This window comes from Triturus cristatus, chromosome 7 (assembly GCF_964204655.1).
Source record: "Triturus cristatus chromosome 7, aTriCri1.1, whole genome shotgun sequence".
Taxonomy (NCBI): Eukaryota; Metazoa; Chordata; class Amphibia; order Caudata; family Salamandridae; genus Triturus; species Triturus cristatus.
In genome coordinates this window covers 329,847,282-330,417,100 of record NC_140590.1, presented here as the reverse complement: position 1 = coordinate 330,417,100, position 569,819 = coordinate 329,847,282, and the positions used below count along the sequence as shown (strand labels likewise).

General features: G+C 45.9%; 1 protein-coding gene and 1 pseudogene across 2 annotated transcripts; one reads left to right on the top strand and one right to left on the bottom strand.

Moving 5' to 3' along the window:
* Window positions 1-147,685: 147,685 nt before the first annotated feature.
* Window positions 147,686-231,806, bottom strand: LOC146809600 (uncharacterized; annotated as a pseudogene).
* Window positions 231,807-240,266: 8,460 nt separating this feature from the next.
* On the top strand, window positions 240,267-493,691 carry LOC146809599 (uncharacterized). Of its 2 annotated transcripts, none has more exons than XM_085616439.1 (24): window positions 240,267-241,168; window positions 373,710-373,806; window positions 381,740-381,844; window positions 395,324-395,396; window positions 397,537-397,637; window positions 408,081-408,196; window positions 409,336-409,803; window positions 413,547-414,519; window positions 419,324-419,404; window positions 420,211-420,327; window positions 422,016-422,084; window positions 426,664-426,744; window positions 427,444-427,593; window positions 428,751-428,849; window positions 429,196-429,304; window positions 437,691-437,773; window positions 448,848-448,949; window positions 451,104-451,221; window positions 459,464-459,561; window positions 460,994-461,173; window positions 462,066-462,491; window positions 463,311-463,435; window positions 464,084-464,223; window positions 491,806-493,691. In XM_085616439.1, the coding sequence occupies exons 2-24, from the start codon at window positions 373,723-373,725 to the stop codon at window positions 492,369-492,371; spliced, it is 4,464 nt and encodes a 1,487-aa protein (XP_085472565.1). In that variant the 5' UTR covers window positions 240,267-241,168; window positions 373,710-373,722; the 3' UTR covers window positions 492,372-493,691. The 2 variants fall into 2 exon arrangements, with proteins under 2 accessions (XP_085472565.1, XP_085472564.1); XM_085616438.1 differs by lacking the exon at window positions 240,267-241,168 and adding an exon at window positions 241,998-242,213.
* Window positions 493,692-569,819: the final 76,128 nt, after the last annotated feature.

Genomic DNA, 569,819 nt, shown 5'->3' with positions numbered 1-569,819 from the left:
GATCCGAGAAGGAGATTGGGTGTTAGCGCGACAAGAGCAACACCGAAAGACTGACTGCAGATATCACGAAACTCCACTGAAAGTGGTGCAACAGAAAGGAACTATGATCACTGCGGAAACTGACGGAAGACGAGTTACCAGGAATGTGACATACTTCAAGAAGTGCAGCCCGAATGTCAAGGAACTACTGACTGAACTGCGAGTTGAGAAAAGAGAACCAGAGACACCGCCCCGCTGTAGTCAGGCAATGATGGAAATCACTGGCGAACATGAGCGAGGCAGTACTGATCATCAATCACGCCCCAAGCGGACCATTAAGAAACCATCTCGCCTGATTGAAGAACTGTAAAGTTGAAACTGTCTTTTCTTTTGTTGTTTCTATTTTGTTTGTTTACAGGGGGGGGAGATGTAATGATGCACCCCACATGAGAGGCACTAGGACCTGCCCGAGGGAGGACGAGGGCGGGCGGAAAGGGAGGAGCCGGGGGCCAGGAACAGCAGTTAGCCGATACCCGAGATATAGCGAGGTTGCAAATAAAGAACCTCCACAAGAACCACAAGTGTCCGTGTTCCTTTTGTCCACGCAGGACACTACAGTGCCCACCCACACTCGCAACATTCACCTGCCCAGACCTTCACATGTCGTGGCAGAGGGGCACATTTGTCCAGCCCCCGCTCGTTCATGAACTTCATCTGCTCATTTGATAAAATCTCGCGGTAGGGGGACCGGGCATATTTTTCTAGTCACGCCGAGAGGTTACTCTGGGGTCCCTGGAACTCTTGCTTTCCAGCATCTAAAAAACTTTTTGAAAGTAATCCAGTAATTTTTTATTTGGTTCAGACCGAGATCAACAAATACAGATAAGAAATTATTGTTATTGAGTTTAAAATATTTGAAATGGTAAAACTTTTAAAACGCACTATAAAATGGAAAAGTAATAATATATATTTTTTAAAGAAATAGAGTGCATTCGACCATCATTCATTAATTCATTTAGATATTCCTATTCTGTCCCGCCTGATCATGTTGAACCCAGAGAGTTTGAATTAGCAGTTACATATTAAACCCCATTGGAGGCCTCCTGGAAAAATAGAGTTACATTCTGTGCTTCAGCAGATGTCAATTTTATACAAAAGCAAATTGCCAATAAGTATTCATGGAGCATTGTTTAATTCTTTTTTGTGTGTTTGTTTTCAATGAAAGGGTGCATGTAAACATTTGTGTCTGAGGCACTATTTCTCATTTGAAATGAAATGAAATGAAATGAAAAATTATATTTATATAGCGCGTAACTACCCGGAGGCCTCGTCGCGCTTCAGCAATTACTATGACGAGCTCCAAGGTACATTAGCACGCTTTCGCAAACAAATGGGTTTTTAGGACTTTCCTGAATGCCATCCTATTGTTGATCTGTCTAATACTCACAGGAAGGGAATTCCATAGTTTGGCGGCAGAGTGTGAGAAAGAGCGACCGCCCCAACGGGCTTTGATAACCTTTGTTGGAGTTGCTAAGTGCAGTGAGCCGGAACGAAGGGCTCTGGAAGGGACGTAAGGCACTACAAAGGGGAACAAGATGGCAGGGCCTGTTCGATGAAAAGATTTGTGCACTATGCACATCGCCTTAAACTGAGCTCTGGCAGTCATTGGGAGCCAATGAAGCTCCTTAAGGGCTTTCTTAGCTGATTGCCAACGAGGAATATTAAACAATAGCCGGGCGGCACAGTTTTGGGTGACTTGGAGCCTTTTGGTCACCGCTACAGGGGCGCCCAAATATAAGGCGTTCCCGTAATCCAGGCGAGAGAGAATCAGGGCCTGAACCATGACTCTCCTCGCCTGGAAAGGGAGCAGAGGAAGGACCTTGCGGAGCATTTTCATTAACCCAGCACAAGTTGAGGCAGTCTTGGTGGCTTGGACCGAGAAATCAAGCGCCCTGTCAAGCCAGATTCCAAGGCTCTTTATCTGGGGCTTAGGGAGGGGAGGAGTGCCAAGGCATGTAGGCCAAATAGAGGCCAAAGTGTTCGGTAAGGAATTACCTAATAACATGATCTCCGTCTTCTCCCCGTTAAGTTTAAGACAAGACGCATGCATCCACTCAGCAACAGCCTCTAGACACAGACCCAGGGTGTTAGATGACCCCTCCGAGTGGTCCAAAGAGACCACCAGTTGGGTGTCGTCTGCGTAGGTGACGATACGCACACCAAAGGGCTGAACTATATTTGCTAGAGGTTGCATATAAACATTAAAAAGAGTGGGGCTCAGGGACGAACCCTGCGGAACCCCACAACTGAGTGGTTGCTTGGCCGAGATCGTCTCACCCTCGAACACCTGAAAAAAACGCTCATCCAGGAAGGAAGTCAGCCATTCCAGGGGCGCGCCCGACACACCCATGCCTTTCAAACGATGTAATAGGATGGCATGGTTGACAGTGTCGAACGCGGCACTGAGGTCGAGTAGTATGATGGCTGCTTTTCCTCCCTGGTCCAGCACCGCTCTAGTCTCTTCTGTTACTGCTATAAGGGCAGTTTCAGTTCCATGCTGAGGGCGGAAACCCGTCTGAGAGACACATAGTAGGCTATTAGATTCTAAATAGTCCACTAAGATGTTATTAATGTGTCTCTCAAGAAGTTTGCTCATCCAAGGAAGTAGGGAGATAGGGCGAAAGTTGGCCAAATTGTTCTGATCTAAGGTGGGTTTTTTCAGAAGTGCCCTAACCATCGCACACTTCCATTGGACTGGGACAGAATTCGAAGCTAGTTTGAATTGAGACTGTGAGGGATCTGCATCATCCTGTTTAGGTCAGAGTTTATTGATAAATTAGGCAGCAATAACTGCATTTTGTTGCTCTTTACAATTGTGATGACTTTTCATTTACATTATCTGAGGAGTGCTTGGTATAATTTTCACGTAGTAAGCATTGTGAATAAGCACAGTATGATTCACTGCAGAGGGTCATCACGTATGTCTTTTTTTATTTTTTGGCTCAGCTTGCAGTCATATGTTTGTAGATTAACTCTGTCATATGTTTAAAAGGATTGGTTCTACCTGTGTTGTTTACGACCAGTTTGCTGACTATCAGTTTGCTTGGATGATAACTTTGCTTGTTTTAGGGGTGGGGTAATGGGTGGCTAAGCCACTGATATTGGGGTGAATTTGATGGTTTCTACACTGGATCTTATCTCTACACATATCGTAAATCCAGCGTTTGCTTATGTTTGGTTTATTTTTAGTCTTCATGGTTGCTTTTACTTGGGCCACTACTCAGCATGGGCCGAATTGATTAGCAGAGTAGCTCGCTGGCGCTGTTCGCACGTCATGTTAGCGCACCTTAATTCAATGACTTCTTAGAGTTTCTTGTTGGTCAAATAGGTGCAATTTCTGATATTTATGTTTCATTTCTTGGTTTTTGCTTGCAAGAAAGTGTCACTCATAGTCGTTGAAATGTCACTCATAATTACACTGAAATTAAGAAAATGTCACGCATAGCAATCTGAAACCTTGGCAGCAATGTGCTCTGTCACCGACAGAGTGATATGGTAATCACGTGAGCTTGCGCATCTGAGTAAAAATGCTGTGTATGCTCAAATGATCACCATTTCGTTCCAAATCCCGATATGCTGCAGGTAGTATCAGTGCTCTCCTTGGGCATGGACAAGTTCTGGTACTGAACGGGGAAAAAAAAAGAAGTGCCCGTACTCTGTACCAGTGAGTATCGGCCCATTTAAAGCACTGTTCATGGGTGGTGATGATGTGCGGAAAGTATTTGCTATCCCGAAAGTAGGTGCGAAAAGTATTGTTACTATACATGAACGATCATAGCAACATGTCAAGTTCAATTTAAAAGGAATAAACCTCCCATCTTATCTTGGGCACACTGTGCCAGAAACTGCGTGGGTCCTGCCTCAGTGTAAGGTCCATCAATCGAGTAGCGCCATCAATGACAGTGTGAAGACTTGGAAATTGATTATAAGCCCCCCTTGCGCCCCCACCTCTCCCGGCCACGTCAAATCGTCGCTTGCACTGAGATCAGCGTATCATCCGCGGGCATGGCTTGTCAGAGATTTTAAAAGAATGTATTATATCAAAAAAGTGCTACCATGGAAGCCCAGAGCTACAGTGCATGTGTGCGGGCGGGCGCACGCCACGCTTGATCGCGATCACTTTCACTTTCGCGGCCGCAAGGCCGCTTTGATGTTCTCCGTGAGCCAATGCTTGTTTATTTCTGTTTATTACTTCTGTGTAGTAATGGTGGCACCCGTGCTTTAGCTTAAACATCTTAGGCTAAAGTAGGGTGCTGAGATTGCTTCAAAAGTAAAGAAATAGACAATTCTTAACTTTTGAAGCAATCTCGGCACCCGACTATAGCTTAAGATGTTTAAGCTAAAGCACGGGTGCCGCCATTACTACAGAGCAGTATTAAACAGAAACAAGCATTGGCATAGCCAATAGGTCTCGCTTTTGGGACCTTATAAGTATTTAGTTATGCAACTGTTGCATGGCTAAACACTTATAAGGTCCCAAAAGCGAGACCTATTGGCTATGCCAATGCTCGTTGTCTTTGTTTACAAGTCGATCACTGTTACTTCCCAATAAAGTTAAGAACACGAATACAGCATAGGCAGAGTTCTTCAATCTGTGGGGCGCGCCCCCCTGTGGGGCCCCGGCGCCATCTCAGGTAGGGGAGGGGTGGGGGGGAGGAGGGCCGCGCACTCCACCCTAAGTTCTCACATTTCATTGTTTCCTAATTAATGGGCACGACATGCCCATCCATAGTTTTGTGATTTTGAAAGAAAGCTAATCCTTCGGGTCCCCTGTCATTTGTATTAAATGCCTATGAAGCAAAACTGCTTAGTCATGTTCAGACAAGAAAGTCGAACACAAAAAAAGTAACTATGATAATCCCCTCACGTGTTTTGTGTCAGAAAAACTACATAGACCAAGTGGCCGGATCGTGTTTTTAAATACTACCGTAACACTTAGGCAAAACTCACCGGTAATGGGGAAAAGAAGACAGACTGGAAGAATCCAGCACACAGCTGACGCCTTTTCCATCTTGCATAATACTTCTCAGTCAGAACAGAAGGGAAGGCGCGGCCAGTGAAGATCAGATCCGTTCTTTCGACCTTTAAACTATTCAACCAAAACACTTCCTGCGGCTTCTACTTCCGTATCATCAAACAAGAATACAGATCCATTCAGTAAGTCAAGCGCTCCAAACACGGTGCTAGTCCAATCTCGCTGAAGTCCACAAAAAAAAAAAAAAATTACTAGTCGCTCATGCCTGCAAAGTTTTTAGTATGCATAAAGCTAGGTTCCATGTTTGTGGTGTTTCTACACGTGACAATTACATGCGTGACTGTAACACTTTAAATGATTGATACATGGCCAGTATTTTAGAACTGGTAAAAAACACAATTGGGAAAATCACCAAAATCTGGCATTAGAAATATGAACTGAAAACAGCAAATACATGAAACATTCGTTGTTCGAGGCATGTGGGCTGCTGAATTCATATCTGTGCATAGATCGCCGCCTAGTGTTGGGTCCGGATGTTTGCACGTTGTTGTCCTGGAAGAGTCTTCGAAGTATCCTTGGATAGGTGACTCCTCCCATGGACTACAGTGCGCATGGGCATCCTCTCCATCCTCAGATTGTTTTTTTCCGCCATTGGGTTCGGATGTGCTATCTTAGCTCAAGTTAGGAAAAACTTTTGTCGAGGCCACAAGGCCTTTAGTTCGCGTCGGTACTGTTTATCGATCGGGTTTCGATACTTTTTGTTAGTTTACTAACTTTCAGCACCGACTTTGTTCGCATTTGCCTGTCCATCGACTCTACTCCGACGATGGAATCCAGGACGCCATTCAAAAGGTGTCCGGTATGCAATGCGAAGTACCCACACATCGACGTCCATCCGGTGTGCAACAAATGCCTTTCGCCGGACCACGACGAATCGACATGTATGGCCTGTGCCCGGTTCCGTTCAAAGAAGACTCTGCGGAATCGTCGAGCGGCGAGGCTCGAAGCGCAGCACGCGGCACCGGCCCCAGCTGACATCTTCGACGAGGCTGACGACGTCGAAGAAGTAGAAGTCTTACCCTCCAGTCCCGTTTCCGAACACGAACACGAACCCGGATCGGACGAGGCCGACGAGTCACTCTTCCACAGAGGTGAAGACGACACCGAGGTAGGAGACGACGAGGAGGCCTTAGGAGCCGAAGAGAGTAGCTCCGATGATGAACAAGGCCTACCTGTTCAGACCGAAATTTCACCAGCGCCACAGACTATGGCTCCGGTCGAGGGATCGCCTTCGGGCCTTACCCGAGACCTATCACGCAGTCCTTCGGCCCCGCCCTCGGGCCCGGCCTCGGACGTTCAGCGGCAGCCATTACCGCTTAAGCCAGCTGGTTTCCCTTCCACGAAACCGAAACCGAAAGCTGCTCAGGTTCCTACGAAACCGAAACTGAAAGTGGCGCTAGTCGGATCGAGGCCTTCAACACCTTCGACGCCAGCGCACCGGGTCGGCACCGACCGCACCAAGAGAGACTTCGGTGCCGAACTCGAGACGGGCGACATGGGAGTCGACAAACGGAAGAAGGTCATCGGCGCCGACAAACCTGCCCGGTTACCGGCGTCGACGCCACCGACACCGAGGGCCGTCCCGCCTGCTACGCCTCGCAGCACTCCCTCGACGACACCAAAACCTCACGTGTCGAAGACGTCGACGGTGATCTCCGCACCTCGACTCGATGCGCCACGGGCGCAGAAGATATCTGCAGCCGCCTCGACGACCCTGGCGGGGGCCACGACCTCTAAGGCGCCCCGAGTACGGCCTGGCGCGATGCCAGGCTGCAGATCCAAGGACGCCCTCCAGGACCCGTCGGGTTCCGGTTCGGCTCCGGCGGTTTCGTCGGTGCCGACCAGCATTACCTTCGGCTTGCCTCCACCCACAATCCCGAAGGCGTTTCAACTCAGGACACAGGTCACCAAAACTGCGGTTACACCTGTCGAGCCGTCTCCGTCACACGTCATCGACGCCGACACTGGCAGGATGATTCTCCACGGCCGAAGGATAACTTCGGAACCGCCATTGGAGCCTTTCAGGATCCCGCTAAAGAGGAAGCTGCCTGTGGACTCAGAACCTCTCCTGTATGAACCCTTCTATTCACCCTACCAGGACCCACACCGGGCCTCCCCCACACGCTCCGACACGGATGCATTGGGGGACTACTTGGATGAACAAGTCCCCTACCATGTGGACACGGACCCTGATGACCAGCAGGACCCTGACCAAACTTGGGGCGACCCTGCAGACCCCAGTGCACCTCTTGATGCACAGGACACACAACTATATGGGCCAAAAACATCACCCACAGAGGATACTGCGGCGTTCAACGCTCTGATTGAACGTGCGGCAAACAACCATGATGTACAGCTTCACTCTGATATCATCGAAGATGACTTTCTAATGGACACCTTTGCATCCTCAGAAAGACATGTAAAGACTCTGCCAATGTTGAAGGGGGTCCTCAAGCCAGCCACTGACATTTTCAAGGAACCCACCAGGGCACGAGTGATAAACCCCAGGATCGATAAAAAATACAGATCAGCACCTGGGGATCCTACTTACATCAGAGGCCAATTACCACTCGACTCCATCGTTGTGGCGAATGCCCGCAAGAGGGCACACTCGCAGACAACGGGTGACGCTCCTCCCCCGGACAAAGAGTCCAAGGTGCTAGAGACCTCCGGCAAGCGAGTTGCCGCACAAGCTGCAAACATATGGCGCATAGCTAACACTCAAGCGCTCCTCGCTCGCTACGATAGAGCGCACTATGACACACTGGAGCAACTTCTTCAGCACCTCCCTGACCCCTACAAAGAAGGTGCAGAAATCCTTATCAGAGAGGGACAGCTACTCACAAATGCTGCCATTAAATGTGCACTAGACGCTGCAGACACGGCTGCCAGGGCCATCAACACTAGCGTCATCCTACGACGTCACGCCTGGCTACGTATCTCAGGATTCAAGCCTGAGGTACAAAACAATATACTTAATCAGCCCGTCAACCCCGACTTTTTGTTCGGACCTGAGGTTGACACCACCCTCGAGAAGATAAAAAAGGACACGGACACTGCAAAGTCCATGGGCGCCCTACAAACTCAGTCCTTTCGGAGCGGCTCTTTTCGTCGCCCCGGAAACAAGGGGGCAGGTAGAGGACAGGGGTCACAACAAACATATAACAAGGGTAATACGCAGACCACCTACGATAAGAACACCCGAGGTGGCTATCGTGGCTCCAGTACCAAGGGCAGAGGACGTGGCTACGGCAACACCAGGTCCTCCCCCAAGAACAAGCAGTGACGCCCTCTCCCTTCCTCCCGACCACATAACACCTGTCGGGGGAAGGCTACAACGGTTCCTGTCCACGTGGAACTCCATCACCACGGACAGGTGGGTCAAAGATATTATAAAACACGGTTACTGTCTGGAGTTAACTTCCACTCCACCCACAATACCACCAAGAAACCGTCCTATGTCCTCAGAGCACTTAACGCTCTTACAGCAAGAGGTAGAAAGTATGCTTCTAAAAGGCGCTATCGAGCTCGTACCCATCCACGAGCAGGGCACGGGGGTTTACTCCCTCTACTTCTTAATCCCAAAAAAGGACGGGTCGCTCAGGCCTATATTAGACCTGAGACCCCTGAACCAGTACATTCTTTCAGAGCACTTTCACATGCTCACTCTACAGCAAGTCCTTCCGCTTCTCAAGCAGGGAGACTTCCTAGCATCACTGGACCTCAAGGATGCGTACTTCCACATACCCATCCACCCCTCACACAAAAAATACCTCAGGTTTACTGTTCAGGGGCAGCACTATCAGTTCAAAGTACTTCCCTTCGGCGTGACAACAGCGCCCAGGGTTTTCACGAAGTGCCTAGCTACGGTGGCAGCACACTTACGGAGGCAGCATATACACGTCTACCCCTACCTAGACGACTGGCTCGTTCAAGCGAAGTCGGCCCAGCAATGTGCAAGCCATATGTCCCGCACCATTCACCTTCTTCACAGTCTGGGATTCTCACTAAATTACCCAAAGTCCCATCTCCAGCCCGCACACGTACAACAGTACCTGGGCGCGACTATAGACACTCTGGCGGCCTCAGCTCAGCCAAGTTTAGTGAGGATCAACAGCATACAACTGCTGATCTCCAAGTTCAAACACAATCACTCGCTTCCAGCGCGAGTGTTTATGCAGTTGATAGGCATGATGGCCTCCTGCATCTTCATAGTCCCGCACGCGAGATTACATATGCGCCCACTTCAGGAGTGCCTAGCACGTCAGTGGAATCAGGCTCAAGGACAGTTGAAAGACCTAGTGTTGGTGAGCGGTCGGGCATACAACTCTCTGCATTGGTGGAATCCACAAAACCTTTGCAAGGGGCGACCGTTCCAAGAGCCTGTTCCACAAATAGTACTGACAGCGGACGCGTCTCTCCAGGGATGGGGAGCTCATGTACTACACTACACAGTGCAGGGACTATGGACGACACAACAGAAGAAGATGCACATCAACCTTCTGGAACTGATGGCAATCTTCCTGGCCATGAAGGCTTTCAAAGTACATCTGTGCAACAAGGTCGTGTTGATCCGGACGGACAACATGACCGCAATGTACTACATACAGAAACAGGGAGGGACACACTCTCCACAGTTGTCTCATCTGGCTCAGAGCATGTGGAAGTGGGCCATTCAGAGGAACATGTTCCTCATGGCAGAACACCTCCCCGGCAAGGACAACCAGATGGCGGATCTGCTCAGCAGACACAGCCACCAGATGCACGAGTGGGAGTTACACCCATCAGTACTCCAACCGTACTTCCAGCAGTGGGGTCACCCAGAGATAGACCTATTCGCGACAAGCGAAAACGCAAAATGCCAAAGCTTCGCCGCCAGATTCCCACATCCGCAGTCGCAGGGCAATGCGATATGGATGAACTGGTCCGGCAGATTTGCGTACGCTTTTCCCCCAGCACCGTTGATACCGCTGGTGGCTCGCAAACTCCGACAACACTCCCTGACACTCGTCCTAGTTGCTCCCACGTGGGCACGCCAGCCGTGGTACACCACCTTCCTCGAACTTTCCGTGGTACCGCATCAAAGGCTGCGGATCAAACCCGCGCATTTGACGCAGAACCATGGAGAGGTTCAGCACCCAGATCCGCAACAGCTGAACCTGGCGATCTGGCTCCTGAAGTCCTAGAGTTTGGCTATCTCAATCTGCCACCTGACTGCATGGACATCATCAAGGAGGCCAGGAGACCCACTACAAGAGCTTGCCATGCAGCCAAATGGAAAAGGTTCGTCATTTATTGCGGTAATAATGACATTAACCCGCTGGACGCATCCATCCACGACATCATATGTTACCTCTTACACCTATACCGATGCAATCTGGCGTACACCTCTATACGTGTCCATTTGACCGCAATATCAGCCTATCTGCAAACCAGGCAGCACCTCTCTCTATTCAGAGTGCCTGCCATCAAAGCATTCTTGGAAGGACTCAAACGAGTCATTCCACCTAGTCACCCACCGGCTCCAATGTGGAACCTCAACTTGGTCCTCACACGCCTGATGGGTCCACCCTTTGAACCTCTACACTCATGCGAGATTCAATTCCTTACCTGGAAAGTAGCCTTCCTGGTAGCGATCACTTCCCTAAGAAGAGTTAGTGAACTCCAGGCACTAACCGTTCAAGAGCCATTTATTCAGGTTCACGCCAACAGGGTCGTACTACGTACCAACCCCAAATTCATGCCCAAAGTAATATCGCAGTTCCACATGAACCAGACTATTGAACTGCCCGTTTTCTTCCAAAACCCACAAACTGTTGCAGAGCGGGCATTACATACACTAGATGTACGGAGGGCCCTCATGTACTACATCGACAGGACTAAACCCTTCAGGAAGACAAAACAACTATTCGTTGCCTTTGCCCCACACCACAAAGGTAACGCCATCTCCAAAGCAGGGATAGCCAGATGGATAGTTAAGTGTATTCAAATCTGTTATCAAAAGGCAAAACGCACATTAACTATTCCACCACGAGCCCACTCAACACGCAAGTTGGGGGCTTCCATGGCCTTCCTAGGAAATATTCCCCTGCATGATATATGCAGAGCAGCCACATGGTCCACTACACACACATTTACAAAACACTATTGCGTAGATGTGCAGTCAAAACAGCAGGCAGCTGTAGGACAGGCTGTTCTCAAAACACTTTTTCAGACCGCTGCAGCTGGCACGGGTAGCCGCCGCCAATAGAGGGCACTGCTATGTATTCTATGCACAGATATGAATTCAGCAGCCCACATGCCTCGAACTGAATATGCTACTTACCAGTATGCATCTGTTCTTGGCATGTAGGGCTGCTGACATTCATATCGCCCTCCCTCCTCCCCGGCGCCTGTCGCAGCTGCAGCTCTCAGAATTATTGCAAGCATGGTCATCACTTTCTGTATCTACTCCATCACTGCCACAATGGCGAAAAACAATCTGAGGATGGAGAGGATGCCCATGCGCACTGTAGTCCATGGGAGGAGTCACCTATCCAAGGATACTTCGAAGACTCTTCCAGGACAACAACGTGCAAACATCCGGACCCAACACTAGGCGGCGATCTATGCACAGATATGAATGTCAGCAGCCCTACATGCCAAGAACAGATGCATACTGGTAAGTAGCATATTCAATCTGAAGGCTTACTAAACGAATATTCATACAAACGGGTATCAATGCAATTGTAAAATGAATAAAGAGGATTTTACACAAATTGTGATCCGGACTATAAGTGGTTTCCATATCCTCCTGCCTGCTAATATGTAGAATCAGTTAGTTCACCCTTGGAATGATGATGTGTTTCGCACAGTATTTACATTGTAAATGAAAGAGTGCCGGTGCCCAAAGACCTCCTCTGGAACGCGCTGCCTGTGCAATTGAAAGTGCACCCACTCAACACCAGCGCTGGCACTGCATAGTCCTAAATCCACCTCAGGCCTCTTTAATCCACTAAACACCCGCCGCCTGCCCCTCAGACGTATCTTTCAGGTTCCTGCTTCTCGTTTTGTGTTTTCCCCTCTCTTGCTCTCTGCAGACAAATAAGTGCACGTCCCAAAAATAAGTGCTCTGCCTCCCACCAGCAACCACCTGCTCAAATTAAGCTCTGGTTCTGCCTCAAAATAGTGGGGACGGGCCAAATACTCAAGCTCTCGAGGGATAGTTCAGAATGGGGTAGCAATGCTCAAACTGAGGCAAAGTTATATGACAAGCCAGTACCCACCACTTTTAGTTCTTTCATAGCCAAAAAATGTCACATTTTGCACAGTCAGTTTTTAGGTCTCGCGCATGCGCTGCTCTCTTCAGAGAGACCTTTTGCAATCGATTCTGCCAAAGCCTTACATGCACGCGCAAGGATGGCTGCTCTCGCCATATGTCCAAACCTAACAGCATGCGCCTGCATGTAAGGACAGCCCGCCGCCATCTTGATAAACACGCGTGCTTTCACGGCGTGCTTTCACTTTAAACACAGTTTAAAGTGAAAGCACGCCGCCATGCGCGCGAGCACGTGCACTGCGCGCCAGCCCGACCGACTTCCCTTGTCAGTGAATAGATGTCTCTCCCTAGTAAACTGCGGAGGGGCCGCTGATTGGTCCCCGTGCTGCTGCCCGAGCGCTGCGCCTGCGGGGCTTTCGCAACGCAGCGGCGCCGTCAGCTTTCACCTTCGCCGACTACTGACAAGAGAATGAATTTGATCATCATTTATTTTGCCTCTGGTGTGTTTTGCAGCGACGGTGTTATTACTTCGGCACATTTGCTTACAGTTGCTTTGGAACGAGCGATGCCGTATCATTCAAAATAATTACCCTGCCCATTCAGGCGTTGCATCTTGTTGACAAAATTATCTTTATTTTGTATGTTTTTTGGTTGTTGTTGGTTCACATGAAAACGCACTGCAGAGGAATTACTGCGTGATTAGCAGCTGAAACAAGGCGCCTGATTAGCCACGGCTCATCAGCTCCCGTTACCGCCATGAATGGCAGTAGGTACCTCGTCGGGCCAGCCACGGGCTGCCTGCACAGCTGGGGGCTCACTAGCCAAGGGCTCCCTGCACAGCTGGGGGTTCACTAGCCATGGGCTCCCAGCACACCTGGGGGCTCACTAGCCAAGGGTGGTGGCTGCAGGACCGCCATGAATGGCGCCGATGAGGGAACCTGTAAAACGGCGCGTTTATCACCAGGCTTTGTGCGCCCCAGGCAGCGGCCAGAGGAGGCAGGTACCGTGGCTGACTAGCCAAGGGGTCCGACACAGCTGTGCTCACTAGCCAAGGGCTCTCGCCGGACCACAGTGCTTTGACTTTGTTTTTTCGGCTCTTAGTTTCTCAGTGAGTGCACTTCCGGCGGCAGACTCTGCATCACGAGAAGTTGCAAATACACCCATTTCTGCAGGTTCGCTATAACCCTGTGAAAGCAGTTTTATTATCCCAGGCTAATGATTGTCTCATTGAATCTCTCCTCCCTTCTCTATCCCAGGCCATACCATCCGTTTTATTCCAGGCACAGCTGATCTCTGCTTCAAACAAAATCGGTAGTTTGAGCCCCGCCCTTGTGAAAGTGACACTCCTTTTCCACAAGAGTTGCATACCGCAGCCTAGACGTTTAGTAGCATTTTTAAGGCGGTACACTGGATTCAGGCACCTGCTGCAGAGATCTGTGTATGTCACACAATAAAGGGAAGGGGGAGAAGGTACAAACCCTACCTCAACCTCCTCAATAATTATGTATACCACACCAAACAGGAGGTAGGGTGAAAAAACGGCTTTGATCCACTAGCAATTGCTGAATGTTTTTAAGAAAGCACACATGTTTTTTGAAAACTGCCCTCACCCACAACAAGTTGTGGCATGCTTCATCATCGGGCTGCTACTGACGCCTCTGCGCAAACCAACGCTAGAGGCGGAGCAATAGGGAGGGGTAGACAGTACAACAATGATACAAACAAAAACAAAAGAAGGCTGGATCCTAAAGTGCAGAAAAGATGAATCTTAAAACTGACCCAGGGATATCACTCTAATAATTTTATTCCTGGATTCCTGAAAGAAAAAATACGGAAGTAACTTCCACATACAACAGAAATAAAATAAAATCTTAATCACGTGTGCTCTCAGACAAACAACAGAAATTGCCAATCACCCAATTGGTGTAGCCAGAATTCTAGTCTATGTGGTATTAAATCAACCATCATAGTGTAACAGGCAAACAATAGCCCTCACAGTGGTATCTTAGATGCACACTCATTTTTGTGCTCAATACCCATTCAAATAAAATTCCTTATATATATAATTTTTGTGCATCACACACAAGGAGAAACATGCCGAAACACATGTGATAAAACATCTCTCATCACCCCCACATGTATTCCAAGGGTATTAAGGTATTACTGCCCTCATTTTAGAAAGAAGATCTTAAATATATTCATCTGGGATCATGCGATATATACGTGTGTGTGTGTGAGGGGGACAGAGATATATGTTTACACGGACACATAAAAGTCATCGGGGCCCCAACGGAATTTGGAAAAAGGGTAATGTTGCATATTCCAAAAATATAACAAGATATGAGGTCTGGCAGATACACGACATTGAGGGAATTTTAAAACACGAGTGAAATATCGTGTGTAGGTGTATGCTAACCGGTATGAATCTCAAGTCGAGGAATTGAATACATTTTGTGTCTTCCTCCCGCAGTGTTTGACTACAGAGGGTCGCTCTCTTCTCCAGTGCCTTTTTAAGCAAATTGCCTAATAAACTCTGGTAAGCTATGGGAATATCTGGATATCACATGATCCCAGATGAATATATTTAAGATCTTCTTTCTAAAATGAGGGCAGTAATACCTTAATACCCTTGGAATACATGTGGGGGTTTTTTCACCCTACCTCCTGTTTGGTGTTGTATATGTCCAGGAACTCCCAGGGTGTAGTGCTGACAGGCTAGCTTACATGTTTAGGGCACCTAATGCAGAGATCAGCGTGTAATGTGCTAGTAAAGGGCCAACTCATCACAAAACATCTTAGGGAGTTAATGTGCCTGCTGCAGAGCACTGTGTGTAACATGCAGGTCACATTTTCACTTATTAGCAAAACAGCACAGTGGGTATCAGCTCACGCTGCAAAACTACTTGGGTACCTTACAGGTTAAGTAGAGTCTACAGGTCTAAATCAATCTATCAAAAGAAAAGAAGCGACATGACAGCACGTTCAAACATGAAAAAAGTCCTCATAAAGAGGGCCAAGTCCCATCACCCACCGAAGTGGCATGCTTCATCATCTGGGACCTCCTATAACTACACCTGGTGTAGTTATAGAGCTACAACTCCTTCGATTACTGTAACAAGGAGGAGCTCAGGGATGTTTTGATTCCTATAGTTGGGAGGACGAATTATCTCAGGATGAGAAAGACTGCCATAAGTGTGGTGAATCTAGATGCAGTGTGTGGAATGGGGAAGTGATTTAAAATTGATTATCATTGGAAAAATAATTTTATTCTGTATCCAATGGCATCAAACTAAAAACAGCAGAAATTATGAGGGAAACGCGTCCACAAATGATATAGGGCCACGCCCTCGTGGGTCAACATGTTTCAGCCAACCTGTGTCTACCAAATGACAGTGGCTTTCGTCAGGACCATAAGGTAACACTACTGCAAAAATGTGAATGAGTGATGAGTGAGATAAAAGGGAACAATACAACCTACCAAAGTACCTACTTATCTGTAGATATGTGGCACCGTAGGGATGTAACTTAATCACCTAGAGGCAAAAAAAATAATAATACGAGAAAATGAATGAAATGTGCTGAACATGTCTACTACGTTTTTTTGACATAGTACAAATGTATCATACATAAACATTTGTCATGCGTGCAAACTGCATTGTCTTCTTACCCGCAATAAGTCAGGGATGCACCTACACTCCTGGTTACAACTCAGGGCGTGAGGCAACGCTCTAGAAGACAAAAAGAGGGGGGAAGAACTAACTAATGCCATAAAAAACAGAGGATGGTATATTCAACTGTTTGAGCAAAAAGCTGTGTGACTATAAAACCAATAAACAAACATAGGTATGTTAACTAACTCCAAGATGGACAAGAACATGCTGCCATTCTGCTGGAAAACGAATTGACCAGGACCTTATGTGAGCATGTCCATTACATCAATGCCAATGAAGTCACCGACAACAAGCGAATGCCGAAGCACGCATATTAATTCGGCCAGCAATGACTCAAAGCCCAATCTCTAGAATAGAGTTCGGTAAAAAGACCATTCGGTTGTGTGTTAATAAACAGAGAACAGGCTTACCTGTCCGTCGTTACCCCGGACCGTCTTCCTGGTTGTACCGAGTTGTAACCGGAACAGAGTAAGCCCGCCCCTCATAAGGATTGACTGTATGACGCAACGGACATTGGACCAATCATCACGCGATAGCGCGATGACGCAACCCGTGAGCCAAACGTGCGTCTAAAACGCAAGGAATGCTGGGGAGTGTGGTCCTAGCGATCAAGTGCCAAACGCTTGACCGGAGTTACGTGTTAGATTGGGCAAAAATGTATCCTAAAAAATAGAGCCTTGGTCCGATATGTCCCTGTTGTGAAAAACAGCAAACTGATGTCAGATCGTGTATCAAAAGCGGAACAAGTAAAGTTTAGTGACATTTTTTTTAAAAACAAGACATTACCGGGATGAAGATGTGCATATGCGTTCGAAATGGACGCGTCTTGGAATGCAAAAATTTGGTAACGAGCCGATCCCTAAAGCGAGCCACTTAGTTAGTCAAAAGAGCAGAAAGTTCTAAACACGCTCTTGATAGGCTGCCAGTGGACTGAACGCACATCCTCCAAAGTACGTCTAGACGGGGATTCGTATAACGGACACGTCTCTCTGGGGATGTCCAGGTGAATCTCAGGCTACCATGGAAAAGTAGAGTGTTGGACTGGCTGTAGAGATATTGCGTACTTAGAATTTTAACGCAATCGAAAAGATTAGAAAAAGTTTTTTTAGAAAAAATTTGAAAAAATGCCCCAGAATTCTCTTCCTTGATTAAACTGGAAAAGAGAATACCAATAGATACAACTGGGGGTTTTGTGTTTATTCCAGTAATATGCTAAAACGGGGGACAGGACTAAAGCCATGAGGCAAGGGGAAGAGCCCCCTTCGTCAGCTGAAAGGGCATAGACCCAGCAGTATCACAACGAAGTCCAAGGAATTGACTCGTTGAGCCCTATCGTGTCGCTTCTGAGTTTAAAAACCCAGCGTTGCTCCTTTCTGAACAGAAAAGTGGAAATGTCAGTTATATGGGACGGGATAAAGGGTTGTTCTATAATCGTCCACTTGATATTGTCAGGTCTGTGTTTGAATTCCACAAAGTGTCTAGTCATGCGGGTTGCCTGCCTTTGACATCTGATGGTACTTTTGTGTTCCATTATCCTAAGTTTGACCTTTCTATTGGTCATACCCACGTATCTCAAGTCACAGGGGCAAGTGATCAAATAGATTACCCTCTCACTATTGCAGTTAGTATGTTTAATCTGCCTCCAGGGTTTGTTTGTCCCGATGTCCACTTCTGTAGTATGTCTAGTGTTGGGGCATACTGCACAGTTGCCACATGCATGATGCCCTTGAACAGGTGGCAAATTCCACCAGGTGTTAGTTTTAGAGATAGCTGTAATTTTTGGGCGCGTGTGTACTAATGTGTCTCGCAGATTCGCACTTCTCTTAAACGAAAAAAGAGGAGGACTAAGGTGTACCTGTCCCACATTTAGAATACGCCAGTTTTTTCGTATTATTTTCTGTAGTTGGTTAGAGTGAGTGCTGAACGTCTGGACACAGGTCAGTCTGTCCAGCGGAGCCTTGGGTACAGGTGGTTCTAGTAGGGCATCCCGGTTATTATTGCTGGCCCGCTTGTATGATTGTCTAATCAATTTCGAGGGGTACTGCCTGGCCTTTAAATTCCTGGAGAGAACGTCAGCATGCTCTTTGAATTTGTCTGTATCAGAGCAGTTGCGTCTTAATCGGAGAAATTGCCCAAATGGTAGACCTGATCTGAGTGACTTAGGATGGAAACTTTCGTATGACATCCCTGAGCTCCTCCTTGTTACAGTAATCGAAGGAGTTGTAGCTCTATAACTACACCAGGTGTAGTTATGGGAGGTCCCAGATGATGAAGCATGCCACTTCGGTGGGTGATGGGACTTGGCCCTCTTTATGAGGACTTTTTTCATGTTTGAACGTGCTGTCATGTCGCTTCTTTTCTTTTGATAGATTGATTTAGACCCGTAGACTCTACTTGTTGTGTTAGTTCAAGTGATTTGGGGATTTGTCTGCGCAGGTCTTTAAAATTCCCTGAGACCCTATAACCAGTTGTTTTGTATTGATACCTTACAGGTTGCAAAGTTCGAGCCTAAAGGAAAGTTTAGTGGAGTATTTGCTGGATTCAAACATCTTTAAGTAGCCAGAAAGGGTCAAGACTGAATCCACCATAAATGGTCAGCACCAGCGCAGAACTAGTGCAGCACCACCTCACCATCAGCACATCCCTATCTCAGCATCAGCACAGTACTACATCTGCATTAGTGCACCATCACCAACACAGACCCACCTCAGCAGCACCAGCTCAGAACCACAGAGCACCAGCTCACTACCACAGAGGACCACCTCAGCTTGACTCAGCACCACAGCATAAATCAGCACCACCTCAGTATCACTCAGCATCATCTCCGCATCAGCACACCACCACCTCAGCATCACTCAGCACCACCTCGGTCTGCCTTCAGAATCTGGCTTTTGTTGATTCTCCCCTAGTCTCCGTCCGCTGCAAGTGTTGCAATTCAGGTACCTTTTCACAACCTCCACCCTCTCGTTGTTTATGCCTCACCCACCTAAAAAATAAAGCATTAAAAATGCAATAGGTCTCACCTTTCATTAAGTTAAAGCCATTTGCACTGCTTTACAATACCATTAGCAAAGCAAATGGCTTTAACTTAATCAAAGGCGAGACCTATTGCATTCTTAATTCTTGTTCTTTGTTGGTACTCTGTCTTTTACCAAGTAAGAGCCTATTACCCAGGGGCGGCTCTTCCAGTAGGGCGGAGGAGTTTCGGCCCACTGCTTTCTCGCAGTGCGAGAAGCAGAAACATAAAATGGTATTTTAATACTATTTTATGTTTCTGCTTCTCGTGCTATGAGAAAGCAGAACGGTATGACTGGTTGGGGGCAGGCAGGTGGGCTGGTCGGGGAGGAGTTACTTGCCCAATGTTGTGGGCCCTGACTGTTTGGTTGGCCCTCTGGGGCCCCTCTGGGCCTGACCAAACCAGTCATGCGCACTCTGCATTTTCTCTATGTAGGCTGCCTGTGTAGCCTACATAGAGAAAATGGCCTCCCTACAGGCGCCCGTCTGGGCGCTGTCCGCACCAATCACAACGTTTCCATTGCAGCGTTGTGATTGGCTTAGGGGAGGGAGGATGCCTGCTTCCTGTTAAAGGAAAGGAGCAGGAAATCGCGGAACCCGGCCAGGAGCGAAGGCGGCGCGGTGTCATGAATAACAAACTCGCATACACATCATGCTCTGGTATGCTTAGTGCAAGCAACTGTTTTGTTTTAAGAAATACCCACCCCTTTCCCGTGCACCAGCACTCCATGTATAAATGGATGGTTTACTTTATATTTGGTGACTTGTTTTACTTAGCATAATTGTACTATGTATGAAAACTCTCTTTTGTATTGCACAAGCGCTGTATTGAATTTTGTGATATTCAACTGTATTATGTAGTAAGACTCTCTTAGGTATTGTACAAGCGCTGAATTGCATTCTAAAACAGCAGCGTTCAAAGTGATACGAACATTTAACATTCACGGAGAATCATGGAGAATCCTACCGCTACCGATTTCAGCGGTAATTTGCTTTGACCGAGGAAGCGCCTCTTCACGTACCGTCACGCTGGAACGTGACGATACGTGATAGGCGTTCAGATTATGCCTATAACTAAAAGGTGTGGCAGGCCTATAAAAGCCACACCCGACCTTCCAGAAGGCGCTTTGCCTTCCGCTCGCTTTCCAGACAGGAACCGCCTCGTGAAGCTCTTCAACTTCCCTGATTTACCGCGCATCACGATTCTGGAATCCTGGCTATGGGTTTTTTCTTTCTTCACAGCAACGGCAGGATCTGCAAGGAAAGGAAAGGAAGAAGATAATTTAGATTCTTTGGCGCCCTACGCAAGAAAGGCTAATTTTTGGAACTTCTTTTTTTTTTGGTAAAGAAAATGAAACTCAGACTTATTTGTTGTTGAAAGACCTACTGAGAATTTCTCATTCTGCTTAAAGACATGAAAGACAATATTGTTACAAGGAAACAAAGACATTAGAACGTGTAATGTTTAGTTCAGGACTCATAACCAAATAAAAGAACATGTTTAGGATCTTATCTTTTGTTTAATTATTTCCTTCATATAATAGGAACAGCGCTCAAGAATTTCTCGGTGCCTTTTTAAGTAAGTTAAGTATTTGATATTTTTAGGGAAAAAGAAGTGCTCAAGATAAGGAAAGGTTTTGTGGTATTTACATTGTTGTTTTCTTTCCAGCTAAAAAATACTACTTAGCTCAAGACTGCCTGTTCCTCAAGTCCCAATCATCAAAACCACAAAACAAGAAATACTGAGACGTAGGCCAGATAATCACTGCTCGCGGGTAGGCTTATTTCTTACATAAACATTCTCTAAAAGAAGTCTCTAAAAGAAGTCAAAGAACAGATGTAACAAGTTCTAAAGCACTACCTTAAAACTGTAGGTTAATCATCCACTTGTTGCTTCGCAGGTCGACAACAAGAACTCCACCACGTCCAGTATCCGGCCCTCCTCCCGATATTTCTAATTAATAACTTGGTTGTGAGTTAAATCACAAGTTATTACTAGTAATTTGGGAAGTTGGTCCCTTGTGTCTCTGCGAAACCTTACTACACCAGCACATGCAAGATAAGGTAGGAGACGGCATAGTAGTCTGAAACGCGGGACCCAGTAAGGTAAGTTTTATTTTTTTAATTTCCCCCCCTGCACGAACACCTGCGCGACCCCTCACTTGCCCCCTCACCCGCGAGGCATGCGAGCCATGACTGCCATTACCTCCTCGCCAGACTTCCCCATCACAGCCCTTACACACATGAGCGTTAGCTCCTCTCAGCAGACATTCCAAGCTGAAACTCCCCTGCACCAATCTCTACCCTCCAGGGAACACCCCCATCCTGTGGCCCATAACCCCTGACATTACCTTCCAACATCCTGTTTGTTTTTTTACTGCAGATCTGTAGATGCTAAAACTCTTGTGGAATACTCTGTAAGTGTGAATGGTCTACTTCAGTGTCCGTTTTATGTTGAGTTAAGTCCTGGTTGTAGCGGGACGACTGAAGGCTATGCTAGGTGCAGGAAGCACGGTGTTGAGTGAAATTATTGTCACGCCCGGTGTGCCCTGGGGTGTGGTGGTGCAGTGTTCAGTAGTTTCATTGCCTTTTCCAACGACATTTGTTCCCCAATTTTTTCTGAAGGTGGGCTATCTCTGGAGGAAGTTCATCTGTTGGGTGGAATGGTCATGGATCGGAGGCTTGGCGTATGTCCCTTCTGTAGCGGGACTGCCAAGGTCTCCAATCCGGTTTTGTAGCTGCGTTTCAACCCAGCACGCCTGGGGTGTGGTGGGTTGTCGCCTCCTCTGTGGTAGAAGGGCACTCAGCGGGTTGCTTGTGATGACTCAGAGGTATGGCGGGTGTCTTTGCTTCTGCGGGACTGCCGGAGCATATGTCTGTTTTTTTTCTGAGGGTGTCAGAGGCGCTGGTTACATTAGCCTGTGCGGCAGTGCACGGAAGTGTGTTTCGCAATCACGGAGGCATAGCTAAAGTCCCAGTTAAAGGGACAGCCGCGGGCTCCATTCAGTGGTTTCTTGGTGATGAGGAGGGCGCGGAACTCAGAGGCCTACGCCCATACCACCCTGAATACGCCTGATCTCGTCTGTTCTTAGAATTCTGCAGGGTCGAGCCTGGTTAATGCCTAGTGGAGAGTCTACCTGGGAATACCAGCAGCTGTAGGCTAATCTTTAGGTCTCTGGGAAGTCCTGGACTATGTTTTCACCCGCACAATTTGCGGGAGGAGGTTGTTTAAGGTTTTTATAGCATGGAAGTATGGGTCGTTCTATTTGACTGGCAGGCAGGTTTGTGTGATTCTCCTGCCTTGCAGTGATTGGTATATGGGCGATGTGGATAGTTTTGATTTGACTGCTTTACTGGTCAATGGGCTGGTATGTGTATAAATGGGTTGTGCTTCATCTAGCTTCTGACTCACCATGGATGGAGTTAAGAGATCAGAGAAGTGTAAGCACTTGGAGGAGGAAGTGGTTGCTGGGCCTTCCACTGCACCTTCTTTGGCAGATGTTCAAAGGATGATTGAGGCCGCTGTTTCTGCTGCCTTTCAGGTTAGAGAATCCCTGGGGGCAAAGAAGCAGAAATTCGATACCTCTGTTCCTCTTGATCCTGACTGTGATTCAGAGGAGGAGGTGAAGGGTCGGTTTATTCATGGGGATTCACAGTATTTTACAGCATGTACGGGACAATTTGAGGTTCCCTGATCCCTTGGTGGTGGAGGAGTCTGAAAATGTCTTTGCCAACTATCAAAAATAGGAGCCTGAAAGTCTGCCTGTCCATACATCTGTCTGGAATGTACTAGAGGGGGAACGGAAGAATGTAGATAAACATGCATTTCCCCGGTTTCTGGCTAAGCGTTATTTGTTGCAAGGGTTTTGAGAGGAATTCCCTTCCGTAGTGAAGGTGGATTCCCTGTTGGCTGGACTTTCATCTCAGAGCCTGGTTGTTTCTGAGGATGCAGTTCCTTCTGATCCTGAGGATGAGCGGATTGAAGGGGCTTTAAAAAGGTCCTTTGCAGCTTCCAACCTGGCTGTTAGATCGGCATCATATACCAGTTATCTGGTACAGTCACTGCTGAAAGACTGTCAATGCATTTTGGAGCAGCTGCTTCAGGAGGAGGATCCCTCTGAGTCCTTGACTATGTTGGAGCAACAGTTGCATTTCTTGTCCGACTTGTCATGTGATGCCCTTAGTGCTTCGGCTGCAGAGACTGGGGCATCGGTGGCGGACAGACAGAAGTTGTGGCTTGAGTCTTGGAAAGAGGAGGAGTCTCAAAAGAATGCTCTCATGAAAATTCCTTTCATGGGCTCCAAACTGTTTGGGGATCCAGTGGACGCTCTGATTAAGAAAACGGCAGAGGAAAAGAAGTTGTCGGCTGCGGTCCGTCCTACAAAGAAGGGGAAGTTTGCCGGACATAAGAGGGCATTTGGGCAGGCGTTTCAGTCGAAAATGGCAGCTCAACCCTTTCATGGTAGGCGATTAGGCCTGGGTGTGTCCCTTCCTTCCAAAAATTTGGGGTCAGCATGGAAATTCAGGTACATTCAGTCAGTCTAGATCGTAACTATCTGGCGTTTCGAGAGGAGGGCCCAGTTGGGGGTCGCATCAGGAACTTTTTGTCGGTCTGGGAGGAGTTTGCCAGGGACCAGTGGGTCCTGCAGATTGTCAGACTGGGGTATTGTATAGAATTTAATGAGCCTCCCTTGGAGGTGTTCAGTGCTCCAGTAAAAAATCTGGCTCGGTTGGATGGGGTTCAGGACCTGTTGAACAAGGAGCCCATTGTGCAGGTTCCTGTGGAGCAACGGGGGAAAGAGGCTTACTCTATCCTGTTTCTGTGTTGGATTTAAAAGCAGTGAATCTGTGCATTCCTCGCCGGTCCTTCAAGATGGTGACTCCAGTTTATTCTGCCCTTCCTTACTGTGGTTGACTTTCTCGCAACACTGGATCTGAGGGACGCTTATTTTCATGTGCCAGTTCACAGGGACTAGCAGCGGTTTCTTAGGTTTTGTGTGGGCGGTGACCATTTCCAGTTTCAGGTACGCCCTTTGGTTTCTCTGCTTCACCTAGGGTGTTTACTAAGGTGTTGTCTCCCTAGGTTGAGTTGTTGCATGCTCGGGGAATCCAGGTGTTTCCTTACTTGGATGACTGGTTGATTTCATCCTCTTCTTTCCCTAAGGATCAGTCTCATACCGAGGATGTCAGCCGTCTCCTACAAAAGTTCAGGTGGATTCTGAAGTCCCATTTGGTCCCCACTCAGGAACTGCTGTTCATTGGAAGGGTCTTCAATACAAGGGTGGGGAAGGTGTTCCTTTTCGAACCTCGCAGGTTGACTCTGGTGAAAGAAATGGAGAGAGTATTGACCTCTCCTGCTTCCACTGCTCAACAGTGGTTAAGAGCACAGAGGTTTATGGCTCCGCAAGTCATGATTGTTCCTTGGCGCCGTTTACACTTACACCCTGGTGAATCATATCCTGAGCTTTTGATGTTCAATGTCTCAGGATTCCGAACTGTTGAGGGAGTTGGCTTGGTGGTTGGATGAGGGGAATCTCTTGAAAGACCCTTCATTTGTCCCCCAGGAACAGTTGGTTGAGCTGGGTTGGGGGGCTGTGATTGTTCAAAGTTCAGTTCAGGTGATCTGGTTCGCCCAGGAGGCTCAGATGTCTTCCACCTGGAGGGAGCTGTGTGCCGTAAGTTGGTGCTGGTTCATTTTCTTCCTTGGGTCCTGCAACAGGATGTTCTGTTGGGGACGGACAACACGGTAGTGGTGTGTTATGTCAACCACCGGGGGAGTGCAAAAGTGGCTTCCCTGAACTTGTTAGCTCAGCAGATTTGACAGTGGGCCGAAATGAATTTGTTGTCACTGAGGGCATTGCATCTGCCTGGGGTGTTGAACTTCGAAGCGGATCGTTTGAGCAGGTTGTTTCCGTCCCTGTCAGAAATTTATTTGGATCGCAAGGTGATTGGGGTTGCTCATGCGGACGTTTGGGGTGCCCAAGGTGGACCTGTTTGCAACCCCGGAGTATGCCTTGAGGGAGAAATTTTGCTCTCTGTGCTATTCGGAGACTGTTTGGACAGTGGATGCTTTTTCCTTCCAGTGGGAGACGGGCTTGATGTATGCCTTTCCTCCGATTGCTTTGATTCAGAGGGTTTCTCTGAAGGTCAAGTTGGACAGGGCCTCTGTGATCCTGGTGGCTCCGGTCTGGAGCAGGCAGCCTTGGTTTCCTCTGTTACAGTTGGCGGTAGGGCTTTGCTGGAGGCTTCCTGTGGACCCCTGTCCTCCATCGTTTCCAGCTCAGTCTCAGGAGTGTCTGATCCGGTTGCAACTGGCGGGCTGGCTGTTGAGAGGATGAACCTGGTGGCTCTGGGGTGTTCTCCTGAGGTGGCTCTCTTTATTCTGCAGTCACGTAGGCCTCCTACCCTTAAATCTTATGCCAGGCATTGGGTGTCCTTTCGGGGTTGGTGTGCTGATAAGGGATGGTCTGCCTTGACAGTGGATCCTGTGCATGTCTTGGATTTTCTGAAGGATGTGTTTTATTTGGGCTTGGCTGTTTCCTCTTCAAGGGCTCAGTGGGCAGCTGTGAGGGCTTTTTGGGGCCTGCCTGTGATGCGGTTGTGCCTTTGGTGTCCCGGCTGTTGAGTTGTTTTCTCAAGAAGCCTGTGGTTGAGTCCTTGACTCCGGGTTGAGATCTCCCGTTGGAGTTGAGGTGTTACAGTCTGCTCCTTTTGAACCACTGGAGGAGGTTTCACTGAGGTTTTTGACTATCAAGGTGGTTTTCCTGGTGCTTATTACCTCGGCCAGAAGGGTTAGGGAATTGGGCTCGCTGCTGTGTTCTGAGCCTTTTTAGGTCTCGCCTGACCCAGCGCATGCACTGGTCTGGCGAGACTTATTGAGAGGGCTCCAAAAAGTGCTACCAGGCCAGCCTAGAGCTACACTGCATGTGCGCGGGCGCGCGTGCCGCGCTTTACCGCGATTACTTTCACTTTCGCTGCCGCTTTGATGTTTGATCGTGATCGCGATCACTTTCACTTTTGCGGACGCCTTGGCATAGCCAATAGGTCTCGCTTTTGGGACCTTATAAGTATTTAGTTATGCAACTGTTGCATGGCTAAATACTTATAAGGTCCCAAAGGCGAGACCTCTTGGCTATGCCAGTGCTTGTTTGAAGTGCTATCCGGATCGGGTGGTTCTCCAGCCTGACCCTTCGTTTGTTCCTAAAGTTCCCTCCTCTTTTCACCGCTCTGAGGAGCTGGCGCTGCCTGTTTTGTGTCCTGATCCTTAGTCTGAGGAGGACGTGTGGCTGCACGGTTTGGATGCTAAGCATGCTCTTGGGGTGTACTTGGGTCATGCCCTGCCGTTTCATAAGGTGGATTCCCTTTTTGTTACTTTTGGCCTGGCGGGTCAAGGTCTGAATCCTTCTGTTGCTACTCTCAGTAGGTGGCAGAGTTGGGCTATCTTGGTGGCTTATGAGTCCAGTGGAGTGCGGGTGCCTGGGTCTGTGCAGGGGCGGTCGACTCGGGGGATGGCTGCTTCCCGGGCTAATTTCCATGGGGCTTCAATGGCGGAGATCTGCCAGGCCGCCACGTGGAGTGCTCCCCACACCTTTATGTCCCATTATCGACTGGTGGTGGGTGGTGTTGGATCTGCCAGCTTTGGGGACGCAGTGTTGTGTTCTGTGCATGGGGTGTAACTTTGCTGTTTGTTGTTCTAATAAAGGGTCTGCAGCTCTGTTGTTGACTCCGATTTTTGCTTGGGTATCTGCTCATGTGTGTAGGGACTGTGACGGGGAGGTCTGATGAGGAGGTAATGACCGGTTACTTATCTGTAATATTCATTACTCCGAGTCTTAGACCTCCCTGTCACAGTCCTGGTTACCATCCCTCCCTCCCTGTTTTGGCTTCTTGTGTTTTGTGGTGCAGGATGTTGGAAGGTAAGGTCAGGGGTTATGGGCCACAGGATGTGGGCGTGGCCTGAAGGGTAGGGATGGGAGGAGGGAAGTTTCAGTTTGTGATGTCTGCAGGCAGGAGCTATCACTCATGTGTGTAAGGACTGTGAAGGGGAGGTCTAAGACTCGGAGTAATGAAAATTACCGGTAAGTAACCGGTCATTACTGGTCTTGCTGTCAACAGCGCCTGCACTCATTCTCCTCATGTTCACTCACCCTGTCTGAGATCCAGCTAATTTTCACTGCTGTGAAAGGTATGCTCTTCTCCTCAAGCTCTTCCTGCTTGATGATAATTCTCTGTTTCGAAAACAACTGAAAGATTCTGGCACTAGAATACCTTTGGGGATTCTGTGCTTTTAAATACGTAAATCACTAAATAAATACATGTATGCAAACAAACCAGGGTGTAATACAGAGCAGGAGCTTGGAAGCCAGTTCTGTACCAACTATGTTTCTAGCTGTCCCTAATGTTCTGATTAAAATGTCCCTCCATTGGTCTTACTGGTTTCCTGGAGGCAGGAGATCTTTGCATTTTCAATAAAAAAGCAGAAGTAAAGCTGCTGGGTCTTGCCTTTGTGATGAGTGCGCCAAGTTGCTAGTTTGGAATGTTTTTGCTTGTAGAGCATTGTTAAAAAAGTAAATACTGGAGGCAAATCAAACACACATCTTGAGGTACCTCGAAAGTGAACAATGAATTACATATCGGGTAGCGAGCGTAGCGACTGAGCCTGTACGACCTAACGAGGGTTCGGGGGATTCTCCTCCAAGAAATTTTTGAAAAATGAGTGGGTAAATGGTGCATTTAAAGCAAATTTGAGAACACATGCACTTTACTCTTCACAGTCAAAAACTACGTGAGGGTTGGCCTAAACTAACTATTAATTAGTCTAGGCCAACGCTCACCTCCTTTTTGACTATGAAGAGTAAACTGCATGTGGTTATGTAGATGGTAAAATACATACATCCCATCTTAGTCAGCCTAGCCTGATTCACACAAAAAACATATATAATTGAGCCTTTACTTATCTCTCTTGCAGACAGAATATCAGTTGTTTTTCTGTTTTAGATGTTCTAATAGTTAGAGATTATGCACATAGACACAGACAAAACCAAAATATATGCAAAACTATCCCTCTGGATGGAAGACTGAGACCAGGAGTAAAACCAGAGTCTAGCAAGCTGCTCATCGCAGACAAAGTATTTCAGATTTGTATTCTATGCTGTGAATCTCGCTTCCTTATGTGCACCTCTACTGATCTCACCACCTCTTCGTTGAATACATATGGTCTGGTTGAGTTTGATGGCAGTTTCGGTAACAAACGGAGTCACAAGCAGTGTTAGTGGTGCTGTGCTCTGGCATTAGGCATGGATTATTTTGTCCAGACCTCCCTCACCTCCTGCAATTTGCTGCTGTGAACACAAAGCAGGCAAAATAAAGGGACTGCTAAATGTTTCTGGAAAACTGCACTAGGACATGGTCAGCACAGGCTATATGGGTGAGGGTAAATGAAGGAAGGAAATCAGCAGCAATTCGTGGTGAAAGCAACAATGAAGGAATCTCGGAGATTGTTTACATAAAGTCAGTAGCGGCTGGTGACATTTGAAAGTGGTGAGGCGTAAAACAATAGCCGTACTGCAATGTTGCGAGCGAGCATAGTGAGCGAGCCCGAATCACCTATGGAGGAATTTTTTTTTTAAAAAAGAGTGGGCAAAGAAAATTTGAGATAGCAGGAAAGTTAATAAAGCAATTCTGAATCTGCAAACATGTGTCACTTAAAAGGGCCTGGATTACTTCTAAAGCCAGCCGCAATATACATTCTTAAATGAGCAACTTAAAGTCAACCAACAGGGTTTTACCAGGTGAATAGAGGCATTAAAAAGTGCCAGATTCACAGTGTATGCTTCGTCTTCCTCCACTTCACATGCACAAGCAAACACCAGCACTGTTCCTTCCATGAAAACAGGAAACAAATGGACGGCTTTCGAGAGATCTCAGTGCATGCCTGATGCCTGTGCAGGAGGCAACATGAGGCCAAAAACAACCGGGGAAGAAAAACAGACTAATGTAAAAGCAGCCAGTGACGAGCAAGCTAGGCAAGTGTGTACACCGTGCAAGTACCTCTACATAAGGATCTGTGGAAGGCTACCTAATAATGAGTTCATTAGGAGAGCATTACTGCCAGCACGCACCTATCAGGAACAAAATCGTATCAGATTTAGAAATTGATTTTATGAGCAAGCCGAAAGAAAATTACGCTGTTGGATTTCATCTAAACACCTGTCACCATATACAAAAGCAACTCTGTCCTCGCCATTTTAGTTTTCAGGTCGCTTGAAAACTCAGCAATCTGCTATGCTGGCATCAAGCCAGAGAACGAGATTAAAGCGATTTTTGCTAAACAAGGTTTGGAATTACGAGCACATTCACATTTCTGGAAAATAAATGCTATACTGAAAAAATGTCACATACCAATAACTTAATCTCCTCTTTGATGATATAATGCAATCAGACCAAAGGCATTTAGGAGAGTTGTGGGAGTAAAAGTGACTTCTGTCTAAAGTGGGACACCTACTAGAAGTCTGAAAGTGCCAAGAGGTTTGTGGAAAATCTGGAAAAATCCAGCTGAGCTCGCATCAGGATTGAAGAGATGTTACCACGTCTCTCAAGACTGGCAAAATTACATGATTCCCGGAAAGACAGCGATAAGACAATATAACTCTTAAATAAAAACCTCAAAGGCTTAACAATTACCTGTGGGGGTGGGCGCGTGTGCCTGTGATCTGACACTGTACAGATCGCAAAACAGCCCTCTCGAGACAGGCGAAGTACAGCAGCACAGTCATGTAGTCAGCCGACACGTGCTTCAGTGACTATATGCAGAGACTGATCTACTGTCCGACTGAAGTTACCGCACGCTGAATGCAATGTGGAATTCCCCCATCTCAGAAGAATACTGGCGGCCTCATAGGTGGGCACTTATTGTCTGTAAACACCTGCACGTTTGTTTATTCTTGGGTCGGGGAGGTTCCATACAAGCAGAACTATGCAAAACAATACATGCATCGTTACAGGTCCAGTGTAACCGTTGACTATAGTAGACCCAGTAGTTTGTCTCATCTCTTAAGTGTCAGTTAAAAAAAAAAAACGGGAGATGCAGGAACAGGTTATTCGGCTCAAGCGGAAGGACCACTCAGGGTCCCGTCTACAAAGCTTCAGGAGGCTACCAGTCACTGTCAACTACTGTCAAACACCTAAAAAGCCGCCTCTATAGATTTCCAATGCGATCACATGCAGTTGCGGCTCATGCGCGGGGGGGACTGCGCCGCCTCGGGTCCGTTCGTTGGTGCCTTCAACAGCCGGATCACTGATGCAGCGCTGGCAAGTGAGTGGCAACCCCTCTCAGCCAATCCTGGCGCTGCTAGCAGCGCCAGGATTGACTGAGGGCACAATTACTCTCCGCCCGCCTGCCCATTAGGAGACCGAGGTTTGAGCCTTTGCTCAACCCTCGCTCTCCTAATGGGTATGCGCAAGCCAGTGCAAACACAAGTGCGCATGACTGGGCACGGCGCAAAATTTTACCAACCTTCCCCACTCATGCACACTTGTGCTGCTGCCTGCCCCTGACAATGCCTGTCAGTCAACATGACTCTGGACCGCCCACCCCCTTCAGACTCTGAAGGAGGTGGGCGGTCGACGTCATGCTGACTGACATGCATTGTCAGTTCTCCCTCGGCGTCTCTGAACTTAAGCAAACTGAGAGTTTGCACAGCGATACACCATACTATATTTTATTAACTGGGCAGGCATAAAACAGGGAGTAAAATGAGACGAAAAATTAAACCCTGAATATGATCTTTTAAGCAGAACGATGCTATGTGAGACAATGTACTCCCCAGTGCGGCCTGTGTAAAACAATTTAAACAGAGCTGGGGCTGAGCTCACTGACTGGAGAAAGTGCGAGAACATACATTCAGAGCCGAGGGAAATAACCGGTCGTCGGCCATGATACAGTAACTGCAGTGAAAAGAACATAATCTCTGGGGAGAATTACTCTAGCCACGTTATACTAACCCCAAACTTTTTGCAAAGGGTTGACGTGTTCTCAGCTGGCTTTTTGCTGAGGTAAAACACAAAGTGCACTTGCGTTTCTCGGTGTCTTTCCTGCTGTGTTTTTATGTCAAACATGGAGAAAGTTGGCCTACTAATGGAATTGTAAAGGAATGGAATGTTCCGATTTGGTATTTGTTTTATGTAAGTATGAAATATAATGAGCAAAGTGTCAGTGAACATCAGTGAGCCTTACAGAGAACTTTTATCGCAGCAACAGAAGGTCTCGACAGGCGGTGACGCAGGCAGAGTATGCAGGGCCGCTGAAATCAGAGTGCAAAAGCAGGGTGTGATTGGGAAGTGAATTTATGGCAGAATACTAGACATTTCAGATTCTGAGGAAAGAGATGAAGCAACACATTTCTGTACAAAATAACACTAACACGATTTGCCCAGAATCACACTGACTGACTGGGTGCCAGATTAGAGTACAAGTAACTAGCAAGTCGCGGCCCGGCCGACATGACACGGGGGAGGGTGGGTCGCGCATAGAGGGGGGTTATTTTAATTATATTTAACAAAATAAATTATTTACCTTAGCCGCCCGATCCTGTCCAGTGCAGTCTCTGTTCCTGGGCCGGGTCCCGCGCCGCCTCTGCTGCTCCTGATCAGGAACAGGAAGAGGAACAGGCAGGCATGCTCCCTCTCCTCCTGTAGCCAATCACAATGCTGCAATAGCAGCGTTGTGATTGGTGCAGAGTCGTGGGCAGCGCCCAGCCAGGCACCTGTAGGGAGGCCATTTTGCAGCCTACATAGAGAAAATGTAGAGTGCGCATGACTGCTTTCTGGCCGACCAAGCAGTCAGGGCACTCAGAGTGGTGCAAGCCACTCCTCACCGACCCGCCCACCTGCCTGCCCCCAACCAGGCATACCACTGCATTCTGTTCTCTCGCAGCACAAGTAGGAGAAAATAAAATGGTATTTAAAATACCATTTTATTTTCTGCTTCTCGCACTGCGAGAAAGCAGTGGAGGGGTGCTCCTACGCCCTCATGGAGCGTCCGCCACTGAAAAATCACTGTATTAATTGTCATGAATGCCCTGTTTATATGCTGCTCATTTCACTACTGCTCTTCCCCCTCCCATCTCATTCCCCTGCGTGTCTTCTTCCCCCCCCTCAGCAGGCTTTGCAGATGAAAGACAAGCTGATGTAATAGACATTTTCCTAATGTGCATGTATTGTGAATTAACTTTTTAGTGTTCCTAACTGTTGCAACTATTCCAGGTTCGTCCGCTCTTTCATTGCTGGGCTTAGCACTCTTCCATTGGTGTATAGTCCATTGTTTAGAAATGCTGCATATTAGTTGAACTTCCTCTGATAACGCGACACTGAAGATGCTCGACTCTATCTTATACAATGGGATAGTGCTAATGTACAATGTCATTGATGTGGATTTCTCTGAATTGTCAAAAGAAATGCTACATGGTATCATATCATACTGAATCTGTGGTTTTGCTAATTTTCTAAGCAAGAATTGTGTAGAAGAACTTCTTGATTCTGGGGGTGAGCCAGAAGTTTTCAGATGACTTTTCGTTCCACTAGAAAGTTTGTCCAATTTCTTTATAATTTTGCTTTATTTGGGGCTTAGACTAATTCTGATTCCTGACTAAGTACTCTGTATTGGAGCTTCATGTTAATTTAATTTAGTTCTGTACCACTTGATTCTGACATTTTGTAATAAAACCCTTTACATTTTCCCTGATCTAGAACTCAGTTATTGAGTGGCATAAATTAATCATTTGCAACTCTTCTAATTTAATGTTGAGCCTGATGTTCAGGAGGGTGCCTTTTAGCGCAAGATCAACCCTGGAGCAGAACAGTGACAGGTACATTTTGGATGATCTAAATTTTGGGGTTCCACTCCCACCCTAGTAATGGGAGTTATAGTGGATGACATAGTATGCCTAGCAGTGTTCCATCAAACAAATCGAGGACATGCTCAAGCAAATGTCATAACAAGTGCTGCTCCCTGTGAGCCTTCCTCTGAGTGTATTCAGGCAGGACTAGATGAGATAAAGTTTTGAAGCGTTCAGAGTCCATAAAAGATAGAAAAAGCATGTACGTCAGGAGGCACAGGATAATATGAGCTCCATCCAGGAAGAGCTGTTCCACCAACTCAAGTGAGCCAAAGATACCTGTGGCAGAAATGATGATACACAACCACAGATGGGACCTTCATCAGAAGGCATCTGTTGAGGGATACATTTGGGAGTTAAAGAATTAATGACCAATGTATATTAGTTCTATGTTCTTCTTGGTCTTTATTCTAATGTTCTCTGATTTAAGTTCTCAGAGGAATTCAAAAAGAACAAAATTCTCTTTCTTATGGTCTGTTATTTATTCTCTTCTTTGGTTCAATTGGTGCTTTCCCAATGGCATTTTATACACACCATAATTTTACTCTCACCAAGAAAATGCAGGTAAGAACAAATATCCACAAATAAATAATAATATAATAAAATACAAACCCAGTCTCAGTTGATTCCTTTGGTTTGATGTTCTATTCTTCTTTCTAGCAAACAGCTTTTATTCTTTTCATATATGTTGGATATGTTTCTCTCTGCTTTCTTTTCTCCAGTGCTGTCTTATGGTTTCAGCTTTCTCTGTATATATGTCTTCTCCTATCTGAGTCTTATTAATTAGGCCAAGCATGTTTCTTATGTTTCTAAATGTCCTGAGCAAACAACAAGTCCTTTTATTGAGTCAAATGGTTGGGTTCTAGGGGTGGGCGGAATTTGCGTAGTCGCGCTACGCAAAGCTCCGCGTAACGGCAAAAAATCTCTGCGAACACGCGGAATAGCTTGTTTCGCCCGTTCGCGATGCTTTTTTCCTGTTCGCGAATGCTGTTTGAGTGCTCGGGGGGAAATATCTTGCGAACACGCATTTTGAAAGCGCGAACAAGCAAAAAATTCCGCAAAGCCGCAGATCGCGGAATTTTTGGCAATTCCACGTTCTCCACGGAACGTGAAATTACCCAAATTTAGCGAGCGGAACGGAATTTACCGCCCAGGCCCAATGGGTTCATACGTGCTTACTCGGATACCCTTGATCAGTTCTTACCTTCTCCCTTTGTTTGAATCCCAAAACAGTTGCCTGTGCCATGGCTTGTTCTCAAGCCATGGAAGGTGTGTCTTGCTTTTCCTGGTGGGAGAATGCAACTGCCTCCTATCTTCCTCTCTCCTCCTCCTGGCTTGGCCCATCTGTATCTTCGGGCTCAAAGTTTTTTTAACACTGTTTTTACTGAGTTTATCCATACAACATATTACATGTCACATGATACAATAACCTTATGCATGCTTATGGGGAAATATTATCTGGAAGAGGGTGATGGAAGACAACGTACAATCAAGCTCAAGTACTGAGAGTATTCAACTATACAGTGCACAGGGCTTCACATAATAGAAGTACAGGGAGGACAAAAAGGCATGACTGTTAAGAATTTCCCCCATACAAGCGAAGTTCTAACAGCCTACCACATACATACATAATACCATCAAAGGGTTGTGCAGCATTCGAGGTGGACGTTCGTCCGGGGAGGGGGGGATTGCAATCTTTTAGTTAGCAGCTGGAGAACAGGGGGCACAGTACAGATCACTGACACTGTCTTTGTGTGAAAAAGAGCGCTTTATTGAAATATGTGCACATCACAATATAATCCATGGGCCTTTCACCTTACAAAATGAAAACTTCTCTATACAAAAATGTTTACCAATGTTAAACTATCTCCCTCCCCCTCCGCAAAACTTAAACCTGCAAATCTTTACCTTCTCTTGGGCTGAACTTCAGCAATTGAGACCTTTAACCTTCCCTACAGCTTTACTGAATCTATTAACCTCTAGCTAACTTAACTTCCTAATGAACCTTAAACTTCCTGCCTCGTCCAGGCGTGAGCTTGTCCACCTGTTCTCTTTCAGCACGGATTGCTGCTGTCAACAATAAAATTTGCTAAAACTCATGGCAACTTCTCAGCCAACCACCACCCAAAAAAAAGAACTTACCTGGGCTTGTTCTGCCCTCCCTCCCCCGCTCAATGATGCACCTTCAATGTGGTGGCCAAAACCTCTTTAAGGTGCATCAGGTATAACTTCATCCTGTAGTATAAGAGTGGACCCTGTCCACTCTAAAAAAACTCACTGTTGTATCGCAGATCAGCATGTTCTATTCTGCCAACTCCAAACTCCCTACAAAAATCCCTCATCTCCTTGTTAATTTTTCTCCTTGCCTTATTGATTACTGCTGGCTTAATGGCCCCAGCGGATCCCTGTTACTTTCATTATACGCAGACGATATACTACTCTTCGTCAGACAACCGCAGGGTAATCTCTCCCCCCCGCCCCATTGATGCGAGAAATAGTACGATACGGACACCTATCAGGACCACTGTTCCCAATAACCTGCGAGCGCGTGCACACCAAAGTCACTCTAAGCGTGCAGTGTGCTCTATTTAGTGCGCACATCCCGCAAGACCGTTCGCGCCGCTGCTTTTAAAATGCGAGCGGCGCGAAAAATGGTCATTCCTGTGGCTCTGGGTTTTGAGAGGGCACAGCTGCAGGGCTGATTTTGGGCCTTTGAGTTAGTATTCGTGTTAATTGCAGCGCCCGTGTGCGCTGCAATTAACATGAATACTAACTCAAAGGCCCACAATCAGCCCCGCAGCTGTGCACTGTTAGGAAAAGAAAAACAGTGTCTCAAACACGACATGTGCTTTAGCACACGCTGTGTTTGAGACTCTGCTTTTCTTTATTGTGCACAGCTGCGGGGCTGATTGTGACCCTTTGAGATAGTATTCTTGTGAACTGCAGCGCACACAGGCACTGTAATTAACAAGAATACTAGTTTAAAGGGTCACAATCAGCCCTGCCCATGGCTTCTTACATTCCTGGATCAGGAGTTTTGGACGTCATCATCCAGGTGGGAGCTCCAGCAGTCTCTACCCCAGCTCCACAAATACTCAGGAGAGCATTTCGACTGAAAGTTTAAACTGTGCTGTACACGGCTAGAAAAAAATGTATTCTGTGAAAAAACGGGTTTGGTTCTAGGTGCACAGCTGCTCCACATCCCAAAGTTACCATCAGCTGCACGAGTCTCCAAACACCACCCACTCACACTCCCACTGTGTAATCTGCTCAATTAGAAAGCACTTCACTCTGGCGGGGGGCGTGGCTAGCGCCCGTGGACGATGGCGGCTCATCTGTAGCTCTCCCGTGCGGCGCGGAGAATGAGGTGCTCAACGAGACTCCCTGCAGCGTTTTAACCCTCAAGAATCATGGGTTTCGACTTCGGAACTGGTGCAGGACTGCTGGGGTGATTTTGGATGCCCGAGTCTGCCTGTGGGTAATCCTTTCTTTGGCAAACGTATGAAGCATCGATACTCGGAATTACGGCCGCCATTTTGGGTCAACGCTGACGGAGCTCCGCTCCTAGTGTTCCTCGGCTAATTATGGTAACGGCGGATTACTCTACATACTTTCTCTATTGTCAGCCTGCTAGTTACCACGCTGTGCCCACTTATCCTTTACAAAGTGTTTTGGCTTTCACTAGCGCGTTTTCCGAGCGCTTTGGATTTCCTGTCACCTATGATTGTAAATATTCATTCACAGTGTTGCTGTAGTCTGACTGAAAATTAATTTGAAGCTACTTTCTTCTGCAGTTCAACAATTGTGGGCCACTCGCTATTTTTACTCCTCTGTAACACGCACTATTTTCTTCATAATTGCCTGAGGTGTTGACTTCTGAAACTGCGGCCGCCATCTTGTGAAGCTGCTGACGGAGACTTACTCCTAGCAGTTTCGCAGTGTAAGAAGGATTTCTTATGCACTCTATGCCGCTTATTGTTCCATTTGCTTGATAACTTGCCCTGGTTTCTTCAACTGTATCGCCACAATGTCGATTTCTTCTTACTTTTGGATGCCATTGACACTTTTTACTGCAGTTCATTTTTCTTCAAACTGATGCAACTACCTGTTTGATTTTGAATCTGTTTATGTACCAATTTGCTCGTTTCACATTCTCTCACTTAGCGTTCTTATTATTGTGTTATTCATTTCTTCTCTCCAGAACTGCTGTTGTTTTTGCACCTAGAAGTGACCCTTTTCTCTTTTCTTGTCATGTTTACCAGATTGCTGTTACACCACGCCGCATACTTAGCTTCAGATTTAATCGCACATATGTCTTTGCTCTCCAGATTTTTCTAACCTCTCAAGTTAACAAGCTATACTGCATGTCCTTCTGCTGCGATGTTTTGCCTTTTTGCTATAAATTGTTGTCTCTTTACTTGACCTCTCTATGTGGCTCACTTAGTAGTAACTCTTGTTTATAGCGCTCAACTTTACTGCACTTACCTGTACACAATTTAGTTCACAAGCTCTATTCTGACGGCACCTTTGCCTTAATGTCTCTACATTATTTTTGTGTATGGTCATATCTCATTCATATAGCCTTGCATCCATATTAGGAATCTTATACTGCTTTTTTACCTGTTTTGATATCTTCTAGTTGCATTTGTCATTTACTTTATGGGTAGATTATATAAGGAACTGCGCAAGCCTTCTCCAACTTCTCGCAAATTTCCCCTTCATACGGGTTCTAGATATCAGTGTCTAGAGATGGATGACTCTTCTGATCCCTCTGTTAAAAGTTCTTCCTCTGCTTCAGCTTCACAAACGAGTGGCGCCACCAAAGGTTCAATCAAAAGACTAAAAAAAGACCCACCTTCTCCTCCCAAACAAACTTCAGCAGTAACAATGGATATCCTTTTGGAAGAAATTAGGGCCTTGCGCCCTTCTATTGAAGAAACTAAAACTACGCTTGAAGAAACCAAAACTACTCTTCAGCTGCTATCCGACAAGTGGTCGAATATCGATGGTCGTGTAATCCTTCTAGAACAAACTGTTGATACTCTATACTTCCTCTGTTGCCAAAGTCGATCCACTATGTGCCCAAGTTTCTACACTCCACAAACAACTTGAGAACTTAGAAAACAGAAATAGGAGGAACAATCTTCGCATTTATGGCCTGGCGGAAAATTCAGAGGGGTCTGATCCTCTTACTTTTTTCAAATCCTTCTTGCCAAAAATTCTCCAGCTGCCAGATACCACTAATCACAACATACAAAGAGCTCATCGTTTAGGTCCTCCTACTCACGTTAAAAGGCCGAGAGGTGTTATCCTCTACTTTCTAGAATATACAGATTTACTCACAGTTCTATCCGCAGCCAAAGCTCTTTCTCAACTTACCTGGTCGGGTAATCAGCTTTTCTTTTCACAGGATTATGCTAAATCCACTGCTGATCAGCGCAAAGAATTTCTTTCACTTAGACCACAGCTGCGTTCTATGGGAGCGAGATATGGACTTTTTCATCCCTGCCTTTTCAAGGTGACTTTCAACAACAAGACTACTACTTATGATGACCCGCTGAAACTAAAGAGCTTTCTGTACTCTCATAATGCCAATGGAATGGACTTTGCTGCTTCATCAAGTTCTTAATAATTGGTTTTCACTCACTTTTCTCGTGTTATTGCTTTTATGCTATGTTCCTTGTTGGTTTTCATGATTGTTATGCTTATACAGTTCTTCTAGCTGCTTGTTCTACGTTAATCTTCTATGTTCTTAATATTTAACATTTCTCCTTTCTCCCCCTTTGCACAGATTTCTTCCTTCACGTTGCCACCCACCTTCATGTCCTTGGAGTTCGTTGCAGTTGTCTTCCTTCCCTGCCTTCCCTTTGGAGCTTATGACCCGTCATTGTTTTATGTGGCCTCCATCCTCCTCTCCTTTTGTTTGTTCTCGACAATATGTAAGTTTTTTGTTCTTCTTCTTCTGTTATTATGTTCTTACGTTTTTTTCTCTTTCTTCTTTATGCTCCTCAGCTACTTTCTTCCCTCTCGGCTGTGTCTCTCTTCAGCATATTTTCTGTCCTTTCTTCTTGATCCAGTCCTTTCATTTTCCAGATTTTTTGCTTATGTTTTCACTATATCTCCTCTTTTTTACTCTCCCCTTTTTTCTTCATCATGTAACTGGCTTTTACTTTGCTGTTTTTTATGAAATTTTCTTCTTCTATTTCTGCTGTCTCTTATTAATATGCCTATATGCTTTACATGTCTTTCTTTTTCATGATTATTCCTCAACTGGTTTTTTGATATGCTTATCTAATATTGTTTTATGCCTTTGAAAATATTTTCCTGGAATGTTAGAGGTTTACATTCGCCAATTAAAAGACAGAGAGTATTATCCCATTTGACCAAACTCAACGCAGATATAGCCTGTTTACAGGAATCACATCTATCGGCAGGTGAATCTGCTAAACTGAAAAGGGGTTGGGTGGGTGAAGTGTATTTTTCCCCAGGTGATGGTAAACGTAACGGCGTTTTGATTCTATTTAGAAAATCTCTTCCAGTCAATTCAGTGACGCATTTTGCTGATACTTCAGGCAGATGGGTGTTAGTTAATTTTAATCTAGACAATGTCCCTATGTCCATTTTAAATGTATACGCTCCAACGAGTGGTGACGCCTCTTTCTGGACCTCTTTAGCTCCACTAATCACTCAACACTATGTTGATAACTTCATTCTAGTGGGTGATTGCAACGAAGTTTTCGACCCTTTTTTAGATAGACATTCAGCTAGCGCTTACACTCCACATAAATCACAAAAATCTTTCACTCACCTCATTGCACAATACAAACTTACTGATGCTTGGAGACTCTGCAATCCCACTACGCGAGAATATTCTTTCTTCTCACCCTCTCACCAAACTCAATCTCGACTAGATTATTTTTTTATTTCACATCACCTTACCCAGTCCCTTATTTCTTCTGACATCGGCTACATCTTAATTTCGGATCATGCCCCAGTGTCCATTGCTTTGGATGTGTTGCGAAAGCCTACTTCCATTAAAAAATGGCGTTTTAACAACGCTCTCCTTCTTGATGTACAATTTGTTTCTTCTTTTACGTCCTTTTTTCACGAATATTTTTTGCTTAATCATACGGGTGAAGTTCCATTCCCTGTAGTTTGGGATGCTTTCAAAGCATCAGCCAGAGACTTCATCATTAATTACGTCTCTCGTAAGCGAAAGAAAGCCCAACAAGACACCAATGTTCTACTTTCCAAAATTAAACAATTAGAACATTTATATTATACTTCTAAATCAAAAGATTGCTTAAACGACCTAATTTCTGCCAAATTTCAATTTAATAAAGATTCCACATTTAATGCCTCTAATTTTCTCTTAAAGTCTAGCGCCAAGTTCTATGGTGGGCAGAATAAGGCTGGAAAGTTGTTGGCCAATTATTTAAAGGAGAGACAAAACAAAGTCAACATTGAATCTATCTACGGTCATGACGGGTTACTGAAACACAAAAGCGAAGACATCTTACAAGAATTCCTGCATTTCTATGAAACATTGTACTCCTCCGAAGCATCTTCGTCTGAACAGTCCATCTCCCAATTTTTGTCAACCATCTCTTCTCCTTTTGATACTCCTCCGGACCTTTCCTCTTTAGAATCCGATCTTACTCACAGGGATCTCCTCCAAGCTCTTCATACTCTCAAACATGGAAAAGCACCGGGGCCGGACGGCTTTACTGTTGAATTCTTTTCCTGTTTTTCAAATTTGCTCATCCCCAAATTACATTTGCTTCTCTCTACCTTTCTTCAAACTGATTCCGCTTCTGTATCCTTCTCTGATGCCCTCATATGTATTATCCCGAAACCGGGCAAAGATCCACAGCATTGTAAAAATTATCGCCCTATTTCTCTAGTAAATATTAATTATAAAATGTTTTCCAAAGCATTAGCTTTGCGTTTAGAGTCTTTACTACCCGAGCCTTTAGGGAAAGAGTAATCCGGCTTTGTTAAAGGCAGACTGTTGTCGGATAACACTAGATTATTTTTTGACATCCTCTCCAAGACTTCACATCATCCCCATTCCCTCGCAGCCATTGCTTTGGATGCGGAAAAAGCTTTTGATCGGGTTGAATGGCCTTATCTGTTTAAAACTCTGAAATGGTTTGGTTTTGGTTCAAAACTTTCCTCCCTGATTTCCTTCCTTTATTCTCGTCCTAGAGCAGCAATTTCGGCAAATGGGGGCTTATCTTCTTATTTTTCACAAGGAAGAGGGGTTAGACAGGGTTGCCCACTTTCACCTTTTCTGTTTAATCTTGCTTTAGAACCTTTCCTTTTGCGACTCCATCAGAATGATAATATTCATGGTTTTAACTCTCATAATTCTGACATTAAAATGGCAGCTTATGCTGATGATGTCCTACTTTTTATCTCCCAACCAGATACCTCCCTCCCAGCATTTTTAGACGAAGTTCATTCTTTTGCTCAAGTATCGGGCTATAAACTAAATAAAGACAAGTGCGAAATCTTACCACTCACTAAAGTGGCTTTCAAAGATGATGCTTTCTCCCATTGTTTTGTTTACAATATCCAATATACCACTTGCTATCCCCTTGAAATATTTCAAGAAAATAAACTCTATTCTATCTTCCTTTTTGTGGGGGCATAAAAAATCTCGTATGTCCTTGTTTAAGCTAATGCACTCTAAAAGAGAAGGTGGGGTGAACTTTCCAAACTTTTCCTTATATCATAAATCCTTTCTGTTACATCAAGTCTCTCATTGGATTGAGGATTCCTCATTATCCTCTCCTCTCTAGTTGACCTTAGAAAAGTCTTTCATTTCTCCCTTTTCCTTCAAAGAATATCTTATGTTTTCTCGCAGACCTCAGTCTTTATCAACTCCCATTCTTAAATATACCTCCAAAATTTTTCCTTGTTTACCTGTTTCATCCTTTTTTGATCAACCTATTTGGCATAACACGTCTATCTTAATTAACAATAAGCCAATTTTTGGGAAATCCTGGAGAACGCGTGGCCTTATCTGGGTGCGTCAATTGTTCCTTCATACTCAGATCATTTCCTTTGATTTAATTGCCACTTCTTTCAATCTACCTCTCGCTTTTTGAGCCAAATATTTGCTATTGACACACGCATTACAACAGGCCTACGATGCTCATCTTGCTATACATCCTTCATCAATTCACACACCCTCTGATACTCCCTTGCTGAATTCTTTACTTCTTAAACACTCTAAAGCTTCAAAGATATACGCTTTTCTTCACACTCTGTCCTCCCCCTGCATTAAAACCGCGATAGAGGAAGATTGGGAAAAAGAGCTTGCAACCTCTTGGCCTATTGAGTTATGGGATAAGTTGTGGTTGAAGATTCGTAGATCCTCCAGGGCTGCCAATACTACTCAAACACTATTCTTCATTTATAATCGTTTATTGTTTTCACCACTCACTCTCAGCAAACATTTCCCAGATGCCTCTGACAAGTGTTGGTCCTGCTCCTCACCATGTGCAGATCTTTTTCACATGCTTTTCAGCTGTCACCTTGTTTTTAGTTTTTTCAGGAAGCAGGTTTGGTCACAAATTAATAAGATTTTTACTTCAACTCACTCCTTTTCTTTTTCTCACATTTTTTTAGGGAGTCTTTCTCCCATCTGGGATCATTGCACTTGTAGCATTAGAATAATAGACTTGCTATTAGCAGTAGCATTTCAGCAAATAACTAAAAATTGGAAGGATTATACCAAATTGTCTTATAAGGCTTGGTGGTATGCTGTTTGCTACAATCACAGATTAGACACGACTTTTGTTTACCCCTTAACCTTAGCTACTAAGCGAAGAGAATTGTGGAGTCCAGTTACAGTTTTTTTTTACTTGAGTGCTCGTACCTCTTTGTCCTTATCCCCGTTACAACAAGAAGTCCCTAAACCTCCATGACTTCCTGTTCTTTGTTGAACAAGATACTCCTTTTTCTTTCTTTTTTGATCTTTCTTATGCCTGTAATGCATATCTCATACCCCTTTTTAATGCCTTATTTCATACCAATTGCCAGTTTTTGCTTATAATTATTCTCAATTTTTGATGTTTCATATTACAGCCTATGTTATTGCCATTACTTAACCTGATATATGCTTTTGTTTGTTAGCTTTTTTTTTATTTTTCTCTTATTTTGTAACATTTGAGTATTTTCTTTCAATAAAAAATTTTCTGAACTAAAAGAAAGCACTTCACTCTGCCTGCATCGGTGCTCAGTTAAGGAGCGGCTGCTGCACAGCATAAGTATATGGGTAGTTCACCTTTATTCCGAGCTAAGAACAAAACAAGTATTAGACCTATAAAAATGGGCCAAGGCACTCCAAAGCATGGCAGCTGGGAAAGGCCCAGTAATGTCTTCCACAAACACCCTCCTTTACAGGACAAACACCCCTCAAGCTGCCTGCATAAAACAATAATTCAATTGTAGAGAACAGTTGTTCATGCTATTGCTTACAACTTATGGAAAGTGATATTCATTTTGCGAACAGTTCAGATCGGAGGGCAGTCAACACAGAGCCATTAGGTTTTCAATTAACTAAACTCCTCTAACAAGCCAAAGGCTATCATTTTGTGGAAGACAGCTTCCTTACTGCAGCTTAGTAAGGGAGGAGGTGAGGTTGCTAGGGTCCCCTTTTTCTTTTATTTAAACACATTTACTGCGTTTTGTCCACATTCATTTAACACATCAGAAAAGTTGTAGTTGTGATAACTCACGGCTTGGCGAATGCAGGGACCTTTCTGACACTCCCTTTGCAGATTCAAGTAGGCAGGCATAGATACACTGAACCTTTGTGAATAAAACAAGGCGCCAGATTGTTCAGTTTGTATAGAATACTCTGCCAGCAGATTTCAACACAGCATCTTACATCGCTTCACATGAATAGAGCACAAATTCACAACGCTGTCCCTGCCATCACCGTTTCTAAAGGTGGGCAAAAAATTCTGCTTCACAGAGCCTGGAGGACACCACAGATAGATACACAAACTTAAAGGTGGATGAAGTCATGGAATTGTGAAACATAAGGGCAGGATATTGGTTGGAAGGCTTAGATTGGTGATACAGGGCATTTTAAAAAACGTCAACTTGTCTCCCATCTTGGACACTTCACAGCCAGAACTAAGTTCTAAATGGGCTTTGCAGACAGAAGTGGCTAATATTGTGAAAACCTGAAATAAAAATTGAAAAAAAATTAAAAAATAAAGAATTGTGCGGTAATTGGGGAAGCATCAGGCCTATAATATGTTCTGCTTCAGCAGTGACTGGCTTCATGGCCAGTTTGCTATTGCGGTCTTATTGCAACAACTGGGCAACAAAGGCGGGGATGGATGTTATCACAGAAAGTGAGTAATGCCCCCATCTACATGCCACACTTACTAAAGCCAAAAAGGATCCATAAATAAGTGAACAAGAAACACACACTCCATCCATGCAAGGTAAATGCCTAACCCCAAAGCATACAAAGAAGGGAAGGGACAGACTGCTTGGCCACAGCGCCGGCTCTGAAGCAGAATTTTCAGCACAGTACCCCACCCAGCAGTTATTAAATATAATAGATTGATCAATCCAAATAACTGACTAACATAGCCACCACTCAAATTACTTTCATATTTCACTATACTAATTCAACACTAATCCTTATGGGTTCCAGAGTAGCATGCTACTCGCCAACAAAAGCGTTTCAAAACCCCATCAGGGGTAGCAAGCGCTATATAAATACAAACCTCTTTCCCTCTTCTATCCCGCCACCTACGCTTCTCTGTCCAAATAACTGAATAACATATCCACCACTCGAATTACTTCATATTTCACTATACTCATTTTCAACACCAATACTTTATGGGTTCCGGAGTAGCGTGCTACTCGCCAGAAAAGCGCTTCAACACCCATCAGGGGTAACAGGTGCTATATGAATGCAAACCTTTCTTCCCCTTCTATGCCTCCGCTATCCTTCTCACTCCAAATAACTGACTAATATGTGTGGAAATGCACCGTATTTTCAGTTTTTTAAGCAAAAGTTTGGAGGGATATTTGGCGCTGGACACACGCGCAGTCTGGTTCCTGGCGCACATAGCCATGGCCGCACACAGAGGACACAAATTAGAGGGAACATTGATCAGGACTACATATCATTGGAACAAGTCAGAAATCTTCCCACTGATGGACACTGCCCACACTCCACCTGTAGACCTCCTCTTCTGTTGGGCTGCAGACGGCACTAAATATTTTGGTGTGCCCATACACAGGGACAGGGACCAGATCCTGCAACATAGATACGACCCGGCCATGGCCTATCTCACGGTGCAATTGGATCGATGCATCATACTATGCCTCTCTATGGCAGGATGCATAACCAGAATCAAAATGGTGGTACTCCCAAGTTCCTATACTTATTTATGACCATTCCCAACCCAATGCTGCAAACATTCTTCCACACCATACGCAGCACTCTACAACATTTGGTATGGCCTGGGGGGGGGGCACTCAAGAATTTGTTGGGACACCCTCACACTGCCCTATGACCTAGGGGGATTCGGTATACCGGATTTTAAATTCTATTACCTCGCTGCACAGTGCCATGAAACTTATTGGTGGTACCACCCTGATGCACGCATTTCGTATACTCGCACCGAACGCGCGCAACTAGAAGGACTACTGCACTTCCAGATACTACCCAAGAGCATACTACTGAAAACCCGAGATATACAGACCGTCTCTACGACATGTTGGGCATGGCGCAGAATGCAGCGACTACTGGGTAGGGGCCTTTTATACTCTCGAAGTCTTCCCTACCCAACAACCTTTGCCTTCTTCTAACTAAGGAAACACTGGTCAAACGCACTCTTGACCGTTATTTATTGCATATAATAGGTGACCTCTTTCTGAATGGACATGTCCTACTCTTGACTGACAACACACCAGCACAAGATATTCCTTATATGGATCGGTTTGTCTTTAGGAGGTTAGGAGGTTACACAACACCTCACGCTCCCTTATGCTTACCTATCCACTGCTACCAGATGACTTTCCACCCTTGCACATGTTGATAAAGGCTATAGACAGAAGTCATGTGACCTCTAGATCCTTCCTGCATTGCACTGAAGCAGGACACCACTGCAGGAGTGAGGGGCAAATGGAAAGAATTAGGGACACAGCTCATGGATCAAATATGGAGTTACTGCTGCAAACAAACTAAGAATATCTCCATCACCTAGAGGCACAAGCAACTACACTTCAAATACCTGCACAGGTACTACCTCTCCCCTGCTGACATTGTTAAATTTGATCTCTCCAGATCCGATCAATGTAAAAAGTACGACCCCCCTGGTGCAGATTTCGCACACCTAACCTGGACATGCCCAGTAGTGTTACCCTACTGGACGGCTATATCCTCCAACATCTCGGCCATGTCCACCCATGACATGCCACCAGATCCTCTGATGGCCCTCCTGGGGTATACCCAAAATGTCCTGCATACAACACGATGTCTAGTTTCCATGGCGCTACTACTGGGCAAAAGAGATAGCCCTGCGTTGGGGTAGCGCTAGGCCACCCACTGTAACGGACTGGCTGGAGTGCATGAGCCATTGCGAAGGCATGGGGAGGACTATGCTAATCTACAACCCCCTACATCCTGCCCTTGGGATATCTGGACACTCTTCCACACATCTCCAAACCTTAACACAAGATATCTCTACTCAGTCCATTCCCCTGAAATGCCCTGCGAAGGGAATTTCTCACATATCTCTTAACAGATTCCCTGTGAGATACCACAGCCTTGTAATACCTGTCTAATCATACGCTATATAGAGCTGGCTAATACAGTATATGTCAACAATTTGTTTTTATGGGAATTAATGTTGTGAATGACTGAGATTATGCAATTGTCACCTGCTTTACTGTCTGTAAAACTCAATAAAGACAATTAAAACAAAATTGTATATTATTCTCATTTAAAATTACTATAGCTAATGTAGGCCTGCTCTTTAAAATGGCTAACTTCTAACTGCCATCTTGTTTCATATCACATAAATATTTTTTTATTTATAAGAGAAGCTGACTCTTCATTTATGAATCTAATGTGTCCTTGTTTTTGTTTTCATGTGAAATGTTTTCCTTTATGTGATAACTGTAGAATGTTTTGATTAATTTTAACAAGTGCACCTGTGAAGTAAAGGCCATCCAATATACCTTGTAATGTTGCAGAAGTTTGAAGGATGTTTAGAGAAGCCTCATTGTGAGTGGGGAAAAAAAAGAAATACATTGAAGCAATCCACAGTTTTAAGAAACCTGAAAAAAAACAAAAATTTATTAAAAGAAAAAACACACTGGGAAAACCCAAAAACCAAAGGAAATCAAAATATTGCTTTGCTAAAAACCAAGATTATTTTCTTTAAAAAAATTAATTGCTAAATCCAAATGTACATACGACACTTTCAAACCTGTAAACCTGTTAAAAAAAGAGACAATTTCCACCCACAGAAACATCTTACTAACAAATGCAACCGATGCCTAACAGAAATGTCTTGTAAACAAAAAGGCAAAAACTACTATAATACTTTCCAAAAACCACAAAACAACACTCTTAACTATCATTTACTACTCCTCCCCACACCCCCTTACTCCCAAAACCATATAAAAATCTAAAAAAAGGTCATACCTGCTTTGACGAACTGCGGCACCTTTCTGCGACCACCTTCCTAGAAAATGAATTAAAAACAGGAAAAACAGCTTACAAAAAATAGGTTAGTGGGAAACATTGCAGCTAAATGAAGATTTAAAAAGACTAGTTTCCTATAGAAAACAATGGGGATTAAATATAAAAATGTTTATAAAATTTATAAAAATCAATGTTTCAAAAGAAATGTTAAAATGTGTGAAATATGTTAAACATTTCAAGTTATGAAAATATTAACCACTTACATAAAGTGTATAAGAAACAATACTATCAAAACAAAAGTATTATTTAAAATGTACTTTAAAAACTTGTAATTCTTTAAAGTAAAATGTATGTGAAACAACAGTCTTAATATACAAAAAACAAAGTAACACAAATGACAAAAAATGTTTTTTAAACTTACAACTGCACAACATAGTATATATATCATTTACATGTTTTATTTATTATAGAAAGTTACTAATATATTGTTTAAAAAATGCCAATTTCTTTTGTTTTTTCTATAGGTAAAAATAGGTATGCATAAGACATATATCCATATACATTTAATAAAGAAAAATAAGAAACAAATATAAAGTGTTATTATCATAAAATGTACAAAAACAAATGTATTTGAAAAATGATATACTAACTCCAATGTTCACTATTTTGAATAGTGTGTTAGATTCTAAGGGGGTTACATTTACTATTCCCACTCCAATCTATACCATTTTGGGGAAGGTATGGGATAATGAATTGCAATCTATGCCACTTTGGGGAAGATGTTGGACACTAAACGGGTTGCATTTACTAGTCCCACTCCAATCTAAAACATTTCAAGGAAAGTGGTGGACACCAAAGGGGCTACATTTACTGTTCCCATTCAAATCTAAACCATTTTGGGGAAGGTGTTGCATAATAAAGGGGTTACATTTACTATTCCCACTCAAATCTATTCCACTTTGGGGACAGTGTTGGACACTAAAGGGATTACATTTATTATTCCCACTCCAGTGTATGCATTTTGGGAAAGGTTTTGGACACTAAAGGGGGTTAAACTTACTATTCCCACTCCATTCTAAACGATTTTGGTGAAGATGTTGGATATTAAAGGGGACATACTTACTATTCTAACTCCAATATAAACCATTTTGCAGAAGGTGTTGGTCAGCAAAAGGATGAAGTTTATTATACACATTCCCCCCCCAAAAATATTTGTGAAACGTATATGCAAAATAAACAAAACCGTACAAAAAATAATTTGGACCTAGTAAATATTTAACGTCCCATAACATTTACAACTTAAAATATAAAATAATGTATACATTAAATAAAATATTACAAGTTATATTAATTAATCTATGTACCAAAAAATTAAAAAAAACATAATTTATATTATTTATCAAAATATGAACACAAAAATATTATTGATTATTATATATGAAATACAGTATGTGTACATTCTAATATATGTATATAAACATTAATTTTTTAAAACATAAATACATTAAATAATAAAATAACTTCACAATTACCTTCTTTTTGCAAAGAAAATACCCTTTTTACATAATTAAAAAAACAATTATATAATTTAAATAAATTAAATAATCATATTCATTATTAGAATTGTTTAAGTATACAATTATTTTAATATAAACCGTCTTTAAAAGAAGAAGCCAAGGATTTTATTTCCTTTCACCCATCAGCACAGGAAGTGACATCACTGGCTGTCCCATCATCCACCTACACAGGAAGTGACATCACAGAATTTCCTAGCCATCTGGACAAGAAGTAACCTTACTGCCCTTCCCACCAAAACTGTCTTTAAAAGAAGAAGCCAAGCAAGAGGACTTCATTTCCCATCACCCACTAGCACAGGAAGTTACATCAGTGGCGGCGGCTTCATGAGGGCGTAGGAGCGCCGCCCCACTGCTTTCTTGCGCTGCGAGAGAGCAGAATGCAGTGGTATGCCTGGTTGGGGGCGGGCAGGTGGGCGGGTTGGGGAGGAGTGGCTTGCACCGCTGTGAGTGCCCTGCCTGCTCAGTCGGCCCTGGGGCCGACCAAAGCAGTCATGCGCACTCTACATTTTCTCTATGTAGGCTGCATGCAGCCTACATAGAGAAAATGGCTTCTCTACAGGTGCCCAGCTGAGCGCTGCCCGCGACTCTGCACCAATCACAACGCTGCAGCATTGTGATTGGCTACAGGAGGAGAGAGAGCATGCCTGCTTGTTCCTGACCAGGAGCAGCTGAGGCGGCACGGGACCCGGCCCAGGAACAGAGACTGCGCTGGACAGGATCGGGCGGCTAAGGTAAGTTATTTATTTTGTTAAATATAAATAAAATACCCCCCCCCCCTCTATGCGCGACCCACCCTCCCCCGTGTCATGTCGGCCGGGCCGCGACCTGTTAGTTACTTGTGCTTCGGGGCTTGGCTTCTAATCTGGCACTCAGTCAGTCAGTGTGATTCTGGGCAAATCGTGTTAGTGTTATTTTGTACAGAAATGTGTTGCTTTATCTCTTTCCTCAGAATCTGAAATGTCTAGTATTCTGCCATAAATTCACTTCCCCATCACACCCTGCTTTTGCACTCTGATTTCAGCGGCCCTGCATACTCTGCCTGCGTCACCGCCTGTCGAGACCTTCTGTTGCTGTGATAAAAGTTCTCTGTAAGGCGCACTGATGTTCACTGACACTTTGCTCATTATATTTCATACTTACATAAAACAAATACCAAATCGGAACATTCCATTCCTTTACAATTCCATTAGTAGGCCAACTTTCTCCATGTTGGACATAAAAACACGGCAGGAAAGACACCGAGAAACGCAAGTTCCCTTTGTGTTTTACTTCAGCAAAAAGCCAGCTGAGAACACGTCAACCCTTTGCAAAAAGTTTGGGGTTAGTATAACGTGGCTAGAGTAATTCTCCCCAGAGATTATGTTCTTTTCACTGCAGTTACTGTATCATGGCCGACGACCGGTTATTTCCCTCGGCTCTGAATGTATGTTCTCGCACTTTCTCCAGTCAGTGAGCTCAGCCCCAGCTCTGTTTAAATTGTTTTACACAGGCCGCACTGGGGAGTACATTGTCTCACGTAGCATCGTTCTGCTTAAAAGATCATATTCAGGGTTTAATTTCTCGTCTCATTTTCCTCCCTGTTTTATGCCTGCCCAGTTAATAAAATATAGTATGGTGTATCGCTGTGCATTGATCATTTCCCTATACTGTTATCATTACCCAATCGGACAGGGAACTCTTTTCCTAAAAGCATGAAAGGCCCAGTCGTCTTTGTTCAGAAATAAAACGAAAAACTAGAAGAAAACACGCACAGTAGAAAACGTAACTGGCTGAGTTATCACGCCTTATCTCAAACATACCCAATGACATCATTGTCCAGCGTTTGTATATTGCGTTTACTTTATCTTTTCAGGCTCTTTCAAGACACTTCCCTAACCCCAATTTTTAGCAGCTACGGAACGGGGGGAGGGGTGGGGGTAGGTCAGGGGGATACATGTATTAACACTTGTACTTTTTTTTTTGTTTTACACTTCATGTGAACAATCTCCAAGATTCCTTCATTGTTGCTTTCACCACGAATTGCTGCTGATTTCCTTCCTTCATTTACCCTCACCCATATAGCCTGTGCTGACCATGTCCCAGTGCAGTTTTCCAGAAACATTTAGCAGTCCCTTTATTTTGCCTGTTTTGTGTTCACAGCAGCAAATTGCAGGAGGCGAGGGAGGTCTGGACAAAATAATCCATGCTTAATGCCAGAGCACAGCACCAATAACACTGCTTGTGACTCCGTTTGTTACCGAAACTGCCATCAAACTCAACCAGACCATATTTGCTGAACGAAGAGGTGGTGAGATCAGTAGAGGTGCACATAAGGAAGCGAGATTCACAGCATAGAATACAAATATGAAATACTTTGTCTGCGATGAGCAGCTTGCTAGACTCTGGTTTTACTCCTGGTCTCGGTCTTCCATCCAGAGGAATAGTTTTGTGTATTTTTTGGTTGTCTGTGTCTATGTGCATAATCTCTAACTAGTAGAACATCTAAAACAGAAACACAACTGATATTCTGTCTGCAAGAGAGATAAGTAGAGGCTCAATTATAGATGTATTCCTGTGTCAGGCTAGGCTGACTAGGATGGGATGTATGTATTTTACCATCTACATAACCACATGCACTTTACTCTTCATAGTCAAAAAGGAGGTGAGCGTTGGCCTAGACTAATTAATAATTCGTTTAGGCCAACCCTCATCCTTGATTTTGACTGTGAAGAGTAAAGTGCATGCGTTCTCAAATTTGCTTTAAAATGCACCTTTTCCCCACTCATTTTCAAAACCCTCCTTAGTTCGTACAGGCTCGGTCGCTACGCTCGCTCACCGCGGTGTGCTCCACCACAAACTTTTACGCCTTTTACGCCTCATCACTTTCAAATGTCACCAGCTGCCACTGAGTTACATCCTGGCACTCAGTACTCTTCCTCCCTCCCAGGACCTACTTTTTGGCAGCAGCAACATGAACACATCGCTGGCGTGCCGAAGGTGCACCAAATGTGAGGCCAGCTGCTCCAGTCCGCACCTGGACCACACCCTACGCCAGGAACCCTGGTTTGATCACCGCCCACGGATACTTTGCAGCATTCCCTAGAATGCCATTACCCCAGCTGCTGTCGTGCTATGCCTATTTCCAACACGGGGTACAGAGTTCCTCAAGTACAATAAGGAAGAGATAGGAACGAGGTGGAGTTAAGATTCAACCATCAAGTATTATCAGTGGAAGGCCAGGGAGAATCCCTTGGTGGAACTAGAGCTCTCACACACCCAGCAAGCTAGGTGTCATGCTTCATCATATGAGCACTGCCCCTCGTCAAGTCGGCGCTGCAATCCTTGACGGGCTCCCGAAACCGGGGCTCTTTACCGGGGATCTTTTGTTCCTGCCGATATGTGCTTGGGGGTGAGGGGCCTAGTGTAAAGAATGTAGCAGAAAGTGGAAATCTAAAAAGGGTCCGTCAGTCCTAATAATGTTTTATTCATAAGGTAGACTACCCTGTTAAAAATGATGTAGAGTGGCTAAGTCCTAGAAGTAAGGTGTCTGGACGTGAAGCTCTACTCTAAATGATCAACATGTTTCATGCCATATACGTCTGGAGGATCAGGGCACTTCATCAGGATCAAAAGCTGTCTACATAAGGTGGTAATGTGAATTCTACATACCACATCCTAGGTGTTCTGACCTAAAAAAATCAATAAAATAACAACATGATAACTAAAACCAATCTCATCTCTTCGTTATGTATAGACTATGTCAAGGGAGGTGTTTATAAAAATCACCGTGTAGAACGTGAATCAACCGAGTGGTAATTTGTACACTACTTCAAGGGATCAGTGGACGTGAGGTGGGTGTGTGATTTAAAATCTAAAGCTAGAGATTAGTTGTACGTGCTGTAAAAAGAACAACAAGGGAGGGAATCACTCACCTAGTATGTTAACTAGTCAAGCTAGCAACGGGGCTGGCGGCTTTAAGGACACCGATTGGGTCCTAAAATAAAAAGGGGTACAGTGACTGTAAAGCATTACAACGACCCACAAAAGTTTGTAGTGATGCTGACAGAAATAATTACACCACAGTAGGAGCTTTCACTTGCACCCACGCACGGTTCTCCAGCAGCCACCCAAACACCCACACCCCATGCAAATACCAACAACACACCCTTCCAATACACAAGCACCAAAAACGCCTACACCCCCCTCCCTACAACACATGCCACAGCAAACCCACATGACATCACCCACTCGCATGCAATCTTCTCAACACAAGATCACTAAGCAAACACAGAACCGAAATATGGGACCTGCTGAGTAGCGACGCACCCAGCATCCTCTTCAACACAGGGACCTGGCTCAGCCCCTTATTGTCTCCTGACATCACCACGGCAATCCCAGCAGGCTCCAAGATCACTTGAAACAGGAGGATGACTAGCTATCATCTACAAGGAATCCATCAAATGCACAACATCCACCGAGAACGCCATTCCATTCATGGAAAACCTGCACTTCAAGCTCAAATCTCTAAAAACTTCACCCTGAATGGAACCCTTGCATACAGACCACCCAGACTACGAGTCAGCTTTACCAAACTTATCACCAACTTTGTCGCTCCGCTCATCATCTATTCCAGAGCCTACATTCTCCTTGGTGACCTTAACTTTCACCTAGGAGACCGAAACGACCCATGCTCCACAGCACTCCTCGAAAGCTTGAGCAACATCGGACTCCCCCAGCTCATTCTAGAACCAACACACACAGCAGAACAAACACTGGACCCCCTCTTCACCACAAGCTAAAGCATCAATTACAACTCCACCATGCCACTCACATGGACCAACGACTCCATCATCCACTTCAAAATCACAACACCTCAAGTCAACCCCCAACAGGGTTCAGCATTCCAAGCTGCAGCTGGGACAAAATCAAAGAAGCAGACCTAGCCCTTACAGACACCCTCGACAAGGACATCAACAACTTCAACTGGATCAAGAATTTGATCCTGGTTTCACTTTTTAATCATAACTTTCAGTACTGGAACCTCTAATGCATTCAAATGAGCTCACTTGTACTCATGTGCCCATTGTATTAATTCAAGTATTGACTGTACTTTCTGCTGAGCTGCCAAAGATGACAAGTGTATTTCCTGCACAGTCTTAAGCCCCCTTCTCCTTCTTATGTTCTTTGTCCTGATCCAATTGTGCTTAATAAGTTCTGTGACACAATTGTAATATGGATTGTACTGAAGAGCACATTCTGTCTCTTATTTATTTGCTTTTCCATACTGCCCTTATGTTTGTTTATCCCTTTTTGCAAAATCAAAAAAGAATATTTGAACAAAAAAAGAGAACTGTGCAAGCTCCTTCACACCAATCAAACCCAACAAGTATAGCAAATCAAACAAGCAGGCCAGCTGGTACACAGACCTCCGAGACACCAAACGACACTGTAAACAGCTAAAAAGGAAATGGAGAGAGCCAGGACACCACAGACAGAACTACCCACAAGGCTACACTCATGCACTATCACAAGCAAATAAGAGACACCAAGAAAAAAGCACTAGTGGACCGCATTGAAGGAAGCTCCAACAGCTGCAAGGAGATTTTCTCGATCATAAAGGATTTCACCTCACCCGTAGCTACTGTCATCAACATTGCTGCCTCCCAACAACTGTGACAACGTCTCCAACTTCTTCCTCAACAAAATTGCACATATCTACAGCAACTGTGCACACCAACCTAACCCCAGGGAACTCGTTGCTAACCTACCCACCACCAAACAAGATGGCCACCTGACTGAATTGGACAACCTTCCCCAGAAATGACATAGCGGCAATCATGCGGACCGTCTACTCAGGGACACAATGGACCCATGCCCCCACTACATCTACCACCTGGGAACATCACCAATCAGCACCACCCTGACCCACATCATCAACACCTCCATCCTATCCACCCCTTTTCTGCAAGAATGGCAACTGGCAGAAATCAACGATATACTCAATGTGCCCATAGCCAACCTGAATCAACTGAGCAAATTCCAATCCGTCTCCTTGCTACCCTGTCCAGTCAAAGTGCCATCAACAAGCAACTCAAAACCCACCTCTAACTTCACCATCTTCTAGACAACACACTATCAGGATTTAGAAAGAACCACAGCACCAAAACAGCACTCATCACAGCCACTGACGACATTCAAATCATCTTGGACCTAGGAGAAACAGTGGCCCTCATCCTGCTTGACCTCTCCACAGCCTTCGACACTGTCTTCCCATTACACCCTCATCAGAAGAATCCACGAGATTGCCATACAAGGATCTGCTCTCAAATGGATCTGTTCCTTCCTCATGAGAAGAACTGAAAGGGTGAGGCTGCCACCCTTTATATCAGAGACCAAGAGATTGGTATGCAGAGTCCCACAGGGATCATCCCTCAACCCCACCCTTTTCAACATATACATGACAACACTCACCAACATCATCCGATCAGAAGACATCACCATCATCTCCATGCCGATGACACCCAACTCATCCTCTCCCTGATGACAAGACAAACACCACCAGGACCAACATCACCAACTGCATGATCTTGGTAGCAGGCTGGATGCGAACCTACTGCCTGCAGCACAAAAGCGACAAGATGGAAGTACTGGTCTTTGGCAACAAGACCTCCCCATGGGACTTACCCTAGTGGCTGTGGGAGCTAGACGCAACACCTTCTCCCACAGACCAAGCAAGAAATCTAGGGCTCATCCTAGATGGCAAGCTCAATATGACAGCTCTAGTTAACGCAGTGTGCACCTCCTGCTGCAATATTCTATGCATGCTACAAACAAAAGATCTTCAAATGCTTGCCTCAGAACACCAAACAGACTGTCACACAAGCACTCATCATGAGCAGACTGGACTACAGCAACACTATCTATGCTGGAATCTCCAAACAACTCCTAAACAGACTCCAAACCATTCAGAACACAGCTGCAAGACTCATACTTGACCTCCCATGCCTACCCACATCACACCGCACCTTAAGGAGGTTCACTGGCTACCCATTTACAAGTGCAGCCAATTCAAACTTCTCACCCACGCATCCAAAGGCCTACACAACACAGTACCAGAATACCTGAACAGCTGCATACACATTCATCAACCCACTAGATACCTACTCTCAGCCTCCCATTCCCTCGCACACATTTCCGGCATCCGCCAAAGCAAAACTGGAGGTCGCTCATTCTCCTACAATTTTCATAAAAGACATTGAACGACCTCTCTCAACACAGAGCCACCTCCTCGTTTCCTGAGTTCCACAAGAAGCTGAAGACCTGGTTTTTCATATAACCACCTTGGGGAGTGTCAGGGACTGTCCGGGACTATGTGGGGAACACAGTCAGGGACTTGGGCAAGGACTGGGAACTGGGTAGAAAACATATACAGAAAGAGGAGTATAGCGCTGCCAAGGATCATACAGGGAGTCAGAGGAGAAAAAGGGATCCAAAGGGGAAGCCTGTCCAAGTGAACAAGATGGGTAAGACTCAGAAAGGAAGGACACTCACTAGGCACTAGGCAACTTAGCATTCAGAATAACCCAGGACGAATGTGCAAGACGTATATATGAAACAACATTAACAATAAGTGGGAGTGTCGGATAAAGCACTCAGGAGCTCCACACGGTAAGATTGAAGCTTAGTATGTTTCTCACCCACAATTGCGGTTACAGATACTGACTGCAAATACCCACTTGTAGGATAAGCATGCAAAGGCAGGGTCTGTGGAGCTTATACCTATGGTGATGTTATAAATGTAACTCACAGACAATACTCACAGTGAACAAGAATCACCACCTAGGTAGTCAGCTGTGCCCACGGATCCTGGTGATCAAACAGGAACATGCAAGGCAGTAACAGCAAGGGGGTAGAACTAAACACAAGCACAATAGACAAGGAGCTAGCAATTAGGAGTGCTTAACAGGAAAGGAAGGAAATCACAGGGCACACTTGGCAGAAAGCAGGTAACAAACATACAAGGCAACAGAAGCAAGACAGCAGAATAGAAAGACAGCAAACTAGAACTGGAGCCAAGGAAATAGGAAGAAATGCAGGGACTAGAAAGGGATATACAGAAGGGGAGGCTACAAGGGTATACTAGAATAGTGCAGGTTAAGGAATCAAGAAAACAAAGTAGCATAGAAGGCAGTGCTGGGGCAGGAACAAGAATTGAGCTAAGGCTCAGGAGTCAAGGTAGCAGTGCAGACAGTGCTGGTTCAGGAACAGGGAATTACTAAAGCTTTAGGAGTCAAGGTAGCACTGCAGATAGCCCGGGTTCAGAAACAGGGAATCACTGAAGCTTCAGGAGTCAAGGTAGCACTGCAGGCAGTGCTAGTTCAGAAACAGAGAATTACTAAAGCTTCAGGAGTCAAGGTAGCACTGCAGGCAGTACTGGTTCAAGGAAAGAGGAAATAGCTATAGCTCAGGAAACAAGGAGTCAAGAGAGCACTGCAAGCAGTGCAAATCAGGAACAAGAAATAGCTGGAGCCCAGGAACAAAGAATAACTATAGCTAGGCTTTCCTGTTTTCAGTTTCTATTTTTGGTAAATTCTGGTGGGGTTTTTTCAGTGTATTCCAGTGATTTCAATACCTAAAAAAAACTGTGGTTATCAGTGGTTACACATTTTCGTGCCGTTAAAAACAACAGAAACAGTGTTTTTCCGGTGTTTATGGAACGTTTTGCTTTTATTATTGCTTGCTTTCTGCAATGATAGGGAATGGTATATAGGCAGTGTACTACAGTGTTTATGTATGGGGTCCAAACACATTTTACAAATCAATCTTATTGTAGTACAACATACAATACTTCTTCAGTGAGTCATCTGTGTAAAGGCCCTCTCCACATTGCCAATGGAGACAGGCAACGTCAAAACAGCCAGTACACAATTTGCTAACTCTGGCCACTGACATAGCTTTCCATGCCAATACTGGTGCACCTGACGATTGTAATTCCCTGGGACAGGTGCTGCAACAAATGCATTGAACTAGGTGTATATGCCCTCAGATTTCTTGAAGCAGTCAAAAATGTAGCAGCACTTAATCAAAGTCGAGAGAAAATTCACCCTTACGGAAGGGGATCTAGAACTTGTACAGATTTGTTGAATGAGCTATGAGATGAGTCAGAGAGTAGTGGTAGAGAATATAATGAGATTGGTATAGGTTAGTGTATTGGAGATGCTGAATTAGGAGTAAAAAAAGAAATATAAAGATACATAGGTGCATGGAAGGTATATATATGTAAGGAAGGTAATATATCTTCTCTATAGTTTGTTCACTGGGTTCTGTAGGACAAAGAGAGGCTGGGGCTACCCGATTAAGCGTACTATCTAGTTTAGAAATTAGTGTGGGTGTAGAACTGTCTGTGCAGAAAATCAATCATTGCTGGGGTCAAAATGTCTCTTACTGCGAGCAGCAATGCCAACCCAGTACCAAGTATGGAAGCAAAGACTCAGTAATGCTGCAGATGTGGCAATGATTGACAGTCTGTGTCTGCTAAAACAGGAGTGTCCACCACAGGCTGGGAAGGCCCAAATCACAGTCAGATCTTCAAGACCTCCTGCCAAGCTGATCCGATGACTTTGCATTGACACTGCCCCAAAAATTAGGTTGCTCCCGCTCTAAGCTTTTCTGCAGCAGCAAATCCAATTCAGCTGGACCTGGTGTAGAAGGTATCTCGCCTTGTGGAGCGCTCTTCGACTACAGCCTGCAGCCTTGCTCCACTGGAAGAATACGAGGTCCAAAGAAGTGACTATGTCCGGAGGTAGAAATCCTCACCAGCGAAAGTGTAAAAAGTATCCAACTGGCAAGGGACCTTCTTTGGGTGTGAAATTCAAATATATCTCAGTTAGAGATTTTCCACCAAATGTCAATGACTTCACCCTGACCTCGCCCAGAAGCTATCCAACAACTAAGGCCCTCTTTGGCCACAGTCGGTTGTCTTGCCCATTTGAGGACTTTTGACGTCCATTTCAACTCCATTGCGGTCTGCCATTACTTGTGCCTAGGTACCAGTCAAATGCAACCAGATGATCATGGTTGGCACTTAAAGCTTTTTAGTGCTATTTTCACATTTAACATAACTCCAGTTTCCCTTATTGGATTTTTGTTGTTGTGGTGTCAGTTGTCATTTTAATTATTAAAATGTACTCTGTTTTTCAAAATTGGGTTAGGCTTTTTTGTGTGTAGTGTTTTGACTTTATTACTGTTTTAGCACTGCACAAATACTCTACACATTGTGTGTAAATTAAGCCCATCTGCTGTGTAGTATAGCTACCAGAGGTTTCAGCTCAGGTTAATTTAGTGACTTTAAGGGTTCACTCTGAAAAGGGTTACGGGTATTACTGAGATGAGTGCTCACCCCCATTCCTATAATGTTATGGTTATAGATTTATGGGAAATCAGGATTACAAATGTATATACTAATTTAGGCGTTATCTGTATTGTTTCCATCACATTTCTGTTAAATAGATAAAGATGGATTTGATTTCCTCCATAGTGCCTCTGATTCTAATGTTACTTAGAAACACAGTAAATCTTTGTTATTTGTGCTACTTGTGCTAAGTGAACTCTAATACTCCGAAGTAGCGTGCTTTTCGCTGCTGCAGAGTGCTTCAATGCCTTGCTAGGGATAGTCAGAGCTATATAAATACAATTTACAGTTGAACCAAATGGCTTGAACAAAAAATTTCATTTATTTTAACTGAACTTTTAAGGAAGACATTGGTCTTCTGTGTATATGTAGCATCTCAAACTTGAGCACATCTGCCTAAAAGCACGCATGTTCCCCGCTTTCATTTATTTGGTATTGAAGAGTGCCTCCTACTGATTGAGTCACTCAAGTTGGGCAGCATTTCTGGTGGTGGCTGTTCAGACTGCTAAACAACTGCTCAGCTGCCAGGGGTACCTAGAATCCTAGTCAGTGCAAGCATTGGAACTTTGCTATGAAATTCTGCCTCTGAGATAGTTTCAGTGCATCCAGTAATTCTTCTTTCATTTCTGTTGCACCTTCACACTTTTCAGCAGACACATTCTCTGAGAAACTTAATAAATGCAATACTGAAATATGCATCTTCCTCTTAAAAATCTGAGCCACAGATTTCAACACGGAGTACTGCAAAGTAAATCATAAAATCTGGTGGAGAGAAATAACCGAAGATACTAAAAACAAAGGAAGAAGTGTCTTATATGAATCCAATATATGCCTCATGACTGTCAGGTTAAACACCACATGAAAACTGACAAAAAGAGATGCACGGATGTGATTAACCGGACACAAAAAAGTGGCTAAAAAGAGAACACGTTATCTGACATGGTGGAGATTAGCCATGAGGGGGAGTGGGCCAGGATTTGTAAATCAGATGAGGCACAGTCTCCATACTAATTACTAACCTTTAAAGGAGACCGCCGCGTTCTAGATTATTTTTGCATCAGGTGAAATAACGTGCTGGTTGAATTTCACGTTTCCAGCCGCCTAGAACACAACATGCCAGGTGACCTTGCTGTGGTGAATGATTTTCATTATCCCCTCGATCCAGTTGGAACTAGAAAACAGTTACTGAGCTGTGGTGTGGCAAGTCTTTCCCACCTGTTTTAAGAAATATTCCTCTCCCTCCGCAGTGGCGAATCCCCTTCACTCCTCCATGGGCTTCCAGGAAATGTGGCCTTGCTCAGATTAAATTTCTAATGAGGTTTTTTGCAGCGTAGGCCCCCGGGCTGTCACCAGCATGACTCTGGTGCTGCACGCACTGCACAGTTTAAAGTTAAAACTATGTACGTTTTTAGTCCGCGTGAGAGCTGGTTCCTATCTGCACACATATACACATAAAAAACGAATTATATTGGCATTAAGAATATTAATGGAAAATGCACACCTACGCAGCTGCAGGGATAACAATTGTAGAGGAATTCTCAGAGGTGCAACTATAGCCAAATTTGGGGGGGAGGGGGTGTAATTCTTCCGGCAATAGACACTTTGCCTGAGACAGGGGCTGAGTCAGCTTCCCGGTCGCACACACAGCCTTCATCTCCAGAATTGAAGGGGTGAAAAAGCAACAAAGCCTCGTTCACACATAAATGGTCTTTTAAAGACCTGTGAAGTACTCGGGTGCGGCTGTGTGTGTGACCGGGAAGCTGACTCAGCCCGGGTTGACACACATGACAAGGGCGGGGGGAGGGGGCAAGGACGCTGAAGCCCTTTGAGCCCTATGGGCATTGCGCGCCTGAGAACTCTCCAAAAGGGGGTGGAGACCCCTGCGGGCGAAAATTAAGTAGCTCTTCTCCCCAGATAAAAAAGGGCCCCTCCAGAAGTCAGCATGTTAACATCCCTATAAACACCACCCCGAGCACTTGCACACAAACAGACCACCTGTGCACCCTAGCCCAATCAGCAATATTTATCGTGCAACTGCAGGAAACAAACAATGGAAAACCCTCAAAAAGGGCCAGTGCAGGCAGCTGTGAGGTTTCCGTTGTTCTAAATTTCCCCGAGCAACCTTTTCAGTACAGTTCAGCTTTGTACTGCTTTGGCTCCCTCAAGTGGCCAAGCAGTATACGTAAGTAAAAAAATCAGTGACACTCTGTTTCAACCGGGTCAGCTGATTTTTAGGCGGTAAGGTACTGTCGGGCACAATCGGTTTAAACCGAATTCCGGACACCCTAACTATAGCTCAGGAACACAGGAAACAAGGTAGCACTGCAGGCAGTGCTAATTCAGGCACAAGGAATAGCTATAGCTCAGGAATTAAGGAACAAGGATTAACTATAGTTTAGGAATCAAGGGATATCAAAAGCTCAGGGACCACTGGAAACAAGGATCAGTCTCACCGGTACACAGCTACAATGACCAACCTTGGCCTGAAGGGAGCTGGGGCCTAAACGTGCTCACAGTAATCACATGCATCAGGTGCGATCAGGCTAGCAGCAACCAGCCACAGGTGAGCTGAATTCCTCCACCCATCCTTGGCCTGCAGGGGTGGAGACAAAGCAGTGAGCAGGGAATTCTAGGTAATGGAGTTTCGGGCATGAGCAGGATGGCTTCCACAAAAGCTGGTATGGATTTAGAATGGATGTCAATTCCCAAATAGTGTCCAAATGGCTGGAAGTCAGTATGTACATGAAGGGGAGGGCCTGGAAGTGTATTAGAACACTGGAGAGTCCCACAGTTCAGCCCCCTGGTGGTGGACGCGAGAACGCAGGGAGCAAGTCGTGACAGTACACCCCCTCCAAGGACCGTCTCCCGGAATCTGGAACTTGGTTCAAAGCCTTTGCTCCTAAGAAGTAAGTTAATTTCCATCAGAGATGTAGTGCAAGATACCAGAGGACTGCAGGAAAACTGATGTTCTGGAGGGTAGGACAATAGGCTGAAAATTAACAGCAGCATCCAAGCAGAACAGGGGCTTAGAAGCCTGAATTAAAGGTGATTGAAGCCCTGATGATAGCAGGCTAGAGTAGCACTCTGAAAACAAAGGAAGATTGACTGTAGGGTCAAAAGAAGATAACGGATTGGCAGGAGGCACAGAGGTCAAAGGCAAACTGGCTGAAGCCAAATGAGGTGACAGGAAGCAGACCTGAAGTTCTGGCCCTGGAGGAAAACATACAAAAGACTTGCATGCAAGAGTCTTTGGAAGCAGGTATGCAGGAGACCCAGGCCCTTGAGGCTTACATGTTGAGAGTTTTGTCTCTGATGCTGGAGATTCAGTCTCTGAATGTGTACGTACTGAGACCTCTGAAGGCTGGCAAACTGGAAGCACAGGGTCAAAAAGTAGGCAAGATCGAGGCTCAAGGCCAGAAGGCAGGTAGCCTGGAAGCTCTGGTGCTGAAGGCAGGCAGCCTGGAAGCTCCGGCTCGGAAGTCAGACAGGCTGGAAGCTCCGGCTCGGTAGACAGACAGGCTGGAATCTCTGGCTCGGTAGTCAGACAGGCTGGAAGCTCTGGCTCGGTAGTCAGACAGGCTGGAAGCTCTGGCTCGGTAGTCAGACAGGCTGGAAGCTCTGGCTCGGTAGTCAGACAGGCTGGAAGCTCTGGCTCGGTAGGCAGGTGGGCTGTGGGCTCTGAATGCAGGCAGTCTGGAGGCTTGTAATTGTAATTGTAGGCGGTCTTGTATAGTGCGTAGTTACCCTCGGGCATCCCAGCGCTTGATCATCCACACCCTGGCCACGAACAGAATAAGCACATCAAAGAGGGAACAGGTAAGATTTCAACAGTTTTCGGAAGCGAAGAGTGCCAGTTTCTGAACGCAACTCCAACGGGAGCGCGTTCCAAAGGGTGGCTATTGTGACTGCAAATCTTCTGCCACCCGTACGGGCCTTGAACACCCTAGGGACCTTAAGGAGGGATTTCTGGTCAGAGCGTAAGGCTCTGGAGGCTTTATAGGGCACCACCAGCTTTGTTAATATGGGGGGCCTTTACCCTGCAGGCTCCGGTACTAATGGCAGGCAGGCTGCACGCTCAGGCTCAGATAGCAGGCAGGCTGCAGGCTTGGGCTCAGATGGCAGGCAGGCTGCAGACTGAAGTTCAGATGGCAGGCAGGCCGGCTGAGGACTCTGGAGACTCTGCAAGAAGACTGGCTGTTGGCAGAGAGGCACAAGGATGACAGACTGTAAATTGTAGAAGGGCAATTGCCCTTGAACATCCCTGTTGTCAATAGTGAAATCTTCACAGTTCCTGGGCTCATTAAAACACACTGAAGTTCTTTCTTCGGCATGGCTCAGTGTCAAGAATTCCTGTCATACAAGGGAAACACGCCCTTATGTAAACAGGAGAGCTGTTACATAACTCAAGGGAAACACGCCCTTATGTAAACAGGAGAGCTGTTACATAACTCAAGGGAAACACGCCCTTATGTAAACAGGAGAACTGTTACATAACTCAAGGGAGACACGCCCTTATGTAAACAGGAGAGCTGTTACATAACTCAAGGAAAACACGCCCTATAAAGGGAGGAACCGGGAGGTACAAGGCTGTCGGATATTGTGTTTACACCGACGTACCTGCTTCGTGAAGAGCAGTGTTCCGGAGTGGTGCTCCAGTAAGGCAAGAACGGAGGTAGGTCGAGTCGTTACTCCCTGGGCCGTGTCTTGCCCCATCGTCACCTGTGAAGGACCCGGAAGCTCTACCGGTCAACCATTGAGCTTCGCTTTTTGACTCGGCTGAGTCCAAGCGCAGTGGCGCTTTTGCTGGTTGGAGTCGTAACTCCCAGCCCGACCAGAGACACAGGGACTGCCAGCTGTAACGCACACCAGGAGGTGTTTGCCGCGTTACAGACTCGGAAGTCCACAGGATCGATCGAGCGGCTGCTCTCGGTTCAGTCTTCTTGCTTGTGATTGGGGTATCGGTGACGCATCACCAGGAGGTGACTCCGCGTCCCGGTGCAGTCTGAGGAAGAGGTTGAGCGGCTGCTCCCTTCAGGTAGAGACCCCGGCTGGGTGTTTCCCTGACTCCTCGATTCTCCCCAACACTCTTCGTGCCCCTCACAGCCTACCGATTGGCATTGTCGGCCATTTCATTTCTGCCCTCTGTTGGCATACGCCGGGATCGGCGTATATGCAGAGGACGGTTAGGACCATCCGTGCTGTGCGCTGGTAACGTACTTAGCCTGGAGGATTCCAGTGACTATAACTTTTGTTTGTTCTTTGTATTTTATTTGCCTTCATTAAAAGAACTAACCCTTCACAAGTGGTTGCGTCCTCATTGTCGTGTCTGTTAAACGATCCTGAGACGTTCAGGGCATTACAAAATATCCGACCTTAATAACACTAACTGTCTCCCGGTCGATAACAGACATGGCAACACTTGATGATGTGCTGGCTGCTTTAGCGGCCATGCAAGTTGAAGTGGCTGCCTCTAGGCAAGAAACAGCCGATGTAAAAGCCAGACTGGATGCTATCCAATTGGACCCGCTCACGCCCAGCACCTCCCTCACGAACCAGACCCCTGCGGTAGTAGTGGAAATGCCGGTAGCCATCCCCTTGGCAACACCAGAGAGGTACAGTGGGGATCCTAACACAGTGCAGGTATTCCTCACACAAGTGGCGCTACATTTATCGTGCAAACCAAAGGCGTTCCCCACGAGTCAGGCTCGTGTGGCTTTCCTTATATCCTATTTGGCTGGAAACGCGGCACAATGGGCCGTACCTCTGGTGAGCAGGGACGACCCCCTCTTATGTGATTGGGGTGCTTTTCGCGAGGAATTCCTGAAGGTATTCGACAGAAGGGCTGACTCGTACACGGCGGACCGTGAAATGCTTGAGTTGAGACAGGGATCCAACGACCTGGTGCAGTATCTCAACGCGTTCCGAAGGCTGGTTGCGGAAACCAAGTGGCCTGTTGCTAAACAGACGGCGCTCTTCCATCAAGGGCTGTGCGATGAGCTCAAGGACGCCGTGGCTCATATTGACCCTCAACCCAAGACATGTGAGGGCCTTATCAACCTGGTATTACGGCTGGAACATAGGCTAAGTGAAAGAAAGGGGGATCATGGGAGAAAAGGAAAATCCCTTCCATACTATGTGACGGTGGGAAGTCCTGAAACTTCCACCGCATCCAAGGGAGAACCCATGGACATCAGCGCAATACGAGCGAGCCTCACAGCCACGGAGAAAGAGTCACGCCGTAAACAAGGATTGTGCCTATATTGTGGCAAAAAAGGCCACTACGTACGTGAATGCCCTGCCAAACCGAAGACGTCACGTTATCGGGCCAACCGGTCGGTAACAGCCGTGGTGGACATACCGGCGGAAAACTAGAGGACTCCCAGACCAAAGAAGGGGCATCTCGGAGTCACTCATCCATCCCTTCACTTTCCAACTCGGTCACTAAGGGACAACGACACCTGTTTATCACGGTGCACGTGGGAGTGCATGACCAGTGGATACCCGTTGTGGCCATGGTGGATTCAGGGGCCACTGGCATGTTTATGGACCACAACGAGGCATGCAGGCTAGGGCTAGTGCTTCTTCCCAAAGCAGTACCCGAAGACGTCTATGCGGTAGACGGAAGGCGATTGGTGACGGGGCCCATCGGACAGCACACGGGGGTCCTTCCGATGAGATATGGGAGGAACCATTTGGAACAAATCGATTTTAACATCATCCGAGCGCCCCAATATGGCGTCATATTGGGATTGCCGTGGCTACAGAAACACAACCCCTTTGTGGATTGGCCAACACATCGCATCGAAATGACGTCACCGTATTGCATCCTGCATTGTGGAATAAGAACGGAATCCCTTGACGCAGATGAGAGCGGGAGTCAGACGGTGGCTACAGCGGCAGAAAAAGATGTGGCTCTCCCCCAGGCTTATCACAGTTTTGAGGATGTATTTGATGAGGTGAAGGCGGAAGTGCTACCACCACATAGACAGTTTGACTGCCAGATCGACCTGGTGCCAGGGGCCAGCGTTCCCAGCGGCAGGCTGTATGCCCTGACGGAGCCTCAAAACGTGCATCTCCGGGGGTACCTGGATAAACTCCTCAGGCTAGGATTCATCCGCCCGTCCAAGTCTCCGGCCGCCTCGCCACTCTTCTTCATCCCGAAGGCTAATGGGGAGCTGAGAGCATGTGTGGACTTTAGGGCATTGAATGCGATAACCATAAAAAATCGGTACCCCTTGCCTCTCATCAGTGTACTTCTGGAACAGGTCAAGAAAGCTCGTATCTACACCAAGTTGGATTTGAAAGGGGCATACCATCTGGTGCGCATGAGGGACGGAGACGAGTGGAAGACCGCCTTTAAGACCAGGTTCGGCCTTTTTGAGTACCTCGTCACGCCGTTCGGTCTATGCAACGCCCCGGCAGCCTTTCAGTACTTTTTGAATGAGGTATTCAGAGAGGAGTTGGATATCTACGTGGTCGTATATATCGACGACATCCTCATCTATTCGTCCAGTGTGGAGGAGCACGTACACCACGTCAAAGCTGTGCTCCAAAAGCTGAGGGAAAACATGCTGTTTTGTAAACTCAGCAAGTGTGACTTCCACGTCACATCCGTGGAATTCCTCGGAGTGATGCTGAGTCCAGAGGGACAGGAGATGGCAGAACGAAAGATCAAGGCGGTGAAAGAATGGCCGGTGCCCCAAAGCGTGAAGGACGTCCAAAGTTTCATTGGCTTCGCCAACTTTTACAGGCGGTTTATAGATGGATTTTCAGGAGTGGTGGCCCCAATCACACAGCTACTGAGGAAGTCCAAGGAGTTTGTCTGGTCCCCTGAAGCGAACAAAGCCTTTGAGGCCCTGAAAAGCGCCTTTGGTAAGGCGCCGGTGTTGGCTCACCCCGATCCGGATCTCCCCTACGTGGTGGAAGCGGACGCGTCGGATGTGGCGCTGGGGGCTATCTTGTCCCAACGCAACCACGACACAGGGGTGCTTCATCCCGTTGCGTACATGTCCCGCAAACTCAACGACGCCGAACGCAACTACCATATTGCGGAGAAGGAGCTTCTCGCAATCAAGGACGCCTTCACCGAATGGAGGCATTGGTTGATGGGGGCAAGACATGTGGTATCGGTGTACACGGACCATCGGAACCTACAGTTCATGACGGCCACTAGACACCTTTCTCCCAGGCAGCTGCGGTGGATGATCTTCTTTGCGGGGTTCAACTTCCGCATCACATATCGGCCGGGGACTGAAAACCGGAAGGCGGACGCCCTGTCCCGTCAATCTGCAGTTAAGGAACCATTGCCTGCAACCGAGCGTTCCATCATTTCCCCGAGGATGGTATTGGGGGTTATCCAACCGGATACTTTCCTGAGGGGAATAAAGAGAGGGATCAGGTCATTCGCATGGCGGAGGTGGCTCCTCAGTCACAGAGAATGGCAGCTGAAGGACGGGATACCCCTGAAGGGCAGGTGCCTATTGATACCCACGCCTAGGCTAAGGAAACAAGCATTCATCTGGTGCCATGACTCTCCATGCGCAGGTCATTTGGGCTTTGAAAAAACGGTGGCTAGCATGGGACGGCATTTCTGGTGGCCAACCATGAGAGTGGATGTCAGGAGGTGGGGACAGGAGTGTCCTACGTGTGCTACCATGAAGGCCGACCATGGCCGAACCCAAGGGCTCTTACATCCACTTCCGACCCCGGATAGACCATGGGATAGCATATCACTGGACTTCGTGGTGGGCCTACCGGTAGACCAGGGGATGACGGCAATACTGGTGGTGGTGGATTACTTGACGAAAATGGGGCACTTCATCCCCTGCAAGAGAGTCCCTACGGCCGGGGAATTGGCGTCACTACTCCTAAAGAATGTGGTACGACTGCATGGATTACCTGGGGTGATCGTGTCGGACCGGGGGTCGCAGTTTACTGCGCAATTCTGGAAGACTTGGTGCACTGCGCTGCATGTTAAGACCGCCCTGTCCACCAGCTACCACCCTCAAACGGACGGCCAAACCGAGCGCCTGAACCAAACGCTCAAACAGTATCTGCGATGTTTTGTGGACCAGGGCAGGGAAGAATGGGTCGACTTGCTATGGGTTGCAGAGATAGCCTATAACAACGCCACTCACAGCTCCACACAGTCATCTCCGTTCTATAGCAACTATGGCCAACATCCCAGGTTCTTGCCATTTCTACATCCGTTCAGAGAGGACAGGATTCCCGCCACAGCGGACAGGGTGGCACACATAAAAGACACGTTGATGCGCTCAAGGGCTGTCCTAATAGAGGCCAAGAGAAGATACAAGGCTGCGGCAGATAGGAAGAGAAGGCCCGGGCCACTGTACCGCACTGGAGACTACGTCTGGATATCCACAAGAAACATGAGGTTTCGAAAGAACAGTGTGTTCCATCCCAAGTACATGGGCCCCTATCGAATTACCAAGTGTATGGGTCCCGTGAACGTGAAGGTGTGCTTGCCCCAGTCATTGCGGATACACCCTGTCTTTCATGTATCATTGCTCAAACCAGCACCCTCCAAGCCGTCTGGGACACCTAGGCCGGTATGCGTGGAGTCGGAGGTGGAGTATGAAGTGTCGGGCATACGGGCGTCCAAATGGCGCAGGGGGAAGCTGTGGTACCTGGTTGCGTGGAAAGGCTATGGCCCGGAGGAGCATTCATGGGAACCGGCTGAAGGGGTTCATGCTCCGCGCTTGGTCTCCTTGTTCCATCGGCGTTTTCCTGCCAGCGCTGGACCCGTGGGGAGCCGCTGAGAGGGAGGATGTACTGTCAAGAATTCCTGTCATACAAGGGAAACACGCCCTTATGTAAACAGGAGAGCTGTTACATAACTCAAGGGAAACACGCCCTTATGTAAACAGGAGAGCTGTTACATAACTCAAGGGAAACACGCCCTTATGTAAACAGGAGAACTGTTACATAACTCAAGGGAGACACGCCCTTATGTAAACAGGAGAGCTGTTACATAACTCAAGGAAAACACGCCCTATAAAGGGAGGAACCGGGAGGTACAAGGCTGTCGGATATTGTGTTTACACCGACGTACCTGCTTCGTGAAGAGCAGTGTTCAGGAGTGGTGCTCCAGTAAGGCAAGAACGGAGGTAGGTCGAGTCGTTACTCCCTGGGCCGTGTCTTGCCCCATCGTCACCTGTGAAGGACCCGGAAGCTCTACCGGTCAACCATTGAGCTTCGCTTTTTGACTCGGCTGAGTCCAAGCGCAGTGGCGCTTTTGCTGGTTGGAGTCGTAACTCCCAGCCCGACCAGAGACACAGGGACTGCCAGCTGTAACGCACACCAGGAGGTGTTTGCCGCGTTACAGACTCGGAAGTCCACAGGATCGATCGAGCGGCTGCTCTCGGTTCAGTCTTCTTGCTTGTGATTGGGGTATCGGTGACGCATCACCAGGAGGTGACTCCGCGTCCCGGTGCAGTCTGAGGAAGAGGTTGAGCGGCTGCTCCCTTCAGGTAGAGACCCCGGCTGGGTGTTTCCCTGACTCCTCGATTCTCCCCAACACTCTTCGTGCCCCTCAGAGCCTACCGATTGGCATTGTCGGCCATTTCATTTCTGCCCTCTGTTGGCATACGCCGGGATCGGCGTATATGCAAAGGACGGTTAGGACCATCCGTGCTGTGGGCTGGTAACGTACTTAGCCTGGAGGATTCCAGTGACTATAACTTTTGTTTGTTCTTTGTATTTTATTTGCCTTCATTAAAAGAACTAACCCTTCACAAGTGGTTGCGTCCTCATTGTCGTGTCTGTTAAACGATCCTGAGACGTTCAGGGCGTTACACTCAGAATAGTGCTTTTCTTGGAATCTCTGATGACCCGACTTCCTTTACCATTTGGCAGTTCACAACTCTTAGTCAGAGGAAATAGACCAGAGATTACTTGGTCATGGGAGATATTTTCACTTTCTGCAGCATTACAAGGTGGTACAAGTGCATCGGAGCATAGAGCATTATCATTTCCTGACTTTTCAATTTGTGTTGTGCTTGAAAGCAAGGGAGCAAACAAGGGGTCAGAATTTTGTTTCATCTCAGCAAGGAGGTTGACTTCAGTCACAGCCGTTAAATCAAAAGCATGGTCGGAGTCACAGGATATTGTCACATCAGGGATTATGTGGGTCACTGGTTCAGGTTTTGTCTGTATGTCGATAGCCTGTCTATGGGTTATCTCTGAGATGGAACTGACCTCACTAGCAGGAAAATAAAGCAAAGAGATGTTTTTTATTTTGCCTGGCAATAGGGGTTCCTGAAAAGTGGAAGGACACATCTCAGATGTAGCGCCTCGATGTAGTTTTGCACTAGAAGAGAAAACACCAGAGGAGTTAGAAAATTCAGACTTCAAACACATACTTTCATTAACTGCACTGTGAGAAAAGGTACTATGGCTTTTCTGATTGGAATCCGAGTGATCAGCCACAGTATTATTCACACAAATGCTGGGCCAGCTGTGAGGGGAACGCAAAAGAGAGCGCCAGATTTCATTTTCTATTTCTAACGAGGCCAACATAGAGGTGGACAAGCTGTCTTGTACAGGGGTTTTAAATTCCCACTTGAACTCTGGGTTATAGTTTTTTTAGCAGAGTCTGAAACATTTCATTCTCCCGTTGTAATTCAAGAATATTAGATGTAATTATATCCTGTGAAGACTGAAGATCTTTATCTACAAGGACAGTGGTAGACTTTGAAACTTCACAATAAGCAACAGAACTAAATCTTGGATTTTGTTTAAACTGGCTATTAGCTGCCTGTGTTCTAGTAGGTTTTTTCTCTCTTTTGTTAAACTGATTGTTTACCATGAATATGGAATTTAACAAGGTCCCTTTAATATCCGGGACTGTGATCTTTACTGGACTACAGGACTGGGTAACATTTGAATTGAAAACAGAGGATATGAAATGCATCTGCTCTTTCTCTGGTTGTGTGGTTGAACAGGCTTTAACTGATATCATTGAACTACTAGTTTGGTAAGGTGTCGATAAAAACTGTTTCTGGAAATTGTCTTCAAAGAAAACATTGACTTGACAGGGGGTCTCTGAGTTACAAGCTTCAGAAAAATTTCCCCTAGTAGTACCACTCTCTAAATTACTATTTTGGTTTTCTGCTGCTAACAGGGTTTGCAGAAATTCGTTTTCATCCTGTTGGTCACAGGCTGACATTAGGTGTGGCTCAGGGTTACAGATGGAATGAAAATCGAACATTGAAGGATCAGCCGACCACAGAGAATAATATTCAGCACGTAAGAGTCTGTTTTGTTCCATGAATCGATCTCTAGAGTCTAAGGACTTTCTAATATGTTGTATGGAACTGTGCTGCTTTGGTAATGGATGTCTGCCAACATGCGCATACTTTCTGGATCTGACACTAAAAATCTTGGCAAGAACTGACTGGGAGAGATCTGAGAAAAAGTGATAGCTAACTGAATGCAAAAAAAAACCTCACAAGTGACCCTGGAATTGTTGGTTGGTCATTATGTCAGGGACTGTCCGGGACTATGTGGGGAACACAGTCAGGGACTTGGGCAAGGACTGGGAACTGGGTAGAAAACGTACACAGAAAGAGGAGTACAGCGCTGCCCAGATCATACAGGGAGTCAGGGGAGAAAAAGGGATCCAAAGGGGAAGCCTGTACAAGTGAACACGATGGGTAAGACTCAGAAAGGAAGGACACACACCAGGCAATTTAGCATTCACAATAACTACACCCAGGACAAATGTGCAAGACATATATATGAAATAGCATTAACAATAAAGGGGAGTGTGGGGTAAAGCACTCAGGAGCTCCACACGGTAAGACTGAAGCTCAGTAAGTTTCTCACCCACAATTGCTGTTACAGATACTGACTGCAAATACCCACTTGTAGGATAAGCATGCAAAGGTAGGGTCTGTGGAGCTTATACCTATGGTAATGTTATAAATGGAACTCAAAGACAATACTCACAGTGAGCAAGAAACACCACCTAGGTAGTCAGCTGTGCCCACGGATCCTGGCGATCAAACAGGAACATGCAAGGCGGTGACAGCAAGGGGGTAGAACTAAACACAAGCATAATAGACAAGGAGCTAGCAAAAGGAGGAGTGCTTAACAGGAAAGGAAGGAAATCACAGGGCACACTTGGCAGAAAGCAGGTAACAAACATACAAGGCAACAGAAGCAAGACAGCAGAATAGAAAGACAGCAAACTAGAACTGGAGCCAAGGAAATGGGAAGAAAGGCAGGGACTGGAAAGGGATAAACAGAAGGGACGGCTACAAGGGTATACTAGAATAGTGCAGGTTAAGGAATCAAGAAAACAAGGTAGCATAGAAGGCAGTGCTGGGGCAGGAACAAGAATTGAGCTAAGGCTCAGGAGTCAAGGTAGCACTGTAGACAATGCTGGTTCAGGAACAGGGAATAACTAAAGCTTCAAGAGTCAAGGTAGCACTGCAGGCAGTGCTAGTTCAGGAACAGGGAATTACTAAAGCTTCAGGAGTCAAGGTAGCACTGCAGACAGTGCTGGTTCAGGAACAGGGATTTGCTGAAGCTTCAGGAGTCAAAGTAGCACTGCAGGCAGTGCTAGATCAGGAATAGGGAATAACTAAAGCTTCAGGAGTCAAAGTAGCACTGCAGGCAGTGCTAGTTCAGGAATAGGGAAATACTAAAGCTTCAGGAGTCAGGGTAGCACTGCAGGCAGTACTGGTTCAAGGAAACAGGAAATAGCTACAGCTCAGGAAACAAGGAGTCAAGTGAGCACTGCAAGCAGTGCAAATCAGGAAGAAGAAATAGCTGAAGCCCATGAACAAAGAATAACTATAGCTCAGGAACTCAGGAAACAAGGTAGCACTGCATGCAGCGCTAATTCAGGTACAAGGAATAGCTGTAGCTCAAGAACTCAGGAAACAAGGTAGCACTGCAGGCAGTGCTAATTCAGGCACAAGGAATAGCTATAGCTCAGGAATTAAGGAACAAGGATTAACTATAGTTTAGGAATCAAGGAATATCAAAAGCTCGGGGAGCACTGACATCAAGGATAGGTCTCACCGGTACACAGCTACAATGACCAACCTTGGCCTGAAGGGAGCTGGGGCTTAAGAGCTCACAGTAATCACATGAATCAGGTGTGAGCAGGCTAGCAGCAGCCAGCCACAGGTGAGCTGAATTCCTCCACCCACCCTTGGCCTGCAGGGGTGGAGACAAAGCAGTGAGTAGGGAATTCTAGGTAATGGAGTTTCGGGCATGAGCAGGATGGCTTCCACAATAGCTGGCATGGATTGGGAATGGATGTGAATTCCCAAATAGTGTCCAAATGGCTGGAAGTCAGTATGTACATGAAGGGGAGGGCCTGGAAGCTTATTAGATCACTTGAGAGTCCCACAGTTCAGCCCCCTGGTGGTGGACATGAGAACGCAGGGAGCAAGTCGTGACAGGGAGTACACACCTACACACTTGCCCAAGCGCCTGGATACCCTCTTGGGTGATAGGTGCGCTATACAAATCAATATAACCAAAATTCACAATAGGGAAATAAAAAACTTGCCCACCGCTGAATCTCAATTCCTTTTTCTCTCACAGGGACTTTATACATTAGTTGATGGATTTGAGAAGAGCACATATCAAGCTCCAAAGTCCATGTGGAGTCTTTTATTTCAAAGTGTTTTCTTCTTTTCCATACACCTTCATCAATTCAAAATGAAGCAATTGTTGTTCTAGAATTGGACTGTTTTTAGAGTGCTGAGCTTGGAGGACGCCTACAATAACACTACACTTACTCACCTCGTAACGTTGTCACTACAAATTGGCGACGAGTAGCGGACGTACTTGCGACCATTAATAACAAAAACGCACCATCAACGGCTGACCACAGGTTCAGCATATCAAATCCCAACTTTTTATAAGCATTAAGAATCCTGTGCAACCACTTCCAGTGCTTGCCGCAGTTGAGTTGTACTGGAACCAGAAACGTAATCCTTGTAAGAGAGGGAAGGTGCACCAAAAACCGAGTTAATGTCCTCCAAATGTGGCCAAACAGTATCCTCGCGGATGCAGGAACCACATTTGTACACAAAGCTCGAGCAAGCACACCACACCCCACCAAATGGGAGATGACAAAGAGAAACCATGCCTGTAACATCTTCTGCAGCTTTGGATTCTTGAAGCTTCGCGCCATCGCACTTATTTGTGAAGCTCTTCTGAGCTCGCATGGTGTCCTTGTGGGGCCTTGTGAATTGCTTTGCATCCAGCGCTACTTATAGCATTTTGGCAACATTTTGGGGAGAACAAGCAATGGCTCAGCACTGCATGAGAGTATTACGAGCCAGGAGCGAGACGCTAAGAGATAGGTCTGCGAACTTGCGATACCCGGGTGGATACATTAGCGAATTGACGGCAGCGTCCTAGCAACCACAGCCGGTTGCTAGCTTTTCTGCACAATATGACGCTGTGACACTACAGCTTGCAGAACCTTTATGCCACGCAGAAACAGCGGTGTCACACCCACCAGTTTTGCACTGTGTTAAACATGCAGTACTTCCAGCTTGTTAACCATTTTTATTTTCACTATAACAGTGATGCACATACCTACCAGATGGTTAATCATTTGCACTGCAAGGTAAACAATGTAAATGTTGCATAATAACGGTGACGCGCACACCCACTCCACAGCATAGCACTGCAGGTTACGGTGTGTCCAGCCACCTGTTTGACTGCATTCAATTGTTGATCACAGTCTACCTTATACCAGTAACGGTGGCATACACCAAATTAATTAAGACAGGTAACGGTGACACACCCACTAATTTAATTAAGACAACATTCATGTACTACATTTGACTGTGTAAGATCAGTACAAGCTTGTGTTCAGATTTTTATTTTGGGCGTAAAGTATATTTAAACATTATTATTAGGGTACTGTGTAGTATGGAGGTTATCATTCTATTAAGAACATGTGCGCTCAAAACATTTTCCCTCACTCTGCCCCTACTGTTCCTTCCCATTCTAAGTGAACCCCAAATGAAATGGCTAGAATGGAAGGAATACTTCCTTAATAACATTTCAGCCATTGAAGACGAGGGTTCCAAAGAATGTTCTGCTTCTAGGAAAATAACGATTATTTTGCATTGTCTGGGCCCGGAAGGATTTTGTGTGTATAATCAATTGGAAAAGAAAGTCAGTGCAGGAAAGGAACACGATGTGTTCCTACATGTGCTAGTGAACCTTGACATAATTATCAGCCAGCTAAATGTGCAGCCATAGATTAGTGCAATTTCTTCCAAAGGAAACAGGGGAGATCAGAACCTATTGAAGCCTATTTAGCCATACTTAAAAGAAGCAATTTCTTGGAAGTTTGAAACATTACATGATGAGTTTATCCATGATCAAATTATTACGTACTTACAAGGAAACCTATGGGTAAGCGGTGCTTCATCTTTTAAGGACATAGTGGCAATTGTGTAGAAAGTGAACTCTCTGGGAGGTGTGCCAAACCTGCTACAACGGTAACTATGGCATTTGACCTAAAGGACAAGGAGGGTGCATCTGTGTGCAAGAGTTCAAACGTACGCCTGAGTCAATAGAAGGAAGGTGATGCTGTGAAGCGCAAAGCCAAAGGGTCATCAAAGGATAAAAGTTTGCGCTGTTTTAAGTACGGTAATCATGGTCACCTTGCCAAGGACAAGAATTGTCCTGCCCTTAAGAGCAAATGCTCATAATGTAGAGTGATGGGGCATTATGCTAAAGTATGGAGGAAAAGGAATAAAAAGTCTGTTCACGTGGTAAAGCTAATATCTAAGAAGTCCGATTCTGAACACTCTGATGATAAAAATACAAATGAAACGGAAGGAGTGTTGTGTATCAATTGTCTAGTGTTGAATTTGGACATCTTAACTAAAAACATGCCTATGTGTCCATGTCCATTGGCCGGGTTGAGATCGTAATTGTAGCTGACTCAGGCTCATCTTACACTGTCATAAAGAGGAAGGTGTGGGAAGAGAGAATTGTGGAAGTTTTGGGCAAGGATTTAGAAGAAACTGCCACACGTCCTGTGATGTTCACGGGTAAAAACAATTCACATGTTAGGTTACAGGACTTTACACCTTTCGAGTTTAGGGGCAGAAATATTCTAAGCAAGTTATATGTGGCAGATGTGGGAGCCTCTGTATTAGGTTGGGTTGATCAAAGAGCCTTAGGCATCTTATTAAACCGAAATACTAAGGATCAAGTGCTATTGGTAGAGGAGCCTGAATTGGTTCTAGTAGAAAAACAAAAGAACAAACTTCCTGAAGTATTTTCAGGTATTGTTGGCAAATTGAAGGTCTTTTTACACAAATGTGTACTCAAGGAAGGAGCTAATCCTGTTAGGCATAAGGTTAAGAATATACCATTTAGTGTCAAGGGTGAAGTTACCAAGGAGCTGGAGAAGTTAAAAAAGAAAGGTATAATTGAACCCATTGAGAACGGGCAGTGGCTCTTGCCCTTGGTTGTAGCGAGGAAGGCTAGTGGCATTTTAAGGTTGTGTGTTGACCTTCAAGATTTAAACAAGAATATTGTTATTGATATATTTCCTTTGCCTAGAATTAATGAGTTACTGGCTAAGACAAAGGGAATTGATTGGTTTTCGACGATTGACCTTGATTCGACATACTATTAAGTAACTCTTCACCCAGAAAGCAGAAACCTTACCACCTTCATAACTCACTTTGGGTGCTTTAGATTCATCCAGATGCCCTTTGGGTTGGCGTCAGCTGCTGCCGTATTTCAGAGACTGATGCACAAACTGTTGGGGGATCTTATTGAAGTAGCTTACTTCCAGGATGACATTTTGATAATGGGAAAGGAGCAGCAAAAAAAACATGATGGTAATTTACTTAAGGTTCTGGGAAAGTTGAAAGCTTGTGGGTTGACTGCTGAACTGAAGAAATGCAAGTTGTACAGGCAGTCTGTAACTTATTTAGGTCATGAAGTCAGTGGAAGGGGAATTGTTCCCAAAAACAAGACTATTGAGTCAATTAAGAATGCACCTGCTCCCACATGCTAAGATGAAGTAAGATCCTTCCTAGGTCTGGCGGAAGTTTGTTTGAAATTAGTGAAGAATTTCATGAAAAAAACCTACAATTTAAGGCAATTGTTGAAAACACGCCAGAATGTTGGGTGGCAAGACGAGTTTAAAGATATCAGGATGATATTTGTACAGCTATTCCCTTGCAAGGTTTTGATTCAAGTGTCTGTACTGTGCAGACCACAGATGCCAACACGAAAGGTTTAGGTGCTGTTTTATTACAAGTTTCCAGTAATGGTTTGGAAAGAACAGTTTCCTTCGCTTCACGTTCTCTGACCGTGCCTGAAGAAAAATACTGTCATATAGAGGGAAATTCTAGCATGTGTATTGGGAGCTGAGAAGTCTAGGCAGTTTCTCTGGGGTTCGAAATTCACCTACACACTAATCAGCCACTAGTCAAAGTGCTAACAAACAACAGAAGGCCAACCCTTGTATAGCCAGGATGTCAATGCAACTTCTGGGCAATTTGTATGAAGTTGAGTATTTGCCTGGTAGTAAAAACAAAGTAGCAGACTATTTAAGTAGATCTCCATTACATGGAAAGGAAGGGGCAACTAGTTAATGGGATGATTATTTATTTAATTTACGTTTTATATACAGCGAACAAGACCCATTAGGGTATCAGAGCGCTTTACAAGTGAGCGAAAAAGAGAAAATGAACCTATGTAGCAAACAACATTGTGGTCGGAAATGCCAGGGGAGAGAAACAAAATGACGGCATGGCATATATAATCATAAACAGTAACAGTCTAAGCAAAAATAAGGCAGAGCAGGCATGAAGAAAGAGGGAGCAAGAGTACATGAAGCATGTTACAAAGTTATAACGGGGGGGCCTCCAACAAATACAATAAAAATACAAGTAAAAAACAGAGATGGGATGAGTCATTGAGTGCGTCTGAGGCAAGGGAATACAAGGGCAAGAATTTGTTTATCAGAAGCACTTTAACTTCGTTTTTTAAATTAACAGTTAAGGGGATCGTCCTACTTTCCGTTGGAAGAGAGTCCTAGATTCTCAGGCCAATACCTGAGAAAGCTCGGTCATATGTTTTAGATTTCCGGATTTTCTGAGGTTTCAGCAGAAGGGTGCTGGCGCTTCTGGAGGATCTGGAGCCACCAGATAGTGTAAGTTTTTGTGCAAGGTATAGTGGGGTGTTGAAATGTAAGGCTTTGTGAGTCATGCACGCAGTTTTTAGTTGTATCCTTGCTTTGTAAGGGAGCCAATTTAGAGATTTCAGCTCCAGTGTAATATGGTGGTATCTTTTTGAGCCAGTGATGAGTCTAGCAGCCGAATTCAGAGAGGCCCTGAGTGGAGTCATTTTCGATCTCGGGAGTTCACAGAGCGTTGCACTTCCATAGTTCAACTTGGAGATCACAAGAGATTGCACCACGCATTAGAAGTCATTGGGGGAGAGAAAAGGTTTTATTTTCCTTAGGATGCTCATTTGGAAGTTAGCTTGCATGTTCTGGCTCTTGTCGAGCATTATGCCCAAAGAACTTGTGGAGTCAATGATGTGTGGTATGCAGTTAAGAGCCGTAAGCTGATTCATCCATTTGCCGAGGACAGATGAATGATTAGGAGGGGCGATTAAAATGAATTCCATTTTCACAGCATTGATTTTGAGATGATGTATAGTCAGACAGTTTTGAGCTTTCAGTAGGGTAGTGTTGAGGGAACTGATATCGTCGGGGAGGAGACTTTTAGGTACTAGCTATTATAGTATAGCTAGTGTTGATTGCTAAACCAATGCCATTTCGGAGAATGAATGGTTGTCTGTTTATGAAGAAGACAAGAAATTGGAAATTGTGATGGAACATGTTTTGAGTGGGTGGCCCAACAAGTGTAAATTAAGTGAAGAATGTAAAAAAGTTTGTGATCTTAAGAGGAATTATGGATGTCCAGTTTGGGATTCTTATTCAGATCGGACCGTGTGGTGTCTCGGATTCAGATAAAGAATATTAGAACTAATGCATGAAGGGCACTCATGAATTGTAAAATCCAAACAGAGAGTACAAGCTTATTATAGGTGGCCAGGTGTAGACTCAGAAATGGAAAAATTTGTGAGGAAATGTGAACACTGTAATAATGCTGATAAATCCCGAATAGTGTTCAGACCGCCTATGGGCCTCAATGAAATTCCTACTATCCCATGGGAGGTTTTGGCCTTAAATATTCTTGGCCCTGTTTTAGATTGTAAAGGGGTGTCCAAGAATATCATTGAACTTTTAAATACTTACTCCAACTGGCCTGAAATACATGTATGCAAAAAGACTGATGCAACCTGCATAGTTTCCTTCCTTGAGAAGATTTTCTTGAAGGAAGGAATTCCCAAGATACTGTTGAGTGACAATGGACTGCAGTTCATAGTGGAGTAATTAACACATTTCTCTTAAAGAAGGGTACTACGGAAACAAAAGACACCAGTATATCATCCTGCTGGAAATGGTGCCATTGAAAGATTCAACTTAGTGGTCATGCGCAGTATCCAGACTGCTATTAATGCTGGCAAGAATTGGGAAAAGGAGTTTTGTAGGCTAGTCTGGGCATACAGAATAACACTCACTGTAACTGGTTACATTCCTTTTAGAAATCTTAAAGAGATTGGAACTGTTCACTAAAGACAACTCCTGAATACCAGAGGAAGTGGTCGCCTGAAATAGTTGGAGCCAATCTAGAGGAGGCGCACAAAATGTATAAAGAGTACTATGATAAAAAAACATGGAGTAAATTAATTTGGTCTGAAGGAAGGTGACTGTGTGTGTGTGTGAAATTGGACAAGAAGAAGAAAAAAGGGGATAGTCGTTTTTCTGTGCCATTCCAAGTGAGGAATGTTTGCTCTTGTTCAGCTAAATTAAGCAATGATAAAGTTTGGCATTTCAGAAGACTATCAAGATGCAACAAAATCATGACTAGTAATACTGATAAAGAAGGAGTGGGTTAATTCAGGAAGTACAAGTCGTGGTTGTGGGAGGAAGAGAATGAGGAATATTCTAGAATGAAAGCTTAATCCATGGATTTGGAAATTTAAGGGAAAATGGAGGGTCGGAGCAAACACCCTGTCCCAACATGGCTAATGTGAAGTCTTCAAAAGTATCAAAGGTAAATACTTCTGTTGCTTTGAAGTCCACCGTGTCCTTATCGGGAGGAGCTGTTGCACTTCTTGCAAAGCTGAAAGATTGTGTTGTGGGGTAATGTTTAAACTTTGATTTTTTTGACACACATAGATCAAGAAAAGCTTTTGTTCGGGCAATGTGTATATAGTGATGCCTTGATATATATAGCTGATTAGATTTTTGCTTTATACTGAATACTATCTAAGTTAAATTCTTTATGTGAGAACGAATAGTTGTGCCTATGTTTTTTTATTAGTTAGATTTTAATATTTGTAAAGGAGGAAAGTTTGTGGTGTTAGACATATTGTTGACATGGTTATGGTTGGTTTCTAGGTGATGTTGTTCTAGAATCGGACCGTTGGTTGAACGTTGAGCTTGGAGGACGCCTACGCTTTCTCTCTCAATAAAACTACACTTAAACCTTACTCACCTCGTGATGTCGTCACTACACGATGTATCTACAAATGGGCATAAATGGGAGTTAATGGGCATTACTTGGGAAGAATGAATGTCACTTAATCGCCGCTGGGAGTCACATATATTTTAAAGTAGTAAGGAATTCCTTGAGTTCATGGAAGATATGTGTTTTACTCATATTTGACTCTAGCCTTCGGTGGACATACAAAACAACCCCAAACTACGTTGAAGACTGCAGTCTGGTCATTTAGTAAATACATGGTTCTTTCAACTCATGTCTTGAACCAGTCTGTGTGGGCATTGCCATGGATTTCCATAATCTTGAAATGCACACTTTACAAGTGCCTTAGCGTCTCATGAGTGTTTTATTTCCTGGAATTTAAGACGTCATATAAAACAGCTAGGGGGCATATGGGCGTGATACCCTGGCCGAGGGCCTCTCTCAAGTGTCCCTATGTGCGACAAATAATGTGCGATATTAGATCAAGCCCAAGAATGAGTTCATCTGTCTGCATCGCCAGCACTTAAGTGTAGGCTCACGCACACCCAAAGACAGTTGTGTATAATTTGAAAATAACTCAAAGTAAGCCTCACCTCTCGCAATCCCCTGTTATGAAGTGCTAGGGTATCAGACCATTTATCATCTTTAAACTAAAGTGCAGCGTGTCCAAGATGGCGGGTGGGTAGTTGGCACTCTCCTGACCCTCCGTCCACTCCGTCAAGTAGCCTCACCATCCCCTGGCACTGCCGCCAGCCCTAAGCCTGAAAACAGCTGTTACACACCCCAGGACCCCCGAGCTGCCGTGGGTGGCATTGGAGAAGAATGGGCATTCCCTGGAGCCCACATGACTCCACATCGTACCGTGGCCGACCTCAGCAGCTAAAATGGCGGCAGGCCTGCCAGGGCATCTAACCCAGGGAGCACCCAGAGGCACCAGCACCCGGCGAATGCGAGGGAGAGTGGAGACTGAGTTGAGACTTCCCTTTGCCTGGCATAGGCCTTTAAGGGCCTGCGACCTGCTGACCCCCCCCCCCACCTCAAGCGCAGCGGAGTTAATTGTGGATTATGGAGTCGTAACGCAGCACCCAGACCCATGGGGCACACTTCAAAAATGGTACCCAGCGACTGCAAAGGGAGCAGAGAATGAGGTGAGGTTCCCCTTGGCCCCGCAGTGGCCCCCACCTGCTTAAACTGCTCCTGCCTGTGCCCTCGAGGATGATAGCTATCCTGGGGCCCCCCAGCAGCAACACATCGTGCCACAGCCGACGCAACAGCCAAGATGATGGTGGGCGTGCGGTGGAGGTAGTGAAGGGGGTCGTGGATCTAGTGGAGCACCTGCCCTTACGGCACAAAGGAGAGCAGTAGAACCAGGAGGCATTGGGGGGCAGTTGAGACAAAGGTGAAACTCCCCCAGTGCTGCAGCGTCTGAAAGCTGCATGAGCAGTGAGTGACCCACCTGTGCCTTCCAAGATGGCAGCTGCAGAGGCTGTAGTCTGACGGCGGTGAGAAGAAGGAGAGGCCCCTGGAGGTGGACTGCGACCGTGTCGGATGGTGGCCTTCGACGGACGACAGCACCAGGGTGGCGCCTACAGCTGGAGCCACATATTCAAATAAGGCGCTACAGGGGACACAGATTGCTCACAGAGAGCCCTGAGCAGCCTCACGCAGACCCCGGATCACCAAGGTACTCAATCTTACCCTGCGGGTCCCATACGCACTGTGCAACAGAAGTCGCTTGTGCATAGAAGAAACCAGCCTGGGCGAGGGGCATTGGAGGAGGCTCACAGCTGGGAGATAAGGTGAGACTGCAGGGCCTTGCACACCACAGGGAGGCACCGGCTGGTGATTTAGGACCCCCCTCCGGTACGAACGTTGGATATTCCAGAGTCCTGTCCAAGCACCCCTTGCATAGTGCACCTACAGATGATGGCCCCCCTTGACCCTACTGCTAAGTCTGAGGGGTCCATCTGGGGGTGAGCCGTCAGAGCATAGTATCGCCATTGGCACCCCTCAGTCCCCCCTCCAACAAAATACATTACCCAATAATAACACACACTCAGACTGTTTGATTGGGTACAAAATGCTGCAGGTTTATTACATACACTGTTATGTAATAGGTGGGTTATCTTACGCGCGATCCAAGGGCAGGCAACCAACTGGGCCGCCTGCCTGCCTGATGAGCCGGGCAGCACTGGGGCGAACCCTGCATTTGCTGCCGTCCAAGTGATTCTCTTCCAGGATCACGTGACCGTTGGTAACTTCTAATCACGCCCCTTTCCGGGGCGGAGCGTAGCATAGCAAACCCCCGGTTGTTCAGGTCCACAACCGCCCGAAGGACTATCGGGGCGCCGACACGGCTTCCGGGACCCTCCCATGAGGCTCCTCGGATTTGGCTCTGGCACCCCTATGGTGCCGCGCAGAGGTACCCTTGGTACCGGCCTGCTTCCAGATCGCCCTGTAACTCTGCCACAGCTCAGGAGGCGGCCACCGTCGCCGCCAGAGCCCCCCACCCAAACAGCTATAGTCTTACCTGCCACCTCTCCAGTCAGGAGCTTCCTGCAATCCAGATAAAAGAGAACCGTCCCTGCTGGTTATAGGTGGCCCCATCTACATCCCAAGGCCTTGACGCTATCCTGGGTCAGATAGTGTCTGCTGAAACAAGAGGCCTGTCGGGCCTGGGTAGTTGTGCCAAGGCCAATTACCCCCATGCGTGAAAGTTCCACTGAGAATAATCCACATTTGTAAAGCCGAACCATCACCCGTAAGGGTCTCTAGGCGCTGGGGCCCGCCGGAAAGATTAAGCAAGCTGTAGCCCAGGGTCACATGGTGCTGGGCGAATCTGCCGCAGGCGCAGGGACGCGAACCGTGATCCCCAGGTTCTGGAGCCAGTTGCCCTGGCCTCGGCGCCACACTTCTCCCTTCACTTGCCTCAGCCCCGAGCCAGCTCTGGGCGGGGTGGCTGCCGACCCCTCGGCTCGCAAGGCCCCGTCTGTGTGCTGATCTCACCTAGCTGCCATTCTCCTAGCACCGGGTGCGCCTGAAACCTGCGTGCCCATCTATGGGACAGCAGCCCGCTAGCTAGGTGACCACTCCCCCACCCGCCTGTCTGCTCTGGCTATTCTGGTGAGAGGGATTCTATTTAACCTGTGTCACACTTTGTTTGAAACATCCTGCCGCGCAGGAGTGTTCATGACTGAAAGAGGTGGCCCTGGGAAAGGGACCGTCCTGCCCTACCATGTGTCCCTTATTCCTTATGGGAATTATGCCCGTTCAGCTCCTTCCGTGGTGACAACAACCCCCCCAAGCATACTGGCTTATCTAATCTGTCTGATTTCAGCAGGCGCATTGCCTGCGGCATGGCCCAAGCATTCCGGATTGGCTAAGTCCTACTTTACCCGTCCTAGAATGCCCCCAGATAAGAGGGTGTCCATGGGGGGTACCTGCTCCGTTGAAGTTTCGTTTTAGTTCTGCATTGGGCGTGCCAAATGTTCTATTGCCATAGTGTCCCAATGTGTTTGACACGTTGTTGATCCCCCCTTATTGGGACGGCAGCACACTATGTTGGCTGACCGCAGCCCCACCCAGCGAGGTACAAGTGTCAGTATCCTAGGTTCCCAGTTCCCTGCTAGCTCCAGTACCCTACCAGTGGTTCCGCTGGAAGATTCCACAAACCGCAGTGGTCCTCCAAACCTTAGAAGCGCCCCACTCTCAACTGGGCGCACCTCTACGGTAGTGTTCTCACCAGCTGTAACGCTAGAGACACACCTCTTAAACCTATTTACTGGTTTTGCTACTCGGCACCCTTATGGTTGGAGCTCTGTGTTTATGCAGCGCGCATGCCCCCCTGGCACGAAGTTGCTGAAGAGCCGGGGTCTGTTCCCTTTAAATGTCTGAGGTGAGGGGTTGAGGAACACAATACAGGTAATAACCGGAGGAAGTATGTACTTCTGCCAATGCCAGGCAGGGGCCCAGCTGTGCCCCAAGACCTCGCAGAACTCACACCTTTGGGCTGTTAGCCGGTGGCATGGCAGGCTGTAGGTTAGCCGCTCATGCGTTGCCTCTGTGTACCAACCCACACACCGTGCCTCACTACACGCCAGTACCTATCGCTTAACAATGCTTGTCAGTTGTATAAGAAAGATGAAGCAAAATCCTAGCTTCCCTGCGTAGCCTACTGCGGATGCTTCAATTCTGACATGGTGGGACTGCCCCTTAACGTGTTGAACCTTCCTTAACTGTCTCCCTTCGATGAACAGCGATCTCAACCGCAAATGAACCCCCACACTAATCAACTTCACAACAGCCCGGCCGGTCACCCACGCGTGATCATGGTGCGTGAAGCGGGAGCCCATTGGAAACGGAATGGCGGCGCACAATCCCCGCCTTGGAGACAAAATGTTTTACCTCCTCTGCGAGATCGGTGCATGCAGGAATAACATAACTACCCTTTGCCCACCCTTAGCCATACCGTAACTTTAGTCTAAATTGGGACAAAGGGACTTATTATATGACAACTACACCACCCACAAGCCGCCCTGTCTAAAGCGCGGGTGGGTAGGTCTTAACTGAAGCAACCCGAAATCTGCCCTTGGTTGCAGGGGAATACCCCCCCAGTGTACATCTGTTTCTATATGGTGCCAGCAGATGTTCCTCATAAAGGCTTGTTAGTTGTAGAAGCTGACCGAAGCCACAATTCTGGCATCGCTGCGTAGCATTTCGAAAACGATTCCGTTTTGAAATGGTGGGACTGTCACCTTTCTGTGTTGTATAAGCCTTAGGTGTCTCCCTTCAATGAATATTAAGCTCGCCCATTGCTTGTGCAGTGGGCACTGCGTCGCCATGCAACCGACGTTATACTAAATAACGTGGCATGTAGGTAGTACCATGTTACTGTTCTCTGCCTGACGCCCCACAGAGCGCTGTGCGAGCAGCCTACACTGTGCAATGTTGTGCCTTCTAAAATTCCAGTCCGCATCCTAGAGAGAAGTTAGTCACGCAGTGCCCACTGCTCCTTACCGCGAGACCCCTCTTCGCCTGCAGTGATACCTGGATTCCCGGTTAATCTGGTGTTTGGTCGATTCCGCGTACACTACCAAGTGTGGGAATGGGGGCCCTCTTATGATGACGAGGCTGTAGCCAAATCTTTTGCCCACGCATGAACCGTCTGCACTGCAAACCCCCGGAAACATGTTCCCCAGTGACGGAGCGTTGCAGAGTAATCGTAAGGTCACCGTGTCATCAAAGCACGGGAACTGCAGTGACAACTGCCCCGGCGGCGCGGCCAATTCCACGGAAGAAAACGTTGTAGGAGGGGGGGTGGGGCGGCGCGGCCCTCCCCGTCCCGCAGCATCAGGCCTGCGCGGGGCCAAGCACAGGCCCCGCCCTGCTTCACGCTGCATTGCTTGGACGACCACCCAGCCAAATACATTTGTGGGTTGCCGCCAGGCCGTGGTTGATTCCCCTCCCACGCACATCATGTGTGTGACGGCCACCATCAATGCGAGCGAGCCCCTTGCGTTTAAGTGCACACCTCGATCCATTGCAAACAACGGACAGCCGGACACAGCCGTGCGACATCCAAGGAGAACCCGCTATAGTTTAAGGCCCCCTGATGGCAGATGTACAGTCCTTGCCTTCTTTGGAACCCCCAAAACTAAAGAGGAGGTGTACCTCTCTGGAGGCCCCTCTTGACCTGCTCGGATGCAGGGGCGGGGGTTCTGGGAAACAATGACCGACTGAGTGATCACTTGCGACCCGATCGGGTTGATTGCCCAGACAGAACTGGTATTGAAAATTGAGACCTACGTGGTCCATGATTTAACTCGGGCGCCATGAGGCGGTCTTGAACAAGGACCGGTGGACAGCAAGTCATCGGATTAACAATGAACTATTGGTGGGTTGGAGACAGAGGTACCCTCCAAAACACTGAATTAACATCGGTGAGAATAGTTCTATGAAGAAAAGCATTGAATGAATCGCTCATCAAAGTCAAAGGACAAATACTCTGTTCTGTTGCCACCCAGGCAGACGTGCCGCAATGCCAACTGTAGGCAGAGTACACGCACTCTCCGACCTAGAGCTATTTACGGAAAATGTACCTAGAGAACTCAATTGCGCAAAACTAGGAATTGGCATTCGCGCGCGCCTCCTACCGCAAGGCAGTTCTACGGAACACCTGACAATTGTGCGACTACATGCCAGGACTCATGGCAGGCGGCATGGGTCATCATGTTGGGTCATCGCTACAATAACAGACAGCACTGTCCCCAGCGCCAGTTTGCAATTCGCTCACGTGCGGCGCACCAGCAACCACTTGGTCAAATTCCATCGGTAAACTTTCTGCTGTGATTTTAGCATTAGTGGGCGCTATGCAGTGGCCACTTAGTCTTTTGCCGCTATATCAATGCATCCCTGTATTCAATACGATTGGGGCACTAAGCTACACCCATCTTTCGGCATAATCAATGCTTCTATTTGCATTAGATAATAAACCACCATTCTAGCTCGGTTGCATTGCCCTCCAAGAGCTAGCCACCCCCTGGGTGGCTAGGTTTCAGTTTGCTATGTGTGCTTTTCACCATATCTGTGCCACTGTGAGTGACAGTTAAAGGCCTATGACTGGCACTTTCTTGCGAGCAAAACCAAACCATGCAGATGCAGAAGACCTATCGATATCAGTAATTACACAAACATACCCGTGTACGGTAGTCTATGGGCCATACAATTCGTAGCTCTGACTAGTTGGACAATGGTGACCGTTACTGATAGGCCTGGCTAGCAGTAGCCCCACAGACTGCGCCACTTGCCATACCCCGGGTTCATGGACACCCCCCATGAGCCACACATGCACCTAAAAGGACAAAACAGCTGTAAATTGCTCCTTCACGTGTCAATCTCATCTTAACACCGTGCTCAGATAAAGGCCAACATACGCACATTGGAGGGGCAGAGTTGCGGACTTATAGCAAACCTCTTTTGGACTGTGGGCAGCGTTCCATGTTTAACCGTTTCCTAACATGGCCCAATGACCGTTCTACGTTAGAACTATCCCCACTATGGTCCGCACTGCCCAAGGACTAATGCAATTGGGAGCGTGAGGCCTTAAGCAATGGGTGTTTGGATGTCAAGAAAACAATAACAATAACAGCCTACCCATGCACATTTCAGAAAAAAGGTTAGGGCAGCGGGACCTGTGATGCAATCTGCCGTTATAGTTCAAACTCTTTCGATGGCTCCAACAGTCAACCACATAATTGGAAAGAACTCCCCCTCGGTCTGTACCCCTAACTGTATTTGCACTGAGTGGTCCTATAACGAATTTAACCAAATTGTGTGCATGTGTGAAGGCGTCTGCTCAAACACGTGCAGTAAACTGTGCTGACATCGATACTGTGGGACTGTTGTTAAATAGACATGCTCATCTATGGCCTAATATTAGTCAAACAGTGCAGCACATGACAACGGAAATTAATTCCATCCAATCTCCTCCATATTTCCACTTCTTTCAGGCTTGGTGATGGTACAACATAGCCACAGTGCCAACCGGTGGCGTACCATTGCAACATGGGCAAGCCTAGAACTAGTGACTGTCTTATGTACTAGCAGCAACACCTTCTAGATTAGACATTCAGTCAGCAAGGCATCCTTAAATGTGCATCACAAGCTCCCTCTTATAAAGTATTGAATCAAGCCGCAGGTGGCGCTCACGATCATGCACCGTTGCAAATCACGTGGCAAAATGCCTCTCTTCTCCGGTCACTTGCCCAACTGCTGCCGGGAATGTTGCATCGTTTATATAGCGTGGACTCGCATTTACATTCCATATTCGGCACGGGGGGAAATTAAGTGATTTGCCCAGAATCACAGGACGCGACTTCGAGGCTCGAACCCTGGTTTCCTGCACCAAAGTGAGCAGCTGCACATTGAGCACCGTATTTACATTACCTATTCAGGCACGGGGGGAGATTAAGTGATTTGCCCATGATCACAGGACGCGACCTCGAGGCTCGAAAACTGGTTTCCTACACCAGAGTCGACGGCTGCACATGAGTACTGTATTTATATTGCATATGCAGGCACGGGGAGATAAGTGGTTTGCCCGGGATCACAGGACGCGACCTCGAGGCTCCAACCCAGGTTTCCTGCACTAAAGTCGGCGGCTGTACATGAGGAAAGTATTTCCATTACATATTCAGGCACGGGGAGATTAAGTGATTTTCCCAAAACGCAAGACGCGACCTCGAGGCTATAACCCTGGTTTCCTACACCAAAGTCGCGCTTGCTAGGCAAAGATGTGGCTTCGGCGCTAGATCTCCCCAATGCCAGCCGAGGATGACCCGACCTAAAACCAATTGCCCCACTGGTTCATGCCATCCTCTCTCCCTCGCTCTGACCCGTGCCCCCGGTCTATACGGTTCCTGGCCGGGGGCAGGATGAATGAGGGGGGGTGGGGCTCGCACTACCCCGCTGGTCTCGTGAACCCCTTGCAATAAGCAGCAGCGCTGTAGGACCAAATGGTGTGTAAAATTTCCCCTCAGAGGCACACTATCAATGCGGGTAGCTGTGGGGGGATGGCAAACCCGACTCGCTGCCAGGACGACCCGGCTAGATTAGCACCACTGACACCCTGCTTGCCCGCGTAGCGCAATAAATCATTGAGCTGCGCAGGCCATGCCTAGCTCAATGAAAACCGGGTCCAGGAGGGGGGGGGGCAGGGGGCTTGCAGGATGTGCGCGGCATGGCAGCCCGGCGTTCACCGTTTGCAATTTGGAACGCTTGGTTCTGTGCGGGCATGGCACGGCCTTGTTCTATGGAACACACCAATGCCGGACCCGCCAAGAAGATCGCCAGGGATAGACTGCCTCGCCTGGACCCCACTGCCAATCTTTGCTGCCCTGCAACCTGGAAACCTTGGGTGGGAGTGAGCCTTACCCTCCACGACAGTTATGGCGCAGAGCTGTGAATCCCCCATGCGGGCAAACCGAGGCTAAGTGCACCCACCCGAGGCTGAGTGTACCCACCACTCCCCGGGGACGTCATGCCGTGCCGACCGGCACGGGGGGCATAGGTGGAAGGCACGCCCAGTCCGGCACAAGCCAGACTTGGGAAGGAAGTGAGGCTGGGGCGAGTTTGCCTCGCACTGGAGGTGCCTGACGGAGCCGACCCCTGGATCTGGCCTGGACACCGTGGCATCACCCAACTGAGCCAGCAGCTCGGCAAGGGGAGGCCAGCCGCGGCTGGCCCACCTCACTCATAGCCCTGAGCGATCCCACGCTGCACCCCGCCACCGAAAGCACAGGCACCACTAAGACAAATCACCACTGCGTGGCCTGTCAGTGAGATCGGAGGGGTGAGGAGGTGGGCGACACACCTCACATAGCAGATCTCTTGCTTGACGATGAGTCCCGACGAACGATGACGAGACGGCGTGTCCAGCGCATGAGGCGTGCGAGGCGACAAGAGGTCGCCGGCATGGTGGGGGAGGGTAATATAGCCTCCCCCCCACGCCCAGAGGAGCCCCGGAAGTGACGCCTGACGCGTCACTTCCGGGCAGGAAAGAGAGGAGGGGGACACCGGCCGGCGTCCCCGCCCCCCAGGCGGGGGCGGGGAGGGGTGACCGGTGACACTAGGGCACCGACCGCTCTAGTGGCCCCCTGCGGTCAGCGGCATTCTTGGGGGCAGTCCTCACATGGAGGGATCAGTGCCTGGTTGTGTCGGGCCCAAGAATTTAGCCAGGAGACTTCGAGGCCCGGAAGGCAGTGACCTTGCATTCCTGCCCAAGGCCGACCTGACAAGGCCTAGGGACGAAGATAAAGGCACGAAGCTCTGCGAATGAGCTAGCCCGTCCCTGGGAAAGAGAAACAGGGTTCTAAGGCACTGAGAGGCATGTGGGACGCCTCCAAGAGGATCTACGGTGAGGCACCAGGCACGGCTGACCTCTGAAGTGCAGCGTGCACACCCATAGATACTGGATAAGAAGGAATCGTCCCTCATACGCCCCCAGTGACTGGACCGGAGACGCGAAACCTGGCTCGGACATGGCTATGGCCCAGGTTAAGAAAGACCGCTCCCTAAAAGAGATACTGACCAAACCGACAGGAAGCCAGCCAGGAGACAAACCTTCTCCTGTCTGCATGGAGCAACATACCGAGAGTGACAACCATGAGGGCCCGATCAACTACACCCTCCTAGAGCCCTTGTTTGCTTCTCTATGAGATGACCTTCAAAGGGTTAAAAAGAACATATCTCAAGACCAAAAGAGACCAGTTGGGAGCTGGCTGAGGTAGGGGAATGGGTCTCCACGCTCGAAGAACACTAATCCAGCTAAGACGAGGAGCTCGAAAAGCTACAGCAAGAGGTCATCCGACTCAAGGAGCAGCACATTGACCTACAAGCACATGCGGAAGACCTCAAAAACGGATTGAGGTGCAACAATATACAGATTTGGGGGAGTGGGGGGCCCAACCCAATGCTTAGGAAGCTGACATAGGAATGTACGTACAGGCTCTCTTCACTAAGATACTGGAAACCTCACTCAAAAATGTTGGATACAGCTAGACAGAGTACTTAGAGTGATTCCCCCACATCAGGAGGGTAATTGCCCAGCTCACATACTGGTTTGTGTTCACGATTTTCAGCTTAAGAAACAGATCCTCCGTAAAACCAGAGACCTACATCCCCTGCTGTTTCAAGGACACACACTGGTGCTCTAGCAAGACTTGTCCAATCTCACCCTACAGAAGAGGCGCGCCTTCCAGCCTGTCACTGCTTACTGCCGTACGAAGGGAGTGACTTACTCCTGGGGACACCCCTTCTGCATTGTTTTCCATTGGGAGGGGAGACTCTACCAGATCCATTCCCTGACAGAGGCATGCAAGCTCCTACAGATTGATGAGCCCTCCGACAGTGGGCAAAAAACTACTCCTTGAGCACAGAAGGCCCAGAAACACCTCTGAAGGCAGGGACGGTGTTGCCTCCGCCAGGGGTCACTGACCAAATCCAGAGATGATTGCCATGGAATGAAGAGCAGAGTTGGAAACGTTATCCAGAGATCCCGACAGACAAGATTATACCTGAAGATGGCTGGGAACTTTATATTGTGAACAGTGCCGGTGAGATGGTGGCGGTGGGACACGATACGGGAGAGGAAGGAGTATGAGATGCCATTGACTCTTACACCCAGACACTCAATGGGACAATGGTGGACATGCCGAACACCTCCACTCAGATGTACTCTTGTTTTGGTTATTGTTTGTTACTATGTTTTGTGGGGAGGAATACTCATGCCTTAGGAACATGCACTACACTACAGATACTTACCAACTCAGGGTTCGCCACATACAGTGCAGTATTTGGGATGGCATAGCTAGACTCTTGACTGGGGTGAATGCTTGGATGATGTTTTTCACTTTCCTTACCACACAATAATCTAAAAGTCCTTACCCTCATTTTGAAGGGGCTTAACAAACTGGTCAAGCGCCGCAACGTTATATCATTCCTCGAACAGTCAGGAGCAGATCTAGGTTTTTTGATGCAGCCCATTTGGTTACTGGGGATTGCCACGGACTGAGATCCTGAGTCTTTCCACAACAGTTTTTTTCCTCCGTGACAAACAAAATAGCGGGAGTAGCCCTCCTGGTTGCTTGCTACTTTTTAAGGAATGTGGGCGACAAACTGGCTGAAATTAAGGGACGGTTATTGATGTACAGGGTTAGTTTGGGAGACCATACATTCATTGTACGATCCCTCTGTGCCCCTAATGAAGGCCAAGAACACTTCCTCAGGCGGACAGTGGCAGTTGTTATGTCCTCTCAAGACAAGAAAATGCTGATGGGGGGGGCTCTTGAACTTGGTGTTTCACAGTGACACTCCAATATGGAGGCTCGGCGCTTTCCCATGAGGGAATACAATAGCTAAGGGAGATGGGAGTGAGGGACCTCTGGATGGAACATCACCCACAGACTAGGGACTATACCTTCTATTCCCATGTTCACAAGACCCATTCCCACCTTGACCACTTACTGGGGACCAAGAAACTGCAGAACCTCCTCACTGCGGTTGAGCTAGAACCCCGCTTCCTTTCTGACCACGCAGCAGTTTCCCTCACATTATCACTCCTGCCCTTGCCTTGGACACCTCGACCATGGAGACTAAGGGAAACCCTACTGAAGAAACTGGAAGTAGTGGAGCAGATCACCCAGTCGCTCACTAACTAATTTGATATCAATGACACAGCAGACACTCCAATCTCTCTCCTCTGGGAGACTCTAAAAGCAGTCATCTGGGGGAAGTTCATAACCACATCTGTGGCAAATAATAAAATATGATGTGAAAAGAGGAAGCACCGGGCCCAGCAGGTGCAAGAGCTCAAGCGTATACATAAGCACGCTGGTGCTCCATGGGTATGGCGGCAGCTGAAGGTAGCTAAAGCTCAACTGGCGGGACTCGAACAGGACAAGGCCAAGTACGCAATGCTTCGGCACCGGTACTCGTTTTACATGGAGGGGGAACAAATGTGGGCATTTACTTGCCAATCTCCTGAGGGCGCAATGTCAAGCTACTGAAATAGAGTCCCTTTGGTTGCAGAATGGCACAGAGATTGGCCTGAGCGGGCTAACTTGATGCCATTTCTCGACCTGGCTGTGCAACACAGCTGGGTTGAAGAAATGTAGGTGTGCATGTCGGTTTGTCCCGTCCTAAAACAGCCAGCCAAACCAACATGCGCACTTACAATGCACCTACCACTTCTCCTCCCTGCAGCTGAGTGACGCTCCATCGGATGGCCCGCCCCCGCCCTAAGACTGGCAGTTGGTTTAGTAAGAAAAAGAAAATGATAATAAACTTGTTTTATAATCATTTTATTTTTCACTCCCCCCCCTGCTCTTTGCCCTATACATAGAGCCTTTGCTCAAAGAGTGCGTGACAATCCCCACATCACTGGGTTTGCTTTTGGTGAGAAATAGCACACAATTATAGTCATAGTGGCATTAAATAACCCCAAGGAGGCCCTCTGGGCCTACGCTGCAGAAAAGGAGGCCTTCAGCGGGGCAGCAGGATTTTGGGTTAACATCCAGAAACCACAGGCTCTAACCCCCCTCTGGAAATGGACACTATCCAATTCAATGGCAATCAACCTCTATCCCCTACTTAGGAATCCGATCAGCCCAGACTGTTCAGGAGATGGTGAACCTGAACTACCAACTCGTCGACAAATTAGAAGAGATCTGGCGCAATTGAAACTATACCAGCTCAGCCGGGTAGCAGTGCTGAAGATGACGGCTCTTCTGACAATCCTCTTCCTCTTCCAGGCACTTCTGGTCGAACTCCCCGCAGGCATGATATAGTCCCTGCAGGGAGAGATGCATTGCTTTGTTTGGGCATAGGGATGGGCTTGCATGAGCAGAGATCTGAGTTACCGCCCTCCAGTAGAGGGGGGCCTGGGAATCCCCAACCTCATGCAGTATTACCAAGCAGAGCAGCTGCAGTATATGATTGAATGGTCCAGGGAGAAATCAGAGAAAACTTGGCTGTTCATGGATAGGGCCATAGTGGAAACTTTTTTATGGATGGTTCCCTTCTTTACCAGCCTAAAGAGAGCGTGGGGAGCTGTATTTCTCCCCAGTACTAAATCCATCCTGAATATATGGGACTGTGTTGCCACCTGCAAGGATCTGATATCATTTACCTCCCCGCTCACACCAGTGATAAGCAATATGGACTTCACGCCTGACCTTGGCCATGATGCTTTCCAAGTCTGGCAGAGCACTGGCTGTCAATCCGTTGGTTACTTCTTCAATACAGAGGATCCTCTCCCCTTTGTGCAACTCCAGGCAGACTACGACCTTCTGGAGACAGAGCGGTTGAGATACCTGGAGGTTAGACACTGGATAATGCATCCAACGGTGTGCCAGGAATCGCAATGGACTCGTACCACATTTGAGATTTGGTTAATCACCAAAGCCACAGACAAACCCCTTATTACTGAACTCTACAGCCATATACAGCATGCTACACCTGCGACTAAGACAAATGGCCAGAAATGCTGAGATCAAGAATTGGCAGAGCAGTTAACGACAAAGGAATGGGAGGAGGTATATTACAGGGCACGCCACACAGCACATAACATGGCCAGCACTGAGACAGCTACAAAAATAGTTATGTATTGGTATCTCACACCAGTGTGACTGCATACGGGCAACCCTTCACAAACCTCTGACTGCTGGAGACACTGTGGGTCCATGAGAACAATGATACACCTGCTGTAGGAATGCCCCAAACTCCAACAATACTGGGACGGGGTCCTGAACGATATTAATACCAACCTCGATACACAACTGCCTCAATTCCCTGCATACATTGTCTTAGGCCTCTCTAATGCATTTACATTTCCACTCAAATAATGCAAGGGACGACAGATAGGCTTAGCGCTGGGAGCAACCCTCCAGAATATACTCAGCCATTACGGCACAGATAACCTTCCTACACACCTTGGGTGGCTCCATTGCTTAAGGAATCTGTTGGGGATGGAGAAGCTTACTCTGGTCCTCACTGCCCACCTTTGGCGTCCGGACATGGCACTCCTTTTGGCAGAGTTCCGTGAATTGACTGGTCCCAAATATCTGCACCTCCTGCGTTTGATAGACTGTTAGAATCATCCAGACTAATCCATGACGATTGAGTATTGCCTTTTAACACAGATACCTATGATGTGAACCCTCCTGGGCTTGAGGGGTGGCGAGGACAGTATAGGGTTTCCGTTGTAACTGTTTTCTTGACTATTTCTGGAGCGCTGCAACACCCTTGTTTGCTGTTTTGTCTCTATGATCTCTTGCAAAATCCCAATATAGAACTTTGAGCCATAAACTGAAGTGGAAGTTTCTCCTGCCATTTAGGTCTGAGAGCCACCGATCTTGGGGCCTGATATTGATCTTGGAGGATGAGATACTCCATCACAAATGTAACGGATACCCGCCTGCCGTATTACAATTCCATTATATCCTAAGGAACTTAAAATATGGCAGACGGGATATCCGGCACATTTGTGACAGTGTATCCCATCCACCAAGATTGTAATCAGGCCCTTGGTCCAGAGAAACTGTAATTAATTAATGCACCATACAAACCTCAGACCACTTGTTTGTGTTGGCCCCAAACTTTAAAGTACTTCTGTACGGGGGCACCCCAGCTTATTGTTGATGCAATGATGTAATTGGCTGTATTTTCAGGCCTGAGAAGCCTGCAACCTCAAATCGGAAATAGGAGTCATGAAAGATTTCAAATGTCTGTCAAATATTAAACCTTAAAATGTACAAATGCCTGCCTACTGTTAAGACTGCCAGTGTAGTACCTTCCCAGTAATCTTTATTAATACATTGCCCCGTAGAGGTGCATTCAGGTGGATGTAAGGGTTAATTTTCACAAGTTTATGGGCTTTGTGCATATGTAAGCCATGGCATGCATAATTACATTATGTTCTCCCATTGGCTCACCATATTCCAAGTCTAAGGGCCCAATTTAGATCTTGGTGGGACTCCCGTCGTCCCTCCGCAGCTGAGTATCCAAGTAATCCACCAAGCTGATGGTATCCCACCTGCCGTATTTAGATGTGTGCTGGCTGAACCGCCGTCTGCATCCATAGACTGTTTCCTGTTGTGTAAGTGGCGCACTGTCGTCGAGGGGGCGGATTCCTCTGCTGGCTAACAGTACTCCATCACCGTCCGGTTGGCAGGTTTGTGCCAAGCCTATTTAGATGTCCCCGTTTTGCAGGCGTTGTCCAAGTGGCGGTTTGCTGATGGAGTGAGTCCCTGCTGGAGTGGAGACTGGTAGGTAATACTGATTTATGTGTCAATACACATATATGTTGTGTTTGTTTCTGTAATATATGTAGATAATGTGTTCTGCCCCTTTTCTTACATATTGCATAGCATAAAAACAACACACACACACACACACTATAGAATGCACACCCACAGGCACCACAACACCGACAAACACCACAATAACATACATTTGTTTTCTTTTTTTAAGTGTTAAAACAGGTCTGTTTATTTTCCATTGATAAGTTATAAAAATGTACACTAATACACTACACATAAAAAATTTATTTAAGAGCAATGTAAAAATGCATTAGACTAAAGCAATTGTCAACAAACTATTCATAGCAAGACAAGTGTAAAAGAAGTTTACCTTAGATCCCGGTAACAACGGAGTTGATTAGTGTCTTGGTCATGTAGTAGCAGCAAAGTGAGGACCTGGACAATGGGGTTCAAGATGGAAACAGAAGTGGGAAAGAGAAAAAAAGGTATGTTTCTACCTTATTTCCTTCGATTCTGCCAACTCTAAGTAGGAGGTATCCCTGCCACAGATTCCTAGATGGAAAGGCACATCGCGATTGGTGCGGAGGTAATCTTGGCTGTACTCCAGCCGACTGCCGATTCTGCCTACGACACTATCGACGCAAGTGAAAATGAATGGCAGAGTCGGCGGCACTCGGGCGGTCTTTCGTCCATGGAACCACTAACATATAAATAGAGGGGGTGGACCGCCAAGTAGGCGGGTGCTGAAACCGTCGAAAAAGTGATGGCAGGACCAGATCCACCAAGATCTAATCCAGGCCTTAAGTCCCCTCTAGTGGATAGCAGACTCCTCTCAATTGGAGCGCACTTTGGCTCCTTATCACGGGTGGTCAGCAGACGAGACGTGTGCTAGATAAAGTGACAAGCAGTACACTGTCATGTGTGCTGGGTGAACTCTCCTTCGTTTTGTATCCACATGTAGTTTGGAGGTTTTAACTCTAAGCCTTGCTTATCCTAGATAAATTTCCTAATGGCCGCATTAATTTCTGATCAGGTGGCATGTGAGAGGGGTATCACGACTACTTGGACGCAGCCCAGAGAGACAGTTGGAAGTTCTACCATTTCAAACAAGCATTGGCCAAGACAATATGTCTTGCCTTTGTGACCTATTGGCTTTACCAATGGTTTTAGCCATGTAGCACAGCATCCCGGGTGCATTCCACGTCATAAGTAAAGTTTAAAATACAGAAATAGCCTTTGTTGTGTCAGCTTATGGCATTTCGTTGGTGTGCGTACCATGCATGCGTACAAAATGACAAGTACGCATGCATGAGTCAGCCAATAGTAAGCAATGGATGGGCTCCAAGCCCTTGTATTCTTGGAAAGCCACAATATGTCTTACAATAGACAGCGCGCACACTGTCCAGAAGGCTTGGCCAAAACAATCAGTCAATGTTTTTGTTAGCAGTGGCTAAACATTGTCACATACCATGTACTTAAGACCTCGATTGTTTGGAGTGCACATGTATTTTAAGTTGAAAGGCATCCACCAGAGCTGTGGGTACCCAGACTTGAGCATGTCATAGTTTTTGCCATTAATAAGTGTCAGGAAATACCTCTTTTTGAATGTTCACCCCCACATTTTGGACTGATGCTGCAGGTTTATCAACTCTGAGAGTGCACTGAGGACAGCTAATCAGACCTCAGTGCCAGTGTTCTAACCCCTTGCAAAGTTTATGTTGAATTGGCTCTCCTCAATTGGCATGTACTGACTTACTTATAAGTCCCTAGTATATGGTACCCAGAGTACCAAGGGCATGTAAGGCAGAGTGACCACACAAGGCTGCAGCACTGATTGTGCCACCCTGTGTGTGACAAGGTACAAAAAGGCTCCCAGCCTACTACTGCAAACTGGTACGGCAGTGTTTACACTGCCAGTTCGACTTTGCCATTCAAATTAATGGCAAAGCCACCACTTCTCTTAACACTACATATAAGTCTTCCCAGGGGTAGGATTAAAAGCAACCCGTTTTAGTGTGAGGTGTAACCTCACCTTCGCAGAAAGCCATTCGGGGTGTTAGCCCAAAAGGTGAGTTTCAAAGGAGAAACCGCCTTTGATGGGTAAATGGTGTTAGCCACCTTTTCTTCCTGTAGACTAGCTGGACACAGGGCCAGAGAGCAAAGACCAGTGCCTAAACCAGTTTTCTCGTGAGTGTGTAACCCACTGGTAGCCACAAATCTAGGGTGGGCTACCAAGCTCCTAACAGCTAAGGAAGGGTGCCAACATCTTGGGAGTGGACAGAATAGTGCACTCTGGGATTGTTAGGTACCACACATTGCCGGAACGTCGTCACCAGAAGGGAGGGGACCTAGTAGCCCATCGGCTAGTGACTGCATGACCCCCCCAGGGCACTTTCCTGGGATAAATATGGAACCCTGAACCTCAGATCATGCTGGACTTGAAAAGAGGACTGAAGAAGGACTGCCCTGCTGCCCATGGACCGGTGCAAAGAGAGGCTACACAATCTGCTGGACTGCACCTGCTGCACTATGGGCAGGTGAAGTTTGGATTTTACCTATGGCTCCTAGCTCGGTGAAAAGTTGATCTCCAGCACCAGATCAAAGCAGTGACTTAAAGCATCAGACTGGTGATCTCCTGGAGCCAGCTCCAGGGACAAAAGAGCTGAAGAAGCCCAAATCGGCAAGTTGCTAGCCACCGGAGAAGATTTGCCGCTAGCTGCTGCAGGGCACCCATGACACCAATCATCGATAGCCAAATGTTGCACCTGAGTCAGCCGGACCCAAGAGTGCCGCCTGAGTCATCAAAGCTAAAAGATATGGTTTACCAATGGGTGGCCAGATAGTTTATATTTCTACATCACTGCACCACTGGGTGGAAGAAATCGCTCAGAAAGTATCTTGGGCCCAAGCAATCCAACCTAGCATATCCCATGCCATCGGAAATCATTCGCTTCTGATTATCAATGTCTACATCAACCCTACCAAGTCCTAGAAGAAGGGGAAACTCAGAAACTTATGGGCATATTTACAAGGATTTAATGCTGCCGTAGTGTCAGTTTTTGATGCTACAGCAGCTTGTTTTTTATCTGCATATTTACCAGTTTCCGGAAAGCCCAGTTAGTGGCATTTTTTAAGCTTTAACATCAGTTTTTACAGGGTCATTTCGCTTAACGTGACTTACCAAAAATGAGATGCATGGTAGGCATTCCCATGAAAAAACTCCATTAAAATGCGTTGCGGGGCTGATTGATTTTGTCTAGGAATCAATCAATCAATCAGAGGTTTATATAGCGCAGCTACTTACCTGTGAGGGTCTCAAGGCGCTGAGGGGGTGTGGAGGGGTGGCTGATCCATCTGGGTGTGGAGTTTTCATTCAAAGAGCCAGAGTTTGAGGTCTGTCCTGAATTGGGTCAACGGCGCCGTTTGCCTGAGGTAGATGGGCAGGGTGTTCCAGGTCTTGGCGGCGAGGTAGGAGAAGGATCTGGTCTTGCGGGTCTGTGGGACAGAGGCCAGGGCGAGTTGGATGGAGTGGAGTTGTCAAGCGGGTGTGTGGAAAGCGAGGCTGTGGTTCAGATATTCTGGTCCTGTGTCATAGAGAGCTGTGTAGGTGGGTGTGAGGAGCTTGAAGGGGACTCTCTTGTTGATTGGGAGCCAGTGGAGTTGTTGGAGGTGTTGTGTCATGTGGCTGTGGTGTGGGATGTCGAGGACCAGTCTGGCTGCGGCGTTTTGGACATTCTATAGTTTCCTGAGCTGTTTTTGGGTGACACCGGAGTAGAGTGCATTGCCGTAGTCGAATCTGCTGGTGATGAGTGCTGGGGTGACTGTTTTTCTGGATTCTGTGGGGATCCATCTGAATGTCTTTCGAAGCAGGTGGAGCGTGTGGAAGCACAATGAGGATATTGCGTTGTTTTGGCGGTTCATTGTGAGCGTGGAGTCCAGTATGGTGCTGAGGTTGCATGCGTGGTCCATATGGGTGGGAGGGGTTCCAAGTGCGGCAGGCCACCAGGAGTCGTCCCAGGCTTTAGGGGAAGGGATCCCAGGATGAGTACTGTCTTTCATCCAGGTAGTGACGGCCTTCATCCCATTCTGAAAGCGGAGTCTGGCGGCTGTGGGTTCATTGGTGAGGGAGATGATGAGCTGGGTGTTGTCTCCATAGGAGACAATGTTGAATCCGTGGCTTCTGACAATGGCTACGAGGGGTGCTATGGAGACGCTGAAGAGGGTTGGGCTCAGGGAGGAGCCTGGGGGCATTCCGCAGCTTATATCTGTAGGTTATGAGAACAACAGGGGTAGTCTGACTCCCTGTGTTCGGCCGGTGAGGAAGGAGTGGATCCAGTCCAGTGCCTTGTCGCAGATGCTGGCATAGTGAAGTATCATGATTAGGGTGCGGTGGGAGACGGTGTAGAAGGTGGACAAGATGTCCAGTAGGATGAGGGCTGTGGTTTTGCCTCAGTTGAGGAGGGAGCGGATGTCATCTGTGGCAGTGAGGAGTGTGGTTTCGGTGCTGTGGTTACTTCAGAAGCTGGATTGGGAGGTGTCCAGGACGTGGTTCTCTTTGATGAACTCGGAGAGTTGGGCACTCATGGCCTTCTCTATGACCTTGGCTGGGAAGGTAAGGAGAGAGAAGGTTCTGAAGTTCTTGAGGTCTGTTGGGTCGGGGGACGGTTTCTTCAGCAGGGGGTTGATCTTGGCATGTTTCTAGTAGTCGCGGAAGGTGGTGGTTTCGATAGATTAGTTGACGGTGTGGCAAAGCTGGGTGGCGATGGAGGTGGCAGCTCTATGGAAGATGTGGTACGGGCAGGGATCCGACGGGGCTCCTGAGTGGATGCTCTTCATAGCCTTGAGAGTGTTGTCTGTGGTGAGCAGAGTTCAGTTGAGCACGATCTGTTGGGGTGTTACGTGGTTGCATGCGGTGGTGGCGGGTATAGTAGCAGGGTCTTGGGTGTCGAAGCTGTTGTAGATCTGCCTAATCTTGTGCTGGAAGAAGGTGCTGAGTTTGTTGCATAGGTCTTGGAGATCCATCGGTAAAGGTTGTGCGCTGTGGTGTTGGCGGAGTGGTCATGCTGTGGATGTCAAAGAGCCATTCTTCGGAGGCCTTGTTCCAGCTCTGATGGGGGGGTTTGATGAGGGCAGGGGGTTTAGGTGGGCGTGCTGAAAGCGAGATGTACGCACTGGTAGTCGGTCCAGAGAAGTTCGGTGGTGTAGCTGTGGGTGAGGTTACTGCTAACGGAGAAAACGGGGTTGAGTGTGTGTCTGGCTTTGTGGGTTGGTGCGTTAAATAGATGCTTGAGTCCGATGTTGTCGAGGTTCTCCAGTAGGGATGCAAGGTTTTGGTCACTGGGGTTGTACAGGTGGCAATTGAGGTCTCCGAGTAGGATGTAATTGGTGTACGCAAGAGCCTGGGGTGTGATGAGGTCTACGATAGTGTCGGTGAAGAGTGGCCGGTGGCCGGCAGGCCTGTGGACGAGGAAGGCACACCTTCCTGCACATAAACAATCATTACCCACAAGCAGACACCCTTGCACTGTGATGCCAGGGTACCTGCATTGGAGCTGGGCAGCTGAAATTAGCGCCAGTGCAGTGGGAAACACCAGGCTGCACTGTATTGTAAATACACCGCATCCATGGTGTCGCAAGGATTGCGCAATGATAAGTGACGCATCACTGTTTTTCCCCAGCGATGTGCCACTTTTCATAAATGAGGCCCTGAATCTGCATTTCCTCTTCCCCTGGGACTCTGGATGGTCCTCCTGGCTGTTGGGGGAGAGGAGGTGGGTGGGGGGGTTGTTGACCTGTGCTGAACTTGATCCTGGCTGCTCCAATCTGCATTCCGGTGTTTTTATTTTCTTTTTTTTCCTTAGAGGTGTATTTGTAAGCTCTTTTTGCAGCTAGACGGTGAAAAGTGACGTTAGGCTGATTGAGTGAATTTTTTTGCTGCTAATTGTCTGGCTGTCACTTTTTTCATGCTAACGTGTATTTTTCTATTGCCTTGATGCTAGTATTAGAGACCTTTTTCCCGGCCGCTAGGTGATCCTAACACCATGTAGCAACGGACCGATTTAGTAATCGGCAGCGGTAAAACAATTGCCGCTAAGCAGCGTGAACACTGCTTAGCGGCAATCCTTGTAAATATGCCACTCAGTATCTATTCTAATTGACTTTAAACTAAAATTTCCATTAGCAAATATTCTGCTATCCGGCGTCTTTAATACTAATCTATTTGGAGGAGCAAAAGGTCATGAGGTTAACAGTCTGGACATCGAGTACAATCTCTCGGCTCAAACTTTATCAACAGCTAATCGTCTGACTAAATGAGCAGTTTTTTCCTAACAGAGTGCGATTCCCTAGGTCTTATGCTCCTCAACGGGCCCCTCGGTGGCGATTTACCTCCCGGCTGGACAAGCGCGGCGGGAAAGTCTAGCTCTTATACTGACTTCACCCTCTGCACTGTCGGGCCCTTCAAATACATTAAAGACTTCTCCTTAGGATCTTGTTTCAATAGTCACCATAGACTTCAGCACATCAATCTCTCTATCTGTCCATTAAAAATGGAAGCTGATCCATCCACCAGCTTTGGGGTGCTGACCAAAAAGCTAAAACAGCTAAATTGGGACATTGAAATTAGCCAGGAAGCTCTGCCATGGATCAGAGCCCAATGTAATGCATCCACAGCCCAATAGTGGACGCTCTTCATTGGTCCAATCTTTCAGAAACTTCAAGTCAATCTTCTGCCATGCACCAAGCCACTCAACCTTCCTACTTCTAAATTCTAACTGACGGAATCTCTGAAGGCCTTGAAAAGCAAAGATAACCACAAAATGTGAATCCTTGTCAAGCAGCCCACTTCATTAACAGCAACACTCAATTTAAGTAAATCAAGGTCCTTCTTCAAGAAACAAATCTGGCATGCTAAAAAGGAAAGAAACTAGGACTTTTGGACCTGTCTGTTGGTCACAAGTAAGGAAAAGAACACAAAGAGATTCTTTTCTCTGATCAATCAAGTTACAATAGGAAGGAAGAGGGGCACTAATGTTAACATCACTGAAACCACCTAGGTCTCTTTTCTGACGGTTCATTTCTCATCGCATGCCAAATGTCTACACACCATATACTCTCGCAGTTCATCAAGTGATTTTTCTGCCACTTTGAAGGCTACAAAAACACCTGTAATGGACCCGGCCAAAGCTGGCTCTCCAACTATCCTCGATATCCCTGTGCCCCCACAGCCGGTCGCTCCCACTCCACTGCTCTGCCGCCTACCTGCCTGCCGCTGCCTAGCGCCTAGCGCTGCCTCCCGCTGCCTAGCGCCTAGCGCTGCCTGCCGCTGCCTAGCGCCTTGCGCTGGTTGGAGACCACCACTCACCTCCTCCACGCTGCCGCCTTCAGCCTGCTGCCTGCGACCTCGCAGGTACCGCCTGCCGCTCTCTGCCTGCCGCAGCTTCCCCTTCACGCCCGCTGACCGCCGCCGCTGACCGGGTCACGCCCCCTCCGCTTTTCCCGCCGTTGCTGCCCCGGTCTCCTCCTTCCTGCTCCCGCGTGCAGTCCCGCCTCCCCTCCCTGCCCATTGGCCACCCCGCTCCCGCCTCCTGGCTGACCCTCCCTCCCGGCTCCTTATTTAAGGGGACCGTGGCGGGCTGGTCAGTGTGACCCCCTGTGCCCCCACAGCCGGTCGCTCCCACTCCACTGCTCTGCCGCCTACCTGCCTGCCGCTGCCTAGCGCCTAGCGCTGCCTCCCGCTGCCTAGCGCCTAGCGCTGCCTGCCGCTGCCTAGCGCCTTGCGCTGGTTGGAGACCACCACTCACCTCCTCCACGCTGCCGCCTTCAGCCTGCTGCCTGCGACCTCGCAGGTACCGCCTGCCGCTCTCTGCCTGCCGCAGCTTCCCCTTCACGCCCGCTGACCGCCGCCGCTGACCGGGTCACGCCCCCTCCGCTTTTCCCGCCGTTGCTGCCCCGGTCTCCTCCTTCCTGCTCCCGCGTGCAGTCCCGCCTCCCCTCCCTGCCCATTGGCCACCCCGCTCCCGCCTCCTGGCTGACCCTCCCTCCCGGCTCCTTATTTATGACGCCCCCTCAGCGACCGCGCAGCGGACGCGCGCAGCGGGAGCGCCGATTGAGCGCCGAAGGTGCGGCAAAGGTAAGCCCGTCTGCGCCCATCCGCGCCTGGACCGCGCCCAGCGCCAGACCCCCTGTCCCCCGCGCCCGCCAGCCCCCCCGCAGGACCTACGACTTCGCTACGCTCATCGCACTCAAAACCGCCCGAGCCCCCGGGTGCTACCGAGCGTCCCCGCGACACACCCATGGACCCTTCGTCTGCCGATCCTGCAACTTCTCCTGCCTCCAAACAAGCACCACGCCCATCAAGACGGACAACAGCAACCACCTCAAGTGCATCCTGATCAACACCCGCTCCGTCCACAGACACGCCGTGGAACTCTGGAACCTCCTCGACACCGCATCTCCAGACGTCGCCTTCCTCACGGAAACCTGGATGAACGCCTCCTCAGCCCCCGACATCGCCATAGCCATCCCGGACGGCTACAAGATCATCAGGAGGGATCGCGTCAACCAGACCGGAGGAGGGATCGCCATCGTACACAAAGACACCATTCGCATCTCGACTGACTCCACCGACGCATTCAACACCGCCGAATACCTGCACTTCCAGATCCACACCGACCCCAAGACTACCCTCAGAGGCACCCTCATCTACAGACCCCCGGGACCACGCGCACAGTTCTGCGAAGACATCATGGACTTCATCAGCCCTCACGCCCTCCCCTCCGCCGACTACATCCTCCTCGGGGACCTCAACTTCCACCTGGAGAACAACAACGACCGCTACACGACCACCCTGCTGGACAACCTCGCCAACCTTGGACTCCAGCAACTGGTCAACACCCCCACCCACTACGCCGGCCACACGCTCGACCCCCTCTTCTCATCCAGCAAGCACGTCACCTTCAGCCACTGCACCGGACTCCACTGGACTGACCACAGCTGCGTCCACTTCAGCTTCAAGAAGAACACGGTCCACCACCACCCGAAGCAGGTTCCCCACAGAAACTGGAGCAAGATCACCGTCGACCAGCTCACCACCTCCCTCAGCCAGAACCCACCGGTCAGGACAACGGACCCTAACACAGCAGCCCTCGACCTCACGCAATGGCTGACCTCCTGTGCCAACGACCTCGCCCCACTGAAGAACCCACTCACCAGGCCCAGAAGCAAGAAGGCCCCCTGGTTCACCGACGAACTCAAGGACTCCAAGAAGGCCTGCCGCACCCTCGAGAAGGCCTGGCGCCTCGACAAGACCACCGACAACATGACCGCCCTCAAACTCGCCACCCGCAGACATCATCAGCTCATCCGCACCACCAAGAAGAAATCTTTGAAGGAACGACTGGACAAGAACGCCCATGACAGCAAGGAGCTCTTCAACATCGTTAAGGAGTTCTCCAACCCCAGCACCGGCAACAACGACATCACTCCCTCGCAGGACCTCTGCGACTCCCTCGCCTCGTACTTCCACCGCAAGATCGCCGACATCCACAACAGTTTTGGCGCTCCACCCCCGCACCCATCGACCGAACCTACACACCCCGCCGCTATCCTCCAGACGTGGACCAAAGTGACCCCCGAAGACACGACACGCATGATGAACACCATCCACTCCGGATCTCCGACCGACCCATGCCCCCACCATGTCTTCAACAAGGCCGCCTCTACCATCGCACCTCACCTCCGAGACATCATCAACGCCTCCTTCGACACAGCCACCTTCCCGGAGAGCTGGAAGCATGCCGAGCTCAGCGCACTACTGAAAAAACCAACAGCAGACCCGACCGACCTCAAGAACTTCCGCCCAATCTCGCTCCTTCCATTCCCTGCCAAAGTCATCGAGAAGGTCGTCAACAAGCAGCTGGCCGCCTTCCTCGAGACGAACGGATCCCTCGACCCATCGCAATCCGGATTCAGAGCCAACCACAGCACCGAGACCGCCCTCATCGCAGCCACCGACGACATCCGAGCCCTGCTCGACAAAGGTGAAACAGCGGCACTCATCCTCCTTGACCTCTCCGCAGCATTTGACACTGTCTGCCACCGCACCCTAGTCCAACGCCTCAACGACACCGGCATCCAGGGGATTGCTCTGGAATGGATCATCTCATTCCTCTCCGGCAGAACACAGAGAGTACGCCTCCCTCCGTTCCGCTCTGAGGCCACCGAAGTCATCTGCGGCGTCCCGCAAGGATCGTCGCTCAGCCCCACTCTCTTCAACATCTACATGAAACCCCTCGCTGCCATCGCACGCCAACACAACCTCAACATCATTTCCTACGCCGATGACACCCAGGTGATTCTCTCCCTCACCAGAGACCCCGACACCGCCAAAGCCGACCTACACGAAGGGATGAAAGATGTCGCCGAATGGATGAACATCAGCCGCCTGAAGTTGAACACGGACAAGACAGAAGTTCTCATCCTGGGACCGTCGCCCTCCGCATGGGACGACTCCTGGTGGCCCCCGGCCCTGGGCACCGCACCCAAGCCAACGGACCACGCACGCAACCTGGGCGTCATCCTGGACTCCTCCCTATCGATGACCAGACAAGTCAACGCTGTCTCCTCATCTTGCTTCCACAACCTCCGCATGCTCCGCAAGATTTTCAGATGGATCCCGACCGAGACCAGGAAGACTGTCACCCAGGCCCTCGTCACCAGCAGACTAGACTACGGAAACACCCTCTACGCCGGTACAACAGCCAAGCTTCTGAAAAGACTTCAGCGTATCCAGAACGCCTCCGCCCGTCTCATCCTGGACGCCCCCCGACGCAGCCACATCTCGAGCCACCTGCGAGACCTGCACTGGCTCCCTGTCAACAAGAGGATCACGTTCAGACTCCTCACCCACGCACACAAATCCCTCCACGACCTGGGCCCAAGGTACCTCAACGACCGCCTGACCTTCTACACGCCCACCCGACAGCTACGATCCGCAAACCTCGCCCTCGCCGCCGTCCCTCGCATCCAGAGAGCCACCACCGGAGGAAGATCCTTCTCCTACCTAGCGGCCAAGACATGGAACTCCCTGCCCGTCCACCTGCGGCTGACCCAGGACCACTTCGCCTTCAGGAAACAGCTCAAGACCTGGCTGTTCGAGCAGTAGCAGACCCCCTCCCCCAAGCGCCTTGAGACCCTTCCGGGTGAGTAGTGCGCGATATAAATTCCATGATTGATTGATACATCCAGTCTAAATAGAGGAATGTTGCGCATTAAAGCTGACAAGGCTGAGGAAATGTTAAACTTGGCATCTTTGGTGTGGTTTCCCCTGACTTTTTGCCTCTACCTCATGTATTTTTTATGCTGTGTTGGATTTCGCTTTTGCTGGCTTAGATGCATTCAGCACTTTGCCAATGTTGATCAGTGTCAAAGTGCAAGTGCTCCCTGTGTAAATTGTGATTGCAATTGCTTCTCCCTAATTGGCATCTTTGATTAACTGTTAAGTCCCTAGTAAAGTGGCCTGTAAATCAAATGCTACTAGTGGGCCTGCAGCACTGGTTATGCCAACCACGTGAGTAGCCCTGAAAAGTATCTCAAACCTGCCACTGCAGTGTCTGTGTGCAGTTTTAAACTGCCAGGTCGACCTGGCAAGTGCACCCACTTGCTAGGTCCTATGCTTCCATTTTCTTACATGTAAGGCACCCCTATGGTAGGCCCAAGGTAACCCATTGGGCAGAGTGCAGTGTATGTAAAAGGTAGGACAAGTACTGGTGTGTGTGACATGTCCTGATAGTGAGATATGCTGCATTTCGTTTTTCACTATTGAAAGGCTATCTGCCCCATAGGATCACATGGGAGACACTTTGTAACTTCTTACAAGTATAACTTCCCATTGGGACAAGATAGAGAAATTAAGTTTAGGCTCTCTGATCTTAGAATTTAATAACACATCTTGTAGTAAAGATGGTTTTTAAATTGTGTGTTTGAAAATGCCACTTTTAAAAAGTAAGTGTAAAGATAACGAGTGCACTCCTTCCCTTAATGAATAGTTCGTTTTTGCTTTGACTGCCAAATAAATGCATGCATAACAGCGCTGTGACTGTCCCTACACAGCATATCAATGATACTGTAAAAAAGGTGCGACAATTGCGCCACCACCTGCTGCACTGCTGTGATAAGTAAAACTGTCCTCCATGAGTAAACCATTTTTACCAACATTGACCAAAGTAATCCATAGTGTTCCGATTTTATAAGTATTCAGTAATCCATATTTTCCATACTTATAGAATCACTGCAGAGACAGTTGAGTTGAACTGGAATGCTTTATTCCACATTTTTAAATGTCGTATGCTGCCCATCGAAGCTTAAACATAGACACGTGCTGCCAACCATCCTTCAAGCTTTATAAGTTCTTCGTCAGGTGTACTGTAATAGATCAGAAAGAACTACATAAACAGCTGTTCCAGAGCAAAGTACACTCAATAATTGTAAATTGTGATGGGTAAAATTCCCAATTTGCAATTATTGAGCGTCCTTTGCCAAAGTCAGCATCCTGTTATTGCGGTGCCGATAACCGCCGAGGGTGACTCCACGAACTCGCCAACTTCACATCGCCTCACCGGAACCGACGCCTCACCATAGATGCAACTGACTTCGCCTGTCCTGGGTTCGACATGTTGCCTCCTTGCGGACATGACCCCTCACCTCCCCTGTGGGAGCCAGGGAGACACCTACGCCTCACCTCCACGATGCTGTGCATCATCATAGACTTTGTTTCCAACTGTATTGTTTGTTTGAGGACCCGTGTGACTCTGTGCCCGACGCCACATACCTCGCGGTTGGCACCGTACTTTGGACTTGTTGTCACAATGTCGTAATAGCCTCCGGTGGAGCTATTTGTTTTCTACCAGCTTTAGTCTTGAAATTACTATTTTGAAGTGCTATTTTACAACCTGTATGTTGGATGTTTGTCATTTTGGTCTTGTTGAGTTTAGATAATGATACTTTATTTTTCTAAACTGGTGTGGTGACCATTTGTGGTGTTATCACTGTGTTACTGTGTTACAGTGTGTTTTGAGTATAAATACTTTAAACATTGCCTTTGGGATAAGCCTGTCTGCTCATGCCAAACTACCAAGGGGGTGAGCAGTGGTTATCTAAAGTGTGTATCCCCCTTATCCTGACTAGAAGCAAGGGTCCCTATTTGGACAAAGGTACCTACCTCTGCCAACAGGAGACCCCCCTTTCTAACTGGAAAGATGGAGTCCCAGGACCCAATGGGCTTCCTACTGCTTTTTTTCATCCAACCCTGTATTTTGGACCAAGGTGTTAATGCCCCTGTTTAAACACTATGTAGTAATGAGGCCCACGCAGGAAGGATGTTATACTACACACTTTCTGGCAACTAACCGCATTCCAGACTCCTGGAGAGGATCCTTCATCCCCGCCACTACCAACTCATTGTCCTAATCGACAGTGATCCCAAACTTTACGCCAGTTTGTTTCTCGATGATCTTAGAGCCTGGGCAGAGGAGCACCTGATCATTCCAAGAAATCAATGCAGATTTAGATAAATGCAGCACCACTTTAAATCTGATGGCATTGGCCCTCATTTGTGACAAAGCAATCAGAAATAAAAGGGTGCATTATTCCTGCTTTGCGGACTTCAAAGCCGCTTTTGACAGCTTACTAAGAGGCCCCCTTTGGCGCAAGCTGCGGGACTGGGGTCTGCCAGGGGCCTTGTCGAGAGCAATTGAACAGCTGTATACTAACATCTGGGTGTCGGTCAAATTAGGATATGGCTCTTGTATCTCTAGGAAGATCCCTACAAATTCTGGTCTGTGCTTGCACCCTTGCTTTTTAATTTATACATAGATGACATGTCGAAGCTCCCTGATGAAGCGAATTGCCATCCGCCCAAACTAATAGGCCAACGCATGACCCACATGCTATATGCAGCTGATCTCATGCTCCTCAGCCAGACAAAGATTGTCCTTCAGCGGCAACTTAACACCCTACACTGTCAGGAACGGGCTGGAAATCAATCAAACAAAAACCATGACGGTCAAATCCAGCCCACAGTTAATCCATCATAGCAAGTGGCAGCTTAATGGCGTATGGCTTGACCATAGCATGGATTAGAAATATCTGGGCATCCTCCTAGACAGTAAAGGATCATTCACATCTCACCTGCACTCTGTAAACAACAAAGAGTAGGAGGCTGGCTTAGCATATTGTGCACACTTATTTAAGTGGTGCACCTTGCAATAATCCAGGCAACCTTTATGGTCATTTTAGTGGTCTTTGATAAGCATAGAAAGCTCTCAATGTGATAGCTGTAGAGAGCAGCCTTCAGGCTTATCTTGAAGGAGTGTTAAGCAGCTTGTTTCACCAGTTCAACCTTAGGATGTAAGTTAAATTAAAGAGAACCACACAGTTTGTTTATATAAAAATACTTTGTTTATATAAAAAAAAATGTTTATTAGACAACACTCACTAACACATTGGTATATCTCCTACCATATCAACACAACACAAATACACAATACTACTTCAGATGTAATAAGGTAAGTAGCACAAAATATAGTGGTCACCAGGGGTAGGCCAAACCATATACTAAGAAAGTAGAATGTGAACTGCAGAAGAGGATAGGACTTGGATCAGAAGACCCAGAGGAGCAGGGGATACACAGAACCACCGGAGGTAAGTACCCAGGAACCCCACGGAGTTGCAGAGTGGGAACACATCCGCATGACCAATGGAAGTCAATGGAGAAGTCGCGGTCGCAATTTTGAAGAAGAAGGGCTCTTCCTAGAGGACCACAAAGAATTGCCTTGGCGGACGGAAGGTTGGAGAGCCACCCCACCCATGGATACCCCCGAGACCAGGTTACCTACACCAGGGAAGCCAGGTGCATTGTGGGGGAGAGAATCCTCCGTAGATGACAATGGAAGATTTGGAGATCTCTAGAGAAGAAGGTGAAGAAGCCTGGTGGAATATAAGGGTGTATTCAGGAATTGAAGAACCTGAAAGCAGAGGGGACAGAGTCTATGCCACTCAGGAGCGACCAGGAGGCATGGAAGAGCAATTCCCACCGATCTCAGACGGTTCACAGGAGTTGACGGCGTCTTTGTCGCTACAGCTGTGAAGACCAGGAAACACTGAAGAAGACCAGAAGCCTTGCAAGAGCTGTCCTAAGTCGGATGTCGGTGTCTAGGTGGTCGGTGTCCGGCAGGAGCACCAACAAGCCTTGGTAGCCGCAACTGACACGGAGAATGAAGAAGGAGCAAAGTTGGTACCAACAAGGTCCAGGTGACTCACCAACAGCAGGAGAGTCAGAGCAGGCCAGAGCAAGCAGGGGAGCCCACTGAAGCAGGAGAAGACCCTCAGGAGGCAAGAGGACCCTCAGAAGGCAACAGGACCTCGAGCAACTCACCAAGAACAAAGGCCCACGGTGCAGAGGATGTAATGAGGACACTGAGCTTGGAGGAAAGGGAGGCTGGAGCTTCATATAGCCTGAAGATTTCAGGAGTGCAGAGCCACAAGCCTTGGCAAGAGCAAGTTGACTTAGTGCACAGAGGTTTGGTTCCAGCAGCTCCGATGAGGGATCTTAAAATTGCAGACCATGGGACGTCCTTGGGACCACAGGAGCAGCAGAACGGTCAGCTCTGTTGCAGTGCCTGCAGATGCAGAAGAGTGACTTTGGGTGTCCTTGATGCCCACAGGTCTGTTGAAGAGCCTGGATGAAGCACAGACGATGAAGATGACATACAGAACAGTGAGATGCAGTCTCAGTTCCAGGCGAAGTCCAAGTGTCCAGACGGTCAAAGAATGATGTGGTTTCCGTCTTGAGACTTGTCCCACGATGAATCTGAGGACCCACCCACAGGTACGTCCTTAAGTACCCTAAGGGAAGGGTTGGAACAACTCAAGGATCCCTCCGAGAGGAGGGTCTGGACAGAGGGGAGGATACTCCCTTGTCCTTTGTCCAGTTTCATGTCAGAGCGGGAACCAAGGGCTCTGTGAACAGGCTCAAACTAGAATATGCAAGGAGTGCACCAAATGTGCCCTTGAAAGCAGTCTGGTGGGGCTGGCAAGCTTCTTCATCCCAGCCCAATACACCAAGGCCTGTTTGGGAGGTGTGAGAGGGAGGGTCGAAAGGAAAAGCGAGGAGGCCGAATTTGATGAGCAATGGTGTTTGAGGTTTATTTTAAAGGAAATTAACAGTTCCACAAAACAGGTTAGGATGATATGATGGCCTTCTCTATCCGGGAATCGTCCCCACGGTCTTCCGGCGGGTGATGGGTTCCTGACGTGGTCGGATGTTCTCCGCCCAGGTTGCCTCGGAAAAAGAAGGAGAGAAGGCGGTAAGACTCGTGGTTCAGGCTTTTCTGTTACGAACCCTTCACCAGTGACAAAAACTAACTAAGAAACACCCGTTGTGAGGCACGATATAAAGATGCAGGTGTGGCAGTTCTTATAGGCGTGGAACAGGGGATAATCGCTGTGAAGCTCAGCTAATATACCACAGTGGTTAGTATAACGGGCCGGGTTGTGAAGGGATACCAGAATGCCAGGGCGTGCTAGGGCAATCGCTTTCCCTCGAGGATTCCTGGCAATGGCAACACCCGATAGTCCACTAGCTGGACCCCGCTTATCCCTCGAGGATTCCTGGCAATGACAACACCCGATAGTCCACTAGCTGGACCCCGCTTATCCCTCCCCCTTCCCGTATCACATACCGCATTGGCCGCAACTCTCTGGAGCTGCGGCGGCTTATCAGCGTCCTCCTGGGGGCGTCCACCACTCTTCGGACCAGGTCTCGGCTTCTTCGGCTTCGGGTGAGACCTCCGAGTCGACGGCTGGCCTCGGTTCCTCTTCTCCTGCGTCGATGGACGAGGGTTCCTCTACGCTCCTCTCTTCCTCTCGGCATGGCTGTTCTCTCTGCTCCTCCGATTCCACACACCCTCGCTGTTCTTCCGGGCTCTTTTCGTACTCGTCAGTTCCCGCCTCTCGCGGATGCCATTGGTTCCTGCACAGCCCGGGCGGGGCTCCTCCCTGCACATAAGAGGTAGGGGAAAGGATTAACTCATTCCCTCCCAGCCTTCGCGTGTCGTTGTATTTCTGTACAAGGGATGATGGGAAGGGTATCCCGGCTATGGAGGCCGCCTCCTCACAGGAGGTAATTACACCTTGCTGCGACAGGAAACCTATTATTCTACCTTCCCTTGCTCAAGCTTGGCTCAGTAGTAGGAGGGCAGAATCCTGTCTGTAGTCAGCAGCAACACTAGCTTGCTGTCAGGCCCTGAAAGGATGTTACAGGGACTAGAGGGGGGCACCCCAAGGGAGACCCCTGTACATGGATCATAATTCCAACACTGGAATCGGCATTGGGATATGAGTCCAACATGTATGACACAAACATGACCGGGTTCGGTGCAGTCACAATATAGTTAGACATCTTGTAATGACTGATATCCACTATATGTATAAAAATGGCTGACTGCACTTATAAGGACTGGAGAATCCACTCCGGTGTGTAGGGTTGTCCTGCTCATGCAGAGGCACCCTCACACTCATAACCAAGCACCCTGCCCTCTGAACTGAAGAGCCTGCCATAGGGATGACTTATAGGTTCTAAGTGTAGTGACCTCAGATATAAGGAAACTTATATCTGTTGTGAGAGGTGCTGGCACCAACTCACACAGGCTGCAATGGCAGCCTCTAGTCACAGTTTGAGTGACCTCCCATGGGTGGCACAATACATGCTGCAGCCCATGGGGGTCTACTGGTGTACCTAAGCCCTGGGTTCCTTAGTACCATATATTAGGGACTTGAAAGGGTACACCAGTAGCCAATTGTGGATGTTCAAAAGTACTTACCATGGTCAAAGTCAGGGGAGAAAGCACAGTGACTGGGCTTCTGATTAGCAGGATCTCAGTTAGACTAGGTCAAAAACATGCTGACATCAAGTGAAAAGTGGGGGTAACCATGAAAGCAGATCCTGCTTTCCTACACAAAGGCTTAATGTTTGCTCTTTCCGTTGTCGCCCTGAAGCTACAAGGACTAAGTCTTGACCCCAGGTGATGAAAGCATGGGTCATCCCCGCACTAACCTACAAGAGCGAAATTACCCTGGGTAGGGAGGCTAGAACAGAAGACTTGGGGCCATATGTAGGTAGCTAAATACCGGTCGGTAACGGCCGAAAATCGGTAAATATCCCGTTACCGACCGGTATTTAGGCATTTGAGATCAAACTTATGTGTATGGCGCGTACGTCATACGTAATTATGTCAGAACCACTTTGTACACTGGAAAGCATAGTAGCCATCGTGATAGCTGAGTTAAAGAATAGACTGCACAAAAGGACATCTTGACAATTGGACCACCAGCACCATCCCATTCATAACACAGTAACACCTACGTCATCCGCAATTATGTCAGTGGCACTTTTTTTATGCTGGGCAAACAGTTTCCTTAGCTCCTGAATGAGATCCACCTATATACGATATAAGCATGATCAAGACTGCATGAGCCGCGTGGTAAACACAACTGTGTGAAAATAAAGACCGACCACTTTGGGAAATACAGTGTGTCTTTGATATCTAGAAAAGTGGCTATTCGCTTAGGTTTCAAGGTGGGACAAAAACGGAATTATAAGCCACAATAATTATATTCTTGTGTGTCATACATATATTTTTTGTTGGTTTATATTTCTGTGTTTTGTTTTTACTTTATGTGTTTCATTATGTTTGTTTTTGTTCTTTGCAGAGCAATGATCTCTGGAGAAAAATGGTGAATATGGTTAGCCTTTAGAAGAAGGTGTTACTTTAGAGCCGGAGATTCTGCGCCCTGACTAAGGCTGCTGACCCTTTTGGCACTTTTAAGGATTGCCGAAACACGTTGACAGAAATATAGGCTGGCAGGGAATTTATTAGCCCTTAGATATCATTCCCTTATGTTTTTAATCATATCAGGACATCCTCTAATAAAATAGATTCGGGATAGCCCTAAATAGTTTTAACAGTTTACTTTTCTTATCCCTGGCCAGTCTCTGTGGAAGATACATTCCACATTGCAAGCCCTTTAAAAAAAAAAAACTCAGTCCCAGCCACAGCGGTAGAGCCCACCTTGGACTCAACAGGGTTCAAGCTGTGGGAAGCCCAATGATGAAGTATAGTACATTTTATTATGTGGGTGAGGGCCTTACATTTCCCAAATATCACTCTATTTTACTGCTCAGAAAGGAGACCAATAAGAAGCCTGACCTTTTTTGGTGTGTGTATTAATATGGTTGGAGGACAAAGGTCCAGGTTTATTACCTCTCCTCCCTATGTTGTGTAAGTCATCTAACATGTGTGGCATAGTTCGATTCATTACAATTAACTGTTTATTTACACTTTTAATTGTTTTATTTTGCAGGTGCTGCACAGGAAGCATTGAGACCTCTAAGCCACCACACACGCGTGAAGGTCCTGCAACATCTTCAGTTTAAGAATCCCTGTATTGCTTGTTGTTAAAGCAGAGCGTCAACACTGCATAAGTCCCTGCCGCATCTGTCAGCCCTCCCAAAATGTGCTTGTGGTGTGTCCCTGGCTTGGCAGTTTGGGCTGAACTGTGCCCATGAGGCACAGGGTCAAGACTGATTTGCATATAGCTGGGTCTGAACTGGGGTGGCGAAGTGAGCTAAAGAACGATGATGGATTCAACCCAGATCTGTGACGGGGGGTGAGTGTCTGAAACATCAGCGCTCCGTCCATCTCTTTGTGTTTGCTTACCTCGCCCTAAATTGGCAAGATATGCCTAGACGTGAGTCTCTTACTCACTTTGCCGTTGGATTCAAGCTAGCCTGGCTGATGAGGGGTGTTACCCTGAAACTGGTCCTGGGATGCTTGTTTCCAGTCCAGGGAAAACCAGGCTTGACAGTTTGGGCACAGGGTCAAGACTGATTTGCATATATCTGGGTCTGAACTGGGGTGGCGAAGTGAGTTAAAGAACGATGATTGATTCAACCCAGATCTGTGACTGGGGTGAGTGTTGACAAGTTGTAGCGCTCTGTCCATCATCTCTTTGTGGGATGAACTGTTCCCATGAGGCACAGGGTCAAGACTGATTTGCATAGGAGTCGGCAGCGTGCGTGAAGCAAGATGGCCCCCGTGCTTTGAGCTCTGTTCTCACCTGCATTATCGATGATCTCTTCGCGACGACAGGGGATTCGTATTGGCATCATTTTTGTCCCAGATGTTCCTTAATGTTTGCAGAGACGTCAGGCCAAATTTTAAGGGTCTGGTGCCTTTGTGTGCAGCGCGGTAGGCATTTTATGTTTCTCCTCAAAGAAGGCTCTTGTTCTCTGCAGCATTCTCTGTGAACTGTGAACAGGGAGGAGGCGGGTATATCTTCCTTGGCACCTCCTCTCTTCAGAAGCCTTCCTCCTCTTCAAGGGATTTTTTCCTGCCTCTTGATTGCTAGAACTTCTTTTATCACAAGGTTAAAGGGATTTTGTCCTTTTTTATTATTCATTGAAGCTTTATTGAAACATCGTTTAAGACTTTCTGGAGCTGTTTTTCGCTTCGTTAATTATAATATTCTGACAGACAGACATAGTACACTTCAAAGTCTCTGCTATTTGTTGCGTAATTTATCTTCTGTTACTTGCCTACTCTCTGTTTAACACCCAATATGGTGTCAAATAAGCGTAAACAAGCTGTTTCACTTCCTTCTACCAAATCCAAAGCTATTGATTCACAAGATAATTTCTTTTCAAAAAATTTGGGAGAAATTCAAGCTATTCATATTAATACTGACACCATTTCTTCAGTTATTAAAAATATTCAGAGAGATATGGCTTCACTATCTATGAGAGTCACAGATAATGAGATTAACATTTGTGACAATACTAAAGCTATTACAAATATGGCTCCACTTATTCCTCAGGTTGCTTCTCTCCAAAGCTCAATACTTGACTTGGAAAATAGAAACAGACAATACAGCTTACGCATATTTAATGTCCCAGAGGGAGTTGAGGGACAAAGTTGTTGTCTTTTCTTGGAAACCTTCTACCTAAACTTTTAAATATCAAATTTCCAGAACGTTTTGAGATTGAGAAAGCTTACAGAATACCCTCTATTCGTAAACCTCATCAAGTCAAACCAAGACAAATCATATTTAAAGTTCTGTCGCACCATCACCTTCTACTCCTGCGAAAGGCTGCCTGAGAGATCCCTTCTCTCCTAATTGAAGGAAATAAAGTCTTTATTCACCAGGATTTTGCAAAGGAGACAGTTCAAATACAACACCAATTTTCAGATTTGAGGCCTCGTTTGCGAGAAGCTGGATACAAATATGGCCTCTTTGACCCTTCGGTTATGCACATCTGGAAAAATTATGTCTCCAAGTCATTTTCAGCTCCTGCAGATTTAATCAGATTCTTAGATCAGCATGATCCTATTCTCATGGATTCTCAACCATCTGGTTCTGCAGACTAATATTTTATACCCCTTACTGAAGGATGTTATTCTTTCTCTATGCAGGTGCATATAATGGTGGTTTTCTTGCTTTGTACCTCCGTCTCCAATGTTCTATTGGTATGAGGTCTTGGAGACTGACCTCTTTATATGTTGTGTGTCTTGTTCTGTCTTTTTTATATGGGCTACTGTCCTTCTTTTATTGTCTTCTACTACTTATAGGGTAATATGTCCAGGCCACAAAAGTTAGCAGTTGCTTCATTAAATGTGAAGGGTTTGAGACACCCAGTTAAACAACATAAAATTTTAGAATACCTTAAAAAATCTAATATAGATATCTGTTTTTTACAAGAAACCCATGTGGATGATAAAATGATACATACTATGTCCAAAGGTTGGTTAGGGCTTTCAGTTTCATCTCCTGCTGCAAAACGTAAAAATGGTGTTGCTATAATTTTCTCACACAGAGCTCATGTACAAATATTGTCTCATCATCATAACGCAGGTGATAGATTTGTTTATGCTGAAGTTAAATTTGACAAACTCATTTTAAATTTAGTCAATGTATAAGGTCCTGCATCTGATGATCCTGCCTTCTGGTCTTACATCTCTGCTGAAATACTCAAAATTGGTAATATGTCCCTTATAGTGGGTGGTGATTTTAATTTCCTCAGAGATACTTTGTTGAACCGTTCTTCTGTTTTTAAATTTCGGCATAACAAAGCATTCTTTGCTTTGAAATATTTTCTTTCTGTTACTAAATTGGTTGATTTTTGGAGATTGGAACGTCCTACGGACAAAGAATTTTCTTTATATTCTAATGCTCACTCTTCTTTTTCTAGAATTGATTACTTACTGAATTCACATAATCTATGCCACATGATTAGTAAGTCAGTTATACACCCTATTACAGTTTCAGACCATGCTCTAATTTCCTTTTCTTTATGTATTTCTGACCCTCGCACTCCTAATAAAAGATGGAGAATGAACTCTAAAATAGTTCTTAATCCAACTAATTCTAAAAAAATGGCCTTAGCTATTAGTGATTATTTTTTTAATAACAATCCATGCGACACCTCCAAAATTATACATTGGGATGCTTTTAAAGCTTATATTCGTGGAGTTTCAATTTCTATTATGGCACATGAGAATAAATCAATTTACTCCCACCTCTCCAAATTAGAGAAACATATAGCATCTGTGGAAAGACTTTTCATCACATCTAGAGATCCGCAATATAAATCCCAACTTCAGAAATACAGATACAAATATAATTGTATGCTTAGTCAAAGGGCAGGTTTACTTATTTCAAAAGAAAATCTAATTTTCATTTTTAACTCTAACAAATCTGGTCGACTATTAGCTAATTATATACACCTCAAGTGAGATAGAATTCAAATCCCAGCCATCAAAACAAATAATGGTACATTGGTGACAGATGTTGAAGATCTACTGAAAGAGTTCCTTTCCTTCTACTCCTCTTCATATCACAAACCTCTCGCCCCTCATAACAAAGTCATCATTGATTTCCTTAATTCTTGTCAATTGCCTCAGATTTCTGACACTGATAGATTAACCTTAGATAATCCCATTGACGTTCAAGAAATAATTGCAGCAATTAATGCATTAAACTCCAAAAAAACACCTGCCCCAGATAGTATTCCGGCTGAATTCTATAAATGTTATCAGGACCAATTATCTCCTATCCTCCTTTCCCTTTTTACAGAGTTTCAGCGTACTTCCATGATGGCAGGATCTTTTAATGAAGCCACTACAATTGTACTCCCCAAGCCTAATAAAGACCCTACTTTAGTATCAAATTTTCGTCACATATCTCTAATTAATCAGGACTGTAAAATCTATGTAAAAATATTAGAGAATAGATTATCACCCTTGCTTCCCAATATTTTTCAACCTGATCAAACGCTTTATGAAAGGTAGACTGTCCGCTCATAACACCCATTTTCTCTGTCATGCCTTATCTCTTGTTAAAGAATCCAGTTGCCCAATTGGTGTAATAGCCTTGGATGCGTAAAAGGCATTTAATAAGGTTAATTGGCAATTTTTATTTAAAACTCTAGAAGTATTTCGGTATGGTCCTATTTTTATTAATATGATTAAAGCTTTGTATTAAGCCCCCTCAGCCTCCATTTCTGTCAATGGTGTGTGCTCTTCCTCATTTCGTTTCGCCAAGGATGTCCTCTTTCTCCTTTACTTTTTCTTATTGCAATAGAGCCCCTCTTATGCTCTTTCCGTATTAGTGATGAATAAACACGTGTTGTTTTGAAAAATACTAACGTTAAAATTATTGCATACGCTGATGATGTGTTACTATATGTTAATGATCCCCTTACCTCAATACCTATTATCAGTAGCAGCCCATGGAGGAAGTTCCGTGGGGCGGTGAGGCAGGGCGGGGGAGGGGCAGGGTGGGGGGTAGTAAACACCGGAATAGGGATGAACGGAGGTAAGTACACATTTATATAAATAAAATGAATTTCGTTGCACGCGCTGCAGCGAATGCATCGCTGCGATGCAGCGTGCACAACAAAATTTGTTTTCTTTATTTAAATGTATACTTACCTCCGTTCATCCATATTACGGTGTTTACTACCCCCCACCCTGCTCCTCCCACGCCCCGCCTCACTGCCCCACGGAACTCCTTCCATGGGCCGCTACCGCCTATTATTCTCAATATCATTCATAAGTATGCTGATGTTTCTGGTTATTCCCTGACTAATAATAAGACAGAGTTTTTTTCCCTTAAATGTTTTTGTAATTCTACAATGCTAGCAAATACTTATATAGTATGATCTCCAAAAAAACTCAAATATTTGGAAGTAACATTTACTGATTTGGTTAAAGATACAGTTGAAACCAATTGTTCCACAATTTTAGCTAATACCAAAGAGAAACTGGATAGATGGTCTAATCTTCATTTAAATTGGTGGGGACGTTTTGAGGCAATTAAAATGTCTACAACTCCACAAATACTTTACTTATTGTCCATGATACCCTTTTCTTTCCCATGCACTTTTTATGTTAAATTATATAAACTATTTACTAAGTTCATCTGGAATAATAAACCTGCACGAATCAGTCTTAAAAATTTGCAATTGCCCAAATGTGATTGTGGGGTTGGTCTTCCAGATTTAAAGAAATATCATTTTGCTTTCGTTGTGGCACAATGTTCGTTATGGTTTCATGTTACTTCTCCTTCCAATGCACTTAAATGGCTTCTCCTGGAGAAAACTATTTTGGCTCCATATCCATTACCTACATTCTTTACCATGGCAAATGGCTTCTTTGGTAAACGTTCCCCCACAATTGCAAACTTTAAACTTGCCCTTTTTTCATTTGATAGTAGTTTTTCTATTACCATAGCTTCCACTAAAAATGTTTCTCTTTGGTTCAATCCCAAACTCCAATATCATAAACATATTTCTTTCTGGAATTTATGGATTACTGCTGGTATTTTTTTGTTTGTTGCTAATCTATGTCAATATGATATGTTTTATACATTTTATGTTATTCAAGCTAAATACAACTTACCTCTATCTGAGTTTCCCAAATATACATTACTATGTAATACTGTTCTTAATGCCTACCCGCAACTACTTTCTATGTCTCAGTCCTCTGGTATGGAGTTTTGTATTACTGTGTTTTGTCGCTCAGGACATATAGCCTCTAAAGTATCTAAAAAAACTTGCTACTCCTAATTCCCCCTTCACACATCTTAATCACAAATGATCACCACACATAAATCTTTAATCCCCTACTGTGTCCTGGAAGGATATTCGGAAGTCCAACACAGCTAGTTATCTCCCAACTACTCGCATACAAACTAATATTTATCTGCTTTACCAATGCTTTTGGTCTCCAGACAAATTATTTAAAGCTAAACTTCTAGATACTCCGAACTGTTGGCATTGTCATTCTGCAACTGGTGATTTACAACATTTATTTTACAATTGTTCTATTATTGATCAATTCTTATCAGACATATGGAATATTATATCCCGGATCCTTAAGATCCAAACAGCTCTATCTTTTCATATTCTAATCCTTAAATCCTCTTTAAGTCTACATTATCCCCTATGGATTGTAAACTGTTTGATTTCCTTATTTCTACAGCAATCAAATCTATTACTTCTAATTGGAAAATGCTGCATTACTTTCAGTTAATGCATGGTGGGAATGGATTATTTTTCTTAGACTTGGGCAATGTTCATTTCCACATTCTCATAATTATTCATCTCCTTCCAGGTGTAACATGTGGTCCAGTCTTGATTCCGATATCATTGTATGTTCTTCAATATAAAGCACATATTTGAATCTTTATCAGTCAATATATTTTCAATGTAGGCCTTTTTTGTTTATATTATCATTTATATCTCTTAAGTATATATTAGTTTTGTTATAGGTATTCTATTTAGATGCTATTGGATGTTTATAATCCTTGTATTTGCGATATGTTCCTATACCTTAATGTTCGGTATTGTTCTTTGAATTGTGTTTAATATCTATGAGAAATTCATTTAATAAAACATTTTGAACACAAAAAATTGAGAAAAAAAGACTGATTTGCATATAGCTGGGTCTGAACTGGGGTGGCGAAGTGAGCTAAAGAATGATGATGGATTCAACCCAGATCTGTGACTGGGAGTGAGTGTCTGAAAAGTTTCCGCGCTCCGTCCATCACCTCTTTGTGTTTGTGTGGTGTGTCTGCTACTCTTCGCCTGGATCAGACTGTTTCATTGTGTGCAGTTGGTAAATCTATGGCTTCCTCCATGTCAGAAGGACTTTCTGGAGTGGCCTCTTGCTTAGTTTTGTGCTTTTTCTGGGATGGTACATCTGTAAGGGATTTATATGTATATTACATTGTGGAATGTGAAATATATTTTTTGAGTTTTACTTTTACATTTTGAATACAATTACTGGCTATTATTGTTGGTAATTGTTTTGTAAGAATTGTAAATATGAGGAAGACAGTTGGGTCAATTCTACACAGAAATGTATATACTACTACTCCCATAATGTTTCTGATATTTAACAATAAGCATTTTCATGTTTTTTTTCAATATAATATTTTAAATAATGTATACTTTTTTGTAAATCATCATGATACTACTTTGTATATTACAAAACATTCTTACCTTGAGAAGTAGTTGGTGAGTCGGATGTATCAATGTTGCTCAAACCAAAAATACCCTCTGGCTGCCATGTGGATTCGTTTAGAGTTTCTAGAGGAGTTGGTGGTGGTTGTTTTGCAGTTCCCCCGCCAGTCTCACGTACCTCTGCAAGACGATTGGCGATCTCCTCTTTTGATCTTGACTGAAAATTGTGCCACCTTTTCCAGACTCCAGGGACGCTAGGTCACTCAGATGCAATTTATTTTGTCCAATATGTCCTTTCATATTTTATTATTTTTTTCACTCAGGACCATCGAAAGAGCTCTTTCCAAAAAAACTCATCATTTTGAGCCACACATTCTTCCATGAGCAATGGCAGCTCATTTTTTACTAATTTTAAGTTTTCTTTTCCTGCCGCCCATATCCTTTTCTGATTCTTCTTTGGGCATCCTTAATAATTCCAAAGAAACATTCCAAAAATACCCTCAAAGTTCGTCCAGGAATCAATCCTCACTTTCTCTTCTTACAGAGGCCAGAAATGGGCATGCACTAAAGGACTTCCTCGGTGTCAAGTCATCTAGCTGTTCCCAAATGCAATTTTTGCAATTTGAGATTCTAAATACTGATTTGCTATTTAATAATTCAGAATTAGGAAATCGCTACATTGCGAATCATACTGTTCTGCAAACTGAGGAAGTGTCTCTTTGATACATTAAGACTACCATTTCTCACAGAACGATTCAGTAACATCGCAATTTGCGATTTAGTGGTATCCATGTTCATACATCTGACCCTAAGATACAAACAATAACAAGTGTGCTTCAGGTTGTTTATAGTGTATAAGGGACACACCGCTTGTTAATAAATACTTCTCACTGATGAGGGAACCAACAGAACCTGTTGAACTCACCATTCCACACACTTGTATTATTGCAAAATAAGAAATTAATAAATAGATCAATGCAGAGGGTGAGGTGGATGACTCAGACTTGGATTACAAGCATCCCTTAAGCTCAGTTCTTGTAGCAGGGGAAACATCTAGCGAGAATCATTAGAACTCTATGGCAGGATCAATAAGCAATACTAGTTTTGAAGATTTTATTATTAGATTCAATCCTAAAGTCATCTGATTTATACATCACCGCGGTCTATAGAATTCCTCTGAAGAAACCTCAGACACCAGGCCTAAATAAAACAGAGATAGTACTTCCAGCACTTTACGATCAAAGATGATAAACTGGCTGAAGCATATATTGATAAAAACTTCAGCACACATTCAAGATTTGTATTTTGAGTGTTTCCAGATCATTCTTTCGAATCTGCACAGAGACAAAGGAAAATGAACAACTTCATTCCAGAATGTAATGAAAAGGTTGGGACTCCACCCAAAATCATACAACAATGTAATTTAAAAATTATTTGGAGTGGTGAATTTCTGATGTTGCTGCTTCCTAGTTTGAAGAATTGCAAAAATAAATCTGACATATCTAAGTAAGGGAAAAACAGAGGGGCTTGGACTTGAGTGGGACTATGTGGAGTGATACACAGACTGTAGCATCAGTTATGAATATAATTGATATAATGGTTAAAGACAACACAGTTAACAAGGGTTTCATACGTGGTGGCCACAGGTGTGAGAAATTAAGTGTTTCTTGTGACTTTGCTTGGGATGGGCTATGTGTGTAGGGGGGTGGTAGTCTACCTATCTATAAACTATCATTTTCTTAAGGAGTGCATGTTCCAATATCTTCTAGGCATGAGAGTGTTGGACATTGGTTCTGATAACCCAGAAACCGGGGTCAGTGTACTGTGTAAAGAGGAAAGGGTATTGCAGTGGGTTATGGAGGTTGTCCGGGAGAGGGGTAGAGGTGGCGTTGTGTTGGGGGAAGGCAGCCAAGTGGGGAAAACAGGTTACATTGGAACTGGGGGTGTCTTTATGACTTAATGTAGTTACGTTGAGATGAGAAACATGGCAAATATGATAAATACAAAAATAATATAGATTAATGCTAACACCATGAATGGTATGAAGAGAAATATGATGATGCAACTGTTGGAACAAACGTAAGATGAGTTCTGTTTTTACAATAGACTTGTTTAGCCAAAGGGCAGCCAAATGTTTTAGCAAAATACTTCTGGGTACAGGAGGCACAATACTCAGATGCAGGAACATCCATAAAGGGGTGGTAATTATCATAAGAAATTACAAAAAATGAGAATTTAGGAACCAAATATATATATATATATATATATATATATATATATATATATATATATATATATATATATATATATATATATATATATATATATATATATATATATATTCACTGAAAAAACCATAGGTTTCACACATGTTATAGTTAGCGGAAATTTTACTGATAAAAAACCAATGAAATTCCCCCGTTATAGTTAGTGCAGGCAACTATAACTCACGCGACCGCAATCCTCTGCTGATGCTAATACTGTATTTAGACACTTATTTGCCCATGTCTTCTTCCATAAATTTTTAGCTATACATATATTACAAATATTTTTTTTTCATAAAGACACATATGTCATCAGCAGAAGATTGCGGTCGCGTGAGTTATAGTTGCCTGCACTAACTATAACGGGGGAATTTCATTGGTTTTTTATCAGTAAAATTTCCGCTAACTATAACATGTGTGAAACCTATGGTTTTTTCAGTGAATTTGCAAGGTTTTTTAAATGCTAATTCCTAACTATAACGTGTGTGAAACCTATGGTTTTTTCAGTGAATTTGTACGGTTTTTTAAATGCTAAGTTACTTTACGCCATTCGTGGCGTGCGCGCCCACTTAACGCAGTTCGTTCGGTGCACGCGGTGCGCTTCGCGCACCGCGCGCCCACTTTGCGCAGTTAGTGCCGTGCACGCACGGTGGGCACGCGGTGCGCTATGCGCACTGCGTGCCCACGTTACGCTAGATGGGCCATGTACGCACGATGCGCTTCGCGCACCGTGCGCACATGGAGGACATATGATGCACTTCGTTTTGAAATGTAATATTTTAATTTTTCACACCTGTTATAAGCCAGGCACAAATGTTGCCCTTCGGGCACCATTTGCACACGGGGTGGGGAGAGTGTGGATAATTTTTTTTTTTTTATATTTTTTTACCGTACGCGTACGGTAAGCGTAATCGGCGAAATTAGCGAAAAAATAAAAATTCCGTTTTTGGCCTTGGGGGATCTTTGGGGACTCCGTCAACATGGCTAGGTGTTTTGGAGCTGTCCAAACAGCCCCTTTACATGTTTTTGTGCTTTGTATTTTAATCCACACTCTCAGTGCGAGAGAGAAAATGGCGCCCGCCGCTTCCTGGTTTCGGCGGATTCGAATGTTTACTAAGATCTAAGAGCCAATCAGAATCGGGCTCGCGCACGCCACCGTACGCGTACGGTAAGCGTACCGTAAGCGCACCGTAAGCTGGCTCAGATATATATATTGATTTAAAGGCTATTTTCTCAGAATCTACTGAACAGATTTACACCAAACCTACAAAAGGCACTTCCTTGACCTGAGGACTACCTCTCTGCCAAATTTCTAGTAATTCTGTTCAGCCATTCGGGCTGTAGCTGTGTCTAAAGGTCCTATGGAAAAATGCATGGGAAAAACGCGTTTTGGGACCCCCCTTTTATCTCAGCCCCCGCTTGACGAATCCCCCCGAGACTTTCAGGGTAGGAGCGGAGCGTAGCGCCCCACCTATTTTGAAAAATTTGCGAGGATTCGTCGACCGGCGCCAAAGTTATTCAAAATAGAATGTTGCGGATTTCCTATGGAAACGTGGTCCTAACTATAACTACCTACTGGCGACCGCCAGTAGGTAATATATATATGGAAGGCAAATGGCTAGTTGTTGGTGTCTCCAAATGGTAAGAGAAGAACACCTCTGGCCAGTTAATATGGGCCATAATGAATAATCAATTGACTTTAGAAGAATATGTACTGGAGTTGGCTAATTGCTCCACTCCAATTATTACAGGAGGTGAAAGCAACATGGTCTTACACTAAGTAGACATGAAATTAGGGACACAAATCAGGCATATGACTAGAAATGGAAAAATCAGTAAAGCAATATCTCTCAGTGACTATTTTCTCATTTCCTCTTCAATATATTGTAGTGAGGTAGGTATAGTTCCCCCAATTTTATGAGACCACGTGCCAATTTTCACTAAATGTCAATTTAGGAAATGACCAGTACACCATGGGTGTGATTATAGGACTTTATTACAAGAAGAAGTATATAAAATGTGTGGAATAATAATACATGAGTTCTTTGACATGGGCTCCACATCTCAGATTATAGTTGTTAATGCCATTAAACTGTGGTAGGAATGATCTCTAAAGGTACCGAGGCTAGTAAATCAGAGATAGAAGAGCCAATAAAAATAGAAAACTAATGGGTACTAGAAATTGCATTCAACTCCACAGTAGAAAATATTTCTAGTATTGGATAAAATGAGATGAGATGAGGGAGACGAGACTCAGAAGAGAGATGGTTAACTTTCAGGTTACCAGACTTCTTTTGAAGAAAATGACAAGATTGGCAAATACTTGGCCTGGAAAATGAAAACTAGAGCTAATGCTAAAGACATACAGAAATGGGTACAATCGAAGAATAACACATTTGTAAGATATTCCTGCAAATGTACCAGAGCATATATACAGAAGAACAGATAATGCACTTCTTGAGGGATTCAGAATCGAATTAGCTTGACAGAAGCTATAATGCACCGGGGTATTAGTGTATTACCAGCTGTAAGAACACCAAGGGAGGATGGTATACCTTGGAAAATATACAAAGGCCTGCAATATGGTCGCCATCCATATTATGATGTTGGCGGTTTAATGCCTTTTAATGGCGGAGACTCTGCCATGGAAAGGCATACGGTGTTTACTTTGGGGGCCCGTTGTGGGACCCCGGGAGAGTGGGGGGATGCACATGGGCGGTATCCATGGTACCCCCCTACATTGGCATACACAAGGTGGCAGGCACCGTGCGGTGCCTGTCACGTTGTGCATGCCACGACATGCATTTGCTACATTGTGGCGGGTGCAGCCACAATAACAATGTTGTATATGCGGGATGCGACCGCCACAGTGGCAGTTGCATCCTAATTGGCGGTGCGGGACTGCCACACCACTGGCAGCCAGTCCCAGCACCGCTAGGGTGGCGGGCGGACTACCTAATGGACCCCTAAGTGATCTTGAAAAAGTATTGGAGCACATAATTTTTATGACCTAGTTAACCATGCTACCCGCCAATCTGTATCAAGGTGCCATTTCAGATTTAATATTGAGCAATTCTACAGTGGGTTCCTTCCATCATGGTACTAGACCGAGCTGATCCTTATCCCCCACGACCCCACCCACCGCATTCCAATTTTATTGATTTGCATTGATTTGATCAAAGTTAGCCAAGATTTTCACATTCAAAAAATGTTGCTCTATGCAGATGATATAGCACTTTTCATATCCCCCAACATTTGTAACTGGGCTAGGCCATTCAATCTAATTGTAAAATGATCTAATATATTGTATTGTAGATGAATTGTATTGAACAAGATTCTAAGAAATGGTGACATATGTCAGTATTGTTGGTGGGTAGACTTAATGTAGTTATATAGGTGATGAAGCAGATAAACGGCTGAATCATTTTACCTGACACATAAATTTGATTTCGAGACATTTGAGAGGAAAATGACAAATGTGCATAAATTGTGATAAATATATGTTGGAGAATCATGAGAAGCAGATCATGTAAAGACTTAGTTACTGCATTGTAAAAGCATGCAGAAGAGTATAGATTGTATGAAATTATTCATTAGAATAACATAGGTTTGTGATTTACTACATTTCATTGGTATATTTTTAATGCATAGTAAAAATATGAAAGTGATGACTCACTGGTTATTTAGGGTTCATTACCCATCTTCTTTAAAATAACAATTTGTATGAAGAAATTAAGAAACTAATTTAATTTAGATGACACTATGTGTGTATTTTAGGAGCCCCATTCGAAAACTCCATGTTTTGCATACATGAAAAGGTGCACCAATTGTTATGAAACTTTTATGGAAGGATCTTCATATATGTACTACTGAGAATTACTATAAACGATATTAATATTTTGTGTTATGAAATGATTTTACACATTGGTACTTTGAAATTGCAGTAATATGCCAGTTACATGTGCTAATTACAGTGAAACTAAGATGCTTTATGAGTGCAAATGAGTTTAAAGAAATACATAAGGGTCCCAAGATTCTAGAATGTAATGTATATTTCTCTAATTTCATAGTCTATATTTCATGAACCACATTCAATTTAGGCCTGTATTTTCCTTACTTGCTTGCATTCCATTCACATGCAAAGGCTTCGTAAATGTACAATGTGGAATGAAACTGTGTTTCATAGAGAGAGTTCCCATGCGCATACTAAGACTACTTGCAACCTTTTTGTTACTTTGGGAGCATCAGCCGTGAGAAACTGTCCTCTTGAACTCACTCATGTGTCTCTGCAAAAGGGACATTATTGAAAATCATATACATTGGTTGCTTCGATGGCTACGTGATAATCACCACCTTTTTGCTATAATATGTGTCTTCTTTATGTGACATGACAATCACCCTATACGAACTGACCAATGGACTGAGTGGTCTGACTAGATGAGATGACCCAGGAGGTGTCACTCCATAACTTGAGGATTAATATACACAGTGTGATGGAGCAAAGAGAGAGATCTTTTCTATTCCTTTTGGAGATCTTGCTTTTTTACGGACTGAGAGACATCATTAATTCCTTGCGGACTCTATTGGCTGACTCATACGCTCTGTGCGCTATTTCTGGACTTCTTTCTCTCATGGGAGAATCTTTGAGCTGAGATGGTTCATGGCCTATCTTGAACTCTTCTAGGGATTTGGCAATTGATGGGCCATGAAAGAATGAATTTGATTATTCTGCACTCCTAAATGTAAATGCCTGATACTGATGTATTTACTCTTCTCAAAATTACTTATAAAACTAGAGCATCCTCAAATCCTGTTTCTGTCTCTCTATGTCTTGTCTTCAGTTATTGATTGTGCATTCCAATTGAGTGTTAATGGGGTGTGGGGATCTAAATAGAGAGATCTCTGGGCAGCAGATTCTAATGTTAATATTCTACATAGCTCTAACTGAATTATTGGTTTGTAGGATTTTAGTCTGACTGAATTTCTTTCGGAGATTTGGTCTAGCTGTGATAATTCTGTATTTGTAAAGCATGGTTTTGAGAGTTCTATATATGAATCTAATTAATGGTTTATATGTCAGTTACCCAATTCCTGGTCCTCATTTGATAATTGAGGTGTAGTGTCAGGAATTCATGTGAGACAAAGTAAATGGGCCCAGTGGTGCTACAACATAGGTTACACTGCCTCAGCTATTTATTGTTTTTGTTTCAATCTCTCCTATAATATTTAAGGAACACATTTTGTTCAGTGATTATACAACATAATTTCACGTTTTATTTGGGCATATTGATCAGTAGAGTCTTGAGAAAGAAACTTTGTGCACGATTGGAGCTTGGTGGCTTGGCACTCCCTGAGAGTGGTTGATATTACTGCAACACCACCCATTACAAGCCTGGTTATCCAGTAGAAAGATGCACTCCTTTTTGGAACTCTTGAACACAATGATAGAAGAACAGCCTTCCTGACTTTGCCCAAGGGACAAAAAGGGTTTAAAGAGAAAACTTGTTTAAATTGGACACTGTCTCTGGCCTCACATGAACCGTTCCGTAGCAAAGTGAGCAAGGGACTCAGGTCTGAGCATACCCTGCCAACTTATCGTGAACAAAGCGGTACAAAAGGGGGTGGTGATGGACGGAGCATCAGAACCAATCAAACACTCACACCCAGTCAACAGATCTGGGTTTAATCCATCACCGTTCTTTAGCCCACTCTGCCACCCCAGTTCAGACATGGCCATATGCAAATCAGTCTGACCCTGTGCCTCATGGGAACAGTCCAGCCCGAACTGCCAAGCCATGCCTTCCCTGGACCGGAAACAAGCTTCCTAGGACCGGTTTCTGGCATTTCAGCCGTCTTCAGCCAGGCTTGCTTAATGGCAAAGTGAGCAAGGGACTCACGTCTGAGCAAAACCTGCCAACTTATGGCGAACAAAAGGGGTTGGTGATGGACTGCGAACGGAGCATCAGAGCCAATCAAACACTCACACCCAGTCAACAGATCTGGGTTTGATCCATCACCGTTCTTTAGCCCACTCTGCCACCCCAGTTCAGACATGGCCATATGCAAATCAGTCTGACCCTGTGCCTCATGGGAACAGTCCAGCCCAAACTGCCAAGCCATGCCTTCCCTGGACCGGAAACAAGCTTCCTAGGACCTGTTTCTAGCATTTCAGCCGTCTTCAGCCAGGCTTGCTTGAATCCAGTGGCAAAGTGAGCAAGGGACTCAGGTCTGAGCATACCCTGCCAACTTATGGCGAACAAAGCGGTACAAAAGGGGGTGGTGATGGACGGAGCATCAGAGCCAATCAAACACTCACACCCAGTCAACAGATCTGGGTTTGATCCATCACCGTTCTTTAGCCCACTCTGCCACCCCAGTTCAGACATGGCCATATGCAAATCAGTCTGACCCTGTGCCTCATGGGAACAGTCCAGCCCGAACTGCCAAGCCACGCAGTGTAAAGCCCCTCCATCTTGTATTTGTCACAAAATTCGCTGTGTAAAAACCCTTACTATTGGCAGAGAGTTAACAATGCAAAAACGCTTCCTACTGTCTCTCTAACGGGTTAGACACCCGGGCCGGACTGGGAACCACAACCGGCCCCGGCAAAGTGCTCGGCCGGCCCCCTTCCCCGGGGGCGGGGGTGCCGCCTAGCTCTTTGCCAGGGCCGGTTTTCAGCCGATTTTGTCACAGGGCCGATTTTGCAGCTATGCTGCAAAAACGGCCCTGTAACAAAAACGGCCCCCAGGGGCCCAAAACCGGCCCTCACCCGTGCGGCCCTGTGGGGGACTGCCCGGTGCCCGCTACGGCCAGTCCGGCCCTGTTAGACACCGCTCAGCCCCTTTCTAGTGTGAGGGCTGAGATAACAGCAGCTATATCAGCTATTGATCTTCTTCATAGGCACCAAAGAAGGAGCAGAGCAAAAGCCTCTCTCGGTATACACAGGGCCGGCTTTAAGGCGGTGTGACCGGTGCCACTGCACCGGGTGCTGGCGGGCAGCGTTTCTTTTCCCCGACAATTACCAGGCCTCACATAAATGTCAAGATAACTCGTGTGATTAATTATCTTCCTGGAGAGAGATCAGCATTTTGTGTAGTTGAGGTTTTGACTTTTAGGTGAAGTTAGTGCAGAGGGTTAATATGCCTGCTGCAAAGAACGTGTACCAAGTAGATTACAGAGTGCGTATAATGTAAACAGATCAGCAGATTACTGCTTTCAAAAGAGGCATCCTTTTGTTACTTGCAATTTATAACTTAAAGTCCTAATATAGAAATGTGAGTTATTCACTTTCATCCTAGAATTGTTATTTTTGTAATGATTCTGCCACTAGTTAAAGCGGCCTAACGCAGGGAATGTTTTTGTTCCTTGTCAAGCCTGACATTTAGAATTATCCACTAGGTGGCGAAGTTTGATCAATAATTTTACAGGGCACCATCAGTGCAAGCCAAGGTTAAGCTTTAGCAAGACCATCCCATGTTTAGCTTTGGCCCTTACCTCCAATAGCAGGACAGAACGTCCTTTAGCGAGGCCGCCAAGACATCCCTGTGGTGGTAATGAGAAACAGTTCTTTAGAATTACATCGACGGGCAATCAAGCAACGGGACAACATGCCTTTTATGAATGTCCTCCATCACAGGCCCTCTCTTTGGAAAAATCAAAATGTAACTTTAAAAAATATGCAACATCGAAGGGCAGGGAAGATTTATTAACCACTGGAGGGCTCTCATGCACGCCTATTGATCGATAGGGCATCTTAATTTGCTCGGAATGTGCCTCTTCTGGCAAGCAGCAGTATACAGAAATTAAATAAATAAAAAATATGAAATGTAGTAGAAATGCCATGGTCTCCCACGACAGTTGCGTGTTGTTTACATATATCCATTAGTAAGAAAATAAGTTCAATCAACAGAATGTAGACAACACAAGCATTGACAAAACCAATTGTTCAGATCTTTTTTTAATGCGGAAAGGTTTTTCTCGTACTGAATCCCATCCACAAAGCATTTGTTAGGGAAGGAGACCCTTTCCAGCTCTGAAAGCTGCCCCTGGCCTGCAGCCCACTGGGAAAAAGCCAGAGTTGCAAAAGGTCCAATCCACTCCTGGAGATATAGAAAACAAGAGTTGGGCCTCAATTACGAGTTACGTGAAAAAAGGACTGTTATATATATGCCCCAGAATTACTGTTAGCAATGTGCCGAGATAATGAGAATCATACGTTTTTGGTGACTAACTTCTGCTAATTCATGTTTCTGTACTAATTTGCACATGTTTCCTTTTGACTACTTTCAGCAACAGAAATCCTCCGTGTAATAAACAAAAACCTGTAATTCTGAGGAGCCTGGTAACTACTGCTCCTGTGTGTCTCAGAAATTACAGGTCTCTCGTAATGAGGGCCCTGGTCTCCACTTTCCGCACTTAAGGACTGGGAGCGGTAGATGCCTAAACAGACCCCATATTTCCATGCATTAGACACACAGCAAGACACTCCATTTTGTTATGTTTATTTTAGAAAATAGTCTCCTTACGAAATTTGGGCTCAAGAAACTCCCCCCACAGGTCAAGGATTCCCATCCTGTGGAGTGCAATGATCCATATTTGTGTGTCAAGATGAGATGGTGAGCAATAGCTGAATCACAAAAAAACATACATGCTTTGATGTGCTTTAAAACTACTGAAACATCATCATCATGAATACTTTATTTCGGCGTATTTGCCATCTTACATATACAAGCAGTGATAACCACCTAATCATTCATGTACAGTCATTCGTATCATAATTAAACTTTCGCGATTAAAATAGATAGTAATAGTTAAAAAAAAATCATTTTGATGCATAAGCTAAAAATGAGTAAAAAGGAGAGCCAACTAAGGGGCACATGCATCAATCATTTTACCGGTCGGCCCGTTTGCGACTAGTAAAATGCACTTTGCGATGCATCAAACAAAATGGATTCACAAATCAGGTAATCGCAATTTTTTGCGATTACCTAAATTGAGAATGCATTTAGGAAAACGCAAATTGCGAATCCCTAAATGCGATGCATTATGCATTCACAAAATGCGTTTTCACAATTTGGAATTGCAAATTACCATCAACTTCAAGTTGATGGTAATTTGCAATTCCTTAGAAAAATGCATAAAATAGAATTTTTCTAAGTGCCATGTGGAGCACACACATGCCATAAGGCATGTGTGGTGTGTGCCCTTAGGGCATGTGTGTGTGCCACATGTGCACACATGTATGTTTTGGGTGTGTATCAGGGAGGTGGCCTTTAGGACCCCTAGCATCCTTGAAATTGCATTTGCAATTTGCGAGTACCTATTTGGTACTAGCTAATTGCGACTGCTGTCCCATTAATTTCTATCGGCCTCTAGGCCCAGTGGAATGAATGGGAAGGCATTCCTTAATTGCGAATCGCAATTTGCGATTTGCAATTAAGGAATGTGTAGAAATCGCTAATATTTTAGCAAAACCTACATGCATAGGCAATTGCGATTCCTTAATAGCGATTCCCTAATAATTGCTATTAAGCAATCGCAATTGCCTAGCATGATGCATGTGCCCCTAAGTTAGGCTAGACATTTAAAGTTGTGATTAAAAAGATAAAATACAGTTAACTACTCCCTCCCGTTGGTCTCGTTTCCTAATGCCGCAGATGTGGCCAAGGAATCTGGCAACCGAACAGGCAAACAACTGCTTTGCAACAGATTTTAAGATTCTCCTGGCTTCTGAATAAATACGGGTTCCCAGTTGTTTGCAAATGGGACTTACCCAATTAGCCCTGGGGAGTGCATATGCCGGACCGGCAAACATGACATGCGCCTCAGATTCCAAAGGAGCTTTACAACCTGTGCACCGCCGAGGAGTCGATGTGTCACTATGCCATCTTCCCACTAATTTATTGAGGGGAAGGTACCAAACCTGAATTGAATGTATAATTTCCTGTCCTTTGGTTTCTGTATTATTTCAAAATAATATTCCAAGGAGCTAGCCTGTAGCTGTGCCATAAATTCAAATGTTAGCCTTGCCCAGGATGTACTACATAGCTCAGCTTGGGCTACCCAATTCCAATATACTGAAACATGAATTAGTATGGAATCCATTACGCATGAATAATACACCTAAAGTTGAAGTAATAAACATTATTTTGGGAAGAAAATTTACTGGTATGTAGTGCATTGAAAGCATAATATCATGACCACAATCAGATCGGATCTAAAGACCAATTTAAGAAAGAACTGGTTTCTTCTAAAGAAATAGTTGAACACTAATCTGGCCAATACTGAAAGGATTTAATGACTACTCTTCAAGGTAGCGGACTGCTCTCCTTTTGTAGATTTGTTTCGATATTAGCGACAACTGGTGCATTTTGCTGTACATTAGGCCAGCTATAGTGGTACAAATTTTGAGATTCAAAAAAAGGAGGCTTAGGACGCTTTACCACTACAAACTTTTTAGACCTTATGGACTTCATTACAAGTGGACCAGATGATTCTGACCCTTGTGAAAGCCTCTGTTTGACCACAAATCAGAATTACAAGTTATATGAATGTGTCACACCCAGTAGTTTCTGGGTGCAATAAAGTTTGTAATAACCAGAACATGCACATTTTTGTAGATAAAGCATCAAAATCCACATTTTATTCCCTAAAAACTTTTAATCAATGCCATTTATGGCCCACAATGAATTCTGACTCTTGTGTGGTGGATTTCATCAGGTGCAGTAAATATTCCAGCTTCCTCCAGGCCACTCATGATGAGGTCTGTGTCATAAATGATACATTTAAAGCATGTTGTGCTCGCAATATTAGTCAAAACTTGGAGGAGGTGGAGGGTTCTCACCATGAGCCTTCAAAAAAATCCATATAAAAAACGTTTAGTAACATTGGTCAAAGTTTGGTAGGTTACAAGACCACTTTCTGGAGGATGGTGGAGAGAACTGTGTTCTACTCAAGGATGCTTTGGAAAGTATTCACTTATACCAACTACCCCTCCTGGGGTGTGGGCCATCAACCAGGACTCTCCAGTCACCTCTGTCCTGGGCTTTTCTTTCAATCTGATGTCAGATGTAACCCATCTCCTTGAAGTCAGCCTTAAGGCTTCGGCACCAGGTGTTTCTTGCCCTTCCCCTTTTCCTTTTCCCTTGAGGGTTCTAGGTCAGGCCTTGCCTGGTGGTGTTTGATGCAGGATTGCGCAGGGTGTGACCTATCCAGCCTCACCGTCTTCTTATGATTTCTTCATGAGTAGGGAGTTGGAATGTCTGCTGACATAGGTCATTGTTGCTGATGCTGTTTGACCAGCGAATTTGGAGGATCTTTCTAAGGCAGATGTTGACGAATGTCTGGACTTTGTTGGTGGCTGTCACTTTTTTCCTCCAAGTTTCTACTCCATACAGAAGGACTGATGTTACGTTGGTGTTAAAAAGCCTGATCTTGGTTTGCAGGTTTTGGTCCTTGGATCTCCAGATCTTCTTTATCTGAATGAAGGCAGCCTTTGCCTTGTCAATTCTTGCCTTGACGTTGGTGTCTGTGCTGCCCTGCTTGTCTATGATACTGCCCAGGTAGGTGAAGGCCTCAACCTCTTCCAGTGAATCGCCTGCAAGAGTGACTGCAGTTGTGCTGGCCGTGCTAGCCTTCAGGATCTTGGTTTTCCCCAGTGAATGTTGAGGCCAAGTAGTGCTGATTTGGCTACCAACTTGTCGATCTTCTCTTGCAGATGGGTATGGGAGAATAGGGCCAGGTTGCTTGCAAAGTCCAGGTCATCTAGCTGCATCCAAGGTGTCCACTGGATCCCATTTCCTTTCCGTGCTGTGGATGTCTTCATGATCCAGTCTATGGCCAGCAGAAAGAGAAAAGGCAAGAGCGAACAACCCCGGTGGACTCTGGTCATCAATTAGAAGGCTTCTGTGAGTAGTCCTCCATGGACTGTCTTGCAGGTCATTCCCTCGTAAGAGTTCCTGATGATTCTTCCTAGTTTATCTGGCACACCGTAGTGGCGTAGGAGTTTCCAAAGGGTCTTTCAGTCCACGCTGTTGAATGCCTTCTCATAGTCGATGAAGTTAACATAGAGGGGGGGTTCCATGTCATTAACTGCTCCATGATGATGCATATTGTTGCAATCTGGTCTGTGCTGGATCTATCTTTAAAGAAGCCGGCTTGCTGATCTTGCAACTGAGTGTCAACATGTTCCTTCATTCTGTTCAGGATGACTCTGTTAAACACTTTGCCTGCGGCTGATAGAAGAGTTATCCCTCTACATTTGCGGATTACTTAGGTTACCTTTCTTGGGCATCTTGATGAAATATCACTCCTTCTAGTCTGACAGCACATTTTCCTCTTCCCAGACCCTTGAATAAATGGGGTAGAGCATGTCTAATGATGTTTCTTTTTTTATTTTTTTTTCCTTTTTAGTTTTTACATTTCCAACACATCACAAATCAATTAATTCATCTTTTAACAGCAACGCCCCCTCCCCCCACCCCGGGTCCAGAAAGAGAAAAAGAGAAAAACATTAAATAAAGAGGGCACATAATGTTTACACACTTGAAACATAATCATACAGTGTGAATACGAGATTAGTTATCTTATCTAAAAGAGAACTGCGGAGAGTTAAAAGGGGAAAACAAGGGGGAAAACAGGGGGCAGAGGGGAGAGAAAAAAAGGAGTGAAAAAGTCAAAGGAGAAGAACAATCCTTATACAAATTAAATATTCTGGGTGTTGAACCATCTGGTCAAAGGGCCCAATACCATCAGACCCTTTTTTCTTGCCCTTCTTCCCTTCTTAGCATAGATTTCTCTCTAAAGCCGATAAGTAGCAAACAATCTAGCTTGCCATTGGCCGAAAGATGGAGGTTTCAGATCTTTCCAGTACGTAGCAATACAAATTCGTAAGATGGTCATTGCGACAAACAGTAGTGCACCCCCTTCTTTGAGATCAAGTTTATTATACAGCCCTAACATAATAGTAGCTGGCACAAGCTGAATATCTAACAAGAAAACTCTACTTAGAAACAATTGTATGTCTTTCAGTAGCATTGCCAATTTTGGCCATATAGCGAACATGTGAACAGAATCTACACTATATTCTGAGCAACGAGGGCAGGTAGTTCCGGGGCCGGTTGTCCATTTGGCAACTCTACTAGGGGTTATATACATAAAATATCCTGTTTTATAGAATTGCGCTTGCAATTTAGGAGATAACAAATATGTTTGTGCTAGGCCCAAGGCGGTACAAAAGGCATTAGGTGGAGTATTTAATTTCATCTGCCATTTAGTATCTATTTTACTTAAATCGTTGGGTCGTAGTTCGTTCATTATACAGTAAACATCTCCTATCCTTGGTAGATTAGAGCCGAGCAATTTATTTATAAGGCCAATTGCTACAAGCCCCGAAGATCCTCCAGTTTGATTGACTAAATAATTCATGATGGCATTATACTGAAATATCTGGTTGTTATTCAGATTATAACAAATTTTCAAGTCTTCAAATGACCGAATACGACCAGAGCCATAGAAGTCTCCTAATTTACAAATGCCAGCCAGATGCCATTGTCGTAAATATATATTTTTAAATATAAGTGGCAGATTATCATTGTTTCTAATAGGAGTATAGAAATTAAGCTTGGCTAAAAGCCCTTCTTGGCTGTGTATATGCCCAAATAAACCGAGTAAAAATTTGTTGAAAGACTAAGAGCATATGACTATTAAAATCCAACAGAATTGTACGAAAAAAATTAGAGCAGTTTGGGAAAGTACGTCATTTTAAAGATATTACATCTTCCCACGATAGTTAGATGTAAGTTATCAATTTTCCTAAGTGATTTCCTCATGTCGGTAGCCAGTGGTGTCAAATTTTCTGTGACCAGAGTATCTAAATCTGAGACAATGTTGTTAACTCCTAAGTATTTTGCTTTATCAGTAATTCTGTTATCTACCCAGGTTACTTTTTTATTAACGACAATCTGCGTTTTTGTTCTATTTAAAGCATAGCCAGAGATCAGTCCAAATTCCAGAGTTTCTTGCTCTAAAGCCCTGATGGCCAGCTCAGGTTCAGGGGTTACTATGGCTATATCATCGGCGCAAGCCATGATCTTTGTGTCAACGCCAAACCTAATCACGGGCGGGATCGAGGGATTAGCTTCGATTCTTCTTAAGAGAGGGTCTATATAGAGGGCGAAGAGTAGGGGCGAGCAGGGGCACCCCTGCCTCGTTCCTCTTGTTATCTTAATTTGTTCTGTCAGCTGACCATTAATTAATATTTTAGCTGTTGGGTTCTGGTACAGTGCTTGCAGGGCTTGAATCATTCTTACTCCAAAACCGGCCCGCAACATGATAACCCAGAGAAATTGCCAGGAGACCCGATCAAACGCTTTTTCTGCATCTAAGAGAATTAGCGAGATCGGGTCCCCTGTCACCTCTGCGGCATCAAATAAGGTGATAGTCCGTCGGACATGCTCGGTGGTGCCCTTTTTTGGAATAAATCCATGCTGCCACCTGGATACTAATGATTCCATGTTTAAAGATATTCTAGTGGCAATAACTTTAGAAATTTTTTTAGACCCGACAGGAGATGGCGCTAGTGTGAGTGCTTTCCCTCTTCCGCGCGCAGCCCCAACGCCTGCCACCCGATGGTGCTCTGATCGGATCGCCTCTGCTATCGGCTAGCTGACCTAATCCGTTGCTCAGGTACTCTCACCTGGCAATGCTCGCGACCGCCTCAGCTTCGAGCCGACCGATCCGCGGATAAAGCGGGCGGGGGTGTTGCTTTGATCGCTCGGAAAGAACTCCTCTTTCAGCCTCTCACCTTCCCCCTATTGGTACTTCTGATTTCCTAGTAGTCCGTTCTCTTTCCCTCAAAGTCCCTCTCACCTGCCTACTCATGTACCGTCCCCCCCAACCTTCCCAAGCCTTTCTTCCTGGGTTTCAAGAGCTGGTGGCCACCCTAGCGGTTAACAACTCCTCCATCATGGTGCTAGGCGATTTTAACTTTTGGCCCTCTGACCCAGCAGAATGCTCCAATTCCAAAGAATTTTCAGACACCCTTCGTTCTCTCAATTTTAATTCCTATGTTCACTCCCCTACTCACAATCAGGGTCACACCCTAGACCAGATCTGGTCTCTCAACTGCCCTATTGTGTCTCTCTCTATCTCTCCCTGTCCCTGGTCTGATCACCTTTTGATTTCTTTTTCTTCACCTCTTGACTTAACCACCAAGCCCTCACTTCCTAAAAATATCTGGGCACGCTCTTGGGGCCGGATTGATGCATCTTTAGTGGCCTCCACACTCCTTCCCTTCTGCCCAGATCTACTTGGATTACCGCTTACAGTCCAAGCTGATTCTATAAATTCATGGCTCCAGTCAGGCTGCGACTCGATCGCACCTCTCCGACGAGTTTCCTCTAAACGGCCTAACGACTCCAATCGCTGGTTCAGTGAGGAACTTAAGGCGCTGAAACTCTCAGTTCGCCATGCCGAACGAGCCTGGAGACGTCACTACTGCCCCAACCTTAAAGCCCAGTACACCTCCCTCCTGTCGCAATACAAAAAAACTATTTTAACTACCAAAACGGAATATTTTTCTTCCAAAATCTTAGCCGCTGAGAACCAGCCTAAAGAAATCTTTTCTATAGTCCACTATCTCGCCTATGCTGACAGGACCACTCTCAAACCCCCTCCGTCACAGTCTCTTTGTGACTCCTTGAATACTTACTTCTTGGATAAAATTGAAAAAATCAAAGCCAATATTCCTCCCCCTTCTCTTTCCTTCTACAATCCCCCTAGCCCTCCTGCAAAGGCTCGCTTTGACTCATTCCCCCCCTTAACGGAAGAATCTCTCCTTTCCCTTCTATCCTTGGTCAAATCAGGTTCCCCTCTAGACCCTTGCCCTGCTCACATCCTCAGGCTCATTTTCACAACTTGTATGTTACCTCCTCTCTCCTTTCTTAACTGCTCCCTATCTCAGGGCGTTGTCCCTCCAACTCTAAAAACAGCCATTATCCTTCCCATCCTTAAAAAACCTGGTGCTGACCCCTCTGCTCCAGTCAACTTCCGACCCATCTCCTTACTCCCCTTTTTAGGGAAAGTACTGGAACGACACGTGACCAGAGCCCTTACCACCTTTGTGGAAGAAAACCAGGTTTTAGCCCCCCGTCAGGCCGGATTCCGCCCCGCTCATTCCACCGAGTCTGTGGTGCTATCCGTCCTTGACAACTTTAGAGAAGGTATGGACACCAACCTTCCCCAGGCCCTGGTCCTCCTCGACCTGTCTGCCGCCTTCGACACGGTGGACCATTCCATCTTACTCTCCCGTGTCGGGGCGGCCGGGGTCGGCGGGGTAGCCCTGGTCTGGCTGTCCTCCTTCCTTAGGGACCGCACCCAAGCAGTGCGGCTGGGCGACTTCTTGGCCGAGCCCTGTAAGGTGCCATGTGGGGTTCCCCAGGGTTCCTCCCTTTCCCCACTACTGTTCAATCTCTACATTGCCCCTCTCATCTTTGCCCTTCAACAAATGGAGGTCTCCGTATTTAATTATGCGGATGACCTCCAGCTCATTTTCACTCTGTCTCCATCCCCCGATTCTATATCTAATTTTCAAACCACTATGATCTTCATCCGGGACTGGATGAGCCACAACCACCTGAAACTAAACCCGGATAAAACCGAATTGGTTTTGACAGGTGGTTGTGCCAGTCCCTGGTCGTATCTCTTTTGGCCCCCTTCCTTGGGTTCCCCCTCTTCCCCCTCTCCTTCCGTCAAAGCGCTAGGTTTCAAGATTAATGATCAACTCACTTTGCACTCCCAGGTGAGTTCTGTGGTGTCCTCTTCCTTCCTTTCCCTCCGCACTATTCGCAAGGTATCCTGCTTCTTCTCCTTCCCTGCCCTTAAACTTATTGTATTGGCTATGGTCGTCTCTAGACTAGATTACGGCAACGCTTTATACTGTGGTATGCCCGCTTACAATGTTCGACGGCTTCAGCTGGTGCAGAACCAGGCCGCTCGGCTAGTCTATAAGTTGACCAAGTCACATCACGTCACCCCGCTTCTAAAATCCCTCCACTGGCTCCCTATTCTTGAACGCTCATTGTTCAAAATGGGTTGTATTACCTTTCAGGCTCAGTCAGGATCCGCCCCCGCCTTTATCTCTTCTGAGATAAAAATCTATACCCCTGCAAGGGAATTGAGATCATCCTCCCAACATCTGTTGACTGTCCCCCGGTTTCGCCGAAAAAAATGGGGAGGTTCCAAATTCTCCACCATTGCCCCAGCTTCTGGAATTCACTCCCGCTTCACCTCAGGTCCCTCACCCAATATCCTCTGTTTCGAAAAGCATTAAAAACCTTTCTTTTTTCACAGGCCTTCCCCCAATGATTTTCTTTCTGTCCCCTGGTCCCTCCTGCTAATTGAGGTTCAGTGAACCACAGCGCCATGAAACCGTCAGGTGTACGTGCGCTTTAGAAATGATTTAAACACAACTCAAACAGCTTTACCCGCTTTCGAACGCCGGACGCCTGCAGCCTCGGTCCGTGTCTGGAGCGGAGCAAGAAAAGCAAAATCCTGCTTTTGGATCTCCGTGGTGCTGCGCTTTTGTGGTAACGCGGGACTCGTTACAGGCAAAGACAAGACCCAAATTGTTATCCTGCCAGAGGGGGCCCGAGTGCGGTTGGACCTGCTCGGTGGCGGATACAGTGGAGGGAAAAACACGGGGTAGAGGAGCAGTAACGAGATGACCACTCGCGGCCAGAAGAACCTCAAGTTAAAGACCATTGCAGCCCATGAGGAGCCTTGGGACAAAGCAGAGAAGACGGATAGACCGGATTCTAAAGGTAAAAGAGACCCCGGGGTGAGCAAGAAAAACATGGGGAGGCTTGGAGGGACAATCTGCTCAAAAGAGACTACTCTGGGAAATACTGGTGCCCCCCCATCTATTGCTAGACTTTTCACTAATCTCAAAAATGCATCTATCCCGACCCCAGCCGCTCTTAATGGCTTAACTGAGGGCTCTTTAGAACAAGGAACCTTATCGACTACCCCGCAATTAACCCAAAGCGCTATAAATGAACTTGCTGGAGTGGCCTCTACTAAAGAAATCGCCCAGGCATCAGAGCCTAACCCTGGCTTTCGAGATATCGCTACCGCTATTACTGCTGTTGCTGCTACGAATATCACCATCCCCTATGCAGCCACCATCACTACCACCGCTATTACTATTCCCACTGCTACTGTTGGAGACCCTTCTGACTGCGAGGCCGGAGAAACCATCCGTGGGCTGAATAAAGTGACCGATGAAAGTGGCCTAGTAAATGAAAACTTCTTTTCTGTCTCAGACGGATCTTTAACCGGGTCTGATAATGAGCTAGTGAGCTCTATAGAAACCACTCAATCTGAAGGGGAGGTAAATGACTCTGCTACCAGAACTGTTAAACAAAAAAAAGCTCGAGGTAAAAAACGTAGCCTGTTAAAACGACTCATACAGACCCGCTCGGGTCTCTGCCTGATGGAAGCCCCAATGGCCTACAGCTACCTATCGAAAACTCCGAACCTACTCTATCTTCAATTCTAGCATCTATCAAGCAATTCCAGGAAGAAGTTAGAACGGACAACCTCGCAGCGAAGGGCGCTTCAAAAAAACTTCACGGGGGGATTAGGAAATTAAACAAAATTTGCACTGATATCGGAGACCGGGTCTCGATGGTAGAAGGACGAACAGAGACCCTCGAAGCTGAAGTCTTTCAAATAAAAGAGCAAGGCGCCTCCCACGAGGCCTGTCTCACTGACATGATGACCAAACTTGAAGAGCAGGAAAATAGGTTACGGAGAAATAAACTAAGATTATTGGGTATTCCGGAAGGCATTGAGGGAGATGACCCCAGAGGATACATCGTCAAACTGCTTCGGTCTGCCTTTCCATCTCAGGCTAGCTGGAATTGGGAACAGGAGATTCAAAGGGCACACCGTTTCCCGTTTAATTTGAAGCAAAGACGGGATGGTAGTAACGCTGGAAATGAGAAACCCAGAGCTTTTTTGGTTTTTTTTGGAAACTTTCTCCTAAGACAATTAATATATGACCAGGCCAGGCCTAACTCTCAGAAAGAGGTAGATGGGATTAAATTCTTCTCTAAACCAGATTTTAGCCATGCAACTGTAGAGCGAAGATGGCGATTGCGCCAAATGATTACTCCCCTACAACAGCAAGGGGCACAAGTCTTTTTGATGAACCCGGCAAGGCTGAAAGTTATATACGAGGGCTCGACTCGGGTCTTCTTATCCGAGATCAAAGCTGGCGAATACTTAAAGGAAATAGCGGGGAGAAAACAAAAATGAAGCTTGAAACCCAGAACTTGGTGATGAACCTCTTAAAATCTAAGCTTTAATGTAATTGGGGGGTGTCTCATTGGCCCTTCTTTCTCTTTCTAAACTGAAGGCTGGAGGGAAGGGAAGTGGTGAAAAAAGGGGTTGGGGTGGGGGAGGGGGGGGGAAGAAAAGAGGGAGAACACAATCTGCATGCTTATTTTTCTCTGTTTATTTTTCCGCTTTATTATTATTTTTTTCTCTTTTCTTTCTCTTCCATAAAAAACGAGACTATCTGTACTCCTCTCTCTTTCCCCACTTGGCATAGCTAAGCTAGCCAATCCCTGAAATTAAAGGTCTAACTTCGGCGTGGGGCGGCGGCCGGGGGGCTTCACATTAGCTCTCCATCATTCAGGGTTTCCCTGACTGTCTTTTTTTGGGGGGGGGGGGGGGACGGTGTTCGGGTCCTTATTGAATGCTGTGAGGGCAAAATTAATAGAATGTCACTGTCTTTATTTAAAACATTCAACATTATGCTATAGGAAATGTTTTTATATTTGCAGTATAAGGGGAGCAGGATGTGGGGTCTTCTGGGGGGGTACCTGGGGGGCATTGGGGGCCAGGGGGGCTGGGAGAGCATGGGGTGTAAGACTGGAGAACTCGGTAGGGCCAGGTTCAGGAGGACCTGAATGTCTAGGATTTCACTTCTGTTATCTTATTGGGAATTAGGTTTAAAAAAATGTTTTTTTAAAATATATATAAATGAATATACAATGTAAACTTAGAATCATTTCATTAAATATTTGCGGCTTGAATGATTTATTAAAGAGACAGACAACTGCGCAGACACTACGACTGATGGGGGCAGATATAGTATGTCTCCAAGAGACTCACATTGAGGCTGGCCAGAAATGTTTGTTGAATTCTTTTGGCTTTAAATTAACTGGGGCAACTACGCAAGGAGCCCGAGTAAAGGGAATTGGGATTTTGGCACGTAAAACACTACCATTAGTTGTGAATCAGGTCAAATCTGACCCATTAGGAAGATGGGTTCTGGCGAGGTGCTCTTTATCTTCTAGTCTCGTATTTACAATTTGTACTGTCTATGCGAGTAACCTAGAGGACCCTGGCGTGATAAATCATGTTAATCAAGAGCTAGCACTCTGGCCATCCCCGATAATTGTGTGCGGTGATTTTAATACAAATCTACCCAGTATTTGGGACTTAGATCATTCTTGGCGCTATGAAGGAAGAAAGCCCAAAGTCTCTTGAGCTCTGCGCAATTTATTAAGCACTCATGGCTTGAAGGACGTCTGGGCTCATTCTAAGTCAGATCAGAATGGTTTTACTTTTTTCTCCGCTCCACACCGGTCGTTAGCCAGACTGGATTATTTTTTTGTCTCCTCTGCTCTTACATGCGCTTGCTCTATCAATATCGCCCCTCGACTACTGTCGGATCATAACCCACTTATTTTAAATTTAGAGGGATGGGGGAACCAGGGATTAAGCTCGAATTGGACATTTGAAAAAGCCTTGTTATACGATATAATTATCGGGAATATATGGCGGAATGGATACGGGAATTTTCTGAGTATTAATATCGGGACTGCATATGCAATGGTGGTTTGGGACACCCTCAAAGCAGGTATAAGGGGGGAGACACTCCGCTTTTCAATCAGGAAGAATAAAAAGGAAAAAATACAAATTGATTTATTACAAAGACAGATGATAGAAGCGGAAAAAAAACTAATACAGGCGGTCCAGGCTGGATCAGGAATAGATGAAGCACAGACAAGGGTCGCAGTTATGAAATCAGAAATGGGGATGGCATTAGCAGAAAGAATTGCTACTAAATGGGCAGCATCTAGAGAGAAATGCTATGAGCTGAGCGAACGTATTGGTCATCAGCTCGCTATTTCTACCAGGCAACAGACAACTGAAAACACCATTACTTCAATTAATACTGATACAGATACTGAAGGGTTAACCTCCGATCCGAAAAAAATCAAGGAGAGTTTTAAGAAGTTTTATGAAAAGTTATATTCAGAAGAGATCAGTGGAACAAACGAAGACTTAGATAATAAGATTAAAAAATATCTAGAAAGAATACCGATAACTAAACTGAACGCTGATACACACGACACACTGGAAACCCCTCCAGGCTGGGAGGAGATCGCAGCTGCACTGGACAGCCTCCCCGATGGCAAAGCTTCAGGGACAGACAATCTACCATTCGAATTCTATAAAATCTTCTCAAAACAAATAAAAGATCTTTTTACGGAAGTAGTTAGTTCCATTTTCGAGGGGATTCCTCCGCCGAATTCCTGGTCATCAGCTAAAATTGTGATATTCCCTAAGAAGGATAAATCACCCCTGGAGATGACGTCATATCGACCCATAACATTAATTAATTCTAATGATGTTTCAATGTCTGCCTTCAGTGCCTATGCAGGAATGTTGTTGGGTCCTACTGCCACCCCATTTCTTGTGAGCTGGCTATATATCTTGTGGAGACTGCAGCATAGCTGATTCAGCAGTTCTTTTAAAGTGCTCTAACCATCTTCATTGTTGGTCTTCGTTACTCATGATTGTCTTCCCAGCTTTGTCTTTACCAGGTATTTCTGGCTTGCTTTATCTGCCAGAGTCCTTGTTATGTTGCAGAGTTCTTTGAAGTTTCCATGGCTTGCTGCTTACTGGGCTTCTGCAGCAAGATCATCAATGAAGCTTTGCTTGTCTGCTCTTAAGCTTCTCTTTGCTTCTTTGCTGGTTTTGGTGTATTTGCTTTGATCTTTTGCTTTTTCTGCTCTTGTTCAACTAGTGTTTCCTGCAGCTTTCTTTTCCTTTCTCTTATGAATTTTGCAGAGAGTCTCAGTGGAGATCCATTCTTTTTTCCAGTGTTTCTTGGGGCCCAGTACCACCAGGCAGGTTGATGTCACTGTTTCTTTGATCCTCTCCCACAGAATTTCGACTGGGTCTCTCTCGTCTTCTGGTTCTTGCAAGACTTGAAACTTGTGACTGAGTAGTCACTCCATTTCTGCGCATCTTTGAGGAGGGTGGTGTTATATCACTGGCGTTGGTTTGTTGGTTCCATCCATTCTTTTTCAAGTTTAGCTTTAGCCTGGCCACGACAAGGTGATGGGTCAATGATATGTCTGCTCCTCTCATCACTCTCACATCCTACAGGGACCTTTGGAACTTCTTGGTTACTCAGACATAGTCGATCTGATTCTCTGTTGAATGGTCTGGTGACACCCACAATGCATTGTGCATTCTTTTGTGTGGGAACACAGTACTGCCTATCACCAGACTGTTCAGGGCACAGAAAGCTGAGAGTCTTTCACCATTCTTGTTCATGTTGCTAAGGCCATGGTTGCCCATGACTTCTTCATACCCAGTGTTGTCACTTTCAATCTTGGCATCGAGGTACGCCATGGTGATGTCTCTCTCAAGGCATTTCTCTAGGATGGACTAGAGTCTATTGTCAAATTGTTTTTTCCCTCTTGTTTGCTGTAGGTTTATAGCACTGGATAACATTCGTATTGATCCTCTTTTTCTTTGTGCGGAAGGTCGCTGTGATGATTCTGGGAACGTTAACTTCCCATCTAATCAGAGGTCTGTTGGTTGCTGGCGTTAGCATCAGTGCTACTCCCTGAGTATGTGAAGCATTCTCTTCCTCTTGTCCAGAATACAGCAGCATTCCTCCAGGAGCCAATCTTTTCTGTCTGGACTGTGTCCATCTGGTCTGGCTGATGCCAAGCAGGGCAAGGTTGTATTCTTTATCTCCACTGCCAATTGGGCCCATCTTGCCTGTCTCGTACATGATCCTCACGTTCCGTGTACCAATGGTGATGGTCTTGGTCGAAAGCACGTGGATCGGCTTTGTGGCTTCCAGGGATCTCTGGCTTCCGCCTCAAGGCATCATAGCTCTCCGTGAAGGAGATTCCTCTCTCCTCAAAGCCAGGATGTCTTTTGGTTAAAATTTTTGTAGCAAGGATTTTTTACATGTTGGGGTAGCTAGCCCCATGCATAACCCTCCTCCTTTTGCAGCTGGGCTTGGGACCGGCCATGGCAGAGCTATGGAAGGTACACCATGGCATAATATAGTCTAGTAGTCTGGTACCTTTATGTAAGATTGGTGGGATGCAAGACCAATTTACACTGTGATCTTAGCACATTTTGCAGTTTTCTATGATTTCCCATTTACCACACTTAGCAAGATTCCATAAAGCATCACTTGGCACACTCTACTCAGCAATCTTTCACAATGACCTTGCTACACACACTTTGCTAATTCCATAATGGCCCAGTAGGAAAATTTGTGAAAGTCCAAGGAACCCCAGAGCCTGCAGAGGTAAAGTTCATCTGCTTCTTTTTAAGGCACCTCATCCACAGCCTCCCCAGGTGAACGGAAAGATTTCAAAAGTCTGCTTAGAACACGGAACAAGAATAGCCAGTTATGGAATCTTAAAACACACAAGATGATGGACGGAATGTTGTACATTGGCAAAACATTCACCCCTAGTCACAGATCTGGGTTTAATCCATCGTTATTTTGCTCACCACGCCACCCCAGTTCACACATGGCCATATGCAAATCAGTCTTGACCCTGTGCCAGGATAGCTTGACTCCAGTGGCGCAGTGAGCACGGGACCCACGTCTGGGCATACCCTTCCCACATAGGGTGAACAGCAAAACACACAAGATGATGGACGGAATGTTGCACATTGGCAAAACATTCACCCCCAGTCACAGATCTGGGTTTAATCCATCGTTATTTTTGCTCACCATGCCACCCCAGTTCAGACATGGCCATATGCAAATCAGTCTTGACCCTGTGCCTCATGGGAACAGTACTGCCCGAACTGCCAAGCCATGTCTTCCCTGGACCGGAAACAGGCATCCTAGGACCGGTTTCAGGGTTTCACCCCTCTTCAGCCAGGATAGCTTGACTCCAGTGGCATAGTGAGCACGGGACCCACGTCTGGGCATACCCTTCCCACATAGGGTGAACAGCAAAACACACAAGATGATGGACGGAATGTTGCACATTGGCAAAACATTCACCCCAGTCATAGATCTAGGTTTAATCCATCGTTATTTTGCTCACCACGCCACCCCAGTTCAGACATGGCCATATGCAAATCAGTCTTGACCCTGTGCCTCATGGGAACAGTACAGCCCGAACTGCCAAGCCATGTCTTCCCTGGACTGGAATCAAGCATCCTAGGACCGGTTTCGGGGTTTCACTCCTCTTCAGCCAGGATAGCTTGACTCCAGTGGCGTAGTGAGCATGGGACCCACGTCTGGGCATACCCTTCCCACATAGGGTGAACAAAAAAACACACAAGATGATGGACGGAATGTTGCACATTGGCAAAACATTCACCCCCAGTCACAGATCTGGGTTTAATCCATTGTTATTTTGCTCACCACCCCACCCTAGTTCAGACACGGCCATATGCAAATCAGTCTTGACCCTGTGCCTCATGGGAACAGTACAGCCCGAACTGCCAAGCCATGTCTTCCCTGGACTGGAATCAAGCATCCCAGGACCAGTTTCGGGGTTTCACCCCTCTTCAGCCAGGATAGCTTGATTCCAGTGGCATGGAGAGCACGGGACTCACGTCTGAGCATACCCATCCCACTTGGGGTAACAAATGCAAAAACAACAGTTGATGGAGAGAATGCAGAACAATGTCATACATTCACCCCAGTACAGAGATCTGGGCCTAAATCCATCGTTTTTTTGCTCACCATGCCATTCTAGTTTGAACCCAGCCATATCCGGTCCTAGGATGCTTGATTCCGGTCAGCAAGCAACACTTTATGTGCCATGAACAACATGTTGCTCACGAGCTACCCATTGGGTACCACTGACACAGGTAAATAAATGTAACAGAACTGCTGCTTTCATGACTCATTCTAGACAAATAGGTGAAGGTGGTGGCATCAATGTATGTGTAGGGGTTGAGGGTATGCTGTAGGAATTTATTTATTAACTTATTCAGCGCATAAGCACCAAAAGGAAATCTTGCTCCTCGGAACCTCTAAGGAACAATAGAAGAGATAAAGATGGACAAAAGCTGGCACGAGTTAGTTTTCAATGGCCATTTAAATTGCCCAACATTAGAGCAGTGGCAGATCTGAAGAGGGGCACGCCACTGATTGTTTCCCAACATATATGTAGTGTTGTATGTGTAATAAAGTATTGTAGGAGCATTTCTATAGCACTTCATACCCTTGAGGAGCCCTTGAAGTGCTTCATGCTGGACAGGGTGGAGGCTTCTCCATTCGCCATGCTTATTTATTTTAATGCGGGTTCATAATGTCGCCTACACAGATGACGTTTTGGTGATGCGTGTCAGGCATGGGGATTGTTCCTAAAGTGTTGTGGAGCTCTATTCAAGTGTAGCATGAGGCGAATAGGAGACACAGCCACGTATTTTGTTAACCTAGCCTATCATTGTGTGGGTGACCAACTGTTCTGTTGTGAGGATGTTCATGTCTAGAATGAATCTGAGGGTCTCAGGGTGTTTGGGAACAGCCATGTCTTGAATGCTTTCCTTAATGCTAGGCATGGTGGATGTCTCTTTGCATGTGTATCTGTGGTATGGGGTGTAGGCGATAGTGAAGGGTGCCCGTGCGTTTAAAGAATGCTGGTGGTGGTAGCGTTGTTGTGTGATGGATGTCCTTAGGGTGTATGTGATGAACATGGTGTAGGCTATAGATGTGTGTATGTTGTATGGTCGATATGGTGCAGAGTGGAAGCAGTATGTGATACAGGTGGAGCGTGGCTTAGGGTAGATGAGCGGGGTGTAGGTGGATTAGGGTGCCGGTGAAACGATGAGTGAACAATGTTAGAGGTAGGTGATATCGCCCTTAGATAGTGCAGTACAAGTTAAATGTAAATGGTGATGTGGGTGTAGGGTGGGACTGTTACATATAGGAGATCATAAAAGGTGCAGTGTAGCGGTTGTGTAGGATTTAAGCCCGCATGTGGGGTGCATATGGTGAAGCAGGATATAAGGTGTAGATGGCCTTATAGTGACAGGGGTGTGGTGTAGGGTAGGTTGTGGTATATGTAGAATATTTATCTTGTGGGTGTAGGATGTAGGGTGTGGTAGTCATGCTGATAGTATAGTATGTGCAGTCAACTCCCAGTTCTAAACATACATTCAGACTTCAGAAAATGTACGGCGACAATGTCAATGGTTCTAAGCACAGATGACTGTGAAGTGAGTACACCAGTGTGCACTGATGATTCTAAACACAGATTGTGTAGTGCACTGAACGCCAGTGTGCATTGATGATTCTAAGCATAGATTGTGTAGTGCACTGATGATTCTAAACACGGATTGCTGTGAAGTGAGTACACCAGTGTGCACTGATGATTCTAGCGACAGACCACTGCGAAGTGAGTACGCCAGTGTACACTGATAATTCTAAACACAGATCACTGTGAAGGGAGTACGCCAGTGTGCACTGATGATTCTAAACAAAGATCACTGTGAAGTGATTACGCCAGTGTGCACTGATAATTCTAAACACAGATCACTGTGAAGTGATTACGCCAGTGTGCACTGATGATTCTAAACACAGATCAGTGTGAAGTGAGTACACCAGTGTGCACTGATGATTATAGCCACAGACCACTGTGAAGTGAGTACGCCAATGTGCACTGATGATTCTAAGCACAGATCACTGTGAAGTGAGCACGCCAGTGTACACTGATGATTCTAAACACAGATCACTGTGAAGTGAGTGTGCCAGTGTGCACTGATGATTCTAGCCCCAGACCACTGCAAAGTGAGTACGCCAGTGTGCATTGATGATTCCAAACACAGATCACTTTGAAGTGATTACGCCAGTGTGCACTGATGATTCTAAACAAAGATCACTGTGAAGTGAGTACGCTAGTGTGCACTGATGATTCAAAGCACAGATCACTACAAAGTGAGTACGCCAGTGTGCACTGATGATTCTAGCCCCAGACCACTGCAAAGTGAGTACGCCAGTGTGCACTGATGCTTCTAAAAACAGATCACTGTGAAGTGAGAACTCAAGTGTGTATGATGATTCTAAACACAGATTGTGCAGTGCACTGATGATTCTTAACACAGATCACTGTGAAGTGAGTACGCCAGTGTGCATTGATGATTCTAACCACAGACCACTGCGAAGTGAGCACGCCAGTGTGCATTGATGATTCTATCCAAAGACCACTGCGAAGTGAGCACGCCAGTGTGCATTGATGATTCTAACCACAGACTACTTCGAAGTGAGCATGCCAGTGTGCATTGATGATTCTAACCACAGACCACTGCGAAGTGAGTACGCCAGTGTGCACTAATGATTCTAAACAGAGACCACTGCGAAGTGAGCACGCCAGTGTGCACCGATGATTCTAAACACAGAGCACTGCGAAGTGAGCACGCCAGTGTTCATTGATGATTCTAAACACAGATCACTGCGAAGTGAGCACGCCAGTGTGCATTGATGATTCTAACCAAAGACCACTGCGAAGTGAGCACGCCAGTGTGCATTGATGATTCTAACCACAGACTACTGCGAAGTGAGCATGCCAGTGTGCATTGATGATTCTAACCACAGACCACTGCGAAGTGAGTACGCCAGTGTGCACTAATGATTCTAAACAGAGACCACTGCGAAGTGAGCACGCCAGTGTGCACCGATGATTCTAAACACAGATCACTGCGAAGTGAGCACGCCAGTGTTCATTGATGATTCTAAACACAGATCACTGCGAAGTGAGCACGCCAGTGTGAACTGATGATTCTAAACACAGATCACTGTGAAGTGATTACGCCAGTGTGCACTGATGATTCTAAACACAGATCACTGCGAAATGAGAACGCCAGTGTGCACTGATGATTCTAAACACAGATCGTGTAGTGCACTGATGATTCTAAACAGAGACCACTGCGAAGTGAGCACGCCAGTGTGCACTGATGATTCTAATCACAGATCACTGTGATGTGAGTACTCAAGTGTGCACTGATGATTCTAAACACAGATAGTGTAGTGCACTGATGATTCTAAACACGGATCACTGCGAAGTGAGCACGCCAGTGTGCACTGATGATTCTAAACAGATCACTCTGACGTGAGTACTCAATGGTGCACTGATGATTCTAAACACAGATTTACTTATTTTTGAAATATTTTTATTGCCATTTTTATTTTACAAAGACAGATTGTGTGAAGATACTATTGATTTGACTTCATTTCGTGCAGTTTACATCGTTGGACATTGCTATCCTCGCAGTCAATGGAAACGTATCCTGTCTTTATTCAGGTCTTACTCTAAACAATTCCTATATAGAACTGGGATGCGAAATTGGGATAATGTTCATGGGGTCCAGGGTACATATAACGGACGGAGTGCCAGGGTGGTATGCATCTCGCTGGTTGGTATGTCTGTGTGCTGCTGTGGGGGGGCAGGGGGAGGAGGCTGGTCCAGCTCTGATGTCTAATCTTCGAGTCCCGTGTGGCTCTTGGTGATAATATCGAGCAGCGTTATGTGTTTGCTGCAAGAGGAGAGTTGGCGTGCGTGCTTACGGTCGGGGTTTGTGACTGTGGGTCCACTGGGCTGTGTGGGGAACCAGCTAGGTCATCATGGGTTGGTGGTTGTTTGAATTGGTGAAGTAATAGGGTCCACTCCATAGAGATGAAGTGTATACGTATCCCCTTCACCTCCTCTTCCCTTAGTGTGTCCTCCTCCGCTGTCGCCCATTTGTGGACTGCTCCCACCCATTCCGCGATCGGGGGACCCGTGGGGGATCGCCAATATATGGCTATACTCCTTTTAGCCAACAAGATTGCCAGTGATACAAAGTGGATTGACACTTTGTGTTGCTTCCGTTTCCGGAAAATACCTAATGCACAGGCTTCCCAGGTGTTCAGATGTGAAAGCCCTGTGAGATCCCTTAGTGACTTGTGAACATTGTTCCAATATGGCTGTAGTGTGGGGTAGTTCCAGAACATGTGGTAAAAGTCTGCTTCCCGTGATCGGCACCCTGGGCAGAGGGACTGGGTGTCTGGGTAAAATCTTTGGAGGCGGCTGGCGATTGATACGCCCTGTGTAGGATATAGAATTATATATTTTTTAAATGTGCGTTTCTAGACGATGATTCTAAACACAGATAACTATGAAGTGAGTACACCAGTGTGCACTGATGATTCTAACCACAGACCACTGCGAAGTGAGTATGCCAGTGTGCATTGATGATTCTATCCACAGACCACTGCGAAGTGAGTATGCCAGTGTGCCCTGATGATTCTAACCACTGCGAAGTGAGTACACCAGTGTGCACTGATGATTCTAACCACAGACCACTGTGAAGTGAGTACGCCAGTGTGCACTGATGATTCGAACCACAGACCACTGCGAAGTGAGTACGCCAGTATGCACTGATGATTCTAACCACAGACCACTGCGAAGTGAGTATGCCAGTGTGCATTGATGATTCTATCCACAGACCACTGCGAAGTGAGTACACCAGTGTGCCCTGATGATTCTAACCACTGCGAAGTGAGTACGCCAGTGTGCACTGATGATTCTAACCACAGACCACTGTGAAGTGAGCCCGCCAGTGTGCACTGATGATTCGAACCACAGACCACTGCGAAGTGAGTACACCAGTGTGCACTGATGGTTCTAAACACAGATCACTGTGAAGTGAGCCCGCCAGTGTGCACTGATGATTCTAACCACTGCGAAGTGAGTACGCCAGTGTGCATTGATGATTCTAACCACAGACCACGGCGAAGTGAGCACCCCAGTGTGCACTGATGATTCTAAACACAGATCACTGTGAAGTGAGCACCCCAGTGTGCACTGATGATTCTAAACACAGATCACGGCAAAGTGAGTACGCCAGTGTGCACTGATGATTCTAAACACAGATCACTGTGAAGTGAGTACGCCAGTGTGCACTGATGATTCTAAACACAGATCACTGCGAAGTGAGCACGCCAGTGTGCGTTGCAGCATGATGCACCGCAAGGGGCGTACTCTTTTGCTGCAGCAAAAAATATTAAATATACACACACTGCATCTTTCTACCCCTGTAAAACCGATCCACAGTTTGCCCTTAGTGGTGCAAAAACTCATCTTTACCGAAACAACAAAAAAACTGAATTGTTCACACCTTAGCTTGGGCAAACTTAAAACTCTGCTGTGCAGTACACAGAAGTGGCAGGCAGTATCGAACCAGTATCTTAAAAGAATCAGACCCCCAAAACGCTTCAAAAGTACTTGCTTGTATTTTCAAGTCCTGATGAATTTTTTTTTTTAAAGAGATTTGTGTAGTTAACAACAAATCAAATTACAATTACTTTCTTATACAAAGAGATAACGTAATGTGCAGTGATTCAGTGTACTTTTGAGAAGTAAAATAGTGCTCCATGAATTGCAATGCAAGCATTCCACCGGAAGTAGAATAAAATATTACCAATTTCATGAGGTAAAAGAAAAACACTCTTCTTGGTGGAGTCAAAGCTCACTCTGTGTTTATATATAAAAAAAACAACAATAGGTCTGCCGACTGCTTCACTCCAAGGCCAATACGAGCTGCAATATACCCAGAAATGACCACAGCGGTGAGGTTAGCAGGCGACTGACTCCAAGATACCATTTAAAGGCCTGTGCTTTTCGTGATTGATGGAGGATTGAGGATTGTACTCCATTTATATTTCAACAGAACCAATGAGATTAACATACCTGAAAGAAATGATTTGTGACAGGAAGTCCCTGGAATGGAGCCCGGTGTACCTGACGCGACATCGCGTCGTCTGGTAACTTCACAGGATGCCTGGCGGGCTTTTTTGAGGCCACTTCCTATTGACATATACTGAGTGGGAAGGAATACATCCGTGTACATAATGACATATACACTTTTGGTGAAATTATAAACTCTGTTTGTCGAGCTTCTTTGTATTATCTTCTTCCCTCTATAGTCTTTACCAGTTCTGTGTTTGCACAGGGTCTAATGGCGCTCAGAAGCCGCAGAAAGGCATCTTGGCGCTATACAGAAGACCGCAACTAAATGTTAGGCTTTCCTGAATATGGGATCAAGTGTTGATTTTGTGTCCACGGCTCATCATATTCGCTTTTGATTCTTTTGTTACTGCTCCGTGTTTGCCGCCCTGACAGGTTTCCCAGGCGCATAAGTAACTAGCTGTGCTAGTCCAGGTTTTTGCTTTGAACTCTGGAGCTTGTTGTCCTATTTATTCAATTATAAAACCCAGACTACAAGTCCCAAAATTCAAAGAATAAGGAGCAGCTCAGCCTGCATGGCTCTGGAAACCTGGCAGCGATGTGTTGGCACTGTACACACACAGAGGCCTCTAGTGTCCCAGGCCGATGCGTGAGTAGCGTCTCTAGTGCGCGAGTTCCACTTTGCTTCCTGGGGTTTGCAGTCTTATTACATTGTAAATTCCGGACTACAATTTCCAGAATGCAGGAAATACCGCTGGGCCGGAAGAGCGACTGGGCGTGGACCTCGAAATCTTGGGGCTCGGCAGACACCAGAGTAGGATGCCTTTGATGTCCGCCTCTCTGTTGCCGAGGATCACAGCCTCTTCTCCCCTCTGTGCCCTGCAGGCTGCAATCCTTTGTGATTCCAAGTTTCGTCAACAACAATTTGCAATTCGTAAAGTTGCAACTTCCTTCGCCCCGCCTCGTCCCGTCCCGTTTGCCGAGTGTTAATATGTATGAAAAAGAAACAACCGTTTTGAAATAAAATACAACACTTGGTATGTTTAATATTTTCCTTCCTACTACAACTGATAGTACATATGAAGAAAGAGCGGGAACATTCGCGAAACTTCGTATAGACGATCTGTCGTTTATTCTGTGCTTAATACCGCTTTTTACCCGTTTCAGGGCGCTATCAATTCTGGAAGATAGTTCAGGGGGATAGGGATAATGAAGGGATTACCCCAGAAACACACACGTTTGTCAAACGGGTAAACTTGGAAATCTACCAGGGTTTCTGAGTGGAGCGGGTTCTGCCGGTGCCATATCGGGCCCTCTATGTTTGTCCTCACCATCAGAGGGAAAACACATCTTGACTCTGCAGCAGGGCCCCCCTTCACTGCCTTTGATCGAACTTCAAAGAGACTCTTTATAGTTCTTTCACAGTCTCATCCTTTCAGAATAGAAGTATTTTCAGTATTATATACAACGAAGCCATAGTTGTTGCTTATTTGTCTTATGAAACTAACAGCCATTGACAAATTCAATAGTCCTGGCTTGTTGTAGGTGTAATGTTACTTGTCGCATTATAGATCTGGATGCAATGACAGAAGCAGCAAAATACCAGTCGGGCGGAACACTCCGTGTGTCTTGTTTTCGCCTGTCAGATTCCATCTGACCGTGGTGAGTTTTTGGATACCGAGGCGATAGCCTCATTTCTCCACATTCATTTTGAGTTTTTTAGTCGCTGTTTAGGTTGTCTTATTGATGTGTGACGCTTTGTCACAGTTGAGGTTGATCACTAAGGTACACTAAGGTAAGCACAGATTTTTATTTTACATGTGTTAAGCCACACCCTTAATTAGATCAACCACGCCCCTTTGAGAGACCCCCCTCCCGCCCCCTTTTTTCATCCCACTTCAGGCCATGATTGCTACTCATGACAAGGTGTGGAAGTGCTTTCAGTGGGTACTAGGCAGTGTACTAGTTGGGAACCCAAGGTCAGTGGTTCACCTATTGGTGATTGTTTGTTATTGAGATTAGTCTTGTGCGCTCAAGGAACCAACCCATGCACTTCTTCCAGTTCATTTGGGGTCGATTAAATTAATAGGATTTACATGTGATTGTTAGTAGAGGGTATGTGGGTTCATGCAATGGTTGGTGCGATGAATGCATCGGCGAGAAGAGATTAGGTATTGTTAGGTTGCCGGCATATCATTTCAAAGAACGAGGTTGTGGTCTGTGAGGTGAGTTGTGGGCATTTTGCAGGAATATAATACTAGAGAGTGTGCAGTCAGTATGTGGCTTAGTGTAGGCTACATTCAGAGAGTAAGGCATGCAGAGAATGGAGGGTAGGGATGAGGGCCATTCGATAGAAAGGAAGGAGAGAAAAGACTCACTATAATCAAGTCAAATTAATTTTTTGGTGCATAGTTTTAGGAATATAGGCTTTTTGGGATGGCATGCAATCTGAAGATGTAAAACCGTAGAAAGAAGCAGCATTATTTGCATGTGGGCTATCATACTGCACTGTAGAATTTGTAAGGAGCCTACTACCCACATGTGAGGTATCCCAGTGCCTATTCAGAGAAATGGCACGCTGCACAGACTTCTGTAAAATTATGTAGACAAACGCCTTCTGTAAAATTATGTAGACAAACGGCTACCCTGCAATGCAAACTTAAATAGAAACTTGCACAAAGCAATTACTGGTCTGGTTCTCCCAGGATCTTAGTAAAGGAATGTTTCCATGAAGAGTGCGCTGAACTGGTCCTCCATGATCATTATAGGGCAGTGCTGAGCCATCGGTTTGTAGACAGTGAATTTGTGCTCATCTCGGTGAACAAGATTGTACAGATTCACTCATGGATCACATTGGGAATAACCAACTCTTATACATTCTTCGGAACTCTAAGTGATTCTCGGTGGCTCTAAGATTTTCAGGTATGGAACTCCATAATTTAGCGGCTTGAATGTAAAAAGAAGCGCAACCAGTGGTATTTGTGTAAACTGGAATTATTTAACGCATGCCAGTCTAGAACGTTAATTTCCTATGTAGGAAATATTTGATGAGTTTTGATTGAAAGAATTTTGGTCCTTTGCTGTTTGCTGCTCTGAGACTTAAGCATAATAGCTTCAAAGTAGACCATCTCATGATTGAGAACCAGTGGATAGCCTTCAGGACAGGAGACATGTACGTTCAAGTTCATTCAATATTAAGGTAAATTTACAATAAGTAATCTTGCTTCAAAGTTAAGAATTGTCTTCAGCTTATTCATGGTTGAGAGTGGAATGCCTTGGTATAGTCTGTTAGCATGATCCATTTTCGAGAGGATGAGTGTTGTGGCTGCTTGTTCCTTTTGTAGAAATCCAAGATGTGGAGAATGTGTCGAAGTAGTTTCATTGAGGAGAAGGTTGATTTGGACAGCTTGTACACTTTCACATTCATGGAAAATGCAAGGTCAATGGCAATTCCAAGATTTCAGACTTTGTTAGCTATCTTTAGGGGAGATAACACTACATCTGGTCAACAAGATAGAAGGCCATAACTTTTCCATTCACTGCAGGTCAGTATTTCGGTTTTTGAAACATTTAACTTCAGGTGATTCAATGTCATCCATTGATCTACAGCTATGAGGCAGCTGTTAACATTTGATTTTCCAATGTGTCTAGGGTTTTCCAATTTAAGAGTTTTCTGTGTGTCCTCAGGGACCTCCGTTGATAAGGTCTGGTAAGGGTTCCATGTAGATGATGAAAATTATAGGCGAGATGACAGATTTGTGTGTGTTCTGTAAGGATTTGATGAGAAAAAATAGGTATATGAATGAGGTGGGACTTACAGCGTAGGTAAGAATAACTCCTAGTAAGAATGATGCTGTCTGTGCCAAAGTCTGTGAGTCCTAAAATTAAGTTGATGTTTTTTACTGGGATATCTACCAATGTTGATAGGAGAATCGTTTTAAAGATTAGTGGCAGGCAGGGTTCTGGTGGGTAGCGTAGTGGGCTACTGGCTTTTACCGGTATTTCAAATTGAGAGGTTGTAATTTATTGAAAGGATTAAATAGATGGAGATTCCTTTATTGCCATGATGGTTTCAGTCATATAATTGGGGTGTGGTTGCTTTTCTTGATTGCTAGATATGAATCCTGTGTGTCCAAATATGAATCCAGTGTGTCTAGATATGAATCCAGTGTGCCCAGTTTATTGCAGAAGTCTTGTGGGTGAGTGGTGGAGACATGACTATTTTCTGGATTGTGAAATTCTGACACTTTTGTGAAGTTCCTTTGTTGGGCATTAGGAAATTTCTTTTTTTATGTATTTCCTGTCACAATATGTCTCAAAACCCAAGGAGACACCATCAAATAATGCAACAATACTTACTGTTTGTGATTGTTAGAGATACAGGACTGGGTTAAGGGAGCAGTCTTTTCACTACACTGAGTAGTCCCATTTAAAGGTGTCTTTGAACCCTAGTTGTATGTGACACAGAAAGGCATACAAGGACCAGAATTATGAGCTCTAAATCAAGTACTGATATTCTTAACCATTTCAGGTGAAAATCTCTGAAGCATTACATAGGGATTATTTCAACAGGAGGCACACCCTAGCTGTGGGGCATTCGGATCACAAGGTAGACCAGCAACATTCACAACACTTATTTCTGTGGGCGTTGTGCCCACCCCCTTGACTACCTGCCTGCCACACTGAGGCCCTGTTCTCAACCTCAGGGGTCATGGGTACTGATGAAGCAGCACACTGGTGTGATGAGACCTCCACTGTGTGGGTCCTTAGGGTGTAACCCTTTGTTTGTAAGTACTGTCTTGTGTAGGGTTTCATGCTTTTGTTGTGTCCTTGACGTGTTCTCATCAGAGGTTGGGAAAGAGACAGCCTTGTTTTGTGGTTGGAAGAGTGTGATAATACTGTTTAACCTTTTTGGTAAGCACCGGGAGTGCTGTATTTAAGACTCTTTGGTACATATTCACTAGCTCCTATCGCCAGAGGAACGTCATGTTTAGCGACGTTCTTGTGGCAGGAGGGGCTTTGCCTTATTTTCTTAATGTGGCTTAACGCCGCCTTGACAATAAGGCACCCTTTCACATTATACTTAGTGTGAAAGGAGAGGGCAATGGGTGTTGCTGTTGGCATTCCATCGCAACACCCATTGATTTTGATGCTGCCCCCATTTACAAGGGTTGCGTAAATAGGAGGTAGCACCAACATTAACACCAGGGAAAACCTGGTGTTGACATGGAGAAACGAGGAGAAATGCTTTATTTCTCCTCGTTTTTGCTGTTTCTATGTGTGCTGCATTGCGCAACCCACATGGAAACAGCAATACGTCATGAATGATTGTTTATGTGCAGGAAGGGGCACATTACAAAAATGATGATTTGCAACTTCTATGTGTGCTGCACAGTGCAGCACACATATAAGGTTCAAATCACCATTTGTGATTATTTATGTGCAGGAAGGGACACATTCATGCACATAAACAATCAGTCCCTCAATGCAGGCACCCTTGCACTATGGTGCAAGGGTGCCTACGTTGGCACTAGGCAGCTTAATTTAGCACCAGAACTAGGGAAAATGCAAGGATGTGCCTTATCTTTGTAAATACGGCTCATTCCTGCATTTTTGGAATGGCGGAGCATGGCGTTAGCATTTTGTGCTTAACGCTGCACTCTGCCATCCCCTTCTAAATATGCTCCATTGTTTTACATTTTTACTGATTCTCACGGATAAAGGCAGAAAGATATCCATTTCCCTGTTTATATTTATTCTTAAACATGGCAAAATAAGGAAAACAATTGTAGCTGGATAGACTGGTATACAGGGGAGTTAGACAAAGGGTGGGGCATGTTTTCCAAATGAAGCTTTAAACAGTTGCAGATGTGCATGTGTACTATAATGCTCATGTATTTTTTTAACAATCTTTTTTATTGAATTTTGAAATTTAGAAACATAAACAGTCCGTAACCACAGTTCGCCAGTTTTCAGAAATGCCGTTTTCACAGACAGAATGGTAAAGAGAAGAATCGTAGAATGCCGTATTGTCATTGCTGCATCAGTCACCCCTTAGGGCGGATTATATTCCTTGGTATATCATACAACATAATTACATTATATTTCATATATAATATTATAAGCCCTCTCTGAACCTCATCCAACCATCCGATACTCTAGAATGCTTCTGAAGACAACACCGGCAGGGCCGGACTGGCCGTAGCGGGCATCGGGCCTTTGCCCAGGAGGCTGGAAGGGTGGGGCCAGTTTTGGAGTGGTGGGGGGCAGTTTTGTTACAGGGGGCCGGTTTTGTAACGTTGCTGAAATACCGCCCCCCAGCAACAAAAGCAGCAGAGCTGGGGCCGGTTTTGTTAAGCAGCAATGCCTCACATTTGCTCCTCCTGTCCCTGTTGGAGGTTGGGGGCCGGTCTGACAAAATTGCCAGGGCTGTTTTGGGTTCCCATTCCGGCCCTGAACATCGGGCCTCATAAACCAGCTTCTCATGAATCCAGCACAGGTCCATACATGCTCTCCACTCCGAACGTGTTGGAGGATCAGTCCGTCTCCAATGTTGAGCAATGTCTCGCTTGGCAATTACAAGACCCAATCTAAGCAGCATCCTTTCTGCTTGTGCATATCCTTTATCTTCCACTATGCTCAGCAAGACCATCTTGAGAGTCAACTAGAGAGGCCTGCTTATTGTGGAGTCAGCGACTCCCGGACATAGTTCCAAAAGTGGCTAAGCCCACCTCAGCTCCAGGTCATGTGAAGGAATTTTCTTGATGTTATACAGAGAATGAAGTTCGGAGTAAGGATTTAATTTGTATGCTACAGGCGGCATGGAGTCAGGTAGATGCGGGGGAGGAATCAAATTGAATGAGTCTAAATCTTGCCAAAACTGCAGCCTCTCGGGGAGCCATCCGTGCCATTGTCCACTCAAAGTTGTCAAGAGAACCAGGATCCTCTTCCCATTTACTATTCAGGTCAGGGAAGGAGTCTGGAGTGTTTAGAATTAGCATTTTGTATTTAGTGGAGACTAGACCGTGGTCGGGCAAATGGGACATAGTCAGTTTAGCCTCTATAGGGGTGAATTCAGCCCGAAGTTCTTCCAAGGATTACACCCCTGTGGCACTGGCCACTTGTCCTCAGGGAGGTCATTCCCAGAGTCCCAACTATCAAATCCCTCCAGGGTAGCTACTTGGGGCAGTTGGTTACCATGTCATAGGGGAGTATCACCCGTGAGCCACCATTACCACCCGAGATGTTCAAGTGAGGACTGCCACAATCTCAGCACGGTTACTTTGGAAGGGCTTATACTATGTGTTATTTTCGCACCGTAGATGGAGTGCAGGGTGGAACGTTGAGGAACCAATGGTTAAAGCTAGATTGGCAACGCGTGCCATCACGTGCAGGTGAGCAACGTCATTCACTGTCGCATGCCATGGCCATGACACGCGGCAGTGATACCGTTACAACAATGACAAGTGTATCTGTAAAGTTCACATTGACCCAGAATAGCATCTTGCTCCTAAATAACAGATGTTTATTGTTAGACAACCAAATGATATTTGTTTTATTCACCTCAGAAGGATGAAAGGATGAGTGGACCCACAGGTATTTGTAACTGTGGCCGTGAGATCAAACATAGACCAGAGTCATCAGACCTTATCAGAATAAGGTGAGGGACTGAGTGCTACTGTGAGCTGGGATTGGATTCTGGGAAGGTTTATATCAGGCTCCTGATTGAACAGAGCAGACTCCTGAGCTCTGGAGTATAGTACTGAGGGATTATGGTGGACTTCTTTGAAGTTGAAGACACCAACAAAGGTTAAATCTAAGGATTAGATTTATTGAACAATAAATCAACTACAGGGTAAAGACCCCAGCCAACCATCCAGGGTAACTCTCTCTCTCCTCTCCACAAGATTCTCTCATGTCCTAACATTCTAATCTGACATCATAAGGATGTCATCCACATTCCGCCCCAACATCATAGGGATGCAATCTCTAGATACCACACACCTTCTTCCTAACAACAAACAAACATGAAACTATTTGCAAGATAAAGCAAAATATATCATTTGATATATGGGAAAGATATACGAAACATCAAAGGTTTTACACATTATGTGACAATCTTTCAGAAAAGATGGCTTCTTTGCTATACGATGACCCTTCTCATAGAAAGACTGAGACATAAGATTTTTGTTTTCCTGATGTATCATAGAGAAATCAGCCTTTTAATGACCCCACATGTATGTGAGCATTCACCAACCCAATTTAGGTTCCATATCTTGTTGTCTTCTGTCCTGATCACATTTTTGAATAACGTGACCACCCTCATTAACCTACTGAACTTGGACTGACATGATCTTGAACCAACCTCCTACATTCTCCATGGTTTCCTTGCCTCTGTTACAATAATAAAACTCACACTTTCTTTTCAACATCTTGCCTCTTTCATTGTCAGCAACCTCTCCCCCAACATCTGTTGACCAAACCAACATCTCATTTTGTTGCCCCAACGTCGGCAGACAGAACAGTTTGGTTCCAGAGGAGCTCTGCCACTAGTGCAGTGAGGAGCCTGTCTATATACTTTCACCTTTTCTTTCACCTCTTTCAACCAACATGTGCGACACACAACAGCTATATGAATGGCTTCTTTTAAAACTTTGTTAAAGCTCTCTATCATTCTATTTGCTTCATAATGATAGAGAGACAATTTTCTATGGGTTAAGCCCTTCTGAACAAAAAATTCCTGCATTTGGCTTGAGGTCAACTGAATTAATTCTATTGTCGGTAAGTAGCGAGGATGGATAACCCTCTCTCTCAAATATTTCTTCAAAAAACAAGGTAATATCTCTAGTTGTTACAGAATTGACTATTTTAACTTCTGGCAAACTGGAATACATATCGATGCAACTCAGGATATAATGACCCACACTCGGAATGTTGATAGGCCTCACTATATCCAATGCAATCTCTGAGCACGGTCCCCCAGGCAATTTACGTAAGAGCATGGGTTGCGTGGGATGCTTTAAAATGCTATCACTGTTCACACACTCACTGCATTCTCTCATACTTCATTCCACCATAAGGTCAATTTCTGGCCACCAATAATCTCCTCTCACTCTTTCCTTAGCCTTCAAGATATCTGAGTAACTCTTGTGTGCTTTTTTAACTATTCATTCCCCTAAGACTTTTGGGAGACACAAATCTGCTACCTCACCGAAAAAAATAATTCATACTCAGCTCATTTTTCACATCCCAAAATGCTTCGACTCCTTCCTCACAATCGCCTTTCTTGCACCAATGTCCTTCTACCATGCGCATTACTTTCTGTAAGATGGAATATGCTTGTGTCCCTTTCAACCAGATCTTTTCCTGGATAACTCAATTAGTGATCTCACACACCTTCAAATCATCTACAGTATTACTGTCACAAGATAATTCCTCACCTTTACCACAACACAATCTGGAAAAACAATCAGCAATTGAGTTCTTGACACTCAGAACATACACACAATCAAATTCCAGGAGTGCAACCATCTATTTGCAAATCTTTGTAGAAATACTGTCAAACCTTTTGCTGGTAGAGCTCTCCCTCAAACACTTGTGGTCTTTTTTTATTTCAAAATGGCTTCCCCATAAAAATTGTCTCCATTATCCCACAGCCATATATATAGCTAGGGCCTCTTTTTCAATTACTGAGTATCTCAACTCTGAGCCGTTTAGTGCTCTTGAAATAAATAATGTGGCTCTCTCCTGACCATTGATCTCTTGCAACAGCACCCCCACCAAACCCCTTTCAATTAGCGTCTGTCATCAAAATGGTCCTTTGACCAGGTTCAAAACGTCTTAGACATGGGGCTTTTTGCAAACAAATTCACCATCCACATTCTCCTGTTCACACTTTTTGCTTCATACAAACTCTTTTCCTTTCCTCAATAAATCCCTCATGTTTTCACTTTTCTTAGCAAAGTTCAAAATAAACTTGCTAAACTACTCTGCCATGCCCAGAAATGTTATCAGTTCCTCTTTATTAGATGGACTGGCCATATCATTAATTGCTTCCACCAAATCACGTTTCGGTTGTATGCCTTTTCCTGAGACTAAATGTCCCCAATATTCAATTTTGTGTACATTGAATTTACACTTTTCCATTGCAGGGTCACCTTGATATATCTTGACACCTTGCAATCCTTTCAAGACACTTTCCATTGCCCTTTGAAATACCGAAAGACACACAATTGATGGACGGAATGCAGAACAAATCAAAACATTCACCCCCAGTCAAGAGATCTGGGTTAAATCCATCATTCTTTTGCTCATTATGCCACCCCAGTCTTGACCCTGTGCCTCATGGGAACAGTCCAGCCCGAACTGCCAAGCCAGGTCCTCCCTGGACCGGAAACAAGCATCCTAGGACCAGTTTCAGGGCTTCACCACTCTTCAGCCAGTATAGCTTGATTCCAGTGGCACAGTGAGCCCAACCCACGTCTTGGCGTACCTGGCGCACTTAGGGCAAGAAAGCAAAAGACACACAATTGATGGACGGAATGCAGAACAAATCAAAACATTCACCCCCCCAGTCAAGAGATCTGGGTTAAATGCATCATTCTTTTGCTCACCATGCCACCCTAGTTTAGACCTGGCCATATTCAAATCAGTCTTGACCCTGCGCCTCATGAGAACAGTCCAGCCTGAACTGCCAAGCAAGGTCCTCCCTGGACCGGAAACAAGCATCCTTGGACCGGTTTCGGGGTTTCACCCCTCTTCAGTCCATCAGTTGTTGTTTTTGCATTTGTCACCCCGAGTGGGACGGGTATGCCCAGACGTGGGTCCCGTGCTCTCCATGCCACTGGAGTCAAGCTATCCTGGCTGGCTGATGAGGGCTGAAAGCCCGAAACTGGGCCTAGGATGCTTGTTTCCAGTCCAGGGAGGACCTGGCCTGGCAGTTCGGGCTGGACTGTTCCTATTGGGTGCAGGGTCAAGACGGATTTGCATATGGCTGGGTCCAAACTGGAATGACATGGTGAGCAAAAACACAATGGATTTAGGCCCAGATCTTTGTACTGGGTTGAATGTATGACATTGTTCTGCATTCTGTCAATCAATTGTTGTTTTTGTCTTTGAAATACCGAGGCGACTGATATTAAGCCAAAAGCCATCCTTACAAATTTGAAAGTGAAAAAGGGCATCACAAACGAAGTCAAGTCCTTCGATAAAGGGTGTAACTTTACCTGATGGTATGCTGAAGTAAGATTCAACAAGGAGAAATACTTGACACCCCCCAGCAAACACATCTCATTAATGTTGGGAAGAGGGCAGTGGTCTACTATCCCACTTTTATTTAGCTCTCTGAAGTTCACACTTAACCTTGCTTCACCATTTTCTTTGTGTGCCATCACCACTGGAACCAACCATTCAGATGCTTCAATTTCATCTATGATACCATTAACTCTTAGTTTGTTTCTTTAGTCCCTTAGCCATATCCTCCTTCACCCTTAACGGCACATTCCTGACTTTGCATACTTTAGACACAGAATTTGGTTTGAGTTTTATAAGATGCACATAATTTTTTTAAACAACCTAGAGTTTTTCTAAACACCTTGGGAAAATCCTTCACATACCTCTCAACATTACTACCATTTATGTTTCTGCCTTCTCGCACTGCAAGAAAGCAGAAGTGCCTGGTTTGGGGTGGGCGGTCCTGCTCGAGGGCAGGGGGGAAGTGGCTTGCCCACTGTTGTGCATACTGACTGTTTGGTCGGCCCCAGGGCCGACCAAACACTGGGGCCGACCAAAGAGTCAGTATGCACAACAGTGGGCAAGCCACTCTCCCCCGCCCTCGAGCAGGACCGCCCACTCTCCCTTTTCTCTATGTAGGCAGAGTAGGCTGCTGCATGCAGCTGCCTACATAGAGAAAATGGCCCGGCCGGGCGCTCTCAGATTCGCCTCACCAGTTCTGATTGGTGGAGGGCAGGGAGGGAGGCTGCCTTTCCTGATGGCGCGGGGAGAGCTGCAGCCGGCCGGCACGGAACTGGAAAACGCAGGAGTCAGGACCGAACGGCGGGAGTCGTGACCCATCCAGAAGATGGCGCGGGACGGTAAGTTTTAAAAAAATATTTTTTTCCCATTAAACTCCTTCCGCCTTACCCCCTATCCCCCCGCGGCGCGATGACCCCATTTCCAAACCCCCCACCCGCCCGTAATGCCGGCCACGACTGTTTCCAAGGGGGTAACCACAATGTGTTTTAGTCTGCATGTCATGGTGCCCTCAGGCTGCCCCACCGCACTCACTGGCACTCCGTGCCAATGCAGTAGCTCCTTGGGCGAACAGCAACACTGGAGTCGGGTTATCTCATGCACCGAGGTCCGTTTGGAGCAGCTCTCCACATGCCTCCAGCTCAGGCGTATCTCAGCATCGGACGGCTCCATTCCCCAAGCCGGCCTCTCCGGGAGTCTCTGTCCGCAACCTGGGGTGACGATATACTCTCGGCGTCCCGATCCGTGCCGCTGGTAATGTGGATGCACCTCTGATTTCCGGCAGATGTTGTCGGGCCACTGCTGGGCCACTGCGCCATTGGTTTGTTTATTTCGCGATGCCAGGCCTCATGTCATCAAGCCGTCATTTGTGCGCTATGCTCCTTTCCAGCAGTCCAATTTTGCCCTCGTTCAGGACCCCGATTGCACCTCAGTTTATGCTGTCGACCTGAGACGCGGATGACTTCTCGCACTGCAGGATTTTGCAAGGATAATTGCACGGCAGGCAGAGCTCTCTTACAGAGCGGCAATATTGCAGCTCGGCTCTGCCACGCCCCGTTAGAGGAAACAGGTTTCACTGGCCATGATGTGTAAAAACAAGAGAAGGGTACGCAGTTCCTTAAGTGGTATGATAACTACTTTAATGTGCTCTAGGTAGTGAGGAGGAAGGGGGATTCCTCCTGTCGGAACTAAGGCCCTCACACACCCAGCAAGCTAGGTGTCATGCTTCATCATATGGGTCTGCTCCTCGTCGGGCCGGCGCTGCAATGCCCGACGGGCTCCCATAGAGGGGCTCTTTGTCGGAGATCTTCTGTTCCTTGCCGTATGGGAGCCGTGAGTGTGAGGGGCCTAGGTGAGTGTAGATGTGAGAAGTGAATGTTAAAACAGGTAAGGGAGTCCTCTATATTAACTTTTAATCTCAGAGGGACACAACCTGATTAAAAGAAAGAGGGGGCGACTATTTTGTTATAATGTGACAAAATTTGCGCTCTTCCCCCAGATGGTCAACATGTTTCTCGCCTCAGTAGTGTCAAAATTTGATCAGGGGTGATTCTTCAGGACCGAGTGAAATACAAACACTATCTTCAAAAACTGGTGGTGAGGTGCAAAGCTACCTACCAAAGGCTGACCCCTAGGGTCAAATTTACCCACCGGAGTGGGGGGGCAGCCAAGAGAATGCAATCGCGCTCTCCGACAATTAACACTAAGGGGCCCATTAGGATGGGGTGCGGAGGCCCCACCACAGTCCTGGCGGTGACGGAAAATGCCATTTTCCGCACGCCAGCAGCGGTCCTCACGCCCGCCATATTAGTATGGCCAAACATCCAAACATAGACCATTTCCCGTGCGGTGCGACGCTAACCACCATCAAAAAGCGCCTGCCACCGCGGCGTTGGGAGCCAATGGAGACCCACTGCCATGCGGAATGACGTCCCGTCCGCTGTACAAATCAGGATGCCCCAAACAGCCAGTCACATCGCAGCGAAGAAACCGCCCAACCAGAGACGACGGAAGCACGACTGCGGAGCGCAAAACCAGAGTCCCGGTCCTTTCTGTCTGGTCCCGAAAGCAATGGATCCAGCTCTACACGTCTTCCCGGTGCTGTACCTGATACACTACCAGCAACTCATGCACCGTCGCGGCCGCCTCCGCAGGTAAGCAATAACACAACTCCGATCACAAAAACAACACACAATACATGGGCAGATATAGGGTTCCTGTCCACACCACACACCCTGGTGGGGACAAGAACATATCCACAAGTGTACCCACACATGTCCTACCTGTCACTAACCATTATAGATAATGGGGTAAACAAAGAGTCGTCACCGGGCCTGGGCACAATGCGGGAATGAAAAGAACGGTCCGTGACTCTTTCAAAGAGCAGCGAATTCAGAACTATATAATCTGTGTTGTGCAAAGACTGCAACACTGGTATTTAATCCCACATTATAATGTGAGTTTAACTCACATTATTCACGGGCGAACATTGTGGCCCACATCTTGGATATCATTGGAATGGACCGCATCTAAGGGGTTGTGAAGCTTTGGCTCCTGTGCAGGTGGCGATTTTTGGCACTGCCCCCACTATCAGTTCTATTCCATCGCCGTGTGACTGTGAACACCGGCCCATCTGGAATTCGACATACCTGTGATGCCTGGATGGCACCAGGATTAGTTTGCCCACCCCATCCCGTCCTGAAGAAGACTCGCAGCGGAGGTCCAAAATTATCCCCTCTTTGCATTAGTCGAGTCGAAACGTCGACGCCCTATGTCCACTCGAGGCCTGTACCTGTCTCCCCGTCCTACACTCTGACAATGCATTGATGCATGATTGAATTATATGATTTATTGTAACTATTATGTTCATGTATGGACAGGTCTCTCAATACGGGTCTTCATTACCAGTTGTGTGTTAAAACATTTGGATTGTTTTGCCTAAAAAATTGTGATCCTCACCTTCTCCAACCCCACACGAGCACATCCCAACCCCTTCCCTTTTTGCAACCTATTAACTTAATGTATGAAATCAAGAATTGAGTCTAACTTTAGAAATAAATTCATGCAAGATGAATAAAGTTTCTCTGGCGCTCTAGTGTTGTTATTTGTTTTTCCTTTATTCAGATTGCATAAACGTAATGTTATCCACGTGGGATTAAATACCAGTGTTGGAGTCTATGCACAACACAGATTATATAGTTCTGAATTTGCTGCTCTTTGAAAGAGTCACGGACCGTTCTTTTCATTCCTACCTGTCACTAAAGCACCCCTCCGCATCCAGGTCACCAACCGCGATATTGATGCAATGTCCCGGTCACATCACCGCAGCGGAGAAGACGCGGGAAAACATGCACACAAGGCAGAAGGCAGGGCCAGCGCCAGGCATGGGCAGTGCACAAAGAACAAAGGGCCACAACTCCACATCCTAGACCCCCTAAACATAAAGGGACATGCTATGTGCCCCCCTGTGCTCCCCCATGCACAAGAACCAGCCAGGTGAACCCACACCCTGCACCACACACTAAACAACCAGGGAGACCGTCTCAGCAGTGGGGCTGCAGAGGAACACACAACGCAGAAGCTCAGGGCCAGGGCAACCCACACACCCCATCCACACTACACTCATGGCAAGCAAACAGAGTCCAAGCACAAAATGAACATTCACACAATCATCCAACTGGACACATAGCATGTCAAGTCACACAGACATACCCCACACTGACACACAGCCACATACTCAGACCAGATGTCAGCAGCAATGTAGGACAACAAATAGGAAAGCTAAAGTGAGGTGCACACAAATGGAAAGCCATGGAGCCAACCAATAAGCATGTGTACATCACATGCAAGAGAAGGAACATATAACAACACCCTCAGCACATCAAATCACACATGGCTGGCACAGTGAGTGACATTAAACCACAGTTACCTCTGTGCAACAACTCAGGGAGACAGCAAGGCAAACCATGTATAGGCACAGGGATGAAAGGAAGTCTCTGAAGTCAAACCGTGAACAGCCACACATCTACATCCAACTACTTGACAGGTGTATGTCAGCATCACAACACACAGGGCCCATGGACACATCCCATGACTGTCAAACATAAGTAGGATCCTTCACACATACCCCCCAACCTCACACCTGCAGCGCACAACACCAGTGTCAAACACACAGAAGAGTGCCAATAATGTCCAGTCAATACACTGACAAACAATCACACTCCCTGGGGGCATCCACAAACATCACACACACACTCAGGGATGCCTGAACCAATGCTGGCACAAAAACAACAGCCAAACACAAAACTCAATAACAACATACACAGAAGGACAACAAGACCAGACCTGTGCAGTAAAACAGTGGAAAGGCAATGGGAGCCCAGACAGAACAGGAGTACACAACATCATCACTCAGGAACAATGCACAGACAACATACCCCAACACAGACAAGAAGTGCATCATCTCAAAACAATCATGGACACGAACTGGGACCAACGTGCCTACAATGAAACACAGACAGAGATACCACACCACCCATCAAGTCAACATGGTGTCATAGTGTACCACATGCATGCACATGCACCGTCCTGACAAATGACAGGTCACATATGGGAGGAGAAAACCCCAAGGATACACCCAAAACAAGCCCAGGAACAAGAATAGCCCTAAGTGCATGTGACAGTCACACAAGTAATGCACATTACACTGGCAACACACATCTGAATGAATCACAACACACTAACAAAGCACACACACTAACATGCAAATAGAACATCACACAGAGCATCTGTCATTTGCAAGAGACAACGCAGCCAAACACTGCACACATCCACATCAAACACACAACAGATGCACATTCCAATACATCACATTGCAAACACAGCAGGACATCAGGGTTGCACACCAGGCAAGGACAAGGCAACATACACTCACAGCACTGCATGCATGACAAGCAGTGTGTGCACACCAAACATACCAGTTCCACACCGATACGAGTGACACACCATGAACCCCCACAACACTAATCAGCACAGCACACAGACAACATCACACTTAGGAAGGGAAGCAGTACCTCAGCAAACACACATACAGCTAACCCAACACCCACAGATGCACAAGTCCGGGACCCCCAGGTGACAACAACATGACCAGAGGACTGTGCAGCACAAACAGTTGAACTGCATATGAGCAACCATGCCTGTAAAACAAGACAAGAAAATAACATATAACCAATTGGGAAACTGTCCTGAGTGGCACATTGGTCCTGTGCACAGATCAGCACCACAAAACATAGGGTAACATATGAAGTGATGGGGAGGCACACACACTGGCAACCCAAGGGGACAGCTGACATGAGAGTGAAGTGGTGTGTGTGTCAGTAGCGGACAGGTGAGGAGTGCACCATACAAAAATAGATGGAGTGCAGACTCACAATGGGTAGGCATCAGTAGCACAGATAGGGGATGGTATGACTCCACACCCCACATGCCATAATGGAGTCAAAAAAGCTTCAAGTGACAGCAATGCATGAGAATACACACCCACAATGTCAGTGTGGCTGAGCAGGGCTGCACAGTGAGTACAAACAGTATCAAGACACATGACTGATCAAGAAACCACAACACTGACTTGCCTGTCACACACTCTGCATACTCACAATTGCCACCAACAACAAGTAGGTGTTCCCCAGAAGTGCAAGGACACACCATCACACACCACAGTGCACAACCTACAACTCCCACATGTGCACACAATCACAAGCACTGGGCTGACCTATCCAAATAACGGGCACTCAACTCCTGGGCGACATGTCTGCAGTTGACATTGCAGGGGCACACACACATCAACACCACTGACAAAGTCACCCCTTCACACTGCACACTTCTTGACCACCCAAGTGCACACATTGAAATTCACCCATGTGACTAGGATGACTGGCCATCACAAGATGAGCATATACCAACACTGCTGGTCACACATCAAGAAAGATCACACAGACATGATGACCCTGGCCAGCCAGCCTGCAATACTGTGGATAGAATCCCACTTCGTGCTGGCAGTGCATACACACATGGTATGTGTTCAATATAGCTAACCTGACCAAACAGTGAATATGATAACAGTAGTTAATAACAAACCAACATCATTGCACCCCCAAGCCTCAGAGTCAAGAAGAACTGAAGTGCCTTTCTCCACTGTAAAACCCTGAAAAAATGAAACAAGCCATGTTGAAGTGGCATAAAGATCATGTGTCACAGTAAACTATAACCACACAGAAAACCCTTTATTTAGCAAGGACACTGACAAGGCAGACAACAGGAGTAACTGTCTTTATTCACATATAACACAGATAGGTACCAAAAGTAGACAGGAGCAAGACCAGTGGCCAGTACAAAGTGCAGAGTAGTTACACGAGATCCTGCACAGAGAAGGGGCAAACAGCAGTGAACATCAAGGCCAGTCCAAGGTGCAGAGTAAGTACACGAGAAGCTGCACAGGGAAGGGGCAAACAGCAAGGCCAGTGGCCAGTCCAAGGTGCAGAGTAGTCACATGAGATCCTGCACAGAGAAGGGGCAAACAGCAGTGAACATCAAGGCCAGTGGCCAGTCCAAGGGGCAGAGTAGTTACATGAGATCCTGCACAGGGAAGGGGCAAGGGAAGGGAAGGGGCGCAGCGGGCGTGCCTAAGGCAAGCCCGTCTGCGCCCATCCGCGTCCGGCCGGGGCCAGGGGCCACAACCCCTGCTCCTGGCTCCAGAAGGATATACTCTGCTTCTGAGTTACAAGCCCTGGCCACAGCTAACCATGGACTCGATAACCATGTCATAGCCAAACTGAGAAGTGAAAACATCCTGAGGCTACATGGGACAGACCGACACACTGGACCAAAGCTAGCACCTCACAATAACATCGGCTCAGGATAGTCTCCAGATCTAAAAATAGACGTTTTGAATACGAGATCATTACAGAAACATCATCTGGAGATTTTCACGCTTCTCCAGGAGGGGGATATTGACATACTGGCATTAACGGAAACCTGGCTGGGAGATACCTCTGCCCCGGACATCATCGCTGCCCTTCCTGGTGACTTTGATACCCTGTGGCACAACAGGCAAGACAACAGGAGAGGGGGGGCGGGGGTGGCGATTCTTTATAACACCAAGATTATGGCCACCCAGATCCTAGCAGAGAGCATAGACAACACTGATATGCTAGGTATCAAAATCTCCTTCGAATCCTCCTGCCTCTTTCTAATGGTGGTCTATCGCCCACCAGGGCGATAGACCACCAGTGACCATTTCACCGAGATCATGTCTGATCTCAGTACACGGTACCAACGACTCGTAGTGGTTGGAGATTTCAACCACCACTGGGAAAATACCCCTCGAGAACCACAGGCCAAACAGCTTGAAGTGGCCATGTTATGCATTGGACTTCATCAACTGGTGGATCGCCCAACCCACATCAAAGGGCATACCATGGACCTGGTTTGGTCCTCTGACCCGCGGGACAGGCTTACGGATATTCGGCCCTGCGTCTGGTCGGACCATTCATTGATCTCGTGTTAGATACCTATTGACAGCCCATTATCACAGTTTCCTCTTAAATGGAGGAAGGTGCAGAGCTGGAAAAAAATTCAAGTAGAGAACTTGGTGGATACTCTTCATAGGGTACCCTCACCCAATTTGGTGGAAGGTAATATTGATCTAGAAAGCGAATCTCTTATTAACACCTTACAAGTTGCTATGGATCAGATAGCTCCCGAACGCAATGAAAGAATTAGACATCAAGCTAAGAGGGCTCCCTGGTATAATGAACAACTGAGGGAAAAGAAGCAAAGCCTTCGGCAAGCAGAAAGAAGGTGGCGGAAAGCTTATGATTCCACCGAGTTAGCAACTTTAAATCTCTACTCATACTTTACAAAAAGGCCATCACATCTAGGAAAGCTGAGTACTACGCAGCGCAAATTAGGGAAGAGTCAAATATTCAAAAGGAGACTTTCATGATCCTAAAAGAACTTTGCAAAAAGTCGGATGCCAACCTTGCAGTAGCTCCCACCAACTGCAATGCCCTGCTGGCTTTCTTCCTTCAGAAAGTAGCAGACATTCTTATAGAGATCAAAAACACACATATGACCTTAAGTGCCTCGGAACTGTCCACTCCCCTACCCCCTATGGGGAATCTTCTCACCATTTTCCCTCAGCTAGACTCAGGGGCTCTTACACTACTGGCCAACGGCACTAAGTCAGGCTCCCCTGGCAATCCATGCCCGCCACAGATCTTTAGAATGGCTCTGCCTACTCTGGAAAGCCAGATTCTCACTCTTCTGAATAATTCCTTGGCGACCGGCCGGGTCCCCGCTAATCTGAAGGAGGCCAGAGTTACTCCTCTTCTGAAAAAACCAGGGGCAGACAGGACCGTATTAAAAAACTACAGACCGATCTCCCAGCTTCCCTTCTTGGCGAAGATCATGGAGAAACACGTTTTGAGGACCATCTCAGCATTTCTGGAAAAACACGAGCTTCTCCATGCCCGCCAGGCAAGCTTCAGTGCCAATCATAGTACGGAGCTGGTCATGCTTTCAGTCCTGTCGACCTTAGGCTGAAGGCTGACAAGAAGGAATCGAGCGCCCTGATACTGTTAGACCTGTCAGCGGCGTTCGATACGGTCTGTCACCAAAAATTACTCACTCGGCTAGCGGACTTGGGCATTCAAGGGCAGGTCCATAAATGGTTACAGTCCTTCCTTTCAGGAAGAACACAGAGGAGCAGGTAGGGGAAAAGGGTAGCATTCTATGCAGGGTCCCTCAAGGCTCCGCACTATCCCCCCTTCTCTTTAATATATACCTACAGCCTTTGGTGACTATGCTAGCCAAAATGGACTGCCGGGTATTCAATTATGCGGATGATACCCAACTCATCTTAAGGATCGATAATTTGGCTCACGCCCAACAGTCAGCTCGGAGCATACTCAGATTCACAGTCAACTGGATGACTGCAAACTCTTTAAAAATCAATCCAGATAAGACGGAAGTCCTAGCCATTTCTGCCAAAAACAACCCCTGGAGCGATCAGTTCTGGCCCCAGGAGCTAGGAGCCACCCCCATACCAGCACCTGTGGTGAAAAGTCTGGGCATCAAGATCGACTCGGAGCCTTCGATGAGTAATCAAGTCAACTCGGTGGTTGGAACTTGTATAGGGCTTTTGAAACAGCTGAGGAAACTGGTCCCTCTACTCTCGATCTCAACTATGAAAACGATAGTGGCAGCAACCATTGTCTCAAGACTTGATTATGGCAACGTGCTTTATGTGGGGCTTCCCCAGAAAATTACTAACAAACTGCAGGTAGTAGTGAATGATGCAGCCAGGCTCATTCTCAGACTGCCCAGAAGAACTCATGCTACTCCCCTGCTGAGCGAATTGCACTGGCTGCCCATTAAGCAGAGAGCGAAGTTTAAGGGGTTGTGTATCACCCATAAAGCTCTTTACGGACACGCCCCACGGTACATAAAAGAACGCCTTCTCAAATACGTGCCAGGGCGCGTGCTGCGCTCAGCAGAAGCAAGTCAGCTGACCTGCCCATGTTTCAACACCACAGCCAAAGGTGGGAGAGCTTTTTCGGTCCTTCTGCCACAACTTTGGAATCAGTTACCCAGAGATCTTCGGAAAGAATCCAGACTCTTACCATTCCGAAAAAAACTAAAAACCCTTCTCTTCATAGAAGCTTTTGATACAGCCCTGAGGCCCTCTACTACCTAAAGATCTGGTCCATCTCTCTGTTTATGTTTCTCTCTCTTCCAGAGCACTAAGAGACCTTGCGTTGTATATGCGCTATATTAAGAGTAAATTAACATAACATTTCATAACAAACAGCAAGGCCAGTGGCCAGTCCAAGGTGCAGAGTAAGTACATGAGAAGCTGCACATGGAAGGGGCAAACAGCAAGGCCAGTGGCCAGTCCAAGGTGCAGAGTAGTTACATGAGATCCCGCACAGGGAAGGGGCAAACAACAGTGAACATCAAGGCCAGTGGCCAGTACAAAGTGCAGATGAGGTACATGAGATCCTGCACAGGGAAGAGGCAAACAGCAGTGAACATCAAGGCCAGTGGCCAGTACAAAATGCAGATGGGTACATGAGATCCTGCACAAGGAAGGGGCAAACAGGAAGGCCTGTGGCCAGTCCAAGGTGCAGAGTAAGTACATGAGAAGTTGCACAGGGAAGGGGCAAACAGCACGACCAGTGGCCAGTCAAGGTGCAGAGTAGTCACATGAGATCACACACAGGGAAGGGGCAAACAGCAGTGAACATCAAGGCAAGTGGCCAGTACAAAGTGCATATGAGGTACATGAGATCCTGCACAGGGAAGGAGCAAACAGCAGTTAACATCAATACCAGTGGCCAGTCCAAGGTGCAGATGAGGTACATGAGATCCTGCACAGGGAATGGGTGAGACTGTACCCTGCTATGATCAGCAACACAGTCAGGGGGGTAACAATGGGCAGTCCAGGCACCGCTGTGGGACAGACAGGTGTGTGAGGGGGGCTTCCACTCAGACTTGGCTGTCAGTCAGACTGGGAGGTGGCCGAGTGTTGGGGACAATTGGAGGACTGGACCGGGGAGAGAGAGGCCCAGCTGAATTAGAACTCTCAGTGGCTTTGGAAGCCGGAGGGCTGCTTGGACAGGGTGGTGTGCTGGCACGTGGAGGTGGTGTCATGCTGCCGTGAGATACAGTATGGGTGGGAGAATGTGGAGGGGTGCCTTTCCACTTCTTGGGGACTCGATAGCCAAGATCTGTCTTGGTAGGAGTGGTAAGTGGGGCGGGCACAACAGGCACACTCTCCACCAAAGCTGCATCAGGTGCAGCCGGTGGCCCTCCCTCTGTGAACTTGCTGGATCCAGTGGTACGCTTGGCCTGTGTCGTGCCACCATCTCCTCAGGATCGGTACGATGCTCAAAAATGGTCCACCTCTCGATAGCTTCAAGTCTGTATGCCGTAATAGCACAGATCAGTGACGTGATCGAGCGAGGGAAGGAAAGGGTGGGAACAGCGGGGAAGGAGACCTAAAACGACAGTAATTATAACCTTATTAATAACAGATAGGAATATTGTTTACTATATTTAAAACAATACTGTAATATCCTCAAGTACCTGTAAAAAAAAAAAGAACATGAGCTTGTCAGATGAGCCCTTTGTAGTTATTACTGTTACTATTATCCAGCATAGGACCAGAACCATGAACCTTTTGATAAGGACGCCCTGTTTGGAATATATGGGAATATAAAGAAGATTGAGCAATGAGTACAACAGTTTTTCCTATTGTTAAATATTTTCTAACAATCAAGTTTTAAACAGACTCCAACCTACTCATATATTGCCAAGCCTGGCATCACAGGGTAGTAAGATGCATGAACAAATGACTCTTCCACTATCCCCTGCTATTGAGTGCGGCCTGAAGGCAGAGAGACACATATAAATTAGATAGGCATAACGTAGTTCGTGCCATACTGGACAAACCATGAAATATACATATATGAATATCTTGTAATGGTTAAACACTGTTAACTCACAATGTTAATCACGTACTATAATACACTGCTGTTTGTTAGCTAGGATACACACAATAAATGAACAAACACATAACATTTAGCGCGAGACCGTGCTATTCTAGTCCGAGCACTTTAAAGGTCAAATATTTAAATGTTTCCAAAACAAGCAGGTATTCAAACGTGTGTCTCTCCAACAGGGAGGAACATCGCACTGTTTAAATGATGCAGGAAAACATGCAATGATGCGGAAAAGGGCCAGTATCCCTGCTACCTGCATGAGACCACAAACGTGTGTCTCTCCAACAGGGAGGGACACCGCAAATGTAAATGAGGCCGAAAAATACCTCCAAGTCATATAGTACTCAGGAGCGTTGAAACGCTAAACTTTAGTCAAACCAAGGAAACAGAAGAAGTGGTGTATCTACACCCTTACCAGACCCCCAATGAGATATGAAACAGACTTCCTCACTACTGGAATCCGGCACTGCACACGAGGCTTTGGAATTATCGGCAGCGTTGCGGGGAAGTGGATGTGCTTATGAATCCTTCCGCTTCCCTAACGGCAACGTGCCCTTTTGCACAGGATCATGGGAACTGTAGTTCCTATCCGAAACATCCTCGAGAATGCACGGGGAAGAGTCGAGGACGTTCGGTGAAACTCAAACTTCCACACAGCAAGTGTCTCGAGGTGAGACAGGGTTCCTTAAAGGCTTGGAGGGGGGGAATATGACAGCCTGGCCTTGACTTTGCCCCTCCATCCCCTGTTTACCAGGTGTACCCCCTACAGTGGCCTCCTTTCCCTTCTTCACATGGCTCTGGATAGAAGTTGAGGTTGTGGGTGAATCACCCTTGGAGCTCTTTTTATGTGTACTCTTAGCAGGCACCAGCTTCTTAGCGGCCACGGCAAGTGTCTGCTTGTCTTTGCGAGACACTTTTGGGACAGGAGAGAGTCCTTGGCTGGGGATGCCTCTGAGGCATGTGAGCCTGAGGCCTGCTTCTTGGCTTTGTGGCCCTGGGTGTCGCCTGAAGGGCTTTTGCCTCTGCACTCTGGAGTGGCTTCAGTTTTCTGTGGGGATGGTGTCTGCGGCCTGGACTGCTTGGGCTGCTGCTGTTGTGTGCTGTATCTTGTCCTTGAGGTCTGTGGTGTGTGGTCACTATCGCCAGATGTAGCCACTGACAGGGGGGTGGCCAAAGGGACTGGAGCTGGAATCTGAGATTGTGTCAGTTGAACAGTGAATGGCTGCCATCACTGTGGAGGACAAAGACTGGACAGCGCGGTGTAACCCACCCACTTCGGAATGAATGCCCTCCTTGAAAGCATCAACCTGTGCCAACTTTTTGTCGTGGTCTAGGAAGGCATTGAGAGTTGTCTGGCCCACACACAGCTGGCGGAAAAGGTCCACAGACTCAGCACTGATGGCAGCAGGGGGGGACAGGGGCAGGGGCAGCGGTGCCTGGGGTGAAGGACACTCTTCCCTTCTTACTGGTGTGAACAGGGGCAGCAACAGTGGAAGTAGCTGAGAGGGTGGGCACTGGACACTGTGTGGTGGAAGAGGAGGCAGAGTCTCCGTTCCCTGTGCCCGCCAACATAGATTAGTCACCGCTGGCGTCATATGACGTTGAGGGTGGTGTCTCTGGCTGTGATTCCTCAAGCAGACTCCTGTACCCCTCCGAGGCACTGGTCACATCAGTGTCACTGTGCTCGTGTGTAGCAGTTGTGCTTGATGCCTCACCACTGGTGTCCATCCCCTTCCTTCCGTGCCCCAGGAGAAGCTGCAAGAGATAGAGACGTAGGGTCAGTTCAGTGGCATCAGCACAACCATCATATTCAAGCAAAGCACTAAACAAGATGATGATATCCCCATGTTGCACACCACCCTGTGCAGTAACATTGTGCAACCTCAATTCAAAACTCGAATTTTGCGTGTCATCATTCAAACATGGCATAAGTGACCCATGTGATGACCACACAGCCAAATAGCCTGCCTGTGGCTCCGTTTAACCAGACACACAACTCCATCTGAGCACACCTAGGGCCCTGAGGGGGGCAAAGATTTACCTCCAAATATGTTGCTACTGTCACATCTGGAGGGAGCAGATGGGGACAACACAGATACAGACTCCAACATAACAGTCCACAATGGCCATGAGTTCATGCCATCCACCATCTTGTTCTTTGGGGCACAACTACAGTTGCACATTGGTGTCAGATGTCTAGTCCTCACAATTCTGACCTCAGGCAATGCACACATTGAGGAAAGCACACTCAGATGATGCACACTTCCGTTCCCTTCCATGGGATGTCCCTGACTACCCCAATGCAGACGATGCCAGAAGACCACGACTCAGAATGCAATGTCAAGGGCCATTACTCCAATGACATGAGAAAGTATGGGTAGGGCAAATGCATGACAGCTGCACACAACACAGAGGCCACTTACAAGCCACTGCAGCACACTACCAACATCACAAAGACCAGCGCTGGCCCAGGCTGTGAACACATGCAGCCACTCACAACCAAAGTCACTCTTCCCAGAATACTCACCCCCGGCTTGCTGCTGATGCTCCTTCAAACGTGCATCCAGCTCAGGCTGTGTCACAGCTAAGATGCAGGCCATTAGTGGTGTCATGCTCCTGCGCGCCAACCTGAGCAGCCCCAGTGTCATCTTTGCAACGTTCTTGATCAGCTGGCAGATTTCATCCCAAATCTTGTGACAGTGTGTGTGCCGTCGGTTGGAGACACCCAAAGCCCGCACCTTGCGTGCAATGGCCCTACACACGGCCTTACGCTGGTGGACTTTGAGCTGCAGGCATGGGAGACAAGAGGGGGAAAAATCAGTGACAGTGTTATGTACCACTATCTCTCAGTACAGGTGCATGATACTAACTCAGTCCAACTTCACAGACATGTCAAGCAGAGACAATACTGCATCTCATTTGGCACATTTGCAATGGAAAATCATACAAAAATGTATGCAGGCATGAGGGTGGACACAGTACCTGCCTATCTCAGACACATGCAGGATGCCAGCACAGTAAGTTATGTGCAGGCTGCCCACATCTACTATCTAGTTTGAGGGTGAGCAAGACATACATCACATTTCAATATATGTTTAGGGGCAGACTCACTGTGTCCAACACGGCGCAGCCAACAATATCCTTGCCCTGTGAATGGCTCACTGTGTCATGGAGGTCACATCGAGGGACATGATCTTACAATTGCACACCCTTCTCACAAGGCCTGTTGTGTACAATCTACAGAGCTGAGATGTCTCTTTGATGGAAAATCCAGCAAACCACACACATGTTACACTCTGTACATTCAGTGATGTGTCCTAGTCAGATTGGGCAGTGACTGTGCAGGCCAGATGGGATCCCACTGAGTTCAACGTGGGGCATCAGAAATGTCACGTGAAGGGACAATTTGAGAGCGGAAACAGTGCCTACACATGCCAGTCAGTACACATGCTGGTGGAAATGGAAGGGGCTGTGCACAAAAGTACAACAATCTGCTGTGTCATAGGGGAATGACCACCAAGAGTGTCACCCTCTGGTATTAAAGTCCTGAGCATAGTGCTGAGCCATGGATGATGCACATTTAAAATCAGACACAATTCCATCACTACCCTCTGGACATAAACCATTGCTAAGGCCACAGATGAACCTGTGAAGGACATCAGGGACCCCCACATCCATTCACACAAGCAATTACTGTCCTGACTCCAGCATTACCAACTTGCTGCGTCACTGTATGGCTGACAAGACAATATATGTCCCTCCAATCTTGATGTGCAGGCAGGGAAACATGTGAAATAGACTACACACCCCTTTCCCCTGGAGACAGCATGCTAGGCAGTTCATGACACAACCCCATACTCTCAGGCACATACTGCAGCAGATCAACTTAATGTGCTCCCCCCCGCACTCTCACTTCCACTCTGAAACACTTATCAAGACATTTGGAGCACCATAAAGCCTTGCATACTGTGTGAGCACCTCGTACACCAGGACCTCCAGCTCCTCATGGTGAAGGGACTGGCCCGGATATTCTCAGTCCTCGCCATCACTGTGTCCAGGAGATAGGAGCAGTTGGTGGTGAGGGGTGGTAGACAGCAGGCCCTGGAGACAGGAGCAGCAACAGTTGGTATTGAGGGGTGGCAGGCAGCAGGCCCTGGAGACAGGAGCAGCAGCAGTTGGTGGTGAGGACTGGCAGGCAGCAGGCTCTGGAGACAGGAGCAGCAGCAGTTGGTGGTAAGGGGTGGCAGGCAGCAGGCTCTGGAAGCTGTGGAAATGTGAGGCTCTCTCCCACACATATATAGCCCACTGGGCTAGTTTCAGTGGTTCTAAGCTGCTGCAATTGGTGTTCCAGGTCAGCCTTTTTCAAATGCATCCAATGACGTGCTCCGCGGTGGCGGAGCATGTCTACCGCGATTTTCAAAATTGCATTAGTCTACCGCAATTGCGGTTCCCATTGGCTGTAAGGGCATGGGCCATGGCTGTGACACACCGCAGGGGCCAGGCGGGCGCTACCGCATTCGTGCATCTTTCAATTGCATCCAATGACCGGCTGTGCGGTGGCGGAGCACGCCTACCGTGATTTTCAAAATTGCATTAGTCTACCGCGATTGCGGTTCCCATTGGCTGTAGGGCATGGGCCATGGCGGTGACACACCGCAAGGGCCAGGCGGTCGCTACCGCAGTCGTGCATCTTTCAATTGCATCCAATGACCGGCTGCATGGTGGCGGAGCACGCCCACCGCAATTTTCTAAATTGCATTAGTCTACCGCGATTGCGGTTCCCATTGGCTGTAAAGGCATGGCAGTGACACACCGCAGGGGCCAGGCGGTCACTACCGGGATATGTGTGCCATACAATGCTATGAATGACTGTGATTTGGGTGGTGGAGCATGCCAACCGCCATTTGTCAATACTCATATCACTATCACCACCGCAAGTGTGGCTTTGGCATTGGCAGTGACACACACCGCAGGGGCCAGGCGGTCGCTACCGCGATATGTGTGCCATGCATTGCTATGAATGACCGTGATTTGGGTGGCGGAGCATGCCAACCGCCATTTGACCATGTTTATATGCCTATCGCTACCGCGATTGTGTTTTGGGCATTGGCGGTGACACACTGCAGGGGCCAGGCGGTCGCTACCGCGATATGTGTGCCATACATTGCTATGAATGACCGTGATTTGGGTGGCAGAGCATGCTAACCGCCATTTGACAATGTGTATATGCCTATCACTACCGCGGTTGTGTTTTGGGCATTGGCAGTGACACACCGCAGGGGCCAGGCGGTCGCTACCGCGATTTGTGTGCCATACATTGCTATGAATGACTGTGATTTGGGTGGCGGAGCATGCCAAGCGCCATTTGGCAATACTCATATCACTATCACTACCGCGAGTGTGGCTTTGGCATTGGCAGTGACACACCGCAGGTGCCAGGCGGTCGCTACCGCGATATGTGTGCCATACATTGCTATGAATGACTGTGATTTCGGTGGTGGAGCATGCCAACCGCCATTTGACCATGTGTATATGTTTATCACTACCGCGAATGTGTTTTGGGCATTGGCGGTGACACACCACAGGGGCCAGGCGGTCGGTACCATGGAATGGCTGCCATGTATTTGAGCCAGTGACCGTTATTTGGGTGTCAGATCACCTTGACAGCACCTATGGACATGTCATGCAGTGTGAATGGCCAATGGCCAGGTCTAAACAGTGCACATTGAACACATGATTCATGGCACAAGATTTTGCACTCAATGCCAATGTAACCTTTACCCCACTGCTGACTACACATGCCATGTTGTTGAATATGATTAGAAACATTGGCATGTACTCTCTCACATGTCACCTGTGATTTTGCTGGGCATGTACACAGAACAGTGTTGTGATGGGCTCTCCAATGGGTACACATATCAATGTGTGAAAGTACTGAGCAACTCACAGTGATGAATGTCTGACTTCACAATGTGCAGATTTGACTGTCTACTTTTCTTGGCTCATGCACATACTTGTCAATCAACGCACAGTCTTGGGTCATTGTGTGGGTGATGTATGCCCTGTGTGACTTACGCAAGAAGGTGTTGCAGGTACAGCAGCTAGGTAGGAGACAGTAGTGTGGCAGTTTTCCACCTATACTGTTGGTACTACTCTCAGGGCTGCCAATGCAAGATGTGGCCATATCCCTTTGTGCATTCACATATTTGGATATTGTTTGTGAGGTGCTAGCTGTGTAAAAAGTGGACAGGTGTATGGATGGTGTAGCTAAAGGTGTCCCTACATGTAAGTTGTGCCGTAAGCTGGCCTGTGATGCTAGTCATTGTTTGCGTTGTGTCTGTCAAAACGTAAGATATTGGACACATCTCCTGGTGGATTGCTTTGACATGTGTCTGCTTTTATCTCACCTACGAGGAGACCAAATGTGCATCGTCCCTTCACAGTGCTGGCAGACATGGAGGATGAGGAGGTCATACGTAAATTCCGTCAGGATCGAGACACCCTCCAAGACCTATGAGCTATGTTGGAGCCCCACCTGCAGCCTCGCAGGACATATCCGGGTGTTTTCACACCAACGTCTAAGGTGATGGCAGCCCTGCATTTTTTTGCTTCAGGATCTTTCCAGTACACGGTGTCCAGTGCAGGTGGGATGTCGCAACTCATGTTCAGCATGATGCAACGTGATGTCCTGTCCGCTATGATGATCTACAAGGACAGATATATCCATTTCCCCGGGAGGCATGAGTTGGTGGCTGTGTAGGGAGATGTTTATGCACTTGGGCACATCCCCAAAGTTGTTGGTGCCATTGACTGCACACATGTTGGCCTGGTTCCACCACAGGCACGTGAGCACATCTACAGGAATAGGAAGCATTTCCATTCCATCAATGTGCAAGTGATGTGCTAGGCGGATATGATCATCTCACACGTCTGTGCCAAATTCTCAGGCTCGGCCCATGATTCGTACATTATGCGTTGTGCCACGACTGATGGATAATCTGCTTCCGGAGCACGCATGGATTGTGGGTGAGTACAAAGAGTCCACTAGCGCGCTGTGTGTGTGACATGCTGTCCTCTTCCACAGTTACATTACAAAGTTGCTTTGTGTATCTCACACCGATGAGATTCAGCATATCCCAACCGTCCTTGGTTGCTGAGCCCACTGCAGAATCCCAGGACACCAGCTGAAGTCCACTACAATGAGGCCCATGGGAGGACACGTTGTGTGGTGGAGCGTACTTTCGGTCTCCTGAAGTCACGTTTCCGTTGCTTGGACAAGACCGGAGGTGCACTGATGTACTCGCCCAAGAAGGTGTGTCAGATTGTAGTTGCATGCTGATGCTCCACAACCTGGCCTTGCGCAAGGAGATCCCCCTGCTCCTGGATGCTGATGAGCAGCCAAGGCCCCCGCCTGCAAACCAACCCATGTCCAGTGATGAGGATAGTGGAGAGGAGGAAGGTGTCGACCTGCGTCAACAGCTCATCAACCGCTACTTCACCTGAAGGTGAGTGACAATGTACAACTGAGCCATTGTCTGCTGATGTTGTTGTTGGCAAGGTGTATGTGAGCTTTGTGACTGCAGCCTGTTGTTCACTCAGTGCTGGCTGCCAATGTTTCTGGGATAGGGTAGTTTGGCAAATATCCAGGATGTTTATGTCGGTACTGTTGCTCATTTTGATGTGTGAATATTGGAGTACCTTGATGTCAAGTGTTGTGTGATGGCTGTTATGCAAACACCTGACTAGTGAATATTGTTCTGTTGTGTTTTCCCAGGTCCCTTCAGCCTCTCCTTGCCTACATACATTTCATACTCCAGGTACATTGTAATCATGGTGAAGACTGCACATCCTGTAATAAACACGGAGCAGACACAACGACATGTGTGTGTACGGAGTGTTTATTTACAATGGGGACATGTGACAGGGGGGTGAATATTTAAAATAAATGATTGGTGAGGCAGTGAGTTGTCAGTGCTAATACATGAGGCAATCGAGTAGTCACCACATTGATGTGGTGACCCAGTCCAACAGACGGATGCCATTCACAAGGCAGTGTGGGGAAAGACAGTCCAAAAAGTCAATGCAGTAGTGAAGAGGGTTGTCATCATGGCTGGCTCCGTGACTGGAGTTTGGCAGGTGCTTTGCCACGGGATCCTCCCTGGTTTTTCTTGGGACAGCCCCTTGATCGTTTGGCAGGGGGGCCTCTGCTGCTGGGCCAGTGGGTTCTGAGGAGTCCGCCCTCTCCATAGCTGCAGGGGAGGATGGTGAACTGTCATCCTGCGGGCCACCAGAGGGAGGTGGAGGTGTTGTTTGTGGTGCAGGCCTGTCCGTTAGTACCACCACTAGCTGGCCCAAGAGGTCCACAATTTGGCCCATGTGGGTGTCCATGGACCTCAACAGCAGAAGGTTCTCGCGTGAAACTTCCTCAGCCTGGCCCGTTCATCCCTGGGCCCGTTCACAGGCCCCAAGGACTTATGTTGTCCAGGGCTTCGGTCCCAGTGTCCGGTTGTCTGTAACTGACCCTTGCTCTACCACCTGCCCTGCTGCCATGGGCCTGTTGCCTCACCACTGTTGGCGCCCGCATCCTCTCCCTGCCATCCTCAGTTGTTGGTTTGTGGTGGTCATCCTCTGTGGCAGGGAGAGTGTTGTAGGCAACACTGGTGGTGGTGGAGGCAGCACAGGCCATTACAGCAGGGGTCTGCGTAGATGTTGGTGTTGCTGCAGATGTGGTGGGGGGACAATGGGGTCCTGGGACCTGTTGCACCCTGGCACACCAGATGGGCCGGCTGCGAGCTCAGCGTCTGAGAGATCCAGGGAGTTCTCATCTGAGAGTCCATGTTCCGGGAGAGGGGGGGACAGGCTCTGCAGGTTGCTGTTGTTGTCCTCTGCAGTCAGTTCCTGGTCAACTGTGGGACAGAGGGGAAATGGTTATTGAAATGCACCCTTCAAGCTTGGTGTTAGATGTGTCTTATTCACAGGTTATACACCACATAGTTTACTAGTTATCACATTGTTTGTCTGCACACTTCTGTGCATCCTGACATGATGTGGAGGTACATGCATTACTTGTCCATGGTGTGACATGTCAATACATACAATGCGACACGCGCATATTTTGTGATTACAATGACATGTTGTCATCTGAGGATTAGCGCCACAACAACTTTATAAGAAGCATCTTTGTTGCTTACTCTGCCTGGCAGACATTTCATCTGAGCATGAACTAGCCATTGTTATCTCATGCATACCTTTGTAATGTCATGTGCAAATCTTAATTTGTACTACAGACCATGCTTGTTTTGTTTTTCATATGGTCCTTGATGCTCTGCCTATGATTGTGCACAGACTTTCTTCAACATGTGAATTAGTGAGTCACACTTTGGATGCTGTGACAGTTACATATGCTTAGCTGTCTGCACACTGTAAGTGGCAATTGGATCTGTGTGAATTTTTGTGGGATGAGAGGGCTGGTGTTGTCATATGGACAATGTTTTTTTAGAGGAATGGCTGTCTACTTACCTGTTCTGTGGCTGACACATGCATCTCGGTGGACGGGAGTGCTCCATGTTGATGAGCTGGGGAACAAGGGGGCATTGTGGGAGTAGTAGTGCAGGCCTCCCACCCACAAACAGTACAACCTTGGAAAATGGCTACCTACCTGTTAGTTTGAAGTGTACAATGCAATGGCTGCCACATGCATCTGGGTGGGAGGGAGTGCTCCAGCTTGATGAGCTGGGGAACAAGGGGGCATGGTGGGAGTAGTAGTGCAGGCATCCCACCCACAAACAGCCCTCCCTGTGAAGATGGCTACCTACCTGTTAGGTGAGGGTGAACCATACAATGGCTGCCAACTGCTTATGGGTGGGTGTGGAGTGCTCCATCCTGCTCAGGAGTGGGACAGGGGGCCTGGTGTGAGTTGTTGTGCAGGCCTCCTACCCCCAAACAGCCCTCCCTTTGAAGATGGCTACCTAACCGTTAGGTGAGGGTGAACCATACAATGGCTGCCACATGGCTGTCACATGCTTCTGGGTGGGAGGTAGTGCTACATCCTGCTCAAGGGTGGGGCAGGGGGGCTGGTGGGAGTTGTTGTGCAGGCCTCCCACCCCCAAACAGCCTTCCCTGGCAAGATGGCCACCTACCTGTAAGTTTGTTTGTTGGAATCCAATGGCTGACACGTGCTTCGGGGGGGGGGGGTGCTCCATCTTGCAGAGCTGTGGAACAAGGGGGCCTGGTGGGAGTTATGGGGCAGGCCTCCCACCCCCAAACAGCCCTCCATGGCAACATGGCTCCCTACCTGTTAGATGAAGGTGAACAATGCAATGGCTGCCACATGCTTCGGGGGGGTGCTACATCCTGCTGAGCGGTGGGACTGGGGTATCTGGTGGGAGTTGTAGCGCAGGCCTCCTACCCCCAAACAGCCTTCCATGGCAAGATGGCTACCCACCTGTTAGATGAAAGTGAACAACGCACTGGCTGCCACATGCTTCTGGGGGGGGGAGTGCTACATCCTGCTCAGGGGTGGGACTGGGATGCCTGGTGGGAGTTGTGGTGCAGGCCTCCCACCCCCAAACAGCCCTCCATGGCAAAATGTCTACCTACCTGTTAGATGAAGGTGAACAATGCAATGGCTGTCACATGCTTCTGGGGGGTGCTACATCCTGCTCAGGGGTGGGACTGGGGTGCCTGGTGGGAGTTGTAGTGCAGGCCTCCCACCCCCAAACTGCCTTCCCTGGGAAGATGGCTGCTTACCTGTTAGATGAAGGTGAACAATGCAATGGCTGACAAATGCTTCTGGGTGGGAGGGAGTGCTCCATACTGCTCAGGGGTGGGACAGGGCTGCCTGGTGGGAGTTGTAGAGCTGGTCGCCTGTACACATGCAACCCTGGGAATGTTGCAGGCTACCTTTGGGGTGATTTAGATGGAGTGGATGTTAAATCTGTGAGACCTGTGTTGGGTATTGTGGTGCATATGAATGTACTTGGGCCTAGGAGGTGTAGCTTTGTAGTTGTGCAAGACCGTACATGGCAGTGTAATGATTTACATTTGTTTGTCCTTACCAGCCTGCACTCCCCCGGCTAATCCTGTGAGACTCTCTGGATTCAGTATGGCAAGCACCTTCTCCTACCATGCAGTGAATGTTTTTGGTGGGATGGGAGGGCCACCGCCAGTCCTCTGAGCCAGCTCACGGTTCTTGTTCCTCTTTTCTTTCACAACCCTCTTCAGGTAATGCTACTGCTTCATGATTTCATTTCTGGAGTGTTGGGTGGTCCCTACTGCATTGACCTTGTTGACTATCCTGTTCCACATTTGTGCTATTGTGGCTAATGGTGTCTGTTGGACCAGGCTACTAAACACTTGTGGTTCTACTCTGATTATCTCATCTACCATGACTGACAACTCACTCTCTGTAAATTTGGGCATTTTCTGTGGTGCCATGGTGTGTGATGTGCTAAAGTTTTGGGGTGCAGTTGTGAGGGTGGTGGGGGTGGTGTGTGTGTGTGTGTGTGTTGTTGTGCTGGTGTGATGTGTGCAGGTTTGCCTCTCCTTTGTCCTCTGGTGTTGAGCCCTTCAGTTGTGGAGTATTGCAAAGGATTCTGGTCAGGGAAGGGGCTGGTTTTATGCTCAGCTATGTGGGTGTGTCAAGATGGAGTATTGCTGTCAGGTGTGTTGTGTGGGTTGTCCTGGGAATGGTACTTTTTGAATTTGCCATGGGGGTGTGTCTTTGGGATGTGTTAGGTGTTTTGGGGGGCAGGGCTAATTTGGTGTGTGCACTTGGTGGCCTTGTGATTTTTTGTTGTTGACCAACATTTTTTTCACGGAGCGTCCGCAGCGATGGCTATGCTACAGGCCTTCCGCTGGCTCTCCCATTCATCACTGTTTGCGACCGCGGCGGTCGGATACAGCGGAACGTACCACGGTCACATCGGGGATATCTTAATTTTCCGTGCGGTCTCTCCGCAGTCCTGGCTGCGGTTTTGTGTGTTTTTGCCACGGATCTGACCGGCGCGGATGGATTTTCGCCTTCTCCGCCCGCTACAGGCGGTCTTTGGTAGCCTCGTTCTGACGCGGTCGGATTTTTGGGGTGGTTGATCCTAATTGGACCGCCGGTTTTGCCGCGGTACCGGCAGACGGTTGATTTCCGCTACCATGGCGGTCGGGATGGTTTTCTGACCGCCATCCTAATAGACACTGATGTTGTTGCTAGGTGACAGAAGCTGCTCTCATGTGCTTGTGACGCTGCCCACAAAGGTCTTGATCTAACACTGAATTGTCGCACAGTGACAGATGCACTCCTCACACGTTTGTGATGCTGCCCATGAATGCCCTAATCTCGTGCTGAAGTTTTGCTTATGGTTTGAACTCCCGTTAGGGCTTTGAGTGTGCAAATTGAGCATAACAGGGGTCTAAAGCTCTGGAACGATAGCACAGGGCAAGAAACAGTTAAACACAGTACCTTTACTCAATCTGGCACCATAGAAAAGAGTTGATCCATTAGAAGGAGTACAGTAATAAACATGATCCATAAGTTGATTTCTGGTTGAGCTATGGTTGTTGAGGTCCATGTCAGGGTACCCACTCGTCACCAATTTCATGTTGAAGACACTGACAAAGGTTAAAACCAAGGATTAGATTTACTGAATAATAAATCAAGTACAGGGTAACAACCCCAGCCAACCAACCAGGTAAACTGTCTGTCTCCTCTCCACAAGATTCTCGAAAGTCCTAACATCAGAATGACATGAGGTCAGAACCTGACATCATGAGGATGTTATCCACATTCCACCCTGTTACAACACACCCCTGCCATCATAGGATGTCCTCATCAATGCCATCTCGAGATACCCCAGCTCCCTGTCGATAACAGAGGGCTACTACTGGCTAGGACAGGCCTCTGGAGATTTGAGGTGGGCTTACATTGGGATGGAATGGACCTCTGTGGTTTTCCGTCGACCTTTAAAGTGTTGTGGCGGGCCACAGGTGGAATGCTATTGTCCTCCGCCGACTAGAGCGGACCATTGAAGGATTATCATGGGCTCCTGGTGTGAAGGGAGGGGCCTATGCCGGCTGAGGAAGACTATTTTTATTGAAGTATTGTGTGAACATACTGGTGGGATGCTGTTGGCCTACGTGAGGGTGGTGGAGACCATTTGAGGTTTGTGAAAGAATACTGGTGAGATGGAATGGGGCTATGAGGGCATGGCCAGACTACTGAAGTGGTATGTTGGACTACTGGTGGGATAGTGTGTGAGCCTTTGTGGTGGCTGCAGATCATTGAAGAATTGTGGTGGGCTTCTGTTGTTATTCTTTTGGTCTTCCTGCCAGATGTGATGGTATGTGGCGTTGTGGGCTTGGACAGAATACAGGGACTTTAGGGTGGGCTTAGGTTGGGATACAGTGGACCTCTGTAGGATATGGCAGACCATTGAAGGATTGTAATGGGCTCTTTATGGGATGATGTGGGCCTCTTTGTGCATGCTAGACCACTGAAGAGTTGCCATGGGCTCCTGGTGGGATAATTCCAGCCTTTGCATGGTTAGAAAAGCCATTGGAGGGTTGTTGTGAGTTGAATGGTGTGGGCCTCAGGAGGCTGTGTGAAGTGTTGGGGGGTTGTGGTGTGTTCTTGGTAGGGACTGTGGAATCTGAGGGCTAGTGGGACATTGGAGGGTTGCGGCGTGTTTGCTGTGGGATATTTGACCCTCTTGAGACAGGGGAACATCGGGTGATTGGGGTGGGTTTGAGGTAGGATGGTGTAAACTTCTTGAGTTTGAGGGGACATCGGAGGACTGTTTTGTACCACTAATGAGATGATGGGACTACTATAATTTGGGATTGCCTCCTGGTTGGTCTTCACCTGTGGAGTTTTGTAACAGGATGGGAAGAGTTCTGATGAATTGCAGCAGGTTCCTGGAAGATGGGGCATTGTCCTGAGGGGATGGTTTTTGTTATATCCTGCTAATGCTAATGCATTGCCAGTCTACCACCAGTGGAATGTTAATGTGATGATGCTGTCAGAATGTTGGGAATCTGCAGTGAGTAATGACAGTTGACTGGGCTGAGCTGCCTGCTGGCTGCTCCTGGTGGGGTCTTTATCTGGTCTACTTCTAATCTTCCTGTGATCCTGTACCATCACCAATAAAACCTCTTTAAACCATCTCAACTGAGTGGACTTGATCACTACAGAATTTTGGCGACGATTTTAAACTTAAAGAACCTACTTCTGTCACCTCAAGCAACTTCATTTTCAAGCAACTTCAACTTCAAGCAACTTCAAGAATACATCAACCTCCAGCAACTCAACTCAAGTTATCTCAACTGGCATCCTGACCCCACCAGTGACCTCCCATCGGTCGCCCACTACTACCAGTCTGCCAGTTGTTCCTGTGAGGAAAAGCGTCTGGGAGTTCTACTTCTGCAGCTGCCCATTCAGTCTTGGGCGTCTACTCTCCAGAGCTATTGCTACACGTCTTTTGCTGTGCCTTCATGTGAGGGTAAGCCTACTTCAAGCTTTCCTACGTCTGGGAAACTGCTATGCCTTCAACATGGGTAAGCCTGACACTTTACTACGTTTTTTTTTTTTTTTCTGTGCTGTGCCTTCAGAGGGTAAGCCTACCTACATCTACACTCTACGTCTAAGTGCCAGCTCAAGTCTATAACCAGCTCCTGCCTCTGCTTGCTGTTCCTACAGCATCACAAGTGCCAGTTCCTGTCTCAATAGCTTTGTTTGCTGTCCTGCTTTTCACCAGATATCTCTTTTCCAAGCATGCTGTAATTCTTCATCAAAGTTTTCTACATGTGCCACAAGAAATTACTTCTCAACTATTGCTTACAAAGCCATGCTGCAACTACTCATGTCTACATTGCCTCAGAAACAATTCACAGTGTTTCATTGACTAAGGTAACCAGTGGCTATCTCAGTTTTTGCCTCCAGTGTTGTCTGTTAGGCTCAACATTGCCTTTCTGTGGAATTGGATGTGTGACATTTTTTTAAATATAGTAAGTGTGGGGACATACGCGGAGATCAGAGCAGAGCGCATTCAAATTTGTTTCTACCCATGGTTGTTTGCTGCGAGGGAAATATTTTATACCTGTTGTGTGGCGTTTCAAATTTCAAAAGCGGCAACCTCATTTCACAATGGTATTAATGGAATTAATCTCATCTCCTCTGGTAAAGCTTGAGCGCTTCAACTCTATCAAGAACTCTCCGTGTGAGTAGAGCTACTAATTCCCTGTGATGAACTTCAAGTTGGGTGAGAGAAAATTTTCTGTCCTTGTGTTACTGCCTGACATGCTGAGGAGCAACTTTCAAGCGCTATGGGGGGAGTGTCATTATTTTCGTCTTCCCCGTGTTACCCGGCGCTGCCTATGGAAATGCTTCATTTTTGGGAGGTTAGCCATGTTTTTATTTGCATCGATGGGCCTCTGGTAAGCCATTGCTTCATTGGGCAGTTTAACATTATTTTTTTTTTGTTATTTAAAAAAAAAGAAAGAGCGCGCGTTCGTTCTTGTGCACGCGATCTTACCTGCTTGGCATAATCTTCGGACCTCTTCCTACGTCATAATTGGCAGCTGATGAGGGACGCTCTGCAGCAAGGACGTGCGGTGCGCCATCCTGCTCCACGTTGAATACGTGCCGCCATCTTAGCTGAATTACGTTTCATGCTGCAGACTGCAAGGTTTTCTCCGATTCTCTCACTTTAAATAAAGTTTTATGTGCCTCCAGCATGTCACCGGTCTATTTACAAGTCTGCCAGGGGGTGAATTGACTACGAGGTATTTCCACCTTTGTTTCGTCAGGGTCGGATGGAATTCACACGATTTACCAAATAATATTTTTTTATGTTGTCTTGAGGTGAACATTCTTGAAACGTACTGCACACTGTTGTGAGGATTTTTGGATCGACGATGTGTCAACGACATTTCAGTGTGCTATTTTTTCTTCCTGGTGACTCAAAACATTTTCATTGCTTTGTTGCTTCATTGAGTGCAGTTTAGGAATGTACAATACTGTCTGTCAATATCTTGTGTTTACGCAGATGTAATTTTTGACCTATGCTGCCATCTAGTGTCTATGTCTCACATTTTAAACTCAAAGCTTCATTGGCAAATGTATTAAGATGTTATTTTCGTTTACAGTTTACTAGGTTTTCCATTTCTAGTGCATGGCCTGTCATTGCTCAATGACGTATTAATTTCTAGTGCGCTATATTCAACAAGTGAATTAATATGGTCACAGAGCACACCTTTGAACTTACTACAAAGTGTAAAATCGTGCACAATCTATATACCTTCTCTAGAGGTGTATTACAAGGGTTTTGTCCTCCTACTGGTACACAACGCTGACCTCTCCATGAGGTGTTTTATTTTTTTTATGTTTTTATGTTTCACCTCTGTTTCAGTGCACATCTATCTAGTTCACGCATTGTGTGGTTTCAGTCCACGCATCTGCAATGTACAATCTCTTGTCCTCTCCAGAGGTCAAGAGGGCAACGACAAACTTCATTATAGAGCACTTGTGTGAGTTGTCCTCCAGCAATGCTCAAGTTCCCGTTGGTTTCCGTTCGGCGTTTTCTGAGCAGCGTGAAACTTCCTTGTTCCTTGGAGTCTTTCGACTGCCTGTTCAACACCATTGCATTGGCAGGTACACCTGTAACATTTTTTTGTTTTTTTTTTGTTATTATAGCTTAGGCTCATGTAGAATTCTTTTACACGGAAAGTGTAATCTAACGAACTTGTGGTTTCATGCATCTTTTGGACTTAGAACTACTCACACGCATACGCTACGTGTCTCCCTTCATTCAAATGACTACGGTGACTACTTTTTTTATTTTATTTTATTGTTTTTAACAGCGTGTAGCCTATTGTACATTATCTTGTGCTTGCAATGTTTTAATGGTTGTTAGTTTTTTTTTGTGCATTGTATATTACTTGACCTTTGGGGTGACTGTCCAAAGGGGATGTTTTTACCCTACATAGGGTGTCTATGGAGTATACAATTCTAGTCTGTTTTCCTTCGGGGACATATGCAAGGGTGGCAGTCCCTTTTGCATTTATATTTGTGTTCTTGGGTTTCAGTCTCATCTCTACGGTGCACAACATTTTTACCTCCACACGGGGTGTCACATGGGTCACTTTCCCATCTGTTCAGTGCACATGAAATCACCTCCAGGGTATGATTTTTGCACACTATATCATGGGTTCCTACGCATTTTTTTTTATTGTGCAGTACTTTCACTTATGTTCAAATGGGTACAAGTCCCATGTGGTTGTAGTGGGTGTTCTTATGGGTACAATTCCCATGTGTTTGTGGTGGGTGTTAGTTCCACCTGGTTCTTATGGGTACAAGTCCCATGTGTTTGTGGTTCGTATGGGTACACGTCCCACGTGTTTGTAGTGGGTGTTAGTCCCACCTACCTTGTTTTTATGGGTACAAGTCCCATGTGTTTGTGGTGGGTGCTAGTTCCACCTACCTCGTTCCTATGGGTACAAGTCCCATGTGTTTCTAGTGGGTGTTAGTCCCATCTACGTCGTTTCTTATGGGTTTAAGTCCCATGTGTTGGTAGTGGGTGGGTCACCCATCTACGTCGTTCCAATGGATATTTTATGCTTTTCTAGGTTTCTTGTGATGTACTCTCCACAGAATCTAAAAAGGTCTGTTATTGCTGTTTCTATAGAATCTCAAAAGGTCTGTTATTGCTGGTCCATAGAATCTCAAAAGAATTGTTATTGCTTTTCCTACAGCGTCCCAAATAGTCTGTTCATGCTGTTTCAACAGCCTGTCTCAATGCTGTCTACGTAGTACAGATGTTCTTCCTATACAACGAATGTCTACAGAGCCTCTAGTCAACACTAGGTTTGGGGATACCCTCTTACCAACGTTCATCTATTTGGTCCATTTTGTCCATTCATACTACAGGGATAGAGACCCCACACTCATCTTGCACAAAAGTCATTTTGTCTACTGTGGATGACGGAGAGTTCTGGATTTAGCACAGAGTCTCAGGACAAGCTACTGTTATAAGAATTTCCCATCATTTTGGTTGGGTGTCTGTTGTTGGGTGGCAGCGTTTGTTTAGGGCATTTCTACTGCAGTACTACGATGGGCAACGTCAGGTGAGATTTATCATTGTTTTTAACTTTGATTTTTGGTCATTTTTTTTGTTTCTTTTGACCTGATGTTTGCAGTGTCAACTGCCGCTTTCAAATTTGAAGGTTTTGGGACACATCTTTAATGACATTTCTCCACCTGGTGTGTTTGCCATTTTTTTGTGGGGCTATACAGGGGCTACATGTTACTATTCTTGACTGTTTGCTTTACAGGTTTGATATCTGGATGCGCAGTTTGGGGTGTGCTCCGTTCACACTACTCGGGTGAGGGATCGCTCACCACCCTGGTTAAGCCTGCTTTTTACATTGTGTCGTATAGGTCTTGAATAACTTTCCAATTATAGATCTAGTTTGATGGTGATATGTTGAACTTATGAGAACCTGTGTTTTTAGCGTATGTTGAAGTTTTAGAAGGAGAAGTTTGTTTTACGTTTATACAATTTTCAAGTGTGCACTATTCTGTTTCCCTCTCACAGAGGACCCATGCAAAGGTTATAGTCTTATTGCACAAGTGCGGGTTCCGATCTGAACACTGTCAGTTCTACCCTTATACAGGGAATTCATGCAAAGGTTACAGTCCTTTTTGCATTACTATGGGTTCTTACCCAAATATTCCTATCGTTGTTGGGAATTTGTCATGAGTACCTACTCATATGTGCTGTTTTATCGCAGTTACATTAGTACAGTGCATGGTGTAGTTTTTCAACACAAAGTTTGTCCTTACACTTATATGTATGATGAGCATTTCCAGTTTTGTGCACTACTCATCTCTATCCCTAGAGATTAGTCGTGGGTTCTCACCCATGTATTCGAGTTTCATATTTAGCTTACGTTTTTACCATATTTGGGTGCTTTTCATGTTTTCATTGCTAAGTATGTTCTGTTGATATTTTATGTTTAATACTATGTTTGCACAAATATCTTTGCATTACAATTTTGTGTTTTTGTTTGTGTTATTTTAGTGGTGTTTTGATGGGGAATCGCCCTTATTTTTCCTCATTATCCTTGTTTCTTTCTCCTTTTCAGTTTTCCTTCTGACGTCTTCTTCTCGTGTCTCTTGTAATTTCTGGTCTTTCCTTGGTTTTTCTGTCGTGTTTTCTTCCTCTGCGTTTGTCGCTGCCTGTGTTCTGTCTGTTTTCCATTTTCAGCCCCATTTCATTCCTGTTCTGGCCAGTGGGTGCGTTTGGAGGAAGTCTTTTGTGCTTTTTGTTGTCCTTTTCTCTTAAGTTGACTCTTCTTCGCTTTTGTGTAAGAAGGGAGGAAGGTTTCTATGTCTTTTCTTCTCTGTTCTTTGATTTCCCTTTTGCTTGCTCTTCTTGTAATGGTTGTGCTCATACTGCTCTTCTTTTGATGGTTGTTTTGCTTTCACTTTCTCAAGTTCTTCTCTTATGTTTCTGGCTTTATGTTTTCCCGTATAAGAAAGGGGGATATGTTATATCCTGCTAATGCTAATGCATTGCCAGTCTACCACCAGTGGAATGTTAATGTGATGATGCTGTCAGAATGTTGGGAATCTGCAGTGAGTAATGACAGTTGACTGGGCTGAGCTGCCTGCTGGCTGCTCCTGGTGGGGTCTTTATCTGGTCTACTTCTAATCTTCCTGTGATCCTGTACCATCACCAATAAAACCTCTTTAAACCATCTCAACTGAGTGGACTTGATCACTACAGTTTTGGAGCCATAATGGGCTGGAGTGGGCTGGAGTGGGGTCTTAGAAAGTGGGATTGTATTCATGTATAGTAGGCTCCAAGATACAGTCTGGTTGGTGGGGGGCACCGAGTGTACTGGGCTGCTTATTGTGGGATATTTTTGACTATTCTTGCTTGGAACCCTTATGGGGCATGCCTAAGCTAGACAAATAAGGTGGTTAGTAGATCTGTGCAAAGCACTTTATAATTAGGGCTCCCGGTTTTATGGTATTTTTTTTTTACATTTCCGTCTGTAATTATCCATATTTATTTCTTGCTAATTTTATCTGTATGTATCCATATTTATTATGGGGTTTGTGGAAAAATGAAGCTGAATATTCCACATTTATTCAACCGGTAAACATGCACTCATGCTTGAATGCCTACTATGTTTCAATGCTGTAAACACCCACAGAAGATAAAGCAATGTACTTATAAGAAAATATGCAAATTTCAGTATCAACCGTGTGCATATCTACTGCTACTAAAGTCTTTTTACGAAAAGTCCTTTCTTTTTTAGCCCGGTTACCTTTCAATTCACACAGCTATTGGCCTGGCAGTCATGGCAGACAGTATTTAGAATTACTCAAAAAGCAACCCAATTTCTGTTTTTACCCGCATTTAAAAATAAATACAAACAATGTGTTGGAAACCGGGCAACCGGGTTAGCAGTCACCAGGTTCCCAACACGGTGGTAGCTTGGCTCGAGCGGTCGGGGTCAGGCACCGTGCTAAGCGTACGTCACACCCTCACAATAACCATGCGTTCATCCGTTCCAAAAACGACACTACACCGTAAAAATTATGAAAGAAAGCAGTTTGTCTTTATCTTATTTTTCTCTTAGTTGCAGGTTTCAAATATACATACAATACCATAAGACTTTTCTTGAAAATAGCAGGTCAAATAAATAATACCACAGTGGGGTTTCAATAAATAGGATTAGGTCATAAATAAGCAAGGAATAAATATAGGTGCAATAAATACAGAGGGCAATAAATACTGTCAGACAATAAATACAACACCTTCAATAAATAATATAAGCAATCAATAACAATTGCAAATCAGATCACATTTATGAGGTAGTCTGGTTTTACTATGCCCAAGTACAGCTTGTGGTCATTTGGATGACATGGGGGGTGTCCCACTTAGATTGGTCAAGGCTGGGCCTGAACTGAGGTAGAATAAGGGTAACCTATGGATCTGGCTCCCCCACAATACACAACCCCTCACAGAGGTCACTACACCAGTCTCAGTTCACCCCTGGCACTCCCAGGCTAGTTCTAACACCCCTCTAGCCCCTAGAATGGTCTTTTAGGGCTCCACAGGGCCTCAGATGCCCTTTCTACCACTTACTGCCCTTTTCACGATGATCGGCTCCGCTCGGCACCGGGTCGACGTCGCTGGACGGCTCCGGTTCGATGTCGCGCCGATCTGTTCCACTTGACGCCGTGTCGATGCCGTCTAGCGGTTCCGGTTCGATGTCGCTGGGCGGCCTCGGTTCGATGTCGCGTCGATCTGCTTTACTTGACGCCGGGTCGGTGCCGTGAGGCGGCTCCGGATCGATGTCGCTGGGCGGCCTTGGCTCGATGTCGTGTTCCGGCGTCACAGGGTCACGGTCTCCCCGCTTCCGGGTGTCTCCGGAGTGCGACCTCCTCTCCCGACCTCCGGCGCGCTTCACCTCAGATTCCGGCGACTCCGGAGTGCGATCTCCACTCCCGACCTCCTGCGCGCTTCACCTCGACCTCAGGCGACTCCGGGGTGCGATCTCCACTCCCGACCTCCTGCGCGCTTCACCTTGGTTTCCGGCGACTCCGGAGGGCGGACTTCACTCCCCCGTCGACGCCTCACCTCGACCTCAGGTGACTTCCTACTCGACCTTCGGTGACTCTCCACGTCCTCCGTCGGCGCCCTCTCTCGACCTCTGGCGGCTCCGGGTACGACGTCTGCTTTCTGTCAGCGCCGCTTCTCTACCTCGGGCTCCAGGTCTCCAGGCTTCCCGACGTCAGGACTCCAGGAGGACACTGCTGTACAGGTCAGGAACTTGCTGGTCTTCTTCTTTAAGGCCTATTCACAATATTTAGGTCCTTAAGATGGTTTTTCTGGTCTTGGTCCCACACAGGGCACTAGGCTGGGCTTGGTCAGTAGGGACTAGCATCAAGGGTGGGTTTCTGGACCCCACTCCAAGCACTGGTTTCCACCCCTGCTGCCTCACTCCTTCCTCCTTCTGAATCTCTGTCCTCTCTCCTCTCTAGTCAGATGCCAACTCCCAACCTGAGATGGCTTCCCAACATTCTAAACTGCCTCCCTCTGTCCCAGGGTTCTAGAATGTTGCAGAAGGTTCTAGAAACCTCTAGTGTGTTCTGGTGATGTCACAGGTGACAATGGGTGGCCACCATTTTGTGTCTCAGGCCCTCAGACAGAAGTTCCAGGGGTAGGGAAAATGGCTCCCTGACCCTGCATCAACACTAAAAAGTCTGGTGGTTCCCAAAAAGGAAAAATTATAACAGGGTTTGAGGCAAAAGTGGGACAAAATAAATAATGATGAGGAGGGACCACCCAAAGGGCTGACAGGTCTAACACGCGTCCCCCCCAGCTGAAAGTGGGGAGAGCTACCCAACCCCTTGGGAGTTCTCATCACTAAGGCGGAAATACCTTGAGAGACCGTCTGCATTGGCGTGGTCCACTCCAGGCCGATGTTCCACCTGAAAGTCCATTCCCTGTAGGGAGATAGACCACCTTAGCAGCTTGGGATTCTCCCCCTTCATCTGCATCAGCCAACGAAGGGGTCGGTGGTCGGTCTGAACTAGGAAGTGCGAGCCAAACAGGTATGGCCGCAACTTCTTCAGAGCCCATACCACTGCAAAGGCTTCACGCTCTATTGCACTCCACTTCTGTTCCCTGGGAAGTAGTCTCCGGGATAGGAAGACCACGGGTTGATCCAGACCTTCTTCATTGAGTTGCGATAACACTGCCCCAATGCCATGTTCCGATGCATCCGTCTGGACAATAAACTCCTTGGAAAAATCTGGGGCCCTTAAGACCGGGGCCTCGCACATGGCTTGCTTCAGTTTCACAAAGGCCTGCTGGCAAGCCTCCGTCCAGACTACCCGTCGAGGTTGTTTCTTGGACGTAAGCTCCGTGAGGGGGGCCACAATGGTCCCATACCCCTTCACGAAGCGGCGGTAATATCCGGTGAGGCCCAGAAAAGCTCGGACCTCAGTCTGAGTCTTGGGGGGTTCCCAGGCCATGATTGCCTCGATTTTCGCCTGGAGGGGTTGCACCGCTCCCCTACCCACCAAGTGTCCAAGGTACACTACCGACCCCTGCCCGATCTGGCATTTACTGGCCTTTATCGTTAAACCAGCGTGTTTCAGGGCCTAGAGAACAGCTTGCAGGTGACGCAAGTGATCCTCCCAGCTGTTACTGAAGACGGCAATGTCGTCCAGATAAGCAGCAGAGAAACTCTCCATTCCGGCGAGGATCTGGTTCACCAGACGTTGAAACGTGGCAGGTGCGTTCTTGAGCCCAAAGGGCATCACGCAGAACTGGTAGTGGCCCTTGGGCGTGGAGAAGGCTGACCTTTCCTTAGCTCCATCAGTCAGAGAGATCTGCCAGTACCCAGAAGTAAGGTCAAAGGTACTCAAATATTGGGCAGCTCCCAGCCGGTCAATCAATTCATCCGCCCTCGGGATCGGATGAGCATCAGTCTTAGTTACTGAGTTCAGTCCCCGGTAGTCCACACAGAACCTCAGTTCCGGTTGGGCACCCGGTGGTACAGCTTTTGGTACTAGTACCACCGGACTGGACCAGGGGCTGCTGGAAGGTTCAATCACTCCTAGCTCCAGCATCTTAGTGACTTCACTGTGAATGCTGGCCTTCACCTTGTCTGTCATCCGGTAGATCTTTGACTTCACAGGTGGGCTGTCTCCTGTGTCCACGTCATGGACGCACAGGTGAGTCCTACCCGGAACAAGGGAGAACAACGAAGAGTACTGCCCCATGACCTGGCGGCAGTCCTCCTGCTGTTCAGGAGTTAGGGATGGGGAGAGAATCACTCCCTCCACCGACCCATCCTTCTCTTGAGACGCAAATAAGTCGGGGAGAGGCTCGCTTTCCACGTCCTCTGCTCCGTCAGTCACCATTAACAATAGGACTTCGGGCCTCTCATGGTGGGGTTTGAGGCGGTTGGCATGCAGCACCCGTAGGGGCTGACGAGGGGTCTTCAGGTCCACCAAGTAGGTAGCCTTACCCTTCTTCTCCAACACCTCAAAGGGTCCTGACCAGCGATCCTGGAGGGCGCTAAGCTCTCCTGGTTCGATCACCCACACCTTCTGGCCAGGCTCCAACTCCACCGGGTGAGCATTGTGGTCATACCACGCCTTCATCACTGCTTGGCTGGCTTCCAAGTTGTCAGAAGCTTGCTTCCACAACTTAGCCATTTGGCTCCGGAAGGCCAGCATGTAGCTCACCACGTCCTGGGGAAGCTTTCTGGGAGTTCTTTCCCATCCGTCTCTCACCAGGCTGAGAGGTCCACGCACAGGGTGCCCATACAAAAGCTCGAAGGGGCTGAAGCCCACTCCCTTCTGTGGCACTTCCCTGTAGGAAAACAATAGACAGGGTAGGAGGACGTCCCATTTCCTCCGCAGGCTTTCAGGCAGACTTCTGATCATGCCTTTCAAGGTCTTATTGAACCTCTCCACCAGACCATTGGTCTGGGGGTGATAAGGAGTGGTGAACCGGTAGGTCACTCCACACTCCTTCCACATCGCCCGCATATATGCTGACATGAAGTTGGTCCCCCTGTCGGACACAACTTCCTTGGGAAAACCCACTCGGGTAAAGATTCCCATCAGGGCCCTAGCCACAACAGGTGCAGTAATGGTCCTCAGAGGTATGGCCTCTGGGTACCGTGTGGCATGATCCACCAGAACCAGGATAAACCTTTGACAAGCTGTAGTAGGCGGATCTAACGGACCCACAATGTCGATGCCCACCCTTTCAAAGGGGGTGCTAACAACAGGAAGTGGTTCCAGGGGAGCTTTCAGCTTCACCCCTGTTTTCCCACTGGCTTGACAAGACACACATGTCCGGCAGTAGGTGTCGGACGACACTTTCATTTGAGGCCAATAAAAGTGTGGGACAAGATGGGCAAAGGTCTTGTCTTGCCCCAGGTGTCCTGCCAAGGGGATCTCATGAGCCAACTCCAAAAGGAAGGCTCGGTAACGTTGAGGGACAACCAAGGCCCGTGACGATCCGTGCATGGGTGCCTTGGGTTCACTGTAGAGGAGGCCATCCTCCCAGTAAATATTGTAGTTCCCCTCAACGTTCCCTGCTGCCTGGGCTTCGGCCTGTCGCCTCAGTCCCTCAAGGGTAGGACACTCCTTCTGGCCCTTGCAGAATTCCTCCCTGGTCGGCCCTCCCTCCACGTGCCACTCGGCCGGGATGGGTAGGTTCTCCAGTTTGGTAACATCCCCCTCCGCGGACTCCTGGTCCACCACCTCCGGTGGCCTATCCGTCACACGGGGCGCGGATGCCGAGGCAGGCTCCTCCTGTCCTCGGTTCTTCCCTTGATCGGCAGCCGGCGGTGCCTTTGTTCCAGGCTCCCGCCTAAACGAACTCCCCCTCCGGGTAGTCGCAGACCTTGTGCTGACACAGGCCCAGTCAGGTGTACCCAGCATCTCAGTATGAGTGCGGTATTCCACCTCCTTCCAAGCATTATGCTCCATGTCATTCCCCAGCAGACAATCGACTGGCACGGCAGGGCTTACGGCGACTCGAAGTGACCCTGCAACCCCTTCCCATTCAAATGGAACCTCGGCCACCGGATAGTGGCCCATTCTGCCGTCAGCCATCGCGGCGGGGTGGAGTACATGGGGAATCACCTGCTCTGGAGACACCAGTTGGCTACGTACCATAGTCATACTGGCTCCTGTGTCTCTCAGAGCCTCCCCTCTTTGGCCGTTGATGGTGACCCATTGCCCATACTTTGTGGTATTTGCGGGCACCTGGATCTTAGGAACCATCTCCCGTTCTCCCGGGGACACTAAAGTGACACCCGCCCACTCCCTTCCCTTACCTAAGGGCATCTCCTCCCCGAGCACTACACTAGCTACTCCGGGGGTCTTTCCTCCGATGGGAGGGGGTGGTCTCTTCGGGCACTTCACATCTCCCTTATAGTGTCCGACACCACCGCACTCGTAGCAATGGACAACCCTTGGCTGCTGACTCTGGCCAGGATTAGGGTTTCTGGGTGGGTTAGCCCTAGGGGTGAATCCTGTTCCCTTCCCTTGGGAACTATTTTGGGGGCCTTTAGAGAACTCCGTTTTCTTATCCCCTCCCTCTTTCTTCTGGGGGGCGCCCTGTCTGGTCTTTTGAGAGTCCCCTCCAGTCCCCCTTGTGGACACCCGGGTACTAGCCCAAATGTCCGCCTCCTCAGCAAGCTTCCGGGGATTGGTCAGCTTGCTATCCACCAGGTGTTGACGCAGTTCAGGGAAACATTTTTCGAGCAGGTGTTCCTTCAACATCAAATCAAACAACCCCTCGTAGTCCCTCACCTCACTGCCTTGTATCCAACCCTCTAATGCCTTCTTTGCATAGTCCAGGAAATCCACCCAATTCTGTGTGCCCAGTTTGTGGCTACCCCGGAACTTCTGTCTATACTTCTCGGGTGTTAGTCCAAACTTCCTCACGAGCGCCACTTTCATGGTGGGGTAGTGGGTCTGCTCATCCTGCTCCAGGGCCAATAATGTATCCCTACCAGCTGGAGGCATGTATTTATACAATCCCCCTCCCCAATACTTCTCTGGAACCCCATGGACTCTTAATGAGATCTCATAGGCCGCTAGCCACTTGGCGATATCATCACCCGCACTATAACTAGCTACTATGTCTTTTGGCAAATAGGGTTTGGATTCCCTGGTGATTTCTCTTTCTTCGCTGCCACCACTAGGAACAGGGTGTGCCCCGACCCGTAGGATCTGGAGATCTATCTCCCTGAGCCTCAACTCGTGAGCCATCCTACGTTCCTCTTTTTCATTCTCCAGCTTCGCCAAATCCCATGTGAGTTGTCTTTTCTCCCTCCGGTCAGTGAATTCTGCTTCTAATAAGCCGTTGCTAGAGACACTGCTGCCCTTCCTTGAAAGTGTTCTGGTCCCCGCTACTAGGTCCCCCACCTCAGGTTGGTACAAACCAGCCCCCTCGCTGACAGGCTCTCCATCCCTATCTTCCTTCTCCACCTTACTTTCTCGTCGTGCCTCCCCCCAAGCCCTTAAGCTGGTCTGGAGTTCACCCTTCTTTGCACCTTGGGGACAAAACACCCCCTCTCGCTCACAAAACTCCCTGAGTTGGGCCACAGTATAAGTTTCCACATCCTCTAATACAAACTCCATTTTGCCCACTCAGGATAGAAGACAGTTGCTTACAGAAGCTATGCAGGGGGGTACCTTTTGTAATACCTCCTCCCACCACCAGAAGTAAATTTGGAAAAAACAAAACTCAAAATTAGGAAGTCCGCATGGAGAAAACTCCCGGTGTAGGCCTATGGACTACCCACAGTTATTGTCGAGTAGACGCAAGCACAGCTCTATCCCACCGCTGAACACCAATTTTATGTTGGAAACCGGGCAACCGGGTTAGCAGTCACCAGGTTCCCAACACGGTGGTAGCTTGGCTCGAACGGTCGGGGTCAGGCACCGTGCTAAGCGTACGTCACACCCTCACAATAACCATGCATTCATCCGTTCCAAAAACGACACTACACCGTAAAAATTATGAAAGAAAGTAGTTTGTCTTTATCTTATTTTTCTCTTAGTTGCAGGTTTCAAACATACATACAATACCATAAGACTTTTCTTGAAAATAGCAGGTCAAATAAATAATACCACAGTGGGGTTTCAATAAATAGGATTAGGTCATAAATAAGCAAGGAATAAATATAGGTGCAATAAATACAGAGGGCAATAAATACTGTCAGACAATAAATACAACACCTTCAATAAATAATATAAGCAATCAATAACAATTGCAAATCAGATCACATTTATGAGGTAGTCTGGTTTTACTATGCCCAAGTACAGCTTGTGGTCATTTGGATGACATGGGGGGTGTCCCACTTAGATTGGTCAAGGCTGGGCCTGAACTGAGGTAGAATAAGGGTAACCTATGGATCTGGCTCCCCCACAATACACAACCCCTCACAGAGGTCACTACACCAGTCTCAGTTCACCCCTGGCACTCCCAGGCTGGTACTAACACCCCTCTAGCCCCTAGAATGGTCTTTTAGGGCTCCACAGGGCCTCAGATGCCCTTTCTACCACTTACTGCCCTTTTCACGATGATCGGCTCCGCTCGGCGCCGGGTCGCCGTCGCTGGACGGCTCCGGTTCGATGTCGCGCCGATCTGTTCCACTTGACGCCGTGTCGATGCCGTCTGGCGGTTCCGGTTCGATGTCGCTGGGCGGCCTCGGTTCGATGTCGCGTCGATCTGCTTTACTTGACGCCGGGTCGGTGCCGTGAGGCGGCTCCGGATCGATGTCGCTGGGCGGCCTTGGCTCGATGTCGTGTTCCGGCGTCACAGGGTCACGGTCTCCCCGCTTCCGGGTGTCTCCGGAGTGCGACCTCCACTCCCGACCTCCGGCGCGCTTCACCTCAGATTCCGGCGACTCCGGAGTGCGATCTCCACTCCCGACCTCCTGCGCGCTTCACCTCGACCTCAGGCGACTCCGGGGTGCGATCTCCACTCCCGACCTCCTGCGCGCTTCACCTTGGTTTCCGGCGACTCCGGAGGGCGGACTTCACTCCCCCGTCGACGCCTCACCTCGACCTCAGGTGACTTCCTACTCGACCTTCGATGACTCTCCACGTCCTCCGTCGGCGCCCTCTCTCGACCTCTGGCGGCTCCGGGTACGACGTCTGCTTTCTGTCAGCGCCGCTTCTCCACCTCGGGCTCCAGGTCTCCAGGCTTCCCGACGTCAGGACTCCAGGAGGACACTGCTGTACAGGTCAGGAACTTGCTGGTCTTCTTCTTTAAGGCCTATTCACAATATTTAGGTCCTTAAGATGGTTTTTCTGGTCTTGGTCCCACACAGGGCACTAGGCTGGGCTTGGTCAGTAGGGACTAGCATCAAGGGTGGGTTTCTGGACCCCACTCCAAGCACTGGTTTCCACCCCTGCTGCCTCACTCCTTCCTCCTTCTGAATCTCTGTCCTCTCTCCTCTCTAGTCAGATGCCAACTCCCAACCTGAGATGGCTTCCCAACATTCTAAACTGCCTCCCTCTGTCCCAGGGTTCTAGAATGTTGCAGAAGGTTCTAGAAACCTCTAGTGTGTTCTGGTGATGTCACAGGTGACAATGGGTGGCCACCATTTTGTGTCTCAGGCCCTCAGACAGAAGTTCCAGGGGTAGGGAAAATGGCTCCCTTACCCTGCATCAACACTAACAAGTCTGGTGGTTCCCAAAAAGGAAAAATTATAACAGGGTTTGAGGCAAAAGTGGGACAAAATAAATAATGATGAGGAGGGACCACCCAAAGGGCTGACAGGTCTAACACAATGAAATAAATGTTTCTGTCTGTATTTATCTGTAGAAATCTGTAAAAACGGAAAACAGGGAGCCTTATTTATAATGTCCATCATTCCAACTGGTTGACATAAGGATGGAGGCGGGGGAGTAAACATATTTTCTGCTGCAGTTCTCTTTTAACACCGGGAAATTGTCCAAATCAGGCATTGCATTATATTCTATAATTTATAGAACATTCTTCCACTGAAAATTACCTCCAGAAGCAATGATGGATGTGCTTGTCTAGAGCATATGCATCCCACCCTCCTTTTCCTGCAGTCTAGACACACTAACATTTTTTGCATCTTTCCTCCCAGGGCTGCTGGAGGAAAGACTGCATATTGTGTAGTCTTTTTTGGAACAGTATGTCCTTATTTAAAGTTTTGTGTAGCATACCATTTTTACATAACTTTCAGAAATTAATAAAAATGTAAACTCATACCAGGCATCTTCTTACCTATGGAGACTTGGGTGAAATACTTTTAAATATGGGTGTTTGAACACTTTTCTGGATTGCATAAAGTGCTTCATAGATTATTTGAATAAACATGTGTACACCGCTTTCCAGTGTTGTTTGCCAAAACTGTGCAGCCTCGGACCAAAAAAAGCGCAATTTTGGGCGCACGCCTGCATGATGACATATGCATATATATGCGTTATCATGCAGGTGCCTAAAAAATTAGGTGGACTGGTAAATGAAAAATAATAAATTCACTCGAACAAATTACTTTTAGTAAGCAATTTCCTGCCTGGCCCTACAAAAAATTAAAATATAAAAAATTGGACCACAAATGTGGGGAGGGTGGTGGAAATGTTGGAGGGGGAAGTAAGGGGTAGTGGGTGGAGGGAGGAGGGGAAAAGCAGCAAATGAGGGGAGAAGAACACAGGAACATAGAGAAGGGCATAAGGGTAAAAGCAATGGAGAGTACAGTGTAGGGGGAAGTTGGCAGGTGGAGACGCACATGAGAGAGAGACCAACATGAAGTGTGGAGTGGGTATGTTGCAGGGGGAGAAGTACACTAGGGAGAGAGCTGGAAAATACTTTCATGGAGCGCTTAACCAAAAATAAAAAAATAGTTCCTTAAAGGTAAGCAGTAGTAAATTCAAATCAGCCAATCAAAAGCACAGTATAGAGGGTATGCTCCAGGGGAGTAACAAATACACGAAGAGGAAGGCAAACCATCAAATAAGACGCAAGCAAAATGAGAGTGACACTAAAGCCAACCAATGGTAACAAATAGGCAGGCAATAGCACACTGTGGTTTTTGGTACTGCACAAAAGAGCTTTTGTTAGATAGCTTGCTCTGTGTGGTAGGTGAGACCTAAAACATAGAAATCCCCATTTACAAAATAGCTACTGAATTTCAAAACAAATATTTTTTTAAGGTATATTTCCTTCATTCCTGCAGCCTCCCCCATCCCCCATACCTTTAACAAGAAAGTTATGAGAGTGACAACATCAATAATTCCAACAGGCAAATAGGTGACACACTTTGGCTTTTCAGAACTTTAAAAACACACACCAAGCAGTAAACAATCCGGTAAATCGATCTCCGTATTTCAAATAAAAAAAGTCAATCCTATGCTTGGTCTCTCACGATGGAACCGCTTCAAGTATATGTAAATTGCTAAACCTAAAAAACAAATAAATATTTATTTGTGTATCATAAAAAGCGCTTCAATTTGTAGTATTTACTTTTTGACATTTCTTTCTATATTTGTACGCCCTTATTCTCTCTGTCTTAATTGCATTTATCCATATTAATTATTTGATGGATGAAAACTTGTATAGTTGCACATTTATTCGACTAGTAAACGCCGATGTCTGTAGGCTGCTCATGCGTTAAGTAGCCGTATACAATATAGCAAAGCGCTCACCTGAAAACAGTTCCATTTTAGTACAAGCATATGTGCACATCTGGAGCTGTTTAACCTTCATTAATAAAGCATAGCCCCTTTTATGCTTCCAGATGTGCTGCTACTGGACTGGCGGCAGTGGCTAAGAGCATGGAGAAACACTAAGAAGATTCCATTTTCTGTATTTTTTGTTTTTAAGAAAGGACAGGAAGGCAGATAGTTTCCTCACAGTCAGCAGCTTTCATGTTCTTGCCTGTCAAATTAACAAGTATCTATATCAACTGATTAAAGTCTATAGCAACTGAGAAAAGGGTTCTATTTAAAAAAAAAATAGATATATACATATCAACTGATTAACTGATAAATAAATATATATACATATATGTAAAAATAGTAGAATTTAATCAGTTGATATAGATACTTGTCACTTTGAAAGGCAAGAAAATGAAAGCTGCTGACTGTGCAATATCATCTTATTTATTCTACAATTTTGTCTTTTTTTCAACGCTAGGGAATGCTGTTGCTAAAATCCAGAATTTACATCATAGTTTTAACAGACTGAGACATTCTACTCAACAAGCTGCTAACTTATTGTTACCCATTTTACATTGTTTACCCGGCTCAATGTAGATTATTGTGGTTGTGGTAGTTAGTAGGGTCATTATCAGAGTAAAATAGCAAGTGACAATGTCAATAGGTGCCCTAGCCGAACTTTATATACGACTGACTGATAGCCCTGTGAACTCCATCAATGTTGAAATACACAGTTCCAAGAGCTTTTCAATACCTTTAAAGTGACCTATCTAAATATGTGACCCACATTGGTGCCCTGTAAGTTAATACAAGGACTACTTGTGAGACATAAGCTTTATCAAAGTTTCAAAAGATGGGCCTTTGATATGCTGCAATGCATTAGATAACACTTTTGCTGCCATAGCTTCCTGGTGCAATAGATGCTCACTGTTGATAATTGTACCACATTTTAATGCTCATTACTTGTGCAACAATGCCAAGTTTCCCAAGTCCATGCGTGGGGGATTGTTTCAGTTCAGATTTTTTCTTTGAATTTTGGGACTTGACTTGTAGTCTTCTTTACTCCATTATAAAACCGGACTAGAAGTAGAAAAAAATCATAGAAAAAAACAGGACCGGAGAAGGACATCACTCATGGACCTGGTAAACTTGGTAGCAGTGGCAGCTGGTGTCAGGGTAGAGAGGCGGAACGGGTGGAGGGGTGCACAATGGAGGATGACAAAAATAAAAAAAATATAAATCAGAACTTACCTGCCGCATTGCCGCTTCTCTGATCGTCATGCTCCACTGCAGGCAGCATAGGCTCCCAGACTCCCCTGTGTCCAATCCTGACTCTGCTGCCATGTCATGAGAGCAGCATCAGGATTGGCCTGCTTGCCTTCGGTTTGCGCTCTCAGGGAGACTGGCAGTCTATGCGTTCTGCCTCCAACCCAGCAACGCAGCTCAGGCCTAACCAAATCACTCACAAGTGTTCCATATTCCTCCATTAATTCTCTTAGATCACAATATGCCGTCAGTAACTCTACACTTGTCTTTTTTCTTCTGTCGATATTATTGTCAAGAATAATTAAATATATGATATCCACCATATTAATTTAGAGTGGATGCATTCATTCGGCAATGCTTGATTTCTCACTCCATAGATCTTAAAAGAAGTACACTGCCGACAAGAGTAACTTTATGATCTATTGCTACAGCTTCCATGGTATTGAGTTAATTGATGATAATATTCAATTCACAAAAAATGTTTAATCTATTAGTGATGTCAATGCTCTAATATGGTTGTCTATTCCACAGGTCAATCACTTGAGAAAAGTTTATTAGGCTGTCTTAATTTTGCTCCTTTTCAGAATAGCTAAAAAGATAAGTCCAGTCTTACCAAGGATGCCTGAGGAAATGGCAGGATCCGGTATACTCCAGAAAGGTCCACTTCTAGACTACGTTAGAAGGTATTGATTGTCCTGTAATCCTTGCATTCAAGTGTTCACTAATGACAACAGTGACCTCCAACTTTTATATAGTGCATCGGACTGCACTTCTCCCATTTCTAGGTCTGTAACTAACAGGTGTTGCTACTGTCTGATTTAATCATACCTTACCGGATTCAGAAGGATGAAATGCTGAGTTGCTTTCGCGGGATTCGCACAAATGACCTCCAAATTAGGGCACAGACTTGAACAGGAGGCATTTAACTCACTGAACCACCTTATCAGTCAGATGATGGACTTTCAGACCTTCTCAATACTGTTCAAATAATGAGTTTGCTGTGGCTTAAGATCTTAGTAAGCTATTGCAAGACCCAAATGCCCTGGAGGAAAAGAACAATGTATAGTGATGATGTTTGTTCCCTGTGCGTGTGTTTACATTGATGACACTAATCCTACTACTGATAAATTGGCTATTTTAAATATTAACTGTACAGAATAAAGCTTTTGTATCTCCTGCTCTGCAGTCAATAGACCCCCACAAAAGTTTGATAACCCATGATTCTTAGCTTTTTCTTATAACTATATATAATTTGTAAAAATATACTCTTACACTTCAGCAAGTGTTGTACAATTTCAGAATCCATACGGTGGTGATTAAACAATGCAACATTTCAAGAAACGCTGGACTCGGTTTAGAGTTTGATAGACAGAGCACTCTGCCACACATAAATACCATGTTCACCAAACTGATGGTCCGCCCGCTCGAATTAGAGACAGGCGGGCCGTCATAGTTAATCGTGCCCCCTCTGGCTCCACCAGTGGAAACTTTACACTGATGGAATTGGGGCTGTCGGTGTAAGTACCTCAGACCATCTGCCCTATTTAGCGCAGATAGTCTGAGGTATTGTTTCTCTTCAGGACCGCCAGGGATAGTCATAAAGTTCCAAACAGGGTGTGAGGGTCATTAGTGACTTGGGAGTTTGTTTTTGAAAAAGTTTGCTGAGCAGCCACATAAAATATGGCTGCAGCTTAGCAACCTTTCTGTACCTTCATGGAAGCTGCCATGCTGGCGGCTCCTCTGAAGTCATAGAGATCTCCTCAGGGTGAGAAGAGATCTCTAAATATTTACAACAAACAAATGATGGACGGAATGCTGACAATGCAGACATTCTCCCCCAGTCAAGAGATCTGGGTTAAATCCATCGTTCTTTTGCCCACTACGCCACCCCAGTTTAGACATGGCCATATGCAAATCAGTCTTGACCCTGTGCCTCATGGGAACAGTCCAGCCCGAACTGCCAAGCCATGTCTTCCCTGGACCGGAATCAAGCATCCTAGGACCGGTTTCTGGCTATCAGCCGTCATCAGCCAGGATAGCTTGACTCCAGTGGTGTAGTGAGCACGCAGTCCAGCCACTGTAATGAAGGTAATAATGACCTTTGTCACTCTGTAACTCTGAAACATACAGGGCTCTAAATCAAGCCCTATACGATCATTGACAGAGCTTTTTGGTTTTCTTTGTGTTAGAATGTACCACCCAGAAGGTTCACGGCCTCGTAATCTGTATTGTGATTAAGAGAGGTGGTTCCAAGGTAAATTCTTCGGTTTTGAAACCTTCATAGAATCCTTCTTATCAGGGAGGTCCCAGGTACCTGAATTTTGACCCGTATTTGATTAATCTAAACCCATATATTAATGGAATGTTGTCGGGATGAAGGTGAACCTGGTGATGAATGGGATCATTCGTGAGCCACCAGGATCCCACTTTGAAAGACGTTAATGAAGGCTATGATCCGTAGGACTCCGGCGATGAGCCAACAGGTATCACTGAATGAGGGTTAGCATTTTAGAGAATGACAGTCCCGAGTACCTCATTCAGCAGGATTGAAAGTTTACTGTAGTTCAGATTCATTTGCTGTTTGTCTGAAAGAAAGGGAAGCAGTAACTCTAAGGGTACAGATGGACATCAGAGAAACATACCCATGTTCCTATATATTTTGTCTTTCTGAATAGCAGTATGGATTAAACTAGAAGATGTCCACCTTTCATCATCAGAACCATTAAAGATTTTAAAGTCCCAACTCATATCGAGTAGCAGTTATCATGACTGTTTTAAAGGGAGATATTGTTAATAACAGTCTCTCTGTAGGGAGTGCCCACACTAATACAGCCACAGATTACAAAATTGGTAGGCTGTCTCAAACCATATTGAAATTGGAGTCCTTTGTACGTTAGAAGTCACTACATATGCGCCTAGCACAAAGTTGCTGGTTAGAGCACTCTGTTTTAGACTAATTCCTGCATGTGATGGCTGAACATTAAAAAGTTGAGCACAAACAAAAATATAACGCTACAAATATACTATCGACAGAATATCAGATCCAAAATATTGTTGAAGGTGAATAGACATATTACTCAGTTATGATTAACTGTTCTTAACTCCGCATCAACGTACCTTGAAGTCATATATATCTTCAAGGTACGTTGATGCGGAGTTTAGAGTAAAACATGTGTATGTTCGTATGTATACTTCCCTCACAATATTTTAGTAGTTGATATTTTTGCTCCAATATATTTGTTGGGAGATAGTTAGCACTCGATACTCTGGTAGTACACTATTTGGTATCTGATATTGCGTTCTTGCCTTTTGAATAACTACTCATGATATACCTATAACCTATATTCCACCTGTCTTTGGGCCTGCCTACTCCTTCTGGTTCAGCTAATGGTGCTGGACCCTCATGATTTAATTTGCTGAAAGATAAGGGATGTGAACAAATGCCACAGGAGGCCATCTTAACTGTTAACTACATAGATCATGGTACAGAGAAGTACATTTGCAGAACTCTTGAGATGTTCGTGCTTCGAGAGGAAAAAGATGAATACAACATAAAAAACATCTGGACCTGGCATTACCTTGCTTTCTTTTACCAATGTGCTTCCACCCACTCTTCAAGACTTCTGCCTTCTGGCGTGGCAATGTCTTTGTACATATATGTTTCTTCAGCAAGACGTTGTCTATTGCCAGTTGGATGTTGCAGACGTTTGGCAGCACCAGCCCTACAAGGGAGAACTTCTAACCTCCCTTGGGAGTCAAGAGTACATATGGGACTAAGATAAGGGACTAAGTGGTAGAGCGCAGCTCCTGGTTAGGGTTGCAAGGCTTGGTTTTGCTGGTCAGTTATGTTGGAGTTCACCTGGTTAGTCACCCTTGCAGGAGGCAGTGAAGGGCGTCATCAGGTGCATGTTTTTTTTTCTTTGGACGCAGATCTTACCAGAGAGTTTTGAAGGCCTAGTAAAAAGGAGGGCATTGTGGGAGGACAGGCAACACTGGGTGAGTTTACCCTCTGCTTATTTTCTGTCAAGGGGACTTGTGCAGAAAATTTTACCACTCTAGGTGGAGTGACTGTTTTTTCGCACCAATAAATTGCCGAATGGCAGCAACTGGCAATTATAGGGATTAGAGATGTCAAAATATTTGGCACGAAGGTCCGTGTAAGCATCCTTGGCAATGAATGAACCTGTTCTGCTTTTTAAGACATAATGCCTATCTACTGGTGGTGGTTTTTGTGGTAATCTGCTATTGGCTTGCCCTAGATTCTGCCCTTTGTCGGTAAAAAGTGTATTTTTCTGCGAGTCGTTATTATTAAATTAAGCAATTTTTTAAGTAGGTCAGTGTGGTTGCTGCCTAAACAAAACTTTTTATTGAAGATTAATCCCACTTTCCTGCTCTGCTGCTTGAGGTGCCGGTGCTGTTCAGCATAATAGCGAAGGTTCATTATGCCAAGTGCTCTAAACTAGCCATTTGGCCCCAGTATCTGGAGCTCTGTGGCAGGTATTACGTTTTAAAAATAATTCATTGTTTTGAATGTCTTGTCGTCACTCAGTGTTGTAAAAGTACTCTATTTAATTAGAGTGGGAGTTTGGTATAGTGGCTGCATGCTGCTTAGAGGCCAGCTGTAAGTGCTGTGTCCACCATCTTGTTTTTGGGAGAAAATGTCATTTGTTTGGAGCGATGTTGGGCAAAACAGGTGGCCTACATTTTTCAGTAAAAGGTGAAATAAGTGCAATCTGTCTTTCCTTGAGTCTGCATGCTGAAGAGATGATCTAATCTGTGCAAGACACCATAGCCTGTATTATGTATAGTGCACACTGCCCTATACATGCCCAATGAGTGACTGCAGTTGCCTGCTGAGTGACCGTACCTGCCTGCAAGGAGATGTCTGGGGGGTCCATAGGACACGTGTGCGCCCCCTTAAGGGACACCTGCGGGGACGCACTCATTGTGTGCCAGAAAGAGCTGGCACTTAGGCAGCACACCTCCTAACTGCACCTTTGTCTCTGCATCCGCAATATGACAGGAGTGCAGAAGCAAAATGTTCCATGATTTGCATGGGGCCTCACCCAGATGCAAATGTGGGAACACCCCTTTGAGATTGTGCAGAAGTGGTTGTTCAAGGGCCTGCGGCTCCTTCTGTACTACCAGAGTACCTTTGGTTACTTAAGTGGGCACAAAGGCGCCCATGGTGCTCCCAGGCTAATTGTTTAAAACAGTCCCAAGAGTGCATTAGATGATTTTTTCTCACTGCTGGTTGCAGCTCTCTACACATTAGACCATCTGGTAAAATTGCCCCCAATTCAAACACACATTCCACACTTCACAACATTTCAGTAATGTAATGTAAGATGGATTTGTGGAGCGCTGCTTGTCACCCATGAGGATATCCAGGAGCTGGTAATATTATTTGTGGCTCTTGGACAGGACATTACAAGAACACTAATATGCTGAGTTTATTCCGCCTTATGAATTTATTTCATAAGGTGAAATAGAATATACGGACTATTCCTTCCTCAAAACATGAAAATACATTTATGTCTAGGTGACTTGGTGCTTCCCCTGGATTGTAAACCAGTGTTGAGAAGTGCAAGCAGTCAATTGTTCTAATGGGTCGCATAAGTCCATCAGAAAGGTCTAGCCACAGAAAACTATTCGGATTTGTGAAGGCGGTCAATCAGAACTGCTGAAACTGCCTTCTGTGAATGTCTGTTTCTGCAGTTCTGATTGGCTGCCATCAGGCAATCAGCATGGATCTCTGTGCTCTGACCCTACTGATTTTGTTACAAGACAGAAGCTCATATTATGCATTCTTTTTTCTCACTGTTCATTTTTCACAGCAGTTAAAGCACTACAATCCCCATAATTCTGTTATTTCATACAGGATATGACCACAAAAAACAATCAACCCATTAGTTATTAATAGTGTAGTCCAGATGTAGCTTCCTATTGTTTTCCTACTGAAGGTTAAGTTTTTGTGCGCGCTTGGGTTTAAGCTTAACATTTGGCTATTGGAAAGTGTGTGGTGCTGTTCTGGAGCCACTATGTATGGCAAGGTGCTGGGACTCATTTGGAGTTATTGATTGTTTTGCTCTTTGAACGTGACAGACTACTTTGTATCAGAGCTGGGATGCGCTGCAGGCATAGTGCTGTCCCATTAAATCTGACAATTTCTGTTCGGCGTGCAAGCAGCGCGGTTCCTGCTGTATTTTTTGCAGTGATTGATACTTTGTTGCCAGTAGGATGTGTGGTGATGGTAGTGAAGTCCTGCCAGCTGTGTTCATATCAGTACTGCCCTGTTGGTGTTTTTATGGCTGGGCAGTCACGGCTGCTGCCAATATGTAGTGACGGGGTGGCAGGGCAGCAGCGGCGAGTGGGTAGGGTGGGGAGGGTTAATTTAAAAAGATAAAACGGATCTGATCCTGCGGCCGTCTCGCGTTCCGGTGCTCCTCTGTTCTCCTGCTGCTCGCGGCAGTCCCTGGGACAGACTCCCCACACAATCCAGATGTTGCTCTCGTACTATGAGAGCAGCGCCGGGACTGGCCTGAGTGGGCTGCTTTGACGCTCCACTCAGGCACAGGGAGTCTGTGCCATTTCTCCATCCGGCTCTAGAATACTGCCGGGTTAGAGAAATCTAAGGGTGCATGTCTGTTTGGCCAGCCTAAGATGGCCGGCCAAACAGACATGCGCATCATTCCCCCTCCCTCCCATGGCCCAGCCCGCCTCTTCCTACACATTCTGACTCATCCAGCAGCTGAAAAATGAAACGATTCGTATAATTTTTCATCTGCTGGCTCTGAGCCAGTTGGGCGACACTCCTCTGCCATCACGGAGGAGCCGCGGCTGTGGGTTCAAGACTAAGCCCAGGAATTTCGTTTTCTGAAGTTCTGTTTTCTTGCATATTTAAAACAAAAAAGATAAATATATATATATATATATATATATATATATATATATATTATATAGAGCGCTTGATAGACATCGCAGCAGGACATTTGGTTTCGGAAGCACCTTTGTTTGTTTAGCACGCAGCACGGCCATTTTGGCATCACAATACCCCCCTGCATCACCTACCTGAAAGCCAACAGCATTCTGGGACCAGTAGTTCACTCAAATCCCGTGAGCTACTATTCGTGAGCAGATACACCTGGTTGGGGGTGGAGCCGACGTTGTCCAATAACAACGGAGCGGGGCATATTACAATTGGGACTGCGCAACCTCCTGAACACTGCTTGGGCACTGAGGAAGGCCATCAGGCCGAAATGCATTTGCCGTAAATAAAGTGTTTCCCTGGATTTCCCCTGTGTGGCCTCTGCTCTTTTTGTGAGGAGGGAGTCTATGGTGATATATATATATATATATCATCTACTGGCGGTCGCCAGTAGATTGTTATAGTTAGGACCGTGTTTCCATAGGAAATCTGAAAATTCTATTTTGAATAAATTTGGCGCCGGTTGACGAATCCTCGCGAAATTTTCAAAACTAATGGGGCGCTCCGCTCAGCTCCTACCCTGAAAGTCTCGGGGTGATTCGTCAAGCGGGGGCCGAGAAAAAAGGGGGTCCCAAAACGCGTTTTCCCCATGCATTTTCCCATAGGACCTTTAGTCGAAGGTACAGCCCGAACGGCTGAACAGAATTACTTGAAATTTGGCAGAGAGGTAGTCCTCAGGTCAGGGATGTGCCTTTTGCAAATATGGTGTCAATCTGTTCAGTAGTTCCTGAGAAAATTGCAGTTAAAGCACATAAATATCTATAGCCGCAAACCGTGCGTGCACGGTGCGCGCACACTAACGTGCGCGAGCTTAATTCTGATTGGTGGTTACATGTCAGTCAACGTTCGAATCGGTCGAAATCAGGAAGTGTCGGCCGCCATTTTGTTTGTTGTGGGTGCGAGAGTGAAAAATAGAGGTGGCGAACGTGAAAAGGGGCAGGGTAGAGAGTTCCTGACCCCCTAGCATTTGTCAGGGGGTCCCTAAGGGACCCCGAAGGGTGAAAAAACATTTTTTTTTTTTTAAATCGCGGGGTGCGTGCACGATGCGTGCACAGTGAAAAACCATTAAAATTTTGTTTTTTTATAAATTTCAAAAAAATTTGCATTTAAAAAACCGTACAAATTCACTTAAAAAACCATAGGTTTCACACACGTTATAGTTAGGAATTAGCATTTCAAAAACCTTGCAAATTCACTTAAAAAACCATAGGTTTCACACCTGTTATAGTTAGGTGGACATTTCACTCGTAAAAAACCAATGAAATTCCCCCGTTATAGTTAGTTCAGATAACTATAACTTGCAATAACATGGCCGATGCATTTTGGCTGTCGGCTTCTACTGTACCATGTTTCCACCTCCTTCACCAAACCCATAAGGGCTTCAAATACTAGTTCCTTGTTGCTGTTCACATTTAAACAAGTAGACCCACTTAGACCCACTTCCCATGAACAATGCACAACTCAATTGGGGATTTGTATCCATAATTTTGTCATCTCACAACTCTTCTCATGGATCAGGATCGTAATACACCTTATATATTTCTTCCATTTTCCCACTAACGTCCTCAATAACAGTTGTAAATATTTAGATATGCTCAATCAGCAACAAAATTGAAAGATTTAATATCCATTAATACAATTCATATATTAACAATCATTCTTGCACTACACCATTAAAGTAACATTGCATTGTGTATAAACATTTAAAAATTCATATATTAACAGTCAGTATTGCACTACCCCGTTAAAGTGAAAATACATCACGCATAACAATTTAACATTTGCGTAAAGAGACTGTGCATATTTCATTCAACTTGCAAAAGACACACAGATGATGGACGGATGCAGAGAAGAATGTTTTACGATGTTCTGTTAAAAAGAGATCCAGGTATCTGGAAGTGTTCTTCAGTAATGCCTCTATTGAACTGACAATTGGTCTGCCGCCAGGAGTATCAAAGAGGGATTTATGGACTTTAGGGAGGATGTATATTGTTACAATTATCGCATGAGTTGTTCTTAGATAATTATATTCATTTATTTCCCAAAAATGTTTCTCCTTCCATATCTCCAATATCTTTTAGGGAATTTATTTTCAATTTCTCATAATGTCGCTGGTTCTTTAACTGTTTCCTTAACTTTTGTGACTTGTCCATTACAACTATGTTGTCACCTTTGCCAGATGCTTTAATTATGACGGTATCATTGCTACTTAATTCATTCAATTCATGCCACTCCTGTTTTGTCATATTATTGATGTTTCCACGTTTCTTTGTATTGGATTGCTTTCAAAAAATATAATTTGCATGCAGTTTTATGAATTGCTCAACAAGGTGAATTCATTTAATTTTCTTATATTCTTTTGCATTTACTACTCTGTTTAAAAGGAAGAAACCTCATGAGTGTATGGGTTTAATGTTTAACTGTATATTGGGGGAGTTCAATTCCATGAAAAGTGAAAAATAAAATAAACAATCAAGATCAAGGAAATAAAGCGAGTGCTGTAAAATATTGATGAATCAGAGGAGGACATTTTTAAACTCAACCTCTGTAAATTTCTGGACACATCTGTGTAATTCAATTATGATGGCAGTGTCACCTTCTTTGAAGAATGTAATCACAGACATTGGTAACTCCATGGCAGCCGCTGTGTCTAAGCAGATACTGATCTTGCATGTAAGTTTAGGATGAAAGTACTCTTAGATCCTAGCATGAAATAGCTTAAGAGAATACTCGAACAACAATTAATTCTGTTTGAAGGAACTTTTAGGATACAATTACGACCTTGGTCACTTGAAGGTGTCTTGTGTCCATAGTGGATTAAACACTGGGGTAAGAGACCATATTATATAGTCGATCCTTTGATCTTTTTCTTTTTACATGGTGCATGAACAGTAACATGGGGACCAATCTAGGTCCAGCTCACTGATTGCACTCAAGAGAATAATTCTCTATTTTAAATTCTTTGGACGTGATCTGGCTGTACACGTGTCTGTATATTAAATTACTTTTTCACATTTTCTCTCTCTTTTCTGCACTGGTGGTTTTGCTTCCTTCTGGTGTTTTCACATATCTGAGGTCACAGATACATAGGCTCGGACAGCTCATTTCCTTATAGAGGAATAATAACATTGTGATGAGATAGAATAGTTCTGAAGCTTTCTGACTCTTCTGAACGTTTGGTGTAAATCGCTCATGTCTCTGGTTCGTATATGCAGGACATTACATCCGAAATTCTTGTTTAGTTAACATGTTTTTATAAAATACCAGTAGTTTATGTGTCAAGTTTATACTTTTAAATATTTGACACATTTGTATTTTTTGTATTTGCAGCCCTGGTGAAGCCTTTTGTAAGGTGAAACGCATTGGCTGCGCTCTTTTGAGAATATACAATAAAGAAGCATTCTGCACCATCATCCAGGACTCACGACTTCCCATTTTATTGAATGTGGTTTTCGTCAACCTTGACTTTTGCTTATTGTTCTGTGTAAATATTTGTGTTAATGTATGGTCAATGTGCAGCTGACCATTGAGGTGGGCAACAGTTGCCTCTACTTGTTTTCCTGTTATTTGTAGTGACTATTTCAGGCTGTGCGAAATGAAGAGGGGTGGAGTGATCCACACCTGCATGACGCACAGCGAACGCACTCTTGAGAGTTTTCAAGTAACAGTATGCAATTTAATCAACCAAATTTCAAAATAACATGATTATCAAATGTTCAAATACATAACATGAATCAGAAGCGTATTTTTAAGCATACGTTGTGATTAAATGAAACATAATTCATGGCTGTGATACTTGACAAGCAAAATTAAATATGCTGAACAATGCGATTCCTTAAACTTCAAAATACATCAGTATTTTCAACATTTATCCCAATGCATTTCGGGTTATTAACCCTTCTTCAGGGGATTCAGTTCATGTGCTTCAGAAAGCAGTTCCACGTTTACAACACTACAAAAAATGAAACAGTCGAACTTAGTTGACATCGGTAATACTAGGATTTGCACTCATAGCAAGAGGTATGTTAGTGAGCAAGAGTTGTGCAAAATAACCCGGTGGTTTTCAGAAACAAAGAACAAAGTGTTCGTGGCCAAAGAAATGTTTCAGTGAGTGTCATGGAGGAAACGGGTGATAAGATCAACGCAACCTGTATCCACGAAGTGAATTCCCACCGGAGAAGAGAAAAGGAAACAAAAGTCAGCTTGCACCTATGTGAAAACCATAGAAGATAGTATGTGGTACTCACATTCAGGGGTCCAAACAAGTATGTAGGGACCGTAGTACTGTCGCTGTGTGCGCCTGTTAAAAATATACGGGAACCATGTTTGCGCGCGCTAAACTTTTAAAAGGAAGAAACTATCTGATGAAATCAGTAAAATCTTACCCTATGGTGCTCCAGATGTAGTCAATTTCAAGTGTTGAAAATACCTGTGAAGGTGGAAGAAGCTTAGTTAGGTCCGGTGTTTGGCCGACACGGAGCAAACGCGTTAACGAGAATTAGTGAAGTCGCGTAGCTTACCCGTCAGTAGAATCCAAGAAACGTGAAACGTGTGAAATCCTGATGCGTTCGTGAAAACGACGCGTCATCTTTGTGAGTCGTGGAAAGAAAGCTGTTTTTATAAGCAGCCTGAAATGTTGTAAAAAACTTTATTGAGCCGTCAGTTGAATCTCTAGCTACTAGCAAGGATCCTGTAGAATTAATGAGGTTCGCGTGAATGTGTACTGTAATTCTAACCAATAGAGAAAAAGTCTAAAGGAGAAGTGCGTGTGTGTCTATGTAAAAAAGGAAAAAATTAATTTGGTGATGTATACCCAGGACCTACTTAAAAAAGTTGATCACCCCAGTGAAAAGTAAATGTATCTTGAAAACCAGAGGATTGAGTATAGAAAACAAGTGCAAATCCTTCACAAAGCTGTTATCCTGCCGGGGCGAGCGTGAATCTACCAATCAGAAATGAGGAGCATTTATGAGCATGAATCATAGGAAACACGAGAATTCAATATGATCATTGAGCCCCCCCGGAATTAAAGTACCCAATTTTTTTATCCAGAACGTTTCTTTTCTTGCTAGCATGTTGTGAGAGTCATTGCAAGATGTGATACTGATTTTTTCTAAGATAGTGAAACGTAGCTGGGGTATTGTGTGTGCTGTTTTTATCCAGTGTGTGGCTAAACATGATTTAAAATTCTTATTGCGAATGGTGCTCTTATGTTCTATTATCCTTGTTTTGATCTTTCTCGAAGTTCTGCCTACATACACGAGTCCGCATGGGCATTGTATCGCATATATGACAGCTTCAGTGTTGCAGTCTGATGAATGTCGCAAGGGAATTTTTTCTCCTGTATGAGGGTGGTTGAAAGTTTTTCCCACCATTACATTACCACATTGGCCACAGTTATGGCATTTTTGCATGCCTTTGTGCTTGAGTTGTTTGTTTGAAGGTTTGAATTTTAAGATTTCTCTTAAATTATTAGACCTAGTATGTGCAAATATCGGTGGACCTTGGAAAAGGTCTATGAAGTCAGTTTCTGACGTGACAAGTTCCCAATGTTTGTTGATTATTTTCTTGATGTGAGATGCCTGAGTGGAGTATTTCAGGACACATACTTCACGTTGTGATGTTGTTTTGCGTGCTGGAAGTAATAGATCTTCTCTGTTTTTGCTAGAAACTTTCTTCTCAGCTTCATTTAGAATGTCATCTGGGTATCCTCGTTCTTTGTACCGCCTCTTCTGTTAGTTGATGAGTTGTGAGCTTTCTAGATCATTTGAAGTGATCCTCTTAATTCTGATGAATTGTGAGATCGGTAAGTGTTTTTTCAAAGAAAATGGATGTCCGCTGGAGAAATGTAATGCATTATTTACATCAGTTGGTTTTCTGTAGACTGAAGCGATTGAATGGCGACTCTTAGACTCTCCCTTAGAACGGGATACGAGCGTGTTTCTACTTGAGCTCCTACACTTTTCGTTGTACCACAGCTACTTTCTTTGGCAAGACCAATATTATTTACAAAAGACAGGAACATATTTTGTGCCTCTGGAGGGGTCCACAAGAAGTTCTTGAAACCTGTATTCAACAGCTAAACCTTTGTAACCCCAGGATACAATTTACATATGACATACAACCGGAAAAAATACATTTTTTGGACATAGAAATTCGTAAGACTCAGGAAGGTATACAATCTTCAGTCTACAGAAAACCAACTGATGTAAATAATGCATTACATTTCTCCAGCGGACATCCATTTTCTTTGAAAAAACACTTACCGATCTTACAATTCATCAGAATTAAGGGGATCACTTCAAATGATCTAGAAAGCTCACAACTCATCAACGAACAAAAGAAGCGGTACAAAGAACGAGGATACCCAGATGACATTCTAAATGAAGCTGAGAAGAAAGTTTCTAGCAAAAACAGAGAAGATCTATTACTTCCAGCACGCAAAACAACATCACAACGTGAAGTATGTGTCCTGAAATACTCCACTCAGGCATCTCACATCAAGAAAATAATCAACAAACATTGGGAACTTGTCACGTCAGAAACTGACTTCATAGACCTTTTCCAAGGTCCACCGATATTTGCACATACTAGGTCTAATAATTTAAGAGAAATCTTAAAATTCAAACCTTCAAACAAACAACTCAAGCACAAAGGCATGCAAAAATGCCATAACTGTGGGCAATGTGGTAATGTAATGGTGGGAAAAACTTTCAACCACCCTCATACAGGAGAACAAATTCCCTTGCGACATTCATCAGACTGCAACACTGAAGCTGTCATATATGCGATACAATGCCCATGCGGACTCGTGTATGTAGGCAGAACTTCGAGAAAGATCAAAACAAGGATAATAGAACATAAGAGCACCATTCGCAATAAGAATTTTAAATCATGTTTAGCCACACACTGGATAAAAACAGCACACACAATACCCCAGCTACGATTCACTATCTTAGAAAAACTCAGTATCACATCTTGCAATGACTCTCACAACATGCTAGCAAGAAAAGAAACGTTCTGGATAAAAAAATTGGGAACTTTAATTCCGGGGGGGCTCAATGATTATATTGAATTCTCTTGTTTCCTATGATTCATGCTCATAAATGCTCCTCATTTCTGATTGGTAGATTCATGCTCGCCCCGGCAGGATAACAGCTTTGTGAAGGATTTGCACTCGTTTTCTATACTCAATCCTCTGGTTTTCAAGATACATTTACTATTCACTGGGGTGATCAACTTTTTTAAGTAGGTCCTGGGTATACATCACCAAATTAATTTTTTCCTTTTTTACATAGACACACACGCACTTATCCTTTCGACTTTTTCTCTATTGGTTAGAATTACAGTACACATTCACGCGAACCTCATTACTTCTACAGGATCCTTGCTAGTAGCTAGAGATTCAACTGACGGCTCAATAAAGTTTTTTACAACATTTCAGGCTGCTTATAAAAACAGCTTTCTTTCCACGACTCACAAAGATGACGCGTCGTTTTCACGAACGCATCAGGATTTCACACGTTTCACGTTTCTTGGATTCTACTGACGGGTAAGCTACGCGACTTCACTAATTCTCGTTAACGCGTTTGCTCCGTGTCGGCCAAACACCGGACCTAACTAAGCTTCTTCCACCTTCACAGGTATTTTCAACACTTGAAATTGACTACATCTAGAGCACCGTAGGGTAAGATTTTACTGATTTCATCAGATAGTTTCTTCCTTTTAAAAGTTTAGCGCGCGCAAACATGGTTCCCGTATATTTTTAACAGGCGCACACAGCGACAGTACTACGGTCCCTACATACTTGTTTGGACCCCTGAATGTGAGTACCACATACTATCTTCTATGGTTTTCACATAGGTGCAAGCTGACTTTTGTTTCCTTTTCTCTTCTCCGGTGGGAATTCACTTCGTGGATACAGGTTGCGTTGATCTTATCCCCCGTTTCCTCCATGACACTCACTGAAACATTTCTTTGGCCACGAACACTTTTTTCTTTGTTTCTGAAAACCACCGGGTTATTTTGCACAACTCTTGCTCACTAACATACCTCTTGCTATGAGTGCAAATCCTAGTATTACCGATGTCAACTAAGTTCGACTGTTTCATTTTTTGTAGTGTTGTAAACGTGGAACTGTTTTCTGAAGCACATGAACTGAATCCCCTGAAGAAGGGTTAATAACCCGAAATACATTGGGATAAATGTTGAAAATACTGATGTATTTTGAAGTTTAAGGAATCGCATTGTTCAGCATATTTAATTTTGCTTGTCAAGTATCACAGCCATGAATTATGTTTCATTTAATCACAACGTATGCTTAAAAATACGCTTCTGATTCATGTTATGTATTTGAACATTTGATAATCATGTTATTTTGAAATTTGGTTGATTAAATTGCATACTATTACTTGAAAACTCTCAGTGCGTTCGCTGTGCGTCATGCAGGTGTGGATCACTCCACCCCTCTTCATTTCACATAGTTACAGATAGGGTCTGGGCTGAAACCCTAACACATGACAGCACACTGATATTAGTTAAAACTAGCCTACTTGTTCTTATAACACAGATTTACATTCAATAACAGGTGTGCAGGTACAACATATCCTTTATATTTCAGGCTGTGCGACATCAAATCCCCTGGCTGCATTTCCCCCTTTTTGCTATATTTAATTCCTTGACCATGTCAGCGGGGATGGGGGGCAAAAAAATATCAAAGAACAAATACATTATGGTGCAAGATAACACACATGAGAAAGAAATTGGTGGTGGTTCAATCATGCAAGATGGAATGGACTTGATGGTTGAATTTTAATATGAAAACAATAGGCGGTCAAGTTAAAAGCCCATTTGAAGACATACGTGATTTATGTATGGATGACCTTTATTATGATACGTACTATGATGATGGTGGTGTAAATGTAACAAAAAGGCAAAGGAGAATAAACTACATACAGTAATTCTGGATGCAGAGGGTAATCCAATGTTCGGTCCAGGGTTGCTCCAGCACCCTAATTCTGCAAAATGGCTTCTGCCGCCATTTGTGAATGGTCATATAGAGGCCAAGATAAGAAGTCCTACTGATAGGCCAGGATAAGAGCAGAATGCTTTAGGCTCACTATTTTGAAAAAAGCAGCCCTAACTCTAGAATAAGGTTACCACCTTTCTGAGTAGAGGGAGCAAAGGAAAAGGGGTAGACAGAGTTTGGTCTTCTTGCGAAGACAATGTATTTGATACTCTGGGCCCTTGTCAGAGGGATGGGCGGAAATGGAAACTAGGAGGCCGGATTGGAGGTTAAATGGTGAGTTTTATTGAAGAATATGCAAGGTTATTAATAGACTTTCAGTTATTAGCAGCATGGATGGTCAGGTGGCTGTGGTCTGGGGGTGGCTTTCCAGTTCCGGTTTCCTCTTCGCCTGTATTCTCCCTGGATCCAAATCTGGTGGTAGCCGTCCCGGAGTTCTCAAAGAGAAGAAAAGAGTGGTCAGTAGACTGCACTATCTCTAGTAGGGTTTACCGCCACCACACCCGAAGTTCATCGGGAATGGAAAAAAAAAATGATAAAATAAAGTATAATTGGACCCTCTTCCTACTGAGGGAATATAAACTACTTTAAGCTTCCTTTTATAACATGAGGGTGGCTGAGTTACGGGATATTCTCCACTATCCACTACAGCCGTAAGGATTCCCTCTCCAAGGGCCACGGTAGAAGCAAAGTGAATCTAAATGGTCACTTCCGAAATAAAGGAGACCAGAGCTGAGGTAGGATTTAACGTAGGACTGCCTGACAGTGCAATATAGTGACACGAGCATACAGGCGTTAGTGCGGGAATAGTAAAAGGTTGTGCCCAGGGTTACTTTCTGGCCCATTACCCCCTTCACCCCCTCCCTTCCCTGTCTGACCATGCACCACGTCTGCAGCAACTCTCCTGAGTTGCAGCGGCCTCTCAGCGTCCCCCGGGGGCGTCCACCAGTCTTCGGACCAGCTTTCCGCGTCCTCCCTGTTAGCCTCGGTTCCTGTCGTGATTTCCTTGTCCTTCGATTCTTCCCGCGACTCCTTCTCCAACCGCTGAACCGTCCAGTTGAACTCCGCGTCTCCCGGCTTCCTCCTTCCGCGCGCCTCTTCTTCCAGCGTCCACTTCTTTAAGGCCGGTTGTCCCGCCTTATCCGGTTGGTTCCTCTTTCCCCATTCGTTGGGTTCCCCGTCCTTCTCCTTGGTTTCCTGCAGAGAGGAGGGAGGGGTTGCCGTTAACTCTTTGTGTCCCTTCTTGATAGTGTTCGGACTGAATGCATCGGAAAAGGGTGAGTCTCCATCCTCGTCTTGCACCACTTTCTCACAGCCCTCTTTCTAGAATTCTTTGTTCAGCCCAGCAAGAAAAAAAGCAGGGAACTTGATAGACCCTGAGGTAATATCTAAGTGGGCCCAATGTTTTCTTGACAATATGAGTGCAAGATTGTCCTGTGAGTGGAGAAAAGGACTTCTATTAATGATAGACCCAAAATGGAGGGAATTAGCAGGGTCAGACGTTGGTTTGACTACGCATGTGTTTTTCTTTGGGGGAAATTTATAAAGGATATTGGCTGCTATGTGCAGGCTTTTTCATCGTTGGATAAGGCACATTTCTCACTGAAGAGGGTATTTGGCTGGGTTTCCCCCAAGGCTGGTGGATACAGGGGTCTCTTTGCTGGCAGATCAAGCTTCTTCAGAACCTACTGCAGCCGCCAATTTCAATTCTCCAGGCTGATGTTCTTCTTGTAAAGACAGAGAGGTGGAATCAGCTTGGACCTTTCTCCCTGGTGAAGGTTGAGCATTTTTGTACAGGAATGGGCACTAAATTCCAAAGACCCTTGAGTGTTGAAACAGGTAAGGGATTTCACATAGATTTTTAAGCTTCTCCATTTCAGGTCAGACTCCCCGTTCCAATGAGATTTTCCCAGGAATGGAAAATGGAAATGGAAATTTGTTTGCAAGGTATTTTTCTTCCAGGGGATTGGATGATGTGTCTAGATTTAAAGGATGCATTCTTACTGTTATCATAAATAGGACGGGTTTTTTTGTGGTTCTTGATGGACTCAGAAAAGGAAGTGTTAATGCTTCCAGATTGAAGGGAGTCAAGGGACACATTTGTGCTTTCTCGGATTTCCCCTTAGACACCTAGCAAGGTTGGTGGGTCTCCTTCCTTATTCATTTAAGCACATTTTCCAGGGCCCCTCCAACACAGGGTGTTGCAGAGATTAAAGGTAGGACATTTAAGATGATTCCTTTGGGCCTGGATGCAAAAGAAGTGAGTTGGTGGTTAAGCCGTATAGACGCCCGGAACAGTTGGACTGTCTTCCGTACGCACCCAGATCTAGCATTAGAATCAGATGGAAGCAGGGCTTTAAGTGGGATGAAAAAACTGGGGGGTCTCTCAAAGGGCGTGGTCAATGTAATTAAGGGTGTGGCTTAAAAACACGTAAGCTAAAAATCTGTGTGTAGCAGAGTGTGCCTTCCGAGTTGTATTTTGCTGTTCCTATCATTGCGTCCAGATATATGATACAAGTCACATCATACCTACAAGTCAGGACTATTGGCTTTGTCAATGGTTGCTAGTTGCATAAGATAAATAAGCAGCAACTATGGCTTGTATGTAATATTGAAAAAACTTCCACTTAAAGCCCTGGTGACACCAAGACTATGTTGCTGCTCCTGAGTTTAAAAAACAGAAGGGAAATCCAGAGAGAAAATGACTCTCTTTAAAGGATTTCCCTTCCTCTGCAACGCTCACATCGATGTGCCTGCTCAGCTGTCACTGCAGTCCGGGAAAAAACACGGGCTGCCTGTGCCAGGGCACAAAACAGAGCCCGATAGAGACCCGTTTCGAGGCCGCCTAAAAAAAACTGCTGGTGCTCAGACCCAGAAACACCCGGCCCACCTTCTCGATTACAGGAAGATGGTTGAGGTAAGACTCCTTAATGAACATAAACTGTTTAGAGCTTCTTGTAGGCTCCTTTTCAATCCAGTCAAGAAAAAGGCAAAAAAAAGGTGCGTGGCCCTCTTTTTTATAGAGAATATGACTGCGGTCAGGTATATCAACAAGTTACGGTGATAAGATCAAAGCCATTAGCAGAGTTGGTCAAGGCTCTGTGAGAGTTTTGTTTCCAGCAGGACATTTTTTGTAAGCAGATTATCCTCTGCGAGTATCCACCATGGTAGCGGGACGGTATTCACGGAACAGCAATGACTGGAGGCTAGATGGCCACGTTTTCAAGGAGTTAGACAAAGTCTCTGAGTTGTTCAATGTAGACCTCTTTGCTTCCAGACTGATAGCTCAGTTGGAAAAAATCTTCAGCTGGAAACTAGATCTGGAAGCTTTGACAACAGATGCTTTTCTCCAGGATTGGTATAAATCCATTATGCATTTCTGCCCTTCGCTGGGATTTTCAGATGTCTGGCCCAGATATGCAGACAATTAGCATAGGTGGTAGTAGTCGCACTGCTGAGGTGAAGCCACTGTTGCTTCCCTGCTCTGTTGGAGCTGTACGTGGACTATCTGATCCAACTTCCAATTTTCCTGCAGATTCTGAGGAGCCCTTCTGGGCAGAATCACAGTCGTGACCTACAAGACAAGCTGGGCCTAATGTTATTGAACCTTTCATGGCACTCATAGATGTGCAAGCCTTTTTCAAAAGCAGCCTAAGGAGACATCATGGCCTCCTGTGCCCAGGGCACAGTCAAGGCCTACAAGACAGGCTGGGAACAGTGGCAAAGTGATGGATGGAGTGTTGATTCAGTTTCTGCAGATGTCATGGAAGTATTACACTTCTTGGTATCTTTGGCAGCTGGGCAGAAGTTCCACAGGACAATTAATGTCATAGATCAGCAATATCCGCAGGACATCAAAGGGTGGATGGTTAGGCTGTTGGAGCACATTCTTTGGTGTGCTTATTATTCAAGGGAATAAGGTATATGAACCCCAATAAGCCCACATATTTTACTATGTGGGGTGTTAACTTGGTTGCAGCCTTATTTGAGTCATGGGGTGACAATGGCTGTTTATCTTTCAAGTCCTTATCTACTCAGCTTGCGACGCGGTTGTTTTTGGTATCTTTCAGGTGGGTGTCCGATGTTAGGGCTTTGGATATTTCTGCTATGCAGTTTTCTGCAGTGGGAGTTTAATTTAGCATTACCAGGCGAACCAGGAACGCCTCTAATATGGAGTTTCCATTTTTTCCTTTCCACCTAAATCTGTGTGTAGTAATGTGTCTTAAAAGGTTTGTGCAGGTGACTATAGATGTAAGAACATCTGCCCGGCAGTTATTAGCTTTGTGTAAGCTATTTGCTCCAGTAACCTACACTACTTAAAGTAGATTGGTTAAAGGGGTACTGGCGCTGGCAGAAGTAGATACAGCACATTTTGGGGCACATTCAGCTTTGGGGGGCTGTGGTCTCTAAAGCATTATAGCATGGGGCATGGTTGAAAGATAATTTGAAGTCGAGGATGCGGCCTAACAGCTAGAGTGCCCGACTTTGAAGCTGGAGAACCAGGTTCGAATCTGGTTGGGGGCTCAAGCAGCCTGTGATTCTGGGCAAATCACTTAATCTACCCGTGCCTAACATGGACGTGTCTGTCTGTAATGCAACTGGTGCTCATGTAAAGCGCTCTGATAACTTCGGGTTGAGTACGCACTATATAAAACTGTAAAAACAAAAAGTCATCAGATTGGTCTAGGGTGTCAACTTTTAAGCCCTTTTACTGTAAACCTGTTTAGCATGCAGCAATGGGAGTTGTGAATAGGCTTGGAGCATCCATAATGGGACCCTCTTTCTATAATAAAATTGCAGAGTCCTCTAGCCAGTGGTCGGATAATCCTGATTTTATTAAAGAGAAGGGGGTGAGTATTATCCCACATCCGTGAAGTACCCAACCTGTAGGTGATGTTGATGTATTTTTGGGGTTATTCCTAGTGTCAGTTGCAACCAACCAGGCCACAAGTTGAAATGACAAAAGCCAGGAAGCCAGGAGAGAACTACTCCTTCAGAACCCAACAGATATGTGAAGCTGAAATTCATCAAGGACAGAGGAAGATGATGTGGCTAATACTCAGATTGTTTTAATTGTTTTTGCTATTTAGGTTCACATGTGGCTTATAAACGTTATGGGTTCATCAAGAAAGGAGGAAGTTGCATGTGGACTACGCTATTTATACTATTAGGTTGATTGATTGTTTCTTTGCAGTCATTTTCTGTCTGAAAGAACAGATTTATGGGAATAGTAGTGCTTTTAAATGCTGTGAATATAATCAGTGAGAAAAGAGACTGCATAATACTTGCCTCCTTGCCTTTAATAAACCTAGGACTCCCCTTCACCACCTGGCTTGGAGAATCTGCACAGACTATTCCCTGACCAACATGATAGGCGAAGACAGGTAATCTAGCAGAAATTCCTGGTTTGCTGCAAGAATGCCGGTCTTTTGTTTTTTTTTCTACACTCTTAAGTAGAAACTGTTGACCAGACTTTATTTGGGAAGGCTTCACTAAACAGAGCCCTCCTCAAATTCCTCTTGAAGGGAGCCAATTTGGACAACACTGTCCACTGAATTCCACACAACAATGCTTACGCATGATGGATTTTCCTTCATCATTTAGGTTGAATCTGGCTCCATGAACAGTTGTGAAGCCGCTGGGTGCAACTAGCAAGGAGTTGAAGGAAGCCGCAGCGGGGGCTAGTATGGAAAGTAATATTTTCGCCCTACGTCTTGTGAAGCTGAGCACAGCATTTTACATTTGATCCTGAAATAAGGGCAGAGATTTCAGAGTGTTAGTGATGTGTTTGCTTTCCGAACATTCAGGCAAAGCCTAGAGTTTTGGCTTTAAATATTCCAATATAGATTTCTAGTCTACTGTTCACTAGGCTAGGCAGGATATCACCAGGTCCCTGGTTTATTTAGGTAAGTGCTTGGACTCCCCCGAGTGCCATCAATTGTCAATTTGTATTCTTGGCTGCAACATGGACTGTAGGGCAAATGAAGGCTATCCCAGGCTATAGACTAGCTGAATGGGATTGGAAGTTTGGCAAAAACTTCCCCATCCAGTCCTAATTATGACCCAGTGAGACAGAGGAAAAACTCCTCAACCCAAAGACAATATTTCTCAGACACAGTGATGTTTCTGCATTTCTCACCAGCCAGGGAAGAGGTGTGTGTGATCAATTTAAACATGGAACTAAATTTTGTGTTGAAAGATAACCTCATCAGGGGACACTTAAAAACCGAGGGCACTGAGACGGTCGAGTGATAAGGCACAGCCTTTGGTTGTGTGTTGCCTCCTGTACCCTATTTTCTGCCACCCAGAAAGGCATTGTGGGTAATGGAGCCATGGGTAGTTCGGGTAACCCCAAGATTGCTTGAGTGCATTTATCTTAAGAAGTAGAAGGTCTCCACTAGTATCAGTCAGGTGCACCTCCTGCCTCCAAAGTGTCTGAAACCTGATTATCTATTCAACAATGAAAGCTGATCTCCTACAAACACTTGAAGATGTTTTGCAACCTCCACTTCCAAGATCTTGTTAAGTGAGGAAGGATGGATAGAGGTCAACAGTTGTAGAGAAGCTTTAGCCCAGTTATTAAATTCCTTAGCAGCAAGGTTTCAATCACATTTGTTTTTGTATAGGAATGTGCATTATGTAAACCTAGCAAGGAAGCCGCACGGTACATATTACAGAGGGTAGACAATGATTCAAGATCATGTCCCAAAGGTGGGTTGGGTGGAGGGTAGGAAGCAGGGGCGGCTGGCACCCTTTGAAAGTGGTAGGGTGAGCAAGTGGTAGGGTGAGCAAAGTGCCATGCCCCTTTTAAAAAACAAAATTATACAACCACTCCCTCCATAAATTCAAATCGAAGCAACCCTTCCCTCAAAAACCCCAAAATTAAACATAAACACATTTAATATATAAAAAGTAAATTGTGCTTACCCATGGGCTACGATACGTTCTCCTCTTTGTTCTCCTGCAGTCTGTGGCAGGAAGAGCCCCCCAGATCAATTCAAACGCTGCTCTCATGCTGTTAACCAGCATGGGAGAAGCTCAAACATTGGATGGAGTTGGTTGCACCAACGCTCCTTTAGGCCCTGGAGGCCTGTGCTTGCTCTCCACTCAGCTGTCAAAGACAGCTGAGTGGAGAGCTGCAGAGAGTGCATGTCACTTTTGGCCAGTGTAAGACATCCAGCCAAATGGGCATGCACATTTTGAAGTGTCTGACCAGTCCTCCGTGCTGCCAATTTGCAGCAGAGGATACGCAACTATTTCTCCTGGCTTGAGGGCAGGTTGTCAGCTGCTGTGAGACACTCTAAGGGCCACATGTATGCAGCCTTTTTGAGGTGGCAAACGGGCCGATTCGCAGAATCAGCCAGTTTGCGAATGCAAAAAAGGCTTTTCACATGAATAAAACCCAAATTGCGATTCGGTAACCTGTTACTGAATCGCAATTTCAGTTTGCGATTCAGTATTAGGAAGGGGCGTGTTTGGGGTGTCCCTTCCTAAAATCGAATTGCATAGGTATGTATGAATGTTTTACGACCGAAATGCAGTCGCAAAACATTCATATTTTACCATCTACTTCAAATAGGTGGTGACCCATTCACAAATGGGGAAGAAGTCCCATTTGTGAATGGGTTCACAAGCTGACCCACATCGGAAGTCGAGAACCAGTAGGTTGGTATGCGACGGGAGCACCAACAAGCCTAGGCGGTAACAACACATGAGGAAAGCGAAGAAGGTGCAGTGTTGGGACCAGCAAGGTCCAAGGGACTCACCAATTGAAGGAGAGTCAGACCAGGTCCCGAGCAAGCAGGGGAGCCCCCTGGAGCCAAAGAAGACCCTCAAGAGGACCCACAGGCCAAAGGCACATGAGTCACAAGAGGAACTCGAGCAGCTCACCAAGGATTCAGGACCACGGTGCAGAGGATGCGGTGAGGACGAAGATCTTGGTAGCAAGAGTTGCTGGGGCTTCTTGGAGCCCAAAAATCTCTGGAGAAGAGTCAACAAGCCTTGGCAACAGCACTTTGATGCGGTGCATAGGGGTACTGCTCCAGCGGTTCCAATGAGGGATACTGGCTTCAAACTTGCTGTGAAGACAGTGCATTCCAGGGTGTTGCCGAACCTTTCAGAGTCCATGGGAGCTCAGGAGCAGCAGACCAGTCAGCTTCTTTGCGGTGCCTGCAGATGCAGGGAATTTTAACTTCTTCACTCCAAGTGAGATTTCTTCGGGTGTCTTTGATGCCAACAGGCCTGGTGAAGAACCTGGATGGAGCACAGGCACAGACTATGCAGAAGACTGGTACAGCGATAAAACCAGGAGCAGCAGGAGTCTTCCAGATGCATTCTCGGTTCCCAAGCGAGGTCAAATGTGCCCAGACGGTTGAAGAGGAAGTGGTTTCGTATCTAAATCTTGTCCCACGATGAATCTAAAGAGCCACCCACAGGTAAGCCCTTAAGTACCCAAAGGAAAAGGTTGGGATGAATCAGGGGTCACTCCCAGAGGAGGGACTGGACAGAGGGGAGGAACAGGTTCAAACTGGAGAATGCAAGGAGGGCACCAAATATGCCCTTCAAAGCAGTCTGGTGGCGCTGGCAAGTGCCCCCATCGCAGCCCTATACACTAAGTCCTGTCTGGGAGGTAGCCACACCTCCCTATGACAGGATATCTATTGTTCTACGTTCCCCTGCTTGAGCTTGGCTCAGCGGCAGGAGGGCAGAATTGTGTCTGTGGTCGGAAGCACCACAAGCTTGCTGTTAGACCCTGAAAGACTGGTACTGGGAATACAGGGGGGCTTCCTAGGGGAGCTCCCCAGTACATGGGATCCTACATCCAACATGGGAATCAGTTTTGGGGTAGGTATTCCAACATGTTTGAAACCAAACATGACCAGTTTCGGTGAAGCCAATGTATAGTTAGACATCTTGTAATTGACTTGATGTCCACTATATGTATAAATGGCTGACTGCACTTACAAAGTCTGGAGAATCGACTGCTGGGTTTGTAGGGGGTGTCATGCAGGGCACCCTAACATTTATAACCAAGCACCCAGTCTTCAAGATTGAAAGGCCTACCTTAGGGGTGACTTATAGGTTTTAAGTGTAGTGACCTCGGATAGAAGGAAACATGTCTGTTGTGAGTGGTGCTAGCACCAGCTCACACAGGCTGCAATGGCAGGCCTGTAGTCACAGTCTCATGAGTGGCTGCAGCCCATAGGAGACCCCTGGTGTATCTATGCCCTGGGTACCTCAGTACCATATACTAGGGACTTAGAAGGGTACACCAGAAGCCAATCAGGAAGGTATCAAAGTACTTACCATAGTCCAATTTAGGGAGAGAGCACAGTGACTGGGGTCCCGATTAGCAGGATCCCAGTCAGACTAGTCAGAAAGCAGAATGACACCAGGAAAAAGTGGGGGTGACCATGAAAACAGATCCTACTTTCCTACAGCTGTGCCTTGAGTAGGCCTCAAAAGTCAGCATAGCCAACCCCTAGCAAACAAAGGCTTTCTAAAGAAAAAGCGAAGAAAGTGTGTATGATGACATCAGAAGAACAAGGACACTTGATGCTAAATGTTATATCCTATCTTCAACATAGGCAAAGAAATGCCATGCCTACTTAATGCACATTATGAGAATTTCCATGTAATGTGTAAGCATAATTATACTAATAATTACCATTTAAACAGCAAACAAAACAACGGAATTATATTGGAACTTATTAATAGGCTTAGGTTACCACCCAAATCAATGGTCTAATTTTATTGACATCAGAAATATTAACGTTTGAGTTCGCCCTGCATGGATTGAGTCTTGTCCCTTTCTGACTACTTAAAGATGTTTGCATCCAGCAAATACTCCACTGAACTTTCCCTGAGGCTCGAACTTTGCAGCCTGTAGGGTATCCAAGTAGTTTTGCAATACGCTAAAACCCACTGTGCTGTCTTGCTAATAAGTGAGCATGCGACCTGCATGTTACACACAGTGCTCTGCAGCAGGCACATTAACTCCCTAAGATGTTTTGTAATTATTCGGCCCTTTGACTAGCAATTACACGCTGATCTCTGCATTATGTGCCCTAAACATGTAAACTACCCTGTCAGCGCTACACCCTGGGAGTTCCTGGACATACACCGATCTCTGCAGCTGGTGCCCGGATCCAGTGTGCCATCTTAAAAGTGCTGCTAAACCTCTAGGCTGCGGTATGCAATTCTTGTGGAAAAGAAGTGTCACTTTCACACGGGCGGGGCTCAAACTACCGATTTTGTTTGAAGCAGAAGTCAGCCATTCCTGGAATAAAACGGATGGTATGTCCTGGGACAGAAAAGGGAGATGCAAGATTCAATGAGCAGTAAAGGCAGCCATGGACGGCGCGTGTATCCCGAGGTGGAGTGCCTATAAGCAGTAGCGCAGCGCGGATCCCATGGGCCCTGGTGCGTGCATGGACAATGGTGCATTGGAATGATGCTTGCATCGTAATACACAGCAATGATCAGAGTTCAGTGGGCCCCTCCGGGTTCTGGTGCCACTGCACCTATGGCAGGAAGTCATGGGGTTCGAATTGCTGTAGGATCCGGGTGATAAGGGCCAATCTTCACATAGAGGGCGGTAAAGACAGGGCACCACATTCCTGCAGCAGTGGTGTAACGATCTGTAACTAAATGCAACAAAAATGCCCCAGAGCAGCACGTTGAGGTCTCGTAGTGTGGGACAGTACCAAAGGGGGGCTGGGCATTAAGGCGAGCGCCTGGACACGCAACAGGCAAGCCGCCACAACAGAGTGGCCCGCTGGTTCCTGCAACGTGCATGCCAGGTGACTGACACTGCCCCGGCCACCGCGGCCTGTCTCAGACTACCCAGCGTGCCCCTATATTCCGTTTCACTTCTGCGTGTCTACAGACCGTGGCTTCATCCCAAGCACTGATCGGCCAGCTGAAACAACACGAGCCCGGTAATCTATGCAGCTCCACCCTCTTCAATGTGTGGCAATAGGTAGCGCATAGAGCTGAGCCCGAGGCGCATAGCTTCTAGTGTAATCACATGGGCCACTTCTAAATAATTCACTCTGGCGCTGCTGTTGTTTGTCCCGTTCAGCTCGTCGGATTGTGTTGTGTGCAGCCCCCCTCCCCGCTGTCTCCCCCTCACAATGCCTGCTACTCCTGCTCATTGTTTTCCCGCTCAGTAAGTGCCTGCACGATGGGGGGTCGTGGCAGGAGGCACTGTGCCCTGAGCTCCCGGATGATCCACGGCTGCCTGCGCCAGGAGGCCTGCATTGTTCTCAGGGCCCCACCTCCGCGAGGTGAATCACTCTCACACACAGCGCATTCCGCCCCCCTCCCTCCCCTTGGCTCGGGCTGCGCTCTCCCTCTCTCTCAGACACGCCTGGGGTGGACAGGGGGGAGTGGGCAGCGGAGAGGAGAAACCCAATCCTTGTATTTTCAGCCCAGGCTGCGCTGGAAGGCAGGGCTCAGTCAGACACACACAGGGAGAGGGTGTAAGTGAGACTCCGAAACAGGGAGGGGAGAGGCAGAGGAAACGGGGGACGAGACAGAGAGGAAGAAGGAGTCACAGAGGGGAGAGGGAGGAAGAGGCATGAAGTGAGGAAGAGAGAAGAGGCTGGAGACAAGAAGAGCAGAGAGACAGAGAAGTGGGAAGAAAGGCGGAAGGGACAGGAAGCAGAGAACGAGTCAGAGTGAGAAAGAGGTGGAGGAGCGAGAGGGAAAGGGAGTGAGACGATAGGGGGAAGTAGGAGGACGAGACAGAGAGACAAGTAAACAGAGGGAAACAGGTGTCTGCTGGGAGCCAGGGGCAGATGTGAAGATAAGAAAGTGGAAAGAGCCAGGGTAACAAGGAATAAAAGTGACAGTGAGTGACAAGGAGGGAACAGAAAGGGCGAAAGTAGAAAATAATGAAGGTGGTGTTTACACCGAGGGGAGAAAGCAAGAGATAGGAAGTGAAGGGAAAAGAGCATGAGAAGTTACGAACAAGTGGAAACAAGTTAGGAACTGGGGGGAGACAGAAAAACCAAAGAGCAGGGTGAGGGGAAGAGGCGAAGAGGCGAAGTACTGGAAAAGGAGAGGGGAGCAGAGCGAGAAAAGGGAAGAGGCCAGGGCGAGACAGACAGACAAAGTGGAGAGAGGGGTAAGGACACCGAAAATAAAGGAGGGGCAGAGACAGCTAGGAAGGAGGGGGCGAGGTGGGACAGGGTGAGAAAAGCAGACAGCGGGGTACGCGGGAGGCAGGGCTGAGATTTGTGAAGTGGAGCTGGACGTGTGAGGGAAACAGAGGCAGGAAGAGGAGGCCGGGAGAGCAACCGAGATAAGGAGCGCGTGAGACCTACCCAGGAGCCCGCGAGACAAAGAGCCCGACAGGAGAGAGAGCAGAGTCCAGGGAAGGACCGGACCCCCAGCAGGAGGAGGACAGAACACCCCTGGAAGAGGAGGGTTCCATGGACGGGCTCTGACGGAGCAAGGAGACAGCGAGCTTTCCAAGTCACACAAGGTAAGCGTCCTGCACTGAAACACATGCTCCTAAGTTTCGAACTCCTGCAGCAGCTAACGTCTGGGCACCTGGGGGAGGGGCCGGGGGCGGGACCGCAGTGCCCCGACTGCGAGAATCGAGCTGTTTGGGGTAACTTTTGGCATTTTAACTTTGGATCGAGCTGTTTGGGGTAACTTTTGGTATTTTAACTTTAGATCAGCGTGCCCTCGGTGACGCAGTTGTGGGGGGCTTGGGAAGCCGTGAGACCGAGGGGTACGCATGGCTCATCTGGAGTGTGTGTCCTGCTGGGAGGCCCCGCCTCCTCTCCACATTTGCCTGTTCAAAACACTCACACCTGGGCCGTTTGGTGCATATTCAAAGCCAGGCTCTGTGTGTGAGGGAGCCCTGGGGGAGAGCAGAGGGCGGAGGGGGTGGGGGCAGCATGCAGGGCTGCACGGGAGGCCTTTCTTCTCTTCCGGGCCCCGAACCTGCCCCAGCAGGGCACGTGGCCGGGAGGTATCATGAACTCACACACCCTCGTCCCCGCCCTGGACACTGGATTGTCACATACCTCCGACTGGAGAGCTGTGCTTCAGGCAGACACATTTTGCACTTGTACACATCACACCGCCGAGCTAGCCCTCTGGCAACACATCACACAGCGCGAGGTCCGGGCCAGCTGTGCTGTCATGTTACCTTTCACAAGTCTTACAGTTCCGCACATCAGCACAGACATGCCACCAGGAGGCACGCATCGCGCAGTCGGCGCTCTCTCCATCATGCAGTCTGAGGTCTAGGGGAGCAGAGCTATCATGATAGGTTCAACAAGTCTTATAGTCTCACGCCTCAGACAGCAAGGATATCCCCCAGGGAGGCGCACATTTCCATTCACAGCAGAGCTATCCCTCTGACTCTGGAGAGGTGTGATGCAGCGGCCAGGCCATCTGATCTCGGAGCACAGGATTCACGGTTCGATCCCCGGCTCCGGCAGCAGCTCAGCTCAGCACCATGTGACTCTGGGCAATAGCTCACTTAATTTCCACGACGGCCTCCAGCGCCTTGAGACGTAAGTGTGAGTAGTTTGTGCTTTACATATACGGATTTACTGACACATCACACAGTGAGGTGATGTGAGGTGCAGAGCTGTCACCATAGCTTTCACAAATCAGACAACGCGGGCATCTCACAGGTCAGCACTGGCACATTTCACGCAGTCTTCACGGCAGAGCTATCTCTCAGACTGACACACTTTTAGGGTCTCAATGCTCGGAGAGCTATCCTTCGCTTGACCATCAATCACAAAGGCTCGAACCTCAGAAAGAGCTACCTCGAACAGTACATGGGCATGAGATGCCTCGGAGAGCGGCGCGATCTGATATGTAGGTAATGCACACCTCGCATGTCAGACAGCACAGCTACCCCTTACAGTACCCTATGAGCTCCCAAATCTAACAGCCGAGCAAGGGCTGCCAGCTGACGGCAGGGGCCTTGGTGGCACAGCGGGAGACCTGTGTTGGTGCACCGCGCGCGCTCTCTAAACAGCAGAGCTATCTCTCATTTACGCACATAACACCGACCGCACAAGCTACATGTCTTACACCCTCACTCCACGATTCCCTGTTTTTAAGGCGGGGGCGCAGTTTTGGGATTGGATGTCTGCGCATGACGGGAGGGGTCATTAGAGGTCAGACTTTTCGTATTCAGTTCGGGGTGTGATAAAGAGATTGGTATGATGGATTCGGCTTTGGGGATCGCCCTCTTTCTTGCGTTCTGATATTCTCACGAGTGTCTGTGTTTTTTTTAATGCAATTTTCCACCATGTTCTCTTCGGCGAAGGTGTCACCCTTTTGGCTTTTAAATTGTATTCAGTCAATCAAAGTTTGTTTGGTTAATTAAAACAGTAACAATGTTACTAAATAACATAGAAAGAAATCGATAAACGCCCTGCAGACCTCAACCAAGACTTGTACACGCTCCACCTTCTTACTTTACTTCCTCACCACCCACACACTGTGGCCATCCATGTGTTCCTTTGCTTACCATCTGATGTACGCGCCCCTTACCAATACTTTCGCCTCTCAGGTCGTCAATGAAAACGTTAATGTTGGGTTTTGTTTCTGCCAAATCTGTAAAAAGGCTTACTTTTGCACGAGAGGCAGTTATTGGTGCACAGTGTGAGACGCTGACACCGAGTTTCCATGAGAGGCCAGTATCGGTGCACAGTATGAGAAGCTGACACTGGTGGTTTGCATGAGAGGCCAGTATTGGTGCACAGTGTGAAAAGCTGACACTGGGTTTGCATGAGGGGCCGGTATTAGTGCACAGTGTGAGAAGCTGGCACTGGTGATTTGCATGAAGGGCCGGTATTGGTGCACAGTGTGAAAAGCTGACACTGGATTTGCATGAGGGGCCGGTATTAGTGCACAGTGTGAGAAGCTGGCACTGGTGGTTTCCATGAATGGCCGGTATTGGTGCACCGCGTGAAAACCTGACACTGGTGGCTTGCATGAGAGGCCGGTATTGGTGCACAGTGTGAGAAGCTGACACTGGTGGTTTGCACAGGATGCCGGTTTTGGTGCACAGTGTGAGAAGCTGCACTGGGTTTGCATGAGAGGCCGGCATTTGGGCACAATGTGAAAAGCTGACACTGGATTTGCACGAGGGGCCGCTATTCGCGCACAGTGTGAGAAGCTGACACTGGTGGTTTACATGAGAGGCCAGTATTAGTGCACAGTGTGAGAAGCTGACATTGGTGGTATGCACGGGAGGCCGGTATTGGTGCACAGTGTGAGAAGAGTACACTGGTAGTTTGCATGAGAGGCCGGTATTGGTGCACAGTGTTAGAAGCTGATACTGGGTTTGCATGAGAGGCCGGTATTGGTACACAGTGTGAAAAGCTGACAAAGGGTTTGCACGAGAGGCCGGTATTGGTGCACAGTGTGAGAAGCTGACACTGGTGGTTTGCATGAGATGCCGGTATTGGTGCACAGTGTGAGAAGCTGACACTGGTGGTTTGCATGAGAGGCCAGTATTGGTGCACAGTGTGAGAAGCTGACACTGGGTTTGCATGAGAGGCCGGCATTGGTGCACAGCGCATCAGCTGATACTGGTGGTTTGCATGAGGGGCCCTGTGGTGCACAGTGAGAGAAGCTGACACTGGGTTTGCATGAGGGGCAGGTATTGGTGCACAGTGTGATAAGCGGACACTGGTGGTTTGCATGAGAGGCCGGTATCAGTGCACAGTATGAGAAGCTGACACTGGGTTGGCATGAGGGCCCTCATGGTGCACAGTGTGAGAAACTGACACTGCCCAAGAGTGTGAGAAGTCACCAGCGGGCAGTGTGAGAAGCTGCCCCTGACAGCTTGAGGAGAAGTCACTGGTGGGCAGTGAGAGGGTGGCACTGGTGAGCAGTGTGAGCAGCTGCCATTGACAGTTTGAGGAGAAGTAACTGGTGGGCAGTGAGAGGGTGGCACTGGTGAGCAGTGGTAGAAGCTGCCATTGACAGTTTGAGGAGAAGTCACTGGTGGGCAGTGAGAGGGTGGCACTGGTGAGCAGTGTGAGAAGCTGCCATTGACAATTTGAGGAGAAGTAACTGGTGGGCAGTGAGAGGGTGGCACTGGTGAGCAGTGTGAGGCGCTGACACTGGTGGTTTGTATGAGAGGCTGGTATCGGTGCACAGTGTGAGAAGCTGACACTGGGTTGGCATGAGGGTCCCCAATGGTGCACAGTGTGAGAAGCTGACACTGCCCAAAAGTGTGAGAAGTCACCAGCGGGCAGTAAGAAAAGCTGCCCCTGACAGGTTGAGGAGAAGTAACTGGTGGGCAGTGAGAGGATGGCACTGGTGAGCAGTGTGAGAAGCTGCCATGGTGGGTGGTGTCCAGGACCAGCATTGAGTGAGAAGGGGTCTCTGAGGGATAGTTTGAGGAGGAGATACCTGTGGACAGTGAGTCTGGGACTGGTGTGCAGTGTGAGAAGCTCGCACAAGTGAGCAGGGTGAGGAACCAACATGGAGGCGCACTGTGGGAACTAACAGTCGTGGGTTTTATAGCGCCTGCATTGGTTGGTAGTTTGAAACGCTGTCCCTGGGGAGAAGCTGGCACTGGTAGAGAGTGAGATGTTGGCACAAGCGGCTTTGTGAGAAGATTGTACAGTGGGTAGTGTGAGCACCTGGCACTAGTGGTCACTTCTGTCTCTTCTGAGCAAAATTAGAAGATGAAACTGACAGGCTTTTTGTGAGAGCTAAAAAGGACCGTGAGCTAAGATAGCATTGGTAGACAGGGTGAGACCCCAGCACTGCTGGGTACCATATGAAGCTGTCATGAGTGGGCACTGTGAGAAGATGTAGCTGATGGGCTATGAGAGAAGCTAGTCTTAGTGGGCAGCCTGAAGAGCCGGCACTGTGTGAAGATCTCACTAGTGGGCAGTGTGAGAAGTTAGCACAGGTGAGCATTGTGAGAAGCTTGCACTGGTAGGCAGTGTGGGATTTTTAACTGGTTAGCTTTGTGACAAGGTAGTATTACTGATAGTGTGAGAAGCTGGCACTGCTGGGTGGTGTGAGAAGCTGTCACTAGTATACACCGTGAGACGTTCAAACACCGAGTAATGTGTAAGAAGTTAGACCAGGTGAATAGTGTGAGCAGCTGGCACCGGGAAGGGGGGGCAGTGCAGGGCAGTGTGAGAAGTTTGAACAGTGAGTAGCCTGAGGAGCTACCATTGGCAGACCTTGTGAGAAGTTAGCATAGGCGGGTAGAGTGAGAAGATGGCGCTGGTGGGCAGGACGTCTGTAACTCGCCATATCTTTTGTTGAGTGGACCACCGCTGTCTGTTTGGTTGTTCTTGTTAGGAGTGGCGTCTTGCACTTAAGGACAGTATACAGACCAGGATGCCGGTTAACTGGAGCATCCTTGTATAACATTGGTTGAGCTGAGATGTGGCGCACCTAGGAAGTGCACTGGTGGAGTAGGGAGTCATGTGCCCCTATCAAACTGGGATGGTTAAGTAGGGTGCAAATTTGAAATGCATTAGATGAGTCTTTTCCCTTTAGAAAATTACAAAAATGGATTAAATCCATATTTTGGCCATATGCTGCAATGGGGGCATGGAGCAGAAGGTACTCAGCTCATACGTTTTCAGAGCTGTTTTTCTGTCTGGTTTGCTAAAGACCTCTTGGGGAAATTCGGAAAGCTGACTTAGGAATGCATTCCTCCTGTTGAGTACCATTGGCTTTGTGATTTGTAACTCAAGTTTTCTTGCTTTCCATCTGCTGGCTTTATTTGTCTTAGGCTGTCCAGCTTGAGTTCATAACTTCCCTTGATATTGTCAGTATTCTTCGGAGTGCTCCCTTTCTGTAAACAGGCCTGTAAATCTTGTACTTATCTCGCAAGGTCAAATGTCAGGCGCTGTCTTCTGAGGGGTTAGTTCTTGTTTACTTTTCTTTCTCTGACTTCAAAGTGAGAGGATTTATGTGACAATCTTGCTGGATACTGGGGGTTGGAAAGTGTTTTTTTTCCAGCACATAACAACATTTAAATGAACTGTAAGTATTTCAGAATATATCAGAATTAGGAAAATATATGAAGCACGTTTGTTGTTATTTCTGAAGTGTGTTGGAAACAAATCCTTTAACATGATCAAAACAAATCATTTCACAAGGGATGCAATTTCCACACATTTTTGTCTGTGCTCTGTATAGTTTTATTAGTAAAACTATATGTCTTTGCAAATGTAATGGTCATTTCAATTGAAAATGTGTTGTCTGTAATGGCCATGTGCTACTACACCATGAATACTCCACTCTATGCCACTCCCCTCTACACCACTCCACACCATTGTACTCTACTCTACCCCACTCCACTTTACACCACTCAATGCCACTCTGCACCACTCCACTCTATGCCACTGCATTCTACACCTCTCTACTTTACCCTGTACAACTTTATGCCAATGCACTCTTTGCCACTACTCTGCGCCACTGTACTCTACACCACTATGCACCACTCTAATTTACACCACTGCATTCTACGGTGCTGCATTGTACACCGCTGAATTCAATGCCACTGCACTCTGCACCCTCTAAACTCTGCAACACTGTATGCCAGTGCACTCTACACCAGTCCACTCTACTGTGTCACTCCAGTGTATGCCACTCTACATAACTCCCCACTACGCCGCTCCAATACACGACACTCTGTCACTCCACAACACTCTACTCCTTACCATTCCACTCTGCGACACTCCACTCTGCGACAGTCCATGCCACTCTCCTCTGTGCCACTAACGTTTAGCCATGCTGAAAAGAAGCCACGCTGCTGTACAATATGGCTAAAACGCATTAGAGAGCCAATAGTTCTTGCACAAGCGAGACCTATTGGCTTTGCCAATGCTTGTTTGAACATTGGTTTTAACACTGATATTTTCCATTCCATGCTACCCGGAGTGTATAGCGCCTTTTAAATCCTTGCCTTGAGTTGACATGATTGAGCAGGGAGGCGGAACACCAATTGTACTGATTGTCACAAGTGTGATGCACTCTTTTGGTTGACAGGATTGTGATAAAACTACGGCTTTCATCGCACGGCTGGATTATGAGTGGGGCGGTAGACTAAGGAGTGGGTGCCCCTGTGGACTGCATTGTTTGAGCAGGGGATGGGTGCCCTATGACAAGCTTTGGCGGATCACGATGGGGGCACCTTTTTATTGTTTTTGCTGATTAGGCCATGTGCTGCAACTATGGGTTGCATCGGTTGAGGGTGGAATGGGGTGCACCTATGGATTACTTAGGCATGGAGTGGGAGCATCTATGGAAATATATATCCCTGTGGATTGCATTGGTTGGGTACGGAATGGGGTGCCCTGGATTCTTTGATTTATAGGGAATAGACACACCTATATATTGCATGCATTGAGCAGGTGTACCTTTAAACTGTACTACTTGAGTAGGGCGTGGGGTGTACTCCTGAACTGCACCGCGTGAGTGGATTGCGTTGGTAGTGGGGGTGTATCTATGGTAATCTTTGGTTGATTAGGGAATGGGGTGCACCTATCGATTGAACTGGTTGAATATAGCGTTGGCCTGCCCATACAATTCCAGCTTGGAATCCAGACTCTCCCATAGGCCTGTGCAGAGTTAGCAGGACTCTGCGAAGTGACCAAAAAACTCTGCCGCTCTACACATACTTTCGCAAGCGGCAGGGTGTGTTAGTTTGCGCTGATTTTTAGTGCCGGGTGTTTGTACAGCGCTGTAAAATCCGCATGAACTGCACCATTCGCAGCCCAAGAGGGTGCTGCTTCTGTTTGCCGCTCGAGTAGAAGTTCTGCTCGAGTGGCAGCTTCCTCAGCGTGAGCTGTAGTGACAATCCGCGATGGCCGGAGTGGGAAAAAGTCAGCGAACAGAGCGAATTCACCACCCAGGCCTAATCTTCCTAAGCATGGGACTGCGGTACAATGTGATGCTTCAAAAATTGCAACCTTTATTTAAACCAGGATTTCTGAAAATAGCCTTAAAAGCTATATGTAGATAGATACCACGTTGGATTGATGCTCAGAGTTTAAATAAAATAAATGGCCGGTATTGGTGCACAGTGTATAAGCTGATACTGGTGGTTTGCATGAGGGGCCCTATGGTGCACAGTGTGAGAAGCTGACACTGGTGGTTTGCATGAGAGGCTGGATTATTGCAGTGTGAGACGCTGACACTGGGTTTGCATGAGGGGCCGGTATTGGTGCACAGTGTGAGAAGCTGACACTGGGTGTGCATGAGAGGCCGGTATTTGTGCACAGTGTATAAGCTGATACTGGTGGTTTGCATGAGGGGCCCTATGGTGCACAGTGTGAGAAGCTGACACTGGTGGTTTGCATGAGAGGCTGGATTATTGCAGTGTGAGACGCTGACACTGGGTTTGCATGAGGGGCTGGTATTGGTGCACAGTGTGAGAAGCTGACACTGGGTGTGCATGAGAGGCCGGTATTTGTGCACAGTGTATAAGCTGATACTGGTGGTTTGCATGAGGGGGCCTATGGTGCACAGTGCGAGAAGCTGACACTGGGTTTTCATGAGGGGCCGGTATTGGTGCACAGTGTGATAAGCTGACACTGGTGGTTTGCATAAGAGGCCGGTATCGGTGCACAGTATGAGAAGCTGACACTGGGTGGGCATGAGGGCCCTCATGGTGCACAGTGTGAGAAGCTGCCCCTGACAGCTTGAGGATAAGTCACTGGTGGGCAGTGAGAGAGTGGCACTGGTGAGCAGTGTGAGAAGCTGCCCCTGACAGCTTGAGGAGAAGTCACTGGTGGGCAGTGAGAGGGTGGCACTGGTGAGCAGTGTGAGAAGCTGCCATTGACAATTTGAGGAGAAGCAACTGGTGGGCAGTGAGAGGGTGGCACTGGTGAGCAGTGGTAGAAGCTGCCATTGACAGTTTGAGGAGAAGTCACTGGTGGGCAGTGAGAGGGTGGCACTGGTGAGCAGTGTGAAAAGCTGCCATTGACAGATTGAGGAGAAGTAACTGGTGGGCAGTGAGAGGGTGGTACTGGTGAGCAGTGTGAGGCGCTGACACTGGTGGTTTGCATGAGAGGCCGGTATCGGTGCAAAGTGTGAGAAGCTGACACTGCCCAAAAGTGTGAGAAGTCACCAGCGGGCAGTGTGAGAAGCTGCCCCTGACAGTTTGAGGAGAAGTCACTGGTGGGCAGTGAGAGAGTGGCACTGGTGAGCAGTGTAAGAAGCTGCCCCTGACAGCTTGAGGAGAAGTAACTGGTGGGCAGTGAGAGGATGGCACTGGTGAGCAGTGTAAGAAGCTGCCATTGACAGCTTGAGGAGAAGTCACTGGTGGGCAGTGAGAGGGTAGCACTGGTGAGCAGTGTAAGAAGCTGCCATTGACAGCTTGAGGAGAAGTCACTGGTGGGCAGTGAGAGGGTGGCACTGGTGAGCAGTGTTAGACGCTGCCATGGTGGGTGGTGTCCAGGACCAGCATTGGCTCTGAGTGAGAAGGGGTCTCTGAGGGATAGTTTGAGGAGGAGATACCTGTGGACAGTGAGTCTGGGACTGGTGTGCAGTGTGAGAAGCTCGCACAAGTGAGCAGGGTGAGGAACCAACATGGAGGCGCACTGTGGGAACTAACAGTCGTGGGTTTTATAGCGCCTGCATTGGTTGGTAGTTTGAAACGCTGTCCCTGGGGAGAAGCTGGCACTGGTAGAGAGTGAGATGTTGGCACAAGCGGCTTTGTGAGAAGATTGTACAGTGGGTAGTGTGAGCACCTGGCACTAGTGGTCACTTCTGTCTCTTCTGAGCAAAATTAGAAGATGAAACTGACAGGCTTTTTGTGAGAGCTAAAAAGGACCGTGAGCTAAGATAGCATTGGTAGACAGGGTGAGACCCCAGCACTGCTGGGTACCATATGAAGCTGTCATGAGTGGGCACTGTGAGAAGATGTAGCTGATGGGCTATGAGAGAAGCTAGTCTTAGTGGGCAGCCTGAAGAGCCGGCACTGTGTGAAGATCTCACTAGTGGGCAGTGTGAGAAGTTAGCACAGGTGAGCAGTTTGAGAAGCTTGCACTGGTAGGCAGTGTGGGATTTTTAACTTGTTAGCTTTGTGACAAGGTAGTATTACTGATAGTGTGAGAAGCTGGCACTGCTGGGTGGTGTGAGAAGCTGTCACTAGTATACACCGTGAGACGTTCAAACACCGAGTAATGTGTAAGAAGTTAGACCAGGTGAATAGTGTGAGCAGCTGGCACCGGGAAGGGAGGGCAGTGTGAGAAGTTTGAACAGTGAGTAGTCTGAGGAGCTACCATTGGCAGACCTTGTGAGAAGTTGGCATAGGCGGGTAGAGTGAGAAGCTGGCGCTGGTGGGCAGGACGTCTGTAACTCGCCATATCTTTTGTTGAGTGGACCACCGCTGTCTGTTTTGTTGTTCTTGTTAGGAGTGGCGTCTTGCACTTAAGGACAGTATACAGACCAGGATGCCGGTTAACTGGAGCATCCTTGAATAACATTGGTTGAGCTGAGATGTGGCGCACCTAGGAAGTGCACTGGTGGAGTAGGGAGTCATGTGCCCCTATTAAACTGGGATTGTTAAGTAGGGTGCACATTTGAAATGCATTAGATGAGTCTTTTCCCTTTAGAAAATTACTAAAATGGATTAAATCCATATTTTCGCCATATGCGGCAATGGGGGCATGGAGCAGAAGGTACTCATATCATACGTTTTCAGAGCAGTTTTTTCAGTCGAAGCCTACCAGACAGCATAGCTGTCTGGTTTGCTAAAGACCTCTTGGGGAAATTCGGAAAGCTGACTTAGGAATGCATTCCTCCTGTTGAGTACCATTGGCTTTGTGATTTGTAACTCAAGTTTTCTTGCTTTCCATTTGCTGGCTTTATTTGTCATTGTTTATAATGACTGCAAACCATGCTGGTTACTTGGAAGAAACACACCACGACTGTGATGGCGTCTTGGTGAAACCCTGCATGCTGCACTCAAAGCTTTCTTTTAACTCGCCTCTAATTTTATTTACAATGCCCAGTGGTGTCCAGCAATAACGTTTTACGGCCTCTGTCCTGCCCACACCACCGAGACAAAACTATGCCCCAACTAAACACTATCAACAAATTCCCCTTTCTGGCCATTGCTCTTGCTGGTCCAGAAAAGTCAATTTTATCTGTAGGGTTCCATAGTGGTGACTGCCCTTGTAGGAGAGTTGGATCTGCTTCTTATGGTTACCCCCACTTTTTGCTGATGTTTCACTGTTTTTTGACTTTAGTCTGGCTGGGGCCCTGTTAACCAGGACCCCAGCCTAGCTGCTTCCTCTCTAAATTGATTACCAGTACTTAGGGTACACTTCAGATTGGATAGGTACCCCAGAGGCCTACCAGGGGCTGCAGTATGTATTATACCACCCCTGGGAAGCCTTCCAAGAGGACACCACAGGTCTGCTACTGCAGCCTGGGTAAGGTGGTGCATGCACCCCTTACTGAGATATAGGTTCACTATATCTCTCCACATCACTGCACATAGAAACCTATCAGTCACCCCTATGGCAGGCCTTAACAATCCTGAAGGCAGGGTGCTGGGTTTCATGTGAGAGGGTGCCCATGCATGAGCAGAGCCCCTCTGCAGCTTTAGGAACCTTTATTCCGGGATTGTTAGTGATGCAGCCAGACTATATACTCTTAAGTGCCTTATAACCAAACGGTAAATGCTAACTTTGGCATGGCTGCATGGAAACATGTCGTGTTTGGTGTCAAACACCTTGGAATCATACCCCCACACCACTAACTGGTGTGGGAGTATGATCCCACCCTTCTAGAGGGAGAGACATGACAGCACCGGTATACCCGGTACCAGCTAACAGAGCCCTGGCATCACAAAATGGATGCTGCCAGCCAGAGACACGAGTCTGCCCTCCTGCTGCTGGACGAAACTCCGGCAGGGGAGGCCTGGATAATAGGTTTCCTGTGACAGGGAGGTGTCACCACCTCCCAGATAGGCTTTAGTATATTGGGGCTTGGTGGGTGGAAACAAGAGTGCTTTGAAGTCTGCACTCTGGGCACATTTGGTGTCCCTGTGCATAGTCCAGCTCAAACCGGTTGCAGGGGCTATACGCCCCTGCTCTGGCGTGAAACTGGACAAAGGAAATGGGTGTAGCCACCCCTCTTTCCAGACCCTCCCATTGGTGGGTCCCTAGAGTTTGTCCCACCCCTTCTTTGGGTATAAGATAGGAAACCCTGGCTACAGGACTTCAGATTACACCTGGATGAAACTCTGAAACAGAACCCTGGAACTTCGATGATCTACATTGAACTAGATGACTGAAGAATCTCCCTTGGAGAAAATGAGTTACTCCCCTGCAAGGCAGGCACCAAAGACGCATCTGACCGGTTTGCATCTCCGAAGCTCCTGAAGACTCCGAAGAACTTTGTAACACAGGAGGTGGGTTTTCGTGGTCTTAGAGGTCGATCAGTGCCCACAGCAAGTCTGTGGCCCGTATCCCTCCTGGCGACCTTGCAACCCAAACCCCTGGACACCGCGTCACTTTGCAGAAGCATCAGCTTTCCAACGACTCCTGCAGCTGAGCTTTGGGTCACTTGTAGCCCTGACTCCTAGCAGCAATTCCACTGAATATTGCCCGCCTACACTCCACAAGTGTTCCGTGAACTGGCCCTTTGTGTTTTCTCTTGAGGTCCCTTCGCGATCCCTGGTCTGTCGACTGGTGGGTCCCTTTGAAGGCAACTTTAATTCTAATTGGGCTTACCTGGTTGCTCCAGACATGCCCTGACTCTCCATCGCTTGGGGAGTCCCCAGGACCTTGCTGGTCCGCATGGAAGCATGTTTTCTCTTCCTGCATGGGTTGCTGTTACCAAGGCTTGTTGGGTTCAATCCGAGCACCGACACCGCAGCACATCCTTCGTAGGACAGCTCGAATCCAGCTCCTGGTCATCGTTGACACCTCCTGGTCCTCGTGGCTGCAGAGTCAAGCTTCACCTCTTCGCACCTGAATCACCTGACATCGGTGGGCATTCGTCTGTCGTGCCCTTAGTCACTGGCAAGTGACCCAGACTCTGTCCCCTCTGCTTTCAGGTTCTTCTGATCTTCGATCCAGGCTTGGATCACACCGGACACTTCTCTTCTTCTCGGCAGCAGCACTTTGCAGCAGATCGCCATTGAAATCAACGACGATTCCCGACACCATTTGACACCTATGCTCCCGGCTTCCCTGGGTGAGGTAACTCGAGTACTCTGGTGCTCCCATGGGTGTTGGCCCTAGAACCCCCTAAGACTAAAGGGGTTATCTCAAAGTCCTTTCCTAAGTGTCCTTAACTTCTAAAATTCCAACCGCGACTTTCCCATAGAATAGTACGGGGCTCGCGCCTGTGTTCTCACACTGCACGCGTCCCCCGTGGGTCTCCTGTGTCACTACCTTGGGTGGTTCCTTGGGGTCCCAGCGATTTTACGTGCTCTAGGCACTGTGTCTAATCAAGTCGTGGTTCTTATAGCACTTTCTTATATATGGTTTAGTCCGCCCCTAGGGCCCATTGTATATTGTGCTATTTACTGTCGTTTTAGAACTGTATTGTGTATCTTGAACTCTATCTCAAAAAGAGATTAGTAGTGAGTATTTAGAAATAAATACATATAATTTATATATATATATTGGTTGGTTTTTTTAAGAGTTTTATACAGCGCGAACGTAACCCTTGGGTATCAGAGCGCTTCACAATTACATGAGGTAGGTTAGAGCTACAACTTGTATAGCAGAACGTTTTACAATGATATGAGGTAGGTTAGGTATGCAGCTATACAGTATTAGCATAAATATATACAGTGACAAGATTTAGGATACCGCTTGATATCAGCAATAACATATATATGTATATATATATGTACTTCCTATATATGTCTATCTTCAATGTTACACATAAAGTTATTGGAACTGCTTACTGTACAAGGTGTACTGGGACTTCCAATACAAAAAGTTCCGAGTGTCTTTTTCCGTGCATTCTACATCCATGAGTCTCGAGTAGTATAGTACCGTAAAAGGTTATCCCCAGTATAACTGGTGACTTTATCTTTACTTACGTTGTAGATCTGTTTTGGAAACATCTATATCACGATGCTAGTGATGAACAGTCTTGCCTAAGGAAGGAACTTACTCATTAGGAAGATCTTCGCTTCCCTCTTGAATGTTGTTGTGTTTGGAATTTTCCTAATGTTTGGAGGGAGTGAGTTCCAGATTCTGGGGGCTGCTCTGGAGAAAGATCTATCATATGTTTTCTTCTTCCGGAAGATGGGTGGTCTCAGAAACAGCTCCTTGGCACTCCTGGCAGGTCTTTTTCCCCCTGATAGCTCAATTTTCTGGGCCAAAATCTTGGTGTTTTGTAGTGGAGAGCTTTGTGGGTCATACATGCCATTTTAAGTTGAATTCTGGCTTTGTAAGGTAACCAGTTTAACGCTTTCAGGTGTGGGGAGATGTGGTCGAATTTCCTCGATCTGGTGATGAGTCTTGCGGCCGCATTGAGACATGCTTTTAGTGGTGCTGTGGAAATTTTTGATAGACCTGCTAAGGTTGTACATCCGTACATCCATATTCAATCCTTGAGATAATTACGGATTGGACTGCCAATTTGAGGTCCGCCGTAGAAATGAATGGTTTCCCTTTTTCTAATGTAGTTCAAATGAAATCGGGCACTTTTTGCCATTGATTTGATGTGGGCTTTCATGTCTAGGTTCTTATCCAGTGTGATTCCTAGCGATTTTGCTGATTCCACTAGAGTAGGGGTGCAGTTTAGTGCAGTGATCAGTTTTGTCCATTCCTTCACTTCTGTGTGGTTCTTTGGTGGTGAGATTAATAGGAATTCAGTTTTTTGTGCATTTAGCTTCAGATGATTGCTAGCTAACCAGTGTAATGATACTTTTAAAGCCTCATTCATTAACTTGATATCTTCCAGAGATGCAATCTTGATGTATATCTGCGTGTCGTCCGCATACATGTGGTAGGATATGCTTGCATCTCTGAGAATTTCTGTAAGGGGTTCGACATACAGGTTGAAAAGTGACGGAGATAGTGTAGATCCTTGAGGGACTCCAATTGAATTTGGGCATATACCTTGTGTGATTCTCCTTTCATTTCGTAATTCAAGAGGTTATAATCTGGTAAACCAAGCCGCTTTACACTCCTTCAAGACTTAGCCTGAAGGCTGCTCTCCATAGCTACCACTAGGATAGCTTTCAATAAAGGTTGTCTTTAAACCCATCATCAATAAGGGTTGTTTGGACTGGTACAAGGTGCCCACTATAACTAGTGGACAGCATATACCAGGCCAGCTTCTCACAGCCCTGTTTCAAGCACTCTTACCGTTTTCAGGTGAGGGGGATTGAGGCACGAGGAGACACTGTGATCCCACAGTTTGGTGAATAGAGAAGCACGGATTAGAAATCATGTTTTGTGAGTTTCGCAGCTGACATTTTGTTCAGAAGACTAAGCCTCTGCACTGAGAGCGCCCCGCCACCTAAGCCATGTCTCTACTTTCTTTGTGCTCTTTCTTGCCATGTCATGGTGGGCATAGTCAGTTGGAAGCTTCCAAAGGCGAATTACTCTATTGAAAAACTTGGTACATTTAACAAAGGGCTGTTGCCATCGAAATGCTGTGGGCCCCAGACTCCGTCACGTCACACGCGACTTGATATGTGTTTGGCTTTGCCTTCAGGTGCTGGCACTTCAGGAATTGTCATGATTTCCCCTCAGTAGGCCATGTTGGCAGCCCGTTAAGGAGGACATTTTGTGAAGCGGGGCATAGTGAGTTCAGAGGCCCTTTTGTTTCTTGAGGTCCCGACACCCGTGTCAGAGAGGGGTCATTCGTGTGCGTAAACGGCCTCGTTGGGCTTTCCTAGGGCACGCGAGCTATGGCACCCCCCACAGGCGTGGGCACCAGTCCCTGCGCCTGTGATGCCTTTGCTGGGTGTTGTCTGGAATGTACAGCTGAATGGGACGTCAGGAGTGGCTTGTGAATATTCACCATAAGGGGGCGGCGGGGTCTAAGAACAGTTGTCTTTTATGCTCCGTCCCACTGTAAATCTTTGTTTACTGGGAGAACCAAGCGGTTTGACCCTTTGCGGCCACTATCCGGGGGTTGACAATTGTCGACCTTTCAACTTCACCAGCTTTCCACTCCTACAGTGCCAGTCGAAATGAGATTTTACAGATGGCCAACTTTCTGGTACATATGAGGACGGGTGGTGAGTGGGAATAGGATGCCTGCATTAAAAGGAGGGGGGGAGGGGGTTAGCGGGACAGACCTCCGAGGGAGGTGATTAGGCCACAGAGAGAGCGCATTAGACATGGTGTCTGGAGTGGGGGCAGAGATGGGGGCGCAGGTAAGGGAAGGCACAGACGTCTGCCTGAGATAGCAGACATGGGTAGTAAGCTGGGCCGGCTTTCGCGCTGGCGATGCTCGGTGCGACAATGTTTGTTGGCGACCCCCACGATCTTCTCCAAGGGTCCCTCACTACCACTGTTTAACAGTTCCCCTCAAGTCGCCACAACCGCTCTTTCTCTCTTGAATTTCTTTTTTTTTTTTAATAGCACTAGCCGTGCACATTACAGAGACAATAAATCATAGCTCAGACTCGGAATTTAAAACGTAACACAATGTTTGAGGGTTGGCTTTACAAATAAGAATTGATTTCTACTCAAGTGAACCTTTTTTGCAACATTAGGATAAAAAAAACGAATGGGAAAATCATAGCGCTGTGATCCATATCTTGCAGTGTGAGTGCCGCTCTTTGATGATAGTTAATAACTCACTGTTCTGTATTAGGATTTAAACTTTTAAACTGCAAGCAGGAAAAGCGTTCCTCTGCTAGAAGTAGTCATGCACTGACCTATATACATTACTTGCAAGTTAAAGGCTTTTCCTCCTGCACTACTTTACGATGAGTCAAACCTCCAGCTCCCTGCAGCAGGGCCATCAATCACCAGAGGCATCTTGACATTTTTATGGTTGTCTGAAAGTTGCTGGAGGCCAGGAATGCAGCTGCAGGTGCTTTTATTACCATATTGTACTTGAAAAAACTGCGCCCCCCAAAGTCCGCACCGGGTGCATTGGCACCAATCGCACCACCCTAAAGCTGGCCCTAAGAAGAGGTATCCTGTTGTAAGGCAGCAGAGATAGGTAGTGGGGAGGAAGAGGTGCCTGTTGTAAGGGAACGGGGCTGGGTAGAGGGGGAAAGGTGTCTGCTGTAAGGGAACAAGGACAGAAAGTGGGGGAAGAGGTGTCTGACATAAGGGAACCGGGATGGGTAGTGGGGGAAAGGTATCTGCTGTAAGGGAACAGGGACGGGAAGTGGGGGAAGAGGTGGCTGATGTAAGGGAATGGAGGTGGGTAGTGGGGTTGGGGAGGGAGAGGTGTCTGCTTTAAGGGAACAAAGAAGGATAGTGGGAGAAGAGGTGTCTGCTGTAAGGGAACGGAGATGGGTAGTGGGGGAGAGGTATCTGCTGTAAGGGAACAGGTGGGTAGTGAGGGAAGAGGTGTCTGCTGTAAGGGAACAGGTGGGTAGTGAGGGAAGAGGTGTCTGCTGTAAGGGAAGAGGGATGGATAGTGGGGGAAGAGGTGTCTGCTGTAAGGGAAGAGGGATGGGTAGTGGGGGAAGAGGTGTCTGCTGTAGGGGACATAGATGGGTAGTGGGGAAAGAGGTGCCTGCTGTAGGGGACATAGATGGGTAGCGGGGAAGAGGTGTCTGCTGTAGGGGACATAGATGGGTAGTGGGGGAAGAGGTGCCTGCTGTAGGGGACATAGATGGGTAGTGGGGAAGAGGTGTGTGTTGTAGGGGATATAGATGGGTAGTGGGGAAGAGGTGCCTGCTGTAGGGGACATAGATGGGTAGCGGGGAAGAGGTGTCTGCTGTAGGGGACATAGATGGGTAGTGGGGGAAGAGGTGCCTGCTGTAGGGGACATAGATGGGTAGTGGGGGAAGAGGTGTGTGTTGTAGGGGATATAGATGGGTAGCGGGGGAAGAGGTGTCTGCTGTAGGGGATATAGATGGGTAGTGGGGAAGAGGTGTCTGCTGTAAGGGAACAGGGATGGATAGTGGGGGAAGAGGTGTCTGCTGTAGGGGATATAGATGGGTAGTGGGGGAAGAGGTGTGTGTTGTAGGGGATATAGATGGGTAGTGGGGGAAGAGGTGTCTGCTGTAGGGGACATAGATGGGTAGCGGGGAAGAGGTGTGTGCTGTAGGGGACATAGATGGGTAGCAGGGAAGAGGTGTCTGCTGTAGGGGATATAGATGGGTAGTGGGGAAGAGGTGTCTGCTGTAGGGGACATAGATGGGTAGTGGGGGAAGAGGTGCCTGCTGTAGGGGACATAGATGGGTAGTGGGGGAAGAGGTGTCTGCTGTAGGGGACATAGATGGGTAGTGGGGGAAGAGGTGCCTGCTGTAGGGGACCTAGATGGGTAGTGGGGGAAGAGGTGCCTGCTGTAGGGGACATAGATGGGTAGTGGGGGAAGAGGTGTCTGCTGTAGGGGACATAGATGGGTAGTGGGGGAAGAGGTGCCTGCTGTAGGGGACATAGATGGGTAGTGGGGGAAGAGGTGTGTGTTGTAGGGGATATAGATGGGTAGTGGGGAAGAGGTGTCTGCTGTAGGGGAGCAGAGCCCGGATAGCCGTAAGGCAGGGCAAATGTCTGTTGGATGAGAACAGAGCTAGAGAGATGGAAATGGGAATGACAGAGACATGTCTTTGAGAAGAGGACGAGGGCACAGAGACACGAGTATGAGGGGCAGAGACCTATGCCTGGATCGGAAGAGAGACTGCAATACAGAGATGCATTCATGGAAGGCACTGAGAGATTTTGAGGTCTCGCCTACGCAGCGTGCATGTGCTGCATAGGAGGGCCTTTAGCGGGCACTCTGCTCATTTTCAAGCACACACTCGTGCTTGAGGCGGTTTCCACCTTGTGGGAGCGAGCAGGGGCGCGCCACAAGCACACGTGCAGTGCTTGAAAATGAGCCGACTGCGCACGCACGCACCACTCCCGGGCTCACCTCCTGCTCCCCCTCTCTCTCACACTCATTCCTTGTTTTTTTTAAACTTTCAGCGCGTTTTCACACGCGCATTCCTTTTATTTATTTTTTTAACTTTCAGCGCATTTTCATTTCCCGACAACAACACGCTTTGCGCTTATCTTGTTACTATTAAGTAAAAGAAAGCTACCAGTTTAAAAGCTTGCATTGCAGTGTCATTATGTTGTATGAGTTTTCTGTGCACTGAGAATGTGGTTACAGAAATTGTATCTCTGTGCAAGTTTCCAAAAATACCTAGACAAGTAAAAGACGTAGCACATAAACTGTGGAATTCCTTCAAACATTTCACATTCGTCACAAAAGTAATCCTGTCACCACTGTAATTTAGTAATAGTGTACAGAACCCTGGACATTCTGTATGGTCACCTGGAACCTTCACCTTAAATTCACTGTATTGGATACACGTTCAGCCGCTGCAAGACAACGATGAACGCTGATCATTAAAAATTATACAGGGGGCGTGTGACACCATCCAAATTATGGCACCCACAGTAATGACTCACCCAGTAGCAGCCAGGGTTTTATCGCCCCTATCTGCAGGTCCAGACTGTGGTCCTCCACATAGCCCCACACGGCCTCGGAGCCCTGGTCTGTATCATCCTCAACATTTAAGAGGGAATCTCTCCAGGACTCCACCGTCCTCCTACCGGTGACTGTGGTAACCCTCGTGCGCTGCTTCCGTAGGTTTGTTTTGGAGAAGCTCTTGTTTTTCTGAGAGAGGGAGTGCATGGCAGGAGTAGGCGTCTTGCACTTTCAAGAAACAAATCACCTGCCTACCACTTGCACCCGCTAGCTCTTGACCACAATAGGCATCTGGTTGTCACAACTGCTGTTATGGTTAACGCATGGGCATGATGCACTGGCTTTCAGGCGATTTCGGTGAGGTCTTACATAATTAAACTTCTCCCTTGTTTGTAAAACGGATTTTCATTGGACTGGTCAACGTGCCTTCTGATTGGATGCACCTATAACCTATCACTATAGCCTTAAACAAGTAAATCAGTAAATCGAGCTGATAGCATTGTTTGTCCTTACTGTGTCCTATAGCCTAAGATCATTGTTCGATTGGAAGCATATGTAAATGTTTATATTCCCAACAAACTGCAGCACTTTGTTTTCCCCTCTCTTTGGTCTTGAATTGAGCAATTAAGTACTTCTTGGTCATCATGTTCAGATTCTCATGAATGAATTTCACTTAATATTTAGCAGTAGCTTTACATTGTAATGTACGGATATGAAACTTTTGCAAAACTAAATAAAATATGTTGCTGCATTGGATTCAAATGAATATAAATGTATAGATATAATCTAGCAAGATAAAGAGCATGTTACGGGTAAGAGAGTGTTGCCTGGGGGAACAGGGGGAGGCAGCAGAGGAAGTGCTACACAGCGCATTGGGTGGCACCGCAGCCAGTGCTTAATTTGCTAAAAACCAAAAAATAAGTGTCTGGAAGTCACTGCAGCTTGCACCACCTGTTGCCCCTGACATCGCTGCCAACGACAGTATCAACACAACTACTAAACTCCTACATGTGTGACAATTCAGACTGTTCAAGGCCCCCAATAAGCTAGAGTAATACTTGGGACGCAGGCATTAGTCTTTTTTAATGTATATTGTATTAATAAAAAAAACTGTTGTGCGCATCTGTAAATAAGACAAAAGCTCCACCATGGGCCGACAAGAACTGAACTTCCTGGAGGGGGTGCTAACACTTCAAGCAAGTGGGCGAGGCTAAGTGGCATCTACCAAATGTAGTGTACCCCCTGTGTTAAGGAGAGAACATACATTTGCTGTCAGGTTATTTAAATAAAAAGAACGAGGTATGAGTACACGCCAACAAGCACACCCTTGTAGGACATAGATAACAGCACACCAGTGTGTTGTACTGCATGATTATGTTGAATGTACCACCCGCTTGCCTATGCGCACCATTGATGCGTGCTTATACGTGCATAAGAGGAGTACCATATTTTTCTCAACAGGCGGTACCCAGAAGGCGCATAGTTATAAAATGGAAACAAGGTCACCAAGACCTGTACTGTACATGATAAAAATGATGAGTATTCAATTAGTCACGCAGTATAGTCCGGTAAAAAATCTAATTAATATACATCCGAAGCACATATTAATTGTTTATATCAATTAGTAAAGGCTCAGTGAGTATGTCCTTCAAATGTCTTTAACAGGGGGTGTTAATACACTCTAACATTCTACACAATTATGTTCATGCGAGACCAGCTAGCAATGAAGCCATGATAAGCTAAAAACAAGCATTGGCATAGCCAATAGGTCTCGACTTTGGGACCTTATAAGTGTTTAGCGATGCAACAGTTGATGTTGTTGCACCAAGGATATTGTGCGGGATAACTAAACACTTATAAGGTCCCAAAGGCGAGACCTATTGGCTATGCCAATGCTTGTTGTGGGTTGGGAACAGAAACCGAGGCAAAGAGAGAGTTGACCGTGGGTCTAAATAGGAACAGAAAATAGATCAGCGAGAAATAAGTATCCGATGCTTGCCATGTAACAGACAGGGACTGCCTCCTCATACAGGCCTTACAGGGCTGGTGGCGGGTGGGGGCAGATAGAGGGAATTAAACTGAATGTCTGTGAGATGGGAACAGATTGAGAAACAGGTAAGTCAAGGTAGGTGGGGATGGGTTGAAGGCACAGGTAGGCGAGGGAGAATAGACACCGGGAGCCACAGTGGTGGCACTGCAGAGGAATCGCTCAGTATAAACATGCGTCACGGACTGTGGACCCTGGGAGCCACAGTGGTGGCACTGCAGAGGAACCACTCACCACAGACCTGCATCACTGATGATAAACACCGGGAGCCACAGTTGCAACACTGCATCACTGATGGTGGACACCAGGAGCGAAAGTGGTGGCACTGAGAAGAAACCACTCACCGGAAACCTGCATCACTGATGGTAGAAACTGGGAGCCACAGTGGCGGCATTACAGAGGAACCACCCATCAGAAACCTGCATCACTGACCATAGATACCGGGAGCCGCAGTGGAGGCACGGCAGAGGAACTACTCACCACAAACCTGCACCACTGACGGTGGACCCTGGGAGACACAGTGGTGGCACTGCAGAGGAACCACTTACCACAAAACTGCATAATTGACGGTGGATCCTGGGAGCCATGGTGACGGCACTACAGATGAGCCACTCACCACCGACCTGCATCACTGACGGTGGACCCTGGGAACCACAGTGGCGGCACTGCAGAGGAACTACTTACCACAAAACTGCATAATTGACGTTGGACCCTGGGAGCCACATTGGTGGGACACTGCAGACGAGCCACTCAACACAGACTTGCATCGCTGATGGTGGACCCTGGGAGCGACAGTGGTGGCACTGCAGAGGAACCACTTACCACAAAACTGCATAATTGACGGTGGATCCCGGGAGCCATGGTGACGGCACTACAGATGAGCCACTCACCACAGACTTGCATCACTGATGGTGAACCCAGGGAGCGACAGTGGTGGCACTGCAGAGGAACCACTTACCACAAAACTGCATAATTCACGTTGGACCCTGGGAGCCACAGTGGTGGGACACTGCAGACGAGCCACTCACCACAGACTTGCATCACTGATGGTGGCCCCCGGGAGACATTGCAATGGTAGACCCCAGTCAGCTGATAAAGACCGCAAACGAAAACACTTTCTCTATGAGCTGACTGGATTCTACCACCGGAGCTCTTCAGAATTCCCATTCCTTTGGCAGAGTTCCAGTGGACTCCCTTAGGAACATCTGCAGTGTCTCCCTGGTGTCCGCCAAACGAATCCATGTAGTTGTGGCGAGCAATGAAAATCTTTTTCTGTCTGTTATTCCTAGCTCCTTTTGGAGACGCAGAAAACTAAAGGAAGACATACAAATACAAATCACGTAAAGCACGGCACACAGGAACTCGTCACTCAAACACTGAAGCTTGTCTTTGTCTTTAAGAGGCTGTGAACGGAAGTGTCAGGTCATCGCTACAAAGACCTGGGGCATGCTAGGTTTAGAGGTATGCTATGAGTAAGGGACTCTGGAATTCCAGGCTTAGCAATCGGTGGAAGCAGAAAGGATTGCACGAGTTCTGCTTCAGGGTTGCGTTTAGCTTGTGAGTTCTCAGTTTGCATCTGAAGTGTTCAGGGGTGGCTCTGGCCGAAAGAAATGTAGTGAACTAGGCAAGATGTAATACACTATGTATTTGAGTAGATGCTGGGGGTGTAGGGGAACAGGCTTTCAGCATGGGGCTAATGCTTGGTTCCAGGTAGGGAAAAGTTCATTTGCACAAGTGGCTACTATTCTTCCAGTGCAGAGTTCTCCGCTGTGCTCTCCGCACAGGGCAAATAGGGGTTTTGAGAAAGTCCCATGAATTCCAAGAATCTTGTCTGTAAACCTGTGTGCGGTGCAGCTGTCCAAGCAATCATTTAGAAATGTTTGTGAATAGAAAAAAACGTAGAAGCCCTTTCAGCTGGAAGCCTACATCTCTGCCTGTACTTTCCAGTCTTTTCATGAATAGAGCTCTAACTAATAAGGTGCCCAATCTCCCCAGCACCGACTAGGCATCTCTAGGTTTATTCATCTGTGGATTCATCCATCTGTCTGTCTGACCCCTCTCTGAAGATGTGTGCTGCCTGGATGTTGAGTAGGACTGTATGTGGGTCTGTATTTGTATTATATGAGTGTGAGAGATTGTTTTAGTGTAGATGCATGGGTACTTGTATTTCAGTTAGTCTGTGCGGCTTTACGTCTCGTGCTCTGTGTGCATTAATAAACACTGGTTTGGTGGTGTGTGTCTGTATGTACCTATGGTACATGTAGATTTGCTTGTTTGTGTGTGCATGTGACTGTAGTTTTCCTGCTTTGTATGCATGACCTATGTCAAAGCTTGAAGGAATTGTATTGTAAAATTTGTATAGCGTTTTATACCCATGACGATCCCACATCCAATGTGCATCGAGATCCTAGGTGCACTTTCTTGGAAGCAGGGCATAGTATGTCCCATATTGGGGGATTTGTGTGAGGTGCGTGAGCTTCAGAGACCGGCTTTAAACATACAGAGAATGAGAATAGATTCATTAACACACCTTTCTATCAAAAATTGATGTTCATCTGCACCCTGTAATTAGGTGGCTGGAAAGACCCAGATTTTGCCCCTTTTGATCTTGCTATTCTAATTGACATGATTTTCCCTCTGCTTCTCAAGACCCTCCTCTTCCTCCTACTCCGCCCAAGCCTCCGTAAACTGGTCTTCAATGCTTTCCAGGTCTTCCATTGTGCGGACTGTTTCTTCCAGCCTTCGGACCTTCTTTGTTGAATCGTGACACCTGTGTGATGTGGGTCCAGTGGGTTGAGAAGCTGTCTCACACCCGCATTCTGAATTATCTGTATTTTTTCAAATATTAACAGAGGTGGTCCATGGTATAGTCCATTGATTTAATCAAGATGGGAAAGTACTAAGGAAATGGTACCTTGTACTATTTGAGGGAAGCCAGCTACGGGAAAAATCAAGACGGACTTCTTGTCATAGCTCATCAAGTCAAGCTTTGATGGAGACTTGATTAACTTGAGGAGTAAGCAAGAGATTGGTGTACATGATCGCCTCTAAATTCCTCAATTTGGTTCGGGGGGTTTGTGATGGATACATTTCGTGTGGACATCTGTTGAAGGGTGAGAGTTGGTCCATTTGCCACATACTAGTGTCATAGTGTTTGAGGTACTTCGGTTGGAGTGGTACTGTACTATTCAGTGGTCAGTTGCTTGTAGGCATTGTCTGATTGCACAGGAGTCACAATTTAATGGGGTTTCCTGCCCGTTGTTGCTATGTTGTGGCACATTAAATGATGTGATACGCTCAGGAGTAGGGCAGAGGTAAACCTTGAAAAAGAGAAGAAATGGTCAGTGCTTGGGGCGGAAGGGATGGGCGGAAGTGCGATGATGATAGATCTGCCGGTGAGGGAAGAGGCAATCCATTTTAGCACAAGTATAACATCTTTGTTGTCAAGTCTGTATGAGCGCATAGGATGATGAATCATGGTAAAGCCTACTTAAAGGTGAAGTACCGCTATTCCATTTTGCATCATTGCTGCTTCAGCACCACATTCAAGACACAATTCAGTTTAATTGTCCAAAAGAAGGTCATTTTCTTCCATGAATGCAGACCTTGGTTAAGAAGCAGGAATGTTGGTGAGTTTGTCTAAAATGGTGCCATTAGGTATTGGTTGGTAGATAGCAGAACCTGTAGCATCAAAGCCTTCTTCCTGACAGTGAGTTTTACATAAGAAGTTTTGGTTTCACTTGGGGAGGTTCCTGTCCCCAAGGGGTGATTGATGATGGGTGTGGATGGGATGAGAGCAAGTACAATGTCCTTGAATATAGGAGACAGACATGCCTCGGAGCTGCGGGCTTTTGTGGTATTGGTGAAGTATTCACGGGTTGGGGATTAATGCAACGTAACTTTGAGGCTTAATTTATTGAGTGAGTTACTGGTTTGCTTGGAGGAGGTGCTATTCTCATTTTTTCTCAAGATATTTTTTTTGAGATTTGGCTTTTGTGATGAAGTGGTCAGCCAGAGAGACAGGAACTGATAGTTATTAGGTAGACAGTTACTTTATATCGATGCATTCAGGATTTCGAAACGTGTTAATAATTCTAAGTGCCTTGATTGGCTAGTAGTTTCTGGGGCACAGGTGGTGGAATATTTTTGGGGTTTTGACGGCGTGTATATAGATTTTTTTAATGACGCTGGAGTGCAAGTTTGTTATTATTGCTTTAAGATTTCTTCCGGAGTCCCTCCAGGGTCCTTCAATTTGATTTTAGTGATTTTACTTTGGGAGTCGGGTGGAGGAATCCCCTATGGAGTTTAATTGCTGTGATGGAATCAGGTTATCAAAGACGTTCAAACACGCAAAAGGTGATGGGAGGAATGCTTGCAATTTGTCCTACCCGTGGCATTCACTCGGGGTAGTATTCCACCCCATTGTTGTTTTGCCCACCATGCCACTGCCGATTAGACCCAGCCACCTGCAAATCCACCTTAAAATCAGCAGTGCAGGATGAGCTGTTCCCATGAGGAGCAGGGTCAGTGATAATTTGCATAAGGCAAGCCTTTGCCTATAGTGGCACAGTGGGTGAAAAACGATGAGTTGGAATGCTACGCCGAGCGATTGCCAGTGATTAGACTTTTTACAATCATTCCTCTCATCACCTTTTGTGTGATATATGCAATGAAACAGGCGTCCCTAGACCAGGATTAAAAACAGGCTTTAACTTCTTTTTTATCCTGGTCTGGGGACACCTGAATAAAACTAATTGGGTCCCCCAGAGCTAGTTTCAACTCACATTCATTTTTGTTTTGAGTCCCTCACCACACCTATTTAACTTAAGGTACTTAGTATACCTCTGTCAGACAAACTAAAACATCCCTGAGCTCCTCCCTCTCAGAGAGGGGGTTGTAGCCCTCCTTATGACGAGGTCCAGAGTGCGAGGAGGTTACGCCGTGATGAAGCAAGCCACCTTCTGGTGAGTGAGGGAAACTGTCCTTTAAAGGGGGTTGCCCCATTAACATACTTCCAATTTCTAGAACCAGGGTTTCTTTGGTGTTTTTGGTTCTTAACTGGGGAGATAACCCCTGCTGGTCTTTAAATCTTCTCTGGACCTTTTTGAGTTTGCTTGATATATGCAATGCCCTAAATGGCCTAGGGTATGCCCACTCATGGATCCCTTACTTACTGTGCCATATAATCCATCCTGTACCTCACTGACAAGGCTAAAACCAGACTAGGATTGCTTGTGTTCCCCTCTAGAGAGGGCTAGTCCCATGAGAAGCAAGGTCAGTACCAATTTGCATAAAGTAGGCCTTTCTCTAGCACAGCACTGTGGATGTAATCAATGGTCGCCAGTGGTTAGATTTTTTGCAAGCATTCCACCTATGGCATTTTGAGTGATATATGAAAGATGATAACCAGACCAAAGTAGAATTATTCAATGCTTAAGTTGTCGGGAAAGAGTGCTGCTGGATTCCGAGGCTGCATTGTCCTAAATCCACCTCTGTCCTCTTTAATCCACTGCCAGACACTCCCTCCCGCATATCTCATGCTTCCACGTTCCTGTTTTGTGCCTCTCTGATGGTTTTTCCGTCATTCATGAAAACGCCCAATGATGAAAAATAAGTGCTGGTCCGCAAAAATTAGTGCTAGTGGCTCCCACTAGCAACCACCTGCACAAATTAGGCACTGGAATTATTGAACTGTGCCTGTATGGTTGGTGATTTGGCAAGTAGGTAGTTGAAAGCAAACAGAAGATATCTCTTGTTTATTTCATGTTTTGACTCTCAGGGTGGTTCATAGGGTTTCTGGTTTTCAGTGACCACCAAATGGCACTTTTGAATAGAATCCCAAGATGAGGCAATGTTAGGAGAGGCTAATATTGCATCAAGCATGTGTCTCGCTTTATTAGTAGGCCTAGAGATCAGTTGCAGAAAGTTATTCCATTCTAGGCTAGATAGTAGATATTTTGATTTATATGTTGTTTGTCAAACCATGTCTTGCAGTTTTCAAAATGCACTGGTTTGAATGCTGTAACAGTGTCTCTGCAATGAAGTCCAGGAAGGACTCCACAAATGCTGGGGTATTCGATGGGTTTCTACATATCGGGAGAAATTCACTTATATATGTTGGCGATGTTGTGCATTGGACAGTGGGTACTCCGTTTCAGGTCCTCTATAGTCCTCTCCCCATTTTACTGAAGTGCGGCTTTGTGAACGATGGCTAGACCTCCAACCGCCTTTCTTGATGAATGATTTGTTTAGTATTTCATAGCCAATGGAATGCTTAATTATGGAATAAGAGGCAGATCATCAGATAGCCTTGTTCAGAAATGCTCAGATGATGCATTGGTCGAGCATTAAGAATTGTACATGAGATGAAGTGAACAGATTGGAGTGGGAGATGGGATTGTGAAGTGGATCAAGTAGTGGGGGAAAAATGAAGAGGAGAGGAAGGTAAGTACCAGTCCTTATATGACCCAAGTAAGCTTAATAAGGATTATACATTGTTTTAGAGAGGAGAGGAGGAGGATACAGATAGAGTGGATTTAGAGGAGCTGGTATGAGGTGACTTATATGGGGGAAAGGACGAAGGAGGTAAGAGAGGAATTAAGGATGAAAGTGGGAGGCAACAAGCAGGAGTTGATATGGATGGATGTGAAACCTGGGATTAGAAACTGTGACAGGTAGCAGGGATGTTTAGTGTTTTTTTGTGTATTGGTATGGATATGGGGAGTCGGGGTGGTGTGTGAGTGTGTTTAGGATGGAGAAGGGTATTAGCATTTGGAACGCAAGATATGCATTCCAGGATGGAATTAAAGGGTAAGGTCCATACAGAATGCATAGATGGGGGGGTGGGGGGGGGAAGAGATGAAAAATGCACTGGATGTTCTATGAGAGATGATTAGAACAAACTAGTTTCTCTGCACATGCACCATACATAAGCCAGTGCTACTGGCTTTGTCAATACTTGTTAGGTCAAGCCTGAGCCAGGTGCGTGCGCTGCTCTGTGAGGCTTCTTGTAAGCACTCAAAACGTATTTTGTGCGGGTCTGACTCTGCCCGCACATTGGGTTGGCTGTTGCCTGTGTCATTTTCTCTTTGTGGCCTGCAAATGGCTCAAGGCGGGCGCATGTCCCACCCTTTTGTCAAATGTTCACTCCCACAGCGTTTTGCTTGGGGGAGCGAGCAGCGACGGCACGCAGGGTGGCAGCTGCATTTCTGTCCTCTGGGGCCAGGTTACACGCACAGCACCGTGAAGGCGCACAGTCACTGTTAATGATCTGTATTGCTTCTAGAGGCATTTATGGGGGTTCCATATGGTTCACCGCCTTACTTGTTACTTAATCATTCATCCTGTCACCAGGTTCAGGATATGTCGTGAGCATAACTTAATCTTGGTGTCACCATTTGCTTGAGCATGCGGCTTTCTGTAAGCGCGTCAATGTTCTTACTCGCGGGGAAGGGGTACAGAGTTGCCACTACAATGTTAAAGTCCCCACATTTCCAACCCAGAGGGCGTTAACCCGCTTCTTAGAGGAACCTATCTAGACAGGCAGGGGACAGAGCCACGCAACAGCATGATCTGCTCAGGAGCACACATGTTGCAACAGGAGTCCAGCGCGTGCATTCAAATATGGCGGGGACTCGGAAGCTTTCCATGCACAACGCTCGAGAGACTTAATTAAACTTATATGAACGTAAGGAAGTAAAAGTGTGCACGGGCGCATGTTGACATTGCGCACGATTCACCTTGTTTTAGTGAGCAAATATCTGTTGGTCAGACTATTAAAATGCTTTTGAAAACAGGGCAACAAGAGCAAAACATTTGCATAGAGCAAAGAATCACTTGATAATTCTATTTTGAACGGATCATCCTGTGCAATCGAGGGTGTAAAAGAGCCCGATCTAAGGTGCAGCGCAATGCATATAACCGAGCGCCTAGACAGAAGGCATGTTACTGGATAGACCCAGGTGACAGTGCCGCCTTTGGTCACGAGGGCGCTGCTTCCTTGCCCCTCGTTATGAATGGCAGGCAAACGTCAGTAGCCCGGGTTTTATTTACCCTTTGTGATCCTGGTGGGGTTTGCTCATATGTGTGGAGCAAGACATTCTTGCTGTGCGCGCCCAAGGTGACTTTTTGCACACTATCATTTTTAACAAGGGCCCTGGTTGGGTTGCTTCATTGTGACCCATTCACCCCCCCCCCCCCACCCCAACACCACCACTTCATGCTCACACAAACTTTGTACGGCAAGTTACGTACGAAGCGGTTTCTGACGTTGCGCATCATATATGCTTTTTGCGCGTGAGCCGTTTGCGCTTCTCGTAGGTGCTTCTTTTTTTATGGGGAGCAAAATGGTTTGCCGTTGGGCCGCTGCACCTTGTGGGAGAGAATCAGTTAGAGGGCAGACTTACCTGGCAGTGGCCATGGACAAGATCACCGTCAGGTGGCGCATGCTGACAAGTGTCACACAGCCAACTTTGGCTTTTTTTTATCCGACACCTCTTTGCCCACCGTGGAGTGTGGTTGTGTTTTCAGCACTAGGCAAATGGGTTTAAAAAATCTCAGTTTAGTGTGGGGTTGGCAGGGTCAGATTGGCCTACAGGGCAACCCGGAGGTCTGGTCTGACAGGTCAGTATGTGGGCCGTTTCTTTGTTGTTGGCAGGCCTGTTTTACACTGCTGTACAACAGAGCTTAAACACATTGTCAAAGCCAATAGCTCTGGCAAAACACATAAGATCCCAAAGGTGAGACCTATTAGCTATGCCAATGCTTGTTTTTAATGCAGAGATGGCCCTTAAACACCTAGGCCTGTATCATAAAAGGTATCCTTGCTGAAAAGAGGCTGCATAGTAATCCTCGGCATCCCTGGCCTAGCATTAGGATGTCTCCTAGTCTACGCATCCATCAACTCAACAGACATTGGGGCTAGGAGCCACCTTCAGAACCAGCAGAGAAGTCCTTTAAGGACCAGGCTGCGAAGGGGCTTGAATATTTTAAACAAGGTGGACGGCCCAGTAAAAGCTCAAGCCAGGCTTGGCGCTGCTCGAGATCCTCTTGGACCCCGAGCCCTAAATGAGCCGAGCTTTAACGTGGCTTCTTCTTGGTGTAAAGTCCTGCCAAGTGTCCCAGGTCCATGGGTGACTTGATCTTTCAGTCCAATTTTTTTCTTTGAATTCTGAGATTTGTAGTCCCACCGTCCTGCACCAGGAATGAAAGACAACGTATTTTCTTCTATGTAAAGAAGGAAAATGCTTTTAAAATCATATTTAAAACTATTTCTTTTGATATATGTCCTTCAAAAAAGTGTGACACAAACTGATGTACTATGGTACAATACTCCCGCATGGCAGAGAAATACTTTTTTTTAAATTGGAACTACTTTATCATGGTTTTCATGACTTTTGTTGCATAATTTACAAAGCAATCATTTTCATGGCCCGGCTCGTGCACGGACTCTTAGAGCCGACCCAGACCATTGGCTCGGCTCTCTCCGTTAATTTGTTGCCTCGCCCACTTCTAAAGACTTCTAAAGGCGATTATAAATTGGAGCTTCTGGGTGACCAGAATTTCTTTACTGCTTGGTACCACAGCAGATATATCTATTACAAGATAAACCCCTCGGCATTGGGAATTCCCAGTTGCCTGGGGGTTTAACGCCGACTTTAACCACGTGCTTCGAGCAGGTGGTAAATGTCCACGAGGAAGGCACCACATGGAGAGGGAAGAACCATAGTCGAGGGAAGGGGAGGAAGTTGCCTGGTTGGACGAGGCATCACATGCCCTCCCCCTCCCCTAATGCCCTCATAGAGGGTCGGTCTGCAGTGCATCCCACTCCAAAGGTGATTTCACCTGTTTGGTTTTTCAGCTGGTAAAATCGTATTTGGAGTTTCTGCACTCGGAACACGCAGGTGTGAGTACACAGATCCGTTATAACCAGGGCCACTGGAATTATGCGATTGTGCAAACGCTGCGATTTTCACATAATTATAGATTTGCTGCATTTGTCACATATTCCATCATCTGCTGCATAATCTGCAGATTTTAACAAAAAAATGTTTTGTTGCTAGCTCAAATGGTTTAAAAGGTACTAAAAATGCAGCGAAATGTGTTGCCGCGCAGTGAAGGACCCTTTGCAAAGCTGGACTTGTCACCTTTTTGTTGCATATTGCTGTATTTGGCAATTATAATGTTACTAATGAGGTGCAACTAATGCTCAGACAGTGTTATCAAGTTTAAAAATGATAAAAAAAAACGAAGTGATACTATTACAAAATTTGTCACATTTTGCTGCATGATTTGCCTTTTCTTGCCACATAATTTACTCGACCCTGCTGCAAAATGTGGTCCTCTCTTGCCGCATAATTCCAGTTCCCCTGCTTATAACTGACTGAGCAGAGGAGAATTCCACCTGCGGATTCTGTTCTGCTTGACGTGCAGTCAGGGATCAAAATGACTTCTCCCCGTACCATAATGAAAGAAAACTAGTTACCTGGCACCAAAACACTTCTGAGGAAGAAAAAGTACCTCTTAGGCTCAGAGCGCTACCTTTGTCTATTCCATATACTGTTTCTCTCCTCCATAAACGTCTGTCACCTTTACCTTTGTGCTGTCTATAAACTCTTTGCTGCCTACATTTCTATTCCACCTTTGCACCTCTGCTGAACTGTCTTGACGTCCTTGCCACCTTTACCTCTGCCAATGTCTTATCTTTGCCTCTCTTTCACGTGCACTTCTGTTCCTTCTATACTGTGGTACTTCTCTACTCCTTATCTACCTCTGTGCTGTCCATCCCTCCTTCCCTGCCTGTACGTTGTCGCTTTGCCTCTGTGACGCCTGCACCCCTCTGCGACCTGTACCTTGTCGCCTGTACGCCTCTGCAGCCGTGCTGGCCTCTTCGCACACTGTGTGATGCACAGATCTTGACAAACGTCTGAGGCGGTCCAGGGATGTGAGCACTTCCTTCAAGCATGCACTGGCCCCTGCCAAGGAAATGTGGTTCCGTTCAGCAGAGGTCCTGGGGTGGTCAGCCAAAGAGTGCTCATGAGCAATGCATGACATGCCACGGTGAGCAGCGGCGAAGCACAGGCTGAGCACAGGGCGGGGCTGGGGAAGGATCAGAAAAGGGGAGAGAAGTGCGAAAGAAGGCACGAGTGGGAGGCGATGAAAAAAGAGGAGAGAAGGTGGAGATGAGGGAAAGGAAAGACAAAAATGATAGAGGAAAGGGAACATTAAGGAGGAGATCAAAGAAGGAAGGGAAGAAATGATGGATAAGAGAAAAGGAAGGTGAAAAGGGCAAGAAGAAGAGAAGCAACAGAGTTAATAATAAAAAATAAAAAAAACAACGATTGGCAAAACCAAAGGGTCTCGTATTTTGGACCTGGCGCTTTGCCAGTGCTGTTTGCAAAGGCTGTGTAGCATCGGCAAAAATAATTTTTGTCAATGCTATGCAGCATCAGGCAAAACAAACCATAAAAAGATTAAAAGCCTCTATGATCTGGCCACGTAATTTCGTAGATGTGTGAATATGGCATCACGCATTTGCGAGCCTATGCAATAACATGGATTTCTTTTTCATTTTATCATCTGATCCAACATGGATCAGTAAATTAATTTAAAAAAATGAAATTTCACTAATGTGAAAGCGCTTTTTTAAGGGATGGGTTTTGAGCAATTTGCTGACGGACCTCCCACCCCACACACCCCCCAAAAAAATATATATATCTCAAAACAATACCCTTACGGGCATAGAGAGATGCATTACTTATGCAAAAAAGAAGTAGAGAACTCTGGGTAGTTCTCAAGTTTAGGTGGAAAGCAGCTCCTGCGTAGAGCACTCTCAACACCAGCCACACTCTAGATCTCCTCACCTCAAATGTCTGCTTTTCTATCAAACTCTTTAAGCGTAGGATTAGCACAGTGCTATCCATGCCGAGATAGAAAGGGACAAAGTATTTTGACATTTCTACAGCAAAGTCTTTAAGCATAGGACTAGCACAGTGCTGTCCATGCCGAGCTGTAAAATGACAAAAGCCATTTACCAGTCCAGGCACAGTATTACAGGTGTGAATTGGTAAAATACCAACCAAGCCAACCTGAAATGAGTAAAAGAGAGGTAGAGCTTTGTCCAGACACATGGAGAACCCAGTATAAGTCAAAATAATACCCTTTCGGGCATAGAGTGACACATAAATTATGCAAAAAAGATGCAGAGAGCTCTGGGTAGTTCTCAAGGTCAGGTGGAAAGCAGCTCCTGCATAGAGCACTCTCAACACCAGCGGCACTCTAGATCTGCTCACCTCAAATGCCTGCTTTTCTATCAAAGTCTTTAAGCATAGGATTATTTATATATGAGTGGGCAGGAGAAAAACAGGAGGGCGTGGGTGCATAAATAAGGCTGGGTAAAGGGAGGAGGGTGAAAGCAGCACATTTGGGAGAGAAGCACATGAGATAGGGAGCAACACAGAATATGAAGGCTGGGTATTTGCCAGGGCTGGAAGTACATAAGGTAGAGTGTGGTTAACCAAATGCACTCTCACGGAGTACTTACCCAAAAGAAAAACATCGTTCCCTAAAAAAGTGAATAGTGGAAGGATACACTTCAGCCAATCATTAGGATAGTAAAGAGACTGCTCCAGGTGAGGCACAAACACAAGACGAGGAAGGCAAACCATTGAAAGAGAAGCAAAGACATGAGAGACAATAAAGCCAGCCAATGGTAAGCAAAGGGCGGGTTCTAAGTGCACTGTAAGTTTTTAGTATGGTCCACCAAAGGTTGTTTGTAAATAGACACCTAAAATTGGAGCATGAGCAGTAGAGGCAGCAAAAAGTGAATGACACTAGTAGGAGACTGGAAGTGGCGTGAGAAAAGGAAAGACAGCAGAAATGGAGCGGGAGCAATAGAAGCAGGAAAGTAGAGATCAAATAGAGACAGACTTGAGAGCAGCAGACACAGGAGACATGGAGTGAGAGTATTGCAACAGAAATTAGATGTGAGCAGGAGAGCATCAGAGATGGACTATTGGTTTGAGCAGCAGAATCCGATAAATGGAGTGCGAGCAGTAAGAGAAGGGGAAAAGAAGAGCAATAGAGACAGGAGAAATGAGTCGAAGTCGAGAAATGGAGTGTGAGCAGTGTGACAGGTAAAAGAAGTGAGAGCAATAGAGACAGGAGAAATGAGTCGAAACCGAGAAAAGGAGTGCGAGCAGTGTGAGACAGGGAACAGAAGTGAGAACAATACAGAAATGAGTTGCGGTCAAGAAATGTAGTGCGAGCAGGAGGGGACAAGTGATGTACTGAGAATAGAAGGAGCAGTAGAATGAGGAGAAATGGATTGAGAATAGTAGGGACAGTAAAAATAAGTGAATGAAATGGGAGATGAGACATAGGGTAGAGCAGTAGGACACACAGGAAATCGAGTGAGGGCAGTAGGGAGCGGGTAATGGAGTCAGGGCAGTACAGGGTAACGGAGTGATGGCAGGAGGAGGCGGGTACTGGAGTGTGGGCAGTAGGAGACCGGGGTAGTGAGCGAGGGCAGTAGGATGTGGGTAATGGAGTGAGCGCATTAGGAGACGGGTTAAAAGAGTGATGGAAGGAGTCGTCGGGAAATGCAGTGAAGGCAGTAGGAGCTATAGATAGCAGAGTGAGGGCAGTAGGAGGCGTGTAATGAAGTGAGTGAGTGTGTGTATCAGGACACAGGGGTTATAGAGTCATGGCAAAGAGGAGTGGGGAAATGCAGTGAGGGCAGTAGGAGATATGGATAGCGGAGTGAGTGCAGTAGGAGGAGTGTAATGAAGTGAGTGAGTGAGTGCATCAGGAGATGGGGTAAAGAAGTGATGCAGGAGGACACGGGAAATAGAGTGAGGACCGTAGGAGATATAGATAGCAGAATGAGGGGAGTAGGAGGCGTGTAAAGAAGTGAGTGAGTGCAGTAGGAAACAAGGGTAATAGAGTGAAGACAGCAGGAGACAGGGGTGATCGAGTGACAGCAGCTGCACACAGCTGGACACAGCTTGCACGCCTCATCCTGCCCCCACTCTTGTCCTATGGGGCAGTGTGGCTAGGAGAGGAGGCTTCCTAGGACCTTCCTGTGTCCTTCCAGTGCCCTGGGCTCATAGCAAGGGATGCCCAGAGGTGGAGGAGGATGGAGACATGTGCAGGGAGTTCTGGCAGCAGCTCACTCCAGCCTGGGAGACCTCGAATTCCACTGTGGGACCGAGGAATGTCTCTGGATCTGGTGAGTGAGGGAACCTGATCTCCCAATCAGAGGGAGATACTCTGACGGGGGAGGGACATGGAGAGGAGCGGGGTGAAGCAGAGGGCTGAGGAGACGCTGTGCTGCTTGGCACAGTAATATCCCCACCCCAGCCCCACGACCACGCACATCTCCCCAATAATGTTTTAGATCCGAGTCGAATGATGGCGCATTTACAGTCGAAATCCGACTTCCGCATGTGCAGAGTTTCGGCAGCACTGCAGATGTGGCCCAGATTAGTGCAGTTTTACTCTTCAATGTTTGACCGTGGTGGGGGAGGGCTATATGATCAAATCACCTAATTTTCCCCTGTGACCTTATGTGATGTCATCTGAAGCTCATTAAAAAGACCTTTAATGCCCTTGGGTCACGTTTGTGCTACTTAAAAGTGCAAAAAATACACTACAGTCTATTATTCTCCAGAATAGTGCAGTAATTCTGTGGTTGTGACCAGGACTTTAAGTGGCCCGGGTCCCTCCAGGTCTCAGACCCGGTGGTAACTGAAACAGACATTTAAACGTGACCCCCTTAGTCCCTGTATTTATGTCCATAACGTCACAGGCACAAACACTGATCAATTTCTGAATGTAAGAAACGTTAAGGTAATCCATGTTGTTCCTGTCCACATTCCACACGGTTTACTCACTCTTGCATTCCATACGTGTGTTTGCTTTTTCCAGGATTTTGTATTGCAGTATGTTGTATGGTGCACCATATGACTCTGCTGCAGTGCTGCTTTGAAGTGAGTTGAACCTCAAGATGTTTAGGACGACACGAGTGAGAGCTGTGGGGTTGCGGCTGGAGGCAGGGCGAGTCCTCCCCTCAGTGCCTGTCAGGGGGTCAAAAAGGTGCTCAGTCCTTGGCATCTCTGCAAAGCACACAGAGCAATGGCCACATATGCCAGTTGCAGTTATGATTCTATGCACATTTGTGTACAATGTTGCCAAAATTACAATTAAAAGAAAATGCAGTGCTTGCAGGCGAGTGGGCGTGTTGTGTGTTTGGGGCGGTGACCTGAAGGACATGCAAGGAAGTGCAGTCTGCAGAGAGTGAAACAAGGGTGCTGAAGAGAAAGGAGATGAGTTGTGAGATATGCCGATGAAGGATTTCAGAAAGATGGGGGAGAAAAGGGGCTTAAGTGTCTAACAAAGAGGGTGCAGAGGAATGTGGTGGGAAGAGTGGTATAGGAGTGATTGAGACACTGACAGCCACTACCCCTTCCATGGACCCGAGTAATGTTTAATTTACAGTTTCAGAAGTGAAACGTTTTCAATGTTCATTTTTGTACAACAAAGTCATTGCTGTTACTTATTTATCTCACACAGCCAACAACCACTGACCAAGCCAATAGTCCTGGCTTATTTTAGGTGTATGCCAGTTTTGTTAAAAATCAAGATTCAATAACAGAAACCTCAGACAGACACCAAAATACCGGTTGGGTGGCACTCTGTGTGAAGCACCGAGCTTTAGTGTTCATGCTGTAGCCACTCCCTTAATTATTTAAGCAATGCCCCTTTTATGGGCCCCACCCACTTTTTCCATTCCACTGAAAGACCTGGTTGTGACGTTTTATTTGGATTACTCTAGGACACCAGCCCCCTGTTAATAGTGCGCTACATTTGGCAAAATGCAGTGCAATAATTAACATTTTTAGGTCTCGGGACCATCCGGTCGGTAGACCGGAAGTCCGGAGATTTTATGTCTTTGAGAAGAGGGGCTTGCACCCGCCCCTCTTCTCTCCTGTTCTCCATTGGCTGGCCTCTTAAATGCTGGCCAGCCACTGGAGAAGAGGTCAGTCACTCCGTTGAAGCCCCGTCTTTTTCGGATCGGGGGGCGTGTTTTTTGCGAGAAGTCTCAGGGAGGAGACAACAGCAAAACACGCCCTCAAATCCGAAAATGAGGCTCCCTTTCTCCGAGGCATTTTTGCTGTGCCTCGGTGAAAGGCGGTGGTGTCTTCCGGTGCCCTCGTCGTAGATTAGCTTTGAAATTCACTTACAGGGAGGGTCACTTTTGTTTGTGGCCCACGCCTATTTGATGTCCCAGTCAGAGCCTGAACAGCGACACGGACATTGACACCGGGTGACGCGGTGCGAGTACTTACGCTGTCATTTCACGTCAGAGGCCACACGAGCCCAACAGGTTAGATGCACAGGGCGGCCCCCACGCACATTTGTTGAACTGAAACATTTTCAATTATAATTATTCACAACAAAATTGTTCTTGTTTTTAATCCAGTGGCAGGTACTTGGGGCTTCTTTCATACTGTAACATTTATATAGTGTTTCCCTCCTCTATGCAGTGACGAAGCGCTCAAATTGCGAATTTCCTCCTAATTTCTATCTGCCATTGCAGCGCCTCGACATCAAGCATGTCCGCGCCACCTGAAAGCAAGCCATTCTCGTTACGGCTTCCAAGTGCCCGTTTCTCGGCGCTTTTAACCTCAGCCGCACTTTTCTGAACCCTGCTGAGAGCTCATTAAGGTCATTAATAGACTGCGGATGCGGTAAACTATGCGATGGTCACGGGGCCGAATTGCAACAAGTGAGGCCTCTCAGCGCTGTACAACAAGCTGCTATACAGGGCGTTCATAGACAAAAAACGATCCAAGCAGTATTCCGACGTTTACATGGGCACTAGATTACCACCTCGGAGACAGACAACCGGACCCGGATAACTTTGAAGGTCTCCTGGTTACTTCTAGAGGGACTGGACCGAAGATGTCCGACTATCTGTTTTGGCGATATTTTACCGTCAGGCTGTCCGGACTAATTGCACGCGCACTGGTTACCGCCACGGGGACTGAGGTAAACGCATGGGACTAGATTACTTAACCGAGGGGTGGACTACCGGTACTGGGTTACTTCCTGGTTGAGTGGATTAAATTACCGCCGCAGGGATTTAAATAAATACACAGCACTACCGGAACCGGATTACTTCCAAGGGAACGGGGTTACTTTCTGAGGGGCTGGGCCGAAGGCATCTGGGCTCTCTGCAGGAGGCGGTTTCACCGCCACAGGACGGGGCTTCCACTGGCACCCGTGTTACCTTCTCCGCCTGAGGGACGTAGTAACTAAACTATCCTTAGCTTTACTGGTACCAAGCACTGGGGTACAGGTTACCTCCAGGGCCACTTGGACACAGTCTGTTACCGCCCCGTTATTACATCAGTTAAGAGGCTGACATCACGGTAAGGGAATTAGCTCCGGGTCCTTTTAGGGCTGCTAGATGACTTTACACTCACACCTGGACACTATGCTGGCCCTCCTGGTATTTCTTTTAACAAATCAGTGCACTCTGGGAATTGTAGTCTGTTTCAACTAAAGCAACTGAACTCATGCACGTGAAATAATTGTGTAAAAAAAAAAAACATTGAGGATCGGATGCCTCCTAGGCCACAGGCAGAGCTGCCGTCCCTGTATGCCTCCACGGCCCCCCAAGCGCGCGCGCGCGCCACGCTCCGCCGGGCTTGTCTTGTTTTTTTTTTTTTAACTTTAAGCGCGAGGCGCGCGTGCGGCCAATGCTTGTTTCACATACCCTGTAACTGCTAACGGCAAACTGTGTCCTTTGACGAAGTATTTCGGGCTGCTGTAAGGGATGTGCTGAAGCAGGAAGAGATTTTTCAAACAAAAATTCACAACCACACGGCGACAGCTGCAAGTGAGAACCATCCGAATACTGCACTTCTACCGATTCATCCTCATAGAGGACAAACAGACTTTCAGGATACAACGCAGAACATTCAGATCGGCAGTCTGAGAAAGGAACAAAGCAGAAATACACAGAAAACCTTATTTAGAATGCAATTACGGCACTTTTTACAGCTGTTCATATGTACTGACCTCAATGTCTCTGCCTTGGTTAGCCTATTTTTTACAAACCTTTTTATTTTCAGAAGTTGACATGCGGATACCACAATAAGCACAATTGAAAAATACGTTTCAACGTGGTTTTCAACCTAATGGACTTGTGCAGATACATCCAAGCAGCAGTGTTACAGTAAATATGTGCCGCAATTTTGCTGACTGTGTGGCAGTAACTAGGTTAGGCAACAAGGCTAAAATTAAGCGTTCTGATTTACGCAACTTCAGCCACTAGACTTTATGAGCTGCCTTTTTCACTTCTCCTCAAAGCATTGAGCGTGATGGGAGAGGCGCTACCTGATTACAGTGAAACGAGTTACTGCCAAAACAAAGCACTGAGGATGCCATGGGTGAGCATTCCCTGCCAGCTGTCCTCTGCATCCTAGTAGGATGCGCCACCTCGGGCTCACGTCATTTGGTATCCTTTCTTACCCCCTGCTGAGCAGCTCCACAGTCGCCCGCAGATCCCAACTACAGAGTAGCTATTCAAGCCTCCCGCCCTCGGAAGGAACCATAATGACGGCGATAAACTTCAGACTTTCTTTCCTGCAAGGAGGCCGCCATCTTACAGAGAGGTGAGGGTGTATGAGTTGTGATAGATATTATTAGAAGAGATACGCAATTCGTACAGTTTTAAAAAATTTCATCTGGATTTTTATTATCTTTTCTTTCAAAACCAACACGCTGAGAACGTTTTAAGGCATATGTCAACGCACAAGAATTTGGGTGTGATAAAAACGATTGTATAGAGATTTCGTAACTCTTCGCTTAGAAATAGAAAGTTATATATATCTGCTTCATAAATACTATTCACTACTAAATTAAGGCATGCACTCTTCTCTGGTCTCTTTTTTGTCTGTTATCTGAAATCTAAGAGGCCATCTTTAAATTCACTATGTCAGTTTCGTCTTAATTCAGAGAGGACATACAACAAGCATTTACAATGCAACGGTCTCGGCATTGTTAAAGTTAGAGCTATTGGCATTGCTCATGACAATGCCGTTTCTTTAAATGTTTTAAAAACAAAAACATAAACAGAAATAATGTCATGAGCAATGCCAATAGCTCTAACTTTACCAATGCCGAGACCATTGCATTGTAAATGCTTGTTATTTTGTGATTTACCATCCTACAATGCAGCATTCTTACTGTGATTTGGAATGGCACAGTGCAGTACTCCTAATGTAAGCCTCTGCATAATTCTTGTATCAGCGCTTTCGAATGGACACTCTACTGCCATATTTCCATAACACTGCCCTGGGCTTAGCCTGCCCTGGTAATGTTCCTGCAGTGATGCTCAAGATATGGGAAACTGAGGCACTAATTCCATACAGAAACATAGCGCGGCGCTGCATTCCTTCAATAAGGATGTGACGGTGGCGCAGTATTAATTTGGAAATATTTTTACATTTGGCTCAATGAAGTGCAACACATCTGTAGTAACGTCACGGATTTGGCACAGTACATTAGCACATATTTGTGGTAGCCCTTTGGGGTTTGTACTCAGTATCACATCTCCAATATTGGTTGTTTTAAACATTGTAGTATATAATACTTCTAGTACTTTAGTGGATTTGGCAAACTATGAAGTAGCAGTCCTTTGTTAATGAGATTGTTAACAAAAGTCCAGTATTCCTGTAGTAATGCTCAGAATTTGACACTGTGCTGCAGTGTGCTTTTAATGATACCGTGGTCCCATGAATTTGCCTCCCGGTGGTGCAGTATTCCTTTGGTAATAAGGTGGATTTGGCACCCTCTGGTGCAGTATTCTTGTGATAATACTGCAGTATTGCGATTTGGCAGTCTGTGGTATTAATGTGGATTTGGCACGCTTTAGAGCACTGTATTTCACTGGTGATTCTGTGGTTTTGGCATACTCCAGTGAAGTACCCCTCTGGTAATGCTTTGGTTTGGTATACACAGGTGCAGCACTTCTCTGATAATTCTGTGGATTTTGCATACTTTGGTTCAGTACTTCCCTGGTAATACTGTGATTTGGCACACCCTCGTGCAGTGCTCCTCTGGTAATACTGTGATTTTGCATACTTTGGTGCAGTACTCTAGTAATACTGTGATTTGCCACACTCTAGTGCAGTACTTCTCTTGTGATACAGTGGTTTGGCATATTCTGGTGCAGGAGTCCTCTGATAATACTGTGAGTTGGCACACTCTGGTGCAGTACTCCTCTGGTAATACTGAAGTTTGGCATAATCTTGTGCAGTACTCCTCTGGTAATACTGGGGATCTGATACCCTGGTGTAGTATTTCTCAGGTAGTACTATGGATGTGGCACCCTCTGGTGAACCAGTCCTACTATAATTCTGTGGATTCCGCACCCTCTGCAGTATTCTCTAGTGCTGTGGATTTGGCACCCTCTGGTGAACCAGTCCTACTATAATTCTGTGGATTCCGCACCCTCTGCAGTATTCTCTAGTGCTGTGGATTTGGCACCCTCTGATGAACTAGTCCTACTATAATGCTGTGGATTCTGCACCCTCTGATGCAGTATTTTCTAGGGCTGGGGATTTGGCACCCTCTGATTAACTAGTCCTACTATAATGCTGTGCATTCCGCACCCTCTGATGCAGTATTCTCTAGTGCTGTGGATTTGGCACCCTCAGATGAACTAGTCCTACTATAATGCTGTGGATTCCACACCCTCTGATGCAGCATTCTCTAGTGCTGGGGATTTGGCACCCTCAGATGAACTAGTCCTACTATAATGCTGTGGATTCCGCACCCTCTGATGCAGTATTCTCTAGTGCTGTGGATTTGGCACCCTCTGATGAACTAGTCCTACTATAATGCTGTGGATTCTGCACCCTCTGATGCAGTATTTTCTAGGGCTGGGGATTTGGCACCCTCTGATTAACTAGTCCTACTATAATGCTGTGCATTCCGCACCCTCTGATGCAGTATTCTCTAGTGCTGTGGATTTGGCACCCTCTGATGAACTAGTCCTACTATAATGCTGTGGATTCCGCACCCTCTGATGCAGTATTCTCTAGTGCTGTGAATATGGGACCCTCTGATGAACTAGTCCTACTATAATGCTGTGGATTCCGCACCCTCTGATGCAGTATTCTCTAGTGCTGTGAATATGGGACCCTCTGATGAACTAGTCCTACTAATTCTGTGGATTCTGCACCCTCTGGTGCAGTATTCTCTAGTGCTGGGGATGTGGCACCTCTGGTGCACTAGTTCTTCTATAATGCTGTACATTTTGCTCATTTACCAATGTAAAATTGTGAATTTATAGCACTCTGGTGCAGTATTCCTATGCTAATTCTATAGTGCATAGTAAAGAGGGGCAAGAAGGGGCTGAGAACTTGGTTGTTTGAGAATGCTTTTCCCTCTCTAAGTAGTGCAGCGCCTAGATACTCCTCTGGGAGCGATTTGTGCGCTATATTAAATGTGTTTATCATATTAGATTATCATATGATATCATTTTGAGTACTACCGTTTAATATTCTCATTGTAAAGCTCTAGACCTGCTGCTGCATTTTGCATAATTTCCAAAGCCCGGAATATGGCTCTTTAAAAGAATGACACATTTTTTACCCTCACACATTAAGCATTCCCTGCAAAAATAACATTGAATGCATTCGCCATCCAATCCCAAGAACAAATCAACAATTTCTCCTGCACAATTAGACCCAGATTCAGAGTTTGTCATAATGATGCTTCTATTTATTGCCCATACGTTTATTGGGTTTGATAAATAGCACCTGTTATACGTTTCTGGGGAATAACATGTGGATTTGGATGCATACTGCACCAAAATCACCATGGTACAGTAAAATACCGCACACTTTTCAACTGTTAGATTCCGACAGGTTTGACCTGTCAAGATGTAAAGAAGGGGGGGATATATAACACACCAGGAAATTACCAGATGCAGTGAACAATACGCACCTTGGAGTTCCAAACCCTATCTATGCAGACGGGGTTTGAACATTCCGAGCTACTCGTAATGATGGCCCCAGTATTTGAATACCAGACCACAATCCAGAACCAAGACATGAACCAACTAAGGGCCTTATTTAGAGTATGGCGGATGTGGGACTTCTACCAAAAAGTGTCAGGTGTCCTGTGTGTGCTATCTAAGCTCTATGCGATCTAAACAGGACAGTCGAGACGAGACGTCCCCGCTTTTTGGTGGATATCCTGCATCCACCAAACTGTAAGTGTTGGATGACTCCGATACCATCATCGGCAGTGATGACTCCTTCCTTCTAATCCAGGTGGATCTCCAGCCATCAACCCTGATACACATTCCCTTATCCCGCCTGGGAGTCAATGACACCACATAACAAGGATTCTCCTCCTACCTCTGCCTGATTTTCTACAAGTTCTACAGGTTGTGTGGGGCTTCTGGTAGTTTTATAGGTAAAACAGTCTGTTCTGTTTACTGATCCAGGATTGTGGATGCTGAGACTGCAGGGATTAGACCATACTCCGCAGCGCCTTTGACTCTCCAGGGGTAGCGGTGTTCAAGCAGTCCAGACCTAATCACGGGCGGTGATGTGAGGCTTAGGACCGACCCAGCACATTGTAACACAGGTTATCAGAATAAATGTAGGTTCATGTTGTGTCAGTGGTAGTGCGATTAGTACAAATAAGTAATAATTGTACACGTGGATGCATTAACAGGGCAGTTAAAATGATAACATAACATTGCATTGTAGAGATGGTGTCTATGGCCTGTTGAATGAATGAGGCCTGCCGGACCCATGAGGTAGGCTTCACGTAGTCCAGGAAAGGTTTAGCTGTATGTTAAATGAATGGTTGCAAGGTTTTACTTGCTTGAGTCCTCAGTTCCACAGTAACGCCACTGAAGTTTGTCCTGTATGCTAGTGTTCGACTTAGCGAAGGATTAAACAAGTTCAACAACATAACTCCCACTGGCTTCACTCATAAATCTGTAAAAACACACCACTGCATCTGACAGAAAAACGAACCTTCTCTGCAAGCCAATGCAATATAATAAAAGACATTATAGCCAAACTTACAAAAAGAGATGCAAGACAGGAAAAAAACATGAAATCCTCTAAAAAAGGAAAACCCTCCATTGCTTGACAACCTTTAGGGCTAACTGGAAATATTTTGCCAAGGGGGCACATGTTTTTTAAGTCACACAGAGTCCACAGAATAAATAGAGGTCTAAAGAATAGCTAAGAAGGTGGGGCTGGACATTGGTAAGGAGGTTCTATAAAGTAATTCACCAGCCTTTGTGTGGCAGGGAGAAGCATACCTTCAAACCCCCTGTGACTTTCACATGGTGCGGTTTAAGGTGCAGTAGAGGCAGATAGGATTTCCAAAGTGCAGAGCCTTGGTGAAGAGGGCTTGCAATTCGTGTGCCAGGGGTCTGCCAGGTTTTGGCCTGCCAATCTTGGGTGTGTGGTCAGTGGATAAGAGTAGCCTGGTAGTTGTGCTGATGGGCGGCTTTGTGGGTGTGACAAAGAATCTCTCATTCAATGAAGTGTTGTGCTGGCAACCAATCCCGCTATTCAAAAGGGGACACTGTTGTGAATAATGTATATTTGGGTTAATCGTTATGTGTAGTAGATGTTGTGTGTTATGTATATAATTGATGTTGTACGATATATGTCTTTGTGCCTTTCTTTGAATAAGCGCCTGTTTTTGTGATATTCGGAAAATGATGTCAGATATATTCTAAATGAATATTTGATACTCTTGAAGGGGTAATTAAATGTGCTCGCTTCATAAATGATTGATGTATTGTTTCCTTGATACCTTCTTCTCTTAGATATATATATATTGTCCTTATACCCAGGTATCATAGGGTGATTTGGGTATACCCCTGTTGTTCTTTGATGGGCAACCAATACTGAGACTTGAAAACTTGGGAGATGTGACTGGCTTTTTTTTGCCAAACAGGATGGGGACCCCATGACTCTCTACACCCTGCAATAATGCAGGGCTTTGATCTGCTTAATCCTATTTTGAATCTGTAGGTGGAAGTGCCGCATAAAAGCTTTCATTTGTTGGAAGCGGACCTGACGTCCACATTTATTAAGATCTCACAGAATGAGCTGTATCAAAGGTCTCCCAGGGTCTGCTTTCAGGAAGCATGGACTTGGCCTGGTGCTGCAAACCAAGTGAATGGAGGGGTCCTGGAGCAGCAGAGCTCATACGTCGTGCCTCAGTGGTTGAGGTGCTTAAACAGAAGTGGCCGTCATTGACGAGAAGGGACTCTTTAACCTGTCGAGGCCCCTGCCATTCTTATGCCAAGATATGGGGCAGGTTTGGTCCTGTAGGGCGTTGAAGAGGAAGGTAAGGTGCCAGTCTGTGGCTATTTTCATCTGATATTTGCATTTGTAAGGAAGGACACCACATTTAGAGCATCGCCTTCAAAGCCTGTTCATGATTGGTGGATGTGGTGGGCTCCTGGCCATTCACAGTGAAGATCACAGAAAGGTGAAGACGGCCATGGCTCAGTGCTCAGGTGCGTCCTTACTCTGGCAATGAGCAGCCCTTGCACAGCGGTCGCTCCTGCGCTCCGTTTGAGGACCACTTCCAGCCCAGCGGAGATTTGTTACAACTTTGCCAAGAACTCTGGGTCCGTGGTCTTAGTATGGGTGTTTTATATAGTGCCTATTACCCCTAAAAAGGTGATGAATCAGGAAGCACTTTGTACCTTACTCTGTAGGATGCCTCCAACATTCGAAATGTCACCATGCAGCGGACGCTACAATTTGCCACCTTGAATATGAAATGGAAGGCTTCTTGAGGCTTCTTGAGGGCTGGGGTGGTGACCTCGCGCTGTAATTTAGGGAGACTCCTGATCCCGAGGGGAAGCTTGAGTTGTGTAAAGATTTCAGAATGTGCGCTCCCTTCACCTACTGAATCCGGAGTTTGTAGAATAACCTCTACCACGAATATATAATTGGCAGAAGAGCCTCCCCTTCGACCATGAAGTGAATATTCTGACCAATTAATGACGGCAAATGCAGATTTTTGCAGATGTGTTTTCGCGAAGTTGCAGATTTGGAAACCTCTGTGCCACTGAGTGATGGTCGCTGCTCATGAGCCTCTTGAAGTTGCAAGAAGCCACGTCTGATTGTACCACAGACCCCTTAAGCTAGCTCTGGGTAACATTCTTGCAAAACAGAGACAGACCTGCAGATGTATTCGCTTGATGCAAGTGGGAGACAACCCAGCCTAGTGCCGCGTCACGCATGCAGGCGTGAGACGCGCAGCCTCTAATCCCCTGGTCATAAACCTCAAAGCACGCTCATCTGGCATGTATTATGCATTAGCTTAAGGTAATGGGGCAGTGAGATAGGGAGGCAAAGCCCCCGCTCCCATCACAAGTCTTAAAGTGGAGAAGAGAAGGGTTGATGACTTTCCCAGAGTCCCCTCTTGCTCCCAGACTCTTAGCTTAGCGTGAAGCTATGATAAACGGAAGGGCTGCAGTGAAGCAGCGCCATGTGGTGTAATGGCGGGGGCGGGGCGGGGCGGGGGATGGGCAGCTGTGGACTCTGAACCAACAGGACTTTGTGCTGCAGGGGTGTGCGAATTGAAAGTTAGTGGGCAGAAGATGTGTCTATATGTATAGAAAGTGTTAAATCGATTGTCTCCATGCATCTCTGCAGAGCCGAAATCCAGTTCACTGCAGAATGATTCCTGGATCTTGTGTTACTCTGATAATGTGGTTCTATTTTGAATAAAAGGTGCCCTCCTTTGAATCTCAGCGCTGCACAAGCCTTGTGAGCTCCCAGGAGTAAAACGGGAAGGGGCGGGAGGGAGTCCCTTACCCAGATCTCTCGGATAACCTTCTTGCCAAGACTCAAGGCTTTAGGGACAAGCTTCCTACTGTTTTATTGACGAAAGTCGCAGGTTTCCCCTTTCCCTTATGATAGAATGTGCAGCATTAAAAACAGGCACCCTGACAGCTTATCATACACCCCCCTTACCATAACACTTTACTATCTCATGTTTTGAAAACGAGCAGCTAGTGGTTCGTATGACTAACTCTCCACGTATATCAGTTACAGCGAGATTTTCTGTGGTATTAACCATTTCCGGGCGGTTTCAGGATCATGTTAATCTTATTTTCCCGGAGAGATGATGCAATTGTATCAATTTCAGGGCGAGTTAAGGTCACAGTGGTACCTTGGGACCGTTAGCAAACCAAGGAGACTTCTTCCAGCTCAGGGAAACTGTACTATTTCAATATCTATTTTGCATCTATTTGTCGAATTCTTTCTTTAGTCTTTTTAAATGTTCTTATTATGTCTTGTGTCAGTTTCAGGTCGCCAATGTGGTACCCCTGTATTTTGCTTTCACCCTGGAACTTTTAGTTCTGCATTTATAATGTGAATAATCAAAACTACAAATGGTAGAATGCAAATGAATTAACTTATCACAGCTGATCTACACCCTCTAGCACCCTGCCCACGGTAAGAAACGGAGAGAAGTCATTAGCCCCAGAAAGAGCAAGTAATTACCACTTAAACAACAACATTTCCTACCCCCACTCCAGCCCTGTAACCCCATCAATTGGTAAACATGGAAGTTTGCACGTGCCTGCTGTTTAAACTTTGTCTCTCCTAGACGGCTTTTCTGGGAGTAGCTTTGCAGCAGTGAAAATGACAGACTCTATGCAAAGGATTTTTAATTAAGTGCCCATTTGGACTCATCATGTTAGTCAAATATTAGGGGTTAAATACGTATACGTATGATACCCCATTTCATTATGGTGTGATTCACACCACAATTTAGCAGGATCCCATCCCATTGTGGTGACATTTGCTGTAAACCTCAGGCCATGTGGTGAACCTCCACCCACACCTCCTGTATGGCAAAGCTACGGTCCGTCTGCAGTCTGAGGAACCTCCACCCTATATGTCATGAGCATCCATGCATCAGAGGAGGAACTCCAACACCTTGTTGTGGAACTCCTTCTCCTTGCTGCGGAACTCCAACCTCTTGCAGTGGGACTCATTCCCCTTGTAGTGCAACTGCAGCCCCTTGTGTTCGACCCTCAACCCTTGAGGCGGGATGCTAGCCACATGCCATGAAACACTAACCCCTTGACACGGAGCTCCAGTCCTTTGATGTGGGACACTAGCCAAGAGAGATAGAACTCTAATCCTTTGAGATGGAACTCCAACCCCTACGGGTGGAATTACAGTGCACTGCAGTGGAGTTTTAACCACTTAAGGTCGGACTCCTACCCCTTGTGGTGGAATCCAACCCCTCCCCTATATAGTAAGCATTTGTCCAAATGTAGTGGACTTCTATTTGATGTACTCCCTCCTCTGTGGAAATCCATTCACCAACGGTGGAACTCCAATCGTTGAGGTAAAACTCCTAACTCCTTGAGGTGGAACTCCAATCCCTTGAGGTGGGTTGATCTTAATCAAATGCGTACAGATACCAGTCACTGACAGGATCCTCAAGACTGGGGCATGAAGTTATCCACAACTAACAGTGCTGCAAGGTCATACGAATTCTATACAGTTCTCTACAGATATCTATCAATGATGTCATGAGTGATGTCACTGACCATGTTATGAATGATGTAATATGTGAGGTCATAAGCAGTGCATTGTGAGGGCGTTAGTTATAGTTCGCTCAAGTAACTATAACTGCTGATTTTCACTGGTTTTGTATGAATGAAATATGTGCCTAACTATAATGTCCAGGTAACCTTAGTTTTTTTCTGTGAATTTCTAACGTTTAAAAAAAAAACTATTTCCTAACTATAACGTCCCTGTAGCCTTTTTTTTTTCAGTACATTTCTACGCTTTTTAAAATTCTATTTCCTAACCATAACGTCCCTGTAACCTTTTTGTTTTTTCCAGTGAATTTAAACTTTTTTTATATTTTATTTCCTAACTGTAACCTTTAATAGTGGGTGTGTGAGTGGCTGTATGGGTTTCTGAGTGGTTGTGTGAGCGGGATTGTGGGTGCATGAGTGGCTAAATGGATCTGTGAGTGGGTGTGAGTGACTGTGTGTACATGGCTGTGTAAGTGGGTGTAGGAGTGCCTGTGTGGATCTGTGAGTGACTGCATGAGTGTCTGGGTTTATGAGTGGGTGTGATTGACTGCATGATTCTCTGAGTGGGTCAGTGAGTGAGTGCATTAGTATGTGAGTGAGTGTGTGAGTCTCTGAATGGGTCTGTAATTTGTGGGTCTGTGAATGGGTAAATGGGTGCTTGAATGGAACTATAAGTGGGTGCATGAGTCTCTGAGTGGGTCTGTGAGAGGGTGCATGAGTCTGTGATTGGTAAAAAAAAAAAAGTAAGGGGCACAGCAGGTCCTCGTGCCAGCTCCCACTGTGACAATCCTCCTGTCCAGCCTGCCTGCAGTCCGCTACCCTCTGCTGCTTTTGGTTGTGTGCCTCCGCTGCTTGTTTTCTGCTTGTTTTTCTGCCTCGTCTCTCTTCGCTCCTGCCCTCTATTTTGCGTCTTTCTGCTCGTTCTGCCTTTTACTTTGCTCTTTCTGCTTGCTCCTGACCTTTATTCTGCCTCTTGATGCTAATTTCTAACCTCTATTTTGCCTCTTTCCGCTAATTCTGCATGTTATTTTGTCTCTTCTGCTCCCTCCTGACCATTATTTAGCCTCTTTCTGCTAGTTTCTGACCTTTATTGTGCCTCTTGCTGCTGGGTTCTGACCTCTTTTTTGCCTCTTTCTGTTTGTTTCTCACCTTTATTCTGCCTCTTTCTGCTCCCTTCTGACCTTTATTCTGCCTCTTTCTGCTCATTTCTCCCATTTATTTAGCCTCTTTCTGACCTTTTTTTTGCCTTTCTGTCAGTTTCTGACCTCTGTTTTGCCTCTTTCTTCTCGTTCCTCACCTTTATATTGTCTCTTTCTGTTTGTTTCTGACCCTTTTTCCAGCTCTTTCTGCTCTATTCTGACCTCTATTCAGCCTCTTTCTGCTCGTTTCTCACCTGTATTTTGCCTCTTCCTACTTGTTGCTGCCCTTTATTTTGCATCTTTCTGCTCGTTTCTCACCTTTATTTTTCCTCTTTCTGCCCCTTTCTGGCCTTTCTTCAGCCTCTTTCTGTTCGTTTCTCACGTGTATTTTGCCTTTTCTGCTCGTTGCTGTCTCTGCTAGTTTCTCAGCTTTATTTTGGGTTTTGCTGCTGGTTTCTGAACTCTATTTTGCCTCTTTCTGCTCGTTTCTCACCATTATTTTTCCTCTTTCTGCTAGCTGCTGACCTTTATTTTGCCTCTTTCTATTCTTTTCTGACCTTTATCCCAGCTCTTTCTGCTCCCTTCTGATCTCTATTCAGCCTCTTTTTGCTCGTTTCGCAGCTTTATTTTGCCTCTTGCTGCTGGGCCTAAACTCTGTTTTGCCTCTTTCTGATTGTTTCTCACCTTTATTTTGCCCCTTTCTGCTCATTGCTGACCGTTATTCTGCCTCTTGCTGCTCGTTTATGACCTTTGTTTGCCTCTTTCTGCTCGTTGCTGAGCTTTATTCTGCCGCTTGCTGCTAGTTTCTCACCTTTATTTTTCCTCTTCCTGCTCATTGCTGACCTTTATTTTGCTTATGTCTGCTCATTGCTGACCTTGATTCTGCCTCTTTCTGACCTTTATTTTGCCTCTTTCTGCTGTTTACTCACCATTATCTTGACTTCTTCTCATTGCTGACCTTTTTTCTGCCTCTTTCTGCTCACTTCTGACTTTTTATTCTGCCTCTTTCTGCTAGTTTCTCACCTTTTATTTAGTCTTTTTTCCCCCGGTACCACAGGGGAGCTTCAAGGCTCCCACGGTCCCAGACAGCTCCCCTCCTCCTGGGGGAGCTACCATTGCTGCTGCACGGAGCAGCTCCCTCCATGCAGGAGCAATTGTTTCTTGTGTTTTCCTGCCTGCATGTCTATGGCCAGGGAAAGAGATGAAACCTCCGCTTCCCACAGGTGGTAGCATTTTGACAGCTTTCGTCCCCTGGAACCGGAGTGTTTGCTTTTGCATGGCAGGAGTTGTCAAAGCTCCTGCCAAGGAAAAGCAAACAGCTATGTCCCAGAGATGGGAGCCGCAAGATACAGCAGAAGCCCACCCTGGGGGGTGGCTTTCCCCAGGGCCATGTATGGATCCAGGAAGGCGGGGGACGCACGGCTGGCCTCCTTCCATTTACACGGGTAGGTGGTGGTCTCTGGGAGCCAAGAACGGGCTGGGAGACAAGAAAACCTCAGAAAGGTAGTAGTCCCCAGGGCGTGGCGGATCAGCATGGCCCCTCGCGCTATATTAAAGCAAGCCCCAGGTAGGTGGTAGTCCTCTGGTACCAGGGGAAGCGGGGAGTCCGCGCCCCCTGCCTGCACAATTTGTTTTTTTAAAGTAAAAAGGAGGTAGTGGTATCTGGGACTCATTTGAGCCCATGAAAGGGGTTCCACTTGCCCCCCCTCCTATATTAATAAAAAGCCCCAAGGAGGTGGTGGTGGTCCCTGGGGCTTAAAGAGCCTCAGGAGGGGGGCCCGTTCGCCTCCCTCCATTTTAGAATCTGCGCCCGGGACTTGGCACACCGGAGGGCCCTTTACAAAGCAAGCACGGAGCCCGTGCTTTTTTTTATTCTTTTCCGAGAATTCACGAATTTCGCATATTTTTGGGGAAAGTAAAAAAGAATACTTTTTTGCCCTGCTGAGGTCCCTCTGGGATCCCAAGAACAAGGCGTGGGGGTCAGGGTAGTCCTACCCTGTCCCCTTTTCTATTTTTTCATGTTTTTTGTGGGACTCGGCTGAAGCAGATTCCCAAGATGGCTTCCTCTTTGAAATGTTAGCAGCCAATCAGTGCTCTGCATTTACCTGCACATGCTCGTTATTATTTGCGAATTAACCGCAATGGTAGACATACAACTTTGGATTTCTTTTCAGTTCTCAAATTACTGAACGGGTATTCACCAAATAACAAAATGCAGAATCTGGGTACCAAAAGCTAGCTTTCTGCCAAATTTGGTGCAATTCAATTCAAAAAATTGGGCTGTAGTTGTGTTCAAATATTTTAGACCCCCTCCTCTTTTTCTTGGCCCCCCGCTGGATGGACACCCCAAAACTTTCCATGCATAACTAGCATCACCGGCAGACTTTTTTGGGAACATTTTGTGATGCTTTCTTCTGAAATCCCTCATTTGCTCCTGAACACATATAGCCATAAATAAATAAATTATATGTGTGTGTATATATATATATATATAATGTGTGTGTATATATATTTATATATGTGTGTGTGTATATGTATATATATATATATATACATACATATGTATGTATGTAAGAAAACAGTCAGGAAAAAGATAAAAGCGTAAATGGTTCCATAATAATTGTTTCCTTAAGTTAGTTTGAATACATTCGTCGGCTAGTAACCAGTACAATAAATTGTGTTTATGCTTTTGAAGAACTACTGCCAATTCATTCCAGGCAGTCTGCGCATGCATGGTCTCAGTCTGCCCTGAGAGATACATTCCATCCACCCGTACTCCTGTCATTCCCTTTGTAGGTTTGGTCAATTTTAATGTACTTTTTTGTTCTCTTTAAAATATCCTTTGTGTAATGTGTATTAATCTAGGGAGGTAGACAGCAGTGACCATGGTACATATTTCTGTAATTAAAATGCCCTCTTTTTAACGTTCTTCTGTTAGGTGGAATGAAAAGCGAGCTAACCGCTTTATTTGCTTGGTTGACCAGCTATCTTTTGTATCCAACTGTGGCTGGCAGAGGGTGTGACAGAATTGGCGCATTGCATCCTGGCAGAATGTGATGTGGCGTTCATATCTAAAACTGCATTACCCTCACAAAAGGTTAAACAACAGAAAACAAACCTCAGACGTATCCACTTTTGTTGTTCACTGCTTAACCCCGCCCCCTTGGGCGGATATAAGCGCCTCCCACCCAGCGTGGCTTCAAAATAATATTGAAGAGGGATGGTGCCTGTTTCAAACTAGATGGGAGGCTGAGGCATAAAGACTCTGGTACAGAGAACTAGAACTATGAGTACTAAGAGGTATCAGTACATGATCGAGGTATTCTCGCCGTACGCCCCTGCCTCATCTTCATCTTCAACCTACTTCTTACTTAAAGCAATCTCGGGTTGGACCTTTCTGGACCAATGCAACATATTTCACACCGAATCAAGAGCATGTTGCAAAACCCATCATAGTATGGATGCAGACTGCGTTACCCAATAGTACGGAAGGAACCTAGGTATGTCACCATAAAGCAGCAGTGGTCCTTCCCAACAAATTATTTTCAAAGTCAAGAACCACACCATTCATTGCAAAAAGGAAGACATAAGAAAGTAAGGCAAAGTAAGTGGTGATAATGATGCAGTGCTTAGTACAGTGATAAAGAACTATATCAAAACACATTTTGGCCAAAAAGAGTATAGATAATTTATTGGCAGCAACTAATATAAAGGTTAAGTATCACCCATATGAATTTAGATTACAGTCCAGTAATTCTTCAAAGGCCACTAATAATTTGTTGACGTTTCGATCACTGTGTGTTAATCAGGGAGTCATTTTCAGGCCCATAATATATAACGTAAGCATCTGCGAACACTTAATTATTTCACATTTCGTGAATTCCCTTTTTTTCTTTAATCAATTGTTTTGGTTCTGGTCATTGAAAATAAATTGTTGAGAGGAACCACTGCTGCTTTATAGCTGAACACATCATGGCTGTTGTTGAGCCGAGCACTACAACCTAAAATCTCTGCATGCTGGTACAACAGACTCAGACACCAAATCTCTAATGCGAGGCGTGAGAAATGAAGTCCTGCAAATGTCAGGTAGGAACTCCTGTCACCTCTGCCTGTTCTTATCCCAGGCCCCTTGTAACTCGACGCTGAGCTACAGTGACACCTGAACCAGCAAATAAACAGTAGTGATGAACTAAATCCCCCTTCTGGTGGGAGCAGTAGATGCCTTCTTCTCTGAAATGATAGCCCAAAATCATGAAGAAACCCTATGATTTCCTATACGAGGCAGACCTTTCTAAATACATGAGAACCGTAAAGTATACATACGTACAGGCAATAGAGACTGGCTTCCTTTTAGACGAAGAAGAAGGAACAGGGTCGGGATAATGAGTTATTGAGAAAAATGATAAACAGATGTACTCCAAGGCCTAAAAGTAGGATCAGGCAAAAAAAACTAAGGAATAGGGTTCCAAGATGAATGGATCCCTGTATTCCTCCACATGCCTAGCTGATACGATTGCTACCAGAACCAGCTTTCCAGAAAACATTTCATGTTGGTTGACTGAGTTAGGTAGAAACTCGACCAGTACTTCAAGCACCACTGGAGATCCCATGCCCGTAGCAATAGTCTTGAACAAGGAGGAGACCGTCGCAAGTGGAGAAGGAATCTAGCCCCCAGAGCCTTATTCGAAGTCATGCCGGTTCTCAGAGAAGATACCAAAGGACTAAGGGGGAAATCATCCTGGGGAAACTGAAATCTCACTAGAGTCCGACATTTCAAGAATCGGAATCTCAAGACAAACCATCCCTGTTGAACCTAATGCCTACTTTTCTTTCTTCATATTGGTTATTTCACAACAATACCATCAACAGTGAAGCCATACTAAAATGTATGCGGTACAAAGTTATGCACACAATAAGCACAGACATTTGGAGCACCGTCTTGGTACAGACGAAAAAAATATTCAAACATTTGTTATATCATATATGTTGCTGGAGCAACAGCATGTGCGGTGGAGGAGGGCGAGGGAGGTCGGTTACTCATCAGGGGGTATGGTGGCGAGGATCGAGGAGCACAAAGCATTGTAAAGGTACCTAAAGGCACAAGCTCTGGTAAACAGCACTCCTTCTAATGCCTACTTATAAGGCTGATGAGTAATCTAGACACAGGATTGCTGCAGGCTTTATAGGCGAACCCTTTGCAGAGTCCTGCTTTCGAAGCAACCCCACTCATTGACCGTGCCCCTAAGAGCAAGTCCAAGAAAGAGAAGTCCCAGTGGCTGACCCTCAGTGTTGGAGGTGGAACATCATCCGATCTCCAGGGTTTCCAAGGAACAGAACCACCGAAGAGGAACTCAACCCCCTGGACCAAAATTGGTCCACCAGCACCGCCACCGCTTCATTTGCCTCAAATCCCAAGGGTTCATGGGATGGAGTGAGTGCAGACTGTATTGTCATTTGGCATTTGTGCATTGTGCCCTGATACGGAAATTTGTGCAGAAGGGAACGGCTCTGTTTTCAGGTCTTGTCTACAGACAGCTTGTAGCTTTCAGTTATTGAAGATCATGTACACATTTACCCCACCCCAACCCCTTTCCCCTGACGTGGCCTGCAAGATGATTCCTGCTCATTTATTTATTTGAATGTTCCTGGTGACGGATTAAGCTTCTTTAGAGGGGAGAGGGTGTTGTTAATTGGCAACATGAACAGGTGTCTTGAAGTACTGTGGATTGCTCATAAGTAATGGATTCATTGCCCACTTTTCACAGTACTTACTGTGAGGATATGACAGTAGAGCATTGCTTGGCTTCAAACAAAAGCATGTACCATCAGCATCAATGTGTGAAGAAATCCAAAATGCGCGAGCCCATTTCTGCCACTGGCAGTGATAATGAAATAGTTGGAGTTTCATAGGTAGTCGTATTTCAAATGTCCAAGAGAGATACAACTGATTCTCCATCTATGACCCCTCAATCCCTGTGGTAGAGCCTTCGACGGACTATGGCGAACTCATCCGCCTGCTGCGCATAACAGAGCAAGGCTTGGGCGAGAAGAAATGAGACAAAAGGTCCACAGAAACAGGGAGTGTCCAATTCATTTTCAACAAGTGCAGCAGCCACCTCAACATCTGTGATCAGGAAAAAAGGGTGGATCAGGTGTAACACTGACAAAATGTTGGAAAAAGTAAAGAATCTAGGGGTATAATCACTCTTGTCTATGATAATCATCGGAAACAGCACTTGTTTGCCTCTGCCGAGAATTCTGTGTGAAATCTTTTGAGGTTAATGGTGTCAATAAAATATTTGGAAGTGACCTTGAAGGAAAGACTTTCTGAGAAAACATGTTCCGATTAACCTTCCTTAGCGCACGGAATTTTACAAATGACTGGCCTTCAGGTTGACTGATTATCCCCAAAAATGGCTTTCAAGTCTAGAATGTTTTCCTGAAGTAAGGTTTTTCTACTAGTTTTCCATATGTCCTCTACTCCTTTTCTCATGCTTCAGGACATTACCATCCAAATCCTGCTTCTTGTTTCATTTTCTACCTCCTTTTCAGGGTTTACCTTTTTATGACTGTCTCCCTTGCCACCTTTGTCATCATTTGTCCTTTCCGTGCCCTCCCACATCTGCCTTTTTGCATTACCCTTTCCCCAAGTACTCCTACTCTTTTCCATCTTCCACATTTCATTTTGCCCTTCCCCTGCTCCATTCTAGTCTCTGCCTTTCTAGGTACTCTCCAGTATCCAACTCCTTTCCAGACTTAGGGCCTAATTACGAGTTTGGCGGTCCATCGGACTACCAAACTTGCATTGGCATGACAGGACCCACCGCACTGGTGGTTAGACCTCCTCATTAAGAGTATGGCGGTTCTACCGCCGCAATCATCGTTGATCCACGACCCCTCGGCAGTGGCGCGGAGGTCTGGGGCAGCAATGTGCTAGCGGTGCAGCTGTGGCACCGCCAAGCATATTACGAGTTTCCAAACCTCCACACTTTTCATGGCAGTGAAGCCGCCATGGAAAGTGTGGCGGTCAGGAAACCAACGGATCCCTACAAGGCCCCCTGGTGCCCCTGTGCGATGAGGTGCATGCAGGAGGGCACACGTTGTATCCAGGGCCAAAAACGGAACTAAAACCGGCCTTGCCAAACTGCTCCGTTGCCCCCGGGGAGGTATGAGGGGTGCGACCGTGCTGCTTGCTAGGGCCGGTTTCGGACGATTTTGTTACACGGGCCGATTTTGCCGGCCCTGGTAACAAAAATGGCCCCCAGGGGCCCAAATCCGCCCCCACCCTGGTGTCCCACCAGGGAAACGCCCAGTGCCCGCTACGACCCGTCCAGCCCTGGTTGTGCCCCCCGTGTGAATGCACCCTTGTTCCTGCACGGCATGGACTACACAATCCATGCCGTGCAGGAACGAGCTTTAACGCTCCCTCAGTGCTGCTGTTCTAAGGCTCACATATGGGCCTTGAAACTTCACCGCCTGCCAGACCACGAGGAAACTTGTAATCTGGCAGGTGGGTAATGGTCGACCTTGGCGGTGGAGTGGCAGCCTGCTCCCACACCACCAAAGTCGTAATTAGGCCCTCTGTCGTATTCTCTATCCTGCAGGGTTTTTTAAAAAAAAAAATATGTATTTCACATTGTGTAATTTGGGATGACTGCCTCTCCCTCATCGTCTTCTTCACCCTGTCTCCTCTGAACACAACTCTTAACTCACACCTCACTGTCTTGGGTCTGGCAAAAACATCTTTACTTGTCTGGCAAGTGCCTTTATTATCCACACTCAGAGAGGTTCAAAAGGTCAGCCTTCCTCAGGTGTTGGATCTACGGTTATCCACATGTTGATCAACCCACATTCATCAGCTAATCCTCGATTGGAACGATCAGCCACGACATGAGGAATTTTGCCTGGTATACAACCATTTATTTGGAACAAAAAAAAGTATTTTGTTGCAGTTTTATATAGCGTGGACTCTGCCCCTAGCTACTGGAGCACTTTACCTGGGCACCAGTTACTTTGCACAAGGACGCATTCATGTTTTGTAGGCACGGGGAGATTAAGTGATTTGCCCAGAATCACAGGATGTTGCGCCAACGCCGAGACTCGAACCTGGTTCCCCAGCTCCAAAGTAGGCAGCTCTGGCCGTTACGCCCCATCATTTCCCCTTGTATGAGTCTGCACAGGAAGGGATGTGCTTTCTTCCTCCATCATGCCGGTGGGACCCTGAAGTGAGGGGAGGCAGGGCCAGTGCCAGAGCCTCTGCAGAGGTGGGAGCTCCGGTGCTGCATCACTTCCCGGTACATTCTGCCCTTGGGATGGGGAGGACCGGAAGACCCCTGGTGAGGTGCTGAGGCTGGGACATCGCGCAGGTCCTGCCATGTCCCCAGCTCTGGGTCCCGCTAGTGCTAGATCAGGGCCTTCAGCTTCCAGGGGCAGCACCTGCTCTGCGACCGGAGCTCTCTGCCTCTGCAAAGCTGGAATCCGGCTAGTTACAGCGCCTCTTTGGGAATGTGTGTGCATTGGCTGCTCTCCAAGGCGCTATCCACGCCAGGAAGACAGAAGCGTGATGAAAGTTCAAAACCAGAGGAGGGACGCGTTTTCAGAGGCATCGATGTAGGACGGCAAATTGGCATCCACTATGGGCACTGAAGAGCTAGTGACAACCTGGCTGACATAGAAAAGGGACTACACCAGCACAGTGCACGGATGTAGGGGCATGCTAGATGCACCAATTGCGTTTTTTTCGGGGGTTTTATACTTTGATTAATTTCAGTATGTTTTCTCTAGCCTGGAAGTGCATTGAAGTCACACGCCTGGCATTAGTAGCACACGCTGTCCTGCTGTTTTTTGCTTCCCACACGGGCACTTATAGCTTTGCTTTTGAAATTTAAAATATGAGGCACAACGTGCAACTGGAACAATCAGACTGCATCAATTACTCATTCTTAACTTGTATGAGGCCACTCAAGGATGCTACACTGTTTCATTGATGGTAATCGAAACTAAGGGCAGGAGGTCACTTTTTATCCACCAGAGAGAAGCATACAATCATTCATGCCTAGAAAGGCTAGGTGGCTGGGGCACATCCATGTATGCCACGCGTATATGCCATGTGTGGCATCCTCAGGCAGCCCAGGCTTTTTGCCTCGAGCGCTCTACATATCGGGATTTTTAAAACGTACTTCCGAAATTAAAGGTGAAACTACAAGTTCCATAATGCAAAGTGCTATTGGGTAAAAATCCAGGGAACGATATGCGCCACATGGCAGTTATGCACATAAATCTGCAATGGAAATTATTTGCATTCCCTACCCAGGAAAGAAAACACAGTCCCCCTTGTTGGTTGGGATTTTTAAACCACGATTTTATCAGACCTGTATGTTGTGTGCTGTGTAATCAAATACAGAAAGGAAGTAATACTTCTAAGTGAACCAATGAAGTAACCTGCAGCAGAGCCATAGCCATGGGGGCCCCTCTCCTCTCTGCTGTACTAGGAGCCCTGAGCCAGACAGTCCCAGAGAGTGGGGAAGGGAGGAGCTATATTGGGTAGCATCAGTTTTAGTGGGTCTACAGCAAGCATCCATGAACACACACAAACATTGGCCATGTCTGAACTGGGGTGGCAGAGTGGGCTAAAGAACGGTGATTGATTAAACCCAGATCAGTTGACTGGGGTGAGTGCTTGCAATGTTCAACCCTCCGTCCATCATTTCCTTTGGTTTTTGCTTTGTTCGCCATAAGTTGGCAGGGTATGCTCAGACGTGTGTCCCTTGCTCACTTTGCCACTGGATTCAAGCAAGCCTGGCTGAAGACGGCTGAAATGCCAGAAACCGGTCCTAGGAAGCTTGTTTCCGGTCCAGGGAAGGCATGGCTTGGCAGTTCGGGCTGGACTGTTCCCATGAGGCACAGGGTCAGACTGATTTGCATATGGCCATGTCTGAACTGGGGTGGCAGAGTGGGCTGAAGAACGGTGATGGATTAAACCCAGATCAGTTGACTGGGGGTGAGTGCTTGCAATGTTCAACACTCCGTCCATCATTTCCTTTGGTTTTTGCCACACACAAACATCAACACACATACAGGTACAAATGCAAACAGGCACCATTGCCAACTAACCATGCACACAACACAAGTATTGACAAAACGAACAGATCTGGCCTTTGTAAGCTGTGCGATAATAGCCCTTTGGCAGTAGACTACCAAAGCTGTCTGTAGGCGAGATATAGAAAGTAGTTCACTGATGTTAGCCATGTCTACTCCAAAGGAGGCACCGAGACAAGAAGAGGAAGGGAAGCCATTGAATAAGAAGTATGAACATGAGATTGATAAGAAAGCCATCCAATGGACTGATCCAAAGGCCGCTCCAAGTACTGGTACTGTCCACAATAGGTCTTGGACAGCACACAGCTGCAAACTTTCGGTAGGCGAGACTAAAAGGCCAGACCTATTCACTTTGTCAGTGTTTGTTTTTTAGGTCTCGCCTGACCCAGCGCATGCGCTGGTCTGGCGAGACTTATTGAGAGGGCTCCAAAAAGTGCTACCAGGCCAGCCTAGAGCTACAGTGCATGTGCGCGCGCATGCCGCGCTTGACGCGATTACTTTCACATTCACGGCCGCTTTTGGTGTTTGATCGCGATCTCTTTCACGGCCACTTTTGGGACCTTATAAGTATTTAGTTATGCAACTGTTGCATGGCTAAACACTTATAAGGTCCCAAAGGCGAGACCTATTGGCTATGCCAATGCTTGTTTCTCTTGTAGTCTGCAGTTTCTTTGTTTTGCTTTTTTAACAGTAGTAAGAAGGCTATAGCATATTTTTCTTTAAAAAATGCTATCTTTACCACAATTTGGATTAAAAAAACATAAGTAGTACATTTTATTTTCAGTATTTTATGGGCTACAGTAAATCTTTAGTTTTTTAAAATATTTTTATATTATTTTTTCCATCAAAGTAGGTTTTCTGTGTGACTTGTCTTTTCACCAGAACTGACCTATAAACCTGGTTTCATCGATCTGTGATTTCTTCTGTTGCAAAGTTGATTGCGGGTTCTTCGCAGGAGTCCGATAAAAGGAGTACCAATGCAGCTTTCCTTGCAGCCCCAGAGCCATAATAACACCGAGGCAATGGCCAATGAGCGTTTAAAAACATGCTCTGAACACATGGGCCGATGGAAACAGAGGAAGCGTCCAAAACAAGGAACCATGCCAAAAACGGAGCCGCGAGTGAACTCCCAGTGTGGGGGAAATGATCAGTGTGAAGTCAGTCCCAGCTCTGCCCCTTCACACTTTGATAGTTCGGGTGGGTGGGGTGGGGGGGGTGGGGGTAATGTTGGGGGTGAGGGCGAGGCGGTCACCCAGGCGGATCCGATGTCGTTCTGATCGGGTGATTTATTTGTTTTCACAGATTGCGCCAGGCATGGCCTCTTGCCTGGGACCCTGCAGGGGCGGAAGATTTAATTAGTGACCGATAAACAGAATTGGCTCCCCTCAAAATCTGCAGCCCGCGCCAGGAATAACAAGAATAAAGCATTGTGCCTGACAGCGGCAGGAAGCGGGGTCCGTGCTCAAATGTTCCGCTGGCAGTGTGCTGTCGCACTGCAGATTCCAGCGTGAACGCGGCAGGGCGCAGTTCCAGTGCGCGACCTGGACCGGAGCGTAGTTCAATAAATCTGCCTCCTTAACAAATGGAGAAAATGTGAACCCCTAGTGGAAAAACAGGTTTGGGGACCAATCGGATACCTTCTATTGTGGCTAACCGGAAGTGACAGATTCTATTGCAGCGGGGGCATTCAGGAGGGGCAGCTGAAAGCACACAGTGTGAGCTTAAAAGAAAGGATCGTTGTTGTGAAAAAAAAGTATATATTCTTTTTCGGTTGCACACTTTTTTTTAACACAACCGAAGCCCTGCCCTATCATAGTAATTATGTAGGTAAATAATCCACGTTAGTCGCAATTAGAGAACTAACCACAACGCTAGAAAGAGGATTGGCGCAGAAGACAGGCAGCCTGAGTGAGTGCAGGCCAGGCAGGGAACAAGGGTGCACAGTCAGTACCTGGTAACTGAAGACTGTGGTTCAGGCAGCCAGATGACCTCTTACATGTCAGACTCTTGACTTCCAACAGAAACTGGCCACAGAAGGCGTAATCGCTGGCATGCGGCAACCATAGCAGTCAATAAGGAAGAGAAGAGACCGCCGCGGCACCTACCATCGGTGGCTGCCGCCTGCTATGGGGGCGACGGGGAAATGGGCGCAACATTATATAAACTAAGTTCATCTCGACATGCATTACATTATTGTTGTAAAGGTAACATTTTGAACTTGAAAACGATAATGTAATGCATGTTGGCGTTATAGTGCATAATGCACATAAAAATAAAAAATGAAATAAAGCTCACCTTGCTGAACGTCCGACTCCTCACTCCGTCCGGGCGTCCTGCTCTCCTCGGGCCCAGCCAACTCCCCTAACCAATCCTGGCGCTGCTCTCATGCTGTTCACCAGCATGAGAGCAGCGCCAGGATTGAATGGCGCAGACTCTCTCCGCTCCGAAGGGTGGTGCAGATCGGGGTGTACAAATTCTCTCTACTTCCACAGATAGAGTAATTTCACAGTTACACGCACATACACTCATCATACACTTGGGCCCATTTTACTAACATACGCTCAAATACTCTACCAGCACTGAGCCTGTGGAAAGAAAACTCCTAAACACCCTGCATCTACACTGAGGTCGATAAGACCTAATTGTAACTGTCCTGAGTCATGATCTAAACAATCTATACAACAATAATCAAAATAGAGTACTCAATAATTGACAAGAAATAACCACCAACACTGTATTTAAAATTAAGGTACTTTATCTAAAATTAGTCAAAGAAAATCAATCAAAGTAAATCATTTTTCTCATAATTACCTATTCTAGCTAAATGTCAGAATGGGTCAGGACAGGTCTCTCAATAGAAGTCTCCCGAGTCGCCGTCCTCACAGCATAGATCCTCACCAACGCAGGTTTGGGAAGAAAATGGCAAAGTGGCAAAAACCCTCTCTAGGCTAACAATATTTATAATAAATTTAACAAAAGAAAGCAACATAAAATGTTTTAGATATCCGCTGAACCGCTGAGCAGAGCGAGCAGGAAAGGATGTAGCATTGCTACATTTGGAAAATCTCCGCTCAGAAAAAATCACAAAAATAAAAAAACGGAAGACGGAACTAAAAATTCTAAATGTATCTCTTCATGTTCATATTTCCTCGGAACCAGCATTATGATCACAAAGTCTATTAGGGCTCCTTTGTCCTCCAAGGTTACTCAGATGTACTTGGATGTTCGCCCAGAACTGCTGTCCTCACGGAAAATTTCTAAACCAGGCGAAGACTGTGGTCAGATGACTCTCGACCATGTTCAGCAAGGCCTTCTCATCAGAATTCAGTTACTCGAGCCCAGGCTGCAAACGGCAGCCATCTTTTACTAGGCCAAAACGTACCATCTTAATTAAAAGAGACAAAAACAACGTTACCACAGCATAGTGATTAAACAGTGTTAACCCCACTAATACCCTTATGTGTATGTAATTATCTAGCCTTTGCAACACAGAAAAGCATTAATACACGACAATTCAAAAGCGTTTTGTGCTTTAAAATAAACAGCACTCAGCAACATTTATTTAATAAAACATGCACATTATTTAGTAAGCAATACAAACGCGTTCCCACGTGTAGTTTTCTCTTGTTAATTCATATTGGTTAGTCAGAACATTTACACAAAACAAATAATTAGTAATTAAAAATTAATAATTTTAATTATGACAAATAGACAAACCAGAGCTTAAAAACCCAATAGATTTTCAACAGAAAACTCTGCTCCAGCAAGGGCACTGGAGGCCTTTGCTTGGACAGGTGGGTTGATGTCTGTCTGGCTGTCGCAAGAAGGCTGGCCAAAGAGACATGCGCACTTTAAAGTGCCCAGCCACCACCGCTCTCTGCTGCTGCCAGTCTCCTGAGACTCGGCTCGGGACAGGGGTTTGCAGAGTCAATGGAAAATCAAATGGTAATGTCTATTAGCAATTTATTTTTCATCTGGGGCATTTTAATTAGTGCGCCGACGCTCCTCTGCCTTAACGGAGGAGCCGCTCCACCTACCTTTCACTCAATTAAAGGTAAAGGGAACATGACTCTACACCTCTCCTAGCTGAGGGCTTACCGGCCTCCTTCGGCACGGCTGTGCATTTTGCTGCTCTGTTTGACTCACATGACCCAGTGCGTGACAGCACTCTGCTCACATACATCCAGCGCAGTGCAGGTATTCACACATGAGTGGTCTCAACCAGTGGTCGAAGTGGGCGGAATCTGAGGGTTACAATGTGCCCATATTTTTCTAATTTAAATAAACTGCGCAACTGGTCGATCAGCAAATGAAAAGTGCTTGGAAGCCAGTATTGGCTTAAATTGATGCCATCACTTGAAACTTCCTGATGACACAGATTTATTCTTTTGAGTGGTATTGCAAGGGAGTTACCAGCTGAGCTGTGAGGTGTGTGCATTTGAAGGACAGTTATTTAAAAAAGCATTATGTACAGTCTGGGTATTAATTTTCTATCTTAAACCTTTTTGCGCATACTGTGTGTAATGCAAGTTTAAACTAATGACTTGAATATTCACAATGCCCTTTGTCACAGACTGGGTTCTTGTAGCACTAAACATACACACGTCACTGTTCTCCACTACACCAACCAGGCTTCAGTTCTGCAGCTGTCTGATTACAGACACAGACCTCTGCAGTGCATTAACTAATGGAGGTTTCAAAATGTACGTTAGAGCATTTCCCACTGAAAAACTTAAGTTGCATTTATTTTTCATTTAAGCAGTGCCTTATTTTATGTGCAGTTATTTTAAGGTAAAAGACAGAAAAATGTCTGGATTTTTTTTTTTATATCCACGTTTTTGAATCCGCCCCTAAGCTCACTCATCCGCCCACTTGGCGCACAACATCACAGTCTCAACGTGCTCACAACAACAAGTCTTCATTGGCAGTCTACTACGACCTTGTGTTCATCACACAGACTGCACAACCAACACAGCAGAGAAGCATCATGCTGTCGAGCTTCACACCCACACTCCTCTATGCAATCATGCATTTCACACACCTCTTCTGCTACAGATTGCATAAATACAGAAATCCGATCACTCATCCAACACTGTCGGATTGTGCAGCTCATCAGTTACTAGGGCGCGCGACTAGAGCGGATGCCTCCATTTCCTACCAAACACACATATTCATCTGTTGAGAATGGGCATTCTTACTGGAGATGGCGGCAGCGGCGTCACTAGGGTTGGTGTCATTCAGTGCGTAACTCATGGTGTCACCCCCTCATGACTTACCCCATGATTGACCTCCTCCTCCAACTTGTGCGCAAAACAGAGTGACTAAAGAAAACGTTTTCTGGAGCGGTTTCTTGTAGCTGGATTTTGATGAGACTTTTAGCGCTCACCTCACCCCAGATAAACTCTTGTTTTTAAAGACATGTTCCGTATCCCTCGCCGAGGCAGGTGACTGGTTTGGTCCATTCACTCTGATTACTGGCTCCGCCGTGAATTCCATAATAGATTACACAAATGCACAGTCTATAGGCATGGCTAAAAATGTCCTTAACACTGCAATTGGGACAAAAAGCTGTGGTGCGTCTGACAGGAGACCTGGGGGGAGGAATCACGTTACCAAAGCTGGGACAGACTCCCAGTGATGGCCCGAACCAAACTCACGTGCACGCGCCTCGTCCTCCGGGCACACAAAGGCCAGCTCCTGATGTACTCACTGGTACTAAAGGCTTAAAATGCTTCATGTTGTATTCGAAAAGCGAGCTTTAGGGTCAGACTTGGGCTGCACATTTATCCATCATATACGTCCATAAGGGGAGCCCCCCCCCGCTACACCTTCTTCCCCTTCGGGACTCCTCTCTACCCCTTTCCACAGGATTCCTCGCTGAGGGAACATCAAATAAGGAGGGATTTAAGAGAGTTGTTTGTAGATTCCCTCTTATCCTCTCCATGCAGTTTCAGAGACTCATAGGAGCCGATGAGGAGCGAATGCTGGGAGAGACTAGGCCCAAGGAAGTCGGGATGGGCTGCAGGATGGCTCAGTGAGTTAATCGTGCTGGCCGCTGAAAAATGAAGAGTCACTAGGTCACAATTTTAAACTCTGGCAGGGCTGACCCAGACTTCCATCCTCCCGCGGTTACTAACCTTAGGACCATTAAAACTGCTTAAAAGGAAAGCGCTTTACTGAAAGCGCTTTGAATAGACACGTGTGGTATTAAGCAGGCTCACGCCCCACCTGCGCTTGAAACTGACCTGCAAGTTGCATTCGTCACGGTGTCACCCATGTGATGGTGTCACCCGGTGCGGTCCACACCCCTGCACCCCCCTAGTGACGCCCCTGGATGGCGGTAAGCTCTGTGACTTTCATGCCGCCATTGTGGTGCCTGAGTGGGCACCTTGTTTGAGACACTCGCTGTGCAAATCCTTTTTGTTCCTTATGCAGCGATTGCACCTCCTTCCCTCTTGGAGTCTGCCAGAAGTAAAAGGTGTCTCCTTTCTGTAGCCACTGTGTTACTTAACACTTCTGAATATTACACAGAAGCAAAATATGTCTCTTAGAAGGACCACTGAAAGGAAGTAAAAGCCAAGAGGCAGAAAAAAACTCTAGACCGGTAGGATGAATCCAAGTGCAAAACAGTAGAGAAACCTGCCAATCATAAACCCTGAACTGGAGCACAAGAGAACAGGATCCGGCTGGAGCAGAATTCCAGGAGCTGAAATAAATCCAGTATCCTAAGGGCAGGAAAACAGGAGACAAGGAGTAAAAGTAATTATGAGGGAGAAACAGCTGCCACACTTACCCTAGCATTTGTGACACATTTTATTGGTGGTTTCAGCTCCTTATATAGGGAGAAACAGGGAATGAAGACAGACAAAAAGCAGGAAGTGACATAAAGTAAGCTGATCTGCCATAATGGATCGGAAAACTTACAGCTATGGTGTCAGCAGTAGAGTACATATTGTCAGAGCCACTGGAACTATGTGGCAGGGGAGCACCAACGTATGCGGCAGGGTTTGATAAATTATGCAGCAAGAAAAAGTAAAGTATGCGGCATAATATAGCACATTTTTTGTGATAGTATTACTTATTTTGTAATTTTTACTCGTGGTAATACTGTCTGGGCAAAAAATTCACCATCATTGGTATCAGTGCATCAACCAAATACATAAATAAGGAAGTGAAAGATGACAAGTTAACCTTTGCATAGGGTCTTCTACCGTGCAAACACGTATCGCCACATTTTAGTAGCTTTTGATCCGTTTGAGCTAGAAAGAAAACCATTTTTTATTAAAATCTGCAGGTTATGCAGCAAATGATGAATTATGTGCTAAATGTGACAAATCCTTAATTATGCATAAAAGGCAGTGGCCGCAGAAACGCTTAGTTCCAGTGGCCTTGTATATTGGATTATGAAAGACATATCCTCGCACTTTTATGGAGAGAGCAATCGGAAACGGAGTAATATTGCGCGCAAACGTGGAACCAGAGTTCACAAAAGAAGTTTCCAGGTCAGTGTGTGAGTTGATTGAAGAGATTTGCCCCAACACAGCTTCATATCAGAATGCAGTGAGCGAGAGTTATCAGTACTTTTCAGGACCATGCATGTGCCACCAGGTGGCAAGAAAAGCATGTGGCTCTTCTGCATAATTCGGAGACCTGCTGGCAAGACTGGGCCCAGCGAACATGCCCACCTCAGGAACTGTGTAACACTCAAAGGACTTGCCTGCTGTCTTCCTAACTGCACAGCATGACAAAAGTAGGAATTTGTAGGGATAACAAAGCACAATGGCCCTGAAATGCAGGTAGATTTCTCTATCCTTCTAGGGGCCACTGTGAGTTTACTGGGACCACCATACATCTGTGTCGGTCCCATGTAGGAAAAAAACAAGTAATGGTCGCCCTGTCCCAAAAACGATGGGGTGATTGTCATTTGCAAACAGGCGGCCCTTTGGTAGATGGGCCACCAAGTCAAGGGTTTACATCGATAGAGCCTTTGGGGATGCTGCTGGTGAAATCTCAGTGCTTCCCCTGACTCTAAATCGGGCTTCTCCAACGAGTAGCTTGTGAGCCACTGGTAGCTCTCCAGCTATCAGTAAGTAGCTCTCCTGCATACAGTCCAGCCTAATAAATTAGAAGCTTTTGCTTGGTTGAATAAATGTATGTATATAAAAATTCAAGTGTGTATTCAAGATGAAAATGTGTGTATTTTCATAACTCATGAGCTGGTGTTTAGGGAGACTTATTACTAATAACATGATGCCAGGTGCATTGCAGCTATGGCATTACCCATATAGAGGCATTCCACATTGTTAGGGCATTTTTTAGGTCGAGCATAGCGGAAGTGCGCATGCACTGCTCGCTCTGCGAAACATGCAGTAGTAGAGTATGCTGTGTAAGCCTCGCCCACTCTCCCTCCATACTTTTCATTGGCTGGTGTCATTGTCCTTGGTAAATGCTGGCTTCGGATTCATTATGAGGCTTGTTAGTCCCTCCTTGTTACCACCTTGTCTCCATTTGTTACCGCCCATAACGACTGGACCTTTTACTTGGCTTGTTACACGGTTGGCTTTTTCTAGGGGGTCAGCACTATTTTATTTATGAGCACTTATGGGAACAATGGAGGATGCTATTTTTTTGTATTTGTATCCTGAGCATGGCACCCGCTTTAGGGACACCGCGCTCCGTTTATTTATTTATTTATATTTGTCCATGTTGAACGTGGCATCCTCTTCTGGGACACCGCGCTCAGTTTTTTAATTTATTTATATTTAACGTCCATGTTGAACGTGGCATCCTCTTCTGGGACACCACACTCTGTTTTTTTTTTTTACTTTCATAATGAGAGTGGTGCCCGCTTCAGGACATCACGCTCTGTTTGTTTCTGTTTAGTATTTTTACTTTAAAACTGAGCGACGCACTGCTTCACGGACACCACGCTCAGTTTCTATCTTTTTTTTTTTTTACTATAATACTGAGCACGGCGGCCGCTTCAAGGGCACCGCGCTCAGTGTTGAAGTTGAAAAAAAAAAAAGAAACCGAGCTCAGTGGCCTTGAAGTGGCGCCCCCTCAGTTTTGAACTTAAACAAGCATTTGCAATGCAATAAGTCTCGCATTTATGCGAGTTTAAGCTATTGACATTGTAAATAACAATGCCTTTTATTTGTTTTAATAAACAAAAATAATAGGCATTGCCATTTACAATGCCAATAGCTTAAACACTCGTAAATGCGCGACCTATTGCATTGCAAATGCTTGTTTACATTACTGCTGGAAACCGTGCCTCTGGCACTGAGGTGAACACTGCTTATAGAATTGCATATGGTGGCCACTAAAATGTAATCTTCTCTGATGTGGTCAATATTAAGCCTCTAAAAACAATAGTAGCTTGGGATGACTTTCACAGAGCAAGAGTAGCTCTAACGATACAAAAGGTTGGAGACTCCTGCCCTAAATAGGGCCAAGGAACCATGAATTCCACAATGCAGGAGTATCATCAAATTATGGCAGTGCTCCCTCCCCATCAAACTATAAATAAACCCCGTACTTATGGTACATTCATGTAACAAAGGCACGTTTCGTACCCTCCTGACACCACATCTGAAATCAACAGTTCGAGATACATATCGGCTAGAACAAAGTTAATGTAATCATTCAAAAGAATAATTTTTAAACCGCCTTTTTTGAGCCCATCAATGTAAGCTTCTTCTTATTTCTGATGCAAAACCCTAATTATGGAGAACTTGCTTTTCTTTCAAACTATCAACAAAATCTAGGTTTCCGATGAATGCCATCTGAATGAAATAATCAGTTTATAACCGTTACCCTCTCAACTCTGTGTCCAATCCTGGGGTATGCTCCTTTCTATTGGTATCATGTCCTCTTTCTCTCTACCACTTAAAGTCAACCATCAGATATTTCAAAAAAGGGGCCATTACACTGGTCCACCCATCCTTGAAGGAGGCGATCATCTTTGCCACAAAGGGGAAGGCACTTCCTTCAGCTTCAGCCTGTAACAGCCTCCGAAGGTTCAATAAATCCAGATGATCATTAGTTTTTAATGGAGGGGTGGTGGGATCTTGAAGTGCTAATAGATTTTTTCAGAATTAGTAACATGCCAATAGATTTAAAGTGCAAAGTCTGAAGTGTGGACTCGGCCAATTAATCAATCACTTTTAGATTAGAATGCCCTTCAACCCCGCTACCAGCTAAAAATCCTTGCATGTGATTGCCCTTCTCATTGAATACATCAATTAAAGCACGTTCCATGACCGAGTTAGCTCATCCTGCTAGAATGGAAGAACCTACTGGGAATTAGTTTTCATGATCTAAACCAGGGTACTCCACAGTACGTACTGGAGGACTGGATCCATGCCAGATTTTTAAGATAACTACATTTACCTAAATTGGGATATGCTAAAAATCTGACATGGATCCGGCCCTCCAGGACCGACTTTGTAGAACTGTGATCTAAACCAACAGTTTTGACTTTGAGATGTCCTTCGAAGGTCGAGTTACCTACTCATAGACCCCCGTAACTCAATCACACACAATGTAGGTAGAAGGGCTTAAGCTAGGTACAAAATCATCATTGTGTTTTTCGGGTTTGATGTAAACATACACCTGCTAGGGAAAAAAAACTAACCTGACATGTCCAATCTGCTTGGAGGATCAGACATAGAAGCATTGTCTGTTTCAGTGAAAGGACTTTGACAGTGTCTTATTACCTGTCAATATTAGGAACACAGTTGGCACGTTTTACAAGTCCAACAGGTTTATATAGGGGCCAGTGAACCACTGGATGCTGCCATACAAAGATCCCTGCGATATTCTTTTAAAACAAAAGAATTGTGGATCTACATGTTCACAATTCATCGGCTGTTGCTCCATATATGATAGAACTTTTCTGATAGTGTGATATCTATTTGAACAGGATGGATGCTTTGCCGCATATCCCAACCTATCCAAGTAGGTCAGGGTGGTCCATGTCTCTTTGTTGTCCCCAAGGCCTATGAAGCCTTAAAAGAAAGTCTTTAGTTTTTTTCTTCCACCCTAAAATCCCCTGTGCTGACAATGCACATGACCTCTTGAGAGCCACCATGTGACAGTGCCCTGATAGGGTTAATCAATAAGGATTGGAAATTGGGGAAAGGAACACTGAAACGTTCCACTAGTGCTACAAACCAGGCTTGCGTTTATTGGGGTGCAGTGACCAGCAGTAATGATCGCCTTTGCCTCATCTGGGCTATACCCCCCAGAATTACGTAGACGACTAGGAACATGTAGTTTGTCGACATTAATGCAACCTTCCCTACTGCTTCTGAGTCTGGTCTCCAGCTGAAGATAACATGTTTACGGTGCACTGTCAAATGTAGTTATTTCTCATTTTAATATATTCCTTTCTAAGGTAGAATACTGTAATCTTCAAGGCAAGTCCCCGGAAGCTGGCCAGGCAGGTGGTACTCTGCTTGAGCTGAGATTGGAAGTTCGAAACACCCATGCCAGTGGATTCAGGCAGCTCTTCCAGAGCGCTGAAGCTTAATATTCCCAAATGACCGGTTCACTTCACTGCGGATAATGCCATTCACTCTCATGAGGATACAACATTGAACTCTGCCCCTGACCAAATATTACCTTTAATTTAAAATGTAAACAAACAGGAAAACACAATTGGTGCAAAGTGATAAGCGCAGATTCAGAAATTGATTTTGTAGTTTGCAAATATGGATTCAATTCCACTTCTTCTAGTCTCATGCCGTTTTGGCCAGGGTTGGTATTTGGAGTGCGGTGACCCCAGTGGGCAGCAGGTGTGTAAGGGGATCTGCCCAGCGTCCAGCTGGCTGGTCACTAGCAGGGAAGGGTTAAATATCTGATGAGGGACTGACTGGGGGTTTTGGCAGATTCCTGAAGTGGGAGGCTTTGCCAGTTGCTCAGTGTTGCCTAGCTTTTTTAAATTCCACAATACGTCTGAGGAAATATGACAAAAGAGGAGAATGGCTTTGTTTGGATGTTTTTTTTTTTTGCAGCGTCATACAATTTGGCCAATTTAGCAATCTCAAGGTCTGGCCAGTCAATCTGATGAAATCGTTATTATTATTTTTTATTGCGTGCAAAAAGGCTTGTAGCTGCCTAAATGTGGCAACCATATGCTTTTAATAAAAACTACTAGGTATAAAAATATAATCACTGCATGTAATGTTTGTAGAAATTTACTAGAACAATACAGTGTTTTCTAGCAGACAGAGGTAATTAGAAAACGCATAAAAAATATTTATATTTTTAATGCATATCACAGGAAAATAGGGTTCTTTTGAATTACTGTAACCTGAAGACATACTTTAAACACCCAAGGACTATATCAAAAAGTAGAAAAATAAAGAAAAAAAATTGTTCGTAAAAGGCAATGACCTACCAGCCCTGGCGCTGAAGTACACTTTTTTTTAATATGCAGATATGCACAGAGAGCACATTACAGCCGCACACCCTATACGACCTAGCTTTCTGCCTACGTAGGCGAGTGCTTCAGTGCCCGAGGTCAGGGTAGTAAGCACTATATAAATGCTGTATTACAATACAATGATCAGACAGAAAAAAATGCCTTCAGTACGTGCAAAAGTACCAATGGCTGAAGTGGGCAGAGCCACGGACCCACACTGTGCCCCATACTGTGTCCTGTTGAGATCGAGATCAAAATCAAAATGTAAATGACAGATCCACAGGCCAGTTACTGAAAGGGCATTCCGAAAGTATCTTTATGTATTCAAAATGTATGCGTTTCATATCTGGTCTAAACAAGAGCTACCCAAAGGGTAGGAAATGTGTGGATTAGTGTACAGTGATTCAGCAGAGCAGAGACCCCGCACAGGGCCAGCACCCAAGGCTCGTTCTCGTGAAGGGTGACCGCGCAAACCAGATACACCGAGCAGAGCAGAGCAGAGAAGACAGACACCTCCGGCATCAAACCACAAACCTTGGATATTCTCCACGGTAGGGAACAGGAGGCACTGGGGTCTCTAGGGTGAGCTGGCCTCCAATCATAACTGTTAAACACAAGAAAAGTCACCTGAGGTCATGTTTATTGGTTCCTTTATAAGTGATTGTCCCCCTCAAGCCTATCTATGGACACACTCAAAATTGTGACGGGATGCCCTCACATATCACCAGGTGTCATGCTACATCATGGGACTCCCCTCGCGCGGGCCTGCACCTTACAGGAGGCACTTCTATGGGACTATTGAACCTGGGATATGAATATGTTAAAAACCAATGTGATAACTCGAAACTACCTTTTAAGGGAGGCGAGATATCACTTGGTGTTAAAAACTAACATGGGGACTAGGGGAACCAATACCCCATCTCCACATTGGTTTGTAACCTATTCCTATCACGGGTTCAATAGTCCGGTAGAAGCGCCTCCAACGCGCAGGCCGCTCCTCATCAAACGGGGCTTTGAAGAGCGAGGGGAGCCCTATGATGAAGCATGACACCTGGTGGTGTGCGAGGACATCCCGTCACAATTTTTTGTGTGTCCATAGATAGGCTTGAGGTGGACAATCACTTATAAGGGAACAAATAAAAATGTTCTCGTTGGCTTTTCTTGTGTTGAACAGATACCACGGGTCTCCTTCTCACAGTGGCCTCACTGTAGTAGGACAGAGAGCTAAGGTCACCTCGTCGGGCGGTCACAGTTTTACTGCAAGCTGCACTGCACCCCCGGCCTGCAGCTGTGCATTAAGCGTCTTACCGTCTGGCTGTCATTATCAAAGGCATAGGAAGCATTCTGGACTAGGAATATTTAAACACGTGTTTGTAAATCTGTCTTCTCCGCGCCCAGTAAAGCGGCCAGGCCCCGGGATGGGCGTGTTGCGCTTTCAAGCAGCCGTGCCTTGCACGCCGGCCGTGCCTGGCCTGGTGCCCAGCCCTCCGTGGGTCACTTCTGCGGGAGGTGTGGAATTTTGCACGGCACGGAGGCTGCGCAGGCTGAAAGTGCGCAACGCCGCGCCTTGAAACCTAACCCCCCATTTTGTGTTCTGCCCGTCCCCTGATGGGGTGCGCGCTCACAGCGACATTCCATCCGAATCATATTTTTTGTCCTTTCAGCCCTTTTCCTGAAACGATTCTTCAGAGGCAGCTGTGGTCAACATGCATAACCCCCCTGCCCCCTCCCAACCCTCCTTACTTGTCTAACTCTGGCGCGTGTTCAGTAGCTCTCGCAAAGACACAGAAGAAGTTACTGCCAAGGAGGACCCCCCAAGCCAAACCAGACTCGCCCCTCCCCGCCTGCCTCAGGCACAGCCCTTGCATGGTCCCCAGCTTCGCGCCAGCTTCCGGTGTACTGCTGCCTCCCCATGGCGTGCCTGTCCCAGGCCTTGTGAATTCGTTTACTTTTTCTGTGACCGCATTCAAGTTGGAGGCTGTTCCCTTTCTGTGGCTAAAAAGATATTTCTAATGTCACGTCTGAACCCACTCATTCCAAGACAGACTGTCTCTTGCTCTCTTGTGTCCCTTTCTCTCTGGAGTTAATTTTTGCATGCAGTGCTTTAGTTTACCGCTGAACAAAGTTTCGCTCAATTACTGTATTATTCCATGTGGGCATGCATAGTTCTGTGGTATCCCCTGAACGTCATTCCACTCATCCCATACAATAAGTGTTTACATCCTTGTCTCTCTCTCTGAAGGTCTTGGTAAAGTCAATGGCTACTGTGGCGTCTCTTCCCAGGACTGTCTAATCTGGAAATAGCCAACAGAACTAATCAATGTATGTCCAGATGTGGGCTCTGACACTAGACAAAAAACCCCTGCAGAGGCCTGCTACACTGCACACTATGCCACAGGTGTATCATTCAGAGCTGCACACAAACTAGACAAGTACCCGGATGAAGGAAGGGTTTACATTCAGAACTGAAGACCGTGATCCGATGCGGGGCTCAGCATTAGAAACTGTTTTGCAGGGTTGGCTCCAGAGCTAGACACAGTATTCCAGATGAGGCCTTCCAAACTAAAGGCAATCAGTGCTCCGGATGTGCTCTCCAGAACGGTCCCCATTCTCCTGAAGGGTTACACGAAGCAAAGCCGGCACTGGCTCAAGGCGGAGAACAGAATCTATGTTCAATGCCTTAATATCAATACAGTAGAGTCATACAATTACCTGGGTGTCTGGCTGACGGAACGGGCGAATGCGAAGGCCCACTTGAAACACCAGAGTATTAAGGCCAACATGGTGATACATCTTCTCAAGCAATTAAACCACCTCCTGATCAGCCCTACTGCCAGCCCAATACTGAAAGCTCTAAAAGCGAAACTTCTACCAGCAATCGGTTATGGCCACCTTGCCTTCCCCGGGTCACAGCATGCTAGCTTAAACTCAACACAATCTAAAGCATATAAAACTGGGCTCCAAATTCCGAGGTCAGCAAGGAATGCAAGGCTAAGGCTGGAACTAGGCGTGGCAAGGCCCGACTGATATGCCAGGGGGACTTTATAAAACTTTATCTCAGGATTTTAAGGGCCCCAGCAAATTCACTTAAACACCAACTGAGAGCTATCTTCGAAGAGCCATGTACGCGCTGGCACATCGCCCTGCATAAAGCAATAAAGGCATTCAACATAGTGGAAGAGAGCATATCGAGGCCTGAAATTCCAATGATCACCTGGAAAAGAGCTATAAATAAACAAGTGTGCGAAATCTAATTCGACCTCGATTGTAAATCCCTCCGTTCAAGTCCACACCTCGACCCACTGAACAGCTCCTACACGGTTGGCAAAGCCCAGGCTTACCTAAGTGACGCTCTCACTCCATCAACCCAAAGTCCATGAGATTAATCACTCTAGGAATTGCAGACTTCAATCCGGTCTGGGCCCAAAGGGGAGATGCCACAAACTGCAGACTCTGCCCATATAAGAAGGAATTGTGGCTGCACCTCTTATGCTGCTGCCCGAATCTCAACGACGACCGAAGGCGACTACTGCGTCCAATCTGTACCATCTATGGAATAAAATCCTGTAGCGAAGCGTCAGCTATGTGCTTTTCCAAGTCTAGTACAATGACCCTAGCAAGACTGGGGAAATTGATCTACAACATCAGGATCGCCTTAAAAACGGCAGATGAACGAAACAAAACTCTGGAGCAATGCACTACAAACCCAAGGAACGATGACCAGGGGGTCTCGAATCCGCATTGACGCTTTTCTGCACTTCGATCACCCCCCTAAGGACAGGGCCTCACAGCAATACGGTCCTAAGGTCAATGGATTCCTGCCACAGTTGCACAATGTTATCCATCCTTGTAGAACAATGCGAGCTTTCGAACTGCCAAAAAAACACACCTCAGCATCTATAAATCCTGGGGAAGGCTGACTGTGGTGGAACTGGGGACGGGCGGCAAATTCCTTTTACCAAACACGTTAAATGTTTTTCACTTACTGTTTTAGCTGTAAAATGTTGATTTGCTTTTACTGTAATGATTTTAATTAATTGTACAGTTAACAATAAATACAAAATATCCTTCACTGTTGACCATCGGTAATAGCGCCACTCAACTTTCTGTTCCCTGCCGTCACCAGGAGCTGGTTTGTTTGTGCCCACCTCCCTTTTATTTACCACACAGGGGGTGTAAGAGGGCCATAAATCGGGGAACCGAGGGGCTGAAGATTATTCCTTGGCGTAAACTCGTTCAGTCAACAGGCCTGGTTTGTGCCCACCCCCTTCTATCTACCACTCTGCATGGTATAAGATGGCCATAAACAGGGGTACCTACGGGTGAAGGTTATTCCTTGATGTAAAGTTCTACTGCGAACAGACCCTGTTAGTGGCCCCCACTTCCCTTCTGTTTGCCTCCCAGGATGGGTAGGAGGAGGGTACAGGAGCATAAGCTGGGGGACCTATGGGTGGAATTTTATTCCTTGACGTAAAGTCCCACTTTCGTCAGGACCTGGTACGTTGCACCCACGTCCCTTCAATTTAAAACCCAAAGTGGGTAAGAGGACCCCGAGTTTGGCACCTAGAGGTGGACATAATGTCCTGCTCTCTATACATCTGGTTTGTTATGGCCATCCATTTACCACCCATGGACTAAGCGGACCGGTGACCAAACCTAGGGGTGGAACTTAACCACAGCAGAGACTAGGGTAGAGCTCTCGTCAAACAAGTTGAATTTGAATTGCATTTATATATCGCGTACTACCCCTGACGAGGCGTTGAGGGGCTTCACGGCAAGTAGCACGCTACTGGCAGCCCAAGGTTAGTGGTCAATCAACTGGTTCTTAGGATTAGTCCCGGGCCCTTAAACCACGCCTAGAATCTACTCCAGTTTGTGTGCGGCACATTTATCACTAAAGTGTAATCATCAGAGGGGGCGATGTGAGAAGCAAATGATTGGTGGAATGAATAGATATTGTTCGGTTGCAGAGATATTGATCCAAAGAAAGAGAGATTAAGACAGGCATGTGATTTAGAGTATTTTATATACACAAGGGGCGTGCAGACGGTAGAAGGGAAGGAGAGGGTCATTCAAAATGAATAATGGAGAGCAACTTTGAAAGTAGAAGTCAAAGTGAACTTTCCATGCTGAATTTTGGGAATATTGCAGGTGGAGATATTTTGCGATAGTATTCAATATCTGGATGTAAAGCTGTAGAAAGAAACACATTTAAAATTGTACTCTAAAGGAATGTGGCTTATAACCGTCTTTCCCGAAACACTAACTTTCAAGAGGTGGCAGAGACTTGCTTTGCCACAGAATGTAACGCCAGTGCTTGTTTGGCCCCCTTTATGAGCAACCATCACTCAGCGTGACATTTAAGCCCATCACGGTACCCATAGTTACCACTTGAGAACGCCACTGAGACAGCTCTTGAGCACATCACCCCACTGTAGATGGGATTGAAATACTGCAAACCCGCGTAGGACACCTGCGTGCGCCTAGTGCAGCAGTACTTTCAGTACTGTGAAGTAAGGTTACAGTATGCTGCACGTAAACGTATGTTATGTAAACATCCGCCGACCTAATATGCAACAGAGCAGTTGTAAACCCGTTGCAGCAACCATCATTACTAAGTGCAGTGCATGTTTTCTGACCCATTCATTCAGTGGCTCGGAAGGTGCTGTGCCCTGCACCCACCTGAAGTGCACCAGGACCCCAGAGCAGACACCAGGTCCACAGAATGGATGTGTCTGACGTCACCACGACCCGCCAGCATCCACCTTGTGTCCTAGGTCACCTATCAAAACCATGTGATTTCCTTGCCCTTGTCTCGTGGACGTCGGTCCTTTAGAGTCGGCTGAACTGTAGCTCAGCATCTCCAGGGGCGTGGCTTCAGGGGGATATTTGGGGGGTACATCCCCCTAATGTATTTTGTGATTAATAGTTGGGTACAGGTGCTTTCAGTCGGATATGGTTGAGGTGTCTGTCGGATTTCACCAGGATTTTTGGGGTGGTTATTTCACAAAATGATGTTTTCTCCCACTTAGTACCCTTATCAATCTCCATTCCTCTCCCTCTCCGATGCCCCTTAAGCCCCTCTCGTGCACCCTGTATTTTAACAATATATGCCACCATGATTGTTGAAAATTCTGAAGCTCACCCCCCTCCCCCCCCCCATCCCAATCTTACTAACCAAGCTACGCCCCTGGGCGTCTCCTCCCGTATTACACGTCACCTGCTCCAATGAGTGACGCGCCTGTGACTGATGCAGCCAGTGTGTGTTTATTCCGTGCAGGGGCTTGAGAGCCCCCCAGCACCAGGCACCCGGATCCGCTGACCCCGACTCCCCTGTGCACAAGGGCGCCCTCAGACGGCACCACCAGGGGTAAGCGGGGACAGGACAGGTCCAGCTGGGGCCCTGCAGGCGTCACAGCCCTTCGGTTTTATTGCTTGCATGTAAATATTTTATAAGGCGCTGAGACGCACACCCTACAGCACTCCGGGGCGCGGTCCCATAGCATCACCTGCGTCACCTGGTGCGTGGAAAGGTTTGCAGTTCGCGCTCTAATAATCCTATAATGTATCCGGGAGTCTTCCAGAGCTTCCTTACCTGTGGGCACACAACAGAGATAGGAAGTAACGTCCTACATAATGAAATGTGTCTGTACATAGTGCTTCGGGAATCATGTATGCCTTGTCTATGCGTTGTGAGTAACCGGTATTACCATTGCCCAGTTCCCTTGTACTCAGTTCCCCCAGTGGAAGGATGGAAGGCTGTGTCAGAGACTTTTAACAACGTCACGCTTCATCTGCAAGTGTTCATCTCACTGAGTCGTCTTGCATGAAGCAAGGTAGGGCTGGCGTTCTTATGTCTTCCAAAAATATTCATGCAGCCGCCTGTGTCAAACTGAACCATCTCACTTCGGTGTCTCTTACCCGGTATGTCAACTTTGCTAGATTTCGCACGGTCTAGTATTAACCATGAAAGTCGTTCAAAAGGAGTATGAACAAGCATTGGCAATGATATAGGTCTCGCAGTTACTAGAGTTTCAGCTATTGGCATTGTAAATAACAATGTCTTTTATTTATGTTTTTAAAAGAAAAAGAAAAAGCATTATTATTTGCAATGTCAATAGCTCAAACTCGCGTCAATGCGAGACCTATTGCATTACAAATGCTTGTGTTTTTTGACAGGCAGCTTCCCTGGCCTCTGTAGAGCGCAGAGAGCAATGGTCACATATGCCAGTTGTACTTGCGAATCTCTGCAAATAAGTGGGTAGGGCGGGACTCTACGGGAATTTTATTTCACGTTGAAGCCATGCCCTTAATTTTACAGGCCACGCCCCTGTTAGAAAACCCTATCCCCCCCTCAAACTCTTTTTAATCTCACTTTAAGCCCGGTGTCAACCCACACAGTGCTCCAAGCAGTACGTTCGGTTTCTCGTCGCCAGTAAGGTTCTCCGTCAGACAACGTTCTGGAAAACAGGAAAGTGTTAAACTCCGACTGCAGCGCAGACTGCCACCTCGTTTGACCATCGCTCAAAGACGAGGGAAAAAGTCTATCAACCACAGCATTCCAAAAGCAATTAATAAAAATAATACTCTGAAAACATACTGCAGTCAAAACCACCAGACGTGGAAAACAAATCGTTTAAAGTGCTTCTTCTATTAAGGATAAATTATCGGACACGGTTTACTAAAGAAAAAACTTTTTTGAACAATCGAAAGTATGGGAGGCGTGACCTGTTGCGCATAAGCCACTAAAATATACACTTCCAACTCATAAAAGGATAGAGCCGCCTCAATCACAAAATTCGCTCTACCAGCTGAGGAGCAAGTATGTAACATTGCTCTTAAAGTCGAGTCTGGCTCACACTTAGATCCATGTTTCTACTGATTGGCTGTAGAGAGCACAGCACCTGAGCTGACAGAAATGATCAACTGCTCTTTCGGAACTTCAACGGTCACGATGGACTGGTGGAAAATAGCAAATCTAACAAGCCGGAAGTCAGGCGCCCTTGCCTGGGACGTGGGCGGAGCCTGCTCCGGCAAAAACAGAAACCGGCGTGCCGTGCTAACGCGGGGCTCCCATGTTGAAGGGAGAGCCCTGTGGTGGCGGCCGGAGTGAAGAGAAGCCCCGGGTCCCAGGAGGGGGCCCGGGTGAAGAATGCGGCGGCCGAGGATGACCACAGCAGCGCGGGGCTCCCAGGAGTGCAGGGAAACCCCGCAACAGAAGTGCTGCAGCCGCGAGGAGGAGCCCCCCCCAGAAGAGCAGCCCGGTGAGTGAAGAAGGGCTGGGGGGGGCTCCGTGTGGGCTATTGTTGGTGCAAAGACTACTTTTGCAATTCTGAGCGGCCCCATCTTGCAGCAGGCCGCTCCAACGGGGCTGGCATGTTATCGGAAGCTGGACAGGAGATGTGCACATCGCGTGTGTGCACGTCAGTGGTCGAAGTGGGGAAAAAAAGTAGGGGAACTGTGGGCGGAGACTCAGGGGGCGGGAATAACCCAAGGATTGGATTAGTGGGCGGAGTCGGAGGTGTGGCTAGAAATAGCAAAACATACCAATTTTTGAACGTTTGGCATTTCACTGACCAGTTACAGCTTATAACATTATTTAATTCAAAGAATCAATAAACATGTTTATTTGAGGTTTAATATATAAGTTGTTTATATTTAATTCATTTACAATGTGGGACATGTTTCCAATCACAGAATATTCCAAATACGCTTATAAGTGGAATCATAAGCCATTTGTCTCCGAGCCATGCAGTTTCTTTCATCTGTACTTCTCCATTTTTCTAACCATTTCTGAACATAAAATGTAGGTTTAAATTCTATGACAGGTGGCCCCACGATATTTATGAACATTGTAGAAGACAGACGATTGATTGATATTCTGTTCCGCAGTGGTGTGAGCACATCATTAATTACACTAAAGCCCCGTTCACATTCAGCAGTTGAGGTACAAAAGGTGTTTATAATGTGCATTAATGGTTTCAGGCTTTCAGAGATGCAATTTTTATTTTGTTTGTACTCTCTGAAACCAAGGATGTACTGCCTGGTATCAAATACATGCAACCTGCTACAAAGGGTTTGTAATTCTCCCTCACCGTATAAGATGTCTACTGGATCTGGCCAATAAACTGGTTGTAGGAGTTTCATTCTATGTACTAACTCTTTGTATTCTATTTCATCATTGTTTGTGGTTGTGCATCTAGAAACATGTCATCCTTTTTCGCAGGTTATTTGCTAAGCTCCTAAAGAACTGTGCCCTATTGATGCTAACACAGCCTTTGTTCTGTTGCAGTCCTACACCAGCAAACTGCATCCGTTCAGCAGCATCTAATGCAGTTGTAGCAAACAAAGGGCCCAGGTGCATCAGCCATTGATTCAAACACTAAAATCTGCATCTGTATTGAACGATCGGCCTCATATATGGTCATATCACGCCGCTGCATCCTTCTGGATAGGTCACCCAATTCTGTGAGCGCATCATATAAAATGCCCATATTTTCAACAAACACCAGGGAGGTTAATAAACGGTTTAAACCAGCATATTTCCTCTGCTCAATGTCACTCCTCGTTGAGTCTTCGGAAGATTCCATGAAATGTTTAATAAGTCCTTTGTAGTTATTCCAAACAGCTCTCACAGATCTTTCACTTGAGGACACCCAACGTACATCTAGCACCTTTCCAATTGCCAGAAGTCTTACTTCTACCTCCAGAGCACATTCCCCAAGCTCTCTCTGATTTTTCGGAGAGGCATGGTAGGTGGTATAAAGTTTATCAAAAAAAAATTTGAGCTGATTAATGCCTGCGACTTCTTTACAAACATCACCCACAGCAAGCTCCAGCTTGTGGTTAGCACAGTGCCATACACTCAACTGTGGATATTTCAGTTTCAGAAGAGTTGCCACACCGGATTTCCTACCTATCATATTGGAAGCACCATCTGTTACAAGCTGAACCAAATGACTTTTTAAATACTCATCAGTAAAACCGTGTCTCTCTAAGCATGCAAGTAAGATATCTAAGATTAGATCTGCTGCTGTGCTTGGCAACTCAACAAGATCCAAGAAAAAGGCCAGTGGCTCATTGTGTTTATCAATACATGTTCTTACACAGATAATTAGTGTGGTCAATTTACTATTTGTGAGCTTAGGGACATTTTTATGGGAATGGTGGCGCAGGGCAGCACAGCAAGTTACTTTGCTGCGCTGCCCTGCGTCACAGGGAAAGGGTGGGAATGTGCCGTATTTATCCAATATGGTACATTCCGGTTTTCTCCCCCTGCACTGGCGCCATTTCGACAGCCTAGCTTCAACGCAGGCACACTTGCCCCATGGTGCAAGGGTGCCTCCTTTGCATGCAGGATTGTTTTTGTGCAGGAAGGGGCACCTTCCTGTACAAAAACAATCTTGAGAGGCTTTTTCATCTTTCTATGTGGGCTGCAGTATAAAGCACAGTTTGAAAGAGGAAAAAGCAAGGAGAAATAAAGATATTTCTCCTAGTTATGCCTCCTCTGGGGTAGCGCAAGATTTTGCCGCATTCCCAGGATTACAAGTCCTTGTAAATATATGAATGCGTCAAAAACCGTGGGGGTTGTGTGGGAGACTTTTATTATTGCAGGAAAACTACTGCGTGACAAAGCCACTGCTGCTCTAGGGTGTGCTGCTTTGTAGACCTGCCCGCAAGACTGGTGGTGAACCTGGGTATGAATTGTGGTGGACAGGGCTTCAAGTTTACCCAACTGGCCACCGGTAGGGTTCACCTGCTGGTGCTAAGAGACCAGGGCTTATAAGGTCTAGTGGGGCCTTCTAAAGTCTATCATGGGTGCTCCTTCAGGAGTGGTCTGATGGACAAGGCATGAAGGCTGAACCAGGTTCCCCAGTTCCAAATTTGGTAGCTCTGGCCATAATGCCACATCCTATCCCCACCGAACACCCTTCTGCCCCACTGAGTGAAACTCGCACTGTCTTCACCTACAACCCAATTCTGCCCCATTATAAGCACCTGGATGTGACTCATTTCAAATTATGCAGTGCCTGAAAAAAAGTAACAACATTCTGGGAAAAGCAAATACTCATAGGGAATGCAGGATTATGTAAAGCATGCAAAATATAAGCAGGAACGACATGTTACCTTAACGCTTTTACTCTCGTTCAGAAATCAATGAGTATTTTTTGTCTCAAACATTGAGGACATGAATATAGGGCTCCTCCTGTACACATGTGTTAAGCAGGGCTCAGAGACAAAGGAACTCTTCAAGAGAATCTGATCTGACTCACGGAAACCCACATGGGCTCCTTCTTATCCACAAATTGTGCACTCTTGATTGTCAGCGCCAGGATGCCTGTTAGGTGAGAGTGTGCTTTACAAGTGAGATAAATAAATAAATAATTCTTATTCATGTCAGCCAGCTAGCTGCTCAAACATAGTATAGCACATATGTATTCAAGTGTCCTGCAAAGAAGAATGAGTGCGAGTAAGTAAATGTGGGTGTGAATGATTGAGTGCCTGAATGTAACTGAGCATGAGTGAAAAAGTGTATGTCGATGAAAGTGAGAGAAAGTGAGTGAGAAGGAGTCACGTAGAGTAAGTGAAACTGTAAGTTAGAATGAGGTAATCAAGAGTAGGAAAAAATGGTTAGACTGAGTGAGTATGTGATACCAAATGTTGAAGAGTGAGTGCAAGTGAGCAATTTTGAGTAAAAGGGAAAGTGAATGAGAATTAATAATGGGGGTAGTGAGCCTGAGTGAGATAACATGTGAGCAAGCAGGACAAAACACAGGCCATGGCAAAGTGGAGGTAAATATTTACTTATGGGAGGAACATATTGTGCATCTTGAAAAAAAATGTGGTCAACTCCTGGGGATGTTGTCTTGGCACAGTAATGGCTTTGGAGAGAATTTGTGTAAAAATGGGGTGTTGAAAATAAAATGCAGTATTTGACCCTATAGTTTTTTTTTCAAAATTATCTTGGGAGTAGCAACACCCAAATCCTCCGGGCCCTCCTTTATCTCTTCTTAGTCTTACAAGGCCCAGTAAATCGCACTCTTTTCCAAATCTCTTTCTAAATATTATCACTCTCAAAAACTGTTTTTTCTATGTAATTTTCCTTTGATGGGAAGAGGAGGTTTCTGAGGTGGTAGTATCATGCAAGTGACACTACTTGGGCTCCCTCTGTTCGAGTCTTCAGGGAGGATCCCTCTTCATTGCTACCTCCACCTGACCCCAGACTCCGCAACGCACTCCCTTGCAGGCTTGATTATCCACTACTCCTCTCCAGTGCACCTTATCTCACAGCTGACCTTAGGCCCCAGCCCCATATCATGCACCATCGGGCTCCACTTTAATTTTTCCCGGTAAAAACATTAGTAAAATCACCTTCAAACTTAAAACATTGAATATAGCAGTAAATATAATTAGCACACACTTTAAAGTATGTTCCACAGTAGCCCTTATGACCCGACTGCTAATTAAATAAACAAAAACAGAAAGGCCATGACAAGGCCGGCTTTAGCGCTGATGCGAAAGTCTTTTTTGGCACCACACCAATAATCACTGCCATACGCCACAAGTGCTCATCTCCCCATAGCCCTTCCCCCTCATGACCTCCTCCTCGGATTCCCTCACTGCCACCCTCCACCAGTGCCCCTCATTTCGCTGTAGACCCTCCCCCTCATGACCTTCTCCTCAGAATCCCTCACTACCATCCTCCAGCAGTGCCCCTCATCTCTCCCTAGCTCCCCCCTCCCCCCCATGACCTCTTTCTCGGATTCCCTCACTGCCACCCTCCAACAGTGCCCCTCATCGCTCCATAGCCACTCCCACTACCTCCTCCTCGGATTCCCTCACTGCCACCCTCCAACAGTGCCCCTCATCTTTACGTAGCCCCTCTCTCATATGCATTTCATTTGTTGTATAGCGGTACTCATATCAGTGAGTGTGTGTCCGTACTTTACACCACGCACACATTATACAGAGACAACGAATCATACAAGTATGTAAATCAGCCTACAGGGAATGTCACATAAGCCAATGAGGATTGCAAGGTGTATGAATCACATGTCATCCATACTGGTGGGCAGTTATTTTAAGAGGGTTTGATCTGGAGAAGCACAAACTCAGGATTTAAAGAGTACTCCAGTGGTTAGGGGTTGGCTTTACTGATAAAAATGTATATCTGCCCAAAGATACTCATTTTAGCAACATTAGAATAATGAAAGACTGGGGAAGTTCTAACTATATCACAAAACAAAAAACGTGAAGTTCTAACTATATCATTCATGTTTGTATGCAGCTCTTTGATGACAGTTCATTGGTCACTGTCCTATGTTAGGATTGTAACTTCTGAACTGCAAGTAACACAAGGATCTCGGTCACAATGACAGTAACCCACTGAGCTTCCACATAAAATACAGTTCATCTGCACTTAACTACTAACAGAGAAATGATTGCTCTCCAGCAGGATCATTAATAGCCAGCGTTATCTGGGCATTTTTTTATTGTCCTATTGTTGTCCTGCATCAGCCATGATAATGATAAAAACGGATTAAATGAAGCACACACGAAGTACATGTCCTGCTGCGCCTGTGCAGAATTTAAAAAGAAAAACAAATAGTGACACATTCTCCTACCTACTGCATTAGTCGATCTTAGTGTCACAGCCTGGTGTGATAAACAGCTGCAGGGGTTGGGAAAGGTGAATCAAAATAAACAAACTTCTTTTCTCCTGTGCTGCATAGAAAAAGAATATCCACGCAGCAGGACAGTAGGCAAAGGTTACCGCGGCCAAAGAAAGGATTTGTCGCCTTTCGCCATGCCCCTGTTGGAGATGAAGGGGTGAAAAAATAAACAAAGCCTCGTTAACATGTAAATGGTCTTTTAAAGACCTGTGAAGTACTCGGGTACGGCTGCGATAATCTCTGAAACTGTGTGTGCGCGCCCGGGCTTTGAAGCACTTTGAGCCCCATGGCGTTTCGCGCCTGCCTTCAAGCCCTTACTAGAACCGGGCCTGAATTAGGGCAGTCCCGGGACGCTTTTTTTAAATCAAGAAGTAGGGGAACGGACTAGCATAGTTTTTAAAAGTAGGGGCACGCCGTGCCCTTCCGTTCCCCCCCACTTCTAACACTGGTGCACGTGCGTGTTCACGTGCGCGTACACCAGCTCAAATCCGCCAAAAGCCTTGCGCGTGCCCATCTCCTGTCCCACTTCCGAGGCAAGTCAGCAACAATAGATCTCGCTGGCGGACAGCAGCGCTTCGCGCTGCGTTCGCAGGCGAGACCTAAAAAGGAAATCCCTAACACAAGAAAAACAGAACACAGCAGGCTGAACATCAAGACACGTCAAGCATAGCTCAGACAAGCCACTTAGCCGTCAAAACCACATGCAGGCAGTGCTTAATTTGAGCCGGTGGTTGCAGGTGGACCTAGTGGCACTCATAAGACTTTGGCCCAGAGCAAGAGAGAGAAATGCTCAAAAGTGGGAAGAAAGAGAAGGACGAACAAACAGCAACAAATGGGGGAGGCTGGGACGAAAAGGAACCTGGAAGAGTGAGATAAAGGAATAAGGAATGCCTGATGGTGGATGAAAGAGGCATGAGGTGGAACCAGGACTATACAGCCTTGGCATTCGCTGCAGCTTGCACCATACATTGCCCCTGCCAGCGATGCCAATAACAGTACAAACAGAATTACTAATCATCTCACTCTTACACGTGTGACAATTCAGCCCACTCTAGGCCCCCAAAGCCATAAGAATGGCTTGGCCGACAGTCAATAGTCATTTTTAGCACCACTACCACGTGGCAGGCTAGGACAAGCCCCAGTGTTGACAGTTAAGTTTGGGTGTTGAGCACCGGAAACTACTGGCTCAAATTAAGCACTGTTCGGCAACTGGAATGGGCACCTGACCAGTCTAGGAGCATAATAAGCAAATATTGAAGCCATGGGGCCACTGAACCCTCACACCAGTCATAGATACAGGGTTCAAAGAACAAGACTTTGTCCCCACCCGTGCACTCCAGTCAGCGAACATGGGGACCACTTACTGTCGGCCTACTCCGGAGGCCCGAGGCCCAGCTTCATGGAATTGACCAAGACAGGCTTAAAGTATGAACCAGAAGACGGTAGCTGAAACGCGTTTGACTACTTGGCTGTACTGTACTGTATGCATATACAAACGGCATATGTGTGCTATGTAGAAGCTTACATCATAGCATAATATGTGGCACTCCCTCAATGGATGCAATGATGTAGCTCAGCATCCTCCATCTTGCTGTTGGGATGGCGCCATTTTGAGTCTCATGCACCTGCAATGATTCTAAGCAGTGGCTTTGCAAGGGTGTCATCAGACCTGATGCAAACATTACTACCCCATGTGGCTAGTAAAAATATCCATTACTGGGGTACAGTGGGCCCATCACACCCCTGGGCCCCGCTGCGACTTCCCTCGCCCCTGCATGGCTAGGTGAGACCCTGGTTTTAAAACTCCACTGACCCACATTCTGTTCATCAGTTCTGTTGAGTGAGAGCTCCAACCGAGCACCAGCCTACACGGGCACCGTCCCAATCCCCGGTGCCCATAAGACTGGCGCGCCTCAGTCTTATACACCTTTCCATGAACATTTATCGATTCCCCGTAGGTCTGTCATTAAGCGGCTCTCAGATTAGGGTGACCACCTGACTACAGACCATTAAGGACGCCTTTCCAGTCCTGAACATTTCAACTATAAATCTCGGATTTCAAATAGGCTTGTCTAGTTGGGTAAATAGAAACAAAAAAAAAAAGTAAAACAAAAATGGAAGTAAAACAAGACTCCGAATGCATGAAGTTATCACAGGAAGTGCAGTACTGGAAACCGTGCCCGTAATTAATGTAATGCAGACCAGCTAACGCTTGTGTGGGCGAGGGGACGACTGAGGCTACAGTGCTTAATTTGAGCCAGTGGTTTTTGGTGCTTGGAATCCGCACTAAATTGTCACCACTGGCACTTATGATTGTCCACCACATGGTGGAGCTGGTTGTCTGAATTAGAGATTAGTCTGAATTGCCACAATTGTAGGAGTCTGATAGTAGTTGTGTTGGTTGCACTGGCAGCCGCAGTAGGCGGTGCAAGCTGCAGTGTCCTCGTGATAAGGGCCCTGGCATTTTTTTAATTTTTAAATGCATTAAGCACTGGTCCCTTTCTGGACGGCAATGAATCTCTCTCAAGACCAATATGTCATATCCTGCACTCTCGGCTGAGTCCTTAAACCTTCCTTTGTGGGCACTGCCGGGCAGTGTCGGACAGTGAGAAATGCTGGCCCCTGCCCTCCAAGGCTGTTCATTTGAGAGATGTGTTGGGCGCGCGCGGGAGGCTGGCATGCTTGGGAACAAACATGCATTCCAACGCCCACGCCTGGCATTGGGAAATGTGGAGAATGGGCGGTGTGGTGTTGGGGGTGGAGGGGGCAATGGAGAGAGGGTGGAAGAGGAGGGGGTGGCCGCAGAAGGCATCTCCCTGCTGTTGGCAGTGCACAGCTGCACCACTTGAAATAGGGCAGCAAAGCGGCACCTGTTCAATAAAGCCTTTGGCGAGACCCCGCCCGTCGGTGGGAAAGCACTCTTCTGCAGGGCGTATTTTGGGTTATTCCAGCCCCCTCGGGCTCTCAGGGGCATCTGTCGTCAGCCGAAGTGATTGGTATACCAGTGCCTTGTCCCACTGAGTAAATACTTCTAAGTGCGAGAAAATGGACGCCAAAGGGCTCTTGAGTGAATAGGTTAGTGAAAAGCTTGTCCACGGTGACCAGGGGATCTTTCCTGAAGGAGTAGATTCTGGTTTGGAAATGCTTCCTTGGCTCTTCTAAAGTAGGGGTGTCCAACACAGATCCAGGAGGGTTTGATCCATGTAGTTTTTAAATTATCAACAAAAGATACACTTATAGACAATTAAACTAAAATAAACGTATTTATATAGTGAGTAGTCGTCCTGAAACTCTGGCACAGGCTTGTCCTGGCCTTACACTGGCCACTCTATTCCAAGGTCTACAACTGTATGATGTTATGTTAAGAAACCTTTAGAGCGCACAGGTGTCTCAGCGCTAGTTCTATTGAGTAGACTCAGAAAAACACTTAATTAGACAAAAAGCCACGTTTTTAGTTCCTTCCTAATGGATAACAGATTGGGCATGGCTCTAATGTGGGAGGGAAGTTCGTTCTGTGCTTTGGCAGTGCAAGTCACGAAGCTTCTACCACCCCAATTGGTCCGTTTGAACCTAGGGATGACGAGTTTATTCGCTCCACAGGAGCACTGGTTTCTGGTTGGCTCATAGCACCTGAAACGATGTCTCAGGTGGTCTGGACCAGCATTACGCAGGGCCGTGTAAGCTGTACACAGAGCCTTAAATGTAACATGTTGCCTGATTGGGAGCCAGTGCAAATTATGGATGGCTTGTGAAGCAGATTTAAATGTGGGGATCCCTGCGAGCAGTCCAGCTGGAGGGTTTGCAATGTGTTAATATATTGGTGTTGCATGTTGAGATACAAGCCATTGCAGTAATCAATTATGAATAGAACCAAGGCTGTAACCACTGTTTTTTGTGCGTACGCGGGATTAAAGGGGAGAAATGTCCTAATAATCTTCAAGACGTAGAAAGAGGATGAGATAACTGTGTTCACCTGCTCACTAAAGGTAAGTTTATTGTCCATAACAACTCCTAAGATGTTGGCTCTGTTCACAGGAACGGGCAAGGTTGCTAGTTCCCCCGGCCACCAAGATGGCGAACAACGAGAAGGCTGATTACTAACTAGGATGACCTCAGTCTTTCCCGAATTGAATTTTAAGCAATTTCAGTTCATCCAGTTGCTAATGGCCAACATGTAGTCATGATGAGTTTATATAAAGCACATCACACATAGGGGGACCAGGTGGCTCCGGTTTCACCAGCACCCCTCTTTCCTATTCCTGGACTTTGCTTTTATATATCTTTGTCAGCAGGTGTGTTGGTCCAAATAAAATTAACCAATACTGCAACACCCAGAATAAACTGATAAGTAAAAGCAAATTCCAAGAATGGAAAAATTGTGTCTCTGAGACATGGAGCCATCTGCCCGTCCCCCCTCCCCTTATCACCTAGGAATTGGTGCTGGGCTAGGGTTGGGGAGAGGAGCTTTGCTAACCAAGAAGGTTGCAGCAGTGGTTGATAAATATACACTTAACTCTTGTGTGTTATAATGTATCCTTTGTATAGGGCATCAGACCAATGACAGGTCAGTGATGCACTACTGGCAAAGTTCTCACGTTTCCCAGCTCCATATGTGAGTAGTAGTTTATACAGTTCAGGCAATCTGCATTATGGGAATTGTAGTTCTTGTTTTTTATAGAGGATTAAACAGATTTGATGCGCTACTCACACGTTGAACTGGGCAACTTGAGAGCTGTGTACTGAGTGATCGGGTAAGAGACTATACATATGCCTTGTACGGGAAACATCGGTTACATTGCGGCGTTTACACCGCAATACCTTTACAACGCAAGTCATTACAATGACTTGCGCTGGATGGCGCTCTAAGCTAAGAAATAGTATGATTTACTATTCCAACACTTTCCCTACTGTAACGTAGGCTGTAGTTGCAATAGTAAATCATACTATTCCTAAATCCAGCGCCATCCAGCGCCCTCCAGCGCAAGTCGTTGTAACGGATTGCATTGTAATGCCTGCGTTGTAAAGGTATTATGGTGTAAACACCGCGATGTAATGTCGTATATTTGCCTTGTACAGTTACCAGAAGTACTTTTATTTACCAACCAGTTGCACTGTGGGAACAGTAGTCTTACTTCACTTAATCGAATCAATGTTGCAAAAGGAGCAGAGTACAATAGTGCACAGATGCCAAGTTTCCTAGGTCCATGCAAGACTAGGTGCGTCAGTTTCATTTTTTTATCTTCTTTCTGAGATTTGTAATTATGATTTCGTATTAGGCTAGACAAGTCTAAAAGCTTAGAATGCAAATAAAAAACCTGGACTGGAGCAGCTGTGGGTCTTGGACCTGGGAAACTTGGCATGGCTGATTGTGTGTAAAATCAAGATTGAGAACATGGTGACCTGGTAAAATAAATCCATCTCCTGTTCCTAACCAAGGCCGGACTGACCTTACCAGGCGTCAGGCGTTTCCTCTGGAGGCTGGAAGAGTGGGGCACCACCTTTGTTACTGGGGGCTGGTTTTGTAGAAGTGCAGCAATTTTAAAAGCACTGCAGAGTTCCTTGCATATCCAACAGTTTTCAGACGACAATAAAAGTGCCAAGATCACTCTGGTGATTAATGTACCTGCTTTACAGAGAGCAGAGATGTCTAGTGACAGTTTTGATTCCTCTGAGGTAGCGCAGAGGGTTAATATGCCTGTTGCAAAGGGCATATACTGTGCATATCACAGAACAGTATTTTATGTGCATAGCTCAGTGGTTCACCGCTTTTGTCACAGAGATCCTTTAGTTACTGTGCAGTTCCTAAATTGAGATCATAATCTAGGCTCAAAAGTTATGGGTTTTTTCCCTAGCCTTTCATTATCCGAATTTTGCTAAAAAGGGTTTGTTTGGGTAGCAATACATTCTTATTAATAAAGGCAACCCTAACCACTGTGTTATGTTCTGAATCACGAGTTTGTGCTTCTCCAGACCAAGCACACTTAATAAAATGCCAACCAGTATGGATGACGTGAATCCTACACCTTGTAGTCCCCTTTGTTTTATGTAACATTTTCAATACACTGATATAGACATATATGATTAATTGTCTGTGTGTGTGTGTGTGTGTCTGTGTGTGTGTGTGTGTGTGATGTAAAATACTCCTGCATCATACACTGGTATGAGAGGTGGCATAAATCAAATGAAATACATGTGTGAGAGGGGCTAAGGAGATATGAGAGGCACTGTTGGAGAGTGATAGTGAGGGAATCGTTGTAGAGCACCAACAAAGATTGATCTATCCTGGTGCACTGTAAGGTCATCCATTTACTATGCTTTAAAAACGAATACAACTGAGTATATAATGGAAAATGTTTTGTCGAATGCCCCATTTTTGCCATTTCCCCCCACATTTTCTTGGGGGGAGAACCCCTGAAGCCTCCTTGTAGTGGTCAGGCTCACTAGCTGCGCTCACTCACTGCTCTCACTCGCTATGCACCAAATGGGGGCTGGTCTGAAAAAATTTGCCAGGGCTGCTTTGGGTTCCCGGTCTGGCCTGTTCCTACCACTGAGCCCTTGTTTCTGCTGCAGTTTTCTGGCCTACTGAGTTTTTAAAGGTGTGGAGAGTGCAAGGGACCTGGCATGAAATTGCGGGATTTACACTTTCAAGACTCTGGCGTTCTGCAGGTGATGCCGGGCACATTCAGATGCGATACTGGCCATGCTCCAATTTGGCATGTTGCCATATTTTAAGTTCTGGTCTTTCGTTTCACATAGTTGCCAGGTTTATCACATACAGGATGTGCTTCTCAAGCCCAGCTTTTGTGTTCTTTTACATGGGACTTTAGTCGTGTTTTATAAAGAAATAAACAAGACCATAAGTCCCAGAATTAAAAGGATGTGAGCAGCACTTCGTGCATAGATCTGGGAATCTTAAGCCGCCAGCGCTATGCATGCAGGTTTGTGTAGGTCCATCAGTAAAATAGAAACTGCGAAACCGTGAAACTACAAGTCCAAGCATGCTCAGCGGTATTAGATTGAAAACGAGGACCTCCATGGAAATGATCTGCATGGACAACCCACTGTGTCTGGATGTAGGTTGGTCGATCTGGGGGCAGGTATGATGTAGCCCGGACCACCTCTGCTGCATTATGAGGGGCTCTTGGTACGGCTTATAGCATGGATATCTTACCTAGTTGTAGTCACCACATAACTCTATCACATTTAACCATTAATTCCATCATCTGCCAAGAAGTGATAATTTTGACGAGCAGGTATTATTGGTGTAAGTGCGATGGGACTGCCCCCTGCCGAGTAGCACAATGTCACATGAGAGACATTCACCCAGCCCTACCTTTTTAGATACAATAATTTGAATGGTGAGGTTATTGAGCCAATACGTATGAAGTGATGATGTGACATAGGATACTACAGGTCCCAGAATGCAACTGTTGTATGCCATTGAAAGCAGGGAGCAGACATAGCGAGCAGTGGTTCGTGACTCACTGCTTTCACTCATTCTTGCTCGCTCGTTGTGATGGGGTGGGACCTAGCGCGGCACGCTGGAAGGAGGAATGTAGGTGAATCGTTTAAGGAGCTGTGATTGTCTGGTGGAAGGCGCTCTTCTGCAATGTAAACACATGCAGGGATCATTTCCAGCAGTCAGTCCGGGAGTTACATCACGCCAGACTGACGTTAGTCCTGCGGGGGAAACAACACTGCCTCCATGTGCTTCCTTTTAGCCTGTAAACAATGTCAAATAGCACCGCGCGTTGTTTACAGCTCCGCGAAGCAGCAATGGCTGTGCTAGCGCCCAGGATTAAAAAATATGACATCAATATTTGAAACTATTTTGAAGTAGAAGCGATAGTAAAAAAAAAAAAAGAAACCAAACAAACATATAACAGCAGTAACTGTGCCAAAACCAAAATCGGTGGTTTCTGTACAGAATCACATTTCAGCAACAGAACCTTTTAATAGCATCATGCCCTGTGGTATAATATGGGCACTTTCCGAACTATTCAGATACAGTTAGCTTAATCACACCCCACATACGTTCACACACATCACAGCACAGCACAGCTGTGCACCTGGCTAGTGTTGCTTGCCTGTAAGAACAGTCTGCTGGGGCAACTGACAACCACTCACCCAGCACAACCAGAAAAGCAGTCATTCTGCAAAGCCATCGCCGTTTCACATTATACCATACAAAGATGTCTGCCTGGCTCAAACCCCTAGTACTTTCACATTCATTAATGCAACTCACCACTATACTGGACGTTCAATAAAGATCGCCATACACAACCTCACAGTCAATCTATGGAAATCCTAGACCTTATGGGGCCGCGCCCCCATGACAATCATGCAATTTCAGAGATGTGCTATACAAATTCCCATCACATATCATGGTAAACTGGATTGTCGGTTGGATTTTAATGGGAGCCTGCTCGGCGCTACTGGGTTTCACATGTTTGATCTCCAGGCCGGGCACACTTCCGAGTACCTCAGGGCGTTTTGTCTCCAGAAGTGATACGCGCTGGTGCTCCCATTCACGTGCAGCAGACTCCGTATGTACCAGGTTTATTTTGGGTACTTTTGTCTCTGTTTCGTACGGTCAGTTATCTGTTGTAAGTTGGGAGGGAGTGAACTCCAGGGCATCGGCCCTTGCACCGAGAGTAGTAGTGTTTTACACCCGGTGTGGCCTCTGCCTGCTGGCTTCGGAGCGCGCCCTGCACGGCGCGTTGTAAGGGCCCCTGCAGCCTCCCCAGGCTCGGAGAGAGAGGGAGGAATGCAGGTCACGTGCGGAGACGGGTTTAAAGGGAATCCACCATTTACCTTGTTGCTAGTGATACCACACACACCCTCTTAATGGGATCCCACACTTCTAGGCGCAGGATTAGACCGGCAGCCCTCCCTGCTTTTGACGTGTTGTGACTGTTTCAGTCGCTTTGGCCGGAGACCAACATAAATTCCGTTGCCATAGATGAGTCCTAACAACAGCGAGCAGTGCCCCCTCTGCTGTGCCAACCCTGAAGTTTGAGGGCCTCGGTGCTGTCATGTAGCCACACGTCTCCTGGGAATTTCAGGCAGTGGGGACTCTGTTTCTATCCAACCGTGCTAGCAAGCCTGGTCCCAGTGAGTTAAGCGCTCACTGCTGACGTCTGCCGTGATCTGCTTTCACGAGTCTGTGTGCCAATAGGATCATGTCAGACTTCTATCCTTCTGAGATCAAGGGTTTGAGTACCATTACATTGGGTAAAGTGAACATCTATTATTTATAGCGCTTACACATGGCAAAACTGTGGTGCTAAAAGCTACATGGGCATGCAAGTAGTATTATTACTTTAAAACGACCACAGTGACATAACAAATCCCAGCATGTCTAGTGCCGGGAGCATAAAAGAGGAGTCACTGACTGCCAAGGTCATGACCTGAGGCCAGTTGGCGGCTGTACTTCTGTCTGTCAGGCCTTCGGTTGCGCGGGTGGCGCCTTTTCACACACTCCTACCCTTTGGCCTTCGCCCACTGCCCTCTGTTGGAGATGAGAGACTGGGACCAGCCTGGCAGGTCAGATCACCCCGCCCCTTCCTTACACTGAAAACGCCCCTGAAGCTACCAAAACCTTGCTAAGCCAATCAGACGCCACGCAGACAGAGATGGGTGCGGATTGTTACGACCCGTGGAAACAAGACAGATGGGACCTGTACAGACATCCTACCTTTGCAGTCAATCCGGGGTCCCGCGTCAGCAGTTCTACCCCTAGAAAAGGGTGGGGCGGGGTGAATTCTGTGATGTCATCAGTGATGTCAGTTCCGCTACACCTGGACGCAGGGTACAAGTCCTAAAAAAAGTGGGGGGACTAACCTAGTTAATCAGTATGCAAGTGGCATCAGAGCGCGTGACATCATGGCATTTTAATATGGCTGTGCGTGAGACGTGTGACATCACAGCGCGTGACATCACAGGAAGTTGGCATCACAAGAAGTGTAATCAGATCTTAAGCCCTCACGTTTAGTAGGCGTATCATGAGTACATTTGAGCACATTTCGAGTACACAGGGAAACAATCACTCCTGATTTAGGCAGAAGATTCACACGTTTGTACCCTACACATAAAACAATGTTGCCTTTTGTCAGCGTAAAGCTTCCTCTAGCCATAGTGATTCAAAAGAAAAGAAGAGTGATATTTAAATTATTACAACGCCTCCTCAGGGGTATTAAGCCTATATACAGGGCCGGACTGGCCGTAGCGGGCACCGGGCAATCCCCCGGTGCGCCGCACGGGTGGGGGCCAGTTTTGGGCCCCCAGGGGCCGTTTTTGTTACAGGGCCGTTTTTGCAGCTTAGCTGCAAAATCGGCCCTGTAACAAAATCGGCCGAAAACCGGCCCTGGCAAAGAGCTTGGCAGCACCCCGGGGTGCCGCCGAGCTCTTCGCCAGGGCCGGTTTTGGTTCCCAGTCCGGCCCTGGCTATATAAATGCTATTTATTTTTTGCTAATACTGGGAAAGATCAACACATCTGATGTTCTTACAGTGCATGCATATCTCCTAAACAGAGCCTGAACAAAGTAAAAAGCTGCCTCTGGTTAACAAGGTGTGAGCCTTTGTTTGACCTCTGCTACATTTGCTTCTAGGTGTGAGGCTCCTGACTGCTGCCAGCCAGGAGACTCGAACAAAAGGAGTTCTAATGACTCCTCAAATTTGGCCTTTGTTACGAGTCCAGCAGGAGTCAGAAATAAGAGAGCCCCATCCCCTCCGCCTGCACGGCTTTGGCAGACAACATACAGGCGCTGCTGAAAGTGTCCCTGTGTTTGGAAATTACACAGGGACGAATTCAGCATCTTTTTCAGTGGGGCCCAACTTCCTGGCAGGGTGGACGGTGTCCACCCTGTGAAAAAAGTGGATGGACGCCGTCCACCCGCGTGTACCCCCGACTCGTGCCCTGCCTGGACGTTTAATGAAGGGATGTCCATTCACGACGTGACGCCCTCTGTCTGTTGCTTGTTGGCAATAATGCCATGATTCTAGACCTCTAAAGTCACTGAAGGGCCAAACAATGTGACATAAGCATGTATCCTGTGTCCAGCTTACACACAAACCTAATCAAAGTACGCACAAAATGATGCCAAGGCGCTCGGAGGGCGGAAGCCGGCACAAGGTGGTATGAAGCGCTGTACAAAAATCTCAAACAAAACCAATTGTCCACGGCCATAGCAGAGAGAACACAGATTGACTAAATAGACTCTTAAGTCCCTTCTGCCCGGTCTGGAGCCGGGGTTGGGAGGGTAGTGCAACAAGCTGGCACCGGTGAGATATTGCATCCGGGGGACAGAGGTAGGATCTTACACTAGTGAAGAGTATGACCATTGAGAAGCCGACATTGATGTCCAGTCTGAGATGCTAGAACCTAGTGGGCAGTGATGAACTGGTTCTAGAGGACAGATATTGTGAGGGGTGACTGTGAACCTTGAACTCGTGAGCATAGTGATCAACTGGCCCTGGTGACCAGAGTAAAAAAACTGTGGTGCTGCAAAGTTCCAAGTTTACTTTTGGAGAGCGAGAAATGAGCACTTTTGAGCAATATGATAAGATGTCTTTGGCTAACACTGTGAGCAGCATGCACTGGTGAACAGTTCGAGAAGCTTGCACTAGTGCATTGTTATTTTATGCTATACAGTGCACATGCACCACAATGGCTCCATACTACTTCTGCAAAAGTATATATCTGCTGTTGTGGACTTGCCTACATGTAAGAAACTGGTACTGGGTTCAGGGTAAACACCTAGGGCTTTGTGAACAATGCCACGTCCTGGCACTGGTGAGGAGTGAGAAGAGCTAGCATGATGAGTAGAAGCATGGCATGATGGCACTTTGGCAAGTGCGGTAAACTGGCACCGCTTGGTACCATTGGAAGCCTGTACCGGTGGAGATTATGGAAGGAAAGCATGAATCAGAGGCATTTCTGAGCAGTGTTGAGGAGCTCTGCGTCGATGGACCGTGTGCAAGGTACGTAGGGGGGAGGGGCTGTGACAATATCTGAAGGAGTGTGAAGGTCATGTTTCATAGTGCACTGACATACATGACCTGCCTACACTTCGCCTGAGTTCCTGGAGGTGTTTCAGGCTATTGTGTGTCCTAAGCTCTTCAATCACACGCACCGTTAGGCGAGGCGGGGTTTCAAGAGGCCTCTTTCATCTCCACATCCGGCAGCAAGGCCCAGAGACCGGAAACGAGCAATGCTACCAGGCCCAATGAATAACTCACTTGTTAAGGTACTTTGGCCAGAGTTCCATCCCAGGTCCAGTATCAGGCGGCCTCAGCTGTTGGCAAGGCCTGTTTTTGCCAATACATATTCATGGAGTGGGATTTAGGTCTGCTCCTTGCTCACCATGATTGGATGGCTTTGTTGTCGGTCTCACTTCCCTGCTTCTGATTCGATGCTACCTAATTCACTTACTGACAGTTAGTCTGCTGAATATTGGCGCTGAGTTATTGTATATTCCACTAATGCAACTAAGTTTAACCTTCAGTTCTTCACATTGGCTGCTAATACCACTACATGAGCATGCGTGTGATCCACAAATGATGCACCCAAAGGCTTCCTGTTTGACTTTTGAATGCCTCAGTTGCTTCCTAATTAATTCCTTATGATTCTAGTCATTGTCCCTGGGACCTCTGCAGCCCATAATAGTCATTATGCTGTGAATACAAGTGATGTTAGCCCCTCATCACTTTCCTCTCAGTCATTCCCCCCCCCCACCTTATTTTACATACAGTATATAATGGGCCCACAGTTTGGGGGAACAACCTTTACAACGCAACTTTTACAACGCACTACCTTTACACCGCATTTTTTACAACGCATAATCCATTACAACGCATGACATTACAACGCATGACACTACAACGCATTTTTAAAAACTACCTTTACAACGCATTCCATTACAACGCATACTACCATTACAACGCATACCATTACAACGCATAATATTACACTACACTATCCAACACTTACCCTACTGTTGCACCCCCTGGAGTTAGAATAGTAATTTTTACCCCTATACTATCCAACACTTACCCTACTGATGCACCCCCTGGAGTTAGAATAGTAATTTTTACCCCTATACTATCCAACACTTACCCTACTGATGCACCCCCTGGAGTTAGAATAGTAATTTTGACCCCTATACTATCCAACACTTACCCTACTGATGCACCCCCTGGAGTTAGAATAGTAATTTTTACCCCTATACTATCCAACACTTACCCTACTGATGCACCCCCTGGAGTTAGAATAGTAATTTTTACCCCTATACTATCCAACACTTACCCTACTGATGCACCCCCTGGAGTTAGAATGGTAATTTTTACCCCTATACTATCCAACACTTACCCTACTGATGCACCCCCTGGAGTTAGAATAGTAATTTTTACCCCTATACTATCCAACACTTACCCTACTGATGCACCCCCTGGAGTTAGAATAGTAATTTTTACCCCTATACTATCCAACACTTACCCTACTGTTGCACCCCCTGGAGTTAGAATAGTAATTTTTACCCCTATACTATCCAACACTTACCCTACTGATGCACCCCCTGGAGTTAGAATAGTAATTTTTACCCCTATACTATCCAACACTTACCCTACTGATGCACCCCCTGGAGTTAGAATAGTAATTTTTACCCCTATGCTATCCAACACTTACCCTACTGATGCACCCCCTGGAGTTAGAATAGTAATTTTTACCCCTATACTATCCAACACTTACCCTACTGATGCACCCCCTGGAGTTAGAATAGTAATTTTTACCCCTATACTATCCAACACTTACCCTACTGATGCACCCCCTGGAGTTAGAATAGTAATTTTTACCCCTATACTATCCAACACTTACCCTACTGATGCACCCCCTGGAGTTAGAATAGTAATTTTTACCCCTATACTATCCAACACTTACCCTACTGATGCACCCCCTGGAGTTAGAATAGTAATTTTTACCCCTATACTATCCAACACTTACCCTACTGTTGCACCCCCTGGAGTTAGAATAGTAATTTTTACCCCTATACTATCCAACACTTACCCTACTGTTGCACCCCCTGGAGTTAGAATAGTAATTTTTACCCCTATACTATCTAATACTTACCTTAAATGTAATTTAATATAATGCGTTGTAATGGTATGCGTTGTAAAGGTAGTATGCGTTGTAATGGCAATGCGTTGTAAAGGTATTTTTTAAAAATGCGTTGTAGTGTCATGCGTTGTAATGTCATGCGTTGTAATGGATTATGCGTTGTAAAAAATGCGTTGTAAGTGCATGCGTTGTAAAAGTGTGCGTTGTAACGTCATACATCCCACAGTTTGTGTTGTCCTGGTGATGACATTTCAAACGACCTTTTAAGGCGGAAACATCACTGACACCTTTAAATGTAGACTAAAGAATTTTACTGTGATATTTACTATCAGATGGTCTATTTGAAATCTTTAAACCCTCCTCCCCTCGCCCCCCCTCATGTGACTTTTGGTCGATTGTAGAACTTCGTATATGCATAGAACACCTTATGAGTTATTGCATATTTGTAAAGACATCTACTTTTCAATACTTTGCAGTATATGTGGGCCATGGTATTTATGTAGATTGCATTCACCCAAGGTTCCAACTTGGTATATTGAAACTTGGTTTTTAGGTCTCGCCTACGTAGCGCGCATGTGCTGCTTAGGAGGACCTTTAGCCGTCGTTCTGCTCTTTTTGGAAGCGCATACTCATGCTTGTGGCGGCATTCCACCTTGCGGGAGCGCGCAGGGGTGCGCCACAAGCACGAGTATGTGCTTCCAAGAAGAGCAGACTGCGCATGCACGCACCACTCCCGGGCTTGTTGTCTTGTGCGGCTAAGCAGTTACAGCGCAGCAAACTGCGCCTTCGAGGCTCCAACTTCATTATTTTTTTCATTCTTTTGGTGATTCATCCTTCTTTTATTCTGCATTGTAAGAAACTTTTGATTGATTTTCTCTACTTCGCTTTTTAGTACGAATTACTACACCTTTTAAGAGCTTTCTAGTCGATATTAAATTTCAAATGTTCGGACAATGGCAGCCGATATTCTTATAGTGCTTTTAATTGTATGCTGAGCGTGGCGTGCACTTTAGGGACACTGCGCTCAGTTAATTTTTTTTTTTTTTAAGAAACTTGAATGTTGAGCACGGTGCCTGCTTCAGGGAAACCACGCTCGGTTTCATTTTTTGTTTTTCTACTTTTGTAATGAGTGCGGCACCCGCTTCAGGGACCCCGCACTCAGTTTCATTTTTTAGTTTTTTACTTTTTTAATGAGCGTGACGCCCGATTCAGGGACTCCGTGCTCTGAGGTCGCATGCCATTAATAAGCAATTAATGCACACCCTAGGCCAGCGCTGTCTTGGGCTTGTAATGTCTGCAATGCCAGAATGAATGTCTAAATGGCATTTTCTGCCCAACAAGACTTTCCCTTTATTAGTACGGAGTGTGCTGGCATGAGAATAATGTCCTCATCCACCATCCTGGGAGTGAAAGGGGCTTTCGTGCACATTACTAAAAATTGTGTACCGGGCTTTGTGCAACCCCACAGCAGAGCATGGTTTGTAATCGTTCTATGGACCAGCTCATGTAAAAGGCACCAACAACGGCGGCCATTTCGTACAGTTTGCAGCATCTGTTTTTACTGGTGCTTGGCAAATTTTCACACGATGAACCGACACCTCGACCAGAGTTAGCACAAAATATCTTTTTTGCACTAACAACATCTTCGCGCTTTTCATTAGTGCAAATATAAAAGCATAAGACTTGCTGTGCTTCAAAATTACTCAGAAGGAGCGCAACATTTCACAGCAGTGGGGCAATTTCCTTGATCTAGTGCCAAGATGTTTTTTTCTAGAGTTTTATATAGCGCTAACTGGACCCAAAGGTATCAGAGCGCTTCACATAAATGACAGTTGCGTTACATATGGACAGATTTATTTTTAGTAGGCATGCGGAGAATAAGTTATTTTTCCCAGAATTACAAGTTGGTTCACCAGCTTCGAGGTCGACCGCTCTAGCTGTTAGGTCACATCCCGGGAAATCGTTGGCTGACATTTTTTCATAAATTATTCTCAGTGGTAGCTGCAAGGAAATGAAGACCACATCTCCCAGAATGCACTGGTCTTTTGAATGACAATCTCGGAACAGGACTATGGTACCCTGCCAGCCTGGAGGACTCTTGCTTGCTCTGTTCAGTCACGCTTGAAGCTGCCTAACGGGAGCCTGAAGTATTTTGATATAGGTATATGCATCAATACACGTGACATGGGGGGAGGTTTGTTGGCAGTATGAAACAAGCATTTGCAATGTAATAGGTCTCGCAGTTATGCGAGTTTGAGCTATTGGCATTGTAAATGACAACGCCTTTTATTTATGTTATGTTATGTTTAACTTATAGAGCGCACGGCTACTCAAAGTATCCCGGCGCTTCCCCAAAAAAGAAAAGTAGACTGCAGACAGATCAAAAGCTAAAAGAGCAACGTTTTGAGTTTTTTCTTAAAAAGCTGTGGGTCCTGAATGCCCCGGATTGCCAACGGTAGCCTGTTCCAGGCCAAGCCGGCTTTACGGACAAATGTGCTCCCGCCAAGCCTTTGGCGATTGAACCTGGGGGTCTGTATCAAAAGCTGGTCGGAAGAGCAAAGCTGTCTGCTAGGTTTATAAAAGGCAAATCTCTTCTGAAGATAAATGGGGCCTAGACCATAAAGAGCCCGATGTGCAGTGGACAGCATCTTGAATTTAAGCCGAGATTCAACTGGGAGCCAGTGCAAGTTGTGCAGATGGATCCGAACACTAAGAGTAGAAGAAAGTCCCAGCAGTAGTCTAGCTGCTGAATTTTGGACTACTTGCAATTTCCTTGTGAGGTAGCCTGGACTGCAAACCAAAAGAGCGTTGGCATAGTCCAATCGGGACAAGATCAAAGCCCGGACCACAGTTTCCTTGGCACTATCAGGTAGAAGGGGGAGAAACTTCCTCAAGATCTTCAGAGGGCCAAAGCAGGTCCCTGCCAGTTTCTTCACTTGTGTCGAGAAGTTCAAGTCTTCGTCGAACCAGACACCAAGGTTTTTTGCAGTACCCTTACCAACGGTGGGTCGAGGAAAATCAGGCGGCCACAGCCTTTCTCTGAAGTCCACTGGAAAAGAGCCATACAGGAGCACTTCAGCTTTTCCTTCATTGCACTTCAACTGTGCACTCGCCAACCAGTGAAGCACAGAGGACAAACAGGGCTGCGCCGCCACAACAGAGCCATCGCCCTTCCTCCAGGAAAACAAAAGCTGAGTGTCATCCGCATAGGCCATCACCATAACCCCTAGTGACTCCGCAAGGTAAACTAGTGGAGTCACATAGATGTTAAAAAGGAGAGGGCTGAGTGATGACCCCTGCGGTACGCCAGTGGTCAGCTGCATAGGCCTGGAGGCACAAGGAGGAAGCCAAACCTGCTGAGACCTATTTTCCAAAAAGGACCTAATCCAGCACAGCACCGATCCAGAAATACCAATTTCCACTAGGCGATCTAGGAGCAAAGAATGTGGCACCGTGTCGCATGCCGCCGAGAGATCAAGCATAACCAAGGATGCTCTCCCGCCGGCATCCAGACACTCCCGGATCGCCTCTGTCACCTCCAACAGTGCTGACTCCGTTATATGTTTTAAAAACCAAAACATAAATAAAAGGCATTGTCATTTATAATGCCAATAGCTCAAACTCGCATAAGTGCGGGACTTATTGCATTGTAATGCGGTGGTTTGCGGTTAATCCTCCAGGAACCCTCTGTGCTATGCTCTACCATTCTGGTGCCATTCCTAGGGCCAGCTTGGAACCTACAAAACCAGGGGTGTAGCTTTCACTGGTGCAACAGGTTCAGTGCACCGGGGCACAGAGGGCAGAGGCACCCATCCAACCCTCATGAATGTTGTATTTTACAATTCAAACAGCAGCTAGGGAGCCCATTTCCTTCCTGGCACTAGGGCTCCATGACATACTGACACGGCCACGTTGTACCATTCCACCTGGCCTTGACTAGAACCCGTGGTCCTTCCGCCACATCGGAGACAATTCTGTGCTTCTTGTTAGGCGCGTTCCTTGTACCCCATGTCATCCGCCACATGACATTGTCGCTTGTGTGACACATCTGGAGCACAGATGCGGAGACTCTATCCGTGGCAGTCCTCGCAGGCTCTGCTTTCAGCGTGTCTTTTGTGAAGGGCTTTAGCAATGGCCTGAACTATCGAGGCCTCAGAACGTGCAGGCAAACAAGGTGCGGCTCCGGGAATGATGAATGTGTGCTCTGTGCGCGAGCTCGATTGTTCAATCTGTTGACCTCCTTTGAAGGGCAGGCTGGCCTGCGAGGGGGTGGGGAGGGTTCCAGGCAGGTGCCTCTGAAGGGCTGGGCAGAGTCAGAGCGGCATATCAAAGAGGCCTGTCTGGGTGGGACCGAGCCTCACGTGACCGACTCTACCCCTGCCCAAGCGGCCTTTTGAAGCTTGGGCATTTACCCAACATGCCAACAGGCACTTTTCCGAATTGCCTCCTAGAAAGGCTATTTATCCTAAATTTCCAAACTTTATATGGATTGGCACTCTAGTTGTATTTTGATCGCCATATACGTTCGCCTCCTTGAATCGAGGGTCTATTTTCCCAGTCATCGAGAGGGCTCCTTCTCCGTCAGTCTGATCCACTGGCCAGGGGAGAAGTCTGGGAGCTCGCGGGCGCCTCTCTCTGTTCCCATGTTTGAAAAATGCGCATCCAATGTTCATTTCCCCTGGGGTCTAGAGTTGATTAAATCACACAGGCGCAGTATCTCCCCGACTGGAAGGAAGTGTTCCCTCCCTACCCTGTATATGTGATTGACAGGTGACTGTGCGCAGCTGGACATCAAGTCCCCCCTCACTGCTCAGAGCACAGAGGCTGAAAATAAAATGACGGCCAGCTGGTGCATCTTTTCCCGTCATCCCGTGAGCGGATCCTCACTTTGCCCAAAACAAGTTCGTCTTGTAGGGCGGCCCCGCCAGAGGAATGCGCCCCAGTGCTCCTCGGAGCAGCTGTTCTGGAAAACATGTCTCCCTTTTGTTCTAGTTAAACTACAAGTTGAACCCGCGTGCCCCTAAATGCCTGAGTTAAATGAGAGCTTTTTACTAACGCGAACAGTATGCACGTTTTGGAGCATAGGCCTTTCTTGTGCGTTCTGTTTACATTCTACAGCTGTGAAAAACAAGCAGCCAGATGAACCTCTGTGTGGCACTATGACGACGAGGGGCATTGTGGGTAAAAATGTCGTCACCTGGACAAGCGCTTGTTGATCTGTAGGGAATATTATGCGTATTAAGGTGCGGTAAGGCAGCCTTGGGGTATGGTTGCACGGTTCTGCCAAATGACAGGCAGAACAACTGTGCATTTTAATGGATAGCAACACTCTGGTGGCAAAATACTATTTTAGCGGGAGAGCCGATTATACTTGCATGGTACCTGTGTGGCAGAAGCACCTGGGGTCACAATCTTGATAGCTCAGTGAGCTGAACGGTTTCCGCTGTCAAATAAGTTGTTGTGGACGTCTCAAGTTGGAATCTGATCAAGCAGACTTCCTTTTTTTACAAAATTAGGTAATAGTAACATCTATAATTTCTAGCGCCTGAAAATGGCAGGATCGTGGTATGAAGCACTACATCGAAAACGATTGATTATTATTATTTTCATATCACAGATTGCCCAGCCGGCACCACGGAGTGCATCAAAATGACTCCTGGCGGGCCGCCAACTCAGGCCGTTGCTTCCGCGTTATTTACCCTTTAGCATGGTTTTTGCTTCTCTGCACTGGACTAGGATTGGCTGCTTGTCACCAATGACACCACGTGACACTTTAAGGAAATGCAGTCCATATTGTAATGTACTTTTATGATCTATATTTTAACTAGATCGAATAAAGTGATTTTGATTTGATTTTGACTCACCATGTCAGTTTCTGGATGGACCAGGAACTCATATTTAAATTAGAGATGATGCAACCTTCCCTGTGTTCTTATTTCTGTCAATAATAGATGTTAAATCATGCAATTTGATGGTAGTCAATTTATCAACCTTGGAAGGATAAAAGGCTGAGTTGACATTGCTGGGATTGAGTTACAGGTCACACACAGAAGCCTTTGCTGGTGAACACTTAACTTGCGAACACTTATTGCTGGCTGCTGGAACTCTTTCCTGTTCTCTTGGCATGAGCCATCCAACGCGCAATGTATTCCCTGTATGGTCAGCTTCTATGGTGGTACATGGTTAGTTAAAATGTGAATTTGCAGCATGAAGGTGGATTCCTTATATGTGCTTTCAACCTGAGCTTTCCTCTTCCTCAGAGGCATAATTTTTTCACCACTTCCGGTAGATTCACAACCTTGTCAAAGCTATGATCCGGAAGCTAAATACTGCTCATTACGCAATTGACAATGGAGGCGGGATTGTGAGCGTGACCCAACAGTATATCCCATCAAGGGGCCCCTGTGAGTCAATGAAATGAGAGAGTAATATGAACTGCGGGGCTAGTTCAGTGCAAACCTGGATAGACATGTCTTCCCCCACGCTAGCAAGTGCCACTGGGTTAGACATGTTTGCTCCCAGCACTGTAATCAGAGCCTTATCTAAGGTGTACTCTTCCTATCGTAGATTTGCCACGCTCACGGCACTATCTGCTTACTTCTGCATCAGAGAAGGGTTTCTTTCATACGGTTCACACAGCATCTAGATGTTTTGGTATCCAGATACGTGGGACCGGGACTGGATGGATTACAGTCGCTCATCGCTAAACAGCAGAGACCATCTTGACTTTTGCAAAGGGGATTCTCTCCTTATGTTTCAATTAAGGACACCATTTTGCTCTAGTTCCTCTACAGAAACAATATTTTTATTTCAGCTGATGGATGTGATCTTCCATTGATACCTCTCGATTAAAGTCGACTCTGATCAATACTGTTATTAATTCTCATCTGACCATACGATCGCCATAAATTTGCTAAGATTAATATCTGACCATAAAATCTCCTTTAATTTGACAAGATTCGTTTTGGGGGTCAGTAGGCATCAGTTCTGTCTCACTGGATCTCAGGTCCCACCAATTCAAGTCCATCCAACACCTAAACACCACAATCTGGTAAATATCACCCGCATCCTCTCCAGATTGCCGCTGATTGAGACAAAAATTGGGAGTCTTGCCACAGGAGTGAGATGATATTTCTTTTCACCAGTAAGTTATGCAGGGACTGTATATATTTTGACAAATAATGTCTACAGATGGTGGGCTGACTCAGTCTGCGATGCCAAACACTCTTGCACTCAAACCTGCGCTCTCCTATTCAACCAGCATGATTTAACTAAGCCATTTAAAGGCAGCCTCTGACTTGCCTGCTCATTTTTACAGCCTAAGCAACATTACCCCAGGTCAATAATCCCAAAGGGGATCCTAAAGGGGACAGCATCATAAACTACAATGCTACACTTCTGTCTTTTGGTGTTTTTGAAAATCTGATATGGACATCTTTCTTTCACCTGGAAGATAGTACATTTCCAGAAACTTTAACTAGCAACAGATTGATAATTTCACATCAATTTTAGCTTCAAAAAGATATGCGTGAGGGGATTAGGCGGTGTCAAATGAGGGAAAGATGGAACAGACCAAGGCTGTACTGGGAACAAAAAACAATCCTACAAAGTTCTGTAATGCCAGCCCCATACTGGACCAAGCGAGCATAGGGACCACGCCTCTCCTGTATGGATGCATGGGAAGCTGAGCTGTCTTTTGCCAAGGACTTTCGCCGCACCCTGGAACATCATAGCTCTACAGCAGCAATAGCTGGCCTCATTGTCTTCTCTTGGAAAGGCAACAGGGTGGGAGGCAGCGTGGGCAGTCCAAGATGGAGGAGAAAGAAGTGAGTCAATGGCTCTCTGTGGACATTCCATACCTCTTCTCAGTCATCGTGAGGGCATTCTGAAGGATAGAAACCGAAACAATGGGCCTCCGCCCTCCAAAACTGAGTTAGTGATGTCTGAGAAGAATGAGTATCTCAGCTCTGGATGATCTGTGTGCTAGAGCAAAGACATTAACTGGTAAGGAAGCGTGCGGTGAAAAAAATGTGTTGTGTTCTGGCTGAGACCGGGCATTTCTATCCCAAGCCTGAAAATATTGGATACAAAACAAAGGCGCCAGCTGTTGATTTCAAGACAAATTTCTGGAGTTCACCTGATCGCTTGAAAGGGAAATGGAGACGTCCCAAAAGGTCTGTGAAACACCAGAGGGCTCGGGCAGTGTGCCCTCATGGGCTTTTAGGGTAACTCACCCGTGAGGAATCAGCACCATTTCCTTGTACTCAGGGCCACTGGTATTATATCATTTTTGCGCCTTGTCGTTTTTCGCATAACCATTGATTTGCTTCTTTTACCACATAATCTATCACCTGCTGCATAATCTGCAGGTTTTAACAAAAAAATTGTTTCTACCTCAGGCAAATCAAAAGTTACTAAAAGCATGGCGACACACGTCTCCGCGTAGAGGAAAACTCTTCGCATATGTTGACTGCTGATTTTTTTTATTGCTTATTGCTGTATTTGGGTATTAAACTGGTACTAATAAGGTGAATGAATTGCCCAGAAAGTATTACTATGTGTAAAAAAAGATAAAATGAGAAAGCAATACTATCACAAACCGTGCTGCATTACACCACATAATTTCCTCTTTCTTGCCGCATAATTTAGTTAGTCTGGTCCTTACCTGCAGCATAATTTCATTGGCCCTGCTTAAAAGCCAATCCGCTTCCTATCGGAGATTTTGACTATGGATAGCAGCCTACGCAGTGTCAAGAGCTGTAAATTGTGAACGAGGAGCTATACAAGAGCATCGTAACAAAAGGTTTTAAACCGACAAGCCCCCCAAATGTGATGCCATTCTTTCATCTAGGCCTCGGGGTGTGTGTGTGTCATCTCTGGTTGTCGTGCAGAGTATACAGAAGTCTATGAAGGGCTTGATATCCGAGAGTGCTACAGCTGCATTCACATGGTAGAATCATGCTCTATATGTGCTTATAAATGAAGCAAAACACATTACATGTGGTGTGAGCCGCACAGCACGTGTCCTCTGCAGAGCATCAGCACCTGGCACAGTTAGCACTGTTCTTTCCACCAGGCCAAGCTCCATCCTCCGAATCCTCCACCCACGCCCGCCTCATCGAGCCCCACCCGGCTGACATATCTGGCTGGCTTCTGGGAAACGAGTTTGCAGTGGCAGATTAAAAATGCATTATCCGTCCTCTTTGGAGGGAGTGATCCCCACCGGCAGGCACATATGGTGTTGATCGCCTTTTGTTTTCCTAACCTGAGATGAAATGTTGAATGTCAGACTTGAAAAACAAGCGAGCCTGGCTAGCCGCAGAGAGGAGCCGGGCCCGGCGTGCAGTGAATGTGGGCGCATGCCAGGAGGGATGCGGCAGGACCCCAGCACGAGCCCTGGTGGGGTGGGGGCGAGCGAAAGAAGAAAGCGGTTCTGGGATCACTGCTTCACAGCTCAGCAAGCGGCCATAGAGACGGGGCCAGACTGTCCTATCAAGACATTCTACATTGTGAGACAGGCAGGGCACTTAAGTTCAACTGTGGCAGAAGTAAGGCTGCCCCTAAGTCCCAAGTAAATGGAACATCAATCAATCTTTCAATAGTGTGTTTGTTAAGCGCGACTACTCACCCTTAAGGGTCTCAAGGTGCTGAGGAGGTGCAGGTTCCAGTCCATCAAGGAGGGGTCTGTTGAAGAGCCTGGTTTTGAGGTTTCTCATGAAGATGGGGAGTGATGTTGTCTGTCTGAGGTGGAGCGGTAGGGCATTCCAGGCTCTGGCCGCGAGGAAGGAGAAGGAGTGGCCTCCCTATCTGGTCTTTCTGGCGCGGGGGACCACGCCGTAGGAGAGCTGGGCTTATCATAGGGTTCTTTGGGGTGTGTGGAATTTGAGTCGGCTGTTCAGGTATGCTAGTCCGGTGTTGTGGAGGGCTTTATGTGCGTGGGTGAGAATCTTGAAGGTGATTCTAGCCTCGATGGGGAGCCAGTGGAGTGTGCACAGGTGCCGGGAGATATGGCAGTGTCTTGGCAGGTTGAGGACCAATCTTGCGGGGGCGTTCTGGATGTTTTTTAGCTTGCGGGTGAGGTTTTTGTTTATTCCGGTGTAGAACACGTTGCCGTAGTCGAGTCTGCTGGTGACGAGGGCGTGAGTGACGGTCTTTCTGTGCATGAGGGGAATCCATTTGAAGGTCATAAGTAGGAGGTGGAGGGTATGAAAGCAGGAGGATGTGACGGAATTGATCTTGCGATCCATGTTGAGCTCGGAGTCTAAGATGATTCCAAGGTTGCGTGCAAGGTCTGTGGGGGTGGGTGGGCTTCCGAGGGTGGAGGGCCACCAGGTGTCGTTCCAGGCATCGGGGTGTGGGCACATGATGAGTACTTCTGTTTTGACAGTGTTGAGTTGTAGGCAGCTGCTTTTCATCCATCTGGCGACAGCTTCCATGCCTTCTTGAAAGTTGTCTTTGGCTGCGTTGGATAGGTAGAGGATGAGTTGGGTATCGTCTACACATGAAACAATGTTGAGTCCGTGGGTTCTGATAATGGGGGCGAGTGGAGCCATGTAATCTTTGAAGAGCATGGGGCTGAGGCAGGACCCCTGGGGGACGCCGCAGGTGGTTGGTGTAGGGTCCGAGAGGAAAGGAGGGAGTCTGACCTGTTGCGTTCTGCCGGAGAGGAAAGAGTGGATCCAGTCAAGGGCCTTGTCCCCGATCCCTGTGTCGTGGAGTCTGCGTGTTAGGGTGCGGTGGGAGACTGTGTCGAAGGCCGCTGAGAGGTAGAGGAGGATGAGGGCTACTGTTTCTCCTCTGTCCAGGAGGGAGCGGATGTCGTCTGTTCCGGTGAGGAGGGCGGTTTCTGTGCTGTGGTTTTTTCTGAAACCAGATTGGGAGGAGTCGACGATGTTGTGTTCTTCGATGAAGGTGGCGAGTTGGCTGTTGATGGCTTTCTCGATGACTTTCGCTGGGAACTGGAGCAGGGAGATGGGACTCTGTAGTTTTTTAGGTCGGTGGGGTCAGCTGAGGCCGTCTTCAGGAGGGGCTGATCTTGGCGTGTTTCCAGTCATCGGGGAAGGAGGCGTTCGCCAGGGAGCGGTTGATGGTGTGGCAAAGTATGGGTGCGATGGTGTTGGTGGCTCTGTTGATGATGTGGTGAGGGCACGGGTCCGTGGAGGCCCCGGAGTGGATTGTCTTCATCGTCTTCAGTGTGTCTTCAGTGGTGAGGGCTGTCCAGCTGTCAATCGTTCGCTTCAGGGTGTCGGGGGTGGCTGGTGAGGGTTCAGTCTGTTGGTTGTCTTCGTCGAAGTTGTCGTAAATGTTCTTGATTATGTGGTGGAAGAAGGTGCTGAGTTTGTTGCTGCGGTCTTGTGAGGGAGGAATGTGAGTAGCCTCGCTGGTGGGTTGAGCGAACTCCTTGATGATGCTGAAGAGTTCTTTGCTGTTGTGCGCGTGTGTGGAGATTCTGTCTTCGATCACTGTTTTTCTTGTATTTCTGATGAGTTGGTGGTGGCTCTGAAGTTGTTGTGGGCTTCTGTGGATTTGGAGTGCCTCCAGACCTTTTCGAGGCGGCGGAATGTGTGTCTGGACTCTCGAAGTTCGGTGGTAAACCATCTGGCTTTCTTGCTGTGTGTGTTGTTCATCCGAAGCATATTGTGAAACCCCGACTAAATTCCCTGGTAACCAGTGTGTCTCTAGTTGGAAATGGCCCCAGTAGTCTTCGCATCCCAGCTCAACACTGCCTTCAAATTGAGCGAATGCAGCAGGCACAAGGCGTGCCCTGCTACTGCACTTTTTGACAGACAAGGAAAGCAATTTATCACATCCTCCGCAGCGAACAGTCAGTGCATGCCTTGACCACTCCTCTGCATGCCCACATCACCGGGCCACCATCTTTGATTGGTGTAGGAGCGGTTGAGCTCGTTGGACAGGAGGTTTTACAGCAGAGAATGCATACAAGCCAGGTTGCGAGGCTCCTCACCCTCAGGCGTCCTGCATACTCCTCCTAAGTCAGCCAAAAGCAAGATGTTGACTCTCATATGGAAACGAAGGGCTTATCTATAGAGTCCAAAGGCCAGGAATGAGTGGTGTCCCTCCACCTCCCTTCAGTCCGGCCTGGTATCTCCTGGATACTGTGGCAAGGAAGGAAGGTTGGTGTTCCCTTTTCGCTAACTTTTCCATGCACCACAGCGTCCAGTGACTCCAGAGCATAGGGGGTCCAGCTCTCAGGAGTATTTGTATGCATAGTACTGTATGCAAAAACTTAGAGTATCATTCCAACACATTACCAGAGTAACCTTCCAGGGCAACCCCAGAGTAACCTTCCAGGGTAGCACTAGATTAACCTTCCAGGGCAGCACCGGAGTAACCTTCCAGAACAGCGTCAAAGTAACTTTCCTGGACAGCGCCAGAGTAACCTTCCAGGGCAACACTAGAGTAACCTTCCAGACCAGCACCAGAGTAACCTTCCAGGACAGTGCCAGAGTAACCTTCCGGGTCAGCACCAGAGTAACCTTCCAGGGCAGCACCAGAGTAACCTTCCAGGGCAAGCCAGAGTAACCTTCCGGGGCAACACTAGAGTAACCTTTCAGACCAGCACCAGAGTAACCTTTCAGACCAGCACCAGAGTAACCTTTCAGACCAGCACCAGAGTAACCTTACAGACCAGCACCAGAGTAACCTTCCAGGGCAGCACCAGAGTAACCTCCAGGGCAGGTCCAAAGTAATCTTCCAAACCAGCACCAGAGTAACCTTCCTAGGAAGCAATAGATTAACCTTCCAGGGCAGCACCAGAGTAACCTTCCAGGGCAGTTCCAGGTAACCTTTACAGTGAGCTGCAGAGTAACCTTCCAGGACAGCGCCAGAGTAACCTTCCAGGGCAGCACCAGAGTAACCCTCCAAGGGAGCACTAGATTAACGTTCCAGGGCAGCACCAGAGTAACCTTTACAGTGAGCTGCAGAGTAACCTTCCAGGGCAACACCAGAGGAATCTTCCAGACCAGCGCCAGAGTAACCTTTACAGTGAGCTGCAGAGTAACCTTCCAGGGCAACACCAGAGGAATCTTCCAGACCAGCGCCAGAGTAACCTTCCGGGGCAGTTCCAGAGTGACCTTTACAGGGAGCTCCAGAGTAACCATCCAGGAAATCTCTGAAGCAGCCTTCTCAGGCAAATCCAGCATAAACGTACAGGACATCTGCAGAATAACTATCCAGGGAGGGAAACGGCCATTTTCACAAAGGAGTTGGTACACATAGCATTTGGAACGAAACCGTCAGAACGACCGCGTCATTAGTACGACCGTCTTTTCACCCATTCGTGCCACCCCGGGAAGCTCCAGAGTAACCTTTCATTGTAGCTCCCATGTAAATATGTAGGCGGCTCCAGACTAGACACCCCGGGTGGCTCCAGAGTAACCTTTCATTGCAGCTCCCATGTAAATATGTGGGCGGCTCCAGAGTAGCCACCCCGGGAAGCTCCAGAACTCCCATGTAAATATGTAGGCGGCTCCAGAGTAGCCATCCCGGAAAGCTCCAGAGTAACCATTCATTGCAGCTCCCATGTAAATATGTGGGCGGCTCCAGAGTAGCCACCCCGGGAGGCTCCAGAGTAACCTTTCATTGCAGCTCCCATGTAAATATGTAGGCGGCTCCAGAGTAGCCACCCCTGGAAGCTCCAGAGTAACCTTTCATTGCAGCTCCCATGTAAATATGTAGGCGGCTCCAGAGTAGCCACCCCGGAAAGCTCCAGAGTAACCTTTCATTGCAGCTCCCATGTAAATATGTAGGCGGCTCCAGAGTAGCCACCCCGGGAAGCTCCAGAGTAACCTTTCATTGCAGCTCCCATGTAAATATGTAGGCGGCTCCAGAGTAGCCACCCCGGGAAGCTCCAGAGTAACCTTTCATTGCAGCTCCCATGTAAATATGTAGGCGGCTCCAGACTAGCCACCCCGGGAAGCTCCAGAGTAACCTTTCATTGCAGCTCCCATGTAAATATGTAGGCGGCTCCAGAGTAGCCACCCCGGAAAGCTCCAGAGTAACCTTTCATTGCAGCTCCCATGTAAATATGTAGGCGGCTCCAGAGTAGCCACCCCGGGAAGTTCCAGAGTAACCTTTCATTGCAGCTCCCATGTAAATATGTAGGCGGCTCCAGACTAGCCACCCCGGGAAGCTCCAGAGTAACCTTTCATTGCAGCTCCCATGTAAATATGTAGGCGGCTCCAGACTAGCCACCCCGGGAAGCTCCAGAGTAACCTTTCATTGCAGCTCCCATGTAAATATGTAGGCGGCTCCAGACTAGCCACCCCGGGAGGCTCCAGAGTAACCTTTCATTGCAGCTCCCATGTAAATATGTAGGCGGCTCCAGAGTAGCCACCCCGGGAGGCTCCGGAGTAACCTTTCATTGCAGCTCCCATGTAAATATGTGGGCGGCTCCAGAGTAGCCACCCCGGGAAGCTCCAGAGTAACCTTTCATTGCAGCTCCCATGTAAATATGTAGGCGGCTCCAGAGTAGCCACCCCGGGAAGCTCCAGAGTAACCTTTCATTGCAGCTCCCATGTAAATATGTAGGCGGCTCCAGAGTAGCCACCCCGGAAAGCTCCAGAGTAACCTTTCATTGCAGCTCCCATGTAAATATTTAGGCGGCTCCAGAGTAGCCACCCCGGAAAGCTCCAGAGTAACCTTTCATTGCAGCTCCCATGTAAATATGTAGGCCGCTCCAGACTAGCCACCCCGGGAGGCTCCAGAGTAACCTTTCATTGCAGCTCCCATGTAAATATGTAGGCGGCTCCAGACTAGCCACCCCGGGAGGCTCCAGAGTAACCTTTCATTGCAGCTCCCATGTAAATATGTAGGCGGCTCCAGACTAGCCACCCCGGGAGGCTCCAGAGTAACCTTTCATTGCAGCTCCCATGTAAATATGTAGGCGGCTCCAGAGTAGCCACCCCGGGAAGCTCCAGAGTAATCTTCCAGTGCAGGACCAGAGTAACTTTGCAAACAGATGCAGAGTAACCAAACAGGGAAGCTAAATTTGCAAGCAACTGCAGAGTAACATCCAGGGAAGCTCTAAAGTAACCCTCCAGTGCATCTCCAGAAACATGCTTCTAGTGCAGCCCCAGAGTAACTATCCAGGGAATCCCCAAATAACCTTCCGAAGAAGATCCTTATAGGGCAGAATCTTTGCAGTGAAATCTGAGGAAATGGCGGCCATCGTCCCAGGACACTCATTGAGTCACGAAGAAAGGATTGACTAGGATTCGAACGGGCAGAGTGATGGGTCCAGAGAACTTGTAATTTTTCTTAAGCGATGGGTATAATGATATTTGCCTTTCAGCATCTGTAGTATTTTTTTTCTGTAATAGACTTCCTTGCAGATTTCTTCTACGTCTTTAAAACCTTGGCTGTCTAGTAGTGGAGGGGGGAACCCCCCATGAAATCAGGCAGGCAAAGATGAATCCGTCCGACCCTACGTTACTTCATCCGTGGAGGGGCGGACAGCGCTCATGCACTTACTCCTGCTTCCCACCCTCGCGAGCTTGGGGCCATCAACGTGCATTCTGTTGGATCTGCTGAATATAGACCGGTGCAGCTTGGCATTATATACGAAGGGGCCACGCGTAGAAATGCAGCGTTTCTGCCATATTTCAAGGTCACGTCCTTTAATGATTGAATCATAAAGCTGGTATTACAGTGTTGCTGGCCAAAGAAAATCTTGTGTTTCCTTGATAAGAAGTACTTGAGCCAACATGATGTCTCAGTGAATTCAACACTCGTCACTGACTTCCGCTGTGATATGTAGGTCAAAAGTTTGAATCTCAGCAAGGACAATCAGCCTTCCATCCTTCTGAGCTTGGGAAATTGGGTACCATTAAAACAAGTAACGATGACACATTCCGTTTACCACGCTTAAAAATGGCAAAAGTGTAGCATCGAAGCGCCATCTCAAATTCTAGTTATACAAATATTAAATGCACTCAGTCACTGTACTTACACCTCCAAACACCAAATTCAAAACCTACCAGCATGGCAGCACCCCTACCTCTCCTCTGTGAAAGCGAACTCACTTCTGTCACTTGTCTGTGAAGTCGGGTGACACAAATATGGCAGACGAGGGGACTCTCTCTCCCTCTCTCTCTCTCTCTCTCTCTCTCTCTCTCCCTCTCTCTCTCTCTGATCCTCACATCATATAGAAATGGAAGATGTGCTGCATGAAGCTATATTTAAAATAAGGGCTCATTGTTCACATGTATAGGATACATAACGAAGGGTTCTGGTGACAATATAAAACACGAGGCTGGTGATAGCAATATAGGCCGTATTACATGTTACCTGTTATTATTTTTTATTTTACATACTTATTTTGGAGCAGTAAATTTCAAAATGTGTTTATTCATACAGAGAAATGGTAACTGAAAAAAGGAAGTGAAATACTGAGATATAATGTCCGCAGAAAACAGATGAAAATATTATTAAGTACATATTTAGGAATGTAGATTTTAGAAAAGTAATCTTTTGCTTTGTTAAAAAAAAAAAACTTCTATCTGTAGAAGGACGAGATTTCTGAAGCTGTTCTCTACAAGGTGCAGCTAACAATAGGCAATGTTTGGAAATATAATGTTCAGGATTGGTTTACCTTTCCGGATTACAATGTGGATTAAACAATGCCCAACAGCAAAGTATTGCACACTGGTTTGGGGCTGTCATTATGATGATGAACAACTAAAGAAGAGAATCAAAAACCGGTTTCAGAGATATCAATTAGGGCCTAAAAAGTAGGTCCCTATTATAGAGCAAGACAAAACTGGAAAAACATAAACCAAAAAATATTATACATCAAACACCCACTCAAGATGTGAATATAAATATAAAGGTAAGGATATATGTACACCTTATTACTAGTTTTTTTTGGTATTTTTAATTCAGTGATTTATTTTAGTAGTTCATTTTCATTGATACAAAAAGACATTCTTAATCTAATAAATACATGACAATAAAACATACATTTACAAAACATCAATATATGTGTGATCATAAAAGACAAAGTTCAAGGCCCCGTAAACAAACAATCAAATTCATACACCTACTCATTCAATCTAAATCACATTCATCGATACACATCACAAAATAAACAAATTATCCTTGGGTATATAGATGGATATGGTCGTTGGTGTATCTTCCAACGATGGCCAGATGGTACATAAAGAGAAAGGAGGTCGCCAAATCAAGCGCCAACGCGCGTTTCGGTATCGGACCCACAGAGGAATCCCACCTTCATCAGGGCAAGGACCAAGGATAATAGGGGACAAGAACACACCTAGGAATTTAAGAAAATAAACACAAATAAACCACATATAACATCAACCAACAATAATAAGCAGTATTAAACGCAAATTTCTTCAAAAAAGAGTGGGCATTAATTATTGATACAAAAACAATTTCCAGTTACTTGCAAATGTAAATAGATCACAAAATTATTTCACACGGCCCAATGGGTCCATAGGTAGCTCAAGCAGACATTTACCAAAAGGTAAAAGGTGTGTAAAAAGGTATGGTAAAGAACCCAACACCAAGGTATATGCAAAAGAGATTAAAACAGCGACAAAACAGATCCAATAAGTTTGTTAAAGAATTAGAAAGATAATGACAGAAAGACAGAATGGCACCTGTCGAGAATCCAAATTAAGAAGTGTAAAGATAGAAAAATAACCCCGGAGTGATAGCAAGATTGGCTATAGCTAATACATACTGGACACACAGGTCCTCGATAAAACGTTGGTGCTAATGAATCGCACCCAAGCTCAAAGCGTCGTCAGACGACGGACAGAAACATCTCGTCTTTTCTACACAGAAAAAAAAGGTTAGATTGGTCATTGAAGACTATGTGATGGAAGAAGAACCTTCAGATGGTACGGGAAGGTCACAATGTCTTAACAATGGGTTACATAAGCAAAAGCCAAGGTTAACAACCTACTTAGATAGATGAATATGGCGAGTAGAAATAGATAGCCAAAGCTGTACAGCGGATAACGTCTGGCTAGCGAGCGTAGAGAAGCAGGAGTGAGTGCTTGAAGATCAAAAGACCAAAGTTGAGGCGACAATGGTAGGGATGTATGTACAAATCTATGTTGGAGAAAGAATATAAATGAATATGCTAGCATATTAATATCCTCAATCTTCGTTAGTGGTAAGGTGCTTAAAACCAAGATTTAAAATAGGTCTAATTCCGCCTCGACAGTGTCAAGTTGGTATCCCTCCTAAGGGTAGAGTGAGGTGCGAGAAAACAATATGTTACCGGCAGGTACCCCACGGGGTATCCAAGCAACAAAACTACAAACTACTCCCCGTAAGAGTATGTAATAGTCACGGGGAGGTTAATGAGGCAGCTAAACGCTAATCAAAGCCTACCTGTTAGCTGATCAAGAATTAGAATGTTGCGTTCCCTCAATATTTCACGCACAGCACATATCGATGTAGGACAGATTCCTCGCTACACGGTCAAACAGTCCCGCCATGATAGAGGCGTGTAGCAGTTAAATCGTGGGCAGTCGTCTCGGCAGTGTTAAATAAATATCTCTCCTAAGAATAAAATAAGGTACGAAGACAATATATGTTACCAGTATATGCCCCACGGGATACCAAAGCAACTAAACTACAAGTTCATCTCCATAAAGGCAAGTAATAGTCACGAGGTAGTTAATAGGGCAGCAAGAGGCTTGTCAAAGCCTACCTGTTAGCTGATCGAGTATTCAGATATCGCGTTCCCTCAGTGTTTCACGCACAGCATAGATGGATATAAAACGAATTCCTCGCTAAACGATCAAACTGTCCCGCCATAATAAATATGCGTAGCAGTTAAATCGTGAGCCAATGGGATACAAGGAGAAAGGCGGAAGGCTTCCCATGGAAAGAGGACTGACATGCTATCGGTGGAACCGTAGATTCAGCGCCATGTTGAAACTGGTTGCTGATATATAAAGTCCAGAAAAGTGTACCAGATAAAAATTTTAGTATTAATCTTAAACGGGCTATAGGGTCCGATAATAGGTAGATATAAATACCTCCAAAGTAATCCACATTGAAGGCTGTGATTCCAATGTCAAGGACTATGTCAGGAAGCTCTTACTGGCATAAACGAAACAAATACCCGATATAAAGAAAAGAAAAAAAGGAAAGAAGAGATATTCAAAACCCGACAGTTCTATAATAGCATTTTCAGGCAGTTATATAATAGCATTATGATGATGAACCCCGTATTTCAGAGGGACCTGGTGTCCCTGTGAAATATGTGATTTTGAACCACTGCATTTTGTGCAATAAACACAACCAAAAATGGAATCTGCCCATTTTGAGTTCAACTCCAGAGCACAAGTTCGCTAAAAAGCTCCAAAATCCACTCTGCGGGTGAAGTAGAGAAATGGGAGGAATTCTTCGCGAGCTGCGTGAAATTCCTGAAGTGCCCAAAACAAGGGTGTGTGAACTGCTGTGCAATTACCGCCTATGGTTCACCTATTTTTGGCTATTGTGCACACATGTGAATCTGGTGAAATATGCGGATGTGCATCTCGATTCACATCCGTGTGCCACAGGCAACCACAGGACCCAGGACTGCACATCATACCGGAATCCTTACGAGGCTGCCTGTGGCTACAATCACGAGCTTTGTTTATTAAACAGTACATGGGACTAAACCACTCTACAACTCAAAGGCTCCACACCTCCCAGCAGACAAGACCACTGCGTCCCAGGCCGGCCCCTTCCAAAGAGTCATGGGCAGGCAGAAGCTCTGTCGCCACCAGAAGGCCAAGCTTTGGAACTTTATCCGTGCACCGATAAGAAGAATAAAGAGTCGCCTTGAATTCCAGAGAACATTAAAAACCTAGTCCATCCCATCCTTATAATCACAAGACACAGATGACCAATTAAATGCTTTGGGCAGTAGATATGTGCGATAGCATCTATTTTCACGCACTCTGCAACACCTCCTGCTGATGTGGAGCAATTCATGCAGCTGTTTGAAACATGTCTTTGACTCTCATGCTAATTAATAGCTCTCATGTTGGACATACTACATACAACATCCTTCCCATCATATACATGCTGATTGCAGCGCTTTGCTGCCTTGTCAGGAGTGTTAAGTGCTATATATATGCAGGGCCGGCTTTAGGGCGGTGCGACCGGTGCCACCGCACCAGGTGCTGACTCTTAGAGGGGGCGCCGTGCTTGGAAGTATTTTATGTTTTTTTTTAAAGCACCTGCTGCTGCATTGCTGGTCTCCTGCAATTTTCATACAATAAAAATGTCAAGATAACTACGGTGATTAATGTTCTTCCTGGAGAGAGAATGAGTTTTGTCTAGTGGAAGTTTTAACTCATTTTATGGTAACACAGAGGGCTATTAGTAATATGCCTGCTGCAAAGAATATGTACCATGTAGATCTGAAAGTGCATATAGTTTAAATAGGTCAGAAATTTTGTCAGAGAGATCCTTTTGTTCCTAACAGTGTGGATGTTAAAATCCTAACATGGAACAGTGAGCTAATAACTGTAAAAGAGCTGCATGCAAACTGCAAGGTATAGATTACAGCATTATAATTTTCTCCTCCGTCTTTCATTAATCTAATGTTTCAAAAAAGGGTTCATTTCGGTAAACAAAAAAAGCTCCTTATTATTAAATGTAACCCCAAACCATGGGGTTATTTTTAAAATTCTGAGTCTGTGCTTCCTCAGACCAAGCACTCTTAAACTAAAATGTCTACCAGTATGGATGGCATGCGATTCACATTGTAGTTTTCTGGCTTATGGAACATTTCCTATACACTAATTTACACACCTTTGACTGATTGTCTCTGTGTAATATGTGTGTGATGTAAAGTGCTCTGACACCCTACATTGGTATAGGAGGCACGATTTAACTAATTATCAATCAATCAATCAATAATCTTTATTCTCGGTCATTTAGACCATCAAAGATAAAAATCAATACATATTGTTAAAAGTAAAAAATTGAAAGTTAACATGTTTTAAACAAATTCAGTTACTCGATAACCTTCAAAAATGTCATTATTCAAAACATTAAAAACATTAAAAAATCAAAAAGAAGATGCACCAATGTCGTAATACTTTAAACAGAAGCTGTCGCTTTTAAAATGCGAGATCGAACATGCCACATGGCCATTAGATACCTTGCTAATGCAAAGACAATCGGAGGTGACAGGTCTGTTTTGAGGATTCTAAGCGCGGGCAAATATTTCCTAAAGCCCATGTTTTTAAGAATAGGTAGGAGCCAGTATCTCCTTGGTCTTTGATAAGCTTTGCAGAAGAGAACCACATGTAGGTCACTCTCATGAGGATAAGTGCAGGCTGGGCACTGCTCTTCCACTGAGGACCTGGACCAGGAGCTGGTGAAGGCCCTCAGAGGAAGAGATCCGTATCTCCATTGTAGATATAATTTCCTGCTGCCATTCAATTTAGGAGCGTCGATGTCTTTTAGCCTGGACAAATGGGTTATTACCCCGTTGACAAAGAGGCAGAACAGGGTGGGTGCTAATACGCATCCCTGCCTCACCCCCCTGTCAACGGGGAATCTTTCAGTTAAGCCCCCCATCCGGCCGCACCTGACCTGCGCAAAGTTGTCCTGATGTAATTTAATCAGTATAGCCAGGATGTCTAACGGGACTCCCATGTCGCCCAGGACGTTCCAGAGTTTGGATCTAGGCACCAGGTCGAAGGCAGCCCGTAAATCCACGAATACCGTGTACAGGCTGCCCCCTTCCAAAAGTGCCGTCTCCCAGTAAATAAGACTAAGGCGAAAAATTTGGTCGACAGTGGATACCCCCTTTCTAAACCCAGCCTGATAGGGGCTCATGATAGCGGTCTCCTCTATCCAATTCTGCAAGCGGTCTAAAATAAGCCTCCCGAAGAGTTTTTGGGACACATCTATCAGACTGATGGGCCTGTAGTTGGATGGGAGCAGAGGCGATCCTTTCTTAAAGATCGGGACCACCTCTGCGCCCAGCCAAGTACAAGGCACATCCATACCTTTAAGAATCGCATTAAATGGCGCCAAAAAGTAAGGGGCCCATATGTCTGGCTCCTGTTTGAAAAGATCACCTGGGAGACCATCCAGACCGGGTGCCTTTCCCGCTGACAGGCCTGTTATAGCAAGCCAGACTTCCCTTATAGTGAATGGATCCCCTTGCTTGCAGTTGTAGACCAGCGGAATGGTAGTGCAACTGCCGTTGCCTGGCGCCTCTGTGTATAGAGACTGAAAGTGCTCCTGCCAGGTCTTGGAAGAAATATTTGGCTCTATTGCTGAAACAAGTTCCTCTGAACCTGTATTGACAATTCTCCAGAACTTCCGTGAGTCCATGGAGACTAGAGCACTGGCGAGTTCTTCCCATTTGTTCTGGTCCCATTCAATCTTAGCATTGGTAACTAACTTCTTATATTCACGTCTCTTGGTTTGAATCTCCAACCTGCTATTGCGGTTCTTGATACTCAACAAGAGATCTCTCCTTGCACTGCGGCACGCCGCGTTATACCAGGTGCACTGTTTCCTTCCTCTTCCCCTCCTTGGGCCATTGTTAAATAGATCCAAAGATAGGGTCTTTACAAGTTCCTCATGAAGCAGCCAAATTTGTTTATTATTATTAGCCCCTGTACTAGATTCGATACTCAAAAGTGCCATTTTTTTCCAAAGTGGGAATAAAACTATTGTAAAGTCGGGGGAGTCTATCTGCACTTGTTACTATTTTTTCCCACTTAATCCTTCTCCTATTGTTTTCAAGGACTAGATCAGGGTGTGTCTTATACGATGCTACTTCCCCGCAGCCCCGACCAGGGAGAAGAAAGTCCAATTCCAGGGCATTATGGTCGCTATCTTCTCTGTCAGCGACCCTAAAGTCAATGACATGCGACCATGAAGATAATTGCACTAGGATGTAATCAAGTCTTGATTCCCTGCCCTTCCGATTAAATGTGGGTTTACTCGGGATATCAGATTTGACTCGCCCATTACAGGCCCTAACTCCATGTCTCAAGGTTAGGGCAGTAATCTGTACTGCCAATGGGCTCCAGGCTTTTGGCGAAATGGATTCTATCGGTGGTACTTGCCATCTTGCCTCTTCCTCTAGGCTTGCCCCATCTAGAAGACCTGGTAGGGGTTCATAGTGTGAATTCAAATCCCCACCCACTTCAAATGGGAACCCCGTGGCAGTTCAGCCAGAAGATCTGTAAGTTTATCAATAGTAGGGGATTCCTGCGAGGTGGCAACCGGTCTCGAATAGACGTTCACCACCGCTAATCTACAGCAGTAGGACCATTCCAATAAAACCACTAGTATATCTTCTGAGACCACTGGAAAGCGTGTAGCTTTGCATCCCAAGTGGACTGCAACCCATGTTTCAAGTCCACCTGATGGGCGCCCCCTTCCCCCCCATTTAGCGGGAATAGAGAATACTGCAAAGCCCTGCCTCGCATGCTCCTCTCTCTCCCAGGTTTCCTGGAACATACAAAGGTCTTTAGAATCAATATATTCAGTCCATTCCTTGCAATTGGACTTATTTCCCAAACCCGCCACATTCCACGATAATATTTTAAGTGGCAGGGGCCTATCACTCAAGGTAGTGTTAAGGGTGCAAATATTCCCTTTATCACTAGTCGTAATCTCTCTGTGTGACAGGGGGATGCTTGTTTCCTCCTTTGCATTATGAGATGTATTACTGGTGGAATTGCTCAGGGACACATAATGTTCCAGGTCAATGGGGTGCTCTATTTCTTGATTGGTTTCATCCACGGTCTCCTGTGCTACGGAATTAGACTTCCCACTTGAGTCTGTGGGCAGTCAATCGACCATGTCTAGTATACTATAGCTATTCTGGGTTGGAAGATAGAATTGCTGGTGGGGTCTCCAGGAAAGATGATTATACTCGCCTACACCCCCCGTTGCCACCTTTCCCATGGTAGATTTCCCAACCCTCTTCAGCCATGTTGGAGGTATAATGGGCTAGCTCCTCTCTTCGGAGGTTGGGTGATACTCTCCTACCTACCCAAAGTCATCGAGAAGGTCGTCAACAAGCAACTGGCAGCCTTCCTCGAGACGAACGGATCCCTCGACCCATCACAGTCCGGATTCAGAGCCAACCACAGCACCGAGACAGCCCTCATCGCAGCCACCGACGACATCCGAGCCCTGCTCGACAACGGCGAAACAGCGGCACTCATCCTCCTAGACCTCTCCGCAGCATTTGACACTGTCTGCCACCGCACACTAGTCCAACGCCTCAACGACACCGGCATCCAAGGGAAGGCTCTGGAATGGATCATCTCATACCTCTCCGGCAGAACACAGAGAGTACGCCTCCCTCCGTTCCGCTCCGAGGCCACCGAAGTCATCTGCGGCGTCCCGCAAGGATCGTCGCTCAGCCCTACTCTCTTCAACATCTACATGAAACCCCTCGCTGCCATCGCACGCCAACACAACCTCAACATCATTTCCTACGCCGATGACACCCAGCTGATTCTCTCCCTCTCCAGAGACCCCGACACCGCCAAAGCCAGCCTGCACGAAGGGATGACAGACGTCGCTGAATGGATGAACATCAGCCGCCTGAAACTGAACACGGACAAGACAGAAGTCCTCATTCTGGGACCATCACCCTCCGCATGGGACGACTCCTGGTGGCCCCCGGCACTAGGCACCGCACCTGAACCGACGGACCACGCACGCAACTTGGGCGTCATACTGGATTCCTCCCTATCGATGACCAGACAAGTCAACGCCGTCTCCTCAGCTTGCTTCCACAACCTCCGCTTGCTCCGAAAGATCTTCCGATGGATCCCGACCGAGACCAGGAAGACGGTCACCCACGCTCTCGTCACCAGCAGACTAGACTACGGAAACACCCTCTACGCCGGTACTACAGCCAAGCTTCAGAAAAGACTTCAGCGTATCCAGAACGCCTCCGCCCGACTCATCCTGGACGTCCCCCGACGCAGCCACATCTCGTGCCACCTGAGAGACCTGCACTGGCTCCCTGTCAACAAGAGGATCACGTTCAGACTCCTCACCCACGCACACAAGTCCCTCCACGACCTAGGCCCAGGGTACCTCAACAGCCGCCTCACCTTCTACACGCCCACCCGCCGGCTACGTTCCGCTAACCTCGCCCTCGCCGTCGTCCCTCGCATCCAGAGAGCCACCGCTGGAGGAAGGTCATTCTCCTACCTGGCAGCTAAGACTTGGAACTCCCTACCCGTCCACCTGCGGATGACCCAGGACCACCTGGCCTTCAGGAAACAGCTCAAGACCTGGCTGTTCGAGCAGTAGCAGACCCCCTTCCCCAAGCGCCTTGAGACCCTTACGGGTGAGTAGTGCGCGATATAAGTTCCATGATTGATTGATTGATTACCTCTAGGTGGACCCCCGCTCAATCTCTCTGGATATGAGTGCAGTGTGTTAGTTTCGGGATACCCTTGGTGTTGTCTACTAGGGTAATAGAAGACACCCCTTTTTTTTTTAACTCCCCACCCAACCGGTCTTTGGATCTGAGTCCCCCAAATCTCACCCTCCCTGTCATATATTAGGGGGGGATAGAAAAAGGAGAGGGGTAGGGATTGAATAGTAGTCCCCTCTTCATTAGCGGCCCATCCACAAATATAACGGACGGTCCTTTGGTCTTTAAAGTTAACTATGACGCAGTCGCCATTTATAGATTTGGTTAGACTGCCCAGCCACGGGACCCTTCGTACCATAAGAACGGGGCTTGATATACCTTCAGGGAGTGGTCTATAGGTACATAACCAGTTAATCACCTTGTTTTTAAGGGAAACAGTGGATTCTTTGGAGGAAGCATTCAATTCTGGTACCCCTACCAAAACAACAGTATATGGAGCTGCCTCTGGAAGGAGGTTTATTGGTCCAGGGTTTGTCCTCTTTCTCACTTCCTCTGCTATTGGCTCCACATTGTTCAGTGAGTCAGTAGGGGCGAAGTTGCTTTGCCCAATTTGGTCTACCCTAATTAAAGGGGGAGATAAATGATTGATCAGTGTGATTTTTTTGAGCATCTGCCCTCAATTTAGTATTGGTGTTTGTGGGCAAGATGGGTGCTGCCTGCTGTGTTATGTGTGTGGCGCTTTTAGCCTGATTTATAGGCTGGGAGGGACCTATTTTTGTAACCCTATCGGGACCCTTTGTTCCACTGTTATTGGCTGTTTTCAGGCTATCGGCTAGTTGGACTGTGGATTTTTCTATGACCACTAGCCTAGCTTCCATTTTTATTAGCCTTTCCTCCAGTGGACTGAGGAGGTTTCTTATAAGGGTACCTATGTCTGCGAGGGTGATATCCTCCTCAGTAGGCTCCAATAAATTTAACTCAGGTTGGTTGCTTGTCTCCCCAGGTGGATTGGAGCACATAGCCCCAGCTCTATCCATTGGCAATTTTTCCCTGTCATTCAGACCAGGGCCTCTTGTTATCGGGTTTGTGCAAGATTTTATAGTATTAGGCTTGCGCACACCCTTGGTCTTAGGTCCTCCGCTCTTTTTGGGGATGGCTCCTTCCCTAATCCCCTTTCGCTTGTTCGCTTTAGTGACTCTGGAGTTGGCATTGACAGTGTCTGGTGTGGGATTTAAAGTAATAGATATGGGGTGGGGTTGAGCAGGCGGGAGAGTTAGCATGCTAAAGTCAGCACAATCACTAGGGTCCTTCCTGCTTGACTGAGAAATGCAATTTGATGTATCCAGCGACCCAGATAGATTATTCGTGCCATCCACCCCTGTGTCCAACACAATAAGTTCAGGGCTTACCACAGGGCTTACCACAGGAGATTTTGCCTGAGCCAAAGGGCCCATAGACGATCTCCGCACCCAGTCCAATTCTTGGGATATTCGTCTTTCCAGGAGCGTGATGTCCTCAATTAACAGTGACCCGGCTTTCACAAAGTAGTTATCCAGTGTACCCTTTGATGTAGGTGCAACAGCCGTGGCACTTTTGCTTCTTGTTTCAATTGTCGACATCTTTACAGGGAAGTGCCGGAAGCGACCCTCTAGGTCCAACGATAGACTGAGGGGTCCAGGGGGGATGGCCCAGGCCCGACCTCTCCCGTCCTCTAACGGCCTCAAACGGCCCGCTCTTTGCCCGGTCTTCGCCCCGCGCGCGTACCGCTAGCGCGCCAGCACGTAGGCTATCATAAGCTCAGGGGGACGGCGGGGGCGTGGCCGGGAAGAGTGACCAGGTGAGCTGAGTTCAGGGAGCGCAATGCTCCGTGGTCCTCGCAGTCCCGTTGGTGTCGATGTCTGCAGCCTGCCCCCAAAGTACAGCGTAGCGTCCTGCCAGATACGGGAGCACCAGAAGGTCACACACGCCCAGCACACCAGCCCTGCTTTTGTAGGATTATGGCCGGCGTGCGGCTCCCGCGCAGCGGGGGCCGCGAGGCGCTGCGGAGGAAGGAGGTGCCAAACGGGAAGAGTGACCAGGTGAGCTGAGTTCAGGGAGCGCAATGCTCCGTGGTCCTCGCAGTCCCGTTGGTGTCGATGTCTGCAGCCTGCCCCCAAAGTACAGCGTAGCGTCCTGCCAGATACGGGAGCACCAGAAGGTCAAAATATATCTGAGAGAGAGTGGTTACGGAGACTTGAGGGGGCACTGTTAAAGGATGGTAGTGAGGGAGTCTGTGGGGGGCCCAACAAACATTGTCGCACAAGGCGTCACCAGTGCTAAAGCCGGCCCTGTATTTATGCTTCAACACAATGCAAAAATTGAAAGCAAGTTGTCCTGATGCTAGAAAAAGTAGTTCAAATATACTGTTAGTGATGCCAAAATGGCGGTGTAAATTAATCTCTCCCTGATGATATCTGCTGCAATCTGCAGGTCACGAGCTTAAATCTTGGCAAGGCCAGCTAAATTTCCGTTATTACGATCTCGGAAATCTGAGTACCATTAAATCGGGTGATAAAAGCAATACAGGGTGACTACTTCACTCCTGGTCATTAGGAGCACTCTTCCCATCCTGGAATGTTCCGTAATAGTCTAATGCATTCTGGGTTTTGTAGTCTTGTATTGCTTCCGTTGATCTAATTAGCCGTAAATCAATGCTTTGAAAAGTTCTGGACTTTACGACATGTGTGAGGTGGCCTCCACATGCACATATTATTTACAATCGATTTCACTATCATTTAGCTATCCTCTTACATGCTCTGTAACTTTCCCTGCATCTCACTTCCCTGGCCTCGTATTTTTGCCCTTTCTCTCTGTCCACTTACTTCTGTCTCCCCTTCTCTGCCCTACTCTCTCCTTCTCGCACACGATCTCTCTGGCTCTTTTTTTATTCCCTTATTTTCTCCTTTCTCTGTTTCTCACAATTTCTCTAGCACATCACTCTGTATATTTTCCTCTCTGCTTCCGTCCCTCCCATACTTTCACGTATGTCTGATTTTTCCCACTACCGAGAATCCAGAGCTCGTGCTGAATCTTAAAGATAATGCCCCAAGGTTAGCAACAGATAAGCTTGGTGTTCTAGACGGTCCCTTTAAATCACTAAAGCGAACACTCTCTTCGGTAGCGTGGGGCGCGCACATTGGATAGACAGCGCGTGCTGACGGTGCCCTTGACGTGCTCCGCGTGCAGGGATCATTCTGACGCCCTGACCTTCACCCCATGGGTAGATGGGAAACAAGCTGCGCCTCAGAGGAGCTGGTGGCGTGGGAGCCGGCGCACTTGATGGGCGCGGCCTAGCTCCCCCTCCTCCCCCTTCCAACCCCCCGTGGCAGTAACACTACCTCACCCTGCTTTGTGGAAGAGCCAGCATTGTGTTGTGATTAAAAGTCTCCCTTCGCCAGCCAGCCTCTATTGTCCAGGAGGCCTGACTGGCAGGACAGCACAGGGGCACTGCCCTCGCCCCCCAGGACTCCCCTATCCTGGGTCCACTCAGCCCTGCACGGACTGCTGCACCGCGCGTCGAGTCCATGGTGTGTGTGTGTGTGTGTGTACTGCGTCAGGAGTTGGAACTCATGAAAAAATATTACAAATTCGAACATTAGAATGTGCCAGTTTCTAAATGTGCCAACGACAGGGCCCAAAATTAGCAAGTGGCGGGGATTCTGAAACATGTCCATGTGTGTATCACTAGTTTGTGCTTGGTGTGAAATGGTCAAGGAAATGTTTGTGAATCATCCACACAACAGTATATAGTAAAATAATAAACAAATCTAACATTCCAAAGCGAATAGCTGATTATGTTGATCACATGCATTCATATGTGCAAATAAATAGCAAACAAAGCATAGACAGGCTCGCAGACCTACAGCCGCCTATGCACGAAGAGCACCATGCAAACCGGTCCTGATGCAGACCAAGGCAGAGAGACTCCAGTCCCACATGCATAGTCAGTCTCACACAACACGCTTCTAGTCAGCACACAGCCAGGCACTCAAAGTTGGACAGGGACTCGGACAGGTGCACCAATGGGTGTATACCAGAAAGGTAGATGCAGCCTTCGTGTCCATTATACCTTTCACCGCTTTAAAGATGAAATAAGATTCAAAGTGGAGAAAGATAGTGTAAATGCCCATTCAATCTTTGGGTTCTCCTCGCAAAAAAAACACCCAAACTAGATTTTGGAATACTTACAGCTCTTTAGAATGCTTACCAGTAGATAATAATACTGCAATCTCATGCATGTTCATTCTATTCTTGGCCTCTTTCGAATACATATCAGGGGTATTTGAAGTTGTGAAAGTTTTTCTCCCAAAACTTTGCAAGTTCTTAAACAATTGCAAACCTTGTGAACTTATAAAAATCGCTAAATGTAGGGTTTTGCAGGCGTTTTTGTCCACAATCGAAGTTTTGTAAAGGTGACAACTTCACAAGTGCATGAAGTTGAACGATTACCGCCTCCAAGAATTGTTGCCTGCTAAATTATAATATCACACACCTACATTCATAGGTAGGATTGCAACGTAGTATTTTTATTTCTTTAGTCCTAATATAGGGCATATTTCAAATTTCCAGATTACTCCTGTATGCAGGCCTTCTACACTTAGCCACTGTATTAAGTGTCTTGGGTCAATCGAAGCTAACCAGTTTACCGCGCCTAAAATGCATTAATTGATTAAATGTGAGACCAGAACCAAAATCATAGGTGATCTGAATAAATGGAGCGATATCGCAACCCTCTATGCCATACAATCTGCAGTCTGTAAGTTTACTGGGGGTGGTTGCTGTTTGTGACTGACTTTTTGCCTTCTGCTTATGAAGTAGATGATGAACCCAAACTTAATGCACACATTATTTTAAATGTTCAGGTCGATTAGTTAGTTGCCCCTGTGTTTACAGTTACCCGTGAACAACGAGTCTCCTACAACAAATCGTTATAATGGGACACTAGGAAAGTCCGGCGCTGAGCCACGTTGACATGGCGCCTTGTTACTGTGGAACAGTGCTGTGCTGAACATGCACACAGGCGTATCGAGCAAATGCTTTCCTTTAAAATAGTTCCTGTTAAAACAGACCTTCATTTTAGAAGCATAGTTAATAAAAACAGGAGATGCCAGTTATTGCTGAGCAGTCCTAACCCCTATTCCCAAAGCATGACTCTTGTATTGCTCTCTTGTTCAGGCAACTACAAAGCTTCAAATTCCAAATAGGATAGCACTGTTCCTTACTCCTGTATTACAAAGGGAAGTGAGATAACATTTATGAATGCAGCAAAGCATTCTTTAAACCAAACGCGAGAGATTAATTTGTATGTGTTCTATTTTAATTCCCTACTAACATCAGTGTGAACCTGGAGGAAGGGCCTACCAGGGTTAACTATAGCAAACCTTTTATTTAAGTTGTTCAAATGAACCCCGTTGTAGGACATGTTTTTTTCTTGGTTTGAACTAGGACTCTGTGAAGTTTAAACTTTGCCAACTCTGGGTCGGGGGGAGTTTAGCTACCCTGGCTGGGATTCCCTGCAGCTGAATGTTCTTTCCATGACGGGTGGGATGTCAGGCTGCAGGAAACAGGTGGTTCTACAGCCCGTCAGACCTGTCATTAGCCTTGAGTGGCAGTGGAGAACTGCAGTCAGGGCTGTCATTAGCCTTGAGTGGCAGTGGAGAAATGCAGTCAGGGCTGTCATTAGCCTTGTGTGGCAGTGGAGAACTGCAGTCATGGCTGTCATTAGCCGCGAGTGGCAGTGGAGAACTGCAGTCAGGGCTGCCATTAGCCTTGGGTGGCAGTGGAGAACTGCAGCCAGGGCTGTCATTAGCCTTGAGTGGTGGCAGTGTAGAACTGCAGTTCCGGCTGTCATTAGCCGTGAGTGGCAGAGGAGAACTGCAGTCAGGGCTGTCATTAGCCTTGAGTGGCAGTGGAGAACTGCAGTTATGGCTGTCATTAGCCTTGAGTGGCAGTGCGAACTGCAGTCAGGGCTGTCATTAGCCTTGAGTTGCAGTGGAAAACTGCAGTCAGGGCTGTCATTAGCCTTGAGTGGCAGTGCGAACTGCAGTCAGGGCTGTCATTAGCCTTGAGTGGCAGTGGAGAACTGCAGTTATGGCTGTCATTAGCCTAGATTGGCAGTGGAGAACTGCATTCAGGGCTGTCAGCCTTGAGTGGCAGTGGAGAACTGCAGTTATGGCTGTCATTAGCGTTGATTGGCAGTGGAGAACTGCATTCAGGGCTGTCAGCCTTGAGTGGCAGTGGAGAACTGCAGTTATGGCTGTCATTAGTCTTGAGTGGCAGTGGAGAACTGCAGTTATGGCTGTCATTAGCCTTGAGTGGCAGTGGAGAACGGCAGTCAGGGCTGCCATTAGCCTTGAGTGGCAGTGGAGAACTGCAGCCAGGGCTGTCATTAGCCTTGAGTTGCAGTGGAGAACTGCAGTTATGGCTGTCATTAGTCTTGAGTGGCAGAGGAGAACTGCAGTTATGGCTGTCATTAGCCATGAGTGGCAGTGGAGAACTGCAGTTATGGCTGTCATTAGCCTTGAGTGGCAGTGGAGAACTGCAGTTATGGCTGTCATTAACCTTGAGTGGCAGTGCAGAAATACAAGTGAAGCCACATTCCATCTTCACGCATACCAAGTTCCGCCTCTTAGGGCAGATCTAAAAGTGGTCTATACCAATCTACATAATACTGATCTAAAAACACAAACCGGGCTTATGACCTTCCGAGTGGTGGGGCTAATGGTAATGGAGACCTGTCCTAGTCTGGAAAAGAGTGACTTTAGCTTTGCAAACTCACAAACCGAAGTGTTCTGTAGCCATTCTGTGCCTGTTTTATCCTTGCTATCATGGGCCTCAGCGGTCCGACTCGCTTCTCCTCCACGACGCCTTACGTGTCACCCCTGCTACTCATCTCTTCACTCACCACTTCTTCTTCTTCCTTCTACAGACCAACAGCCAAGATGTCGGAGCTGGAGCGGCCAAGAAGCGGTCTGAGTGTGGCCAGCAGCGTGGCCACCATCTCCTCTGTCAACCTGGGCTCAAAGGTCAGTGAGAAGTTATTTTCAGGGAGCAGGGCTTGTGGAACTTGTAGATAAAATGTGCATGGGCCTTGGAAATGCGACTCACTATTGAAAGGCCTGCGGGGGTGAAGAGCGTCACTTACCTGCTTTCAGCATCAGTAGTTTGTCGGGTCCTCTCCCGATCCCTTGGTTGTTAGCGAATCTTGTTCTCCCATTTAATGAGGTTGATAATGAAGCCTGGAGCCGGTCTTCATTGGGGTGTAACTCTCACATCTGTGAGAGTTAACCCCCCAATGAAGACCGGTGAAGGTTTCAACACACAAAGGATGCTAGCAATATATAAACTTATTTGCTGTTTTACAAGGTGCTCATGGGCGGGTTCAGGACTCCTTAAGTGAGCTGTCAATGGTGTTGGGTAGAAAGGAAAGCAAGATAGTAAGAAGTGACTTGGTGGATCCCGCTAAGAGTGAAGTGAACAGGTAATTCCTTTGCGGTCAACAAACCACCCCAGTGAAAGGACACGGCGTCGGATGAGGGCAAGCACGACATAGCTCTGTTGACCTCTCTTGAGCATCCTCAACAGCATAAGGTTTTGTAAGGCGGGGTCTGTGATCTTGTTGCTAACCTGAATGATTGTGTAGACTTCTCAGGGATCCTGGATGAGATGGACAGGCCAGGGCATTACCCCTCATAAACCCATACATCACCTTGAGCAACCGGAGATCTGGATACAGACCCTCAAGGCACACTTGAGTCTGATTTTTGGTCAAGCTGACTTCCTCCACTGGACTCGTGGGGGTTTTGTATTTTGTTGTCAGGTAAAGAGGTACTTAAATATTAATAAACATCAAGCATGGCCTTCTACCAAAATGTTCACAGCTGTCAAGCTAGACTCAGAACTGTTTTGTGTGGTCTGCTTATTTGTCAGGAACTGGAAAATGTCACTAAATAGGCCCTTGCACCGATGGACAGTACAGTGAGTGTGTTAACAGCACCTCCTAGGAGTTTAACTTCCCAGTGTTTTTTTTTTTAATTGATTGGAAACGAGGGTGTCCTTTGTGAAATAATTACAATGTGCATGGTCCACCGTTTTTCTTAGGAGTCCACCACCAGTACTGTAGAATGGCTTGATTGTTGTCTGCCAAGTACTGATTCCACCTCGCGTCTTTTTTCCACCAACCTACACTTCCGGGATCTCACTCTTGAATGTTTTCATTCCTGCTTTCTCCATTTGTAAATGGCTGCCCGTATCTTTCTTGCTCAAGATCAAAGAGTGATGACAAATAAATCCCAGCCCCTAAAAATCAGCACGGGTGCCCACCACCTATAAACACCGGCTCAGATTAAGCACTGTTGGAAACGCATTGTTGTCTGCGGAGGGGGTTCAGTTTTCTAAACAGCATCAAACCGTGTGGAGCTTTCACTATCCTGTTAGCCATTGTTTTTATTTTTGGGGGATAAATCCAATTTAGTTATTTGCCTTTTCTGCTTCCTTTGTCCGAAAACGTGAAATCTTCTGAAAGGTTAACTTTACCGTGCATAACACGGAAGTTAAAGAAAGCCAGGGAGGCCTTCAATGTTTATATATATTTATATAGAGCTCCCAAGACACCTGAAAGTAACCAGAAATAGATACATGATCGGGATACTACAATACATGCGGTATTGTTGGAATTAAATGCGCTGACTTTTGATTAAATTAAAACTTGAATATTGATATGTTTTAACAGCCTCGACTTTCCTGGGAAACCCAGGACTGCTCTGGAATGTCGTGGCCATGAGTCGAGTACGTGCACAAGTGCATGCCTAATTAGAAATACTGCCCTGCCCCAGATTTAAAATAGACGACGGACTTCACCTTTTATCGCCATCTAGCTCTGCTTTTCATGTGTGAGCAGGCACATCTCTCACTGTCCCATGTCAACAACGAGCAGTTCACACATTCCGCTTTTCAGCTTGCATAATGGTAGTTGTAGTTCTGCGTGTATAAAAGGGGGAATGGAAGGCAAAACAAAAATTGCCATAATGCAACAAGAAATCCGGCCCGGGTGAACCACTCACACCTGGTCCGCTACTACTTGAGGTCTGTGTGGGCGTTTGTGGGCATGCCGCCCGCCTGCCCTGCGAAAACAGTCAACAGAAGGCACTCGCCGGCGTCACCCTCTTGAAATAGCATTTACAGCAGAGAGGCCAGGTGCCGCAGAGAGTTCACTGGGGTCGCGACCCCTCACCATGCCAGTTTTGCCCCTGCTGACAGCAGCACCGCGAGAGTCCCGCTGAGGCACCTGTCGGTGATACATCCGCAATGGCCGCTGGTGATGGCGCGCTGTAGTCCCTCTCGGTATGTTTCTTTGCATTATAAGTACAGTATTTAACATTTACATAGCGCTCATCGCAATGAGAATTGTCTCTAGGCGCCTTCATAACTGGTGATATTGAACTTGATGTTATGTTATGAAGCTTGACAGGCTAACTCCTCCTTCCTGGGACCCACAAAGGTGGCCTGCAGGTGAGACACAGATCCCTGTGGCTCAAGGTACACCAGTGAAGTGACTTACCAGCGTTCATGCAAAAGCTGCAAACTTCAACTCTCCTCCCCTGTGCCTCCCTGCAAACATTCTTGTATTCATACTGGAATAGGGCTCCAGTGTGAATCATTTTTAGGTTTCACCTAAACCATTGGCAAGACCTAATGTATCAATTGTAAACTTATGGGGGGCTTTGTGGCCTGACCCTTTCTCATGTCCCAAGTGTCTGTCTCCGTTTCCTGCTCGTGGTCTGGTGGGTGTTCTCCCTATTCTTGTGTTTGTGCCACTCCAGGTGGGTTTCGGCCTCACCGAGCTTGTGAATGCACGGGTTGTATCCTCGTACTTCTTGCATCAGCGCGTGGCATTGCAGTACATGGTGGACTATTTTCTCTTCCTCTCTGTCACTTCCCACCCCTTCTCTTTTTGCAGTGCTTTTCCTTTTCCTTTAGCAATAAGCATTCCAGATGTACAGGGGCAATCTGAGGGAAAAAACATTTTGAAAACCAATATGACTGCTCCCTGGTGTCATAGGCAAGATCTGTTTGGCGTTGCCAATGCTTGTTTGTTCATGCCACTGCATTGGACTGGAGTTCTCGGGCTGCCTTGAATCATTTCCTGTGTGTGCTACCGTGGGAGCTTTGTGGGGCTGGGAGAATGGAAATGCAGTCACAAACCACCCAATAAAAGCCCAGCCTGGTTTTAAATCACCTTCACTACAATCGCTGTCCCGCGAGAGTAATTACCTTTATTAAGACTATTTCTTTATTTACAGACCGGTAAAGTATGGGAGTTTAATAATAGATACAATATAAAATAACTTTTGTGGCCCAGGCATGATCCTAAACACTTTTATACTGTAATGATCAAATAAGTTTGGAGCCCATTGGAAGGGTCATTCTATCTGACGAAAACCATGAATCAGAAATCTTTGGGTTCGGGTTCATAAGTCTACCAATGCTTCTTTAACTGCTGTAGGTGTTGGTCAGAAATGCATAGGATATCATATGCTCTACTAGTCTACTCTGTGCCGCAAGTTCTCAAGGATCTGGGTTCAAGAGGGAGCAGCACACATTGTTAGTGCTCAGGCCGCTGAGAGTATCCTCAAAGCCCCAAAAAACCTACTTCCCAAAAGTGGGACCTAAACTCCAGAATAGGAAGATTTCTGTTTTGCAATGGAAAACTGAACTACTTCCAAAGTGTGTTTATGCACTAAATGAGGTCACTGAGGATCCCCAGGTCAGTAACGGGGGCAGCAGACACAGTTCAGGGAAACACGATACAACTTAAACTGGGCTCAAAGGTCAAAGTACCAGTTGGGAAACTGCTGGTGCTGAGAAAGGGTCAGGAATCCAAAATAGGATCCGTAGGCAACTGAAATAGCACTATAGAAAAAAATCAAGGGCACAGGTTCCCACAAAATCATGAGCAATGACTGGACATACTGGCTTCCGCCTAATTATAAAATCCTAATGAAGATTCAAATCATGACCTAATCTCTCTGGCTGTGGGCTCTCATGGCCCAGGGAATGCTCAGCTTTTCGAGTCCCCTTCCATATAGATCTTTGCATCCTCTTCCATATAGAACCTTGATTCCTCTCCTGTATAGATCCTTGAGTCATCTTCCATATAGAGCTTACAGTCCTCTTCCGTATAGATCCTTGAGTCATCTTCCATATAGAGCTTTCTGTCCTCTTCCGTATAGATCCTTGAGTCATTGTCCATATAGAGCTTTCTGTCCTCTTCCATATAGGTCCTTGAGTTCTCTTCCAGATAGATCTTTGAGTCCTCTTTCGCATAAATCCTTGAGTCTTCTACCATATAGATCTTTAAGTCCTCTACCATATAGATCTTTGAGTCCTCTACCATATAGATCTTTGAGTCCACTACCATATAGATCTTTGAGTCCTTTTCCATATAGATCTTTGAGTCCTTTTCCATATAGATCTTTGAGTCCTCTTCTGTAAAGATCTTTGAGTCCTCTTCCATATAGATCTTCGATTCTTCTTCTGTATAGCTTTTTGAGTTCTCTTCCATATAGCTCTTCGAATCCTCTCTATATAGATTCAGCTAGCTGGACCTTGTTTCCATCATCATGGTCACCTCCTTTGCGCCTCAGGCAGTCCATCGCCTCATCTTCTTGGTAGAAGCCCAGCTTCTGAGCTTCTATGTAGTTTACTTTACTCCGGACATAGGACAAACGAGGAGGCCACAGCTGACCAGAGGATGGGTACTAGAGAGTAAAGCATCCCATGCAGGGGGGAGTCTTTTATGGACTGTTCAGATGGCAGAGTAGCTCGGATAGACTTTCTGCCCAGTTAGAGCTAAGGCCTTGAATGCAAATGTGAGTTCCGGCCTCCCTCCCAACTCACAGTGTGGAAGCTACATGTCGTTTTTCAGGTGCATGAGAACTCCAGGAAAGAGCTCCTACATTCTTGTGCTGCAATCCCTGTGTCCTTTCCCCACTAGCACAGAATATGGACACCAAAGGATACAAGACAGCTTTTACATGATATCACCCACACATATTGAAAATATGGGCAACTCAACTGATAGCCCCTTTCCTAAGGATACACGAGCCCCTGAAACTCAAATTCAGCATTAGCATCCCTCACCTTTGAGCCACTACATAGCCTAGTGAGAGAACAGCACTCCCCCCTCCCCCAACAGTGCATGCTTTTATCTGGGATTCCTGTTCCAGTAGGGCTTCTGCAGTGCACATGGAGCATAACAAAAATATTGGACTCCTGTAAGTGGCCTAGAAGATTTTGGTTTGGCTTATGGAAAAAGTCACATAACAGGCCGGAAAACCAAAATATGCCGCAGGGCACAACTCTGCTTTGCTCTGTGAACTTTTAGTCATAGGGTGCGGCGCATCACAATGTTGCTTAACTGGCGCGTGAGTAAGTCATCTACAAGGTGGATTTATATAGTATAAAGAATAGTAACTCCGCACTCCCAACAAAAGGTATTGTGAAATAGCATAACTAATATCTTGAGTATATATCAGACATGTATGCTTTCAAGTAATACAATGAGTCAGTCACATTATTGTTCACTTCTTTATTGATGATCTTCTTTTAAAAGCATTTTTGATTGTAGCTATATCCAACACGTTTCATCCCTCTTGGACTTCTTCAGGGCTACAAAAATAATTATAATATTTACACCTTATACAGATACAATTAAAACCATCATACATACAAAAACAATATTAAAAAAAGGAACTATACATATCTTTTTTAATGAGGTCCAACAGTTAGTCATTTGCATGACACTGCATTAGTCCTTTACATGACACTGCATTCAAAACATCAAAAAAAAAGAACAGTATTTTAAGTTTATACTTCCCCCATGGGTACACAAAACACAGTATTACCAACAGCTTCATAATACCATTAATATGGTAGGACTCATCTGGTGTTCAGAATGAAGTTGTTTACACCTACTACCACCCCATTGTCCAGTAAGGTTTCTAATGTCATGTCAAGAATGTAGCATTTAATTAACGTCATTTTCCATAAAAAATCTTTTTAAATCAAATTTGGTCCCATTCAAAGCTCACCCCTCCACCCTTTTTTCTAGATCAAAGTGCTAGGTACTGCTTTTATTTCAGTGACCCTTTTTTATTGTTAATCCAAACTTCTTTATAATAACCAGTGTCATGCACATGAATAACTGTTGGACCTTATGAAAGAAGATCTGCATGGTTTGTTTTTTTAAGATAGTTTTTTGCATATATGATGGTTTTAATTGTATATGTATAAGTTGTGAATATTATATATAGTTTTGTAGCCCTGAAGAAGTCCCAAGAGAGACGAAATGCGTTGACTATGACTGCAGTCAAAAAGGCTTTTAAAAGATGATCGTCAATAAAGGAGTGAACATTAATGTGACTGGCTCGTATTACAAGGAAGCATGCTTGTCTGATCTATACTCATGATATAAGTTATACTATTTCAAAATACCTTTTGTTTGGAGTGCAGAGTTAATATACTTTATACCGATGAGGTCATTTGTCCTTTAAGGGGGTTATCGTCGGCTGATCCCACATCCTCGTGCACCCTTCTTCCTTGTATATTTCCATACTAATAAGTGATAGGTGCTGTAATAGCTTTCTCAGCCATTCTTTTGAAATCATTTGATTTATATTGTATTATACTTATTGAACTAACTGTCTTTAACCACCGAAATGTTGGAGAAGGAAACCGGGAAAGGAAGTACAACTCTCCTGCTAACCCTTTAATAGAGTGCTTCGTGTTTTGAAGCTACGTTAGTGCTATGCCCCATTTCATAGATCACAACCTCTCCTGCTTTAAAACCCTGTCCCTGCAACCTAACATTACCTTATCTTCGCCAGCCTATTTATCTCACCAGCAATTCACCTGAAACCACATAGCCACCATTAATAACCACACCTAACTTGAATAAATATAATCTATTACACAGTGACTAGAGTAAATGCATGCAAAGTTTTTTCTTGAGAAGCAAATAACCAAGATTTAACCACTCGATTATCCATTAATCCTGGGTTCCGGAGTAGTGTGCAACTCGCCGTAAAACACTTCAACGCTTCGTCAGGGGTAATAAGCGCTATATAAATGCAATTACAATAGAAATGCCCTTCTGTACATCAAGAATGATCTATTTGAGGTCTCCTACAAACTATTTTTGACTTTTCTGCGTGATCATACAAAGTCCCTCTGGTCATCAGTGGCGGCTCCCCCACTGCTGCGAGCCCAGCAAAAGTAAAGTCAATCATGAAAATTAAAATGGTAATAAAACAATTTTATTATCCTTTTATTTTCCGTCCTGCAGGGTGCCAGCCAAACCGAGTTTTAGCAGGGTGGGGTTTCCTTGACAGGAGCTGTCGGAGGGAGGAGGACTTCCTTGACGGCAGCTTCAGCAGGGAGGAAGCATGGTGAGCCCTTTAAGTGCGCTTGTCAGTTTGGGCAGCTGCCTTATGACGGCCAGCCCGACATGCACACTTAGATCTCTCCAACCTGAGCTGTGTTGCACAGCTGGGTGGAGAACAGGCTCAGGCTCCCAGGACCTGACTGGGCGCCAAAGCAACCCACTCGGACTAATCCCGGTGCTTCTCTGTCGCTGGTTAATAGTATTACCAGCATGAGAACCGCACCTGAATTGGTGTAGGGGAGCTCACGCGGGTCTGGTAGCCTGTGCACCAGCCCATGGGCTGCCAGGACAGGACTGGAGCAGAGCACCGAGGCAAGGCGGCGGCTGGTGGGTAAATACCTTTTTTTCTTCTAATTCTCCCCCGCACTGCCGCACCACTTTCTTTAGATAGCAGCCGCCACTGCTGGTCATTGCTTGTGCACGGCAGTATGTGTGTTGTGTACCTGTATCAAGTGACTTCCAAGTGTCGCTGCAGCATGCAATGTCTGTTTAACATCTGCATTCTGACCCTGCAGCATACCAGGTCGGTGAAGAGAGTGCACACGTTCGGTAAGAGGGAGTACGCCATCAAACGGGACCCCAATTCTGTGGTCGTGATCCGAGGCTGGCTTTACAAGCAGGTAAGAGGTGTTCTGAAACACGTGTTTATGTATTTATTGCTTATAAATGTATAAATCACTTGGCTGTAGGGATGATTGCTGTCACCTGGCTAGGTGTGGAGTTAGATGACGAACACAGGTTTACTCCTTAGTAGACTGAATGTCAAAGGACGTAGCATTATAAATAAGGCTCCCAGGATTCCGTTTTTACAGATTTTTATGGATAAATAAATAAAACAATGTACCTTTGGCGCGCTGCATCGCCAACTCGGCGACGCAGCGCACGCAAGGTAACTTGTTTTATTTATTTACTTACTTACATTACTCTGGTCCGTCGCATGTCGGACTCTCCTACCCCCCCTCACCCTGCCCCTCCCCCCCCTCCCTCTCGGCGAGCTGCCACTGCTTCTAAGTATGAGTGCATGCTTTTCCATTAAATAAAGGAGTAAATACACCATCTTACAACTCTGTTTATACTCAAACCACAAAATAAATATGGATAAATAAAAATAAGATGACCAAAAAATAAATATGGATAAACACAGACGTAAATGTTAAAAAAAAAAATATATACCACAAAACCGGGAGCCCGAATTGTAAATAGACTTCAGGAGCCTGCGTCACACCCTCATCTGTCGAGGGTGATGTTGAATTGTTTTGGTTTAGACGAGCTGTTGACAAGGACGCTCCTCAAAGCATCCACAACCCAAGGTTCTGGGGGCCGGTCGGCTCTCCCCCATGCTGTGTGCGAACAATAGTACTGTTTTTCCTACTAACAGGCCCTAGCCGAGAATAGTGGCTCCGATCGGTAAACATTCACCCTTTCCACTCGTGGGCCCAGTGCGCCACCTGGTGGTTATTAGCTTAACTGAGCGGTTCCCTTTCGTTGGCTACGTATACTGCTCACCTCTCTTCGGTTGGCAAAATATTTCACACCAGAAATAAGGGAAACAAGCATGTGCAATTCTTCAATGAGGTGTTTCCATTTTTAAAAATGTTATTCCATGTAAACTCTCAGAATACGGTCATGATCTAATAGTAGTAGTGTTTTAATCATATTTATGTGAGCTTTACAAAATGAACAGCAACCACAGACAATGTTTGTCCTCTTTGGAGCTGGTCCATGGGATGCAGTTGACACAATTTGAGAGAGCTCTTCTCTCAAGTCCCCACCGTACAGCTCATCTCCACCTTCATTTTAAGGATTCCAAACTCAAGAAGTTCGAGTGTTTACAAAAAAATGGATCCTAAAAATGTACGCGTGTGGAGGCTTGTGGTACTCTGCTACGTGTCCTCTGGTTACGTAAAGAGAGGGGCGTTAAAGATACACGTAATCTACACGGCATATTCATACGGGAATATCATTCTTCTATGTAATTCAATTTTGAACCGCCTAAATAAAGGACTGGTTGTTGCTTGTTACATTTTATAGCGACAGTTTTACGTGCTTTGCGCACGTCTGCCACCCAGTGGCTAGTTGATAAAATGCTTTTCATTGAAAGTTATTTCAGTTCGCGTACCACTGCTCACCCACATTAAATGCTTGTCCGACCATAAGACCGCCTTTGAGCAACCGGTTCTTCACAAGGCCACACCTACCACCACAATGTTTGTCTCCATCGGGTCAGACGCACGTGGCGAGTACACGGAATAGTGAGTGTGGAATGGATCAATAGGAAAGACCAGGTTTCGACGACATGTCTGCAAAACCTTGCCATTTCCAGACCCCAACCTTCTCTTTATCCCGTTTCTCATTGCACAGACACACACACCTGCAGCTCAGGACCTTATGGTAAGAGAAGCCAAGTCAGGCTCAGATGTTGTCAGCACAACTCCATGCAAATCCTTTAACCCTTGAGAGTGGCAGACCCTTCCTGTATGGATGAAGGTGACTGCGACCTCATTCTATAACATGAGATTAGTGGTTACAGTAGGGTTTGTGCTGACAAGATACTTCAGAGCACAGTGGATGCCCTTCAAGTACCTGCCTCAAGAACGCTTCAGGATGGCAGAGGATATTGTTGGAGGAGAAAACAGGATACCATCAATATTTCACTAGACCAGGGAGGGACCTAGTTAGAGTAGTTTCAGTATGGTTGGTACTTGGACACCAGCGTTGCCCAAGAATATTTAGACATGTGATACAACTACAGGTCTAAATATGAACCTTGCTGGATCACCCCCTACCTGGGAAACGATTTGACAACGCTCTTGAAAAACATAAGTTAAGCAGTACACAGTGCAGGGGTATGTTGCCTATGAGAAATCCAATTAGAAGGGAAACCATTCCACTGCTCTGTCTAATGAACACAAATAGGCTTTCTATGGTCATGGTCAAAGCTACCAACCAAAGATTATGCCTCGATGGCAAACACACCCCACACATACTATAGGAGAGAATGTACAATATATGTCGAAGCGGTACAGATGCACCAGAAATGGTACTAATCTCCAGGAAACAATAACTACTTTACCACCACCCCTCCATCCCCCAACGCCACGAACACATTACCCCATTCGGGGGAGACTTGGGTACTTTCCACACAGGCAGACAACAAATAAACTCAGTCTTGGGTACTGAATTCAGTTTGACAAAACTTTAGGAAATATACCACTTAGATATAGGCAACCGCAAAATCAACCACTTACTGCAACTGATGGAAGAAGTGACGGTATTGCTAATAAAATGGGGCATGGAAGAATCACCACTACAGTTAACCAGAGGAGAGGTATTCTTTGTTTGCATTCTTCTATCCAAAAATAGTGAAAGTCTAGGTCTAATTTTTAGTTCTCACTTTCAGACAGCTTTGGATGTCTGTTTTTGAAGGATATATTGTGTGCAATAAAAACACGTAGAATGGGCTTTTGCTAAACCCAGTGCTTGTTACTAGTTGGCTTTTCTGTCAGTCTCATTTGATTGCTTATTGGTTAATGGCTTTTCTTCCTCTTGTGTTTGTCCCCCTGCTGGAGCATATCCTTTTTTCCATCCATTTGATAGGATGACTTCTATCCTTCCACAGCTCACATTAGGGAACTAATTTTTTCTTTTTTTCCAGTACTCCATGGGATTGCATATGCTTTTTTGCTGTTTTCCTGCATGCTGCTTCCCCTGCTATCCCTGCCACTCCTGCTCTCGGTGTTATTCCACCAAGCTCGTCCACGGCTTTCCCACTCCTAGCCTCCTATTTCTACCTCCCAGCACCTCAGTTGCTTCCTCACCCCTCCCCGCTCACTGATACTCTCTGCTACACGGTGTAGAATCCCACCACGCTCCTCTGTTGCCTTCCCAACCCTCCCCATTTATTTATTACTATTATTATTATTTTCTTTTTTGGAGGTCCCAGCAGCTGCAATTTATTGCCCAGCCACTCTGTTTTATTTAATGCACTTTTGCACACTTTGTATATTTTTTCATTTACTGCTCCATGATGGATGTCTGCCAACTTGGGACAGTAAACTAAAAATAAACAAGCACTGGCAAAGCTAGTAGGTCTCATCGAACTTTTGACTTTGCCAATAGTTTTTAACCATGCTGCACAGCACAGCTAAATAATAATAAAAAATTCCTTTGATGGGGCCGCTCATGTCATTTTGTAAGCACAGGCATCATGCATGCCTACAAAATTACAAGGGTGCTTTTTTCTGTTTAGTTACCAATCCGAGCCGGATTGGTAACTAAAAAGAAAAAAATAGCAAAACATTTTTTCTAAATGGTGGTGGAGGTAAAACAACACGAAGGGGTGCAAGGAACACAAGGGGTGGAAACAACACTGGGAGCTGGGCGAGGCAGAAGCAGCATAAAGGGCAAAGGTGGGGGAGGAGAAGCAACTGGCAAGAGAGCAGCATGGAGTGGGTGTGTGAGAAGAAGGTGAGTGAGCAAGCAACAGGAGAGTACGGGCATGGGAAGAAGAAGCAACTTGCAAGAGAGGAGAGCATGGGTGGATGAAGCAACACAGAGAGGGGATGAGAAGCAACGGGCAAGAGAGCAATGTGGAGCGGGCAGGGAGAAGCACATGGGTGAGAATGCAATGGGGGAAAACATGAGGGTGAACGCAACGTTAAGGGTGAGAAAGGTGCATAAAATATGCCCTTTCATCAGGTGCTTAACTGAAAAGAAAAAAGTAGGTCTTAAAAAGCAAGCAGTGGAAGCAGAGAAGTCCACCAATCAAAAGTGATGGTAAAGAGGTGAGAGGGACACAAACAAGCTTGATAAGCTGGGACACGAATAAGAAGCAGTAAATGAGTGACAGGAAAGCCAACCAATGATAATGAATGATAATGAATGGGTGAGCTTCAAGTCCCTGTATGTAACTGGTAAGCCCACAGTATGTCTCACAAAAGACAGCACATGTCTAGTATGTGAGACCTAAAAAAGAATGCATGCACATGTATGTGGGTGGTAATTTGGCCCTTTTGTGTTTGATATTTTCTGATGCTGTTCAGCCAGCTTCAGCAACAATAATTATTTTCTTTTGCCAATGCTGTTCAGTGTCAACAACCAGTATTGGCAAAGTCAAAAGGCCAGCTAAGGTAAAACCTATTGGCTTTGGCCGTACTTGTTGCTCATAGGCAATCAAGCAGAGTAGTTGGAGCCCACATGTTTCAGACGACTGCCTTACTGGACGTCCTACCTCTGATGATGTGATGCAACTTCATGACAACAATTGATCTGCAGGACTCATACATTCACTGTCCAATCTGTGAGCCAGAAGCCTTATCTATTCTCCTCCCCTCTGACATAATCCACCCCAGGGTATTCCCCTAAAGTTCGACTATTTTTGCAGCACATATGTTTATCCGATCTTACATGATTATGTGGCAAGAATACATGTTTTTAATAAATGCCTGTGCTGTGCTGAACAACCAATGTAGTTATTGCATTTTCTTGGTAGCAGAGCAAACCTCAAGAGATCTCAGCTGACAATAACAAGTAACATACTTCTGGGAGCGGTTGTGGACAGTCAGAAAGCAGCAGCATTTCTGACTCGGGAAGGAATGTCCTCCTTTTGAGAAGATCATACTTCAGATCCAAAAGACACCATGACATATAGTGAGCAGACATTTGTGCAAATTCAGTTATTCAAGTTGACAAAAATTCCAGCAACATGGGCAGATCTGTCATGGTTGTCATATATAGTGTACAGTTTATTGACCAACATAGGAAGTTACAAATAAGTGACAAACTACTTAGTTTGAAGTAAAGAACAATTACAGATGTAATTACGGGTTCACTATTGTCTTGGCTCCTGTGGTCATAGAATTCGGAACCATACCAATTTGACAAATGCACGGAGGGGCTGAGAGAGGCCAGAATGGCAACCACCAGATAATAAGTGGAAGTGCTTTGAGTTATGGCCTGTGAGAAACGACATGTCGAGAATGACCAGATGCAATGAAGACTATCTCAATATGAATCTCTTATGCCACTTAAGTGTACCAATGGTGCCTGGAAAAGCTCAGCATAACAGCTTGCTTTTAAAGAGCCGTTTAACAAGACTAAGATAGCCAGGGAACACATAAAGGGCCGGATGCACAATCATGCTGGTCACAAAAAGAAAGTAGTCGGAAATTGTGCACTGACATTTTAAGACCAGTATTTAATTTACCAAAGCAACCAATGTTCTATAAGGTCGGTTTGCAAAATCACCAGTCACATGGGCTCGCAGAATGGCCTACCTAATGAATAGTAATGAGGTAGGTCGCAATTTGTGAACCTCTGTGATTGGCTACAAGCACAGTGATGGTTGTCTATAAGGGACATCAGACCACTATCCCTGTATTTTCATTCCTAAAAGGAAAACTTTCTTTAGGTCTCGCCTGAGCCAGCGCATGCGCTGCTCTGGCGAGACTTTTAGTTAGTGGGCTCCAAAAAGCCGACCACAGCTTTTTGTGTGGCCTAGAGAGTGCGGTTACGCGCGCGCCATCTGACTTTCCTCGCATCGCTTGCGGGCACCCTTACAGCGCGCGATCAGGCGCCATCTGACTTTCCTCTTGCTTGCTCTCCCAAGCGCCTCGCTCCGCCCCTCCCCACCACAGAGCGCGTCTCGCGGCCGTGCGTCTTGTTTTACTTTGCGTCTTGTTAACCTTTCCTTTGTCCCTGCGTATCTCACATCTTGCTTTTCCTTCACTGTTTATTATTGTTTGTGTAGCCCCCACCTAATGCCAGCACCTTCTCTCTTTTCCTTTCGCTTTCCTTACCTCTCCTTCATCCCCATTTTTATTTTTGCGTCCATTCTTCTACTGCATTCCACCTCGATTTTCCTACTATTCTGGTTACTCCTCTCCTCCCAAACCCACTCCTCAACCCTTTCGCCACCTTGGTTTCCCTTTTGCCTTCCCTCCACTCATGCCTCACCTTCTTTTCACAGACTCAATCTAGTCGATGTCCACCATTCCTCCCTTGTTTCTTACCTTAGCTCACCATGAACATTCCCAGCTACCCCCCTCGTGCCGCACTCACTGCTCCCTCATTTCTTACCTTTGCTCACCATGATCATTCCCTGCTGCACCCCTTGTGCCACACTCACTCCTCCCTCAGTCCTTACCTTTGCTCACCATGAACATTCCCTGCTGGGCCCGATTCGCATTTCGGTTTGTTTTACACCCACAAAGAGCCATTTTTGCAAGCGTGAACGAACTTAAGCAACTCTCAAAGGCGGGTTTTACACTTGTAAAAGGATTACTCGACAGGAACATTTTCGTGTGATTAAGTCAAAAGCCGTAGGCGTTACAGGGTGGGAATGCTTTCACAGTTCCTGGACTCTCACAAATGCTGCTTATTTATAGGGATTTACAATCGTTTTTTTTCCTGATCCATTCCTCTCCTGGGAAAAGAGATTTACCACTGTTGAGGGAAGGAGAAAGTCTCTTTCCAGGGTGAGAATGGAGCACCCCAAAAATTGGAGAGGTTAAAAAAAAATAGTTCATCCACAGGGCAAAATATTTTCCCTTTAATTAAAAAAATAAATAAAAATAAAATTAAGTTATATATGTATATACACCCAATTGTACACCAATCACAAATGTTGCCCTGAAGTATGTCTGAAAAACTGCTGTGGCAAATCATTGTGAATTGCAAATACTTGGAAATGTGAGGTTCCAAACTTGTGTGTGTGTGTGTTTGTGTGTGTGTGTGTGAGAGAGAGAGAGAGAGAGAGAGAGAGAGAGAGAGAGAGAGAGAGAATACATTTATTTATTTATTATTTTGTGACTCCGTGCCTATGCCACACTTCCTGGCTAGCTCTCGGGTGCCTTGCCTTTACCCATTCCCCCTGCTTCTCCTGATCACGTGGCCCTGGTTTCCTGGCCTGGGGTGGGAAGGATGTTGCAGCCAGGTCTTGCCTAGCTAGCACTGGTGTCTGCACAGACCTGTGCTCTTAGCACTTCCTGTTTTTCTGGTGTTCAGCAATGGCCGCGCATAGCTGTGCAGAATAGGTGTGTGTGCTGCGTATCACTGCTCATCTGGATGATTCTTGGGACGAGCCAGTACACCCTGGCTTCTGTGACACATGACCGTCGCCTTAGGCACTTTGGCGACCTGTCACCCTTCATGTCCGCCGCCCTCTGCAAGACTCCCTTCCCACCTCCGCCTTAAACCGTTTATGGATCATTCTGGTTTCTCACAGTAAGAGCAATTTACTTCCGACGCGTGTCCTGTGCTATTCTGAGGGCGTGAAGCAGGGTCTCTTACTCAAAAGGGAAGAAAGGCCGCGTGTTCTCCCGGGATGCATGACGTCAGGGGAGGTTACTCAGGTCGCCATCATGAAATGGAGGTTACAGCTCCCACTACAGTGTGTCTGGTGCACAGAACAGTTGTGAGCACACAGTACATCTGTGATGTTCAGTGCAGGTTTGAGCACTGCACGACCCTGATGCTTACTACAGGTGTGCGTAAAGTAAGTTTCTCTTGCTCATACACGTGAGTACCATATTTCTCCGGTGTTCACTACAGCTGCTAGTACAGTGTGTCTCTGCTGCTCAGCAGAGGGTGTGTAAAGTACATCTCTAATGCTCAGTGCAGACTTAAGTACACTAAGTCTCCGTGCCGGTGATCACAGTATCCCTGTGGTGCACAGTACAGGTGTGAGTACAGTATGCCTCTGGTCCTCAGTACCTGTGCGTACAATATGCCTCTGGTCCTCAGTACCTGTGCGTACAGTATGCCTCTGGTCCTTTGTACCTGTGAGTCCAGATGCCTCTGATCCACAATACCTGTGAGCCACCACAGCATCACTCAGCGCCCCCACAGCATCACTCAGCACCACCACAGCATCACTCAGTGCCACAAAAATATCAGTCAGCACCACCACAGCATCACTCAGCACCACATCAGTATCACTCAGCATCGCCTTTGCCCTAGTACACCACCACATCATCATCACTCAGCAAGACCTGAGTATCATTCAGCATCGTCTCCGCACCAGTCACCACCACCACTACCACTTCAGCACCACCTCAGCCTGCTATCGGAATCTGGCATCTGTTGATTCTCCCCTAGCGTCTGGCCGCTGCTAGTGTTATAATACAGGGACTAGTTCCCAACCTTCACCCTCCGATTGTTTATGCCCCCTCAAAAAAAGCTTTAACAAACAACCATTGGAATAGGCAGAAACAAGTTGCCAGCATTGCAAGAACAAAGAAAACTGAGGACATTTTTTATTGTAAATACTTTTTTTAATATGGTCGTTCGGTTGTACATAATGCCTTCTTGGTCATATATAAGGTAACAAAAATGCTCCTGACACTTTTTTAAAATAACTTTTCAGCATGCTGCACAGCAGCCACACCTCTCTACAGCACAGCTTGAAGACATTGGCAAAGTCAATAGCTCTGGCTAAACACTTATAAGGCCCCAAAGGCGAGACCTATTGGCTATGTCAATGCTTGTTTGTTTTTGTTTTAAGAAGCCCACATTCCTTAAAGGAACCAGTGCTGCATTAAAAAACATACGTTTTCCGTTTGGGGAAAACATCAGGGGAAACGGGCATAGTTTCCCAAGACCACTGCCTGCTCCCCCTGAGGCTGCCGACACGATTCCCAAGCATGTGTATATCTGTTTATGTGAATGACTAAACATAGTTTGCATGTTAAGTAAGGGGGCTGTAGTAGGGAGTGCAGACGCAGGAATGTGTGTGTAAGTCCAGGGCCTGAGAGGACTGATAAGTGCTTTCATGGCTGCAGAGTGTTTGATAGTGTGATCACGATTACAGTTCTGCTCCGTGTCAATCTCTTTGTGTGCGTCACTTTAGAATGAGAAGCGGGAGATATCACAAGGGCCCTCAGCGCTCACTCCTCTCCGGCTTTCCATTGTGGGCTCAGGAGGAGATTTCCGCTCTCAGAACACGAGGTTGCGGCTAATAATATCAAGAGCTATTGTTGCCTGCCTTGTTAAGGGTGTTGTAAGTCATAAACACTTGCGTCTGCCTGTGCCACTTGAACAGTCTGCTGTACAATGCCACGGTTGTGCCTCTCTGTGTGGCTGTGGTGTCTCTTCTGGGAACGGATTGCGACAAAGGGCACACAGCTATCTGTGCTGCAACCATACCCATTGAGAACATCACAAGAAGTTTGTGTTGATCCAGAGATTTGCTGTGTAAAGTGTGAATTGTATTTCTGATAACAAATGGGATTTTGTTTTTTGTACATAATTTTCCAACTTACATGGACAGTTACATGCATAAGTAAGATAAAAGGCACACTGACATGCTCACACAGACATTTGTGTGTGCCCACCTTCTAGTGCACCTTTTGTGCCGAGAATGCGTCTTCGAGTTTACAGGAAACGTTGGGGGAAATAGCTATTCCCTACAGTCACACATCCCTTACTCTCCAAGGAAAGAGCTTTTGCTTAGCCATATCTTGGGGGACATGTGCCTATCTGTAGCCTATGCTAGGTGCTGAGTCATTAGTGTGGATCTGGGCATCCCTGCTAGTTTACAGATTACATCTCAAAAGGATGAACAGACGTTTATGCACGGCTTGCATGTCCAACAATACACATTCCCGGGCACCTTCTGTGCATAGCATGCCACTTTGCACGAATAGTGGTTGTCTGAGGGTAGGGATATCGTGCAGAGTGCCACAATCCCTGTCCCTAAGGGAACGAGTTCCTAACCTCCCACGTCTTGCAGTTAGTGCGCATGTATGCACTGCTGGGCACTTTTGGTGCAGAGCATGCAACTTTGCACAGTCAGGGGCAGCTCTAGACACACATACGCCCCACATGGCACACATTCCTTATTTTGAGAGAGAGGAACTCCTGTTTGCCCACATTTTGGGTCTCTCTTCAGCTGGTCCGGAGAAGATGCAAATTAGTGTGGTCAGTTCTGACCCCTTTCTGGCTTCCTTTTTTCCTATTTAGCAAGCTTTAATGTATCCTTTAATGCTGGCGGAAGATGTGGATCCTATTGACGTCACTACCCTACTTACAATCCTATGGGTCCATGAAGCCAATTAAGTTTCAGGTTTTGGACGTGTGCTAGATACCTGCATGTGCAGAAAAAGGCAGACCAACTAGTCCATAAATGTCCTCCAGGTCGCCCCATAACACAAGCCGCATGTGTAAGCAAAGGACTGGCTGGATTGGCTACACATCTTTGGTGCGTACTTTGTGCTTAGCATAGGTACGTCAGCCCTCTGCATCTGGGTCCAAGGTGCCCAAGAAGTATGTTTAATGGAAAAAATAAAATATCCTAAAAAATAGCCAAGAAAATAATCAATGCATATAGTGCATGAAGCTATTATGTTGTAATGTATCATTAATAAAAAGGAAATGGACACGCACAGATCAAAATCTAATCAGGTAAGGTAAGATACTTTCCTACGCTGACTGCGAAGGATGGTGTCAAAATGTTTTTCAAAAACAATGTGGCTCACCGGTATATTATTGCAAAAACCTTTTGTCTCTGCATTTAATTAGCGATTTGGGTTTCAGTTTGAGTTCTTCTTAAATACTCAATTCTTCATACTTCCGATTTTGAGTAGGGTGTAGAAAGAATAATGCAGCGATGTGAATATTAAAAAGAAAGTTGTGCCTGAATCATACAAACCTCAAGAAAAGTCTTAAACTACGAGACCTGTTTTTAATTGTTGGGTCTGAAAAATAAGTGCAGGGATTCAGGAAAAAAACATTTGGTCCGAAAAAATATGCATCGAAGCATGAAATCCAAGAAAGCACGAAAGAGAGTTTGGAAACATATGCAGCTTTGTTCTGGAGAGTGATTTACAAATCCTCAGCGAATCTTTGCCAGCAGATGCTGTACTAAATTTTAAGAGCATTGTAAAAATGATATTCTGTTATAGGATTTAATGTTAATGAATGCTTCTCAACATAAGAAAATTGGCAAGGAGAACAGGTGGAGTTACAAAAGGCAGGTTTTGCTGAAACGAGGACTGAAAAGAATGTTGTTAGGAGGTATGAAAAAATAGCTAGGCAGACTGGACGGTCAATCTCTAGTCTCAATCCATTCAAGTTTTTTTAAGGGCATTTTGGGAATTTTTGGTTATGCAGATTACCTGCCTCGTTAATGCCCATAATGCTTAGTCATCCGTCCTAGGAAGCCAGCCATATGTGGAGAGTTGGCCCCTTGGAGTTTAGTCAAACAAGACATTCCTGTATGTCTCTGCAGGAACATGTGTTTGTAGTTAAATATGGAATGGGCGCTCTGTTCCAACAGAGTTTAGACCATATCTTTGTTCAGTGCAGGATCTTTGATGAACTCAGAATTGTACATTTTGAGCATGTTCTTCTCTTCCCTGGCTGGTTGGGAAAACTAGGTGTATCAATCAGGACTGCCTGAAGTTGTGCATTTATGTATTTATAGGTTTTATATAGCACTAGCTAGACCTAAGGTATCAGAGTGCTTTACATATAATGCAAGATTGTTTGATTGAAGTACATACATATATACACACAAAGAAAATCGTTAGACAGTCAGGGTAGTTACAATATGCGGACATCAGAACAGCATAAGTAAATGGAATAAATGACAATAGTAGAGTAGACGTCTGAAACAATCAATCGACCACCGCAACGGGTTTAATCGGTTTGGGTGTGAGTTCCGGGAACAGTGCTCAGTTTGTGTGCAAGTTGAACTATTTTATGAGCAGTATGTAGTTAAGGTCCCGTTTGAAGCACGAAAAGGAGAGGTTGCAGTGGAGATCGCTAGGGAGTGAATTCCAGATCCGAGGTGCATTTCCAGAGAAAGAGCGTGTCTGGGGAAGATTTCTTTTTCATTTTGGGGGATCTAAGAAGAAGTGAGTTGGAGCTTCTCAGCGTCCTGGCTCTTCCTACTTAAAAAATTTAGTATCTAGATAGTTGGGGTTATGTGTATGAAGGGTTGTGACCGATCCTTGGCTGTCTACTCCGACTTTGAAAATATTTGCATTACTTTGAAACAAGAATATTTCTCTGACATGTTTGTAAACTTTCCACTGAAAGAGCCTTATGTGTTAAGTTTCAATAGCAAATAGGTATTATGCCAGGTTCGAAAATATATAAAATGATAAGTGGATTTTTTCAGAAAGCTGCCTGATGTATGCATGTTTTTTTATTTTATTTATTGAGGACCAACAATGCTAAATTCGAAATGGTAACTATTCAAGGAGGCAAGTTCACCCATCTAGAGTGACGACCGAAAGTTTCCAAACAAAAACCATCGTTTGTTGCTTTAGCTATCCCTGCGTCTCCAAATCATGCATGGTGCCTACTGCTTTGGCATACATTTGAGCATGCCATTGAGTTCCTGCCCTTGAACTTGTCTTTTTAGGTTATCACTTCCGACATGTCACACTGCCCAGGTCGAGTTAGAGCATCCCATCTAATCATGCGTTTTTTCATTTCTGCTCTGATACGTGTCATCTCGCTTACAAATTAGACACAAGGAGTACAGATGTCAGAATACAGGGACAACACACCCAGATGACCTGCTCACAAAGAATACGCAATGGCTTGACATTTCTCCTACTCCTGTTATGGCACCCAGGAGGTTTAGGTTGTAAAGTTTTCGAAACTTCAGTAATTTCAGGAAGATGAAGTCTTGCTCTAAGTTTGACTTGCATTACATGCACAGAATGCCACTATCATATCTGTGTGTCATACTGGATTGTAGTTTACATATTTGGAATGAAACTTCCTTTAGTTTGCTCGCCAGCCTATTGTTTCAAGCAACGGAATGGGCATTAGGCAACAGGTAGAACCCATGGTCTATTAACCAACAATTCCACATGCATTTTCCTTGTGGTAAATTAAGAAAAAACTATTGAAAAGAGCCTTTTTTTTTTGCAACCATCGACTTCGAGAACACCACAACACTAGTATCGAGGAAGGAGAGCGACAGAATGAGAGAAGGTGCTCCTTACTTGTATTTATTCCTTTATTCCCAAGAGTAAGTGTGTACAATATCATAGTGCTCTAATGACAAATCCCTTGAACGTACAAAACAAAGATGGATTCAAGCTTCCCTATATCATTCTTGAACATGTTTCTTAATTTTATTTTAGGATAGCGCTGGCCTGCGTCTTTGGAAGAGGAGATGGTTTGTGCTGTCAGATTTCTGCCTGTTCTATTATCGGGGTAAGTTATCTCTCCGCACACCTCAAGTGCTCCCTTTGGAGGGCATGAGTTTTATGCTTGGCGTAGCATACTGCTTCCACCATCAGACCAATGTATGTACCTAGGTAGGTGGGTAGCCATGAAGTCAGAGTTTAGAAGCGCAGATGTAGGAGATGAGCTTTGGATTTCTTAAGACTCTAGGTTAGTAGTTGGTCAGTACTCATGAGATGGCTGTAATCCATGAACATTGAAGCAAATTCATTTTTTAAAATAGCCTTTAATAAGGAAACATTTTATCTTGTTTAAAATAGGCAACAAGAATATAAAATGAAACGCCGTAGAACACATTTGACTGAAAAACCCACCTCAGTCATTTGGCCATGAGGTCCCCTTTGACATTGACATTGAGGGCATCACAGCCAGCTTGGGTTTCACAAAGGATTTGGACTTTGCCACCAAGATCCTCATAGTAAAATCACACTTTGCTGTCAACGTCAAGCTGTTATTAGATGTTGATTATGCCCAAAGCTTAATTTGCCAGATGTAAAATTTCTACTTCTGCCCTCGTGAGTGATGTTCCAATCACTGAAATGTGCACAGCGGTCATTTACTGATCAGACCAAACTTTCACAAAGCATTACTGGATTGACACCAATTTAAAAACAGACACTTTTGTGAGCCTGTCCACCCTCTGCAACCTTTCTGATTGCCTGAATTCTCACCATTTGCTCCCATTTCTCTTGGTTGAACTGGCTTTGCAGTTGAGAGATTAATTTTTTGTCTAATATTTTGTTAATTAATATCGAAAAAGATTTAATGAATGGCGCAGAAGGAAACGTTATTTACATTTTAGTAATTGTTCTTACTCATGACAAAGCCTAAACGACCAATTTCCTGCTGCGTTTCATTTTTTAGAAGGAATGAAGTGCTGTATCTGGCTAAATGAGTTTTATTGAAATTCCCTTTTCTACTTTCATATATATAATGTCTACTTCATGTAAAAATATAAACCCATACTATAAAATAGCAGAGAGGCTGTGCAACCTGCTCCCCCACTTCTAGGAATGGTGACATTATAGAAGTGAAGGCTGGATACCCATCTCTCGGTACACTGTTCAAACTGGCAAGAATTAATACACAGAGAAACTGACCTTTTGTTTGGGGACAAAGATTTCCTCCCCTGAATAGAAGCAAGTGGGAAGTGTGGTTTATCTCCTGTGCAGTACCCTTATGTAAATTGGGAGTGCTACTTGTTGAGTTTCTCTCGATGAAGGCATATGTGACTCTTAACAACACAGATGTGTGTGTTAAAAGGGGTGAGATACTTAGAACACGGCTCAGGTTATATCTCCCTGCATATGGGAAGAGGGGCACATTTACCCACAACTGCCTAGAGTCGCATATATGTGGGGCAAGCCGGATAGTGTCCCACATTTGTTCCGCCGTGATCACTCATGTGTACAAACTCCATCATTCATTTCTACTGCTGTTATTGCTCATTTGTATTGAGTCTTTTGAGTCTGTTCAGCTATTGCAACTGTTTGTATTTTATCTTTTCACTCATTTGCTTTTACCTGGTCACCCATTTTACCTGCAAAATCACCTGTTTGTGCCCACAGTCTTCCTTGTTTGTATTCCCATTTTCCCTTATTTGTGCCAAGGATGCTACCTGTATCTACAATTCCCCTTATTTCTGCTCTTAATAATTTGTAGCCAGAGCTTCACTCGTTTGTACCATCCTGGTCATCTAGTTGTATCTACCATGCCATGCACGTGCACAAAAGTGTGACAGCCATTTGTACCCAGTATCTCTCATTTATACCCTCTGTGTCACTAATGAGTGTTGACTGTTATTCATTTAGACCCACAGTGTCCCTCATTTCTGCAGACAACGTTTCACATGTGTAACTCTAGTGTAAATCATTGACACTTGTTTACTCTTCCTGAATTGGCTGGTGGGGTGTGCCACCACCACATGCCAACCTAACTTGCCAGTAACAGGCGTGTATCAGATGAGATTTGTGTATGGGAGGAGTCTATTAATTTCCAGCCACATCCCATCCAATATCACTGGCCATCTTATTTCTACCAATCACCAGCTTCACTAATTGCACCAAATGACAAGCATGCACTGTCCCTTTTCCTCCTTTTTCCTCTGCAGACAGCCGGGAGGAGACGGTCCTTGGCAGCATCCTGTTACCCAGCTATGAGATCTTACCAGCGGGTCCCAGAGAGGCCAAAAATCGTAAATTCACCTTCAAGGTAGGCCTACAGTGCCCAAACATATTTCATCTTGGCCTGTTGGGATGATGGATAAATGGGTGCATGATTAATGTGCCAGGCCTGTGGTCCTCCCTTCATGGTCTGAATGACTTTCATCTCTGTTACTTCATCCCCCCTGGCACCTTTCTCTTTGTCCTTTGTCTGTCTTATTGACCACATTCTGCCTCTGTATGGTTGCCTCTGAATTTATTGTTTTTACGTGTTGGTGTAGCCGTATATTGGTCATTTTTTACAAGTTGATGTATCTGTATTATTTGAAGAAGCGTTGTTATTAGATACAGAGGTGCCAGCCACCATCATATTTACTGCATACTACCTGAAGAAAGAGGCTACCTAGAAGAAACAACATGGCCACACAATCTAAAGCAGCAGTCATCTATGTGTCACTTTAGGTGCTTTATGTATTTACTTTGGCATGACTTGCAGTCAAGTGTTTAGAATTCTTCTGTTATGGAAATCTAGACTCTCATATAATAGTCATATCAACCCTTTAGTTGGCCTGAGCGCTGTAAACCGATCATGTGCTGTTGTCCCAGGAGTCCTGGAGTGAAAAGGACTTCATTTTGTACACTGAGCCCTCTAGGTACCTATACACATTCCAAATGTAAACATCAGCCCTTGCCTAAGGCCAAGGTCCACTGGACAAAAATACGGGTGCCTTACCTGAGCAGTGAGTAGGCAATCTAGGGCAAAGTCTTTGATGGTCACAGTCAAGGCCATGATTGGCCAGACAATCACTAGGGCCAACCATTGCAGTACCCTGTGGAGGTATTGCTCTCCTATCCCTGATGCCTCTGTACTAGAATGAGGAGTCCTATACTTTTACCCCTATACACTTCAAATTTTCTCTTCAGCTGAGGGCAGACAAGTGAATGTATCAAACTGCTTGAGAGGCTGAATTGCCAGGGCCGACGTTAGCGCTGGTGGCGTCCTGTTCAACAATGTTTGTTGGTGCCCCCCAATGGCCTCCTTCTCCATGGATTCCCTCATCACCACTCTAACACTGCCCCTTAAATGTCCATGACCACTCTCTCTCACATGCATTGCTTTTGTTTTATAGCACCACTCATGCCATTTTAGTGTGTCATAGCACTTTACATCTAACACACATTGTACAGAGACAATGATTTGTACGTCGATTGGAAATGTTACATAAGACAGAGGACTACAAGGTGTAGGAGTCACATGTCATCCATACTGGTAGGCAGGAGAGTTTAAGAGTGCTTGGTCTGGAGAAGCATAAACTCAGGATTTAAAACGTAACTCCATGGTTGCATCTGTCTGATGACAGTTAATAGTTATATTAGGATTTTAACTTATAAAGTACAAAGCAAAGTTTTTTTCTCTCGATCTGCTCGCCAACGTTAAGTTGACGAGCACTTGTGAGACTCCTCCTCCCAGTGAGATCTCTCAATGCGGGTATTTGCAGCAGGTCGTGACCGCTTCTATTGAGAAATCTGCCACTCGCATTGATGAAGCTGCCTCTCAAGTAAAATATCTACTCGAGCAGCAGAAGCAGCTGTGCACTCCGGCGTAACGCATAGTGCTCCTTGCGCTGATTTTACAGTGCCGGACACACTCCCGGCACTTAAAATTATTTAGTGCAGCGCAACTTAGACTCCACTGCTGGCGGCACTCGGTGGAGTGCAGTAGAGTTTTTCCAGCACTTCGTGGAGTTCCTTGGAGTTAGACTCTGCAAACTCCCCTTAGGCCTACTGAATTGGTTAGGTCACAGTGGTTACATGGCGGAACACTGCATTCCGTTGTAATGCGTTCCTTTACCACGCATGTGTTACAACGCGAATGGCTTTACCATGCATAGCCTTTACCACACATGCTTTTACAAGGAATTTTGTTGTAAAGCATGTATGTGAAACACAATTTACCTTACCCCTGTCCTTAGTCCTCAAGCCCGTCTCTGGCACCCCCCTACTCCTCCACTCCTACCCTTATTGAAAATACCCTGCCCTAGTCCCTAAAAATAGACCCAAGTCCGACCCTCAATGCCCCCCGCCCTTTTTTAAAATACCTGACCACTGCCCTAAGCCATAAAACTAGACTTCAGCGCGACCCCCTTTTGGCCCCAGCCTTTAAAAATAAATACCCGGTCTCTGCCCTGAACCCTAAATCCATACCCCGGCACGACCTTCCCCTGGCCCCCAGTTCCTTAAAAAAGAAAACACCCCCAGTCTAAAGCCCAGAATCCACACCCACCCGCCCCAGGCCCAATCCCTCTTACCTTAACAGGACGACGGCGAGGAAACTCTTGTGAGGCGTGGCACAGTAAATCAAGAGGAGGCGGAAGGATCTCTTCGCACCTCTAACTATACCAATCGCCTTGAGCATGCAGGTACCTTTATCACTGTCATCAGCATATGCCCTTACCACCAGTACAACGTATACATATACATTGTAAATAATGCATGGTGAAGGCTATGTGTGGTAACAGTGCATGCGTTGTAGCAGCTGTGTTGTAATAGCTGTTCCCCCGTCACTGTGGGCTGCAGTAAGCAGTGATCACCTTTCAGCCTTGTTCCTTGCCCAGGTTATCAGCTTTTGCCTGGCTACCAAGAGGAGTTCTGTGGTGGCAGGCGGCTTTTGATAGTAGCTACTGCTATGGGTGCCGCTTGGTTGCATGCCACACTCCTCTTTCTTGCAAAGGGTGCCCTCCTTCCTATTCAGACCACTTGGTGCCAAACATTCATCTTAGGTTTTTGTCCTGTGGTCCTCTAAGCTAATATTCTACCAGGGAATGTCTTCTTCTCCATGTATTTTTGAAGAAGCTGGGATATTCCTCAACAGGTCAATCTCTCTGAAAGGTTGGGGGTCTGGGATAGAGTCATTGTCACAGTGTGGGACAGTTAAAAATGTTGCAACTGGCCATTTGCTTTCTCCGAAAGTTTAGCACTGGGTTGAAATACATTACTAGAGAGATTTCCTCATGTGCTAAGGGTGTTAAGGTAGGAATGGAGTCAGTTACATGTCTGCCAAAGCCATCGTGTGTGCGAAGGCTTGCATTGGCACTGTTTATGCTGTACCATGAGCAAATAATGTCCATTTAAACAGATAAATTGATTGGGTTTCGTAATTAATGTTCTCTTTTTTCTCATTCTTTCTACGTCTAAATATTTTCCTCATCTAACTAATTATTGCTTTTTCAATAGCGAAATGACAATTGAGGTCTGGGCCAAAACTCTTGGCTCTAAATTCTTAAGTAAGCAAACATTATAGACACACTAGACAAATGCAGTGTATTAACTGGGATGATTGAGTAATACTGGTTTTCTATAGTTTTTATGTACCCTTAATGCAGATTCTGGCTCTATGGGGCTCTCTACCCGATTACACAGGCCGAAGTACCTGTCTCCTCAGTTATTCCCCCGGTTGAAGACAGAAGCACAGGGCTAAACCACGCGTGCCTCAACAACGCCATCGCAGTAACGAATGCGTCTTAACCACGCATGCCTTTACAACAATTTTCGTTGTAAAGGCATGATTGCTAAAGGGATATGCATGGTGAATCCTAAACTAGAGTATCCCAGCTACTAGCTCATCCAATCCGCTCCACTGGGAACCACCTGGAATACCCTCTAATCTCCGCCCAAAAATGTGCAAAACTACTCCATCCCATAGGACCCAATGCAGGCCTTTTGCCATTTAAAAACTTGACCTAAAATCACGCTTCCCGTTGTTTGATTTTCACCACAAAAAGCACACACACAGTAAACACCCCCAGCTGTCACTGATGGGAGCTCCTTTCCCCAGGAGCAGCTGGAAATACCCGAAAAACATTTTACAGCAACCCTGTAAAACGTGCACATTGGATAATGTTGCAAACCGGCACCTCAGAAACAATTGCTTTTCTACCAGTTCCACTTGACTGATCCTTTTCACACCTGGAGTGACACAAATCCCACTTATCCCTGACTTCCTCACCAAGCTGCATCCCGATCTGATCACGGGAACAAGTACGACTTTTACCCCAAGGACCCCACATCTATGCCCATTCAAAAACGTGCAAAATTCAGCCAAAATAACTCAAAAACACACCAAATCGCAGCCAAACTGTGCCAGCGCCTATATGCATGAAACAACGTTTCCGGAGTCGTAAACTCCAGAAACCCTAGCCTACTCCAACCCTTAGCCCTAAAAACTACCCCGACTCTTCTGCCGTGAGCCCTAAAACCAACCCCCTTTCCTAAAATATGTACCCCCCCTCCCAACCCGGGCCCAGTCCCTCTTACCTGTCTGCGTCAAGCTTTCTGTCCTGACGCTTCCTGTTCCTTTCCCTACCCACCGGACATCTAGACCGCGCACTGCTTTAACCACACATATGCGTGGTTAAGGCATATGTGTGGTTGTGGCAAGTGTGGTTCTGCTTGCGGGGAAATGGCATGCGTGGCTCAGCCAGTGTTGTAAATGCCGTTTCCCATCCTCCTTTGTACCATTACCCCAGCTACAAAACATGGCTGTGAGAAAGTGGCTCTGTATATACTGTTCCTTAATAGGTAACGGGTGTACAGAGTCCACAGTCCCCAAGGGTTTGACAGAGGCTAAAGTTAGATATAACCTTACTCTCTAAAGTGGTAGCTTGGTCGAGCAGTAAGGCAGTATCAGAGGACAGTGTAAAGCATTTGTTGTACACACTCAGTCAGCAAATGGTCTCACACTCAATAACTGAACTCTAGGCCAATGGTTTATATATGAAAAATATATGCTTGTTTTATTTTAGAACCAACAATTGGATTTAAAATATACTTTCTCAGAATGAGATGTTTTATATAAATACTTTTGCAATATGCAATTGACTTTTGTAAACAGTTACAAGTGGTTGCAATAGGCAACTCTATTTTAAACACAACAATGCATTGAGCTCAATGGAAATTTGAAGTTATTTGCAACAGATTACTTTTAGGATTACTTTTGGAATTCCAGGACTGAATCTTAGATTCAGTCCTGGGTCAGTACTTAGAATCAAGTGATGAAAGTCGACTTAATTACTGTAATGATTTTTAAACAATATTGAACTATTTCAAAAGTTGACACTTAGAAAATATTTCAAAGAAAACAATCAATGATTCCCTATGGAAGAAAATTCAAGTTGCAGGTACAGTGTGTTCTCGTTACTTTTGTAATCCAGTACTGGGTGCCTAGACTCAGTACTGGGACCTTTATCCAAAACAGGTAAGTATTTACGTTTTCAGATATTATACGATTTTTAAAGAATATTTCAAGATTGCAGAATTTGACACTTTGAAGAACTTTCACAGAAAAACAGTCAATGATTTCCTATGGAAGAAAATTGGGTTACAGGTAAGTACAGTTGTAAGTATTTTTCAGAGTCAGTGCTGGGCACCAAGATCCAGCACTGGGAGCTCACCTAAGAGCAGGTGAGTATTTTCGTTTTCGTTACTCGGCTGATTTTTGGTGAATATTTTAAAATTTGAAAAGTCCACACTTAGAAGAAATTTCAGGAAAAAGCCAGTCAATGTTACCCTATGAAGAAAATAGAGTTATCGGTTTAAAGGTAAGTACTCGACTGGCAGAGTTAAGGTTCTGGGCATAGACTCAGGGGTCACCCTGGGTCAGGTAGGTACAGTTGGTTCACCCTCAGCAACTCTAGGGCGGCCGGGTGCAGAGAGAGTTAGGCCCAATGTTATCCTACGAGGGATAGGGGGGCCTTGGTTGGTGGCTGCTGACTGGCAAGCCACACGACTGTGGGAGCTGGGCTCCTGGTCACTCACTCAGGGCAAGTGGGGAAGTAGGTAGGTGTAGAGGTTGCACTGCCAGGGCCACTCGGGCGGCTGGGTGCAGGGTGCTTTTGAGCCTTCGGGCGCTCCATTGATTTCAATGGGAAATCTCCGGTTTAGAAAAAGACTGCAAGCTCGGGGACGAGGATTCTTCAGGTGCCACCACCACTTCGAGAGGTAAGTTGGATAGTTGGAGGATAGGTAGGTACCCCGGGATTAGGCACAGGGGGCCGCGGGGAGCCGCGTGCAGGGGTGCCTTTTGGTGTTGGGAAATCTTACCCTCTGTTGATCGCGGTAGGGGGGCACCTTGTTCTGAGGCTGCAGGCTTCTTCAGGAGTGTCGAGGGAGGTCCTTGGGTGCCGGACTCGGGGTCACAGTAGCCGTGGGGTCGTCCTCGTGGTCTTTGTTCACTCCGGCACTGGCCAGGCTTGGCTGGTGCAGAGTGTGCTGGGTTTGCAGTTACTGGCTGCTGCCAGGGATTAGAGGTAGGTTTTGAGTAGAGCCTCTACTCATGGGAGTCCCAGGGGCTTCGAGCCAAAAGGTAGCCAGGTCCTCCGGGGTTTGTGAGGTTGCTGGCCACAAGAGATGCCGGGTTGGAGCAGGAGCAGGTTCGATGGTCGACAGGCCGGTAGGGCTGGGGCCAAAGCAGTTGGTGTCTTCCTCTTCTTAGGAGCTGCAGGGCAGGTCTTCTTTCTTCTTGCTCTTCTTTGTATTTTGGAATCTGGAATCTGGGGAAGGAAGGTTCAGGGTGCCCCTAAATACTAGATTTAGGGGCGTTACAGGTAGGTGAAGGGCAGGGACCAATGGGTCCCTGTCCTGGGGTGGGTACACCCCCTATCCTGCCTCTCTCCTGTGGGAGGGGGGCAGTAGCCTAGTCCTGATAGGGTAGGGCTTCCCACCTTCAAGATGGCGAGAGCTCGGAGATGTGCTTCACCTCGCCTCCCCCACCTGAGGGGTGGGGTTGGCAGGCTGGCACATCCCCTGTCCTTATTTGGGGTTTCCGGCCAAAGCTTCCCGCCAGAGTGGGGGGTTGCAGTGGCCTGGGGAAGCTCAGAGAGGCGGCATGCCTTTGAAGCTTCCCCCTGCCCATCCTGGGGGAGGAGATTTAGCACCTCGCCCAGGATGTGCATTGTTGCAGGCCCAGGAGAGCAGGGGCTCTCCCACCCAGGGGTCCAGCAACATGTCTGCTGTGTGGCAGCCTAGGCAGCCTCAGAGCAGACGTGGATTGTAGGTTAGGTTTAAGGTGGGCATCTCTAAGATGCCCTCTGGGGTTATTGGTACATTAAATCCCATACTGGCATCAGTGTGGGTTTAATGTGCTGAGAAGTTTGATACCAAACTTCTCAGTCTTCAGTGTTGCCATTATGGGGCTGTGGAGTTCGTGTTTGACGAGCTCTCAGCACCAAGTACTCTTAAATGGCAGCACTGCACTTACAGATGCTCAGGAATGGACCTGGGTACCGTAGGGGCACAGGGCTCCTGCTCCTGTGCCCACACCGTTGGCATAAGGCACCCAGCTAGAGGGGTGGCTGATGTATGCCATGGCAGTGTAGGTGTTGGGCATGGCACACAGAGATGTGTGTCATGTCGACACACTCAGCCTGCAAAGGCATTGTGTGTGTGTGTGTAAGGGTACAGGACCTCTAAGGGTGGCACAATGAGTGCTGCAGCCCTTAGAGGCCTTCCCTGGTCACAAGGCCCTGGGTACCTAGGGTACCATTTACCAGGGGCTGACATGTGCCCAGGGTTTGCCAATTTGTCTTTTGTTTGTTTTAGGGAAGGAACATAGGCCCTGGGCACCTGATTAGCAGGAGTCCAGGGCACACTCAGTCAAAGTACATTCAGCAATTCAGCAAAAAGTGGGGGCATACCATGCAAGAAAGATGGCACTTTCTCACAATGGCCTATTGTACACTGGCTGCAGAGCCGGATCCCTTTGGTCTCGCGCCTGTACACTCGTTGCTAAGCTGGATCTCTTCGGTCCCTCTCCTGTACACTGGCTGCAGAGTTGGATCTCTTTGATCGCTTCTGTGTACACTGGTTGCAAAGCTGGATCTCTTTGGTCTCTCCCCGGTACACTGGCTGAAGCACCGGATCCCTTCTTCTGTCCCTGGTACACTGGCTACAGCTTTGGATCCCTTAGATCTCTCCCTTCTACACTGGCTGCAGAGCACGTCCCTTTGGTCTCTCCCCAGTACACTGGCTGCAGCATTGGATCCCTTTGGTCTCTCCCCAGTACACTGGGTGCAGCATTGGATCCCTTTGGTCTCTCCCCAGTACACTGGCTGCAGCATTAGATCCCTTTGGTCTCTCCCCAGTACACTGGCTGCAGCATTGGATCCCTTTGGTCTCTCCCCGGTACACTGGCTGCAGCATTGGATCCCTTTGGTCTCTCCCCGGTACACTGGCTGCAGCATTGGATCCCTTTGGTCTCTCCCCGGTACACTGGCTGCAGCATTGGATCCCTTTGGTCTCTCCCCGGTACACTGGCTGCAGCATTGGATCCCTTTGGTCTCTCCCCGGTACACTGGCTGCAACATTGGTTCCCTTCGGTCTCTCCCCAGTACACTGCAGCATTGGATCCCTTTGGCTGCAGCATTGGATCCCTTTGGTCTCTCCCCAGTACACTGGCTGCAGCATTGAATCCCTTTGGTCTCTCCCCGGTACACTGGCTGCAGCATTGGATCCCTTTGGTCTCTCCCGGTACACTGGCTGCAGCATTGGATCCCTTTGATCTCTCCCCTGTAAACTGGCTGCAGAGCCAGATATCTTTGGTCTCTCCACTATACACTGGCTCCAGAGCCGGATCCCTTTGGTCTGTCGCCAGTACACTGGCTGCAGCATCAGATCTCTTTGGTCTCTCCCCTGTACACTGGCTCCGGAGCATGGCCCTTTGGCCTTTCCACTGTACCGTAACTACAGAACACGGCCTCTTTATTCTACCCCTGTACACTGGCTGCAGAGGGGCTGGGCGCCCCTGTACTTACTCTCCAAAATATGGACCCTGTAACCTCTCCCCTGTATACTGCTTCAGCTCATGGCCTCTTTGGTCTCTTGCCCTTATCCTAGCTCCATAACACGGAAAAGAAAAGAGATCTCTATGGTCTTCTGCATGCACACTGGCTCTAGAGCATGGCCTTTGTAGTCTCTCCCTTGTACCGCGGCGGCAGAGGGCTTGGCCTCTCCAGTCCTTCTCTTTCCACAAGCCTCTCACAAAGGGCAGTATGCTTTGGAGGAAATGGGGTAACGTGAGAAGAATGAGTTTTTTCAAGTAGTGCAAAATATATGTCTCCCTATCTGGGTTCCTCCGTGGGAATGGCTGGTACCTACCTACCTGACCACCTCAGGCTCTCTGTGGTCAGCCCGTGTGACTCTCAGAAGGGCTCTTCCCGGGCATCAACGATGGGGCATGTTTTGTAGAGGAATGGTGGCAGGTCTTCTCTTTCCTGCCTCTCTGTGTATAGAAACACACATGCTTTCCCCTAACTGCCCTTCTTCATAGTTTGCTTTGTCGTCTTCCTTTTTCAAGCAAAATTTCTTTACGCTCCCCTCCCCGCACATGCACAACATTTTCACTTCTTTCTACGCCGATCTCCATTCCTCTTTATTTTCATCTTTAGATTTTTGTAGTCATTGTCTCTCAGTCAGTACATCTTCTGTCTTTCATCTCAGCACTCTCTTGCTTTCCCTCTAAAGTCCTCTCTCTGTCCTCCTTTTCTCCAAAACTTTCTTCTTGCTCCTTTCTGCCTGTCTGGTGTTCTCTCTCTCTCTCTCTCTCTCTCTCAAAAGAGAGAGAGAGAGAGAGAGAGAGAGAATGGGTACTCGCAAACATTTTCCCAAAGGGCCAAAAGTTTGGTCTGTGACGTGACTGAGGGCCGCATTGATGCCAGCAGGGTGACAGTCAAGCGGAAGAGTTTCAGGGACGGGGGAAGCAAGTTGTATGGTAGGTGTAGAGGAAGTGGAGCATATTCATCTAGTGCCTGAATTACACAATGTGAAACCAGAAAACCTGGGATTAAGCCCAGCTTTCTCACTTTACACACTTTCATTGTGGGATCCTAGGCAATTGTTTTATTTCACTGTCCCAGTTTTTTTCCATTATCACATATGAGGTCCTCGAAATACATGACTTCAGGATGTGCTCTGTACAAAACCTTCTCCTGTGTTTGATTTAATGAACTATAATGTTGTTCATGTATAATAGGAACCTAGGTCACCTAAAGAGTGCACATAACAACTGACGTGTCTCTTACTTCACTATTGGCATTGTTGTTAGGGTGGGGGGGGGGAAGATTGAATGTTTCCAAATTCATGTTTGAAAAATACTTCTCTATTCATTGATATAACCTGATGTACTATGGTGCAAAGGTTCTGCATGAGATTTTATCAAATTTTAACAATTTTGCTTTAAGATGTCTTTAAAAATGAAGGTGTTCATAAAGTTAAGTGGTGCAGGACAACCTAGTTACTTTCTTTCTTTAACTTCAATTAACCTTTAAATACATAGTTTGCCAGTTTATTTAACATCTTTTTAAAGGTTGTGTTGAGTCGAGTAAATAGCAGCCAAGTGCTGTTGTTCACGAGGTCTAGAAAACACTTCCTCCCCACTCTCGCAGTGCTGTTAGCCTGGCTATGCTGCAGTCTGAGCATCTCTCTCCATCACTGTCTTTAGGCCGAGCACCCTGGCATGCGGACATACTACTTTGGGGCTGACACCCAGGAGGACATGAACAGCTGGATTCGCGCCATGAACCAGTCCGCACTGGTTGTTGGGGAAAATAACAACAAGTAAGATCGACTGAAATCACATTTGCAAACGGGAGTTCCCTCTGTCTTGGATGTGGTTGTCTCATCATGTCCTCTGGGGAATTGGTACATTCCAAGGGAAGTGTGGGTGGTTAACAAAGACAAGCTAATGCTTGCAGGTATACAGGCTAGATGCTGTGCCAACAAATTTGCAAAAATGTGCAGAATGTAATATGCTGTTACGATTGTGAAGTGTGGGGAGGGGCCATAACTCGCGAGAGGTGGAGCCTAGAGTGAGCCATGATGCCCCTCACATCCTTCAACGGTGATAAGAAACAGCATATTACACTTTGCCTATCTGCATATATGGTTTATGCCATTGCATTTTTTTGTTTGTATATGTTTATTTAAAAATGCATATAACTAACACCTGAATGCAAAGGGCTTACATTTGTGCAGCAAAGTAAAATCACATTGAAGCGGCTTCCTGGCTATTAGAAGAGTTGTATTTGTGAGCAAAGCCATTGTTACATGCAGTCTGTCAGACAGTATGCAATGTTTTTATCATGTTGATTTTGATTTACTGTGCTATACAATTTTGATCTTTGCACTGTAGTAATGAGTGTGTGTTTATTAGCACAGTTCCTCTAGATAACGTGTTATTGTGTCATGCTTAGTGTTACGTGTGTGTGTGTGTATTTATAAATATCACTGCATGTCAGACTCCGGTACTGCGTTTATCCTATTTGAGTCCTCCCTGGCTTGGGAAGGTTCCATAGTGGAATTGTGTAGATGAACTGGCAGAGTCATTAGTTGGTATGGAACAATTCTACTACTAGTTTACTCTCTCTTACTATGCAAACAAAGTATTTTTATTTAGTTTTTATTTAATTTTATGTAGTTTTCATTAGGACTCTAGATATAGCTGCACACTTTGCAAATTAAGGGCGACAACACATTTCTTAGATAGTTCATTGGATTGCATGTGTGTTTCAGGGATCTGTGTGTTAGGCATTAAAACACATCTCATTAAAGTGCCAGGAGACAATTACATTGGGGTTGTTGCTATATGAATGATGAAAAATAATATTAGATTGTTTATTATCCTTCAACCACACCAAACTGTTCCTGCATCCTCTGGTAACACTGCCATGGAATGTATTCTCTACTTTCTCTGCCAGGATGGGACACCTCAATAACCACTCCAGCTCTGCTCCGGAAGGGTTCTATGCCAGCTATGAGGATTTCACACGCTCCACATTGGTCCAAAATGGGGAACACACCAAAAGTGCAGAATCATTAGAGATCGCCCACCTGTCTGACACACGGTCTCAGCAGAACAGCTCCAACGACAGCCTCCTGGGGCCAGACAGAGGAGGGGACAGTGAAGGCAAAGTTGGACCCTTCACTGGCCCGAGAGACCCCACCATCTCGTCCTCCAGCGAAGATGTAGACCAGTTCACGCCTTTATCCCAGCATGGTGGTGTACCCCCATCGACCCCAGTCTGTGGGGTGAAGAAAGTCGACTTCACCTATGACCTCCTCTCAGGAGGAAGTGACCGGCTGATCCAAAGGAAAGAGTCGATCTCGCAGGTGGAGGAGTGGGTGTCCCAGCAGAAGGAAAAACTCATGGTCAAGGAACACCATGTGTAAGTGTCTAAGAACATGTCTGTTTTGTCGTGTGAGTAATTATTCATAGTATTTCAGCACCCAACTAAAACTTTGAGAGGAAGGTAAAATTCTTCTCAGTTGCTAGGCATGGTCTGTGCCAGTGCTTTACACCTTGCTCTGTCTCAGCGGACTATATACCTATCAAATACAATACCATCTTGTCCTGCCTATGCACCTCCATCATAACAGTAAGTAGGGAAGGGGGCTAAATATGACATATGCAATACAATTCCCCAACTTAATATAATAACAGTCAAGTGCTAGGGTTTTTCCTATGCTAGTCACCAGGTATTTCAGCCAGGCTGCCCTCATGCCTGGGTTTTAAGGCTCCACTTAGAAGCTGCATACACATCCAAGTTGTCTCTGAAAGATCCATATTAGTGCTGCTGAAAGTTGGAAAGTGCACCAATGTGCTTACTTTTCATAGGGGTTGTAGACACTTGAAAAAATAAAATTAAAAAAATAAATTGTATATTTCTCTCACTTTACACCCCCCTCCCCCCCCCCCCCACTAGCTCACTCTATAAAATGCACATGGCACGTAGGGTTAGGAAAATAGGATTGATTATTTTTTTTTCATTAAATCCGTCCACTACTCCTCATTTCATTGGTAACCATATATTACGCATGCGTCTGTTGCTCTTTACGTCTCTCTCATTAGACAGAGGAGTGGGTTATATGAAATGTTATTATGATACATATTCTGCAAGCAAGGTTGGGGATAACTTTTCTACATATTTGGTCACAGAAAACATAATAACATTAGATCAAATTGCATGACTAAAAGCACATCATGTCACTTCTGATCGATGTCTTGTTCCAAACACACGCTATTCTTAAGTGTGAGACAAGTGCATAATTTCCCTGCTGCACCAATTCAGTGGAACCTTTCACTGAAATGCATTGTCTCATAGCGAATGCTCTTGTCAACTAAATCACTGCTTGGATCGCTTTAGGATAATTCATTTTGAGTCACTGCTGTAAAATTACATGAATCCCTTTATACCTATTGCAGAGATCTGAGAGTTGAAGGGCCCATAAAGTATTGTTAAGGGTTTTCGAATTAAGTAGCTTATTTGAGCAGAAAAATTACAATTCATGTAAGTGAGGCTCCATGAAAGTCTGTGCTGAGTCTCTCTTACAACTCGTGGGTCATCCAGTGCAAAGCTTGCGCTCTCTGCTTTGCTCTAGCACACGTTAAGGAACATTCAAAATAAACTCTTTTTCACTCCAGCAAGTAACAGCTTTAAGTTGCTTGTTACCAACGGCCTGCCTGTTTGTTCATTTGATGATGGTTTGATCATGCTCTGTGAGACGACCTATAGGCCTTCCCAGAAGAAGGCTTACATTGATTGACCCCTTTTCCGCCCTTAGTGTTTTGGTCAAAGCCTACCAGACAGCACAGCTGTCTGGTTGCCAAAAAACGTCTTGTGGGCATTCTGAAAGCTTCCCTGGGAATGCATCCCACCCAATGCTTACCAATGGCTTTGTGGTTTCTAACTTATATTTTCTGGCTTTCTATTTACTGACTTTATTTGTTTTAGGCTGTCCAGCATGTCTTTGTCCCTCCCGTGGAGCAAAACTTGTTAACCCTCAATCCATGTATTCTTCCATGAGTCTTTGCTTTCTGTAAACAGACCTTTAAATTTTGTTCTCATCTTGTCACATTTTCTGTGAGTTCAAAAACAGACTCTTTCTTCCAAAGGAGCTTGGTGTTCATTTTGTATTTCTCTGACTTCAAAGTGAGGTGATTTATGTGACAATCCTCCTGTGTCCTGGGAAAGAAAGGGTGTTTTTCTAGCACACAACAAAAATTTAAATATCTGTAAATGAACTGTGCAAATATTTCTGAATATATCAGAATTAGGAAAGTACAAACAAAGCACAATTTATTTTTAATTATGAAGTGTGGTGGAAACAAATATTTAAATACGATCAAAACAAATCAGTACACTAGGTGATTCCATTTCCACACATTATTGCTTGTCCATTTTATTGTTTTATCAGTAAAACAGTATGTGCAAATGTCATGGCCATTTCGATTGAAAATATGTTGTCTGTTATGGCAGTGCACTAATACACCATGCTTACTCCACTCTACGCCACTCCACTATATGACACTGTAATCTACGACCCTATACGACAAGGTACTCCACTTTACAACATAGCAATCCACTCCACGGCACTGTATTCCACCACACTCCATTCCACTCTATGCCATTTCACTCTAGGCAATTCTACTCCAATGCACTCCACTCTATACCACTTCACTCTAGGCGACTCTTCTCCACATTATGACAGTCCACTCCACACCACTCCACTCTACAACACCCCAATCTATGACACTCCACTCTACTACACACCACTCTATGACACTCTATGTCACTTTGCTCCACTCTGTGACACTCCATGCCACTCCACGTTATGCCACTCGACTCTATGATGCCTTACTCCACTCTACATCACTCCACTCTACGGCACGCCACTCTATGCCTCGCCAGTCCACCCTACTCCACGGTACAACACTTTACTCCACTCTATGCCACACCACTCTGACACTCTACGACACTATACAACACTCTACTCAACTCTATGCCACTCCATTCCACTCTATGGATCTACCCAACTCTATGCCACTCCACTCTACTACTCCATTCCACTCTACATCACTTTACAACACTCTACTCTAAGCCACTTTACTCCACTTTTTGCCACCCTACTCCACTTTACTCCATGCCGTGCCATTTCCACACTGCTCTACGCCACTGTACTCCACTCTTCACCACTCTACTCCACCCTTTGCCACTCTACTTCACTCTTCACCACTCCTCGTGACTCTTCACCACTCTACTCCTCGTCACTCCACTTTACAACACTCCACTCTATGCCACTCTCCTCTATGCCACTAACTATTAGCCATGCTGAACAGCAGCCATGATCGTGTACAACATGACTAAAACATCTTGGCAAAGCTAATATCTCTTGCATACTTGAGACCTATTGTATTTGCCAATGCTTTTATTTTTCTATCTCATATACCACATTTTGTTACAATGACTTTGACTGTATGACATAATTAGGGAGCTATTTTTTTCTTTAGCGATCAATTAGAATGTGTGGGTTTCCTTGCTTTTTCTTCTCTTGCTGCTTTCCACCTGAAATTCAGCCCCCTCATTGGGTGCTGCTTGTTGCCCCTCACAGCTTGTCCATTGCTTGCTTCACCACCCTGTTTGTTTTTGCTTTTTATTTATTCCCCTACCTCAAGCTCCTCTGTTGCTACCCTTCACACTGCCTGTTGAATCCATGCATTGACTTATTCCCTCCCTCATCCTATCACAGTCGTTAAAAAAATATATCAGTCCATCTGAGTGCACATGCATGGGGATGCAAGCATACGTACATCATCCTTCTTGGCCACCCTAGTGTCATGATGTGTACACACGGCATTGGCGTGCTCATCATCACACTCTTTCACATGTTTTTTTTCCCACTACTGCAGACCAACGGCTAAAAACATTGGCTAGCCATTTGGTCGAAAAGGTGTGGCCTATTGGCTTTGCCAAAGCTTTGGGTTCATTTGCTTTCAACATCCTGCTGGCTCTGCAGCACATAATCCTGGAGAAGAAACCCACTTGCTAATTGTGGGAACTAATTCTATCATGAAGTAACTTCGACAATTGTTCTTGTCTTTCCTAACACTGTGTGCTTTTTATACTTTCAGGTCCAGGACACCATCAGGGCAAGTTCCAAAGGCTTTTGAAAATCAACATGAGTCCTGCCCTTCTTCCCCTGTTGTATCTTCATTACCATCATCGCCGTTGATCAGCAGACCGGGAGCTATTGCACATGAACAGGAAAGCTACGAACCGAGCATGGTGGAAGGAGGCTGGGAGAGGAAAGAGAATGGACCAGGCTCCACCTGGCCAGAATCTCCCCATCCTTCGCACACATGGTTGCAGTCATCAGAGCCATTGGGCTTCACTTACTCCAACAGAGCAGCAGCTTCCCCTCCAGTAGAGAGATCAGGCCAAGCTGGGAAAACCTCCACCCGGGCCTCCAGGTCATACTCCCTCCCGCCAACTCCTTCGGATCTTTCCCGGCCCCGGGCTCCACTTGGGAGCAGTACTCCTGATGACAGTTCAGGTGGCAGCAGAGCTGGAGGCAGACCAGCTTATTACAAATCACACTCCACCAGCACTCACACACAAAGAGACTTCCCTGACATTCCAAGGTCTTATCACCAAGACCAGGGGGTGCCTGTGAAACCCCATACCTCCTCCTGCGAGGAGCTTAACATAATAGGGTCTTCTTCTCCAAGTAATAAGACCCTGACAAGGCCCCACACCCCTATGGGGAGAGTGGACATGCACCCTTTGGAAGACATGGCAGGAAGTCATGCACCTGTTTCGAGGCACGTGAACGAGAAAGTGCAAGAAGCCTATGCAACCAGTTCCAGGAATCGTGGGCAGCTGATGAGGTCCTCCTCCCGTCCCCAGACTCCTGCTGATCGCTATGATGTCCTGCCATCTGATGACGCCTACTGTACAGTTTCAATGGCACGGCCTGGACCAGGCCAGGCAGCCCGGTATCCCCGTAGGTCTCAGCAGCTAGGACATGAGGATGAGCGGCTCGGTGATGGATACAGTGTTATTATGGCCCCCCGGGGGCATGCACCTGGGGGCAGCAGGCTGCAGGTGAGAGAGAACATCCCAGTGGACAGAGTGTCCTCCATTCCTGTTGAAGAGCATTTAGTAGGCTTGTCACTAACCTCATTTCTTGTAAGACACTAGTCAAAGTCTTCAAGGGTAGCAGGAGAAGGGGCCCGAGGCCAGCTCTGAGACAGTGCAACATCTGTTTGCAAAACATTTGCTGCAAAACTGCATTATTGTAATAAACAAACTAATGCCAGGGAACTTTATTTAACATTGTAGGGTGAGCTGGAGATGTCCCTGTCTTTACTTAAATGGAATACTTCAATTCAATTCAATCAACTTTATTTGGTTGCCATGCAGCCATGAAAGTACAGGGTAAAACAATAAAACATATACAAACCAGAAACTCATCATAAAATTATTCATACATACTCAGTAGTAATGGTTATATACAACATAAAAAATAGCATCTATAATAGGGCCTACTTAAGGTGCTACGTGCTTGAAGGCACAAATATAGTATGTTATTCTGGGCTTTCGCCTTTACAAGTTAAAAGTAGCAGGCTTACAAGTTAGAACACAGCAGCTTAATCAAAGTGCATTGAGTGTCTAGAACGTACAGCTGCCCTTTAAAATTAGGCTCACATAAAAACATGTTTCATCATCATAAAGCTGTTTCAAATAAAGTAATGACTGAGTACAGTGCATCAAATTTCTGGACTTAATAAAAGGCATTAAGAACATTTCGGCATATTTCTGATAAAAAGCACAAAATAAAAGACTGTTTAGCATGTGCTAGAGGTCTTGATGTTCCATGGATAGCTTTTGTAAAAATATTTTGAAATGGAATACTTATAAACAAGGAAGATATATTTATATCTTAGAACATAAATGTTATAATGTATAAATGTATTGCTATTTATAAGCCAGTGTTCCTATGGCGTCGACGCGGGCCTTAGTCACGCCTCTACTTAAACAATCTAACCCTGACCCCCTAACATGGTCAAATTACAGGCCCATTTCACTTTTACCTAAACTAACCAACTTGTTTGAAAAATATGTCAATCAGCAACTTACATTCTAAGTCTAGTTTAATGGGATAATGCACCCATCGCAGTCGGGATTTAGAGCGAATTACAGTACTGAGTCAGCCCTCCTTGGTGTTATGGAATATCTCAGGTAGTACTGTGGCAGTGATTCTTTTCCATCTCAGTGCTGCATTCGATACTGTGAATTACTCCACTTTGCTTTGCAGGCTAGAAGGAATGGGTATACAGAGCACTAGCTTGCTGTGGCCTAGATCTTTCCTGTCCAGTCACACCTTTCAGGTGCATTCACATCAATACAGATCTAAACCACATCACCGAGCCTCGGGAGTGCCGCAGGGCTCTACCCTTAGTCCACTGCTGGTCAGCTTATATGTGAGGTCTCCACAGAGATTGTGGAATCCCATGGGCTTACCCTTTTCTCAAATGCCAATGACACTCAAATTGTGGTATCCTCATCCATCAAGGATTACCACAGTGCAGAAGCCCTCAATACTTGTCTTGCCCAAGTTTCAGCATGGATGCACATCAACTCGCTGAAGCTTAATGGGGACAAGGCAGAGTTTCTGCTGGTGGGAAATCATCCTCACCTTTGAGGTCCACACCTCTGGCCTTCGGAAGTGGGTCTGACCCCCTCTCCAGCTCAGGTAGTCAAAAGCCTGTAATTGTGGCTAGACGATAAGTTGACTAAGCATCACCAGATAAACAGGGTGGCGGCTACCTGCTTCGGTATTCTTAAATGGCTGAGGAAGATTTTAGCATGTTCACGTGTTTGGCTCAACATACAGTAATCCAGGCTCTGGTGATATGGACTGGACTACGGTAACTTGTTATATCGCTGTGTTGGAAAATCTCTCCTAAAATGGCTGCAAATGATCCAAAATGTGGCAGCTCGCTTCCTTCTTCGTCATCCCATGTTTATTTCATCAGCCAGTCTGCTACATACCTTACACTGGTTAACTATCGAGCGTCGAGTCCACCTAAGACCCTTTGCTACATGCACAAGTGCCTTGATAACACGGGGCGTGTGTATTTGAGACCGTTGGTGTCTGGGTACTATTCAAAATGTGCACTTCGATCTAGCCATCTGGATCTGGCAATGGTTCCTAGGATCAGGAAGTCTTGCCAGGACGGCCAGGCATTTGCATTTGTCTGCCCTAATCTATGGAATAAAATGCCACATTCGCTGAGAGCCTGTAAATCACTCACAGTTTTCGGAAGCAGTTAAAAACTTGGCTGTTTCGATCTTCCCTTTATTTCTGTAAGTCACAGGCTTAATGAAGAGGCTACCACTGGGAAACCTTTTAGGTAACCATGCGCTTTATAAGTTATAATAACATTTGTCCTTATAGTCCTGAAGGTGGAACTTCCTGCAAGTGAATTATAAGAAAGACGCATCAAGTGGATCCCTGCCAGGATTGGGCGTACTTTTGATAATGTGGGTTTCTTTGAGGCTGGGGTGTGTTCCGGTCAAGCCAGCAGTGGTTTCTTTGATAGAAAGATAGAATTCTCTCAGTCGAGATAGTGGTCTTCGCAGGCTCATGAGTGGTTTTGCAGACTAAGATAGTACTTCTACTTGGCTTGAATGGAACGTTCAAAAACGTGGGCAGGCTCATGGTGTGTTGTGTTGGGCTGCTAATGGGCTGGTATTTTGCAAGCAGGGGAGGACTTCTTAAGGGAAAGTTGATTTCTTTAAGAAAATCTAGGGCTGACCTGCATTCCAAGAATGGCAACTTGTGAAAACACATCATAGGCAACACAGGCTGGAGCAGTAACCTTGTGGGACCACAAGTGCCGCTTTCATGCTAGTATGGTGGTCACGATTCTGCCTGTGGTAGTTACATGGCAGACAGGAGCGCGTTCCTAATGCAATGTCTTGAGTTCCTGGGGTGGCTACTGGTCCTCTCTAGATGGGCTTTGGGTGGATAGAGGTGGGACCTTGGCATGGGAGTGGGGGGTGGCAGGCTTCTGGGGTGGATCCTAGGGAGACTTCTGATGAGTTGAGCGCTGGAGGTTTGCTAGGCTTGTATTGCTGATTTCCCAAATTTCCTGTTCATGAGGAAATCTGGGAAAGTCCACTCCAGACATCAAACTTTTTCAACCAGAAGTATCTTATTCTTTCATAAAAACAACAAAAGCATTGTGTTTTCACTTCTCTCGATCCCTGAAGATGATTGCTGATGGTGAACACAACAGTTTAGAAATTGTAGTGATTTTTTTTAAATTAGTCACAAAGACACAACTGCAAATTTCTTAACTCCAGAGTCTTTATGTTAACACCCACTACCAAGGACGTTGTGATCTCCATCTGAGCTTTCATTTGCCATCTAATGCACTATGTGATTTGTAGTTGGATTTCATTTCATTTGAACCTTTCGAACTACAGTACAAGATTACATTGTCTTGTTAGATGAACGCAATTGACTTGCATTGCAGGGACCCAGAAACATGGGTAGCAGAGCTTTCACTGTTTGAAAAATTAACAATGACAAAGCCAATAGGTCTGGCGTTGGCTGCCAGCCTTTTTGCTTTGTGAATGAATATTTTATTTAGTCACGGTTTTTGTAACACTTTACTGTTGGGGGAGGGGGACTGCTAGCATAAAAAATAGGCTAAAAGCACACACAAAAATTTAGTCTCCAAAAACACTTGTTGCTATAGTAGTCCCTGGCATTGAAGGGAACTAGTTGAATGCTGTCACTCACAGTGAAGTTAGTCAATGGCTGAGCTGGCTGACCCAGCATGTGCACGCTAGCTGACTTAGTAGAAAAATGTGAATGAAACTAAACGAATCCAGTGGATGAAAGAGGACAGGATGAAAGCCTCCATAAATAAGTATATAATGTGTACAATTTTAGTAAAATTAAAAGATTTTGGCTAAGCCCAGATCTAAAAATGAAGAACCTTTGAGTTGTTCCACTGATATATACAATAGAAGTAGCAGCTCAGGAATACAGATATAGAAGAGATATAAACCTATTCATGTACAAGCGTTGATAAAAAAGAAGGGCTTCAAGAGTGAAACTTGAGGCAGAGGCCCAGGAACAACGTAACAAAGTTCTCCAAAGAAAGAGTGGTCAATGCACTGGAATCAACTTCTTCAAGGTGTGGTGTAGAAACATCATCTGACTCATGCAAACAGCTCAGAGACAAACAGAGGGGAGTAATCATAGTCTTAGAGAGCAGACTGTACTAGACATTCTGTCCAGATCCTCCAGCTGGTCAATGGACAGCCTACGTGAGCCAGGAGGGCCCTATCTGTCGACTGCCCCCCGTTGTTTCTCTCCTTATTGTGTTGGAGCTTCCTTGCTCCCTCTGGAGAGAATATTGCAAAGTGTGCTCCGGTGTTTTAGTGATTGTAGTCAACTTGCATAGCTGTTGGTGACCCCATGCCATCTGTGACAGTCCTGTTATTTTTAGCCTTTCATTTTGGAACTTGTAGATTCTATTTTACCATCATTTTGGGCTTATAAACACCACCCTCTAAGGTGTTCTTGGCTGGAGAACTATGACTAGCTAAAGTTTCATACTTGACATGAGTCTGCTTGGTGGCTCTACAACCATTCTCTTAAGGGTGTGAAGATTGTCCAAATATACTGACAAAAAAAAACTGGACTTTCTCTTCCATCTGTTAGGGATTCTTCAAAAGTCACATCAATTTATTAACTGCATGTCCGTTACTCGTGGCTTGATTTGCAAATCCTGTATGTGCTGAAATAAAGCGTCCAAAAATAGTTTGGGGGAATCTTTTGACCGTGCATACTTTCAATGTGTTAATAATCTTTTTGTTTGGGCTGCAGTACTCCGACCGCACTTTCATGGCATCACCTCACAGCACTCCTCGAACCCTCAGCAACACGCCACGGCTCCTCTCCAAAATGGTGAGTCCAGTCCTGGGACGGGTTGCAGTGGTAAAGGGGCGGTTCAAAAATAAGCTGCACTTTTGCTACTCAGTGTTATGAATGGGCACTGTCGAAGACACTGGTTCCAATTCCCACAGGTAAATTAACCAGCTCATCATTCTGATTTGGTAAAAGGAATACCCATTGAGATAGGAAAAGAAAACACCTGTTACCAGTGTCTAAAGCCAATTAATTTGCGAGTGTTTTACAAATTCTCTTCATCTAGCAGGAGTGAATGTTACAAAGTTTATCACTGGCATGTTTTAAATTTGATGGAATTTCTTGAACATCTCCTACAAGAGATTGGTTCATCTTTTTTGTGATTTTGCGTAGAAAACTGTATGCATGTCACTTCCGGGGTAGAACACTTCATTTTATAGATCCTTTATAGATGACTCTAGGGAAATTTCTTATAACGAATGAGGATCTGGAATTGCACTGTAATCAGCCAGTGGCCGAGATACACAAAGTGGTATATAGCAGGTCCTTCTCCTTTATTTAATAAACAATAGACATTAAGGTAGCCTTCCACATCCTGAATTGTGTTTATTACTTCAATAAAGCATGCGTTTGGTAACAAGCCATGTTGGCGTCAAGTTATTGACTTGAGAAGGCCTATGGCTTGGCCAGCTCCACCAGGATTCACACCTGTGACCTGCAGGCTATGCATAGATCTCTGCAGCAGCAACATTAACCTGCTGGACTATTCTGCTAGCTTTATGGTGAGGCTTCTCCTGTGTACTTCCAGCCTGACTACCTAGTTCTTATCTCTTCCTTTGCTACAGGTTTCCCACCCACCACCAACCTCTCCTGGATATTCCCAACTTCCCCCGCTACCTCCATTCTCCAGTCGCTCCGCCTCACATGTGATGCCTGGGAAGAGAATATCGTTGGCTGTGCCGGTAGGTGGTGAACTGATTCAGGAGTAATAACAGAAAAGGTTTCTACCCATTTATAAATCCCCTCATTTTTCTGGTGAGATGCCTTCAATGATGTTGGCTTACTTGATCGGGAATACGATGTGGGCAAAGACACATGCTTGCCTTGGGCGATACGCAGTTGAGTTGGCCTGTGCTTATGAAATGCTGATAGAGAGACAGGGTGAGTAATTGACAGCAGATGCAACTAATTCAGCCCTGTTGGGCTTCTGAAAGTCCTTGACCTGACTGGAAATCTCCTTGTAAACTAGTCTACCAGATGTAAGGGTCTTTCCTGCTCTTCAAGTCACTCTTTGCTGTGCATTAATACTACCTGTTAAAGCACCTTGTTCATTTCTATGGCACCAAACGCACCTAAAACCTCAAGAGACGTCCTCTGAATGCATAAGTGACAAGAATACAAATCAATTTTTCTTGAGGGATAGTGGGTGCTAGTAAACCTTTCAAAAGTTAGGAATGTGGTCAATTTTGGGCAAGTCAAATTGAGGGGGCTGCTGAACAAAAGAGAGCATCAAATTAATGAGCTAAGTCGGTCTCCATGCTGTTTTGGTACAATGTTACTTTGTAAAGGTCAACAAAAAATCCCTGCACTGACCATGGCCTTTCATCTGAGGAGCTGATGCCTGGATTGACCACATTTTCTATTTTCCAGTCAACCTCTCCTGCACCTTTTTTGGTTCCATACATTCCCTTTTCTGTAAACACATCCTCTTGGTGGATTTGGCAAAACCTGGGTAAACTAGTGCAACCTATCTTGTAACTCTTCGAAATTCTAATTTATCAAATCAATATACATGATTCAAAATATGTCCCCTTCACTCTGATTGGCTGCGACTCGAAGATGCCAGACAGAGGTGAGAGGGTCATGGATAGCAGTCTGAGCATTGGGCAGACTTTCTCTAGATTTCGAAGAGTGCACATTGCAGCAGACTATGACCAGTTAGTTCAAAGACATCTTAATTATTAATTATTAAAGTAAGTTAAAAGGAATAGTTCCTCCTCTGTAGAGTTCTATGGATGGAGAACATTTAGCATCCCATCGTGGACCTTTCTCTTAAAAAAAATAAACCGACTCAGGCTGGTCATGCCCAATAGGACAAATGTAGAAGGCAGTCAAAAGGACATGATCAAAGAAAGCACCCCAATACCATGGCTAAAAGTGTGGACATAGGTTCATCAGAGCCCCATGGCCTCGGTCTTGTTTTCCCCCACCAGGAGGACAAGTAAAGATGTCTCAGCCACTAGCTGAGGGGTCAGAGGCCACCATGCACACAGAGCTCCCTCCATCTACCTTGAGGATCATCCCACCATCTCCTTCTTTTGCAGGTTGCTACAGCACTTCATGGGAGCAAGCAGCAGGCCTCATACTGCACAGAGGGCCATACATAAAAGAGGAGACAAACTGATATGTTGAACACATAGACACACATTACCTTACGTAAAAGTATAGGGTACCTTAAAAGCCCCCCTCATCCTTTTCTCAAGTCAAAGCAAGATAAGAAAGAGAGAGCGAATGAGAAAAAAAAATTACTAGTTGCCAAAATATTTGCAAGGTCATGAAGTGGAGAGATAGTGAAAGGCATGGTGCTTTGCAAAAACGCCGGCTTTGACTTCTAATTGTTATTTCATGTTTTCATGTTTTCATTTTCCAGCCCCACAGTTCTGGAATGTACCGGGAAAGGATGCCACGCCCCGTCCGGATGGCGGAGAATGACATTGATGTAAGCCTTCTTCCCTAAGTCTATTCCACACCGATAGATAAAGGACCCCTGAATTTGCAGTAGTTCCTTCATTGGCTCCTGAAATGCATTCCATCACCAACATCGAATTTAAAACACTTTGGTGTACTGTCTGGTGGGATATATCCCATTTTCATATTCATAAGTAATGCATCTAGCCCAATTCACCGCTCCTTAAATGCCACCATCTTCTTGGGCCAAGGGTGCTTCGTGTCGCATAGATGAGTGTTCATAGAGGGCAATCCGTTCTTGCAGTGAGTGAAGGAAATGTTCATCGAAACTAGAGATGTGGGAAACAGGAAGTTTCTTTCCCCCTTACAAGTTTTCGTTAAAACTTGGACAGGTTCGAAAGGTTCCCCAGTAATAAAAAAGAATAGGTAAGGAAACCTCTTGCAAAAAAATGTTGTGTGGGAAAAACTTAACTTAGCTCTGCAAAGTTTGCCAACTCAGGGCTAAGTTTAAACACTGCATGCTCACGTTCAGAGTCCTTTCCCATTGTTCAAGTGTTAGAAAAAGAGACCTGGTAGAGATTTGCAGGTTATGCTCTGACTGACACCTCCACAGCAGGCTCATCTTGTACAAAGGGAGGAAACCCAAAACGAAGAAGGCCAATGCTGATTGTGGCACAGCTGATGGATCAGATTTGTTATATCTGTGGCCTGCACTCTGCTGTAGAAGGAACTCCTGGGTAGGGGGAGTAGTCTGAATTCCACTGGGCTCTGCAGTGCCAGGAGATGTGAGGCCCTGTAATTGGCAGATCTTTTAAGCAGAAGAACACAGATTGTAGGAGCCTGGAGAACATAGGCTATTTGAGGAGCCTGGGGCATGTCACATAGATAAGTTGAGCAGCTGGGGTACATGGGTAAAGAAGGAGGGTGAACATATAGTGAGTATGAGGTACCTGGGCTTCTGGTCAGCCAACATGATAAAACATAGACATATTGTGTGAGGAGTTTCAGTCCCTTGCCTGCATTGTGAAGTTCTTTCCGCACCTTAACTTTGTGGGTGGCCTGGGACTGATGGACATACAGCATGTAGGAAATTGTGCACACGGGCAGGGTGAAGCGTATAGGCACATGGACCCTACAATATGAGCAGCTTGGTGAAAATGGAAAGTGTGAGGAATATGCAGCACCTAGACAGACAATCGAACCTAATATGGGGAACATGGACACTTTTTGGGATGCTTGGGTCCATAGTCGTACAGTGTGAGGAGGTAGCCATTTTAAGGGGTATCCAGTTCACCAGAGACGTTTTAAGGCTTGGGCAAAGTGGACAATTGTCCACGGCCCCCACCTTTTTAGGGGCCCCTTAAGAAACGCAATTTTCTCTCTCTGACTCTACTCTGTTCAATCTATATCTGAACACCTCGCTTTCTCTCTGCCTACCTCAATCTCTTTCTCTGTTTCTCTTTGTCCAATGGCATGTTAAGGATTTTGGGTCCCCCAGAAACACATATTTCAGCTGTTTGTATGTGAGGCCAGTTTATGAGAGTTGCTTGCCATCTTGGGACAGACTATGGCGAGATTGGTATTCATGGACAAAACAGTGTGGAACTAGGGTCTCATTGATAGACAATGTGAAGAACTTAGGACACATGGAGAGACCAAGATGAGATTGGTATCCACAGATACAATAGTATGAGTAGATAGGGTCTTGTGGAAAGAAAATATGAAGAACTTACAATGCTTGGAAAGACGGAGAGGGGCTTTGTATACATGGATATAACAATGTGAGGAGCTAGGGTATCGTTTATCGGAATATCTGAAGAACTTTGGGACACATAGACAGACTCAGAGAAGCTTGATATATACTGATATAACGGTGTGAAGAGCTAGTTTTCATGGATCAACATTGTGAAGACCTTGGGCAGGGTGAGGGGAGCTTGGTTTACACAGATATAACAGTTTGAGGAGCTTTGGTCTCATGGATAGGGCACAAAGACCGACTGTTGGGAGCTTTGGGCACGTGGGCAAAGAGTGTGGTGAAATCGGGCAGCTGGAGATTGTGGGGCCTATTCACAAAGGTAAATTTGGACATGAGTAAATCAACACATGTGAATTTACTTTTACACTTTATAGTAAATGTACTACTTTTGGCTATTCACCATTTCTGAGTGTAAATTTAATACAACATTTAGACTTACATGTCTCCTCTTCCTAAAACAGGACGGTGTAGCAAAATATATGAGTGTAAAGTTATAACGGCTAAAAGGAACTCTGGAGTAAGTGCAGCACCACACATGGCCAATCACTGGTACTGCAACACCCTCACATATAAAATAATAGTCGAAGCAACTTACATTAGAACCCAATAGTAAATAATATTAAACTAACTTAATTTTCTTCAACTTCTTAAATATCTCTATATGTATACATTTAATTGAATGGTAAAAAGTATAGATAAATAAAAATTATTTTATGGTAAAATATTTTGATAACTTTTTTTAATTCAAAAGTTAATGTACCACTTTATGTACTACATAATGCAGTTTGTCAACCGATCCCTGTGTGAGGATTTTCCACTGTATAGAATTCTTTAGTGTCCGATGCTTTGTAATCTCACTATTTCCTAGCTATGAAACCACAACTCCCTAGACCATTCAGCTTCCAGTGTACACCACATTTCTACAGTATATAGGGTGATATTTGTTTCACTAGTACCCTCTCACCATTTACAGCATAGTGACTGGTGGAAATTTTTTGTAATTAATCATTCAGGAATCCAAATTCAAAAAGATCTACTGTAAAGAGATTTGAAATGTGGCATTATGTTCCCATCATCGTGATAAAAGGACATGTCCTGTTTCCAACAAATTGCAATGAGACCTTGCATCCTGGACCTGGCTACAACAAACTTTGCGTACATACAAGAGATGGGCTTCATAGCTCTTTAAAACAGTCCAGTCTGCAGCTGGCCCTGCTGCTCCTTGGTGCTGTAGATTTATTTGCATTCACCTATGTCCAAGGAATTTGTTATGCACATGTGTTCTGAATAGAACAACATCACAGGTGGGCAGTAGAGCATATCCTTCAGCAGATTTTTGGTTGCGATTATTTTTTAATCCTTAGGGCCACGCAAAATGCCAGCGTGGGATCTGTGCACTAACATTTGCAGCTGCATGTCTTTTGTTCTGGTGGTCGGGTGGCTGGTAGGATTGAGGGACGTCCTCTCAGAGTTATAAGACACCCTGACTTTAAGCATTCTTTCAAACATGAACATAAAATTGTATGTCTTTTTCTACTTTTCAAGTTTTTGTGACTTTCTTTACCGTTCTTCTCTTGTCATTTCTCTTCGTCAATCATCAGCTCAACTAATTGTCTCTCAGAGGCCTTTGAATTGACTAATCCTAAATCTACCAGCCTAACTGATCTGATATCCAGTCTCCCAATATTATTTTCCCACCATCATACCTGATCATACATATTTTCATTCAACTATTCAACCACTGATTAGCTCCAGGTGTTCGGAAACTGAATCCCCCATTCACATACACTGCCTCCATTAAGTTTACCAAGGAGGATTATTGGGTTGAGGAAGCAAAAAGTCTTCAATGAACTCCCGGTCACCTAGGAGTGACTGGTTTACGTCTCTTTATCCTCCATTACTCCACTGACCTGTGCCTAGATTCAAACCATTTTGCAAACTGTGCTGTGCATTTGTAAACACTAATTCAACTATTCATTCACTCCACTATTCAACCATTCAATTACCCGATAACCTCTTTACCTAACCACCCATCCTTCCAAACATCAATTTATCCAAAATCACATTTACCCTTTTGCCCATTATCTGCATTTCACGATACCAACTTATTATTCACTGAACTACCTAGTCACCAATGCACATCTATCTATCTAACCTACTCTGCAGTCAACTCAATTGTCTACTCATTAACTAACCATTCACCAAAATATCATTGAACAACTGGTCCTAACACATTCCCATTCATACAGCCATCCTTTCTTTCAACCTTTACTAACTACCCATCCTCTCAAAGATTCATTACCTAGCCCCTTTCTCAATCCCCTTTTAGTCACACAACCTTCAATTCAGTTGTCCTTTTATTCATCTTTTATTCACTCAGCCACCCATTCAGTTAATTATCTGTTAATTATTAGTCGATTTGTACAGCTGCCTTTTACATATCTATTCAACAGTTCCCAACAGTTTCCACGAGCCAATTCAACCACCTGCTCTTTCAACCAGCCACAAAAAAAACAGCTGATCATTACCCACCAACCATTTGCTCAAGTGAGTGCTCCAAGCCACTTTTCTCCCGAACTGGCCATTTCAAAAAATACATTTACACACCACCATTTATCCAACTTGTGTTAAACCAGCATCCTCGTGTACCCACAGTCAAATAGCCATCTTTTCTCCTAACCCTCCATCCACTCAACCCACAATTCTCCTAACCTTCCATTTGCCTACTCAATAAGTAAGCTAACCTAAATTCGCCGAATCCCAGCTAACACAGCTTTATGTTGTTCCCATTTTGTTCCCCATATTTCTATGTTTTTCATTTCCCTTCTCACTTCAGTTGTTCCTCTCTCTGCAGATTCTTTTGACCAAACTGTGTGGTCAGGACAAGCTCCTGCACAGTCTAGAAGAGGAATCTGCTCGGCTCAGAACGGATAAGGTAACCTACTTGTCATTACCTACAATGTCTTGTTGTAGCTCAGTAACTCTGGCATCAATCTACACAATAGACCTCAGTGACCTGCCGTTTATCCTCTTGATGTCTTTAATAGTAGCCTTCTGTTTTTGTCAGAGCAGTATTTTTCCACTCCCATTTTTTTGCAATAGACTACCCCAGATCCAGGAGGGATTCAGAACAGTGCAAGGATGTTCAGGGTTTGCTGGCAAAATAGTGCTCTTCGTTCATTAAGAAAAGGTTGTTCCCTGGCTTTTACTTGTTGTTGGACACCGCCTTGTATTAGTGCCCTATGGCTGTTGCCCTAGTTTGACTTATGAGAATGGGGACCATGCAGTTTAGTGGTCCAGTTAACATCATTATCCCCAAGATACTTCTCCTCTGAATCTATAGTTGTATCTTTGCAGGGGCAATAGCATTTTCAAACGATTTATCATGTAACTTACTCATGCATGTGTAGAAGTGTGCTGCCAGACACTGATTCCAAAAGTGGTTGTTGAGGAACAGCCGTCTTTACACTCAAGGCTGGTCTGTGCAAGTCCCACGTTCCTGATAAGCTCAAAATGGGATGACCTGGGTGGTTAAAACTAGGAAGGCAAACTAACCACGAGTGGACCGCTCCATGAGATATCTGCTTGCTATGCCTTGTTTTGTAGCTCTTCCTTTCATCTGTTCCCCTTGTAGGAAAAGCTGGAGAATGTGCTCGAAGTGACCCGCCTGAACCAGGTGGAGTTCCAGGGACAGGATCATGTCTTGGAGAAGATCTGGTACCAGCAAAGGATGCTGCAGGACGACCTGGTCCACATCCGAGCCAGACTCTGTGACCTCACTTTGGTGAGTCTCTTGGAATAAGCCTGATATTCATATACACAAATAGACCTCTGCTAAGTTTCACTTTGCTAGTGCTGCGTGTACTGTTGTAGAAGACATGAGAAATTCACCGGGGATTATATGGCACTGTTTTGCCTGCAGAGTAGGGGTGGGAGGGACCCTGCGTTTTCTTCCCACAGCAACTGATATGGGAAAACTTTATTTTCTCCCCACTTATCTGTGTGCCAGGTAATGTTTTGATGGATGTTTCCTTATAGTTCAACTTTATGAGAGATTTTTTTACTGTAGGATTAAGTTATGCAGCTACTTCATAATGCCACCTAATTAAACAATCATTTTTAACTGAATTTTTTTATATGCCTACATTACTTTAATCCCTAAATTATTTGAAAATATATGAACAGTCCCATCATTCTTAAAATTACCATATTAATTCCTAATTGAGTGCATAATATAAAGCGCATGCCTTTTGAAATTCCTAATTGCCTCTTTAACTAAAACTGCAATACTCTAAAATAGTCTAAGCAATGAAAGGTATACATCACAACAAATAGTTTCTGAATGTGCACCCTTTTCATGACATCTTGTAGCTAAAGGAAGGAAAAACGTCCACAATTCCTACTGGAAATGTTTGTGTGAGAGATCAAGAAACCTGAAAAATAGAAGGAAATATGACATGAGAGAATGAGGAATATTGTAGTCTTTTCACTTTTTGAATTTTGAATATCTTAATTTGAAATGTACCCTGCCAATAAATACAATTTCGTCTTTGCTTTTTATAAAAAGAATTCGCTCTGTCTCTGGTTTCTATCCATCCTTCAAACATGTTGCATCAATATGTCATTCTAGCTCTGCAGCTCAAACAAACTGCTTTTAGAGAAAACTAAAAAATTACAATACCATAGCCCCAAGAACCATCTCCCGGCCTTCCAGAAGGCATCAGCAAAACATGTCAAAGGGAGTTACACACTGCACATGGGAGCTCAGATTGTGCTCCATAATGTAGTAGGATCCTGCTTAAGATTCATTTTAATGTAGATGGTATCACCGTTTAATTAAATGTTTTTGGGTGTGGAAAAGCCGACAGACACCATGTTCTGTTGGTCTAAGAATCTAAGAAAAGTTTGCAATAGTATTTATCTTCACACTATCGTATTTAGGATAAGGAAAGAGCTTGGGAAGAGTACCGCGTTCTGGAGAATGACTTGCACAACCTGCGAGAGACATTGGAGCATGTGCGGCACGTGGGCCACCCACAGGTGAGTTAATACCATGCAATTCCAAAACACAATCCCCAAGTCAGAAACCAACCCACAAAAGAAGTCCACGCATATTGAGGGTTTTATTGGCAGATTTAGATATCCGACTGCTCTCCCAGCGTTCTTATACTTATGGCGTTTTCTTGTACAGTATAGTGTTTTCAACATATCTTGTAAGCATTGTAGCATCTTGGACATAGTGAGATCCCAAGTATCATATTTTCTATAGATTTAGTGTAGCCCCAACTAATTAGTCACCATGCTAAGCATTTAAGACGAGAAGCATTGCTACCCAGGCGTCTTTGTGTTTTTAAGCATTTCACCCCTTTCTGACTTTTAAATGCAGGACCAGGCGGCGGCGCAGAGGGACCTGTGGATGATCAATGATATCATGTCTGGACTGAAGGTCAACAAAAGCAACGTGTATGCCACTCCCGAGCCTACACGTCACCCTGGTAGGAACATTAGCTAACAGCCTTGAAATAACACAACAATAAGCATGTCACCCCAGTGATAGTCATGTTGATTGAGGGCTATAGCAAAGTAAGCCCAGGCACGACTGAAGGCGGTATAGTTACCATTGAAGCAACCTTAACTTTGACCAAAGTGCTTGGCAGATAGATGTGGTGATAGAAAGGATCTTTTTATGTGTAGATCACCTACGTCAATTCATGCTTTTGTTGGCCATGTTTGGAATGCATCACTATCTCCAGAAGCCACCATTGCTTGCAGACAGTTCACATCAGGGCAGGTGAAACACACCTCTCTAGCACTTTGCATCTAAACCCAGGGATGTAACTGATTATTTGAAAGCCTGCACTGACAGGTCATCTGAGAATTGGTGCCCCAGGCCTGGAAGCGCTGGCTCCCAGTAGCTCCCTGGGGCTTTCACCTATATGTTCCTCTTGTCTCTGTGGCGCGAAGAAAGAAGGTCTTTGGGAATCATGTAAGTGAGGGGAGGCGCCAGCTGAAAATAAATGGCTGGAGTACACTCTCTGCACAAACACCTAAAAGTAAATGGCCAGGTTTTAAGCACAAAAAAATCGCTCCACTGTGGTGACAATCTCTATTTGTAGTTTCTTTTTTAAGAGATGTTTTCCTAAATGTGCTGTTCCGTAAGCACTGTTTTTGACGTAATATGATAATGATGATTTATGTTTCTATTCTTATGTAGAAGTGGATGAAAGTTGTAGAAAATGGTAAATTGGACGGTATCAATTCTATTTCCTGAAAATGTGTATTCTAAATCCTTAATTGAGGCGCAAAATTCCAGGTGACCAATTAGGATTCAGTTTGATTAAATCAGTGCTTTAAATGGAAATATAGAAGCGCAGGCTTTCAATCTTTAGAGTAACTCTTAGCTCCTACGAAGCGCTGGTACTCTCCCATTATTAACATTGCAGCAGTGCTGAAAAGTGCAGGTACTCTCCCATTGAAATTAAAGAAGTGCAGGTACTCAATACCAGAAAGTACCCGCCCATTTAAAGCACTGGATGAAATAGAATCGGAATGCCTGCAGATTCTGTTTTAATTGCGCCCACTGTGGATTACGGTTAAGAAGTTATAAATTCTTACCACTGTTGGAAATTATAATTGCTCTGCATTGGTCATTTACTCCTGCGCACTAAATAGTTCAAGAGATGTGGTTTTGCAGCGTGAATCTTTCTGGATTCACTATGCTGTGCATTATTCCGCGATCTGGTGGTTGGGTCCGGATTCGTAGTCTTTCTTTTTTTTTTTGTAGCCCAGGTGGGCGTCGACGTCCCACCATTTGGTGCACCTCTCGTGACGTCGTCGTGCTTCCTGCGGAAGTCCCATCTTTGGGGCGCCATCTTCAGATTCTTTTTTCCGCCGTTGGGTCTGGATCGTCATCGAGAAGCTCCAGAGATTTAGACGAAGGAAGAAGGAAAATACGTGAGTTTCATCGAAGGAGAACCTTTAGAAGACTACAGAGAGAAAGGTATTACAGCCGTGACGACGAAGAAGGAGGGGGATCCTCGAATTTCTTCGACGCACAGAGGAAAATGCGCACTCAGAGGCTCTGAGCGCAATGGACAAGACACAATTTAAGTTCTGCCCTAACTGCCACCACAAGTTCGCGCAGAAGGACCAACACCCGGTCTGCAACCTTTGCCTGCCGTTCGACCACGAGAGCAAGGACTGCAACGCCTGTTTCGCCTTCGCGCCGAAGACTCTCCGGGTGAGAGAACGTCAGAGGAGAGCCAACTTCAGCATGGAAGGCAAGGGTAAGGCCCCATCGCTGTACGATCTGGGCCTATCAACCGACAATGAAGACAACATCGCCGAGGGACCTGATGTCTTCACGGTCGCAGAGACCGATAAGAAAACGCCTGACTAGGTAAGAGACACGTCGAGTACAAAACCACCGAAAGGGCCCCGAAAATCGGATGGTGACTCTCGAAAAAATGAGTCAAAGTCCTCGAAGGTAACACCGGCGCCGAAGATTTCGATGTCCGTCAGTGGTTCAAAGGACAAAAGGCCGAACGGATCCTTCGAGAAGGACTCCCAGGTGCCGAAGTCCGCCGAGAGGCAGAGTTCGTCGAAACAGACCCACGAGGTGGGACGTTCGGCGACGAAAGACAAGACCGCGTCGACGCAAGCTCCGTCGAAGAGACCTGCGGTCGACGCCGAGCACATCTCAAGCATGGAGAAGAAAAAGAGAAGGCTCGAGGCGGAGATGGAGAGCATCCTTCAGAGGAAGAAGGAGTTCGACGAACGAATGAAACAATTCAAAATCCCAACGGTCCCGTCGATGGATGTCGTGGAGATCGAGGAAGAAGGGGATTTCGACGCCGAAGAGCAGTCGAGAAGTCCTGAAGAGGAGGAGGAAGGCACCTACTATGAGGGAGAAGGTGATGATGAGGATCAGCAGTCGTTCTACGGCTCGGCGTCGTCGACGAGTCAGGAGCTGGAATGGCAGGACATCGACACCGAAAACCCCGAAGAGCCCGTGGACTCGTATCCTTCGAGGCCTTCGCCGCCTGACGACATCGGGGCGTACAACATGGTCGTCAAGAGTGCTGCAGCAGCCGTTGGTGTGAAATTGGACGAGGAGAAGCCGAAAGCAGACTTTCTACTCGAAACTCTGCTCCCCATCCAGATGAGGAGCCAGTTCCTCCCCATGCTCCAAAGCGTGATGAACCAAGGGAAGGAGGCGTTTAAGGACCCGGGAACATGCCGGTCCATCACACCCAGAACGGAAAAGAAGTACAAGCACTCCTCGCAGGATCCTCCTTACATTAAGGGATCGGTCACGGCAGATTCCATCATTGCTTCCACGGCCAGGAAAAGAGCCAATGTGCCGGCGACCTCGGGGCCACCTCCTGATAAGGAGAGCAGAAGGATGGACCTCACTGGAAGGAAGGTAGAAAGAAACGCCGCAATGCACTGGCGCATGGCAAACTCAAACGCTCTACTGAATAGACACCAGTACCAGCACTGGGATGAGATGGGGGAACTAGTCAAGCATCTCCCAGAAGAGTACCGTCAAAGAGCTTCCCATCTAGTGGAGGAAGGGAAGAATATCGCCAACTCATGCATCAAGACTGCATTGGACGGGCGGAAACTTCGAGCAGACTGATGGCCATAGGGATCACTGAAAGGAAGCAGGCTTGGCTCAGAATTTCTGGATTCAAGCAGGAAGTCCAGAATAACATACTGAACACCCCTTTCAACGGTGAAACGCTGTTCGGGGAAACGGTGGACGAGAAGTTCACCCAGCTGAAAAAGGAAAATGAGACTGCAAGATCCATGGGAGCCGTGCAATTCAGAGGAATGCGAAGAGGCACCCCAAATCGGAGACCCTACGGAAGGGGAGGAAGCCAGCAGGGTACGTCGCACCAGACATTCCAGCACGGGCAGCAGGGTGAAAGTCACAGCCAGCAGGGACAGCAGAAGCAGAACTGGCAGTACCAGCCTCAAGGCCAGTCCTTTCGAGGGAGAGGAAACGGACGTGGCCAAAGGAGGAGAGGGGGAGACCAACCCTCATCTAAGTGACTACACACACAAAAGGACGCTCACCCACAGCATACCCCGAAGGGTGAAGCGCAATGTAAGAACACCAAGGGGGTTACACAAAACAAGCGCCTACGAGCATGCAACACCGGTAGGCGGAAGAGTGGGCCTCTACCTTCAACAATGGCAAAAAATCACCTCAGACAAATGGGTTCTTAACGTCATACAGCACGGATACTGCATAGAGTTAGAGAAAGGCCGCCAAACAAGAAACCAAAGAGAAGACAGCGCTCGGTTCAGGAGCTCGCTCAACTCAGGGAGGAGACACTTCAACTACTGAAAAAGAAGGCCATAGAACCAGTGCCACGCAGAGAAAGGAACAAAGGAGTGTACTCAAACTACTTCCTTGTACCAAAGGTGGATGAATCACTAAGACCCATCCTGGACCTAAGGTTCCTTAACAAATTCATAAAGACGGAAAAATTCAAAATGACATCACTACAAGAAGTGCTACCCCAAATACGAGGCGGAGACTTCATGTCCACCGTGGACCTCCAGGACGCCTACCTGCACATCCCAATGAACAGGCGACACAAAAACCTGCTAAGGTTCAGCATCAACCAGGATCATTATCAGTTTTCAACCCTGGCATTCGGCCTAAAGTCAGCCCCAAGGGTCTTCACAAAATGCCTTGCAGCAGTAGCAGCGTACCTACGAAGGGAAGGGATTCATGTGTATCTTTACCTAGACGACTGGCTAGTCAAAGCAAGCACTCGCGAAAAGTGCGAGGAGCATGCAGAACGGGTGACAAAAACACTAGCAAACCTGGGGTTCTCGATACACTGGGGGAAGTCATCGATAGAACCAGAGCAGGTGAAGATCTTCCTGGGGGCGAAGATCAACACCATAGACGGAACGGTGATGCCCAGCGACAGAAGAACAATAGCCCTGCTGAACGAGAAGCGTCTCTATCAGAAGGGGCGAGTTCTGACAGTGAGAACAGTGAGCAAGATCATGGGGATGATGGCGTCATGCATCCACCTAGTCCCCAATGTACGCCTTCACATGAGACCATTCCAAGAATGGCTACAACAGCAATGGTCACAAGCAAGCAGGAGTTGGGAGGATCTAGTGGTTGTTACGCACGCAGTGCAGGAGGAGATAACATGGTGGAACAGGGAGAACTTAACTACAGGAAAGACCTTGAAACCACCAAACCCAACTGTGACCATTACCACGGACGCATCACAAATAGGATGGGGAGCACACATGAACAAACTCAGGGCGAGGGGTCTGTGGACTCCAGCAGATGCGGTCAGACACATCAATTACCTGGAATTGAAGACTGTCCTGCTAGCCCTGAAGGCCTTCCAGAAACAGCTATACAACCAGAAAGTGTTGATACAGACGGACAATACCACTACCATGTTCTATATCAACAAGCAGGGAGGAACACAATCGTTCCCCCTTTCCACTCTGGCACAGGAGATTTGGAGATGGGCCATTCCACTCAAGATAGACCTGCTGGCCATACACCTACCAGGAAAGGACAATGTGGAGGCAGACTGGCTCAGCAGACAGACATCGGCATCCCACGAGTGGGAGCTCAATGGACAGGAAACACAGAGGCTATTCCAAAGGTGGGGAACACCGACAATAGACCTGTTTGCAACACACCTGAATGCAAAATGCCAAAGCTTCGCATCCAGACAACCAGAACAGCAATCGCAAGGGAATGCCCTATGGATAAGTTGGTCAAAGACATTTGCCTACGCTTTTTCACCGATACCGCTGTTACACAGGGTGCTCGACAAGTGCAGGACCAGCAACATGACACTGATCCTAGTGGCACCACAGTGGGCAAGGCAAACTTGGTTCTCTCAAATAGTGGAAAGGGCACAAGGCACTCCTCACAAATTCACAAGAAGAAAGGACCTGCTCTCCATGCAGAACGGAGAGGTCCTGCACCCAGAACCAGAGAGCCTCAGCCTGGCGGCATGGCTCCTGAAGACTTAGAGTTTGCGCACCTGAACCTTCCTCAAAGCACTATGCAGGTGCTGCGGGAGGCAAGGAGACCTACAACACGAAAATGCTATGGGGAGAAATGGAAAAGGTTCACAATATGGTGCAGCAGAAATAAACTAATGAATAAAATGACAACTGAGTCAACGGTGCTTAGATATCTCACACACCTACTAAAAAGTAATCTATGCTCATCCTCCCTAAGGGTACACCTAGCGGCAATCGTAGCTTACACACGAGGGGAGAGAGGAGGAAGTCTCTTTACGTCACAGGTAGTAAAGAGATTCCTGGAGGGGGCGAAAAGAATTGCACCTCCAAAGAGGATGCCGCCGCCGCCATGGAACCTCAACTTGGTCCTAGCCGAGCTTATGAAGGAGCCGTTTGAGCCCATCCACAAGGCCACGCTGCAAATGCTAATGATGAAAACAGCCTTCCTGGTAGCGATAACCTCGCTGCGCAGAGTGAGCGAGCTGCAAGCACTGACACTGCAAGAGCCCTACATCCAGATACACAAGGATAGGGTGGTTCTAAGAACGGACCCACACTTCATGCCTAAGGTGGTGTCGGCATTCCATATGAACCAGACAATTCAGATACCGAGTTTCTTTCAAAACCCCACGACTAGCGCAGAAAGGGCACTGCACACCCTGGACGCTAGAAGGGCAGTGATGCACTACATTGAGAGGACCAAAGAGCACAGGAAGACCAAGCAGCTCTTTGTCTCCTTTGCAACTAGTTTCCTGGGTAGACCCGTGACAAAAGCCACCATTGCACGATGGATTGCACTGACAATACAATTCTGCCACAAACAAGCAGGGCAGGAGCTATCGGAGGGGCCACGAGCCCACTCCGCAAGGAAGAAGGGAGCAACTATTGCCTTTCTGGCAAATACGCCCATTCAAGACATATGCCTGGCGGCAACATGGGCTTCAGTGCACACGTTCACTAAGCACTATTGCGTGGACGTTCAGATGAACAAGGAAGCACAAGTAGGACAGAAGGTGCTTCAACACATATTCAACTGTCAACACTCATCTATCACCCAGCCGCCACAAAGATAACAAACCGCTACAAAGTCTATGCACAGCATAGTGAATCCAGAAAGATTCACGCTGCAAAACGAATAGTTTCTTACCTGTCGGTGTAGTTTTGCAGCTTGAAGATCTTTCTGGATTCACTAGCGAACCCACCCACCTCCGCCAGGAAGATGAGGATGGAGGAAGAGGTGGAAGGACATGGAACAACAGAATAATTGGAATACTAAAAGAAATTGGAAAAGGAAATTAAGAGAACGCCTAGGGTAAAAAAAAAAAAAAAAAAGAAGGGGAAAAAAGAACCCGAAGATGGCGCCCCAAATGTGGGACTTCCGCAGGAAGCACGACGACGTCACGAGAGGTGCACCAAATGATGGGACGTCGACGCCCACCTGGGCTACAAAAAAAAAAAAAAAAAAGAAAGACTACGAATCCGGACCCAACCACCAGATCGCGGAATAATGCACAGCATAGTGAATCCAGAAAGATCTTCAAGCTGCAAAACTACACCGACAGGTAAGAAACTATTTGTTTTCTTTGTCTCATGGAACAAGGTGATTTTCATTTCAAGCACACTGTTCTTCTTTCTTGGATTACCTATGGTGACGTTTGCGACAGAGTACTATAGACTTATAGCCCGCTGGCGAGGGCTATACCAGTTTTTAGAGGCTCTGAGCCCGAGTTATAGGCCAGAGCCACACGCGAGGGCCTATAATGAGGGAGAGGGTCTTTAACAATCGGCATAGCCCTCGGCAAAAGGGCTGTTAAAACATTCCTCCCACTCAGGGTAGAATGATCTAAATTAAAAAGGGAGAAACATGAAGACAAACCTTGGCATGTTGGAGCTTCAGGCTAATACCAGCCATTATTTGCCCAGAGCTACTTCATTGCCTTCAGTGGAGCTCTTAACGTTCCCCTGTTCTAATTAAAAAACACCACTTGGCTATGGTATTTCAATTGGGCTTTTAAAAATTTTGCTCACTGTTCGTAAACCCAATAATGCTGTGGATGGGCCAAAGTTCTTACTCAGTTTCTCTACTGCCATTTTGATTTTTAACTTAGATGTTTCCTAATTTCCCAGGATACATCATAACATGAGCCACACTTGATGTATTAATGATTGTTCATAGAAACTCTGTCATTTGCTACACAGTCTGAGGGTGACCACTCCTCTACTACTCGGTAGAGTTTTTTTCTATCACACTAAAAAGCACTTGATCCTACTTGACTTCTCAGGCTTTCTTTCATTTCAACACACATCACCCTTTTGAAGGAAAGTTAATGCATAGTTGTGCTTTTGGCAACCGTAACCCCACTCTCTTGTTCCCCATTTCTACATCTGCGCTCCTACCATCCCCCAGTACCTCTCTGATACGACCCTTGTCCTACTGGCATCCAAGATGCACCAGCCCTTGGGGAATCTCCTCATTTCAGTCCACCTCTCTATACATATACCACTATGCCCTTACCATTACCTGCTTCTGCAGACCACCCATCCCTTTCATCTCCATCTCTTTGTTTCCTGCCTCATCCAATGACCCACCTCTGTCTTCTTGAGTTCAGTAGCTCAAAAGTATTATGGGAGCATGAGCACCCAAATTATGGCTACTGTATTGTACCACCCAACCAGAGCATGGCCCCTTTCCTTGCTGAAATGATGGCCCTTGGTACCCTTGGCAGGCCTCTGCCTCTGGCCCTATCTGGATGCATGTTGCAGGCTTTGAATGAAAGACTATGATATACCTGTGAGGATTTCATGCAATTTCTGTGATTTTGAAGATGCTCTTTCTGATTTTTCACACTCTTCCAGCTGTAATGCTCGCTGCTTCTCCAGTCACTGATCACCACCCTGGCTACTCTCAGAGCTTCCTGCCCGTTGCGAGTGTGGAGCAGGTAAGTCCCGAAGAATGACTGTGGCTTTACGGTAGAAACTTGTCATGAACATAACGTCATCATGTACACTTCTGCAGTACTTGTCGTCAAAGAACTGATTCATGGATAATTTGAAGTTCCAACCATAGTCATGTAGGTTCACACTTGTCTCATAGATCTGCTGAAGTGACATCACATGGCCTTTAACCTGCCACTGAGTTCACAGGTAGTGCTGTAATATGACATTTAACTGAGTCCAAACACAAGGAAGTGACATCACACAGCCTTTGCCGATACCAATCTATAAGGGGAGGAAAAAAATTGCAACTACACTACGATTGGATGAATTTGTTTTACCATAGTATAACATTAATAAAGCAAGTTTAAAAAGTCAGTGGGGCAGATGAAAGGCGTAGTACTAATACCTACAAAACGCAATTCACAAACCAGTGGGTGGAAATCTACACCTCCACCGCTCCTATCTTTTCTATGCAGAGTTCTCTTCACACTTAAGTTTACTACTTACTACTAAATGCTGGGGGGAGTGGTGGGAATGGGGAATGACAAATATTAAATGGGATGGGTTTAGGGAGGGAAAAAAGGGATTTAGGACGGGGCAAGGAGGAGTTTAGGGAGGGGCATGCTCATACAAACATCCTAAAAAGAGTAAGACAATTTCTAGTTACAAACTACACTTCGAATGTTAGTACAGCCATAAAGGTGGAAAAAAGTGGTAAATAGATTCCAGCGCAGCCTTAGAGTAAAAAATGGAGGCAGGTATTTGATAATAACACCTCATAGCAAATTATGTGAAAGTAGTGTAATTAATTTGACTTAAAAAAAATATATATAAATGTGTGTGTTTGTGTATGTATATATATATATATATAATCTACTGGCGGTCACCAGTAGATAGTTATAGTTAGGACCGTGTTTCCATAGGAAATCCGCAACATTCTATTTGGAATAACTTTGGCGCCAATTGACGAATCCTCGCGAAATTCTCAAAATAGGTGGGGCGCTCCTCTCCGCTCCTGCCCTGAGAGTCTCGGGGGGATTCGTCAAGCGGGGGCTGAGAAAAAGGGGGGGTCCCAAAACGCGTTTTCCCCATGCATTTTTCGATAGGACCTTTAGTCCGAGCTACAGCCCGAACGGCTGAACAGAATTACTTGAAATTTGGCAGAGAGGTAAATCTGTTCAGTATTTCCTGAGAAAATAGCATTTAAATCAATATATATATCTATAAGCGCGCTCCGAGCGCGTACCGTAAGCTTACCGTACGCGCACGCCGCCGTGCGCGAGCGCAATTCTGATTGGTTGTTAGATGTCAGTAAACATTCGAATCGGTCGAATCCAGGAAGTGTCGGCCGCCATTTTGTCTCTCGCAGTCTGAGGGGGTGAAAAACAAAGGTGGAGAACGTGAAAAGGGGGCAGGGTGGACAGTTCCTGACCCCCTAGCCTTTGTCAGGGGGTCCCAGAAGGACCCCCAAGGGCAAAAATTAATTTGAATTTTTTTTCGAAAAATCGCGGAATGCGCGTAGCGTACGCGCACGGCGTAAACGGAAAAATTCCGCGAGAAAAATTCCGCGAACTTCGCGTAACTATTCCGCGATTACGCGTACCGTTCGTGCACGGCAAAAAAAATATTTCAAAAAGGAAAGCTTAAAAAAAAATTTAAAAAATTGTGAGGTAAGGTTGGCTCTTAAAAGAGCCGTTGGGTTAATACAGGGATAGAGGAAAGAAAGAATGGGAATATTATGAACGTCTACAAACGTGCTGGTCTATCTTATTGTTAATAAGGGAAACACTGGTCTCCCCAAAAACAATAAGACCACAACACGTTGTACACCTCATTGAAACCCTCCGAAATCGAGGGTTAATGTCCAGAGGAGCTGAAGAAGGTGATGCTCCCACCTCAGAGGAAGGGCTCAGCTGAGCTGCCGATGATGTACTCGGCTGAGCTTCTGAGGTTGGGCTCCGGTGACTTACTGAAGAGTTTTCTTCAGTATGTCGAGCAAAGGTCCTGGGATGTTTATCCCTAAGGTGTCTCATCATAGAGTGATTTCCAAAGGAATACTTCTTCCTTGGATCTCCTCTAGATAAAACACGGTCACAAAGTCTGCAAGTGACCAGTGGAGCATTGACCTTTTTCTGCCCCTCTGGAAAAGTAAAATACTCCCACACAAAAGAATCCTTTTGTTTCCTCCTTCTCTGTCTGATGATGGTGCTGCTAGGCTCACTCTCAGAAGAGGTGTGCTGCTCTGCCATTGTATCTCAATGTCAATTCAGCTCCTTCTCCTAGGGGATCTCAAGCAGTAATGAGGGGAATGGGGTGTGGTGTGGGAAGTTTCTGGAACTGAAAGTACTTTCAACCAATGAAAAGTGTTCTTTGTGGATCACATGACCTACCGTGCGCGCTCCGTAAGCTTACGGTACGCGCTCGTAAACAAGTACGCATGCGCAAACGTGACGCTTACGGAGCGCTTACGGAACGCGTACGTAAGACGCACTCGCGCATGCGCATTACATGCCCCTGCGTAACCGCGACGTTGCTTCCGCGCAACGCGCATGCGTGTACGCGTACGTCACGTACGTATCATGTAAGCGCACTGTACTTATGACGTACGGAGCGCGTAGCGTCAGCTTACCGTACGCGCATCGTATCACGTAAGCGCACCGTACTTATGACGTACGGAGCGCGTAGCGTCAGCTTACCGTACGCGCATCGTATCACGTAAGCGCACCGTACTTATGACGTACGGAGCGCGTAGCGTCAGCTTACCGTACGCGCACGGCAAAAAATGCATAAAAAAAAAAAATACAAGTTTCAAGAGTTGTAGAAGATAATAACTGTGATGTACAACTGTATGTAAACATTAATTTTAAAAAACTTAACCATTCCATAATGCAGGATATAGTACATATATTATTTTATACATAGGTTGGATATTATTTTTTACCAAAAATCTCAAAAAAAAATTTGCATTTAAAAAACCGTACTAATTCACTGAAAAAACCATAGGTTTCACACACGTTATAGTTAGGAATTAGCATTTAAAAAACCTTGCAAATTCACTGAAAAAAACATAGGTTTCACACATGTTATAGTTAGCAGGACATTTCACTCGTGAAAAACCAATGAAATTCCCCCGTTATAGTTAGTGCAGGCAACTATAACTCACGCGACCGCAATCCTCTGCTGATGATGTCAAATATTACATCACTGATGACATATGTGTCTTTCTGAAAAAAAAATATTTGTAATACATGTATAGCTAAAAATGTATGGAAGAAGATGTAATGAAGATGCAGGAATCAGGATAAAGGTAGCAATATCCTTTAATAACTCGAAGAGCAGACCAGCATACAAACAGTCCTCCTCAAGTCTAGTAACTGTCTCACAATACAAAAGATACATTCCGTAATGACCTAACACGTTCTACTAAGAACACTAAGCTGTCATCATACAGAATTAAGAACTAAGAACACACTAAGAATGTAAACACAACACATCCCCCTTTTCCCAAAACAAAAATGAAAGCTAAAAAAAAACATAAAAATAATAATCATAAAAACAAACTTAAAAATACTAAAATTCCCTAATAGTCAACACCATAAAAAAATATCAAATGGATATGAACATTTAATAACTTAAGCGATACTAAACCTACTTATTCGTGACAATGTAATCTTTTAACCAGGAAGGCACCACCCTCTTTCTTGACGAACGACGATGAGAAATCGATCCATCAATAGGAGAAGAGGAGTCAGAAACAGTAAAATCCGAGGTTACAGAGTCTTGTGCAGAGATAATATTATTAGACACCAATTTATCCAATTCCTTACTAACTTCCTCCCTAACCAAAATAGGAATATTCCTGCATTTGTGTGCTTTGGGAGACGCATCTTGTTTTAGAATAATTTTGTGCTCAAATTTTCTAAGATTACCTAGAGCACTACTAAAAACATTCGGAAATTCCTTTAAAATTTCCTTACTCACTGTCTTACTGTCATCAACAACCAACACTTGTTCACTACTGTTGGGGTCCAAAATTATATGTAATTGTTTTTGGTCAAACCATCCGAGAACTGGTGGTCCCTTTTTCGCAATATATAATTTCCCTCTGCACTCTCTTCCTTTGAATTTAAAAACAAACCAACGATAACCCAGAAGATCAATGGTTTCACCACCATACCCTTCAGGGTGAATGTCAGGTTCCAATAACTGTACACCCACCTTTTGAATAAAAGAAGATTGCCCGAAATTTCTGCTTTACGCACAATTGCCAGAATATCATCCAAAGGTGCGTCACCATTTATCCATAGTCTATCTTGTATTGTGGGGTTAAAGGCATGCATTACTATTTGGTCCCTTATTAGATCCTCTTGTAACACCCCAAATTTGCAATCTAAAACCATTTTTTTTAAATCCGCTAAGTAATGATCAATACTTTCGTCTTTAGTTTGCTTCCTAGAAAATAATTTATACCTCGTAACGCCAATGCAGACCTTAGGCGCAAAATAGGTATCCAAATGTAGTAAGGTCAAAGCATATACATTCATATCACCTGGAAAACAATGTTTAGACATTCCTTCATACACTTTTAACCCAACTGGACCCAATGCATGTAACAGTAATCTTTTCTTTTGCGCATGAGATATTTTCCCTTCTTCATCCAATGCATCAATGTAATTGCAAAAGTAAGGTTTCGACTCCAACCATTTCAAGGGAGGTTCTGTTCCTGAAACCCAAAATGCTTGTGGGGCCGTAATATTATAATTGGGTTGACTCATAATGTGTTAGTTTATTACTTGCTTAGTCTCAAGATAAAACTTTTAAAATTGTATATAATACTCCTCGTTGAAACCCGGTTTGATTACCGGCAAGTACGTACGCTGTTTGTGCTGGAGCAATTGTAATCGAATATCATTGAAGCAACAAAAAAAAAAAATATATATATATATATAAACGAAATACTCTAAACTGGATCCACCACGCTTTTGATTACTCCTTCCGCTGAAAAATTCAGTGCAAACGTAGCGTTGACTTCTAATTCCTCTGAATCACGATTGCGCTGTGTTAAATGTGTTGAAACGTTGCTCTGCGCGTTATTTCCTTGTTCTGCCACGGAGTGACGGTATCCTAGCAACGCGTACACAGGGTTACGCACGCACGTTGCTATGACGCTTCCACGCTCGGCTTGATGATCGCGCACAAAATGCAGGCAGCAAGGGCGCGCTCGAGACACCGCAATGGCGAAGACGAGCTCGAGACTCAACGGACTCAGGTAGGTTCGCACGTCAATTACTTGACTTCCCTGTCTTATTTCCTTCGTTTTACTTGAAGATTCAGCTCCGTTGTCCGCTCCGCTCGCTCCGGTTCCCTTTTATCTTCCGATGCTCCCGAACAGCATAAGTTCGTAACTTCGGATCCCAGCTTGACAATCTTCTTAATTGTGCTTCCAAGGTTAATGTGGGTTCATCCGCTCTTCGAAACTCGTCGCCAGTGTAATGAAGATGCAGGAATCAGGATAAAGGTAGCAATATCCTTTAATAACTCGAAGAGCAGACCAGCATACAAACAGTCCTCCTCAAGTCTAGTAACTGTCTCACAATACAAAAGATACATTCCGTAATGACCTAACACGTTCTACTAAGAACACTAAGCTGTCATCATACAGAATTAAGAACTAAGAACACACTAAGAATGTAAACACAACAGAAGACATGGGTAAATAAGTGTCTAAATACAGTGATGTAATATTTGACATCATCAGCAGAGGATTGCGGTCGCGTGAGTTATAGTTGCCTGCACTAACTATAACGGGGGAATTTCATTGGTTTTTCACGAGTGAAATGTCCTGCTAACTATAACATGTGTGAAACCTATGGTTTTTTCAGTGAATATATATATATATATATATATATATTAGAAAGCACTCTCCTTTTTCGTATGTTACCCAACTGGAGCCGAGTAAAGAGAGCACGGACCACAGGATTCTTGTTCAATATCCGTTTGATTTATTCACTGAATCTCACAGACAAACGGCAGCCATTACGTGTTTCATCCCTCCTGGGGGACTTGATCACATGACGCAGTTCTACCAATGGCTGTTGAGTTTAAAGGGTTAAATTTTTTTCTTTTTGTATTTTTCATTGTGATTGGGCAGAATTTACCACATGGTTCTTAGTGCATAATATATTGTGTTTCAAATCACTTCTACAGATACTGTTCGACATTAAAACATTTCAGTCATAGTGACTCATAGTGTCGGGATAAATCCCACGGCATCTAGGTCAAAGAAGCTTCTTAATATCATGTAAATATGCCGTTTGATAGGAATCAACAACAATCGAGCTTTGTTTTCCTTGTCGATACCTTAATGGACTGACCTGGTACTGAATGAAGTACAGATGGAGTTTTAACTGTGCAAAAAATAGCCATACATACATATACTCATCTCCAGATATATAAATAAATATAAATTCAAATATGATATATTGGATTGGATAATAATAAATATTAGGTATTAAAATATCCATAAAATCATCATAAATATTTAATTGACCAAACATATAAATAAATGGAATCATACACTGTAAACATGTTTTGTTTCTCCTTCTCTGTACCTCATTATTTCTGGATTACAGTAAGTTCTGGGCCTATGCATATATACAACCACAACTTTCTGAAACAGAAAGATGACGACTCCTGTGTGAAAGAGTTTCCAAACACTTTATTTTATCCTTGGAGACAAGCCGGCGGTGTGCCGTAAATCACTCGCCTTCAGTCCTTACGCATTTCGGCTTTGCCATTAAATGCTTGATCACAGGTAGGCATCCATTAAACCGTTATAAGAAACACATTCTTTTTTTAAGCAAGGTCAGACTATCTGATTGGTCCATAGTCCAGCAATTACAGTTTCATGTTTAACGGGCGCATTGTCAACCATATTGTAATTCCACTAACCCTGCAGATTTTTAAATATCTATTATTGTTTCAAACGTTCACACTGCAGGCCGTATTACTCATATGCCATATGTGAAAATGCGCTAAATAAAAGTGCAGCCACATCACCTATGCTATTTCAATCTAAAGGCGCGTGTTTGAAACATTCCACACCAGCATGTACAATAAAATAGCCCACTTGCATCCTTTGCCCACAATCTCTTACGAAGTTTTCTTGGGCGCAATCCCTTTTATTTTGTTGAGTTGGGTGGGCGGGTCAGGCTCCTCACAATACATCCATCTCACAGTTCCCCTCGAAAGAGGCCCAGACCCCGACAGGGTGGAGATATATATATATATATATATATATATATATATATATATGTATATATATATATCTATATATATCTCGTAACATAACGCAGGGGTGAAGAAACGAGCTGCTTGACCCCAGAAATAGGAGACCTGATGCAATTAAATGCATCAACTTTGGAGTAGCATTCTTTACCATTTGAGTCCAATAGCGGAAGAAAACAATCTGAGGTGGAGCTAGAATGCTTTTACATTATCAGCAAATGTGTGAGGCACAATTGGCCTTGTGACCTGAACTTCTGTGAAGAAAACGGGTAGTAAATGTCTGGGCCCAATAGCAGATGGAGTATGCAGAGTGTGTATATTTACATCTTCACATGCTACAAACATAGCGCCAGTCAGAAGAAGGATGAGACAATTCCTACCTTAGTTGTAAAATATCACCTTGGATCAATAGATACTCTCAATGTTAACCAAAGTGATGCAGTACTCAAAGTAGTTCTGTCACAGACACCTTGTAGGTGTATTCATGAAGCCCTCACCCACCAACCTAGTTGGTGGCATGCTTCATCATCGGGCCCACCCAGTGACACCTAGTATGTCCCGGGTGTGCTACGACGCCTGATTACAGCGGAGCTGGTATATTGCTGAGAGTGCAGTGAGGTTGGGTGAATTGTGATTTAAAACGTCTTGGTGGTGGTCCCAGTACCCGAGGGTAAATTAAATTTTAATAACTGGGCCGACACCAGCGGTTAAAAGTAAGGCTACAGGACGTGTAAGGGTGGAGAGTTACTGCCCCCTGCGTCCTTCAGATGGTCGACATGTTTCAGCCAGTGCCTTAGAGTATTCTGGCTTTCCTCAGGACCGTTTTTAAAAGGGTGTGGTGAAAATAAAACAGACTTAGTGTTGTGGTACAGACTATGTGATACACTCACTAAGGCGTTTTTCTATGTGTGAGAGGGGGATTCCCTTCTCATGCATACGCGTTGGGTTATTAGCCAAGGCTTCCTGGAGGGAAGCGGTAAGGGGATGACCAGTCTTTCTGGTCAGTGCCTGCCTTGTACCTGTTGTCCCGCCGTCGTCCTCCGGTAGGACGACGGCGGGACAACAGGTACAAGGCAGGCACTGACCAGAAAGACTGGTCATCCCCTTACCGCATAGAAAAACGCCTTGTTCACTTGTGTCATCTTGTAATTAAACTAGACAGCACCGGTACATATCTGCTCATGCAGACATGCCTCACATGTAATATAATGAGTACTGCTTTGGAGGTACAGGCCTGCTGTAGGGGTGACTATATTACATGCAGTGAATTTGTCAAGGCACACAGTGGGTGTGCCATATCATGTTTTCATTCATGGTTTGCACCACAAGACTCCGTATGCAATGGTAGGCTGCATGCAGTCTGTATGGGGGTCCCTTAGGGTGGCATAATACATGCTGAAGCTCTTAGAGCCCTTCTTTGGTAAGCATGCCCTAGGTGCCAGGGGTACCACTTACTAGGCACTTAACATGGATTCCAAAGTGTGTGGCAGTTGTGTTACAATTAGACCACTCTACCTCATTTTAGGGCAAGAACACTGGCATTGGGCCTAGTTAGAAGGAACCGATTATACATCATTACAAAAACATCATTACCAGTGGCCAAAAGTGGGGTTGACCATAACAAAAAGGGGTACTTCCCTACATTAAGTGGTCAACATTATCAGTTCAAAGTATTGCCACAGCCCCAAAGGTGTTCACCAAATGCTCAGCTCTGGTGGCCGCCCACCCCTGAAGGAGAAGTATTCACATGTACCCTTATCTTTATGATTGGTTGATCAAGAGTGCAGGCAAGTAACTGTGACTGCTGCACACTCAGACGACCATCTCCCTCCTCCACAGGTTGAGATTTACCATAAACGTCACCCAAGCCCTTCTCCATCCTCTTCAGATTCAGCCCATCTTAGGGGGCACCATCAGTTCAATCATGGGCAGAACCTACACCAGTCAAGCCAGGGGACAAGCTTTCCAACAACTACTGCTTCAGTTTCAGCATCATCATCACCTAACAGTCCAAACAGCAGTGCATCTACTAGGATTGATAGCCTCCGGCATAACGATAGTTCCACATGCCAAACTACACATGCGTCCTTACTAGCAGTGCCTATTGGTCACAATCGGTGGGTCAGTGGAAAGCTCTAACATTGATATGCGCCAGCACCTATTGCTCTCTGAAGTGGTGGAAGAGCAACATCTCAAGCAGGACCGGCCTTTCAAGGACTCCATTCCATAGGTGACCATCACCACTGATGCCTCACTCTCAGGATGGGGATTACATCACCAAGATCTGACAGTTCAGGGTTTGTGATTACCACATCAGCAAGGCCCACACATCTATCACTTGGAGCTTTTAGCCCTTCAGACAACTTTCAAGGCCTTCCTATGAGTTATCTGACACAAAGTGGACCTCGTAAAGACAGACCGTATGACCACAATGGATTGCTTAGAGAATGAGGGCTGCATACGCTACCCGTAGTTATCAGCTCTAGTGCAGAGTATTTGGCACTGGGCAATTTGCCATCTGATACACTTCCAGGCGGAGTACCTCTCGGGGTGGACAAAGAATTTGCAGACCTGCTCAGCAGGATGCAGCAACCAGTCCGTGATTGGGAACCCTACTCACAAGTCCTACTCCTGTACTTCCATCGTTGAGGTGTCCCTTAGATGGATCTCTTATCCACTGCTCACAAAACAAAGTGCCACAACGATGCCTCTAGCTCTCAACACCCCCAGTCCATGGGCAATGCTCTACAAATGAACTAGTCAGGGATCTTTGCTTTTCCTCTTTTCCCACTCATTCCAAATGTTGTCAGGAAACTCCGGCAAACCTCCCTTACCTTCATTCTGGTGGCTCCCACATGGGTCAGACAACCCTGGATCCCGACCCGACGATACTATGTGACTAGAAAGACTTCTTCAAACAAAAAACAAGTTGCAAATGTCCAAGCCTAAAACTAAATGTCAGGAGTACACGAAGCATGTGAATCTACAGCACTACATGCTATAAACAGATGCTTACAGGGTAAGACATTTTTTCCTTCTAGATTAAATGAGGAGAGTTCCACTGAAATGGGGTGATCCTTAAGAGGAGCCTTGTGGAGGAGGTTAGCATTGAGATAGTGCACTGTTCAGTTAGAAGAGAGTTCCAGCACATTTGTTCCATTAGGACAGATGTCTTGAAACCTGGGAGAAGGAAGGACATGTTGGTCCAGTGGTCAACAGGGAAACTGAATCATGTAGTTCGCACTTGAGCAAATGGTGTCATCCTTGGCAAATCACTTTATCCTCATATGACCCACTTTGTTTATCTGCCAAAATTGTGAGCCTGAGCTCCAGTAAAACGTGTCATAGAAAATGCTGACTTTAACTAGCTGCTAAGTCAGGGTTGGACCATTTCATCTCTGCCTCACGTCTTTGACTTGCATTTATTCGTTTCCAGTAGAAAGGCAGCTTTGTTGCGATATGTGTTTGTTTCGACATGCTGTGTAACACTTGTGCCTTGTTTGTAAACTCCAGCACATGTGGCATGACCTATACAAATAAATGGGGGATTTCTGACAGGCTGGTGCCTCTAAGAATTGAGACAACATCAGTTTTATGTTAGGTTACATCTACATGCAGCTGACTTTGTCTACAAACTGCTAACATAAAAACAGCCTGTCCTATTAATGAATCGTCCTGTACCCTTGTTCGTCAGTCCACCTCTGTTGCCTTGTGTTTTTCTCCTGTGTTTTCCCAGTTAGTGGTGAGAATTATAGGTGATTGCTTTTTTGCTATTCTGCTCCCGTGCAGGACATAGAGGTCATCCCACCAAGGCCCCCTCTACCCAAAGATCATTCCACCACACCAGCAGCAGAGACTGAACGACAGACGAATGGTAACAACAACAACCAGGTATGGAGAGCATAATAACCCATAAAAATACTGAAATAACTACTAACCTTGGTATCTGAAGCAGCGTGTTGCTTGTTGTAAATCACTTCTTCACCTCGTCAGGACTTGTAAGCATGATATCAATGCAACTACAAAACATTGCAGTGCAATATAATACAATAATTGGAAAAGTAATCGATAAATGGAGTGTTTAGACGGGGAAAAAAGTTCCCAAGCCGCCTACAGTGTTGATCTATCAATTCCTGCCTGTCTCCATATCTTTGATCCACTTGTACCCTTTCTCTTTTCTGTCAGCCTTCCACTTATCACCTCTTCTCACCCATTTTGTCTGAACATATTGTCTATGCTTGAGAAATCACTTGCCAATAGACCTCTAAACCTGGCGATCATACCAAAATGAACAGTGGCCAAAAGGACTGAATAAGAGCATGAAACTTTAGGCTTAATTGTTTGAGTGGCAACCTGTGGGTAGAACCAGTTATCCAACTTTGAAATGCCCACTCTCGCTGACTAGCTAAGAATCTTCTGCGCTCTAACATTGATCCCAAATAGCGGTAAAAGAGAGGAAATTACTTTAGCAACTTCAAATAGAGACACAACATTCCTTTACTTCACTGCCTCTTGTGCTCTTTCATGCTTGCTCTCTTTCATTTCCTCTTTCTCTTCCCCTTTCACTCGATTTATCTGTCTCCTCTGTGCATTATTCCTGTGTTCCTCTCACCTTTGTCTCTATCTCAATTTTTTTATTTTCCTGCAGGCCTCCTCCTTTCCCTTTTCCTTTCTAGCCATCTCTCTCGCCTGTCTTTAACCTTCTATCATTTTTCCTGACCTTTCCAGACCATATTGTACCTACCTCTTTTCATATTCCTTTCACATTATATGACCCCCTTCAAGCTTAACAATTTACTTAGGTACACCTGATCTGTCTCTTATTTGTAGCTGTCAAGTATTTGTTACAAATCTTAATGTTGTGGATGCTGCCAAAAGTTCTTGTGCAAAACAGTGTGACTTAATTGGTAAAGTGTAGCATAGATCCTGTTAGAAGCATGTTTTTTGTATCCATATTCTCTGTGTAGTAGTTCAATATCTGGGCTTATGTTGAGATATGTGAGCAATGTGATGGTACACCTGATTTCTTTTAGTGTGTATGATAACACTGGACTCTGAACAGAATATAATGCTTCCTAGACACTGGAAGAGGCTAGTGAGGCCTCTAACTATCCTTCCAATGCAGAATCTTTTTATGGATGGTACAGAATGTCCTTTAGCTCAGAAGAAGAGCTCTAATTATGGCGTCTTTAGAGATTCATGACCTACACGTGAAGTTTGTAAGGGGTGATTGGGAGAGTGGTTGCCTTTGTGAGACAGGTGTTTGGAGTGGAACAGTCTTCAAAATATTAGGAATGTGGTTGGGATAGTGGCAGCCAGTGGGTACAGTAGGAGTCCTGGTAGACTTGTATTCCCAGGATTCTGATGAGTGTGGTTGGATGAAGGAACACATGTCCATGTGAGCTGCTGCAATTGGTGGCTATGTTTACTGAAGTGTCAGAGGTGTGATGGATGTTTGGGAATATAGGAGTTGCTTTGAGGATTGAGGGATGTTTAGAAGTGTGGAGACAGCCCGATTTAGGTAGGTTGTGTTAAAGGTTGTGGCAGTGCCTGACAATTGTAGGGTCTACTCACAACTGTGGTGCTGCTGAGGAGCTGTAGGATGTGTTTAAAACCATAGCAGTCAGTGTCTGGGAGGTGTAGCAGGTGTAAGAAACTGTGGCAGTCCCTGAGACCCTGAGAATTGTAGAGGGTGGTTGAAGGTGTGCCAGCCAGTGGGACCTGTATGAGGGTGTGGTTGCCCAAGGATGCTGCAGGCACTGACTAGTTGTGATGATGTGTGGTCTGTGGAACAGGGTTGAAACTCCTGTGAGCTAAAAACGTGCATGGCTCGAATTAAAACTGCACCTTACATTACACTTTCCAGCAGGAGTGAAGTAACTCTGATGCAGGAAGAGTGAAGTGAAGTTTAGTAATGTGCCTTGACCTGTGTATTTTGGTATGATTTGAAGGTAGGACCCTCCTGAAAAACTTGAATCAAGGAAGATGATTGTATGCCAAACCAGTGCTGAGCCTCAACAAATTCTTCTTTCATTTGATGCTCAGGGGCAGAAGGAATTCTCTTCCAAGCATGCAGTCACAAATGTATCTAACCCCGCAGGACAGCGGCTGCTGGAACACTCATCGGGGTCTGCATTCACTGCCTCATTGAGTGCGCATGGAGGTGAGGAAGCTTTTATACATTGGACAAGGACCTTATCTAAGGATGGCAAATGCTGCCTGTCTGAAGTCTCTTTAAAATCTTCCTTTTCTGATGTTGTGAATTGCACAATATCCATGCTGATCATAACTAACAGACCCGATGCAATGCTTATGAGCACACACTATTTATACCAACATATAGCACCTACTATGACTAGCAGACCAAATGCAATGCTTATGACCACACACTATGTATACCAATAAATACAAAAAAATTAATGCAACTGAAAAACAGCACATAAGCCACTTAATACTATAACTTTCATAGTTGTCTCTGTCAAAGTGGTAAGAGTAATGTGATATATAATCTCATCTTTAAGATGATTTACATTTGTAATTGCATCTGTTTAATTAAGAGTGTGATCATGAGTATTGCATTAGGCTTGTGAGTTATGGTTTGTATGGCTGTTGTGTGAGGTATTGATTGTGCTCCTAACCAGAATTTATAATCCGCGTTAACCATAATTTCATTTCAACCATTGTTTTTTAACGATATATATTTTTGATACATGCTGTGCATACTCCTGTCATCAGTGTTGTGCTCGGACGTATGCAACTTTTGTTTTTTCAAAGAGGACTTTAAATACTGAGATATAGTGACTTCACCTATTACTGGTAATACGCTTGGGCATTGGTTCCATTTTTACTTTGGTTTCATCCTTGTTTGAACAATGCTCCGGGTCCATTTCGCTCTGTGTTCGACTCGCTTGCCTTTGAACTTCTCCATATCATTAGGAAGTAAAATACTATTGTCTACAGATTCTTCCATGTCACTGTAATGGAATTCCTTTCCAATACTGGCCACAGTGTAGAGCAAAGTACCCTTGGACAGACTACCATCAGGTTTGCAACCTTTGTCTGTTCGCAGAGCACAATAACACCTCCTGTATGGCTTGTCTTGCCTACCAATCTGATGTACCAATATGAACTGCAGTTTGTTCGACGTTACATGCACAGGCACTCCAGTGTTGAGGTGGAAGACCAACCAGGATCCTGCAATGAGCAGACCGTACACTTCAGCCCGAGCTGAGCTCATACTCAGAGTTGGAGTTGGGAGAACCACAGGTTATCACTTGGGGAGGGTAGTCCTTCCTATCTTTTAGGTCCTTATGAGGCCTGTTTCCACTTCAAGCCTCAGTATCACCCCTGGAATTATTATAATGTTGATCTACCTGGGGACACTGACCCAGGCTTCAATCCTGCCAAACTGTCCCCTCCAGACGACACCACGAGGTCCTTTATTGAGCTGCAGCCTTTCATAAAGTGAACTTACACAAAGTCCAAGAGGATGAGAATTTCGTGGTGGAAATGCTCTCCTCCATACACTACTTCCTCAAATGTTTACCCATGTTCAAGGACATGCTGAAGTCTGCTCCTAGAAGGTGCAAGGAGCCAGCTGTAGGAAACTGGATTTTTGTTGAGACGCCCCCCCCCCCCCACGTTTTTCATGGTATTTGATGCAACTTTGACTGAAGTGCGCTGCTAACCAGGTCCCCAGTGCCAATGTTCTTTCCCCAAAACAAGACACCTGGTCACTTTATCCCCAAGTGACCAGGCCTTTAGCACCTGTCTAAGTCCCTTGTAAGTGGTACCTCTAGTCCCTAGGTCATGGGTACTAAAGTGGGTCCCTAAGAGTTGCAGCATATCTTGAGTCACTGTAAAGGACCCAGCACCAAACTCATACTGACTACCACTGCAGGCTGCTTGACAAGGTGCTCTAAAAAGTGAAAAAATGACATGACGCAAACGTGTGTGCCATGTACCCTAAACACTGCATGTAATAAGTCACCCCTACAGCAGTTCCTACAACCCTAAGGCAGGGTGCATTATATTACATGTGAGGACATACCTGCATGAGCAGATATGCCCATGTGCTAGCTAGGACCATTACCGACAGTACAAGTGAACCGGGAAGCCATCTTAGGGTTTGTACTGGGCACTAGTCAAAAAGAGTACCACAGCTACATAATGGCTTCACTGAAACATATGGTGTTTGGTATCAAACACCTTGTATTAATAAACCCACACTGATTCCAGTGGTGGATTTATTAATGCATGTACCCAGAAGGTACCCTAGAGGTACCTCATTGAAACCTACTAGCCTTCTAGGGTGCTGGCTGACTAGTCCAGTCCAGCCTGCCACCAGACATGAGTTTCTGACCCACTAAGAGGTGGGAGCTCTGCTTTCATAAGACAGGAAAATGCCTGCTCTGGGGAGAGGTGTTATCACCTTCTCCCCCAGGAAGGCTGGTAAATCAGCATAGCAGAGCAGGAGGCTTCAAAGGCCTCTGTCGCCTTTGATATGCCTCCCCAGGCTTCTATAGACAGGGGAAATGCCCCCCCCCTGCCTGGGCCATCTGGCACCAGGACAGGCGGTAAAAGCAGACTCCAAAAAACCCAGAGGCTGCCAGTGCTTCACCAATTGCCAAAGGAAATCCCTTGGAGTAGAGGAGCCACAGGCTTAAAAGAAACAAGACAAGGTACACTGACCTGCCACCTATGGAGCCTACCAATGCAGCAGCCACCCAGGAAGAGGTAACCGTGCTCCTACAGGTCAGATCTGTCCCCCCGCTCCAAGTGTGGGGATGCCAGGACTGACTGGAACCACACAGTACCAATACCTGGGTTACTGGATGCATTGCAGCAGCTAACACTTGTTGTGTCCCTGTGTGCCAAGGATCTCAAGGGTGGAGGTTCCCCCAGACTCGTCCCTCAGTCCCATGTTGCAGCCTCTTTTTGACCGGACTGTTCCACATTTAAGTAAATGGGACACCCAACGCCATGACACACTTCTGCACCAGAATTGCCCGAGAGCCTCCCTAGGAGACCTGTTGGTGTGGCGTCCGACCTTGCCCCATACTCACCTTAAGTCCTGGAGAACAGTCCCGTAAGTCGCTGTCAAATGCCCGAATGCAGTACTTGTTTTTCCCCATAGGATAACATTAGCACACCTAAAAACTGCACTGTCAACTTTTGAAACTGTAAAAATTCGTAACTTGAAAAGTACTTCACTAATTCTGATGATCTTGATATTTAAATTCATATAAAAGTACATGTTGTTTATATAAATTGGTGTTGGATTTCTTTTTTGAGTGAATGTTTCACCTACTGCCTTTGTGTGTTTAATAAAGGCTTAGCGCTCCCCTCTAATATGCCTAACTGCTCGCCCACACTGCCACAAAAGAAAGCCTTCTGGGTGTCATTGTGCCTCTGTAATTCCTTTAGGGTTTGTCTGAACTCTTTACACAGTGTACATCTTTTTGGTCCACTATATAAAGAGCCAGGTCCCTACACCAGTCAAATCCAGGGTGATGACTCCTAGGGTGGACAAGAAATATAAAGCTTCTCCCTCAGATCCTCCTTACATCAGAGATGCCCTCCCCACAGACTCCCTCTTATTGCGCACAACCCATAAGCATACCAATGAGTACTGGTGATGCTCTACCCCTGGACACGGAGAAGAGGAAAATTGGCTTGGCTGATAAAAATGTTTTCGCCCTATCAGTCACTCATTGGCGTATCACCAATTCAATCGGCCTGCCCTCTAGGTACGACTGGGCCCACTGGGATGAAATGATGGTGCTCCTCCAACATCTCCCAGAGCAGTACCCAAAATATTGCCATGACCTTTTCGCCGAAGAAAAAATCATCCAGCACAACGATTTAGTGCACCCTAGACCCCGCGAAAAATGTGGCGTGGGGAATCAACTTGAGGGCACTCATCCAACGCCATGCCTGGTGGAAGAGGTGTGGCGCAGTGGCCTGGGTGCCTGACACCGGACTACGGGGTTCACGGTTCGATCGCCAGCGGCAGGTTAGTCCAGCACCATGTGACTCTGGGCAATAGCTCGCTTAATCTTCCTGAGGGCCCCCAGCGCCGGGACACCACTTTGGAGGTAGCTGTGCGCTTTACAAATACTGGTATTTCATTTAATTTCAAGCTAGAAGTGCTAAAGTACCTGCTCAACTTGCCCTTCAATGGGGAGAATCTCTTCAGATTGTAGTTTGACCAGATGCTTGAAAAAATAAAGAAAGACACGGACACAGCGAAGTGCATGGATGCTCTCCAGAACCCTTCTCCCCGCTGCTCTATACGCAAGTCCCAGTACTGTGAAATTGCCAAGATAATGTCCCTCAAAGCCTCCACCTCCTTCCAGGAGACTGAGCAAACCTCATCACGGGGCTCTGCCAGGGGGTGTTGCAGGGGTCACAAGGGTAACAACTCCCAGGAAGAGTTAAAGGTGGTCCGCCAAAGATTGACTGGCTCACACTTCACCCAAATCACACCTCATCTATCGTGGGAAGACTACAGGCATTTCTCTGTCACGGTGGGAGGAAGTCACCTCAGATCAATGGGTCCTCGCCATCATAGACCAGGGTTACTGCTTGGAGCACCAAACAGCTACCATGCAAACACACCCTCTGTACGGAACATCAGCGCCTCTTCCAAGAGGAATCAGAGACACTCATGCAGAAGGAGGCAATAGAGCCTGTGCCTCCACACCAGCGGGACAAGGGAGTGTACACCCTCTACTTTACTCATTCCCAAGAAGGATGGATCTCTCATGCCCATACTCAACCTCAGGACCCTCAGCAAGTACATCATATCACATCGCTTTCACATGGTAACGCTTCAAGATGCCATCCCTCTGCTACAGCAAGGCGACTTCATGACCACCTTTGACCTAAAGGATGCCTACTTTCCCCTCCCGATCCACCCTGCACATTACCGATACCTCTGGTTTGTGGTAAATGGCCAGCATTTTCAGTTCAAAATGCTGCCTTTTGGGGCACCACAGCCCCCAGGGTGTTCACAAAGTATCTTGCCATGGTAGCCATTCATCTCAGGAGGGCCAGCATCCAGTGTTCCCTTGTTTGGACGACTAGCTGATCAAGAGCTCAACCAAACAGCAGTGCTTAGCCGATACCCAGACTACCATACACCTACTTCATGGTCTGGGGTTCACCATCCATTCCACAAAATCCCACCTCCAGTCCCTTCAAATCCAGCCCTTCTTAGGGGCAGTGCTCAACTCAGTCAACGGGAAAGCCTATCCCAGCCCTACACTGGTCCAAGCGTTCAATCTTTGCTCCCCTTTTTGCAGCTAGATCGCCAAATAACAGCCTGAACTGTCATGAGTCTCCTCAGTATGATGGCCTCTTATATTGCCATAGATCCCCGTACCAGGTTACATATGCACCCATTACAAGAGTGCCTAGCAGCACAATGATCTCAAGTGGAGGGTCACTGGAAAATCTAATGCTGATCTGTGGCCGCACCCATCCTTCACGGCAGTGGTGGGACAGCAACAATCTGTGATAGGGCAGGCCGTTTGTCGACCCAGTTTTGCAGATGACCATAACAATGGACAGGGGGGGGGGGGGGTGGGGGGAGGGGTGCATTTTTTCAGGGTATGTTGCCACCCCATCAACTGGGTCTCCTCTTCACGTACCTCGAGCTGATACCCATTTAGTTGGCACTCAAAGCATTCATCTGTTACATTCAACCCGAACTGGTTCTCGTTAGCACGGACAACATCATTGCCATGTTCTACCTATAGAAGCAGGGTGGGACACACTCACCACAATTTTCAGCATTAGCACAAGTCATTTGGCAGTGGGCTCTCCATCATAGAGTCCATCTACTAGCGCACTACTTGGCAGGAGTAGACAATGACTTTGCAGACCAACTCAGCAAGATGCAGCAACAAGTCCACGAGTGGGAACTTCGCCCACAAGCCCTACTCTTGTACTTCCATCGTTGGGGTTTCCTTGCATAGACCTCTTTGCCACTGCCGAAAACGCAAAGTGCCTAGGCTTTGCCTCCAGGTAACTACATTCACGGTCCATGGGCAATGTATTATGGATGAAATAGTCAGGGATATTTGCCTACACTTTTTTACCTCTCCCACTTCTTCCATTCGTGGTTTGGAAGCTTTGGCAAACATCCCTCACTCTTATCCTGGTGGCTCCCACATGGGCCAGTAAGCCCTGTTTCAACACCCTCCTCTACCTGCGCTTAGTGCCCAACGAGAGGCTGCCCAACTGGCCAGATCCTCTCACACATAGCAGAGGAACAGTCAAACACCCAAACTCCAGGCAACTCCATCTTGTGATTTGGCTCCTGAGGTCCTAGAATCTTGCTACCTGAACCTCCCTCCGGAGTGCATGACCATCCTTAAGAAAGTGCACTGACCTACAGCCTGAACCTTCGATGCACAAAAATTGAAGATGTTTGTGCACTACCATCTTCCTACACACATTGACCCACTCAGGACAGCAGTCCGGGACACTGTCTGTTATCTGCTTCACTTGCAAAAGTCAGGCCTTGCTTACACTTCCATCAGACTTCATTTAGCTGTAGATGCTGCTTACCTTCAAAACAGAGAGCACACTTCACTGTTCAAGGTTTCAGTCATTAAGAACTTCATAGAAAGCCTTAAAAATAATAATTTATGTATTTATTATGAAATTGTACAATTATTAAAAATATTTACTATGCCTTCCCACTACCGGTGAATATTTTTTTAAATAACTGATAAAATTAAACATTCGGTTAAAAATGTTACAATGGTCAACCGCAAATCAGTTGCCACTAAAGACCATCATAGTCCGACTATGTAATGTGGATTAATTGTGGGATCATAGTACTACGTCCAACATGGTGCTATAGAGTAGTGTCTTTTGATTGCAAGAATACAATTGCCTCACAAGTAAAACTGAACATTCATTAAATGTCTTTCCATAAACAATCTCGGGACTTCTACTCTGAGGCTTAGCCAAAGCACATAGTTCAAATTATACTAATTGAGTGGGTCCCCAGAAGTCATGTGGTGTGGGTCTGCACCTGTGAGCTGGCAACCATGAATATAACCATTTCTAATAACAACTGCAGGAGTTGTAACATTCTGAGGAGTCCTTCCACCCAAGGTACTGCCTACCCACTTGTGAATATTGTTATCACAAGACCTTTGGGCCCTTCTTTCTTACCACTTCACATGTTCACTTTAAAGATCCTTTCCTGGAAGGTAGCCTTCCTAGTGGCCATCACCTCCCTCAAGTGTGTAAGTGAGCATTAGGCTCTAACATTGGAGGAACCTTTCTTCAAGGTTTCTCTTAGGATCCAACCAAAATTCATCCCTGTGGTGGTCTATAGATTCCACCTCAATCAAACCATCAAACTCTCATTGTTCTTCCCGCAACCAGATTCAGTGGCAGAGAGAGCTCTTCACACACTAGATGTCAAAAGAGCCCTTGTGTATTACTTTGACAGGACAACCCCTTTCATAAAACATAGCAGCTCTTTGTCTACTTCTCAAAACCACACAAGGGCAAGACCCTCTGCAAAGTGGGAGGCACACAGTAGTTGGTCAAATGTATACAGACTTGTAACACAAAAGCCAAGAGATCTTTGCCTGTCCCTCCCAGATCCCACTTGACCTACAAGAAAGCGACCATTATGGCTTTTTTGGTTAACATCCCAATAGCTGACATCTCCAAGGCAACTACCTGGTCCACTCCACACACTTTCACCAAGCACTATTGTGTGGAAGTTCTAGCACACCAACAAGCTAACGTTGGCCAAGGTATACTCCGTACAGTTTTCCAGTCCTCTGCAACATCCTCTGGCTACCCACTGTATAGGGGAGAACTGCTTTACAGGTTATGAACAGCATGTGTATCTACAGCTACACATGCCATGAAAGGAAAATGTTACTTATGTTGTAAGCATCTGCTCATGGCATGAAGTGCTTTAGATTCACATGCACCAGCCCTCCTCCTCGTAAGCCTTAGGTTGTTGCAGATGCCTTTGTATCTTCCTTTCTTAATTCCTTCTTCTATATCTCTATGGTCCATTTTAATCCTCTACAATCTAACAAAGGAGTCTGTGTCCATGTTCACTGTCGCTAATAGGTGGAGTCACTATACCTCATGACTCAAAGTCTCCTTTGAAGAAAAACAAGTTGCTCACCTTCGAGCCCATCAGTAGGTGGCAGGGGTATGCATAGTGTGTGAATCGGAAGCATTACATGACACGTGTATGCGTGTGTATATATTTATTTACATATGTGTGTGTGTGTGTGTGTATATATATATATATATGTGTATGTATATGTATATATAATATATATCCTTAATGAAACAGATTTAAAAGGGAGGGGAGATGTATTCAGTTTCATCATTTTCATATTTTCTTCTTTTAGCTGACCACAGTTCACCAACCCATGGGCCTGCTGCGCCATGCCTCTCTCAAGGTCCTGCTGCCAATTTCCAGCAGGGAGCTACAGATCCGGAACCTAAGGTACAGAGTGCGCATGGCTAAATTATGAATAGAAACGTCTGCCTTAATGATCATTGCAGTGAATTCCTAAGTCACTCCTGTGTTCTGTCTATTACTACTGTGTTAACAGTGACACAGTCTAATGGTTCACAATGTTCCTGCAGTTGCATGCAGCTGTTTGTGGCTCCTGAGTTCTTCATATTGTGTTGATACAGCAAGATCTTATTGCATCTTCTGAGAATGGTTGTGTGCCATAACAATTTAATTTCAATACCTCCTCGTATTCTTCAGCCCATGTACGTCTCGTATTGTTTAAGTATGATTGGCCGCAGTAACTGAAGCACCTCCATTGATGAAGTTTAACTCCTATGGCATTACAGTAAACACAAAACGAGTTACTTACCTGTAGCAACAGTTTTGCGGCGTGTAGCTTCACATATCTCTGCACCAAAAATGTTTATTTTTTAGCCATGTATTTCCACTAGAATACACCAGATGATGGACTAATGCACAACATGTGAATCTAGAAAAGGCTCTTGCTTTAAACATTGATATGTATTATATATTTCTGATATTACACTTTGGTCCTGTCAGCACCTTGCATTTGAAGAACACGTTTTAAATATGGAACATAATACTGCAATCATTTCAATTGTGTTAGTCATGTAAATCTTTAAATCTTATTGTGAGTCAAATGGAGTGGAAAGACCTCATGGAAATCTGCCGCCTGATTCCAAGTGGGTTGATTTTTTCCAATCCTGGATTTTCTGGGTATGGCAGAAACAGGCCGAATTTTGGCCGCCGATAATTCCAACTGAAATATTGCCTGACACTTTGGCCTTTTTTTCTGACTGATGGAAAAATACAGTCGTCGCCCACCACCTTGCTGGAAAACACTTTTCTCTTCCTTCCCGTCCCCTTCGCACCTCTCCACTCAACCCAGATGTCCCCGCATACATTCATCACTTGCCCAGACCAGGTGCTAAAAATATGTTTTAAAACCTATGGGTTGAGAATTCCAGAGGGTTTAACTTGTAATTGCACAGTACTGGGGAGGATGTACCCCATAGTAACTGGAAAATTGCATGTGATTTTACCTTCTTCCCATTACCGTGCAACTCGTAATCAGTAATGAGCTCCTGGCGGTTCCAGAAATCATGGTGCAAGTCGGTGAAACATGAGGATCTTTGCCCATTTTGGATTCATTTGAGTGTCCTATATTAATGAACCTTAGCAAACATGCGGTTTTCTTTCAAAGCAAAGTGTGTGGTAAGTGCCTACTGCTGATATCAGACCTGTAAGTGGTACATTTAAATCCCATGGCAGATGCATCAATCTTTCATTCCCCCACCATCAACCTTTATGCTGGCTAACATTAACATTTATTACAGTGCTACAAAATTGTGACGCTGTTATTCTTTTTTCTCCCTCCCTTCTTCTATCTACTCTCCAGGCTTCCCCAACAAGAAGTGCAGAAGGTGGCCCTAGTCGGAAACAACGCATGAGTGCTGAAGAACAAATGCAACGTATGCGTCGACACCAGGAGGCCCAGATTCAGGAGAGGGTAAAACCAGGACCTACACTACACCGGCAAGGCTCACAGAGGAACACCACCACCAACGGGGGATGCCAGGTGGGTGCAGATTCTCTCATGCCCTGACACCATCATCTCTGTTTTTATTAGAGTCCAAAATCTGTGTCAGCAGTTCAAGCCTATGCAATCTGGTTTTAATGAGTCTCAAACGAAACTCAAGCGGAATCCAGGCATTATTTAATCCTTGCACTGTACAGAGGATGTCTCTTTCAATCCGGGTTTTAAAGGCTAAGGGATCAAATAGTAGTTTGTCATGACCTTCTTCACCATGCCAGCCAGAGAAGGACCTAAAATTGCTCATCTCGCTTATCATTTATTTACTGCTGTATTTACTCGAAGGGCTGGATGTGAAGCTGCACCTGATGCACCAAAAATACACGTAGGCACAACATCAATTACAACACAATACATAACCAAGGGCCAATGTAGACTGGAGGCAGACTAGCCAAGAGAAGGTTTAAAGATGGGAAAATAGACAGGGTTCATGTTTGTAGTGAAACAGAGGGAGTGTGAGAGAAAAGCTTATATCAATAGGGAAACAGTTCCAATAACATGGGGCAAATTGATGAAATCATGAGGGTGTTCATTAAGATGGAGGAATATTATTTGAAAGGACGATTGAAGGGGGCAAGAATGGTAAAAGGGAAAACATGTGATATATGAGTTGAATAATAGAGGGTAGTGTAGAAAATAAAGCCAAGTAGCCAGCACAATATCTTCTGTAACCAGATGGCCACAGTACAGGTTTTTATTAAGGGTTGTTGTTTAATATCAGTCCTGCGTTCAAGTGTAAAGGCTTTCAGTGGTTGCATAATGGATATCTTTGCACTCTTAAAAAAAAAAAAAACTCTAACAAGGTCACTTTATTTAAAAAAAAAAAAAAGAAAAGAACAAAAATAAGAGTTGCTACTTTTTATCTTCTTTCGCTTAGGTGAACTCCCCAACATCTGACTCCCACCCAGAGAGCCCTTCTATTGAGTCACCAGATTGCCAGAAGCCATCACTGGTGAAAATTACCACAAGCTACTTCCCCATCACGCTGTCAACATCACAGCGGGAAAAAACTAAGGCTGCCTGGTTCTTGGATTCAAGGACACCACCAGGAAGCACTGTGATGCCAGGGGACAGAGCCCCAGCTGATGGATCGTCTGGGACCAAGGGATTTGAGATATCCACACCACCAGCCCTAGTGTCGGTGAATGTAACATCCAGGAACAGCCAGGAGTTGTCACTGGCGACCAGGGCATCACCCCCAGTGAGGTCAAGCAGCAAACTGGTGACCGCCAGGCGCAGAGCAGTGAGGACTGACAGCTCCAGCACTGATGGACTGGGTAGAACCACTGAAAGCAGATTTGATGTGAGTATGACTGGCTTGATCTCTCTATCTGTCTCTCCCTCCTTCTTCCTATCTGGAAGTCCCACCTACCTCTATGGAAGCCCACCCACTTTTGCACTCAATAAATCACTCCCGCCTATAACCCCTCGTTTCTTTCTATGCTACATTTGTACCCCTTTTTATTGCTTGCTTTTAGCACACCTTATTTTCTGTGCTCCTCTTTATATTCCTTGCTTCTTTCTTCCACCCTTCTTCTCTATCTTTTTCAATCCTATTACATCTATTTGGCCCTTCTTTCCTCCACACTCTCTGTCCTTCCTATTCCTGTTCCTCTTCCTCACTCGTCCACTTTTTTGTCTTTACCTTTTCTTCCCACTTGCTTTTCTGCTTTCCCTCTTCCACTCCTCTCTACTTTTTTTCCCTCTTCCACTCATCTTCCTTCTCCATTTCTTGTTTCTACTACATCTTTTAGCCTCCACCCATCTCCTTCAGTCTAAGCACACAACACAAACTAAGAATCTACAGGATCAGGGCAGCACATTGTTTGTCACCATCAGTCTAAGCAGACATTTTGGGAAACAGGAATGTTTTCATGACCTTGGAAAAAGCCAGTTGTTGTCCTCTTTTAAGTAGGTGTTCCGTTCTTGCCCTGATAGTGTTTCTAGGAAGAAGCGTGGGTGAAGAGTTTCTCTTTTTTACCTTTGTCATCTACTTCACATTTGTTCATAGCCTCTAACTCCTTCCCATACGTGTCTTTAGTGTGATGTTCTTGATCACATAATTCTCTATTTATCATCTGGGTTGGATTAATTACAAATTATCATTTTGTTTCTGCATTAGTTTCCCAGCCATTTGCAAGGATCTTCTTCCTCCGGTGAGGAGCCTGGTTCACCACGGTCCCCTGAGAACATGGAGTTTAGGAGAGGATCAGGTTCACAAGTGAAGACCAACGTGTCTTCAAGGAGGTGAGACAAAATGTTTATCTGCAGGTGTCATTCATTCTATGGAGTGCATTCATGTGGAACAAAAACTTGCCCCTGATTTCAATATGTCAGCAGTATTGACATGGAAATAAAGGTAAACATAGGAGAGGTAGCTATCCTTATATGGATGGATAGGAGCAAGGAGAGAAAACAGGTATAGCGGGAACTTCAGCTGTGTGAGAGGAATGAGGCAGAGAAACCAGTGCGAAAGGGAGACCAAAGAGGGAAGTAGGGAGAGCGGGACCTTTAGAGAGGGAATGACCAAAGTGCAAGTACAGAGATTTGGAACTACTGACTTGGAGTCGATGGTCGAAAAGGTTATAGATTGCTATGGCTGGACAATAGACTTCCCTTTGGATGAAAATAAGCACCATGGTTGGGGTGAGTAGTAGTTAAAGTCTAAAGAAGAGACTTGTCCAGGACCAAAATGAGATGAAAGAAAACTGTCGGGGAGCCGGCAAAAGGCAAGGGAACAGCAAGGAAATCAAAGTTTTGTTTAGGAAAGTGTGAAAAATAACAGCCATACCAAGAAAATGCCAGGAGATGTGTTTCGCTGTTCCTTAGTCTGTCGTCTCTGTCTGCCGCAACCCAAGACAACCCATATTCCTAACATGTTTTTAATGTTTTCAGTCCTGGGATGTCTCCTAGGGGGCTCAGCCAACATCCAGAAGAGGGGTACACCATGTCCCCAGAGGGCCAGCGGGAGCGGATTAGGAGCCTATCTTTTACGCTGGCGACAGAAGCCTCACAACGCAGCAAACTTATGACAGGTACTGAGGCCAGGTCTTCTCATAGCACATGCTTAAGCAACATCTGATCCACTTCCAGCTGTGAGTGGAGGTGGAATTCACTGCCTGGAGTATGAGGAACCCCACGGGTCTGCTGCGTGCTCCAACACCACCTTAATTTCTTATTTTACCTCCCTGGCCATTAATGGCTCTTTCTTCTGTAAATTGATCATAGTCACATATTCTTACAGTTATGACATAATGCCTTTGTTATAAATGTGCTGCAAAGTAACACCCTGTGGCCAAAATGTGAATTATATGCTATTATTTATTCATTTGTAGAGCGCATGGTTACACCACCGGTGTGTCCCCGCGCTGATAAACATACTCTGGGGGGAGATAGCTGTCATCCACCTATGATGCTATGCTGTGTAGAGCTCACTGACCTGTAAGTCTATCCGGTTTGCCTGAACAGCCATGTTTTAAGCTGTCTACGAAAACTGCTTTCGCATGGTTCTGTTCTTAGATTTAGTGGTAGGGCATTTCACATTTTGGCTGCACTGTACCTAAATGAGCGAGCTCCCATTATATCTCTGAATATTCACGGTACAGTAACCTGTGCCATACCCATAGACCTTAGGTTCCGTCCTGGGATGTACTGGGTTATTAGCTGTTGCAAGTATCTAGGGCTTTTCTTTACTAGAATACGGTGGCAGTGGCACATTGCCTTAAAAGCGATTCTCCTTTCTACTGCTTTCTATTGCTAAGCTTGCAAACCTGTTAACAACTCATGAGTGAAATCCAAGTGTGGTCCTGAAATAGTGTAAATACTTACAGGGAAAAGCCTGAACAGCTACTGCTGTTATACAATAGTTGGCATCGCACAGTGATATCATTTTGAGTGACCTAATAAATCATCAACTGATAGCAAATCTTCAGAAAGTAGTTGACGTTTGCACTGTTTTTGGACTGTGAACTGGGACTGAATACCAACACTTCATCATCATGTTTGCAGAGCATTTAGTGAGCCAGTTTAGCAATTTGTTAGTTGCAGAAATACATTTAAAATGAAGGAGAAGAAAGGGTACAAGCTCAAAAGTTTAAACAAGCTCAAAAGTGTAATGACTCACTGTACTTTGGCAGCAGATTGCACACTATCCAGGTAGGGTGGAAAGGCAGCGCTGAAAGCCAGTGAAGGAGTAATGTCTTTAGCTAAGGCAAAACAAGCAGCAGTAGGAGCTCTCTTGGCACACATCACTGCCGACCTCACCCCAGGTTTGTATCCCCCCAGAAGTTCAGTAACTTTTCTGTAATAATCTCTGCAAAGGGAGAGTCTGCATTAGGAATATTAGAGCACTATCAAACTAACTATAATTAACACCACTTAAGGAAACAATTCTCAATTCTGTGATTACCAGAGCAGTTGTTTATGAATATTACAATGTTCCACATGCCTCTCATACCCAGAGACAAGTAACAATTGTACAGCATTGCAGTGCCCCTAGGGAGGACCGAGGACCTCTATGACATTTTTTTGCCCTTTGAAGTAATTACCTACTTCTCTTCAGTTTTTACATTGGGTGGTTTATAAGAGGCCTTCCTAGTGCACTTGTTTAACTCAATGACATGAAGATCTCTGAACACATCAACTCTATTTCATGGCATGTCAAAGTTTAGGATGAAATCTTTGTTACAGATTTTTATTAATAATGTGTGTTTATTTTTATTTGCTCTTTCATAGTTTCATTTTGTATTTAAACATGAGTATTTTTCTCAACAAGGTTGAGTCTTTTTTTAATTCAATGAAGGTCTGATACTTTCAAATGTTAAACTGTTGGCACAATTTATTTTCATGTAATTATGGAGTCACTTCTTTTTTAGCTCGAGAAAGTGTTCCATTGAAATTAGTGGTTAATGGCAGGCATGGCGGCATTATGTGCTATACGTATTTGCATACTCCGGAAGCAACAAAACAAATCACTATCTCCATTCCGATCATTAAACTTCCAAAAGCTTTCATTTTACAAATCACAGGAAAAGAAAAACAAAATGTGTTTCTAATAAAGTGAGGCAAGCCAGAGAATTACCTTACTCAGAAAAGGAAGATTAGGCCGAGGTGTTCCTCAAAATGTTACTAGACCTGTATAAAAGTGCTATGTTTTATTCTCCAGATCTACAGAAGGCAAAATGCCTTCATCCGCAAAATCAAAAGCTGGTTCTGTTGGACTTAATTTCTGGTTGATGCTTGTTGGGTCATTACCACCTCACTCTCGTGCTATGACTACCTCCTGAGAGAAAGTTAAACTTTGAACAACTTGGTGCTCTAGGTCAGTGTTGGAAATACCCCACTCCCACACCGGTAAGGGTTGGTGGTAACGGAGTATTTCCAGGGACATACAGTGGTAGCTTGGCTCGAGTGGTCAGGAATCAGGCACCGTGCTAAGCATACGACATACCCATACAATAACCATGCGTGCATCCGTTCCAAAAACGACTCTACACCGTAAAAATTATGAAAATATCTTTCTTTATCTTCTTTTTCTCTTAGTTGCTGATTAGCTAAATAATAACACAATCACAATATACAAGCTTTTTAAATAGTGCAGGTCAAATAAATACTGGCTTAATGATTCAATAAATAGGGGTGATCATAAATAAGGAAGGTATAAATATAAGTGCAATACATACAGGCAATTAAATATTCTGAGGCAATAAATACTGTAAACCAATAAATGTTGTGCATCAATAAATACTGTGGACCAATAAATACAGTGAAGCAGTAAATAGGTTAAATACAATAAATACAGTGCCTCCAATAAATAATTAAAAGCTGACAGTGACACTCATAGAATCAGATCACATTTGAATTCCTATGGGCTGATTTGGCCCAGGCACAGCTTGTGGGGATGTGGAAGGCTTGAGGGTGTCTACTCCCTGGCTTGGACAAGGCTGAGGCCTAAACTGAGGTAGATCAAGGGGGGAATACCAGAGACCTGGCTCTCTCACTCTACACAACCCCTCTAAATTAGTCTCAGCTCACCCCTGGCACAGTCCAGCTGGTTCCAGCGCCTCTCTAACCCCTAGAGTAGTCTCTTAGGATTCCACAGGGCCTTTGGCGCCCTCTACTCCACTTACTGCCCTTTTTCTGAAGCTCCGACGCCGCTGGAGTCGTGTCGACGCCGTGAGGCGGTTCCGGTTCGATGTCGGCGGCCTCGGCACAATGTCAGTTCTTGACGACGCCGGTAGGCGGTTCCGGTTCGATGTCGGCGGCCTCGGCTCGACCTCGACCTCCGATTCGATGGCGTCGGGCAGTCTTGACTCGATGTCGACTTCGGGCGGCTCCGGTCCGATGGCGACCTCTGTTTCGATGACGTCGGCCGGCCTTGACTCGATGTCGACTTCCGGCGGCTCCGGAGTGCGATCCTCACTCCCGACCTCCGGTGCTCCTCTCCTCAGGTTCCGTCGACTCCGGAGTGCGACCTCCACTCCCGACCTCCGGCACGATTCTCTCAGGTTCCGGCGACTCCGGAGTGCGATCTCCACTCCCGACCTCCGGCACACTTCACCTCGGTCTCCGGCGACTCCGGAGGGCGGACTTCACTCCCCCGTTGACGCCGCTCACTCGACCTTGGGTGACTTCCTCCTCGACCTCTGGGACTCCTCACGACCTCCGTCGGTGCCCTCTCTCGATCTCTGGCGGCTCCGGGTACAACGTCTGCTTTTCCAGTCAGCGCCGCTTCTCCACCTCGGGCTCCAGGTCTCCAGGCTACTCGACGTCCGGCTCCAGGGAAACCAGTAAACAGGTCAGGTACTTGCTTTCTTGACTTCTAAGGCCTGTTCCTGCTGTCCAGGTCCTTAAGATGGTTTTTCTTGCTTCTTCCCACACAGGGCTCCAGGCTGGGCTCAGTCAGTAGGGACTAGTATCACGGGTGGGTTTATGGACCCCACTCCAGGCACAAGTTTCCACCCCTGCTGCCTCACTCCTTCCTCCTTCAGGTTTCTGCTGCTCTCCCTTCACCAGTCAGGTGCCAACTGCCAGCTCCAACTGCCAACTCTCTGTCTTAGCTTCCCAACATTCTAAACCGCCTCCAACCGTCACAGGGTTCTGGAATGTTCTGGAAGGTGCTGGTAGGTTCCAGTGGATGCTGGTGATGTCACAGGTGGCCACCATTTTGTGCTCCAGGCCCTCAGACAGAAGTTTCAGGGGTAGATAAAATGGCTCCCTGAATCTGCATCAATACTACAAAAACGAAAACAAATGAGGGAAAAAGGGCCAAGTCCTACAGTCAGCTCATTCCATTCCTTTCAATTTCCAAGAAATGATTGAAGCCAAACCTTTAGAGAACCTTTAGACATCAGTGCGTTCATCTATCTAATTTTGATGAAAATGCAAATCCTTCCAAGATCAGACGTCTTCAGTAATAAATAGTATGGTGAGGGGAATTTCCTTATGCTATCCCAGTGTAAGGAATTTCTTCTGAGATATAACTCAATGTTAAAGCCCTCATTTCTGATTTTTTCCTTTGTTAGATGAAGCTTCCTTTCATAGTCAATTCTTTCATCACAGCAAGGTGCAATCTGGCAAATCCTCCTTCTCTTATTTTTCTTTCCTTAGACACATGATCTAAACAACTGGATCACCAGATGGTTTACAAACTATGTATTTGTCATAATTAATGAGAAGGCATCTGTCTGACCTTACTGCCAGATAGTGTAGCATCTAGTTCAACCTCAGGATGAACATCGAAGGGCTTACACCTTTGCAAGGCAGCTTACAACTAGCCCGGTATTTTAAACAAAAGCTGCATTAATGGACCGTGCAGCTATAGACATTACCTTCGGCCTTACATTCTAAAGACATTTATGGGTGCAGTTTTTTCTCTTTAAACATAAGGTGCATACCAAAATCATACATGTGCCCTTTGAAAGTTTTGCTCATTTAAAGAAGGTCAATAAATGTAATTGTTGAAATGATTTAGACTGAGATGTATGCTCAGTCTGCCTTGGAAGTACGGAAACTCTAAGAAGCCTACCAGATGTGACCTCAGCATCTTGTCAGAACCCAGCAGTTTCTGTGCACAATTCCTCAGTACAGGGATGATTCCCATTGCAGGCCTTACACTGTGCATATGGAAACTCAGGGTGAGTTTCACTCCTGGTGGAACTTGCCTCTGAGCGTCCCTCTTTCTTTGTTCTTTCCAATATGCTTCAACAACTACATATTTGGAATTTCAAGATGTGATTCATATGAATAAACTGACTGTCTGACCCTCACACAGTGTAGTTCACTGAAAGGGAAATACTTGACCACTCAAATGATCTTCTTTCCTAAACTCTCAAAAATCGCTAGAATTGCCATTAAAGGAAATCTTCAATTCTTGTTGGCATGTTAAAATATACCCTGAAAGTTAGAACTGCAGTAGGACAATTAGTAGAAAATACTTTTTAAGGATTACCCTCTTGGACCAACTTTCATTCTGCTTGTTTGTCACTGCTTGAGCTAGAAGAGTTAGTTAACTTCTGGCAGTGTTCATTGATGATCTTTTAGTCTTTATACTTTCAATTGACACTACTCCTCTAAAATAAAGTTGAGATTTGATGTTGAGTTGGTGAAACCATTATCATAGATTTGGTCTTTCTGATTGCCATCCCCTGTTGCTCATTCAAATATTGAAAACTCACAAAGAAGTACATCTTGTGTCTTGATAAAAAAGGGTATGTAGAAAGATGAAAATGTGACGGAACTGCTAGGGGAACGGATCTTTCCCGGATAAGATCCCTCACTCACTCGAGGGTGACATGCTTCCCTCCGCACACCTGAACTGCAAAGTCCATAGTGTGGGCTACAACTCCCCAGGCGGGGAGGAGCTGAGGTGTTTTATGATGAGTGATATTTTTTGGGGGTAAGTGGGGGACAGAGTGCAAAAAAGGAAAAATTGTTGTGGTGGTTAAAGCTACCTCCAGGGTGCAAAATAAACTTTATTCCATGGCCTACTGGGAATTGGGTTAAAAGAGAGGCCCAGGGTTAGGAAACAATATATATACCCCCTTCAATGGTTAAAGGTTGACTTGTTTCTGCCCAGTGTGGTCCCCAACCGGGGTTCCAGGGCATTCATCAGGATCAAACGTTATTTATATAGTCACTCTCTGTATAATGTGATAAACAAAAATATAATGGCCATCTATAGTCTGGATCCACCGCCTTTCTAATTTAATGGAAAGTGTTGTCCACCCTCATGCCATAGGATACGTCTACAAACGCCCAACTATGTTTGTCGGTGCTGTCTAAAACTGACGTCCCGGCGAGGGCCTCATTCAAATATTAACACGTTATCCTAATCATGTTAATCTGAAGAGGCTCTCGTCAGAGGATAGAACATAGATAACAATGGTTACATGCAACTCGATTGATCATTGTAAGGGTCTTTGTAATGTTCCTTTGCCGCCTTGAGGTTGTGGATGATTGGCTACCCATAAAACAGCACAATTAGTAAGGAACTTGGAATGGACTATTTCAATATAGTTCCCTTAACAGTGTTCTAGGCATTCAGATGTATGGAAAACATATACTCTGTGACATCACGGTTACAGGTTGGTACTGTTATATATATATATATATATATATATATATATATATATATATATATTAGCATTGCTTTGTCGCTGTCATAAATGGCAGAAGATCTTGTTGAGACCTAACACAACCATTCAGCTCTCTCCAACCACTTCCATACAACGAAGGCGTGGGTTGCAAGAAGCAAGCAAGTTATTATAAAGTGAGTTCTGCAGTGTGAACCTCATCTAGATCCACATGATGTGCCTTATTCCGACAGCTAATGGTTGGGAAGCATTCAACCTAAGGTTTTCATTTTGGGCTTTGGTTATGGGATAAATCATCCAGTACTCTATTACTTGAAGCGTTAACCCACCATGCCTCATTACTTTGATGCCATTACCAGATTCACTTTTTCAATATTGAGTCTGGAGTGAAAAAGGGAAGCTCTGCCCTGATGGTCATTTTGAAACTAAAGAACAAAAGCAGTATTGATTATTAGGACTAGTAAGGCACATTTTCAGCAATGAATGCAGAAAGTGCCGAGTCAGTTCTTTGAGGATGATAAGAGATCACTGACAAAACCCAGGGAGACAGATTTTTCTTCCTGCCTCAACCAGAGGGTCAGAGAATGCATGTTTACAGTCTGAATGTAATCTCGGGGCCCCCTCTCAACCTTGAAAAATAATATTTTGGAAAAGAGTCTATTTAGATTTTGTCCTAAATGCCACCACAAACTATCCCAAAAAGACACAATCATGCAGGGCTCTTCAAAAAGGTAAGTTACACGTGTGAGTAATTTAAATGTGTAAATTCACTCTTTCATTTTTTAGTGTCTTTACTATTTTGCCTATTCAGAAAATCTGAGTGTAATGTTACTCAAAAGTGTAGAATTTCACATCTCTACCCCCTGAAAAAGATGGTAGAGTCTAACTTACGAATGTAAGTTACTATTAAAAAAAAGTAGAAAGTCCAGCACCACATGTGGCTAATCCCTGTTATAGCAAAACGCTCCGTAGAAAATATTGGAGGCAGAGACTTAAATGTAAACCCCACAGGAAATAATGTTAATTTAAATTACATTATTTAAAATAGTTACAAATATAATTACATATATTTTAATGTTAAATACTATAGTCAATATTTTATAGTTCATTATAAAATATTGTAATAACCTTATTGCAGTTGAAAATTAATTTAATGATGAAAAAATTGTAGTGCACATAACTATAATACTATTAAATATGTGCATGCCTTTTAATAATGCATTATATAAAATGTTTTTTGCTTTAGCTGAAAATGTATTTTTTAATTTTAACTTGAGAACTTGTGGTACAGTATAGGGAAAGTAAAAACATTATATTTAAATACCTATATTTTGAATTAAAAATTAAAATATTTAAAATATATTAATTTACATTCGTTATTTTTCTCAAGTTTAAATTAAAAAGTTAAATCCCCACTAAAATAAAAAAAAGTTATTATTAAAATTAAGTCATTTAATTACATACATGTAATAAAATCTATTGTTACATTATTTTTAAAAAGCAAAAAAGATTAATAAAATATTTTATAACTAAATTAAAAATATTTACTATTTGTATATATTTTTCAACATTAAAGTATATGTATTTATATGTTTTAACTATTTAAATTAATTGTATTTCATTTACCATTATTTCCTATTGGGTTTTAGTTTAAGACCCTAACTCCAACGATTTATATGGGAGGTTTTGTTGTGCTGGGCATAGTTCAGCTCTGAGCTAAAGTAATGTACTACTATCTTCGACCCCTTCTAGGCTGTGGTAACTTTAGAAGTACAGTTTGTGAATAGGAATGGGTTTATTCTTTTGTGGGAGGGTACATGTCCCTTTTTAAACCTCTCTGACCCTTGCTTAACCCCCCCTTAAACATCCATATTCCCTCCACTTTAGTAGTAAGTATTTCCCATGTTCTAGCCACTCCCCTCTCTCCTTCCCACATTTACTGCTAAAGCATATACTTATGTGTGCAGAGACTCTGCAGTCAGGGTGGAGATCTCCTCACAGAAAAGGTTTGGAGAGACAGAGGTGCATGCATGTAAGTTTGTGAATAGTATTTTGTAGTACTACAAAAGGCAGTTTGTGAATAGGCCCCAGAGTTTGCAACCTCCCCTAGTGCCATAAGTCCAAAGGGTGTGTTGAGTGTGACAAAGTTAAACTCAGAATCCTATATGTTCACGAGAAACAGTGCTGGGCATTTTACGCAATGTAAAGCAAAATTGTACTTTTTCTGAATTGGTTTTTTAGATGATGAGCGGCCAGATAGAGTTGAGGCAACAGAAAATTCTCAAGATCTGATGTTGAACCACAGTTTTGAATGTAGCCAAAAGTGTCCCCTATGTAGTGCAGTCTGGGGGTGGGTATGGCCAACTGTGTCAAGTACTCATTAGTGCCATAACCACGTGCCATCTTGCTTGCAGGCTGGCTGCTCATGTGCAGCCATGCCTTTTAATTGTGACAAGTACAGTACCTGCTCTCCCAGGGTGTGTGCACCAGTGACAGGTGCGGGGTGGCACACAGCATTCCTCCCAAACATGAAGAGGAATACAAAATAACCAATGATCCCTTCCCCTTCTTCTGAAGTGTGTATCCCTTGTGGGGTCAGCATAGGTGGTCTCTCAGCCTCACTGCCCATTATACCAGGCACATCTAGGCTGGTACAACCATGGCTCTGAAATTAGGGTCGAGCACACCTCTTGTCCCTTTTGGTGGGCTGCTCTGTTCTGGGTGTCTCTTCTGCCATCACAAGAGCTCAAGGGGTTGGTTCTTGAAATTCAGATCACAAACTTTTGCTTCTTCACTTTCCTCACCTCTTGCTCCATGGTCTTGTCCTTTATGTGATAGGGGTAGTGAATTCTTTTTTTATTTTTAAAAGAAAAAGGCCACATTTCGGGTCACTCTTGTGGATCCCCTGTGGGTCGTGATTAAGGTCCCCTGGTAATGACCATTCGTCACGGTCGACTTTCAAGGGGGTTTCTGAAGTTGCTTCCGGATGTGCGATCCTGCACAAGGACCCAGTCCGCTACTTTGGTTTGACTGTTCATGGTTCTTCATTGTTGGTTGGCGTTGTCATTATTTTTCATTCTACTTATCTGGGCATGTTGGTGGATCAGGTTTGGGGGAGTCAATCAAGTGCTGGTTGGTATTGGATCTTGCAAATATAAGGTGTGCTGGGGTACATTTATTGCAGTGAGGTGTAACCCTGTACTCTCATATAAGTGGTGGATGGTGGTCTCCATGTTTATTGTTCCACCTACTTCTGATGGCATTATTTAGGATGCGCATGAATCACTCTACTTATCAGCTAACCTGAGGCCACGTAGATGTTATCCTCTGTTGGTGTACTCGGAGTTCTTCCAGAAGCCCTTCACATCACTACCTTGGAAGAGTAGTCCTTTGTCTGTCTTGAGTGAAGTTGGAATTCCATATTCTGCAAATATCTTTTCAAGCTTAAACGTTTGTGGATGAGTTTAGCTAATTTTGTGCTCTCCACAGAGCCAGGAGATCTTGTTAGGCTTAAAGGTTCATATTTCTACTTTGAGTTAGGAGTGTTTTCCAGGAGTTATGTCTGGTGGCTTGGATATTCATCTCAATCAATCAGTCAATCAGGGATTTGTAGGTGCACTACTCATCTGTAAGTGTCTCAAGGCACTGGTGGGAGGAGGTTCGGGCAGCTCCGAGGTCATCCGAAGAGCCAGGTCTGAAGATTTGCAGTGTAGGGCTTCGTCTGATGCTGAGGGGGAGTTTGTTCCAGGTTCTGGCAATGTGGATGTTGGGGATTTCGTCCAGAGCTCGGTCAGCGGAGCGGGCGTTTCTCTTGACGGTATAGGAGATTTTATTTTTAGGTTTTGGGGTCCGGTGTTGTGGTGGGCATTGTAGGCGTGTGTGAGCAGCTTGAAGGTCACTCTTTTTTCGACGGGGAGCCAGTGGAGGTCTCAGAGGTCCTGGGTGATGTGGTCATGTCGTAGGATGCGGAGGACGAGCCTGGCTGCAGCGTTCTGGACAGTCTGGAGTTTGTGGAGGAGAGATTTGTTGAATCCAGCACAGAGGGCATTTCCGTAGTCCAGTCTGCTGGTGATGAGTGGGTGGGTGACTGTCTTCCTGGATTCGGGGGGGGATCCATTTGAAGGTCTTGCAGAGTATGCCGAGGGTGTTGAAGCATGTGGAGGATATGGCATTGATCTGTTAGTTCATGGTGAGAGAGGAGTTGAGTATGATGCAGAGGTTGCGGGTGTGATATGTGGAGGTGGGAGGGTTTCCGAGGGCGAGGGGACCACCAAGTGTCATCCCACGCGCTGGTGGTGAATCCAAGGATGAGGAGTTCAGTTTCTCCGAGTTGAGCTTCAGGCAGCGGCTGCTCATCCAGGCTGCGACGTCCTTCATTCCTTCCTGGAAACTGTGCCTGGTGATATCTGGTTCCTTGGTAAGGGAGAGGATTAGCTGGGTGTCATCGGCGAAGGATATTATGCTTGGTAAAAAATGTTGACGATGGTTGAGAGGGGGGCCATGTAGACGTAGACATTGAAGAGCATGGGGCTGAGGGAGGATCCTTGTGGTACTCAGCATCTGATCTCTGTGGGTTCAGAAGAAAAGAGTGGGAGTCTTATTCATTGTGTTCTGCCGGAGAGGAAGGAGCGGATCCAGTCGAAGGCAGTTCCCTGTATGCACGTCGTGGAGTCTGGTGGCTAGTGTGCGGTGGGAGACGGTGTCGAAAGCTGCTGAGAGTTCTAGTAGGATGAGGGCTGCAGTGTAGCTTTGATCGAGGAGAGTGCGGATGTTGTCCGTAGCGGGAACGAGGGCGGTCTTGGTGATGTGGTTGCTGCGAAATCCGGATTGAGATGGGTCGAGGATGTTGTTGGATTCTATGAAGTGTTAGCTGGGTGTTGACGATTTTCTAAGTAACTTTGTCGGCAAAGGGGAGGAGGGAGATGGGCCTGTAGTTCTTGAGGTCGGTCAGGTCGGCGGAGGGCTTCTTGAGGAGGGGTTTGACTTCAGCGTGTTTCCGGTCATCGGGGAACGTGCCTGTTTCAAGGGCGCAGTTGATTGTCCATCGTAGTTCTGGTGCGATGGCGGGGGCAGCTCTGTGGAAGATGTGCGGCGGGAAGGGGTCAGTGGGTGCTCCGGAGTGGATGCTCCTCATAGTCTTTTGGGTGTCTTCTGTGGTGACAGGAAACATCTGGGTGCATTTGTCTTCTTCGGTGGCTTATATGGTCTCAGTGATGGCCCTTGGCTGTGCTTTTTCTATGACCAGGTTGATGTGGTCATCCCCTTCTCTTGCTGTTTCTCATTTTGTTTTCTAGGGATTCAGGATTGAAAATCAGCGGGGTTGTTGCAGCTAGGTTGATAGGCTACTGTGTGTTTCTATCATTGTATCTGTACAATCAAATTTTTAATGTGGGGTGGCACTAGCTGTGCTGTCCCTGCAAAAAGATTATTATGGAGTTAATGATCAGTCATGACTTTCAGCTCTTGGCCACAGATATAGAGGCGGAACTGCTCATGCTCCCAGCAGATTTCAAGTGCTTCCCTCTCAATTTGTGACTATTATGTATCGACTGAGGACATGGCTCAGCTGGCAAATACTACTGGAGGCCCACAATGATTTTTATGGAGTTGTAGGAGCACGGATCCCAGCCTCACTGGCCTCGCATCCACTACTAATTTTGTATACAAAGTAGGATTGAAGCAGCACTTTGCCACTCTCCTTATCATGTTGTACCCATGTTAGTCAATGTTTTAGGTGCTCTCCAGTCTGTTTCCAGTGACCATTTTATTTGGTTAGTTTGTGTAGGGGTTCTTTAAGCATTGCAAGATTGGGGATGAATGGGCCACAATATGTGGCCATTGCCAGGAAACTCCTGACCTCTGTTGTCAGCTTCTTGGATATCCTTTGCTGTATTTGGTTCTACTTTCACTTCCTGGTTTGAGGATATTTACTAAAAGAACTCCACCATGTTTGTCAGGAGCACACATTTCTGCCTGTGAAGGGTCAGCCCCCAGTCAGATATCCTCTGGAGGGCTTATTTGACTCTTCTGTGATGTTCTTGTATAATTCCTGAGTGTATCAGGATGTCATTATCCACATTAAGAACTCCTATGAGGCCCAAGAGGGCTTTTGTTATCATGTTTTGTAATACCTTGGCTGCTGAGGATTTTCTGGTTTTCAAGCATTTGAACCGGCATGACTCGACATGCATTAAAAAACAAGCATTTGCGTAGCCAATAGGTCTCGCTTTTGGGACCTTATAAGTATTTAGTTATGCAGCACAATATCCTTGGTGCAACAACATTAACTGTTGCATGGTTAAACACTTATAAGGTCCCAAAGGCGAGACCTATTGGCTATGCCAATGCTTGTTGTATTTGGTTGTTAAACTGGCATTAACGGAGTGCAGTCCTTGTCCAGATAGTATTATCATGTGTAAAACTTACAAAATAAGTAATACTATAAAAAAGTGCCACCTTATACCACATAATTGTCCTTTCCTTGTGGCACAATGTAGTCACCAACACCGCAATATTTCAGTGGCCGTGCTCATATCCTGTTATTGCGACAGTGTGAACAGAGCCTTGTGCATTCATGCAGGTGCACAATCGTGGATAGATGGGCACCATGCAATTTAAACCACAGTGAATTTGAGAATACAAAGAGGACACAGCCCTTGGAGGAGCAGTCTTCAGCCATCCACGGTGTGCACCCTGAAATCCAGAGGACTTTCAGAGGCGCTAGTGCAAGGCATGTGCATTAAATTCGGGACATTTAATAGGCATGGGGGGGTGCACGTAAGTGTGGCAGGAATGGGCATCATAAAACCAGCCACAGTGTGTGCCCAGGCACCATGAGCAAAAGCAAAAGACTCCAGGAAAAAGCAATGGTGCCCGTCTGCAGGCTCCACTTGTGATACCCTTCAGGTTAAATGCCTCAAGCCACTATTAGCCCTCAAACAGAGCACAAACAAAAAGAACTGACAAGAAAAACAAGAAGATAGTTCCCAGAAAACCTTGATTACTGCATTCTGAACATATTAACTCACTGCGTAATTAACGCACAACAAAAAGCGACAGTGAGCAGGCCAGACTATAAACCCCCCTGGAGGGGGGCTACCTGTGGAGAGGATGAATGCAGCGTCCTTCCCTTTGTTTGCTTTGTTTGTTTCTGTTGGCCTGTTGAACGTCATTGTTGTGTCTGTTTGCTGAGGCTGTTCTCAAAGGCTCGCTAGAAATCCCTTCATGTGGGGGGAGGGAGTGAAAGCGCAAACACGGCAGCCGCCACTCACTCACTGCTGTGCACGGCTCGCTAGAAATCCCTTCATGTGGGGGGAGGGAGTGAAAGCGCAAACACGGCAGCCGCCACTCACTCACTGCTGTGCACGCCATAGCACAACTGTTCTACCAGCCACAGGCCTGCCCTCTCCGCGTCCCGCGCCGAGGAGAAACCGGTCCCTAAAGGAAGGGCGCGCTCCCTGATCGGGCTCCGCGTACAACGGAGAAAGGAGGTGGCATGTCAGTACTTCGGAATAAAATGAATTAATGCTGGGCTAAGGTCGTGAGCAGAGGCCTGGGGAGGAGTCTATTGTGACATCACTGTGAGCGACTAAGGTTAGTGAGATATCGCAGGATAGTCTGGCATCAGCATGCAGAGCTGTTTGGTGAAAATATCCGTCTATCAGAACGTGGGTATCCACAGATATTCTAGAATTATCGCGACAGCACCAAAGACAGATGCGGTTAGCCTGAATTTTCACGGGCTAAGACCTCACTAGAGCGAGCAGTCATTGATTTCATGATGCCACCGATGAGGGCCTAAAAGTCACGATATATATCAAAACATCACGGGCATCTCCTGTTATCCATGTTACAATATAAAATGGATTTATCCGTTGGGAGCAACTATTAGTAGCAGAAAATCCATAGCTCTCTCGGGGATAGTCCTTGGGGATAAAAAAAAAAGCCTTTGATGTAAAAACCTACAGAGCCGGGAGATACCAAAAAATAAACAGGTTTAAAATGAGAAGGAACTACGGAAAGCTGAAGCCCGAAACCGTCTGATCACCTAAGGGGTGCTTTGATAAGAGGTTAGTTCAGTTATAGGCATTTCGTTGACCACTGGTGGATGAAAGGGCGACTCTGACCTCACAGGCTAAACGCAGTGCGTGCCCGAGCGCGCCAACGGGGGTTAAAGCCCTAATGCACGATCACAGAATCAGAGCAGAGACGGCGGGTGTGGCGCCCTCTACAGCAGCATGTTGTTACTGTGAGTAGGCGCCCCGCGAGAGCTCCCAGGACACATAGTGTGAGCAGCGGCTCAGTTAACGGGTAGTGCTGCAGTAGCGGGTAGCGCCACGGACAGGACACACGGATCCTCGTCGGATGCGGATGTGGGAAGTAGCAGTTAAAAGGGGCAGCTGGTGGCCTATTTGGGTGTTTACCTTGGAGACACATCAACACAGCTGTACATATAGGGGAATAAAATAAAACAAGCGCTAAAATACAAGCTCGGTCCCGCGGCCGCGGAAGTTAACTGTTAACTGAGAGGGGGAGCAAGAGGTGAGCCAGAGAGTGGTGCGTGCGCACACGCCTGGAAGAGCGGCGGCTAAAGGCCCTGAGAGGAAAGCCAGATGGCGCCTGTGCGCGTAACTGTGCGCATAACCGCATGCTTTAAGCCACAAGCAAAAGCGTGTGGTGAGCATGTTGAAGCCCACTTACTAAAAGTCTCGCCAGGCCAGCGCTTGCGCTGGCTCAGGCGAGACCTAAAAATTGTGACACATTAACTTGCTTTGTCCTGTGGTACTCAAGAATACAAAGGTGTGTATGATGCCCACAACATAGGCCCTGGCACCTTTTTGATTAGGTGTAAAGCCTCCTATAGGCAGTTCTTATTCCAACACTTATTGCTGGTTAAAAAGAATTTGTCAGTTTCGCAGGGCCACAAGCCAAGTTGATTTATCGATGTAGATTGAGATTGGCTTGGTCTTCATGCACATCAACCCTTCAAAAAGGTGCTGAAAGTCTTTCTATATAACTTCTACTCTTGGTTCATGTGTTTGCTTTATGAAGGCAATCATTTTCAGCGCCTGTGCTGTGTTGCAACTGATAAATGTGTCAGATCCAGTCTTTAGTACGAAAATCTTGGCTGCAACATGATCTTCTTCATATGAATTTGTGGTTGTGGTCGTTCCCATCAGATGGCTCGTATATGCAAGAGTTTTTGTTGTGTTCAGTTGTGGGTGTGGTTCCTGTTGTTGGAACTGGTGGAGGCACGTGACATTCACAGAGGCTTCTGTGTCTATCAGAGCTGGGATTGACTAGTCTAGCAGCCTGATGGAGTGCCTGATGGGGCACCTGGGCTGCCTGGGCCTCTTCTTTTGCAATTGTTTGTTGAAAGAAATGATAAATACCTCTTTGCCCTCTTCATCATCCTCAGAATGGGCAGGTAGAGTAGATAATGTGAACAACGTGCTACTTGCATTGTCTGATTCCGATGTGACTGCATGGAGGTTGGTGCTTCTCAAAAAATGCCATGCTCCCGTCTCTCTGCACACGAGAAGGGTTGGAAACAGGACTGCTGGGTGTGGCTCTGCTCCACACTACCCACATGGTCAATGGTAAATTCTCTCTTAGGTGCATTGGCGGGCATCTCTGTTCGAACAACACCTGCCTCATATGGTGTTGAAGGGTTTTGGCTTGATTGAAGTGTCAGCATTGGGTTCTTTGATTGGCATCTTGTCTAAAATGGAATCCATGCGGCCCTTTTGTTGGCTAACATTGACAAAGCATTTGACCTATGTATTCCAGCTACTCCGAGCCCTCAACTTTAGACCGCGTTTTCTGTCCTATATACAGTTATTATACACGGAGCTCTCGGTCTCCGTACGGGTGGCAGGAGTACCGTCGGTGCCATTTTCAATTTTTCAATTAATCCGGGTATGAGGCAAGGTTGCCAGCTTACCCTGCTATTATTTGCGTTAGCAATAGAGCTGCTGGCATTATGGGTGAGGCGGGGTCCCCTGTTGCGGGGATATGATTGGTCAGCAGACGCCTCAGATAGGATCGCATTATAAGCAAACGATGTGCTGTTCTTTTTAACAGACCCTGGGTTCTCTGTCCCGCGAATATTACAGATACTCCGTGTATTCGGAGAAACTTCAGGCCTCAGAACTAACCCGGCGAAATCTGTGCTGTTCCCAGTTTGCGGAGACCAGGGGCAAAGTACATGGGAATCTCAGCTATCCCATGTCACAGAGGACTTTCAGTACCTAGTTGTATACATCTCGCCTGGTCGCATAAAATTCATCCACTATTATCTCGTCTCTGAGAAGAGACAAGGAATTGGTCACCTCTGCCTTTATCTCTGTTCAGGCGGTTGCCAATCTTCAAAATGGTCTCTCCACCTCGCATTCTATACTGGCTTCAAAACTCCCCATATACCATTCCTCAAACTTGGTTCCAACAAATAAACGCACTCCTCATCTGCTTTTCTGTAGGGGGTGGCGGTATTCGGGTCACGTTGCGAACCTGTACCCAATCTACATATTGTGAAGGAATCGCTGTACCAGACATACATTCTTACTATGCAGCCTCCCATTTATTGAACATTAATGAGTGGTGGTGCTGCTCGCAGATGGATCCAGCATTCACAGTGGAGAGACTCGTCATGGGCAATACCCCTCTATTGGATTCCCTCTACAGCCAAACAGACCTCGAACACTTACCCTCAGCAAGTAGAGTAGTTATACAGCTTTGGTGCCACATAGTGAAGAAGATGGGCTGGGGTCGGTGCCTGACACACACGACCCTGTTGTGGCATGGGACCTACCTACGACCAGTCGCTGCACTCCCAGGTTTCTGGACATGGGATCTTACTGGGATCTCAATACTAGGGGATATAATGCAGGGGACGACACTTAAGTCCTTCCAGCAGCTTCAAACAGAATACCACATCCACCGTACACAATTCTACAGGTACCTACAGCTTAGGCAGGGGCGGCTCTAGGGCGGTGCGATCGGTGCCATCGCGCCGGGTGCTGACTTGGGGTGGGGACACCATGTTTATTGTCCTTAAAGTACCTGATGCCGCGTTCCTAGTCCCAGCAATAAAAATGTCTAGATAACTCATTTGATTAATGTTCTTCCTGGAAAGAAAGCGGAGCTTTGTCTAAGAAATTTTGACTTTTAGTTCAGAGGGTTACTATGCCTGCTGCAAAGAACGTGTCCCATTCAGTTCACAAAGTGCATATAATATAAATTGGTAAATTGATTACCTCTTTTGTCAGAGAGAGCCTTCTGTTACCTGCAGTTTATAAGTCAATTCTAATATATTAACTGTCATCAAAGAGCTGCATGCAAACTGCAAGGAATGTATTAGAGCTATGTGTTTTTTTGCCCAATCTTTCATTATCCTAATATTGCAAAAAGGGTTAATTTAGGTAGAAATCAATTCTTATTATCAAAGAAAACCCCTAACAAGGGTGTTACATTTTAAATTCTGAATTTGCGTTTTTCCAGACCAAGGACTCTTAAGTATACTGCCTACCAGTATGGATGACATGTGACTCCTACACCTTGTAGGCCTCTGTGTTATGTAACATTTTCTATACACTCATTTACACATGTATGATTGTCTCTGTGCAATGTGTGTGTGATGTAAAGTGTTCTGGCACCTTAAACTGGTATGAGTGACGCTATAAAACTAAATTAATCTAAGAGACAGTGGTTATGGAGACTTGAGGGGCACTGTCAAATGGTGGTAGTGAGGGAATCTGTGGTGGAGGTGGTCAATGGGGGGGCTCCAACAAACATTGTTGCACAGGGCGCCACCAGTGCTAAAGCCGTCCCTGAGCTTAGGCATGCCCTGGCCCCTCCAATCTGCTCTCAAGGGACGCTTACTGATGGGCGACCTTGACGCCCACAAAATCCGGCAGATCTACCAAACATTGATCACTCATAACCAAACTACAATCAACGCAACATGTCCAGCATGGAAGGCTGACATCCCAGACCTCACAGACGATGATTGGACCAAAGCCCTAGCTAGCCCCCGCGGTGCCAATATCTCCACAAGATATCGCTAAATTAAATTCAAGTATGTACACAGGGCATACTATTCATGCTCCTGCCTCTGGCGTATGAGTTCCCCCACTTTCGTCACCCACTTGTCTTAGATGTAGCGAAGCAAAGGGGACCTTCCTACACACAGTTTGGGATTGTGGAGCACTTCAGCCGTTATGGCATAAGGTATCCTCCTGTCTGGAACAGGTCCTGTCATGACGTCTGGCATTAGAACCCAAACTATTTCTATTACATAGCACAGAGGGGATTGGGGGAAACCACTATAAGCAACATTTATTATTCTTAGTCCTCACGCTTGCCAAATGTGGGATATCGCCCAATCCTGGAAGGGGGCCTCCCCGCTGTTGATAGGTGGGTGGAGGAGGGCAATGGACTGATGTATGGGGGCATAAATAGCTGTGTTTCAGGCGCGCAATGTCCACAAAAACATAGGAAGATTTGGCCTCGTTGGGCAGTCTATAGGGGTATAAACTAAGCCCACTTACTATCTCCAGACCATCCATAATCGGGCAGTATTTTCATTGACCGATGCATATCCATATGGTGGGCACTCCCAGCCATGTACATAACTTTAAATAGCCACTTCTCATAATGGAGGTGCAGCCTGTGCCAAGGTTGTTTTGTTGGTCTGTATATTCACAGGCTTTGTTGTTGTGCTGATAAACTGGTACTATTCTGTGACGTATTTCATTCTGACTGTATGTAATCGGCTTTGGCCGTAATGTACCACAAAATATAATAAAATTTGTTATAAAAAAAAATAATGGAATCCTTGTATTCAGCTCTGGCGGTGGACAGTTCATGGTATTGGACCATACCAGGACATATTCAGTTTGCGGAGTATCATTTTGTGTATGCCACTCTTCTGCTCCCCTATATGAGTTGTGTGGGACCTCTTTCGTTGAGTTGTTAACATGCACATGCAGACTAGATCCCTCAGGCATGTGTAGAACCTATCTATGGATTTGTGTACTCATTGTTTGGCTTGTTTTAGTGTAAATCCTTTATAGTCTAGAATAAACTGATGGTATAAATTTGCTTAAGGACCTCCCCTGCCATTGTAGTGGTCTTGGTATCCTGTATTTATCAGGTTCGCAAATAGTTTGAATCTCTCTTCTCCAGTGTAATGGAGTAGTAGAGACCTTTTTATCCCACCATCTGTCTCTTTCATGGCCTTGAAGTAGTTATTTTGTTTCGCAGCACCATTCTACATTAGGTGCTGCTGTTGGCGGACTAGCTATTTCCCTAAATGGGAGTAATTTGTTATTTGTTTCCCTACTTAATTGGTGATCCCTCTATAGCCTGCCACCCTTGACTGACCTTTTCATCCTTTAGAAGCTGTGCTTTCTTCTCCTTCCCAGCCTGTGATTTTCCTGTTGGTCATGGTATACAGTTACCTCCTTCACTCGTGAGTTGCAGTGATGTGCTTTGTTTAGTTGTTGTAGGTTTGTGATGCTGGGAGTTAAGGAAGAAAGCATGGTGCTTACTTTTATTTGCTCTTTGCCTGACTTCTTCTAAGCTGGTTTCCTTTCTCACCATGAGCTCGAACTCATGGGGCCTTGGTGCTGTAGTCAGCGCTTCAGTCACTTTGAGATATGGTTGTCCACAGCCCATGTGCTGCTTTCTGACCTAAGGCTGGTCAGTGAGTTTGCCTATTTTTGGGCTGCGGTGTTGAGCCGTCCGTGTGTTGTTGCTGGTTTGCAAACGGTTTATTGAATAGACTCTAGCTGTGTTGTTCTGCCATTTTCCAGCGTGAATCTTTTCTGGATTCACTATGCTGTGCATTATTCCGCCAGCTAGTGGTTGGGTCCGGAATTGTAGTATTTCTTCATTTTTTTTTTTTTTGGCAGCCTGGTGGTAGTCGACCACCATTTGGTATCCTTTTGTGACATCGACGTGCTTCCTCCGGAAACTCCCACCTTTGGTCGCCATCTTCAGGTTATTTTTTTCCGCCGTTGGGTCTAGATCGGGACGGAAGGAGCTCCAGAACTTTGGAGAGAAGAATCCACGAAAATCATCTAGAAGAACAGGAAAACAACTTATCAACACACCGGCCTTCGAGCCGGTGAACCGGGATGCAGAGAAGAGGGAAAGAACACCAAAACTTCGATGTCCAACAGAGAGTGCGCACACAGGGGGCTCCCTGGGCGCTGTAATGGACAAGACACCATTCAAGTTCTGCGACAATTGCCACCACAATTACTCACAGAAGGACCTGCACCTGGTCTGTAACCTTTGCCTGCCACTCGACCACCGCTCCAAAGACTGATATGTGTGCTCGGCGTTCACCCCGAAGACCTTGAGGGTGAGGGAAAGGCAAAGAAGAGCGAATTACAAAATGCAGGGTCAAGGACCACCACCATCACTTCGAGACCTGGGCCTCTCCAGCGAGGAAGAGGACAACGTCGCCGAAGGGCCCGAGGGCGACGAGGACACACACGTCCAAGCTGTCGATGCCGAAAAAAGAACTCAGAATGAGGTAAGAGAGACAGCGACCCCGAGACAGTCGACCCAGCCCCATAAGAGTGACTCTAAGTCCTCAAAAACTGCGCCTGCGTCGAACCCTTAGGTGACCGTGGGCTTGTCAAAGGACAAACAGTCCATCGGTTCCTTTGACAAGAACTCCCAGGTTGCGAAAACCCTTGATAAGACGAAGTTGTCGAAGAGCAGTCATGAGAAAGACTCCTCAACATCAAAGAAAGAGCGACTTCAATTTTGACAAGCACCAAGAGAAAGCCCGAAAATCTCGATGCCGAACCACAAGTGTCAGACCTCGAGAAGAAAAAGAAGAGGCTCAAAGCCTAAATGGCAAGTATCTTGCAGCGTAAGAGAGATTTCAACGAGACAATGAAGCAATTCAAAATTGCGCCGAAAACCTCGACACTCCCGAAAGAGACCTCGAGGAACTACAGGTTCCTACAATCCCAGAACCAGCTGACGAAGAGGAGGAAGAAGAATACTACTTCAAAGCCGAGGGAGGACCAAACCTATCACGGTTCGGCGACCTCGGAGACACAAGACATGCAGTGGCAAGATCTTGACACTGATTCGCCAGAAGAAGGGGTAGATACATACCCTTTGAGGCCTTCACCCCCTGACAACATCGGGATGTACAATCAGGTAATAAAGAAGGCTGCTGACACCTATGGAGTACAGCTAGAGGAGGAAAAGCTACAGTCCTGCTTTCTCCTAGAAACCTTGCTGCCCACACAAACAAGAAGCCAATTCCTGCCCATGCTCCCAAGTGTACCGGACCAGGGAAAGGAATCCTTCAAGGAACCAGCCACATGCAAGGCAGTAACACCAAGGGGTGAGAACAAATACAAGCACTCCTCCAAGGACCCAATGTACATCAGAGGTTCAGTGCCTGCTGACTCTATAATAGCTTTCACAGCCAGAAAGCAAGCTAATGTACCCACTAACGTGGGCCCACCACCAGACAAGGAGAGCAAAAGAATGGATCTCACAGGAAGGAAGATGGAACGAAGTGCCGCGATTCAGTGGCCCATAGCCAACTCTAACGCCTTGATCAATAGGCATGCATACCAGCACTGGGAGGAGGTAGGCAAACTGCTCAAGAATCTGCCAGACCAGTTCCAGGGAAGGGCAAGCCACTTGGTGGAAGAGGGTAAAAACATGGCCAATACATGTTTAAAATCAGCCCTAGATGCTGCAGAGACAGCAAACAGGCGAATGATGATCGGGGTTATGGAGAGAAGACACGCCTGGCTACGAATCTCAGGGTTCAAAGCAGAGGTTCAAAGTAACATCTTGAACACTCCGTTCAATGGAGAACTGTTCAGAACAGCTGTGGACGACAAGCTAACTCAGCTGAAGAAAGAAAATGAAACAGCAAAGTCCATGGGGGCACTACAATTCAGAGGTATGCGTAAGGGGACACCATCGCGGGGACCAACAGGCAGAGGTAACCACCAGCCAGTAGCCTTACACCAGACCTTTCAGCAAGGTTACCAAGGAGAGAACCAGTGTCAGCTACAGGGTCAACAACAACAAGGTTGGCAATACCAACTGGGGAGGCAATCCTTTCTAGGCCGCACTCGAGGAAGAGGCCAACAGCAAAGAGGGGGACAGCAACCCACCTCCAAGTGACTGCACTACAACCTTGGCGCACACTCTGAAAAGAACTCAGAGGGCGCAACAACTAATAGACATACAAAAACATCAGGTCCCAAACAACAAGGAATACCTCCAACATGCAACACCAGTGGGAGGCAGACTAGGAAACTTCTTCCAGGAGTGGAAGAGGATCACATCCGACAAATGGATATTAAACGTAAAAGGAAAGGAACAAGGGGGTGTATTCGACGTACTTCCTCATACAAAAGGTGGACGGAAAATTAAGACCTATACTAGACTTAAGGTTCCTAAACAAGTTCATAAAGACTCAGAAATTCAAGATGACATCCTTACAAGAAGTAATACCTCAGATACGGGTAGGGGACTACATGGCAACTATAGATCTAAAGGACACTTACTTGCACATCCCCATGAACAACAGACACAAAAACCTACTCAGATTCATAATCAACAACACGCATTACCAATTCACGGTGCTAGCGTTCGGACTCAAGTCAGCACCAAGAGTGTTCACAAAATGTCTAGCAGCAGTAGCAGCCCACCTAAGAAGGCGAGGAATACACGTTTACACATACCTAGATGACTCGTTAGTAAGAGCAAGCACATACAACCTGTGCAAACAGCACATAGAGAGGGTCATAGAGACCTTGTTCAAGCTCGGTTTCTAAGTACATTGGGAAAAGTCATCAATAACACCAGAGCAGGTGAAGATATTTTTAGGGGCAGAAATTGACACAACATTAGGGAAGGTGTTCCCAAGCACAAAGAGAACAGTAGCAATACTGAAGGAGACACATCTATACCGCAAGGGGCAAGCTCTGACAGTGAGGACAGTGGGGAAACTACAAGGGATGATGGCTTCATGCATTCATCCAGTCCCAAACATTCGACTGCACATGAGACCATTCCAGGAATGGATTCAACAACAATGGTCACAGGCAACAGGGAGTTGGGAGGATCCAGTGATTGTCACACAAACAGTTCTTCAGGAGATGACATGGTGGAACAGGAAGAACATAACACTGTGGAGACCTTTCACACAGCCAACTCCAACAGTGACCATTACAACAGACGCTTCCCAACTGGGGTGGGGAGCCCACATGAACAACCTCCGGGTGAGGGGTTTATGGACCCAGCAGGATGCGATAAAACACATCAATTTCCTAGAATTAAAAACAGTGTTCCGAGCCTTAAAAGCCTTTCAGAAGGAGCTTTACGGAAAGAGGGTGTTGATTCAAACAGACAATACAACCAAAATGTTTTACATCAACAAGCAAGGAGGAACACAATCATTAACTAGCCCAGGAGCTATGGAGATGGGCTATCCCAAGGAACATAGACCTACCAGCAAACCATCTTCCAGGGAATGACAATGTAGAAGCAGACAGACTGAGCAGACAAACATCAGCATCCCACGAATGGGAGATGAATCAATCAGAAATTCTGAAAATCTTCAAAAAGTGGGGGACTCCACAAATCGACCTATGTGCAACACCCCAAAATGCAAAATGCCAATACTTCACATCCAGACAACCATGCGCACAGTCCCTAGGGAATGCGCTATAGATTGATTGGTCAGGGACATTTGCTTACGCTTTTCCCCCGACACCACTGATGCACAAGGTACTCAACAAGTGCAGTGTCAGCCGCATGACACTGATCCTCCTAGCACCATGGTGGGCCAGACAAACCTGGTTCTCTCTGATAATGGAAATGTCACAAGGCGCAAGTTCCCCAACAGGAAGGATCTCCTAACTCTGCAAAACGGAAAGGTGCTACTCCCAGAACCAGAAAGCCTAAGCCTGGCAGCATGGCTCCTGAGGACTTAGAATTTTGTTCACCTCAAACTACCAGAGAGCACAATGGCAGTACTCAGAGAGGCAAGAAGACCTACAACAAGAAAGTGTTACACAGCAAACTGGAAATGTTTCTCATTTTGGTACCATAAGGAAAAACTTTCAAGAAAGATCACAAGGAGTTCAACAGTACTGAAATATTTAACATATTTGCTATAGGAGAAACTAAGCTACACATCTATAAGGGTACACTTGGCAGCAATCGTAGCTTACACAAGGGGAGAAACAGGGAAGAGTTTCTTCACATCACAAGTGGTCAAGAGATTCCTGGAAGAAGCAAAAAGGATAGCACCTCCAAACTGGGTGCTACCTCCCACATGGAACCTCAAGGTGGTATTCGCTCAAATGATGAAGGCGCCATTCGAGCCAATACTCAAAGCAACTTTACAGATGCTCATGCTGAAGACAGCGTTTTTAGTGGCAATAACATCACTACGTAGAGTAAGTGAATTGCAGGCTCTAACACTACAAGAGCCCTACTTTGAAAAACATAATGACAGAATCGTCATGAGAACAGATCCACATTTTATGCCAAAGGTGGTATCTAAATTCCATATTAACCAGACAATACAAATACCAAGTTTTTTCCAAAACCCAAAGACAGAAGCAGAAAGAGCATTGCACACCCTGGATGCCAGAAGGGCTGTCATGTACTACATTGAGAGAACACAGGAATGCAGGAAAACAAAGCAAAATGTTTGTTTCATTTGCTAACAGTTTTCTGGGGCGACCAGTCGCAAAGAATACCATTGCAAGATGGATCGCACAAGTCATTCAGTTGTGCCACAAACAGTCAGGTCAAACCTTGCAAGGAGCACCGCACGCTCACTCAACAAGGAAGAAAGGAGCAACAGTAGCTTTCCTAGCAAACACACCTATTCAGGACATTTGCCAAGCAGCAACATGGTCTTCAGTGCACACGTTCACAAAGCACTACTGTGTGGACATTCAGATGAACAAAGAAGCACAAGTAGGACAGAAGGTCTTGCAACATATATTCTCAAACCAGCGTTCATCTTCCACCCAGCCACCACAAAACTAGCAAACCGCTACAAAGTCTATGCACAGCATAGTGAATCCAGAAAAGATTCACGCTGCAAAACATATAGTTTCTTAACTGTCAGTGTAGTTTTGCAGCTGGAACACTTTTCTGGATTCACTAGCGAACCCACCGACTCCGCCAAGAAGATGACACAGGAGGAATAAATAAAGGGAAACTGGAACGAACAATCAAAAAAAAAAAAAAGAATCCGAAGATGGCGACCAAAGGCGGGACCTTTCGGAGGAAGCACGTCGACGTCACAGAAGGACACCAAATGGTGGTATGTCGACTCCCAACAGGCCACGCAAAAAAAGAGAAGAAATACTACAATTCCGGACCCAACCGCTAGATGGCGGAATAATGCACAGCATAGTGAATCCAGAAAAGTCTTCAAGCTGCAAAACTACACCGACAGGTAAGAAACTATACGTTCTGTGGAGGCGGTATGTTCATGTGCCAAGGGTCCTGGACATCATCACCAGTATGGTGCAGTCCAGGAGGGGCTGCAGTCTACAGTGCTGAGTGCTCACTAGCACGGATGAAGGACACATTTACATGGCAGCTTCCCTTTGGAATGGCTGCATGTGGATAGCTACGCCCTTTCATTGACGCAGGTCCCACGCCCAGCCCCCCTGCATGTATGCGTCAGCTAGGGTGCCAGGTAGCACACTACATCCAAGAAGATCTTTTTGATGCAAGAAAAGCAAAATCTTATAATGCCTCAGGAATGTATAGCTGTGTATGCGTTGGACTCCCCAACTAAGAAAACATACTGGATGGGTAACATTCATCAGGTGAAAAAAGCAAAATTAGAACGGAGTCCTCTGAATCAAAAGCTGAAGAAACCACTCCAAACAAGCCCAATGACTCTGCTTCACTATTAAAAAAATATTGAGAGGAAGTCAGGTTGACCCCTCCTGTGTTTTATGCCTAAAATGAAATCGCAAATACCTTTGTGGACTCAACTACTAGATGGCAGAATAATGTAAAACATTTGACTCTATAAAAGTTTCAAGCCTCAAAATTGTTGTTACAGGTAAGTCACTAGTTTATTCCTGATAACTCATCCTTTGGGAGTAATTCCTAGTTGGCATGGTCTTCTCGGTTGACAAGTAAAGGAGCATATTGTTCATGGTACTTATCATTGCCCCATCTGGTAGAAAGGGGTTTATCCAAAGACCTTAATGATACAAAGGTGACTCTTCCTCAGCCTGTGTTTCAACTAGGTGCTTCCCTAATAACTTGCACCTTATAAAAGTGCTTTTCTATTAACCAGCATTATAGTAAGTTGCTTCTCTGGCGAATCAGTTAGTAGAAATTTGATTTTCTCCTGGGTGTGTGGTAGGCAATTGATTCTCTCATAGTCTGCCTCTCTGGGACCTGGACCAACAGAAAAATGTTTCTCTATTAACATGTACATAGAAAATTGATTATGGGTATGTTTGTTAGAAATCTCGGTTTCCTCTGATTTTACATTATAGAAGATGGTGTTCTAGTGATCTTCTTAGACCTACATTATAGAAAAGTTAAGTGAGTTTTTTTTTTTTCTAAACTACCACTTGAATCCTTTTTAGGTCCTTAAGTCAATGTAGGGTGTGAATTTGGTAAAAAGGTGTGATACTGAGAGAGCAGGGGCCTGAAATCCTCCACAGCTGTTTATTATCTTCTGTGACGCAATTCACTTGTATAACAGAAAGCACATTAAGTTCTATCTGAGAATGATTCGAACCCTGATTACCTACTGGCGTCTATGGTGTTTCTGCTTGAAACGTCAAAGATAGAACACTACAGACAGATTCTAGAAATGCATAGCACAGTTTCTCAGTTTTTTTAACCTAACATCACATCATGTAGCACACCCGCGAGCGCGGCACATCTGCTGTAAATGCTCCAACATGCCTACTGTTTGTTCTTTTCCCAAATTAATTTGTTACCTAATCAATATGTTTTGCTTGTCCCCTTCAGCGAATGCATTAGCTGATGAGTACAGTGACGACTCCATGCCAGAGGAGGCTGAAGACTGGGACTTCCTTCTGCAAGAAGTGTATTCCAGCTCGCATCTGGACGCCTCCTCCAGCCGCCCCCAAACACAGCACCAAGGCATGGTGGCAGATGAGCCTGGTGCTCAGAGAGCATCACAGTGTCCCAAATCAGCAAATCTGGAACCAGACCACACGACTTGCCACTCGGAAAACAGCAGCAACATAAGTCACTGTCTGGAGCCCACCAAAGATGCATTGGACCTGGTAGGAAACGCGACTGACCTTTTGCATCCATGGGAAGACAAGCTGGGATGCTATGAGAATTGGACAGTTCAGGAGCGGTCCGAAAAAACCAGTAGGGACACGGTGCCTTTCCACAAACGGGACCAGGAAACCAGCCACACAACAGGATGCAATGGGAGGGTGGCTAACTGTGGGTACAAATTGGAGAAACTGGACTTTGTCCATGCAGACTTTGACCAAATGGTTGGGTATCTGAAAGAAGGAGATGAGCCCATCCGGGTCACAGTGCTTCAGTCCAGTTTCTGAGCCAAGACTTGGTATCCTGCTATGAACTTTGATGTTGGGCCCTGGGACTGACAGAGGCAGTTTCCAGTGGGAGATTCTCCAAAGGCTGCAGTGTTCATGCACAGAGAGAAAGGGAAGACGCCATGGGTGAAAAGCCACTAAGTGGTCAAATGAACGGTTAAAGTTGGGACCATCTATGAACAATGTATATTTTGGACCAACTAGCCCAGACAATGGTGGCCTTTGCCTCCCATGCCCACCCCAGATGATTTGAAATATGGAGTATGTGATACATAAAGGAAGCAGAATGAGGAATGAAATAAAGTGCGAAATAAAAAAAAATCAACAGGAAAAGCGGGTCAGGTAAACGTGGAAGGATGTGAAGTCAGAAAAAGAAGCAGCGAAGGAAGAGGATTTAGCTGTGTGCATGAGTAGGCCTAGCAAGGGATAAAGAGAGAAATCATGGCTATGTAGGAAAAAAGAAAGAAACTGAAAAAATGTTCGAGAAGGATATCCTGGGAAATATGAAGGAATCCTCATGACAGTAAGTGGAGGGAGTGATAAGATCACTTGAAATAAGTGCAGAAGAAGCTGGACATGAAAAATGTTGCAATAAAAACAGAAGACACGAGACAATTAGAAGGGTAATGGAGGATTTTAAAGGATGGAATTGAGGAAGAGGACAAGGAATGAATTGAGAAAGTAGAACAGAAAAACATTAGTAAATGCACAGAATTGTGGAACCAGGAGGAAAATAAGAATGTGCGAATTTATGAAAAAAGTGTTGGTACATTTTGCAAATGAACATTTTAGTATAATGACATGAGCAAAAGAGGGGGGAGAAAAATAAAATATGACAGAAAAAATTACGGAGAAATTTCCCCAGAAATGAATGAAGGAGTTGTGGAGTGATGAAATAGATACTCCGCAGCGGGGTGTTGCTTTCTTCAGCAGTGTCTTGTGGTATTGCTTGTAAAGGAGATCTAGGTGGGCTAACTGAAAGTGGTTATCTGGAAAGAAAATATTTTGAAGGATAAGCACTGCCTGGAGAATGAATTGGGCACCGGTGGTAAAAATGAAGAAAGCCAGATATGCCGAGAACCAGCGAGAAGAGCGGCGAAGGCCCTTCGGAGACGCCCAGAAGGAGCGGTACATAGTGGACCACCAGTCAGTATTAGAGCCTCTGTCTGAAGCCACAGAAACAGGGCACCTTGATGTTCCCTACCCCAGCATGATGTGTTGCTTTACTCCAAGATTTTGTAGAACAGATTCTATTCCTATTGACAGCTGTATATAGATTTTTATGTTGCTATTAAAAACCGTCCAGCATTTGGGCCGCCAGATATTGGTGGTGGTTGTGGCTTTACTGTTGTTGGTTTGCAAGTCTTAGGATGTCCAGGTTGAGGAGTTGGCGGGCACACTGCGGGCTGTCATATTCTACATCTGGGTCACAGTGTTGGATATCCCATCAAGAAATTAGACGACTCTTGCGCCACATTCGGAGTATAGTACAGTGAAGATGACTTTGACCTTCTTTAATAAATGGCACAGTGAAGAGGGAGGTCAATTTGTGAGGTCGGGGGCTCTTTGAATAAGGTTCTGGGAAGAGAAATCAGTAAAATGGCTTGCATTTTCCTAGATTAGGCTCATGGGCCGTGTCGTTCTGTGGACAGAAAATATAATAGATGGCAGTCAAATTCTTAATCTGTCCACTTTGACGGTGGGTAGAGTTAGGGCACAATGGAGGTGGTCACATTTTAGAATTGATGTACAGTAAGGATGGCCATGACATCAGAGCATAGATGGAACAGCTGCCACAGACAGGGATCAGGTCACACAAGCCACACTGAATGCAGCTGCCACGTGAAGGGTTCAGTGAAACAAGAGTCGACTGGCTGATCAGTTCGAGACGGAATACTGAGATGGCCTCGCAAGGGGTTCATATCTGGACTTTTTCGCAGAGCCACTCCAAGAGGGCTGGTCTGGCCGAGTTCCCTCGCAGGGGACAGACAGAAGAGATGGCAACCATACTACTCGTGTATAAAATAATCCCAACACAATTTGCGATAGACTCCCAATAATCAAACTGTCCAAATACCTTCTCAAGGCACCGCTCCCCAACACAGCAGCGTCCAAGTCCCCTGTTACATTTCCACGTTCTAGATCAGTCAATGACATATCACAATTCCACTGATAGAGGGTTCCATATTAAGAGAACAGTAAGAAAGAAAACTTCAATACCCATGTAACACAAGGATATGTTGTTTTGGGTGTAATTCTGTCTCGGAATCTCTTTCCTCAAAACAATATTCGTACCAGAAAGCAAGTGCTATATAACATTCATTTGATCAATACAGTAGACGGACATGCATATGAAGCACAGCATAACATTTGATGTTGACTTCTGATGTCAAATTGCACTAGACTAACCTCCAACCAGATGTGGTCCTAGAAGTTAGTGCATTTTATTGAGAAATCAGACGCCTTTGGTTGTTTAATTTAATGTACTTAAGCCCAAAAAATATTTTTCCAAAAACATATTAATTCCAAAATAATCTGTACTACTGTGTGATCAACTTTTCTCTTGATTTTGCAAATCTGTTGTTTGGATTTGTTCGAGGTGAAAATTATCTTCAGGTTAACACTCAGAATAAAAAAAACGTAAATATGACTCCTTTACATAGACCGTTCGTGAATGCATACAAGAGAGCAAGGGGCATATTAAAGGCACCATAGTCCCATACAAATAGTCTCAATAAGACCACAGAGGTAACCACTAGGGCGGGCGAATATCTCTATTTACATTTATTAACCATTGGTTTTTTTTTGTACTTGTATAGCGCACTGCTGCCCCAGCGACGGGGCGTCCTGGCGCTTGTACTCATACCACTGTGGAACCCTTCCTGGCTTTCCCTGTGAAATGTCCACTCCTGGGCACCCCCAAGGTGAAGCCAGGAATCCCCAGCGCTGTTGGGGCCGTTGTGGAGATTAAGCAAGCTATTGCCCAGAGTTGCAGAGTGGGACCCATGATTAGAGTAGGCACCGAGGCGAGAATTGTCAGGTCCGAGGGAATAGGTCCCAAGACCCGCCAGTGGCGGGAATTGAACCCTGGTCCCGGGCCAGATCTCTGCAACAGGGTCTGCCGCTCTAACCATTGAGCCACACTTCTCCACATGATGTTGTTGTTGTTTCCTTAATCAGCCAGGTAGATAAACAAGCATTGGGAAAACCAATAGGTATCGCCAATGACATCTATTGGCTTTGGCAATGTTTTGTACACATGCTGTACAGCAGTGTGAATGCTTTCTAGTGTGGATAAAACTAATAAAGTGCTATGTCGCAGCCAGAGCTAATGCGCTTTTTACCTTTTAAATGCATTAGCCCTGGATGCATCATAGTCTTTTTTTATATATTATTTTTAGCCATTCTCCACTGCAGCCATACTACTTTACAGCATGGCTACAAATCTCTGCCAAATTCGGCAATTCCTATGCTGTACAGAATGAACCAAAGGCAATGGCAGAGCCAATAGACTTAAAGGCAAGACCTATTGGCTTTGCCAATTCTCAGCACAACACCCCTGTGATTCTCAGTAAATCATTTAATTTCCCCATGCTTGACAAAGAGAAACTATATGACATTTGGCAAGAAAGTCTTATCCCATAAAGGAAGCAATTGCGCCCATATTCATGTCTTAGTGAAAATACATTTGGAAGCAGATAACATCTGTTGTCACAATTAAAGTAGATACGTCTGTTTCACAATAAACAGCCATTCAAAGGTGAAAATGGCTTCTTTGAGGTGCGTGAGGCGTAGTAAAACATAGCTATCAATGGCAAGAGGTTCGAGAGGGAAGAAAAAATACATAAAAGTAGTACCTCAATTACAACACAATCAGCGGAAGGACAGCAATCAAGCTGACATAAACAGTACTTGGTTTATGCTCCGGCCAAAAGAAGAGTAAGTGAAGCCTGCTTGCACTGGCAAATTAGACGACAGCAAATAAGAGTGATAATGAAGCCAACAAATGGTAAGCAATGGGTTGGCTGCACGACCCTTGTTATATACAATATCTCCCATAAGTGAAAACGCGTGCACTGTTGCAGAAGTTATCTAAAAAAGGTGAAATGGCTACAATCACTGACTATTAAAATACATCGGAGTAATATAAATATATCAATTTTTATTCATCCTGTTTAATGTTATGTTAGGAAGATTTCTAAAGTGCATAGCTGCCCCGAAATGGGGCTTCCCAGCACTAATTATTAGTACGACACAAAAAATCATAAGATTTGCCAAAGCACCACATAAGAAGACAGAGAAAATCCTAAAGTAAAAACAGTCAGGTCTTTAGCTGCTTTTCTAAGCTTAAATGATTTTGAATTTTTCTTAACTGAGGTGGCAGAGTATTCCATATGGCCCGAGCCAGGGCTCTAAAGAGCATACTCCCATTCTGGCACTTTTAATACAAGGTACAAGGGCAAGATTTGAGTCTGCTGAGTGCATAGTTGTAGTAGGCAGATACAGTTGCATCAAGGCAGCCAAGCTAGGGGCCCCTTCAGTAGTGACTGGTGTTCGGGCTGAGTGGTGGGGGGGATCGCACAGGGGTGGGAATGACGACAACAAAAAACACAAAAAAACATACCTGTTGCTTGGCCACTCTTTTGCTCCTCACCAGCACAGTCTCCCAGAATCCCTTGTGGCCAATTGTGATGCTGCTCTCATGCTGCATGAGAGCAGCATCAGGATTGGCCTGAGCACCCTCGATTTGCACTCCCAGAGATACTGGGATCCTGTGCCTGCTGTCTCCAACCCGCCTACACAGCTCGGGTTGGATATAGCTTCAGTGCGCATGTCGGTTTGGCCGTCCTGAGACAGCCGGCCAAACCCAGTTGTGCACTGAAAACAGTGCCCACAACTTCCCCCTCCATGGCTGGCCCCATGATGACCCCGCCCCCAAGACTATAAATCTGGTTTATTATAATTTTATTTTCAATTTTTGCAGCTGCTGGCGGGAAGGCGACGCTCCTCCGGCATAGCGTAGGAGCCGCCGCAGGGCCCTTTGCTTGTTAAGAATCTTGTGGGAAATGCACAAAGCTGTGAATTGCGTAAGATTTTCAATGGGCTGCCAGTGGAGTTTACAGATGTGCTGTATTATCACAAAACTCATAAACAATATTAGAGAACACGATGATGAGGTCTACATGTTCAGTACAAATTGCATTATCCTGGCTCCCTCACCAGGACAAAATGTTTATCATTACCTTAGGAGGTTTGTGGAAGTACAAGTAGCCTGGAGGTAAATGCTCATAGTTTTCTTTAGTTAACATGTTGCAAAATGCCAATAGCTTGTTTACCTTTCATCCAAACGCATAATTAATATTAAAGAAATTCACATGAAAAAGCTGCAACTGGTAGCACTTTACAGCGACTTTTCTCTGATGCAACATCCTTGGGTTCAATTACGTCATATGAGACATGTTTGATAGGTAAAGGATGAGCTTGTGGCCTAGGCAATGAGAATTGGATCACCAATCTCAGAAAATACTTTTCAGGAATGGTTGGAGTGAATTGCAGAGTCCAGACTGATTGTGAAATGGACACCGTCATACTGAGGTGAAAGCTGGATGCTTTATACCAGATGTGAGTACAGGCCACATTTGATGCTTTATCAGTTCCGGTCTCCTGCTGATGCTGTTTTTAAATTCCTTTTGGGGTGTCCCAGGCATATCTGGCTTCACAGCATATCAGAATGCATCCAATTGTAAACTGTTCTGTAGCTTCAAAATTATACATGTGAATTCCTAAGCAGACATTTGTTCAGAAACGTTTATTCTGGACTCAGTTTCACCAATGGTTCTTTAATAAACTTTGAACGGGAAGAAAACAGTCCTTTTTGTGTTTAATTTGCAGCACTTGCAACATGTTTTTTAAATGTATTTCCTTCTTTCTTCCATCCCTTTGTTTTTCTTTCTTTCCTTGTTTCTTGCTGTTTTCTCTTGCATTTTTTTCATTGCTTCTTTCTTTTCTTCTTTCCTTTCTTCCTGCATTACTTCCTTCCTTCTTGACCTTCTTTCCTTAATTCCTATCTTTATTCCTTCTTGAGTTTTTCTTTCTTTTTCTCTTTCCTTCTCTTTCTTTCTCTGTCTCTCTTTCATTCTTTCCTTCCTTCTTCCTTTCTCTCTCTTCTCCTTTCCTCCTTTTCTTTTTCTTTATCTTTCCTGCTTTCTTGTTTTTTTCATTTTTTTCTTTCTGACTGTCGTTCGCTCTTTCCTTAATTTTGCCTTCCTTCTTGTCTTTCATTCTTTCTTTGTCTTTTATTCTTTCTTTGCTAACTACCTTTTTTCTTTCTTGCTTTCTTTCATTCTTTCTTGCTTTCTGTCTTTCAATTCTGTTTTCCTTCTTTCTTTTGTGCCTTCTGCCTTCCGTCCATGCCTTCTTTCTTTAGTGCCTTCTGGCCTTTCTGTCTTTCTTTCCTTCCTTCCTTCTTTCTTTCTTTCTTGATGCTGGCAGCCAATGTCAGAACCTGTGGGCTTTTTTACTTGTAGTGATTTTCAGCTACACTACATCCATCTGTCTCTGGTTGTGTCATTCACATTTTTCTCCATCCAACTCAAGCATTCATCATGGAGTTATGTGTGACCCCACTTCATGCATTGGCTGACTTCACTATGAGTTACGGCATGCTGTCCGATCACAAAAGAAGCACTTCCACAAACAAAGTAGTTCCCTTCAGTGCTATGGTAATGAGTGCTTTTTGGAGACCCAAAAACATTTTTGTCATTGGTCAATGTTTTTTTTCTTTAGATTGACAAAAGGCCGGCATGCTCCCAAACAATAAAGGTTTGCACAAACCATGACAAAACGAAACAAGAGATGACTAAATGATGGTAGACAAGGCCAGACCTAGGGCTTTTATTTAATTGCCAGATGTGTTCTTTTTAGATATACGTTGAAAAACAAGTCTAGGCCAAATAAAAATATCATGTCCTTCCAGCAATTTACCACTAAAGACTACCGAACAAATGGTGTAACCCTTGTAGCGAGACAAATGTAGATTGTACTGAAATAGGTATTGATGTATCCGTGGGCAAGACATACCGATTTTACTTTTAGGCAAGACCTTTTTAAATAGTTTTTTGCATTAAATGCAGATGCAGAAGTCAAAATGAATCAATAAGAGATAAAGGTTCACTTGTGGCTAAGGACTTGTGTAGTGAATATTCACATTTTTAGCGAGAACGAGTTAAGATTATTCAATTTATTTAATGTTAGTTATTTCAGTGTTATATGTTTTGCACTGGAATACTAATATTTTTATCATTCAATACATGGAGCATCAGTGACCTGTAGCCAATTATTGTGATTTAGTGTGGGCGGCTGTGAGACCACTGCTTTTCTTTATGATGGTAGCTATGACTGAAATGCACAGGAGTGTTGTGAGTATAAAATGATGTGTGAAAACTGTCTAAATGTCATCTGACTTAATGCGAGTAGTTGGTAGCACTAACAAACCCATCTGCCTTTAAATGAGAGGGAAAATTGCAGATTATAGATGGGCAGTGTTCACTGATTTTGGAATTTTGCACGTTGGACTCCTCACAATGAGCCTTATGTACAAAGCCTTTTTGCATTCACAAAAGGTTCCAATTCACAGAAATGGGCTGATTGCGACCTGAAAAAGGCATTTAGGTACGTAGGAAACCCAAATTGTTATTCAGTAACATGTTAACAAATTGGAATTTGGGTTTGTTATATCATACAGAATCAGTATTTGGAAAGGTTGTGTTTAGGCCGTCCCTCCAAATATCGATTTGCAGTGGGATGTATTGATGTTATGTGACCAAAATCTGGTCACAAAGCATTAATGTTTTACCAACTACTGAAAGGTATTGGAAAGGCATTTGCAAACTGGAAGGGATCCCCAAGTGACTCCTTCCTTTTTGTGAATATTGACAAAAACATCCAATGGACCAGGCAGTGATTCGATGGACCACCCCGCAAGTGACCCGGAAGTGTCACTCGGACAAGCCCAGATGGGGAAAACAAACAATACGCAGAATCCAGTTCACTGAATCTAGAGACCATGAAAGGGCTGGTTGGTTTTCCTAACATAATACATTCTTTCATTGTAAAACAATACATGCCTCTCACTTACATTGACTGGCTTAAGATGGCTGCACCAGTTTGACTCAATACCACGGGACCCAGAAACAGGGAAATAACCAGGTGTACAAGGCACACCTGATTAGGAATATACATATGTAAACAGCCACTCCTCACACAGCACACTACCTCCAGACGGGCAGAGAGGGGTAGGCCATGAGCGAAATTCTGCGTTGGACTATGTAAGTACTTCAATTACGGCTGCACGCACCAGGCTGTCCCGGCGCTTGCTCCCATCCCTAACCAAATTTTATTTTTTAAGAATATTTTTTAGTTTGAACAGGTTCTCTGCCCTGATCTAAGGTGCATCGACCAGTACATCAGCATGGTAAGAGCAATCCCTACCGTAAGCTGGGATACAATACTATATTGGTATTTAAGTGTCGAGATATCTAAATGTAAAGTTATATGTCTGTTTGTCTTGGTATGATTATGTCTGTTACCACCATTATGTCACTCGCTTGATCCGTTCTGTGCTCTATTTTCACCAATAACAAAGGAGCTACGATTGCGCTCCTAGAACGTTTGATGCATTTGAAGCATAAGAAACATAGTTGTAAATACCTACCTTTATATTTTAGGAAGTTTTCCAGAAGTTACTTGCCATAAGTACTGCATTAATGTGAACTTCTTTCTATATTTTCTATACTCTATTTTCTTCTCATTCTGTGTAGGTTGGAATTCGAGATCTCACCAGGGACTTCACCTGTAGGTACACAGTGCCTGAGGTATCCCTAAGGATCATCACATTCTTTCTAAGTTTACACTTCCTGTTCAGGTGTAGGGGAGGAATTACTTACTTAAATTGGTCTTGAAGAAACGCCACGGATCCCTCCTGAGCCACACAAGCGTGAAACATTTTGACCTTTTGATCACATACTGTGAAATTATAACACCCCATTGACACTCTTCGCACTCTTGTTTTTCATCCTGCCAAGGGATTATAGATTAAAGAACCCAATGGTACCCCTTGTGTAGTTTTAAGACACTATTTTGCACGAAACACACTACCCTGTCTCCACAGACCCTCACTCATCATTACGGCTGAAAGAGAAGATCTCCACCAAAGAGCTCTCTCGCGGGGCCCGTGGGGCATTGCAGCTCCAATCCCACGGGGAGCTAAACCCAATGATGAAGCATAACAACCAACCCACTTGGGTGTGTGAGGGCTCATTCTTCCAATAAGGATGATCCACCTAATCACAAGATTTTCCACCTTCTCTCTCTCTCTCTCTCTCTCCCGACCTCCCCTCCACTTGTATAGATGGTGTGAATGCACCTCTCTTTATGATTATGGTGACAGAAAGAGTGAGTGGGGATATTCTGACTTAGCAGCTGTTCCTTGAGAAATGCATGCCGTGGCAATGTAGCTCAAAAGGGCTTCAGTATCTTGGAGGATATTGATATGCTTCGATGGCAGAGGGAGTTTGGGATTTCATTAGAAGGGACTGAGAAAAGGCCTGATTCATCGAAGGCGAGAAGCACGCCATTACTTACCTAGAAATGGGTTTGTGGGGTAAGGACCTAAACAATCCGAAAGTGTCTTTTGTGATAGACAAAGAGGTTGTAATGCAAGTGATGAACAGCATGATGGAAAAGAACTACTGGGTTCTTAGGCTTTTGCACACGCTGGTGTTATCTTCCCTGCAGCGAAATTTCTTATTCAGAGAGAAGCACCTACCCATCCTAGACAACAACACAGCAGAGGACAGGATTCAGTGGATTGGCTCCAGAGGTAGACAGAATTGCTGCCTGCCTCCCAAAGGACGCATGGACCTTAGGGAAGTCTGACACTAGCCAAAGGGTCCCTGTTGGCACGCAGACAGACAGGGTTAATTTCTCAAGAGTGGCACCATACCGAAGTTCAGAGATAAGGAGGGATTATTCAGCAGGAAGACTGGCATGCCTATGTTCTTTGATGGACATGGTGAAGAGATGTTTGGCTCCAGCTGCCACAGCAGAGCACCTTGCTGTAGTATCCTTGGAAAGAGGGTATTTATGGGCATAGGGTTGCATGTGAGGGGAATTTGACAAATTGGCACTGAAAGGCTGGTGAGCAAGAGGGGCAGTAGCACAGACAACAGGAGAACGCCTCTGCTGCCCACCCTTAGGATAACGGGGATAAAAGCTAGATTCAACTGTGCATCTGCTTGGGAATTTAGATGGCTTAGGGATTGTTTCAGAATCTTCTTTTTGAGGGTCGGTGAGGTGTCCAAGGTTGTTTGCGGGGTAAAGATTATAAGGGGCTAATGTTGAACGGTGTAAATGTGGGAATGGTACACATGCTACGAAAGGTGCTGTTACATGAGGATGGGAGAAGGCTGGGGTGTAGTCTGGTGTCTGAAAGTGGATGGTCCACCACCAAGAGGTTTTGGTGCACACTTGTTCAGGACTGGGAAGGCGACAGGAGGTTATGGACTGGACTTGGGGCGAGTAGATTGAATCATCGAGGTTGATGAAAGTCTTATTATATCGGGGATACGTGCGACCCGGTGGTTCTGAGAAGCCAGTTCCCTGTGTTAATATGTGCTATGTACTCTCATTCAGGGAACTACATTTTGGGTACAAAAAAGTTGGTAGCCTGGACCTGAAAGGACTACCAAATAAGATGGCTGCAGCGTAATGCTTTAAGCAACAATTCAGTTGGTCATTTAATGAAGTGGCAGTGCACTGGTCTCGTCAGGGTGCTGTTTGATGGCGTTCTGTGCTATCCACATTATGGGACTTGGAGGATAAGCAGCCCAGGCCAGAAGTAATTGCCATTTGTGCTGCTGAAGAGAGTTTGGAGAGGGGAAAGGAAACTGGCAGCAATGAACAAAGCAAGTAAAGAAGTGAACAGAGAGGTTGCTGGCATCTGCAAAGCACAAGGTATTGGCTGTATTAAGCACAAGGGCACTGTGTACAACTGGTCTATGTATGCAAGATTGGCTACATCTAGCTCTGTATATAATGCCCACAATGGTAGTGATGAGGTAGGACTGTTGTGACTTGAATTGTTACTATGCATCCTCTCCTTGGTCAGTGAGGTGGAGGGCTGCCTTTAGCGTGTGACGTCACACGCTGTGTTACTGAGTTGCGAGGCAGGCGAAGTTGATGCGGCTCTGTCGCCCACCCTCAGTGGCGCATTGACTTGGTGGCTTGGTGGCAGATTGGAGTCCGGTGTGAGCCGACCGCTTCTACAGATTCTGTGGACACCACTGCCACCATACCGGACCCTGAGGTGAGGCTTCAGACTGCAGCGGTGCCAGGGGTCTAGTGCCCATTCTCGACCCCGTGACTTCTGCCTTTTGGTGCTCCTCCCCGGCGTGGGTCTCCCACCTTCACTGGCACCATTGACGCAGCTGCTACTGTGCCAGGAGTGAGTGAGAGGATGTGGGTGGGTGCCACGTTGCTCCACCTCGAGAGCTTGTCAGTTTTCTCTGGTTTTGGATGTTGTGGAACCCGTATACAGACCGACGCGGCAGAACTGTGTCTGGTGCAGGTGGAGCAAGACGGTTGCTAGTGGGATTGCTGCATCATCATAGTGTCGTTTCTGGTGAGCCTGGAAAATGTTATTACATTCCTACTTCTCCAAGCCTGAACTAATTGCTGGTGTGCAAGTGCCTCTCTTAGTGCCTCTCTTAGAGCCCCCACAGTGCAGGGTTAGGCGGACACTCCAATGACCTGTTGCTAGAAGGTGGCTCTTGCTACAGCTTCTGAGGTTCTGGTGAGGCTCTAGGTGGCTGGTGGCGGCAGCGGCAGGAGGGCGGCATGGAAAGTAGATCGATGCAGTTTGCGCCTCTCCTGTTGCCCGTTGCCTCACACTGCCTTATTTATCTCAAGCACCCATCCAGTCCATCCCAATCAGTTCCCATATTCCATCATAGGAAATTACATTCATAAAACATGGAGCCAACAAAGAAGAGTGCACGAAGTCCCGAGGCACCCACAGTTACACAAAACACTACTCCAGTGTCACAGGCAATGATCACAAGAAGTATTACTCAGTCACTCCAATCGGAGAATGCTGAGGGGGGTCCCCCCCAACCCAGTCTTATCACCCAATATTTTCAAATGCCACGCAGTCAAGTCGCAATGTCTGCCAGGCCAGAGGAGAGAGTAAAGGATGAGTCAAAAAAGCCCCCACAAGGGGCAATCCCAGGCAAGGATATCAATCATATATCCAGCAAATCCACCCAAGAGTGCAGACTGAATTCTTGTCCTGGAAAGTGGGGGAAATCCGAAGCACTAGAAGAGGGTAAGCCCAGGGATTCACAAGGACCCACGGAGTCCACCAACAGATCCATCTTGCAAGGGAATGTCCAGGAGACAACAGAGAATAGGACCATACAAGATTTAATGATCCATAAGGAGGCTCAACACTCAGAAAACGGCCCCCACATCGTCAAAGCGGAAATCCACTGGAAAAGTGAGCTTGACCTGGAAGAACTAAATCCAGAAAGTATGACATCCACCCCAAGATTAGCCTCCCTGTATTTATACAGAGGAGCGCTAGTATGGGGGAGGAAGATCTTACAGCCTCATTCCTCCAAAATCTGGAGATGAAAATAGAAAGAACACTGGAGCTTACACCTAAACTATTTGGAAAAATAGGGGAGGCAAAAGATATACAATCGGCAGAATGATTAAAGAAGGAGATGGGAGACCCCCACCTGATAGCAACAAGAAATGCACAAAATACATTAGCCATGGCATTGCTATGGCAGTCAACTAAAATGGAGGTCCAAATAGATCATCTACAAGCCATAGCACAACGCCTAGTGAGCCAAAGTGCTAGGATGGAGATTATGGAGGCAATTATTCTAAACAACCTTGCTGAAAGTAAGTGCACTTGTACATGTGCAGAAATAATTGATAAATGGGCAGAGCTCGCCAAGATTCTAGGAGAGATATTCACAACATCGAAGAGCAAGTGGGACGTTTCGCAAGATGCTGGGAAAACCGTTAGCCCAACCACATCGAGGTCTACTCAAACAGACTTGGGTGGAAAAGACTCATCTTACCCAAGCCAGAAGATAAGGTTGGATTCTATGGGCATTACGCACCAAGAACCCCAGAGCTCCAGCCCCAACAAGGGACGAGAACTGGTGATGGGGAAGTGGTCACAATGCCTTGCTGAAGCTCTGAAGAAGGGCTTGACTCAGCTTTGTCAGTGGTCTCTCTATAGAGGAGAGCTAAGAAGAAATTGAAGAAACAACAAAAAAAGGTGAAAGCTATAAGAGGATCGGTACTGCTTGCTACAGAATCAAAGACTAAATTCAGGCCACTTTACCCAATATTTACAGCAGCAAAGAAGGCAAACCAAGGGGGGGAAAAAGGAGGAAAATCCCAAGGACCAGAGGTCTTGCTATCTTATAGCAATACCAGGGCCTCCCTGGCACTTGATGGCTTGGAATCGGATTTTAAGTCTAAAAAAGAGATGCCGACCATCCCACCCAAAGTGGATACAGGCATACAGGCCACCATACTAACCCATCTGGGACTTAAGGCAAAAAGTTCATCTCCTCGGACAAAATCACAGACGAAGAATAGTCAACCAGGCTCGCGGGCAAGGGTTACCAACCAACAGCCAGACGGAAATATAGGAATAGATCTATCAAATACAGGCCCACAAACCCGTTTACAAATCAATGCACAGGGCCTAGAAGTCCCATTAGCCTCTAAAGAGACTCCTCGAATCAAGCAAGTCCAGGGCCCAGAAGCCTCATCAGCCAAAGGGAAAACTCCTCATATCCACGAGGTCGTGCTCACTCCAAGATATTTCATAAATGGCCCTCATGACATCTTGAATAGGGTCAACATCCTCCGTCGATTCAAACATATTGGATGCCTAGTCCTGATTGAATTGGATGACTTAGAGTGGGTTAGATTATTAAATCCCCAAGGCGACACGCATGGGGAATCAACTTCATTAGGATTCAGGCAACATCGCTTTCAATTAGCAGTACTAAAAGAGGTGCAGCAACTAGCCCAATGGGGCATCGATATTAAACCCCTTCGGCCAAAGAGATATTCGCATGTGTTTCTGCCTATAGATAAGGAAAAAGGGGCTAACTCGGTCTTGAGGGGAACCAACGATAAAAACACATTACAGTACGAACAATCAAGAGCAGGAGCTCCTAGTAAAATATGGGTTACATGCAGCAACAACCATAGGGAAGCACACTTGGGTCAAATCAAGTCTTCACTTATCGAGGAGCATGGGCCATCAAGGCAGTATCTCTAATAACAGTCCAAATTTGGCCAAATGTTACAGGCCAAGGGGAGAGAGCATAGAACAAGATAAAGTAGCATTAATATCATGGAACATAGCTGGGATCAGGAAAATCACTTGGAACAAGTCAGTTCAGGAATACCTAGCCAGTGGAGACATAGTTTGCCTCCAGAAAACCTGGGCACAGACAACAACTCCCATAACAGGCTACTATGAGCTTCTAAAAACAGCCACCAAAAAGAACATCTTTGGGCGCCTGTCTGGAGGATTATCGGTCTTTGTAAAACACGCCTGCAAGTTCGTTGCCAATGAAATATTGGTTAAATCACCAGAGATACAAGCTATACGATTACAAGGAATAAGGCAGAACCAACTACCTCTCAGAATGTTGTTAATAAATTGTTATATAAATCCAGTATCGAATTGTTTGCAGAGACACTGGAAGTTTTGCTGACCGCTTATGATACACGCCTCGTGCTCATTGCTGGAGACTTCAACATGAGGGGTCTGGAAGGGAAAATTGAAACGAACAAGCATACAAGCAAGGCCGAATGCTTTTTAACGTTCCTCCACAATAATAAATTATTTTCAACCCACACATTGAAAGCGACACACGACCCATCCTGGTGACACAAATCCATGTTTACAAATATATCTACACATTGGGTTTCTCACTGAAACTTGGATCAAACCCTCCTCTAACCCCTCTATTGCATAAGCTATCCCAGACGGTTATCGAATTAAAAAACTGGACAGGGCAGGACGGGCAGGGGGTGGTATAGCCTTAATATATAAGGAAGTCATATCTATATCTATATTAGATGTGCATGCACGATATAGAATGCCTAGATTTCAGACTGGACCTACACCCTCAACACAGCTGGAAAGGGGCTCTTGTTTATAGACCCCAAAGCCCGCTACAAGATTTTACTAGCAAACTAATTGAGTAAATTTCCCCACATGTCATTTCCACCCGTAACTTCCTACTTCTGGGGGACTTTAACATCCATAGTGAGAATACCCTCAACCTTGACTCCACAGCTTGCCTAAAAGACCTGGCCTCAATCGATCTCCGGAAGATTAACAATGCCCCTACCTATTTGGCAGAACACACTTTAGATCTTATTTTAACTAACGCAACGAATATCGTCTGTGGGGAAATGCACCCTCTGACTTGGTCAGACCATTCTCTGGTGAATTTCCAACTTATGAGTCCTAGAAATCCCTCCACCCCCGCATCACACCGCACGCTGGTACAGACCTTGGCACAAACTGAAGCCCGACCAATTCCTGACCCCATTTTGCTCCTGGAACACCAAAACAAACACTTATAGTGTAAAGGAACAGCTATCTCATTTCAATTCCATTTTACTAACCACCATAGACAACGTAGCCCCTCTGAAGCCTCAGACCCACCCACTAAAACACACTCCCACTAGCTGGTACTCCACTGTCCTACGAACTGAAAAGAGCCAATGTAAAAAATTGGAACTGAAATGGCGACACTCACACAGTGTGCAAGACAAAGAGCGATTTAAAGCTGCATTATCCACCTATCATAAAAATATTAAATCCGCTCGCAAGCTACAAATCGCTCATCAGGTGGTGCAAGCTGGGAACATATCTAGGACCCTTGACCAGATCCTGAAGTCTTACACCAATCCCAGGGCTTGCGAAACTGCGGAAACTTGCTCTCAGTCGCTTTGCGACAATATAGCTTCCTTTCTTACCCAGAAAATCGAAACCATCTACTATAAAATCACTTTATCCAACTAAATTTCATTGCACCTTACTACAGCATATCCTACCTCCCTTAACAACCCCTCGCAGCTCCTCTGCTTTCCATCACTCACTCCGGTAGAGGTTAAATCTCTCCTTACCAAAATTAAATCTGGATCCCCTTTAGCTATTATTCCCGCAAAAATCTCTTCCAGACTATCCGCACAGTTAGCCATACCCATCTGTACCATTCTTAATAGCTTCTTGAGGGTTGGCAGACTCCCCTCAGAATGGAAAGCAGCTCAAGTTGTACCCATCTGTAAAAATCTTAAGATCCCCGCCACTGAGCTGTCTAATTATCGCCCCATTTCTTTACTCCCCCTTCAAAGCAAACTCATTGAAAAACACATAAACAGACTTTTATTGAAACCTCTCAATGCCTTGATGTCTCCCAGTCAGGTATCCGGGCCAGCACAGTACCGAGTCCTCCTTATTTGAGGTAACGGACAATTTCAGAATGGCCCTGGATAATGGTCAGGCAGCACTGCTGGTGCTGCTTGACCTATCGGCGGCGTTTGACACCATCTCGCACCATATCCTACTGGAGAGACTTCAGGGCATTGAAGTACCGGGGGTTGCACTAAAAGGGTTGACTGACTTCCTTACCCACAGAACCCAGACAGTCACATTGGGAACTTTTAGATCCAACACCACCAAAGTTACCAAGGGGGTACCACAGGGCTCCTGTCTGAGCCCTACTCTCTTTAACATGTATGTTACCCTCTTGGCCAAACTTATGAGGAACTTAGGGTTTAGTCCCATCTCTTATGTGGACGACACCCAACTCCTCTCCTTCGATAAAACTAACCCCGATATACAACTCATCTTCTCTGAGGGCATGAAGACCATTGTGGCTTGGATGAGGACCAACTTCCTCCAACTGAATGCAGAGAAATCGGAGATCATGCTATTTGGAGGAGCAGCCATAAGCTGGACTCCCAGGTGGTGGCCGGAGGAGTTGGGCGTGGATCCCTCTCCCAAGGAAGTAGCCAAGAATCTCGAATCTACCACAATATCACATTCGATGCCCACGCCACAACCATTGCTGCACCTGCTACCATACACTCAGCTTACTGAGAAGAGTCTTCCCTCTGCTTCCTTCCTTGATAAAAAAAGATTGATGCAAGCCCTGGTATTAAGCCACCTGGACTATTCTAACGCACTACTAGCTTCGCCTAACAAGGCCTCCTTAGGCAAGCTACAAATTGTATAGCATACGGCTGCCCGACTAGTAGCCAACGCCCCTCCCAGAACGGCTTCCATCCCACTTCTTAATAAACTCCACTGGTTCCCTGTGAGAAAGCGGGTTAAATTCAAGATCTGCTGCATTGTTTATACAGCCCTTAATGGTCAGGGGACTTCATATTTTTCCAACAAATTCGTCAGGTACACTCCCCCGCGAACCCTTAGTTCCGGGTCCAAGTTACTTCTGTGCACTCCCAGAATTAAAAAGGCTTGCAAGGGTGGCAAAGCATTTTCACATCTTGCCCCTACTTTCTGGAACGAACTGCCCCTCCAGCTTCGCGATTGTCAGAGCCTCCCTCTATTCAGGAAGCTTTTAAAAACCTTTCTTTTTTGAATCCCTGGGTCTGGCTGTAGCACACCGTCCTAAGTGCGGAGATACCCCTTATGGGGTGATTCAGCGCTATAGAGATTTATAAATATCAAATATCCGTAATCTATTACATATTTGTCAGAGAACAGTTAGCAGACAGATTGTGGGATTTTAAAGTGGATGACAGAAGTGAAAATGATCACACGCCACTGTTTGTTACTCTACAACTAACAGTTAGTAAGGCAGCCACACTTCATTTAACAGGAGGTACAACGGGTGCTGAGCGGGAAAAGGTTCTTCGAAGAATCAAATGGTCAACAAATCTCAGTGATAACCGGAAGGTGTGGGTTGAAACACAGAAAAATAGTTTAAAGCCAGCCACCTCATTTTTAGCCTCAAGTGAATGGGAAGCCCTGATAGCAGAACTGCAGCAGACCCTGGGAAAGTACAATGCAAGACCCAGAGAAAGAATGTGGAATTGACACAGCATGGGCCCTTTGATATAAAGGCCTGGCTCAGAGCAAATACAACTTCCAACAAGCATTTTCAATGCAATAGGTCTTGCATTATTAAAGTTTGAGCTGTTGGCATTGCTAATAATAATGCAACACCAATAGCAGCTCAAAGATTCAGTAATGTGAGACCTAGTGCATTCCAATTGTTTTTTTTTTATATAGCACAAACTTGAGTGAAAGGTGTGTATTTATTTTGCATTGAGTACAGTGTAATTATGTTACATCAGTGTGCGACCAATTAGACTTAACTTTATTTTAAGGCTCCCTTGAGCCGGTGGAGCCGACGGGCTCATGGTTACGCACCTGCGCGCTACGAGAGGTACTTTACCTGATAACAATTTTAGCAGCTTACACAGCAACCCTACACACTTTCCTACTCCCTGCTGACGAGAGGCAACTACCTCGAAACACGTGTCCAGGGATGGCTAACGCTACTCATACTTGCATGCATTACACGGGCATAGGCGTACTCGCCGACGCTGACCTCAGGGACCATTTTTCATTGGGGTAACACGCTTGGTAGGTGGAGCAGTGTGCGACCAATTAGACTTAACTTTATTTTCAGGCTCCCTTGAGCCGGTGGAGCCGACGGGCTCATGGTTACGCACCTGCGCGCTACGAGAGGTACTTTACCTGATAACGATTTTAGCAGCTTACACAGCAACCCTACACACTTTCCTACTCCCTGCTGACGAGAGGCAACTACCTCGAAACACGTGTCCAGGGATGGCTAACGCTACTCATACTTGCATGCATTACACGGGCATAGGCGTACTCGCCGGCGCTGACCTCAGGGACCATTTTTCATTGGGGTAACACGCTTGGTAGGTGGAGCAGTGTGCGACCAATTAGACTTAACTTTATTTTCAGGCTCCCTTGAGCCGGTGGAGCCGACGGGCTCATGGTTACGCACCTGTGCGCTACGAGAGGTACTTTACCTGATAACGATTTTAGCAGCTTACACAGCAACCCTACACACTTTCCTACTCCCTGCTGACGAGAGGCAACTACCTCGAAACACGTGTCCAGGGATGGCTAACGCTACTCATACTTGCATGCATTACACGGGCATAGGCGTACTCGCCGACGCTGACCTCAGGGACCATTTTTCATTGGGGTAACACGCTTGGTAGGTGGAGCAGTGTGCGACCAATTAGACTTAACTTTATTTTCAGGCTCCCTTAAGCCGGTGGAGCCGACGGGCTCATGGTTACGCACCTGCGCGCTTTGAGAGGTACTTTACCTGATAACGATTTTAGCAGCTTACACAGCAACCCTACACACTTTCCTACTCCCGGCTGACGAGAGGCAACTACCTCAAAACACGTGTCCAGGGATGGCTAACGCTACTCATACTTGCATGCATTACACGGGCATAGGCGTACTCGCCGACGCTGACCTCAGGGACCATTTTTCATTGGGGTAACACGCTTGGTAGGTGGAGCAGTGTGCGAACAATTAGACTTTACAGTGTAATTATGTGTTGTGTTATTATGTGGCACAGAGTGGTATTGTGTGGAGTTTATTTATCTTGCATTAAGTAGAGAGTAATTATGTGACGTGCAATTATGTAGTACCGAGTGGTATGTGGAGTGTATTTATGTTGTATTGAATACAGTGTAATTATGTGATGTGTAATCACACAACCACACACAACCACACACACAACCACAACCACACACACAACCACACACAACCACACACACCCACACACCCACAACCACACACACAACCAACCACAACCACACACACAACCACACACACACAACTACCACAACCACACACATAATCACCACAACCACACACACAACCACACACACAACCACACACACAACCACACACACAACCACACACACACAACCACACATACAACCACACATACAACCACACAACCACACACAACCACACACACAAACACACACACAAACACACACACACAACCACACACAAACACAACCACACAACCACACACCCACACAACCACACACACAACCAAAAACACAACACACACAACCACACACACAACCACACGCACACACACACAACCACACACACAACCACAACCACACACACAGCACACACACAGCCAACCACACACACACACACACACAACCCCACACAACTTAAGGGAATCGGGTAACGGAAAGAGAAAGAACTCTATCCAAAATCACACTTTTTCAGTCCAGTCAGAAAGTATGACTTAGCCCCAACGAGTCCTTGTTTTGTAGCTAAGCAGATACAGTCAATTATTTCAGTAAGCCTGACGCGACATTAGAAAAAGAGAAGTATAGTGCAATTATTAGGCACGCACTGTTTACCTTGTAACCACGTAAATATTTGCTGCGCATTTTCATTTATTTTATCTTGTAACCGCCTTCATTTATTTTACCTTGTAACAAAGAAAATATTTGCCGCGCAATTTACATTTACTTTGCCTTGTAACCGCTATTTTACCTTGTAACCGCGTAAAGATTAGCCACGCATTCCTCCCAATTAAGCAACAAACTGTATTGCAGCCGCAAAGCCACAAGTAAAGTGATTGCAAAACTGAAAGCAAAGCCACAAGATGTATTTGTTTTACTGTCTGTTTCTTCTCTCATAGTGTATTCATCTTTCTCTTAGTTTGTGCGTTTCTATCTCTCTCTCAGTCTATCTGTGGGTCTCTGTCTTTGTATATGGTCCTCTGTGCCCGTCATGCTCCGCTATATGTGTCTACCTATGTATACACTGTATTTGCGTGTATGTATCAAACTCTATATGTGCCTTTTAGTGTTTATAAGTTTCTGTCTTTATCTCTGCCTCTGTTCCTCTTTGTCCATCTGTCTCAGTTTCTAGCTTTGTGTATGTGCCTCTGTTTCTGTATATCTCTTTGCTTGTTAATCTCCTTTTCTATATGTGTTAACGTCTGTTTTCCTGTACCTAGGTCTAGCTCTGTGTATTTCTATCTATATGTCTATAACTCTATTTGTAAGTAAGTGCCATTTTAGATTAAGGGAATCGGGTAACACACGTTTTCAGTCCAGTCAGAAAGTATGACTTAGCCCCAACGAGTCCTTGTTTTGTAGCTAAGCAGATACAGTCAATCATTTCAGTAAGCCTGACGCGACATTAGAAAAAGAGAAGTATAGTGCAATTATTAGGCACGCATTGTTCACCTTGTAACCGCGTAAATATGTGCCGCGCATTTTTCATTTTTTTTCCTTGTAACGCCTTCATTTATTTGACCTTGTAACGAAGTAAATATTTGCAGCGCATTTTCATTTACTTTGCCTTGTAACCGCCTTCATTTATTTTACCTTGTAACCGCGTAAAGATTAGCCACGCATTCCTCCCAATTAAGCAACAAACTGTATTGCAGTCGCAAAGCCACAAGTAAAGTGATCGCAAAACTGAAAGCAAAGCACAAGTAAAGCGATCGCGAAACCGAAAGCAATCGCTTTTGGAAGCAGAGACAGCCGCCAATGGTGCGCGCGCGCGCTACAGAAAGCCATATGCTTTCAATTATCGCGCCTGTGTCGCTCTGTAAACGGTACCCCGAGAACAAGCAGCGCACTTGCAACGAACCGCAATTGTGTTCGGCAGAGCTCTCGGGTATTCCGAGGAAGTTATACTTAGAACTCCCAAGAGGTACAGATACCCTTCAGATCTGACCTCAAACTATCAGGGTTGTGAGTACCCACCTTATTACTTAGAGTCACAAAGCCCTCTTTAAAATCCCGGTCCTGACGAAAGCCTCTAGAGGATCCAAGAGGCTGAAACATGTTGACCAACACTAGTGCGATAGACCAGTAACTTGGTCTTTACACGCACAGCTGCGTTTATAACTTCCCACGTCAATAATTTTTAAATAAAACTTTTGTGAGCAGTGATGTAGGGAATTTTATTTCACTTAATTAGAGCACAAGCATACCCTCTTTTCATCTCTGGCTACTACTGACAAACCAGTTGGTCTCCCTCCTGGCGGAGGTCAGCATATTGACAAAGAAAAGACCCAATGATCATGCTGTTGCAGTACACCTAGGTGGAGAACCAAGATATACCACCGTTTTGCCTGTGTACGTATGTGAGGGTTTTTTAAGACGGTCTCCACACAAACAAAGACCCTGGTTACACAGGACGAGTGGTCCATTTTCCCCCCTTCTTGATTTTTTGTACTAACCATTGGAAGCCGAATGGATCACAGCTCCCTCCCCATTGGGCTCCCTCCCCATTGATATTCGACTTGATGAGCAGTCTCAGGGTTAACACATTTGAGGACAGGTTAACATACAGTATTTACTAATTAGCACAACATATTTTTCCATACATGCACACTAAAAGGCATGTTAGCATGAATAAGCCCTATTACTGCACTTAGAATTTGTAAGTGGTATTAGCACCATCATTCGGGGGCCATCAGTCATCGCATATTAATTAAAGCTGAGGGATAAGACTTAACAACAGGAAGGTTAAATGTGCTAATTCAGCAGAGCTCTAAAATTAGATGGGGGAAACTGCACTTACTAACCCTCCTATCTGAGCGCAGCACTTTAAATCACTCACTTGGTCTTGTGGAATGCTTCATCAAATTGGAATAAGGGGAAATTGTATTTTAAAATAAAAAATAAATAAGGAAAAAGTATATATATATATATAAGGGAGGTAAGGCACCAGATGCGGTACCCATAGATCTCTTCAAGTCTAACATCGATCCATGGGGCCCACTGTTGATGCAGGTGCTTGCAGCTTGTTGTGAAACTAGCCTCATTAAAGGCCTCATTAAAACTTGGACAGAATCCACGGGGGCCCCTGTCTTTAAACAAGCATTGAAAATGCAATAGGTCTCGCCTTTGATTAAGTTAGTCATTTGCTTTGGTAATGGTATTGTATAGCAAAGCAAATGGCTTTAACTTAATGAATGGCGAGACCTATTGAATTTTTACTGCTTGTTTTTTTTGCAGTTGGATATAGCGTGAACTGGACTCGAAGGTATCAGAGCGTTTTATATGATCACAAGTAGCATTACAGATGTATGCAATCATTGTAGGCACGGGAAGATTAAGTGATTTGCCCAGAATCACAGGTTGATTGAGCTTCCCGCCAGACTTGAGGCTGGTTCCTCAGCTTTAAAGTCGTCCGCTGTAGCCATTAAGCCACACACTCTCTAGTTCTTTCTCTCTCTCTATTCTTCTCACTTACTCTATCTCTTTTTGTCTCCCTCTCTGAGTCCCTGTCGCTCTCCTGTGCTTTTACTTCCTTTGACACTCTCCTCTCTCTGATTTTATTTCTAATGTTCCCTCTTTTCTTTCCAATACCTTCGTGCCCTCTCTTTCTCAGTCTCTCGCTCTCTCCCTCCCTCTCTTATATACTGTCTCTCTGCATGGACTCTCTCTCTTCCCTGGTTTTGATCTCTACCACGTCTCTCGTTCTCTCTCTCTCTCTCCTCACCCGCTCTCTCGACCCCCACTCCTTTCTATTTTATGTGTGAATTATGTTGTTTCTCTCCAGTATCATGGAAGGCTTCTGTTTCATATGCAATTGTATTTATGGCCCGCATTTCGAGATATTTTAACGGAGTAAGCCTTGCTTAGTTGGGGGTAAAATTAACCCGCAAAATAAAGGTAAATTCCCGTTCCGAAGTCACTGCACATTGGCTCCTGTAAACTTTTTATACTGATTGTAAACGTTAATAATCACTGATCATACTTTGAAGCGCTTAGATTACTGTACAAAACCACACGCCGAACAGATAGCACGGTCGGTTGCGCACTTGCTGCACAGATCTACTGACTGCACCCCATGTTACGTCTGAGCCAGCCACCCTCCAAGTATTTGATACAACTAACAACATTCAGTTGTGTATTAACAACGCGCACTAGCGAAGCACGCACGGGCAATTGTGCATGGGGTGTCACTACATAAAATATCCCAATTATTATTATTACACCCACCAGATTTGTGTTATTTTGGGGGAAGATTTTGATGCAAAGTAAAAATAGCTCAACGGTATGGTGTCTTGGGCGGGGGGATGGGGGGATCTTGAAGTTAAAACCAGATTACAGCGAACAGCAACCTGTATAGTTGGGGGGCCACATTGAATTTACATATATTTAGAATCGCAGACATATTACTTCGGACGGTGCGCGATCCTTTAGGACACCAGTGTGCACGAGGCAGAATGATGCCTGTTTTTAAAATGCGTTCAAGGGATTGGGGGAGTGATGGGGAGCCCCAGCGACCACCTGATTCCCCAGTTTCCTCTCCGGGACGCTGGTAAAAGAGCTGAACATGAAGCCCTTGAAGCACGCTGGGAGGGGATAGGGGGTCAGTAAATTGAGGTAGAAAGGGGGCGAGACTTCCAGACACACATATTAGGTAATAGGTAATAATGAACTTTATTCGATATGTAAAAACAGTATCATAAAAGTACATATACATAAATATATAAAAAGAAATTCATTAAAATGATTAAAAGAATATAACGGATAAAGTTTCAATTATTTTTCGACTATCACAAGATCAATTAAAATGCAGGTACATGACAGGACATTAAGACATGTGTCAACTAAATCTGCATTGATGCCCTCAATTTCACGGTCATTTTCAGATAAGATTAGACGGCAGCCAAGGCTAAAGGGGTTTCCAGAGATTTTAATTTATGGTAAGCTGCTCTGCATGAATATAGTCCCCATGATTTAAGCAGAGGTTTCAAAAAGATAGCCCTTGGCCGTTGATAGAATCTGCAGAATAAGATGCAGTGAATATTAGATTGCTTTGACGAATCGTCACAGGGGCATTTCTCCAGAACACTAGACCAGCAATTTGGGTTGGGGAATGTTAAAAGTCTGAAAAAAGTGTCAGTGCGAAAACGAGTCAGGAGCATACGGATAAAGGGCGATGGTTCTAGGAGTAAATATTGCTGAATCCCATTTGTGATAGTCAATTGATGATAGTCGACGATGGTGCTCTTTTGTTTTTCTAAGGACCACTGACGGCTACTTAGGTGATTTAAGACAAGACGTTTTAACGTAACTCTTGCTATATTATTTAGAGTTGAGGGATCAGAAAAAAATTCAGGGTGCCCTAAATCAGAAAACAAGTTCTTTACGTAATTCAGCCATTTAATGTTCTTGACCTCATTCAATTTGAGACAATCTGTGATAATTTCTCTGTTAAAAGGTGTCTCTTGATTGGTCCAGACTTTATGCCATAGGATAATGGGGGCAGAGTTGATCGTGTCCGCGATATATGTAAGACCTAATTCAGTATGCGCCAAATAAGTGGATGTACCACGTGGGACAGCCAAGAGATAACGCAAGAAGGCGTTCTCAAGGCGTTGAATTTGGTCAACAGGTTCGATCCCCCAGATCCCGGATCCATAAGTGCCGGCTGAAATGCACTTGGCCTGGTAGATCTGTAGTAAGGGGTTTATCGGGCGGCCCCCGAGTTTCTTAGAGAAGTTGGTCAGTGCACCGATAGCTTTAGACAATGCTAAGCCTCTGGCTTGCGCAGCAGCCCGCCAGGTGCCCCTTTTGTTAAAGATAATACCCAGGTAAGGGAATCTATCAGTGCTATCCAGTTTTCTGCCGTTCAAAAAGATAGAACATTGTTTTTTCCCAATCCCTAAGCCACAAGACATGGTGAGGGTTTTGGAGGCATTAACGTTAAGGCCTCTCCTTGACATGAAGACAGTGAATTCGTCGACTGCCCTTTGTAACCCCATGCGGGTCTGGGACATAATTGCTGCATCGTCCGCATAGAGGAGGATGGGTATGGGTTTGCCGTTTATGGTAGGGTAGTCGTGGAAAGATCTGTTTAGGTGATGGCCTACAGAATTAATGTAGAGGGCGAAGAGTAGGGGAGCTAGTATGCATCCCTGTCTGACACCTCGCCTGATGTAAAACCTATCAGAGCATTCTCCATTTCTACCATATCTGACGCCGGCTGATGCTCCCCTGTAAAGCTCTTTGATAAATGCGAGAATGGGGGGATCTAAACCTATCTCTACAAGAGATTCCCATAGCAGCTCATGATCGACGCAATCGAATGCGGAGCTAAGGTCTACAAAGGTTATAAAAAGGTTACCTTTTTTAGCCTGAGTGTATTTGGCTATTATAAGAGTCAGATTCAGACCTTGCTCTATAGTGCCTTTGCCATGTCTAAAGCCATATTGAAGATTAGAGATAATGTCTTGGTCATTTATCCAGTCATGTATTCTATTTAGAATGATTCGCCTAGCTACCTTCATGAGGGAGTCTAGCAGGGAAATTGGGCGATAATTGACGGGGTTAACCCTATCACCTTTTTTAAAAATCGGGACTACAATCGCCTCGGGACACACATATTAATGCATGTGGAGGCTGGCTTTCGGTCCAATGGGAGGTCTGTATCTCTGATCACCATCTCAAGTGGATGGATTGCCTCTTGGGTGCAAGAAAAGACGGTGGAAAATGGCGCCTGCCCCCAGGGGCCCTGGATTTTTTGCAACAACGGGGTGTTTCTGCATTTTATGTTAGCAGGCACACCTTTGTAAACGGCGCGTTTGGAATGAGCGACGAATGTCTGACCTGAAAGACGTCTGGAGCTAAGGGGTTTAAACCCAGATTGATAGGCAGGGGTGTGGGAGGAAGCCAACCGCCCCCAGATCTGTGGCACCCCAATGTCCTTTAGGCTCCTCTGATGGGCGGTGTGCTCGTGTTCAGACTGAGGTTCCCTGACGGAACAGCACTGAACGCGGTTCAGGTGCCCCAGATACCCCCTTCAGGGCCAGGGAGGGAGGGCAGGAAGTGGGTTAGTAGTTTGTGCGTGAGGGGCTCAGCGGGCAATCTGTTTGCAGCCTGGGTTGGGAGGGTGGCGAGTGTTGTTGCGTTGCCTAATAACATCCGCACTCTTCGTTGTGAAACAGCTCACAACAGTATCTGGTTACGGCGCAGACAGACAGGCACTGGCGGGTTTGGGGAGGGGGCGGCCTGCCGGCAGGACCCTCTATGTGCCCCCAGTCCTAGGGTCTTCGTGTTCTGCTGCTCGGTGTGAGTGCTATGGTTTATAACTTTAAACCATACTGCACCCTGCGCAGAGTGCGGTGTGCATTTATCAGCAGTGGTGTCCGGGGGTGACTGAAAAAACAAACTGCGCCAGTCACAGAAATACAAGGCGCGTCAGTCATTACATTTTACACAAATATATACGTACTTTAAACCATACTGCACCCTGCACAGAGTGCGATGTGCATTTATCAGCAGTGGTGTCCGGGGGTGACTAAAAAAACAAGATGCACCAGTCAGGGAAATGCCCGCGATAACAAACGTATGCGATGTCTTAAAAAAAATGTGTAGCAAGTTAATGAATAAGCCTACTGTGTCACGCCACCGGTAAGAGATCCAATCCCGGTGGGTGTGGCTAAAAGGAGACAGGGTGGCAACAAGCAGCGATTGACATGCCTTGCATGCAATCATTGCACTGCCTTCGGCATAATTCGTGATGCCAAATGACGCGCACGAATCAAAACTAAGGGCGGAGCTGGGACGAGGCTTCTGGAATCGTATCGATTCCAAGAAGCTTCGTAAGACAAGAGCAGCGCATGCGCTGCTTACGTCACGAGACCTAAAAAGGTGATAGGCAGAATCCAGACTGCTATAACCCTATTTCATTGCTTGATTCTCTGGCTAAAGTGGCAGGGCGGATAGTACTCAATCGGTTGCAATCATGAGCGGAGGCCAACAATGTTTTATCCGACCTGCAATTTGAGTGTCTGGCCACATTAGAACAAGGCCTCAACCTTAACATTTTAATTGGCAAATATGCAAGGTCAAGAAAGGGGAATCTATTTTTGGCATATGTAGATCTCACGGCCGCTTTCGACTGTGTTATCCATGAGAAGTTATGGTACATTTTAGCAAGCTTGGGCGTGGAGGAACCGCTAATCCAATTTTTGAGGCAGCTGTACACTAATGCAACCGGCAGGGTCATTATGGGCGCAAGGGCGAGTGTTTGGCATCCTTTAAGGTGGAGAGGGGTGTTATGCAGGGCTGCGTTTTGGCTCCCTTTTTATTCACACTATACACTAATGGGTTAGAACAGGTGATGGTAGAAAAGTGTTGTGATCTACCACAAATAGCCAGCCGCCCCCTCCCTGCCCTTCTCTACGCGGCCGCTGCTGTACTAATGGTTCGCACACCGCTGGGACTACAACGAGCCCTTGAGTTTAAAATCTGGGCCTGAGAGTGAATACCAATAAAACTTTTATAATGAGCTGCGGGAAAGGTGGTACGAAGACTAGAGATATCTACATCGATAGAAAATAGGTAGCAACTACCACCTCATACCCCTATTTGGGAATTCTATTTGATTCCAAGGTTTCCTGGCGCCTGCATTTTATGAGAGCAACTTCAGCCTTGGTTAACTTTTCTAAAATAATTGGGCAAAACCCCCCCCGGCTGAGTTGCTCCATATTTATAGAGCAAAATGTGTCAGTACAGCTATATATGGTGCAGGGATTTGGGGCTATTGTGATGTATATTTAATCCAAAAGACTGAGAATGCATTTTAAAGATTTTTGTTGGCAGTCCCACACAGTACCTCTTCTTATATTTGCCACGCAGAATTGGGAGTTCCGTTTATAACCGATAATAAAAGCACAACCGGTACTCCTTTGGCATCGGATCTGGTCTACAGACAATACAGTATTTAATCATGAAATCTTAACAGACAATCTCAAATTAGGTTATGTATTAGAAATACGATGGTTGAAATACATAAACGATTTCATGAGTGACTTGGGGCAACCGGGCTACTACGACGATGCCCCCTCTATGGGCTCTATTTCCAGAAAAACTTTCAAAAAATCATGTATGGCTCATCTGGCGGCCCTTAGATTTGCTGGGAAGGCCTCACATTCAAGGGTACTCTCAAATCAAATGCTGCTAAGTATTCCTGGTATCTAGTTATACTTAACTAACATACCGAGTGGGTACGACATACTAGTTTTGACCCGTTTTAGACTGAGCACTTTTCACCGCCTGGTCAGCTTCCCAACAACAAACAATTGGCCTAAAACGTTGTGTAAATGTCCGTGTGATGAGGTCTCCCAGCAAACCACAATGCATGTTGTTCTTTTTTGTAAATTTTACAAGGAGGAGATGGATCATACCTATTTTAAGATTATGGGGCTTGAAGCATTGTCGTCCAGCGTTTATCGCATTGCAGATTTTGGACAATGACTGTGTTACAAGAGAGATAGCTCTGTTCTTAAAAAGCATCATCAAACGTAGAAAAAATATTGAGAATCTATATATCGTAAAATGATTTAATGCAGTATTAATTGATTTTAGTTTCTAATATTACGACAAAACGATACGTTTGTATTTATTACATTTTGCATGCTATTTATGAAACAAAAATCGAATAAAGTTTGATTTGACATATATATATATATATATATATATATATAAAGATCCAATCTGCTGAAGCATTCTATTTTATCCCATTGGTCACTGCTGATTGGTTTTTATATACAAGTTTTACTGTGCGATAATTTTTGTATATAAAACATTACAATATTAATTGAGTATGGTTTTCTCCATAAGGAATATAAGTAGGATTTTAGAAGGAAACTAAAATGTGTTTTTTTATTCTTGTGTTACTGTTATGATTTCAATTAATCAAATGTTCAATAAACTTACTTACTTCCTTGGTCACCTGTCCCCTGCTTCTCAGCAAGTATGAATGTGATGCTATGGAGTGCTGGGGTGCCTGGTGATGTGATGGAATGGTGGAGTGCCTGGTCATGTGATAGAATGCTGGAGTGCCTGGCGATGGAATGGCATGCTCTAATGCCTGGTGTGGATGAGTGTCAGTTGGAGTGTGTGGGCTAAGCAGCAAGGATGCTGCTCGTGGTGGGGCTATTTACCTGCTACTTACCATCTTAGGGCCCGATTTCGATGTCGTTAGGAATGCCATCCCAGAGCCATCCGGAGTCGGATCTTCTAATCGACTCGTACTGGGAACCGGTTCTACCACATGACGCAGTATGATGCCAAAAACCCTTTATTCCCCGACGACTCGTCAATCCGATTCTGTCTTCATTTTCTGAACGGGAAGTGTCTGGATATGCAGAATGGAGCCGTCCAGAGGCATTTTCCCAGTCCGAATCCGAACGCCCAAGTACGATGCGTACTTCCTATGCGCCGAATCGGTCGCCATAACCAACATGTCAGAGCATCCGGAAGGGGAGTATTTCAGCTCCGAATCATGCCATAACACAATTCCTGCAACCGAGACTGTGTAGCTATGTATCCCATGGCGAATGTCATCCCTATTCTCTACTGCGATCAATACTACAACCCCAGCCGACGCGGTCGTTGCAGCCAGTAAGTCAGACACCTATCCCTACACAATAACGCCACTAGCCCGCGAAAGGCAACATAAGAGAAAGCCGGGTTGAAACTACATGTAATGTTTTTGGGTGGGGGGATTTTTGCAGCTATATAGAGGCAATTTACGGGGGGCAATAGTTCCAGCAATTCAGACACAAAGGGGGACTGGGCGGACTAATACTCCCAGCACTGTACAGGCAAAATAAAGGTTGGGGACAAATACCCCAAACAAAGTTGAAACAATGTGGGGGGTCAAATACCCCCAGCAATGTTCAACCAGTTTGGGGCTTGAGGGGGCTAATACCCCCAGCAATGTCTAACCAATGTGTGTGTGGGGGGTCAAATACCCCCAGAAATGTTCAACCAGTTTGGTGGATAAATACCCCCAACAATGTCTAACCAATATGGGGGTGGGGTGGTCAAATACCCCAGCAATGTATAGACAAATTGTGGGTTGTGGGGCAAATCCCCCCAGCAATGTTGAGGCAATTTGGGGGCTGTGGGGTAAATACCCCCAGTAACGTATAGGCCGATTGTGGGTTGTGGGGCAAATACCCTCAGCAATGTTGAGGCAATTTGGGAGTTGTGGGGCAAATACCCCAAACAATGTCGGGGCAAATTGTGTGTTGGGGGCAAATCCCCCCAGCAATGTAAAGGCAAATTGTGTGGAGTAAATGCTGCATGATTTAAAAAAAAAAAACCTAAGGTCATTTTGCAGGAAATGCATTCACACACTGTGGCAGCAAAAGTAATTGGAAACTTTGAGGAATGGGTAGAGTGGAGATGCTGGTGCTCAAGGAACTGTTGAGAAATGAATTAAGCCTCCTCGTCTACTAAATGGCCCCTATAAAACCTGTGACATACTCGGATGCTGATGCACAAACATGACAGACCAGCCACACACTGCAGCTCAAGGACTGTATGTGTGTGCAGGGAACCTGTCTCAGCCTGGGCTGACAGACATGACGGGGTGGCTGAAGCACATAGAGTGAATTAATGTATTAGCGCACACCTCTACGTATAAAACCAATACTTCAATATATGAAACTTACTGAGCTCTTATGCTTGCACGCCAGAAAGAGGTAGCCCGCCCCTCGAATATGCAATATGTGCGAGTGACTCTTCACTCAGTGTCTGAACAGCGTCGATTAAAGCTACTCACATTATCAAAAATCAATGTACACAAAGGGTCACCACAGTTAAACAATAATGCGTTTCCCTTTTTAACAAATGCTTTCGCCTTTATTAGGCCAATAATTCTTTTGAAATTCAAATGATACAGAAATATTTTTAAACATAATGTCACAAAGATTAATGTAGTGTGAACATCACACTATCCATGTAACAGAATCAATTACAGACATCCCAAAAATAGCATTGCCCAATGCATTTCGGGATCATCAAATCCCTTCTTCAGGGGACTCTGAAAGTAATAATGAAATCCGATTTCAATTAAACGAAATGATATCCACCTTCAATATACAGAGATAGCTACGGTAGCACCAAAGATGCACATAGACATGGCAACAGTGCTCACACAAAAAAGGAAAAAATAAAAGATAGGAAAAGCAAAAAATACAAATGGAATGAGTGCCATTCACCATAAAGCAGCCAAGTAATAAACCTGTGTGCCAATTGGTGACCAAAGACCACCAATCAAGAAAAATCCAGATAAACATAGTGCCTTCCTCCGCATGCAAAAGCTCATGCCTAAAAAACAAAAACAATAATGTGACCGAAAGATACAAGCCCGTCACCTAAACTGCACGATGGATAAAAAAGAGTAAGAACCTACTGGATGACTAGACCAGTGTATCAACCATCACAAAAAAGATGCTGAAATAATCCTGGAGTGTAATCTGCTTCTGAGCCTGCTGATGTAGTTGCAGAGCTGCCCCCAGTGAGGATCCCTACACCCACTCCATCACAGAGTCCCTCTTCCTCCGACTAATCACTGGACCCAGACTGACGTTCTGCTCCCACTCCATGCGTGGCACTGTCTCCTCCGCTGTCCGCCGATGCTGTGAACAAGAACGTAAAAGAATCACATAAGTAATCTGTATGTACTTGACACATAGGAAGCACCACAAATCTTCACAGATCCAAAAATAACATCATGTTGAGTAGTGCTATTACCTCTTGCTACATTAACATACATGGCACTTGTTAGTCTGTCAGTTAACCATTGCTCACTCACACATGATATCATCTGCAACATTGGGTGTATCAACATCAAATTACACAACCACAAGGTCAACTACTGCACTATGTAGCAGGGGATGTATCGTCTTTTGCTCCTGACGATCTTGTGTCCTGAAATACCCATCTCTCCTGCAAGGGAGTTTAGCCATCACAATTGGAATCGGATTCACAGAATTGAATTGAGACATGGTATCCATTCAGCAATTCTCAGTCATCAAAGTGGGAACCAATGGCTCATATGTCACAGCTCAAATGTCTTCCTTTTCAAACATTCACATTGCGTAATCATTGCATGAGTCATTATAACAGTGATTGTGCACATTTGTCCTGTAACTTAGGTTCTCTACTATCAGTTCACACATCTGACTCTTATTGCGAAGACACCAAGGTGTGGTAAATTTAAATTACCTAGACTTAATTTATGCGGTAAAATTCAATAAGAATAACTCAGTAAAAATAAGAGGCAGAATCCGTGGTATTTGAGGTTATAAAAGGGAATTTTTTCCTTACAAAGGAATTATGGTTCGAACCAGGCAATCGGGTTCCGTCACCACGAAGGTTCAGGAAGGGATCAGCAATACATTATTGACAGGTTAAAATATATATAGTAAATGCATTACAGTAAAGACAGATGCAGGAGGCGTAACAGCTGATAGGAAAGATAAGAATACACATACGTAATAAAAAAGGCGTTACAATAGGCGTGCATAAAGGCGTATACTAGAAACGTCATTATGATGATGTCACAGGTGGGTGGATCCATAAGAGAATCCTGCAATGTCAGCAGAAATACATGGCAAAGATGCGCGCTCAGCCGCATGACGTGTGATTGACGTGTAACTAGAGGGTGAAGGGGACTTGACATTTAGCCCTACATGAGGAGACAGAAGTCTGGGATGTCAGGACAACCTAATCCCAAATCGTATCTAATATCTTGTGTTTAAGGAACTATATTATCTGGAAGGAAAGGTCTCTCAGGCAGAGGCTATCCTATACTAACTACTAGTGCGTGTACAAGCGTCTAAGTGTCTACATGAGATGCGAGGGGGCATGGGCCTACCATGGAAACGAAAGTCATGAATTACTTGCTCGGAGACAGTAAGGCCGGGCCCTTTGCTCTGCAGCTGGGAGAATGTTTACCTAAACTACTAGACAGGAATGCATTTCTCGAGGAGCGGAGCAGATAACTTGAAGGCTGAATACAGTTTTGGCAGGCAACAGGCCGGGCCAGGCACCGTTTAGCCGCGCAGGGAGTAGGACAAAGGTCATGGATACAGATGCAGGTCCAGGCTGGAGCATTCAGAGGCAGAAGCAGGAAAAGCTCGATGGCAGAATTCAGGGCCTTTCTTGCCAGAGCTGGAAAACGTGAAAAGTATACCATATAAAGACGGTGGCAAGGCATACTTAGGAATGGAATATTCGACCCATTCAGGGCGGATCTGAAAGAGGACATGTTGACGTTGGACACAATTGTATTTGCGTCTTCATAGCTTGAAGTGGAGGGAACATACATGTACTTGTAGCATGTACATGGAGCCGTTGGGGTCTAAGATAGGGGACACAATTGACCATAAAAATTCATATTTCCTCATTCCCTCCTTGTCCCCTACGGACCCTTCATGAAATATCGATCCTCAGGAATCCATCAATCTGTTCATGTAACATCATTTGCTCTTCTTTCTTCTTCCGAAAGTTTGAATGAGAACTTGGACGTGGAATACACGATGTGGCACACAGGCCGCAAATCGCTGGTCCACATTGTAGACACAGGCAACAACTGAATACTATGAGAAGGCCAATACCTAGGAAGGATAGGACTTTCCATCCCCAGGCTGACAACACGCTCCAGAACCAACCGGACCATGTCCAGGTGCCTGGATTCTGATGTATCTGGCTTGCAATCTTGTGAAGACGAGTTATTGCTTTATATACGGATGGCGCGTTTTCTGGAATGAAAACACAACAACTCGATCCGATGACCCTACAGGCTCCGCCCCTATCGGCTAGGATGACGTCAAGGACAAGACGATTTTGAAGAACAACAATCCGCATCGCAGACTGCTCCTCTGTTAAGTTGCCTAGGGCAGAGGTAGTTTCATTCACTACTGCTTCAAGGGTTCTGGTTAATCTACGTATCAGTTTACTATTTGAGACAACACCTATGTAAGGAAAGAGACCTTTATTGAAGTCTGTATATTGTTCCCATGCTGTTTCAGTGTAGTCAACAATCGGGATATCTCTCTGGGGTCTATTGTGTACTAAATTGGTATTTCTATGATAATCAGGAGGGGCTAGGAAAACAGGTGGCAGAAGGAATGCAATGTAACAGGTACCATCCCAATCTAGTGGTAAACGTATATATGCGGTATGACCACATATGAAGTAGGAATGGCGGGAAGCTCTAAATGTAGACTTGCCTTTATCACTGAATTCGATCACAGTAGTACATTTACTATGACCCAGGTGTACTGAACCATTCTTTCTTACACATAATTCACCTTTGACTGGTAATACGGACATAGCAGGCAAGACTAGTGCAGTTTCGGATTCAACATTCAGAATCATGAGGTTTAGTGTAAAGTTACCTAATCCATATACTTCATTTTCTAGGTCAGTTCCTGTCCTTTTGGGAAGTCCCTCCTTGTTAGGGTAACAGGCTTTAAGCAAAACTAAGTTCAGGTTTCCCCATACCCAGTTGCTCTGGTAAACTACAGTGTTTGAATCTAAAGAATTAATCAAACTAAACCATGCTCCACAGGAGCCATTGTGTGTGAACGGGTACGGAAAGAGAGGCAGAACTCCTTTGTATTTCTGATAGGGAGGGAGTCGGCCACATATCCAACAATTTGTAGCATTGCTGGCCTGATGGGAGTGATGTAACATACTAATGAATGTGTTGTTGCGCAGCGCAAGTCTATAGGGCAACTCATGTGAAGGTAATTCGCTAAAAGAATGTTCGGCAGTATCATTGTAAGCAGAATGAGCACGCTTGAAAATAGGATAGTACATGTGCAACAGTATACTTGTAGCAATAATCAAAAGACTTAGAAAAAACATAATCAACAATGTCACTATACAGTGACTACGAAGTGATTTACAATATGCACGTTTCTTGAGCTGTTTCTGTCTATTTCTCTCTCTAATTCGATCTAGAGGATACATGTCAGAGACTAATTCAACCGATTCACCTAGGAGAGGACTTAAACAATCGAATTGTCTGACTTGCTAGACCTTAGTTTCAGTTTGTATTCCTGTGATTCGGTTTTCTCAACCAGGGGGAGTTTTGAGTCAGTCTGTGGGGGAAGGCAGGGCTGAGAGTTCAAATCAGACGGTAGTCCATGAAATTTCTTGATATGGCTCGAGTGTAGCCAACCCTTGCGACCCTCGACCTTCACTGCTGTCCTCGTGGTCAGAAGTACCAGTTTTGGCGTTTGCCAGCGAGGCTCCAACGGGCTCCTCCTGTCGAAATTTCTTATGAAAACAAAGTTTCCAGGAACCACTTCATGGGGCTTCACCTCGGTGTTGTCGGGAAAGGCTGCAGCTACCTGTGAACGGCAAGATTGTAGTGCAGACATCAAGGAAGCAAGGTAATCTGTCAGCATATTACAATCGACATCAGTTATTTTTCGAGGTATAGGCGTCCCCCACATATTTGGTGGCCTACCGAAGACCACCTCGTACGGGGATAGCCCTGTGCGAGAATGTGCTACCATTCTCATGTAAAATAGTGCAACTGGTAAGGCTACTATCCAGTCGACACCTTTCTCTCTACAGATTTTTGAAAGTCGAATTTTCAGAGTCTGGTTGTGGCGTTTCACGAGACCTGCTGCCTCGGGATGCCGGACACAGTGGAATTTCCATTGATAGCCTAACAAGAGTGAAATGTGTTTCATTAGCTCGGATGAGAACGGCTGGCCATTATCTGAGTACACGATACGGGGCAAACCATACCGTGGGAAGAATTCACGAACTAACTGTTTGGCAGTAGTCGGGGCAGTGTAATCTGAGACGGGATATGCCTCTGTCCAACGGGAAAGAGCACATACAACTACGAGGACATATTTGAATCCTCGACAACGTTCCATCTGGATATAATCCATCTGGAGGACTTCAAAAGGGTGATCGGGAGGTTGAAATCCACCCTGCTCTACAGGTACACCTTTACCTGGGTTGAACTGACAACAAATCATACAAGTTCGGACTTTCTGTTTGGCTGCAGCTCGTAAGTGTTTATTAAACCAAATGTGTTGAATACTGTCTAACATAGCTTTTTCTCCTAGATGCGCTGGACTATGTATTGTGTTAATGATAACTTGAACCATTGAGTCGGGGAGAAACCATATAGATTTTCCCTTCGTCATCCATCCCTGATCTGTTTGGATCCCTCCTAGTTCAGTCCATTTCTTTATTTCCTCTGGTGTAGCATGTGTCTGTATGTCAATTACATGAAGGGCGGGATCCCTAACTGTCATGCAGTGTGTCGGAACTATTGTCTTTGTCAAGTCAGTTGCGTGATTCCGATTCTGAGCTGTCTGTTTAGCTGTTCGGTCTGCTAGATCGTTACCCTGGGAAATGATGTTGGTGACTTTTGTATGAGCCTTGCACTTCATGATAGATATCGAAGTAGGCAGATGTATTGCATCTAACAGAGCTTGAATGAGGGGACCGTGTTGAATGTTGGCACCGTGAGAAGTCAAATAACCTCTCTCTCGCCAAAGGACTCCGAAGTCGTGTACAACTCCGAATGCATAACGTGAATCTGTGTATATGTTGACTCTTTTATTTCTGGCTTGAATACAGGCTTGTGTCAGAGCGATGAGCTCTGCTGCTTGAGCTGACAAAGTGTTAATACAATTCGTTTCAATGACTTCAGTGTCTGTTGTGACTGCATAAGCGGCCACTAATTCTCCTGTACTTGTTCTCATGCATGACCCATCTACATAAAGTGTCAGGTCTGGATCTGGTAATGGGACATCTGTCAAGTCTTGTCTGGGTTTCGTCGTAATAGTAATGACTTCAATGCAATCATGTGCCAATGGGTCTGTTCCACTTAATGGCAAAAGTGTGGCAGGATTTAATGTACTACAACGTCTGATTTCTATGTGTGGCTGGAACAATGTTAGTTCATAACCCGTCAGTCGTGCTATAGTCAAGTGTTGTGTTTGTGTCCGGTTCAAGAGAACCTCTACTGCGTGTGGTACTTGTACTGTCAATTGATGTCCTAATACTATGGAATCGCTTTGTCTGATCGCTAAAGCTGTCGCTGCGACTGATTTCAGGCAAGCAGGAAGAGCCTGGGCTACTGGATCTAATGTGCTGGAAAAGTAAGCACACGGCTTGTGTGATCCTGCTTGTTCCTGAGTGAGTACTGACAAGGCAGTACCTTCACGTTCTGTAACAAAAAGTGTAAAAGGCTTACTGTAACATGGTGTCGCTAAAACAGGTGCTTGGCATAAGGCTTTCTTTAAGTCTTCAAAAGCTTGTGTATGTTCTGGAGTCCAAGGGAGGACAGTCGATGTCGCTGCCTCCTGGGTTGTCAACTGAATGAGTGGTTTCGCTAGAAATGCATATTGGGGAATCCACTGCCTACAGTACGAAGTGAGGCCTATGAAGGCCCGTACCTCCTTTTGTGTCTTGGGTGGTGGCATGTTTACAATTAACTGGATGCGGTCAGGTGTGAGCTGTCTCCCCCCCTTGGACAGCAAGTGCCCAAGGTACACAACTTGCTGGGCACAGAATTGTAGCTTCGAAGGGGACACCTTGTGCCCCTTGTCGGCCAGAAAATGTAAAACCGTCAGTGATGCTTTTTCACATTCGGGTTCGCTTCGAGCGGTGATCAATAGATCATCGACATACTGAAGCAGTGCAGTGTTAACAGGCATGTGGATACTGTCAAGTTGTCTTTTCAGTGCTTGGCTGTAGATGCTGGGGCTTTCTGTGAATCCTTGAGGTGCGCGTGCAAATTTAAAGCTTCGTCCATTTAAACTAAATCCGAACAAATATTGGCTTTCCGGATCGATTGGGACGCTAAGGAAGGCGTTCTTGAGGTCAATTACAGTGAAGAACGTTGCTTCTGAATCAATAGCTGTCAGTAATGAAGAGATATCTGGGACCACGGGATATTGTGGTACAATGCATTTATTCAATTCGCGCAGATCAATAACTAATCGATATACTGGGGGTGCTTTTGGATCAGTTTGTTTAAGAATCGGAATGATCGGGGAATTACATACATTGGAGTCGGTTTCCATAACCACCCCTTGTGCAATGAGCTCGTCAATGATTTGCAGTAAAGCCACTACAGCATCTGGAGGTAACTTGTATTGTCGCATTCGTGGTAATACCACTCCTGTTTTGAGTGTGACTCGATATGGTGTAATGTGCATACAACCTACATCAGTGGGGCCTTGTGCCCATAAATGTGCAGGTAGATTCTGTAACCGGTGATCCATGTCTCTTGACACGTAGTGACCTTTGAAGTCACGCAAAAATAGTCGTACTCCGTCCGGAGAACAACATATTATAGCTCCTAGAGCTTTCAATGTCTTTATACCTAACAAGTTTTCTGGGCATGATTTAGTAAGCAATAAATCTGTAGTCCGTGTCAATGGACCAACTGTAAGTGGAAGTGGTTGCGATACTTCGTTAATAGTAGGCTTTCCTGAAAATCCAAGGGAAACACTTTGTGAGCCTGAGAGGGGTGCCCCTGGAACCTCGTCGTGACTTATAGTTGTTCTGCTTGCCCCTGTATCAAGTAAAAACTTTCTGTCTTTCCCTAACACTTGACTCTGTACATAGGGACCCTCTTGATCTACGGGAACCTCAATAAGGGGTAAGCCAACTTCCCTCTCTAGGCTATTTCATGTGTATCGCTGATAATCTGGGTAGTCATTTTGGGCATACTGGTACATCTGTTGTGTTGTGTTTTGTGTTGCGGCAATAGGCTGTGACTGTGGTACCACTACGGTCTGTTGTGGAACCGGCATAGGCTGTACATGCTGAGATGCTTGTTGTTGGATCTGATCCTGTCTAGGCGGACGTGGTCTCTCCTTGGTTTTACCCGTAGAGATATTATGCTTCAGAACTGCACAATCGTTTATATAATGACCTGGCTGTTTACAATAGTTGCATGTCCCTTTAACGGGAACCGCTGAATTATTGGACTGTGTCGCACCCTTTTTATGACCGTCAGCTGGAACTGACTGGGCGACGAGCATTTTCATTTTCGTGTCTTTCATACGTCTTTGTTCGTGTTCTTGTTCTTCTCTAATTCTATTTTGGTGATACTGTAACATTTGTAACATTTGTGACGGAGTGTTAGCTTGCCAAGTGCTCTCAACTTTCAATACTCTATTTTTAACCTGTGGCAGGGAATTCTCGACTAGTTTCGTTACAAAAAGATGTGGATATGAATCGCTACTTGCTTTCAAGCCGCTATTAGTACCAAAACATTTTTCAAATCGGGAATAGAAATCACTAGTGTCTTCATCCGGTTTCTGTTTACAGGCTGAGATTGCTCCCCAGTCTTCCTTTTTCGTAGTTAATAAACGTGGCAATACTTGTACTAATAATCCTGGTAATGCTTTAGTTTTGTCCCCAAGCCCTACGCCTGCAGTTCGGGCATTTTCTTTGTTTTCTAATGCTGTCCAGTCAATCTTTTGGTCTCCCACCTCCCACTCTTTTTCTTTGAGTTTCTCGTAAATACCGGCAGGCAATAATACTTTCAATATTTTCATAATGTCAGGATAGCTATAATCACCCATGAGTAACATGTCCTTTAGTTCACGGTGAAAACCTGCTGGATCTTTGTCATGGCTGGGCACTAGTTTTTTCATTTCCAATAGTTCTATTTTAGTTATAGGCGTGTACACGAACACGCGTCTAAAAGTATTATCATCATTTCTAACAGGGTGTACTTCACGTAAGGGATTCTGTCTGTCTATGTAATACGTTTTTCTTTCCATGGAGGGAGCTAAATCATGTTCTGGACACAAAAAGGCACTATATCTGTGTCGATATTCTAAAATTACTTTAATTAGATCGGTACCTAGACCTCTCCATTTATTCATGAGTAATTCTATCAGTATATCAGGTAGGGGACCAGGATCGGAGTGTTGGCCTTTATATAATATAAGGAGATGTTGTATCATGTATATACTAGCTAAACGCTGTTCGTCGGGTGTAAGATTCAGAAACGTGTGTGCTAGCGCATCATCACTGTATTTATCAGAACTGTCAGCCCATTGTACTGCTGACCTGGCTAATTCTTGTTCATCCATAGAATCGAGCACATGGTACCCCCTTCGTTCTCGAAGTAATTTATCAGTAGCCTGGAATAAGTGTTCAGGGGTCCTTGGATTTGAGATAGCTGCTTGAAAAATTCTGTTACATTCTGGACGTATCGGACCCATTGCATTATTTAAAGATCTTCCTTTTCCTACATAAGCTATCGTTTCTCTAGCTGGTAATTCTAATTGTCCTGTTGTCATTTCTGTCTGTTCCTCCTCCTCTCCCTCTGATTCAGTTTTATCTGCCTCTAGTCTTCTTTCATGTATTCGTTCTACTTCTTTTCTGATCTTTCGGTACATAACTTCTATATTCTTCTGTTTATCATGTTTTCCGTCTGCTATATTCTGACCCCATCTGGTAAGTACTTGCATTTCCTCCGGATCTACCTCAGGCCTATCTCTGTTTCTGATCAAGCAGTTTATGAAGAAGCGTAACAATAATTTTTGCATGTCCACTTTCTGGTATTCCATGGCCTCCCCAATACTTTCAGGACCTTGCCCTGTTTGGACAAAGCGATATATTTTGTCTAGATGTTCAACCATTCCTGGTAATGTCATTAAATAGTTTCCAACTCGTCGTAAACGTACTGATGATAGCAACATTCTGTCGTGTTTACCTGGTACTGGATCATATCTACAATCTGTAAGAGGCTCATTAAATATTTTGTCATTAGCTGTTTGGGGTGTACGTTGGTGTGCTAAATCCCTATAAGTCAACCTATGTGCTGGCAGTGGCGTGGAAAAACCTCCTGTCGCACCTCCTGTCGCACCTCCTGAGGTGCCAAGTCCAAAAGGATTTGTTGGATGTAGGGTAGAGAGTGTAGATGCAGGAAGGACTGTAGAAACAGGTGGAATGTTTAAAACGTGAGGAGGAGTTTGTTGCTGCGGAGGTGGGGGCAGATGATCTTGGGGTTGAGCGTCGTCAACAAGTGATGCGCGCTGATGCGCAACATTAACATATTCGGGGGCTGCATCGTCTAAATAAGAAGAAAGGAAAATGTCCTTTGCGGTCTTGGGATGTACTTTAATCGGGAGTAATGGAGGTGGCAGATCTTTTGGTACCTCCAGGGTGGCCTTAGGCAAACCCTCGGCCAGAAGAGGATACATACCATTCATAAGAGTGTTTCGTTGTCTGTCTACTTGTTCTGTTTTTACTCGGATACCTTCGTCAATTAATAGGTTTTCTCGGGCTCTTTCTGAATCTTCCCTACTTTTCTCTTCTTTTCTGAGCGCTTTCTCTGCGCGTCTATGCGATTCTTTATGCCATAATTCAATGGCATCTTTCTGTGACTGTCTGGCTTTCTTTTTCCATAATGCTTCTTCTACTCTCATGATGCAATCTGCATCCCATGTCCCAGCAGCGGGCCATCTCTGACTCTCTGCTAAATCCTTGGTGTAGTCCACCCATAAATCAAGATATAATACTGCATCTAGGCCATGTTTATGGTACATAAAGTACCCTGGAGTGTCCCTAGGTGGAATGGGAACAGCTTCCTCGAGTATCCCTTTTCTAGTTTTTATCTGTCTTAATTTCGAGAATAACGGCATCTTGAACCTTGCTACTTGATTCTTACTCGGACTTGAACACAATTAATACAATAAACACAATAATGAAGATCGAACAATCACTCATACCACGACATTTAAAACATATCAAAACATTTTAGAACGAACAATAATAATTAGAATAAAACTAGTTAACTGCATAATACTAAATATACTGGATGTACTGCTAAACAGTACAGATGCACTGCTGAAACAGTGCAGACCAGGTCTGTGTACCCAAACCCGTCTTGACCGGCACAAACCAATGTGCACGTCTAAATGCGTCCCCAGCAACGGTACTCACCGGGAAGCACGGAACGGAAGGCCTCGGAAGTCTGGACTGGACTAGACCAAACTGGACTCGACTCGACTCGTGACTTAGATACTTCGGAACTTCGGAATCTGGTGGGCCTCTGTATACCTCGGATCTTGCTCTCTCAGCTAGGCTCTGGTCGGGATTCTCCGCACTCCTCACCGCCTCGTCTGGGTGTTGATCGCAGCCTCAGTCGCCCCCGTTGGCCTGAGGGAGATACAGGAAATCCTGCGGGTACGCGTAATTGTCCGTCCGGCTGTGGCAGGAGACCGGGTCTGCAACGCACCTCCGGCGCGTGGGGTGTGAGAGGTGTCCCTGTTCGGGCGCCAATTATGTGGTAAATTTAAATTACCTAGACTTAATTTATGCGGTAAAATTCAATAAGAATAACTCAGTAAAAATAAGAGGCAGAATCCGTGGTATTTGAGGTTATAAAAGGGAATTTATTCCTTACAAAGGAATTATGGTTCGAACCAGGCAATCGGGTTCCGTCACCACGAAGGTTCAGGAAGGGATCAGCAATACATTATTGACAGGTTATAATATATATAGTAAATGCATTACAGTAAAGACAGATGCAGGAGGCGTAACAGCTGATAGGAAAGATAAGAATACACATACGTAATAAAAAAGGCGTTACAATAGGCGTGCATAAAGGCGTATACTAGAAACGTCATTATGATGATGTCACAGGTGGGTGGATCCATAAGAGAATCCTGCAATGTCAGCAGAAATACATGGCAAAGATGCGCGCGCAGCCGCATGACGTGTGATTGACGTGTAACTAGAGGGTGAAGGGGACTTGACATTTAGCCCTACATGAGGAGACAGAAGTCTGGGATGTCAGAACAACCTAATCCCAAATTGTATCTAATATCTTGTGTTTAAGGAACTATATTATCTGGAAGGAAAGGTCTCTCAGGCAGAGGCTATCCTATACTAACTACTAGTGCGTGTACAAGCGTCTAAGTGTCTACATGAGATGCGAGGGGGCATGGGCCTACCATGGAAACGAAAGTCATGAATTACTTGCTCGGAGACAGTAAGGCCGGGCCCTTTGCTCTGCAGCTGGGAGAATGTTTACCTAAACTACTAGACAGGAATGCATTTCTCGAGGAGCGGAGCAGATAACTTGAAGGCTGAATACAGTTTTGGCAGGCAACAGGCCGGGCCAGGCACCGTTTAGCCGCGCAGGGAGTAGGACTAAGGTCATGGACACAGATGCAGGTCCAGGCTGGAGCATTCAGAGGCAGAAGCAGGAAAAGCTCGATGGCAGAATTCAGGGCCTACCTTGCCAGAGCTGGAAAACGTGAAAAGTATACCATATAAAGACGGTGGCAAGGCATACTTAGGAACGGAATATTCGACCCATTCAGGGCGGATCTGAAAGAGGACATGTTGACGTTGGACACAATTGTATTTGCGTCTTCATAGCTTGAAGTGGAGGGAACATACATGTACTTGTAGCATGTACATGGAGCCGTTGGGGTCTAAGATAGGGGACACAATTGACCATAAAAATTCATATTTCCTCAAAGGTAGAAGGCATAGGTAGAGTGACAGACATGTGGCACCCTGTCTTGTGTCATCTATGCACAGTGTTAGGAAGATGAATCAGAATGTTGTGCACATTGTAAACAGCTCATCTTTTTCAGATGTGAAAAATGGTCTACACACTTCCAAGTCTGATGATTGCAGCTGCACGGTACTTCAGGTGGAACACCATGCCACTGGCATGTCTGGGTGTATTGTCTGTTCTGACTATTGTTACTGAACCTATATTCGTCATGAGTCCAGTCAACACTGTGTACCAATCCTGTCTAGACTGCACAAGTCTCCATTTGTATGGGCCAAGTCTGAATGTCCCTCACTCTTTTTTAGACATATTGCGCACTTTGTACGGCTCTTGTTTAACATCTCATTTTGCTAACTTACTCCAAAATTATGCTTATTTGACATCTCTGAATCTGACAGTGATGCATCAAACACATGGTTTGCAAAACCATCAAGTAGGAATAGTCTAGAGCATTGACACACATGGCAACTGCTGTGACTGTGTACCTAACATCATACCTTACAATTGCAACCATGTTTCGACCAGTGACCACCTGTGTTTGACACTGAATGGTATGTGTTGTCACCCTTACAGAGTCAGACACATAGACTCACTCTTTTGAATGGAGAAGATGGAATATTTCACAATATCATGTGGAAGGCCAGTGTGACATGTGACCAGCGTTAGCAGAGCGATGATTGTCCCATGGGATACATTTGATCACACTGTGCACCACGGCTGGGACCAAACATTGGCACACTGAAAAAGCAAAACCCACCTAGGCCTGAACATAGACAACATATTCTGCCGGAATGTATAGCATGGGCTATACATACTTTAGTGCTCCAATTACAACATACTTCACAGATTTGTTAAAACCACACTGAGAACATGCTCACCCGTCAGTCAATGTGCAGACACATGTCAAGCTATCGCATTACTGCTGAAAGAAATCCCCATGCACAGGTTTTCTGAAGTAGTGCTGATCACATATGCATGGCACTACTGTCACTACCCTGAACATACCTTACTCACGTCCCTGAGGAAAGGGGCATAACCAGGCATCTAATGATCCTGCTGCATATGCACCTTTTGGAAAAACAGTGGGTTTGGCTGACTTACGACCTGTAAAAAGGCCAGCAGGCTAAGATATTACAACATGCATGCTTAAAGAAAGAAGAGTGAAAAGAAACATGCTCAACTCCTCTTTGCTGCTGGTTGGCTTTCAACTGCCCATCCAGGATAGGGAAGACCACCGCTAGGATGTGGAGCATGTAGGGGGTCAGGGTTCGGTGGCCGCCTCTCTTGCCTGGTTGTGACAGGCCTAGCTGTACCTCAGCGATCTTCTTGGCCCAGCCACAAAGGTCCTGCCACCTCTTGCAGCAATGACGGACGCGCCGAGTGTCCAACCCCATGTTGCTCACCTTCCGGGCGATGGGCTTCCACATCTTGGCCTTCTCAAAGGGGTTGACCTGTAAGGATGACATGGTGACAGACCCTAAGTTCACATGTAACATGTTTCTGAGTCAAACACTTCTACACAAAGGTCATGGTCAGATTGGCAACAAAGTATAAGGAGTAGGCATATGGCATCATGTGCAGTTGTCCTGTCTTCAATGACGACTATGTCCCATGAGAACAGTGAATATATGTGTAACCCAGTACACACACTTCTACAGCAGTGTACCTGCCCAGAACAGTTCCCTACACACTGTTAAACTTTCTAAAACACAATTTAGATGCTTGCCAATGAGATTCCTAATGCTAGTAGTGCATGTAATTACACATGTCCAATGGCAATGCACTGTAATCATCACTCACCTGCTCCTCTGGTTTGCCATACAGCTGGTTGTGTAGTGGAAGGAGTGTGTCCACCAGGGCCTGGTTCTCCTCCTCAGTGAATGCCTGGGCCATGGGCTGTGTCTGTGCCATAGTAAGTCCCAGAGGATGTGGTAACAGCAGCAGAGAGATGGGAAGGTGCAGGAATGATGCAGGTAGTGCAGGCAAGTGAAGTCTGTAGGGAACAGACAGACTTTTATCTAAACAGCAGAGGCAGTCTCTAATCCATGCAGCAAAAGTGATATGTCCGCGTCAGTCGCATTTTCCGAATCGGTCCAATGCATTACATTGCTTGCAAACAACAAGCCTACCGTGACGTTCAAAAACTCACCATCGGTCAGTGAGTGACTTTGATACATTGATTATGTGAGGTTACCAAGTCGGTTCCCACGCGATGACAATAGGAATTTAAACACGCGTCTGTCACCATAACAACCAACATCCAATGGCTGTGTCCAAATCGGTTCTGATGTGTTTAACGTGTCCTTTGAATACTCACGGCGTCTGTTACCATAATTACTTTCAGCCAATGGCTGTGACCAGATTGGTTCTGATGCGGGTACCGTGCCCTTTGATTAATCCGTCAGCACAGCAGACACATCTGTGATTGTTGTATGTTTTGAGCATTAAATGTGTGTAGGCAGCTTTTTCATGCTGAAATGGACCTTTATATGCTGGCTCACACATCCATGAGGAGCTAACTCAGAAGGGCACATGACACACTGAATTTGTGGCTAATACCAACAATTTTTATCAATTTTCCATTTACTCTTCTAGGCTTGGTCACATTGCCAATGACTTGTTATATATGTACAAGTCCATATTTTAACATATTCATTGCATTAGGCGAGTCTGTGACCCAGTGTGCAATCAGTGTGATTTCTGACTATAAAGAATTTGTGTGTGATTCATAGTTAAAGCATTTACATTTGAATGAGTAGACCATGACAATATGCACTTAAACATATGATGTGTTTGTCATGTGATTCACCACTGTATCTTTGTTGTCCCAGACTCAAGTGTATGAAGGCATGATATATGCAACTCCAACATAGTTAATGGTTTGTATATGTAATTGTGTGATTCTGACCTGACAACTTGACAATGTCCATCCTGGACAGTAGTGTAAATCATTTTCAGAGTGGGACGCTGTATGTATGTGGTGTCCCACATATCTGTCAATTCTTGATCCTTATGTGGGTACATCTTAAGCATGTAATTGTTCTCACAAACCGATATCCCAGGTTATTTTGTGTCGATTTGTTTACTATGTGATGCCTGCTTGACATGAATGGTGCCGGACACTAGTGAATTTGTCACTATGGCACTCAAACTGCTGTGTGACCATACCCTGTAACCAGATCTGGCAAAGGTCATAATGCTGGGATATGTATCTAGGATCCACCATATTCATTTAAACATGTGTTACAAATGTTCTATACTATATGTTGTGCTCATATTTGATGCCTTGTTTGTATTGATGCATGTTATCTTGTATATTTGTATCTCCAAACAATTCTGTTTACACTCTACACATAGGTATTGCAGACGACCACCAGTCTACAGGCTCTTCCCAGACTTGCAGACCATGGATGAACGTGACCAAATTCGAAAATACCATTTCACAGAGCAATAATTGAACAGTTGGCTGACCAGTTGACACCAGATTTGATGCCTGGTCACATATATCTGACTGCACTGAACCCCAAGGTGAAGGATATGGCTGCCTTACATTTCTTTGCCACTGATTCTTTCCAGTATACTGTGGCAACATCTGGTGGAATGTCACAGACTATGTTCAGCCATGTCCTGCGTGATGTGTTAGAGGCATTGCTCCATTGCCTGGAACAGTACTACAAGACCCCCATACCAGGAGACTTATCTGACATCAAGGGTGAATTCTACACCTTGGGACATATACCCCACACCATTGGAGCGATTGATGGAACCCATGTTGCTTTGGTGCAACCACAGGCCAATGAACAGGTCTACCGTAACAGGAAGCACGTGCACTCCATCAATGTTCAGGTGGTGTGTTTGGAGGACATGTCGATCCCCCACGTCTGTGCATGTTTCCCTGGCTCTGCACATGTTGCCTACATCCTGAGGAACAACGTCATCCCCCATATGGTGTCACAGCTGCAACATGACCATGCCTGGATTGTATGTTGTAGTGTGTGTTGATTGCATGTCAGATAGTGCTCTGTTGTCAGACAACTGCACTTTTTTCTGTGTTCTATGTAGATGACTTTGGATAGCCCAACCTTTCCTCGTTGCTTGACCCATCTGTGAAACCCAGTCACCCCTGCAGAAGTGAGGTTCAATGAGACACAGGGTCGTACCAGGTGAGTGGTTGAGCGTATTTTTGGTCTCCTGAAAGCAAGGTGTCTGGATTGCACAGGAAGAGCACTAGAATATGGCCCCTTGAAGGTGTGCAAGATTATCACAGCCACATGCATGCTCCACAACCTTGCAATCCGGAAGGAAATTCCACTAATACTGGATGACGGAGACCAGCAGCCACCAGCAAGGGAGGATCCAGGCTTGGGACAAGATGCCAGTGATGAGGAGGATGATGTTGGGTATTTTCGACAACAACTTATCCGGAACGTCTCCACCTGCATGTGGTTATTCAGTGTGAGGTGTCAACTCCAAAATGTATGTTTGTGTGTGTGTTGATTTTGTCCAATGTGTATGTATGCTGCTGAGTGTATGTTAATTTTCATGAGTTTTGTACTGAGTTGCTTAAGCCAATTTTAAAGGTGACATGTACAAAGCTACACTCAATACTAGCTTGCGTTCACACTGACATTTCTATGCTTTAACTGAGACGGTTAGCAACATTAAGCAGCATCTTTCCTGAGTTCCTGACTCTGTTCTATGTTTCTCCTTACCATGGTACTTTGCCATGTTAACTGCAGAGTAGTGACCTCACCAGACCCATGATACTGTGCCATACTCCAACATTGAACAGTTGTGGAAATCCCTGGAATGCACTCGCTTCTGAACCGATGGTCATTTCTTTTTACTTGTGAGCATTTTGTTACTGTGTGATGTGATTTGACTTTGGGTTAAGGTGCAAGGTTGTATCAGTAGTATAAACCTGTGCTCCACATTGAGGTGTACCTTGTCTGTTTGCACACATCCAAAGGTTATTTTGAAGCAAAACATATTCCATGATGATCTGGTTTGCTGGCATTGATTGTTTGTGCTTGCAAATGGTGATATCTTTGCATACAGTAGACTTAAATTGAATCAGTGCCATGTACTGTGAGTTAAGTGATAACCTGGTTGTGACTATCTATCATGCTGTGACAGGTTACATTTACTCCCAATCCAGTAGTAAACATTTCTGAAGTGATTTCTTATCCAAAGTTGCGACTTTCTTCTTTGAGATTTTGTGCACCATTTCAATCTGTATATTTGGGATTCAAAGTCACGACATGAGCAAGCATTTTGTGCACAGTGATTTATTTTAGAGCATGACGTAATGATAAAAATTCACAGAATGGGGGAGTGCTCAACAAAAAATAAAAACAAAGTGCAGAGAGGAGTTGGTAGTGTTTGTAGATCAAGTCTTCAGAAGTGAATCCACAGTTATTTGAGTCCAAAGTCCAACTTAGAACCTCCAGCCAATGTGGGACAGTTCAGTGAGAGTCAACAAAGTGAACGCTGGGCACACAATGGAGGGTATCATGAGCAGGTTGTCACTTCCTTGGGGTGATGCGTAGCAGTCGGTCTCTCAAGGATGCTTCTTCGTATGACGTTTCCCACATTTGGGGAGGGACTCTCAGGTGCGGACAGCGGCGGTGCAGGGGGCTCTCCACCAGAATCTACATCCCTCCCTGTGGCTGGTGCAGATGTTGATACACCAGAAGTGGGCACACAGGGAGGTGTGGTCATGTTGGTGGCAATCTGGTGGAGGCAGGTGAGAATATCCCTGTTCACCCAATCAGGTCATCAATTTTGGTCATGAACATGTCCATTTTCTCATAGTGGGCTGTCTGCAGCTATTGCATGGTCCTGAAGATCCTAACAACCTGTCCACAATCTCCTTGGGAATCCTCATATGCATTGAGGATCCTGGTGAAGTTTGGGTCCTCTTCACCAGCAGCACCAGCTGCATGACAGCGCTGGTCCGCACGGCCCCTCCCACCACCCCTACCCACCCGAGCAGGTCCAGTTGTTGTTGGCACAGTCAACACTGAGCCTCCTTCCTCGTTGACAGGGATGTTGTTGTCCGCTAACTCCAGAGAGCCCTGTGTTGCTGTTTGTTGTGTCCTGGGCTGGTGTGTCCATGGGTTCAGTGACTAAATATCGAGGGACAAAATATCGACTACACAAAAAATCGACACCAAAATATAGAAGGACAGAATATCGACTCCCTATCTACAAACAGGTAAGTACTAAAATATCGATTCCAAAATATACTGTTAAAATATAGTTAGCCAAAATATCGAATTTTTGAAATGTATTAAAAATAATATAAAATTCATTAAATATTAAAAACAATTAAATAAAACATACATAATATAATATAAAAAAGCTTAAAATGTAAACATAATATAAATAATTTAAAAAAGTCGAGATTTTGTTGGATAGTGAGAGCGTAAAAATTACTATTCCCACTCCAGTGAGTGCAACAGTAGGGAAAACGTTGGATAGCGTAGGGGTAAAAATTACTATTCCTACTCCAAACAGTGCAACAGTAGGGAAAGCGTTGGATAGCGTAGGGGTAAAAATTACTATTCCCACTCCAGAGAGTGCAACAGTAGGGAAAGTGTTGGATAGCGGGAGGGTAACAATTACTATTCCCACTCCAGAGAGTGCAACACTAGGGAAAGCGTTGGATAGCGCAGGGGTAAAAATTACTATTCCCACTCCAGTGAGTGCAACAGTAGGGAAAGCGTTGGATAGCGGGAGGGTAACAATTACTATTCCCACTCCAGAGAGTGCAACAGTAGGGAAAGTGTTGGATAGCGGGAGGGTAACAATTACTATTCCCACTGCAGAGAGTCCAACAGCAGGGAAAGGGTTGGATAGCGTAGGGGTAAAAATTACTATTCCCACTCCAGAGAATGCAACAGTAGGGAAAGTGTTGGATAGCGGGAGGGCAACAATTACTATTCCCACTCCAGAGAGTGCAACAGTAGGGAAAGCATTGGATAGCGTAGGGGTAAAAAATACTATTCCCACTCCAGTGAGTGCAACAGTAGGGAAAGCGTTGGATAGGGTAGGGGTACAAATTACTATTCCCACTCCAAAGAGTGCAACAGTATGGAAAGCGTTGGATAGCGGGAGGATAAAATGAACTATTCCCACTCCAGAGACTGCAACAGTAGGGAAAGCGTTGGATAGCGCAAATGGAAAAATTACTATTCCCACTCCAGTGAGTGCAACAGTAGGGAAAGCGTTGGATAGCGTAGGGGTAAAAATTACTATTCCCACTCAAGTGAGTGCAACAGTAGGGAAAACGTTGGATAGCGTAGGGGTAAAAATTGCTATTCCCACTCCAAAGAGTGCAACAGTAGGGAAAGCATTGGATAGCAGGTGGGTAAAAATCACTATTCCCACTCCAGTGAGTGCAACAGTAGGGAAAGAGTTAGATAGCGGAGGGTAAAAAATACTATTCCCACTCCTGAGAGTGCAAAAGTAGGGAAAGTAATGATTTAAATTTAAAATAAGATTACATTAATTATCAATACCGATAAAAAGTTAATTAAAAATAATTACCAATTAATAACAATTAATTACCATTTAAAAATATTAATTATCAATTGATAAAAATGTATTACCAATTAATAATAATTAATTACCAATTAAAAATTAATTATCAATCATCAATACACATAAATAAAAACATTAATATTTACTTTATTACAATTAATTTACTTCCCACCCAATTCCCCTATAAACCCACAACCCACTCCCAATAATAAAAAATACAATTAACATTATTATCAATTAATCAATTAATAAAAAGAATTTTGCAAATAATAAAAATTATTTAGCAATTCATACAAATTATTTACCCATTAATACAAATTATTTACCAATTATTAATTAATTATCAATTAATTATCAATACACATAAATAAAAAAATAATTATTTACTTTATTACAATTAATTTACTTCCCACCCAATTCCCCTACAAACCCACAACCCGCTCCTAATAATAACAAATACAATTAACATAATTATCAATTAATCAATTAATATAAATTAATTACCAATTAATAAAAATTAATTACCAATTAATAATTACTTATCAATTAATTAATTATCAAAAACATATAAATATAATTAACATTTAATTAACCATAATTAAATTATTTCCCACCCTATTCCCCTATAAACCCACAACCCGCTACGGAATTAAATTACGCAATAATTAAATTACATAACATTCATTTGTTGAAATAAATTAAACATACATTACAAAAATAATACATCATTTTAACACATATACTACCATACATAACACACACAAAAAAATCGATATTATGGTAATCTATATTTTAAAATTCGATATTATGGTATTCTATATTTTTAAAGTCTATATTTTGGAAATCGATATTTTGTACCCCAATTTCGATATTCTGACCTATCTATATTTTGATAATTCGATATTCTGTCCACTCTATATTTTAACTTCGATATTCTGGGCAGTCGATATTTTGGAATCGATATTTTGGGTGTTTACCGTGTCCATGAGGGTAGGGATCAGCTGGGTGTTGTCAGCTGAGGAGGGCGTGGTTGCAGAGGATGCAGATATAACCGCTGCTGGTGCTGTGGGCTGACCCACACCTGATGGGCCAGGCTGTTCCTCATCGTCCGAAGATGGTTGAGAGGCCTCAATGCCTGAGAGCTCGGGTCGACCAGAGTCTGGGACTGGCTGCCCTCATTGGTTCCAGAGGTGTTTCCAGCTTGCCCTGTGAGTACATAAAAGACACAATGATTGATGTGAATATCCACAGCCCCTAAAATCATACCCATTACATAGGCTACTGAACCTAATGATGAGACTATGTACATAGATTGGCCTCCTTCAGCCATAATGCTGGCCTATGGGATCGATGAGCATGTCCAGCTATGTGCATACATGGACTTGTTGTGTTTAGTTGACATTACAAATCCAAAGACATTGACTGGTTTGTGACACCCTGTGAATGACAGGCGTGTTGGTGCTTTCCACATCTATACTTTCACGGTGACATATATACTCTCTATCCCAATGTAGTTATTTTTATGCCTGTGTACTGGGCTTAGGGCATGTCTTTAGCAGTCACATTGGTGTGGCTACCTACACACAGTCTGGTATTTTTTCCTGATATGTTTTGGATTGTTGTGAGAGAGGTGCTTCTTGTTCTCATCTCATTATACACATGTGAATAGCTGCGAGTAGCACAATGTGTTACTGCTTAACTTTGTACCTACACAGATGATGTATTTTGTACATTGCCTACATAGACAAATGAGTTCCCAAACTCTGGTTTCTGCCATTTTGTGGCAAAAACCTTTGATGAACAGAGGTTTGAGTGCTTGCGTTTTAATTGTGAAACTCACACCCCTCCTCCCACCCAGCCCAACCAGGTCACCAGGAAGAGTGTTGTCCAGATGATGCTGGTAAATGTATTGCAAGATGTTTGTCGCTGGTGTTTGTAGCACAGAGGTAAATGTGGTAGTTGTGATAGTTTCAGACATCAGTCCACAGAGTCTGACATCTTGGTAGTACACATTAACTCACTGTGAGGTAGAAATACCCCTGATGAAATGGTTGTGCCATGTGTGTGGAGGAGTGTTTGGTGTTATTCCGACTCCCATCGGGACCAGTCTTACATTCACCTTCCCACCCAGCCCAACCGTCCAACCTTGAAGTATGCTTTCCTAATATTGAGTGGCAATGTACTTGCAAGATGTCAGATACTGGGGAAAGGTGTCTGCCTTTAGACCACCTCCCATCAGTGCCATGTGCTCAAACCATTCTCTAGTCTCACGCATTTTGTTGTTACATTCACACTCACTATCAGGTAAGCATGCTTCATTGTGGGCCTGTAGGGCTGTGTGGGAGGAGGAGTGTTTTCAATTGCCAGATCTCCCATCAGGCCCTGTACTACACACACACACACACACACATTCCAATGAGCAAAGATGGCACCCCTGGACCTATGCTTTCAATGAGAGTGAGTGGATATGCACTGACAAAGATGGCTGGCACTGGTGCCTGGTGTTTGGAGCACAAAGCCTTGTTGGCAGTTGTGGCAAAGTCAGACACCAGTGCTCAGTGAAATGCATCCTGCTATTAAATGTGGACACACTGTGGGTAAGCCTAGTTCCTGTTGGCTGTTTGTGCTGGGTGGGAAGGTGTATGTTGGACAGGGCCTGATTTGAGTTGTAGCCTTTTCAAATACTCCTCCTCCCACCCAGCCCGTCTAACTCCTCTGAGCCGATGGTTAACTTTCAGTGAGGGGAATGTGTACTAGAAAGGAGACTGACACTGCTGCATGATGTTAAACTAGAAGGCAACTCCCGACAAGGCCTTGTGCACCAAACACCATGCAACAGTATCAGTCATCTTACTAGTGCACTTCCACTCAGTGTCAGGTAGCCATAAGCCCATATGTACTGGTTGTTTTGGGAGTGGGTAAGAGTGTTTTCTATTACTCCACCTACCATCAGGCCTTGTACTCCACACACCTTCCCCAGGGGCGGCTCTAGGCTCATGGTGGCCCTGTGCAGGGAGCGTAGGTAGGGGGCCCCGGAAGAGGGGGTCCGGGCGGGGCGAAAGCCGGAGGCCGCCAAATCCCTGCCAGGGGCTGCCACGAATATGTATTGTATCCGATTCCTCGTGGCCAGGCGGCCCCTGGGGTTTGATAGCCCTGTGCAGGTGCACAGCTTGCACATGCCTAAGGCCGCCCCTGCCTTCCCACCCAGCACAAATAGACTACCTGGAACTATGGTTTCCTGAAAGTAAGTGAGTGAGTGAGTGAGTGAGTGAAATGTACTGGCAAGATGTCTGACTCTGGTGCCTGTTGTCAGAGTTGACCACAACTCCCATCGTGGCCTTGTGCTCCAAACTCCATTACTCAGTGTCATCCATATTGTCAGTACATTTCCACTGTGTCAGTTACGCAGAGTTCCATGTGTGCTGTTTCTGCTGGGTGGGAAGCGTGTGTGTAGGACAGGGCCTGCTGGGAGATGTAGTCAGGGCTAACACTCCTCCTCTCACCCAGCCCAAATAGACAACCATGAACCATGCTTACCTGCCAGTGAGTAGGAATTTACATTCAAGATGTCTGACACTGGTGCCTGTTTAACTGGACTGCAAAACCCATCAAGGCCTTCTGCTCCAGACACTATGCAGCAGTGTCAGCCATCTTGGCAGCACATTGCCACTCAATGTCAGTAAAGCAGAGTCTGTGGCACACTATTTGGAATGTGTAAGAAATTGTGTGTAGGACAGAGCATGATGGGTGATGTAATCAGGGCAAATACTCCTAGCCCCACCCAGTCAAACCGGATCATCTGTGCCTATGGCTACCTGACAGTAAATGGAAGTGTACTAGCAAGATAACTGACACTGTTGCATGGCATTTGGAGCACAGGTTCTTGATGGGAGTTGGCTTCAAGTTCAAGACCATGCAGCAGTGTCAGCCACCTTGCCAGTACACTTCACTGTGAGGTAAGCATAGGGCCAGATGAATTCTCTGGCCTGGGTGTGTGGATGAGTATTTGAATGGCTAAAACTACCATCTGGCCTTGTCCCACACACCTTCCCACCCAGCACCAGAAGCCTACCTGTAACTCAGATTCCCTGACAGTGAGTGGGAATGCACTAGCAAGATGTCTGACGCTGATGACTTGTGCCTGTTTGTCCACAACTCACAGCGGGCCTAGTGGTAAGCATGGTTCCTAGTGGGATTGTTGCCAGGTTGAGAGGAGGAGTATTTGCACTGACTTCAACTCCCATCATGCCCTGTCCTCCACACACCTTCCAATCCAGACCAAACAGTGCACTTGGGACTATGCAGTCCCGGAGAGTGAATGGAAATGTACTGGCAAGATGGCTGACAGTGGGGCCTGGTGTTTGCTTTGACCCCAACTCCCATCATGGCCTTTTGCTCCTCACACCAGTCCCCAGTGTCTGCTATCTTGCCAGTACTTTTCCACTCACTGTGAGGAAAGCCCAGTTCCAGGTGGGCTTGTTGGGCTGAGTGGGAGGAGGTGTATTTGCACTGACTTCACCTCCCATCATGCCCTGTCCTCCACACACCTTCCCATCCAGACCAAACAACACACCTGGGACTATGCAGTCCCTTAGAGTGAATGGAAATGTACTGGCAAGATGGCTGACACTAGGTCCCGGTGAAGGTAGCACAAGGCCATGATGGTATTTGGCATCAAGATGAACACCATATAACAGTGAGAGACATATTGCAAGTACACTTCACCACACTGTCAGGTAGCCTTAGGCCCATTGGGATGGGAATGAGGAGGAGTGTTTGTTGTCACTGCAACTCCCATTAGGCCTGGGCCCACAGAGACCTTCCCACACAGCTGTAAGAGCACACCAGGAAGAGTGATGTTCTGACAATGAGTAAAGTGTATATTCAAGATGTCGGACACTGGTGCCTGCTGTTTGTTTAGACCACAACTCCCATCAAGGCCTTGTGCTCCTCACACCAGTCCCCAGTGTCCGCCGTCTTGCCAGTACTTTTCCACTCACTATGAGGAAAGCATAGCACCAGGTGGACTTGTTGGGCTATATGGGAGGAGGAGTGTTATCTGCAATTACAACTCCCATCAAGCCTGTGCCCACATCCACCTTTCAAGCCATCCCAACCATCCTTCCTGTGACTCAGCTTTCCTGGGAGTGAGTGAAACTGTGCTGGCAAGTTGGTGGACGCTGGTGGCTGGTGTTTGGAGCACAAAGCCTTGATGTGAGTTTGTAAGAAGTATGTGCATGTTAGGAAATTGTTACATTTTCTATTTCATTGCCGGTATATAGTTTGTCAATATGGCATACACAACACATGCTCATTTACTCTAAATTTTTGTACCTTTGATAACAGTCATTTGTATCACTGTTTCCTTGACAGTGATGTCTGTGGATGTGTCATTGGTAACATTAGTGGAATGTTGAGTAGGTACTCACAGACTCTGGTGCTCCTATGATTCCACAGACGCACTCCTGCGTAAGGATGTCACACACCTTCTCCTCCCAGGAAGTGAAGTGCATGGGTGGTGCAGGAGGGCCACCGCCAGTCTGTTGACTTTAGGCGTGTTCTCTTGCTATCAGTTTATTGACCCTCCTTTGCACATCGTAGTACCTGTTCCTGATATCATCCATTGTGCGCAGGCAAGGTGCTTGAGCGTTCGCCTTGTTGATTATCCTGTCCCACGTCCTATTTCTCAGGGACAGGGGGGTCTGTTGGACTTGGTTCCCAAATAACTGTGGCTCTACTTTGACTATTTCATCTACAAGCACTTCCCACTCCTTCTCTGTGAACCTTGGCTGCTTCCTTGGGGCCATGGTGGGGGTGAGTGTGAAGGTGAGTGTGAATAAGTAAATGTGTGTGTGTTTGAGAGAATACTTTTGCAAAATAAAAATGTGTGCAAGTTGTGTAGTGGGTGAAGTGTGAGTGTATGAGGCAGAGAGCAGTGAATCTGTGGCTAATTATGTGTCTTCTCAGCAGTTAAGTTGGTGCAAAGGATCATGGTCATCTGTTTGGCCCTTTATATAGGTGGATTGGTGGGTGTGGCTAATAATTCGTTTTTTTTAAAACATGGCTTGTTTTGACATTTTCATTGCAAAAATGACAGAGTGCACACCTTGTTTTTGAAGGATTGTCTCTTTCGTTGTTCCTTGATGTTCTCTTCCGCGTGCTACCCGGAACGTGGTCAGCCCAAAACCACGCTGTAAAATGATGCACAAAATGGGAGCGGCTTACCACCCCGCGCCGGATGCACAGCTTTGATTTCCGTTGTACTTTACAAATGCAAATAAACTTCATGATTTTTTTCATACTCTTTATTTTTCGTTGTAGTCAAAGGTTTGCCATTTCTTCATGTTTTTGCGCAAATCACAAGAGAGGCGCTTACATCTCCACTTAATTCTAAATGGGAAGTTGAACTGATGTTTGAAAAGTGGGGTATAGGTGTAATGAACATAGAAGTGGTACTTAATTAGAGGGATTGGGAGAGAGAAGTAATACGTCACTGATGTGGAGGTTATGTTTTGATTAAAGTGGTAGCATTTGATGAGAGGCACGAGGAGAGAGAGGCAGTCTAGAGTATGAATAGAAAATGGAGACATCTATGCAAAGGGGTAGCATTAAGCAATTTTTTAGCGGGACAACGTTGATTAGGGGGAACGTTATGAACGTTTATGCAGATTAATTATCGAGTGGGATTGGGTTAAGCATAATCTAACTACTGTGTCTTGCATTTTTAGATTAATAAACCCCTGACGAAGGGCCGGACAGTAGGCCCGAAATGCATTGGGTAAACATGATTTATGTTTGTGGAAAAACTTACGTACACTATCGTGGCGCAGGATAAGGCTTGGATTAGCATTTCTGCACCATTTAGAATTAAGTGGAGATGTAAGCGCCTCTCTTGTGATTTGCGCAAAAACATGAAGAAATGGCAAACCTTTGACTACAACGAAAAATAAAGAGTATGAAAAAAAATCATGAAGTTTATTGGCATTTGTAAAGTACAACGGAAATCAAAGCTGTGCATCCGGCGCGGGGTGGTAAGCCGCTCCCATTTTGTGCATCATTTTACAGCGTGGTTTTGGGCTGACCACGTTCCGGGTAGCACGCGGAAGAGAACATCAAGGAACAACGAAAGAGACAATCCTTCAAAAACAAGGTGTGCACTCTGTCATTTTTGCAATGGATTTAATACTTTCGGCCCAGCTGACAAGTAGCACCCGCTGGAGAATTCGATAACACGTGATAAATTTGAATACGTCACAAGAGAGACAATTGTATAAACATTTGTTCACAGCATTTTTCATAAGATTTGGATCTGACGCATTACACGTGGAGGATGATTAATGTTTGAAAGTCTCAAAGTAATATGATTTGCATATAGAAAGTATAGTGTTGCATTTTAGTGTGGCTTAGGGGAGATGATTAGAACACTGTGGGGGGAATCAATGTTGGATTTGATATCTGTGGGTGGTGGGGAATTGTTGGTGGATATCTCGCTACATGATGTGGTTAAAGCTAGGAGTGTAAGTGCCAGAAGGGTAACTGTGCCTCATACTGACGAACATATTGAGTGCATTGTGGGATTTGTAGGCAGGTATTAAGTTGGGAGGGAAAGAACGAAGCAGGGTGACGTATGGGAGGATGTTGGATTGGTAACAGGTGTAATGAAGGGGCGGAGACAAACAGAGGTATAAGAAGCATGTTTTAGAGAGTTAAACATTAGGACGATTTCGGTTTTGATGAGAGAGGAGCTGTAAGAACGGGAGCACTCACATTTTTGAAAGGTATGGATGATTAATAACGATGAGGCAGTTAGGATGTTTGATTAAGGGAAGTTGAACTGATGTTTGAAAAGTGGGGTATAGGTGTAATGAACATAGAAGTGGTACTTAATTAGAGGGATGGGAGAGAGAAGTAATACGTCACTGATGTGGAGGTTATGTTTTGATTAAAGTGGTAGCATTTGATGAGAGGCACGAGGAGAGAGAGGCAGTCTAGAGTATGAATAGAAAATGGAGACATCTATGCAAAGGGGTAGCATTAAGCAATTTTTTAGCGGGACAACGTTGATTAGGGGGAACGTTATGAACGTTTATGCAGATTAATTATCGAGTGGGATTGGGTTAAGCATAATCTAACTACTGTGTCTTGCATTTTTAGATTAATAAACCACTGACGAAGGGCCGGACAGTAGGCCCGAAATGCATTGGGTAAACATGATTTATGTTTGTGGAAAAACTTACGTACACTATCGTGGCGCAGGATAAGGCTTGGATTAGCATTTCTGCACCATTTAGAATTAAGTGGAGATGTAAGCGCCTCTCTTGTGATTTGCGCAAAAACATGAAGAAATGGCAAACCTTTGACTACAACGAAAAATAAAGAGTATGAAAAAAAATCATGAAGTTTATTGGCATTTGTAAAGTACAACGGAAATCAAAGCTGTGCATCCGGCGCGGGGTGGTAAGCCGCTCCCATTTTGTGCATTGTTTTGACATTTTCGACATTTTCAAGTTTGCTTTTTGTGACACAAACCAACACGGTTCAAAAACCGCATTGGATGCATCGTCATCTGTTTTCAAGGGTGTGAGGGGGTGGGAACAAAGTCTAAATCGTGCCCAAATTGCTATTTTTCAAAGTTTGCAAACAATTCGTTCTCATCAAGCTTGTTTCCTGTGCAACCCCCCACGCGCGAGTCATGCGAGCCATGACTGCATCCTAGTACCGAGGACACCGAGAATATTTTAATATGAGCTTGATCCGTTGCCATAATAAATCCTTAGATGACTCTGTGTCCTGCCCTCTTCCGAAAGCCTATTAAGAGGAAAACTTAAACAGAAGGGGTGAAATCGGAGCTGTGAGAAAAAAACTCAATCTAGAAATCTGTCTGCAGGCATGTAACAAGCATTTACAATGCAATGGTCTCGGCATTGTTAAAGTTTGAGCTATTGGCATTGCTCATGACATTATTTTTGTTTTTAAAAACATTTAAAGAAACAGCATTGTTATTTACAATGTCAATAGCTTAATCACTCTCAAATGCGAGACCTATTGCATTTGCACCCACACATAGAGCCACACACACAAAGCCACCCAGACGTGCCAGTGCTAGGGTCCACTTGCTGGTGCTAAGACACCAGCGCTTCTAAGGTCTTGCGCAGCCTTCTAAGGTCTAGCATGGGATTGTGCTCTCTCAGGAGAGTCGTCTGGTGGACTGGTTATTAAGGCTGAACCTGCTTCCCCAGTTCCAAATTCAGCAGCTTTTGACATAGTGCCACATCGTCTCCCCCACTGAACACCATACTGTCTCACTGAGAAAAACTCACACTGCCTTCAACTACAACCCAATTGCTGCTGGCTATAAACACCTGATAAGGAGGCCCAGCAGGGTGAAGTCCGTCTGTGAGAGTCACTTACTTGGGAGGGCCAGGCAGGTGTAGTTCATGGCCCATCTCTGAGAGTCACTTGATAAGAAAGGCCAGCTAGGTGAAGTCCCTCTCTGGAGTCACTGAAAGGGCAGGGTCGTGGATAAGCAGCTTGCCTGTTGTCTTTGCTAGCCCCCTTGGGATCAGTCTATTCCCGGGGTCAGTCCAAACAAATCCCAGCCTTCTTGAGCCGGTGCCTCCCCCAGGTGATCAAGGCAGGGGCCCTCAGCCCAGGTAAAGAAGTTCACTAGGCTGGGGGTGAGCCGAGAGGTATCCGGGGTTTCAGGCTACCTCTGCGGGACCCTCTGTGGGGAGCCCACAGAGGACACAAGTGCACCCTGGACACACCGGCACCCATCAGGCTCCTTCCTGACAGAAGCCCCACACTCACCTGCCTGCTGGTGCGGTATCCACTGCTGCCCCAGCTAGTTCCTGACAATGAGCATCCTCCGCCCCTCGGAGACCCGGGACTCTACTGTGTATTGGACTGAAGCAGGAGGTGAACTTGGACTGGCGCGAGCCACGCGGCATGACCCTACGTCATGACAGTATCTCCGCCCGTGCTGGGCATCGAGAAGGACGTATTCGTAAGAACCTGGAGCCACAATCGCTGGCGCTCTGCGCATGCGTAAAACCTACCTATGTTTACCGATGGAACAATGCCCCTTACCAGCGAACCGTGGATCACGTTAGCAGGCTTCGTAGGGCGCCACCCAGCCTTACGCCACCCAATACGACATTTCCAGCAAAAATGATTTTCTTTTTTGGAACCATTTCACAGGGGAGCAAATAAAAGAAAGTAGAGGAAAGAGAGTGAGAATCCCATCTTGAAGTCAAGGTTTTCAGTAAGAGAAGAACTGCTAGACAGAAAGAGAGGGAGGGGGGCAGCTGAAGCATTGTCGCACAGGGCGCCAGAGGCACTAAATCCGGCCCTGTGTGCGTCGAAGGCGCTGTACAAAACACTGCTGGAGAGGGGTGGGCAGGAGGGGAAAGAGTAGGGGGGGGCAGCTGAAGCGGAAGAGCAGAAGCGGACACTGTATTTTTCTTCTCTAAGTAAGAAGGAAAAGACAGAGTCCGGTTACTTATCTGCCGCGCGTTCTCGAGCGCCAGGAAACGCCGAGATCAGCCTTGGAGCAAGGAAGAGGCGACCCCACGTCCCGCTCCGTTCCGACCGTGCACAAAATGGCCGAACCTTCTGACGGTAAAAAAAAAAAAAAAAAAAACACGCCCACCATGTGCACCACACGTAAAAGGGGCAGGGAGTAAAAAATGAGAAAGAAGCGAAAAAACACGACCCCGAATCCGAAAAAGACGGGGCTTGTTTGGAGAGACAAAGCTCTTATCCAATGGCTGACCAGCATTTAAGAGGCCAGCCAATGGAGAAGAGGGGAGAAGAGGGGCGGGTTCAAGCCCCACTTCTGAAAAACGTTAAATCTCACGAACGAGACTGCGCAAGCGCAGCCTTCGCTAGCCGAGACCTAAAAATAGGCCTTGGTGTAAAAAGGGCAAAAAGACTTCACTTCAAAAATTGAGTAGCTGCCAAGCAGCCCTTGGTGACTCCTTCGGTCAGTTCTTGCTTTGAATTGTGCTTTAAAAGGTGTAAGTAGGGGTCCAAAGGTCTGGAAGACTAAAGGTCTGGAAGATGGGGCCACTTGACAACTTTGCCGCTGACCGCAGCCCCCGCAGGGGGCCAATCAGCGGTTGGCGCCTTAGTGCCCCCGGGGCACCGGTCACCCCTCCCCACCCCCTCCCACAGGGAGGGGGCGGGGACGCCGACCAGAGCCCCCCTCCTCGGGCTGGCCGGAAGTGACGCGCAATGCGTGTCTCTTCCTGGCCCAGGTGTGAGGGGGAGGCTATTTAGCCTTCCCCCACCCTCCTGGCGACCTCTTTGTCGCCCACCTCGCCACATCATCGATCGTTGTCTTCGTTGCTGTGTCCCCGGATCCACGCCGCTCGCCGCGGTGTTCCTGGATCAACGGTGAGTCTTGCTGCACCCACTCCGCCCCGGCCCTGTCCCTGGGCAGTACCAGGTCGACGGGGCCCTGTGGCTCGGATGGCCACGGGCGGAGGGGGCGCAAGATGTAGGCATGGGTGGCGGAATATGCGGTTGCCGCGGTCCGTCGGCGGCGCTGTCAAAGGGCGGCTAACAGCAGTGTAGCAGGGAACTTAGCCCAAATAGTGGGGCCCCTGGTGGTGCGCGAAAGTGGCGCGAAAGTGTTGCGTGATCAATGCCCGCACCCCCCCCCCCCTCATTGAAATGTGTAATTTCCTCGATGGCGCTGGCCTTGAAGCGTTTGGTCATCCTGCTATCCCGGGCTAATCAGTCCCCCCCCGCGCCTCGAGCTAGGGTACGGGGGGTTCGCGTGCACGGGCTAATCACACCCCCTGCCCGCGTCGCACTCACGAAATGCAGTGATATGTAAAGCGCTCCAATACCTTCCGGACGAGTACACACTATATCAATTGTGTGTCCGTAGGCTAGACTGCCGACTTGGGGCCGGAGAGCGGAGTTCGTCCCTCGTGGTAGCGTCCACATCCTTTCCCGTGCCGGAATGTGTAATGCAACCGGCGCTCGTGTAAAGCGCTACTAATCTCCCAATGCGCGCACTGTCCAGGAAATTGGCATACAATTTTAAAATCAAGTCAGCTCCTGGACGGGTTTGTGGTCCGGCGGCTGCGCTGCCGCCTCTGGTGCGGGAAAGCAGGTTGCGAGCCTCGTGGCCGCGTCCTCATCCGGTGATCCTGGGCGAATCACTTAATCCCCCCGCGCCTCGAGTTGGGTCCAGGCTTCCCAAGATATAATCACTGTGGTGAGTTAGCAGTGCATCTTATGCCCCCGGCATGGGCTGGATATGTCGCACCCACGCGAGCAATTAAATGGGGGAGTGGCCGCACGAGGCCCTCCAGTGCCCATACCAGTATATCCTGTGTCGGTGTCCATTGATTTAGCGTGTGTTAGTAATTGTGCCTGGGCGTTACAACAAACAAATGAAAGACGGAATGCTGACAATGCATACATTCTCCCCCAGTCAAGAGATCTGGGTTAAATCCATCGTTCTTTTGCCCACTACACCACCCCAGTTTAGACATGGCCATATGCAAATCAGTCTTGACCCTGTGCCTCATGGGAACAGTCCAGCCCGAACTGCCAAGCCATGTCTTCCCTGGACCGGAATCAAGCATCCTAGGACCGGTTTCTGGCTATCAGCCGTCATCAGCCAGGATAGCTTGACTCCAGTGGCGTAGTGAGCACGGGTCCCACGTCTGGTAATACCCATCCCACTTAGAGCGAAAAGCGTTACAACAAACAAATGATAGACGGAATGCTGACAATGCATACATTCTCCCCCAGTCAAGAGATCTGGGTTAAATCCATCGTTCTTTTGCCCACTACACCACCCCAGTTTAGACATGGCCATATGCAAATCAGTCTTGACCCTGTGCCTCATGGGAACAGTCCAGCCCGAACTGCCAAGCCATGTCTTCCCTGGACCGGAATCAAGCATCCTAGGACCGGTTTCTGGCTATCAGCCGCCATCAGCCAGGATAGCTTGACTCCAGTGGCGTAGTGAGCACAGGTCCCACGTCTGGGAATACCCATCCCACTTAGGGCGAAAAGCGTTACAACAAACAAATGATAGACGGAATGCTGACAATGCATACATTCTCCCCCAGTCAAGAGATCTGGGTTAAATCCATCGTTCTTTTGCCCACTACACCACCCCAGTTTAGACATGGCCATATGCAAATCAGTCTTGACCCTGTGCCTCATGGGAACAGTCCAGCCCGAACTGCCAAGCCATGTCTACCCTGGACCGGAATCAAGCATCCTAGGACCGGTTTCTGGCTATCAGCCGTCATCAGCCAGGATAGCTTGACTCCAGTGGCGTAGTGAGCACGGGTCCCACGTCTGGGAATACCCATCCCACTTAGGGCGAAAAGCGGTCCAGGGAAGACAGCCGGGGTCTCTACCTGAAGGGAGCAGCCGCTCAACCTCTTCCTCAGACTGCACCGGGACGCGGAGTCACCTCCTGGTGATGCGTCACCGATACCCCAATCACAAGCAAGAAGACTGAACCGAGAGCAGCCGCTCGATCGATCCTGTGGACTTCCGAGTCTGTAACGCGGCAAACACCTCCTGGTGTGCGTTACAGCTGGCAGTCCCTGTGTCTCTGGTCGGGCTGGGAGTTACGACTCCAACCAGCAAAAGCGCCACTGCGCTTGGACTCAGCCGAGTCAAAAAGCGAAGCTCAATGGTTGACCGGTAGAGCTTCCGGGTCCTTCACAGGTGACGATGGGGCAAGACACGGCCCAGGGAGTAACGACTCGACCTACCTCCGTTCTTGCCTTACTGGAGCACCACTCCGGAACACTGCTCTTCACGAAGCAGGTACGTCGGTGTAAACACAATATCCGACAGCCTTGTACCTCCCGGTTCCTCCCTTTATAGGGCGTGTTTTCCTTGAGTTATGTAACAGCTCTCCTGTTTACATAAGGGCGTGTTTCCCTTGAGTTATGTAACAGCTCTCCTGTTTACATAAGGGCGTGTTTCCCTTGAGTTATGTAACAGCTCTCCTGTTTACATAAGGGCGTGTTTCCCTTGAGTTATGTAACAGCTCTCCTGTTTACATAAGGGCGTGTTTCCCTTGTATGACAGGAATTCTTGACAGTACATCCTCCCTCTCAGCGGCTCCCCACGGGTCCAGCGCTGGCAGGAAAACGCCGATGGAACAAGGAGACCAAGCGCGGAGCATGAACCCCTTCAGCCGGTTCCCATGAATGCTCCTCCGGGCCATAGCCTTTCCACGCAACCAGGTACCACAGCTTCCCCCTGCGCCATTTGGACGCCCGTATGCCCGACACTTCATACTCCACCTCCGACTCCACGCATACCGGCCTAGGTGTCCCAGACGGCTTGGAGGGTGCTGGTTTGAGCAATGATACATGAAAGACAGGGTGTATCCGCAATGACTGGGGCAAGCACACCTTCACGTTCACGGGACCCATACACTTGGTAATTCGATAGGGGCCCATGTACTTGGGATGGAACACACTGTTCTTTCGAAACCTCATGTTTCTTGTGGATATCCAGACGTAGTCTCCAGTGCGGTACAGTGGCCCGGGCCTTCTCTTCCTATCTGCCGCAGCCTTGTATCTTCTCTTGGCCTCTATTAGGACAGCCCTTGAGCGCATCAACGTGTCTTTTATGTGTGCCACCCTGTCCGCTGTGGCGGGAATCCTGTCCTCTCTGAACGGATGTAGAAATGGCAAGAACCTGGGATGTTGGCCATAGTTGCTATAGAACGGAGATGACTGTGTGGAGCTGTGAGTGGCGTTGTTATAGGCTATCTCTGCAACCCATAGCAAGTCGACCCATTCTTCCCTGCCCTGGTCCACAAAACATCGCAGATACTGTTTGAGCGTTTGGTTCAGGCGCTCGGTTTGGCCGTCCGTTTGAGGGTGGTAGCTGGTGGACAGGGCGGTCTTAACATGCAGCGCAGTGCACCAAGTCTTCCAGAATTGCGCAGTAAACTGCGACCCCCGGTCCGACACGATCACCCCAGGTAATCCATGCAGTCGTACCACATTCTTTAGGAGTAGTGACGCCAATTCCCCGGCCGTAGGGACTCTCTTGCAGGGGATGAAGTGCCCCATTTTCGTCAAGTAATCCACCACCACCAGTATTGCCGTCATCCCCTGGTCTACCGGTAGGCCCACCACGAAGTCCAGTGATATGCTATCCCATGGTCTATCCGGGGTCGGAAGTGGATGTAAGAGCCCTTGGGTTCGGCCATGGTCGGCCTTCATGGTAGCACACGTAGGACACTCCTGTCCCCACCTCCTGACATCCACTCTCATGGTTGGCCACCAGAAATGCCGTCCCATGCTAGCCACCGTTTTTTCAAAGCCCAAATGACCTGCGCATGGAGAGTCATGGCACCAGATGAATGCTTGTTTCCTTAGCCTAGGCGTGGGTATCAATAGGCACCTGCCCTTCAGGGGTATCCCGTCCTTCAGCTGCCATTCTCTGTGACTGAGGAGCCACCTCCGCCATGCGAATGACCTGATCCCTCTCTTTATTCCCCTCAGGAAAGTATCCGGTTGGATAACCCCCAATACCATCCTCGGGGAAATGATGGAACGCTCGGTTGCAGGCAATGGTTCCTTAACTGCAGATTGACGGGACAGGGCGTCCGCCTTCCGGTTTTCAGTCCCCGGCCGATATGTGATGCGGAAGTTGAACCCCGCAAAGAAGATCATCCACCGCAGCTGCCTGGGAGAAAGGTGTCTAGTGGCCGTCATGAACTGTAGGTTCCGATGGTCCGTGTACACCGATACCACATGTCTTGCCCCCATCAACCAATGCCTCCATTCGGTGAAGGCGTCCTTGATTGCGAGAAGCTCCTTCTCCGCAATATGGTAGTTGCGTTCGGCGTCGTTGAGTTTGCGGGACATGTACGCAACGGGATGAAGCACCCCTGTGTCGTGGTTGCGTTGGGACAAGATAGCCCCCAGCGCCACATCCGACGCGTCCGCTTCCACCACGTAGGGGAGATCCGGATCGGGGTGAGCCAACACCGGCGCCTTACCAAAGGCGCTTTTCAGGGCCTCAAAGGCTTTGTTCGCTTCAGGGGACCAGACAAACTCCTTGGACTTCCTCAGTAGCTGTGTGATTGGGGCCACCACTCCTGAAAATCCATCTATAAACCGCCTGTAAAAGTTGGCGAAGCCAATGAAACTTTGGACGTCCTTCACGCTTTGGGGCACCGGCCATTCTTTCACCGCCTTGATCTTTCGTTCTGCCATCTCCTGTCCCTCTGGACTCAGCATCACTCCGAGGAATTCCACGGATGTGACGTGGAAGTCACACTTGCTGAGTTTACAAAACAGCATGTTTTCCCTCAGCTTTTGGAGCACAGCTTTGACGTGGTGTACGTGCTCCTCCACACTGGACGAATAGATGAGGATGTCGTCGATATATACGACCACGTAGATATCCAACTCCTCTCTGAATACCTCATTCAAAAAGTACTGAAAGGCTGCCGGGGCGTTGCATAGACCGAACGGCGTGACGAGGTACTCAAAAAGGCCGAACCTGGTCTTAAAGGCGGTCTTCCACTCGTCTCCGTCCCTCATGCGCACCAGATGGTATGCCCCTTTCAAATCCAACTTGGTGTAGATACGAGCTTTCTTGACCTGTTCCAGAAGTACACTGATGAGAGGCAAGGGGTACCGATTTTTTATGGTTATCGCATTCAATGCCCTAAAGTCCACACATGCTCTCAGCTCCCCATTAGCCTTCGGGATGAAGAAGAGTGGCGAGGCGGCCGGAGACTTGGACGGGCGGATGAATCCTAGCCTGAGGAGTTTATCCAGGTACCCCCGGAGATGCACGTTTTGAGGCTCCGTCAGGGCATACAGCCTGCCGCTGGGAACGCTGGCCCCTGGCACCAGGTCGATCTGGCAGTCAAACTGTCTATGTGGTGGTAGCACTTCCGCCTTCACCTCATCAAATACATCCTCAAAACTGTGATAAGCCTGGGGGAGAGCCACATCTTTTTCTGCCGCTGTAGCCACCGTCTGACTCCCGCTCTCATCTGCGTCAAGGGATTCCGTTCTTATTCCACAATGCAGGATGCAATACGGTGACGTCATTTCGATGCGATGTGTTGGCCAATCCACAAAGGGGTTGTGTTTCTGTAGCCACGGCAATCCCAATATGACGCCATATTGGGGCGCTCGGATGATGTTAAAATCGATTTGTTCCAAATGGTTCCTCCCATATCTCATCGGAAGGACCCCCGTGTGCTGTCCGATGGGCCCCGTCACCAATCGCCTTCCGTCTACCGCATAGACGTCTTCGGGTACTGCTTTGGGAAGAAGCACTAGCCCTAGCCTGCATGCCTCGTTGTGGTCCATAAACATGCCAGTGGCCCCTGAATCCACCATGGCCACAACGGGTATCCACTGGTCATGCACTCCCACGTGCACCGTGATAAACAGGTGTCGTTGTCCCTTAGTGACCGAGTTGGAAAGTGAAGGGATGGATGAGTGACTCCGAGATGCCCCTTCTCTGGTCTTGGAGTCCTCTAGTTTTCCGCCGGTATGTCCACCACGGCTGTTACCGACCGGTTGGCCCGATAACGTGACGTCTTCGGTTTGGCAGGGCATTCACGTACGTAGTGGCCTTTTTTGCCACAATATAGGCACAATCCTTGTTTACGGCGTGACTCTTTCTCCGTGGCTGTGAGGCTCGCTCGTATTGCGCTGATGTCCATGGGTTCTCCCTTGGATGCGGTGGAAGTTTCAGGACTTCCCACCGTCACATAGTATGGAAGGGATTTTCCTTTTCTCCCATGATCCCCCTTTCTTTCACTTAGCCTATGTTCCAGCCGTAATACCAGGTTGATAAGGCCCTCACATGTCTTGGGTTGAGGGTCAATATGAGCCACGGCGTCCTTGAGCTCATCGCACAGCCCTTGATGGAAGAGCGCCGTCTGTTTAGCAACAGGCCACTTGGTTTCCGCAACCAGCCTTCGGAACGCGTTGAGATACTGCACCAGGTCGTTGGATCCCTGTCTCAACTCAAGCATTTCACGGTCCGCCGTGTACGAGTCAGCCCTTCTGTCGAATACCTTCAGGAATTCCTCGCGAAAAGCACCCCAATCACATAAGAGGGGGTCGTCCCTGCTCACCAGAGGTACGGCCCATTGTGCCGCGTTTCCAGCCAAATAGGATATAAGGAAAGCCACACGAGCCTGACTCGTGGGGAACGCCTTTGGTTTGCACGATAAATGTAGCGCCACTTGTGTGAGGAATACCTGCACTGTGTTAGGATCCCCACTGTACCTCTCTGGTGTTGCCAAGGGGATGGCTACCGGCATTTCCACTACTACCGCAGGGGTCTGGTTCGTGAGGGAGGTGCTGGGCGTGAGCGGGTCCAATTGGATAGCATCCAGTCTGGCTTTTACATCGGCTGTTTCTTGCCTAGAGGCAGCCACTTCAACTTGCATGGCCGCTAAAGCAGCCAGCACATCATCAAGTGTTGCCATGTCTGTTATCGACCGGGAGACAGTTAGTGTTATTAAGGTCGGATATTTTGTAATGCCCTGAACGTCTCAGGATCGTTTAACAGACACGACAATGAGGACGCAACCACTTGTGAAGGGTTAGTTCTTTTAATGAAGGCAAATAAAATACAAAGAACAAACAAAAGTTATAGTCACTGGAATCCTCCAGGCTAAGTACGTTACCAGCGCACAGCACGGATGGTCCTAACCGTCCTCTGCATATACGCCGATCCCGGCGTATGCCAACAGAGGGCAGAAATGAAATGGCCGACAATGCCAATCGGTAGGCTGTGAGGGGCACGAAGAGTGTTGGGGAGAATCGAGGAGTCAGGGAAACACCCAGCCGGGGTCTCTACCTGAAGGGAGCAGCCGCTCAACCTCTTCCTCAGACTGCACCGGGACGCGGAGTCACCTCCTGGTGATGCGTCACCGATACCCCAATCACAAGCAAGAAGACTGAACCGAGAGCAGCCGCTCGATCGATCCTGTGGACTTCCGAGTCTGTAACGCGGCAAACACCTCCTGGTGTGCGTTACAGCTGGCAGTCCCTGTGTCTCTGGTCGGGCTGGGAGTTACGACTCCAACCAGCAAAAGCGCCACTGCGCTTGGACTCAGCCGAGTCAAAAAGCGAAGCTCAATGGTTGACCGGTAGAGCTTCCGGGTCCTTCACAGGTGACGATGGGGCAAGACACGGCCCAGGGAGTAACGACTCGACCTACCTCCGTTCTTGCCTTACTGGAGCACCACTCCGGAACACTGCTCTTCACGAAGCAGGTACGTCGGTGTAAACACAATATCCGACAGCCTTGTACCTCCCGGTTCCTCCCTTTATAGGGCGTGTTTTCCTTGAGTTATGTAACAGCTCTCCTGTTTACATAAGGGCGTGTTTCGCTTGAGTTATGTAACAGCTCTCCTGTTTACATAAGGGCGTGTTTCCCTTGAGTTATGTAACAGCTCTCCTGTTTACATAAGGGCGTGTTTCCCTTGTATGACAGGAATTCTTGACAGATTTGCATATGGCCATGTCTAAACTGGGGTGGTGTAGTGGGCAAAAGAACGATGGATTTAACCCAGATCTCTTGACTGGGGGAGAATGTATGCATTGTCAGCATTCCGTCCATCATTTGTTTGTTGTAACAGTAATTGTGCCTGGGGCGCATGTATACGGCCCCCAGCACAATCGCTGTAAAGTTTGGATCTGGTCTGCCTGGGTCCCCGAGGGACGCGGACGGTGCCAGCCTCGTGGTCGCCCCCGCACGCTCACTAGATAAGAAGGCTATCGCCCCCCCCCCCCCATCGGCTACGCTGCCGCTGAGGGCGTGGGGGGGCATGCAGCGGGTCGCGTGGTCCTTGCCAATGGGTGCGCTGCCGCCGAGGGTGCGGAGGGGAGCAGGCGGCCAATGGGCGTGGGATGCGTGCGCGAGACCTGGGGCCGGGTCACCATAATGGGAACTCAGCGCTTGCAGGCCATGGATCCCGCCCCCCCCCCCGCCCCGGTGAATCGATAGCCCGAGTAAAGAATGCGGGAACATGGGGAAGGTTGCGGGCGTGCTCACGCAAAGTCAGACACACTGATGGCATGCAGATAGTTTAACCTCCCGGTGCCGGAAACCTGAGTTCGAGCCTAGGTCGTGTCCCTTCCTACGATTCGGGGCAAATTACTTATCTCCCTGTGCCTGAATAGTAATGAAAATACGGGGGTCATGTAAAGCGCTCCAACACCTTCGGTTCGAGTTCGCACTATATAGAGATGCGGGGCTACATAGAGTGGGGGAGCAGCAACTTCGCACTGGTTGCCTAAAATTAGCACCTTTACGAACAGTGCAGACATTCGTGTGACACGATAGGGTGCTCCAGCTCCATACGCTGTGCTGGGTGAAGCGCTCCAATACCGTTGCGCTAGATAAATGGTGCCATTATAGAGCCCGATCTTTATCGTGCCTCGGAAAGGACAGGCTGCGTGCTCTGCTGCCACTGCCTAGTGCATGGCTCCCTGGTTCAGGATTGGTCGGTATTACGGCAATTAGGCATGCCATCCTCCCACTGATTGCGCTGTTTTGATAACCAAAGGTGCGAAGTGGGGAATGGTGCCAAGCAAGCAGGGTGAATAAATGCACGTGGCTTGCTGCTTAATGACGATTCTGTATATTACCGTTGCGCATATTGCACCTGTCTCCCACCCCCTCCCCCCCCCCTTTCCCGGTCATGTGTGTTCTTGGACATGTGTTGGTTCCTTGTCTCACAATGGTTTGTTTTACAGTTCCGTTCTCGCCGGATTACAGGGGACGCGGCTAACTGAGTGACCAGTGAACGACTACGGACGTCCATTGCAATTCCCATCGTTTTAGGGTGTAAGTACAGGCTAGTCGGGGGGGGGGGGGTCGGAGTGGCATCCGTTGTCCAAGGAGAAAGGCGTTGAGTGCCTCAGGGAAAGAGCATAGCGCTAAATGATGTCTCTTCCCTCCCTACAGACCGGAAGCGTGCCGCATCAATTAAGATGGACAGTCAAGGACCCCCCCCCCTCGCTGTTTACACCGGGCCCCAAGTCAATACGGTGCTATGTTAGGAGCTCCAATACCCTCGGGCGAACTCGTGCTATATATATAATATGCAACAAAATCAATTAAGATAGTCTTGGGGCCCCGCGCCTCCGAGTAGTGGGATCGATGCCTGCACTTTCCAAAATTTGCAAAAATTGAAAAATCACGTAATCTCCTTGACGGTGGTGTGGTCCGTTGGCTGCGCTACCGCCTTTGGTGCGGGAAAAGTTCTGCAGCTAGCTCAGTTGGTAGAGCGGGAAACACTTAATTTCAACGTCGTGGGTTCGATTTCACCGTCGTGTGTTCGATCCCCACAGTAGGCGCGAGGACTTCGTTGCAGGTTTCAAGCCTCGTAGTCTCGTCCACTCCTGTGATTCTGGGCAAATCACTTATCCTCCCGTGCCTGAATCGGAAATGTACAGACGGTGCTATTTAAGTCGCTCTAATACCCTTGGGCGAATTTGCGCTACATAAATATGCAATAAACAACAATTAAGTAGCTTTGGGGCCCGTGCCTCCAGGTGCAGTTCCAGACTTTGGCAGCCGGGTAGCGGTTAGCGAGGAGGTGGGGCGTAGGGGTGCGCGTGCCGCCGCGATTTGACCCTTCAGCGCCGCAGCACCCGCATGCAGGCCGCGGCTAGACATTTGCTGTGGGAAGAGGCCCCCCCCCCAAAACACTAATCTTCCCGGGCCTGAATAGGTAAACACGGTGCTCAACGTGCAGCTGTTCACTTTGTTGCAGGAATCCAGGGTTCGAGCCTCGAGGTCGCGTCCTGTGATTCTGGGCAAATCACTCAATCTCCCCCTGTGCCCGAATAGGTAATGTAAATATTGTACTCAGGTCTCAAGCGCTCCTTCTAGTACACAAGACTGACACTAGTGACAGGCTTGCCCATGTGGCAAATAGTACGCCACCGGTTGGCACTGTGGCTATGCTGTACCAGCACTAAGCCTGAGAGTAGTGGTATATGGAGGAGATGTGAGGGAATTAATTTCCGTTGCCACTGTCGACTAACATTAATTCATAGATGAGCATGTCTATTTAACAACAGTGCCACAAGATCGTTGTCAGCACAGTTTGCTGCATGTGTGAGCAGCTACGACAGGAATCATGCTTCGCAGATGCCCCCACACATGCCAAGTGGAAGTTCGTCCCAATTATGGAGTTAACTGTTGGAGCCATCGAGTGAATTTGAACTATACCGGCAAATTGCATCACGTGTCCCCCGTCCCCAACCTTTTGCTGAAAGGGGGCTTGGGTAGTTTGTTATTGTTGTTGTCTTAACATCCAACCCCCATTGCTTAAGGCCTCGCGCTCCCAAGTGCACTAGTCCTTGGGCAGGGCGGAGCAGAGTGGGGATAGTCCTAACGTAGAACGGTCATTGGGCTATGTTAGTAACAGTTAAACACGGGACACTGCCGACAGTCTAAAAGAGGTGTACTATAAGTCCGCAACTCTGCCCCTCCAACATGCTTATGTGGGCTGTGACCTGAACCCGGTGCGGTTTTGCTCGCAAGTAAGGGCCTGTCTTAGGCCTTCACCTGTCACTCATAGTTACACATATATGGGAGTAATCACACATATCTAACTAAACCTAGCCACCCAGGTGGGTGCCTAGTTCTGGGAGGGCAACGCAACCGAGATAGAATGGTAGTTTATTATCTAATGCTAATGGAAGACTGGTTTAAGCCATTAGATGGGTGTAGGTCAGTGCCCCAATCGCATTGAATACGGGGATGCACTGACACAGCGGCAAAAGAATAAGTGGTCACCATATAGCGCCTCACTAGGACCAACATCACGGCACACTGACATAGCAGCGAAAGAATAAGTGGTCTCCACATAGCGCCGCACTAGGACCAACATCACGGCACAATGTTACCGGTGTGATTTGGCCAAGTAGTTGCGGGTGCGCCGCTCACGAGCGAATTGCAACCTGGCGCTGGGGACAGTCTACCACAAGCCGGGGCAGCCTGTATATAGTAGAGATGACCCAACAGGCTTGGATCTATGCATTTGGGTTTAAATTCACTGTTGCCAGCTGAATAAGCATACAGGGTTCCGTAGAACTGCCTGCGGTGGAAGCGCGCTCGTACACCAATTTCTAGTTTTGCGCAATCGGGTTCTCTAGGTGCATCTTGCCGTGAATAGCTCTAGGTCGGTGGTTGTGTGTCACTCTGCCTACAGCTGGCATTGCAGTACGCCTGCCTTGGGGGTGACCGGACAGGGTATTTGTCCCTTCACTTTGAGGAGCGATTCATTCAAGGATTACTTCATAGAACTGTCTCAAACCCACCAATAGTTCATTGTTAGGCCGATTACTTACTGGCCACCGGTCCAGACCGCCTCATGGCGCCCAAGTTCGAACTTGGACCATGCAGGTTGCAATTATTCAATACAACTTCTGTCTGGGCAATCAACCCGATCGGGTAGCAAGTGATCACTCAGTGGTCATTGCTTCCCAGGGCCCCCGCCACTTGATTACCTGGGCTCCAAGTTTCACTGCATGCGAAGAGGGGTCCCGCAGTGAGGAGCAGTGGGAATTGCGGGAAGAACCGCGGCCTTGGATGCAGCCTGGAATTGTGGTAGGCGCAACTTTGCACAGGGCAGGCTGTAAACACAGCACCCGGTGGGGTGGCAGGCAGTGAACATTAGCATGAGACTACCCACATGCCACGTTACTTAGTATAACGTTGGCCGCATGGCGACGCGGTGCCCGCGGCACATGCCAGGGGTGAGCTTGCCATTCACTTAAGGGAGACACCGAGGCTAGTCAACACAGAAAGGTGACAGTCCCACCATTTCAGAATAGAAGCAATTTTGATATGCTACGAGGCAAAGCCAGAACTGTGGCTTCGGTCATCTACAACTCACAAGCCACCGGCACTGGGGTGTTGTAGGGGTAGTGGGATCTTGAAATATACACTTGCTGGCCATGTGAGATGCCGCAAAACATCAGCCGGCAGCACACTGAGCGGAGCACCAAAACCAAGGGTTAGGCCCGCAGGAGGACCAGCCGAAGGCACCATATAGAAACAGGTACAGATGTACACTTGGGGGGCATTCCCCTGCAACCAAAGGCAGTTTTCGGGTTGCTTCAATGAAGACCTATCCACCAGTGCTTTAGCCAGGGCGGCATGTGGGTGGCATAGTGTCATATAGCAAGTGCGCGGTCGTTCAAAAATTTGGTAAACACCACATAGAACCCCATCGGCGTCAGGGCATTATTGACCATGCAGCATTCGAAACATTCGGGATAGGGCCGGTATTTGCACCAAAGTTTCCGGTTGGTTTCCCACAGACTTGTCTGCCCCCAGGGTTATCCTCTAGGGGTTAGAACCTGAGACTGAGGGGGCATCTCCTGCTTCGGCGTCCCGAATACGTTGATAGCCAGGCGGGGGTGGAGGTACCGTGCAGGTCCTGTCCACCACTGGCCCCCCCCCCCCCCAGGCGATGGGATCAATCTAGGTGGGACCACGAAGTATACGGTTCTTGGGAAGCTTCCAGCGGTAGGGCATTTAGCAACAGATAAAGTATCAGCGAGTGGGTAACAGACATCTGCTCTCCAGCAGCACCGTGCCCTGGGAGCACGCGTGTTGCCCAAACTCTAAGGACCACCCATAAGGGGGCCGAGTAGCAAGAAACAAGTAAATAGGTTTCATAGGCGGGCCTCGGGCCTTACAGCTGTGTGAAATCACCATCAGTTAGGGATAGGCCCAGGTAAGAATAGGGCATTCCTTAATGTCCGGAGGACCATTGCGGTTGGTGGTATCCCCTAGTGGAGTCACCGGTCGCGTTCTGCAGCTGCAGGTAACTGGGAACCCGGTTCACGGACACTTTTACCCCGCTTAGGGGATGCGGCCAGCCAACATATGGTGCTGCCGTCCCAATAACTGGGGTGTCAGCGGGCCAAACACAAGGGGACATTATGTCAATAGAACATTTGGCACGCCCAGGGTGCCACCAAAACTCTACTTCATCGGAGCAGGAGTTTGGCACCGCAGATGATGCTCTGGGTTGGCGGGGGGGCACCCCCCTGCCACCCTCCTACCGGGGAGCATGACGAGAGGGGCGAAGTATGACTTAGTCAATCCTCAAGGCTTGAACCATACAGACAGCGCGCACTGCTCAAAGCAGACAGATTCCCGAAGCTGGTATGCCTAGGGGGTTTCATCGCTGAGGGATCTGTAGGGGCATAATTCCCATGCGAAACAAGGGATGGTGGGCAGGGGCAAGAGTCGCCCCTTGCCCATGGGCACGCGCTGTCAGCTAGGAGCACTCCTGCGCTCCAGGTTTAGCACACAGAGGGGACTGTCCAAAGGTTGAGCGAAACCCTTCTTACCATAATAGCCAAGGCAGCTAGGTGAGATCATCAAATTGATGGGGC

Coding starts and splice junctions, on each gene's coding strand:
- LOC146809599 (XM_085616438.1), top strand. CDS start 242,074: ATGCAGCGGCCAGGCCATCTGATCTCGGAGCACAGGATTCACGGTTCG. Junction 395,397..397,536: donor CTGCCTGTTCTATTATCGGG/GTAAGTTATCTC, acceptor TTTCCTCTGCAG/ACAGCCGGGAGGAGACGGTC. Junction 420,328..422,015: donor GAATATCGTTGGCTGTGCCG/GTAGGTGGTGAA, acceptor TTCATTTTCCAG/CCCCACAGTTCTGGAATGTA.